The sequence below is a fragment of the Lepeophtheirus salmonis genome, chromosome 7 (genome assembly GCF_016086655.4).
Source record: "Lepeophtheirus salmonis chromosome 7, UVic_Lsal_1.4, whole genome shotgun sequence".
Lineage (NCBI taxonomy): Eukaryota > Metazoa > Arthropoda > Copepoda > Siphonostomatoida > Caligidae > Lepeophtheirus > Lepeophtheirus salmonis.
The window spans coordinates 20,644,957-21,221,672 of record NC_052137.2 but is presented as its reverse complement, the minus strand read 5'-3'; the positions used below and the strand labels follow the sequence as shown (position 1 = coordinate 21,221,672).

Below are 576,716 nucleotides of genomic sequence, written 5' to 3'. Positions count from 1 at the left end.
AAAAAAAATATTTAAAAATTCCACAGCTATTCAAAAATTAAATTTTAAATATTAAATTTTTGGAAAAAAATTGCAATAACCCACAGTTGTTCACAAAAAAATAATTTGGTGGAAAAAAATTTCAAAAATTAAACTATTTCAAAAAAAACCCGGATAAAAACCAAAAAGTCTTTCATTTGAGGGAGGCTACAGCCCTCCAGCCCACTTCCAGCTAAATCCCTGGTACCTTTACTAGAATCAAGAATAATAGTACTTTCGTTGGATAGCAAATTTTTAAATTACAGGTGTATTGTTTTTTGGGTGCAGTTTACTCTGATAGTTGAATTTTGTAGAAGAGTTGTCTAACTGGGAATAGATTCAGAGCCTTTTTTATTTATTTTACGTAAAAAAAAGTTAGAATGATGCAATTAAGATCATGTCGTATGTTTTCTTTTTTTTCTCTTTTAAAGCAATATATATTTGCCAAAATATTTTTGAATTATTTTTAAAACACGTTAAAAAGATATGCTACAGTTTTCTCTTCCTAATGCAATCAAATAATAAATTATTTATAGAAGTACAAACTCAATTGCATATATATGTGTAGAAATTACATTACTGTATCACTTTTTATTTTTATTCCGACATTGGATTTGCATCAAGAACTCTAATTAAAATATATAAAAGTGTTATTCAACAAATTATTGATAGATCAAAATCTCTATTTATATCATCCATATAATCTGTAAAATAAAATTTTATAATGTCGACAGCTGTATAAGAATGTAATTGCATACATCTTTGAATGTTTATATGTAGGATTATGTACAAAATAAAGAGTATTATGTATTTCTTATCAATACTTTTCATTCTTTGTCATTCAAACTTTCTTTTCCCTCAGATTCTTTTCTTTTACTCCGTAAACTAATTAAAAAGTGTCAAAATTTAATCCAGCTTTCTCATATCTCTTTTTATATTCTTTCTTCCTCTCCTTCAACGAAATATGAAAAAATGAACTTTTTCCTATGTATATTAAAAACTTTGCTATTATGATATACATACATGTATATTAGGGTGATCAAATACCCCCTAAAATAGAAAAAATCATTTCCGAAATGGGTTTTTTTCCTCATTAAAAACCAATTGTGCAAAATTGTATAATAATGTATCAAAAGATATGTCAACGTATTTATTTGCACATCATCCTAAATAAAAGAAGATGTTAGCAACAAAGCAACCTGGAGATAAATTATGGCATGGTTTACAAGTTTGCCCTCACGTTAAATTTTCTTTTCCTATCTGGAAATCGGAGACACCGTCAGCAGAAATATGGAATTCAATTACTACTACCTTTTTTTAATGTTCTTTTAATTGGTCATATGGAGTTGCACTGACTAAGTATAATTAAACATTAAAGTATTAAAATTACTCTATTTGACCTAGGAATCTTCTTTGAAGTCCATATGTTTACTATATATTTTCTTGTTGAGGATCAAACTTGACGCGTAACAACGCAGATTCAGTTCAAGAGGATAATTTCTCCCGAGCACATTGGCAATTAAGCTACGTTGTTCCATCATTTTAATAATTAGGAAAGGATTTCGCCATGCGAAGGAAATTTTATATTATTAATTGCCATTGGAGTAAGAGGAGAGGGAGCTCGACTCTTTCAAGTTATTTGGACAATTACCACTACTTTGGAGAGTCTTGAAAGAAGATGCCAAGGATTCATTACGCTTACGCTGTCTCCAATTTCAAGTTAAAAAGAAGAAATATGACCTACTGTCAAATTTGTAAACTACACCCATCAATGATTCTCATTGAACTCAAGTTGCTTAAGTACAACTAAAGAAGAAAATATACATAATCTACATATATTGAATTCTACATTAGATTGATTAATTATAATACTACGTATAAATTTCACTTATACCTAATCAGTGCAACTCTAACAGACCAATAAGAAATTGAAGAAAAATGACGTCCTTTAAGATAATTCAAAACTTTGACATTTTCAATTGAATATTAAACAATTGATAGATCCCTTTGCAAAAAATTTTATTATTACAAAACGCTCCATGATTGGAAGCTACTTTCTATTTTTCCCACCACACAAAACAAACTGGAAATGAGGTAAAAACACTCGACAGCATGGATATTTTCAAGTATAAATAAACGGAATCTTATTTGAGTCAATTGTTATAACTTTGATAACTAATAAATTGAAAAAGGTAGTTTTATCATTGAAACTTTATCGTAAACTGATTAGAACCTTACATGTGAGTTTCTAGATTATAAAAGATTCTTATAAATACTTGAGATGATCAACTCACCAACATGATGGTAACAAAAAGCCAATAACAGAGGTCTTCCTAATTTTTGGTGAATTGTTATACAAGCTGCATTAAGATAGTTCGTATTTGTGGAAATGGTAACACATTCATTGATAGCATTTCCACTGATGTAAGATATTTATCTAACATTTTGGGAGCCCTTCTCCTAAAATAACCTCGGGAAATAATTTATCTGGTATGTTTGTTTTTTCAAATTAAGTAAGACCATATTTTTTCCCATTCCTGGGAAGAGTTACGAAGTGGTAAGTATTGGAGCTGTCTAAAATTGCATTCATATTAGTTTAATGTGCTTTACACAATATGTGACCAGTTAGTAGATTTGTATAAACATTAAATTTTGTTCGAATCTCTCCCACTCTGATCTACAATTTTATTGTAAGCAAAGCAAATTGTGACGGGGACATACAAAAACGCTCAGAATGCCGTTGAAGCTCGTAATATTTTATTAGTCCCAGTCAGTATGTACTGAAGAAAAAATAAACCGTTAGATTAACACAATTAATATCTTTACAGATGTGGTGCAATCTTAGAAGTTTAACTAAGATATTGTAAATTTCATCTAATTAGTAGTAGATACTCTATTTTCTTATAAATTTTAAAATAATTACTTCAAATACGTATTAGTATAAAAAAACAATATTGCAAAATTAATACACTAGTCATGTAAACTTGGGGCATTTGAAGCACCCTAACGTACATCAGGTAAATTATATTCTTTCAACATTTTAATTTTTTTCATTCTAAAATTAATAATAATTAGGAAAGTTATAAAAAAACAAAGACACCAGTATTTTTTTTTTTTTAATGGATGGTTTTTTCTAGAAAATTTAAAAGAAGGATATAAAAAAATAGCTGGATAATATTTATGAGCTCTTTTTGAAAGTTATTCACATTTTAATTAAGTCTATACATTTTTAACTTTTATTTTAAAAAATAACATTTTCTTCTATTGTCCATGTACTTAAAGTCAATTGAAATTCACAGAATTATGCAAATCTCAATACAATTATAGAATTAATAAATATAAAATCTACAAACTCAACGAATAAAGTTTTAATATTTTAAAGTTGAATAAAAAGATCATCATGTCCATTATATTTAATTTTCCTTATAAAATAGATTGAAACAATATTTTGCCGATTTCAAAAGATCAAATGTTCAGTTATTTGCCAAGAATTTGTTTGTGATGAGCACTCCCAAAATAAAGAAGTATATTCCTAAATCTTAAGGACAAGTCGGAATTGGGTGAAATAGCCGCACCTTTAATCAATATTTGATAATTGACATCCCCATTTCTATCAGCCAGATAATCAAACAATTTTCAACAATTTATATCGTGCAGCCACTGTTAATAACGATGTTTGAGCCCCTGCCACAGCTGTCTATGCGGAAGGAGGACGTGCTTGGTGTCAGTTAAAAAATGGAAACAAACGGCAAAGTATTTATTGCAAATTCGTATAAAGGCTCTTGATGGATCATCATCATGATTAAATGAATCAAGAATGATTCCATTCATAATAAGTAAATATACATTTAATATTTCTAAATTCTAAAATCCTAATCCATATTATGATTTTTTTTTTATTTCAGCGAAATTATCCTTGAAACGTAATAAATATTGTGCTATAATAAAGAAATATTTTATAAAGTGATTAGAAATACAGAAAGAGTATACGTTGAGCTCATAATCTGTGTCCGATAGGTGTTCGTAGGGCAAAAAAGAACTGAAAGCTTACCTCTTTTAAATTTTAATTTACAACCGAGTCTTTTCTACGTGTCTCTAACTACAAAAAATTGAATTACTTTTGTAGCAATGTTCTAGTCTATCACGAGAATGGGCTCTTGGTTTTTTTTGGAATAATTAAAGTTAGGAAACTACCCTTTTCTCTCAGGATCCCGTTTTCTTGGGATTTACCAGAGTTTTACACCCACGGGAAATTATCAGGAAATCCCATATTAATATAAATTTCATTTAATTATATAAAGTTGTAGTAAAAGAATTCATTATTTTTAATGGATTTTTTTTTTACATTAATGTCTATCTACTTGGAAATCAAAACGGTCGGACTCGATGATTTCCATTATTTTATACAGATTTTCGACTTACATCAAAATTACCGGAACGGAATCGACGTAACCAAAATTGGGCATGGTTAGCTTTTACAATAGTAAAACTATAAACATTATTCACATAATTGCCTTATTTGAAGAAAAACTGGAAAATATTGTGTATTTTCTCTTTTCTAGTGTCCGTTTTTTAAGAACAATCAAAATAATAGCCAGTCTAACAATCAGGAAACTGCCAAAAAAAAAATTATAGTACAAAATATTATCTTTATATTGTCAACTTGTTTAAAACAATCGCACAAAAATATGCAACGTGTGATACTAATTAATAAATCCATCTATTCGAAAAAGAACTTATTAGTTTTTACAAAAAAAAAAAAAAACTACTATTTAATTAACTTTGGTTTACGAAGTTCATAAACGTAGGACCCTCGGGTGCATTGTAAAAAAAGCTGCTGAATATTAATGATCAAAATAAAAGAATATGAGAATCGAGGATATTCGGGTAGGAATAGCTAAAATGTTATTGTTTCTTCTTAAATTATGAAAATGAATACTTAATTTTGTAAGTATTCATTATCTATTCACGGGATAACATTTGATACAATTTCTAAATACAATGAGAAACTGTACTTCCTACTTTTCCATGACATGTCTCACTAATATCGTTTAAATTGATAATTGTAACTTGGTGTCCAAAACACTTTGTCTACGTAAAACTACTTTTAGTTATATAATTAGTTTTATGGTTTTTAAAATCAATGAGACATTGATTTATTTTGAATTCCAAAGAATTTGTATGCTATGTACATATCTATTGACTAACTTTCTTGTTTTACATTTTTCGTTTTTTTAAAAATACATTCAGCAGAGTTTGAGAAATCCCCCTATTTGTAGATATTGTACTTTACTTTCAAGGCAATAAATTTAATTGTGTTAAAACTAGAAATAAAGAATTTTTTATCCATCCAATCCTTCTCTTGTTACACACAACCCTTCCCACCTTATCACAATAGTTTATGCTACGTTTATCTTCCTTTTGTCTATCTGCATGAATATTTTCTCTATTTTTCTCTTATACATTTCAAAAAGATTTATTGAGGCTTATATATAAATAAACATATAGGTAGAATGATATTTTCTCCCTTTCTCTTTAATTTTTTTTTTTTTTTTTCTAAATTGTATTGAAGTTTTACGATTACAGTCCTTATATATGTATCAACCTACAACAAATAATTCATTTTCAGTATCAGATAAAAAAATCGGTGATCAAAAATAATGAGTAGTACTCTGGCCTTTAATAGACTTGATATATGAAATTAAAGTCATCACACTTAGTTATTAACTATATATTCCTTTATTCATAACTTCACCCCCTCTGGTCCTCTTCCGATCAGGGGTACCACCTATATTTCCCTTTATGAGAAAAAAAATAAAAAAAACAAGCAACAATAAACGACAAAAACAAAAATGCTATAAATTAAACATAACCATACGACACACAGAAAATGAGAGTTATTTTAATTCTAATTAACTCAATTTAGGTTACAATCGGTTGATAGATATTTTTTTTTTCAATTCTATCATCCTTAACCCAATTTTTTTTTTGAACATTTACATTCGAAGACCAACCTTTGTTGTGGTTGTGATTATTAGTTCCACAAGACGGTTTAGTTCGAAAATTTTCTCAAACTGAGTCTGGTGTTGTATCTATACGAGATTCTCCTATGCTTTCGCCTGAGATTCGTATATTTTCCCCATATACTATTTCTGCTGGGGTCAGAATCGGTAATTTGATTGTTTCTCCATCTGTAACAAGCATAATAGAAGATTTTCATCCCATTTACGATTGTTTGTTCTAATTAATTCCTTTAGTTTTCTATGCATTCTCTACAGTAATATATTAGTGGCCTGTAGGACAGAGTAGTAGTGTGTCTGATCCCAAAATGTTTGATTGTTGTATTGTTTCTTTTAAGAAAATATAATCCAAGTATAGTGTATTTGACATCCGTAATTTGAAATGTCAAATTATTTTCTCTTTTCATATTTGGACAGGAAAAATATGTCCTTAATTTCTAATTCCAGGCCCATTGACTGCAAATAATCTCAAAAAACTTGATTTAAGAGTATAATTGTCGATAGATATTAGTTTTGATAGAAGAATACTACAAGAAATGTCAAATGTGTCTACTAAATATTGAATATTATTTTTTTATGTCTGCAAAATAAAAGAAAGACACAGTGATATTATCATACTCATCTATTTTATAAACATAATCACCGTCATTACTATCATTGGCTTTAATATTTGAGCTAGTAAATTTTAACAGGGGAGTACTTTGTTCATTAAGATACATCGCTCAATCTATGCAATATTTTAGAATGACAAATAAATAGTTGGATTAGCAGATCTATAGCAAACCATATTATAATTTCCTTTAGTGACGTATAGTTTTTTTGTTTTTTTTTACTGCAATATACTTAATGAGGGTGAGTGCTATATTTTGGTTATGAAACTGATTCCACGAATCTCTCTAGATCACTTCATTCTTTCCTCCAGGACGAATATTCCAAAAGTTACTGGCTAAGAGTTATTCTTAGACGACGAAGTACCTTCTGATTATTCAAGGGTTTGGTCAATCCTTTTTCAGTACGTTGATTTGTCTGTGAGAGTATTAACAAATGAAGAAATTTCGAAATTACAAGATACAGCCACAGGGGAATGGGGAACAAACTTCAATAACGTCAGTTGTTACCTGTTGCTGTTCATAGAAAATCTTCCAAAATATACCTCCATTCAGACACGTAAACGTCAAAGATACGCTTCTAAAGCCACTACATCTGCTTGAATATTAAGTGAAAATGAAGCCATCATTTAAAGAGAGCAAGTTTTTGTCCTAGCGGCCTGTGTCATTGATTTAAATAACTGTTGTTCAAGTTGTCAATTAAACACTTCCAAGTAACATCCATTAAATAATAAAACTGAAGACTTACTTTAATTTTACTACCAGTTAAAATTATCTCTAGAATTCCTTCCATTATTTTTTTTTGTCTATTTTATAAAGAATAAAGGATTATTTCTTTATAACTTTTGTTCTACTTCCACAAGTCATCAAGTAGTAATTTTTAAAACACTAAGGGAAATTTAAAAGTAAATTCATTAATCCTCTGATTTAAAGAATTCAGAGGTATACTTGATTAATTATTTTGTTAATTTGATTTAAACAATATAATATATAAATACATATATTTTATTTATATAAACATTTAAATATGATACAGAAATTTCCAAAACAAAATAAATAAATTTGAAACACAAAATAAAGAAATTTATATTTAAGAGATAATTATTTTAGAGTACATCTATCATTTTGACTAGAAGAATAGAAAAAAAAAGGAATTAAGAGTATTTACCCTAGTAATATACCTCGGATGAATATTATAAGTACACTGTTGGAATTATTTAAATTTCAAGATTAATAATTATAGATCATTGTATTATAAACAGCTACATTAATTAACTAGAAAGAAAGGGATGGAGAGAGAGAGGAGTTAATTTTTAAGGTGATCTTTGAGAATGAATGTCTCAGGAATCAATAGGACGGAGGATGGATAGAACATCCATCCTAGTAGAATGTTGGGGTATAGTTTTTCCAAACTAAGATATAGTTGTCATATAATATTTTTTTTTTTTTTAAATTAGCAGAGGTAGGAGATATTCCCTATATTGGAAATACAAATAGCTCTGGAGTGACAGATGTATTCATTCTTGGGACTGGTTAGAAGTCAATAGTCACGATTCTCGATGTTAATTTGTATATTCATAAAAAATGAATTATGTTTCCATTAAAGAAGAGAAATCCAAAGATTGAGCCTTGATATCTTCCTCCAAATCCTGTACATCAAATTTAAGGTAGAAGACGAATATATAGAATATACAATTGAAAAGTAATGAATTAGTTAGAACAATGAGTGGATCCAGATAACTATGTTTTAATTTACCGAAGAAAAATTCCATCTACATCAGGATAAACTTGAACTACCGAGTAACTCAATTCAAACTCTTTCCTCTAATATGACTTATATTTACATTAAACATTCCGCCATCTAAATGAAATTGATACCACTTATCATAGTGTTAGTTATTCTTATTAAGGACAAATCAGGCCTCCTTCAAAAGAGTAAAATACAAAATAGAAGTGAATTTATGATTAATACATTCAGAATTTTCAATGAAGTAGCTTGAAATAGAGGAAGAAAACTCCCTGGGTATAATTCATCTGTATAAGGGGATTTCATAAAAAGCCTTGACCTACTGATGTATTTTTGAAGTGATGATCTACGAGATTGGGAGTTATTATATCGAGAATTTATGTTAAAATGTATCTCCACGTTTGATGATCCACCGTTAAAGGAGATGAGAGCCAATGAGTAAGACAAAGATCTTGCTTCAAAGGTTCGAGATCCCTAAACATCAAAGCGTATTCTTAGGATATTAAAATGAGAAGATATGAATTCATTGAAACAATGGGTGGATTATTATACATTATCCATTATACAAATGTTCTGTCGAACATATCCATATAAACCACGAATAAACCAAAACTACCGAGCCACTTAATTCAAACTCTTCCCTCTCATAATTCTATTATGATTTATGAAGTATGTGTACCCTACGAGATTGCGTGGTATTCATATTCGTACTTAATAAAAGAAAAGTAGGGATAAAATATCCCTAGGTAGTGATAAGCGTAGGGAATTCTTTTCCTTCAATAATATAACTTATCCCTACAACAGATAAAATTCCCTACGAGTGGCAGCACTGACAATTGGGTTTTTTGATTTAATTAATTTTTATGTAGATAATATATTATAATATTTGGACCATATCTATAAAACGTCAAAGAGAAGCTAATTTTAATATTGTTCCATGCCAATAATAGTATATAAGAGATCGAAAATTTTACTGGAAGTGTTTGCTATATTTCCTCTAGCAAAAAAAAACAACAACTATTGTAAAGTAAAAACAAAACCCACTCCAAAAACGAAACACTTTAATATATATATATAGTATCAATAAATAAAAATAGTTTGTGGGAATTAAACAGTTGGTTAAATACCCAAACGTTCTTAAATGTTTCAAAGAGATGATACTTGTTATTCAATCGTACTTATATGGCTGGCTTCAAAACTCCGTTTTTTCATTTCACAATAATTAAAAAAAGAAGAAAACACTTTTTTGAAGTCAAGTTTTGATAACTTTCCCGTATATATACGTTTTGTACTACTCTTTTCTATCTTTTTCGGCGCTGCTTAAGAGCTTCTACATTATTATCCTCAAATTTACAAAAATATATTATTTTTGTGGTAGAGAAAGGTTACATCTTTATATTGAAGGAAATTACCATAGGAAAAATATTTTATAGCATAAGTTAATATTTTGTTTTTCGAAAATACTTTACTTATAGCCAAAAGTGCATAAAATATATCCCAGTAAACGAAGCAGGGTTTTTAGTTGCCAAAATGACCAGGTTTTTTATTTTCGAAAGCTGTTATCATTATCATTTACTTCTGTAAGACAGAACATCTACGTGTAAAGTAATCACTGGTACGCATGCACATAAAAGACAAAAAGTAAAACTTAGTATTTGTTCGGGAGTTAAATGAGGATCCCCTTGTTGGACTAAGAGTAGAGTTGAGTAATTTCAGGCTATATGCCCTAGATATACGGAGTGGGATTTGTATTTATTGTCTTCCTCTCAAGAATTCGATAAGCTTTTTATATTTCACAGTCATTATGTGTCTATTTTTTTCTTTTTAATATTAGATCCAAATCAATAAAGGATTTGTGGTGATTTTTTTTTCTTTCCTTATGATAAGAATGTTTTTATTTTATTAAAATGTTTTCGTATTATAAGAAAAATAAAAATAATTTTCAAAGTAGTCTTTCAGAAGTTGGTAAGAGGTTAATGTACCACTTTGTAAATAATGTCTAATGTCTATAAAAAAATTCAAGTCTTTCTAAGAGCAATCAACTCTCACAAAATATTCCCTGAAAACGTGACACTAAAGGGTGTGAAAATGAAACTTTATTATATCAAACCTAAAGCTTTAAAACAAACTAGCAAAACCCGCTTCAGTAGATTTCAGGTAGTTCTATTATCTTTTTGCTTTTTATGGTACAGATGACGTCACAATATCCTTTTATCTTATGTGATATGTAACTTTTTTTCCCTCTGCATAAAACAGCTTCTAATATTTTTTTATTTAATCGTATACACTTTCAAACAGCGGCCATAATTATCGCCTGAAAAGGTCTATTTTTTAACTATTATAATAATTAAAAGTAAATAATGAAAATATTAATTTTTTGTAGATTAGGTACGAATATTAAAATATTTTAAAAAGAACGTAAAAGTTGTTAAATCAATTATAAAATGTGAATAATATACATATAAATATATCAGATAAAAAATATTAAGCAGAAATGATTTACGTCATTCTCACTTTCCTCAAGAAATGTAAGGAATTCTTTACGCAGGCCTATCTATTATAAAGATTAATTATGAATATATCTTTATTGGGAGAGAGGTTTCGGTTTTTGAACCGCTAAAACCAAAACCTACAAATTCAAACCGAACCGCTCAAACAGACAAAACCTAAAATAAACGACCCCAATATGTTGCTTTTTAGTTTTAGTTCTTGTACTTAATTTCGTTTCAACATAATTTTATATACGGTTACGAAATAGTTTGTCACATAATGTTCCTTCATCCTTTTCCATTATTTTCATAGAATGTTTGAAAATGAATAATCATAATGTTAGTCAATTGAATATCATATAGAATAGGATCGACAACAAGAATGCACCAAATTTTAACTTGAGTTTGTGGCACTCATCAATTATGATAATAACAAAACTCATACTACCCTTTTTACTCGTATCTGAACTTGTACAAATATGTAAATCAAAGGCAATGATACAATCAGAGACATGGCAGTAAAACAGGCATTAAATAACTTATTTTTTGTTTTGTTATTATTTATTAATAGATAATTCTTTTTGTTATATACCTAGTTGAAAAAAGTGAAAATGAATTTTTGTCACTCTGTATAAATTTTTATTTCATGTAATATGTTTTCTTTTAGTTAAGTGAATATAAGAATAGTTTTTTATTCTCTTTGACTAAAGGACATTATTATTGTAGAAAAATCAACAAAAGAAACATATTTGTACACAGATATACAACGATGTCATCCTTAAGATAAATATTCCTACATAACTACAAAAGTTCCAAATACCTAAGGGCTTCTTATGAATCTAGAAAAGTGGTTTTAAGCACCAAACGGTGTAAATAAAAAAAGGAAGGGGTGGGGTAGAGTATGGATCCAGGTATGCAAATAACCATGTTGGGGCCCCATAATATGATAACTATGCTATTTCTTAAGCCAGGGGTTCCCAAAAATTTACTTTGCCCAAGCCTCCCTACAATAATACATTTTTAGCTGAGCCCCTTTATTTGAAACATGTGTACTAGACCAAAACTGAATCTTTATAAAGACGAACCAAGACCGATAAAACTGAACCCAGAACAAACCCCGTTAATAGAAAGAACCATGAGGGATAGAACCACTCTACCTGATCCGGGCACAACCTTGGTCTTAATTCAGTAATCTCAATTGTCTTTCTCTCGCCTTCTCCTCGCACTCTTTCACTAATCCCATTTCTGACAATATTAAATGTGGATTTTACCCGGCGGGCCTTCTAAGTGAATCATTTAGAGGGAGATAATCTATTTTAAATATAATGTAAGTAGAGGATACAATTATTATATGTACTCTTATAGATTATGTAGTATGTAGGATATGACAATAGTACACCTTTACATAATATGTAGATACAATATTTCGAGCACATACATACATATATATTTAAATATGAAAAGTTTATTTTCCTTTACAATTCACTTTGATTTCAGAGGGAGAGGAAAATAAAAAGGAAGGATAATATGTTCTAATCATGTAACTACATGTTTATTAATTATACATATCTATAAAATAGTACATAAATTGGAAATATATGCTTGAGTGGTTGTTTCCCATCTATTTATTCTATCTACAATCTACATACATTTTATTTCAATGTATGTACTTGTTGTACTTGGAATCATCAGTTATCTTTCTTTTGATAATATAGATTAATATGTAGGGGAGACCGGGATAGTTGTAAGACTTTGTATTTTTGGCTTAATGTCTCTAAGTTGATTTGACTAAGACTCGCTAAATTTTATTACGACATACTTACCAGGTGTAAAAAAAGTAATATGATTTATGAAATTTTTACAAAAAAAATGCACATTAATTGTTAGATCACAGATGTATGCTATAGATCAATGATATGAAGTGACAATCTTAGCTAATATAACAACTTGTGCAAACCTCCATTTCTGCAGCCCTTGTCCCCCCACCAAAAAAAAAATAGTAAATTGATAGAAAAAATCAAAATAACTGATCTATTAAAGGCACACACACAGTAACACCTATCACCTATTAATAAATGTAAATCAGCATTACAAAAATCAGAAGGAATGATTGCAAACCTGTAATATTTTTAGCAAGTGCTCAAGATGCACCTCAAGGAATATTGTCCTGGGCGGTAGTCCATATTGCCCATATCACCCTGCTGGTATGTATTATAGGGTGCCCGGTAATTTTGTTCTAAACTATTTTGCTTCAGAATTTTTTGCCTATATTTTGAACTATTTCAATTTAAGATATTTTGCCTTGAAGCCATGTTTCCTCAAGGTTTTCCCCTTAATATGAAAATGAATTAGGTTTATAGGTCGTTTTTATTTATTGTTAGTTGAAATTGCTGTTACCCTTGAATTTTCTAAGTCAAAATATGTAATACTTATAAGTATTAAACGCATTAAATAGTTGTTTCCTCTTAGAATAATGATGCTTTTACCTCATATTATGTTTGTTTGCCAATCCATGAGTATTTTCTAGTATGAATAATCCATCATGTCTAATGATAATTACTAACAGTGAAGTGATTAGCAATTATTCTATTCGAATCGTTGCCGTCATTATTTTTTCTTTTCTTATCATACTAATTGTATTACCAAATTTGGCTCTGTTTCGAACTCATTACATAGTGAGATTTTGTTGGTGTATTATGCATTGAAATTTTGAAATTTGAAAATTCTTTTTTTTCCAAAAGAAAAAACCATTTCATGCGTTTTATAGTAATACACATTACATATTTTGATTAAAAAATTCCAAAGGAACATCAATTTTAACCTAAAATAAGATAAATGACCTATAAATATCACGTATTTATATATTTAGGTGAAATATCCATGAGGCTAGTTCACAAAGGCGAAATGGTATAAAACAAAATGTCCTGAGGCAAAATACATGATATTTACAGGCTATTTTTGTTATTTTAGGTTAAAATTGATGTTCCTTTGAAATTTTTTAATCAAAATATGTAATATGCATTACTATAAAAGGCATAGTGCTGTAAAATAGATCAGATAAATTCAGGCTCAAAAAAAAATTTCAATGCTCTTTTCTGGCTAAAAAAAACATACTTGATGTGAAATGTAATCATTTAAATAATAACAAAAAATAATGAAATCAAAAAAAAATTGCAGTACTTGTTGCAACTGTTCCCCTTGTAGTAACATTAGAATATTTCAATTTATATCCCCAATGAGTCAATTTGTATTTTTGATAAAGTCTTATCAACTGATAGCCAAGCCATACAAGCTGTTACAGAAAAACAATGAAAAACTGACTGTCTTAGTAGAAAAATAATAACCCTTAAAAATGTTTTTATTCAATATTTCAAAGAAAAGTTGCTAAAATTGAGAATTTTTTTCCCCCCAGAATAACTTGCATTACAACTCTGATGTAAATTTAATGGTTGATATCTTTTTTGATGTGAGAGAACATGGGATATTTTCAAACGTGCCATGTTATAACTCATACAGGTCTCGTCTATATATAATATTTAGAATACCCTTCTCCCAACTATATGTATATATAATAATATTACATCTAAACTCTCCGTAGAAGAGAAAGGAAGAAAGAGAGAAAGAAAGAATAATATATGATCTGCTTAACAACTACTTTTACTACAAAACGCTACTACTATGATAGCAGCAGCATACACATTAGGGTGGTTTGTTTTAAATATTTTTTCGAATTTCGATTTCGGCTAGATGAAAAAGTTTTAAAATCGTAAAAAAAAAAACTTCCTTATAATTTCATCTTTAGGTAGCAGATCTCGTTCAAAAATTTAAAGGAGATAAAAGTTATTTATTTCATTAATAAATATTAAAATACAGCATTAATTAATATATAATAGATTCGTTAATTATCTTAGACATTATTCTAACCTATAATTCTTCAAGTTTTTTTTCTGAAGCTATGTGCCCTATACGTGCATCATCAAATTGTCCTAATTTTTTTCATTTGGTTTTATATATTCTTAGAGCCTATATTTAATAAGTAAATAGCTTTTGTCTTTTTTCATAATTTGACCCAGATAAAGCACTTAAAGATGACTTCGTAGCATCATAAAATTCTGCATAGGTATTTTACATCCCATATTACAGCTTTCCATCACTAGCCCTAATCGAAATTCGAAAAAAGTTTAAAAAGAAGCCTTCCTAATACACATGCATGAGTAGAACAAACGGACAACTAAAGAAGAATAAATAATAACAGTTATACGAAATATACATAGAGCTGTTGTTACATATTATTAAAATTAGATGATCAAATCTAAGACTTTTTTATTTATTTATTCTTATTCCTTTCTTCAACATGAGTCCTCTCACTATTATTATTAGTCTACATAGATGTATGACAGGTCCCTTTTATTCCATTTATCTATTTACATATAAATATTTTACTTCTTCTTTTTTTCAGTTTTCCTGCCTTATTTTAACCATATAAATATGGTTAAAAATATATTTCAATGATGAGTTAATGTATGTTTATTAGATCCATCTTCTTCTTTTGATGATTCCTCAATTATAATATATTTTTTTCTCCTTCTACCTACATTTGAAAGCGCTGGAAACCCCACAAGTGGCGCTGGAAATATAACGGCCACTGACTCTACTCACTTTTCCGAAATTTTGTATTATTCTTTGAATATAAAATCATCATATGTCTATTAAAAAAAGGTTAAATGGGAAAAATTTTGAATTTTTTTTCCCCTGAAAAAACAGGCAGTAATTGAGTCTAATTTTGCCTCTTCCGAAAAAAAATGACTCTAAAAATTAAAAATTTGTAATTGTAAAATATGACATTTATGCAAATACTTCTGTCAAAATTGTCAATTGCCCCCACCAAAAAAAAAAATCTTGTTCACAGTCAAGCCCCCCTTCACAAAAAACAGATCTTACGGACACCTCTGATGACCTCAGCAATATATATTTTCATCCCCCCTCAATTTGCAAATACATTCAGGTCCCGCTGAAACAAACGAACGAATACCTATACATATATATTTGTCAAAATTGGTCATTTTGAAACATTTTATACCATGATACTAAGATTTATATATTTGGGCAAAATATAGCGAGTTGATTGTTGTATAAATATTAATCTACCACCAAAAAAAACAACTATTATAATGGATTTTCTTATCAAAAGTGTAATGTTCATCGGAAAACGTTTTTAAAACATTGATGCATTTATTTTATTCGGATACAAAAAGTTTGCGTTTACACTAGAAAGAAAGTTGCTTAATCCGAGCCAGTTCTTGATAAGAATGGAAATCTTATTATTAGAGAGGATAAAATGAGTGCATTTGGTATATAAAAATTAACTCTTACCATTTGTATATACAAGTTATAACTTGTACAAACAGATCGTACAAGCTGTCAAATTCTTTCACTCTAAATGACATCATTAAAAATATCGTTTTCGGTGAAACAGAACACTGGTTTCTTCTGAATGCAAACCCAAAATGTATAAATATTTTGTATTTTTCTCAAAACAATTTCTGCGTGGACTGAAAAGAGTCTAAGATGTCTCCAATGAGTTCAGTGTAAGCAAATTTGCCTCTTTTTACTAGATCAAGTATATAAAATGCTAATATAATGGAAATAAAAATGAGAGGACAAAAAAGATTAAAATATATTATGTTGTGTCATTTGAAGCCATTTAAGACACCTTTGATTACAAAAATGTCGTAAGCAGTTGATGAAAGTTTATTTTAAGTGAGGAAAAATTCCATCAAATTAATGGCTTATTTATTTGATCCAATAAAATAAAGAAGCTGTTAACGTTGAACCCATTTGATTTATCTTCAATTATTTAAACCAAGATGCTCTATAGTTTTTTAGGTGGCTTTTATTTTTACCTATGCATATCCTGAGGTTGGTGCACAAAATATACAAAAAAGGATATATATATATATTACCTCTAAAACCATTAGAGATGTGAAAACTGTCGCAATCTTCGTGAGCATACAATCATAAAAAAAGTATTATTTGATAGCTTATAAATTATTTCTCTGTTTAACTATGTCTTGTTATTTTGAAAGCTCAAACGTATTAGCAAGCAAGGGCGCTGTAGCTTTAATAATAATATTTATAAGCAGATATATCCTAGTTGCCCACATGTACTTTCCTTTTTGATTTACCCTCACGAAAATTTAGAGAGTTTTGACATCCCTTATAGTTATTAGTATACGAATGATTCAAACCTTATCCTGTTGCTTCCAAACAAAATTATGTGATAATTATTGTAAAAGCCTTTCATAATGTTTGAATGGTTATACATAAATAGAATCCAATTTTTATGCTTTTAGTGAACATATATAAACATTTTATATAAGAGTGGACATATAATTAAAAAATGTTGTATAAACATTTTATGTAATTAACTTGTAATTTGATTTATATCACTAATAAAATTTATCCTACCAATCCCTCTAAAAACTAAGTATAAATTAAATTTGTATAAATCCCCCATGGAAATATATATATATATATTTATCTATAAGTTAATATATAAAATACAGGAGAAAATAACTATGATGTGACAACTAAATCCAATTAAACTTATCTTAGAAGATTAATCGGTAAGAACATCAAAGAAAAAAGTAAAAAAAAACTATGACTTTAAAAAAAAAGTAAAAATACTTTTATAGCTGATATATGCATGGGTATAGGGAAATTAATGCATTTTTTAAAAAATGCTTGTTCATTTTTGCATCTCATATTGGAGGATGATGATGCTTTTACAATTTTTTGGTTTTATTCTCCCCCCTTTTTTTTTTTTTTTTTTTTGTTTCGAATGAACAGAACAAACTTTATTTTTGTCCTCGTCATGAGTCTGGGAGAGAGTTTTTCTCTTTCTATCGCTCTGAACGAACAATAAACAATTTTTCTTCCAGAAGAAAATTGAAAAAAGAAAAGGAATAGTAAAAAGCGGAGGGGGGAAGAGAAGAAAAACAAACTCGTACACAGAAGGGGAATTTTATCGATTTCCCCCCCATTCAAGTTTTTCCTTCCTTCTCCTTCTTGTTCCAAATAACACTTCCATGTCCTTTCTTCTCTCCAAAAGAAAAGAAAAAAGTTGAACAAATGTATGTAGACTTCTTTTTACGGTTGTACAACAAATAAAATATATATGAAAACTGATTGATTCACTCTACAAACAATTTGAGGAATGAAAAAAAAAGACGTGTTTTTAAAATCAACGGAATGTGTATTTCATACTATCAAGTTTTAAAATGAATATAATTGAAGACAGACAGACAAAGAAACAAACAACATGTACTAGGGACTCCGTAAGCAAAGCATGATGCAAATGTCCAAATTCGCTTGGCATTCACCGCGTGCCTTATGCCGTTCAATTTATTAATATTTTTTTTTTTGAAAACTCAACATAAAAAGCCTGCTGTGAATTCCGAGCGTTTGAGGACAACTTTAAGGTGATTGATGATTGCTATTACTCGTATCGTCATTCATTGAAGAGGGCTGTGGATTCGTTTTCATTTGTAGTTGGTCCAGTCTTTTTTTCTTTTGTATTGTTCTTGTATCCCGACTTTAATACTGTGTATATATTGTTACTTCTTTCCTTTTAAATTTCTTTGTTATATTAGAAGAGAGGAAAGTCCTTTTCTTCAAAAGAATAATTTTGTAGTCTAATTTTTCTTGAAGAACTGAAGTGTATATGATACATTGATGGATGAAGTATGGTTATATATATGTATGAATATATAGCTCAAGTTGTTGAAGTAAGGGAACCTCACAGATGATGAGTTGAAACTCGAGTGATGGTTAAATTTTCTTTATTTGTATTTATTTTTTTGGTTCTACCTTTTGGCTGCTGCGTTGAATTGTTATTCTTCAAAAATAAAAAGAGAAGAGAAATTTGCGATGGTTATTCTATGATTTGGATTCTCTCTCTCTCTTCTCCCTGTTCACTCAGAGCATCCTTCCGAGCATCCTCAAAAAGAAAGAAAGTGGAGGAAAATTATTTTATTTGGTATGGTTGTATATTTATAAAGAGAAAGCACACGAAAAATGACGTAACCGGTAATGGAAAGCCGGCATGCTTTTTCTTTTCATTACTGATTTTTTTGTTTGTAAAATAAAGAAGAAGAAGCCGGTAATTTTGCTTTCATTTTTTTTTTTTTTTTGCCGTTTTATTCCGATGTTGAGACCAATAATATAACAACCATTGGATAAAAAGAAAAGAAAAGAAAAAAACCGGAGGGGGGAATAAATAATTTAAAATAACCTTCTTCCAACGGAGTAAAACATGTAAGTATATAAACTCTCCGTTGTTGGAGCCATTCAATCCATCATTTTCAATATTTATGCAAGATGAAAAAACCAAAAAGAATTTGATAACCAAATAGAGTACTTTTACAATGCATATACTTTTTTTATTAAAAATTATTTGTAAACTTACTTGCTGTTTAAATATATATATACTGTCCAGTTTTCCTTCATTAACTTTCTAAAAACATACACCAAGAGACAAATATGATCAAAGTACTATTTTTTTTTTTTTTTGGGTCAAAATAATATTTTTTTTTTTTGGTAAATTCTTTTTTTTTAATAAATCAAAATAAGAAAACTAAACCGATGATCTCGATGGTTCCTGAGCTTTTAACTAAAATGAAAAAAGAAGGAGAGAAAAAAGGGGGAAATGGTATTAGTCCCTGGAATGAAAGCATTCAACGGCGGACCGGCATTTTTCTCTTTGGTGAGACACAGGAGAAGTTCTTCCTTTTCCATCTATAATGTACCTAGTAGGGGGAAACGCACGCCTGTGGATCGATATTCCATTATATAAATATGTATAAGAGAAAGAAACGGTCGTCTGGAATTCCCTTTTAAAAAAATAAATTCTTCTCTCTATGACAATATTATATATGATATAAATTAAATGAATATAAGAGACAAAAAAAACTTTATTTTAACGATATTATTTTTGAATTAATGCATAAAAAAACATATGAATTTGTTGATTTTTCATTTTCCAATTTATTTATTGTATTTCCCTTTTTACTATGTATTTATTTTAAAGAACAGGAAGGAATGGTTTCTTTTTCTTTTCAGTTCTTTATTCATCCAGGAGATGACAGATGTTTTCAAAAGGGATTAAATCTGCATACAGCTAGGAACAAAGGGAGAAGGGGGAAGGAGGGGTTCCCTTCGCTACAACCATAATAACTTTGTATTTCAATCCACCTGAATTTGGAATTATGAATTGTATGTATATATATGTTATAAGTATATACATTATTTATTTTTAATCTCTATCCGAAAACTCAATGAAGCAATTAATGGTTTATAAAAAAACCTTCTAATATGTACACAATAGTACCAAAATCTTGTGTAACGATCACCTGTTATAAGCTCCTTCGTGCACTAAGCAACGAAATCCAGATTTCAAATTAGAATTGTTTCAAAATAGTACCCAGTTTAAGATGTCACCTGTACTATGCAGTTGATTTTTCAGTTTTTCTTGCATATACATACATTCAATTCAAAACTGTATATTCAAAAAGAAAGCTTGTATAACGTTGGAATAAGACAGTTTCAACAGCTATTTCTGACCACAAAGTGATCAAACTAATCAGATCTGATTTAAAAAATTCAGCTTGATATTTTTGAATATAAAAACAACAAAAAAACAGCTTTTATTTTTTCAATATTTTATATAAATCGTATATTTATTCAATAAAAACTATTTCAATATAAAGCATTATATATTTCTGATGAAAAACAACCAAAAAGAAATCATGGGGTTTTAATCCAAAATATCGAAAAACCTAATCAAAAATGCAACTTTTTCTTTTATTTTTTCTGGTACAAGTACGTAAAAATACTTGAAAACTGTATCTAATTAGTATGCGCATATTTAAATATTTAATATATATTTTATATTGTGTAAAAATGATGATTTCCTTTATTATGGAGCTACTTAGGTAATGTATGATAATTACATTCACTAATTGAACTTATTAAATTTGTAAGGATATTGAACGAAATGAATATATATGTGGCCCGTCAACATAAAAGGAAGGTAGAATGAATTTTCTCAAAATTGAGATGGAATTACATTTGTTTTCTTATACGAAATATCCTTAATTTCTATCCATAGAGTATTTTTATTAAAACTTGTATGCAAAATGCACTTGTAGTGGCTCAAATTGATCGTTACCAGGGATGTCACTCTGAATTTTATAATATCTTTAGATTTCCGTGACCTTAAAACTTCCAAATATCAATCCTAAGAAAATAATAATAGTTTACAGAATATCAACACAATTTGACACTCACCTTGAATCTGTTATTTTAAATATTCTTCTTCTCCTACAATAATATCTACTAATAAGTGTATATAATCATTTTTTATGTATTTTAAGCCTCGTTGAAACTGTTCAAGTTTCGTTGTTAAGGCTATATAAGGCTGACAGTCGGAACATAATCCAGTGTTATATATTGTTTAGACAGAGTTAAAATGAGACGAAACAGGAAAGAAGTATGAGCGAGTTGAACACGACTAAACGAGTAGTAAACTTTTAACTCTTTAGATAAACAAAGCTTAATTTATAATTAATATAAACAAACGAAAGTAATTAATTGTTGTTACATGCATCAAATCTCAAGATTCGACATTTTCCTATACTTTTTCATATATATATTCATTTTCATAACAAAACGTCAATATCCCAAACTCTTGGGATACATCTCAGAGAGTGACATCTTTGATCGTCACCATAAATAATGAGGAATGTATTGAATTTATCTGAAAGGGGCCATATAGGGACCAAATTAAGTCTCATAAATCAAATAAAGGTTCTTAATTATAGCTCAAACTCTTGGGCATTTTAGCTCATCCCACAAATTTGAATACAAAACAAATAAATATCTCATATATAGTGTAGGGCAGCAAGACGTGGACTGTTAATTGATATTTAATTTCTCACTACTATAAAAAGGGTTAGTAATTATTCTTTGATATTCTGTTTCTGCCGTAACAAAACTAATAATTTAGTCATTCATCATCATGATCGAACAACAATTAAAAAGGCAGCGCATCTCAGATATCCTAGATGCTAGTGTTTATGTGATGAAGATTACGTACATTCTTAAGTGTTCTAAGAGTCTGGTTTCTATGTTGGCTAAGATTTGAAAAATATCTCTCCAGGATGTCAGGCGATGTGTAAAGACTGTGATTGATAATGAAGGTGGCATTATTGACTGAAAACATTTTTGCAAAAACCTTATCTACATGTTTTGTTAGCAGTTTTTTTCCTATTGTTGAAAATATGAAATTATTTATGTTTTTCTAAATATATCTCTAGTGTCCATGTTTTACTGCCCTACCCTGTATGTCCATGAAATATTGGATTGTATGTATTTATGAAGTAAAAAAGTATTTTGAGGTATTCTCGATATTCTTAATTATTCTTCAAGATTGTCTTTATGTTGACGCACCGCATATGTATTATACAGAAATATATCAAATATGAATACTAAATTAAGTGAACCCCCATCTTACAATTCTCATTTGTTTTATTTTAAAAATAATATGTATATAAACACTTTCAAAAATGTTTTATTTTTTCTTGACAATCTAAATTATTGCCCATTTTACATATTTGTACATGTATCTATATATAAAAATGCCATTTGTTTAAGCAGAAAATTAGTATACTTCATAGAAATCTAATTGCATTGTATTTTTGATTAGAGCACTAAATAGTGTTCATATATTATTATGTGTTTTAAATTGACATGTCCCTTTAAACTTGTTATGAAATACTAAAAAAATAATTCTTTAGTTTGATTGATTACATAAATAAATAACTAGGGGTCTCCCCAGAATTATATCTTGTGGGTATCTTGGTTTTTGGATTTCTTTTTTTTTTTTTAAATTGAAAAATTAAAGATTAAAAAAAAAAGTTTGAAAAATAATGTATTTTGGAAAAAAATTAAAAATTATTTTTTTGTAAATCTACTGCTATTTACAAAAAAAAATTGTATTTTATAATTTATCATCTAAAGGCGATTGGATTTCCAATTACTTCTTAGAATGCTGAGCAAAAATAGACATAAGCGTTTGTGCAACTTTCTTCTTATGTTAATTAGTGAGCATTTAATTTACAAATTTCTATTTATATCTAAGATGTAATAAATATACAGGGTTGGGTAGTAAAATGATAGTTTTCTCATCAATACATATATAGATTTTATGATTATTTTTTGATATACTATTCAATCATCCTTTGTGCATGAAAAAATTATAATAAACATTTCGTCATCACGAGTGAGCAAGAAGACAAAAGATCAGATATCCTAGATCCTGAAGTTGAGATAACGAGGGTTATGATTAAGTGATCTGGCCCCTTCCTCAATAGATGAACTCACTAAGCTTTGCTGAGAGGGGCACTTTGGAGAGGGAAACCAAGGAAACTCCACACTCAAATGAAGACTCACTGAGTGTCTGCGTGGGACTTGTCTTAGGAGTTTCTCATCAACTCCTGCAAGGCCTGATGGTGACGTGTAAAGGCCGTAAGCTTCCAAAGGCCTGGTTTGCAAGTTTTGCAATTTTTTTTTGTTATTGTTGAAAACAAAAAAAATACTGAAATCCCTGTTTTTCTGACCAACCCTGTATGAATATAAAATTCATAATATATACACTACAGAAATAGAAAAAGTTATAAGTGGAAAAAGGAATATACATTAATACAAATTATTGATCTATGGCAGGGTGTTTATCTAGTCGTTTACCTCTTTTCTCTCGCTTTTCTCTTCATTTATGGGAGTCCATCTTTCTCCAATATTATATGTATCTACATACTATTTACATAATATTCATAATAATTATATTCTTTCCTTGGATTACATACATACATGGAAAGGTTAAATGGACTTATGAATCATTCATTTATTATTTCTCATTTAAATACATATGTGGTCCATCAACACAACACCAACCTAAAACAAAGATCAAGACAATATGAAATTTCTTCAAGTACATGGTGGCTCTGAATGAGAGTCCCATTAAAAAATTGCAAATATCTCAAAAATAATTATTTGTATTGGAAAATGTGTTAATACTTTTCAACAGATTAAATATTGACGAATATTGCATTCATTATAGCTAAAAGAACTCCATCATTTCTAATGGATTTTTTTTCATTAATGTTTATCTCAAACGTAATCAAAGCAATGCTTACATGACGGTCCAACTCGACGATTTCCATTATTTTATACAAGTTTTGGACAAGTAGCCTTCCACAGCTCTTGGACTTCAAAACACCCGAAACCAAAATCAGGATCATAAATAAAATTCACATTTTCGGCACTTTTGGAAAAAGTTTTTGTCTTTATAAAAAAACCGTACAATAGAATATGGCGTATTTTCTCTTTGATGGTGCCCATCTTTGACGCGCAAAAAAACTTCTAACAGGTTTAATATTGCCCTATAACGTTCCATGAAGGAATTTAGGCTTTTGTAGGCGTTTGTATGTTGGTAACCAAGATTACAGTAAAAGTATCATATCTATTTTGATCTAACTTGGTACAAAGATTAAATATGGTTACTGTAGAGCGTAGAAGGCCATTAAATATTGAGGGGCATGGTAAACCAAAACGTTTTAGATAAATTATCGACCATTACTTTAAAACATTTTAGGTGTCCTTATGTAGGTTTAATAAAAATATTTCATAAAGACAAAAATTCAATGAAAGAAAAATTACCATAAGTTGGAGGTTTGCACTCTACGGATTGCCCATTTTAGTTGGGCTGGGTTACACCACAATTTTTTATATTTCTCTTAACAAATCCCAGTTGCAATTTTTCTGACTTCAGTAACGAGATCTCTACATGTAATACTCTTAACGTAAGGAAGTTAAAGTGAATGACACTCTATCATGTGGTACATTAAAATTTGAACACATTGAATTTCAAACTTCAACAAGATATAATTTATTAATTAACAATAGAATTTCAACAAAATTAATACCATAAATACATGTGGATCTGAGCTCTCTCGACAATTAATGTAGCTACCCATTAGTGACAATGATGGCTTCCAGGTAACGGCGGAAACCTGGAATCTACTTCAGATGTAGTCTTCTGTCATAGCGTCTCAGTGCTGGTTGATAATGGCTTTGAGGGCCTCGATGTTAATATGATGGATAGTGCAGGCCTTTTCCTTGACATCCAGCCTAAAGTCGAAGTGGTTGGCGTCAGGGGTGTAGGGGGCCAAAATATTCAAAAAAAAAAGATTCTTGGAAGGGAAGAGATTTTTTTTTTTTTTTTTTTTTTTTTTTAAATTTCTGGTATCAAAAGTAGACTCTCTATCCTCACTAAACTCTTTCCACCCACTTTTTTGATAGCTCTCTGTACAATCTGGTGTGAAATCCCAAAATCTCTTGCATGGGCCGTCATGGACATGTGGGGATTGGCATGTGCTGTTTTTTTTTAACTCTTCCGGATCTAGCTGGCCTTTTTGACAGACCCCTTCCTCCTCTCTTACGTTTCGGACTTGATGACGCCGTAGACAATGGTCCTAGAGACTGTTTCGAATGCGTGAATGGAAATTCATCGATTCCATTCAAGTGTCATTTTATCGACTTGTACGTAAGCTAAAGAGCTCAGGTTTATTTTATTTTGCAAATAATTGTTCATGCTTTAATGTATCAAAATAATAACTAATTTCAATTGCTCAACCTTCATTAATTATTCAATTTGTAAGTAATCAGATTTCTACGGACAACCCGATAATCCTGAACGCCCCAATATTTCCCTAATTTATTTAAGGTGAAGTAAAAAGAAATCCAATATTTTTGATGAATTTGGTTGATTCATAAAAAAAATCCATTAATGTTTATCTCCTTGGCAATCAAAACAGTGCTTACTATACTTGACGATTTCCATTCTTTTATCCACATTTTTGACAATTGGCTTTTGATCTTTGACATCAAAATCCCCGAAAAAGAATCGACGAAATCAAAATTGCATGTTATTGACTTCTACTGTAACAGAACCATAAACACTATTCACATTTTCAGCCGCCTCTCTTGCGTTTTCGCCATTATCGTGGAAAAATCTGTAAAATATGGGGTATTTCCTCTTTATTGATGTCAATCTTTGACGCACGCTCAAACAATACAGAGTCAGACAAACTCAAACCGTTTACTAATTTTTTTATAATGGAATCTTATCTTTCTAATGCCATCTAGGGGAAGCCAATTGCACTTACACAACGCGATATACTCATTCATAAAGTCATTAATTGTAGAAATAACGGGTTATTTTTTAAATTCATTTACTATTTTGATCAAAATAGTCTAGCCTCGTTTTTGAAAAAAATCACTTTGTTAGTCTGAGTCTCTGTTAGCGGACCAAATACTGTAATATAGAATATGCAATACATACAATTAAGAACATAGGTTCATGAGTTTACATTTTATTGATTACAAAAAAAAATAAGGAGTTAAAGTATTTTTAAAGTAGTATTTCTAAATATGAAGAGAAGAATTCTTTATTCAAGTATATATCTATAACAGATATAAATTTCAATTGATGGATAAACTTCTTCAAGTGCCCTAGTTTATGTGATTCACCTTCTCTTTTCCCAATTTACCAACATATTATTACTCTCTCTTTCTCCTTTCAACGATATACGTAACATATACCTATGATTGAAATGAAGAATAAATATTTATATTAGATCCCGACCGATATGCATACTTTAAAAAATAATATGAGTACAAATATTTCATACTTGATATCGAATACTAATATTATTTATATATATTGTATAAACTGTTTCTATAATTGATTTACATAGTTAGTAGATTTTAAATTTACACTCTTCAAATGGAAAAGCTTAAGAACGAATTAGTCTATTAATAAGGTACAGTGGGTGGTGTTTTTTTTTTTTTTTTTTTTTTTTTTTTTTTGAGGAATGAGTTTATTTTTTCAAAAATCCTTGCAGCAAAAAATCAGTGACTACTCAGTACAATTTAAACCAGCTATTGACATATTAAAAGAATAATAGTAAAATTGGCTAGAACAGGGATAATATAACTGTGGAACGTTGAACCACGTGACACAATTCTTAGTGGGGAAGGAAGTAGTGAATATATGTTTTGTAAATTAATGTATATTTTTAAATACTAATAAAAAGTGGATGCGTAATTCAAAAAGCTTTACAATAACTGGGCTTATTAGTCAAACAAACTATTGCATAACTAAAATGGGCGCTCGGTAGAGTGCAAACCTCTACCATAAATCATTTCCGCTACCAATAACATTCATTTTGGCTGTATGGTAATAGTCAAAAGTTGGCAATGTTGAATATTTTTGACCTTTTGTGTGCCCTTGGCCGTATTTTGATAAAAATAAATATTTAGTGCCTTTATTGTACCTACAGTGTGACACTAGTTGCAATAATGTATCTCAATTTCTTCCAAAGTTATGGCCGATTATGCCTTGTTAAGGGCGACTTTGACCTTTACATCTCAAAATTTAAGGGTGTCTTAATGTTAACATATCTACGCTTCATACAAAAGTTATAAAGAAACAAAAATAAAAACAAAATATCTGTTCAACTTCGTTGGTAGAGTTAATAATTAGTAAAATTGTAGCTTTCATATACGATTATAGTTTGTCAATAATCATTAATTAATGCTTCATTCAAGTATTATTCTTCTTGGATTTAATTAGTGCTGGATTGGTCTAAAAAGACTATAGTTCTCCCCGTGTGGTCCTAATTGATTTTGTCAGTCCTAAGACCGATCTTTACCGATTTTTGTATTGCTATTTCATTTCAGCTGTTAAAGTTTCATGAATAGCCATGTCAAGCTTTTTCAAATAACTACAGATACAGTGTATTTACTTTCAGCTGTTTTCCTTCATTTTCATGTGTTGTCTCTTGTATGATTTAAAGTAGCTAACTCAATGATTAATTTATTAAAATTACATAAGAATTGTATTTTTATATTAATTTACTTTTAAGTATTTAAGTAAAATATACATTCTTCTATTAAAATCATCCAACAATACTTCAACTAATAAAATACTTATAGAATCACTATTTAAAAAACTATTACCAAAAAAAAAAAAAAAATAGTTCAATACACAAATTCCAACACTCTACTTCTTTATATATATTTAACCAGCATCCCATTCACATCAAAACAGTTCATCATTGATATTGACCTTTTAAACATCATCTCCATCCCTTGAGGTATTGCCTTTTTATTGGTCCTTTCTGTGTACATGGCTGACTGTATTTTTGCTATCAAGGCTTCAATTTTGAATTTTTCTGGATGACAGGACGCCGTTGACACTAGCCAATCACCATTTGTGATTCTGCTGTTCCATTTTTTCTATACTATCTCCTCCACTATGTTTATAAATTGACACACGGACGGACATAAGGAAAGGAGGTGTTCTGAATTTTCAACTGTCAAGGCACAGAAAGTGCTGTATTTACCACAACTACTGATTTATTAGTGTAGAGTGATCCCTCTTAAAGCCTATAATCCCTAGTCTACTGCAGTGCCCCCTAACAATTGATTCACAGCTGTCCAACCTCTGAGATGTTTCACTTATTCTTTTTGAGGTCATCAAGGAGTTCAATTCAATATTTGTTCTATATAATATCCATAGATAAATAATAATATTAATTTATCTATGATTATATCTAAATAGTAAGTACAGGCATAATAATTAATAGTTGACAATAAGAAAAATACAGAAGGTTATTTTTAAATAATATGTTTTACAGCCAACAGCTTGATCGTCATATCCAACGGTCTGACTTTGACAGTAGACATCTCTAATCATAATAAAGACATACATTAATATTATATGATCTGGCAATCATTCATTTCTTTCCTTCACGTTTTTTTTTAAAATCCTATGACATAAGATATTAGAAAAAATCAAGATAACACACCTATGAGGAGATACATGCTCGTAGTGATACATTTTCATGCACAAAAAAAAATGGTGTTTTGTATGATACCACAGATGACGTGACTTAATCAATTTTAGTCTTTTCTCCTTATGCCGTAAGCAAAATTTTCTTCCCTTCTCAGAACTTACCTTGTAAATGAAGTTAAAAGGGTGAATTAGTGTAACTGCATAGTTAATTATGTAAGGATATACAACACTCCTAGCAGACAAAAAATGTGGCAACAACAACTACTTTGTTCAAATATTGTCACTTCGTTTCCTCACTTGGGTTATAGCTTTGCTAGGACCATCATTCAAGGACCGACTAATCTGTTGAATGGGAGAAAAAACTTGGACCAATTAGAAAAATGAACAGATCCAACAATATTTTTAATAACTCTCAAATAGCCCAGATTATGGACTTTTAGAGACATGGAATAATCATGCATTCAGCTGAGCTTGTTTATGTTTCCTTCCCCCTTGGAAAATTGAATGGGAAATTAGGTTCACTATTATTTTTCTTTTTTTCAACCAATCCCTTCTTTTATATTCTACTCAATTGGGAATTGAAACTCTGTGTGATTATTCCAGGTCTCACGAATTCCATCCCCATGTAGACTTATGATAACGTCATTTTGCAAAAACTCTTCCATTAGACGTATTTTCCGATCCGATTCCAGACGTCAAACTTTTGTTACCGATGAACCCTGCTAATTAAAAAACACACTGTTATAATAAATATCCTGATATATTAATCAATCTGCTCTCTGATCCAATACAAAGTGAGAATATTGTCTGATGAATCGATATTATATTTTTATATGTACATTGTTCATATGTAAATAACAGACATCGTTAGGGGATGACAAATAGATATTGTCATCAACTTTGTTGGTGGATCATCTTTTTATTGATATTTAGTCGTTGATGTTGTAGATGAATTGAAGAAGCTCTATGCATGTAGATATATACATATTACATGTTGTAAGTATTGTATATCTATTAATACCATTACATATTAATTACAATAAACAGAAGTTGATATTAAATTGTATATAGGAAATTCACCTTAGGAAAGTTTGCCATAGGATTACTCGCTCACGGAAATTTCACCTTGAGTAAAGCTCACCCGGTGGAAAAATAGCATTTGTTTATTTAATTTAAGTAATCATCTCACTTATTTCATAACTCATGAGTTTCAATAAGAGACCATTCGAATCGAAGAAGCACTTATCACTTAGTTATCCGTAAATAATTGTTAGATTAAGCAAGAACAGTGATTTCCACTTCGTTATGTGCTAGGATATGACATAAGAAAAGGTTGGATTTAGTAAAGCAAATCACGGAAATGATTCGAGGAAGTACTCAAAGGTCGGCTTGTAGGAAAGCATGAGAAAATTAGATATATAAGTCAGGAAAACTGTAAAGCTAAATGGAATTGGTTTATAACAAACTTGAAATCCCTGCACAATTGCCTAATCTGATATTATGCTCGTTCGTTCATCCATAACTATGGGTGTCCCCAGGATTTTCAATTTTCAAAATTTCAAATATTAAATTTGTCGGTAAAAAATTACAAATATATAACTATTCAGAAAAATTTATTTTTTTGGGAAAAAATTCACAGCTATCCACAAAAAATTAAACTTTTAGGGAAAAAACAAAATATTAAATTTTTACTCCTATTTTTGGATAATTTTTTTTCATCCCGACCCAAAAAATTCTAGTAAAAAGAACATATTCTTTTATTTTTTGAGGGGGTATAACCCTTCCTGCTAACCACCTACGGACGCCTCTGATAACAAATTCGAATTTTATCTGGTTCGAACTCAATAGTTATTTTAAGGTTCTTAGGATAATTTAATAGGTCTTGTCTTTCGATTAAATTGCTTATAATTTCTTTTTAAACTCGTTGATCTTAATGAGCAATATTTATTCGTGATGAAAGTTAATAAGAGTATATATGGGGACACTTAAGTGCCTTAGGTATATTAAACTTTCTGAGAATATACCAAAATTATTCATGTACGTTGATGGACTATGAAATAGATATTTTATCTTATATTTGTTTCGCTAAATACATGTAAAGTAGAGTGCTCGCTATTTTTTAAAGTTGACCAAATTCTAATTTATGATGGGTCGTAAGATGTGTTTAAGTATTGATAATGACCTCCTAATGTTTTTTCCTGTGCTATCAAAACCGTTATGCTCCATCTGATCCAGCGTTCCGGAAGTACTTCAAAATAAGGTCAAATTTTTTAAAAAATGGAAAAAATCTTATTACTATTAAGGCATAGAAAAAGAAAAACTTATTTTATAATTTTTTTTTAATTTGTTTGTAATTTTTTTGTCGGTTTTGTAGGTTAAAACTCATGGAGTAACTATGGATGCATACAAACATAGATAAGTAATTATGGATTTTCTATTTATTCAGCTATTAATATAATTAAATTTTTTCAAGAACAAGATACAAATGGGCATAAATATATATAGTTTTTAAATCTTTGAATACTCAATAAATTAATTAATTAATTTATATTTTTGAAAGTTTTTAGTCAATGTTCATTTTGAGTTATTTGTAACAATTAAATTTATGTATCTTTCCTCTTGATCATATGTTCTAATTTGTCCTTATTTTGAAATACTTCCGGAACACTGGAACTTTGGCATGATGGAGGATAACGGTTTTTGATGGCAGAGAAAAAAAAATAGTATGTAATTACCAACACCTAAACACATCACGTGATCAATGATAATTTTGAATTTGGTCAACTTTATTTGTACCAACACTCTAATGTAATGTTTGGTTCAAATCGATTATATTTGTTTATATTAATTAGTCAATTATTTGACTATTTGTAAGAAATAATGAAGATTTTTGAGGCATCAAAAATTCAGAAATTAAATATATATAAGTCGATTAGATAACTTACATTTAATCACTAAATACTAATTGAATATAAAAATATTTAAATTGGGGTTAATCTTCCTGCCGTTAAAATATTCATTACTTATGACAATTAGTCAAATAATCGGCTTCAATATATTTAATTGCGAAACATCTTTACACAACATTGCATTGCTTATTTATTAAATATTCTAAAAGAAAATTTGAAGTTAAACTTAAAAAATCAATAAAAATCGATTTTTTTACAACATTTTTTTTTAGTTTTAATACAGGGTTTTCCAATAAAAGTTGTTATTTTGAAAAATTGCATTTTTTTTAGATAAATGATTGTATGTTTATTTCAATGTAAAGAGAAAGGTATGCCATTAATAATGGAAAACAATATCAGCAAAATGGTCGCCACAGCTACTCTTACAGGACCGTATCCATTTTATGAAATTATCCATCACCAAATCGCAAAGTGGCTGTTGTATCCCCTCAATAGCTTCTCGAATTCAATTTTTGAGGTCTTAAATCGACGCCCTGCGTCGATTATAGACTTGAATAGACCTTATCTTTCACGAGGCCCCAAAGGAAGAAGTCGCAAGCTGTCAAATTACAGGATCTAAGTGGTCAATTGCAATACCTCTTGGAGAGATAACAGGAAACTTATCTCGTAAAAGAACGATGGTTTGGTTGCTTGTGCAGCACGTTGTGCCATCTTGTTAAAAGTAAACGTTGTCCATATCAATACTATCCCATTCCGGCCATAAAAAATCATTAATCATGTCTCGATAGCGAAATCCATTCACTGTAACCGTTGATCCACCCTTATTTTCGAAAAAGTAATGTCCAAGACCCTGCCGGACCTTAAACTACACCAAGCAGTTACACGTTGAGCATGGAGAGGCTTTTTAACAATAAATATTTTCGAGAAGCTATTAAGGATACAACAGCCACTTTGCAATTTGGTGATGGAAAATTTCATAAAAAGGATACGGTCATGTAAGTGTAGCTCATACAAAGCAATTCTTCTTTGAATATCAAAATAACACCTCTTATTGGAAAAACCTGTATTAGGTTAATTCTATAGTTTTAGGTAAAACATAAAACAATAAAAAAAAATTATTTTTCTATATTTAGTCCTTCATTTTTCTTTATTTTGTATAATAAGACACATTTTACTGAAACTTTACTCAATATAACCTAATACACAATGTATTTTATAAATTCTGAAATATTTGTCATTAATTTCTATTACCATAAATTTGCATTTATATAGTTATTCCATTTCAAAATATGGCTCTAAATCGAAATTATACAAAAAAAAAAAACACCATGATTTTTAAAAATGGGCTTCACAGGTCAAATTTACTTTTTCCTTTTTGTGTTCTATGTTTTAAATAACTAAAATAAATGTGAGTTTTCGAAGCATGCGAAAATGTTGTTGCATAGTATTATTGAAATAAAATATGCAATAGTTTCTATATTATAATTGAGACCTGTAAAACAATGTTTGGCACAAAACTTTTTAAAGTTTTTCAATGGTACAAAAGTTTAAAAATTGACAATTTTGAGCAAAAAATAACTCAATATTTAATCTTTAGAGTGACAATAACCATGTTATAGGTAGCTTATAAAACTTGAAGCTTTTTAGATGGTGCATTTTATTGTTCAATCTATATAATTTGTTATAGAAAATAAAATGAATTACCACCAAGAAATAGACACAAATAAAGATTTATTAAAACTAAAGTGTTTTCAGACCAAATACAAATGGGGGAAAAAATTGTGCTGTTTATGGACCTAATACAGTATCGAATGCAACAGAAAAGTGATAGTTTCAACGATTCCGCTCTGGTAATATGGATGTTGACGATGAAAATGTCCATAAAGTAATGGAAATTGTCGAGTTGGACTGGCATGTGAGCATTGGCGGTCATTCCTTACAACGTGATTCTTTTCAGCGGGGCTCTTTTGGGCGCACTTTTTACAACAAAACTTCTTTTCTGCATGGCTCTATTCAGTACAATCCAAATTTTACTAATTTATGTTGACTTTCATCCATAAATATATATGTTACCGGCAATATGTATAATTAGGCATTTTATAGAATACCTAAATAACCTATATAATCCCTGATAGTGACAGGCAAACTATTTAATAAATGAATGTTTTAATACTTTTCTTGTTATTCTATGTTATATCTAGGTATTATATATAATGCCCACTAACTGTTTAGGGAAAGTATTAAATGTTGACAAGATGGGATTAGAAAACTTTATTATTATGTATGAGGCATTTGAAAAATAAACCTTAAAAATGTATATTATTTTCAGAAAAAAAAACTCAGACTGAAAATGGAAAAGCTGGAATGGTACTAGTTATTATATTATTCAAAAAAAAAAAACTCTTTTGACACTCTAATGTTATACACACATACATCTTTCGATTAAAAAATCTTGTTACATTCGGAGAAACTTACTTATACCATACATATTACTTATTGCAGTAGGAAAGACTAGAATGAAATTTTGAATTGCATTTAACTTCCTTTTTTACGCAAAGGCGCTTATTATTTTGGCATTTTGTATTGTATGTATACTTGAAAAATCCTTGGCAGCTTCTTGTAGATTGAGAAATAGCTCCTGATTGAAGGGGGTTTTCACTGACAGGGAGATCTCCAATTATAACCACCCAATTGTTTATGTATTCAGTGAATTGTGATTGGGAATACAGTTGTTTAAAGACTTCTTCTGTAGTTTTAAGCTTTTAAAATCCATCTTCCGTCACTTTCATAATAACAGCTAATAGGTTACACGATTCACCCCGCCCTTTGTATATGTTAGGTATTGGAACTCGTACTGCTGCATTCAAATGCACAGGGGGACCTTTTTTTTTTGTCAGACACTCTTATAATTTTTTGTGCTTGCATCTCCAGGTTTTTTTAAATTCCATTTTAGTATTGATGACCTTCTTAATATTTTCAACGTCATAACGTGTAATGTTTTCATATTTTTGAGCAAGTTCTATCAACATTCTATCTCTTCCACCATGACAAATATTTCAGAGTCTAAGATATAAAATTGAATATTACTCGAATTTCCCTTCTAAGAATAAATTAATTTGGTTTTATTATCTGCTATCATTAGGACATAATGTTTAAGAAGCCAATCTTGGTGTTTTGTTAATCATTGCCTTCACTGTTTTTTACTTCATCAATTAACATTTGATATTTAGTTTTAGAAAGAGAAACACTATTTTTAGCAACGTTGCCTTTTACTTGAGACAATTCATGGTAGAAGCGTTTTTTTATGTCAACCTGAAGTGGCTCATGCTCTGGCACTACAGATATACAGGAACTAGAAACCAAAGAGAAAAAATGTTGGGAAAATACTTTTTCAATAAATGGTAAAAATAAATATATTGCGTAAGTTCCAGATAAACAGGGGTGGGGAGTTGTGTTAAACGCAATCGTACCCCCAAATAATATTTCAATTATCTGGTTCCTTTGTCTTATTTTTCTAATACACCAAAGGAAATAAACATTTACTTATACTTGATGCATAATTTCAAGTGATGATACGCTACTATCACAATGAGACTCATCATTTTAAAATTAATCAAATATTGCTTCATTATTATGACGTCATAAAAAGAGTTAATGCAGATTCAAGCCCAAATTACCTATGTATCAAAACTTCAATTTGTACGGTAAACCCCCTACTTGTATCTTCGAATATATTTAGATCTTTGTCCAATTCAAATGCTTTAGTTCATGCCAGCTCGATGAGTATATAATCGAAATATGTTGTTGATTACAGGAAATAAGTTAACGTGCACAAAGCACAAGTACCTATGCACTATGCTTGACTTTTTTATTGTTACTTATAATATGCAACTTATATGTATTATATACTTTGCTAACATGTGACCCCGGCATAACATGTAATACCTAGGTAATGTATAAAATGTCCATTATTATATAGTTTGCCTGATACCATCAGGCATTATTTACATAACCTAGGTAATGCCGGATTTTCATACTCTGCCGGTACCATATACATTAATCAAATATTCATAACCCAAACTATAGTTAAATCTATTTCACCTTACTTAATTTTCAAATCTTGTCAAAATATTCCATATTTTGTTTTAACATTGAATAGTAAATGTTTGAATTTATCATAAATTCCCGTTGTATTCTCAACTTCGAAAGAAAAAAAATGGATGGATCTTTCCTACGAAACATTTGGTTATATGGGCCTCCATTCACCCATCGTTTCAGAGATCATGATCAGTTATGTTAGCAAGATAAATACATTGAGAGTTCTATATCGTTAATATTACGAATAAGTGACAAATTAAAATTTTATTATTAGCTTGTTTTTGACAAATTCATTTCATGCTTATTAAATAATATCCGATTAATTTTAATATATTACTTGTTTCTCCACTATATTGATGTTTTTTTTTATCAAAAAAATATACATAGTATTAAGAAAATAATGTATATCACTTAACTAAGGAAATTATATTTAAAATATTCACAAAGAAGTTTGTTGCTTTCTGAATAAAGATGGGCAACGAATATGAATGTCATATCCCCTGGGATCCTCTCATAAAAATAATGTATCTCAGGTACAAAATATAATATACGATATATTGCGGAATTTCCCAATGTATTGATTTAAAAAGGGATATTGTTCCATAGATTTTTAGCCAAACTTAAAATACATCATCTTAAAAAAATTATGTATTAAATGTATCATAATTAAAAAAAAAGTCTTGTAGTAGTAGTTGTAAGCCAGTTGTAATGTAGCACCTGTTTAAACTGTGAAGAGCGGTTAAGAGTTTATTAATACCAAAAATCATACTTCTCCAGGACTATTTGTTTTTTTACCTGGAAATCATATTTGGTCACCGTCATTCATAACTAATGTGTCATTAAGAATTAAGTCGAATGAGATATTAATACAAATGCTTAGAGTCAATGTAAGGGACCTGTTTTAAATATTTGTTACATATTCTTAATTTCCTCTATAATAGATTAGGCGTTAGTAATTCATAATAAATTGATACTAAGACGCAAACCATAGAACTAATTGAAATAGCTATTTGGTTATGCATTTTCCAAAATTCAAATTTTTCAATAAGCTTTTAGTCTCCTGTTGAAATTTAAATAGATTTTAATTTTATACAACTTATAACTATTCAACATGAAGGCACACCATCAAGTTAAAGTCTTGGATTAAAGCATTTGTGCTTTGAAGGATTCATTTATAGAATCGACAGGAAATCTACAAAACCTGGATTTGGCGGTGCATCGAAACAAGTTTCAAACGTAGAATGAAGTCCTCAGAGTGGCAAAATGCACCTTTCGATTGCATCAAGCCCTTTGCATGTCCAAGTTCCATCAAAAATTAAAAAAATAAGACTATTGACCTGATGTAATCAATTTTTATTTTATCGTAATTTAATTTTGTAAATCTTTTTTTTATTCTAAGTTATAAATATCATTATTAACCTATCCAATCCAGTATACATAAAATCAGAGTTAATTTGTTGGCAATTCTCGAAATAGTTCATTTTTATACAAAGAGAGAATTACAATTATATTTGTACATTTAGGGTGAATTTAATGTAATGCTTCATTTTTTCCGATAACAAGCTTAAGAAGAACTACTTGAGTGTTAGAAGATTTTTTGACAAATACGTTTATAATTACTCCAAGTAAAAATAATAATCCAAAAATCCAAGATGAGTCCTAAGTAACATCCCTTAGAGGCGGAGCACTAAAAATATACCAAATAATATATGAGTGTATTTTAATACACTATAGATCAAACTAAATTCGGATGATGGTAGAAGAAGTCAGGGTTCTTCTTAGTTCACAGAGATGACCATCAAGCCTGGTTCACATCTTTCCTCCCTTCAACACCTAACAAGGTCATTTACCATATTCAAGCGAGGAAGCCCGATATAAAATATTAAATAGTATTCAATTGATGAATAAGGATTCTTGGTTATGAGGCCATATTCGCTAGGCCATTCGACTAAGGATTATACAGTGTAAAATGCAGCCCTTTGTATTTCTATTAACCTTGATCCTTAGCCACTTTTACCAGGATTAACTTTCCATCATCTCACCTCTCACCCCATTTCTCTTCTTAAGCCTTTAAGGGAGAGTAAAATTGAATCTCAGCACATTGGAAGAGCAAGAACTTCTTCCACTTTTCCAACATGTTAGTTTGGACTAGTGATAAGTAGTTTCTAAGCTCTTCCTTAGAAACTACTAAGAGATTTCAATTAGTCATTGCATTGCTTGAGGGTTTAAACTACTCCCGCATAAAAGGCAAGTCTATTTCAAGGCTCATTCAAACATACTGCATAGACCACTTTTCGATTAGTATCAGCATGTGGATATTTTGTGTTGTGATTGGACTCTTTAATTATGATATGATCCTTTACTTTTGATTGGAGGTAATTCCAATATAATTGAAATATGATACCTCGAAATGATACTTGGACAAATAGAAACAAGCTGAAATGATCCACGCTGATAAGATGCACACCAAAAAAAGTGCGCCCATATGAGTGGACACGAAATTAAAAATCAAAATATAAATATAACTCGATAATTTTGTACATACATAATTAGTTAATTATATTTATCCTTAATATGTGCTTTATAGATGATAATAATCTTAAGTAAATGATGTAAGGTTTTAAGTATATTTGTGATTACATGTTCTTATGTTGGATTAAGGTACGAAAACTCGATTCGGGTTATTAAGAAAAAAAAAACAAAGATTTATTTATCAATAAGGTACTATAAAAATAAGCCCCCTTCGTATAATTCCTTTCCCTTAGACGATAATTACCAAAGAAAAATATGTTTGTATTCATATAAGAAATATATTTTTAGGCTTAATTATTAACCGTGAATTAATTTTTGGAGTAATATCATAATTATTCATAATAAAGTTTTGATTACGAAAATTAATTAAACATATGAATATGTTTAATTAATTTATGTATAATTTGTGTCCCTTTCTTGTCAGTAATATATATTTATTTATACCTTTTTTGGGGAATAATAGGTTGGGGAAAAAAGTAGTTTCAGATTCCCTCCCCCCCTTTCTTTTTTAAATCAGTATATCTTTTACATTATATACGATATAGCGTGGTAAAGGTGTGATTGTTAACAAGAAACGCTTTTGGTATATATAGTATTAAAAAAACTAGAATAGGAGAGGAATCGTGTTTCATCAAGACAGCCCCAGGCGGCACACATCGTTGATGACACACCACAAGCTCCAGGAACTCGGATGGGAAGTTTTTATGCATCCATCCTACAGTCCGGACCTGGCACCAAGTGACTATCAGTTTTTCTTGTCTATGGGGTTACAAATTTGCCCTCGATAGAAACATGTAAAAATTAGTTCTGCGAGTTTTTTGACAATATGGACAAAGGTTTCTAAAAAAAAGGGACTTAGCAAGCTGGATTCTCGTTGCCAACAGGTTATGGAACAGAACAAGGCTACTTGACTTAAATCCGATGAGTAAAACACTTCTTATAAAGCATTGAAATAGAGTAACTAATACGAAATTACTTAATCCCCACCACAATGCATAGATATTCAGGTTTCTTTTTCGGAATCCGAATTTCATATTATTTATCGGGGTTTTACACTATTTCCATTATATAGATTTCATTTTATTTAATATTTCCCTAATAAGTTATAGTAAAAAGAAATTTATTACTTTTAATGGATTTTTTTCCATTAATTATTATCCCCTTGGCAATCAAAACTGTGTTTACATTACCTTCGACCTTTATGATTTCCATTATTTTATCCACATTTTTGACAATTAGTCTTGCATATTTGACATCAAAATTACCGGAACGGAATCGACATAATCAAAATAGTATGTGATTTGTTGTTACAGTACCAGAACCGTACACACTAATCGCATTTTCCGCACCTTGCTTGTGTTTGCGCCTTGTTTGAAGAAAAATCGTATAATATGGTGCATTTCTTTTTAGTGCACATGGCTTGTGTTTCTAAAGCAGTGTGACATGTGAAAATTCAGTTATGATATATTTTTTGAACAACATGGATTCCAGTGATGAGGCCGAGTGATCTTTTAACCTCCGGATGGAATTGTGTATTTTACAATTGTATAATATTTACGTCCACCAAAAATAAGATTACTAATCCCTTTCTATTTATGATGCTGTTGTTATTTTTTCGTTACGGGTGGAATTGGGTTCTGGAATTGAAAAAAGCGGTAGTGACGGACTCTCAAAACCAACCTATGTACTACTAATGATGATGATAAAATGAGAATTGGGAAAATATGGCTAAAAATAGCATAAAATGCATTCTTTCTCTTTAAAATATACACAGTAATACTTAAATTTAAGGGTTTCGCATATTTACTAACAGAATTCCGATATTTTCCACGATCCCGTAATTTAAACATTTATTTACTTAGAAATGACAAACACTCTAATCAAGGAAATGTGTGCAAGATGATATATAGTACGGTGGTACGATGGTAGGGTACAGTACGTTTTTAACCTCGGTTGAGTACGTATATATCTAAAGGCTCAATTCTGGCGAGTTAGGAGGACAAGAACAATTCTCATAACCTAGAAAATCGATAGTTATTTTACTAGCGTGGCAGGGTACCCGTCTTGCTTCCCGATCCAAAATTGGTCTTTCATGATGCTGCAAATTCAGTGGAAGCATTTGGTGCGCAGAACACTAATATAGAGTTTAGCATTGACCTTGAGGACCTGATTGAATATGAAGGGGGGGCATAACGTGGCCCTCACTGCTAACAACTTCAAGAACTTAACTTGCTGTTCTTACTTGGTCTTCATGATCCGAGGGATATTATAACGACTTTTTGACAAACATCTATTGTTCCTAGAGTTCTGTTTCTGGGTTTGTCAAAAAAAAGTTGCATCTAAGAGGAACCAGACAATATCCTCCACGAGAGGCTTCGGTTTTAGGTTGATGAAAGCCTTGGTTCAGGTGACCCTTTCTTCCATATTTGACAGAGTTAACAACTGTCCCTTGCGATGTTTTTAGCTGTAGTACAGTATGTCTTCATTGATGACATGATGGACTATGGAACAAGCTGTTTCGTTGGTGCTGTCAGCGATTGGCCGGTATTCTACTCCTTCTTCTTTTTTTTTTTTTTTTTTGTATATTCTCCTAAAAAAAACAGGACTTTTTTTGACCGTTTCTGGGTCACAAAGCTTCCGGGAAATCCTCATCAGTGAGTCCTCAATATCTTGCTCATTTTTTGAATCTTTGAACGAATCAAGTGGTGAACCCGACCGCTTCAGTCAAAAACATGTGTTTTCTATTTTACCATTTAAATTGCACAAAAGTGCACCACGTTTTTGTTCCTGATTAAAAAAAGACGTGGATATGTTGTCGTAAGGAAGGGTAATGAGCAACTGACGTGGTAGAGTGACATTCGTACCGTACTTATTTCCCATTTGTGTGTTAGTAATTTGTAGGGGATATGATGAACTAGAAAAAATTACGAACGTTTTATAGAGCTACCCTCCATATGTGTGTGTATGTACAACATACATGGGTAAACCTGTATTTCAATATCCATGAAATTCTATTTTTCTAACGTAAATGAAAGGACCTAACCTATGTGTACAACCATTATACCAGCAAAAAAAAAAAGGACCAGTATTCCAAATATAAGTACATAAATATATGTACGTATTACTCACTATTTATTTAACTTAATAGTTTAAACATATATATATATATTGTATAAAGTTTTCCCGTCTTATGTATGTATTTATGTGTGTTTGGGTTTTATATATTATTTGAAGGAGGGAAACTTGTAAGAAACATATATATATATATATTTAGAGGAATATGTACATACAAAGAAAAGAAGAAGCAAGAAATAAAGAAGGGATACAACGCATACTATGCATTCCTGGAGTAGGAGGTATAAATATTTAATCAAGCATCAAAGTGAGATTATCGATCAAGTTTTATGTTATTAGAAGTCAGTTCAAACTTCATACTTTCATTCATATATATATATATAGCTTATATAGAAGAAAGTAAATTTGCATGAAAATATTTACAAAAATTATGTGATTTCTATGATTGCTAGAAGTTAAAGTCATTGGCTATTAGCCTAGAAATATTACTACGAGTATACTGTAAAATGAATATTTTATAACTTAAGTACTTTAAACTCTTTATATGAGTACATAATTGGAATGTCTCATCAACAGACATTATATAGAGAGCTTATCTATCCATTCTAAAAACAGATTAATCTTATACAGATGGCATCCTTTTGTATCTACTAAAATCTAGAATTGAATTCAAGTTATAATTCTCATGTTCAAGACTTCGATGGTTGAAGTCGAGTGGAATTCAGGTAAGTAAAGGATACTCATATTTTACTTCGAATTTATAAAGTGGGGTTCGAGTTTGCTATCTAGGACAAACATAAATAATAGAAGTTTGGTTGCTTATTAATGGGATATAAATCTACGAGGTGTCTTCAAAAAGCAGGGTTACTTTTCAAAGTTCGTGGGCAACGTATTCCTGCTACGCTTGATTATTTTATGGTATTACATTCGAAAAAGAAAATATATTTATTGTTGAAAGTTATATAATATGTTTAATCTGTTTGTGAGGGACATAAGGATTAGAAAGTATTCTGCATGTTTGGGCATTTTTGCTATACTTCCTTTTGTTCTTACATTTGGAAAATTGGCCTTTGGTATCGGACCAAAAAAATAAAAATATAACAAAAACGAAACAAATATAATGACAGCTCCATGCTCAATTTTGTCCATTTTTACAAAAACATTGACATAAACTCACTCAAACGACCCTTACATAAATACTCGCGTCCAAAAAGGCTGAAACTTGTGTGAGTAGCTGTCAATAGATGCAAGATAGATGTGACTTGATTTTATTTACGAGTGCTGCCATCTTCAAGTGGAGATCAAAAAAAATTCAGAACACCCTCGTATTACCTAACTATATGTATACCTCATTCTCTAGGAGCAACCAAAACTATAAACTACGAGAAAAAACGAAGACCACGTAATTAATATTTGTAGAAAGTATTTGTTGTGAAGTATACTAGAATATTACTTCATAAATAACTTTGCAGCCTCCTTGAATTAGCCATTTTAACTAAATTAACAAGGTGAATTCTGTGAAGGAAAAAAAAGTTGCATATGTCATGAAAAAATAACAAAAAAATATATAGGGACGTCATCTGTTGTATCATAAAAAGGGACATGTTACGTGGAGAAAAAAATATCCGTAGGATCAGAAATTTACTCAAGTTAACAGTGACGTTTTGTTATTTTATTTTAAAGATTTAAGAGCGCCCAAGTTTGATTTTAGGAGAGTAATTTATCCCAAGACGTTTTCTGCTTATGCGTTAATCTGAACGACGTAGCTTAATGGAGACGTACTCGGGAAAAATTATTCTCTTGAACTTAATATACATAAATTCGCGTACCGGTTGTTTCTAGAGAAGAAAATATACATCATGTAGATGGACTTCAAAGAAGATTCCTAGGTCAGATGGAATAAATGTAATATTATAATGTTTACTTTTATTTAATCAAGTGAAACTAAAGGAATATTTTAGAAAAATATAAAAAACGGGCATATTTTGTTTCTGGATGGGAACGCTGTAGCCGACATTGGTTCAGCAATGATATTTCCATTTCTCATATTATTATTTTATTGGGATTCTAATTTTTTTTTGAAATTTCACTTGGTATTTTGGAAATATTAGTTGGTTCAATTATGCAAGGAGATTAAAAAAAATATCAACACAAATTTAATGGGCTACACTTTCACTAGAATCGATTTTATCGTATCCAAAATGAGTTGCATTCCTTGTCAGAAAAGCAATGTTACATATATTCTGAATATATTAAATAAAATAGCTGAATAATATTCCATTAAGTATATATATTTTTACATAACCCTACTTTCTATAATCGAATGTCTAGAAAAATAAATTCAAACTAAAAATATTGGAACAATAAACTTGAATCCCCCTTTTCCGTGAAACTTTGATCAAAAGTAGTTATAATATTTGCAAGAACAATTTGTTAAAAAACCAAGATATATCTAGGGATATATGTTATATATATTGCGATGACAAAAGTACTTTAATATAGATGCAAAAAATATCTCATCATATTTACTTAACATAATTAATAATGAAATAGGTAGGATTAAGATTAGTGATGGAACGATTTAAAAAAAAAATACTTACTTAAAATAATCACTAGTTGGAATGTAATAAGTACAGTTGAGCACTTTTAGGTAGACCAATCTTACAGCACTACTAGTGAGTCTAATGGGTAAACCAGTACAATACAATAATCGTAAACATTTAGAAGGGTTGGAGACGTATGAGACAACATCCATTACTTTTACAGAATTATTAGACTAATAATTGTTCATTGGATCATACGACAACGACGTTGTAAAAGTGTGCGTCAATACTACAACCGCTTTTTGTACAGAATTACGCTTGTCCGCCGCAGTCGTGAATTATAATGCATCAACTATGGAAGTCTCAAAGGAAGAATTTCCCCATATTTTATAGTTTTACTACCTGCTAAGGAAAATTTGTAATGTTTACGGGCCAATATACTTTCAGTTAGTGTTGCAAAACAGTGGTTCGGGTGATTTTTTTCGGGTAGTTCTTTCCTCACACTTTTTTTTCCTATTAAACTACAAATTGACAAATGTGAAAGATAGTCATAAATGCAAATTGATGATATAAAATAACTTTAAAATAGAAAATCATAACCCTCCATACAAATTCCATTACTCTAGAGCAGTGATCGGGGAAGAGGGGTAAATTACACCAAATGGGGTAATTTAGAAAAATGATGTTGCAATGGGAGTACTATTTCCTAGTGTTAAAAGAAATAAACCTCATGCCACTACTTTGGGCTAAATTAATTTTACTACAAGTTCTGTAGAGATAAGACTGAAAAAAGTTACCCGACCCCTGGTCTTTAGTAATATAATTTTGTATGGAGGCCGAAGGGCTATGATTTTCTATTTTAAATTATCAATTTGTGTTTATAATTATCTTCCATATATATATAAGTCTTTTTTTTCGTGTCATCACAAATGGAATCCAAAACAGTTCAACAAATCATTTTAAAATTTAGCAAGGAGACTTATAAAATAACCAATCATATTCTTATTATATGTTATGGGACCTCCGAAGTCATTAAGAGGCTATTTTTGACCGAAATAAAACCGTATTCCCCTTCTCTCTTCCTATATCTATCTATTTACCTCTGGCTCTGCCCTCTTCTTCCTCTGTCTCTTTTCTTCTACCTTCAATTTTTGTTTCTATTCCTCCCTATTCTCTATTCTGAACATCCTCTGCTACTTAATGATAAAGAAGAAGGAACCTTCTTGGCGTGAGATAAGCAGAAGGGCGGGGGAGGGGGTAAAATCAATTTGAAGTTAAGGCCGAATTTTCGGATGCAAGAGCAAATTCACATTAGAAAAAATAAACTTCAATTTGCAAACTACTTTTCTTATAAATGCACATTATACACTGATTTTTTGACATATTTTTGAAGTATTTATACACTGTCCATGATAAATTTTATATACCATATGAATCAAGAAATAATTTGTACTACAGGCAAACGGTGGGGACATGGAAAGTATGACCCCTCACTTTTTGCAATTTATATAGTTATGATAATCATTTTGGAAATAGACAATATTAATATATAAATTCGATTTTGCCTCAGACATGGCTCCAAAAAAATAATATCAAGTTTCTAATGACCGCAACAGGCCATTTAAACATATTATATCACCAATATTTTAGTCCTGATTTTAATAACAAATCATGGAAGAATTCCGTATAAATATGAACACAGTTGGCGGGGGGTACACAAAAAAACAAAATATGAACGTGGCACAAAAAGTATTGCTGGATTGGCATTTGAGAAAGTCGATTTCTCTAAATTTATTTTTAGTGACATGCATTTTTATAGCTTCTATTTAATATAACCTTTCCAACCCTTTGCAATATCCACAAACGTTTGATAAAATAAAATAATTCTTAAAAAAATAACTTTATCTTAATTTGAAAGTAATAATTCTTTAAGATATCCTAACTATTTTCTTACCATCCAGAAAGCTGTTTTAATTCAAATATTATTGTAAAAGTAATTGATCTTAAAAATAAACGAATAATTTCATTGACACAGGACAAATGTCTTTGAATTTCAAAATTTTGATTTCATCAGAAGATTAACCATAAATAACCAAAATAAGCGAAGGATTTCATTGACACAGGACAAATGTCTTTGAATTTCAAAATTTTGATTTCATCAGAAGATTAACCATATATAACCAAAAGAAGCTCCCAAATGTATTAAAGTATTTCTTAGACAAAGAAATTGGAGGATCTTTTAATACAATTTCAAAATTAATTCATGGTAGTGTCATACAAGGCTTAAACTATTATAAAATGGCGACTTTTGCTTGATACTATGTTTCTTTTGGACATTCAAAGTTGAATATAAATCAACTTGAACCAATAAACATTCTGAATCACGCCAACAGTTTTTAGCCGATATTAACTTTTTTTCCCAACAAAATATTCTCCAATACCTTTGTGGACCTTAGTGATAAAATTGAATTTGTTCATTTTCAAAAATCAACACTCACCCCCCACACTATCTAAATTAAAGTTTAAGTTAAAGGCAAGCTGTAGTCTGTATTATTATTTATATATGTGATCTGTCAACACAAAAAAAAGCTTGAATGACTTTTTTTCCAAATTGAGGGTGGATTATATTTGTGTTCTTGTACGAATTATCGTCCATTTTTATCCACAAATTATATTCTTATAAGTAGCCAAAATTGATTTTATTGCCAACATAATGATAAATTGATATAAAGGTGTTTAGGTCAACTCATATTTAGAAAAAGAAAAAAAAAATGGAAAGTACTTTTTATAAAAAAATTAATGTGACTTTAGATGAGGATTAACTCCATGGCACATGAAATCATATTAAAAATAAATTATCAAGCTGTTATTATTGAGGAAAGACCTTTTTTTTGTTTTTTAAGTACTTTTCATTAATAGATTTCAAAGAGTAAAATATTTTACACAAAAAAATGCAACATTTAATTAAAAATTTATCTGATTTAATTGTTATGAATAATTAGTTATTGGCGATTTAGCAAAGACCCCAAAATAATAATTTACGAAAAAAATTATGTTCCAATTACTTAATTTAGACAAACTATACAAATTTAAAATTCTTGCAAGACATCAAATCTGAGGGCACCAACTGTACATATATAGCAGCATTATCTGTGGATTTACTTGCATTCAAATAATTTTGCAAAATTATGAAAATGAATTAAAAAAATGGGTTCTTGTACATTTGAAATTAAAACAATTAACTGATTTTCATAAATCGTTCTAATATAAAGTCATAAGCTAAATTTGCAATTACTTTCATTTACTTAAATATTCTTCCCTCAAATTATTTTCTGCTAATATTCGAGGGCAAATTCACTTGCCTCACAGCTCCAGCGCATGATAGCAACTGACTGTATTAGCAAGAATATTTCCAATATTATAAAACCTCTTCTTCTTCTATAGCTACCTTTGTCACTCAATATAAAAAAAGGAGGTTATGTTGCGAGACCCTGTGTAATACAAATAAAATACCTACTAAACATAAGAACATAGATAATACTTATTTTGGTGAAGATATTTAATAATAACTCACAAAGACATTTTGTAACAGGGTATTGTCAACAACATTTTTTGTAGAGGACACTGTATGTATATAAATTACATTGGATTACAAATTGTTTGTATAGTAACCAAAATAGATCTAATTTTCCTGGAAAAAAAATGCGACTGAGGATTAATTTTGAGAACGATAAATGTGATATTTTTTATAAGAAAGCATACAGAAATTAAGAGTTTTTTATCATGAGGTTTAAATATATTTTGTAGTTATCTATCTACATCACAATGGTATTTACATTGTATAAAGAATTACTATGTATTTTTTGTCAGCTGTTATTCTTTTCTTTATTTCCCCATATAAATTTTTTACACGTTCATCTTTTGATCTCGAATTGAGGATGATATAAATAACCATAAAATTATTTAACAGATATCAAAAAATAAAAAAATCATATCCTTGGGCACTTAAGTTTAGGATATTTTTTCCTTTCCCTTTTTGGAAGAAGGATTGAGTGATGCAATATTTATCAAAGTGAGTTTTTGGTAGAGTGAACTTTTCAATGTCTACTTTTTCAAATTCATGGCATTATATTATCTTGACAAAAAGGATCTATTGGTATTGAAGTCCTTTCAAAACTAGGTATACATTATTTATTTACGACTTTATTTAATTATTTAAAAAAAAATTTAAATGACAAAAAACATATAAATTAAATTTACCTACAAAATCTAAAATAACTATTTTGTACCAACATAACTTTCTATTTTTATAATGTTTGGTAATCGAGTTGTAGAAATGGACGCGTAGTAAGTTTGATTTCATTCTAGAGGAAAGATTTTTAAGCTTTTTTTTTAAATACAGTCAATTGATATCATGTGTTGTAGATGTGAAGAACGTGCGTTTGCCGTTTCAAATAAATATTGGGAAAAATGGCTTGACCGAGTATTATAAAAAATTTAATTAATAGCAATTTATTTCCTCAGTTTTTACTTATCAACAACTTTAAAATAAGACATGTTGCCAGTTAAATTTTGTATTATTTTTATTTTGTATAAAAAGACTATTCCTCCAAACTTTATGAGTGAAAACTTATTTAAAGAGAAACAAAAAAATAAAAAATGACCTGCTATTCAACTACCCAAGTTCAGCTTATTCAGTGTATGGACAATGGGGGACGTTTCCCTACCTTATCTTATTTCCAAAATTGAAATTTTAAATGTTTACTATCATTAAGAAACAAAATAAAAAAATTGATTTATAAAACTTGTTTTATTGTCTATTAAAAAAGGAAGTTACGTTAGGCACCCCGTTAGGCACCCCGTTTTATGATTTTTATTACTAGTTTTTCGAATAAATACTTCGATATAATAAACTTAGATGACATTATTCTTTGCAGAGATGGTTTAAACTAAAGGACTCATAGGAAAGAGAAGTTATGTAGATCCATGGTTCTCAAACAGTTCACATTTTTTATAACCTGAGGAAATATCCATATCTCCATTTTAAAAAAGTTACAATTTTGACTGAATGTTAAGTAAAAAAATTGGGATCATCTTTTTCAATAAAATACATATTTTTGATAATCTTTTTTCCTAAAAGCCATATATTTTTTGATACAGGTTGTATACCCTAATATTCACGAATAATCAATCTAGCTTGTTTTTTGAGTGTTGTCATAACAGTAAGAACGTCTTACTATATCGATTTAATATGATTATAATATTTATTTTTATGGTTTATGTTAATTTTTAACCAAAATATTTTTTTTATATACATCTTTCCTATGCAAGCGAAAAAAATCGATTAATTAAATTTAGAATGTTAATTGTCTAGATACATAACTTCACGCTTTGAATATAATTTTTCCACGTTATTCCATCCATTCATATTTAATTGTCAAATAGACAATTATCAGTCATTGAGGGTCAATTAATATCGTTTATGCTCAATAGATAATTTAATGAAAAATTGACTAACAAGTCATACTTGAAAAAATGATCAGTAGAGATAAATTCAAAAGTTCCAATTGGTTATGACTAGAGCGAGGATATCAAAATAATATGAGATCAAATTAATCTTGAACAAATACTCAAAGTCTATAAATCAAAAGTAAATTTGGATTTAGATAACCCATTCAGTATATATAAATATTTTTAAATATCATTAAGCTATATAAGGTGAATTTCTATTTCATTTAATAAATTTTACTTTTTGTCACGCAAGGTTGGAAATTCTTAAGGCTTTCAATTCCTTTGATTTGTCTATGATGCATTGATGCATATAGAGGAAAGTAATATGATGATGGGAGGGGGCCTGGCTTGGCTTTTTGCAACCAGAAGATCTGTTTTTATTTTATTGGTTAAGCTGTTCTCATTATTCTCTCATTCTAGAAGAGAAAACATATTATTTCTGAATATAAACTATAAAGTTGTAAATATAAAAAACATGTTTGCTCATGAATGACAGAGAATAAAACTGAGGAGTTATAAGTGTACGTCCTTGTTGGACACGGAGAAGGATCGACATCAGAGTAATTCCTTCCTATATCATTGCTAGATACAGAGTAGACACAGATCGTGTTTATTTGCTTAATTTCATAGATACTCGAAGCTAATTGAATTAAACGTCATGATAACTAAGCTTCTCTCCTCCAAAACATTCTTCAAATTCTTAGGGTGACCCCGATAATTTTCTCCCTTTTTTTAAAAATATTATTTTCATCTGTGCTTATGTCCAATTCTTTCTTTTGAGACCTTTAGTTTAATCAAGTAGTGATTGAACAGTAATAACTTGAGATACGGGGTTAATTATTCATTCGATAACGGACAAATAAATCCCCTAAGAAATAACTAAATAAATTAAACTAGCTCGTATGTCAATGCAAATTTTTGCAGCTCGTATCTTAAAAAACACATATGATGGGGTACCTGTGTCTCAAGATATTAAGTAATATATAATAACTACATTATAATATGTGCATAATTATTTAAAAGTTAATTCATCAAACATATGTTTAAAATTCTTGTTAATTGATTGACTTACATTATTTTAACTTGTTATGAAAAGAACGAATTGAAGAATACATCAATGAAAACATATTTTTTGTGAATAAAATACTTTCATATACTAATTATGTTTTTCATTCCAAATTAATAGCCGTACCTACTCTTTAAAAGAATAACAAAAATGTTCAATAAACCGACAATACACAATTGATACATTTTCTTTAATTAAAATAAACTGACGTAAAAGATAATATAAACATAGTGATTCTGATCATTATTATATTTATATCATTTTAAATAAACTTTTTTGTATATAAATTATGATAAACATACAGAAAAACCTGGTTTAACAGCCACTTGTTTTAAGTGAGGCATCTAACTAAGCAGCCTCATCCTGTTTTCAAATTTAGAATTGTTACAAAATAAGAATCTTGGTTTAAGAGATCACTTGCACTAAACAATCTTTTTTTCAGTTTCCCTTCCTTGACATCTTAATAGAGGTTTATTATTAAGATATAATTTAGTGGTAATAAACCAAAGCAGACTCAGAAATAAGAATACCGCTCCGTCCAAAAGAATTGAGACTCTTTGGGGACAAATTATTAAAAACTTATCCATTTAAATTTCATTTTTTTTGTATTCTATAGAAACAAAATGAAGAAATATGTTACTCTTGTCTTGAGGTATCCCTGTTCGTCAGCTGATATGAAGAGAAGGAGAAGAATGCGTGTATTTGAATAGGAGAAAAGAGGAGAGTCATCCCTGATCGTAGGATATTAATTATTATGTTTATATTAATGTGGATTTGTTTAATTATTAGTTATATATTTATTGCACTTATGTAAATTGTAAGTATGATATATTTAATTAATTAATGATGTAATTTCTATTTTCTATTTTTATATTAGCAATAATCATCTTGAAATACACAAATCAATATGGTGTTCATCCAACTAAATGGGATAGGACAGGTAAAATTATGGAAATCGGAAAGAATGATCAATATATCGTGAAAGTGGCTTAATATTTCATTTTCTATCGAATATGGCCGCCATCAGATTACAATACATCGGTGTCAAAAACCCTGTCATACTCTGATGAAGTAATTTTGGACATTGCGGCCGAGGCCTTATCGACGGAGGCCTTAAGGTCCTCAATATTTGGATAGTGTACTTGACAGGCATGACTCTCAATGTACCACAATATAGAGTAATCAAGAGGATCGAGGATTGTGGTAGCCATAAGCTATTGTCCCTGAATTGTCTGTTATCATCGAGGAGCTATCTGCAGTGTTCACGGAGATTTTTCAGGTGGGCCTCAGTGAGGAGAGGCCTCTCACAAACTGTAGAGAGGTTATACCCTTATTATTCTTGATAGCCTTGGGCATTGTAGAGCAGATTAAAGCCTTGTCAATGGCAAAGTCAAACATGGACTCTTTAGATTGTCTTAAAAAGCTTCCTTGACCTCATTTGAGTCCTTTTTTTTTTGGGGGGGGCTTACCACTCCTGAGCTTTCTGGTCATATCATGGCCATCATGTAGGTACTTCTGGACCCGAGAAACAGTAGCCTGAGATACTTTAGTAGCCTTGATGACATCAACGAAGGGGAGTCCGGTGCGCAGTAATCCTCTTCCACCCATCAAGGATAGTTTTTGAATTGATTAAAAAAAGTTTTTATCACAAATAAATGTTGACAGTGTTAGTTATCTCGAACCGTCGGACTTTTTTCTTTACAGTCACCTGACTCCGAGTTATAAGTAACTAAATTTGATCTTAATTTATTCGCACGAAACGGTAATTACTGTTACGTCACGTTTAAATTTGATATTTAGCTTTTATTCAAATGACAGAATACACAAAAAGAAAAAAAACTCGTTATTTATGTATTGTAATGAAGTTATTGTAATCCAAGATGACGGTTAACCAAAACTGACCTAGACTTCCCATCTTAACAATATATTTACTTTCATTACATGGTGATTATTGCCAAGGCGTATCGTTATACAAAAAGCTATGTGGTTATTGCAGATTAGTTTTCCAGTTAATGTGAAAGTGGTTTATCTTTTTAGAGGGGCAAAGAGTAGATAATGAGCTACCAAATAAATCGATGCCTTGTTATCCAAATTGAAAACGAAAATACTGACAGTTCAATAGACACATTAAGTTTCTAGCACTGACACGAGAATTAAAGGGGTTATTGCCAACACCCCACTTTGGGAGAACTTTTATAGTTATTGCAATAACATATATTTGCATTGTCTAAAATATTATAAATATCATAATTTTCGAGAGAAAAAAATTATATTTATTATGAAAAAAAAAATTATTCTTTCAAATATTTATCTCTAAAGTTATTCCAAACTAGTCTGGTTATTCATTTGAATTTAGTCTCTTCCCAAAAATTTTAACTCTAAAATTGGAATTAAGTTTATTGTCTTTTCTAAAAGAAAAATCTTGTCAAATTTGGGTTTATAAAAAAATAAAAGCATTTTGTCTAAATTGTCATAAAAGTCCAACTTGAAAAAAAAAATCCGACTCCGGTGGTTTCTAATGACTAACATATTGTAGACGTCTATAAAGGACTCTCCCCAAATTAAGGAATTTTTGCTTTTTGTTACATTTTGTTTTTTGGTCATATCGCTTTTGTTTACAAAAAATTAATTTTTCAAACTTTTTTTCTAAAAATTTGATTTTCTGTAAATAACTATAAATTATGATATTTTTTTTACAAACAATTTAATATTGGAAATTTAATTTTTTGAATTCTTTTCTAGAAAAATTTAATTTTCCAAATATTTTACCTTAGAAATTAATTTTTTGTGTAGAGGTGTTAATTTTTGGAATTTTTGTAAAGAACTGTGAATTTATGAAAAAAAAAATTCAATTTGGTATAAACATCAATGATTTTTTAAAATCAAAAAAATTTAATGTTTCAAATTTTTTTACAAAAATTTAATTTTCTGTGAATAAATATGGTCTTGGTTCTACACACTTAGAAACTATGTGGAAGGCACTGAATCTCTCGAGGTTAAAACGGCTCAGATGTTCTGTTGATTAAAGTTAAAACAAAATTCTACCAATGCATTGGTTTTCAATTTGCTGAACGTATCTGTATGGGTCCATCTGAAATGTTTGGAGTGGTGAAAAGATAGTGTCATGATTGGAGGAAGATATGCTCAGTATGGAGCTCTATTATTGATAATTTACTAGGTTCAAACGAACCACTTAATTATAATCCTCGACTGAACAGTAGGAGTGAGTTCCTTAGTAGTGCAAGGATTACTTCTGTAGCCCCATATTTATCAGACGGGAGCTCCATGTTGAATAACTTCTTTCTATCACACAGAGCACAGTGGATGTTCTATGGACGAGATTTCAAAAGTAATTATCTCGGTCCACCGATCCTTGCATTCATTGCATTAGAAGTCATTCCTAACAAAATGATCAGGAAAGCTTCGACTGTTTATATTAATTGGAAGAGAAGGATCCGTCATCAATCACAAGGGGAAGGTTTGAATGCCTTTGTATCATCAATGGCATGGAATATGCATATCCCAACGTCATTTTGAAGGACCCATTCACTGACGGACGTCAAAAATGGCTGTAGTACAGACTGGGGACGTCCTGTATTTTTACAAACAAGTCCCTGGAAGATCCTAAGGAGAGAAATTGTTATTTTTGCCAAAAAGAATTGGAGACCTCTTTTCATTTATTCCACCAATGTTTAAAAATTTCCCCAATCCTTAGGATGGTGGAGGAAGAAGTCTAGATAACTTTCATGTGAGATTGAGCCCCTCGGATTGGCTCATTGTAAAATCCTCGCGATATAAGGATAGGTGGAAGATTGGGTGGCTCATTTCCAAAATAACATGTATAATATACGCAGTGAAGCACAAGAAACAAGAGCTCCTTTCGTTGCTCCATGTTTACGTCTAATAATAACCCTCAATTCCTTCTCCATCGATGGGAAATACTAATACACAATGTGTATTAATAATTAATTGTCAGAACTAGCTCAAGATCCTCTATTTATGATATGGTTTATTTATCCGATCTCTAGATTTGCCTGTTTTTTCTTTCTTGTTTTTTATATTTGTGTCGTTGACCGAATATCAATTAAACATGCAGTTGTCATTTTTTTTTTTTTTGTATTTTTTTAAAAATCAGAACATGATAATAATGTTCCCAATGTTTTATAATGAATAAATATATTTAACCGTAAAAAAAAAATATATGTGGATTCTTGATTTTGAAAAAATTTAACATTTGAAATTTAATTTTGAATTTTAATTTTCAAAAAATTCAAAAGCAATCAACCGGAATTATTAAGGGGAGGGGGTATGAGTAATCCCTCATCTTCTCTCTTGTTCCTTATATCCTTCGTTTTACGTTATAACCCTTTATTTTGCTAAAAAAAATTCGTTCCTCTATGCTCTATCCATGAAATCTGGATTTCTTTGAACTAAATTATTGGTCCTTTAAGAAGCTTTATAAAATTAGGTTGTCATGTATGAATCATATCCCTTTATTAAAATATCCAATTCATATGAGGTAAAAAGCTAGGGGTAATTTCAGCGGTTCCAAAGGCCTCGTGTATCCATCTATTTTATTAATTATTATTGATTTTTTTAATTAAAACTAATAACTTTCTTGCTATTGGCCGCCTCCCTGGCTTCTTCCATAGGTCCGAAAAGGAAAGTCCATGCTTACTTTTTTTGAAGTAATTAAACTGCCAAAAACTCTGACCAATTTAAGAAATGCGACCGTATCAAAATTGAAAACGTACACTAAGTATTCAAAGCACTAGCAATCCAAGATATTATTGCATATTTATCCTATGGGTTTTGTTTTCAAATTTCAAAAAATCAAATGAAAATAATGAACTTAATCTATAACCATTTCCTCCTTTTTGTTCACAATTGAAACTATAACTTATATTTTAAATAACTAGCGGTTAATTTTGTTATGTTGACCAATGAAGAAGTGAATATATTTTGTTCCGAGTAAAACTTGAACAAAGCCAAAAAAAGAAATAATCATAATCAATTGTTAATTACAATAATAATGCTTTGATTAACAAAGGTATAAGAAATTTTGATCAGATCAATTATTTTTTTTATTAAAATGGTATGATACTTTTCCAAAGATGGTTAAACATTTTAGTGTACAAAAAAACATACATTCTTTTTTATAAAAATATTTCTACTTTTTTCACTTTTGTATTGTTAAAATATAGAGTTCTACTTTTGATGTATGAATAAATTATACATGTATTATCATTTCTTTCTTTTTTCATAGGTGGAACTTTATATAGCTAATTAAAAGGTTTATCATCGAAATATTGTTCATAGATACATTCTTAATATTTAAGTACAATGGTTAGATATTAACTATGTTTTTTTATTTTTTGTCAATTTGACATTTTACATTTGTTATTCTACTATAAAACTTTTTTTCATTTTTTAAGAAAGGGGTTCTGAATATAGTGAAATTCAACATCAAGATTGAATTTATTGACATATTGTACGATAAGAGGCTAGTAGAATTAATATAAATTCTTGAAAAAGAGAAGGAATGTTTTTTTTTTTTTTTTTTTTTTTTTTTTTTTTTTTTTTAAATAGTAAAAGAGATGAAGGGTTAGGTAAGATTGTGAGCCCTGTTCTGGAGACTTAGGTATATTTTTCTTCTGGAAACATTTTTGTGTTCGCCTATTTTAATAAAGTGTAACTGGCTTTAAACCAAAAAATATTTTCATAGAAAACTTTTATAATATCATCAAAATAACTATTAAAATAAATTTCTTTAATTTAGTTGATTTTTCTTGGCATCCAAAATAATAAAGTTTTTGTACCTTAATTTCACATTGTGAGTTAATCAAATTAATTTTTTTATAAATCAATAGAGAAAAAAAAGAAGCCTCATATGTATGCCATGTAGAGATCAGGGCCGAAGTATAACGTTTCGCGCACGTACAGATAAAATTAAGCTCATCTGTACAAACAATGTATTCAACTAAAAACATAGAATATGTAAAAAGAACCTGGGTATTTGCAGTTAACTAATTATTTGAGAATCATTATTTTCTTATTTAAAATACTATCTATAAACAGAGCTTTCAAACCCGTTTGGTGTGAGATTTTTAATCTGACTTTGTGACGTCACAATTATGTCAATCAATTGACCAGTTCCGACAAATAATGAATAATAAGTACAAATTAAAATATTCATTCATTTCCGATTAAACATTAAACTGCACTTTTACCTTCTATTGAAGTGTATATGACGGGAATGAGTGGCTTACATTTAAAACACTATGGTTTTCAATAATATATTTTGAAATGTTTTGATTAATGATGCGTGATAAATTCAATGTGTGGAGTAGAGTGTTTGCTATTTTGTAAAGTTGACCAAATCCAAAATTACCACCGATCACGAGATGTATTTAAGTGTTTGTAATGATATTCTAAACATTATTGATGTGCCATCAAAAATCAAAGTTCCGGAGTACCATAAAAAAAAATCTTATTACAATTATGTCCAATAAAAAGAAAAAAAATATTTTATAATTTTTTTAAAAATTTGTTTCTAATTTTTTTGACTTTATTATGAAGCCGGTTCTGTAAGTTAAAATTCATAATGTAAATATTAATGGCATACAAATATAGATAAATAGTTATGGATTTTCTATTTATTCTGTAACGTATATTGTTATATAATTTTCAAGAGTAAAGCTACTTTTTTACTTTTTCCTGATAACAACAAATTTTATTCTACAATTTTTTTTAGTATTTAACATACAAATGGGCATATCTATTAATAAATCTATTATATTTTTACATTTGATCAATTGTAAAAATTATTGAAGAGTGATATTGATTGAACATACATGAGTATACATTAATTGGCGTGAGACGTGAGAGCCCTGGATACATAATTAAAAACCATTCTACATTGTAAAATATACATCTCTTAATTTATTTTTATAAATTGTATACCATAAGTAAAGAATAATTTTTCAATATCTCAATAAATTTGTTTTTGTTTTTTATTCATTTTGCAACAGGGTTTTTTGTTTTTTTTTTGCCAGTAGAATAATTATTTAGAATACTCTAATGAATAAATGGAGAAGAAAGTCACGCCGTTTTTCTTATGCACACATTGAACAAAGATTACTCTATACATGGTCTATTCAAACTTTTTTTCTTTACTAGTTGGTTGAAATAAAGTCATTTTTCTTTTAAAGAGTAGAATAGTTATAAAATGAAAAGAAGGAATTAAATTAAAGCACTCGAGTAATGAATGTATCAAGGAATTGAAAGAATTTCCCAACGTAGTAATAATTAATATTTTTAGTTATTTTGATTCTTTAAGACATTCGCTATACAATTGTATTAAATCAATTATCTTTTTCATTTCCAAACTATTCTACTATTAAGTTCAGTGCAGTATACCTTCAAATACGTAACATTACATTCACTTTGTTGAACTATCTTTTTATATGGTAAACATATTATGTTACTATAATACATACAGTAGAATAACTCAAAGTTGGGATTATTATTCAGATTATTGATCCAATTTTTTATTGATTATTCTCTCTTTCTCTTTTGTTCTGAGTTACAATCAAATCTGATTTGTTTGTAATGTGTACATTGTCGTATATGAAGCCCTACTTTCAGCACTAGAGAAATATGAATGGAAGACGTACAGATCTAGATTATTTGAAATAAATAACATCTGCAAATATGTAAATACCTAACTGTATTGATACAATAATATTAATAAAGCAAAATTTGTCTGGATACTTGGACCAAATTGTTAAACCAGTTACTTGGATAACAAATTATAGCGAATAAAAAAGGAAATTAATAAATCCACATAAATAAGTGAACATTGGATTTTTTATTATTATCATATCAGCCTCTTACTCATTTTTTCCTCATCAAAAAAATGAAAACAAACCAATATTACAGCGGAACTATAACTTCTAACACCAAATACTTTTTTGTAAATGATATCTATATTATTGATGTTCCAAATAAGTTATTTTAGTGTTAAAAAAATTAAAATACCAAGGCCTTATTCATTTTCAAACAAAACCCTCAAAATATGGTCGTTTGTAACCTTTAAATGCAATTTTACCCTAATTAAAAGATAAGATATAAAATATAAGCACATGTTTGAAATCAGTCTAAAATTTTACGAAGAATAAATTAATTTTGATATATGTTAGGGATTTTTTCTTATTCACTAGTTGGCTCAAACCTCTAAAAAGTGTAAAAATACACAAAGGTTCCGAAAAATTACAAAAATCAGATTGAGTACGAAAAAAACAATTCCAGATTTGTAAGCTGCATGTCAAGTACTACTATGTTTATAAGTAGCTAATTTCAAAATAATGAATACAATAAGAAATAAAAATGCAAAATATTTTTTTTAAATAATCATAACTACTTAAAATTTAGTGCTATTAGTTAAATAAATTGAAAATAGTTTATGACTGATTTACTTTTGATGATGGAACTTTATTTATTTTTAAAATAGATAAAATTCATTTTATAATATGTACTAAATTCATTTTATATATTTACAATGGAATTACTTATGCTTTTTCAAATGTTTTTTGATTTATTTTACATAGAGACGATTAATGGTTTGGAAAATGAAAAAATCTCAATTCCTTTTGAAAATGCACAACATTGCTACATTTATAGAGACAATTTATTTTTAGTGCATATAAAATTTAATCTATTTTAAATGAAGAAAGGATTTTTTAAGACCATAATTATTAATTACTTTTAATTCCTTCATGTGACTATTCTATACTTTAAAAAAAAAGATTTATAAGTTTTCCATTTTTTTTATGATCAAAAGTTTAAAAAAAGATCAAAATAAATCAATTTTCAAGTATTTAAAGTAATAGTTGATTTTTTTTAAAGTTATGACATAAGTATGTTTAAAAAAATATTTGATAGCTTTTCAATGATGTATTTATTATACTTGCCCATCGTTGTTTTAGTTTGCATTATATCACGAATCAAAAATTCAACAAAATACTAATTGTTTCATCTTTGAAATATCAGTGCTCTGAGTTGTATTGAATTACAAATACGAAAATTTCAGAGTAGGATAATATATTATCATTATCACGTTTCAAATTTTACTAAAATCCTTTGATGCTGTCCGTCTTTGATGCGGGCTCAAACAATACTTAGTCAAACAATTTCATAACTCTCAAAAACTTATATTTGTAAAAAATCTTATCTTTCCAACGCCAACCAGCGTAAACCAATCACTTTTATACAACGCAACATATAGCAAATTAAACTATTGGAAAAATAATGGGTTTCTTTTAACGACACCTATTATTATTTTTTAGATGGCCATTGTTTTGTTTTTTTAATTGGTAAACTGAAGAATGAATTTTCTATTCCACGGCTATGGTCATCATTATTTAACTCCTAAGTAGTGAAATATTTTCTAATAAGTTCAATTATTTTAATAACCTGATTGAACATTCGTGTTTGCAAAGAAAATATTCCGAGTAGAATTGGGGTTGATATCGGAACAATTCTTACCAATGTTTGTTCTTTATTTATTTCTACCCCCCCCCCTCACCCCATCTCTCGTCACAACCGATTGTAGTTGATGTAACTGAACGTCATGACAACTAAGCTACCCTCTTCCAATACATTTTTCCAATTTTCAGGGTTACCACATGTTGATTTTCGGTTTCAATTTTTTTAATATGCCCAAAATACAAACGATTTTAATCACTACCTATTATAATAGGTGTGTAGTTAATACCTAGCTGATTATTTTCTATGTTATCCCCAATATATAGAAATATATGAGTATTGAAAGAAATCCTATCAATTTTCTTCTCAATACAAACATCACAGTTACCCTAGAAATCCATTTTCAATTAATTGAAACCTTGTAGCACATGTAGTTATTACATTTTCTAGCTTAAAAAAGATGTGGTTATATGCGAACTAAATATACTTCTTTAGAATTATATTTCTCTTATTAATTAATTTCCCTTTTGCTTTCAATTAGAAAAAATTGTAAGAAGAGGTATTATCGTATTCAAAATAATAGTTATTTTCCCTTTCATACTTATATGCATCATTCTCAATATACATATCAGTTGAAATAAGAAAAATAATCCATATTAATATAACCAAGTTTGTATGTCTGCTTGTTTGTCTATGGATGACTCCTTTTATACAACGAGCGTATGTATCTAAAGTTGAGCACGTATATAAAAAAAATGAAAGGAGAGTACATTCCAGCTGTTGGAAAAGTTTCGAAATGTTTTTAAAATTAATATATAATAGCTTTCGTAGTCATTTTTTGTAACATCTGATTTAAAATTTTGGGTGTGATAGTTTTAGCCGTGAAGTCAGCTGTTTAGGTCAGATTAAATACTCTTCAGTGGAAAATGGAAGCCAAAAGAAATCAAGTAGCCGTGCTGGTCACACCAACATCATCATCATTCTCTTGGTCAGCAACCAGGCAGTATGGAGAGTAAGGAATCGGAGTTTTCTCTCAGGATCCCATTTTTCATGGATTTATCAAGATTTTTATATTTCTAATTTTTTCTGTTAATAAAATACTCAACAGTGATGGTTTTCTCATCGCTAAAGAAAATTAACCTGTTTCCATGATGTTTAAGATAATTGAGGATGCGGTTAAAGCGCTCGAGACGAGTGTTTTTGCTAGAGGGTGTTTTTCAAGCCTTATTTTAATTTGTTAGATTGGCTTCAAAGCCCTCTCAGGTAACTTCTGGAGTTCGTTTGATTTGTCTACCACGTGGAGATTTTTCTGCAATGTTATCTACAGCTTCAAGTAATTCCTTACCCTCCAGACTGTTTGCTTGATGACTGAAAACATGTTTATGAGGATGGTGTGTCCGGCGCAGCCGAGAACGGCAACATCCTTTCTTCTGGCTTCTATTTTGCACTGAAAAGTATTTCATTTGACCTTAAAATGTGAATTATAATTATAAAACTATCGTTCCAAAAATTTCGAACCGAATGTTTACAAAAAAAAATGCCTACAAAAACGCTTAAATATTCATTTTAAAAATATTCAAAGTATTTCTTCTTAAGTAAGAGCCCTTCCCCAAATCCTTTCACATACCTTTTATAGTCCAATCACTAACATGAAGAGCCTTGCCATGTTACCTGAGCAACTTGGCTGGACTTTTGATGATCGTGGAATCCACATTCATCATGATCGTGATTTTCCAACCCCTACCGCAGACATGGGCCTTTCAAGGCTTTGACCTGAAGCCACCATGTTTTTAATATTGTAAATAAGACTCCAGGAGTACCAACGACCTTCATGGTCTCCTTGACACTCACTTGGGCGTGGAGCAAATCAAAAACCCTTTGCCTTTTCTCCTCCATTCTGACAACTGTTAATTTTGAAAGTTTTTTTGTTGTTTATCAAACGGAAAAGTCAATTTAACATCGGAGCTTACTACTTTAAAATATCCACCCTAAAGTAACCCAGGTTGATTTGAAGTCAAGTATACATTTTTATTTTGCACACTGTATCTTAAGCTCAGCGCTTCATATTAAAAAATAAAGAAAACATATCTGTTTTTTGTGGCCTAATAGTTTCGTACATTCCGGGTACTCCCGCTAGTTGTTTATTAAGCAAGGTTTGATAACTATGAAATCGTTTTAAAAATGTTGCATGAAATACTAATCAAAAAGAAAAAAGTGCGGGAAAGAAAAAAATAAACAAAAGCTTAACTAAATGGTAATTTTTTAATTCAAATATATGTACATAAAAAAAAAAATTATGATGCTTTTATCTTAGCTATTCTTCAATCTTCTGTTTAAATCAAATTTAATATACCTAATTTAAAACGAAATAAAAGAAAAGTCAAACATTAAAGAAAACACAAATTAACAAATAAATGGAATGGCATAAGAACATATTATTTTCTTATAAGAGGTAAAGAAATTTCTATAATTTGTATTTGAAAAAAAATAGCCGAATAAAAGTTGTGTAGACTGTAAACAATCCTCAATTCCCCATCTTCCTGCGCCTCCCGTAGCCTCCTCTCACCGGAATAGCTTTGGATTTATGAATTTTTTTTCAAAAACATGTAAAATTAGAAATTTCATTTTTTTAAATTTTAAAACTAAAATAAATTAAATTTTCAATTTTTTTTCCACAAATTTAATTTTCTGTGAATAGATATGGATTTTTGAATTTAAAAAAAAATTACATTTGAAATTTCTTATTTTAAATTTTTCTGCAAAAAAAAAAAAAAAAATATTACATTTTTTTTCCAGAAATTTAATTTTTCGTGAATAGCTATGGATTTTTGAAATTTTTTAAAATTCAATATTTTTTAAACCAAGCCCCTTCCCCATATAATGATGTGGACGCCTAGTTAGTACATGTATGTATTTGTAACGTAATTCCTTTCTATTTTCAGAAATAATGAATTGAGCACAAAAAAAAAGATAAATAAAAAACCTGGATTTTTATCCTGCAAAATATATATTCTATGTGCAAAACCGAATTATTTTTTTCCTTCAATAAAAAGTAATTTTATTAAATTTTTGCCATTTTATCTACTTTGCATAAACTTTTTTCCTTTAATTACTTATATTGTTTTACATAAAAGCAAGGGAAGTATGAAGTTTCTTTCAAGGAGTTAATGACGTTAAGGAATCTTGAAAGAGTTATAACAATTATTTCATTTTTTTAGATATAGAGAAAAATTAAAGTTATGATTTTTTTAAGGTTTTCAAAGTAGTTAAAACCGAATAAGAATATTTTATGCATAATTAAAAGGCTTTATCTTCTATATATAATTAGAACCTATTTTTGATCTAATATATATTATTCACTCTAGCATATTTTTTGAAGTTTGGAGATTTAATTCTAACTAAGTATACCTACTCTAGGACTAATTTAATTACATGCTGAAATTTAAAAAGCCAGTGGAAGTCGGATATTTCAAACTTCAGAAGACCAAGTTTGTTTAAGAAGGGATAAGTTCAAGTTATTAAAAATCAAAGACAACGATTACAATTTTTGTAATTTTTTTTTTTTTTTTTTTTTTTTTTTTTTGTGCATTCAATACCATTTTCATAAAAATTAGTAGATTCATTTAATTAGTTTAAACGAATTTTTAAACATTTTAACAATAAAATAATAGTCTGTGGGTGTTTAGGAAGAAAAATAAAGTCAACTGTTAACAATCTATTAGAGTTTGAAGAAAAAAATTGAAACATATATAGATATTTTACTACAAGGAGACTCTTTTAAGGTTTGAAACATATGTTTCTACTGGAAATTTATCTCAAACATAGAAAAATTGATTTCAAGATATCCCTGAATGCTCTTTGAAAACTGATACAATACCAATAATAAAAAAAAATCATACTGTGAATCTTTGTAAAATATATATATTAGACATACCTATTGACTATTGTGTTGATTGATTAAATAGAAGTTACGAATTATAGAAAAAAAGAAATAGTCACAATTATTCTGAATTAGATATAAAAAAAGCTTAAACCCCAAAAGTGTTTTTTTTGCTTGAAAAACTTTTATCAAGAAAAAACGATCTGAAATGCATTAATAATTATATCAGGAGGTAGGAAAGCCAATGAAATCAGACGTTTTCATTTAGTTTTCATTATACATTTATTTGTCGTAGAGATTAATTTTGAATGTACCTCCAAAATAACTCACTCCCCCCCCACACACACACCACCAAAAAATAAAAAAACATCCAACAACTTTAGTGAATGCAAAAACATCCTAGTTGTAGATATAGTGTTCAGTTCAAAATCAGCTAATACCCTGAGGGGATTAAATTTAACTCCATATGGGTTCCTCATTAATTCATCCCAAAATCTACTGTATGTCTCATAGCTTCTGTTTAGAAGAAGTAAATATACAAATAACACATGGAATTACTTTGTCCATAACTAGTACGTGTACCGTAAATAATTGATAAAATATAATAGGACTAACTTAATAAGTTCCATGAACAAACCAATGTTAGTATCTGCCAATAAAAAAAAAATATTTTTGTCAAAACTTGATAGACATTAAAATATAATATTTTAAATATGTGTCTTTTTCGAATTTATATGAGTTCCGAATGAGAAGTTCCTTCGTAATAAAGATGAATACAATCTTAAGATTTTTTTTTTTGGCAATGTTTTTGGATAATTCATTCATTAGCTTCTAAAATTGTGAAGACCTGAATAAATCATTTTTTTTTTTTTTTTGCTATTTCCCAAAATCTAATATACAATATCTGTTTTACAAGAGCATGATGCATTCCTTTATTAGGATATCAAATCAATAAAAAGAAAAAAATACATATAGCTTTGAATCAAGACAAAAATGTCATATGAATCAAAGGTTTACTATCATAGCATTGGACAACGACAATGATTGGAGAATGCGCATACTTTTCTATAAAGATCGTACTCCAAGAGGACCCGTCGATCGAAGTGTTTGAACGTCATCTCAATCAGTATGTTTTGTAAATTCATCTCTCCATAGAAGCTTACTGAGTTTTCAAACCCCAACAACTATCCCTATCAAAATGAAGAGGTTTTGTGATTTAAAATGTGTCTTATTTGTAGGAGTGAAAATGCCCTGAGTAAAATTTTTTTAGAAGCACGAAAATTAAAAACGTGGCATTTTTTCTCACTCAAACAAGAATTTTTTTAAATCACACTGACAGTAGAATGGAGGATAGACACGTTCCTGACTATGTCCTTGCGAAATATAAAGTGGGATTTGTACATAGGGATAGAAAACATTGATTGATGATGTGAATAAGAAGTTGAAACCTTGGGTGTGGAGCAAAGATCCAAATTATAGTAGCAATAAGTAGTAGGTACGTTAACAACAGAGGGTACTTTAAATATTTTTATGTTTTTACTATTCCAATTTACATTTGATTATATATTTTTTATGCAACCCTATGGTTTTTTTTTATAAATATAGGATGATTTAATACCAGAGATTTGGAGTGATTGATGTATAAATAACTATATTTTCTATTGTTTTTATCAACTAACTTTCTGTTCTAAAAAATCCCTTACTTCTATTGAGCGCAAGTACTCTATGGGTTTTATATCTATGGATTTGTGTTTATTTCCTTCCTTTCATATCTGGTAGTAAATGTTTCATTTGATTACATATTGTCACTGTTATGTGATTTATAACTAATAAGAACGAGCACCTAGGCTGTTTACGAGCTTACATAAATAGCTATTTACTTTGACTTCAGTATTTTAACTAATGAAAACAATATTTTGATAAAAGAGACTTTATTAGCTTTATTTGGACTTAAAGTCTAAAATTTGATATATATTTAGATTCAGAAATTAGTGACTTAATTATCATTATATATATAGGCTAACAATATAATTTTCAATCGGGATATTTAGCGGAATATTGTTATAATTAAATTAAATTATATTTTATGTATTTAAAAAAACATTCGCAATTTCACATTAGTTTCATTTGAAAGCCATATAAATAATTACATACATGTAAAGTAATTATTGATTTCAATTGAATTAAGTGTAGATGTACACTTTAACTTAAGTTTCTCAAAGTAATATGTAACTTAAGCAAATTATGTATTTAAATGAAAGTATTAAAGAATATCTGTAAAAAGTTATATTTGTTTTAATTCATTTACTCATAAAATACAATGTTTCAAAAATATATTTTATCTCTTTCATCTAGGTAATTCAAAACATAAAATTAACTGATTTTTTAATAATAAGGGTTGTCTTATTTCAAGGTTATATAAATTTTTTTTTAGATTTCATTGTACATCCATACCATGAACAAAAAGAGTACCAGTTACGATTCGGACCGTGCTTTTTATATGTAATTCAACAAATTGATACAGAAATATAATTTTGACGTTTCTATATCATTTATTTAGAATATTTTATCGTCTAATATTATTCGAACTCTAGATCTTTGATTTTCATTATATCAAAAGAAAAATAAACTCACAAACAAATTAATTATATTCCTCACAAAACGTAGATTATATTGTTAAGATATTATAAGTTTATGGAATTTCCATCAATACATTAACTTTCATCAATATATTAAAAATTCTTCGTTTTTTGTATTGGTCTTTAATTCAATTTGTAGAATTTACCACTTTTAAAAAATATCGTCATTAGATCATGCAATTGCCTGTAATACTCTGATAAAGGGTTAAAACAGAAGTGTATTCTAATAATAAAATATTGTACATTAAAAGAAAATACTTAAAATATGAGATCAACATGAGCTTTACATGTATATGCAACAAATGGGTCATATTAATAGCCTCAGATATTTGTTAATATTTATTAAAAGGGAGATGTCATAAAAATAAACCAAGTAGTATATAACCAAGTAGCACATCGATGTCCAACGTCATCAATAGCTGGAAAATGTGTTGGTCATTTTTTTTTTTTTCGCTTGAGGCAGTATTTTGTTATTATTTCCACCTTCAAGAGAATAACGACTGTAGCTACTAGCTAGAAACTAGAATATATTCGTGTATATATAAATATATAGCTAGAGTTGAATTATTTTAGTGATAAATTATGTATGTGATAGAGTTTATCTGGGATAATATATATATATATATTCCATGATAAATTAAAAGAGATAAAGTATATAAATTATGCTTGAATTTGTGTTCCTTCTTTCCAAGTTGTTTGGAACAAAGCTTTTATTTGCTTTTTAGGTTTAGATTAATTTATGGTAAAATAATCATTTCACTCATGTATCGCCATTGGTGAGGATCGTCAAATAAAGAATCCGCCTATGTAAAAGACGTAAAACTCATCAGAATCTAATAATAATAATAAATTAATTGAAACAATACATCGACAATAAGTGATTTTAATTTATTTCCATTAATGGTTTGGTATTAATTCTATGCTCCTTTGGTTTTTATTAAATTGGATATCTCGTTCATCACTATTTAGGGTATGTATTTGGAATGTATATCAAAACGTTATACGGTTACATTATGTATCATGAGATCCATGTATAAAAGCGCATTTAAGTTCAACTTTTCCTTCTTTCACTTTTCTTAAACTGCAATAAAACTACTAACCCTACAATAGCGATGCTGAAGCAGTGGTGCCTTCAGCTCTCCTGATTTCATCTCTGAAGGAACACAATTGTATTCTTGAAATATATTAAAGGTAAATTTGCGTATAATTTGAGCAAAATTTCAACTTCTAGGAATATCTATGTGTAATTTTATCTCCTTGCTCCAACCACCTGTCCGAAAAAGAGATGCTAAACCCGGTTGTTGAAGCATCGGTATGAAATTCTAAATATGGATCGAATTCCCAGAGGATATGAGAGCGCGAGTCTTTTATATTTGACCACCATTTCTAGTCACTCAGACTCTTAGATGTCAATCTGATTGACGGCATATATGGGCATGATAGTGGACTCCTCACCACTGGGAGGACTCAGCTTCAATCTTTCCTCTCTGTTTCTTTGGTTTGGTGTGTTTAGGAAGTCTGTTATTCCCTTTGATGTTTGTGGAGCATCAAGTAACTTCCCGCATGCATCCTAAGGATCTCTTTTAGAGGTGTGGGCGGCCTTGCAGTTCTTCTCTAACTATTTTGCCACGGCTTCTCTCCTGGTGCTTGTTCCTAAACATGCACACATCCTTTTGTTTGATTCAACAACACTCTCAAGCATTTTGATGGTCTTTGCTTTCATACCTTAGCTATGATTAGGTTCCAGTTTAAATTCAGAGGATGTGGTTGGAACAGCAACTGACATTATATACTTTTAACAGAGTGACGTTATTTAAAAAGCGACATCTTGCGAAAAAATATTGACCATACTATGTTCTCAAGCTGACAGTCGCGTTGAACTACAGGGATAAATTCTTTAATCAAATCTAGATTTATTCTGAGAGGAACAATATTAACATTATCTCTTCTATATACATTATTATTATTATACGATTAGACGCCATTTTATTATTAAGTTTCCAAGCGTAATAAATTATGTCCAACAACATTTTCCCCACCTTGTATTTCGATACTCGATATTTTCATCATGACATGACACTTTGTTGCGTGGTCAAGTATGAACAAGAGATGGTTCTTAATTTTTGCCTATTGGAATGCAATTGTAAATTAAGGCCTCAAGAAATCCTGTGAAAAGAGAGGTCGATACAGTGGCTTTCTTCCCCAAGAAGTTATATTTCGTAAGGATCTGTCCTTGAAAATGGTGACAATTCCCATAAATTCTCTCGAAATGTGTGTTCTTTGATATTTTTCTTGAATGGATGAAAAAAAACTGCAGGATGAAGCTCTAAATTGAAGGGGAGCCTCTCAAGTATGTGTGCTAAATCACTTTTTCTTTATGATGGGAATGTCCAAAATTACCCATGGAACTTAACTTACTCATTATCCGGAAAATGGCCAGACTTTGAGAAAAAAATAGAACTATTGAGAATCCATCAAACAGCCCTTATAATATGAGTGACGGTAAGATATCAAGATATTTCTTGAAAACATCTTAAATGTGTATGGTGTTTTTACTCTTGGAAGGTTACCTTCTCATTCCGACTTCAAGGATGTTGGTTTTTCAAGCCATAAAAGTTAATACATATTATACCAGAAATATGTTCAATCATTCAAGATTTTGTTTATGAAAGATATTGCTGATAAAATACATTAATTAAGTAGTGGAGGACAGCATGTCCACAATTAGGAACTATCGGAAGGCAGAGTGACGTTTGTCATATATATTACGATCCTTCAAAAACTTTAGTCTCCTAGCTTAGGGAGTCCATCATATAAAAATCCTTTAGACGATAGGACATTAAAATTGATAGTTTCATGAAAAATCATTTGGATAGAAATAAAAGACTTCAACACACGAGTCAGTTACGCTAAATATAATAAGGATGAGGTTCAATTGTTGACAATGGACTTTTCGGTGGCTAAGTCAATTCCATATTCGTTTATTCAAAGAGGAAATACTCACTTCTTACCTTTATATAAAATCAATTTATTTGCTGTTGAAGATGAAGGTGTAGGAACATCTCACACATACATGTTTGATGAAGCGGAACAAGTATATATGTTATAAATCGTATTTTTTATAAATATTAATATTTTCTTATTTTCTTCATACTTATTACAGGAAATTTGCAAGAAACGTTTGAATTAAAAGGAATAAAAGAATATCGCATATTTATGTAATCGTAAAATTGAATGTGTGGTCCAACAGTAAAGAAATTGAATTGTTAAGGCTATTAAAGAATAGTATTTCATATTTCGATTCCTGAAAATTATTTATTACAAGAAGAAGATCTTTTAACAGAAGAAAGGAAATAATATCTAGAAAGAAATATAGCTCTTCTGATCAATTGTGAAAACAAGAGGGGAAAAAATATCAATGGACTTATGGAACACTCTTCAAGCCTTCTAACTAGATCAACCTTGTCTACCTCAAATCCTCTTTCAACCCTAAACTCTCTTTCAACCTTTAATCCGTTTCCTAACTCAAGTATTAATTCTACCTTAAGTCAATTTCATACCTCAAATTTTCCTTCTACCTTAAATCTGTTTACTACATCAAGCCTTCTTTCCACTCCAAACTCTCATCCCAGCTTTAATATGTTATCTACCTCAAGTATGTTGCTTAACTCAAATGCTAATCGTACTTGAAGTCAATTTCCTACCTCAAATCCATGTGTTACCTCGATCCCTCTATCAACCTTAAATCCGGTCCTTACCAAAAGCCCCACTCTTATTTGGAACTGTTTCCTATCTCAAGACCTCTTATGTTTAATCCACTTCTTTCCTCAAGTCCTCTTCCTACCTGTTCAGCATCGAGAGTTAAAGAAAATAACTTCAATTATAATGGGTTTTCTTATAGAAGCGATATTTAAATAAGAAAAAGAGAAAAACATAGATAGTGTAAATTTTGCTAAAAAAACATTTAAAAGAGTCGTGTAAAAAATTGATATGTAAAAAAATTAATAAATAGTTGAATCACTGTTATCTCGATGCTAAGGTTCTTTATTTATAAAAAAAATCTTACATGCTAAAAAATTAACCCCTGTATAACACATTAAGATGAAAGTTTCATTTTTTTTTTTACCGCAGAACATGATAATAATTGCGTGTAGTTAAGTTAAAGAATTCCTATTCGGCTTTAAAAAAATAGAAATGCAAAGAAACATTCAGCTTCTAATGGATGAAAACGTTAATAACTGCTTTCAAATGGTAGATAATTTATTGTAAATAAATAAGCTTTGTGTCAGTTTTTGGCTTACGCGAGGTCCTTAGACAGGGATGTTTCCCATTATCCAAGGTAACAGTCTATTTCATATAATTGTAAAAATGAAATGACAAAAAGCTTAGAAAAAATAAGATGATATATAAATATTGTTTAAAATATTTTTATCATGAATTTACAGAAATATTAATAATTTATTGTAATAATACCCCACGAGTTTAAAAGATACAAAAAACCCAAATTTTATGAATTATAATAAATATGTCTTATTTTTACTGTAAGTACATACAGTCGATGTCATGTGTTATAAAGTAAATATTTCAATTGAAAGATAGAAATAAAATTCAAGCTTAAATATGCATAATGAGCCATTTTCCTTTAAAATAAAAACACTTTATTTAGATCTAAATCACATTAAATTTATATTTATTTTGGTTTTTAAGTTCATTCAAAATATAAATAATTAATTAGTGTTTCATTTTCAAAAGTGTATTAAATTAATGATGGTGTAATTCAGCCACAATTTGATTTAAGCTATTGGATACATCCCAAAATATACTGCATTTATCTAGTACAGGGCCTCTCAACAAACTATTAAATACTGTTTATTTAAACGATATTATAAACAAGGGGTGCTCAAAAAGTAAGGTGACTTTGTATTTTGAGGAAAAAATATTTATTATTCAACAATACTTATATTGTCTCCTTCAAAGCAATCCACCTCAGAAACAATACACTTGTGCTAACGCTTTTTCCAATCCTCGAAGGTTTTTTTGGTATAGCCTTGAGTTATTTCATGATGTAGTCTTTATCTTTTCAATCGTTGCAAATCTAGATTCTTTCTTAGGCCTCTTCAGTTTTTAGAGAAAAATTAAAAGTCACATGAGGCCAAATCCAGTGAATATGGTGACTGAGGCATGATTGTGGTGTTGTTTTTGCCCAAAGAAAATTTCGAGAGCAAAGAAGAGTGAGGAGAGGCATTATCGTCATGAAAATCCATAAATTAATTTTCCACAATATTTGACGTTTTCTTCTCGCAAGTGGCTCTGTATTGACCTCACGACGATATGGCAAGAACACTTGATGCAGTACGCCAATATAGTCGGAAAAACTTTGACATTTGATCGAGCTTGACAAGCTTTTTTTGGTGTTGACTCACATGGAGTCTTCCATTGGAACGATTGGGCTTTGGTTTCAATATCATAACCATATCCTCAGCACGAGTCCTCAGCAACTTCTCTAATAGTAATTTTCTCACTGCTTCAACGTTTTTACAAGTTTTGATGTGCTTGGGCCTCCAGAGCGAGCAATTTGTTCAAGCTCCAGGTGTTACAATCATAGGAGAGCCAACAATTATAGGGAAATTTTACTATTAAAATCTCATTTATATAAATAAATTTATCATATATTTATAATAATAAACACATTTTTTTTTTACATTTTGGATGATATTTCAAATTGGTATTTATCAGTATCTTGCTCCCCCCCTTCTCCTCAGCACTTAAAAAAATTTCATCTCTAGGTTTAATTATACCTAGAGATGGGTTTTTGTAAGAACACGAAGAGAAGGTGGGACCGAGACATATGGTACACCTGTATTAAAACCCTTGTTAATGGCAGCTGCCTTTTTTATGATTTTGAGGGAGAAAATGAATTACTTTCTACATTTAAAATAGTATTAGTAATTCATATTGTAGTTTATAATTATTTATCTCTGGCAATGCTATGAAAATATTCACCGAGGGCCCTTTCAACTTCCCCAAAACAAATTTCTTTATGTTTGTGAATAGAGGGAAGTCTAAGGATGCCAAATCAGAAGAATAGGGGGGATGGCTACGCAAATAATATCCCAAATCCTGTAGTTTTCCATTGCCAATGCACTTTAGTGTGGAGGTGCGCTGTTTTGGTGAAATATGATTTTTTTTTCTCGCGAATTTTGCCATCCAGTTGATCAAGAAGGTTGGGGTAACATTTCCCTGTAATTGTTCTGCCTTTTTAAGATAATTTCCAACGTAGTTGCAGTTTTTTGACCGTCCTTCACGTTTGAGATATTCATGGGTTGTGCGACAACGTTTACACTCTGCTGCCCACTTCTTAAAAAATTTCATGGAAGTAACAAAGTCCCACTAAACTTTTGTCAATTTCGAATGAATTTTCTTGGCGGTTAATCCATCCAAAATGAAGAATTTTATAATTGCAAAATATTCAATTATATCCATTTGAACTGAAAATACGAAATGTTTACTGAAACATTTCGTATAAACAAACTACTTCATCAAACCAGCTGAAACCAGCCATAAAAAGGTATAATCTTTGCACCTAACAGAAAACATATTTTTTTGGCAATTGCATCACCATCTCTATCTCTGTCCGTGAAATTTTCACCATATCTTAGTACCTATAAAATAATTGAAATAAAATTTTATCGACTGATTAATTAGATAAAATTGTATTCATCATAAGAGACATGTAAAGGGGAAATTATCTCACTGTAACTCTTGATTCCAAAAGGTGTTCTTTTTTTTAAATGTATATCAATAAGTATCTTCTTGTACATCTTATAGATAATTAGATGAGAGTAGATTTAATTCACTGTCTATATCATATACATATTCTTGGTTTTTTGGGAGTAGGGAGTTTAAGTTTATATTAATTGAAGAAGTGTTCTTCAACCACAATTTTTTTTCCATTGATTGCTTTCTCAGCTAAAATTGATAGAGAATATGTATGTTTTATTTAACACCATGAAAAAAATTCAGTATTACATTTTTAATAACTTTAGCGAGTTCACATGTATCTTTAAAAACTTATAAAGGATTAGGAATGATCAATAGGCGGGAATTTCTTAGTCCATATTTTTTTATTCAAATGTTGTCTTTGTATCAGTTTTTTTTTTTTTTTTTTTAGATTTTAATATCAATTAAGTCTATGACCGTCTGTTCTTCACTTAGTTGCTGACTTTTATTTTCAAAAATCTAAATTTGCCATTTATATACTTTATGTATATGGATTTCACCAAAAATTCCTAGGTTAGATGGAGTAAATGTAATACTATAATGTTTATTTATACTTAACCAGTTCAACTCCATCTAACCAATTAAAGGAACATTAAAAAAATATATACCGAAATTAGTAGATGAGTAATTCCTTCACTTGCTTATAAAAAACTACGATACATTGTAAAGATAACTCAGCTATAATGACTGCAATTCGAGGTACGAAAAATATATGAAAACATAAATTGAAAAGTATAAACATAGTCATCGATTTAATAATACTTTTAATATTAAAATTAATCAAAGAGTTTTTTTAATTAATGATTAATGATTTTTTTTTTATCGGAGAAAATGCACTGTAACAACAAAAAAATGACAAAGATTAACCTTTTCATAGGAAGTCCAATATATAACAAACTATGATTTTTATCATTGTGATGAAAAATGTATTAAAGACACACACCTTCATAATAAAATAGTCATATATTATGCTATTTAAGAAGCTGCATGAATTTTTTCTTAAATATTTATTTAACTATCTAGGTTTATTAAAAGTATACAAAATGTTGCTATTTGTAGACAAACAACAACAGAAATTTCGGGTTATAAATGTTCTTTTATATTTATCAAGGCAAAAGTATTTTTGTATTTACTGTTGGCTAGAATGAGCTTGTCAGTAACAGGGACGCATTGGGGGGCGCATTTGGACACAAAATACTGGTTCATGTTTTTGTCCGTCAAATAATTTAAAAATTAAATTAAATAATATTATTTATAATTTATATTTATCTATTTAAATCGAATGTAAAAGTACCTAATTTATTCCAGAACAATAATTAGAAAACCCAAATAAATATATTAATAAAGCCCAGAATATAAGCAAACAAGTTAAAAAAAAATTGCGTGGGGACCTCATGGTTTGATACAAAAAAGTTTAAGTTCGTCATAATTACTCCTGAACAGGTATTGTGTACGGTGATACTCCCATAGTTACGCTTGGGAGATGACCAAACAAATTTGCACTTAAACATGAACCACTTCAAAGTGAAAATGGCAAGACACGAATGACTAAAGTTCAGTAAATAAAATAGTTAGTAAATAGTCTTTTGTTTACTTATGTTATGTAAATAAAAACCCTGTTCAGTGTTCAACCCAATGCCACTAAACTAACCTATTCCTCAATTTAGACCTAATTGAAGATCGCTTAGTACATGCATCAAGTTCTTTTGTGCCTCTTTGTACAACTGGAAGTTGGAATAAAGTTACTCTATTACCATATGAATTAGTATTTTGTTTAATATCTTGAAGTATTTGATCCCATCCTTCAATAGAAAGCTTACGGGTCATAGGTGCTTCAAATATTAACAAAGTATTTATAGACTTTGTCGAATTAGTTCTGCAATGTCACTATTTGTCTTTATTGAACAGGAATTCTCATCGTTGTAGATTGGAATCTGTTCGACCACCTTTCATAAGATTTACAACATTCCCAGAAGAATCAACTCGTTAATACAATCTTTCCTTGACTTCTATTTTTAACAGTAGAGTGCTGTACAAAAGTGTTACTTCCTGAAAAACTGCACAACAACAGAAGGAGGAGGAAGGTTCAAAAGTGTATTTTTTGTATATATAAGATTGGTCTACTTTTGCTCTCTATTAATGTTCAGAGCGTTAATTTGTTAAGCTTATTAAGCTGTCAAAAAATTATATGTTTAATTAAATGTTGTCCAAAAGTTTTAAAAATAAAAATAAATAGGAAAATCTTTCAAAAAGGGAACAAGAATGTCTTTAAAACAGAGCTGTATCCTCCCTCCCAAATGAAGGATTTTTTAAAAATATTTTTTCCCCAATTTAATGAAAAAATAGAGGGTAAAATTTTTTTTGAAGAACTTTTTTTTCTAAAAAATCATAGTCATAGAATTCCCTTCTTTTTTTTTTTCTATAACTTAATAAGGAGGGTGACAAAATATCCGTCGAAAAATTTAAATAACCCTTTTGATATTGAAAAACTATGGAAAATATTGGTATACTGAAATGAAGAGAAAAAGCTCCATCAAATTAAGTTTATCGTCGTCTACAAAGTGAAATTTTTAGGATGGATTTATTTCAAGAAAAATCTAAGTTTTCCGATTAGAAAAGGAAAAACAGATTTTTTCTTCTTTTGGGTTCATAATTTAATAGGTGGTCGTGGAAAAAGCCTTAGACCAAGTAGTGCAATGCGACTGATGGCTTGAAGAGATAGTATGGACAATATTTTTACACAAGATGTCGCTTACTCAATTATGTCTCGTTATTTATCTTACGTTTTCAACATTTTGAAGAAGAAATGTTCTTCTGAAAAAAATGACCAAATGCCACAGAGTATCTAAAGTCTGCTGCTGTTCTACTCATGTCTTCTGAGTTTAAACCGGAACCTGGTCATAGCTATGGCATGTTATGCTATGATGCAAGACAACCTTAAGAAGATCATTGGATGTTATAGAATCAAAGAAAAGGATGCAGTCCATGGTTAAGAACAGGTAGCAGAAGAGGAGCACTGATACTACCAACAAAGCAAGACAAGGACTGCAAGGCTTCCCTCATCCCTAAAAGATATTGTTCGGATGTAAGTGAGAAGTGACTTTATGCCACACAAACATAGATTGAAGCTGTACCATCTAAGGAAGTCACTTTCATGCAACTTATAAGCCATCAATCAGATTGTCATTTCAGAGGATGAGTGACTTAAATTAGTTGGTCAATTTAAGAGACTTTCGCTCTCTTATACTCCGAGAATTCATTCCATATTTAAAAATTCATAATGATGATTCAAGGTCAAGGTTTGGCATCTCTTTTTTGGACGTGAGGTTGGAGCAAGGAGATAAAAGTACATATCCATATTTGTAAAAGCATAAATTTTGCTCCAATTATTCGCAAATTTGCCTTTACCATCTTTGAACAATTGCATACCACATGTGATGAAATCCGGAGAGCTGAAGGCACTGCTTCAGCATCGCTATTGTAGGTTGAGTTGTCCCATTACAGTTCAAACCATCATTTATATTATTAAGACTCCAATTACATCTTATTACCTTAGATAAGTTAATTTTCACATCCCACAATGTATCTTCTTTTTTCGTTACCAATTTTTCACAAGAAATTTGATTAGTGGTGTAGATGAAGTTTCCCTACATATAAATAATTTTTCCAGGAAAAATTGACCTTATATGCACTCTTATAATTGGAGCTCACGATACATAATGTGACCGAATAGATACAGTAAATAGTGATATACAGGATATCCAATTTAATAAAAACTAAAGGAGCACAGCATTAATAGTAAACCACTTTAGAAATAAATTTGAAATTGCCAATTAACGATGTATTGTTCTACTTAATACCTCTTTTCTGTAACACAATTTCTAGTGAATACAGAGAACATTTTCTTAGTGAGGATGCTTGCTTTGTTACTGAAACTTCTACCAAATTTATATTCTTTGACAATTATATTTATCAATTCTTACAAATCAATTTGCTGAGTACTGGTTGCAGCAAATAAAGATCGACTCCTCTCCGAATTTATATATGATAACTAATTTTCGAAGGATCTCGTTTTTCAAAATTTCTTTATAAAAATTGCTTACAAATAAAACTACTACCTATGTATAACATTCCTGGTGCTGTAGAGAGGCTACCCACGTCTATTACATATTTTAAAGAATTCATCATGAGACATTTCTTGGTATTTAATGAATAATTTTAATTGTTTCTAACTCTTTTTACGGCCTTATCTATTTATCTTTCCTTGATATTCGATGGGAACATACCAAAATAATATATTCTCCGTTTTTTTATCAATCAGATGACTAATTTTACAGCCTTGGACAATAAAAATGTCTGCCATCTTCACAAAAATTAAAATTCAAAGTTTAATAAATCTAAAGACTGAAACAGCTCTTAATAATAATATATAAACTTATTCATTCATAGTACATTCAAGAGAGTAAATAGGTATATTAAAGGATCCCACAAATATCTTCACTTATTCAAACACCCTCAATCAAAACATGACTAGGGATGCGACTAATTTTACTGGGACTACTAAAACTTTAATTAGTCCCTGACTAGGAATAGGATGTGGAGAGAATAAACTTGTAATATTTAAATCCCACGGAGCCCCGACTTATTCACACACAACCGTGGGAGATACCAGTGGGGTTTATCGGATTGCATTGCAGTACGAAATGTACACAGATGAGATATTATTAAATTATTCGATTTAAAAATTTGCTAATTGGTGAATATTCATTTTAAAAACATTTTTAAGAGCGGAAAGGTTGTTTTCTAGTGAGGACATTATCTCCTCTTCCCTTTCCGTTGAACCGGACCTTGTATATTATACATTCTACACACCCATTTATAAAAATATGTACATCATTTAAAAATATTTATAAAAATAAAATAAAACGGAAAAATAACAAATTACTTGTTACAAAAACAACTTACCTGTAAACAGGTTTCATAGAAAGAAAGTCTACAAAGAACGTTCGACACCTAAGGCATGTATGTTTTTGTGATTATTATAGTTTTAAAAAAAACATACTTTAAAAGCTATATGTTAAATGCTGTTTTGAAATCTAATAATGCTCCAAACTCTTATTTTATTAATCCTAGACATTGTTAGTTAATTCCTTTCAATTATCTTTTTTTTCAATCAAATAATAGATAAACGTTACAAGCCATTCATTTCTTGAAAAAAGAAGTCAATATAATCCTAACTATTTGTTAGCAACTTCTCACATCACTTTCTTTCAATAAATCGAAAATATTTTATTTGAATGATACATTAATTTCTACGGACTGTTTCTTATTTTCTTGAACTTGTGTTATCAAGTGTTTTAAATCTTTCATTTATTAATTCACTCTACTGGTCGAATAATGATAGTAGAAAATAATTGTGGGAAATATATAATCATATTAAGTTCATTCAATTAGAAAATATGCGTATGTACCACAGAAAAAGAAATACAATTTTTATTGACAGTTTGGCATTATATATTAGTAAATACTAATTCAGTAGTAGATTCAAATTTTCAGACTGCTGCAATGAACTGCTCCTTGAAGAAGAGGAATGTTATTTTCAACGTCAACTAAAGGGAAGAAGTTGATTATTCAACTTTTTAATAGATGATCAGATTTGAATAAATTTGAAAATAGCGAAATTGTTCGAATAAACTCTTGAATAAGTAGTTGGTAACTGATATGTTTAAAATATTTAATTTTTATCATTAGAATATATGATGAATAACTATATAAACATTTAATTTTAGTTTTTTGCTTTATATTTCCAGTTACATTTTAGTTAATTCGTGAAACATACCTATGTCTAATGGTATCACATAAATACAGAGCATTACTCCGCTCAAGAAATCCTGAACGCACTCGACCAAGAGTAGAATTGAGGGTCGACATCGTAGTAATTCTTTACTTTATCATTGCTAGAGACGGAGCAGGATTTGTGATTATTTTATAGCTGTTATTATTATTTTTTAATTCTTGAAGAGAGAAATCTAAGTGTAAAGTATTAATTAGTGTGAATGCTCATCAAAAACGGAGAGTAATACTGAGGATTTGGTGGGGAGTTATAGGTGTAAGTTTTTTGTTGGAGTAGAATTGATGATCGAAATCGGAGTAACTCCTTCCTATATATCTTGCCATACAAGGAGTTAGAATTTCGTTTATTTCCTTCATCCCACGCTGTTTTAGTTAATCTAATAAAACGTCTCAACAGCTAAGCTGCTCTCCTTCCAAACATTCTTCATATTGTCAGGGTGGCCACATTTTATGTTTCAGTTAGCAATCATGACGTTTTATTAGATTAGCTGCAAGCAACCATGAGAGCAAGGAAATGGACACAAATCCCAATCTGAATCTAGCAAGGACATAGGCAGGAAGTACTAATATATCGATCATAAGTCTTATCTGAGTCCAGCAAAAACTTATGATTACAAATCCACAGCAAATCTTTAATGTAACTCTCCGTCTTTTATGAACACACACGAAAGATCAATCAGGTTTTGAATATAATTGAATCAAGCAGGAATATATTATCACTATTCAGGAATTAAATAATAATGACAACAGCTAAGGAAAACGAAGGGAAAAACATATTATTGGCTAATATTTTCCATAGGGTGCCAAATTGATTCAGATTGACCCTGTTCGATTGCATGGTTGATAACAATACCATACAAATGAAATTTAAATATTAAAAAAAAAAACAAGAGTAGGGAGAATCGTCACCCTTCATCCATTCGCCTTTTTTATCAACTGACTTTTCCTGATGCCCACAAAGGAGTAACTGAATCTAACTGACTCGAAGATGAAGCTATAAAATCGACTGGAATTATGTAGGTACTCAAAGATTCGCTCGCAACTGCGAATTATAATTTAAGACAAATGATTGAAATTTAATATTGTAATAATAAATCCTACAAGACTTACTAGGCCCATTTATCAAGCTGTGTATACCACCGGGCCTTAAAAATATATGTCTCTCCCTAAGGTTATTATATAATTATTGGTGGGCAACTTCCCAAATATAAAAGGGAGGATTACATAGTGCTTTAGAACTTCACTAAATTAATCACCTTGGATTGGAGTTCGCGATGAAAATCTAAATGTAAGTGTCTCAAAAATAGAGCAAATAAAGTATTTCTGTTACAAAATGCCGATTTACGGAGAGAAAAAAACTTGCAAGAGGCATGTACGGAAATATAGAAGTGGTTTGGGAATTCCCATTCATTACTTAAATCGAAGAAATCAAATTAGTGTTATATATATTTAATTTAGATAAATTCTTAACATTTCACCAAGTCTATTTTTTTTTTTTTTCAATCCATTGCTTCGTTTAATTGCACCATTTGCTAGAAAATGAGTCATCTCAAGATAGCCTTCAAAATTACAAATGAAGTGTAATGGATCAAATATAAATTATAATGGACTTAAAAACATTTATATATCTAATATCCCGTAAAGTTTCCATTTAATCTGTTCTGAGACGTACATCAATTTCAACCCGACATTAGCACCTTTAATCTTTATTGGTCTTTTTTAGTTCTTTGTCTTAATTTTTACCCTCTCTTTTTTTTCAATAATTCTCATATATTGTCTGGAGAGTGTGGGAAGATATCGAATTTCCTATACCAAAATCTGTGATTTAATAAAATATGATACTTCAATAAAACTACACAACTTTCTTAAACATCAAGAGAATTGATTTAAATTTTCAGGAATTACAGAATACAATAATGTGTAAAAGTTGATATTTTTAAAATTGAATTGAATAATATGAAATTCGGATATATGAATATCTTCCCACGCTCTCCAGAAAATTAGTAATAGATATTTTAAAAAAAAAGGAGATGTTAAAAATTAAGACAAAGTACTTGCGTATTGTGCAGTAATAAAGATTGAAGGTGCTAATGTTGGGTTAAAATTTATGTACTTCGGATAGACGGATTGGATATAAACTTTACAAGATACTAGATAAGTACATGCATTAATGTCCATTATACCTTTTATTTGATCCATTACAACATATTTGTGATTTTAAAGGCTATCTTGAGATGACTTATTTTCTAGTGAATGGTGCAATTAAACAAACCAACGGAGCAAGAAAAAAAAAAAGACTAAATAAACTATATTTTAGCCAGCCTCAAAGATAATAATTATAATAAACCCCATAATCTAGAAAAGAAGATGTCTTCGGAAAAAATAGTCAAAAATCTACCTCTTATGGGCAATAAGAAAATGAACGTCAAAATGAACGCCGTTCATATTTTTTTTCCGTTCGTCGTTCATTTTTTCCCCGTTTGTCGTTCAAAAATGAACGGAAAGAGTGAATACCGTTCGTTTTTCCGTTCAATGGTCAAGTCTGGTATAACTACATTGTTATTTCTTTGATCAAAAATGACTGTCTTTACATTCAAACATATATTTATAAATACAAAAAAAAAATTGCTTTATAAATGTAAATAATCTTTTCAACAAATAGTATAATCAAAAACTTATATTATGTTCTAGATATTTTAAGCATTTAGTTGAAAATTCATAAAAATGGAATATAATATTAGATGTACAAAAATGGGTAATTATCATTTTTAGTTTATTGGTAATACTTATATTAAACTTGGACATTTCTAACTTATCCTTCGAAATGTCGAGCTCTCATAGGCTAACCATTTGCATTTTGGTAAAATAGGATAACGAACAAATTTTGAAAAAGTTTAAGAGGTCCCCTAAAGGCCTTGAAGTTTTGAACATGGACAACTTTTTTTAGATTTTCTACAATTATTTTTCTAAATGAAGCCAGATAATAATATTTAGTTAATTTGATAACTTTTTTTAGTTAAAAAATATTCTTTTTAGTTTTTTCCTGATTTATTATCTTCCATTGAATCATAGATCCATCTTCATTTTTTTAATTAAACATAAATATTAACAAATATTTATTATAAAAAAATATATAATATTATTAGACGTACTCTGAATCTTTCATTTAATTTTTCTTAAGAAGCTTTTTTCGCAACAGTATTGGTGGCTGTCGTAAAATGTCTCTCAATAAATGTTTGATACCCCAATCCTCAGGCAGTTAGTAAATACATTTTACCTGTGCCTCATCAGCTCCAGACGCCAATTTGAAACACAGAAAAGTTTTAAATATAATAACAGATAAGGTTAATAATTTTTTCCGTCAGGTCTCCCAACAATTTGCCATCCCAAGGTAGAGTTAATATAGATTCAGGATCAAACTTTTCTTTCATGTTATTTCTATTTTATCCTCTCATGTATCTGCCGATCTTGAAGTCCTGAATATTTTTCCCAAGACCTTTGGTGCAAGTAAAAAGACATTTCGATCTGATATATTCGCTTTGTATACCAATTCAGTATTGAAAATACTTTGTATTCTCTCTTTTCTCTAAATAATCATTTTCAATAATTTCACTGTATTTTCCTCATCACTATCATGGTAAGTTATCAGTTTATTTCTTAAGCTCATGTTGTCCGCTGTATTATTTACATATGTTGTGTACAAGTTTTAACTTTTATAAGCAATCATACAAGTTGCAACCGAAAAATGAGATGACTAATTTTGAAAGAAGGTCTTTGGAATGAGTATAATGTGATAATTAAATATTCAATGGATGTTCGGGATGTTAATGGTGTAATTTTGGACTATTTTAATCAAAATATATAAGTATTCTGTGGCATATTATAAAGTTCAAATGTCCACAATTATGTTACTCATAAATACATAATAACAATGTGATTTTAATGGATCAACAATAAACGATAATATAAATGTATAGTTGGTTGTTAAAATGACTCATGTTGGGATTAAATGATGCATTTTAAAACAAATAAATAGTAACTTGTACAATTTGGTTAACCACGTTGTACAAACTTGTACAAACGATATTTATATTTTTTAGTGTCTGGTTTTTGGAATTTTTTAGAAAAAAATTACAATTTTTCCTTTTTTTTAGAAAATAAATCCTTAAAACAAAATTTGTACATTCATTCTGACGAATTAAATTTTTACTCCTATTATTTTTTAGTACAGGACAAAAATTCATTGTAGTTATAACAGCTTTTTAAAAAACTAATACAAGCCTTAAATGAAGGATGAGTGTCCGTCTAATAATATTAAATATTTTGTATTATAAACATTCAGCAATGGTTCTGTTTAATTAAATGAATGAAAATAGATAATGTACGCAATGATAAGTTCATATTTTTTTTTCTTTCATTCCTACTCCATTTTCAATGGAAGAAAATAAATTTAGAAAAAGCAACAATTATAGTTATTTAATATAATTTGCTAATGTAAAAATAGTTATAAAATAAAAGAAATATTAAAGGACTTTTTTTGGAAAATAATTAAAGAAGACAAATTTTGGGAAAAAAACATCTATAACCTCTACAACAATTTCATAATTGTTCAAATTTGTCAGTAGTCCCTTTTTGACAAAATACAAATTTTTAGCCTATGAGAGCTTAATATTTATTTCGTCTACCCTTTATAGATGATAGAGGAAGAAGGTAAAACATTTTTTAGGGATATCTCTGGATACACTTCGTGGCGTTATCAAGTTGGTCTAAGAGATCTTCCCCCAAAAAAAAAAAAAATCAAACGGACACTCATGACGCTGAACGGTAATTTTCACCTGACTTTATAATGGCGTATACTTTTCCTATGGACATGCCTACAAAACCATACATAAATCATGTTACTATCTCATGAAGTACAGTTATATATAAAAATGAGTAGAAATATCGTTTTAAAAACGTAATACACACATTCAATTATCTTGAAATTTATGTTATTGGCTAATTTGGACCTTGATAGAATTTATAAATGTAGACGTGGATAGGGAATTGAAATTTAATCGAGCCTCACATTGTGGAAATAAATGAACATTTACTAACTAAAATTAAAATGGATAAAATCTAATATTATGACCTGAGTTTCATTTTTTTCTGCTTGAAGCAATTCAATGGAGAATAATTAAAGGTATCATAGCTTCAAGAGTTTTTGAATTTCGAACTAAGATTTTTATATACATTATTATTTTAGAATATTTTACTATACAAGGAAAAATATTTTTATTTTGAACAATTATTCACATATTTCTACTACCTAATATAAATATACACACACTTAATGCACCTCCAGGTTCTATTTCTTTCTATCCATGTATAACATCTATAATCTGTACTTTTCTTGAAGTAGGAATAATTTCCTGGAGTATATAGGGAAAAATACCACCTTGTGAAGCAAATGGGCCTCTAATATGTGGCACAAATAAATAAATATTCTTTTTAATTATATAAGTAAGTTTAAGAAATTTAACTGTTCGTAATCTATCCTCTAAATGTTTTTGGATATTACTCATCATATTATTAATTAAATTATATTTACTAATTAAAGTAAATAATTGAAAAGATTAACACATGAATTGATATTTGAACAAATGAAAGCAAAACTTTGCTTATTCGTCAAAATATTTCCTCACCTTCTTGTAACAAAGAAAAAAATATATAAAGAAGAATCTGCTTGACTTGAATTGTGTTTTGAATGGTAGTAATATCCATTTCAAAGGACATAAGTCAAATAAATTTATTAATGCGGAAAGAGAGATGAATTACATACAAAAAAAAACTAATTTTTTTTCTCGAAGCGAAAAAGTCAAAGGCGGAAGCTAGTTATATAAATATAAACTTAATAGAATGGAGAGAAAAAACAAAAAATCTGATTCACGTAAGAGCCTTACATAATAAATAAATTTAAATTCAAACAATGAAATTAATATAAAAAAATTACAAAAACAAACTTGTTGAGGTAACAAATCATGGATGCATGTATTTATAGCCCAGAATGTATATTTGTGTGTATTTAATGTTTTTCATTAGCAACTCTTGTACCCATGGGCTTATAAAGAAGTGTTGTTACATATTTTTTCCTAAAGCGTTGAGTAGAACTAAGAACTAAAACACCATCTTTGATAGAGAGAGCATATAAATGATTGATCATGACGTGATGAGGCTCGGGAAGTAAAGTAGGTTCGCATGATAATGGAGTATCCTGCAAATAAATTATAAATAATGTAATTTGAAGATATTTGATTGTACAATGTGAGATAGGTAAGTTTTAAATAAAATTAACAAAAGTTAAAATGAAATATCTAAGTTAGCAACAGGCCTAGAAGTCTTAAAATTCATTCAGTCAAAAAATTCCTTTTTAACAACAGTTAATAAATATATAAAAAGAAAATAAGATAAACAAGTCATAGGAAATATGAAGTGTTTTAAACAAAGTAATAGTAATAGTATAGTACTAAATAAATTATCAAAATATTTAACATAACAAAGTCATGAATAACTCATTACCTTATTCAATAGAACATGTAAAAGATGTGGGGGAAGAATGGGTGGCCCTGACCTTAGTTCATTTCCAGTTTGGGGAATTTCTTGGCCAAATGTTGGAGAGTATTTAATAACTCCTTTTGTATGTTTTTGCAACTTTGATACAGCCTCCGAGTCCATATCAAGAGCGTGATAAGCATCAAAGTCCTCTTTTTGAATATGAATTATATTTCTTTCATCACCTTTGTTATCCGATACACAAGGTGTATTCGGATCGGTCAACCATGTACCATCAACAAGGAATTTATATTCATGATCACCTTCCTGTAATTCAGCGAGGGCAGTAAAATCTTTTGAGGATTGTACCATAGGAATCTTCAGTAGTACACATGGATTAAGATAGGTTATTATTTGATATCAAAATAGTATATCAGTGTGTTACAAGGGAAATTTAGGTCTAAATTAAATAAATTATGAATGATCAATTATAGCCTTGTACTGTACTCATCAGTGTAATAAGTATAATTAGCTTAAATGATACAAACAACTAATTATTATGTTTAAAAGTAGATAAAACTATTTTGATATTATTATATTTGCCTTAGCCCAATTATTAAAGGATCCAGACACAAAAACTTCTTTTCCTTTTCCGGAATACTTAAATATTGTCGGAAGGGCCTTTGGAAAATGCATAGCCGCATCATTTTTAGGCTTTTGGCGATAGGATTCTGTTCCTGCCCTAGGACGAATAACCACAGGGAGATCATCCACACAACGATTGGGTTTTGGAGTAGAAGGTGAGGTAATAATGTCTAAAGGCTGTCCTGTTCCTAGATTCATATCCCCAAATGCAATGCCTCTGGATCGACCGAAATGATAACGACCTTGGAGACCACCAACTCCTTTTCTTTTTTCTCCGTTGGAGCCCACATTAGAGCCAGAGTTACCCATTTTCTTGAGTAAAACACGCACTTCTCCTTACATTCACAATAATGATAATTATTATAATATACACTGAGTTAATTTTATCAATGTATGGTATCAATCATGTACCATAGATTGACTGTAATTACTGATTTGTATCTGGATTAGTTTAATATAAGTTGTTTGATTTTTCTATGAATTCTGATGTGTGTGGTGTGAGTGTGAAGCAGATCAAGTCTCTCTCCCTCCTCCCAGCAGCTGAGTCAGAAATACAATATCTTGGCTGCAGAGAGTGCTGCAGTAAAGTGTATAGAATATACTGATAGATAGATACGAAGATACACATCCAAGATGTATAAGTATTATATAAATATACATATATATATGCGCTTCATAATGATAAAATCAATTCGCTAGCCCAAATTCATATAATATTATGTACCTAATCGTTTTCATGAGCCCTCTACTCTGACAAAGGAACTAAGGGGATACGGGTAGAATCATGTTATGTATCTATACGCTATGTCTAACTAGATTATACTTTAATAAAATGCCCATTCGCAACAAGACTAACGAGTGACCCTACAGACTAATATACATATTAGTCTGTAGGCAATAGGCCAAGCCCATTTTTTGCCATTTTATAATGATTTTTCTTCCTTCTTTTCTTACATGTGGGAGAAAAAATCAATTAATGATGATATAAATATTATAATATTAAAACAGTTTGAATTTATGTACACATATTTTAACACTTGTTTTTGTTCCAATTAAAATAATTAAATCAAGTGTATTATGAATTTTAGTCTCTAGGGCACAAAAAGTAAACCCTTATAATTATTAAAAGAATACAAATTATAATAATCTAATCAAATAGTTACGAGTTTCCTTTAAATATAAAACAACTGTATTTCAAAAATTAAAAACAAAACAACTTTTTAACTAATGGCCTACTAATATTGACATTTATGTTACAGATTTATGTAAATTTGTTATAAGAAATAAAAATGAGCAAACACTTAAAGCGTACCTAGCTAATAGCTCTTTAGCTAGTTCTAAAGCGTTAAAAGAAAGTGGTGCATCAAAGACTATTTTGTCATGATTTTTATTATTTGAATGAATTCGAGTTGGATTTTCCCCCGCTAGAGTGCGTTCATGAAGTAACAGCTGAGTAGGTAAATAAATATTAAATACAAATTTTCAAAATTTAAAAGTGATAAGTTATTATTATTAGTAGTATTACTTATAGTTATTACTCTTATTACTAATTAAATATAAATAAGACTGGGGGTACTATATAATAGGGGGGAGAGAGGGGCTCACGACTTATTTTTCACTCTCACAACTTATAGACACTAGTAGCTACGGCTTTTAGGCTTTTAATTCTAGTGACTATCAGGAGAAGGAAGGATGCTAGAGAAAATACCTGGAGATGTACTTGGAACTCCCTAGATCCCAAGGACAGTGTGTTCAGAGGGATTTCATACAATGGATCTTCCTAACAAGCATTCACATATCCACATTTGCCGAATGTTTTCATTGGGATAGCCGAGTCAAACGGCTTCATCTCCTCTCTGCAACGTCAGATTCCGTTCAAGGGATCTTCATTCCTCACTCCCTGGATCAGATATCTCCTAGTAGAGAAGGATCCTTCAGTGGACAGATGCACTTCCCATCGAGATCTGCAATCTTCTTACCTCTTGAATCATTGTCTCTATCTTCAAGAATACATCAAAAAATACTCAAACTTAATTAAAGGCCGTGTGTGACAGAGAACTACTCATTATTTCCCTCAATTCTCAACTCCTTCATTGAAATCCGTATGTCTATTCCTACTCAAGTTAACACTGCTTTGTCTCTTACTATAAAACCTATCTAGATCACGCAGAAATCACTTACCTTTATCACATTTACAAAAATTCTGTTTTTTAGGTGGAGTCAGTGATGTACGGTCTACATAGACAATTTAGAAGCTGTACACTTCAACAAGCTCACCCCTCATTTCCTTATTACTTATGAGTCTCTTTCCACACTCAAAAACAATTGGAAGATGATTATAGAATCTCAAAGATAATGTGCTTCTTTTTTCTCTTAAGTTTGGACTGTAAAGCTTATATTCTGCTATTATATATAAATAGTTATTGTTCCTTGTATGAAATCATCCTATACAATATATTAAAAAACGAAAGACTTTCATTAAAAAAATATTAAAAATACAGTCAGGAACATAAGGAGAACTGTGGGTGTACTATCAAACATTTTTGAGTTCAATCCTCTTAAAGTCAACTCCGGTTCGTCTCCTACTCTAAAGAAAATCTTACCTTAATAAGAGTAAAAAAATCGTTTATTGTCCATTACAATTGTCGTTAAAATTTCCTAACTTATTGAATAGGGAATCCTCTTCTACACTGCTCGTCACATATTGGAATAATACTCTCGTGGATATCTAGGATCTCCACACAAATAAATAATTTGAATATCATTAATAAATGTTTACCATAATAAATTGTTTTATTGAAGATAATAACTAAAATGTAGCGAAATGTTAATGTAATTGTTTCAATTATTGATTGGGCACATTATAAAAAAATTAGATTATCAAATATATTTTTTTTAAATTTAAATTCCCTTATGAGTTCTCCCTTATTTTATTTTTAACTCTTACAAATTCATTCAGCTTTATTTTGGACTCGCAAATGTTATTTCATCCAAGATCTCCAATGGATTGATCGTAATAGGTGAATAGGACAAGCTAATCGAAACAATGTTGTCTCCGAACACGAACGAATACTAAAAATGAAATTGTATATATATATATATAAAAATAAGAATCATAATTCTATAAATAATGTGTGATTAATTTTATTGATCTGATATTGGTTGAATGAATTATGAATAAACTTCAAACTTTTCAAATATCAATCAATTTTTAAATATTTTAATCAGAGTTGCAGCTCGGTCCATGAAAAATAGTTAGCTAAAAAAAAACAAGAAAAATAATTAAATTTGAGTAATTTACGATTGAAGAAATGCATTTATTTATTTTCTCTTGAATAAACAAGAAAAACCTCTATAGTATGCATGACAATTTCATGGTGTTTGTAACCTACCTAAAATATTTAATTTATGACGTCAGAAGATTTACTCAAAAGCGACATCTAGTAAGGATAAGAAGGCAATGTGTGTTATAACTTATAGCTGGTTTCGCTAGTCTGTTTTAATGCTTTAAGTAGCTTTAACATAAAAAAGGGACATAAATTTACTCTCTTAATGAAAATATAAAAATTATTAAACTTATAGAATGACCTCATTATCATTTATAAATCTTATTTTATCATATAGTTTAGGTTATAAATTTTCCATGAACACATTTTAATATTTTTATATGGAGGAAATATTTGGAGAGTAACTTCGATATTAACATCATTTGTTAACTTATTATAATATTTTATTGAACTTAATTATATTATATTATTTATACATTTGAAACAATTGTCTAAACAGTTATTGGAGTGTTTTATTCAATCTCCCTTGTCAATTGTTTTTTTTTTTCATGTCAAGATATTTTATACTAAAAACCTTAATCGAAATCATTTTTGTTTGATGTATAATTGTAAATTAATATTTAGTTGTGAAAGTTTGTGCAATCCGTATTTGTTGGTTTCTTCAGAATAAACATTTAATTGTCTAGGTAGATGTTTAAAAAGTGTTCATATTCTGTTTCTTACTTGTTACATAGCTATTTCTAGCTAGGTAACAATTTTAAATCTGAAATAATACAAAGTTAGCAGAAGAATGACGTTCATTAATATGGAACGCCCTCTTTTTTTTGCTTGACGGGAGTGCAAAATCATTTTATCATATTAGTATAGTCTATTAAGTAAATTGAAACCTATTTATTTAAAAAAGTAATAATTATTCTAATAGTTTGAACATGAAATATTTATTGATTCTGAGGCAAAGAAAATTTATTTTTAATTTAACACATTTTTTATCAAGAAACTCATATATTATGTCCAATATGCATCCAAGCCAATTTCTGCAAATGAGCGAGTGCAAATCAATTTACCGTCAAACTAACTGAGTTTCAAAAATCATCATGGAATAATCACTTACTGAGAAGCCCTTTTTTCAATAAAATGGCATCAAAATTCTTCAATATCTAAGTGATTTTTTTTGTTTCTGAAGCTAACATCCAATTTCCTGCAAATAAAAAAAAGTTTCAAAAATCTTCAACTGCTAATTTTTTATCGAAAAGTTACTTGAATGGACATTTAAGTGTATAAGTACATATTATAATATGTGTTTCATTATACAAGTGGATTAAATTGAAATGGAAATTGCTTAGTTTTAATTTAATTATTTTTTGAAATGGGTAAGATATGAGCTGTTGAAATTTCAATTGACTCAGTCTGTCAATATGAGAAAATTATTTTGCACTTCAGTCCAAATAAGCGTACGCCATCAGAAAAGACTATTATGATTTCAGTGTTCTCTGTTGCAGCCATTTGCAGTCACCCTTTTCGTAAATAAAAGATGGCTACGAACATCCTCAAAAACAAAATCCTTATTGGTAGGGTTCTTCCGGCACTTGCTGGAAATAATAACGTAAAAGTTCAAATTCCTCACTTTGTCTATGATGAATATTTCAAAGCCGTAAGTTTAGCTAATTTGAATTACTGAAATTTAACGGAATACAAATGAATTAGGCTATAGTTAATAGATTAACTCTGATTTCAGTATTTTGAGAAACGAGAAGAGGTCATTGCTTTGGACAAAAAGGCTTTAGCAAAAACAGGAGATACCGTCCTTATATCCAAAATGGAAGGATCTTTTGATAAAAAAGTAACTCATCTAGTAAAAGAAGTTGTTTCTAAACTTGGAGATGTCAAAGATCCATTTACGGGGGAATCAGTGGTCGGATCCAAGTATAGAACTCAAATGAATAAGGAAGATGCTTTATATGGAAAGCGACGCTCCTTCAGAGACTTTGATTACGACACAGCTCCTGAAAGAGGCTGGCAAAGTGGGAAAAGAGACTTTAGTGATAAACCTACTTATAGAAAGTGGCATAATTTTAAGAAGGAGGATCCTTATGCACTTCTTTCATAGTCAGTCAATCTGGATCTTATAACATACTTTTATTGCCCTTCTTATTTAATAAAATTAACTAATTAGAACACGTGTTGTTTATACTTTTATTTAGAAATTATCATAAATGAAACACGTTTCTGCACTAAATAAACTTGAAACCCCTCAAGTCAGTTTCGAGGAAATGCCAGAAATTGATACAATAACTTGCTGTAAGTGTTCTTTAACGTCGTTACAATCAGACTTTTCAAGTTCATTTGCAATACTATCTGCAGCGGAATCTAATATTTTCACAACTTTACTAAATATTTCTTTCCTGTTTCTCGGTGAAGGGTCCCGCTTACGTTTTTTGGTTTGAATCTCTTCTTCATTTTCTCTTACAACCGAGGTGCTTGACTTCGTGAAAAAGTCATACTCTTTAAAGTTATTAATCTTTTGGAAGCTATAATTTATAAATCTTTTATCGCTTAATATTCTCCTATTAGCAAGTATTGATATAACTAGGCATATTCGCTCTTTCACGAAAAAACTTTCAACCTCAGACAAAAAGAATTCCATTATGCTTGCTATATTTGCCTTTGTTTTTCTAGAAATTTGTGTTAGAAAATGAGCACAAGAATGTTGGGATGATGAAAATATTCGAAGAGTTTCCTCCATATTTTCTAATAGAATATTGCTATTATCCACAGTAAAAAATTTGGAAAGTGCCCAATTATAGAGATTAGAAAAAACACATTGGAAGTCATCATCTATAGGCAACTTATTCATTATTTTCTCCCATAGCATTAAAAATAGGTCATCATTGCCGGCACTAGATTTTGAAATAATTCTTAAGCAAAAGTTGAGCTCATTCACATTAATATCAACATTATTTAGAGCATCTCTTAGTTTTGATTCACAGTATCTCGTTAAGTCAGGAAAGTTCTTTTTCGTGCTTGCAAGGATTGACCACAACATAATGTTCGTTTTAAAAGGATATTCTTTCGAAAAAGTTTTAATATCTTCATCGCTTAAAAATGAAAACATTCGCCTTAATGTATCTTCTACAAAACAATTTTTTCCCATATCCATCAAATACACTTTTGTGAGTAACATAAAATGTGAATAACACAGCTCCGATGTTCCAAACCTTGCTATAAAGCATAAACTATCAGCTGCTAAGGTTTGTGTCCAAAAACACGAAGAAAATAAATTTTTGAATAAAATTTTCTCAACAATTCCAAAATCTTCAGGTCCAACACCAGCCAAGAAGGCTTGTACCCGACAAATGATAACCTCATACGAAAATACGATAGATAATGGTTTACCATGAAATTGTATTCCATACAAGAAGTTTTTACTATTCATAACGGGTGAAAATGATTGCAATGAAACAAAAAGAGTTTCAAGTAGGTTTAAACTTGAAAGATTAATCCATTTAGATCGAATGAAGATATTTTCTTCAGGAATTCTATGATATTGTTCCGATAAGTACAAAATTATCAAAAAGAACTCCTCCTTTTCCTGTATATTTTCGGGGTTCTTCGAAAAAATATAATTGGCAAAATTGGAATGAAGGATAAGATCCTTAACAATAAGACAGTTAATCGAAGGAATTTCATGCTCAATTTTATCCTTTATAACTGTAGGTGGAGATGTCTTAATTCTGAATTGTAGCATTAGTATTGAACCAATAAGTTGTACTAAATCCTTGTAATCACTTCCTAAATTATCAGGAAATAATTCACATTGCTGACGAATGATTTTGAGAATAAAGGAAACCATTTGTGATTCTCTCATTACTTTTTTTTCGTTATCACTATCACTCATTTGTAAAATTGATGAAAGAGATTCGTAAGCATAGCGACAAAGTAAACTCAAAGAATTAGTAAAACTATATTGATGTTCAATCAAGTTCGTGGAGTAGGATTTACATAATCTAGCATACAATTTCCAAGTCACTCCAAGTGTTTTGTAGTCTAAATCCCTTAATTGGGCATGATATTCAACACAATCATCAAGAACAGAAGTAAGATATTTTGTGCTTTGGTCAAACGTAAAAATTGTCTCAAGAAGTCTGTAATTATAAATAAATCATATTTAAAAAATAAAATAAAAAATATGAATTAGGAAATAATACCTGGAGTATAAATTAAGATTTTCTCTTATACCATGAAAAAGTTTATTAAGAGAATCTTGTATCGTATTCAAAAGAGCAGTAGAATTATAAATTTCACTACTTTTCTGACAGTGATCGATAGTTAATTTAAATATACGAGGGAAAACTATAATCAAACTATCAAAGTATCGTATATTAGAGCCTTTGAATTCTTTAAACAAGAAATTCATGATACATTGCGTTTTTGAAAATAAGGAAGTGACAAGATTCATCCTTTCATTTATTCTTGTCTCAGATTTTGCCACCATGTCTTCTATCATTTTAAAAGACTTTTTAGATGTATCAAGAACACAGTTTAATACTGGTCTCAGAAGCTTAGAGTCCATATCATCCAAGGAAATTCCTACCAAAACTCTAAGAGTTGATATTTTTATTATAAAAAAATAATAATAAGCATGAAATAAATTAAATACTTTTCCACTATACAATTGTCCAAGCCTTGAATACGCTTTTCAAAGTCATCATGATTCAGCAAATCTATATCAAGATACCATATATCTTCATTGTCCATCTCAAAGCTATCCTCATCTCGAACCATTTCCTACTCCAAGACCAATGAATGAAATAATATTTTGAAAATATTAAATTCAGGCGCTTAAATTAGTGACAGATCCATTCTCTATGACGTCATTTTTAAAAGGTTGAGTGAGTTCCCTCTTTAGTTTTCTTTTTCTTAGTCCCAATCCTATTTTTTTCTCTTTACGACCTTATATTTTAAGCTCCGGCTAGAGATGCAGGCAAAACGGGCCAGTTCAGATCCTATTGCCCTTTCCTTCATATTTATAAAATGGAGTAACTTCCGGTTTTTCTCTTTAACAGCTGATTCTTAAGATTGATTAAATACTCAGTCGACAATCGGTTATAGGAGCTCTGCCTGATATACTGAGATCCACAGAATATTATTCAAGGAACTTAGAATTTTTCTCTTCTTTCGACAATAATCAAATAGTTGACATATAACTCTGATAAGGTATTCTATTTTTTTTAATCATTGTTCATTGGCGGAGAACATTTTGGCCATTTTGTATTTTTTTCAATTTTATATTATGTTAAGTGTTCACTTCAAATATTTAATGTCGTTAATTATTTGTCAATTACTTATTAATATTAGTTGTAATATAAGATTTCGTATGTATGAATGATTGAAAAGGTCACGAAGGGCTTCTCTTGTTTTCTTCCACTCCATTATTCCTCATTTTTATTAACTTAATAATGCTAATCAAATTAGATTATTTCTTTTCCATGATTGATAATAGTAGTCAACTTTATTAGAAATTTTCTCTTTTTTGAGCATTTGATTATATTTATAATAAAATCAATTTCTAGCATTACGACCCTTCTCTTAGATTTGTAATAATAATTAATACTGCTATAGGAATTTGAAGTATAAAAGGAACATTAACTGAAGGTCCGTTGACCCTTTCCCTTGGTACTCTTCTCAAACGTTTTGAGGTACAAGACTCTTGTTTAGGAAAAAACATACATCATTATGTCGTGTTTTTTACTTTTTCCATTTCGTTTTGTATTAACCACTTTTGGATATCCACACTTAACGTTTTGCTAACGAGTACCAAAATTTTATTTGATGAAGAGAAGCTAATTTAAATTTTTAATTGACGGATCAACTAAACAAGTGTCGAACCCCACAACGTTTAGAAAAACTCAAAAACATTTGCTCATCTGTCTCATTCAACTTTTTATGTAGCACATTTGGGTTTGCATTGTAATTAATTCTTCTAGTATTTAGCTCTTAATGTTTTTTTTCTTTTTTGTTAGATGGACGGCTTCAACGGAATTAATTTAAAAATGTTCGAGAATCCCATTACAAAGAGTAAGACGTCTCTTGTTCCCAAGAGAAATTTAGCCGCTGCTTCGACAGCTGAGCAGTACTCATGTGAGTTTGGATCATCCAAGTATTATGCTCTCTGTGGTCTTGGTGGTATCCTGTCTTGTGGTATTACACACACATTGGTAACGCCTTTGGATTTAGTAAAATGCCGTCTTCAAGTGAACAAAGAAAAATATAAGAACCTTGGAACCGGTTTCAAACTTACCTATAAAGAAGGCGGTGCCGGTGGTCTCTTTTTAGGTTGGGCTCCTACTGCTATTGGATACTCTGCTCAGGGTTTATGCAAGTTTGGCTTCTATGAAGTCTTCAAGAATGTTTACTCTGGAATTATGGGGGATGAAAATACCTATCTTTACCGTACTTCTCTCTATTTAATATCTTCTGCCTCAGCGGAATTTTTTGCTGATATTGCTTTAAGCCCAATGGAATCCTGCAAGGTCAGGATTCAAACATCCGCAGTTGGTACTTTCCCTACCACTCTTCGTGGCGCATTCCCAAAGATTTTGAAAGAGGAAGGAGTATCAGGTTTCTATAAATCTCTTGGACCTCTATGGGGAAGACAAATTCCATACACCATGATGAAGTTTGCATGCTTTGAGCGTACTGTTGAGGCTATTTATGAGTTTGTTGTCCCTAAACCAAGAAGTGAATGTTCAAAGGGTGAACAGCTGATTGTAACATTCGCTGCTGGATACATCGCTGGTATTTTCTGCGCTATTGTTTCTCACCCAGCTGATACAATTGTGTCATATATGAATAAGGCTAAGGGAAGTACTGTTGGAGATGCTGCTCGTACTCTTGGGTTCTCTGGAATGTGGGCTGGTCTTGGACCAAGAATTATCATGATTGGTACTCTTACTGCTCTTCAATGGTTTATTTATGACTTTGTCAAAGTTTCTCTTCGTCTTCCAAGACCTCCCCCACCCCAAATGCCAGAATCCCTCAAAAAGAAGTTAGAAGCATCTCAGAATTAATTTTATTTGTCACATAGTGTGTTATTTTTAAAGATCATTGTAGTCGCGAAGTTACATTCAATATTTTTTGATTATGGCTATTTATATACAACATATAGTGGAGTCATGTAGGTACAAGATATTATACACTTTACACATTGTCTATACATCAATTTATCCCTATAAATCGCAATGTTAGAAACTATTATTTTAATAAATTAATAGTAATATTTTATGCTTCATGTGGCTATCATCATTTTTACGATATTGATTTTCCTCTGAATTTACATGGGGTCCGACAGGCAATATTTCATTACTATAATATAGATTTACATAGTAAAATTTAATAGCCAATATATTACCCGACGTTTCTTATTTAAATCTTTGGTTTTTTCCCCTATTATTACAATGCTGATATCATGATTGGTACTCTTACTGCTCTTCAATTGTTTATTAATGATATTGCTGATATAGGCGGCTGAAGGTCGTTACAACGTTTAACGCCCTTTTGGATTAACTCATAATGTATATACCTACAATTTAGTCTTCATTTGTAACTACAATAAAATTTCTTTGAATTGATTTTAAAAAGTGTAATAGAAGTCCAAATTCAACATGAAAAAATGAAATAAAGAACATTTTATTTTCATGTGAATTTTAAAATTCGATAGTTACAAATTGATTGAATAATGGGAGCCACTATTTTGACATAAATTTTATTAACATTGACATTAAAATATTCCAAAAGATTTCTAAAAATCAAAGACTAATGCATTAACACTTCGATTAATAAAGTAATAATTATTTATTTTTTGGTCGGGTACCAGTAGCTCTGGGAATCGTTAGTTAGGATCACTGATTATATGTAGTATTTGGAGACTTAATATTTGTTTTCATCTAAAAACCTCCATTTTGAAGGTTGGATTTTAAAAATGTAGTGTTTGTATTATAGTTAATTATTTTTAATGCAGCGACCATAATAAGAAACCCCACAAATATTCAATAAGATACTTAATTTTGGAATCTTGAAAAAATGTAATACTAGTATATTCAGTTTGATATTGAAAATAAGTAATTTTACTTTTGGCACACAATTTATTTTTGGCGTAAATATTGAATAACTCAGGTCAACAAATTATACATCAATACAAATTTTTTAATTTCCCTTTATAAATTTTGAAGTACTTGATGCGCTGATCCTGAGTTGGTAATAAGTTTTTTTTATCAAATCTGATTTTCGTAAAATAACTGAGAACCCATAAATAGGGAATTAATATTTTGAAGAATATCATTCATGTTTTGTTATTTTCCAATCAATATTAAAACAATCTTACTATTATTTAGTTACATTTTAACTATTGTTTTAGTATAAAAATTTATAATTAGCTGGTATAGAAAACATTTAATCAATTGTTTGTGTGTGGATATCCTAGATATTCGTGAGGGTAATAATCCAACAGAAGTTAAGGAGTCTGTTACATATTTTATAAAAAACAGAACCACCTAAAAGTTCCAAATTATTATTTGTAAGTAACTTATTTGTGTGGAGATCTAATAAGGTGACATGCAATTTCGTTGTTTAGAAGAGGATTCCCATACGTTTGAGAATTGCAATGGTATTCAGATATTTCAAAGTTTATAGAAGTTAAGAAGTATCTTATACATATATATATATATATTTTTAAACATTGTCACTTAACAGTTCTAAATAACTATTTATGTGTAAAGAAGAATAGAATTTGCTTTGCAGACAACACTATCGAGAAAAGAGATGCACATTATCTAATCATTATCTAGTCTAGAATCATCTTTGACTTATTATTCAATGACGAAATATACTCACGAGTAATAAAGAAATCAAAGAGAAAGAAATGTATTTTTTTCTCTATGGTCCCAGGCATAAATTTTTTAAGTTGAGAAATCCATGTACTAGTTCAATGAGTTATATATTTGGAGTGGACCAAGGGACAATCACTTAACCTTATGTAAGGGAAATTAAAGTTTATTGTTTATGGTTAAAAATCAAATGGCAAAACCTAATTATCTTAGTACAATTCCTTTTTATTTCAATAGCATCTCTTCCACGAAGACAACATTTTTAAATTTAAAAAAACTTGCATCGAGTAAATGTTTCAATCTGGGAGAGATACAGATATTACCTTTAACATTTTTCTACAAGTTAATTTCAAAAAAAAAATACCAAAAGTAAAGTTCAGATCTAACATTTAATCTGTTTAAGTTAGGATTCATCTTTTTGCAAAGGATGTACTATATATATAACTTAAATCTTTAATAGAGAATTAAGACAGAGAGGGCTGAATGATGATTACTTGATTAATAATATTAATATTATATTGGCCAGTATTTTGTCCGTGCCATTTTCATTTCATCTATTGAAATTATAATAGTCCTTTCTTGAAGTGTACCTTCTGTTTTTAATCCTAAAGAGGGTATAGTTTTTTTTTAAGATACGTCTTTTTAGTTCTCCATTTGTCCATCTAGTTTGTTTGAAAATCTTCATGTTTAAAATGAAAAGAGCAAACAACTTTTTGAGAGCTATCAACGGATTTACTATGTATATAAACAATGATAATCGTGTATAAATACTCAAAAGGTATTAATAGAATAAATATATTTTTTTTTAACAGCTATCCAATAAATTGGTGAAGTTGATTTTCATTTATTAAGATTTCCAAGTTTGATGTTGGAAATGTATTCGAAGAAGTTTTTATTTTATTATTTTTGAGCTTTTACCAGATGCTTTACTAGTATGACAACAAGGAATCACGCAAATTGAAGGAATATTTCACAATCACTTTATATCCAAATTATATATTTATATTTAACTAATTGTCCATAAAATAATATAACTTAAGTATTGAATCAAATAGCAATAGTTCTAATAGAGAGGTTGCGTGATTTTAAAAGGGAATAGTTTATCCATATGTTAAGTAATCCATGATAAAGCCTAATCATTCTTAGCTTTCAATTAATTATTAGTTGTGATATCTAAAGACTGATTAAAATCAGAGCCGGTCGTAGTTTTTAGCTTTAAGATACAGTGTTGTTAATAAACCCGACCTGAGTAGATTTAAAAAAAACAAAAAACGTGTGATGTGAGAATACTTTTTGAATATTTTTATCAGACTTGAAAGAGAGATATTATACCTAAATATAAAATACTTTTTTCATAGTAGAAATAAATTGAAAGCCTTCTAAACTACATAGTGCCCAAATATGAAACAACTTTATTTTCTTACATTATGCTCAATTCTCCCCACGGTAAATTAAGAGGACACAAATAATATTTTTATTATGTTTTACAATATAAATATGTAATCTAAATTAAAAAACAAAACAAATATTTCATTTAATTTCTGAATCCATGTACTTATACAATCTACAGTGTATGTAAACTGTACATCATACCAGACATTATTAACAAAATATTCAAGAACTCAAACGTGTTGAAGTTTAGCGTCTTGAAATTTATTAACTAGTGAAAAAACACATCATCGTTCCTTAAAATTTAAAATGTCCAGCGTTAGCCTCAATTGCAGCTTCTACACGAGATTGGAAGGTCATGTACACTCTGATGATATATTCATAAGACATGGCCATCCACTCCAGCTCAACAGTATTTTTGTAGGGGACAACACAGTTCTTGGCCTAAATGGTGTCCTTAATCCTAAAGTCCAATGTGTTCAGATCTGGCGAGGAAAAAGGCTACAATGTGCAATGGTAAAGTTGTCGACCTACATACAATTTAGGACTTTTTGGCATTGGTCAATCTGGTCTCCTTTACCGTTGGTGTTATGAGTTGGCATTTTCGATGGACCAATGTTTTTCATGGTATTCCTGATCGTCCATTCATTAACAGTTGTGCTTTTTTGCGAGCATGCAAATCGAGGTTTGAGGATATGCCTCAATACTGTCGCTAAAGGCCCTCATGAACTCCTTTGATCGCTTTATATTGTGGCCCTACTCCCAGGCTTCCGTTCATAGCTGTCATCAACTTCAAACACCTTCCTGATCCTCAAAACAGTGGAGTTGTTCACTTCCACAATCTTGACCAACTCATAAATAGGAACTTTCGCATGGAGCAAATCAAGCACTCTACGTTTTTTTTTTTTTTTTTTTGACGACATCACTTAAAGGACTTAGTTAACAAAAACGTAAAAAGGAATGTCTCAAAATGCTCTTTTAAACAATATATGTCACCCTTGTGTTGGCAAGATTCTTTGAGACTTTAAGTATCTTCTAAGAACCCAATATAAATACAATACTAATATATTTTTATAGTTTTGAAATACTAATTATTGAAAAATATTTAGTAAAGATTTAAATAAAAACAGGAGGTTTATTTTAAGAAACTCCAGTAGTTTAATTTCTATTCTATTTCTTATTCTATACCCAAAATCCAAAAACTGTTTCTAGAGCTCAAGGAAACTAGATAGAGGGTTAAGTTAAAAATCAAAAAGTGACTAACATCACAAAAAACAACTATAGGAATGCAGACGTTTTCCAAATTTATTCAAAATCAAAAAAGTAATGGACAAAAAAAAAAAAGAAGAAAATCGGTGAAAATAGCAGTTTTAATTTTTTCAGATACTAAAGAATGGATTTCCAATGGAAGATTGGATTCGTAAATGAAATAAAATTTATGGAAATTTGTTTTGAGCTCGTTTGCATATAAATATGACAAATAAAAATTTAAGTTTAAATAATATTTCTGTCATTTTCTAAATAATTTTTCAATTTTTTTTTCATCAAACGTTAATTTTGAATTTTTAAGATAAATGCCCCAAAACGATCCATTTTGGACATAAAATTTTAGACTCTAACACTACAGAATAATATTTTCAATTTCCGGAACATTTTATTACATAACTTTTGCTATATGAATATATATAAAAGAGAATGTGTTTGTGCGTGTACACGTCCTTTATGCGTTCCCACATTGAGGAACCTAGGAAGCTGAAACTTTGCATGAGTGCCTCTTTTAAGCTTGAATAAGCAAAGACAGGGGTGTAATTTTTTTTGGGAGGGGAGGGGGGTCATATGAGGGTGGCGTATGCCATACCCAAAACACAAAACCTTTTTTTGTAGTTCAATGAGTTTTTTACAAAAATAAACTGGCGGTTAAAAAACAACTACTATACAAATAAATACGTTTTCTAAATTTACTCAAAATCAAAAAAGTTATGAGCAAAAAAAGAAATCGGTGAAAATTGCAATTTCGTTTATTTCAGATCCAAAAAAATGAACTTCCAATGGAATATGGGCTTAGTAAATATAATAAAGTTTGTAGAAAGTTGTCTGGAGACCGGTTTACATATAAATTTCCCAAATAAAAATTAATGTTTAACTGAAATATCTGTCATTTTCTGAATTATTTTTTTATTTTTTTCCATTTTTCATCAAACTTCAATTTTTTTAAAAGAAATACAACAAAACGATACATTTTGAACAAAAAGTTAAAACAGTATTTTCAATTTCCGGAACATTTTATTAATCATTTTTGCAATATTTGCAAAAATGAACCAGTTATGGAGTGTTATTTTTACAAAAATATTATTCTTCATAATTGATTTATTTTTGCTTGTACGATAAAAATATTGGTAGATTTGTGTTTCTTATACAATTCCAATAAATGCTATTAACTATTTATTTACAAAATTAGTGCAATTTTTTTCGCACATTTCGATTTGGTTTGCTATGATGTGACTTTTTAGATTACCTTACTTAAATGGATTGATATAGTGTGAAGAATTAGAGAATTAAAATGATCCGGATCTTTTTCGACAACAACGAAACATTTATATCATAATTATTTGTATATGAAGTATATAAGTATTTTCTGAATAATTTTTTAATATTCTCAATTAATTTGATCATTTTCAATGTGATTTCCCTCTCCCTCATTAGCCCAAACAACCCTGGGTAATCCTTAGCTAGTATTTACATAAATGAACTGTACTCCGTCTTTTATTAGCACAAACGAATGTTCATTCAGGTTTAGAATATCATTGAATGTAGTAGGAAAAGAAGTTCCCTAGTCAGGAGTAAAGTAAGAATGACAATATCTTAGAAAAAGAAAATTCATTCTTCAGATTACGAATTCTTAAAATGTGGGACAACTAAAATATACACATGATATACATCACCATACATATACACTGTATATGTATAGTCAATGAATACTAAAGTAATAAATGTTATGATATCATTCGCATAATATATATAGATATATGTATATTATACAGGGTGACCCATAAGTGATAGAACAGCAACTTCACTTAATATTTCTCCTAGGTAGGTGTATGTTTTTTTTAAAATTCTGTTTGTTTAATATGATTTTTGTTAATATGATCTTTGTTTGTTGTTAAACAAACTTCTTTCTATAACGTGTTATTGAGCCTCTAACGATGACATAATGAACCCGAAGCGCGCCATAATTTCGCTTGATTTGGAAGAGAAGAACTGTAGGGGCATTACCAAAGCCTTGAAAGACCTCAAATTATCCAAATCATCGATCTACTAAACGATAAAGTGGTACAAGGAGACTAGAAGTGTCAATTACAGGACCAGGAGTGGTCGCCCGAGATCCATGAGGACACTTAGATTAATCGCAGAAACGAGGTCAAAGATGGAGCGTAAAAAAAACCGCTCCATGAGAAAGATGGCTCATGAGGCTGTTATGTCTCAAGAAACCATGCGTAGGGTGGTCAAGGAAGACCTGCGGATAAAGTCGTATTGTCAACAAAAGCAACAACTTCTCAGCGAGGCCACAATGTCCAAGTGGCTGACCCGGGTCACAGTGCTTCTGAAATTCATCAATTCTTGTACGTACCCTTAAATCATTAGGACTGACGATAAAATCTTCACCGTGGAGCTGGCTTACAGCATCCACAACGACCGAGTGCAGGGTGGGGGCATTCAGGACATTCACTTCAAAGAGGGCAGCTTGTTGAAATGCCAAAAGTCCGCCTCGGCGATGGTCCGGTTTGGGGTTCACCTCCAGCGGAAAGAAGACGCACATGATCTTCTTTCCTGTGGGTGTGAAGGTCAATAAACGTGTCAATCTGGAATTATTACAGTCCCAACTACTTTCTTGGATCTAGGAATAGCAGTGGGAAATGCACCATAGTTGTAGATAGTTGTAGATTTTATCATAGATGAAAATAATACTTTCCATCGGTGCGTTTAAAAAAATTTGAGTGGTTACCCATACCATTTGAAAGATGTTTGTGAGGAAAACAGCTTAGCTGTCATGAAGTTTAAATAAATTAGCTGCGAACAGCTATGATATATATAGGAAGTAACAGAAACCCCATTCCGTATCTAGCAATGATAAAGGCAAGAATTAATCTGATCTCGATCCTCAATTCTACTCCGAGTCCAACAAGGATTAAACCCTTTTATCTCCTGAGCGTTACTCTCCCACATTCATGAGCAAACACATTTGTGGCTACACTTTATTTTATAAATAATATAATTTATAGTATATGTATGTTCTCTTCTCAAGAATGAAATAATGAAGAGAAAAGTTTTTAGAAAAAAAAAAAAAAAAAGCATATTGTTAGGTAGCAACTAAAAAAAATGTTATTTTAATCAATTGTGTACATATTTCATTTCATTAATCTACAAGTAATACCCGGGTATTTGTGAGACTCGTCCATCTCCATTGACGAATAATATTGATAAAAATATATATTATTGAAATATCCAAAAAATTGCAGCGGCATGGTTCAGGGATATCAGGCACGCGTCTAGTGAAAAATGGAGCATTAAAATAAAAGCATAAAAAATGGAGCAAGGCAGGAAGTTGCAACAAAGTCGTTTTTTTTTAGGTCATCATCTGTATTGAAAAATCACCTTACGAATACGTCACTTACAATTAAAGCTGTGTCGAGCCTTATTCAGGACTAAAGATTGTAGTCCAGTCAAATTCAGTCACGAACCAGTTCAGTCCTGCATGTCAGTCCTAAAACTGATGATGTTCGGTTATTGATGACGTCAATCAATTCTTTTTTCTTTTGAATTAGTTCTAGTACTGACAGTCCGAAGGACCAGTTCTAAGACGTGAATCGAACAAATAAATATGGACTAACACAACACTACTTACAATCATAAACTGTTTCATTTTCCGTATGTTCTCACTCATTATTAACAATGGTTGTTTGTTTGTTTTTTTGCTCTTCATTATTTTTGTTAGTTACATTAAAATTTTGAGCTTACAATTTTAGTCAATAATGTTTTAATTAAGACGACATGACTTTAATAATACATCAGTACCTACTTCAAATCAATTTTTGATTAAAATGATTATATTTCAATTATCTTTATTTACTCATTTTGGACTGATTGATATTTAATGTTAAATGCATATAAGCGTATATTACTATTAAATTTCAGTTATCTAATATTCTAAATATTAAGTTAAAAGCCCAATAGTCGTACACTGGCCTTATTTGGATATAGAAACATTACGGTTTGCTATTAAATATAGATCTTTTTGTAACATATCCTCGTCATGTTTCACATATGAAACATATTTTAAGTTATAAATAATATCATTCAATTAACTCAAATTCTAAAGTTATGAATATACTAACTGAACTCACAGGTTTCGCCCGTCATGTTTTTTAGCAGCATGGTGTATTTTGGTTCACTGTAAATTTAGTTATTATATAGCTTTATCGAATGTTCATGGGATTTCTGTCAAAAGTTGTGTTGTGCAAAAACGTTGACCTTAGAAACACCATGTCGCTTTTGTATAGAAAAATCAATCGTTTTTTGCTGTGTCAGACATAAGGCTTGATTATTTTTATATTATGGTTGATCCCTTTGTTTTGCTCTTTTTTCCTTGAATCCTTGCTCTGAAAGCTCTAATCTAGATTGAATTATACTTAAGTTCACGATTTTACCTCGCAAACTATATATTACCATTTTAGATCAATACAAAGATGTTTTTAAATACGTGTATAAAAGATATGGAAATATCTAACATAGATTGCTTTACTAACATATCTAATTTAAATATAGTAGATAAGAAACCTTCTCATTAAGGTCAATAAATATTAAAAGCAATCTCATTATACGTTTGCATGTTATTTTTAATTTCGAATAAAACTCTGTTTACACAGCATTATAATAAATTTCAACTAAACATGCTCTCATGTTCACTTTCTTAATGATCTTGTTGATAATACTTTAATGATTACATTCTTCAATAACAATATATTGAAATCATTATTAGTTTCTTACATATAATCAAAATATCTTCATGATGACAAAGTTTCATAAATTTCACATTTTTGAAATGTTGTAAGAAAATACTCCAATCTAGCAAAATCTATTATCAAACAAAATCAGCCATATGTCATGTCATGTAATGTAATGTAAATTTTCAATTGGTGGATAGAAATGGGCTCTAAAATTTAATTAGATGTCAAATAAGATGATCACACATTCATTAGGAAAAATTTGATGTACGAGGGGGCGATACAACGATAATTTTTCTTTCAACAGTTTTAATTAATTTTCATAAGTTGACTCTTGTATTATTTAGAGTATCTGACTCTACGTATTATGAACTCAAAAAAGTTATTTGTTAGGATTTGGATTTTTATATCAATTTATATCAATCAAGAACCTTCGTTTAGAATTTGTGTTATTTCTTACTATAATATTAATATTTATTTTGATGAAGTACAGATAACTATATAATAATTAATAAATTTTCTCTAAATAATAATCATTACTTGGCAAAATGAAAAATACAGAAGGCCATAAGTTTTTTTCTAAATTTTTCTTTCCATTTTGACTGTCGAGTTTGAGAATGGGTATTGTGTAGCAGTTTTCAATTTTCCAAAGCCATTTTAGTCTCTAAATATGTCTCATTTCCGACCATCACAAATTCATTGTCTCTATTTTTTTTTGGTTTTTTTTTTAGGAGCATTCTTTTGAGGAAAAACTGGAAAAAGTCAATGGGGGCCAGATCTGGAGAATATGTGCCTAATTAATGCAATTTTACTATCATTTTCAATGATTTGTTACACGGTGTCTTGATCAAGCATCATTTTTGCCTTGGAGCCGTTTTTTCGTGATTTCATTCTTCAAACGCTTAAAAAAGGCTGTGTAATAATTTATGTTTATAGTTTGGTCCTCATCCAGGTAGTCATGGCATGGCATGGACATCCCAGAGTACTAATGCCAAAATCTTGCCAGCCAACTGTTGCATTTTTCACGCTTTAGATATGGTTGCATGCAGTCTACTCAGTTATCAGTAGACTCTGTTAATTAATATGTCTAACAAGTTCCTTTAATATCTGTAGAGTCTCAGCTGTTTGGATCAACTTCACTTTACGATCCTTCACAATTATTTTGTTGACTTTTTTGATGTTTTCGTTGGTAATTCTTCTTTTGGAAGTCCATGGCGTGCATCGTCTTCTAGGATCTTCTTTCCTCGTTTGAATTTAGTAAACCATTTTGCAACACTTAATTAGTCCAATTAATTTTTATCAAGCCTTAGCTTCAACAGTATTTTTTTTAACAAAAAAAGTAATGCTTCATTAACTAATGAACTTCTTTTTTTTTATATTAATAATAACAAAAGTTGTTTAACTCACTATACTGTATCTCACAATCCAATTGTTTGACAGCTGACAAACTTGTATCGCTTTGTTTGAAGTTTGATACTAACTAAAAATCATATGATTAAATTCTAGCAATGTCGTTTATGTGTCAGCCTACGGACCTATATTTTCTGAAACATATATATTAGATCAACTTATATTTCGATTTATTTACAGGCATAACATGGGCTCCCTAGGATCCCCTTCCACTCCGTTGCCTAAAATTGAAATTATATCACAATATTTAGGTGATTACTGATTTCTAAAATGAGAGCTTTTGAGTAAATGATTGTTAATTCTAATACTCAAATCTTATCCAATATAATATTATTTCTACCAATATTAAGCTTTTTAATAAATAACACCGTTTCTATAATATTAGCAACTCCATCTTTAAGAACCTTGATCTTATCCAAAATTACATAGTTCCTTAAACGATTTAATGTTACTCAAGTGAAAAATGCTTGTTAAAAGCCCATAGTTATTACAGGTTATAAATTTGATTCTTCCATCTTCTACGAATAAAATGATTTTTATTTTATTTTTGACAAAATAATTTTGGAGCGTTCAGTATTCTTTGATCTTCATTATATAATTTTGATTCAATTTACTGTTTTCGTTTGTACTACATTCCAGTTTTTTATTTTCTTAAAAACAGACAAATTATCAGCATTTTGATAAAACTTTTCTAGAGACAAACAGTTATATATAGTGCAACACATTTCGTTGGATACAGTGTACATAGTTTTTAAGATAATTTATCTGTCTTTAAGGCAAGCTTAAAAAATCTGAAAAAACAACATATATTCAATAGAAAAATAGATTAGATTCAAAGTTAAAAATACTCAAATTTTTCATCAATACTGGTATTATGTTGGAAGGATTTTTTTTAAAAATTGTCCTTATATAATTTTCCGTGTTGGACTTTAAAAAAACCTCAGGAAAATATTCACGTTAGGATTTGAAGAGAAAGAAGCCAAGGGTCATTTTATTGTAAAATCATGTGTATTCGTTTTTCAAATATTTCAAAAGCTTTATGATAAAAATTCCCTAGATAGTTATTTAAGCCAATCCAAAATCCAAATTGATATTGGCAAATCTATGATTATTATTTGAAATGTTTGGCTTCATAACTATTTAGGAGTCATTCATTAAATTACGTAAAATGTACGTATATTTGCAATTTTTGTAGCATAGTCTGTAACTCTGAAATTACAGATTTTCCGATACACACTTTTTGAATGGTACTCTAACGAATTTTGTGCTAATGTAATTATTTATCATAAAATGTATATGACATATGACAAAGTACGATATATTTTGTATTGTATGGCCTAACTAAAATGTGCACTTGGTAGAGCGCAAACCTCTGTCATAAATAATTTCCTCCAAAATTAACATTCAAACGACAATTATGATCATAGTTTGAAGGAAAAGTGGGACTTTTATTAAATACATATTTAGAAAATATACACTTTATTTTATATCCATTGCATCCAGAGGGAAAATTTCCAAGAACAAAAAAAAAGAAGTCAAAATATTTTATATTGCGTCAAAAAAAAAAAAAAAAAAATATAGCACCATTTGATGATCTCATAAGTCAAGTTTGATGACTCCTGAACTATATATATGTATACATACAACAATTTAGATGATATCGAAGAAGTTTTTATCTTTTTATAAATACCTTGGAAATGATAAGTAGGAATGGGTTTTTCATCTTTTGATTAAAAACTCAGAAAAAGATGCTTTCGCTTACGTCACATATTTTTTTAAAAGGTCAGTTTAATAAAAATTACGTCATATTATTGATGACATTATAAACATGCAAATTTTCATTGTTTTTTTCATGTTGTTAAGTTCGTCCTCTAAAGTATGCATTCTCCCCTATCTTTGGTGCAAATTGTTTAAAAAAACATAATACAAGATCTAAGTCAAGGCCTCGAAGGTCGGACGAAATGGTTGCTGCCGTTAAAAAGTCTGTCGAGGACAAAAGAGGCAAGGTCACGATCAGTAGCCTCTCCGGGGAGTTCAACGTCAGCAGAAGGGCCATGGACCGGCTAGTTAAGAAAGATCTTGGCCTTAAGATCTACAAGAGAACCCCTTGTCAAGCCCTCAAGCCGTAAAATTTAAAGGAGCGTTCAGTTTTAGACGCGCACACCTGTATACATTTGAGATGGTGCAATATCATACTTCGGACTAACATAAGATAATTTCTATATTTTGCAAAAGCTCAAATTTTGGTTAAATGCCATCGAAATAACCCTAATATGAATCTGTGTTGTTTTTTTTTTTTTAAAAATTAATTACATATTAGTTATTATTATTATTGAACTATGTGGCTTAAATAAGAGGAAAAGCGATACAATTTTTTTTGAAACCCCTTTCCAAGTTATGCACATTAGGGTAAGTTTTTTGAGTAGGTTGGCTCAACTCTTTCAGATTTTGAAAACGGGATATCGTGAAAAGAGTGTATTGTTATAAATACAACTTCTGTAAAATATAAGCTCCAGAAATTTGTGTTTCCAATACATAAATATATACATTTTTGTATTTATGAAGATTAACAATTATTATGGTAGAAAAAATTGAATTATTATTTTTTCCCTTTTGATGCATAAATATGAAAATAGCACAATATTAAACAGTAAATACAAAATTTAATTTGTGGAACATATTATTTTAATATGAACAAAACTGCATTTGATTATAATACAGAGTGGGGACTCAAAGCTTGCTGAACCATTTAATTACGATCTTATTACGAAGTTTCATTAGGCAACCAAACGACAGCTGAAAAAAAATGTTTTCATCCAATGTCTCTAAGTATAAGTGTCAGACTTATAACAAAAAAGATAAGACGTGTGCAATATCCTCCGCTCCGTTGTCAGAGAAGGCTGCAGAAAATGTTTTCACGATATCCCGTTTTCAAAATCTGAAAGAGTTGAGCCAACCTACTCAAAAAACTTACCCTAATGTGCATAACTTGGAAAGGGGTTTCAAAAAAAATGGTATTGCTTTTCCTCTTATTTAAGCCACATAGTTCAATAATAATAATAACTAATATTTAATTAATTCAAAAAAAAAAAAAAAAAAATATTGAGAGAAACATCAACAAAAGTAGAAATTTGAAGAGAATGAAACTATTCAATCTATAGGACGACAAGAAGAGAATCGGGAGACAACGGGAACAAAGGAAAAGTTATACTTATAAAAGTTTCAGAGAAGTCAAAATAAGTTTGTAACTTGTAATTTAAGTCTATAAGCGCACGTTAAAAATAATTGAGCGTAGTTTTTACTACTTTTATCAGTCGTAACGAGTTAAACTGCACCTCTATGTCAAGCAAAAATGGTCTTCTTTTCATTTATTTCAATACATTTTCGATTGCCTATATGTATTAAAATGCATAATGCATTGTATTTGCTGAAATGCTAAAAAATGTAAGCACACCTGTACCGGCCCGTGCAAAATTATTTACCGATGATGTAAATATACTTTTTAATAGGTTTTGTGGCAACCAATCTGATTGTTTCGTATTTTTACTGTTAAAATAATCAAAAAACCTTTCTGTGAGAGCGTAACAAGTTCCACACGTGAGACCATGTCCAATCAGGAAATAAAGAGGATTGAAATTGCAGCCCTCCTCCGAGCGGGAGTGCCTCATAACAACATTAAGGAACAGGTTGGGGCCTCGTTGAAGACAATTTACAACGTTTCCAAGCGCTTGGAGGCTGGGGGTGATCTCAAGCATTCCCCTGGGGCTGGCAGGAAGCCCACTGTCTCAACAAGGCAGTGTTCAAGAGGACTCCCAACAGGTCCATTGCCGACATGGCCGGAAAGATGGGAACGTCGACATCAATTGTTTCAAGGGCATTGAAAAGGGCTGGAGGAAAGTCTGCTAACTGAACGTCTGCGAGAAGTATGACTTGAGCGTGCCAAGAAAATCTTGAATGATATCAAGAGCTCATCTGGACGCATCATCATTTTTTCAGATGAGAAAACTTTTAAGGTCGATCCTGTTTTCAACAGGCAAAATGACCGTGTTGTGAGCTTTGGAGATGTTTGGAGATCCAACAGGAAGGCCATGAAGCCGGTATGGTTCCCCACTGGCTCAGATTAACAGCGGAGGATTATGTGAAGATTCTGGCGTCCAAGGTCCTTCCGTGGATCAAATCCATAGTCGGCAACTCTCCTTGGGTTTTTCAACAAGATGGAGCACCCGCCCACGCTTCCAAGAAAGCTCAGGAGTGGCTCAAGGACAACATGAACTTTTGACCAAGGACTACTGCCTCCCTCAGATCTGAACCCACTAGATTTCCCTTTCTAGGTGCACGTGGAGACCAAGGCCTGCAAAAAACGACACAAGAACATAAATGCCTTAAAGGCATCCGTCAACAAGGCCTGGGCCTCCATGGACGCCGATTACATCCAGCAAGTCTGTGGCAGCTTCAGACGTCGCCTGACCAGTGTCATTGAGTCAAATGGTGGCCACATTGATTAAATTTGATCACAAATTATTTTATTATTCTAAAAATGTATGAATAAATTGTTTCTCAAGTCATTCGAAATGTCATTATTGTCCGCAATATGTTCTGAACAAAAATCGATAAATAATTCTGCACGGCCGGTACACATTTGAGATGGTGCAATACCATACTTCGGATTTACATAAGATAATTTCTATATTTTGCAAAAGCTCAAATTTTGGTTAAATGCCATCGAAATAGCCCTAATATGAATCTGTTTTTTTTCGTGATATCGTGAGCATTTTGGGCATGAAAAAAAAGAAGTAAGAAACCAAAATTCAATAGTGTAACTGAAAGTTTGAAAAATGTTTTGATGGAACCGACTTAGGTGTCATGAGCCTTAGATTAATTACAAGAAGCGATTAGAGAAAGGAAATAAACACAAGTACAACATCATATCAAGAAAGGAAATAGGTAGAACTTACAACGATGCTGATGCTTAATTCTACTCAGAGTCTAACAAGATACCTTAACTAACTTATACCTTTACAACAATTCCTTAGTGTCTCATTATCGCGTTTGTGAATAATTTATACGTATATGTTTTCTCTTCAAGGATAATGATAACAGCTTTCGAAAATAAAGAACAATAAAAAAAAGAACACGTCCTTCCATTGTCATATGTTTTCAAATGATATGATTGATGGCAACCAAGAAGCAAAACGGGCAAAATAGAATGTGAAATACCGACTCAGTGCCAGTTTGAGTACTAAAATCAAGCATGGATCAACCATTTCAATGCGCTACCCAGCTCAAGAAATAAAAATCAGTCAGGGTATAATCGTGAAGGCTTTAAATGAAGACATCGGACTCAAGAGCTTACTTAGAGTCCCTCAACCTACCATTACAGCATCAGCAGTAAGATAAATGAATGAAAGATCATGAAAAATCTTGCAGTTGGACAATGTAGCCTCCCCAATTCCCTAATCTCAACGTACTGGACTATTTCTAGCGGAGTGACATCGAGAGACAGTCCAATTCTACTCCTCATCCAAATTTGGATTCTCTCAAAGAAGAAATTCACCCTGTATGGAAGAAGGTTTCTGAAGGAAGTATCAACAAGGCCATTTAGCTTCTTCCCCCGTATCAGGGCAGTTATCACTCTTATGAGAGGTCATGTAATAAAAAAGTTGTAAAATTTAAACTACCTTGCATTATGTCAATATTTTTTAATTTTTAGGAGGTAAAAAATTTCTGAAATTTCATTTATTTGAATACATATTGATTTTAGTACCAGCTTTTAAGCATTCTGTGAATATTTCAAAACCATCACATTATGAAATATAATAGGGTTTAGATTTTAGTGTCATCTTCATTAATATCCCATTTGCAAGTTCTGTATTTGTCTAAATTTATCAATCTTCATTTTTGTGAAACGAAAGATAATCTTATTTATTTGTATGTATCCAATTTTTATTATTAATAAATTTAAGGTGTAGTAAAAAGAAATCGATTATTTTCAATGGATTTTGCAAAAAAAAAATTTTTGATAACAATTGGGGAAGAAATAAGGGATATGAATTTTTAAGAATGTCTTTTTTTTTTTTGGGATACCATTGTATGGAATAATTAATGCTTCATTTGATGTCCAATATGTATTTATCATTTATTTATGATTTAGTAATTGTTGAATTAATAATGAATCAAAAGTTGTTAGAAAGGCAAATCTTGTCCATTTTTATTTATTTATAAGTAGTAATATATTATTTAACAAAGTATTTATCAAGTAAAAAACAGAAAACCCATTTAAGGAAGACCATATACATGTTGTAATATAGGTGTATGTTATGTTTTGTCATCCATTTGTAAAGCCCATAAACATTTAGTAGAATTCATCATTTATAAATAGTTATACAATATATTGAGTTTGTTGAAGTCGTTGCGTAATATTTTGACATTATATTAGAATCTGGTCAAGTTCATAGTTCCATCCACTTCCTTTGAATGTGGAATGCTAACCTAAAATGGTATCAAAAAGACTAAATCAATATTAGGATTTAACAATCGTAAAAGGTCCCCTGCATGATCTAACAAGTTGGCTTGGCTGATAGATGGGCGCAAAATAGTTAAAATCGAAATTGTACGTTACACAACATCGAACTTAAATTTAAAAAAGAGTTGATTTTCTAAGGAATGATTAAGGATAACTTTTTCGATCAAGCAGGACTCACTTAAAAAAATAACTAATTAACTAGGTACTAAGTATATTATGTGTGACTAAAGATATGTGCCAAGGTAGTCTATCAATTATTGTGATAAAAATTAATCAAAATTAACTGTTATTCAATAAAATTTATATGATTATTACATCATCTATAGAAAGTCACCTTCCATGAAAAGATATTTATGGTATAAGCACATCTGAAATAATAGTTTTTACAGTTAATATAAAAAGAAGATATGACAAATATCAACTTTAAAAACTGAGCTGTCAATTTCCATCAAAATGATTTACATATTATATTAAATAATTTCCACCAAAAATATTTGTAGAATATAATTATATAAATAAGTAAAGTAATATCATTTATGTCCTTCCCAAATTTTCCTCCAAATGCAAATTATAAATGGGTTATAACCTTCGGATATAGAGAATATTTAGGCATTTAATGATTTTGATTGGAATGGCCAATGGTTTGCTTTTATTAATGGACAGCTCAGTAGTCTTTTTTACTTAGAGACCTATTTATTTATACCTCTGGTTCTTGTCTAGCATCTTGAGGAATTTCCATAACTTCTTCCGGTATCGGATCTGCGAATTGAGCCGGTACAGGAGGTGTTTCTGTTCTTTCTTCCTCTTCTTTAAGGGGGAGAGTCGTAGCAACATGCCCATGGTTGATTGTCGCATAAATCGTCCTGCTAGGCCTTGATGATAGTGACGATGGAAGAGTATTACAAAAAGTTGAGGGATTGTTCTTGGTGAGATTTAACTCTGCGTACTGTATCTCTTCCTTCTTTCAAAAGGATAGAATACATATATATATATTATTAATTAAAATAGTTTTGAATGTTACAACTTACAGAAGGTCGAGGATGTCTGTTTGTATCAGGGATGATTGAACCTTGGTGAAAGTTCCTTGGTAAAGTGGTGTAGCGTCGAGAGTCATAGGGCATTTGAGAACTTTCTCCCTCAATAAATCTCTCTCTTAATTGAGTGTGATGTGAATATTTTCGATTCAATGATCCTTTGCGTTCCATTATACGTACATTTGAGGACGAATATGATGGGTTACTATCCGATTCTGTAATTAAAAGTTTTTGGTTAATTGCATAAGTGAACATTGGTTAACAATTTTTAATTAAAAAAGTATTAGGTACACTCGTATACATACATGCATTTAAATGAGTAAAAAAAATCATGGGTAATAAAGTAAGAATCCAATTTTTCTTTCATCTAATAATACATCTCTTTTCATTTTTTTTTTCATCTGAAAAAAGTTTGCATATGAAAAGAAAAAAATAAATATTTTAAAGCATATTGGTACTCAATTGTGGATTTAGCAACTTGAGTACACAGTAGTTGAGAGGAGGAGAGGGGGGGGGGAAGCCAATGAAAAAAATAAATACATTTATTTTCCGTAGAATGGAAGATGAATGGATAAAATATAATGTATAATTCAATATAAACTACTTATATGGTATACTAAAATATACATTTGTATATGACCTTAATATACATACATTATATATATGTACAAAACCATTTATTATATTATATTAAAACTGAGATATGCTTCAGATATGAATCTCTGTCCACATAATGTGTAAAATTATTACATTTATTATTCACATATATATTATTTCTACATTATGTGTATTTCTTCCTCAAATCAGTTTTGATCGATTGATTCTATAATAAATCTTTAAGTACATCTTTATGAGATTCTCAGTGAATGTATTAATTAGAGATATATAATTTGTATCTTATTCCTGCGTATAGACACAATTGATATCCCTGTTTATAACCGTTCGATCTTACGAATAATTTCAGTTAATATATGTATGTAAGCTAATCTTAGATGAATACTCGAGTCAGAGGATTCAAGTTATAAAAATCGAGTATGACTTGCGGCTTATGAATTGTGTTAAATGCCTTGATGAAAGTGTCTTTCCAGTCTAAAGGAATATATTCTCACAATTGTTTGGTTCCTTTTTTTCACAACTTATTATTATTATGTTCCCCTAAGTTCTCTGACCCAGAAATCTGAAAATTATGTTATTTGCAAATTGAGAGGTTCTGATGATTTTTTTTAGAGACGGACATTAATCAAAATAGACTCGTTATTCATTTGATAGCACTGTCCAGAAATGTAAATACTTTATCTTATTTTAAAGTTATCAATAAAATGGCTTCTGAACACGACATTCACGTGAAGATCCGTGCACTTCTTGATACAGCATATAAAATATGGAGGCTCACTTCCTCACGTGGATTCTGTTTAACTTTGATAATATGGTCTTGCAAAAAAGATTTCACTTCTTCACAGCTAAAGCTGCTCAAAGATGGTTGAGCAATGCCCTCAATATTTGGCCAAAAGAATTATGAACTGTATTGAACCGACGCCAACCTTATGGACTACGTCTTTTTGTGGCATTTATTGAACTTGGCGTGTACCCTTAGGCATGAAAACATCACGGCCATAAAAGCCAACGTAAACGAACACTAGGCCGATTTTTCCAATTGTTGGTTATCATATCCTCCAAAGTTAACATCGATTTTTCCCTGCTCAATATTTTTTTCTTTAGAAATAGAAAATGCTTTATACTAGACTTTAGGTTGAGTCATTCACAAAAGTTCACTAAATTAATTGAAATGCTTTTGAAATATTGTTCTATTGTCGTACTTTAATATGTACAAAATTTTTGACAAGGGATGAAGATTTATATTGAGAAATAAAAGTTAACAGAAAATGTGTTTGAGATCTATTTTGATCTGTGCTGTGTGATCAAATGAACACAGTCTTTTTATCAAGTATTTTTAACGATTTAATTGATATTTACGAGTGCAAAATGAATGGAGTAGTAAAAAAATGATTCAAAATTTAAAATAAAGTAATTATTATATTTTTATTTTTGGGGTGTCTTTTTTTAAACAGTGCACTAACCCCGTAATAAAATAGACGTTTACTAACAGAAAGTTTAAAAACATATTTCCGGGGATGAATGGGTTCTGTTATAAGTAAAAACTTATTGGCTGCATGTCTATCAGATACTTTTAGTCATTCAATCCATCTTTTTATAACTTAATTTTGAATGGTTTTGCATTACAAAGACATACAATTCAATTTATTTGAATTTTTCCAAATATATGATAGGAGGGACACTCTAAATGTATTTTATATATATACATTAAACCGTATACATATATATTACCTTTCAAGTAATCAAACATGTATTAAAGCTAGGTGGTATAGATGAGTATATATTCGTATATATGAATGAAAACATTCTTAATTTGATTCAATTTATTTATCTTGCACTCAAATCACTCAATAATTTCCTTAAAGTGAAATGTACATATTTGAATATCCTAAAGAAAAATGAAGAGATCCAATTAATAGACTTATTTATACTAAAGTAAGATTTATTACAAACTTTATGTATACTTAGATACTATTGATAATAATTGACATGAAAAAAGTAGCTTTATACCCAATTAAACCAAAAAATATTTTAAATATGCGTTGTGGCCTTTGCTTAAAATGTAAAATTCCTTTTCGAACAAAAAGCAAATTGTCATGAAACCATTTTCAATCGCATTTTCTGATCATTTTAGTAGGCTGAATAAAAATGTTCCAGTTATTAACTGAAACCTTAGGTTTTCTGCCTTCAGTTGGTTCATAGAACATAATCAGAATAAGCAAAATCATTAAAGAGGAAGAAAATACTTCTTACATTGGCGTTTTAGTCTACCACTAGGCCACATGAACCATCAAGAAACCCTGTAAGTCAGTAAAGCTGTTGTGAATTGAGTCTGAAATTGTTTTGGGAATATTGGGGACAACCTTTAATACAAGCCTAGGAGGGATATACCAAATAAGTTGAAATCCAAGGAGGTAAAGAAGGTAATTGAGAAGAATCCGACTATGAAGTGCCCCGAGTATGCCCAAGAAAAAAGAAAGGCAGGCTCAAAGTCACTTAAGACTTTTATTACAACAACAAAAAAACCGTCAAGAGCTTTTTCAGATACTTTTGAATGACTTAAAACACAATAAAAATCAGATAAAATTCCTGATGAAAATACTTTGACTGTGGACCCTGTCCTCAACAAGAAAAATGAGTGTCTACTTTGCTATGGTAATAGTAGCAGCAGCATTGTAACTGAGACCAAGCACCTGACCTCAGTGATAATGTTAGGGATTTTGGCCACAACAGGTGTAATAATTTTTGTTCTTGCCAATGAAGCTCTTTTTTCTCCCATTGTGATTATCTTAATTGTTTTTTATAATAATGTCCCTATATCATATGCGAGTACATTTTACTACTTTTATTAATGTGCGTTTACACATAAAATATAAGTATTTGTGTTTTTGATTCAAAAGGTTACTACCTGATTGATAAAATATTATTGTACATTGTATTGAGTTAAATTCTTTTCATTTTAAATTGAATATTCGTTGCATCATTTTACTTTCAAAGTTGAATTAGGGAATATGTCAAATGGCATATCGCATTTCTAGGTACTATATTTAATATATATATATATGTATTCCATCTCAATCTGCTCGTGAATAGCCACTTTAGTCATTTTTGCAAACTTCTAACTACAGTATGGTATATTACAAGTATGCATATGAGTAATTTTAATTTATACATTATATTACTTAAGGCTTTCATGTAATAATACAGTGGCTTAAAAATGTTATTTCTTTGTATTTATGAAATATAAAAGATTTTTTCATATAAGGGCCTCGAAAGAGATGAAGAAAAAAAATTAAATATGATATAAAGCAGGATCATAGAAGATAATGAGAAATACAGTCTCTAATCCTTTTTGAAAAAGAAGTCTTTGGTCATAATATGTATTAATAATTCTTGACTTTTTGAAACTGACAGCTCTTGGACAAAAGATATACATTATACTTATGTATGTATAACACATATGTAGATAAGCTACCGGATTTAAATTTAATATTTTTTCCGCCTTTGCTTTCACTTTTTTCTCGAAAAATTAATTAATTGTTTGTATCTTTTTTCGACTTTAATACTGTACATATATAAATGCAAACATATTAAAAGTGTCTTAAAGAAATCTTACTGGGTATACAGGGATGATAAATAACTGAAAAAAGACACCAACAAGAGTTAACAATATATATATGTTGTGTACAAATTGTGAATTTGTTGGAATTGCAACTTGTATAAGTAAATTGTACAAGTTACAACTCAAGAGCGAGATGAAGTCTATTAATGAAACATTTACAGTACTTGGGATGAGATTAATGCAATAACTGAGTCTTCTATTGATTATCGATATATATAACTCATTTGGACTATTTTAGTGAAAATTACAAAAATATACATTTTCTGTGGCACATTATAAAGTTCAAAAGTACAGAGTTATATTATTTATAATTACATAATAACCATGTAATTTTAATAGATGGAAATAAAGTAATAGAATCAATGACTAGTTGTTAATTTGAATAACAATGTTATGATTACATTATACATTTTAAGACGAAAAAATTGAAACTTGTACAATTTGATTATACAAGTTTCAACTTGTAAGGATATCGCAACTTGTACCAAAAAATCGAAGTATTTTATGTATTTATTGATAAAAATAAATACATATATTCAATAAGGAATCAGTAAACTAGAAAAAAATATTATCCGCAAGATGATGTGACCGTTTGTAGCTGTAAAGGCACAAATAAATTAAAAAATGTATAATTTTTTAATTTATTTTCCTTAGTCCCTAAATACAATTTTGAATGTTATTTTTTTATTCGTTTTATGGAGTAGAGTCTCCCAAATACTATTCAAAAAAGGTTATTTTTAACAATCAAGAAGTAGTGTAAAATTTAAACCACAAAATTGTTTTTGATCCATTGTATTGGGAATAAAAAAAGAACTTAACTCAAAAAAACAACAACAACTAAATAACAGCTTGTCATGAAGCTAAACTAAACGGCTGCAAGATTCAATTCATTTTATATATTATGTATATATATATATATATTCTTTATACAGTATTGATATCAGGGATCACTATATACAGTGCACCACCCTGTAACTGTTTTACTTGCATTCAGATAGATTATTCAAATAAAGTTTGCTTAATATGAGAGTGTATGGATTCAGGGAATTGTATTATTTTTTGCAAGACGGCTCTTACCTCTTAATCGTTTTGTAAACAAACTAATATATGTAAACAACTTCATACCACCTTGATGTACATAACCTAGATGTACTATACTATGAGTAAAAATGCAATCATATAATTGAAAGTTCGCATTTTTTAATGAGAAAAATAGTTGAAAATATTGCTTTTAATATTTATATGAATTTGATTTGAATGTAAGTATTGATAATGATAAGAACTTCTTTTCATTGTTACTTTTCTCCCTTCAGGACAAATAGTTATATGTATATCTTAATGTAGTTCTTTCTATTTGAAAAAAAAAAAAAAATATTTAGATAGAAATAACATATAACAAAAAATGATTCTTTTTTTTCGTAAAAACACAAAATCAATTTCGAAATTGATTTGTTTACAGGGTTTCTTTAACACAAAATAAAACTACTTATACTACATTAAAGTAATGCTCCTCTAATGTTGCAAAATTAAAAGAAAATAATAATTTTTGATAATATGCTTAATGAAGTTAAATATTGATTTAGTAACTAATAAAAATAATATCGTAAGTAAAATAAAACCTTTATACTTAGTTATCATACCTGTGAGAGGAAGAATTCCAGAGGATGCATTTATCTGATGAGAACTACTGACTCTATTCTTCTCTTGTATTTGTGAAGAGGCTCCATGATTTGTTAGAATCCCTTTAATTTTGATCCCTCCTCGATTATTCCTATTTAAGTTATCCCTACGGATCATTAAAGTCTTTTTGGAATCGTCATCTTCATTGGTTGTGGAATTGCTACGAAGAGAATGAATGTGATGGAGGCCTCGCCTTTGCCCTTGGCCACAGCAACGAGTCATACGAATAATGAGCCCTAGAACCATAGATGCAAGTAGAAGCACACTTGCAATACCCACAATGATCCATAGTAGCGGGGCATGTCGTCTAGGATGTCTCCAATCTGAGGAAGAGAGTCGAGTATTTTCAGCCTCAGGATAGAGTTTGTCCACACGTCTTTCTGCGTTTTTAAGAGTGTAGGCTCGTAAAATGGATTTTTCACTCTCGCCCTTCGAGTTTCTAGCATAGACAAGAAGAGAGAATCCTGTCCCTTGGGGGAGTTTTTCAAGGGAGAACTGCGGAAAATGTCGATTTTCTATTTTGGTCATTGGAGTCAGGCCTGCGAGGGCAGCGGGTGAGAGACTTCCTTCAAAAGCATTTTGCGGGTATAGCTCCAAAACAAAGGTTTGGCGGAGACCTCCATCGTAGCCTTGCTTACACTCTACACGTATTGTTGTAAAGGTCTTATTCGTCACGGCACATCCCTCAACTCCGTCAGGTTTACCTACAAAATAATATTTAAGAAAAAATTATTATTTTTAAAAGTCATATGGTGAAAATTATGAACATACGTACTACATAGGTACTATACATGTGTAGGAACTTTTATAATATACATAATATAGTTAAAACATTAAAAGATAACGAGACTCATTTCACTTAAAAGAAACGACGTTGCAAAAACATCCAACTTTCTCTTTAAAAGTATATATATTGTATACCCATGTTCTTTTTTTCCTATTAAAACATATCGAGTGTACTTATGTACATAGAAAGGGTTATAAATCGTAAGCATTTTTTAGCGTGCAAATTTTTTAATTATTGGTAACAGTGTTTTTTTAAATTTTCTAAAGTGTAATCATTAATATATTTAATTCTTGAGTCATCTAATAATAAAGTGTTACAAATTTGTAAATCCTAAACATTTTTAGCTTGCAAATTTTATTATTATTGTCATCCTGAAATTGTTTTTATCTTGCTTTCTAATGCTGTTATAATTATTCTTTCCTTTTCGAGGAGATAACATCTAAATATAAAGTGTAACAGGGAGTGCGGTAGTTCATGGATTATAGAGAGCAACACTAAGCATTTGTTGGGAGTTATAAGTGTGAGTCCCTGTTGGACTTGAGGATCGAAAATTGAGTAATCCCTCACTTTGTCCTTGCTTAATATGGAGTGGGACTTATGCATATTTCTAGTAATGACAATCGGTTGCATTTTTTAAGGTCAACCGTTTTTGGAGTTGGCAAACTGAAAGGATACTTTTATTTTCCTAAGCTGTTGTCATTATTATTCCATTCTTGAGGAATGAAGTTTTTTCTCCTTCATAAATACATACAAAAATAAAAAATGAACGTTTGTCTGTGCTCATGAAAAACGGGGAGTAATCTGTGGCATGGTTATAATAAAGGCATTGTTGGACTCCGAGTATACCGGGTCATACGAAATGGATGTACCACTATTATAGATTAATTTTTCGAGGTATGGTGATTGTAGTTCGTAAATTTAAGATGTTTCACGCGACAGCTGACCTTTTAAGCTTTTGAATGAGCTATTACAATTGCCTCTATCATTTCTGTAAACAAAAATGGAAGCAAAAAGAAATCAGATTGCTGCTTTGATTTGCGCCTGCCACAGCACACTTGAAATTGTCAAGTTTGTTGGGATAGAGAGGCACATCGCCTACATGGTCAAAAAGCTCATGCAAGAAGGGAAAACTTTTAAAATGGAGCCCAGTAGTAGAAGACCGTCCAAACTGACCCCAAAAGTGGCCAAGAAGGCGTTTGAGGCTAAGCCCACCATGCCCATTGCCAATTTTACCAAAAAGAAGTAAGTGGCTTCCTCCGCCGTGTCCAGGAGGATCAAGGCCGCCGGTGGAAAGTCCAAGAGGTATGCGGAAATACCATTAATGACTTGACAGCAACAAGATGTCCATTTGGAGTTGGCCAAACGCCTCCTAAACGACCTGAAGCATCATGGAAAGCGGGTCATTCTTCTCGGATGAAAAAACATTCATTGTCGACCCCGTCTTCAACAAGCGGAACAATCGGATTGTTTGCTTTGAAGACGCTTCTGAAGACCTCTGCTACATATTCAAGACGAGTGGGCGGGTGCCTTATCCTGCTAGAAGACGTAAGTCATCTTGCCCGACTACTTGGAGATCTTGAAGACAAAGGTCTTCCCGTAGGTCCTCAAGATCACCAATAAGAAGAAGAAGTTGTCCTACGTTTTCTAGCAGAATGGGCATTTGGCCATACAGCCAATGCTGTGCAAGCCTGGATGGAAGAACTTATAGCCTCTCCAGAGCCCGGTCTGAATCCTTGAATTACTCTATCTGTATTTCATTTTCCTCCGCATCTCGTCACAGCAGATCAAATGAAATGTCACGACATCTATCCTCCAAAACATTCTTCAAATTTTTATGGTTAACATTTTGATTTTCTGTTTGTATTTGTCACCGCTTAAATTTAGTGACAGTTAAGGTGCTTTACTGTAGAAAAAAATTCAAATTGCAAGGTTTATCATGTAAATTTTTGAGCTTTTTTAAACATCCCCAAATTGTTTCCAATTCGCATAACTGCTTATATCATTCTTGTAATAGCTGATTTTACTCTTTCATAATGAACCATCATTGAAGCTACGCTGTTTTTTCACAATACATTCTTCACATGGGCAGTGTCACCATGTTCATTTTCGTTTTTTTACAAGCCTTTTCACAACCCTATACAATTTTCTCGATAAAACAGTTAACAAATTTTAATAGGTATTTTTTTCAATACAGATGGAAATTTCTTTAATCATATCAATTTGTACCATTATTTTTATCAAATAGATTTCCATAATAAGATTAAAATATATGGAATAAGTTTTTGTTTTTGCTAGAGATATACACACACATATATAAACAAAATTTATATATTAAAGTTGCAACAGGAACACACACGTACATACATATTTATATAAAAGTCAAAAAGTTTTCTGTATTTTACGAACAAAAAATGATTTATGATTTCTAAAACGCGTTTACAACTTGAAGAATAAAACACAAACATTTTACAAGAAATGTAAATGAACATATACATATATATTTTTTCAAAATTCATAGTACTAAATCATCTAAAACGTATAAACATATATTTATTTATTGCTATTCTTACTTTTTTTAAATAAAGGAAGTTGTTGTTTTTATGCTATGGAATTGTTACAATTCAAAATAATCATTTGTTGGCTTTAACAGATGAAACCAAAGTTGGGATTTTACTATTTTCCAAGAACAATAATACACTGTGAATATACTGTTGTATCCCAAAAATTTTATATCCCTCTTATTTTCAAAATAAACTACCTATATAATTGTAACCCTATAAGAATAAAACAAACCCTTCTTTAGTGAACTGGATTTTTTTTGTACCACAAAATATATAAACTGGCTTTTATATTTATATTTGGAAATTTTTAATACAGGGTGTTTAGGTCAAAACGGTGTATTTTTCAAAAATCTTTAAATTGTCACTGATGCCACAGTTTAAGGTGGATTTACTTGAAAATTGTTTAGATTGTACATACGTAGTTGATTTATTTGCCTCCAGCTTGACCTAAATTTGGTCCTGGAAGGAGGAATAGGCGTTGAAAATGTAGTTACTGGTCTTGTTGGTCATAACAAAATCCCTGGCGTACGCAAGCACCGATTTGATCTTAATGCTCTCACTATGTTTCTGAAACATCCTTAATAAATGATTTTTTTTTGTTGTTGTAAAAATGTATTTTCGTAGGTTTTTGCAATTTGTAATAAAGGTTCCGTAAATTTGAAAAATTAGTCCGTTTTTAAATTGTTCTTTCCCTTTCTCATTTCCCTTTTTTTCAATTTGAAGTATATGCATTGCCGTTAATGTAACATCAGCTGATATTATTTAAATCATACTCAAAATTTTTGTAACTAAAATTCGTTAAAATATTTCACTAAGAATAAACTATTAATGTTTTAACTTTCATAACGACAAATTGTATCTTGTTGATACCCTAAACTAATATTGTGAAGATTAATTTCAAAAGTTATGTATTTTTATTCCTTGTTTTGACATTATGCAAGTATTTTTAACATTTCAATAGATGCTTACGAGTGCAAAATGGATAAAATAGTTAATTAAATATTGCAAACTTAAATAGCTTAATTTTGAATCTATGTCGACTTTGTATTATGTAATTTAATTTAAAAATTCGTTTAATATTTGGGTTAACTTTTAATCCGAGTAAAAAATGAATGTTCACTTAAAGAAGGTTAAGAAATATTTTGGAAATAAATTATTGATAATAAGTTTACTTAAAGTAGCAGACAAGAACCAAATCTTTAATTAAAGAAAATTAAAATTAATCTATTTTTTGAACTTCCACAACTGTACTTTTAAAAGAAAAATTTAAAAAAAATTATTTTTGATTTTATTTTATATCATGTCTGCATATGATATAGATTTTATGGGTAAAGTTATAAAAAAAACTTCTTTTTCATAATTTTTGTCACGTACATTTTTTTAATATTATTTTTTTTTACTTTTTAGTCTAAAATTTTGGCAAATTACCACGGGATGGGAAAAAATCAGAGTTATTTGTGACATTAAGTAAAAACCTTGAAGGGAGTACTCTAATAACTTGATAGACTTTCATATAGATAATACAACGGTTGTGATCGATTTGAATATTGATTAATATTTTATACAAGTCTATACATATATATCTATAATTAGGGATGTGAAGTTTTGCTAGATTGAGGTAAGCGTAAAAAATCTGCCTCAGAGAATGTAATAAAGAGTATGCAACATTGAGAGATGACATATCTGCTAACAGAGATCCCCATTGAGGAAAATAATATTCTTTGGTGGTTTGTTAAAAAAAACACCAAACATTAACGAGATCATACTGATACTTTCAAGAATGTTTTCTACGAGAGCAGCTTACTAATCATGACTTTTTATTGAATTAGGTAGAAGCAGCTTTGAGATAAAGGAAATAAACACAAGCCCCACTCCGTATTTAACAATTTTATAGATAGGAATTAGCCCATCATTGATCCTCAATTTTACCCCGAGTACAACAAGAACTCATAATTTCGCAACAGGTTTACTTTTCAGGTTTATTTTATTACTTTATACTTAGAAGTTATATGTTCTCTCTTATATATTAAGGTAGCATCTACAGAAAGCCAGGCCCTCTTCCATTATAATATTATTTTAATCTATATATTTCATAAACTATAGTGCTCTTTTCTTGCTCATACGTTAGAATGTTCAAAATAGGGAAGAATAATTAATAAAAGCATTCAAGTTGTGCTCTTCGCAACATATATCTTTTTTGAATTAAAGCTCACCTCTATTTAACTAATATTCCCATCACTAAATAATTATTAGGGCTATAAATACTTAGGATTATTTTTTAGGGTGGAAGTTTTGTTAGTTTTGGGAACTTGAACTGTTTTTATTTTATTTTCTTAATCTGTTATCATTATTAGTCAATTCTTGAGGAGAGAACACCTAAGTATTAAGTGTAACCGCGAGTGTGTTTGCTCATGAACGACGGAGAGTAACACAGAGTAAGTTTGAGTCCTTTTGGACTCAAAGTAGAATGTAAAATCGAAAACGGTTAATTTTGGTCAATTTGAAAAAAGTTTAGCTGTGAAAAATGTGTGAAATTTCAAGATAAATTTGTCATAACTTCCATAATATTGAAGCTAGAGATATGTTTTTCTATCAAAATATCTTTTTGAGTATAATCTATTACAGTGGATCTTAAATGGGGGAATTTGTACCTCTTGGGAGGGGTACTTGGAGGCATTTGAGATTTTGAAAGAACATTTTAAAAGTGGTATAAATTCTACAGGGCGTGCGCAAGGGGTGGGCTGAAGGAGCAGTAGCCCCCAAAGTAACGATTTTTTGTTTTTTAATAAAAAATTTAACATTTGCATTTTTTCCCCAAAAAATATTCATTTTTTTGGGGTAAATATGATTTTCTGTGAATAGCTACAGATTTTTAATTTTTTGTAAATAAATTTAATAATTGAAATTTTTTGTGAATAGCTTTGGTTTTTTATTTTTTTTTTCCCCAGAAACTTATTTTTTTGGAAACATATATGGATGTTTGAAATATTTTTACCAAAAATTATTTTTTTTGAGATTAGCTATGGATTTTAAAAATTTTTTCGAAAAAATAATTTTTTTGTGAATAGCTGTGAAGTATTGAATTTGTTTGCTCGAAAAAATTCAATATTTTGAGATCTTTTTCCAAGACATTAAATTTTTCAAATTTTTTTCAAAAAAAAAATTAATTTTAAAAAAAAGTTCCAAAAACCAAGCCCTTCAAAAAAAAAATTAGAATCCTACGGACGCTTATTTCACTGATACTAAAAATGCTTTGTACTGGTAGGGGTACTTTGTTTAAATAAATATTTTAGAAGTGGTACATCATTAAAAAAAGGTTGATAATCCCTGGTCCATTAGATAAAATAGGTTTTTTTAAAATCTTTATGTCAATTTTAGGTTATTTTTTTACATACCAAAAATACTTACGATTTACAACCTTATTAATTACACACTCTCCACCTAAAATAGATATTTTTATTGCAACCTTGACAAAGACGTTATGAATAAGTATTCCCATTATAAAAGATGAATATGATTAAAAACTTCATGATGAAGCATATTCCTTTCTTAAATATTACTTTCTATATGTTGTTACAAAATCCACAGCAAACATTTTTGAGTATATCTTTTTGAATATCGATGTAAAATATCTCAAAAAATTATAATACTATAATAATTAAACTATCAAAATATTCATAAAAGATACAAACTAAAAAGCTATCGCTTTTTATATTCCTTCATTATTCTATCCATCATATTTTTTCGACCTTCAAGTTTTTAAATTTGTAAATAGGAAGTTTACACCTCATAGCTGTGTCTTGTAAAATAAGATTTCAAATTGTTAATTCTTATTTGTTACATTTTTATTGTGTGTAATAGAAATAACTATGATGATCAAGAGAGCTGAAAGCCTTTTTATGTTGATCATTATTCCTTGTCCACAAATAATATATTATACCTATTACCAATTTTGTTTGGTAGATTTTTTTTAAATGTAAATTTTTTATACCCATCTAATATAAAATTGTCTCATTTAAATGCATGACAAAGTCAAAAAATAAAATAAGAGTCTATTAAGTATTTACAATACATGGGTATATGGTTTAAGTGCCTACTGACCTTTCAGCTACTATTCATGATTTATTTCATTACTATTTACCTATTTGAAAATATTTATTGAGATTAGCTTTTGATTCAAATATCTCTGTTAGGTGGAATTACATTTTATTTCGAAACACCATACTCGTATTTACAGTTTTATCCTTTTTCGTTCATTTGAATTAAAAAAAAGCTGCCAATTCTTACCTTTTCACCAAATCAGTTTTTTTAACGTTGCTTGGGCTGATTTGAATTCGCTTTTATTAAGTAATGAACAATTTCAGATATTTATTTTGTAAAAACTCCATTGCTGGGAAGAATTGTCTAACTACCAACTGATTTTGGGCATTGTTTCTCTTTTTGAAAGAAAGGTTACGTAATGCAATGAAAGGAACCATGTATTTTATGTACATACCAAGGCTGTCAACACAAAAACAAGCTAGAATGATTGAATTTGTATTCTGCGACGAGTTATTGTCCATTTCTATCAAAAAATTAATCTTGTTAACTCTTTAGGTGCGTTAAAGTTATACTTAAAATCCATATATTTAACTTGAAAGCCCAAATCGGGGCCAGTATAAGTCTCGTGAATAAAATGAAGGATATAAACTATAGATAAAGTTATTTGTTATCTTAACTAATCCCACTAATTTAAGTGCAAAGTCTACAATTGACTCAAATATGACGATGCCATATTGAGTTGTATGTATATGAAGCTGTGATTTTCTCTATCTAAGTGTATACTAAATACTGTTTATTTTATTCAGATCATATGTAAATTATGTGAACACGCTGAGTCTATCTTGTAGGATTGACTTGTTACACATATATGAAGTAAAAAAAAGTAAATTTGTTATTTTTCTTTTCATGATTCTTCTTCAAGATTGTATTCACCTTAACCCACTATATTTAGCCCCAAAAGCAATATCGTTTTTATGAGAGAAAGGGAGGCACGTGAGCTAATATTTAGAAAACAATAAATGCAAGATTCAAATATTATGATATATTTTTAATTTAATATTAGCTATACGTCGATTTTCAACATAAACTATTTTTCAAATACATTGTCTTGACCAATATAACTTATATTGGACCTTTATTTGATTTATAAAACTTATAGTATAAGTCTGTTAAATCAAATAAAGATTATAAACCACAGATAAAATTAATGGGTATCTTAACTCATCCCATAAATTGGGATACAAAGCCCATAGTTGACTCAACTATGTCTATGAAATATTGGGCTGTAAGTAGGATCTATGAAGTAAAAAAAAAAGAATTTTATATTTTAACTTTTTCTTTATTTTACTTCAAGATTTGTTTTAATGTTGACACTCTACATATATTTAAACCCTATTACTTCTATCCCTCCCTGTAAAATATCTCAGACTTAATGGACTCTTCTTAATTTATCATGATATAAAAACATTTTTTTATATATCCAAAAAAGCTGCACTCTCAAAATGATTGAGTGAGCGTTGACGTTGACTGTACTCTATACACCCTCAATTTCCTTTTGGAACCTCCTTGGTGATGAAAAACTTTTGTCACATATTCTTGAATGTAAATAAAGTCCAAATATAATAATGAAAAAAAAAAAAAATAGCAAATAAACCAACAATAACAACATTATAGAAAATAAACTAAACAACTTGTTTTCTAGAGATAACCAAAAAAACATGGTTATACTAAAAACTTTTTTCATATATATTTTTATGCCAGATTTTCTTATATTCCTTTTTCTTATTCCCTTCTTCAAGATGGTCGAGCAAAACAAGAAGAAGAACAATAATAAAAACGACAAACATTTATATATATATATATTAAAAAAAGAAATAGGAAGAACAGATAGACATACATCACTTATAATATACGTAGTTGGAGGTCTTTATCTAGGTACATATTGCTACTCTCTTTTTACTCCAACCCACTAACACTTTCTTTCTTGCCCTACCATTGTTTGCGACATAAAATTGAAAATAAAAGCTACAAACATACAAATTCTACATCATTTTTATGTCAAATTGTGTCACCCTCTTCAGTTCCAAATGTAGTTTTATTATCCTTACTTTCGTTTTCCGAAACAAGGAAAATCTGCGTTGTATGGGTTTTTTTTTTCAGTACCAAAACCCGTAAAATGGGATTAACTATTTTCAAAGTTACCTTTTAACTACTTTACATTTTTTTTAGTAAGGTTATCAAAAGAATGTAAGCCAGACAAGATACTTGTAAAATAATGCTCAAATTTAATCTTAATCGGAATTTAATTAATTTTTAATCCGTTCATTTCAATAACTTAACCAATATTTATTTAGCAACTTTTCAATTGCAAGCTTGAAATCCTGCTTCTTTATTAGGGGCGAGGCGGATAAGGTTCAACTCCAAAGAAACTTTTCATTCTCATCTGAGATCCGAACTTCTCCTTTATCCTCAACCACCTCATGATTGTAGAACACAAGGGAGGAAATGGAGCGAACGCGGAGTTGGAACGTTCCTGGAGGAAACCAGGGATTCTTGCTCATAAAGCCTGTGTATCGCATTGACTCCATCATCATCATCATATGCACAATATCTCACCATCAAGGACGAGGAAGGATCTCACTTTCTACGAACTACTCCTACGCTACGTCAATAATAAGCTATAACTAGGCTTGAGAATCATTCGACGAGGAGAACCTCCTCCCCTTCTTCTCTATTCAATTATTGAGTAATCCAAACGTAACGTAATCACTAAAACTAATAAATAAGGAGTAGAGCAGTAGTTGACTCGAGTCACTCTTGAGATATAACCAAAAATTTTAAGTCTAGGTATCAAATCAAATACTAACCCCCCTCCAATGCCAAATTATAAAGATCTATAATACAAATAAAAAAAATCTTGTTTATCTGAATATATAATGATTTATAATTTCTAACCATAATATAAAAAACGTGATATGAGGAATAATATTGCACTGTGCAAGTAGTCAAAATAATTCCAAAAACTGTGTTTTTTCAAATATGTCAAATCAAGGGTTTTTAAGAAAGAAATACACTTGGTTAAGGTACGTGAAATTAAACATCATTTTTGCTTCTAATTATTTAACCCTTTTCAGTTCTAATTTCATTTCTATTATATATTATTATTTTTTGTTAAACCGAATGGAAAAACAATTTAAATTACATTACCTTTTTTGTTATTTTTTTCCGTCTCTTCTTTTATTTATATTTATTAAATATAATGACTATAATTGAAGAAAAAAAAATATCTGACTAATCTTATGTTGTATTTTATGTTACACACATAAGCTAGTTTTAGTTGTTGTTCTTATGTCTTTTCTTTCAATATTTCACATGAGGGTCTTTGAAGTTTTAGAATGTAATAATGTATTAAGTTATTATCGTGTTTTCCTCTTTTAACTTAATTGTTATGTTACTATAATTGTTTTGTATGAAGTTAATGTTGTGTCTGAATGAAAAAGAAAAAATTAGAATTTAAATTACACTATTTAGCTGTATAAGTAATCCCATGTGTATATACTAAAATGATACTATGTTAATTTGGATAAAAAAAACCTACACAAAAAAACAAAAACAACAACTACTTCCTAAGTTACTTGTTAGGCCTAATAAATATTTTACACAACATTTCAAAATCAAAAATGAGATGGACTCGTTACTCAAAATATGGCAAAATAGACTAAAAGTTTCATTATTTTCGTATGAAGTAAATAAAATAATTTAAATTTTGAGCTTAAAAGTAACAAAACATTGTTAAAGTGATCAACATTTAATCTAAATACTCAAAAATTTAAGTTTAAATATTTTATATTAATAGCTTGTCTAATTTTCGTAATAAAAGTCTACTTAACTGCATATTCACCTTTCTAAAGCAATCATGTAACTCAAATACCATTTTCAAAATTAGTTAGTCGTATTTTATCTATAATATGATTGTCACATGTAATATGTTTAGCTACATTAAATGTGTACAAACATATAAAAATCATCCAATAAAATGCAAGAATAGCAACTTTGAAAGTTGTGCAAATATGAATCAAGAGTGTTCTTAACACATAAAGTATGTACATTTTAACAAATTCAACTATTTTACTTAAGAAGTTATTGTAATTTACCTTTTCACGACATATTTTATTAGTTTTATAATTACACAGTGTTGACGATAAATATAATGTATTTGTGTGAATTGCTACTACTTCAAACTTGAAGAAGTTAAAACATTTTCAATATCTTAGAAATACATGTTTTACTTTTTTATGTACATATAAGTTGTAATATCTCTACAAGTTGCAATTTGTATAAAAATATTGTACGAGTTGCAATATATTCTTTATATAATGCCTTATTTAATTATAATATTGTTAATTCTAATTACAAACTATTAATTGATATTATCATTTCATTTTAATCTAATAAAATTAGATGGTTATTATTTATTTATGATTAATATAATTGTAGATATTTAAACTTTATAATGTGTTTGATTTGACACATCTCATATAAATATATTGTTTTATATATATTTACATATTTTTAATAAAATAAATGGAATTACCTGCCAATGTCACATATACAAAATATATTTACATCACTTCTATAAGTGTAACCTCTTAGAGTTATTAAATATTTTTTTTTTTTAAATAGTGATATGGTTTTTATTAATATTATTCAGTTGTATAATATTTGATCGTAATTTTTTTATGAAATATAATATCCAATGAAAAAAGGCATTAATCGTCCCTATACAAAAATAAGGTTTATAGATTATTATATATTAGAATAGGTGGCCTGGCGTTGCTCAGGACATTAGGATATTGATTATCCTAATGCGATTAAATTTTTAAGAAAAAATGTAAAATAGTTTGTAAAATTATTTGATCATTGAACAATAATTGTTGGTCTATTAAGAATATTTTTACACAATCACTCCGAATACAACAATTTTGTACATAATATCTAAACCTTAATCGTGATTTAATGCCTTCAAGTTAAATAAAATTAATAAATCTTCATTTGCTATAATTGAATTAAATTGTATTCAATACTAAACATTATTATTAATATTTGTATAACTTGGATATAATATAAGCCTATAGGCATACAAAAATATTTGTACATAAACAGAGAATATATTAATTAAACTTTATTTAATATAAATGTACGTTATATATAAAAAGAGTAAGAAATATACACTTTTGATAGATACAATTCATACTTTTGTTGAATAAATTTGAATATGATTGAATGCAAGCTATTGAGTAAGGAATTATTCAAAAATGAACTTAAACCAGCAATTAAGGATATCATAAGAAAAGATATGGAAGTATTACAATTCAAAAAATGTTTCACAATTAACATATCATTGCAAAATCTCTAGAACTTGATCAGAAAATATGAAAAGCTGATGAATTTAAATTTTTAAAATGGTAAATCATAAGTTCAATTGTTTTTGATTATCTAATATTTGCCTTAAAGTAAACAATACATCACTTCGTTACGCTTAATGCATTGTGCAACCTTTCATACAAAAAGAAACAGACAAAGGCCCAAAATCAATTAGCAGTTAGAAAATTCTTTCCAACCATGGATGGTATTATTATTCAATAATTGTTTTATAATTTTTCACAGCTTTACAAGAAATAATTCGTATTTAAGCAATCAACTGTTCAAAACACTGATTAGTAATAGATAAGCAAAAACATCAAAAGCAGATTAAAATACAGTTTCCAGGGTGGGGACCCAAAACTAATAATAGTTCAATGGGCTAAGGTCAGGGATAGAAGAAAACTACAGGGAGGACGGCTAGAAGTACCCTATATTGTTGCAACAGAAGTTTTGGTTCTTCTTGGCTGTATGGGGCTGTAATGGACTTCTTAATGTTGTAGGCAGTCTATATGGAGATGACCACGGGTTTGGCAGCCTTTTCGGCACTGACTTGCGCGTGGAAGAGAGACGAGTTGCCTTTTTTGTTGTTACTTCATACATTTTTCAGGAAGAACCATTTGATGAAGACAAAACTAGTTCATTTTTACTTTAGCAATTGTTTGTTTGAAACCTCCTAATTAAAAATCTCAATCAAATGGAACTCCATGTTGTAAGTAAACTACCTTTAAATTTTTGTGTTAATGAGGGTTTGCCAGGATAAGGATAAAATTCATTTAATTGTTACATATTTCCTTGAGACCATAATTTTTTTTTTATTAAAATACGAATACGATAACACAAAAAAAGAAATATGCCAAAATATTTTTATGGATCACATTCGAATGTGTGAATTATCACTTTTTAATTTAATATTAACATTGATATTACTCATATCTTAAAATAAGACTAATTGACTCATCATGATTACTTTATACCATCTTATTTTTTTATAACATATTATATTTGGATGTTTTAGTACTCATTTTCATATTATTTTTATATAAAATTAGAAATAAATATATGTATGTATATTATGTACATACACACATATATGAAAGTATATGCATATAAAAATTATATAAGGGCATTAACAAAACCCATAAAATAATTTGCTTTATTACATGAGAAAAGTATAAAAACAAAACAGAAATTGGAGTCACTTCTATTGCAATTTAGATGCTTCTTTCTTTCTTTTCCGCAAATATAGATCATATGAAAATTATGATGTATTTCAAATAATAACCCAAACACTTCGAAACATTAATTAAGTAATAATAGTATTTTTGAACAACTATTCAAACAAATGAAGGGGGCAGCAAGGAGGAAATATCTAGAATTTTGTAAAATATGACTTGCTTGTATACAAAAAAAACAACTCCAAAAAATGAAATGGTAACCCTGATTGTTAGAAAAATGTTTGGGAGATCAACAAATTAGCAGTCATCATGTGTTATTGAAGTGTACATTGTATGTATAAGTTTGGCTGTACGTCTTTCATTCTCAGTCTACCTTAAAATTGGAGATAGCTACAGCTGAAAGTTAGATTTCAATTATAGCTACATTTCAATTATAATAAAATAGATCCGCCATGTGAAGCAAAGAATATAATATTAGTGTAATAGGAGAAGTATCTCGATTTTTCAAGATGTTTGGACAATTACACTGGAGGATAATGAAAGTAGATTGAAGGTCTCGTTTTGTGGAGGTTGTTGTGAGTTTATCTCTTTCAGAGTATGTCAGAGGGGCTCCTTGGAGTGAGGGATGAAACCGGAGAAGATCATTATGAGAGGCACTACACATAATGGGACTCCAACTACTCTAATAATACATATATTCCTCGCTTCACTTCAATGGCGTAGTTATTTTCTTACTATTAAAAGTTTGCAATAATTAAATTTCAATTATCTGATCTCACGCTCTCCAATTTCAAGATAGAAAGAGAAAGTATGACGTGTGGGCAAACTTATATGATGTGCCCTTACTAAATTAGCTGCAAGTAGCTATGCAAGAATACGAATAAACACTAATCCTACAATTTATCTAGCCTATATATTGAATGGATTTACTTTGATGTCAATCATCAATTCTACAATTCATATGCAATCAAACGACAGCTGGAACAGCAATTATCAAGTCTTGTTTTTATCTCATGTAAAAATTTATGAGCAACAATAAAAAGTCAACGGGTGTGTGATCTCCCACGTGCTTGTGTCAGAGCCAAGAAGGCTGCAGAGACCGTTGGCATTTCCATTTGGACCGTTTACAACATCAAGCAGTCTATTATATTCCCATATAGCCAAGAAGAACCAAAACTTCTTCAATAAAAACATGGCTAACTTCTGGACTACCTCCATGTGGCCGTTAATCCCCTGGACCTAGTAGTTTGGGCTATTTTGGCGAAAAATTTACATTTGGATTCTCTTAGAGCTGCGATCATGACAGTGAAGTACGCCATAGCCACGGTCCTCATCGTCAAGAGTTGTCAATCTGTTTGCCAGTTTGGGGACACTGTTATTACTTGTGACGAACGACTTATTAAAATAGAAATAAAACTAAATAAAGTATTGGAACATGTAAAAATATTGTTTTTGAGTTGTCTATTCTTGATTCAATACAAATCCCTTTTTACGTAATTTAGTTATAATACTGCAAGTTTTGGGTCCTCATTAATTAAATATAAACTATAAAGTGTAACTTCAAATGTAAAACACAGGAGTTATACGTATAGGTTGGACTCGGAGCAGAATTGATTAATAAAGAACACTGATCAGATTCACACCTAGAAAAAACTCAAAGTAGTTTTAGTAATCATTTTCTACAATTCTATGAATATTCTTAATTTATTTCATTCATGACCTCTACTCTTTCCCTCGCTCCAAAGTAATGAGACAACAATAGCCCAAAGTGCAACAAAGATGAATAGGATCGTTAAGAAATATTTTACCTATTCAAAAGAAGTTCTACCACCCTACATACAAAGCCTTCATTATTTCCATCTTTTAATGAGGCTCTTTTTGCATGCAAAATATATATATAATGAGAAAATTGTTTTTGACAAGGGAAATAAGAGAAATGCTAAGATAGAGAAGAGAGTGAGAAAAGTGTTTTACTCGTATGCTGCCATGTCTTGTATGATGCATTTGATTATCATCATTCAAGTATCTTGTATGTATATATACAAGGAAAATATCCATAATTTTTTTATCATGTAACCTCAATCACAAAGACAATGCAGTCGCATTGCTTGAAATATGAGAAAGTAACTTAGCTTATAATTTATATTGTACATTCCGCAAATACATAAAAATTTATTTATTTATATTTGAAATTATAGGAACAACATTCATACATCACATTATATAAATTAGTTTTTTCTTTTTTTTTCTTTGATTAATTATAACTATGAATGAGTATAAACAATAAGAATTTTTTTTCATTATTACTTTGCGAATAATAAATACTTTTTTATGTTTTGGTAATTAAAAATACATGTATATATACATATATATATATATGCTTTTATGCATGTTTCTTTGTGTATTCTGGTTAACATATGTATAAACACATGATTTGTTACTAATTTCAACTTGTACCTATTTAGCACAAATATACATACATGAATTACGTGTGTGGAATGTGGATGTCTTCTTCTAATATAAAATCAATAACTGTGATGTTATCAATACACCCTTGTACATAAGTATTCCTAGACTTGAGTAGTTTGTAATGTAAAAACTACCTTCTAAAATCAGTTGTTGAGTGTTGTCTTCTTTTTTGTTCATTATTTAACAGGATGTCGCGGTGTTAACTTTCTTTCTGAAGTAAGAAGCATTCTCTCCCATCATTGGTGTACATTGTTTAAAAAATGCATAATAAATTGAATATAATAGGTTGGACAAAAAGTAATTTCATATTTTTCGCTTTATTTCAATGCTTTTTTAGAAGTGTTAGAATAATCTGACTTAAGCCAAGTATGTCTCTTCTATTTGATAACTTGTTGTCAACATGAATCTAACTTCATAATGCCCTTCTTGTAGAAGCCAAAGCGTTTTGGCTATAGACAGGAACAAGTGGTAGTTACTTGGACTCAGGTCCACACTTTAGGGTGCATGCATAACAAATTCCCATCCCGGAGCTTCTGGGGTGTCATCAAAGATTGTGCAGCCTGGTGCTGTCTCGATGATGTCTTATTGTCTCCTATTCCCAAATGCAGGCTGTTTTTGTTCAATCACCAGCTTCAAAAGGTCTATTTACTCCCACTAGAGGGGAGAATTGAAAAAAAAAATCACTAGAACCACTGTTTTGCAACATGAACCGAAATAGTATCTTTTCTATATACATAATAAATTTTCTTGGTTGCTTTTGACGCGTTTTTCTCTTCCAGGCAGTAAAAATTTAGCAAATTTCTGCATTTGAGACCTCCATACTTGACGCACGATAATTCACGCCTGAACCAGCCAAGTGCAATAATATTCTAAAAGTGTTTATAGTATAAACTCACACCTTTACAACATTTTATTGTATGATCCGATGTGATCAATAATGAATAAGATATACTTAGTTAAAAAAAGGGCGGGAAATACGAAATTACTTTTTCCCCAACTTTATACATCAGTTTAAATATGCAATATTTAAACTGAACTAATGCTATATAACATTTTGAAGGTTCTCCTCTTTACAGCAGTAATTAATTTTATCCCCTTAAAATCAAATATCTTTATTTGAAGTTTTTTTTTGTATGAAAATTCTTCAAATCGTTAGGATTACCACTTTCATTTTCGTTTTATTTTATTTTTACATGGCGACAGAATATGTTCTATGCATCACTGCTAATTATATATTCATCAACCTTATGTTACAGTATGTAAAGTGACTTTAATTATAGAGGGACATGTCTGTTTAAATAATAATAAATCATACAAATCATATAGAATGTGAAAAAAATAAAACTGCAATTAATATTAATCTACAAAAATTCCATCTTTAACAATAACACAAGTCAAAAGATGTTTACAGTACGAGTAGACAATTTTATATCCTTCAGTCGTGATAAAAATCGGGTGCATTTTTAGCTCCTACATTCTTTTTGGAATCGGCAAACTGAAGAGTAGATTTTATTTTTCTAAGCTTTAGTTATAAAGTACCTATTAATTCCTTTTTGTCAATTGACGCTAAATTAAAAAAAAGAGTACTTTCAAATTATGTTCTCACAACTTACTTACCTTACGACATTGAATAGTTGACTTTGTTTTCAAGTAAAATGTATAAAGATAAAAATCGGTTGCATTCTTAGCTCACTTATTTTTTTTAGAGATTAAATTTTCTTTCTCTAAGCTGTTCTCATCATTATTTAATTCTGGAGGAGTGAACTTTCTTTTCTAATACATACAACATATTAGTGATAAATACAAAACCGGATGAAACTCATAAAAGACGGAGTGATACCAACTGTATTTGACTTATAGTTATAATTGTAAGTCCTTGTTTGACTTAGATTACAATTGATGATCGACGTCAGAGTAATTCTTGCCTCTGTCCTTGTTTATTCCCTTCTCACCCTTGTCACAGCTAAATGTACCTAGATAATTTAATTAAACGTCATAACAGCCGAGCTGCTCTTTTTTTTTTTTTAAATGTTGTTTTTCATTTTTTTAACAAACTCCAAATGCTCCCGATTACCATAACTATCTATTAGTATTCAAGGTAATTATTTTTTGTTCCACGTCGATCAGTTTGTCATCTCTTTCCTAAGAGTATCTTTAACTGTTTGCATGTATAATAATCAGCCTAATAGTTTATTTTTATAAAACCTTCATATGAGTTATGGACAATATAGATTTGTAATTTTTCCCTTAGTATCTAATTTATCCTTCAATTAAAAGTATGTTAACGCGATTATTAATTAATTTACTTTATTTATTTTGCCTGCCTAAAAATATATTAAATATAAAAATCTAACTAAATATCATATAAAAAGCCTGATTATTATCAACATTAAAAAAAAAAAAAACTAACTATTAATGTTGTTTAAGTCAATGTTATCAATACATCACAAAAATGCTGCACAAATATGAACCAAAATAAAAAGTTAAGGCCTATTATAAGATCAGATTTAGAAACAATATATTAGTTGAAAGCTAAAATACTAAATAAAAACTACTAAAATAGTCTATTTATACAATATTTGTTCAATAAATATTTTGTTTCAAATTTATTTCTCACGTAGTTCCCCGTAAAAGTTACTTTTTTATATTAATCTTTATAATTTCTTATGATAAAAATAATTACTGAAGACTATACATATATACTTTTGGATTCTTGAACTACTTCCTGAATAAGTGTATCTAAAGATTTATTACTAATCACACAAACTTTACAATGAGTTTGAACAACCTTTTTCAGAGTTTCTCGAAAAATAGAATAAATTTTTTTATCCGTTACGATCGATCATTTGATGTTTGTCACATTTAAAATATAATTATTGAACTAAAAATAACTGCGTCACGTTATTTTTTGATTAACCACTTTATTCAAATTTTTAAACTAAAGAATATATATATATATATTTCGTTCATTTTTTTTATCAATCAGTGTTTTTTTGCAATTGCGAGGATTTTGTCCATCGCGTTTAGTGTATAAATATACCTCAGACCACGCATTAACAGATTAAAAACTTTCTTTAAATATTTAGCCTTACATTTAGCATCTTTCTAACTCATTTAATATTTTTAATAATCCACACAAAAGCTAAGATAATCACGACAACATTATATATTTTCTAAAGTACTTTTTTATTTGCTGCAGAGCTTAATTTAAACAAAAAGAAATTCAGAGTTGGTATCAATGAAAATACAATATAAATGCTTTCTTTTATTATCATTCTTGGCCTTGTGGTTTGAATCCAAGTTTTTTTTTCGTAGCTTCCATGTATTGTACTACAATTTGGTTCTCAATTACAACAACTATATGTATGTATAGTCTGTACAATAAATGTTCATATTATACTTAAATGAATCAAAAAATGAGTTTTATTCGGATTTTCGACATATAGGACTCTGTTTGAAATTGTTGTAACGTTCTTTTTATTTATATATATATTAGTTGTGATGTAAATCCTGTGATTTTTTAGCTGGCCCGTATTTTTGACCTTAGTAACCTAAAGAATGAACTTTAATTCCTTAGCAGTTGCCATTATTATTTAGTGTAGTTTATTTAGGAGTAGTGAACTTTGTCTCGTAAATAGACTCAAATATATTTAAAAACTGAGAGTAATCTTGAGGATTTGTTGCGAAGCTAGAATAGTAAGTCCTTGTTGGACTCAGAGTAGAATTGAGGGTCAACATTGAGTTATTCTTACCAATGCCCTTCTTTATTTCCTTCTCTCACTCTTCCCTTGTCACAGCTGATTGTAATTGATCTCCTCCCAAAAAAAAAAATTCAAATTGTCAGAGCTACCATATTCATTTTTCTTTTTTAATATCCCCAAAATAGACAAGTTTTCCATATCTATACATTGAATTGTCTAGTTTTCGGGTTGATATTTTTATCCCCCTTACACACAAATTAAATGTAATTTAAAATATATATGAGGTGCTCAATGATTTGCAATTTTCCTTTTTTTTTGTAAAAAATTATGTTCCTTCTTTTGCTCAACGACTATTACTGCAAATAGGCTTTAATTTTGCTAAATTACTTCTCTTTATCTTTGACAAAACTAAGAAAATTGCAAATCATTGCTTACATCTTAAACCCCTAAACCTATTACAAACAAGATGCAAAATATTTGTACTAGAAACCAAAGTCTATTATTAGACTTGTTTAAGATATAACATGCAGTTATGTAAAAAATTAAAAAAAAAAAAAATCTCGTGGTAACCCTGACAACTTAAAAATCTTTGGGAGAAGAGCAGTTTAGCTGTCATAACGCTTTATTAGTTTGGCTACCAGGAGATAAAGGAAATAAACACAAAACCATCTATCTAGCAATGATATAGACAGTAATTACTCCGATATCGATCCTCAATTCTACTTCTAGTCCAAGATATTTATAACTCTAAAACAAAATCCTCAGTGTTACTCTTCGTCTTTGATGCGCTACGGTATTACTGTACACTTTTATGTTTTCTCTTTATGAACTCACACTTATAACTAGTAATGTAAACCGTGTGTATTTTTTAAATGAAGTATTTTTTTAGAATTGGCGATATGAAGGATGATTTTTCTTTTCCTTAGCTGTTGTTATTACCCCCATGTAGTGAACTTCCTTTTTTATTATAGTCAATTATATTCAAAACCTTACTGAACATTCATGTATGCTCATAAAAGACGGAGAGTACCTTTCAGTATTTGTTAGTGAGTCATAATTCTAAGTTCTTGTTGGACTCTGATTAGAATTGAGGATAGACATCGGAGTAATTCTTGAAAATCTTTATTTTCTTCTTCCCCTCCTCCTTTTTCACAGCTGATTGTAGAGGTTCTAATGAAACAGTATGACAGATAAGTTTCTATCCTCCTTAACATTCTTTAAATTGTCAAGGTTACCATGTTGAGTATCGATTTCTTTTTTTTTTTTAACATCCCCAAAATACAACCAATTTTCATCATTACTTATAACTTCCCAAATAAATCTTCAATATTAGTCTCTGTCATTCATAAAAAAGCGTGTTCATGGTTTTAATATCATTAAATGTTCTCAAAAGTTAAGGAATAACAGCTTCATGCAATAAAAAAACACTGCTCAAATTGCCAAATACAAAATATATCTTAATCGTTTTAAAGTATATTTTCTATTACTCAATCAATTGATTTAGACAATATTAGTACATATTGTTAGCTGGATGATTCCAAGAAAAAACTAGTGGATGTAATAGCAAAATATAGATAATTAGATACATGTACATATTCACATATATGCACGTATATTTTGGCAGACAGGCAGGCACTTAAACATACTATATATTAATATATATAGTATGTTTGCTCTTTTTATTTAACCACTACCAACATATTTAATAAACGATGAAGAATAATAAAACTCTTTCAAGTTTTTTGTTTTCGATAAAAGTCATAAATTTCACATGTTACGTAAAAATCATTATATGGTATTTTAAATAAATAATTCTATAAATAAAATAAAAATATTTTAAAAGTAGATAAAAAGTTTTAATATACAAAAAATACATCATCAAAAGAATATATATGTTACGATACAAATATAATTAATAAAATGGATGGTTACATCGTATAAAATATAATGTTTTTCTGGAGTTATTTATATATGACTATTAGTGATGGGTTTTAGTTTCGAAATTCTAGACTGCTCTGAGAGCGTTAAAGCTTTCACTATTTCGGTTTTGTATTCGGTCACATGTATTTATATATATATAAAATAAAAGGGAGGAAAAATTACCTTAAAATCGAACCTAAAAAAAAAAATCGGTCTTGGACCGGGTTCCAACACTAATAACTGACTACTAACTAACTATAGATGTACATATTAGATTGAATAATCGTAGAAAAAATAGTTTTGATTATTTTAATAGTATTATTTTAGTAGAAATATTACTGATAGAAATCAAAAAAAAAAAAAAATCAACCATACTTGAGAATTCTAGATAATTATTTGCAAGGAAAAACCTATATTTATTGAATATAGTATATACAAGTATACATAAGAGCACTTAAAAAGTCTTCGTTAGAACGTTGGAAGAAAACTTATTTAATTAATTTTTGCTTTTATAATTACTTTATTTGTGTTTATAAATGGATCAAATATGTTTTTAGAGTTAAAATGTTCAAATGCTTTCTTTTAAACTACATATGACAACATTTATGCATAATATATGGCTGTACAAAAGATCATAACAACTTCATTCATTCATCTAAATGTGATTATTTTCTGTATTTAGCACACCTTGGCTACAAAAATTGAACTAAATTTTTTTAATTCCCCCCTTCTTTCTAATTAGATCATACCAAGCGTTCAATAAGTCTTTGAAGACATATCTATATAACGAAGATTTAAGATGTTTTGTAGAGTTAAAATCCAATTTTTTCATTTATATCAGCTGGATTTCTCCGCTAATGAAAAATTGGTTTAACATTGTTATATGTTAATTATAAAATATGTTAATATGGAAGCAAAAAGGTTTGAGATTGCTAGATTGGTCCGCGTCCCATAATAACTCTCTCATTGTTAAGAGGCTTACGGTTAACTGCCATACAGTTTAAAAGGTCAAAAAACTTCTGGAGGATAGACAAAGATTCAAGGATCGGCCTAGAATTGGTAGACTCCCAATAATAAAAAAACAAACATGGAAAAATGAATTTCTGTCCCAAAAAACTTTTAGCCTTCCCAGTGCTCTGACCTGATTTTTTTTTTTTTTTTTTTTTTGACTTTTCATTATAATCGTATCCAAGGACTATAAAGTCCATCACAGTAACATTAATCAACCTCAAAACTTCTTAGAGAAGGATGTCCTGGACTTACATGTCTAAAGTATGTTCTGACTTCCGTCCTCGTCTGAAGACTGTAATTGAAGCTGGTGGAAATCAAATTCATAAATAATAATCTTCATAATTGGTAAATGAAAAAGTATTTTTAAGATTTTCCTGTACAACTTCATTCTTATCTGTTGTGCATGGTTATTTGTATCACAACCAAAGTGGTTAAGACTTTTTGAAACCCCAGTATATAATAATATCACATTAAATATCAAAATTTCTAAGAACCATCCAGACATTGGATATTTTCCGTTTTCTATTTTTGATCCGATATGTCCACCATTGTCTATTAACCATCCGTTACTTTCCTTTCAAATTCTAATGTGAATACGATCTTGTTTTTTATTATTATTTAACAATGTCAAATTTATATAATGCTTAACTGAGTTTATGGATCATTTATGACCCTCAATTTTTTCCCAGTAAAATCTCTGATATTTTATTTTTAATCTGTCAAATCATCATATCTTGGAATAAATGATTTATATTTTTACTATTTATCAACTAATTGCTACGTGTCCTTATCCTTTAATCAGTGGTGATGAAAATTGTGTGTATTTTTGGCATGCATGTTTTAAAAAAAAATAACAATTTCAAAATGTTTTGGAGAAGAGCAGCTTAGCTTTTAAGACGTTTCATAAGATTAGCTGCAATTAGCTTGGGCATGCAAGGAGGGGGAGAAGGAAATAAAACAAGGTCATTGGCAAGAATGACTCCGATATCGATCCCCAATTCTACACCTAGTTCAATAATGACTTACAATTATAACCGCAACAAATCTTCAAGGGTACTGTCCGTCTTTTATGAATACACTAGAATGCTCAATCAGGTATAAAATATAATTGAATTTAGTTTATTACATAGGAGTGAAAAATAATGACAACAGGTAAGGAAATTAAAATTCATTCTTGAGATTTCCAAAAATAAGAAAGAGCTAAAAAATACACACAATTTACATCACTACTAATAATGTATCGGTGTACGAATTATTGAAGTTGCTCACTATTATTTTTAAAGAAATGATGTGAATTAACAAAAAAATATCCTCCCGGATTTGTTTCAAAAATTGTAATTGCATGAATCCTCTACTTTTCATAAGGAAAGTCTCAAAAGTTTAAACACTAATATTTCATTTCAAAAATACTAAATAAATATTTTAAAATAACTTTACCCTGTTGTTTAATTGTATTTTTGGGGGAAAATATACTTGAGGTTGAGTGTTGCAGTCATAATAAATCCTTGGAAATAAATGAAGTTTGATTAAATAAGAAAATATTTAAATAGAAGTTTAAATTTTTTAAATATATTCATATTATTATCATTTCAACACTATGTAATATTAGTTTAAATATTGCGAAAAAATAGGTATTTGAACTCGTAATATCCCTATAGAAACGTCAAAAGTCCTAAAAGAATTCAATGGTTATTTTTAGGAATATTTAATACTTCACAAACACTTCATAAAAAATGTGTTTTATAAATTATGTTCAATATTGCAACTATTTACAATCTAGATAATTAAATACAATTTTTTAGCAACTATTTTGCATACTATTTATTCATTTGAAAGTTATATAATGATTAAAGGAATTATATATTTACAAAGTAAAAAAAAACTTCCTATATGTTGAAGAATTTGACGAATAATTAATATAATATATAGAGCTGTATAAAATATGACCTAGAAAGAATTGCAACCTAAGCTTGATTTATTTTTCTAAAGCTGTTATCATTAGTATTTAATTTTTGAGAAGGAAAAATATCAAGAATGAAGGACTGCTAGTATACATAGATAAGTGTGCTCACAAAAGATAGGGGTAGTAACAATAAAGGTTTTTTAGGGAGCACCGGTGCCAGATTGGATTTTTAGCAATTTTAACATAATTTTTTTTTTTTTGTAAATGGCACATTTGACAAAAAGCTTTTTTTAGAAGAAACATTATACTTTTTTTTAAATTTTAAAGTTAAAATTATTAGAGAAAAGAGTAAACTTTAAGAAATAACCATACTCTTTCGAATGATTTTAAAGTAATTTTTTTGAAGATATAAAATTTGAACGAATGACATAATTTTTTATAAAGAGGAATATTTTTTCTTCAGTTATTATGACGTTCATAATTAATTTTTTAGACAAAACAAATATTCTTAATTGCAGGAACTATAAAAAATCCCGAAAAGTGGGGAGGGGCAATGGTTGTTCCAGCACCACTGCTTGGGAGTTATAATTGTACAATGTACATCCCTGTGGAGTAGAATTGGTGATGGAAATCGGATTAATTCCAGGCTAAGTAAGTAGAGATTGGATTTTTATAAGAGCGCGATGAGACTTATGGTATTACTGAAATAAGACCCGTGTTAATATCAGCTGCCTGTTAAATGATTTTTTTGTATGAATAGATAGGATATAATTATTTACTGCTATGAAGAGGAGAACTTTCTACATTTAACATAGCATTAGTGCCGAGAAAATATTATAATTATATTTAAATCCATATATATGAACTTTTAAAACAGTTTCCACGGAAGATACACAATAATTTTTTTGTTCCGAATCGGCACAACGACCTACTAAATAATCAACAAAAATAAAAAAAGCACACACAACTACCATTTTTCCTTTCTTAACTACTAAACTTAGTTTTTCTTAGTGGGATCCCTTCTTTATTTATAAAGAGTGGGACACATTCCTTACACAGCTACTTGCAGCTGATATAATAAAACTTGATGACAGCTAAGCTGCTCTCCTTCGAAACAATCTTCAAATTGTTGGGTATACAACTTTTGTTTTCGGGTTCTTTATTTTTTATACACCGATTTGATAGAACTCTAATAACATAATGGCTATAAGAGAAAATTAAAAAGAAAGTTGTAATGATCAAGAAACTTACTCGTTTACACATTATTTGATATTTAATAAGGAAAATGATATCTTAGAACGTTTAATATCGTACTTTTTATAAGGGTTCAAAGATTTATACAATTTTCTTCTATTTTTTATTTATGTACATCAATATATTCGTATGTACGTATATAATATACATATGTATATCCTAGCAATTGTAAAAGTGTTAGTATGAGCATACATGCATACATATATAAACTAAAAAAATGACATTTATATATTTCTAACATCAATTTTTTATGGCTACATAATTTGATATCTATCCATAATAATATTAAAAAAAGTGTGTATTCTATATAATATGTATAGTTCACTTTTATTTTATTTTCAGAATCTGTCAGTTCTATTATTATAAGTCCCAATGGATCAAATATATATTGAGTAAAGTTACTCAAAGAGCTCAGATTTTTTTTTTTTTTCACGAATCCATTTCAAATCTTGAACATATCCAAATGTATCATAAAATACACATTCATAAACATTCCTTATTTTAAGCTAATTTCGTAGAATCTAATAGTTTCATATTGTTTTTTTGACTATACTTTTTATATCAGGGGAGATTCACAAGATGTTTGTAACTTTTTTTTTTGTAAAAGGGAAAGTTAATAAATACTATTTTTTTTTGTATAAATTGTATTTTTATCATCTGACTTTTCCTTCTAAAAAATTGAAATTAAATGGATATTAATATTAGATTCTAAATCATTATATTTAAAGATAAATTATGTGCACTTTAAGCAAGCTCTTTTCAATTCTAAAAGTACAAAAAAAAAAAAAAAAAAAAAAAGAAGAACAAGATATTATTCATTATTTAATAAAACTCTTAACAAAAATGATTTTTATATAATTAAATACTGCTTTTTGTGAGGACTTTGTGAGCACATGCTCGAAAATAATAAAAAGTAATCTTATTAATTGCAAACTTTAAAACTAGGTATATGTATTTTGTCTTACTCAAAATTAGTGTTGTGCCAGTCTTTATTTCTGATTGCAGTCCCGTCCAGCTTAGCCCTGTATATATTTCCTAAAACTTATAAAGTTGATGATGAAGATAAAGAGTGATGACATCACTCAACTTTAATTAATCAATTTCCAATACTAATAGTACAAAGGACCGGTCTTTAGGACTAATAGGACCAGTCCTAAGACTGAACTGGGCCAAATAAATAAGGATTGCCACAACAAACTTAAAATGTTTATCATTTTTTGGAGAAGTTAAAAAAATGATTTATAAAAATCCTAAATTACTATTTTGATATAAAATCAGTAATATCAATTATTTTTCAAACGTAGCCTGTTTCTGAAGAAGTAAAATTTGTCAAACATTATTATGATAGACACACAATTTTTCCTCTCTAATTCAGCTTTGTACTCCATCTGGTAATTACCTAATGTGAATCAAAATATAATATTATACATTGATGTTTTATATGTTAAAACACTGCATTTTATGTACTAATACGTTAAAAATATAATTCCGGCCTTCAGCATTAAAAATAAAGAGTTTGCACTATTTGTAGTCCAAAATAAAATAAAATAATTAGTAAAATTCCCAAAATCCCCGTATAAAGTTTCAATGTTTGAAAATTCCCATAATTTTTTAACCTTAGTTTGTACATCATTATAACCTTTCAATTAACAGTGGCATTACTCAAGTGATTGGAAATACATAAGAAATATATACGTTTATATATCGTGGGATGAGAGCCCAATTGTCGTAACTCAAATATTTACTTTACAGAATTAAGCCTGAAAACTTCATTCTTTCATTATGAATAATGGTGTTTTCCTATTTTTACATTAAAATGTATCCGAAAAATTCATTTAAACAGTCTAAATTTCCGTGTTTTAAGTATTGACATAAAATATTAGAGTTCTAGGATGATGACATATAGACAATTTGTAATTTTGGAGTTACAACAATTTGGCCATGAACCTTCAATATATGGTCAAAATTGATGCATATTTAAGTTTAAAGAAATTCAAATCCTTACACCAATTTTACTATAAACTATTACAGCTAAAATTATCTAAAAAAAATATTAATGAAAAAGTTAATATAAAGTGCGATGTATCATTTCTCCACAATAGATCTTCTTCTAATTACTCTAGTTTCTAAAAGGAAACTTGACACTACAATAATTATCACTTTTAATTATATTCTGACACGGAAAGAAATGAAATCCCCATATATGTGTACATTATGCTACACTTATTTTCATGGACCTCTCTTTTCATAGGTTCCTTTTTTTTTCTTGGACCTGTTTAAAATTCATCTCACATAGAATAGTTCATATATATAAATGTATAGGAACTTTAGAAATTATATATATTATGTATCCCTCCCCAAAAAGATGATTCCAACAAAGAAGAAAATGTGGACTCAGCGTTTATAAGTATTAGCAATATTTTGCTACACCATATATAATAAGATATAGATTTAGGTTTTAAAAAAAAATATTATATGCACATATACGTATATGAATGTATTTATATATAGAGAGCAAAAAAAAAGAAAAAAAAAACTCATACTACTTAGATATAAATATATATTCTAAAATCATAATAATGATAATATTGAGAAAAGAGGTCAAGACCAAGATAGAAATGAATTTAGATAAGCAGTTCCGAACCTCTGGGTTATGAACCCAATTGGGCTCGCCTGACTATTTGCCTTGGGGTGAGTAAAGGCTTCTAAGAAGTTGTTGAATGTTTATCGAATGTAGTTGTGTTGTTTTCTCCTGTTGATATAGATATTTTCTCTTTATAATAGTCTAATAATTTTATTTGTATAATTGCAGATTGGCCATGATGATTCGAGAGAGATTATTCCGTAAATTATTTCTTGAATAATCCCAAAGATCCTTTATCCAAATTATTATCACCTTCCTTTTCAAACTATTTATTTCTTCTATTAGCCTAGCTTGTCGACCCGTCAGGAAGTCTTCATTTTTGATCATAGAACAAATATCAGCTGCACTGTCCAAGAATATTTTGATCGACATTTAAACAAACTTTTACATATGATGGAAAAGACGTAATGTCTTCAAAATACCCTCCACTTCTGCTTAAAGAGTATTGTACCATTTTAAGTAACCACTGCCTTCCATAATAGAAGGGGCACCATATGTTATACAGCAACCATATCCAACTTCGTCATCGATTTATAAGCCATAGGTACCAAGAGTTACCAAACTATGGCTAGCAAAGTCAGTTCATCCGAGCCGCGGCCAGCACTTGAATTTGCTCAATAAAACAACTGGAACACAATACTTTGTGACAAAATTTAAATTTGAATATTATGTTTATAATACTGGAAGATCCTGATTGCTATGTGCCTTAAATTTACTATTATTGTAGTGTATTTTATGGGTGATATCTTGTAAATAACTATTAGGGACATAAAACACAGTGAGTAATTTTTAAAGTATAGATTTACTTTTATAGATGAAACAGGAACTGAAAAGCCACACTGTTTCATTTCCAACGAAATTATCTCAGCTGAATCGATGAAACCCAACAAAATGAAACCCCAATTAAATGTCATACTAGCTTGGAGGATTAGGATGTCCATTATATTTAGATAAAAGATGATTGTGTAAAAACAAAAATTTAATTTTGGTGGCAAGTACCAACAGCAAAATATAGCATTGAAGCCATATTTGGTGGCTCTCAGAATCGCTAAAGCCAAGAAACCTCACACCATTTCCGAGGAGTTGACGCTGCCACCAACCAAAGACACAGTCCAAGTTATGCTTTGAGCTGAGTAGGTTAAAAAATTGAATAATATATCCTTGTATAATAATACCGTTATGAAAAGAATACACGACATGTCTCCTGATAATATGGAACCAATAATCCAGAAAATGAAATCAGTTTTACTTTTTCACATTTAGTATCCAGGTAGATGAATCAAAAGATGTGGCAAACTGTTCTCAGTTACTAGCTCATGTGAGATATGAAAGTGATTAGATCCGTCGAGTAAGAAGGAAGCACAGTCTTCTAACTGACACTTTTTGGTTAACGTAATTCGAACTTTTTTGTAGTTAAAATATCACAAATTGTTGTGTTGATAAAATTCTAAAATTCAATTTTCGAAATTTTTTAAATAAAAAAACATTGTACCTATAATTTTTTTTAATGCTCCTTTAATTGGTCAGATAGAGTTACACTGATAAAGTATACGTAAAAACTATAGTATGCTACATTTAATCCATTTGACCTAGGAATCGTTTTTGAAGTTCCTTTACATAAAGTATAATTCATTCATTAGGAACGACTGGTGTGCGAACCTATGCACATTCAGTTCAATAGAATAATTTCTCCTGAGAGCGTTGACCATTGTGCTATGTCTTTCCATTTAAATTTTTAGATATTTAGAAGTCAAATTTTATATATAGCCTTGTACAAGTAACTTTCAAAAATACACTGAAGGATAATCAACGCAACTAATTACATCTTTGTTGTCAAGGCAACTTGACAATTGCTATCAAGGAGTCATAGGACCAGAAAAGTTGAGAACCGCTGGTTTATAGACTGTTTGTAAAATAGTTTGATGAAGAAAAAAATCTTTAAATATATGTATGTATTTTACAGCTAGGAATTATTTTTTTAACAATTAAAAAGATTGTTTTTATGGTTTTTCTTTTCCATACTTATTAAATAAAATTTGCATTTCATTTTGGAATATTATTTACTTTGTTTAAAAAATTAAAATTTTAAATTATTTTAGTTTAAATATTTAGTCATTAAAGCCCAAATATTATAATTTTTTCACTCGTGCTTTTTTTTCCTCACAAAAATGTCAACGTTATGTATGATATTGATACTTTTTGACTGTCTTAATCTGTGATTGACTAAAAATTAGTTGGAGTTACAATTTTAGAGAGAATAACTTAGATGTAAGTGAATTGAACACATTTTACTTGATTTAATGAACGTATAAATCAACTGACACATTATTATCTATGCTCTTACTTAATACAAAGACCTACATAGATCCCAAATGGTTGTAGAAATAAATGCTAGTGGAAAAAATAACTTGGCAACATCCTATTGGTAATCATCAATCTTAATTATAATTTTACATGCAAACGGTTATAAAAAGTTATTGCATTAAATCTACATATATTTATAAATTCGCGCATAATATATGGGTAAAGCAATAAAAAAAATACATCATTGTACGAGCAGAAGAAAGGCCTTATTCGAAGGGAATTTTTTACTAAATGAAAGTCATTATAAAATAAAAAATATATATGTATGTTCTGTACATATAATGAATTTATATACGACTAACTGTTATGGAGAATAAAAATTAGGTATGTTGTACATGAATAAATATATATGTGTGTGTATATATTAATTTATACCCTTTGAAATGTATGAATAATGAAATTAAATTAATTTTAGCTTACACAAATAAAGAGAAGGCACATTATATGTACTTTGTAAGATAAGTTTATTCTATGTTTGGTTTGAATTTAAGGAAACTATTTTTGTTATTGTGAGTCAGCTGTTTCTTTTCACATATGTTCAAAACAATTATTAAAAATATCTTGCATACAAACAACTTATGTATAATTTTACCATATATATCCAAATGACAACAAACTTACAGCATACACATGCTATAGATCCTGCTGTATTTATTTTCATTACTTTTCCATGAGTGAAAAGGTGAAGCAGAATTCACACGATGAGACATAATTTGAGTTTTGCAGCTATACTTACAAATGGATGTTCTAAATGCTTAATTTACCGTGAAAGTAGATGTATAATAGTAATAAAAATATTAAAACTAACCTAAGGGGGAATCTTACAATTATAATTTCTTTTACCTTAAAGCCTGGTGAGAAATATGAATACACACATAAAAGCATTTACAATCTTTAGTTTGGAATACGTGTATGTAAGTGTTAATAACAAGCCATGAGAAATAGTTTAATAGAACTTAAGACTACATATTTTATAGAATGAAAACCCAAATTCTTTTTTTTTGTATTTAAGTAAGTCGAGATGACATTAAAAGAACTACATTATATAAAAATGCATATTCTTCTATGTATAACCCATATATATATATATGGGTTATAAACATTGATGTAAGTCTTGTAAATTTTTTAGCTATCCCGTGTTTTTTTTTTATTGGTAATCTGAAGAATGAATTTTCTTTTCCTTTGTAGTAGTCTTTTTTATGAACATCTCCCGAGTAGTGAATATCCTGTTCTAAATAGATTCAATTATATTTAAGACCTAATTGAACATTCGTGTATGCTCATAAAAGACATTGACGATTTGTTGCAGATTTATAATTGTAAGTCCTTGTTGGAATAAGAGAAGAATTGGAGATCGACATCGAAGTAATTTTTGCTAATGTTCTATGTTTAATTTCTTCTCCCCTTCCTCCGTTGTCACAGCTGATTGTAGTTGATCTCCTCCAAAATATTCCTCAAATTGTCAGGGTTACCATGTTGATTTTAGGTTTCTTTTATTTTTCAACATGCCAATTATATACATACACGAATTTCATCACTGGTTATAAATTGTAAGCATATTTTGGCGTCAGAGTTTTTTAACAGGGTTACCTTGTTGATTTTCAGCTTCTTTTCTTTTAACAATCCCAAAATATACGCAATTTTCATCACTATTTATCCAACTTTACGTACATTTGTATGTAGAACGTATACCTCCATTATGTTCCCACTTCTACAATTAAAAATAAAACTACCTTGACAGCTAAGATGATATGAATGCACACTCTTGAGTGTCAACTAGACTATGAATATATGACACCCACGAATCATAAAAAAATATATATGTATGTATGTAAAATACGAAAAGAAAAATTTACATTGAGAAATATTGAATTTCATTATTTGTATGTTGTTTTTTTATCTTATCATTCACTTTTATAAGGACGGAACTTTGAATATGGTTCTATATGCTTTGGTTTCTAAATAGACTAAGTACACAGTTTTGTCAGCTGAATCTGATAAACACACTTTCATAGTTTATAAATGGAAGCTAAGTGATATTTATTTGTAAATATTGTATATTAAGTAGAAATATTGGTTTATTTGTATGTACATGGTTCATGACAGGTAATATTTTAATGTAAGTTTGTTTATATACAGGGTGGGGATTTTAAATCCGGAAAATTTAAAGATAATGTATATTACAATTTTTTCCGAAAGTTAATTGAGCAATTCACAAATCAAAATACATGACGGGTCCATAGTGAACATAATCACTCAAAAAAACCACCCCAGGTTCAACCACAGCCTTCAACCTGGCAAAGTCCTTGATGAGGAACTCATTGTCCATGTTGGCAACTACCTCATAAATAGAAGCCAGCAAGCAGTCCATTTTTATATATACGTTTATTGCAGCATCGTTCAAGACGCCTCATACATAGCAGTCCAAGGGGTTCCAATCCTACGTGCTAGGAGGCCAAATTTCCTTTACCAAAACATAAAGTTCTTATAAATGTTGGTTTTTCCATAATAAATCCGGTATTAATTAACCAATTTCGAAAACCTGCACCAATTTAATCATGACGCCAGAGTTTTTACATACCTTTAAACCTCCCCTACAATAAATATCTATGGAGAAATTGGAGTCCTTGGGTAAGTTCTAGGCACGGAGGCACACAATAATGGCCGCGCGGCGTTCGTATTCTGAGTTCATATCAAGGATTTTGTATTTTTCTTATGCAGTTTTTTCAGCTGATGAACACACTTTTATAAACATACAGGGTAGGGCTGCAAAACAAGGAATCGAGAGATGGATTTAGAATTACATCAATAATATTATATTTTCAATAATAGGAAGAAAAATAATCTTAACGAAACATGTAAACAAGGTTTTCGCAAAACTTTTTCACACAATATGGCCAACTTCATAATTAATCACAGCCTTTAAACATCGGCTGACTTCTGCTGACGTTGAACTCCCTGGAGAGGCCGCCGACGGTGACCTTGCCTCTCTTGTCCTCCACAGACTTTTTCACGGCAGCAACCATTTCGTCCGACCTTCGAGGGCTTGACTTAGATCTTTTGGTCACCTCAGGAGTCCCTTTGGCTACCACGCTGTAAACAGTGGTGCGGCTGCAGTTCAGAATCTTGGCAATTTCAGTGGAAGTTTTTCCCCGTGCGGAAAGTTCCAAAATTGCGACTCGACGTCTCTCCATATTATCGGCTGTTGTTTCACTGTTACTATTTAGATTTTGCTGGAGTTTTGTTTATAACTAGTCAAGACCCTTGCCTCGAATTATAAGCCGGTTTCAACACAATAAAATCACGAATATGTGCATGGCGTAAAATTTAAAGAAGGGTTCAGTTTTAGACGCGTACACCTGTATTCTTCTCGAAACTAAACTAGAACTTCGTATCCCTATTTAAATTATGCCTTCCACTTCCTGACATCCTGTAGAGGTCTTCTCCATTTTTTTCTAAATCTTGTCCAACTTCAAAATCAGGCTCCTAAAACACTTAACAATGTTCTTTATCTTCATCACATCAACTCCAGCGTCTAGAAGATCAGAGATGCGCTGCCTTTTGCATGTTGCTCGCTCATAATGATGAAATTACTAAATGCATAGTAAAATTTGTTTATATAAAAAGGATGGCGGAATCAGAATATCAAAAAATAATTAATAAACCTTTTCATAGTAATGAGAAAATCAATATAAATTAAAAGTCCAGGTTTTGCTGCCCTAACCCTGTAGATCTTAGGTTTGGCAATATATCGAGGTCTAAACTTGCTTCAGATTTAAAATCCCCAATCTGTATACTAACAAGAGACTCTTAAAAATATTTTTGTACATCTTTAAGTCCACCTTTCAAAATAAATGCTACAAACACTGTACATGTTAATTCATAGAACATGATGAGGAAAACATTCTTTTATGGTAGGACAAGAGTTTTTTTTTCAAAAAAAAAAATCTAACTAGTTACAAATATAAACTTTTTGTTTTCAGTCTTTCTTATTATTTTTTACAAGAAACAAGCCTAGAATACATAATGTCCTATAAAGAAAATACTCAACAACAATAACATACTACAATGAGAACAATAACAAGGGAATTCTCCTTATTTTCAACAGAGATAACAAATTTACGTATGAAAAATCAGTTTTTTAGGCTAAAAAATATTTGGTTTATTTGCATACAATGTAGAAGATATTTCTTTTTCTTTTTCGACATCTTGAGTGATGAATCAAAAAGCTCAAACTCTTATCAACACCACAACATTCCTATGACAACACTTATTTTATTATTTTTTTTAAATATGTCTCATTATTTTTTCTATGGGGGGGATATGTAACGCTGGACCCATTCAAAAAAATAATTTTTTGAATTTTGTTATATTTCCGCATTTTTTCCCATACTTTAAGATGTGATGAGGTGAAAGTTCATTTTTTGATTTTGGGTAGTTTTTGGACAAAAAGTATAGATTGGACACACAATTGAATGACACAGAAGATATGAAGAAGTATGAAGACTGCCCAATAAAATGAAGGTAAAGAGAAAAAACTAGGTACTAAAAATATATATTCACATGGATCAATATGATTTTTTTTATATTTACCCATTTTTTAGGTAAATATATTCGAAAGATTCAATTAAAAAATTTTTGAGTACAAATTTAAAAATCCGAATCATTTAACCTTTTTATTATTTTTTAAGACTTCTATTACTAAAAACATAAAATTTAGACAAGTGGTTGTTGAATTAAGTTATTATAAAATTAGTTTAGCTACTTGTTTTTTTTTAAATTATTGAATTAAAAATGAGAAAATGAATGAAAAACCTATTTAAAAAGCTATAAAGGCTTGTTTTTTCCCTTTTTGTTGAAGGTTTATGTCATTTTTGTGTTATGCGGCTTAAGTAACAATAAAAATTTGGGGTTCAGTCAGTGGCTGTCCCAAGAGTTGACTTTTGTTGCATATGACTTTTTATTAATTTTCTAGTAAATACTAAATACAGTTTAAAAAACCTGTAAATGTTAATAATATGTAAATCAAAATATAATATTAGTTGTAATTGTGTCTTAGTTTTGCAGAACCTCTCATATTGTTCACTTTCCAACTGTTGGAAGTGGTGGATATATTTTACAACATTTAAATATTTTTATCTATTTCGTTTGAATATATTTTAAAGCATTTTTAAATATTTTCATTAATTGTAATATGTACTTCTAAATAATAAATATTGAGATAGAGAGTCTTTGAGTCTGAACATATTATTTCTGAAGTTGCATCAGTTAGTAAAACCAACCATTGCTACAGATTTGTAGAAATATGAAAAGTGGCTTTAATCTGACAATATAGAAATTTGAAATTCACAACTTAAAATAATTTTATCTGTTCTTTACATTGCGGACGATAAAGTCTCCTCTTTTCAAGGAATTTCTATGCTAACTACCAATGATTTACTTTTTATTCTCATAAAATGGGATTTTAGACAAAACAATTTAATAAATCGTACTTGTACTTTTACTTAAATACATTGCAGGTACTTGTAAATTACTGAATTACCTCAAAAAATAAGACCAATACGTGTACTTAAAATTTCAATTAAGTCTTTGTACTTTACGTAAGTATATTTAAATGTACTTGGTCAATCCCCGCCATTAACTAGTACTATTTTCTTGAAAAGTATCTTCTTACGTTTGTTTTAAATGTTATCTTTTAATCAATCTAAATTAATGTTGATGTCCTGTAAGTACTCATGTAGCTATTGCATTATTAAAAAAATATAGTTGTAAATACTGTTGGTAATCTGAACAGTTTTTATTATACTAAAAAAGTCAACTAATTTTATTCTATGTAAATACATTTAGTCGTTAGTCATTAAGCGTTCCAGCTTCATTAAAAATTTTAACGTTTTATATTTGTAGTATTTCTATGTATATACATATTGTTGATTGTAGAAAATGTTAATCCATGTTATCATCAAGGTTGTAAGGAAGAAAAATATATATATACCTAGATAGTTTTATTGTAATGATAAATTATAAATATACGTTTTTATACCTACTCTATAAATATATAGATATATCAAAAGAAAGATTTTATATATTTTTATAAGTTAACTATCCATAGCTGAATTGCATTTTTCCTTTTTGTGTTTATTATGGTATTTATATATGTATATATAAAATGGTGCTATTTAAAAAAATATATTCTCCAAAGTAATATAAATATTGTTTTAACTGTTTCTAATTTATCCGTGAGTAATAGGGGAAAAATATGATACAAACAGTTTTTGAATTATGTAATTTATAGAGAAAATGAATTGAAGAAAACATATAATATGAACAACATTTAATGAGGCATTTATGAAAAATACAATTTTTCTATGATAAGGGAAGCTCACCTCAATACTCTTTCTCACCATTCACCCAAAATGAATGATTGGTTCATAAATATTCTTTTTTTTTATAGATCTAGTTAATACCGTAAAAAAGATACAATGGTTGACCCTCTTTCAGCGCAGGGTCAATTTTCCAAACAACAAAATTCAAATGGTTCCATTAAATTATAATAGCAGAAAAAATACTTCAATTTGATATCCTTAACAACTTTAATCAAATTTGAGACAGTTTAATATATATTTATCAATATAAAAATTGTTTCTAATGTTTAAGTAAAGGAGAACAAATAGTTTTGGCTGAGACAATTTTGGAAAAATATGAAATTGCTCTTCTTGATTATTTGTCTAATATGATAGATTTAAATCGATTCTAGAATTAAATTACGGTTCTATATTAAACTAAAATACCTAATAATCAATTAAGAAGCTTTTAATGTTTCAGTTGGTCATCTGCAAGATATGAGTGATCTTATTAATTTTTTGCCTATTTTGAAAAATCAAACGAATAAGCGACCAAGGAGCATTATAGTTTTTATAATAATTTCTGTCAAGAGATATGTCGTTTATCGAAGTTGCCAACATGTAATTTTATTTTTGACATAGACTCACGAGGATATATACAATTTTTACATTCTTATTTTCAATTGTAACTAATAAAATGCATTAAACATTTGAACACTACTGTTCTATACATATTAACAATGAAAAAGTTAAATAGAGTGTGCGTGCATACTTTAATTACTTGGTCTCTTTAAACATTATAATTTAACCTACAAAAAGCAAATTTACAATTGATTTGATACCAAAATAATTTAGAGTAATCAAAAATGTCAGAATTGTCCACTATGGCCTTCTCACCATTGTAGGATGGTGGCAAAAACTGACTTTTCCGTCCATCCTACTTTATTTTATTACGCCAATATTAGTAGCATATAAAAAAATCAAAAAAAGTTGGAATCAATTCTTATTCACGACTCATTATATTCGTGAATTGTCACAGTTTTACAAAAGAGATAAAAGAGAAAATGACAAAAAGTTAAGCATTTATTTTCTAAATAGATATTTTGGGGCTTGAATAATATTTATGAATCCAAATAAATGTGGTTAATTATTATTATTTTTTTTTTTTTGCACATGAGCTGTTTCATTAAACTATGCAACAGTATTTTTGCCCGCCATCTAAACCCAACATTTATTATTACAAAAATCAGGTAAAATGAAAAATCTTATTTAAAAGCTAATATTTTATTAAATTGATTTATATTATAGCAAAACTATAGAATAAACTCTAAATTACAATTTAAAAAAATTTGTTGTAAAAAAAATCAATTTTGATTTATTTTTTAAAATTAATTTTCTTATAGAATATTTTATAAATAAGTAATGAAAGGTTGTGTGAAAAATATTCCAAAATTAAATATAATTGATTTGACTTATTCTAATAGATAATTAATCTTTTAAAGACAAGAAGGTTAACCCCAATCTTCAGTAGCATTTTTTATTGATTATTTATTAAATATCCAATAATAAAAAGTAAAGTTAACTGAAAAAATAAATCAAAACTGATTTTTTTTAAAGTTTAAATTATATTATATAGTTTATTTTTAGCCATAATATGAAACAAAACAACAAAATATTATTTTCCAAAAATATTCTTCATTTTATTTTTATTTTTGAATGATTAGACACATTTGATATTAATTTTAATCAAGATAAATTAATAAATCATTAGTCAAAATGTTTTATATCAATTTTTTTACCATTTATTTACATTTATATAGTTAAGTTATAACGACATATTGATCTGAATTGTAAATATACTCTAAAAGCGTGATATAAAGAAAGACTTCAAAGGCCAAACCTTTTGCAATTGAAAGTTTTTATGGTATTTTTCGTGTTTTACGCTTAAATACCAATAATAATATGAGTTTTAGCCAGACGGAGTTGCAAAACCTGAATTTTTTTGCAGAGTGTCACTGAAGTTGTAAATACTAAAAATTTAATAGGTGACAGTTTTTGTGTAGTTAGAAATCTGAATAGTGGTTTTTAGTTTTAAAACTTAATTTCCGAATAATAATTAATCGGCAGAGTGGATGATTAGGCTGCTTAATAATTAGTTCTCAATTGTTTGGTGCTTTCTTAATTAATATTAAAAGCCCTTTACCTATCCACTACACCTTTTGGGTGCATGTTGAGGAGTACTTTCACCTCTAAAATTTAATGGACTCTTACTGTGAGGCCTTCAGTGTCCGTCACCCAAACACTGAGGCCTTCAATGCCTATGTATGTATTATTATGTAGATATTACAACTACGCGAAGAAAAAGTCCAGTGCCAAGTGATCTTTTCTTCTGTGTTATGTTATTTTTTTTTCACTTGTAAGGAAGAAATTTGTCTAATGAAATTGACCGTACACACAAATAATAATATGTCAGGAATATAATGAATTATTACTGTCATACTAGATTATCTTCTTTTCTACAAAAAAAACAAAAAAAAAAAAAAACTCTTTCCATATCTTTTTTATTTCTCTGCAAAAATTGTACTACTTATTTTTGATCATGATGTTGGTCGGTCGAAAAAAATGAAGAGGGGGGGCGGGGGATATACTTATCCCATCCCTTCATCTTCTATTTTCTTTTAATACATACATATATATGTTATGTATGTATATATATATTATATTCTATGGTATATGTAGGATATAATTGGGAGCAATAAAAAAATATTCCTTGGACAAACAAATGTTATCACATTTTTCAAGATTTTTGTCCTAACACTATTTGCAAAAGAGATTATTTTTGTTTTTCGAATTCTTTTCCTACTTCTGTTCGAGGAATAAAAGTTTGAATTAAAACAAAGAGCGTTTAGCTTTATATTTGTTGGTAGAAAGTCTTTGAATACACACTTTTAACGTACATGGAGATGGGTTTTTTGTAAGAGCGCGAGGAAAATGCGGAAGCAAGACAAATGGTACACCTGAATTAATAATTTTGTGAATATCAGCTGTGTGTGATTTTAGAGGGATATAAAATATTCTTTTACAGGAAAAATATTAAAATTATATTTGAATTCATAGATATGTTTATTTTATTATGGATTTTTAAAACAATTGATAGTAAAGATAGGCGAGAATTTTTTTTTAGAGGGAGATGTCACCACAATTTAATAAATAATGAACAAAAAAGAAGAAAAAGCTCACGCCTCCACCATTTTTCCTTTTCTAATCGCTATATTTAGTGTTTGCTTTTTACACACTCCCTCTTTAAACATCCATATACTGATCATTAGAGATGCAAATCTTACTTATTTAGCTTGCCCATATTTTTGGAGTTGGTCTTCTGAAGGATGAATTTTATTTTACTAACCTGGTGTTATTTAAATTTTACTCATGAGTAGTGAAATTCCTTTTGTAGTGATCAAACAGTCTTGTGTGGTATTCAAAGACAGAGAGTAACCTTAAGGATTTGTTGCAGAGTTTTAATTATAAGCCCTTTTTGCACTCAGATTAAAATTGAAGATCAAATTCAGAGTAATTCTTTCAATTGTCTTTTTTTATTGATCCAATGAAACGTCAAGACAGCTAAACTGCTCTCCTCCTGAACAATTTTTAAATGGTCAAGGTTATCATGTTGATTTCCGATTTTTTTAACATGCCCAAAATACACAAGATTTTCATCACTATTGATTATTGTAAACGTATATGAGCTTAGTAGGTCATAAAATTTAAGTACATACATACAAATTGAACTCAATGCAAATAAATAAATAAAAATATAATACTTTAACAAAAAATTGGTGTAGTAGTTTTAAAGGGAAATAAATGTAAAAAAAAAAATTCAATCCTAATGATATCTCACAAATCATAAAAAGTTTGCGGGTCATTTCATGATAAAATTTTAATGGGGAAACGGATTTGGCTTAAATGTGGAATGTAGTATTATTCAGAGTAGATCATATTAAAAATCAAATTTTGAACTGGGGACAAAATCCAACTTTGAGTTCTAAGGTCTTAAATATTAAGAAATTTATATTTTAATGAATGTTTGATTAGCAATATCTCGTAAAATGAACCAATGATGTTCAGTCATAATACATCATAGAAAAACAATCAAATAGCGTTACAATACCTTTATAGCCTTTTTGTTATGAAAAAAAATAAAACATGATCTTTGTTTTTGACCTTCATATTTTCGAAGTAATAATCGAACAAATCCCTTTTAAGTAAAATAGTATGAATGCACAAAATATAATTCATAACTGAAATTAAGATTTTTAGAAATCACTCCATTTCTTAATTCCCCAAACTTTTCAATTTACTCTTTTTTAAAGATATAAGGATGGGTTTCAAATAATTTAATATAAGAGTTGAGTAGAAAATTCATGTCATTATGTAATGGAGTGATTTAAAAAAAAAATAACTTCATTTAAATAGTATTTTTAATATTTACTTTAAAGGAATATGTGCAATGATATCTTATTTGTTTATTGTAATATATATATTTAAAGTTATTATTTGTATAATCAAACACTATTAATAGTAATTTAATGAATTTTACAATTTAATTTTTTTAAATATTTCAAAGTATTTTATCTTTAGATGGTTAAAGTTTCGAAAAACCACTAATCCCAAAATACTTAAAATCATCATTAATTTAATATTATAATAATTTGAATAAAAACTATGACAAAAGTTCTTAATGTTGTATTTTACTTGCATATTATTGCTTTGGTTAAGATTGTATCACTAATCAACTATTCATCAAAATGTGAATTTCTCTATCTTTAAGACTTCATAAATAAGAGTTGGATTAAGTTACAAATTTCATTTCTGAGTTGTACAAATTTATCAATGTTACTATATATCAAATTTGAGCCAAATCTGTTTTTTCGTAAAAATGTATCGTGCAATTTCACTTATATATATATATTTTGGTCAGTTACCGATTTTCTACTAATTTCCATCGCTTGGTAATGTTCTGCTCGTTGATTAGTTGAACTCGAACTAGCTACTACTAAGATGTAAACAATTATCTAAAACTACATAAATAAATATATCTTCCATATTTCGAAAGAATGACTGTAATTTCGGGTATTTCATCTATTTTTTTACTGAGGGGACGTTTTTTTAAATCTGTGCTATTATTTTTATAAAATATTTTAGGGTCTTGTTTTAGTTTTATAAATTATTGTTGTAGTATATGTGATTTTAATAGTTACAAATATATATTTATGAACACGGGTTGGGCATTCCATGGCTTTGATATCAGGTGACTATCCCGTCGACGTACCCTTAGACGTGTAGTAATTATAAATCCATTCGTTGAAGAAAGGTTGATAAATGCAATGGAGAATGCTGATTGTGGTACTTAATTGACATTTAGCTTGTTATCAGCTGTTGACTATTTTCCTTTATCAGTAATATAAACGATGGCTTGTTAAATTCGAATGAATTCTTCTTAAGCTGTGAATAATTCCCAATAATGATCAAATAATCATTCTATAGTTGCGAAGAAAATTTGTTAAATAATAACTGATTTTGGGTCTTTATTTCTGTTTCTTTTAGGAGGAAACGTTAAAAGATACAATGTAAGTAACGACAAGGCTATGGCGTCACATATTGTAAAATACATAGGTGGAGGCATAGATGTTGATATGATCATCAATAACAATACAGACATTTCCAATAATTATTTAATCAAATTCATCCAATGTATTTAAAATGGGAAAACTAAGTATATACCATACTTAAAGTATATAATTTAACTTAGAATGAAGAATAATGATGTCAAGTATGTAAACATCGTGGGTGATTTGCTGATATTTTAATAGCTTTCATGCATAATTATTCTTGTGTCAAATTTTATTTAAATTACATTTTGGTTATGCCATTTATAGTAAATTGTTGACTGATGTCATATACGTAAACTTAATATCCTTATATAAGATAGTTTTAAAAAAACCTATCCTTTTTAAAGTAAGATTAATAGCATGTACCTATCTATAGATTATGACATACCTATATCTACAGAAATGTATAAGAAAAGAAAGGTTACTTCCGCCCTATGACAAGAGGATATTCATAATTTTTTAATCATACATAGAGTTGAAATAAATGAGACCTGTGTGTACATACGTTAAAAAAATAAAAACAATCTGATAGCCCTCACTATTTGAAGAATGTTTTGGAGGAAATCAACTTCGTTTTCATTACGTTTTTTTCAACTTAGTTACGCACAGTTATAAAATAAAATAAATAAACAAAAATTACAGTCCGCATCTAGTAAAGATATAGACAGGAATTTCTTCGATGTCTATCCTCAATTCATCTCCTAGTCCTAAAAAGATCTTACATTTACAATTCAACATCCAATCCTCAGTGCTACTTAAAGCTTGAAAATAAAGTGGTTACCGTTAGCTCAGGGGAATTCATGGTCTTAATGATATTTTTTTCCAATATAATATATTTATGATACCATAAATAACGCCACTTAATTATTTTATTTTATTTTTTATATAACACCTACAACTTATCCTTCTTTTTGCAGAATTCGCCTAGGTAAAATTAAGCTTTAAAGTGTCTATTCATGGAGAAGGTTTGGTTAGTTATGCAGTAATATTTAAATTTACCCTATTATGACAATTACTTCTTACAAACATTGTAAACACGTTGTCCTTGATCGTTAATTGGTTTATATCTTTTGGGTTAACTCCTCATTCCCTAGCACATGTACTTAATACACGATTCCCTCATTATCAAAAATGAAAGGATAATTATATCGGCATTGGAAAATAAATCCCTGGACTACAAAAAATACACAACTTCTCAATCTCGTTGAAGGTCATATTTATTTTTTACAACTCTACTCTTACATATATTTATCCTTAAATGAATAAATCACCTGACGATGATAATCTTAACTAATCAACTGATATCACATAGTTCAATGTATGTATGAAGAGATAATATCATATTTTCTTTCATTTCTGTTCCCTTTTTTTACTCCCTTCTTAATCTTGACATCAATTTGTCATATTAAAATTATATATATCCATGTATATATATATATATATGAAAAATTGTGTTATGAATTTATATATAATATATTTTATCTTTGATTAGAATAATGACAAAATCATAGAAGAAGATAAAATATATGAAAATTCTCTTTCTTGGACCATGTATAAAATAATGGATGTCCCAAGAATATGTATTTGATCATGATTCTATGTAGTTGTATAAGGACTATTAACGCGATGGCCGTTGCTAAAAATCAAAAAAAAATTTAAAAAAGGACAAGAGAAGATATATTTATATTTTTACTAATTTATTCCTTCATTATCTGTACTAGTATATTAAAGTACAGTGAATAATAAGCCTGTAAATAAATATTATATATAACTAAGATGTACCCCTCCTTTTTTCGTCATTAAAACCATATAAACACCTGTTTATATAATTAACAAAAAATATTTCACTGCAATACAACATTATATTAATTTACCTATATAATATGAAACTTATTTATTGTTATATAGGAAACAATACTTATTTATCATAATATCATTTTAAATTGAATTAAAATATATAATCCCATATATTGATAAATTATTAATATTTTTTTCGACCGAATATCTCAAATTGTCCGTCAGTTAAATGGTCGTTCGGCAAATGATCCTATAACCGATTTCTGTAACTTTTTTTTAAAACCCTTAATTTAAATTTTTTTAAACCCTGGAATTAAACCCTTGCTTACCAAACTTTCTTATGAGTGTGTTATAAGGCGTCCGCAGGAGATAGGCTAAAGGGGATGTACCCCCTCCCAAATTAGTAAATTTTTGCTTTTATTAGAAAATTTGATTTAAAAAAAAATTCATATTTAAAATAAATTTTTTTGTGAAGCTGTGGATTTTTGGAATTTGAAATTTTAATATATTCAAAATGAAAGTTATTTTTCAATATTTTTTCCCAAAAAGATTAATTTTATTTGAACACTTATTCATTTTTGAAATTATTTTCCCAAAATTATAATATTGTAATTTTTGTTTCCAAAAATTTAACATACTTCATTAAATTCTCATTAAAACCAAGCCCTGGAAAAAAAATAATGCTGATTGCCTTTCATAAATGTCTATATAAGCAAAATCGATCAACCTTTTCAAAATTGTAAACATTACTTTTTAAATGAACTTCAAAAAATAAATAATTTTCTTTATTATTATTATTTTAAATAATCAAACTTTTATTCCTAAATTTAAACAAAACCTCAACTGTAATAATTTTTGCATTCGTAAACTGAGCAGATAAATAATGAGTATCTAAAAAATGTATTTTTAAAGCAATACCCAAAATCCAATTATATGTATTCGTTATATATTTACTAACCTGCAGGAATTATATGAAAAACGCATGGATTCACTTGTCGTCCAAGAGCGTTTTTTCCCCAACACATCAAAGTTCCATAATCCATTTCACCTCTAGGAACATATGTAGCAACACTGAGGGACCCATCAATAATAATGCTCTCTTTTGGGAGATCCTCTGCATCAGAGGATGTAGAATTAAATTGCCAACTAAGAAAAGAAGAAATGTACTATTTGTTCAATGAGCATACAAAAATACATGCAATATTTTATAGTAAATTCAAATATGACTTAATCAAGCATTGTGTCAAATAATTCACCTCACTATAAAATGCATTTTATAATTTAATATCATTAAGCGTTCATATAATATATTTATAAAAATCATGTACTACCAGCTGTTTTAAACGTATTTTGAATACTCAATTATTGTTTTGCTATCATAATTACGTCAACTAACAAGATTTTTAGAAAATATATATATATTTTTTTTATTGATTTTCATAATTCTTTATAAATTTTTTTTTAAAATCCAAATTTTTGAAAACAATATCAAAAATTCATAGAAATTCGTAAAAATTTAAAGTTTTAGGAAAGAATATTCAAAATTAACTTTCAAATATATATTTCTTAAAAAAAAATCTATAGCTATTAACAGAAAATTAAATTTTTGGCAAAAAATTTCAAAAATTCATTGCTTGTAACAAAAAGTTAAATTATTTTTTACCTTATTTTTAGGAAAACAAAATACACCTATTTTCGTTTAAAATTTTTTCATCCTGTCTAAAAAAAATTATAATAAGAAGCAGAAATATCTTAATTTTTCATAGCCGCCCCCCCCACCCCAAATGGATGCCCCTGAATAAAAGATAATGCTTCAAGAAGGTTTTTACATTTAATTTAAAAAGATCTGTCGTAATAATAAGATTTCCTGATCATTCCTAAAGATTCGACTGTATTTCACTTTTGATCAGTATTATAATTTTAATTGGTGGTATTATGATAGTTAATATTAATTGAGTATTTACCCGTTTTTTTATGTGTTCAATAAGATAGTTTTGGTCTTTATGGAAAACAAGTGATTAAAGTATTTTGATAATGAGGATGTGTTAATCGTATTTACAATTTCTTTTAAAATTTAAATATAAAATATGTTGAATAGTGCAAATAAAACCTTAATTGAAGTAATAAGTTCTTCTTATATAAGCATAACTAAAGTAATTAAATTTGCAGATAACATTAAATAATACACATATGAGTATTCTGCTCTTAATGTGTTTCGTTTTTTAACCTAGGTTTGTGATATTTTTTAATCAGCTAATTATGCAATCTGATGGGTATTTTTAGTTCTTTTACAAGATTATTTTACTTATTTTTATAAAAAGTAACTGTTTATTAGATTTAACATGTGTATATTTATCAAATTAAGGATTTAATGGTTTATTATTTTCTAGCAAAGGGTGGCCGTGTTTCAGGACTGAATGAAACATTGGTTTTATTTAAAATCAAAATTTATATAAAGAAATTCATCAAAGACAACAATATATACAACATTTTGTGTCCTCACCCTTGAGAAAAACAGGACCTTTCCAAGTCAACTCCCACCATTAAGTGACCTTGGTTCTTGTTAAAATACATGGCGAAGCAGATTATTAGAAGTAATTATATTAATTTTAGGAATTAAAACATATTCCCTTTTGACAGATCCTGTTAAGACGGTAGCCTCAAGGCTGTTCGAAAAGTGGTTTGACAAAAAACATTTGCCATCACAAACAAGTTTGAGATTGTCAGCAAAATTTCCTGCATGTAGGTCAACCAATAGAGAGAAAAAAATAATTTGTTATTTATGTTTAAAAAACAACAACTTTTGATGACCTCAGAGGCCCATAAATATATTATAGGAACATGCTTTACTACTTTTTACATCTACTCCCTAGATTTCATAATGAAATGTTATACCTTTTTGGATTTTATGTATGATAACACCAAAAATAAACTTATAAATATAAATAAGATTTATTCTGCGGCTCTTGTTTTATGAATATTAATTTTATATATATTAAAAATATTAAACAACTTACTGAAAGGAATGTGGATCTGGATTTCCATCAACGTGGCATACTACACGTGCTTCCTCATTCCTACCTATACCAATACCTTGTCCTTGACGAGAACATACTGGAATATCTGTTTAGAATAACGCAAAATATTCAATATTATGTACATTAATAGGAATGTTATTTACTCACAATGAACATCCAACTCCACAGGATTACTTCCACCAATCCCTTCATCATTTGTAGCCATACAAACATATTCCCCTCTTGATTTACGGTCCACTCTTTGAATAACCAGGCTATGCTGGTTAATGATAATCCCCTTTTTTGCATCTGCTAGTAGAGTCACTCCCTAGTAAGCAAATTGTGAAATATAAATTATACATTAATACAAAGTCAATCATTTGCTGAAATTGATTGAGTAAAGTTTTAACCATTTAATTATAAAACAAAACTGCATTAAATAAAATAATTTGAATGTTAAAAATCATGTACTAATGGTTTACTACTCTTATCCACATAAAGAGATATATATCCTTATATAACTTCATTACTCGTATGTAATATATTTGAAGCTCAATTAGCAGATTTATTACATATTTATATATACAGAAAGACGGATATGTGTTTGGACGATTAAAACTTGGAAAAAGTTGTTCCTATAAACAAGCGACAAAACACTTCACCTTACTTTTTCAGTACAACTTATTAGTAAAAAAATAATTCTAACTAAATACTAGCTGATAAATGAATGTCTAAAAAGCGACACAAATTTTTTCTCACTTTTGGAGCAAGAAAATGTAGCTACATTCATCCGCAGATTTACTATGTAATGCCCATTCCAGAGAAGGAGATTAACCGCACTTACCACATCAACATTTATCAGCTGAAGGCTAAGATCAAGCTTGCATGGTCCAACTTGTCCAAGGACATCATCCGTGTCAGCTTTAATGCTGTTCTTAAGAGATTGAATTTAGGCCAAAGGTGGTTATATTGTATAAAATACATCAAAGTATATAACTTTGAAGTACCTCTTAACAAATTTAAATAAAATTTATTTTTTGTCAGACCAATGGTTCTTGAGTTTTGATTTGTTTTATTAGTGTAAAAAGATATGAGTAACCCCTTGTATGTACATGAAGTAACTGTACTCATATTTATATGATTTATTAAATATATCAAATAATATAATTACTTACAAAAATATAATATATATAATAGCTTTATAGATAGAAGTTACTAATATAATGAAAAAAACACAAATAAAATGATACAAATGACCATAAAATGTATTTAAAATTAATTGCAGATTTTCAATTAATACTTAGTATATTTTTTTAGTAGGATTCTTCATGAATTTCAATAAACATGGAATATTTTTTAGTTTTTATGCATGTGTTCTTTGTAAACAATACTAGGGATGGTGAAAACTTAGAGAAAATTAACCGTTTTAATAAAATGAGGGGGAAAATGGATGGTGCTATCATTCATTTTTCGTTTTCGTTCATTCCTTAATAGATCATTGTGATGTTAACATCCTTTTATATCTAAATTAGGAATTCTGTACAATTTTTGTGGTATTTTTTAAATATATTTTTCTATATAATAGTAAAATAATAATAAATCTGTAAAAATATAACTTTACAATATTTTCCCTGCACTGAAGCTAATAGAAGTGTCAAAGGTTCTCCACTGTACCATAGCAGTAATACAGTATATTCCTCCAAAATAGTATAAGTGTCCATTTTTCTTCAAAAGGTCATAATTAACTAATACCATATGTTTCTCTCCAACTTTCTCTTTGCACTCTACGAAATGCCCATTCCTTGCTATATGTAGTTTTATGTCATTTTTGACTTCTTTTACTTCATGTATGAATAGTATACTTATTCCTTCTGTAATGATTAATAAGGTTTGTGTTATGACTCTGGTTCTGTATTGTACCGAGTGGTCCATTAAAATGTGACAATTTTGAACTTTGAAATTCAGGAAAACATAATTTATTAATTAACAATAGAATTTCCAAAAAAAGAATACTATTAATAGATGTTCCCCTGAGCTCTCTAAATCATTAATGTAGCCGACCTTATGATGGTTCCAGGCGGCGGAGGAAGGCCTGGCACCCACTGCGGATGTAGTGTTCTGTTGTGGCGTCTCAGTACTTGCTGACAGTGGCTTTGAGAGCCTCAGTGTTTGGATGACGGACACTGCAGTCCTTTCCCTCGACATGCACCCAAAATGTGTAATCGAGGGGTTGGTATCAGAGCTGTAGTGGGGGTGTCTAAAAAGTGTCAAAAAGAACTCAACAGACTCATTCAAAAGAGTCTTACAACAGAAAAATGGGGTTCTTTCATTGCTGGAATCTAAAGTGGCCTCTCCAACCTGAGAAGGCGCTTTCCACCCGTGTTTAGATAGATCTCTGCACAGTCTTTGTGTGAAAACCCTAGATCTCTAGCATGGGTTCACATGGACTTGAAAGGATTGGGGTAGGCAGTTTCTTTAACTTCTCCGGGTCCAGTTTGGCTTTTTTGACGAAGCCTTTCTTCCTTTTCAAAGTTTCTGACTAGTTGACGCCATAGACAGTGGTTCTGCAGACGCCAGGTACTTGGAATGTGCAAATAGAAATTTGTCGATTCGGTTCAAGTGTTATTTTCTCCAGTTGTACATAAGCCATACAGGTCAGGTGTTTTTTGTTTTGTAAATATTTTTAATGCTTTAATGTATCGAAATATGAATCCATTTAAATCACTCAACCTAAATTAATCATTGAATTAGTAAGTTTTCAGATTTCAATGGACCATCAGATAGACTACCAGTTTATATTTATTCTATTCATATAGTATTTTAACTTTCAATTAATATTTGGTTCTCTTGATTATCGCCCTGTAAACAAGTTTAGAATCATAAAAAAAATTAACGTTATATTGTATATCTAAAAATCTTATAACAGTTTCAATTATCGAAATTTAAAAATTTATTGCTGTGGAGGATTTGTGGACATACATGCAAGTAAGAGTCATTTTTAAATAATTTATACATATATATATTCATAATACAATCAGTAACAGAGGTATATTTAATAAAATCTATAAATACCAAAATTCTAAGAAAAATACAATAAAAAAAAAGAAATTTCGGTTATAACATTGAAAATATTTAAAACCCATATTACCAGCTAAATTTGAATAAATTTACAATTTCAAAATGTCGCTTATAATGTATATACCTATATACGAGTATATTGTTGATTTAGAAAAAAAAATGTCCAAATAATTTATGTTATAGCTAGAAAATATAATATATATTATTATTTTAACTTCAAAAAAAATATGCCAATGGACGAGGGAACCCCTTTTTATAATTGCAAGCTAAACAGTGTCTTTTATTTCAATCCTATAAATTTTTTTTTTTTTTTAAATTCTCAAAGAGATAAAATATAATTATAAAGTAATCACTAGTGCGTGAAAGACGAAGAATAAAACTGAAGATTTGTTGTAGAGTTATATGTGTAAGCCCTTGGTGGACTCGGAGTTAAGTTAAGGATCGACATTGTAGTAATCACTAAGTATATCCTTGCAGATAAGGATTGTGATTTATGTTTAGTTTCTATATATCATAGCTGCTCGAAGCTAATCTAAAGAAACGTAAAGAAACCTAAGCTTCTCTCCTCTCAAACATTTTTAAAATAGTCAAGTTAACAAGGTAAATTTTCTTTTGTTTTAACACACTGGCCGGTCATATTTCTTACAACTATTTCTATTAAATGGAAAAAAGCTACAATAATATTATTTTATTTTATATATTTTCTACCAACGGCAATAATCAAAGTCCACATATTTTAAAATTATTATTCTTAGTAAAAGCAAGATAAAATAAAAATTTTGAAATTTAAAAAATAATCTAATAGCGCAAAGGTAACAATTAACAAAATAAAATAATCCATAATGTAAATTATATACTTAAACATCGCACAATTTTTTTTTCTTTTCTAAAAATCGCTTGAGGTCTGCCTGACGAAAGACTAGAGGTATATAATTCCAAAGATCCGCCGATATATAATATAACTATGCTTGAAAATATCTATTTTTGGTTTTGAGAGGTTATGAACAGAGGCTTTTCTTTTGTGAAAGAGGTAGTCTTTATTTAGTATCCAGATAGGGAATGTAAGTTTAGCTTTTTGTTTAAAATTCGGTAGAGCGTAATAACATCATTATGGCACGTTTCTGATACAGAATAATGAGGCCAAGTCTTTGTATTTTGCATGTATAGTTGTTTTTATCTCCCAATGAAGGAAAAAAATAACCATAACCTAGCTTGTATATTTTCCATGGACTTAATCAGGTAGTATCTGGTAGGATCCAGATCTTAGATCCGTACATTAAGATCTGGAAGACATAAAGTTTATAAATTTTGACCATGAACGAAAGGTTACGAGTTTTGAAACTTTTTTTAATGACTCCCTAGTATCGATGGTTCTTCCATATAATGTGGTGGATATGCTTCTTAAATCTCAGATCACGGGAGATGTAAATCCCTAAGTCTAAATAATCAGTAATACAAGTAACGAAAAATATATTTTTCTAACTGTTCAGGATAGGTATAATATGACCATAGTAGTGATGACTCAATTCTTGAAACTTTTTAGCATAAGCTAAACATGAGCACTGAGCAGACATTTTTATCTTAAAACATGTATATATACATAGATAAATAACTTGTTGATACGTACATTTTCTATTCAATTTTAAGAACAATGTATGTTTGTACTATTGTATTGATATTTATCAATCTTCAATGTCATATCTAAACCTCAGTTAAATATAAGTATGTATGTAATGTTGGCAAGTTTATGTTACTTTTTTTTTTTGCTTCTTCTAAACGCATTTACATAATAAGTATATGAAAGAACAAATAAAAAAAAGATAATCAAATTAAAATGAAACAAGAAACTTTATCTAATAATCATAATACATCTTCTATCCCATTTTGAAAGAAAAAAAGTATTATTCTTAATGTCCAAACATCACGATGTGAAACGCTATAGTAAATGAAATGAATAAATGTACATTGTACAGATACATAAACAAGGGAAAAGATTAGATATTCGAAGACTGCAAAATTAGAAATCTAAATAGAAATATATATTAATATTACTAAAAGAGATGTTTTTAGCCAATGGCATACAAATAATAATGTGAGCAACAATAAAAATAATTTCAAGGAATGTTAAATTAAACTGTTATAACCCCTTTTATCTGATGTCTCGTTTACTAAATATATGTACAAAAAAAAAAAAGGGCTTAAGGGAAACTTTTATTATCTTATGACCCTTTCTTATCCTCATCAGGGATAACGAGAGACGGGAAACATTTGAATTTAAAATTATATAATATGTAAATAAATTGATATAAATATTATCTTTTCTACGAGTCACTATAAACTAATATCACATTATGAACATAAAATACAATAAATTGGCAATGAAAGTATTGATATTGAGAAAGTGTGGGTTAGAGAGGAGGGGAAAATAGGCTTGAAGTCAATTATGGACTTAAATTTAGGGATACACATTCAATTAAAGGGCAACTAATTGGTGATCGGTAAATGCTGCTTATTACGTTTTGTAGTTTAGCTACTACTGGTATATGACCAGTAGTGTTGGATCGGTCTAAAAAAGACTAAAAAGAACTGCAGATCTATGAGTCCGGTTCTAATAAAATTTGTCACTCCTAGGACCGATCCTTATCGGGTTTTATGGTAACTACAATAGCTGAAATGGCTTAGCAACTAGCTATGTTCTTGTAGTTGTTCAACATAACCTCTTCTAAGAGTCAAGTTACATGAAGTTTAAGGTAGGAAGTGTACGGCTAGAACTTATTATTATACGTTTTAGCTATGATTTATTGCTTTCTTCCGTTTCAATCCTATTTATGAGTGAAGACGAACTATACATATAATTAGGTCCGTAGGACGGACATATATGCCCATTGGACCGTTGAATAGTAAGAAAAATCAGACTGATAAAAAAAAGACTGATTAGAAAATCAGACCTAGTACCGATCAAACACTAATGAACAGTGATTTATACTATATGTTCCGCTGGTATTAAATATAAAAGAAACAAGCAATGCACGTGGTCACTGAAAGTTTGAAGAATGTTTTTAAAGAGAGCAGTTAAGCTTTCATGACATTTTATTAGATCAGTTGCAAGCAGTCGTGAGAGGAAATAAATAAACTCAAATCCCAAATTTAATGTATTAGATAGCAAGAAGATATAAGCTGGAATTATTTTGATGTTGATCTTCAATTCTACTCTGAGTCCAGCAAGGACTTACACTTATAACTCTCAAGCAAACTCCCATTGTCATTCTTTGTCTTTCATGAGCACACGCACTAGTTATTACTAATTACTAATAGTCTTTTAAAATTAAATAATTAGCTTAGGAAAATAAAATATCTTCTTCCGATTACCAACTAGAAAATAATCTTACTATTGTTAAGTTCATATTTAATGAAACTCTATCTGATTACGACTAAAGTCAAGAATAACAATTCTTCTTCTATATCTTTATGCATGACCTTTGCTTTATGGATAATCTGTTAACATTTTATATTAAGATCATACACTACATTTTGAATAATAGTCTTTAATTAAATCATAGTTTATGTAACAGGGGATGTGCAGTGATCCGTATCTGCTTGTTCCAACTCCTAAAAAGTAACTATGTGAGAGGATGTGCCAGACTTGGGTATTGTTTTGCACTGAGATGATATAAGTATTACTGCCATTTATAGGTCTTATTTTAACTTTATTTAGTATTTACTAGTAAATTAATAAATAATAGGCTTATTAATCGGTAAAAGGCGAAAATGAATATCGGTCCATGCTTACTTCATATTACGATTTTTTTAGATATGTCAAGATGTCACAGAATGTTTATCTATAGCAGAGATTCTCAACAGGGGGCCCACGAGGGCATTTTATACGGCCTGTAGAAGTTGTTTAATATCAATAATAAATAATAATTTATTCTCGACTTGATCAAAGATTTCCAAACTCCGATAATTGTGATGGTGTATTTCAACTGTTTAAGTATTAATTTCCATCCCTGCCTAATGGTGTATGGAATGGGCAGGTTTATTAATTTGTAAAAAAATACAAATGTTACTGGACTGCAAGTCGACTTGATTTACCTGTAATCATTTGAAGACTTCAAGAAAATGTTTAAGTCAAAATTTTCTACTGAAATTTTTTGGATTGGATTGTCATCAGGATTTGAGCTTCTAAAACAATTTTGTCATCGTATTTTTGGAATGTTCGGATAAACTTTGTTTTACAAGTCTGTTTTCTCTTACATTAATGTGGTAAAAAATAAATATCGAACTAAACTCACTAACGAGCACTTGGATCAGATAATGAGGATTGCCCCAATCAGTCTGAATGTGAACTTTGAAAGGATAGCTCAGAATTCACGGACAAATTACAGTTATTTCAGCTATCATTCGTATAAATGAAAATATTCATATATCAATGGCTTTTATAATCCAATGTTTCATTAGTGTGACACAAGATCTAATTTTGCTTAACCTTCGAAAACTCTTGAGAACTCCTGATCTATAGTTTAGACTCATATTTGATCTATGACACTAATTTGCCTCCAATATCAGTTTTCAAATATATTAATTTTTTTATATTAAAAAAAACTTCCTTCGTCAGTATTATTAAGATCGAATAATATTTTGAAGGATATTTACAATTTCTTTTGTACTCAGGAAAAGCTCTCAATTATTTAAAAAAAATAATGACAATGTATCAATAAAACATTTATTTTGTATTTTGCAAAGATTTACATGCTCTTGAAATATGTGAATGTTTCTGACAGAATAGGTACCTAGGTAATCATTTCATTTCAAAATTGACGAAAATATCCTTGATAAATGGTTGGTTGTGTCTATAAAGTAGTCATAATCTTATTTTATAGTATTCATTTCATGAAAAAGGGTTCTGACTGAAAATAAACTGGCTCAAAAAGATAGAAGTTTACTAGGGCGATATGAGTGATATTTTGAAATATAAAGAAAACAATTCGTAAATGACGTGTTCTAAAGGTTTTTATACAAAAAAGAGATAAGACATTTATTATATTTTTAAATTTATCCTCTTTGTAAGTTATTATTTCATCTTCGTTATTCAACAACTTGAATTCGTTAGTAAATGCAATAACAACGACTAACAACAATGATTATAAATGTACGTCAGCATACTTGTATTTATTTAAAAATTGAATTTTGTAGATGTATAGGATTCATTCTTGCAAATGAAATCGAAAAGAGATAAAAACACAGATAATTAACACCCGTACCTTTCCCTTCAAATTCTAACGTAATTACATACTCTTATTTCAGCATCCTAAGAAGAAGGATTGATCCTTTAAAAATGATTTCTTCTTACAAGATATTCAAGATCAATATATGTGCATTGATAAACACTTGAAAAAATTTCCACATTTTAAGTCATTTTTTTTTTATTAATGATAATGTGTTTTTTTGAATTTTGATTTTTTAAATTTTATGAATCCAATGTGTGAATTAAAAAATAAATAATTGTTTATTTTAAAGTTTTGGTAATTGTGGCCATTAACACTCTTTTTTTTCATCTTCTTCTATTAATTCAAAATCTCAAAAATCAGTTATGTTACAATGCTTTTGTTTTTCATTTCACTAAACCTCGGTCCGAATGTGAAAAAAAAAAATAATAATATTTGGGAATAACTCCTAAATTATTTTCAGAAAGCACCATCGAAAATTAAATATTGAATAATATGATAAATAATTACGTTAAAGGAGAACAAAGAAAAAAAGTACATTTGTATAAGAAAATACTTTTAATAGAATGGGGATTTCTAAAGACCTCATACAAGTAACGGAAAGTTAATTTAACAAATCAAACATAATCGCAAAAAATAATATATTGTGGAAAAACATATATATACAAATTCAATTACGATAAGTACAGAAAATATCAAGATTGTAGAAAGATTTTATACACATTCATGTAGGTAGTTATTTATAGTTGAAACACTCTATAAGTTTTAATTTTCGAAGCTAGGTGAAGAAATCAAGATGCAATAATGTACGTATATATGATAAAAATATTCGATTTAAGGGTATTTTAATGTTGATACTTAGTTATATTAAATGTATATACATTGTCAGTGATGCTAATTGAGAGTATTTTGAGCATGTTAAAAAAAAACTGAAAATCAAAATTGGAAATTGCGCTTCCCTCCCCCTTGACAATAACTAACATTGCAAAGTCAAAGGGGTTAACATCATATAAAGAAAGAGACCAAAAGTGCCTTAAATGGTTTTTGCACAATTCATTTGAAGTGTTTGTAGAAAATGTCTTCATAACCAAAGTCATCACATTATCAGTTATATACTAATCGTGAGCAATCTGGGCATACTCAGAAAAAAAACCAAAAATAAACATGTTGGCCCCAACAATTTGATTTTTTTTTTGGATGAGAGCAGCTTAACTGACATGAAGTGCCATAGATCAGCAACAATCAGCTGTGAAGAGGGAGGACGGAGAAAAGGAAGTAAAAAAGGTCATCGGAATGAATGACTCTGATGTCGATCCTCAATTCTACTCCGAGTCGAACAATGACTTACAATTATGTATCTGCAACAAATCCTCAGGATTACTTTCATTCTTTTTAGAGCTCACGCAAATGTTCCATCCGGTTTCGTATGCATAATGACATGTTGTACATTGTTGAAAAGTAAGTTCGAAATGAATAATAATGACAACAGCTTAGGAAAAGAAAATTTAATCAACAAAAAAAACAGCCGAGCTAAGAATGCAACCGATTTTCATCTTTAAAACAAAAATTAAGAAGTAGTGAAAACATGATTTGATAGTACCCATTTTTTTAAATGATTTAATAAGTACTTTTACATTTTTAGTATTTATATAAATGTGGAATAAATAAAAATTGACATCAGACATTTCCAATATAAATGATATTAACAAACTAATGAAGGAAAAGCTTTTTTAAGCAAAAATGTCTTTAATCTTTTTAATTTTCTTATTTAATAATAATTTCAAATTTAGATTATTACTTTGGTTGATGTATGTACAAATTGAAAAGAAAAGCCAATTAATTAAGATACATTTTTCTATACATATGAGTTCATCATCAATCTTTTGACTTTCATGAAATTTAATAAATAAATCAACAGTGGTTAGGAATCATCAAACTTCCCACAAGTTGTGTAGAATAAAATAAATTTATACATGTAAGAAACTAAAGCTAATCAATCTTTTTTTCAAACTTAAGCGTTTACAAAAAAATACTTTTTTTTAAATTGGAATATTTAAAATATTTCTTCTTTCGTTCTTATTATTATTGTAAAATAAAACTAAGAACTTTTTAGAATTATATAACTTGATGATCATCAAAAATTTTATTATTCTATATCATTAAATTTTCTTTTTTAAACGACCATTATGGTTTATTCTATTGAAGGTGCATTTTCGTACATACTTGACATGGATTCGATAGATAAGACTCTTCGAATCGACTCATAACCGAAAGCAATTTTATAATGAACTCAAGAAAAGCCTTAATAGTATTGACCTTATATCATAAGTATTTATTTGAAATGAGGTCAAAAGATATTGGAGAACTCAAAATGAACTCAATGAAAACATTCAAGAACTTGGAATTGTGAAACAAAACTTGACTCGACTTGGAGTTGAATTATAAGGAATTATTTGAAATTCTTACTTTTAACGATTCATTAATCAAGTTTTTTCATAGGCTAAATGAAAATATTGAAAAATATATAAAATATTGTTATAGACTATTAATTTATTTAAAAAAATTGACAGTAAAGTTTTGATTCTGCTGTATAATTCATGTTACAAGTCTACATGTGAATTACTTTGTCTTTTTCATCAACAAAATTTGCACTTAAGCTATTGTAACTATGAAAAAAGTATAAAAAAGCTAATAAAGTTTTTATTTTAATTTTGTTGATCATGTAACCAAACTTACTACAAAGACAAGTAGATTTTATGTATCTAACTTTAACCCATTAATACCAAAGTTGATATTTTTCTACATCGTTATTTAAACCAGTTTAAATATTCAATAGCTTCATAAATATTTAATTTATTTTAACTTTGTTTTTCCTAACGATACTCATGATGATTTAGATAATAACTTTTTTTTTTTTTTTTTTTTAGATGTGAAGTACTTATAAAATAAATATTAGTAGCTATATTCATAAAAGCAAGTTCAAAAATGGTGTGCTAGAAAAAGTAACGATATTTTTTAAATCTACTATTTTATGTTATACAATATATTAGAGAAATAACAAGGGGATATCGCGGTGTTACCTCACTAACACAAAAATATACAGTCTATTATAAGCTGTCGGTGTTTTTGCCTTTTTTACTCCTAATAAGTAGTAATGAAAGTCGTGTGTATTTTGGGCATTATAAAAAAAACAGAGATGGAAAATCAACATGGCAATTTGAAGAATGTTTTGGAGTAGAGCAACATCGTTGTCATGACGTTTAATTAGATCATCTACAATTAGCTGTGACGAGGAGAGGGAAATAAAAGAGGGCTTTGACAAGAATGACTCCCATGTCGATCCTCAAGTCCAACAAGGACTTAGAATTATAATCCGCCCAACAAATCCTCAAGGTTACTCTCAACCTCCATCTTTTATGGGCAAAAAAGAATGTTTAATTAGATTTTAAATATAATTAAATGTGGTACAAAAGGAGGTTCTCAACTCAGGAGCTAAATTCTAATGACAAAAGCTTAAGATTCATTCTTCTGATAACTAATCTAAAAAAAAAATAACAAACAAACAACGGGCGAGCTAAAAAAATACACACGATTTTACTTACTACTAATCAGTGTTTTGAATATTGATTGATTGAATTAACTTTTTTTAAGCTGTGACACTTTGGAATAATTATTGAATAATCCATCCATTGTTAGTAAAAGTTATCTAATCGACAGCAACTGATTTTGGGCAATTTTTCTAGGTTTTTTCGGAGAAACAATTGCGTGATACAATATAGATGGATGAATTTAAATATTTATTCACATATTTTTTAAATATAAGAGAGGTTTTATCAAATTTTGTATCGTTTGGACAAAAATTCAGAGTCTCTTCTGTAGTTTTTTTTCTTATTATTTATTAATAAGAAGGAGACACATTTTAGTTTATGTATTCATAGAATGAATGTACAAAAGATAAAAATATATACATCAATTATGAAGATGGTTTTAATATAAGTTGAATAAAAGGAGAACAAATATACATTAAGAGAAATAAAAAAGTTATTTGATATATTTTTCATATTTTAAAGTTGAAGTATTAAGCAGGTCACGTCAAAATTTAAATTTATGGCTTGTTCAATAAAAAGTGACATTTTTTGTATAAACTTGGTGGTAAACAAAATAATAATAATACAAAGAGCTACAGGGAAATAAACAGGCTAAAAGACAACAAAATACACAACAATTCACTTTTAGCATGATTAAAAAACCTATACTTTTCTCTCTATTCGTATAATTCATTTTAAATTCAATTTATGTTGTAGCTCCTGTTATATCTATGTCGTAGGTTTTTAATAAATAGTTGATTCACTTTCCTTTTAAAACCGAGATCCCCAATGAATATCTATCTGGAAGGTATCTAATCATCTATTAGTCCCAGTGACAACCAATGAAACTTTAAACATGGGTAATCAATTTAAAATTGTGTTGCTATTAGTAGTATTGGGATTCGGTCTGAAAATCCTAGATCAGTTTGCAAATATTATGATTTTTTCTTCACAGAACAAATTTGTTCCTTGAAAGAAGTTCGGTCTGGATCGGTATCATTTAAAATTCGGTCTATACCGATTATCAATATATTAAATGCGAATGACTGTGTATGTGAGGGTTTCTTTGTGTCTACAGAATTACGGCCAAACCAATGAATGGATATTGATTACACTTTTCATGTTGTTTTTTAGTCCTGGTAACATTTTTTTTATTTTGCCCATGGTGGCCTTAAAATTGTTTGTTTTTTTCTACTTCATATAAAACAAAAAATAATGATCGTAAATTTCTAAGTATTATTCGTGCTAAATGTCGATATGTATCCTTGCACAATTAAAAAAAAAAGAGATTATAAGGCTTACAAAATTAAAAAAAAGAAGACGAGAGAATTAAACAAAGGATTTTTGACAATAATATGAAAATGGAGCAAATTACAATTCAGCTCAGAATGAATATTTTTTCTTCTTTCAACCTTATACTCTCCTTAAAAAAAGTATAAAAAGTTATAAACTAACATGCAGCGAGAATAATTCTTGGAATTTTACTGTCTTTATTTTTGTCTAAAGATCTGGAATAATCACGGATAATTTATGTTTACACATGAGGGAATACAAAAGTGGTGATTGTTTAAAAAAAAGGGAAATAAGAGTCAACCTCATATTTTACACCATTCCTCCAAAAAGGGAAATAAATAAAAATAATTTCAGCTGCATAAAGGAATTACTCCATGTGTCTAAAATTCCATGGTCAGGTGTACTAATAGACCATCAACGTTCTTGACTTGATAGTAGTTTGTTTTTACAGTCAATGATAGTATCGCCGTCTTGCGGCTAGAGTTTGAAACAAGATAAATTGTTCATTAATAAATTGATTTATCTATCCCATCTAGCGGTTAAGAGTGTTTTTAGTTAGTTTGTTGACTTTAACCTCTTTAACCAACACCAGTGCTTTGAATGGGGTTGCAATATTTTTATCAATCATTGTGTAACATTAATTCTTTAAAATTAAAATAAATTACTACTTTTTTCATCATCAGAGCCATAGAGAAATAAATATATAGGAGAAAATCTATTTTGATGGCAATTTGACATTGTGAGGGAGACATATCTTTAAATATACAGCTGGGGGAAATAATTCAGGTGATATAAAAGTAAATTGGGTAGAGATGTCGCAGGTTTGATGGGTTTGATGAACAAGTTTGGAGTATTCAGCATAAACCCTACTCTTTGTTTTTTACACCAGCAGAGTTGATTAAATGATTGGCAAAAACAATACCCGAAATGAAAAAAAAAAAAAAAAAATATTCTGTGACTTTCTTCTTCTTTTCAAAATCTACTCTGTCTCTGTATCTTCTCTACTACACCCATGTTTGTTAACAACTGAAATTTAGATTAAGATATTTTTCAACTTGTTGCATCTATATATTTATTTCTCTATAATCAGAGTCATCGATCAAATGATAGCTTATAAGATTGTCATTTATATATAGGGTAGTAAGGGGATTAGTCATACTGAGTTGGTAAATAAATACGGTATCATCAAAATGTACATGCAAGAGGAATAACATAAAATAAATATTGCGATAGTTATTAGGAACATTTCCTTATGAATTGAGCTCTATTCATTGTATTGCATTCAACATATATTATATTAAAAAAAATGTTATGTTGTCAAAATTTCATGATAAGAAACTAAAATATTCAGAAATAGTTAAATATACAAAAAAAGATCAAATTTATAAATATATTTACTCAAATATTGTAATTTCACTTAGAAAATATCAAAAATTAATTATTTTTTAAGCAATTTTGTATTGGATTGTTATTGTTTTTTCAAAATTATTTGAACTAAAAGTTTACATTAAATTGCTCAGAAATTGCCACACGGGCCGTCGATAAAATTAAATACTCCATACAATTATGAATCAAGCGTTAAAAATTATTGCAAGAAAAGTTCTGGTCTGTCTCAAAATCCATATGTGAAAAATTTATCCTAAGTAATTTTTCTAAAATTACTCTTTCTAGAACTCTTAAAGGCATGGATGATGATGGAGAAAAATTTTACAACACTCTAAATGGACAAGTAATTAAACAAGTAAGTGATAATTGATATTGTATTGTCAATATTAGTTTTAAAAAAATGGCCAAATAACTGTCTGGAATTTTACTCTACTTCCGAAATATCTATATTTTTGTCTTGTCTTTATATTATGTTACAGGGTGCTAAGATCAAATCGTTATAATCTTTAAACTGTCACAGAGGGCACATTTTTCGACGTATTTAATTGAAAATTACCTTGAATTGTATACATGAATGTTAAAAAAGAGGTCATTTGATGTACTTGACTCCAACATCAATCATCGCCTGGATCCTGGCCCAGAAGGCAGTCAAGAGGTAGTTCTTTGGATTATCAGTCATTGTTTTCTTAAAGGAAGCAATACTGGGCGCGGCGATAAAATCTTTTCACTTTCAATCTAGAACTTTATCAAGATGGATTTCAGCAATCAGTTTTAATAGTCCGTTTATTTGTCAATAAAATAAAAATAACTAATATGATGTCTTAGCTACCCTAATCATCGATGTAGCTCCCCTTGGAAGCAATGATAGCTTCCGGGTCGCCACGGAAGGACTTGTACCCATTGCAGTTGTAGTTCTCAGACATGGGATCCAAGTACTGGTTAACGTTATCCTTGAGGTTGTCGATGTTGACATACGCTGTAGGCCTTGGACTCTACAAGGGTTCAAATATTGAAGTCCAATGAGTTGGCATCTGATGAGTAAGGGGACCATATTTTTTTTTCGCCCGAAAGGAAAGTTGTCCTCCAACCATTTATGGGCCTTTTTGAAGGTTTGTCCAAGCGCACCATTGTACTGGAACACCACATTCATGTCCAGGTAGTTAGTCTGGACCCATGGCAACAATTCAATCTCCGTTGGTTTCTTGCCGCTATCCAAAAGTGCGCGGACCAGAATTCGTTAGTCACATTCAAATAGCATTTTCTCAACTTCTAAGACATTTAAAAGGATCTAGTTTTTTTGTTCATTTTGGTGTTTGACCGGAACAATTTTACCCCATTCACAATAACTTTGATTTATGTAGCAAAAACAAAGTATGAAGATTTTTTCGCCGCACCCGGTAAGATATTCTTTGAGGAATGAAATGTTCGATTTATTTTAGACTTAACAGAGGTCAAAACAAAACAATACATCGGATTAAGAACCGGACTGGTGGGGGCAATATTTTTTCTCCAAATGAAGGCATAGCGGAGCTCACTCCCTTTGAGGCTAATGAAGGATCTGGGATCATCAGTTTCCAAAAAGACTAACGAATCTTTTTCACAGTCCGGATAGGGATGCCAGTCACATTTGAGATCTCCTGAATTGAAATATTCATGGTGTTGTGGACAAAAACACTGCTTCTCCTCTGTAAATTTAATTATTTTATATCTGGAGCAGCTGTCACCATGAGGTCCAAAACTTCACCAAAACTTTTTGATAAAACAACGTGTCTACTAGCAAAAAAAGAAACGCCATCAGACAGCTGCATCATAACAAAATCACCCCCTAACGCAAGTACCAATTTGATCTTTACGTCTTGTATATAAATATGGAGTTATATTCTAATTACATCAATATCTTGATCAGTCCGTGTAATTTATCCTTCCGGTATAACGAACATTTCGAGACTGTCAATCCTATAAACTTATATTTTATTATTTTTGTACGTATGTAAATTGTAGATTTTATTGAAAAATTCCTAAAAAATCGTAATATAATAAAACTAGGACTTAAGAGTACTACTGTAATTTATTCTTTGTAGATAAAAAGTTAAACTCCTGACTTATCCTTAAAATCAAGTTTAAAAAAAAATACACATTCAACTAATTTAAAAAGATATACATTTTAAATATTAAACAATAAAGTTTTTGATTTGAAAATAAACATCTTGAGAAATATATGGCTCAAAGCAGTAAATACTCTTGAATATAAGTTTCATTTTAAGGAGTTTATTCTGTTGTTTTTAATCATTTTTCAATACATATAAACCTAATTTTTCTCCTTCGGATGTATATTTTCCTTTATGAATGTAAATTGACATGTTAATCATTTCTCCTTTTGATGCTCACTTTTTAATTAATCGTTTTCAATATTAAGTAATATCTTTACTATTTGTTTTGCAATTACTAATTCCCTTGGAGGTGAATAAGAAATTTGATTAATTTTTTTGAATGCACCTCCTGTTAAATGTTGCAACAAGTGCTTTTATGTATCTCAATTAGACTCCTCTTAGTTTAAAGTATATTTATATACATCATTTTACAAAAAAGCTTATAAAAAACTCTATATTTATGCAAATATTTTACTTACATCTTTTTGCCAATCAATTTTGGTAGCTCTTGGAAATGCCTTTACTTTACATTCAAAATAAACATCATCTCCTTCTTTGATTTCATTAGGATTGAGAGATGATCCAAGGGATAGTTCCACTTCAGGGGAATAATAGACTATAAGTTCCCTTTCGTCAGTTATGGACGAATCTGAGAGCAAAGTATTTTCGGCTCTACAACTTAAAATACGTCCATGATCCTGCATACTTGGTTTGAACTTGAGAGTGCTCAACGTTACATTTCCATCATCTGACACCTAAGAAAAAAAAAGAGTAATTATTTATTCAATCCGTACACAGCAAATTTTATATACAGAGTGGGGACCCAAAACTTGACTAAATTACGAAAAACATGATTTTATGGAATTAATAAAAGACAACTCAAAACCAATTTGGGATATCTTTAAATACTATATTTTTTATGAAATATGTCCTCTTTTGCATGCAACACGGGCCTTTACACGCCACGAACAGATTGACAGCTCTTGACAATGAATGACGTATAATACTGTCACAGAGCGAATCCAAATTTGGATAAGAGTTGAGGCAGACATTCTATTCAATTAGCTCCAAACTGCAAAGTCTGGAGGGTAGAAGTCATGGCAGGAGAAGTGATAAATATTGTTGCGGCATAAGTCTTGGTTCTCCTTGGCTATATGAGAGGGGGCTCCTTAATGGACTCCTTGATGTTTAGGCAGTCCGGATGGAGATGATCTATAGGATATCGCTGCAACAGTTTTACATTTAAAGACATGGTATTAAAAAAATCTGGTTTATTTTGCTACAGCTGTTGTGAAACCTCGTAATTAAAAATAAAGAGATACAGTCGTATTTAAATGCTACTGCAAGCTTTGAGTACCCACTATGCAAATAATAGTGACTTGTAAATATGTATTTTAGGAAATCATTTTGAAAAGTGTATCCTTCTTCTTCTTTTTACTTCAATAAGTGTCAATAAATAAATATGTAAGTGTACATACATATTTATGGATAAAAGTATCTATGTGTTTTCGGGACTTTAACCAGACTTATATATATATTTATAATTTTACTGAGTTAATGCTCTCGTTTATTGCCTATTTTTCTTTCTACATACACACTAAGTCGTAAAAAGATATTTTATATATATTTATTTTCAATAAAAAAATCCTCGTTTTTTTCGTATATAAACTACATAGGTTTAAATCTTTTTGTTTATTAGTTTCCATGTGTTTATGTATTATCGTACTTTCACATTAATTTTTTATGCTTTTTTACTAAAGGAGACATTATAATATATACATTCATGTACATATTTTATAACCATCTATGTTGTATATACATATGTGTGCACATGGTCATTGGATCTTGAAAAAGATCAACAAAAGAGGATAAATGACTATGAAAAAAAGAAAGATATAAAGAAGTTCTAATAGGTATATGAATAAGCTGCAAGGTATACACTCTATTCCAATGGAATAATATATTAAGGTAGTACAAATATTAAAATATATCATTTACTAAGGTAATTGTATCAAATATTACCTTTTTCAACATACTAATTTAGTTTTTATTAACGTTCTAATTTACACTTTTTAATTAAATTATTTTCTAAAGGGTCAACACTGTTTATTTCATCAACACTCAAAAAAAAAAAAAAAAAATGAGTTACCAGTACTTTTGTTTTCGCAATTAACCCTTTTTGCAAAATATTTTTATTTTGCAGTTTAATTTAACCTGACAAATGTTACATCTTTTAAAAAAGAAGTAATACATTAAATGAAATACAAAAACTTTGAAACTGTTTTTTATTTTATTTGTTGAAATGTTCATTTGTAACATATTGTTCGTTTTTTGTTTTGGTTCTCTTTGAGGATTGAGTGAATTTTTGTTGGAGTATTAAGACATATATAAAAAGTTAAATTGAGAAACATACTATTTTGTTTGATATTGTCATTAAATATCTAATTTATTCTATAACGTTAAACAATGAATTAATATATCAAGTGTTCACTTCATAAAAGAAAATAATGACATAATTTTTATAATATTATGCAAGAACAAAATTGATAATTAGGATTATCCCAAATATATGTTTTTGTATTGCATACATTTATGTCAACAATTTTTAAATAACAATCATGATAAAAATTTGTTATTTATTATTAAAATAGATTTTAAAGGCAACTTTAATATTATATTTTTTAAGTAGGGAGCCAAAATGACTATCAGTTTTTAATTTGAATAACAATATTTGTATTAATAAGAAAAAATCTTATATAAACAAGGATAATAACTTTCCATACACTTTTTGTGTACCACCTATAGTGTGAACTGATATGAAGACTATGTTTATGTAACAGCACAATTTTAGAATTAACAAAAAATAAAAAAAAATATAATATAAAATTGAAATTCATTTGTATATAAATGTTAATGTCATTCTATTCATTAGTCATTTTTTTTTCCTTTTCTCTCCGTTTTTGGTAATGGACTTTAATATTATTATTTTTTCAACTGTCGTCTAAAACTGTTCTTTGAATTAAATTTTATAATAATGGAGGATATTTCGTATTAAACCATCTATTTTTTGAATTAAAATACATTTTGAGAGAAGGAAGATATATATTAATAATATATATAACTTTCGTATAAATGACAATAAAATACAGGTATATTACAATTTCTTAAAATTGTGTAAGATATTGTCACTTAATTAGAGAACGTTAGACCCATCATTACAGGGCACAGGTGGTAGTACATAAAAATCATATCTAAGCATCGTTAGATCTGAGATACCTATTTTCAAGAAATGTAAAGGATGACGTCTATTAAGGAGAGCAAATTAACCGAAGTCCAGAGATCTAAAGAAGCACAATTAAAATTATTTGATGCACAAATAAAATATGTCAATGATATATTAATGTAGGAGACTCCAAATAACTTCAAAATTAATAGGAGTATGAAGACAATAAGGGAAGTTGCTGAAAAATTTAATTATAAAACGGAGGAGATTTTGTCATTAATAGATAAATAATCTCAGAGTTTGAAGCCAAAATGGATAAAACCATTCATATAAAAATAAGATTATTAGAAATTGAGGGTAAAGTAGACAATATACTGAAGCGGCAGTGAAAAACATGAAGAATCTCCTCGACAAATATAGGTCTAGAAATTTAAATTCATATTAATTCAGAGATGAATGATTAGAATATAGAAATACACTGCGTGAGTGTGAACCTTATCAAATTGTTCATGGTCAAGACCTTCAAAAAAGGTCCCTACAGATAAAATAACAATGAAGAAAACAATAACAATATTAAAAAGACGGTGGAAGATATATGTTAAAAATCAAAATCATATTACGACATCTATTCTAATAATTTAATGAAATGAATAATATAAAGTAAAGTCCAAGTACAAAACCCAATTACAAAATTAAAGGACAAAGTTGGAAGAGTAATTCCACGGAAATCACGAACATGTAAAATTTATAAGGGAAACGGAAAGATATATCGGAGGATTAAACGGTTCTTAAGAGTCGCCACCCAAAGTGGAAAGACCAAAGAAGCCGACTCCGAATATACCAAATAGTATAATAAATATCGATAGCGACCCCATCAGAAGAGTATCATTTAGGATATAACTTCATCAACTTCAAAATTGATAAAAAGGAGCTCAAAACTCTGAGTAGGATTTGGTTACATATTTAAAAGTTTTCTTTTCCAATTTCCCAATAGTACATATATTATTTGAAAAAGCAAGTGACTGAAGCTTTTCTATGCCAACAATAGTGAGTGGAGTATACAATTAAAAATCTTGTATATTATGTAGAGTTATATATACATGAAGTATATAAAAATTAATAGTGCGTAGAAATTAAAAAAAATATACACATACATTTACAGAAATTAAAACTCCTCTCAAATATTTTTTTGCACTTTATTAAGAGTATTATATTACTATTACATTCATTAAACTCTTAGAAGAGTAAATAACTGCAAATATGAAGAAATGAAAACAAACACTAAATGGGAGGAGGAATTACTTGTACTTGAAAAAATAAAGCTTAGGAATACCAAGAATCAATCGTTTGTATAAGGAAAGAAAATAATCAAATTGAACGCATTAGGCCATAACAAAGCCAGTCCTTCTTTATGAAAGGAAGATGAGCAGAAGACATACCAAGGTCGATCCAAGACGCTATTGATATAGATAAGGCATCACTTTGGAAGGTCCACAATGATGCTTGTGGACTTTCAAAAGGCCTTCGACTCCATCTCCCATAAATATATACTGTCTCAGGTAAAAAGATTAGGGTTCCCCCTGAAAATTATTCATATGATAGCAGCTATATAATAAGATACTCTTCTTCTAAACTTAGCTCTTTGTCTGGGTAAGATTATTTCGAGATAACTCAAGCAAGCAGGGAAGGAGATCCTTTGTCTCCAACCCTTTTCCTTACAGTATTGCACTATTTATATGAAGCCCTACGTTCTATCTCTAAAAACGAAATGCCAACTATGGCTATATTTTACGCGGATGACTTAATTGTTTACTGCACAGGAACTCTGAAGGAGATAATTTCGTATATGAGAGCGGTGTTTGGGAACCTTGAAACATTTTGAGAGCCCTCGGATACAGTGATGAATACCAGCAAGACGGAAGTTTTATTTTCACAGGAAGAACCTTTAAAAATATATATTTTCCGTTATTGAAGTTCTCTAGTAGATCAACTTTTCTTGGAGTTGCAATAACAAAAGAGGATGCTCCAGTTGCATTAATATTAACGTAAAGAGAGTCCTAGAATCTATCTCTAGTACTATGTCGTGGTACAATAGGCATCGTAAATTAGATAGGGTAAAAATATGGGATGCAGTCGCACTACTCCAAGTATTCCACTTACTTAAGTATACTCCTTATTCGAAGAAAATTATAGACAAAATACAGATCATCCAGGAAAAATTTATATAGGGTTCAAAGCGAGTTTATATTTCAAAAAGCTGCCAGTATGCTCCAATTTCATCGTGGGGCATAGGTCTAAAAAATATAGAAACCGTATGGACATCTTTAAACGTCCACATGATGATCAGCCTCAGAAGCTGTTTGGATTTCTGTGCAAAATGCTTGAAAGACAATTTTAAAAGAAATACTGGGTTTCCAATCAACGATAGAATTTTTATGGGTCCTGCTGAGCTGTTTAAGTCTTCAAGTAGGGTTAGTACTTACTTAAAGCAAATGACCAATTCATGGAAATCAATTGTGGACTTTGTTCTTCTTATGCTAGGTGTAGACGAATCATTGAAGTTCAACCATAGGTTGAACACTAAAGATAAATTCTTCAAAGCATCAGTACGTTCAGCCATTCGACAATTGTGGAGGAAGTTCACAGATGTCATACTTCTTACATATTAAAAGAATAAAAAATTGGCGTTAGAAGCCATTTCTATTTCAAGTATCTGCAAGAAAGCCACGGAAAGCCAAATGGTGTGTTCCTAGGCTGATTTGGTGCGTAAACGCTTCCTTCGATTAGGCTGTAAAACCGTGAGAAGAGGTATTGAAAAACTCAAAAAAAAAAAAAATATTTTGAAACCCTTTTATGGACTCAAAAGAAAAGTGAGTCCACAACAGGATGACTACTTCAACCCTTTTTACAAATAAATCGAGAGCCAAAGATACAGAGAGAGAGACAGCACATTTTGTTAGTCTAGTTAAGAGACTTCAAGACATCTGTTTTGGGATTCCTCAAAAGTAGTAAACATTATGCACATGACCACTGAGCTTTTGAGGGTTCAGAAATAAAGTGGTTTGTAATGTTATCGCCTACACATAGATTTCACTTCAAAAGTGAATACTTAATTATTAAAATGTTTTTTATTCTCTATAAGATGGAATAACTCTTGCGTACTAACTAGTCTGGAGAGGCTCCTATCTAGATCCCACGAATTGCTGGAGAGGTTCGATATGAATAGAAATGAAAATTAAAAAAATGAATAACGAATATTTTTTTAATTTCTCATTTTGTTGTGGTTCAGTCCGAAATTTTGAATAAATGTGAATTCTATTTTAGTCTTCCTACTCAATAATTTATAACTTGGGGATAAAAAATGACATAGTAAAAATATAGAAAGGACAAAATACATGACAAACAATGGTTTCAATGAAAAAGAAGATGAATGAATTACGTAGTGCTCCCATTAAATAATGATCTAATTCTTTAAAAGTATGTTACATTAAATCGACAATGTGCTATTTTATAAAAAAAAAATATGAAGAAATAAACAAAAAAAAGAACGACAATTTTAATTTGTAACTATGCTGTAAAAGGAAAAAAAAAATCAATTTTGAATATAAGATAAAGAAAAGTTGCAATCCCTATGAAAATAAAATCTTATTTCTATGCGTGCATAAGTTCTAATGAAGTTGCCTTGGTTTTATATTTTTTTTTCTGTTAGTTGTTGTATTATAAGTATATTTCTACTGATTTTATGCAAAAGTAATAAGAAAGCGGCTCTTTTAAAATTGTAGAAGGTAATCGGATTAAAAATAAAAGATACTTTTGACCTTCTGTAATTAAAACTAGAGAGCTAATTTTTATCATTAGTGTTTCCACATTAGTTTGCAAAGTAATTAGGAGAAGTGACATTTTCTAAAGGATGTTATATACTTAATGCAACATCTACAAAAAAGTAGCAAAATCTGTAGAATTATGCAGCCGTGAAAAATCTTTGAACTTTATAGGTAGATAATATATATTTAAGTACGAGCATCTTGGCAAGTTTTTAGATTTGCTTTAAATCATTTTGAGAAAAGATTAACTTATGCAAATAGCTATAGGACTTTCTCCACAAACCCATCTTCAAGAAAGAGATATACAACTAATTGTTAATGATTTGTATAATATTTGATTCCAGCTGCGAAGAAAATATCACAGTTCTAACGACATTAATTATGACATACTATGTCACACTGGGGAAATATTACATATTATCTGCTTGATTTATATAATAAGATATGAGCTTTACAAAATGTTTCTCAAATCCCTTAATGATGGGTGATAGCTGACTTTAAAAAAAATATTGTTGATTAAAAACTTAAAAGTGATTAGATATTATGAATCACAAGCTGAGGTTTGACTTTTAAAAACACATATATATTTAAATACATTTCTTCAAATGAAAATAATGGTTATAATGGAATGACGTAGCTCAATGGACAATGAGCTCAGGAAAAGTTATTCTCTTGAACTCAATGTGAGTAGGTTCACTTCTCAGTCATTCCTAGAGAAGGAAATATGCATAACTTACAAGGACTTCAAGGAGACTTCCTAGGTGAAATAAAGTAATTGTAATACTATATATGAATCTACATATACTTAATCAGTGCAACGCCATCTAATCAATTATTAGAACATTAATTTTTTTAATATTTTTCTGTATTCAAAAATGGTTTTGATCTATAAAGGACTTTAATTTGATTACTTCTTTCTGAATCCTGATCCTACTATAAAAATATCCTTCATTATTTTCACTGAGTAAATTACAAGTTTTTTAGGGAGTTGACTTTTTCCAATCTCCCATATAAAATCTTTAAAAACTTTAAGACACGCAAACCTATTGAAATTTTGAATAAAATTAATAAATTTGGGCTAAGATAGCTTTTTATACTCACGTATCATAGGAAAAAAGTTTTTAAATAACTTTTTATCTTACCCTTTTTGTTTCAACTGAAGTTTTATCCTCCCTCCCCCCAAAAAAAGAAGAAAAGAATGGTGTGCTAATATTAATTTGAACATGATTTATAAATGAGACTGTTATACTATTCTAAGATTACCCAAGATTTTTAAAGTACTTTATTTTGGTGACATTCTTCTTTTTCTTTGAGTACAAAAAATACATTTACAATGTATGTAATTGGTATATTCTTTTTGCTTTATCTTTTGTGTATTAGAGCAACAGAAATAATATGTATGTACTACATACCATAGAAAGGAACTCCTTGTTAGTTGACAAGAATACTAATGCCTTATTTTCTTTCTCTTTCTTTGACATTATTTTGTAGCTACATACATATATTATTGAAAGTAAGAGGAACACTATAATTAGGAAGGAATACATCTCATGTCTTTATTTTCCTCTTTTCCTTGTATTTTTTTTTCTCAATGTACACTATACAATGAGATAATTCTATTTTCATTTCTTGTCTTTTTATTGTGTCCCCCTTTTTTTCTGCTTACTTGATCATGATTTCACAAGATTCAGTCCAACTTTGAATATAAAGTATCCAATACGCAGATTCCCATAAAAACGAAAGATATTTTTCAAAAATCAATAACCCTAATTGAAAAAACAAAAACAATTCAATAGGACAATCATTTCAGATGCCGACATGAGGTTAAAGTCAATTCTATGACTCGAGCGTAGGGTAGATTGGGAAATTATAATTCAAATGATAATGACAGACTATAAGGTACTACTACTTACTATAAGGGTATTTTAATAAGTTTCACTTTTTGTACAAAAATGTAAGTTTGTTGTGCTAAAGTTTTGGTATTTCTAATTCGAATAATCTTCCAGTAATTTAATAAAACGTGTTTCAACTGTTCCCAGTCTCTTCTACAGTACTAAAAATTAATGATGTTGAGTTATGGTATTTATTTTTATCCTGATGGTAATCCAATAATATCTTCTGTGAAGGAGAATTTTTTTTTGTTACTGGGTGTTGCATTGAAAAGTATACACTTTTAATTGAATTTCATAATTGATAACAACACTCTTTCTTCACTGATAAATTTTGACACATTCATCACAAAAAATAATCTATTACATTGATTAAAAAAATATTCACGTTTGTCTCAAGAACGGGCTCTTATCGGATTGCAAGTACCAATAATGGACTAATTGAATTTCAGGCCTTGGACTGGATATGTGACCAAAAACTATAGCCCAGGGGATGGAGTCCTGAGTACAGTGGGCCAATTTTTTTGTATTGAAAAGTTTCATTTTCCTTCAGGTATTTTTATTTTATATTGGACTTGTGTGTAGGGGCTCGTCCTGCTGCAGTACGTAATCCATGCCAATCATGCACACCCAAGCAAGGAACTTTTATCTCTATATTTCTATATATTCGACGCTATTAAGGTGGTAAGCGTTTGGAAAACCAGATTAGTGACAGGGCATGGTCGTTTAGAGCTACAAATTCCAGTGATATGAGTCTTGCAGGATGTTTAGTGGTAGTAAGAGTACGAGCCGATTCAACAATTTTCCCATCTATTGTCAGTACATATCGTTTCCTTTGTTGTGAAATGGATTGACCTTCCAAGTTTTTTCATTTAAAAAAATCACTTGTATAACAGAGGATCACGTAGGATTGTTAAGTAACCTTGGGCAACGTCGGAGAAAGATACATTTAAAGGCTGGAGCCAAAATTACCCTATATCATTTTATAAATGACTTTCTACACTCCTTCCGTACCATCTTAGGGACTGTGGAGTGTGCCAAAGCCAACTTCGATGCGTACATATGGATACTTAAAATGATTGCGCCTTAATTACAATGTTGTTTTTCAAAATTCCACCAGATCCAGGCTTATGATGAAGTTTATCCCATCCTCATTAACTTTTTTTTCATCCGAAAGTAACCTTACAGGTTATCTTTAGCTGATTTTATAAGGCAGAGACGCACAAATCCGCACCCACTGATGCCAATATTTGGTGGCATTTCATATCTGTTGTTATCATTGTTCAAATTAAGTATAATCTATTTTTCCAAAAATGTAAATACATCTTTTAACCAACTATCGCTAGTCTAACACTAGAAAAAAATTCCGGGAAAACGAGGAAATTGAATTAAAATATAATAGTAATAGTTGTACAAAATAAAAATTGCCGTTAGTCCTCTCCTCCCCCTAAAAAAAAGAAACAGAAAATCAATATGGTAACCCAGACAATTTGAAAACTATTTTTGGAGGAGAGTAGGTCAGCTGTCATGATATATTATGAGATTAGCTGCGAGTAGCTATGAGAAGGAGGAATGTTGATCTTCAATTCTACTCTTAGTACGTCATTGTTGGGCTTACATTTATAACTCCTCAAATGACTCAAATTTGACTTTTTGCGTGATTAGTTTTATTGTATAATCATTATATAAATTATAAGCAAGTAATGAGCCACATTCGTGCTGAGTTTAAATAGTTTGTAGGCATAAAAAATTTACATAAATTTGATATAAAGTGGGCTGTAACTTATTTTTAATAGTTCACAAAGTGAATAATGACGATTTTTCCTAAAAAAATATGTACCCAAATTTTCAAAGTTCTAAATTCCAAAATATTTAGTACTAGAGGGAATACCCAGCATTGTTCGGAGTTATTAGCCGTTTAAGAACTTTGTTTTAATACTATAGGTACGTACTTTAAATTTTCTTATCTTTTTATATAGGGCTCTGAACTTTAACTACACATTCACTCTGCTAAACCTCATCTAAAGTCCAGGCAGATTACCACATCTGCCTTGCCTTTATCCGCTTACATAATATATATATATATGATTTTGTGAGAAGAGTTGCTCATATGGAAATTTATTTTTATCAACTAACAAAAGTTAATACGTGTACACACACACGATAGATGGGGTAACTCGCCGTAACATGCATTACATTATAAAAGTACACATGTTTAGCTACACACATTTGTTGTGAAAACGGAGTTTTCCACAGATAGACAATAACCTAGATGACAAATATTAATAGACTACACTAATATAAAAATGCATGTGTTATATTCATAAAATGTTATTTGCGAGTTAATTTACTTATTTCCTTTTAATTTCTCTGAAGGAAAGGGCTTAATAATATTTTTTACCGTCTAAACAAATATTTCCTTATCTGTTTTTATAAATATACTTAGACTTCTTTAAAGATATTTAAGCCTCTTTAAAACAATTAATATCTTACCCTAAGTATCTTTTCCTCACAACTAAATTAAAAAATACACATTTATCATTCTTAAACAATTAGTAAAAACAAAGATAGTTAACATCTCGAATTAGATTATTTAGAAAAAATATTAACCAAATGGTTAATAGAAAAAGAAAAAGGAGCTCAATTAACCTAGATGGAAAAACCAATAAAATAATTAAAGTTTTGTGTGTTACTGATTTAATAGACGACTAACATTAGTATTCGATGGTATATTATTTTATGAGTACATTATATAAATATATATTTATATATAATTACTAAATTACTTCAAAATGGCTTCAAATTAAATCTCCAAATTTGTATGTTAGGTTATGCATATGCTCTAAGTAGATAAAGCTGAGAAACTGTATGTATATATATTTATTTTTACTGACATATTAAGTAATATGTTGGTTTTTTTTCATTCGAAAAAATGTACACTCTTTTAATAATTGAATATATAATTTAATTTCACATTGTCAGAATGTTATATTTGGGAGCTTCAAGGGAAAAAAATGCACAATTTGCATATCCCTTAAATAAAAAGAGGTATTATTATTTACATACTTTATTGTCAAAGGATTTAAGGCTGATATCCCCATTGAGCCACCATGATATATGTGCAGAGGGCTGCGCTCCAATGGTTTTACAATTTAACTCATATTCACTGTTTGAAGACATTGGATCCACATCCCAGAGTAATTTGACATCCAAAGGTCGTACTAGATATTAAGAGATAACAATAGATTAAAGTAAATAAATGTTCGTACCAACATAAAAAAAAAGTTGATCTGAAAAGTTCCCGATCTGAACATGAAAATACCAGCACTCGTGAGCAAAAATCAGCGAATTTACTTTTTCATTTTAAAAAAAAAAATTACAGTATATCCGAAATTTCAATTATTTTTGACGCATGGGATTTGTCAAAATAGAATAAAAAAATAATTGGATGTAGTTTTGGTGGAATAAATAACTATTTTGGGGATGATTATATCGAAAAAACTTGGATCCTTCTATTTTATTGAGTATTGAATATCTAAAAATGTTGATATGCGTATGCAAATGTCAAATATCAATATTGAAATTGGTGGAATCATATTTAAACATGTCGAATTTAAGAAATTGGACTACAAACATTTAGAAATTTGCGGCTGTTATCAATTTGTAAAATATGAATACTCTGTGGATTCGTGGTTTTTATTTTTTAAGATTAACATGTTTATTTGATTTATGTCGAGTATCTAAAAATGCAAAAGTAAATATCAACATTTGAAATTTAGAGATCTTGAGGTCAATATAATTAACCTATACAGATGCAAATATTCGATACATTACTCAAAGGACTGAGAAGGGAAAATACACTAACTCACTTTAACGATAGTTATTCATCGTAAATGTATCATACATTACAGTAGACTTTTTAAAGTATGACCCTTATTTTCGTTGACAAGTGAGGGTATGATCAGACAGGAAGCCTCTTTGGAGTAAATGTACTTACAATTTAATGTCAAAGAAACTGTAGTTGTCACAGGCTGTGTAGCATTATTGTTGTTACCCAAACAAGTGAACTCCGCAGAAATATCCTCACGTTTCAAAAATTCCACTTTCATTGTATTGCGTGACTTTCCTGGTGCTATTTCTTCATAAGTGTCGTCAAGAAGTTCACCATTTCTCCACCATGTCACTTTACTCGTAGGCCATCCTATTAATAATTATAGTAGTTCAATATATATATGAACATTAGTGATAAAGGATCGTTATTTTCGTATTAAGAAATATAATTTAATTAATATCATTTATGAATGTATAATATTTATGTAAGTAAATGAGAGGAGACGAATAACGAAAAGAGAGAGAGAGAGAGAAAGAAAACCAATTTATGGAAATGACCATTTATGGATGTCATAGAGAAAATGATGAATATAAAATATAAAAAATCTTGAGACGTCATATTTTTTATATTAAAATTATTAGTGCAAATTGAACGTTCATATTTGAACATACATGAAAGGCTGTACATAAAATGTATTATGAAAAGATACTAATAATAATAATGTGACGTGGCTTGAAGATTAATAAATACATATGCATGCATCAAACCTTATATAAATGGATTAGTCTCACTTAAAGAGTCAGTTTGTTTATTATAGCAACAATAACGTAGATTAGAAATATAGTCCTAAATAAGTACATGTGAATATGTAATATACACATTGCTCGGCGTATGTACTTGTTCATATAAATATTGTGTTCATTATTGTGACATAATTTAACAGTTAATGCAATTAAAAAATCTTTAATACGCTATTATTCTAACGCCCTTTTAAAACTGGGTGGCACGTCTACCCTTGAAAAGATTATAGTTCTACAAGGAGTGCTCCTAAACAAAACAAAACAAAAAATATCTAACCAACAATTTGAAGAAAAAAAAATTATAATTACGCTGATCTATGTTAGGTAGGAGTCAGAGTAGAACTAATTATAATTGGGTATGGTGGGGGGTTATATTAGTGAAGTCATATAATTGAAGACAACATCATTTGTAATTAACTAACTTCCCTTCTTATCGTTTTTTCAAAAAGTGATGGGGCAGAGCTATTCATTTTATTAACTCACTCACATATTTTAAAGATTCCTGTTTTAATGTTACTAGAAATATATTTAGAATTGCCAAAAGCCATTTACCCTAATCAATTCAAAATAAAGAAAGATAAAATGTTTAATTATCTGCCCCGAATTTTATGATTAAGTGTTTGCTAATTAATTATCGTCTCTAACTATAATAATTAAGTTGGTTTTGTTATTGGATAAGAAGCTTTCACTACAGAAGGAACACAAGTTTCTACGAAAAAAAAAAATAATACGGAAAATATTCAACCAAACAATCCAAACGTCGAAAACCGAGTAACATGAATATATTATTGTAATTTTATAATTTTATTGCAGCATGAATCATACTAAAATATATTTATAATTTTTTTTCGGCAAAATATTTCTGTTTGTCAAAGTGGTCATTCGGCAAAATGACATTCAGATTAGTGTACATGCACGTATTATTAGATATCTATCTATACAGATAGGGGAAACTAGAGCTAGTTTGACTTAGATATGTCGAAATTTAATACAATATGATAATCATATTGTGGAAATCTATTTGAAGATTATGATAGTCATCATTAGTTTTTCTAAAAATTGTATTTTAACACAATAGGCTGTAACTTTCCTAATAGTTTGAATTTAACCTTTGTCAGGCTGCATAATTTTTCACTCTTAACTAGCAGCATGGGCACAATTGTACCCACATATATTTAGATTGAACTAGTTGTTCTTTTTTCTTCAATGTTTAATTATATTTTTTTGCTAAAAAATATTATTTTTTGTTCCTTTTGATGTTCGATAGAACATGAAGAATGATATCACTGGGAGGAAAGTATTGTACTTGGTACTATTGTATCTCAAAATCAAAGTTCAACTTGGATCCTGAAGCATGAAACGGAATGGCTAAAAAATCTAGTGCCTAAGATGCAAACAAGATTATGTAACATTGTTTGACAAAGAGGTGGGTCTGCAGCTAACACCAACTTATTTACAGAAAATAGCTCTTTATGTCTAAAAAAACGAAAAGATAGAAGAATTTTTTAAGCTTTTAATACTAGCCTCATCGTAAGATATCCCAATGACTCTGAACAGCAAAAACTAACACCATTCGAGCCATTTACTAATGTTGAGCTCAATATATTTTTGGCATTCTTATTGCTGCAGGTGAACATCGAAATAATTAAGAAACTCTTGAAAATATTTGAAAAATAGATGCTCAACCTCTTATACGTACAACTACGTCTCGTGACCGCTTGGAGATGCTCCAAGTTATTAGATTTGACAACAAAAGCATGTGTGTAGAGCGTGCTCTAACTAATAAAGCTGCACCAATAAGATATCTTTGGATTTTACTAAATAAAAATTTTTAGAGATCCTACAAACCACATGAATGTATCACTATTGAAGATTAGTTATTTCCATTTCGATGGTATAAAAGTTTAACTCAATATATACTATCTAAACCAGCAAGGGGTGGTATTAAGATTTTCTAGTCCTGTGATGCATCCAACACTTACCCTCAACATGGTAAACACTATACTGAAAACCCAGAGGATGGTCCCAAACAGGTGAATATTGTTGGAAATACAGTTTTGGATCAGTATATATGTATAAAGGCTCTGGAATTACCGACACTTTATTTACAAGTATTCAACACCTTTAGTTAGAAAAGTCAGAACAAACAACGAGAATAGATTTCTGCCAACAATATATAAACCATGAAAGGAAAAGAGCCTTATTTAGGACTGAAGACTATGGTCCAATTCAGTTCAGTCCTGCAAATCAGTCCAAAAACTGATAAAGTTCAATCTTTGATGACGTCACTAAATATTTATACATTTATTCTTTTTATAATCAGTTCTAATACTGACAGTCTGAAAGACCGACAGTCTTAAGGCCTGAAAGGACACGTCTTAAGATAGTACTGGATCCAATAAATATACAAAACTAACAATAACCTTGTTCAGCCGTATTATCCCATGAACATAAACATTTACTTTGTCGCTTCGTTACCTTTATTTCATCACGCAACCTTTCCTTAAAAAAAAGAAGAAAAAACTCGTTCGGAAATCAACTGATGGTTAGCCAAATAAGTCAAGCATACCAACTGCTATTTATCTCCTAACTAACTGCCATATTATTTCTCTATAACTTTTAAAATAAATTAAATATATTTATATTTAATAACATTAAAATCTTATTTTATTCGATACTGAATTTTAATATTGCTTAGTAATATTTTGTTAAAAGCATAGACATACATTTGTATTCTACATATGTGATAGCCAAAATGTCTTCATAGAAATAATAAGATGGCCAATATATGTATGTATATATATATACAACAATGGATCAACAAGAAATTGTATTCCTATCTTTTTAGAAACAGTTATTACTTCGTTTATTTATCAGAAGGAATAATTTATGAAATAACCATGACGTATCAATTTAGAGGAGGGTATCGACAGCCTGACAACAAAATACATGGATAATTTTTGTATTAGCGAGGTAAAGGCGTAATATATTTTTTGGTCCGCAGCCGATTTTTCAACTTCTCTTTCCCTTATCTGTGTTCTGGTCTTGAAAAATATTTTGCTCAGAAGTGAACAAGTATTTATTAGTCAAAAAACAATATTTTATAGATGGGATGTTTTGGCTAACTTCCAAAATTGATTTTGTCCCTTTATTTTTGAAGTAAAAGTTGCGCAAAAAAAATGTAACAAATCCTAATGAAACAGATATATATATATATATAATAAAAAAGAATAAATCATTCGGCGACAAATGCAACAATGCTTGAATTCTTTGTTCTGAACGTTACGACATTTCAAATTTATCCTCAATATTTTGAACGTTGATAAATTATACCACAAAATAGAAAAAGAATCAAAGATTTAAACAGTATTTGTGTTACCGTAAAAACAATAATAAAACTGACCATTACAGAAAATATTTTTCACTAGTCAAAATCAGTTTAATCCAATATCTAAAAGAAAAAAACTACAAAAAGTCTGTTATTTTTTTTAGCATAAAGGATGTCATTATATATTCAATTTAAACCGTATGTAAATTTGTTGTCCCAGCTTTTTTGATGTTTCAAAAATGAATTTGTGATGTTTTAAAAATGAATTTGTTATATCACTATTTTCAATCCCCTTTACATGCATTTCTTCACAACTAAACTAAAATTAAAATAAATACGTAATAGTTTTTTAAGACTATGCTTAAGGTTCTATTCTTTTACATATAAACTCTCTTCTAGATTACTTAAACAATATAACCATAGCAAATAATGAGCTAATAAATTGTTGCATTCGGCAATATTAATTTGATTTATGAGTTTTTATATAGTGTATATATAAATATTATTAGTGCTTTTATATATTTCATATTGATTAGCCACTTAAAAAACCTTTACTCAATTTTTTAAAGAATATATTCATCCTTTAGTCATACATTTAGATACGCATCTTAAGTGCTCTGTAATTTTCCTGTAATGCATAAAACATGTCTTGTCGGTATGTAAAAATTAAAAATAAACGTAAGAATCAAAGGACAAATAGCACAAACCGTTGTTTATTTCTAATCACAAAACTGTGTTTTTTCTCTACAAAAGTTCCACCCTCTTATGGTTGATTACTACAGTTCCACCCCTCACTTTTACTACTTTGGCCACTTAACTTTCGATCTCGAAGCAAATTCATCTTAAGTCCAGTTCATCCTTGGGAAAACTCATCCCCAATATTAATAAGCACGACGTTTTGAGTATATCTTAATGAATTTTTTTTTTTTTGTATTTTATTCTACTTTTGTATAAAAAGATTAAATCATTCAATATACTCATTATTCTAGTTAATAAGTCATTGAAATGAAATAAAGTTATTGAACTTTCCCTACGAAAATTGCTACTTGATACAAAGTATAAATATAGATTTTAAATACATTTTGTATAATTAAGTTTGACTTTTTAGTCTTACTTTTAACTTTATAATTAAAAAAATTGTAAATACTTGTTGTTGTCGAATTTTTATATATTTTTTTTACTTTTATTAGAGTTTCGATATAAAAACAGTCATATTTAATTGTGAATAATAAAAATAATGAGGTCAATATATGAATGTATTTACTTATAACATAATATATGTAGAAATGTCTTCATTTATTTTTGGATGTCTTTACTCATGCAAAACCATTATAGAAATGATGGAAAAATATATATATAGAATGATATGTAATTATATCAGTATTGTGCTTGTCTTAAGGAAGTTCATGCTATTACAAATGGTAAGATAAGATATGTAGTATGTATATACATATGTTGCAGCAAAAATTGCACATTTAGCACAAGCAGATATTTATTGGTGTACCAGATAAACTAAAGTTATACTTTTTCTTCGACAAAAACAAAACAAAACAAAAAAAAATGATGAAATACATGTAGAACGCTTAAAACTATAAATATAAAAACTTTTATTTTTCTTAGAAACATCGATAAAAAGGACCGAGATTTGAGACAAAGTTTGAAAAATCAATAGATTATATCTATTAATCTGTTATTTTTATAAAGTACACAAAGTATAAATGGAGTTTAGGTAAAACAATTACGTTGAAGCAGGTAATTGATCATTAACCAGAATATTTTCATACCCGTGAGTAATTTATAGTTATATAACTTTAATTACAAATAACTAGTGATGGGACGATACATCAGAATCGAGAATAGAAAAATCAGATGTTTTTTTCTGAAAACTGAATCAGGAAAAGGATTTTCGATTATCCTATTTTGATTCTTATATCTTATTCTTCTATTATTTAACTATATATGATTTCTCTAAGTTATAAAAAAATAATAAAATATTTGCATCATGATGCAGGAAACGACGATGTGAATTTATGACTTTAGTAGTATAACTTCATGGAATAATGTATGATCAAAAAATGCTTGAAAAATAAGAAGCAACAAATTGAAAACAAACGAAACGTATAGAAAGTTGTTCTAAACACATGCAGTGGGTAAAGGAATTGACTTTTTAGTGAATTATGTTTTGTTTATCTAATGCATGTTGTATCATATCTGCGAAAGTACTGAACGTTTCTAAATGTGTATAATCATTGTACCGTAACAGTTTTCCCAATACACACCCTAGTAGAGCTCTAACTTATTATTGCAAAGCACCATATTTCTATAGTGCTTAACTAGTGCAGTAACCATTGATTGTTTTAGCTAAATTAAAAATATGAACACATGTTAAATAGTTTTTAAACTGCTTTAAATAAATTATATTATTAATCATGATAACTATAAGTGTCTATATTTATTTTACCAATTGTAAATAATATAAATTTACAGCAAAATTTTATTTCTAACTATATTTAAAATATTAAAGATAAGGAATCAGGAACTTTTTGGGAATCATTCCATCACTCCGAATAACCTTCAGAAGCACATAATAATCCTGTAATCCACTTAAGTTACTGATGAATCATATTGATCATATTTGCCGGAGAGACGGAAAACAACCATTGTCATTAACAGAGAAAAGTTGAGAGATGACTTCATTTTTATTAAACTGCCCTTCCTTTTTTTTAATTGGTTGTCGGCAAAACAAATCTTATATGTACGTGTATATATTTATAAGTACATTTTTAGTGTTATCACTCATAGAATCCAAAACAGTTGAACAAATCAAACCTCCTTTCCCTTCTCTCTTTCTATATATTTATCTTTCTCGCTGTCTCTTTCTACATCCCCCTCTCCGTCTATATTTTTCTATTTTAATTTTAGAATTGTTTAAATTTTGGATCTCGTAGCCGTAGAATATTTTTTTTTTTTTTTCAATAATGGATTATATGCAAACAAATTTTGGTATTTTTTGCAATACCTAAAAGTGTTCAAAGACTCATACTTTCTCAATTTGAGGCATTCATTTTCTGTAATTGTCATTAGAAGGCACTATTAGTTGGTTTGTATTGTATTTAAATAACCCAAAGAGGAATGTTGTTTATATATATATTGAGAAAATGTGTTATGATAATTAATATTTCGTAACAGACAAATTAAACGTGATAGCTGAATACATTGAACTTTTATTTGATTATCTTTTTATTTCAAGTAGTTCTTATGCCACCCAAGAAGTGATTCATCGGCAGAAGAATGAGTCACATAACGCTTCCAAAAATATGGAAGCACTTTCGAGGGAAATCCCATGCTACAGGACTGATCGGAATTGTATTCCCCTCTACTCAGTCCTGCACGTGAGTAGCATTATTCAGCATAATATATAAATAACAGATATTTATACCTCTTTATTTTTGATTGAAATTGATCTTCCTTTTTTTTTAAATCAAAATAATGTTTATTAATATAAAAAGCAGTAAATGGTTTTTTTCTGTGCCTCGGTCGGCTGTTTGTTATGACCCAGCCCTTGAGTGGCTCCCCCAATCTCTCAGTCGTTTGCATTCACTACAGCCAACCCCTTTTTCTTCTGACACATCCTGGCTGATAAAGAAGGGGAAATAACTGCTCCTCCCTCATAACAACTATTCAATTTTTTTTAAACTAATACAAATTTCTTATTTTGATTTATACATCAATTTCAACCAAAAATAACAATATGTTATTTATGTATTATGACGAAATATCCTTGAGGTAAAATGGCTTTAAGACAAAATGGTAAAATGTAAATTAGTTTAGTGTAAAAGTACCTAGTACCCAAGTAATTACCAGCAGGGTTTTTTTTTAATGATAATACTAGAAAAGGGTCACTCGGGCCAAATAGAGAGCGGGAAATCACATTGACAATGGTGAATATTATTTCTTTTTAATTTTTAGACCCCTTCGATACGGGTGACCATTATAATGATATGGCGATTGTATAATTAATACATATATATGTATATGTATTATTAGGAATTTTAAAAAAAATGTTGTTGTAAACTTCAAATAACATACCAACATATGTCAGCCTGAAAAAAAATATCTGCTCTTTTTTGGTCAAAAAATTGCCAAATCCAAGTTTGCAAACAACTTGTTTGGTACCAATTTTGAAAAAAAAAAAGTATAAACTTTTTATTGGGATTGAAGAAAGGGAAACAAACCAAGGGAGATTTTTCTCATACTTGCAAAACCAGAAAAGTTATAGAAAATAGTGTCTTGGATAAAATAACCATCGATAACTGGTTCAAACTATTATATAAAATGTTCTGGAAAGTGATAATACTATGTTGTACTTTTTAAGGTTTAAAATACCATCGTCAAAACGCTTAGTTTTGTCACATTTCTTCTTAAAAATTGAAAATTGACATTTGATAAAAAAAAAGTGTAAAATATTATTATATTACAGTTAAACATCTATTTTTATATGTCAAATTTTTATGCAAGCGTATTTAAGACAGATTTCTACAAACTTTATTGTTCTACAAATCCAATATTCTGTTGGAAATCTATTTTTTTGAACCTGAAAAATACAAAACTGCAATTTACAACGATTTCTTATTTTGCCCATATTTTTATTTTATTTCGACGTTGACTAAAACGTCCTTATTCTTATAGTTCTTTTTTTGAGACGCCAGTAACTTTTTGGTTTATAACTTAACCCCCTACTTAGTTTCTCTGTGCTCTTAAAAATATTTTTTTGTGTTTGGGGTATAAAATAATAAAAATAAAAAATTAAACAAACACAAATTCCATTATATATTTATAGAGATCGATATATTTTTACATGCATATTTCTGATAAGTCTTTTAGCCGGACCTATTTTCAACGTAGTGTAGTTCTAATTATAATAATTTATATTATACGACATCCATCCATTGTTAATGGTCATTTTCTTAATAGGTTAAAATAAACTAATAGTTAATATATATATTTATTTCACTTACCTCCGAAGACATCACATGTCAAGACTAACGTTGATAATTCATTGAAAGGTCCAATTTGTCCTTGAACGACAACACCCTTCTCATCAAGAATCAAAGACGAGATGGGAGGAACTGAAAAATAGATTGTAATGTTGAACATTCAATAATTTTATTATAAAGTACATATAATATTGACAAATCTGTAGATGTAATATATAGAAGTAGAATATGTCATTTCTACTTTATTTTTATTTCAAAAATGAATGAATAATAAAAAATAACAAGAAAATTGCTTTGGCTATTCAACTACAAATAATGAAAAAAGAAAAAAGAAATCTCCCTTCTTAACTTTGACAGATTCCTTTTAACTATTCTCTTTCTTCCCCCCTCCCCACTTTTTCAAATTTAATTTAAAAAAAAAAAATCTTATTATTTTTCTCTCAGAACTAGTCAAGTGTATAATAACGAAATGATTTCTTGATTCTTGGCATTATGAAAACCCACACCAATTGAATGAAATTACTTCTCATAAAGACTCTACTTCAAATAACAATCATTAATACAAAAATATATATTTATATATGTATTTTTTGTGCTTACATTAAATTATAATAATTTTTATTTTATATCAGGTCATTAACAAATTTTAAAAGAGTTGATACGTCTTAGCAAATATTAATAAGTTTCTGCTCGGGTTTTCTTAGTAGAAGTGTTGATGTGCCATAATTTTTCTCTTTATAGATCATGAAAATGTTTTGTGTAATTTACATTAAATAATATATCCTCTTAATTTATGGGACGTTAAATTTATAGTCAAGGATACCAATTGTGTCCCTTGTTTGGAGAATCCTTTATTTTGTCTTATGTTTGAAAACTTTTACCTTTCTAATACAATTTTCGTGACCTCTAAAGCCTTGTAATAAACGAGACCCTTTTCGACAGAAATCAACTATTCTCAAAAGGTTTACTAGATATCAAATAAAAGAAATCTCACAGGGGTTTTGCATATAACTTTGAGAGACAAAAATGCCTAAGGTCCGTTTAATTATAATGTAAGTGGACATAGGCCTTTATTATTGAATATACTGATGCAGGGTAACAGGAGAGTTTGTCTAGATAGTGCAGAGGTTAAAATTGCGCTGTTTAATTTATATTAAGTTTTCACGAGTTGTAATCTAGAACTTTTGTAGAATAGCCACCTATGTCCGAGTACTGAATGAACTCTGGTTACGACGAATCCACCCAATATTTAGTTGTGACTTACTTCTGAATGGAATAAATTGGAATTTTTGTTGAATATTCTTATTTTTTTTTCTGAAATTTAAGAATTACTAAATAAAAAAGACAAAGTCAAACAACCTCCAAAGAAAATTTTTAAAATGATCCTAAGCTTAAATACCAATTTGGATATCATTTTTATTACGTTTAATATTGTATTTATTTTTTTAGTAGTCAACCTTGTATTACGCGGAGAGGCAAGGGATACTGAAAAAGCGGGCGCTTAGTACAGGTGACGTCACTATGGAATTATAGAGACCTAGAATAATAATATAGAATTTTTATTCCCACAAAGTGAGATTTTTTACTACATTCCTTTCAGAGGGAAAAAAAGAAAAACAAGCTAATATGACTATTCTTTGTCTAGAATTGCATGCCTCAACCCATTAAGAATGAAGTGTAAATTTTTTAAATTGATATGTAAACCAATTTAAATATTAAATATGACCGTAAATATTTAATTTATTTAAACTTTGTTTTTGCTAACGATGCTTATGAAAATCTAAATATTACCTTATTATTAGTAAGGATTTTTTAGATATGAAGTATTTTCAATTCAAATATTTGTAGCTATATTCATAAGAAGAAGTTCAAAAATGGGGCATTTGCTATTTTTAATGTGGTGTTATGACATTTTTAACTTTTTTTAGACATACTTTTATTATGTTATTCAATATAGTAGAAGAATTAGTAAGGGGATATATGTACAAATTTTGAGACTGGTAAGATCCATTTTCTTCTATTTAAAAAATATAATTTTGACAAATGAGAGATTTTATCATATTGTATATTATGTGGACTGCAATTGGTTTTTCGTACATACCTTTTTTTTGGTAAATACTTAATTCTTAGATATTAGTCAAGGAGTAAATGTAAAAATTTTGAATGTTATAGTAATATAAAATTGAAAATAATTTTTTATACTCATCAAAAAACATTAATTGTACCTCTTTCGCTTCATAGCACGATTGTATTGGTATTTTTTTATTCATAACAATCTTCTTTGACTTTTTTTCTTTAAGAAAATTGTTTTTTTTTATTTTAAGACAACAAGGGCGGGATCTATTTGAAAAATTAATATGTACTCTTAAAATAGAGATTAACGTCAAGATGGAATCGCTTTTATAGACTTTACGCATAAATATTACGTTGATATATTTTATATTCAAAAGTTATAATGGATATTGGATGAATAAGTAAACTTCACTCTAAATCAAAAAATATCTTTTGAAAAGTGAGATGAATTTGCATATTAGTAAATGGTTTGGACGTCCTATATATATTAAAAACTTTTATAAAAATTGTCAATTTGCAAAATAAAGTTGAATAAACTTGGTTTTATATACATAAGGTATATTAAAATATTCTTTAGTATGTGTGTAACAAAAAGTTTGGAATATTGGTATAAATTTTGGCTTAAACTTTCTTTACCATGAAATATTAAAGTTATTTTTTGAATATAAAATGAATTTTTATATGTGCGACTGTTTAAATGGATCTTTTGGTTAAATTTTTTTATTTTAATATAATTTAAAATATAGGTGTCAGAATATTTTAGAGTCATACCGATTACAGATAAATTGACTTTCCAGTAACGTGTTGGGGAATGTTTAAAGTCAACTCTACAACGATAGGTTCCTGCGTCTTCATCTGTCACTCCAAGGAGGGATAGAACTGCAGTTGGTGCAGATCGAGTATGTAATTGAGCTCGATAAGAGTCCTGGTTACCATCATCTGCATTCGCCCATATTTTCCCATCAGAATCCGGTGTTTCATCCCGCAGATCAAAACTAAAATAAAATTAGTTATATAATTGAGTTTGTTTTTTTAACAAAATTTTAAAATATTTAAATGAAACAATGTATCTTTTACATACATAAAACTCCCAACAAAAAATAAGTTATACACCCTCTTGCCCTCATCTCCCTTAAAAAATATTTAATTAAATGGAGGAAAAAAAACCCAGCTCTATTGTTTGACTGAGAGTATACTTAATTTTTAGTTTATTCAGCTCTTCATATATTTGAAAAGAATACATTTTTAATTTCGTATTTTTTTACACTTTCCTTTGTGGTTGAATTTTTATTTGGATGAAGTTGATGTGAGTTTTAAGCGGATTAAGAAAAGCTAAAAACAAATTACTCTCTTGTAAAACAAAATAAAATAATAATCAACATTCAACAATAACGTTACTCTCTTTATTTCGCCATCTTGATTGTTTTCTTTTTTGATATTATAATATTCATAATGAAATAGTATGATTAAAAACTCCTTAAATCTTACAGTGATTTAAAACAAATGAATCAATAATGTTAATATAATAAATACAATGTTCATAAGCGAACCGTACTGTGGCATTTAGAGCTCCATAGAGCCATTATTACTATCAATCGATATTGGTTTATGAAAAAATTCATTTGCTGTCATACGGTTTATTATTAATTGCGATACGTAAACAAAAACGGCAATGGAGGAAAAAAGACCACAGATTGCAGATTTTCTCTGCGCCCATCACTAACAAAGGAAGTCGCAGACATTGTGAATTGCTCTGTTGAGCATGTTGGTAAGGTCGGAGGTTCATTATCTGAGGCAAGAGCCTCTTCAGGAAATAGAGGACACAATAAGATTATCACAGAAGACTCTGACTAGTGTGGCCTTTCAAATTGAAGCAAAGGAAGTGATGAATAAGGTTGTGAAGCCGCCGGTGGGACTACTTTGAAGGGGATCACTGTTGGCACCCAGACTCAGCGCCTGACCATAATGCCATAACAACTCAAGCTGGGTGCAAGGAAACCTCACTTTGTTTTTGTCTTCGAACTTGTATCCACCTCATCACCGTAGACTGCTCGCTACTAGACTATGAAATATGGGATTTCGTAGAGAGCAAGCGCTGCAAAGTTCGCCTCACCGCAATGTTGATTCCCTGAAAGCCTCTGTTGAGAAGGAGTGGGCGATAGTTCCAGGTAACTTTACCACAAAAAAAAATTCCGCGTAAATTTTCGCCTCTGATACTTTTCATCTCTTTGAGATTTTGCCCACTTTTATTGCTTTTATATTATAGTTTCATAATTTAACTTTAGTTTTTACTGTTGAAACATTCTTTCCTTTCTAACGATGAAGTTCGTTACACTTCTTCGAGCGTCAAATAATATCATGACTATGATTAAGGTGACACTAGTAAATTAGTCCTTTCGAAATTGACTCGTATCCCATATCTCTGACTTTTTTATCCTAATAAAAATATTCAATATATTATTTCATTTTTTAACATAAATAATAAAAAGGTAGTGAATTTGCCGGTGACGAATATGTAAGCAGTAAAAATTAACAATCATGGGCTGATCTGTCTAATCACTACGTCATCAAGGTGAGCAATTCCTTCTGGCTCAGACGGGAGATCATGATGGCCGTGGAACGAGTACATTTTAAGAAATAATGGTTGATATTATAAGGTTACTCCAAAATGATTGAGACTGCCCAATAAGAAAAAAGTTACATTCAAAAGTTTAAAAAAAGTACTCAATCATGTTACATAGTCTCCTCCGGCTCGGATAACATCATGGCAAAGGTTCCCCAACTCCCTAAATTGCCTGGAGAGCTCCTCTTCATTCACTAACTTCATCACCCGCTGAACATCGCATGTGAGATGTTCATGGCTATGGAAATCGCTTACGCAGAGCAGGTGCTTCTATTAAAGGAAGATAGATCGGTCACAGAGATTGATGGGACTCCAAAAAATGCTTCACGTGGTACTCAAAGAGCTCAATCAGGCCCCTATAGCACTTCACTCGCTCATGCTTGTTGACTTGAGAGAGAAAACGGGGTACCTACATACTGAAGAGATTTTTGAAGCAGAGATCATCCGTCAGGATCCTACAAACTGCTGTGGGTGTTAGGAAAAGCTCTATTGAGATTCTCAAATGCTCAATCGGGGTTTGTTCTTTACCAGGTCCTCGACTTGGGTGATGTTGTTGGGTGTCCTTGTCTCCCAGGGACACCTTTCTCGACCTTAAAATTACCTCACCAGCCCACCGAAAGAGGATTGTACAACTACGGCAGGGATCAAGATAAACAATAGTGACAATGTTTTGCCCTGTTTTTGCTTATCAAAAAGTGCGAGCGAAAATTGTGTTCAGCGACAAATGAAGATAGTGAACGAATATAAGGTATAATAAAAGATACATCTGATACTATTTAGATGTTGTTCTTGATAAACTTTACTTAAATCTTATAACCAAAAAAGCGGAACCATTTCCTTACGCACACAGTATGCACTTGTTGTTTCCATTTCTCTTCTTGGCTTTCCTTCTTTATTTGATATATTATATGTACACTAGTGTACATATGTAAGTATTTCTCATTCTTATTTTTCTATTACAATCTTTCTTAGTATTTACGTATCTCTAAAATATACTAAACACACTGATTATTTGGTCAAATGTTTTGTTGGATAAAGGGTCATACAGAAAAATAAGTATAAAAAGAAGAATGAAAAAAAAACAAAAAAAAACAGTACCAATAAGTAATATATTTATGTATATAGCCATATGGATAAAATGTGTTGTACAGCTCTGCTCTGATGTTTATTATACGCATAATGGATTGAAAGTCAACATATTTTCGTAGTGATCTATTTTGTATCTTTTGTTATTAGTGACAATAATAACAAGTATAAATGTGATGGTACGGTCTAAGGAAACACTCCTTTTCCTATAATTTTATCTTGGTACAGACATATTTGTACAACCAACCATTGGGGGAAAGTTGTAGGGGGAGGGAAGACAGAAAGAAAAAGAGAGAAACACAATGGTAGAAAATAGAGAAAATATGGTTCTGAAAGTCATATTTATCAATAAAAATAAAAACCACAATGTGACCCATTTCTTTTGAAGAACAAATGTATGAAACTACAAACGAAAAGACAGCAACATCATATTAACATTAAAAATTAGGTCAGTCTACATTAATTCATCAAAAATTCAATGAATAGCTCAACTTTTACAAAAAAAAAACAACAAGAAAAAAAAAAACACATCTATTAATCTAATGTTAGTTTTTAGAATGAATAGGCTTAAATATTTATCTCTTTTAAAACTAGTTATTGAAGTTTCATTATTATTCCTAATAAAAAATAATACTAAAAAAAGATTAGCAAATTTGCTAGTAGCGACATAGTTCAGTGGACAAAGTCCAAGAAGAGATTATTCTCTTCTTGGACTTAACGTACATAGGAGTATAATTCATGGTCGCTCCTAGAAAAGGAAACATACATCATGTATATGGAAGTCAAAGACAATTCCTAGGTCCGAAGTAATTATTTAAATACTACAGAGTGCGTCTACATAACTTAATTTTTCCAAAAGACAATTAAACAAGAATTATAAATCAAAAAGTTTTAGTCTTATTTCATGATGTTAGTACACGTTTAATGCTTCTTTTGCACCGTTTTGAAAATCATATCAGATAAGTGATGTTCCTAATAGTTCATACACAGAATAATTCGAACTTTCGTATTTTGAACACACGTTGATTTTTTCATATACGTATACATAGGTTCACTAAAACAAAAAGGCGCTAAAATTCAATCAAAGGGATAGAGTAAATAAAAACTCATATATCACGCAAAAATTAAATACAAACTTGTCAAAAATACTTAATCGTAGATTTTGTTTATAAAAGGACAATCCGTAATAAGACATTGAGGTAAAGTTTCACAACAGATCATTTATGCTCTTTAGCATCATTATCCGTAGAGTTATTTGCATTAAAAGAATTATGCAAATTTCAAATTATAAGAATGAATCCAAAAGATCTTTTTCTTTTTGTATGTTCGAAATTGAAGAAGGTAAATCGGACCAATAAAACTGAATTTTAATTAGTTTTTTAATTAATTTTTGATACAATCAAAAATAAAAAGTTATTATTTTTTTTTCTTTCTTCCCTTTCCCACCTTTTTCCCCTTTTGAAAATGAGACCGACACTAGTGACGTCACGTGATGTTCCTGACGTCTCTTCCGGTACATTTACGCATATACATAACTAAGACATTTTTACTGAAAAGTAAATGAAGGGTACTCACTTACGAGTATATCTAAGTATTTAAATTCCTAAAGATGCAATGAAATACCTGACCCGTTTCATTCGCTATTAATAATATATAAGTTTATGCATCACAAAGAAACAGAGAGCTACCCAATCTTTGATCTTTTTAATCTACAGTTTTTTTGTTACTCATTTTTACAAAGACATGTTTTTACTTGCCTAAAGCCATATTTTTTTAGCAAAACAGATTTCAAAATGTACTACCTTTGAAGATTTATATTTACTAAACTTATGTACAACTTATCATTTATACAATTGAGTTACATAAATGAAGAGCATTAAACAGAAATCATGACTGGGATAAAAGCTTACATTTTGTTTATCTCCATGTATATGTAGAATATCCCAATTTGCATTTGTTTCAAATTCATGCAAATTTGTGAATTAATTTTTTTACTAAATTACTTATTTTGAACTGTATACAGTGTATAGGCTTTATTTATTATTTAAATGTGTTTCTCTATTGAGTTTTTTCCCTATTGTAACAATATAACATACACAAGCAATTCTCATAAATCTTAAAGTGGTTTGAATAAAGAATCTTTTTTTTCCCTTACTTAAAAAAAGACTTTTAGTCATATAGGAATTTATGATAACGTGTATACATTGATAATTTTATTATCATGTGGGTTTTATTTTTATTTGAAATGACCTACATATTTACGTATGTACATAACTGATTTTTATACTAAATATAGATGATAACATCTTCAAACATACATAACGTATATATGTATTTTTCCGCTTAACTTATGTTATTTGAAAAGTACATACAAAATCATAAGGTGTACTTCATCACAATGGGAGGTTGTAAATATAAATCTCAATAAATGATTAAAAAAATTTTTATATAAATGAATTTTAAAATCTAATTTGGATCATCTTTATCCACGTACTTTTTTTTTTTTTTTTTTTGAAAATGTCGAAGAAGAATATTTAGGCAAAGGAATTAACATAAGATCAAAGAGCTACATCATTACGTGTTATCTATTTGATTTTTGCAATGAAGATGAGCCATGAGGACTGTTTTAGTTCAAGGATCTGAATAATTTCATAAAGATCAAACCAACTTTCAAAAATGAAAAAAATATATTCCAAAGTTCATGAGAAAAAGGAGTGTTTTTGTGTTGCTTGGTTTGCTCCTCTCTTCCTGGAGACACTCTTTCTGCTGTTAATGAGCCTTTTAACCTTACTGACAAGCTCAAACGAGCAATTCACAATATCAACGAATTTATTTACAGGGTAATGGGCGGTGAGAATTATTAATAGTTATATATATATAGCTGGTCAGCACAAAATGAAGCAACAATTATTTTCCTTAAAATTGAGTGAGGATTAAATTTGTTTTCACTGACGAATTATCATCAATTTCTGTAAACAAATTATTCATTTTAAAGTTTTGGAGACGCTTCAAATTGCACTTAAAGTATCCAAAATTGATCATCACAATAAAAGAATAATAAATGAAGATTCTATGATATGACTGAAGTTCTTAGATATCTTCACTCATCCCACAAATTTGAATACAAACCCTAATATAATTTACTTAAATATTTGTCTCTGAAAAATTGGGTTGGTTCATATATGAATTAAAAAAATTAATTGGGATTTTCTTTTTCGTTTGATTTCTTTTCAAGATTGTTTCTATGTTTATACACTATATGCAGTTATAAATGTAAAAATATTTATGAAATGTACTTAAATAATTATAATAAACAAGTAAATCAATGAATATATATCTGTACCTGAACAAAGGTTTTCCAAAACCATCCTTGTACCACAGAACCAAATTTACTTTGTCATTTGGAATCGTAGGCGTAATGTTGCATGGTAGATTTGTCAACATTCCAGCAACAGATTGCACAGATGTTACAGGAACTGAAAGATAAATGGATAAATATGGTAAAATAAATTTAATAAAAACGGTTCTATCTAATTTGATCATTTATCCAGAAAAAATAAAATATAAATAAAGAAGCAAAATAGGAAATGCACTTAAAGATTTGGAGAGTAAACTGCATTCAATATTGAGTTTATATAATAATAAGGGATGCTCTTTTTTTCGTTTTTTTTTTTGAAAATTACTTTAGTTTTTGCTCTCTTCCTTTACATACAAAAAATATTAAAAAAATACTTGATTATTAAATTTCCCCTTTGGCTTTCTACCCTTTTGTGCGTTTGCGTCATGTAATGAACGTGTGGCATATGTGTCCCAAAAACCAAAAACATATATCTATAATCGTTTAGAGAATATGTATGTTTGCATACACGTATGTGAAGCATTTGAAGCAATTTATACTTTAAAAGTATGTAGCAAAAAATCATAATTACCCACATGCATCTATTTGTGCATTTTCTTTATCTAATATGTACATTCAATGCACATGTATACGCTTGAAACAGTTTACATAGTGTCAATGTATGTATATGCGACCTATTCAAAAATATACCTATTTTGTTCAATTTTAATATGTTTCCACATTTAAACAAAAAAGTGACATTTTTCATGATTTTGAAGGTTAAAGGAAAGTTCACCGCGCATTTTTCACCCCTGGAAAGTTCAGCTCTCTCTTTTTATCCCAAGAAATGTTTATTCGAGGACAAGTATGTTCATCCCAATACGAGTTCATTCTTAGGAAAAAACATATTTTAATAAAATTATGATAATTTGATATAATTGCCACAGGGAGTAAAAATTAGAATAATAATAAATCTATCTTCAACTTCAAAAAATAAAAATATCTTAAAGCTATCTATCAAATGTGTTACAATCGGTGGTAAAGGTTTAAATAAAGTGTTATGTCAAGCATAACTTCTTAGTTTGATTAGGAACTTCTTTACAAGGAAAAAGAGTATACTATTGAACAAATTTATATATATATTTATATTAAAGAGTAGAATAAAATAATTACTACATTATTGTTTTTTTTATATTAAGTTATATACGAAATATATGTATACGAGGGTATGAATTTTCCTCGTAGAGAACTTGTCTTAGGGTAAAAAGAGTTAGTTGAATTTTTCGGGGGAGGGTATTAGGTAGTTTCTGTACAAAACACACAATTAAATGTCAAAAAATACATTTAACTGAAAGATGATTATTTTTTAACTATATAAAAAAAAAAAAAAATTTTAAATCTAGGTACCAAAATTATCCAGAACATTGAAGCTAAAGTGAAAAGCTAGGTGTAACGTTATTTTTTTTTTGGAAAAAAGTATAACTTTATTAAAAGATTACATATTTACGTCAATTTCTAATAGTATGAAAGTTTTTCCAATACCAAGTTAAAAATCAAAATGATTTACTTTTTACATTATTTTCTAAGACTTCAATAAATAAAAAACGTATCTGATAGCACATTAGTAGTCTTTGTTTTGTCATTTTAAAGGTTGGCTGATCTTACTTAGATGATTTCATTGTATCTAAATCAACTATTGGTCAAAAGAGGAGGATTTTCATTTGTAAAATTAGTGAAACTTACAGGTAATTAATTAATCCTTTCACATCTTAACGCATGGGGAAAAATACAAAACATATACATTAGATATATTAAATAAACCATGAATTTTCTAATCAACCCTCAAAAAACCTTCATAATCAATAAATTGAAATGAATAAATTGGTTTCACACTTTAGTTTAAAAGATACACATGTATATCTAATCATAATTGTAGCAACTGCAAATAATAAATAATTAAATATGTCTATGTATTAGGGATGTGTCGTTCCAAAAATTTTGACGTCTCGTCCTTAGAGACGTGTCCGAATCGGACGCAAAAGGCGTCCATGGAACAATCTTTGAAAAAATACGGGATCATACATATCTCACCATGACATCATTATTAATCAATCTTCAATCATCTGAAGTATCCTAGTTCAAACTTTGATTAGTGGGCTAAATTAAGAATAATGACAAATAATTATAGTGAATAAGATATATTTCAAGTTTTACTAAACTACCGGGTGCATAATTGAAAACTAGACATTTTGAATCCTGAGTTTGAACAAGTTTAATTTTGGAAAATCGGGAGCTACATTAATTAAACTTTGTACAAATCTTGCCTCATGTGTTGCAGTTTATAATCTTTAATGTAGCCTTCATCAACTTTGATAATGACTTTGATGTGCAGCTGGAAACTCTGACAAGTGGTAATAAGTAATTAAGGTTTATCGAGTACAAATTCCTGTGAAAGGAAGTCTTGACGGTTTCGAGATTGGGTGCTATTGTCAAAGAGGTTCCAGTTTCAACAAGGAGCTAAAAATGAAAGTCAAGCGGGTTGGAGGAACGGAGTGTTGGGCTCCAAAATGGACTGTGTAAACGTTGCTGTTTGTCCTGGGGCACCATCTTGTTGAAGCTCGTTTTGTTCCAATACTTTTTGACGCTGTAAATATGTAGTATGTTTGCTTGCGTAAGTTAAGTTTCGGATCTCGATTGTTCTGTGTTCTGCGTAAAGTGGAGAAGCAATTTTGATTATTTTGTCTCATAGATAGGCCATTTTTCGATTGATTTTCCTAACTTTTTTGGGAGGGGTGAGTCAATACACACAGTTTGTAAGCTGGTGGGAGGAATAATTTATTTCTCTCATGTCCTCAGATTTCAACTACTCACACGGTAATTTATATGGTAAACTAAATTTTTTATTATAATATTAGTGAAAATGATGACTTGTAGAGGGCGCTTTAAAGACTGGGACATATTTCAAGGACTAATAACAGGGACAAAACTAGGCGGGGCGTAAAACGGAGCTAAATAACCATAAAGCAAATAAATAAATAAAAATATATGAAACATTTTAATTGTGTCCTTTGTTGTTCTTCTTAAAGTTATAAAACAATGAAATAATTCATTACATTAAAGCCATATACAAATATATATTTATACATAAATAGGTAAATATGTAAATTGTTCATGTAAAAAAGCTTTATTTTTTCCTTCAAAAAGCCAATAGGTAATAAGAAACAGTATACCTACATACATGCAATATGTTAAGCATCAAATATATTTATTTCCTGTGTTCTTTTTACATCTTACATATGGAGTTTTTTTCTTTGTTTTTGTCTCTACGAAACATGCTTGTTTTTCTGACATTTATGATTTCGTTTCTTATAAAATTTAGAAATGACAGGTCATTTTATGAGGAATATTACACTGGGTTTTTTATCTCATGTCTATATTTCTCATTCCTCAGAAAGTTGTCTTTAAGCGGGATTCCAGAAAACAAATTTTTAAATTATGGGGTCCCTGAAAATATCGGGATTCTGTTAGTAAATGGTAAATACTGCTAAATTTTGGCATTTATTATTATTCTTTAAGAAGAAATATTAAATTTTCAGCTATTCCTACCTAGAGGACTTAATGGTATAAAAATATTTTCCTTTTTTTTGCTGATTTGCTTAATATTGTCAGCTAACCATATATTTCTTTGAAAGGCCTTAAAGATGTTTCACTTATGTTTTGAAGACTTAATTTAACCATTTATCATAATTAGCATCTAATTGCAATATATTTTTTACAATTTTAATGCGTTATACAGTGTATTATAAAAATAGATTAGCAACGGATTAAAAGTTAATAAAATATTTCCAAAACGATAGCATTTTATAGTTATTAATATTTAGATATTTAAATTTATATAACAAATTCCCCCATCTTTTGCATACAAAATATTTGGAAGGTACTCTATGCAGTTGACATATCTAACAACAAATATATCAGTCAGTTGATTAGTTAGATAACTAATCAACATATTTATTGTCTTTTGCTTACCTTCGTCAATGAAGTTAAACGGAAGTTATGTTTTTGCATCTGTTTGTAAGTCAGCCGGATTACTACAAAAGTTACCAATCGATTTTAATCTAACTTTGTACAAAGATTATATATTGGCACAGTAAGAGACCATAAAATTTTGAAGAGTCCAGTATTTTTATAGGTTTAATAACGATGGTTTATATAAAATATAATCTAGGAATAATAACCGTAGTTAGATTTTTTACTCTAACTAGTGCCTATTCTAGTTCATTTTGTTCTTGGTGCTTTTTGTCTTTTTGATCTTTTCCTTGAGTCCTATTGTTCTAAATATATATTATCAGTTCCATTTTTATCGTTATCGCTAACCGTGCACGGGTTTGGCTTGTAGAACATGCGGCTCTATTTTATAAAAAATATGTCACCTGATTTACACGTAAAACAATGAAATAGTAAGTGATGAACAAGCTAATTTTAGGGGGTTTATATGTAATTAAATGAAACTTAAAAAAAAAAAAAATTAAATTTGGGATTTCTAAAACCTCAAAAAACCCATGGAAAGCGCGATACCAAGAGAAAAAGTTTAGTAGTTATACATCTACATACATTTGGTTTTTCTATTTTCTTTATATGGACATAATTTTATATTGGAAACTTTTAAATTGAAATGAATAAAAAAATAATGCATTGCTATATTTATTATAATTATACAATTGAACCCATAAAAATACAACACCATTTAAGAGTATGAAGGAATCTGTTATTCATATTTTAAAATCCTAGGATAAGGGTTACCTAACTTTCCACTATCCCCACAACCATTTAGAGCTCACCGTCTTATCTGTTATATATATTTATGTTTTGTGTTATATCAAAATAGTATATTTATATGTCTATGCTTAATTTACAAATATCAAAAACCTCAAAATCAATTTGAGTCTAAATGTGAAAGGAACTCTTGTTTTCGCCAAGGGTTGGAATTACTGTGCTACCTAACTGTTGCTGCTGGTCAGTCAGTAACTTCATCTGGCACCCTTGCTGTGACATTCCTTTTTTACATTTATAGCTAATTTCCTGTTCCTTTTGATCATATGTTGTTCTTTCGTTAATCCCTATAATATTCTGAAAAATAAATAATTAAATAAATCCTTTGTTTCATATCATTCGTCTTGTCGAAATAAGGTGTTTAATTTTTACTATTTCTCCAGAAAAAAAGCGGATTTCGTCATACAGGATGCGGCATCATAACTTCCTTTTTTCAAAGCAGAATAAAACAAGTTTTATTCTTGTTTCACCTATAATGATAGTACACATTCAAATTAAAGTTTTTGAAGCCTCCTATACCCAGTGATTTTTTTTCTTCTTTTTTTTTGAATAAATTTTCATTGAGAAGTTTAAGAGGAATAAATATTTGATACCAGAAAAATGAAAAATTTAACTAACAGCAAAAGTTTTGTTACTTAATTAATTAGTTTGTTATTGGCCATTTTACGGGGGGTCTTAAGAATGTTGATTTTATAGAATAAATTAGGTTCCAATTGCTTGATCTGGACAAACAGTATATAAAAATGGATAAAAAGAACCGATTTTAATAAATTGCATCAATAAAAACTCAAAAGTTAAATTGAAAATAGTTTAATTTTATAAATTATTTTGTTAAACCAATTTTTGGTAAAATTTATTTTTAACAGCAAATGCACGTTCCTCTTTAGTGCAATGTATAATAGGGTTAGACTATATCTCCAATAAAACTTTTATTATCTCCCCTCTAAAATGAAACCACGCCCACCTTGCCACTTTTACAAGTATGACTAATAAGAATTATATGAAACTAAGTTATGTTACTGTACCCTGTATAAGGAGCTTACGTAGCTCCATCAGTACTTTTATTACCTTTAATGTATATTTTTTATGGGTGTAAGTCCTTTATTTGTGTATACAAATATTATTAAGATCAAATTTGTAAGTATGGAAAAGTATTGATATCTGAAATCGATGCAATAGTAATTTACATATACGTTTTGTAACAGTTATAACTAGTGAATTAACAAAAGAGATGGAATATTTAAATGAATAACTAATAGTATTTATATCGGTAATAAAGAAATGATTGAATTTCTATGAAGTAGACATTGGCATAATTTTTAACTTTTAAGAGGAAAATTACTAAATATACTTCTAGGATATGTTAAAATATTCAAGGGATTATAGGATAATCAATCGTAGTCAATGAAGGAGCATGATCACTCAATCAAAGTTACTTGAAAGCATCAATATTAATTAATAAATATGGATGGTGTAATAATTGTATAAGATATTATGAGACAAAGAAATTACAACATGACTTTTTCTAAATAGTAAAACTAAAAAAAATACGTTTCATATTAAAATAGAACAATATTTAAAAAATCTAGATTTAAAAACATTGCTTCGAGCAAAGTCCCAATATTTCGTACAAAATTTTTAATTTACAGATTTTTGTATGAAATTTTTAATTTAATTAGGGAAAATTGTCTGGCATGACATTGTAGCTGGAAAATTTTCAATTCTGGGGAAAAATTCTTGGAGCAGTGTATCATTTTGAAATGTATTTAGCAAAAAAAAAAAACATGTTATACTGTATAATTTGGTTGGTGAAACAATTTATCAAAATAGTATTCTCTCCACAAGACTTATAATAAACTAAATTGTAAATACTACTTCATCGGAGTTTGCATGAACCATTCCCAGACCCCTCATATATAATAATACAATTTGACCTTCAACCCGTTAAATCAAAAAATAAGTTCTAACTCTTATAATTACATTTTTGGCTTTCTTAAAATTAGATACATTTTTCCCCCATATAAAGACAGTATTGTTATCAATAAATTGTTTTTAAGTTCAAATAGCCTATTTATATAGCTTGATTCATATTTTTTCCTAATTTTATCAAAAAATACATACTTATATAGTTTGGGAAGTATAAAACTGGTTTGAAAAGTAAGAATACCTCAAATTAAACCGAACTCTTAGTTTTTAGTAGTATACATGCAATATGTTATTTTATTGTTGATGTCAATAGAACCAACTAGTTAATTTTTGTTTAAATGTCAGCATGTCCTTTTTCATATATTATTCATGTGAAATCTTGCTATTCAGACCATAAATAGATTCTTTATAAAAAAATTCAACTGATTTTTGTTTTTAAATTGATTTGTTAAGAATTTAACACATTAAAGCTGATAATCATAATGGCTACTTCAGCAATTTATTTAGTTAGAGAATCCCTAATAAGTAGTGATGTAAATGATATTGTATTGATAAGCTGGGCGCTTTTTTGGAATTGGTAATCTGAAGAATAAACATTCCATTCATCAGCTGTTGTCATTATTATTTAACTTCTGAGTAGTGAACTTCCTTTCCTGCTACATTCAATTATAATCAAAACCTGATTGAACATTTTTTCAAAAGGCGAAGAGTAATTTTGAGGATTTGTTGCAGAATTATTCAAATGCACTTCGTTGTAAAACTACAGACTGGTATAATCCCTAAATATATATTTATCAAAATAAATACTTCTTGGCTTGTGATTGGCTCAGATATGAGAAGAAATATAAAGTAAACTGGCTTGTTGGACTCAAATTGAATTGCAAATCTACAACCGAGTAATTCTTGCCAATGTTCTTGCTTTTTTCTTCCCCCCCCCCTCCTCTCTCGTCACAGCCAATTGTAGCTGATCTAAGAAACGTAATGCCAGTTAAGTTGCCCACCTACAAAACATTCTTCAAATTTTCAGGGTTACCATGTTGAGTTTCGTTTTTTTTAACATACTCGAAATACACATGATTTTCATAGCTACATATAAGTGTCTTTGTCCATATATAGCGCTCTACTCATCAATAATTCTATATATTAAAGGAATAGTAATTTTTATCTTTCATTTCTTTATCATTTTGATTAAATAAAGTATTACATGATCTAGTATAAATATTTAAAATGAGACACTAGGGATATTTAATAATTATATCCCTATGGATACAGTGGAGGCCGGATATCTCGAACCTAAGAGCTTTCACATATAGATGCAAAATATATTCACACATGAATTAATTACTATAGTTCTAATAGATTGTCAGCAGTTTACTTTATATTTCTTCTCATATCTGAGCCAATCACAAGCCAAGAAGTATTTATTTTGATAAATATCTATTTAGGGATTATACCAGTCTGTAGTTTTTCAACGAAGTGCATTTGAATAAGACCCATCAAATGTTGCAACCTTTCCGTTGTCAAGGACGGTTTCAGGAGTTAAAAAATTAAGTTTGTGCTAGAAATTAATATAAATAATATTGTTTGAGGAATAAATAGGTAGACCTTTTAATGTGTTGAATGATTAACTTTCAATGTATTATAGGAGATTAAGATATAATAAGATTTACATTACAAATAGGATAAATTCACTCTCACAAGGTTCTTCAGGGCATTCCCTTGTTAACTAACATGCATGCTGTGAAACATTATCACATAAATAGACATTAAATACTAATTAAACATACGAGAGCAATTGTAACACTTGTTGCAAATGATTTCTTTATACCAAGTGTTACAATGTCTGAAATTTATCATTAACGAGAGTTATTAACGTTTTTGATTTAATGCACCTCAATGGGGTTTGCACTTTGGGGTTTTAAATGTCAAACTACGACATAGCCTTTAGAAAATTTCCATATCTCAAAGACGGCTAATTATACATGTTGTTCTTTTTGGATAATCTTCCTATAATATTTTCAGGTATTGCGTTGAAAAGTAAACATCAATGAAATCGTTGCTAAAATGTTTATTGGATGTCCTATTAAATTGTCATGTATACCATATAAATATTTAGCCTTAAGTAATTATTTACATATTTTAAACAATATATTCTCGGTAATTTGAACAATGGGAACAAGAGAGACTGTCAGATCTTTGCATTAGTAGGCGCGGATTTGTCTTCTCTGCAATACAAAAGCAGCCAAGTCCAGGTGGTATATTAAATGAATATTTTTTAATTCATTATAAAATGGTATCTTTGTGCTGAATAAATTAAAATTGACCAATGAAAAAGGAAGTTGTTATCAATTATAAAATTAAGTGAAATACTTTTCAACACAACACCCAGTATGAGCTTTTATTTGTAAAATTATCAAATTAAGTTTTATGTAGGAAAGGATAATGAATCTTCTATTTTTAAGTAAAAGTACGTATTAAAAACCCCAATATTTAACTGTAGAATTAAGTATCATTACTATGTATTAGGTAAGTTAGGAAAAAACCTTTTGCAATTGGCTTAATAGAATTTGCTTAGTTTTATGTTTGTCTCATGAGATGTCTTCATTTTATGTTTTGTATCCCAAGTGAATGATGTTGAATATGCAAAAATGAAAGAAGGGGAAATGTAACAAAAATAGTCATGCTATAAAAAGAAAACGGAAATGGTCTCGAAGATCGAGAGGGGAAAATATGGATTTTCCCCCTCAGTTATACATATACATATATATGTGTACAAAAACCTACAATGAGAAACTTACCCTCCATGAAATGCGTGTATTACTCATAACTTTCTGCCCCCCCCCCACACAAAAAACTTCTCTTAAAATAGATGTAGAGACTGTTCATGTATTTATCACATAGTTTAACAGAAAGATTAAAGATGTATCAGGCTAAAAGAAGAAAGAGAAGCGAAGTAGGAAGATGTGAAAACGTTTTCTATTAATGGAGAAACAAACATCAAGAATAAAAAAGAAGAAAAAAAAAGATTTATTTCTTCTGTTTGCTTTTTAAACAAAGTATATATGACAAACCTTGTCGACAGAAAATAAAAGGAACATAATTTCTGAAGAAAGAAAGAAAAAAAAACATCATTTCTTTGACATAAATATCCTAAAAAAATAAATAATGAAAAAAAAATAAATAACTATGCTAATGGAGATCTATTTTGTTTATAAGAAGAACAACAATAAAATATATGTAGGTATACATATATTTTATATATATGTATGTACAAAAAAGAGCCATTAGAATAAATGGTTAAGAAAAGAAAGAATATGAAGGAGAGCCGATTGACTGACAACAATGAATATTATATGTACATTGACAACCTCCATTGTTTTAATAATATTTCTAAACCAATTTGCTTACTATGTGCTTATTATAACTATTATCAGACGGAATTATTTTTATTCATGGATAGGATCATCATCATGTAACCATTCAAAAAAGAAAAAGTAATAATCAGAAATCAGATGCTAATATCATAGCATTGTTATGGGAACCACACAGTTCCCCCTCCTTCTCATATACTACATACATAGAAGCATTTAAGCCTCACTCAGACGGCTAAAATTATGTTAGCATTTTTTCCTTATTGTAAATATCCTATAACAACAATATAATATATGTAGGGTTGTAAATCGTATGCAATTTTGATATGTAAAAAAAACCAAAAAAAAAAACCCCAAAAAATTAACAGGGTAAAAGCAGGTTATGATAAATAATGATAACAATCCGGTGTATTTTATGGCTTTCTCTTTGTTTTGGAATTGATAGTCTGAAGAGTGAATTTCCTTTTCCCGGATGTTGTTATTATAATTGAACTCATGAGTAGTGAACTTCTTTTCCTACTACATTCAATTATAACCAAAACCTGATTGTGCCCATAAAAGAGGAAGAGTAACCTTGACGATTTGTTGCGGAGTTAAAATAATAAGTCCTTGTTAAACTAAAGTAGAATTAAGGATGAACGTCCAAATAATTTTTACCAAGTCCCTGTTTATTCCCTTCCCCCCTCCTCTCTTGTCACAGCTGATTGTAGCTGATCTGTTCAAGCGTTTATTACAGCTATGTTGCTCTCTTTCAAAACATTCTTCAAATTGTCAAAGCTACCATGTTGATTCTCAGTTTCATTTTCTTTAACACGCCCAAAATACAACAGATTTTCATCATTTTATATGTATTTATGATATAGATAGAAGAGTTCCTCTCACGGAAAACTTCCCTTAACCAATTAATAAGAATGAATGTTTACATATACATATGATAGATATGGTAACCCGTCTTAACTCTGACATTTTGAAGAATGTTTTAGAGAATGATAGCTTAGCTTTCATGAATTCGTATTAAATAAGCTACAAATAGCTATAAAAGGAAGGAAATGAGAAAAGGGCCCACTCACTATCAAGCAAGAACAGATGCAAGAGTGCCACCGTTCTCGATCCTCAATTATACCTTGAGTCCGTCGAAGACCCATAATTCCCAAACAAATCCTCCATATTATTATCCTTAATTAATGAGCATATACTTAATACTTATAAATTATCCCCTTAAGAATTAAAGAATGATTATAACAGTTTCAGAAAATAAAAACAATATTCAGGTTGCAAAAAACAACAAAACTCACACGCTAAAAATGCTTAGGATTTACAACCCTATACATATATCCCATTGTACTAGGTAGGTACAAGAAAACTTTACATAAATGATTAATGGTTATTTAGTTTTCACTTAAACGTATAATCCATTATATTAGACATTTGTATATACATTTTATTATTACCAATAATAAGAGTACATATAATATTGATTTTAACAAAAGAGTATAAAAGCACCCATGATGCAAAAAAAAAAATGCAAATGAATTATTTTAAGAAAATCATATTTTTTTTATACACACTTCTATTTTACATCGCAAAAAAGTTTTATTTTAAGCAAACTTCATTAAAATAATTTATAAATATATGATTTGTTGTCATATTATAAAGAGGTTTTAATTGTAGATAGTTTTATAATGGTCTAAATGTGTTTTAAAGATATATAAACTAAACTTTTTTGTGGTTTTATAGTCTATAAATCAAGTTCCTTATTTCAATTTTTTTACTCATTATATCCAGAGATATGTGATTTGCAACATTTGAACAAATATGGGATTTTCTCTCACAGACGTATTTGAATCACTACACTTTTCAAACCCAAAGAGAGCTAATATTTATTTGGCATATAATTTCATGAGTCAATCACCTGATTCAAAGAAAATAAATTTATATTACCACCAAATGTGCCATGAAGAGGGAGGGAAGAATGATTATGTGCTTGCCAAGAATTGTATTCAAAAAAATTATTTGTCCCATTCTTTTACCAAGGATCTATGTGTACTATTCGTACCTACTGATTTATAACCGTATTGAGCTAACTTGAGGAGAGTTATTTATTCATAAAAAAAAACATTAATGATTTCGAGTGTGTATTTATATGAATATACCTATGTCATCATAATTGAAAAAAAAAAAAAATTATAAGTAGAAGCAATATAATTAAAAGTAAAATAACCTAGAAAATTTAAAAAAAATAGACATTAATTGAATTTATATGTACAGGGTAGGGATTTTAAATCTGGATCATTTAAGGGTAATATAAAATGTAATTATAACTAATTCAGAAATTCACAAATATTTTTCTCTTACATGTAGTAGCCCATAGTGAAGTAAATACCTCAAACCAACCCCATCAAACCTGGCCTTGAAACTGGCACAGACCTTGGTGGGGAACTTATTTTCGATGTTGCCCACTGCCCGAGAATGGAAGCTTGCAAGGAGTCAACAGTGTTATGATCACTCTCTCTTGGACTCTCTCTTCAAGATACCCTATTCATATTAGTCTAAGGGGTTCAGATCCGTGTAACTAGGGAGTCAAATTTCATTTGCACAAAACACAAAGATTTTAAACATGTTGCTTTTTCCAGGATAACCCCGCTTCCTATTACACGATTTGGACAAACAACAATAATTTAAATTTTTAAGATGACATTGATTTATATATATATATATTACTATGAATTTAAGGTCTCTAGCATCAATATTTATGAAGTTATTTGCATCCTTGGACGTGTGTCCGGTACAGAGGCGCAAAATAATGACCACACAGAGTTCTTATTTTGAGGACATTTCAAATACTTAATATGTTTTCTTATTTAATTTTCTTATCTAAAACTGTAAAGCACACTTTTATAAGGAATTTAGTTGTAAATTTGTTCTAGACTTACAATCCCTACTCTCTATGTAGGCATATATGTCAATGAATGTGTAATCTAACTTATTTATATGAGTTACCCAAAGTAATGCAAATATTTGGGATATCCTTTGTATATATTGTACATACCTTTCATCAAACTATGTAAGATCAAAGGTAAGTAGTTTTAAAATAGGTAGTTATTCAAAACAGTATTTTAATATGTACATTGTATATATATATATTTTTTAAAGTGGAGTAACATAAAATGTTTTTTTGAAATAAATTTTTGTATGTTAAATGAGGATAAAATTTTATACATTTATTTTATTTCTAATTGGATTATGTTTTCTCCCATTAAACGTAGGATAGAGATGTAACTAATGTGTGTGTATGAACGTAAGTACATATATGTTATATTTGGAATTACATAAATGAGAAGTTCCAGCACAAATTACTAATGTGGAAAAATCGTCTTTCAAGTGTGGTTTGTTTCTAGTACATTACACTCTACACAGTCATACATTTTTTTTTTTAAATCCACGAATATACTTGTACCTCAAAATATAAAAGAAAAATTCTGAATTGATTTATTATGCCTTCATTCAATAACTGCCCTTTTTTTATTCATTCACACACATACACACGCCAAAATAAAGATTTTTGTCATTTAACTTGCCAAAAGAAATTTCTTTTTTTTTTTAAAGTTCATTTCTTTTAAATAAAAAAAAAGTTATTTTTTCTGTATAATAATAAATTATATGCAAACTTTTTTAACTTTTATTTTTGAACATGATCAAAAAGAAATTTTCAAACTCTTAATTGCCAAAAATATGTTATTTCTTATCGAATAATGAAAAAACAAATTGGAATTTTTAATTTAATTAAAATAAATGTTAGTTATAATCAAAATTATATTGATTTAATTATAAGTTATTCAATTAAGAGTAATAAAAAAATCGTTCTTCAATTTTTGTACGATAGTTCAAACAGCAGAGTAATATACGTAGCAAAATTTTGTTATAGACCGACGTAGTTATTTTTATAATTATGTAAGAAATAAAAGGAGATATTTGTGTAGTATTGTTTAAATTTATTAATTTAAATTACAAATTTAAAAGAAAAAATAACATTCTTTCTATACTATAGTTTGATGTTGAAAAATAAAGCCTCTAAATAGATGAGCTTTCAGAAATATTTTTTGGCGGGAAATCTATCTTTTTATTTTTAATGACTAAGCGTCCTTTTTGTTTTATTATAGAATCTGTCACAGATAAAATCACTATTCTGATGGGGGGGGGGATTGTTTTTAAAGTCCATATTTATAATGCATAAGTATCACCCAATTATCAAAGAAAGGTCAGGTTCTTCTTTATACACCGACATCAACTCTCTTTACTATTATTGGTCGATAATTGGGAGTTACTCTCCACGGGTATCGACCAATAATAGTCCAACAGCACCCACTACATTATGACTGCCACCCAGGAGCACTCTAGGTCCTTCATTATACCATCATCACACACTTGGTACTTGGAGCAAATCAGACACCTTTTGTATTTTTGCCTCCGTGCTGACAACTGTTGTTTTTTGAAATAGTCTTTACTTTTAATAGCACTATCTGTTTTTTTTATTTTCACCTTGAAGTAATCCAGATTTATTTGAAGTCAAGTCCACGATTTACCTCGTACATTGTAGATATTTTTCTTTTACTAATTTTCAATTCAAAAGTCTAATAGAAAATATATAGCTGTAAAACCATTCCTTCAATTTTTTAAGGTTATTTCCGGCCATCTTGTATATTTGTTAGTTTTTATAATTTAATTTAAAATTGTGTTTTGTATCTTACAAACCTTATAATATTTAAATCTGTAAATAGTATTTTTTTTTTTTTTTTTTTTTTTTTTAAATACCAAAAAGTTAAGATTAGAATATTCGTCTTTGATCTTTCAAGATGCAAAGGCCCATTTATATAAAAAGAATTGGCAACAATTAACTTTATGTATTTATTTAAAAAAAAATCTTCATACTTAGAAATATGTATATACGAGTATACAAGGAATTGCAACCCTTTTGTCATTTCTCTCCTTTTTTATAATTTTTCTCAACAAAGAGAAAGTGATTTATGATTTAAATTGTGCCTGGTTATGCAAATATATATGTGTATATAGTACGTTACATATGTACATGAATAAATCAAATTTATAACACCAAACTTTTCCATGTATACAAACACATACTATATAGAAGACTTTTTTTTTGAAAAAGAAACAAAAAAAAAAAAAAAAACCCACCAAAACATCTACCACCACCACCACAAACAACCAACCATTGATAGATGATAGTCTTTGTACAAGTGAGTCATTAACATCTTCATATCCTTTTAAAAATTTATACATATAAATTACATACATAATACGAGAAAGAACAATAATAATTTTCTAGAACGTTAGTTATTTAAAGTCCCCTTCATACAGACATACATTAAGAACAACCACTATACACAAAAAGAATATTCCCCTTCGATGGTTTTTACCATCATATATTGAACCAAAAAAAAAAAAATCTTTTTACATATTATTATTAAGAATATAAGAAATGAAAAAAAGGGTTTTAGCCCAGAAAAAAAAAATGGAATTTTCATCATATTTCAACTTATATATGTATAATGTATAATCCCTTCTATGAAAGATCTTCAAAAGACTCCCCTTTTTCTTTCTTTATGTAATGATGATTTTTTTGAATGAATTACATTCCTAGAAATGATTGAACCAATCAATTGTCATTATATAAACACACTATATGTATACCCCATCAACACACAAAAAAACTATAATTTTTTTTTCTCAAAGTTGAGTATGGAATCCAGTTGTGTTTTTTGACGATTCATCGTCAATTTTTATTAACAAATGATTCTATTGAATCTTTAAAAGAACAGCAAATATTATTTAATCGATTACAGATGGTAGGTTAATTAATTTACCAGCGCATATATGTATTAATTTTTAAATCTAAATGAAAAATTTACTTATTTACTAATAATGTTTGCTTATCCATCGTCTTGAGTACTTTAGTTAAATATTAAATTTATTATAAAAGATCCATAATGTTGCTCAGGATCATTTTGTACATTTTTATTCGATTTTGAAATTAGGCGTTAACAAAATGTTAGTGTGCAGGTTCAAAGATATTTCCTGTTCTATACAGAAGGGAGTAGAAAGGAGTTGAAAAAAGTGTATGACCCTGACATTTCCTTAAAGTACTTTTAAATATAACAAGGGCATTGGAAGAATTGATCTCTTGGATGCAATAAGAGCTGTCTATTGAGGGATAAGTAGACGAAGGAAAGGGTAGTGGGCTATATTTAATGGGTTAGTAGTAACTCTCCTGTTCAAGCCTGTCAACGTATGAAATCTAAAACAAATGTATATCTGTCATGTTTATAATTTTCCCATCATATTGACACCGTCTTAATCTATTCTTGAGATAATAGGTAGCAAAAACATGAGAGGCGACAATTGTCTTCTCCTCAGTTAAGACGTTGCAAAGGTACAATTTGTACTGGAACTTACAATGAATTAGTTATTATAAAAATAATTATCTTATTTGAGTCATTAATAGATGAAATATATCCCCGAATCGTCTTTAATTGTCCAAAATAAATATTGTCTGTAATGGGATAAAGTTATAAAAATTCATCAGGACCATGAAAAAATTTATATTTTAATTTACACGATCGTGTTGGGAGAGTAAAATACAATGTATAAAATACAATAAAATTAATAATATATATATAAACATATGTATTTTACTTGAAGATCATATTAGCTCCAAATAAAATTTTATAAATTGGCTATAATAATTTATCCCATAAATTTGAATACAGAGCTTGTTATTGACCACAATATGTACCGAGTGGTCCATTAAAATCTAAACACTTTGAATTTTAAACTTCAACAAGATACATTTTATTAACTAACAATAGAATTTCGTCAAAATTAATAGTATAAATAAATGTGTATCTGAGCTCTCTTAATCATAAGTGTAACTGCCCTTAGCGGTAATGATGGCATATAGGCGGTGGAAGGCTTGGTACCTTCTGAGGATGTAGTTCATGTCAAAAAGAACTCAACAGACTCATTCAAAAGAGTCTTTCAACAGAGGAGATGGGTTTCTTTAATTGCTGGTGGCAAAAGAGGCCTCTCCACCCTCACAAGGCTTTTTTCCACATACTTTTTTGATAGCTCTCTGAACAGTCTGGTGTGAAATACTGAGATCTCTTGCATTGTCCGTAACGGACTTGAACAGATTGATCTGGGCTGTTTTCTTTAACCTCTCCGTATCCAGTTTAGCCTTTTTGAAAGAACCCTCTTCTTTTCCAACGTTCGGGACTTGTTGACGGCGTAGACGGTGGTGCTGGAGACGCCCAACTGCTTCGAGTGCAGGAATGGAAATTCGTAGATCATTCTCAAATGTCATTTTCTGTACTTGTATTTAAACTAGAGAGGTAAGATTTGATCTGGTTTTCGTTTTTTTAAAAGAAATGTTGATGACACAAATCACACTTTCTTTTCCACAAGAACATGATATACTGAAGTTAGTATAATTTTATCACCTGATTTCATATATGGCTTCAATTTTTATCTATAAGTCTCTTGCCATAAAAAATTACCAAATTTTTTTCCGGAATTTTTAAGATTCAAAGCTTATTTAAGGTATGATGTTGAAGATAGAGATACATTATTCGAATATATTTCAAAGTCTAATTTCAAAAGTTTCTGAAACAATTTTAGAATTTCTTTACCATTCCTGGAACTCAAGTTATCTTTGTTTAAAGTTCAAAATGCGTGAGCTTTCTTCAGATGCTTATATTTCCAACAATAATAAATCAAGAAAGCTTAAAAAAATTTCATTTAATAGTTCAAAATCCAAAACTTTTTTTTTGAAAAATTCCTATTTCAAAAATGCCATATATCTTTGTCAAATTAAGATAAAGCTGTCAAAATATTTTAAAGATGAAGCTCTTTTTTATATTGATCTTACAAGAAAAAAAGTATATTTATTAGCAGGCCATAGTAGGAAGGAAAAAGGAAGATATATTTTTTTCCCCCCAAACAAAATAACTATTTATTAGGAGGAAAAATCTCACTATGTAATAATCATAAAACTTTGTCCGTTCATTGATTATTCTTTAACTACCTATAATTATTAGCGGATTGAACGGCTCACATTGATCAAATTATAATATGGATAAATGTATTTTGACAACTATTCTGCGTTGTTGTCCTAGGTTTCAAATTTTTACTCACTTTATAAATAATCATATTTAGAACCATAAATGCAACTTATGACAGATGTACGTAAGTAAAAAAATCATTATTTTATTGTGTCAAACTTTTCAATATAAATCTATGTCATTTAGCTTCATCTTAATTCTCATCCATCTATTAGAATTACAATGATATACTTCATCATTAGATATATTCATATTAAATATACTTTGACTGTTTAGTAATAGTTATACTTTTTATTAAAAAGGTTCTTTGACGTAAATGCTTAGTCATCCAGATAGAACATGTGTTGTACTTTCTTATAAACGTCAACTTAGTTCATAGTAAATATGAACTAATTTTATATACTGAACTGGTTGATATTGTTAAATTTGTAAAAATTATGCCCTTACTTGTGCCTTTTTTTTGTCTTTGTTGAAATATGAATAGTGCTTTTTATTTTCCAAAACTCTTATTATTATTTGTTAAATTATTTAGAAAAGAAACTCTGAGTTAAAAATGCGTTCACTAATTAAATACAAAAATAATTAACACTGATGAATGGTCGGGTAATTACACCTTCTAAGTTGTTGTTGCACTCAGACTAAATGTAAGTTCGGCGTCGATGTAATTCCTCCCTACATACGTATTGTATATCCTTGCTAGATGCAAAGTGATATTTGGGTTTATTTCTTTTCACACCCTCTCATAACTGCTTGTATTTAATCTAATGGAAATTCATGACAGCTAAATTGTTTATTTCCAAATATAATTAAATCCGAATATACAAAAAATATGACTATAGCCAATGTTATCTCAGATACCAATTTTTAAATTAATAAAATACTTCACATAGTGGAAAAATCAAGAAAAAAATCCGCAATAAGCCCACATTTTCTTCTCTTTATTGGTACTAACTTCAAAGGAATTTACAAAAATGAAAAGTTTTTCTCTTTTATAGGTAAAAATTCCTAAGCTGCGCCAATATTTTTTAGCTTAATGTTTCTTCTTAAATTCATTTCACATTATTTTTTAATCGATACGCTAACATATAATGACTACCCCCCTAAAAAAAAACACAAAAAAAACAACACATTTGCTGAAAGATAAGCTAAAAATCCTTGAAATCGACATAATTCAATGGACAACGCACTCAAGAGAATGAACTCAAGGTGCGTAGGTTCGTGCCCCGTTCATTCCTAGAGAAAGAAATATACTTTATGTATATGGATGAAAATATTAGTTCTTTTATCCGTATTTGAATGTATTCTTAAAATTTAAATGTGTGTTTTAGTATATCAGCAGAGCATATTTTGTCAGCAACTCAAAAGTGTCTATTTTTTAGAAATCCATCTATAATATGCATAATGGTTGTAATTGTTTTAAAATAATTCATTAAAATTTTTTTTTGCACCAAACCAAACTTTTAAAAGCAACATGTAGCTCCATACATATAAAAACCACTAACCACAACAGGTAATTACAGAATAGTAATAAAATTACTGGAAAACTTTAATAATACTCAAAATGTCATTTATAGGATACATTTGAAATTGTCTAGTATCAAATACTGATTCAATATAATAGGTGAAGTAAAAAGTTAAGAACGTTTTTTTGCCTTATTTTTACAATAACATTAATTTAGTTAGGATTATCCGATTTATGTGGTCCAAACGGTTTTCTGGCTAGTCTTCAGGTCCCGGCAATGGAATCAGAATTCACTTGACTGTCGAACTTGACGATTTTCATTATTTTATGTTTTTATGGACATTATTATGTCCATATTACCAGAACTGAATTGTTGGAACCACCGCTTTAGTTTTGTATTCGATACTGCATTGCGCCCATCAACATCATTTTTCTTTTTTTGGCCGCCTACTCCGCCTTTTACCTTAATCGTAGTAATACTGAAGAATATATCAAATTTTCTATTTTTTTACTTCCATTTTGGAGCGTTGTAACCTAAAACGGGCTTCACCAAACACAAAACTGTACATGATTTTTTTAAGTGTACTCTTAAACTTGACGCGTACTTTAAGTTTTTTTTTTTTTAATACAATGTGAAAATCATAATATATTGCTCACAAAAGAGAACTAGCAAAAAACGCTCAGACCTTTTAACTTAACATAAAATGAGATCAAAATGTCTGTGTGTTTGTCTGGGAATCACGGCCAAAAAAATCATTGGATTTTGCTGAAATATATTAGGTGGCTTTTCAAGGCAAAAGAGATGATCATAGTAACAATTTTTAAGCCTTAACGGCCGTGGCAGCTTTAAGATAACATATTTATTAAAAATAATTTTTTAACTTACAAACGACTAATTCATTTAAAACAAAAAAGTGACCTAAAAATTTTAATAATTATTATTGCACACTTTAAAAAAAAAATCAAATTATAATGTTTATAGAAGAAAAAAAGACCAGAGAGAATAAGACAAATAATTTTTTTTTATAATATGAAAGTTGAGCAAAGGACAGATTAATTTGAATATGTCTTTTTCTGTAACCCTTATAATTTCCTTTTAAAAAAGCAGTGTCAATAAATCTTTAAATTTTACGGTCTTTATTTTATATGAAACATAATTCATATTTAGTTTTAATTTCTCATTCTCTCAGGCAATATTGGTTACAACTACTCTATATTTTCGAAAGACAAGAGTTGAAAGGATTTCTTGTAATGCAGAGTTGCTTTATCCCGTAACAATATATAAAAAACTATTTATTCTCTTTATTTTTTCAATATTTGACCTACTTTTCTATTTGATAAATAGTATATAATAAGTTATATTTTTTATTTGCCAATAGTACTTCTAGAACAGTGATTCATTAATTTTTTGAATAGATCAAATATTAAATTAAAATACTTTCGGAATCCATAGAATGTAGTTGAAAAAATACTATATTATATTTTCCATTCAAGTCAAAAAAAAAAAAAAAAAAAAAAAAATTAATAGACGGGTTAAATACTTTATAATGAAAAGCATGGGATAATTCCTTGTATGCTCAAAAAATATTGTCTATTTCAATAACTTTAGAAGGAACACCAGTAAAAAGAAGCCTTTTATTTAAATTCTAACTCAAAAGTTGATATAAATTATATTTTTTGTAGTATTGCTTATGGTTTTTGGTATTTATTCTTTCAAAAATAAGTGTTTCATTTTAAAAAGGATAAATAAAGCATTCCAGATTAAAAACACATTTCATACTGTGAGTTCAATTGTTTTCAATTAGTATACATGTGAATTAATAAAGTGCAAAAAAAATGATGTGTAATCCATAGCATAATTTGTTATCTTCCAAATGAAACAAACTAGCATTCTACATATGCCCTCCATTAATCAAAGTACTTGACAATCTGAGGTATGCATGTATGAGTATATTTTGAAGTAAAAAGTTGTGAATATGGTGATTAGAGATGTAAACTCCAAGAATATAGTGCGAGTTAGTTTTTTGTAGTTGGCAATCTGAAATGAGCTTCTTATTTATAAAGCTGTTATCATTATTCTTTCATTTTTGAGGAGAGAACATCCAAGTATATAGTAACCATCTGTACGTGTGGTCATGGAAAATGAAGAATAACACTCAGGGTTTGTTGCGAAGTTATAAATGAAAACCCTTGTTCGATTTGAAGTGAAATTTTTGTTATTTTCTTCCTCTAATAACTCATTGCAGCTAGTATAATAATACTTCATGAAAGCAAAACTGATGTGCCCCAAAACAGTCTTTTAATTGTTAGCGTGGCTAAAAGTGCTTAGAATTTACAACTGTACCCATGATACTTGCATATTCAGCGATATTTGAGTAATCTTCTTTCCTTTCTATGTGAACGTTATATGTTATAAAATGACTTAATTTTTCATTTCTACTAATTTGTGTAAGACCTACAAAGAATGTCTTCCAATAGAAATTATTCTTCTCCTTCGTTATATTTATTTTATGATGATTATGATGTTATCATTAGTGAAGGCATCATCTAAAAATAATTAATTTTTTTCTTCCCCCCCATCACTTTTTTAGTAGATCGAATGATTGAGCCGAACTGAAATGAGCTACATAGATGACACACTTAAGAATATATATATAAGAAGAGAAAAAACCAATGCCAAAAATATGTAAATGATGATTCTTAACGCCCCTTCATATACTTTCATAAAAGCCTAAGCGAGGGATAAACTCCCCGAAAGTTATAATTTATAAAATAGGAGTATTAAGCTAAAAAGGGTTGTGTTTTTTAATTCACCCCTTTGTAACAAAATTATCATCTTCATGCTCGTAGGGGAGAACAAAACTATGATTTTAGTATCTTTATTTGTGTGTCTATGTGTGATTAAATCTATCCCCATTTGTCTCATAAATATGATTTCTTTCTAATTTAGCTGAGAGGAGTGTTCATAATATATATAATATAATTGAATGAACAACAAATGGAACTCTGAAAGTTTTTCATCAAAAAAAAAAAAAAAAAAAAAAAAAATCTTTTCTTTTATCTCTTCACTTGGTGACTTTTAAAGTTTTCTTTTCTTTGGAAATAAAAGAAAAAAAAAGTTTTGTCGTATAAATTAATTTTTCTATAATTATTTTTGTAACCCGAGCTCCATCTTAATGTATGTAATTGAAGTTTTAGTATATTAGTTAAAGTTCATATGTATGTACCTCAAAAGGTTATAAAATTATTATGTTTCTTTGATGAAAGTTGTTGAAATTTATTTAGTAAGACATGTATTTGATACACTCTTACTATAGATCTCTCTTTTGAGCAATGTATGTTACTATAAAGTTTGATTTGAAAAAAATATTTTCCTTCTGTATAATACCAAACTTGTGTTGCAATTAATATATGTAGTGTCTGCTAACGTTCAATTTCCTGATAAAGCTAAGAAAGAGGAAGAAATTTGGCTCCAAATACTTTTACATAACAGATATACTTCCGGCTTAAAAAGACCCTGCAAGCAATTAGTAGTGGGATTATCTTTATTGGTGGATATTCTTCCTAAGATATGTGGAAAGTTATTTGTTGATATTATGAAGAGGCATACATTTTTTGGATATGTTTTATCATGAAATCCTTAATTTATAATATTCTAATATTTGTTTATCATATCTCTAATGATTTCAATCGTGCGATATCTAGTCAATGGGCAGCTATACAAATAATTGTTTAGTCATGAACTCTGAGAATTTACACTAATAGTACTTTTTATATCATCCAACAGAATCGATATAGACAGTATTTTTTCAAAAAACCTTCGAGGACCGGAGAAGCTTGAAAGCATCCTTACAGTTCACGACTTGATTCCTATTTTAATAATATACTTTTTTTTTTCTCTTCAGAGAACATCAAAAATTCCCCTGTTTCTTATGCAATGGTATCTGAAATTTCATTTGGGGTAAGTGAACTGGGTAAAAAAGAAACTCCAATAATATAACGTGTTTAATTGCATGATAAATAGCTGAACGATTATAATAAATTCACTAAATCTCGATTAGAAATTCCGATGCATACGCATAAATCCTACACAAGGTATTATCAAGATAAATAAAGATTGAATATAATTGAATTTACTGTTTGATATATATTTTAAACAGTATTAGCTATAATATGTAAATTTAAAAGAAAAAGAAGCACTTTTATAAATTTTGGGTATACAAAATCCTAACTCACTAACAGAGGGTAAAAAAATTTATCTCATTCTTTGGCTTGGGAGAGGAAAATAATTTATCTAATGAAGGGAATTCATGATGGGAGGAAATTCACTTCTCAGTTACAAATTGCGAAAAATATCATTGGTTTTTTAAGCTATGCAAAGGCTGTGGGAAAACATAAAAAAACAAATAATATTCTACAATCTTTAAGATTATTTGAATTTTATAACATAAGAAATTTGTATTTCTAAATACATCTACATTTATCCATAAAATTTTTATTCAGGTGTTAATTTTTTGAATTATTGATTTACATTTTAGAAAGCTATATTGAAGATTTAAATTATAGTCCTTTTTAAATTATTACATGAATGATAAGAAAAACTATATTAATTATAACAAAAAAAATTGATAACAAACTATTTTTAACATCAATTTTGTTTCTGATTTATTTTAGACTTGATTTACTAAGTATGTGCATATATGTGCTTCTAGGTATAATTTAATAACACGTTATAAGATATTTTAATTAAAATACAGTTTCCCTTCAACAAAGTAATATTAGTTTTCAAAGTTAGTTCTGTAATGTATTTAAAAAAAATAATCTTATTTAATTAGCCATGTGTGTGTCAAAAGTATTTTCTTATTCTTTGAGTAAGATACTTATTTATTTCATAATTACTATGGTAAAAGTATGTATTCTTATAATTTAGCCGAAAAACAATGAACTTATTTGGTTAAATTACTTTATCTTTCTCATTATAGTCGTTTTATAATATGTAATTATAGAAATATAAAATCGACAGAAAAATATTACGGCCATAAAACTTTGTACATTTAATTTTATTCATTTCGAGTCATAGAAATTTGAGCCGTGAAGAGCTATAATAAATTGTTAATTGCCCATACATAGATAATTTTATTCAACCAAAATTAGGTACAGATTAGGGACCCAAAATTGACAGTTCCATTTAAACACGTTTGTTATGAGGTTTCAATACTCAGCTAAACAATTGAAGCCAAAATAAACAAGTCTTTCTTATCTAATGTCTCTTAGTTGTTAAATATCGGAGAAACAACAAAAAAGCAACGCGTGTGCGATTTTCTCTACGCTGGAGTTAAACTCAAGAAGGCTCCTGTGCCAGTTAGTATCTCCAATCATACTGCCTAAAACATCAAGTCTTCCATGTAGAAAGAGAAGGGTGTTGAAATTTGTATACTGAACCTAATTATCCTACATTTCTGTAAGCAAAATATACGCCCAACTTTTTATCTGACCTCAAACCTCTGGACTTAGCAGTTTAGGGCGTCTTGGAGAATAATGTCTGCCGAACGTCTCATTAAAATTAAAATTCGCTCAAGAATACATCATAACAGGGTGGTACCCCATTCATACGGCCTTCAGATATCGGAGCGTAACCTTACATTTATTTCAGAGTTACAAGTGTAGTCCACATTGGACTCAGAAGCGAATTGATAATTGACATCCAAGTAATTCCTGCATATTTCTATGCTAGATATATAGTGAGATTTGTGCATCTTTCTCTTTTTGCATGGCATTGCAGATTATCTAATGAATTGCCGTGAAAGCTAAGCCACGATCTTCAAAAATATTCTTTAAATTGGCAGGGTACATATAGCAATTTTTTTTTATACATACCGAATGTCTTGAAGATTATTTTTTTAGAAAAATATTGAATCCTAGCATATTTTTTTGAAGTGTTTTAAATCAACTATGATCAGTAAGTACATATTTGTATTTGCGAGTTAGTTTCATTATTCGGTTTATCTTCTTGACGTTTTAATTTTACTCCGCTGTTGTTGTAACACACTATCGAGTATCCACTTATCTTTTTAATATAGTATATAAACCTATCTAGAAAATCATTTATATATTTTTCTTTCTTGGCACAATTGAATCCTCTCCATAATTGAAAAAGACTTTTTTTCCTCTTTTTTTTTTAAGGAAAAGAAGGGAGGGAGGAGGTCGAATTCCTCCTATACTGTTATTATCATTATTATTACGTATATTTTTACTTTTTTCCCCCTTATACGATGATAATGGATATGTCATTAAGAAAAAAACAGGAAATGGATATATTTATTTAGAAGTCGTTACATAAACAAAATAATCCTAATATTAGAAAGATTAATTTATAACGACATAAACAAAATATCTATATAGACAAATATTTTTAAGTACAGATTTTCTCATAATAACTTAAATCCTTTTTTACCTCCGCTAACGAACTTATATGTTTTTGCTTCTCTTGGTCACATGAACTTCGACAAAAGTTACAAATTGATTTGTATCTTACTTGGTACGAATACCATATGCACAGTAAAATACCATTAAATTTTGAGAAGTCAAGTTAGTACAAAATGTTCAAAATACATAATCGACCGTAACTTTGGAACATATCCGAGGTAGAGAGACCTTAAATTGGTGTTGTTATGTAGATATAATAAAAATGCTTTACATAAAAAAAAAAAATCAAACAATTTCGGAACAAGGAGCATGGGCAGATGTTTGCACTCTACCGAGTGCCCATTTTCCTAACCATTTATTTTTAATTTGCCAAATTTTTCATATCTTATTCCCTTTTTACAATTAGCTTTGAATACACTGCGTTATCCAACAGATAGTAAAATGGTCACTGTACACTGGGACGTATATCTAGTTGCATTAATCATTATGCCCTTTTTCCGTTTCTTTTTTTCACATATGAAAAGTGCATAAACAACCGATCGATTCTACGGAATAAAATTGAAGCTAATTTATAAAGATGATCACTGAGTGACCTACACAATTTTAGTAACCAATAAATGTATTTGAAATCAATAAACGGAATTGGGAAAATACAACAGTACAGAGGTTCCGTGAATATTACGTATTTTGTATAAATTCTTATTCGTTTCTCTTTTTAAAAGATTTCATCATCCACGATAAATTATAATGTTTTTTTTTTTGTAAGTCTACACAAAAAAAGCTCAAATGATTTTTTTTTAACTATTGAGGGTGGATTATATTTCTATTCATATAGAAACTATCGTCAATTTCTATCTACCAATTATTTATATTAATTGCTTGGAGGCACTGCATATTGGGTTCCAATATAAGTATCTTAAATCAAATAAACATAGTTTATGGGTAATTTAACTACACCAACAATTTTGAAAATAAAGCCTATAAATGTTTTAAATAAGTCTAGAAAAGTATAAAACTTATGTTAGATTTACTCTTCGTCTTGGTTTTTGTTCAATATTGTTTTTTTGCTGGCGCACCAAAAAATAAAATGGATTAGAATGAATAATTGAGAATATCTTTTAGAAAAAAGAGATACATACTTTTGGAAGAGAAGCAATAGAAGCGCGTGAATAAGAAAATACCTCCACTTTTTATAAAACTGGGGTTTCCAAAGACTTCAGGAAAGTAACAAAGAGTTTATAAGGATTTTTTTTCTAACACTTTGACTTAAGAAACTATATGAGATTAATATTTGTAGAAACTTGGAAACTACTTACATTCTGAATGAGGTCATCTACCTTTGAATAAGTACGATGGTGGCCTGGAAAGTTTCCGATCTAACAATGATACAATACCTTGTTTTTATTGTTTAACATAGTCTAAATGTAAAACTACAAACTTCTTCCAGCAATGTTTTCATATCTCTAACATTTCCAAGTAAAACTCGGCATTTTTCTATTCTAAATAATTGTTCATGAAACACTCTTTGCTTTAGACTCAAATACTTCGAGTTAAATTTGACTTTGACGCGTCAAATCTCAACACAACAAGCCTTTATATGTCTGCTACTGTTTCAATTTATTTAAAGTTTACACTTACAAAAACAAATATTTAATAACGCTTCTATACTTAATTTTGTCCATTTTTACAAAACACTCCCATCAACTCAATCAAACGACTGTTACATAACAAATGCACGTCCAAAATGGTTGTAACTTTCGTGAGTATCTCTCAACAGATGCTAGATAAATGTACAATATTTTTACGGGTGCTGCCATATTCACGTTCAGGTTGAAAACTTTTCAACCCCCCTCAAATGTATAATCAAAAAGTCACTGGGGCTTATAATTTCATATAATATTTGGGTTCTTTTATAATAAACCTTTATGTATATACAAAATGGGTACATATGAGTAATTAGCAAAATTAATTTACATGGTCACTATTTTTAAAAATGATATAAAATTATCAAAAGAGATGTATAAAAAAACTAAATATTTAATTGCATTTATAAGAATATTAGTAGGCTTAATTTAATTGTTAATGCAAAATAATTTTCCTATTATAAAGTTGATTTAAAACCCAATAGCCCATTTATTCACAAAATGGTTCCGGGGAATAGTAAATAATTTATTTTACCAATAAAAATATAAAACATTAAAGCTATATATGTATAATTGACATTTTCGCAGAAAAAGACCAATAAATGTCCGTTGTAAATAACGTTCAACCCAAAGTATTTACTTTAGAAATGTATATCTAAATTATGTAATAATTTTTAACAAACATGGTCCAAAAAAAAGTTAATACTTTATTGAAAGTAGATAATATAATAATGAAACGATTGTTTTTTAGCTTAAATTTAAAATGAATTTCAAAATCAATTTATATTTAATGGTCTTTTAAAAGATGGAATGGACTCTTTCTTTTTATATTTTTTGCAAATAAATATGGCTTTAATACAAAATAAAATAAGATTATTCAAAAGAGCATAAATTAAATTTTATTGCTTATTCCTAATATTTAGAATAAAAATAATATTATAACTTATGAATATATGTATACATATTAAGCAAGCATCTAAATCACTTCTTTAATCCAAACCATATCTTCTCCCAAAAATAAACAATTTATAAAGTGCAATTTTCAATGAGCACTTTGCCAAAATTATATATACTCGGATATATATTTCTTTTTGTTCATTTTTTTTCTTCTTTTTTAACGTTCTAACCTCCCGAATCTCTATTTCATATATGAATTAGTCAACTATTCATAAATTATCAAAATACCAAAGCATAACAAGCAATGGAAGTTAATTAAATATGATGACTAGACGTGTCAATTATAGCAAAATATAATATACCTATAAGAATGTGGAAGTTTATTTAATCACTACGTTATATTAAAAAAGTCTATAGAACCCTTGATTAACTCACATTTAACTCTACATAAACATTCAGTGTGTGTAAGCAAATCGTACTGTTATTGATAATAAGATTTAAATAACTTTATCAAGAACATATGTATATAGTGTCGTTGGTATTTTTTATTAAAATTATACCATTTAATATCAACAATTATTTATCAAAATGTTATCGTTCTACAGCCACCATGGCCTCAAGTCTGGGTCTGAAGAACTTGCACACCTTGACGACGTAGTCATTGAACATATTACCTCACTCCTTTTCAAAAAAGACCTTGCTGTAAGAGACTTTGCAGGCTTTGCTCTACACGAAACCCCATAATCAATAGTACAGTGGTTAGCAATCCGTTTGGAGGCCAAAGAAGTTTTCCTTACACCAAGCTTGCGTTGGTATGACCTTATGGTCAGGTACAGAGCCTTCTTCCTAACAAGGAAGCTGACATTCAACCAGGACTTTACAATCACCTCCTGCTACTCTTTGACTTCAAAGACCACGTCGGTAATAAAGACAGAATTGACAATTTTGTTGTGTCATCAACTTCTTCCTGTCTACTGGTGAGACTCTCTTCGCTGAATCCTGACCTAACATACAAGCTCAATACAGAATACACAGCGTGGAGAATATCTGCAGTGCCTCCATTGGCGTAGATGTTGACGTATCTAAACCAATAGTAAAGCGTATGAAAAGTGATATATTTCGGAAGACTTTTTCATAAATAACCCAAAATCGATTGCAATTAATGATGGCTCAATGGATCTCTAAATTGGAAAATTTTTACAGAAAACATTAGCTCAGAAAATGAACATACCTCAAAAGTAAAATCCGAAATAATCAACTAAGTAAAAATTGTATTTAACAATATTATGCTATTTTTTAAAGCTTTGCCTATTTTTGTAACATTTTCCAGACGTAATTTATCAATAAATAATACATAGTTTGAGTAAATATAATATTTTATTTTTTTAACCATTTCTCCCAATCCTTATTTTTAAATATACTTAGGTACATACAATAAAGGCAAAAACAAAAAAAACAAACTTGTGTTGAATATTCATCCATAAATTATTTGTAAAAACAGAGTATTGAACATTTAGATATATCGATTTTTTTTGTTGAAAATATGCTTTTATTTACTAACCTCAAAATTATATTATACACAATAGCTGTATTTCTATGTTTCATTTATAGATAAATATTAAGTAGTAATAACAATTTCTCAAATTATCATATTTTAATTTTGTTATATTAGAAATAGTCATTAGTTAGAAATAATGATTTTATCAAAAAAATAACTTTAATTCAACAAAATATTACCTTATTTTTTAATTTAAAGACAATATTTACTTAATTTGATATTTAATATCCTATTAATTATCATTTAAATTATATATCAAGAAAAAATCCCTCAAGTAATTGCATTAAGATATATATATATATATATATTCCACTGTTTAACTTGTAGGATTGTTGAACCTAATGTACATATTGTATGAATTTCGTTTATCGTAATAAGCAATTGGATCTTCGTTTTGTGGAATGTTCGTATCAAAATGGTTCTGCGAGTCAGTTTTCTCTGAGATCAATGTGGTGAAGAATAAATATAGTACTATACTCTCTCATGAGCACTTACATCAGATAATGAGGAATGCCACAATCAGTTTGGATGCAAACTTTAAAATGAGCAAATAACAATTATTAGATTATATAATATGTAGATATATTCAAACGTCAACTAATTATCACGTTTATAATATTTACATTCAAATTCAATTTAAGTCAATTAGTATGACCCAGAAGAGAATTTCCTAATCTCATTTTGGTTAACACCCAAAGACTTTAGAGAACCACCACATGAATTTATTGTCATCAAAAATCTTTCTCTTTATTGGCTAATTTTCTTATATATTAAGTGTATTAAAAATATGTTATTACATCGTCAAACATTTCTATTTCTATGTTGAAGATTAAAATAGACTATTATAATGGAACGAATAATATATTTTTATCCAATACCCAATCTTTCTTGTCCCCAATCGCTCAAAAAAGAATAACGATTGTACAAATTTTGACTTTTTATAGAGATTTTCAGTACATTTTTCCTTAATTATATTCAAATATCAGTGTTGATCGTTGGCATAAAGTAATATTCACTGTAAGTGTTAAGTCTTTTTTTTTTAATAAGCGAATTGATGAAGTTTCATAAAGATTTATTGTAAAAGTATCCATTTTATTTTGTCAAAATATCAACTTTGAGCCTCCAAAATGACAACTCCTTCAATTACGGTACAATTCATGACGTCAGTGAAAAGGCTCTAAAAAAGTTGATAACATAATTTTTGATCTATTTAAATAGGAGACGCTATCCAAAAATTTTAGTATCACATATCAAAGGTTCCTTCATCCATGATGCTTAGATGCCTCCACATTGATTAGGTAAATAACAGTTAGTTACAACTACAGCAGCACACCTCTATTCATCAAGACCGATCCAAGATTAAACACAGAAATTAGATTTATCGTTTTAAAATGAATCCAAAATTCATTAGTAATAGTCATACCACACATACATCCTTATTTGAAGCTATATAGACACAAGATGACTCGTTGCAGATCCTTAGTGAGTGAGGAATTCCAAAAGACAGACGTTCAAGGGAAGTTCATCAGGGATTCCTCCCTGCACATTGATGAATACCGATCCCAAATTCGGGATTCCACTCTGAGAAGGGATCCCATTTCATATTTTTTAATTTTAACTCCCTCCTTTTTCTTCCTCACTCTCTTTGTTTCAATCTATTTTCTTCTCCTCTAGCTAAGCCATGCAAATTTAGAGACAGAAATCAATCCAAAAATGTGTTTTATACTTTAAATATTATTGTGCCCTTATCTCAATTTGACTACGATAGAGCATTTTAGGGGAATCTCTTTTTTTAGAATTAAAATTTAGACTTTCAGAATGAAAATATATACTTAAAAAAAATGTAAGATTCCGCATTAAAATATATTAACATAATTTATTCTATCTTTAACACCGAGGGCTAAAAACAAGTTTGAATATGAAAAATAGCCCAAAATAACAAAAAAGGTATGGTCTTTTTATGAAGGTCAAAAGGCTCTGAAAGAAAAAATATGGCCATATTTGGAATCAGGGTATAAAATTTTACTAAAGTTGAGGATACACTGTTTTATTTCATAAAAAAAGTGTGATTTTGTTGGATAATGTAATTCAGGAAAAATTTATACTAAAGGGTTATAAAATATTGCAAAACATTATATTTGTATTTTATTGAGCGTTTAGCATTTTTTTCTAAATTATTTTTTAATACAAATGTTTTTTTCCTCCAATTATAAAGCTATTGTTTTGTTTTTGATATGCCTGCCTACTGACGTTTGTTATTTATATAGTTGTGTTATGATGTATTTTAAAATTAAATGAATCCCACAAATAAAAGCCATGAAAATGTATATATGTATATTAAATAATATTATCATTGAGAGGGGTGTGCCATTTTGCAGATATACTTACGATCATTTTGTAAAAAAACTAATACTCCATGATAATTTTATTTATTTACTTTCTTTTTCGATACCCAATTATTTATGTATTTTGGAAATTTTAACACCTAAATTCGTGTAGTCTTTTTTCGTTTCAAGTAAATTTTAAAGGAAATCGATATAATATTGCTACCTTCTAGAAGTAAGTAAATACTCTTTAGAATATAAAAGATTAATTACTTATGCTGAAACAAAATATTTTTTGCTTATGAGCAAATTAAACCCCTAGAAGTTGTCTATATTTAAACAAGGACTTACAAATAAAATTCGAAAGTGTTCACTTTTACGGTAACATGTATATGTGGGCTCAAATATATAAAAACGGTTTATAATTTATATTTTAGGAACAAAATTGAAAGAAATTTTATACAAAATATATAATTATAGTTTGGTGATCAGCGGTTTAGGGACAACTACATTTAATTATATTCTGACATACACTATTTTTGAATGACTTATGTCATTCAAAAATAAGCATGTGCTATTCTCGTCAAAAAAACAAATCCAATGGGTAATAGTTAATATTTGTGCAATTTGACTAGACTTTTATAAATAACTACCCGAGATTTTTAAAAACTTTTTGCTCCGTAAAATAATTATTTTTTATTTATTTATATTGACCAACAAATATAATAAAAAGCTATGAATGTTGAGTTAGTATTTATAAAATATAGAAATTGGCATTCTCAAAAAAGTAATTTTAAAAATAATGTAAAAGTGCAAAGAAAAAATTATCAAAACAAAATAATCCCTAAATATAAATAGGTCACACTGAAATAAAATAAGAAATTACAAAAAAATGCTTAAGCCTCACTTCTCTGACGAAAGCATAGAATATCCAATCTATGTATAATAAAAAGTGTATTTAACAATGTCTATATTTGTTTTTGGGAGTCAGGTTTTGTGAAATAGGTGGCCTTGTTTTTTAGAATCCAGGGAAGGGGAGATAGGGTTATCTTTTTGTTAGAAATTTGGTGGAGCGTAGTAACATCCTTAATGGCACGGTTATAATACAGAGTGATAGGGACAATTCTTTTGATTTTGTTTAGGTAGTTGTTGTTCTCTCCCAATGTAGAAAAAAACGATACAAACCTAACTTGTACTTTTTGAGACTTCATCAGATAGTCTCTGGAAGGATTTCAGATCTCAGATCTATAAATTATAATTGAGAGGATATTATATGGAAGTTTATATTGTTTCACTTTGAACGAAGATGAATGACAATTTTATACTATACTTTTGACGTTTAGGTAAAAATGTCTTATGAAAAAAAACTATGTAGTCAATGTTGTATGAGTTTGTTAGCTTGACTAACTTGTTATTTTATGGTGGAATATTTTGTTTATTTATTTTGTTTTTGCGTCAACTTCTGCTGAAAAAAATGAAGTATATTTATAAATTATTTTTACTAATTACAAATTTAGGTCTAAATACCCCATTTCTCAAGCTTGACGTCCAAAAGTTTAGTCTATCTCTTATCTATTTTTATACGACCAAAATATTAAATTTTGATATAAATGGAGTGTCAAAAATGTTATTAACTGATAACTTTGTTATAATTAATGTTAAAGAGTATTTGAAATCTTCATATTACTCCAAAAATTTATAATAACATGTAAAATACATTGAAATCACAAGTAAACGATTATTAGAAATGACAAATCAAATACAAAGGTATATTTTTGAAATTGACAAAAAAAAAAAGAAGAAGATTTTTATACTTTTAAGGGAAATAGATAAGTTTCAGAGAGTAACTTTTATACTCTGCCTTAAAAAGATGTCTATTAATCTTAGTTGATACAAAAAGTTGCAAATATATACACATATGAGCATACTTTTTCCATGATCCCATTTCTTGCTTATTATATAAATAAATGAATCATAAGTATTCTTCATTGTACTAACTCAGGTACATTTATGTACATTTAACGTACATATGTGTTGTTATGTATGTATATCTTTCTGACTTAATGGAAAATACACACAAGTTCACAGATGATAAATGGAGTTGTCCTTAAAAAATCTACATTGTTTCCCATTATTTACCCTCTTTGTCAACTCTACGCATATATATTTATTATTTATATATTTATCCTTCCTTCAATTATCGATTTATAATATATAAAAAGCAATTTAGAAAACGCAATTTATGGAAGGTTAAGAGGAATATGACGCTTAAAGTCCTAGTTGATCAAAAATAATAACAGTAAGACTTTCAAACGAGGTGCTTCATGTTGAAATTATGTAGAGTTTTCTTAGATTATTTTCGAGTAAAAACTGAAATATAATCTGAACGTGTTGTAGCTCTCTTGGCCAATGGCCACAAAGTAAAGGACACTTGCAAGACTAGAGAAGTGGTAAAACCCTTGTATACAAGGTGAAGACACTTGAGGAGTTAGGAGAAAGACTCAGTCACAAGTATGAGTATGGCTGACCGTCCAATAAAGCCACGGCGTTTTAAACTTATTAAGGAAAAAATACTAGAAGTCAGGCCTCTAGAGCGGAGCCAAGAATAGTGCAGTCGGTCAGCTTTTTGTCTACACTAAAGTTTCAGCTAGATAGATCCTAATATATGTTCACAGTATGCAATTGAACTTTGTATCTGTTAAAAAACAACTTCATTCGGATTTCACGGGCCATCCACAAGGAAAATCCCAACAAATACGACATCGTTTGAAATATCTATTGAAACTTTTTTAAATAAAATATGAATTGGCCTTATTGATGTTAGTTTTTTATTAAGAAATTGATAATTTTTGAGATAAGGTAAAATTTTCTAGTTTTTTTTTTTAACATCATGTACTTTAATTAGCCTTAAATTGAGAATAATTGGAAACTACTTCTGTGCTGTACTTCAAGTTTTACTAAACTAAATTAACTATTAAACAAAGGTATTTTACTACTATAATATTAGCAAAAAAGATGTCTGTAAGAGGGCTTCATACAGAATATGACAGCAAAACGTAGACTCGGGAGATTGATATAGAAATACATGAATAATTGTATATTTTCAATAATAGCAAAAAAAAAAAAAAATGTTAACAAAACATGAAGATAAGGTATTTGTAAAACTTTTTTCACTCAATATGACCACTTTCATTATCAATCACAGTCTTCACACGTCACCTGAAGGTCATAGTTGTTGACACAACCTTTCCTTAGTAATGAGAAAATATACATTAATTACAGTTGCTGTCCTACCTTGTAGAAATTGGAGCTTTTTTAAGGATCGATAACATGGACAGGACATTATAAAGTGCCGATTTTAAATTCCAACACACGTACTTATACAATCTTCTTTAAATTTAACCATTATTTAAGATGATATCGTCATTTTCCTTCTCTAAATAATTATTACCCATTTATTTTCATTAAATTCCAAGTACAATATTTTGATCAACTCGGTTATGGAGTCTATTGAAACCCGAGTGAATTAACCGTTTTTCTAGTGAAAACAATTTTTGAAAAACCATATCAGCAAAATTTTATTGTTCAAACCATTTTTGGTTACAAATGATCTTTTTTGATAATATACACTGTCTCAAATTTAAACCTATGGGCCGGTTTTAGATGTTTCTTATTTTAAATTAAAGTACATTGAAACTTATAGAGTGCCCTTTTCATTAGGAAATTTAAGATGCCTGAGTTGCATTCACAGTAATATGGTAAATGTTGTTTTAAATGAGGATGAATATAATATTTTCAATCGACTTTATTCCCTTCTCATTTTTATTAAATTAGCTTTGTAGTACTTATAACAACAAAAGAGAGATAATCTCTTACTTTAAACACAAATGACATATACCTTAATATTTTTTTTTAAATGTGCACCAAACATTTTTGTTGTATATAAGTGTTGAAATTGATGACAGTTTCTTTTTTATTATAAGTTGGGCAGTATCATTACAAAAATGTTATAATACAGGGATTACTATACTTTTAGTTAGCAAGCGTTTCTTTTGAGATAAAACTTAGAATAAGTACATATTTTTGAAACACACAATGCATTACAATACATACAATGCCGCTCTGTTATTTTGCCCATTTGGTTAATTTGAATGTTTGTAGCAAAGATATGTTGATTGTGGAGTTCAAAAGAAGTTTAGCGCGGAAAAAAAACCCGTTCTAAAGGACAGTTATATATTCATAGAAACATCACCATTGGTTAAAAAAAACCTTTAATTTATTCTTGTAGCCGTCATAATAAAAATAGTGCTGATACTTTTGGCTGACCCATAATTTATGACAATGATGATAATACAAGATAGAAAGCAAAAGTATATATTTTTTATAAACAGAGATAGAAAATAATAGAAAGGGACATATATAAGTGACTAAAAATATATAGACTTGTCAGGTTGGTATTATTTATGTCAAAAAATAAAAAGAAGAAGAAATAAACAAACAAACAATGGAAACCACAACATGATATCAATGAGAGATAGACCATCTTAAATCTGAGCAATAGTAATACAAAAGAATAGATTTGCAAAGAATGCATTTATTCTTATCCTTTAGTGTATGGACATCTTTTGACTGTTCATGGGTCTTCTTATTAAATTTTCAAAAGAAAGATACTTAAAAATACTTTCACATTTTTATGTACAAATCATACATATAAGTAGAAATGTATCATTATTATTCTATTTCAAGAAATTATTCTTGATGGATTCTCCTACAAGTAGTTTCAAATAGTTGATAAAAAATAATTTAATCAGAATATAGTGCTGGGAAAATTTTTTCTTGGAGTCATAATCCTTAAAAAACCTAAGAATCAGACAATCTATGGTACAATCTTTGTTGAATGACTTCTAAGATGAATATATATCAGCCAGTGACGTCAGCATCTTCAAGGGCGTCCGCCTAGGATGAAAGTGCTGGGAACATTCATAACTTAACTTTGGATAGAAGTGATGTTTTTGAAAACATGAAAATTATTGAGCAAAATAACCAAAAAACCAACTTTAAAGCACGCAATTTTTGTAAATAAGAATATATTGGCTAGAATTCAAATATGGAATTCACTAATTTGATCTAAAATAACTCATATTTTAAAACTGACATTTTTTTCAGATACTTTATGCAAGAAGATTGACAAAATATTTCATAATTTTTTAGGGCCAGAAGAAAGAAGCAAAAGGATATCTTGGACTTGTATTAATTTTCCCAAGAAGTTAGGTAGGCTTGGTACATTATGATTTAAAGATTTTTGAAAACGATGCGTTTTACATGGTTCAAACGATTTTTTGATAATGATTCCGTATGGAATAAAATACTGGAACAAAGGTTCCTTGAAATAATGGGCACTGCACTACAGAGAGTGAAAGGCAATGGACTATGCAAAATTATACCGATAACTAAGGGTATAAGTCTATTTCGGCGGGGGGGGTAAATGAAACAATTAGGGGAAAATTGGCGGGGAAAGTTTTAGAAAGAGTGGAATGGGATGAACCAGTTTTAGAGAATAGCAGATTGAGATACCATATACATCGGATACATTTATATGAAGAAAGATCTTATCTTCTTGGGAGAGGTTTTTAATATAAATGGGGAATTTACGGGAAATGAGATTTTGGAAAGAGGGTTGTTTTTAAGAGAAGATAAACCTTTGAGGTAGTTTTTTTTAATTGTATGAAAATGATACGAAGCAATAAACTGGGAATGTTTAAAGTAAGCAAATCAAAACGAAATCAATTTTTAGGTCAAATAAAGAAGAAATTAATACTTTGGTCGGGGAGCTTAATAGGATGAAAGACTATTCAGTATTTTGGATGAAGTACAGAGTGATTACAAACTTAATAACCTTGGATAGTATATATGGTAGAACATCGGACAAGAAAACATGTTTCTTCTGTAAAGAATCACTGGAGACATCCCAACATTTTCGTACTCATATAATTAGTATAATGGACCAAGTAATTGAGTTTTTTTTTGTTTTCAATTTTAAGTTGAGTCTTTTGCATACAGATTTTTATTATTTTTATACTGGGCCATAAAAAGTGTTAATAAAATACGCAACTGCAAAAGTACAAGTTAGGTTATATACATTTAGATGTACAAGAACACCATTGCCTAAGGATTTTATGATAATTTTGAAGAACATTCTATATATTATGTTAAAAATATAAAACTAATGTATTTATAAAATAAAAATGGAAATATAGTTGTACCTAAGACAATAAAAAAAATATATTTTTTTTGAAATTATATAAATATGGAAGGACGAACACACAATCTTAAAGATAACCAATAAAAATATTTTATCAATATTTAGCTTGATTGTGTTAAAATTCTAAGCTAAAACAATCTACTATAGAATATAATTATATAATAGGCAATTTTTTTTATTGTAAAACCTCCTTGTATAAAACGTGTTTTTTTTGTCCATTTGATGTAAACATAATCAAACCTGCACCCCCTTTTAACACTCTTGAAAATCCAACATATATGTAGTTAACAATGTGAAAATAATAATTTCGCTAAATATAAACCAAAGCATTTTTGTTTCAAATTTTTGGCCTTGGATTTTATTTATTGTCATTGCCATTGCCAATTTGCGATGTTGATGTTCCTTCTTTAACAATAATGAAGATTGAAGATACATACTAAGGTTAACTAGCTAATCCTCTTCTTTCTTCATTTATCTAATTCCCTTTTTTAGTTCGTATTCAATATATACGTTCTCCCTTTTTCTGTTATAATACTCCGTTTTTTTTGTTTTTTTTTGAGAATTTTCAAATCTTAGGCCCATATCTTTAAAAACAAAACTTTGAGACATGGGGAATCGGTCTTGTTTTATGAAAAAAGATCAACTTATTCGCCCAGAGGGCAGGAATCTGGTTTGATTAGAATGATGATAATTAGAATATTAGAGAACATAATTAAGTAGTTAATTTGGAAATTTATAATCAAATAACATAGAAATACTGGAATGGGCACTCTGTAGATCACATATTTCCACCTATCGTCATTTTTCCTAAATGAAATATCCTTTTTTTCTCCATGTTAAACCAAAAATGTGCATTGTTGAATTTAATCAAATTAATTATCTATTGGATTCATACTTTAATTTATGTAATATATTGCCCGTTATAAGTATGTACTGTGTGCCACAAAGAGATGATTTCAGTTTTGTATATCAATTTGTTCAGAAGTGATGGTCGATATTACGTTTTTGACCTTTTCTGTGACTTTGACATTTAATATAAACCTTGGCTTTTTGCTAACAGAAGCATATTTAATGAACCTACATAATTATATTAATTTGAGCTCTGTTTCTCAATATGGTCTTTTACTGAAAGCTTATACATTGGTTCGACATCTATTTAGCGACAAACACAATTTTTTTGTTATTGGATTTTCTCTTAAATGATCCTTAGAATTTACCAAAAGCCAATGTCAAATGAAAACTGAGTCAAACAAAATTTATTATTATTCTATATAATCGCCTTTGGAGCCAATATCATCCTCGTTTCGACCTCGTAAATGGGAACAGGTCTTTATGACAATCTCCTTTTGGGACATTCTAGAATTTCTTCAAGATCCTGGACATGAGCTCGGATTCTGTGTTGCAGGAGGATCTGTTGGTGTTTTGCTCAACTGCGCCCCACAAAAAGAAGTCCATGGGATTGAGGACCAGTGAGTTTAGAGGTCAAACATTTTTTCCAACAAGGTAACAAAAAAATATGACAACCAGGTCTTCGTTTTCTTTGCAGTGTGGCATAGAACAGAGTCATAATCACCTCCGGACTCTTAGATTTCCTTCTTGTCTCTCCAGAAAAATGACTTGTCCAGGCTTAAAACTAGGGAATCTCAACATTGTCACGTTCATTGCGGATCACAAAAAGGACACCCCACCTTTTCCACGATTGTGGCATATATACTTTGTTGATTTATGCCATTTCTTTTAACTGACAGCAAAAACATTTGACTAGTCGTCAAAACAAAAAACAAAGTCTTACTTATGTATGTGCAGCTGTCCCAGGCACTCAAAATTCGTTGTTAACCCATAGCCACACGCTGTATAATCTTTATGCCAAGTTATATCAAAATTGATCTGTAAATTTTGTGATTTTATGATTCTGACCAACAGATAAACGAACTAATAGAGCCAAAAATAAAACTTCATTGTCAGAGTTAATAATCTTGTATAAGTTGAGATAGTCCCAATAAAATCCGAGTTTACAAATATTTTGTAAGAACCCTATTAATGTTATCATTACTTATTTACGATTATTCATCATTTAAAGAAATATACATATATATATTGAATTACAATCCCATTTGAAAATAATTGATTAAAATCCCAATTATGCTATACAGATATTCCATTTAATATGTAGAACATAAAATATACAAACATTTTGTTCACATTTAAAATAACATAAATCATTTTTAGTTCTCAAAAGAAATTGAAGTATCAATCTATATCAAACAGTCACATACATCATTTATAATATTTTATAATGAATTATTATATATAAGTTAAAAACTGCAAGAAAAAAAACACTAATACTCTAATAATGTTTTTCATTATTGGTACTTGTGTATTGTCCCCATAAGAAAAAAACTAACTCGTATCATTTATTCAAATAGATGTGATTGAAAAATACAATGCATTAGCACTTTTTTTTTAAATCTGGTTAATTTTCTAATAAATATAGGCTTCAATATTAAATATATTCAATATATTGGAAATTTGAAGGCTATATTATTATATTAATATCGAATTTTGTATACATACATTCAATCAATTCACTTTATGCGAGTTTTTTTTTCTTTTTTTCAAAGTAGTTTATTCATTCATAATATATATATTTTTTTTGAATCCATGTATTAGTATGATGAATTTCGATGCAAAAATCTTATTTTCGATGATGAATTTATCTATCAAGGGATTAATAAACGTACTTTGCAATTAATATATATGTATGCTTAATTTTAGTGCACTTTTTTTATTTTAAAAAATAATGAGTTCAATTAAGGAGGAAGTCACTGAAAAATTGAATTTAGAACTTTGCAATGTTTTTTCTTATTTATTCATGAAGTATAATCGTGGATAATTATGTTTTTTTATGGATTATAATATGTGTGTCAAAGCTTATAATTGTACTTAATTTAATATTCTTAAAGAATATTAAATTAAGTACATTTTAATGAGCAATGCTTTTATGCTCTCTTTCAATATATGTATAGGTCATTTAATGGGCATTATTCTTTTTTCATCTGATTTGAATAAAATGTTCTGAAAAGTCCCGGTCTTAAAAAAGAAAGCACCTTTGTTTCCAATTCAAAATTGGCTTTATCTAAATTATTATTATTCACTTTTTCAGTATTCGTTTTATGGAGCGGAGTTCTCATAACACTTTTTAAGGCTTGATTTAGTTTGAACGATATTTTTTCCATCAAGAAACAATGAAAAGTTAAAAGAATAAATTGTTTTGATCCATAACACACAAACAAAAGAACAGATTCTCATAAAATTCTGAGAGCTGCCTTTTGAAGATTGGTACTAATAAGATGAATAAAAAATAGAACAATGAATGTTTTTGACATAAAATTCGTTATGTCAAATTAACTATCATTGGGAAACACAAAAATGAAATTTGATGTCTGTAACTCACTTCTGCTCTTAAAGACTAGTTAATTAATAAATTTTTATCATATTAGGAATAGTAAATTTTATTAAATTAAGTAATTTCTTATGTTATTACTGTTTCTCAACCGCAACTTACCAAAAAATTTAAACCCATCAAGCCAATATAAATTAAACTTTTCATTTTCATAAATGGCTCTGGTAGAATTTATCCCTCGCAAAAAACAAAAACAAATGGTTCCAATAAATCATTAATTGTATTAAACCAAAAAACATTGAAATTATGCCACTTATCAATAATTAGATAATTTACAGTACACAAATGCAAGATATGTATGAGTTAATAGTCTTTATAACAATAAATACCCTTAACCTTTTCTGCACAATAGTGACATGGGCGTCCCAACAATTAAATTGGCTACAACTTTTCTTATAATAATTCAAAAAGATTATTTTTTTATTTTTAAATGACTATCTATATATTTTCTTTCATTTATCTTATTATAATATTGATCTTTTTAAAATCAATATCTAATTTAAACAGATTTTATTTTTGGTAACTTTTGACAATTTGTACAACCAAATTAAATTATATATGATTACACTTTTTTACTAATTTAGAAGTTATATTACATTTTTTATAATGCATGATATCTATTTAATCTACTTTGAAAATTTCAAATTCTCTTTTTAATATATTTATTGTTATTTTTTAAACAAAGAGACATTGTTATCCTATTATCCTGACGGGTAAATTACGTTAGGGGTAACAATATGTATTAATTCAGTTGTAATGGTAGAGAGTTTGTAGCAAATATACAAGAAATCTGCGCCTTTCTTGGAATTAATCTCATGATGAAGCTTCCCATTTCTAAACTTTATTAGAATGTAGATAATGTTATATCATCCGAGGGTATCAAAAATGTAATGTTCAGAACTCCATGGATGTCCTTTCTTCAAAACTTTTACTTCACTAATAATTTAGATGCAAATAAATCGGACAAAGTTTACAAATTAAGAACAATTATTGAATATTTAAATGAAGCATTTAAATATGCCATGTCCGATACTCCAGAAAAGTCAATTGACGTACTTATGACTAAATTAAAAAAAACAAATCTACAGCAAAACGTTTTATCTTTATGAGTTTAATTTATACCTTGGGAAGAAAAAAAAGAAAAGAAATTGGATTGGAGAAAGTGTTGTGCTTGTGTTTTGACTGCCTCAGAAGGTCAATAATTCCTACAGTACACTTTATTTCTATAATGTATTCTGTTCTTCACAATTAGTAAGCAAATTACACGGAACTGAATTATATTGTATCGGACCTGTAAGAAAGATTGGAAAAAACAAGCCCACTATGAAGAGAGATAAAGATATGAGTAGAGGTGAAATGGAGCTCAAATATAAAAATAATATAGTATCAGTCAAGTGGTTTGACAGTGGTGGACAGTCGCTACAATCAAGTTTCATCGGTTGTAAGAAGAGTACAAACGCAAAAATTATAATATAGTCGTCCAATGTATTATTTTTTTAAAAATGGAGTTGATTTTGTGGATCAAAAGACTGCTGCTTATAGATTAGATCGAAAATCGTCAGGGGGTTGTTATTCTTCAAGAGTTTTTTTTTATTTCTTGGATATTTGTCTTGTTTTTCAGATAATGTATATGAAAAATTATCAAAAAGGAATGGAATTATTGGATTTCAAAATTATTTTAGTAAAATCACATATGGGTAAATACAGTAGTCGAATGCAAAGTTTACAACCTAAGAAATCATTCCTCAATCTATTCCACTCCAACCAACTACAATTATATCTATGAGAAATGTAGAAATTGCAACAATAAAAAATAGAGAATAAAAATCATATTTTATTAAATACATACTAAGTATTTTTATGTATTGCTTCTGGACAGAAATGAAGAAATTGTTTCGGTGATTATAATGCTTAAAAAGAATAGTTAATTGTTCATGAATACAGTAGAAATTTATTAATTTTATTTTAAATATAGAAATTTTTTATGTTTTAGGAAATAATTATAAGAATGAAATAACTTTTTTGTGCACAAATATTTATTCGTCGTTTTACCCTGACGACAATAGGGACACCGGCGTCCCAAAAAATATCTCGAAACCTAGAAATACAATCGTTGCACATTGTGGGGAAAAGTAGGGAATCATTCATAGAACATCTTCTGCCTACTGCCGACAATAAAATGGAAGAGGCCGCACTTAATCAAGTGAAAAGAATGTTGTATGATAACATAAAAAATGGTACATTGGATACAGATGTATTTTTGAAAGCTATTCTAATGGTGAGAAATACCCCTAATCCATTGACTAGAATATCTCAAACACAAATAATTTTTGTAACACATTTGTCTAATTCATCCCCAAACTTGACAAAACTCGTAGTAAATCCTCTAATTTACAAAACTTTCATTCCTCATATGCCAGATGAACCGAACCAAGAGACTTATAGATCATCAGATTGTGAATTATGACGGTCGATAAGAACAAAAGAAGAACGAAAGTTTTCTGATGCAGCGTTTGGGGGATACCATGATTGAATTTATGATATTTTAAATCTGTTAAATATCATAGAGGGGGGTGAAAAAATATGATACTTTTAATTATACTCTTATTTGGAGGTATCCCTATTGAATGAATATGATACTCTTAATTAGGGGTATACTTGCTTCACCTGATGAGAAGAGAAGACGAAGAACGCGTCGTATTTATATAGAGAAAAGAGGAGTCATCAATTATCAGTGATAATAGGATATTATATTATATTAATGTGGCTCTAATAAATGAGATTATTTTGTCACATAACTTAATAGTTATTAAACGATGTAAATTTAATCTGCATTAATTAATTAAGTGGTCTACAAACTAAAATCTAAAACTTAAGTGCCTTCAAGTTGATTTTGCGCTAAATTCATCATAAAAAGGAGCTTCAAAGGTGGATTGAGTTACAGATATGAAATCTCATTTTTAAGATTCCAAATAAAAGGTAATTTGGCATACCAAATTATATTTAAATCAGATGTCCTAGCGTTAATATTTGGATTCAAAATGATTTTATAAAAAGAGTAAATTGGCATAATTAATGTTATATGGGAATATATTGACATTTAATTTGTTGATTTTTTATCAAATTTAACCTGAATTGAATATTTTCAATTCAGGTTAATTACATTTTGTATTATAATAAAAAAATATATCTATAACTGTAATAACTTCAAATCTTGAATATATATGAGATAAGAAGTAATTATCTAAAGATATTTTTGACTCAAGCTATAAAGTGCTCTTTTTTCAAAGTGGAAAAATAATTACTAATGTGATTTTTAAATAATAATTAAGATACGTTATTTCGATTTGCTTATCCAAATATCGATAATATAAAAAATTACAGCTTAATCAATGCAATCACATAATTTTCACATTATATTCATTTATAGGTAATAAATTTTGTAAAATTCGAGAGATTTCATTATTTATAAAAAAAATGAATCATATAGAATTTATGGCAATGCAAAAAATATAGTCATAATCTTGCATCTTGTATAATAAAAGATAATAAAAAACCTTTTGCACATAAGCATAAAAACTCATGAAAAGGCGTATTATGTATATATAAACGAAAAACTAGAAATTATCTATGAAGAAGAAAAATAAAAATTCGATTCTAAACCTACAGAGTGGTACAGATAAATTATTTAAATCTTGAATCTTTATAAAGAATGAACTAGAAGGTGTAGAACCATCATTTTAATCTTATTTGAAAGCTACATTTAATGAAATTAAATCATTTATAATGAAATTTACCTATACTGATAACCTCGGCCAAACGGTGCAAGATGCATCGTAGGCCCGTGCAACTTCATGCAGTTCCAGTTTTGCAATTATACGGGCAATGGACTTCTTCAGGGCCTCCACAGAAGAATGATTCTTTGTACAGGTATCATACTCGCCCCTCCTCCAGAGATAAAAATGTCATAGACTTAGGTTTGGGTTAGTTGTAGGTCAAAAATCCGGGCTCCAAAAGTGAGGAAATTTTTTGCCCAATACAGCCTGCACTTATTTGTCCTTGTAGGCCGATTCACTGTTTTGTTGGATGGTGTAATTTCTTCCTGGGGCTACTCCATCCATCCAGGGAATGTAAATAAGTACAAACCAGAACCAATACAATGGCAATGCTGGATCTGCAAATGACCGCCCGCACTGCCAATGCATCTGGCATTATGTGACTGAATTGATCAAAAGAGGGAGATCTTTATATAAATAATTGAAGGTAATTAAATGTAGCTTTCAAATAATAATAAAAAATATGGTTCTAACCCATCTAGCTCGTTCGTTATAAGCCTGTAAAGATTTTTCTAATTTATATAGAACACTTAGTATATGGGGTTTATAAATCCTAAATTTTTTGTATCATGAGACTTTTATTTTTAATGCAAACTAGGCCAGTGGTTCTATTTTATTTTTTCTAATGTTTTTTCGCTATTCTTTAATTTTCATGAACCATTTTATATTGTACAATGCCTCGGAAAAGTAAAAAATTACACAAATGATCGTATTTTTAAATACAATCACATTGTACATCAAGTAAAGAACTCTTTTTTATATGTTATTGGGTTTGACGAATCTAACCAATATCAACCAATTAATGTTTTGAACTATAAAGGGAAAATCGACAGCTGAGAATAAAAAATACATTTTAGAGGAATATATAATGACTTATAAATTTAATATTGACCCAAGAATTAGCAATATCACATGATTAATAAATTTCCATGCTGATTTACCAGTATATTTGTTTAAAAGTATAATTATTGCAATAATTAAGTCAAGATGCCTTTTTTTTAGATATTAAGGGGACAGGCAACAAAATGTGGAGTCCAGAGATGGATATAGAAATACATCAATATTTTATATTTTCAATAATAAGCAAAAAAATAAAGTTAACTAAACATGTAGGCTAGGATTGTACAAAACTTTTTTCACTCAATATGGCCTCCTTCATTATCAATCACAGCCTTTACAGGATCTTCAGCTATTTTTGACAAATAATTATTGGTAAACATTCAATAAATATTGTATATTAGTATTTCCCATTGATGGAAAGGGATTTGAGGATTATTACTCCATGAGAGACTTAATCATGGAGCCACGAAATGAGATCTTGTTTCTTATGCTATATTTGCATATATTATGCGTTGTACTTTGGAAATGAGACTCTCAACTTATTCAACCTATCCTTATATTGTGAGGACATTACAATGAACCGATTTGAGGGACTCAGTCTCGCCTCATCAAGATCTTTTTTCACACCATCTTAAGGATTGGGGTAATTTTTTCACATTCGTGAGAATAGTTGGAACGAGGTATTCAACTCTTAATGGTCAAGATAGCAACTTCTCTACTTAGGATCTTCAAGTACCTTGTTTGTAAAAACACACGACGTTCCTAATTTATACCTCAACCTTTCCTGACGTGTATCAATCGACGGATTCTTCAAAATGACGTTTGGATCTGCATGTTCCATGGCATGGCTAATATAAAGCCGTTTCAACCCTGACTTTGTGATAGATTAAGGGTCCTTCATAGACCAATATATTCATGAAAGCAATTCAAAATAGTTATTTGAGATGCAGTCTCCACAAAAATTGGAACTTCAGATTTTGTTAAAGGATCCAATTCATCGATCAGTCGTAGTCTCTCTTTTCCAAAGCCTTTTACACGATTATTCCAATTTGTCAATCTCTATATGACTTATTCGGTACTAGGAAATTTTCCCGAAGAAAAATGGACGGTAAGAAAATTGCCGAAGGAAAATCGTCAGTAGGAAAATTGCCCAAGATGGAAGACATACAATTATATCTAAAGAGGATTTTGGAATAAAATAAAAATTTAGAGCAGCTAATTTGTCTCCTTTATCAATTTGTAAATAAAGAAATATATATTGTGCATCCTTTTTATTAGGACTCAGAGGTAATTTTGTAGAAAAAAAAAAAAATTCTTTAAAAACCTGACATTCAAATGTAATTTCCCCCTCCTTTTCTTAATTTGTTTCCATCTATTCCATTCTAGCTATTGATGTGAGTTAGTGAGTGTTTGAAAGAAAGTATACAGAAAAATCTAATAAAAAAGTTTTTTTATAAATAGTTTTAATTGCTCTAGCAGATGCTTTTATCATGAGATATATTTTATTTATGAGATAAATATAATAAATCTAAAAATTGATTTTATCCATTTAAATAATATGTATTTATATTTTATCAAATATATTTATATAATTTGAGAAAGAATATCAATATCCATAAAAAATCCTAATATATATATATATTGAAGGAATATATGAAAACACAGGAATTTAATGAATCCTTTCTCTTTCCAATAGATGTATGTACATATAATTTTAAATATTATATTTTCAAAGGAAATATTCAAATGATATCACTAACTTGAATGATAAAAAATGCAAACAATCATTAACTAATGTCACTTGAATATTCATCAATTTAAATCAATAAGTATTTTTATAATAAAATTAAAACGGAAATTATAATAAAATGCAAAAACATATTTCTTATTGCAAAATGATCTTTATTGTATATTTAAGCCTTTCTTTCAAAAGGGAGAGGGCAAAAATGAACTAATAGTGAGTCAATTTATTCATTTTTTCAATATGTTGTAATAAATGTTTTCTTTAATTGTGTTAGAAGTAAAGATTAGAGGTTGTTTCTTGAAAACCAAGAGTACCTTTGTTTTTTTTAATAATAGATACAATACTATAATTTTGTAACTAACGTTGTATGCCTCAGTCCTCACATTGGAAAAAAAAAGAAAGCAAAAAAAAAGACTTTTAAGCAAATTAGTTAACTGAATTCGATTTATAAGTAATAAATATACAAATAAATCCAAGCCAAGACATTATGTAGGTAAATAAAAAATTGTGTATACTTGGATTGAATGTTTCAGGAGTATACTGAAAAGTATTGGGGTTAAAATGTGGAAATTTTTTTTTTTTTGAAAATTTTATTTTATTAACAATTATTAATATTTATTATAATTACGGATGTTGTTTAACAATAAGCTTTAAGTGCCTTCAACGGCTGTGCCTACACAGGTAGAGCGTTTTTTTTATTGTTTTTACGATTAGCCAAAAGTGTCAGTTAAAAGAATTGGTATTAATCAACAATCGTGGAAAAGGTAGTTGTTCATTTTGCAACCCGCACTGACACGAGTCAATGTTGAGATTACAAACTTTTAATACTGAAAAGGTCCTTCGTTATGGAGAGTTAGGAAGGAACTGGAGGTGACATCAAGACTCTGCTCCATGCCACACTGTAAAGAAAACGGTTTCCTGGTTGTCAGCTTTATTTAGACACTGACGGACCCAATGTTTGGCCTCGAATCTCACTGGGCCTCAATCCCATGGACTTCTTTGTATTGAGCACAGTTGAGCTACCCAACAACAGATCTTCCTGCAACATAAAATCCGAGCTGATGTCCAAGATCTGGGAGAAATTCCGTAATATGCCAAGGAAGACTTTGGTCAAGACCTATTCCCATTCCCGAGGTCAAGTCAATGCTGTTATTGACAACGAGCGTGATTATATTGAAAAATAATATCTTCTTTATTTGTTCAGCTTTCATTTTGTATTGGCTTTTGTTAAAATCGGATGATTAGTTTAGGAGAAAATCCATTTTTTTCTTTTTTTAATCGTATTTTTTTTTAAATAGAAGTTGCAACCTGTTTACTATGTATTTTTGTATATTGTTTACGGTCGTAAATAGAATACCTATATCACATTCTATTAAAAACGTTCAATATTCCATCTTTATTTAAAACAAACAACTTTGCTAAGTTAGTAACGATTCACCAGAATCATTCCGAGATCAAGAAACGCATAAAATAGTAATCCCTATTAAGGATATGTTTTCACTTGAGCAAGGATCAACAATACTAATAAGAGACAAGATTAGAAGAATCAACAGATTACAAAAGGAAAATGCATAAAAAATTTCACGTTAGTGAAATATCGCTGTTTTACATTCTTGTTTACTAGTTTTTCTATATATTTATAACATATAACATGTGCAAAGAAAACTATTTCTTATGCATACATATGTGCATCTACCTTGTATCTATGCTTAAAGTAAGTCTATAGTTTTTTTCCAAAATAAGTACATATTAAATATATCCAAATATATATATATATATGTATACATATTTAAAGTATTCAAAAATCCTACGAGAGTTTTATAAAGAAAACTGAATTTCCTTAAACATACAAATCCATTCATAAGAGTTTCATATATCCACGTATAGGTAGGTGTACTCGAATACTTTCTCTTTCAAATAGATGGAAAGCTTAAGCAAAGTAACTCAAATTTCCGATAAAAACTTTTAAGAAAAAATATAGAAATCTGAGATTTATTGCTTTTGTCCTTCCTCTTTATAGAGAGTAATTTATAAATATGATTCAACTTTGTAGCAGATTGGATATAGTTGTTTTTAATTTAAGTACTGTGCGTATTTAGCAATAACTTTTGGTTTTTATATGTTTATTTTTTACTCTTTTAAATTGAATAATTATATTATTTTGAAACTTTCGTTTTACTATGTATTTTATGGTAATATTTACAAAATTATATGTTCAAATGTTATAGGGTACAAATAAGATTTTAATTTGTTTTGAAGTTTTTTTTCAGCAATATAAAAAAGAGATACGATTTTACAATCCTATTTTATGCATTCTTGATCCTCGTAATAAATAAAAATTATCTCTTCCTTACGTTTAGTTACATTTTTTCTTTTACTTTTGTTACAACTATCAATTGCAAAATATAAATATATCTATATATAGTTTTTATTAGACGGATATGCTTTTTATTGTGTGGTTTTTTTTTTTTAGAAAGGAATATTAATTATACCAACTAATCAATATATACTATTTGAATAGAGATTGGTTCTTTAATTTGACATCTGATTTTGTGATGTCTCAAAAAGAATTCGTGTTCTTACAGCCAAAGATATTGCTCTAACCCTTTCTATTTCAGGGGACACTCATAAATTCAATAATGGGTGGTACTCTGGGCTTGTTTATAAACCAAATTTTATTTCTGTTTTGATAGCTAAGATGTCAAACTATATTTATTATTTTATAATGATTATTCATAGTGAATTTTGAATATTTTGTAAGCTATTGAATATTATAATTTTTCTACAATTGAAAAAACCAACTTTAAGTAAACTATATAATCTTTTTAATAATTACTTCTATTTTATTAATTAAAATGAATTTATGTTTGAATTACTTAGAACTATTAATTAAAATGAATTTATGTTTTAATTTCTTAGAACGCTGGTATCCCTCTGAGTGAGAAAAGTGTTTATTATTAATATATCAACCGGTATTTTTTAAATTCCTTCTACATTTTATCCTTTCTTGTGCTGATAATGTATAAATACATTCAGTTGCATTAAATAATAGGCGATGAAACAAAAGCCAATATTTTCAAATTAATGGCGGTTTTACAGCAATTTTACAATAAAACCGGACAAAATGTGAGTATTGTGCAAGAAAAGATAAAAAAAAATTTAGTTGTACGTATGGTTTATGATATATCTTTATGTTTACTAAATGCTATAAATTGCTTCCAAAAATGTAATTCGTTAAAAAAATTAATGGTTTTATAATTGTTAAATTACTCAAATATAAAAAAATAAAGGATTAAACTTAGGCTTTTTAAAGATAAAAAACGCTCTTTACACCAAGATGTACAACAGTGTCCCATAATTTTCTCGGCAAACAGAAATAAGCTATAATTTTTATTTTAAATTGAATAATCTTAGCATTATCCTAAAGATCTAAAAAAATCCATATACTACAAAAAAAGTCATGATAGTATAAAAATTATTTCTTCACGTAATTTTAAAAAAAATATTAAAATGTATATTTTTTTCCCCCTTATATCCCGTTCCATTTTTGCATTTTTAATCAAAAACAAAAACATTTTGGAATGCTGATTCACATGTAAATCCATTTATATTTTCTTTTATTGATTTGTATGGTTAATATCTGATATTGAATGATTGAAATTTTTACTTAAATATGCACACTTTAATTAAAGAAATAAACTATTCTATTGACAATTTATAAAACTTATTTTGTAGCTATTGTTCCAATGAAGATTAATTTCTAATAGATCAAAGTAGTTTTGATACATAAATGCTTATTTATTTGACAATATTTGTCATTTTCCCTCCATTGTAATTATTAAAGTTACTTTGGATATTTGTCTATGATATTTTTAAACTCTAAGATATGTATCAAGCATTTAGCTTTTATTTTGATTATCAGAATAAATTAAGTAACTTCTTCATACTTTTATTAATTTATGAATTTTCAATCAATTTAAGTAGAAAATCACGTCATATTAGAATGAAATGTAATAATCATATAAAATTATTTAGATTATGGGACCATGAAGATGGTTGAAATTTTTTTTAGCTCTCAAATCAAACTAAAAACTCGGGTTTATACTACTACGTATTTATAATAAAGAATGAGAAAAAATAAAACTCCTAAAACTATACTTTTAAGTTTCATTGTTTTGATCTACTTATCAACTGTTTTAATTAGCTACATATCCATTTGTGTTTACCCAAAAATAAACTTATAATAAAACAAACAAACAAAAAATAAAGCTGGGAAATGAAGATATTTTGGAAAAATAACTACATACTTTTGATATTGTTTTCGGCAATAAAAAATAATTATCTTTCTCTATTTTTGTTGAACTCTTTGTAAATAGGGGTTATTTATAATTTCCTAATGATAAAGGATTTTTTTGGTATCGTACTTTGATATACAAACAGGATATGGTAAAAAGAAACTGTAATTTTTCGAATTCAATTCTCATTCGATTCTCAATTTTTATTATTATGCCGATACACTTGTCGACAACATCATTATTAGTAGTTGGTTTTTGATAAATAAAAATTAGCCTTCTTGGTTTCTTTTGCAATTTTTTTTATTGAAAAATTGGAAAGAAAAAATCACTTCTGTAAAAATAATTAAAACCGTTGTAATAATAATAAATTATTCTTCAAAATTTAATATTTTCAAAAAAGACTATTTTAAAACAATAAACCATCTTTCAAATACTTTTAAAGAATTTTCCCATAAATGATTTTTTTTAATAGTAGAAAATCGTGGAGCAATCAAAAAACGTTTTACTCTTTTATCTGTTAAAAAAACAAACAATGCAATTGGGCTGATATTGTCAACATACCTACTTTTAATTTATTTATGATATTGACTAATATTATGTTGTTCTAGCGATGAAAAGTTTGATACATATTGAAGATTTACATTAAATTATGTTTTTAACAATTTATGCTACGGAATCAATTATGTGGATCGACAAAAAAGGATTTCCAAGAAATCCCTCAAAAATTAGGAGTGTGAATATTGGCTAAATTGCATTGAGTGTAAATTTTATAAAGAAGTAAATGTTGCAATATGAAGTCTAAAATATTAATTTCTTTTTGATAAGAGTATACACATGTAAATCTTTTAATTGCTTCATTCATGAAAACAAATACACATGAATTCTTCAGGCTACCTTTGAGGAGGTTTTTAACATATAAATTTTCTTTCTTGTACCATAAATTACTAATTGAAAAAAAAAAAAAAATGAAATAAATAAGTTTTTCTTTCTCGTTATGCTTTTTTTAAGTTGTTACAAAAATTTATTGTTAAATAGTTTGAAAAGAAAAAAGTAAATTCAACATAGAAGAACAAACAAAAATAACAAAAAGATTATATCTTTTTCCTGGAAAATTTGAGCAAAGAAGATGAAAAAGGCCATTAGAAGAAAAAGTAGTGAGAGAAAAAAAACTTTGTTTCTCTGTTTTGAAAAACAAACAAATATATTTGTATTTATATAGCTTCAAACTCTCACAAGAATTCTTTTTTTTTTCAATAAGCCTTTGATTTGGTCTCTTTCACTATTGATGATTTGATTGCAACCTTTTATTTGGTGTTATATGTGCATTATAACGTTGAATAAACTTTCGTAAAAAGTGATTACTGTGGTCAATGGCTTCTATTTTAAATATAATTTCCCCTTTTCTTAAAAAAAAAAACTCAATCCGAATAAATAGTTTCATATGATCACTTAGACAAAAACTCAATTTAAAAAAAAAAGCATTGCAACAAAAACGGTTCCATTATGTATGAATGACTAGCATATGCCCTAACATCTTTTGCTTTGAAAATTATTGAATTGAAAGTATTTTTTTGACACTTTGATCTTAATATCTGATTAGATTGATATTTTATCAATAATATTTTTGTTTTCTAATTATTATTTGATAAGTCGTGTAAATTAATAAATCGGTCACATTAATGAATCTTAATTATTAAGCGTTATTATATTTTTCATAAGAAGAATAAAAAAGTGAATATAAGTTATATTAAAATAAAATCTAATGAAAGGGCATATGAATTTTCTATCTTTAAATTTATTTTAAAGGTTTTGTAAAAGTAAAAATTAGAATGTACATTTTTTAGAGCTTACTTTTATGTAGGAAATAAAAAAACAAAAACAAAACTCATCAAGTATTTTATCGTTTTTTTATAATATTAACATATTCTATGACTAAATATATTTGCTATTTTGGTGTAAAGTCCTGCTTTTATGAATATACGTAGTATCTTTTTATTACAGAAATAAAACTTTGTATTTCCATGTAGGAAGGTATAAATAATTGTATGTTTGTTGTCGTTCGTTTGTCTTTTTACACATTCACACTCTTGAAGACAAAAATTATTTACTTCTACCCCTTCAAACTTTTATAGATAAAAACTATATAAAAACAGTTTGATTGATATAGGAGGTGAGGCATGTATACATATATATATATATGTATTTTTAATAACATGCTCCCTTCTGAACTGATAGATGATATGTCACCAAATAAAGGCTAACATCTGTTATTGCTCCTTATTATTAATAATGAAAGCCCCTAATCTTTCTTAAGATTTGTTGCTTTCTAATACGACGTATATTATTTGATTTTTACTAAAAGAGAAATGTGAAGGGAGAGTGTAACTTTCACAGCTAATTTATCTTGTCAATATACTTTCCACCTGTGTTGTTCTGTGAGGGGGTACTATATTGGTACCAGGGAATTGACTCGTTTAAAACGGTACTAAACTAAATTGGTACTAAATAGAACCAGTAGTTACAACCCCACTACATTATATAAACATTGATCTGTTAATAGTGCAACTTCTCGAATTTCCGAGCCTTTCCCTTACTTTCAACAGAATTGCCCTTCATAAAACAAACAGGAATTAAAATTGTTTTTATAATAATACTATCAAATTTTTGAAGAAAATCTCACCCAAACAAAAATCCTGCGGGTGTACGTGTTTTATATGGATGTCAATTGCTCTTGATGAAGTTTTTGTCAATACTTATTTTAGTACCGGAATCCATAGAAAAATAATTGGATGTTGACAATAATACTTTGCACTCATTCATGTGATGAGATTAAAATCAAGTTGTATCTTTACTCTAACAAATAAATTGTAGGATTTGTATACGATTCTAACAACAAGTTTATATTAAGGTTATCTCCTGGCGTCTTTGGATTCTCTTTTCCATTTATTTATCGGGATTTTATACATTAAGGAATTCCTAAGAAAAGAAAAAATATTGCCAGCAAATCTTACATTTAATGAACTAATAGTATAACTTACTATTATGTCGTTGATGAAATGAAAAGTGGAATAAATTTATATGAAATTTTGTTTTCGACGATCTATACCACGACACAAATGATGTATGTGGATCAACAAAAAAATGATGTCAAAAAATCATTTACAATTAATTAAGGACGAGGATATTGGCTAAATTATGGTGAGTGTACATTTGAAAAAGAAGTATATATTAGTAAGAGCAAAATGTGAATGCTGTTATTAACTTTACCTACCTATTTTGAAAATGTTAACGTAATGAATCAGCAAGGAGTAATACTATAGCTTATAATTATAATCATCTCTGTAAGCAGATATTTCGTCTTCTATAACTATCATATTTTTTATGACATTTTCTCGAAGGTGGTTTTTTAGGTCATTGTAATTTAGCCAATATTCACATCCCTACTTATAAAATACCAACATATGCATTTTTAAATATAACTTCACCTTCTAACAGAGGGATCATAGGTTAGTTTAGGATCTTACATGAATGTAGGGTTAAAATTTTTTAACTATCGTATCCTGGTCTCTCACAAAAGGACAATTCCCCGAGAAACAAGAAACCCTAGTTTCTATTTCAACTTTCTTAATGTAATAAGTTTTACATTTTATTAATATATTTTATCCACTGCTGTATGTGTGCACATAGCGTAATATCTTGGATATCATTTTTGTTGAGTACAAGTGCTTATTTTTTATTTGAATAGAGAGTGAGTTCTTGAAATAAAAACATACATGGAAGTGACAAATGATACTTATTTGATAAATATAAAATAATAGAATCAAAGGATCCTAATCTAATAAACTCATATGACATCATTTTACTAAAAGAGCAACCCAATTCATACCCTCAATGCATTAAACTCTGTGTTTAAACTAATAATTGTTATTATATCTTGTGATTTAAATTTCCAAAAAATTGCTCTTATTTTGCATGTTCTAACTGCATATAGAGTAATGCATTTTTAATTAAGTGCCCTGTTATCAAATTATTTCAATTAATCTATTTTATAATATTTCCTTGCCTACATATATACAGTCAACCCTGATTTAAACGGCCATATCAAGCTTTCAAAAGTTTACAAAATAGCAAACTTGATTTAAGAGGTCTTTGTACTAAACGGCCACTTTTTCATTTTCATTTACTGGCTGCTTAATATAAGTTAGACTATATATATCATAAAGCTCTTTCTTCAACAGCTGACATGAAATCATTTGATAACAACGTCATCATGAATTTATATACGATCTGACGCTGTATCTAAAAACATAAATGTTTCAGTATTAATTTGAGAATGAAATTTGAAGGTTCTTTGTCTCCTCTTTGGATTATTTCTCGGGTTTCTACTTTGTAGAGATGAGTGAGCACTCCTGCAATTTCTTTCAAGTTCCTCTCTTTAATTATATGAAGTACTTGCTAATGACTATAAATAATACTGATTCAAGTATTTGTACCAAATACTCCTTCTCTTTCATTCCATAAATTCAAATTTATCTCCTAATTTCTCGCTAAGCCAAACTATTTATCTTGTACCTCCGACGCATACAGATTACATATTAGAACTTTAATTATATGTATTATACACTCCTACTTGGTTATCGGTCATTTTATAGTCTTATATCATTAGAAATAGTTTCGTCACTTTTTAAGTCTCTCAGCAAATAGCTCAACGGAAATTTCCATCTTACCTTCAGATTATTGTCACTACATACTTCAATGAATACCATCAAGTAAATAGTAAATGTATTTTTAGAAACAATCCTTTAATCTCTTTAGAATTTAAAAACTCTTTTTTGACACATAATTTGATAGATATTTGATAAAATGTATTGTTTTGAGTATAAAACAAAGTAAAAATACATAGATACAAAAAAATGTATTCAAAACATTATATTGTATGAAAAGTTGTTTAAATTAAATATGTAATGTATGAAACCAACATTAAATTTCCAAACAATAAAAAATCTATAATTTTTGGCATCTTTTCAAATAACTTTCATTCCTGTCAGACTTTTTATTTTTCTTATTGTTCATTTATAAAAATTAATATAGGCATTAGTTAATTTTTAGTTTACTTATGCGAAATTAAATTATTTTCCCTATAAAATATTTCATTATAGAATTATAACTATTCAGCAATTGTAAAATCTTATTCAACTTAGGATAACATAACTAACTATGAATTAATTAGTTGATACACAAATCAGCAAGGCATATCATGTTAAATATATTCAAATAATTGATATTTTGAACAGCTAATTAATTACATTTTGATCAAAAATGGTTGAATTTGAGACTGTTTTTTAAGTAATTGTAATCACACATGCAATGACATTTTTTGGAATCAAAAAAACTATTTTGCAAAAGCTCACATAATGTATTAAGGTAGATAAATATATTAATCAAAAACACTTCATTTTTTTGCATGTAATATTACAATGTTCTATTCATATTTTTGGTAAAATTTCTATAGAATAAATGCAACTTATTCAAAAGATGGAGATGGGTAATGAACCTTTGTGTATGCATGTATGCAGGATGCATTGCATATATTTTTATTCATGTCTAATAAATAAATAAAAACCTTCCTATATTAAGTTTAGATTAATTAGCAAAATAATCTCAATGATATTATTTCTTATTTGGAATTATATAACTATTAATTATATATAAATAAAGAATACTAATATATCGAAGATTTATGTAGTTAAAATTTAATTTAGTTCGAGGCATTTAGATGGTCAGTTAGTTAAAATTTATTGCTATTTCTGTAGACATTCATGTGAAAATAATATTTAAAAAAAATACTAAGTTAAAGACCAAGACCCCACATTAGGATATTATTGTTACTACAGCAGATCCTGATCACTAGTTAGACATGAAAATTTTCACCAACATTTCTCTTCATTTTTGAAATGTAATAAATTTGAGAACATGAACTTCTTCATTTTCTTCATTACTTTTATTACTTGATATCGAGAGTGATTTGTGAATGGACATCTCACATAGAGGGATAGCCCATCCGGCAACTGTATTGCCTTGTTAATCTTTGGATCCGTCGGTGTTCATGATTGGTTTTTATGGTACCATTCAGAAAAATATAATTTATTTTATTTAGCTCAAAACAAAGTAATACTTTCGATTTTGTAGCTAAATAAATATTAAAAGGTATTTGTTTATAAATATACGATATATACAAGGTGGGAATTTCAAACCTTGAAAATTGAAATATATTGTAAGTTACAATTATTTACTAAAATTAATTCAGTATTTCACAAATTTTTGGCTTTCACATGTTTGCCTGTAGTAAAATCAACCACCTCCACCTACAACCACAGTCTTCACCTGGCCTTGAACCTGACACATCCTTTGATTCGTAACTGCTTGTCTATGTTGGACACTGCCTCGAGAAATAAAACCCGCAAGGAGTCAACAGTGTTATATTCACGTTTATTGGACTCTCTCTCCAAGATTCCCCACATATAGTAGTCCAAGGGGTTTCGATTGGGCGAGCCAAGAGCCCCCATTTTTTTTTTTTTTTTTTTTTTTTTTTTTTTTTTTTTGCTGTTTTGCTTCAGGATGTTTGGGCTGGATTTTGAGTCTTCCTATCAGGTGTTCCCGAACTATCAAGCCCATTGAAAGCCTTTGAAACATCGTAAACAGTAGAATCGGGTTCAATAATTTCCTTGGGCGTTCAACCAGAACTGAGGCACACAATAATGGATGCACAGCGTTCGTCTTCTGAGAACATATATCAAAGAATGTGTAATTCATTTTATACAGCTTTAACTGCTGAATTTGATAATTTACAATGATCTATAGTGAATATCAATTAATTTCCAAAAGAAATAACATATCCGAATTGGTTACGGTTTTAGAGGGGGGGAGGGAATTTGGAAATAAGTAAAATTTAAGGTAACAATTTGATTTTTGTTTATCTGAGATTTTTTTTTATAAAAAAAAATTGACGTGGTTTTTTTTTATCAATTAACTTTTAATTTTTGTGGGATCAAGAAAAGTCATCTCAAAACCAATGTGTGTAATGTTTAGATACTATATTTTTATTTAATATATTCTCTTTCACAAGAAATCATCACATCCTTGACTCACTAGCGAACAGATTGACAGCTTGTGACGATGAAAGCCTTATCCATGGAGGTCCAGTCTGTCATGATGGCGGCTTAGATTGAATCCAAATTTGTACCAGAAGTGTGGCAGATATTCTTCTCCAAGACGCCCGAGAATGCAAAGTCTAGGGAGTTGAAGTCAAGGTTGGAAGAGAACCACTTGGAAACAGGTCAGATTTCAGATATATTGTTGCTACAGAAGTTTTGGTATTTCTTTGCTATATGGGAGGGGGGCTCTTTAATGTATATATGTATTAGGAAGTCCAGATGAAAATGTCTACATTCACTGCACATTTTTCGGCACTGACACCAGCGTGGAAGATATTGCACACCTGCTGCCTTTTTTGTTGTTGCCCCGACCTTTTTACACTTAGAGACATGGGATACAAACAAAACTCGTGTAATGAAACTTTGTAATTAACGATAACAGAGATAAAATCGTAATTAAATGCTACGACAAGTTTTGGGTCCCTTCTCTGTATATGTATTAGTATCTCAGATAATACAAATATATATATATATATACGTAGAACGAAAATCAAGCACGGAATTGCTAATAAATATTGAAAAATTGTTATTTGTGTATGAAGTATCTATGTAGCTTATTATTAATACCTTTCATAAAAACATTTCGTACATATCAACCATGAATTCATAAGTATTACAAAGAAAAATATTCATCTATGACAAATCATTGTTTCGACACTACTAATCGAAACCCATAATTAGACTTTTATCTCTATGATAATATATAATTGATCTATAAAAAACAAAGTAATGCTATGATTTTTCTAATAACAAATATACGTAATATATTATGTATACAGATATTCTCTATGAAAAAGAATGATATGAAAACCATAGAATAAATGAAGTTTCATACATAGTAAGTAATAAAAATATTCGCTCTTGTACCATAATTTTTTCTTCTTCTATAAAATACTCTAATTTAGAAAATGGACATGTCCTTGGGCTAAAAATAAAGATGCAGGTATTTAATTGTATGCAAAGAAGAAGGGGAAAAAGGAAAGAAAGGATTTCATTTATTATTTACTGAAAATAAATAATATTTCCGCCTTAAAATCTACTTTTTTTAAATAAAAATAAATTAAATTTCATGATTGATTTTAGTACATACTTTATGTATATGCGAAGATAAAATATTTATGTAATGTATTCCTTATTAATTCTCTTTTGTAATCAATCACTCGTAGTTGTATGTACATACCATATATTGAAACAAAAATGTGTACTTTACTAACAAAAAAATATATACTAATGTGGGAGTGTTTTTACTAATTTATGTGTATTTAGTTGATATATTGATGCATTTTATGTATCATATTTTAGGTTATTCTATACAAAAATCTATCCGTATAAGTTGTTGTAGTACAATAAATTATTAATTTGATGTAAATATAAAGCTGAGTTATAATTTATTGGAAGGTTTGTATCATGAAAATATACTACATGATTGTAGATATTTTTTCCTCCAATGCGGTTCAAAATATTTTTATTATAAATATATGTTGTTCAAAAGTTGTACCTTATCTGTACAAATAACAAATTGTACAAGTTGCAATTGATTTGTCTTAAAGTGCAATATTCAAAAGAACATTATGCATTCTAATTAATTGATACTATTTGGATTCATAAAAACTATATGGTTATTATTTATATATGAGTAATATATGTAGCTGTGGCATTTGAACTACAACATGTTTCATGAAATACTTGTATTTTAGTAATTTGTATTCAAATATTCAAAAATAGCCCCATTAATATATATATCATCTAAGAATATACAATCATTACATTAACATCATCCCAATTAGTTTAATCCTTCATTTTAAATTAGTCATATCAATTTTTGGTTGCAAGTTGTACAATTCGCTTATACGTACTTTCACTTTTAGTCTCAAATTAATAATGATATATATGTGCATTCCAACATAGACATTTATATAAAACAAGATGATATTTTGATATACAGGGCTTGATGATGATATCCGTATCTTCTTTCGTATTTACAAGATACAACATAAAATTCGTAACTTTTAATATTTTTATTTGAAGGTCAGGTGTTTTGGGGCTTACTCGGTATAATTGCCCTAAGCCTCAATCACAGCCTCAACATAGCCTCTGAAGCGAGATCAAGCCTTGATGACGAGCTCTCTGGGAATGAATGCGTAGTTTACCTTGATGGCACCTATCAGACTTGCCTTGTAGGGTGGTCTATTAGTGTTCACCTCAAGATAGACAAAGACAAAATAATCCATAGAATTAAGACTTGGGGGGGGCACTTATCCTTGGAGGCAAGGTCGTAGCAGTTCTCAAAAGTAAGGTGAGAGACTTGTTGGAAACAAATCAAGATGCAGAATCCTGCTAACACACCCAGTGTTAGCCCCTGGCCACCTGGGTGGTTACAGATGTTACCGTTAATGATTTGTACTTAATGATTAATTAGATACATAACTACGCTACGACACATCTCTATTCCTCCTCAGTGAACTGAATCTCCGGCAGCTCCGAGTATAGTCGTCACGAAATTAGACTGAATGAAAGTGTTTTGTCTGTATATTACGCGTGATTAAAAAAAAAGTAGTGTAACGCCGACATTTGGTTCCAGGGTTACCCAAAGAGGGTGCAAATTTCATTTTCGAACCCTGTAGATATAGCAGATAAGATATTGAATGCTATAGGGGGGGGGATTGTCATCATGGAAAATAGGGTAGCTCTTTTATTAATAGAGTAGGGTATTTTAACTTATTGTGTTTCTTTTTATTTATTACATCCTATGATTATAATAATTATAAATATCACATCCAAAAAAAAACATTTGTGAACAAATATCCTGATTCAGGTTAAGTCTACAATGTTAGAGCCTATAACTAACTACTGAAGATATAATAATCAAAAGTAATTTATATACATTTAATATAAATTATGGCTAACATTTTTTAAAGTAAATGTGATCATTTTTTCCTATTATTTGATTGATGAAGCAATCATTTATTGAAAAAAATCTACGTCTGTCATCGACATATTTTTCCCCTTTATTTTTAATATAAATGTATGCTTTCACTATTTTTTTTCATTGCTCCTTTTGGATTGTCTTAAACCTTTAGCTCTTTAATTTGCTACAAGAAAAAAACAAAAATTATATTTAATATGATTGTTGTTTGATAAAATGAAACGGTTAAAGATGCTAAATTGTTTATATGTAATTTTAATATGAAAGATGGAGCTGTTTATGCGGTAAATAAAGTATTTAAAATTAAAAAGATCAAATAGTTAAGGAAGTTAATAATAAAGTTATAATATTAACAAAATTGAGTGAATTTTTATAAAGAAAAAAGTTTTGATTCTTATAATTATTTTTTATCATAAATGAAAATATGTTTTGCTTAATTAAAAGAAGATATTTATGCTAATGATGAAACATGAAAGGAACAAAAAAAAACCTTATATGAAAGTTGCCATATTGGGTAGGTATGTATATGATACATACATATATGTATATATATATTTTGTATACGTGAGTCCTTGTAAGCAACTTGTTTTTTCAATAGCATATATATATATATTTTAGCGTTTAAAAAATATAAATTTTAGTAAACTATAAGTATAACAGTTTTAAGATTAGAAAATGAAAAATTGTTGGTGAGTATGTTATTTTTTGTTCATTCTTTAATAGATCGTCATAGTGTTTACATCCAGTAGCTCAGAGTGATGAATTCTTACATACTTCAGTTGATTTTTATTTTTTTAAATTTATATGCTTAAATATTTTCCAAGGACTAACTCCTTGGCCCAGAAAAAAACTTGTTATCTCGATAAAAGCTTGAATTATGATACTTAACCCTCAATTTGGGGTTACTATTAGTGTTGAGACTCGGTCCAGCACATAATTTTTTTTTGGTTTGGTATTAAGTGATTTTTTGGTCCAGACCGCGGTCTCAAACCGTATACCGATTTTTTTGGTCACACTCTAATGACCGATTTTTTTCTGTCTCATATATTATGGGACACCATTTTTTTAAAGATCAACTGTATAAGAGATGGCGGGATTAAAGTTAAGCTGAGTTATATCTGTTTAAACTTCGTATAACGTCATTGTACTTGAAAAAACATATCATGTCATGTTATAAACAATTTATCTGTAAAATCGGTATATACCGATTTTTTTGGTACCGAACAAGACCGAATTTTTCCTTTGGAGCGAACTAGATCGAACTTTTCTTTTGGATCGATCTAGACCAAATTTGTAAATGACATCGGTCCAGACCGAGCTTTTTGTTGGAGCGAACTAATTCGGTCCAAAAAAATATATAACGGTCTCAGACTGGTCTAGGATTTCCAGACCGAAACCCAACACTAGTTTCTATATTGTCGCCAATATTGTAGCAAGGAGATTCAAATTTTTCTATTTTCACCTAGTTACTAGATAGTCAGTTTTTTCAATAGTTTATGGGAGTTATAAATACTAAATTTTAAAATGAATTTACCAGTAGTACATTTTTGTAAGTTAATGTAAAATAAGTTCAGTTCTAAATTATACTAACTGGTTTAGATTTTATAATAAAGTTTATATATTAAGAATATATTACTATTTTATCCTACAAAAAGATAATATAGTTTATTAAAAATGCTGTTGTAGGTACTCTTGTGTCTTGTACATGTTGCTATTGAAGTAAAATATTCTTATAATTTTATTTGTTAAAAACTAATATCATGGACTAAACAACCACTGAAGCAATGGTGAAATCGTCTCAATATTTTCACTTTATAAACTTGGAAATTAAAACTTCAAATTATGAAATGCAGTAGATATTTTATGAGTTTTTTTCTTTGGGCACTGAGCAGATTCTATTTGCTATATGTTTAAGACACATAGCATGGCTTTGTTATGAACAAACTAATAGCACATTACAGTTTGCATATTTTTGCTTCTGAAATATAGAAAAATATTGACTTTTGGAATTTTTTTGTAGAAAAAGTTATGAAAATCATTTTTTCATGTTTTCCAAGTTAGTAAATTTTTGCAATGGAACAACGAAACGTTCAAGGTTCTCATCTCTATAGCAGTAATATATTTTATCCGTCAAGATCGCATTGCATGAGTCTTACCCCAGTAGTACCATTCTAATCACTCACGTCATCGCTTCGGTCTCTCAAAATTCCCACCCCTAGGCATTCCTAATGTCACTCCCTTTATCACATATACCTATTGATATATTAAGTTCAGCTGAAATTTAGAAGGCGCAGTTGCGTAGACTTTATACAAAATGATTTTTTAAATAATATAATTAATTAAGAATACTTTCATTACTATTCCTTATAAATATTTATGAGATGATCATATATTGATTGGAATAATTAAAAATTTGATTTTGAAATGAAATAAAGTTCCAATTTTGTGTTTTCTATGTTTCTCTATAAAATTATAGCAATACTGTAGAATCAAGTCAGAGCTAAATTTGAAGTATAAATAATAATATTGCTTTTGTTTTTGTTGTTAACATATTATGCAAATATTGTACAAATACAAAATGACATTCAAAAATAAATTAATTATAAAAAATTACAATTGCACAAACTGCATTTGATTTTTGTCAAAAATTAAAGTCTGATAATAAGGAATTGTTCAGAAAATATAGATTCAATTAATTCAATATCAGTTTATAGCATGACAGACAGTAATGCATATATATACAGTCATGTCCAGATTTAATAAAAATACGCTAATAGTGAACGTTCTCTCAAATACCAATTTTTACAAAAGATTCAAAAAGAAAAATATTTTTTCCAAAATCTAAATGATTTTACGTTATATTTCGCCTTGAAACATCTAAATCAAAGAAAAACAGCATTATCATAGTTTTTTGGTACATGTTTTCAATTTATAAAAAAATCTTTTATTTATTTATGTATATTTTTTGAACCGGAGAAAATATCTTGTAAATACAAGGAAAATATGTAAAAAAATATTGAAGTAAAAATATTCTTAAGGAGATATTTTTAGAATACATGGGTAAAAATACTTTACTGTTGTAATCCAAAATGATAAAAACCTGCTTTAATTTCATTTTCATAACAGCTTCAACATCAACAATGATTCATGGTGATGATTTATAAGTGTTGGGCCATAACTTCATTTCAGGAATACAGATTCCATTTATTTTTAGATCACAATTAATTTTGATCAATAACTAAAGAGTATGTATGTAATAATATAAAATTGTTAAGCTTATTTTTTCTTTACTTTTAATGCATATAAAGTATATTATTTGTGGCTATGCACATTTGTACATCAATGCATTGAAAATAACAAAAATTTATGACCAGTTAAATCACTTTCCCTTCTATACTTTTATACCTTAAAATTATTTTGGGGGTTATGTTTTTCATTTATTCGATGCATCATATACAAAAAACCTAGCAATAAATGTCAAAAGAAAATTTGTTATCTATGATTCTTTACTCCTAAAAAATATGCATACCAAGGGAAATTTATGAAAAATTAGTTTCACATACCTTTGATGTATGATAAATTTTGCTTATGGAAAAAGTGAAACAAAATGAGATCTATAAAAATTCTATCTATGTAAATAATAACTTTCTTTATTTTCGAAATACCTGTAGTGTATAACCTTTGTTATTCAGCAATAGTTATAAAAACACACTAAATATGTGCATTCGTACAACTACAATATCTAATCAACATAAAATAATACATACACGTTATATCTCGTTCTTATTGATATTATAGGTAGATACAGTAAGACTCTCATATTAGTTAACTTTCATTAAATAAAAGAATAAAACTATCTTTCTTTCCGCTCTGCTTTCTTGACTCATTGGTTTAAATTATATAAATATTACAAAAAATTCAAATTAAATTATTTCAAACAACTACAAACTTATCTAAATATACAAAATAAAATATTTAAAGCATACTTATAATTGAATTACAAACAATATTCATTTTAGTATATTAGCGTAAAATACATATTTTTTCTTAAAAATGAATTAATAATTTAGTGATCTTTATTTTTTTTTAGTTTGTTTGGGGATAAATGTTTATATTTCCATGTTTGTTTACAAAATATGTTATGTTAGGCTCTCTTTATTTTATTAAATCATAAAAGCCAATGAAAAATAATCATATCACGCCGTTACCTCACTAATACAAAAATACCCTATGTATTTTGTTGTCAGCTGTTGATTTCCTCCTCTGACTCGATACGTCATGGCTATTTCATACTTGATTCTTTTTCATAAATAATTAACTATATTCAACTTATGCTCCGTTTCGAAAAGTATAGGAATACAATTAATTTTAGATCGTTCGTCGTATTTATTGGTAATCTCATTATTTTCATTAAGAACTTTTTGGCTATCATATAGAAATACAAATATATTGCTACACTTTTAATAAAATATTCTGAGCAATTTTATACTACCAAATAAAATACTTTGATGGATTTTAATAATATAAAAATTTATAATAATAATTTTATTAATAATATTTATTTAATTCATTTTAAAAATAGTTGGGAAATAATATGATAATAATAGTCTAGAAGTACTTGAAAGATAAATAACACTTAGTATGATATACTTATTTGGCTAACTACTATATAATTTGAGCGTTTTTTCTGGTTTTTTTTAGAGGAAAGTTTGCGTGATAAAATACAGTTATTTACATGGTATTTAATACTATTTCTTAAAGAATAATAATGAAATAATGTAAATTATGATTTGATCAAAAATTAACTTTAAATATCACTTTATTTAATGTTGTATATTTTAATAAAAAAGGATTTCAATTAAAATGTACATTTATTCCCCAAATTATTCTTACTTTTGGATCTCATTTCCTCTTCCAAACATAATTGAGTGTACAACATAATCAAGGTAAAGGAATAAACATATATTTTTTTGATGTTACAACTTTTTTATATTCACAGATGGCTTTAGGGTAATGAATTAGTGCTATAAAAAATGTTATTTGAAATGAAATAGTCATGCTTAAATAATATATGTAGATATATTTTTTTGCGTTTCAGTATTTCGTAACTTTTTTTAACCTAGAAGGCATTTTTTCTCTCATAGTATAAATAAAAAATATTTTTAAATAGTATTTATGAAAAACCATAAAACATATTAATTTCTATAATTTTAGGAATCTTTTAATTAATAGTATTTTTGGAAGTAGGCAATTTTTACTTTCAAGATTTAAGTTAAAAGTAAATATTGTTTGAATACCTATTATAGAAATCTTAAGAATAATAAAAACACTCAATAATACGTCATTATATATATCTTATCAGTAAATGTATTATATGATTCAACATTGTTTTCATATAGAGATGATTAATACATCAAAACTAATATTTATTTTATTTTAATTATAAAAAAAGCTTTTTTGGATAAATTAGTGCATTTATGTTATTAATCATAATAATATTAATATTTTTACATTATTGTTTTGTATTCTTTGTTTGAGTTGAATGATTACTATTTTAGTTTCTGATTGATATTGTTTAATTGAATAAGGAAGTAATATTATTTGGACAACTGCTTTATTTTTCTTCTTTCACTTTACATAATTATAACTTTTACAAAATGAATTAGAGTGTTTCCAGGGTTTATTCTTTTTCTAAAGATTTTTGAAATTTGTCTTTTCCAAAAAAGATTAATTGACCAAAATAAATCGAGCTTATATCAATATTTAGAAATTATTACTGCAGTATTTTAAAATTTAAAATAAGAGTGAAATAATTTAATATCTTAATCTTTAGTAAGAAAAATTTGAATATTGTTCTACTGGAGATAAGTTTTTTTCAGTCAATCACTTTTTGAACATTTCCAACACCATTGCAGTCATTTAGTTAAACTAAATTACTTTAACCTTCAAATCTTTACATAAATACTTTCTAGTTGTCTTTTAACGCTACAACCCAAAAAGTATTATTTTACTCATATTTAAAGGATTTCACCCTACAAACTTTTTCAGATCAATGTATGTGTGTATTGATAAAAACTTAGAAATTTTTCAAATTTGTAGCACATCTTCCATCAATAAAAATGACTTTCAGATTGTCATACCAATTAAATATAAAAATAGCAACTACAATGCCCTTGAATTCAATTTTTTTTTGTCTTTCTGATCAGATAAATATATATTACTTAAAATATTAAAATCTTTCGTCCTCTTTTTATATTGAGGTTATTGAACTGAGTAAAAAATAAATATCCAAAATAAAACATATTCAATTACGTGATAAACAGTTGAACAATTATAATAGTTACTGTATTTAAATTTTGTATCTTTTTTTAAACTAATTCATCTCTTTAACACTCCTAAATATCAATTAAAATGCTAAAAATACTTATATAAATATAAAACATAAAGAAAAAATAAATCCTTATTCTAGAATAATTTTAACAGCATGAGTTTGTAGTTTCAACGAGATATAATTTGTAATTCTTATAATGGAAACATTAAATTTTTAATTTTGATAAAAATTTCTATGCAGTATTCACTACTTTATACGAGTTTTAGGAAGCAAATTAGTGCCTATAAGTATAAGTATTTATTTTTGACAAGTTTACTTGTATTATATAAAATAATGGTTCTAATACTACATTTTGTAGCCACCGTTGAACACTTCAGCCCTCAAATGGAATTTTTTTTGAAAATAAATTTAGCCGTAAACAAGGAATTTTCATTTAAAATAATTAATTTGATATAATTAGTTTTAATGTTTACTGGTGATGATATGTAGATTCAAAGGAATAAGTATGAATGTCCTTTACTTTTAGGAATTCTTTTTTAACGTTTGCAGGGAAATGGTTCACATATAGAAAACTTACTGAAACTCTCGAAATGGGACCCAAATTTTAAAGAGATAAGAGAGGGCATAAAACATTAGAAACCACAAACCATTTTTTCTAGGAATATTAGATTTTAAATTTTAAACGTTTATATGAGAGTTAAATTTTGCTAGAGAATACCTTCGAATGTAAACTCAATAAGAATTATGTTTAACCTTTTTTAATAGCACATGCCATGGGAAGATCAATGTTTTTTTTTTTTTATCCAGTATGTGTTATATACTATTAGAATACAAGGAAAAATTAACAATAATGGAATAGTATCTATTGCAGTACATTATACTCATGCCCTAACTTTGGAGCTTTTGTTTTGTTTTTTATATAACTGTCAACCGATGTCATTTTTCTATATAATTGTGTTATAATGTATTTATTTTTCAGTTTAATGCAATAAAATAAATGTCACAAATAAAGGCCGAGAAAAAAAAAATCAAAGGAATAAGTAGCATTCATAAATCTCGGAAAAATATCCTGTTTACTAAGGGGAGAACTAACTTTAATATTTATAGTGAAGAAGCTATATTTTATTTATCAATAAAGCATCTGTGAGTCAAAAATAAATTATGAACCTTTGAAGTTAGTTGGTAGTCATTAACTCCTTTGTAAATATTATTATTATTTCCTTTACTGCTCTGTTCCTTTAAATCTCATCATTTAGTGTCAATTTTTATGGAATAAGATCTTTTTCCCAAAAAAACTTTATATGAAAAAGTCAAAATAATGAATAATCGATAATACTATTAGAATATTCGTTAGTCAGTACGTAAAAACTAACGACAAAGTAATAAAGATAATTATAAATTGTGTTAAAGATGAAAAAAAACGTGTAAATTAGAAAATATACACAGTTTTTTGAATTAAGGGCTTTACAGATCCCAGAAAAGTTAAATAGAATTAATGACTTCTGATTTATAATAATGAAGAACTACATTTATATCCATATTTTCCTGCTTCATGAATGAGCTTTCTAGTATATTGCTGTATTACCTTTTTATTATAAGAGAAAAAAAGTTTTAAAATCGATTTTTATTGAAAAAAAGCAATGACCATGGTTGAATAGACAATTTGGACGACTTACCTAGAAAGAAAAAGCACTGTTTATAGCAAATGTAAAGTGTATGTTGTATTTAACGAAAGTACTTGTTCAATGTATGTTCAAGAATTTTATTTATCACAATAATTGTAATATAGTTTACAAGAAGTAACTCTATTAACTTGATATTTTGTAAATATATAAAGTTTTATTAAATTTCTAAAGAAACTCAAAATAAATATACATATAAACCATTAATTTCAATTCTGATTTCAATATTATTATTGATAATAAAAGTTTCTCTTTAAAAAAAGAAACTTTTTAAATCTAAATATTTTTTTTCTTTGAAAAACTTTTTTTTTATGTGAGTTAAGCATTGTTTAAATATTATTTTCTAAGTCATTATTTCCTTTTTTTAATAGATTTTGTTGTGTTTTATCATTACTAATTAATTTCAAGACAATAATGAAAATATCTTTGATTAAGTTAAGTTATGGAAACACTACTTCCAACTAATTTTGAAACTTTTCCCCCATTTTTTCTAAAGTTGAAGTCAAGAGATGGACGTTCAATGAATTTTCGAAAGGGATATTCAAAATTATGAAAAAGAATAAAATACATTGTGGGAAGCAGTTTTTTAATAGCTTCATTAGAAATAGACACGTGGTATTGTTCTGTGAAATAGTAAAAACACAAGCCATTCCTCGAACACCCTAGCAGCAAATGATAAATGAAGATGATGATCTATAAATTGCCCTATGTGTGGCTGTGATTCGTACTTCAATTTAGGATCTACCCTGAGTATACTTTTGTTAGATGTGTGTCACATTCTTGATAAGACTGAAGATGATAAGGAGCGAATCACGGCCACTCCATTAAAAGGCCAAAGATCAAGGTAATCATAAATTGGAGATGAGGAAATTGAAGAAGTTAAAGTGGAGAAGAAAGTGAGATTAATTTTATGGATACGTCAGGGGAAATGAACAAGGATGATGAAGATGAACATGATGACAATTTTTCATCTGATGACCTAGACTTTGAGTTGGATGCTGATTCTGACTATCCTGACTCCGACTGTGGTGCTATATTTCCTTCCTAATGAAGTTATAGACGTGCTTATTCAGGCACTTTAGCGACCTGTCTGATTCATTAGAAGGTGATGAGTCTTGATACACGATCTGGATTGAGACGCTATTACATTTGAGAGTTCCACATTGGAAATCTCCATGTTGTGAACAAAAATCATCGTCACTACACAAAGCCGTTCCACCTGTGTCAATTCAATTTTCTTTATATAGAGAGTAGCTGTCGCCATGATGCTCAAAACTTCACTAAAGTTTGTTGATAGAACAAACTGCCCACGGATAAAAAAAAGAAAAAAAAATAGATGCCATCAGACAGCTGTATCATAACAAAATTGCATGCAAGCACCGATTTGATCTTAACATATACATATATATATATATATGTGACTAACTAAATCTCGTGCTCTATTTATTCAAAATATAGAAAAATAACTTCTTTTTGTTTGTGTGTATGTATTTTGTTATTTTTAACACATCTACATATTTATAAATATCAAAAGTATATATCCATACATACACATATTTATAAGCTTTTCTTCTTCCAAGTTATAAAAGTGAATTTATTGTTATATTTCTATTGAATGCAGTAGTATTTATATAAAGCATAAAATCTATATAATCCGACTACTTTTATTAATGGTAAAGTTTAATTTTGTACTATTTTAGAGCTTTTTTATGGCTTTTGAAAATTTTATTTTTTTAAATAAGTTTACAAAAATATATACCAGAGAAGGGATAATTGTTATTTGTTTAGTGAATCCTTTTCTCTTCTTCACTTAAACTCTAAAGTGAAGAAAAAAATGAAGGAAAATAAGGAATGATAAAAATAGGGCATTTTTTAAATGATAATTAATTATGTTTTTATCAAGATTGAATATAAAATGTAAGTTTTTCTTTTATGAAAATGACGAAGAGAGTATGTACGAATGGGGAAGGGGGGAGTAATCTAATTGAATTCTCTGTCTTTTTAGCCTGAAGACGGTAGATAAAGACGATAAATGTCACATTCATTAATCAAGTTTTTCTCAAGAAAAAATTATCTTTTTATACTTATTATTTTATTAAAAAAAAAATCAAATTATAAAGAGTATTAAGATCAACCCTAATTTTTCGGCAGGTTCACTTGAAAATTAGCTTGAATTATACAAATAAATATTGAAAAAGACCTCATTTGATGTAACTGTCTGTAGAATCAATCAGGACGTATACGGTACGGAAGAAGGAGCAAACGTTGTCGAAGTAGTTCCTTGGGATGTTGGTGATTGCCTTCTTGATGGAGGGTATAAGATAGTAATTATGTTCGATTTCCAGACCTCCAGACAAAATAATACATCGGATTGTTGGGGGCTATATTTCCTTAACAAAGAAGTAATATCAGCTACTTCAGTGACCTGCGACAAGGTGAATATATTTTTTTGTTTTTTTTTTGCCAGACCTAAGCCCGACCTCTATTTGAAATTTGGAATTATCATTTTGTTGAGGACAAAAATGATGCCTATAACTTCACTTAAGTTTTTTGATAAAACAACGTTCCGGCCGGCAAAAAAAACAACTATCAGAGACAGCATCATAAAAAAATTAGCCATTTGATCTTGATATATTTTATCTCGAATTTTTTGTATGTCTTTGTAATTTATTTCTATATTTTTACTTGTCAATATTGCCTTGAGTAACTATTATACTTAATAATATGATAAAATTTAATCTCTTACATTTTGCAAACATGCATACATGGTATATTAACACATTGCAAACATTCAACGTACTGATTCTTCATATAATAAAAGATAAACCTAAATATAAAAATAGTTTATAAAATTCCACATGAGTAGAAATTAAATCTTAGGCGTCTCTAGCGGGATCAGAGCTGTTATATTTTGTCAGGCATAATTCTGAGTTGTTGGGCTTGGTGGGTTCGAACCATATAAAAGCCCATATTTTGTTCGGGATTCCTCTGTAAATTAATTCCAGCCCTGAAATCTGTGCAGTTAGTTATGCATTAACAAGTTCTACAGCTCTTATAGTAGTAAGTCGACTTACTTCTGGCAATTAACTACGATTTGCGGGGAATTGCGAAGATAGTTATTGCATCTACTGCTAGATAAGGAACTTTTTCCTATTCTATTCCTAGGGGGAATTCCATGGATTGGGGCTTCGCCTCGTATTTGCCTCGATATTTTCTTTGTTGGTGGTTAGATATAATCATAAATTAAAGACTATAATAGATGAATTCTGGAAAAGTAAAGAATGAGATGAGCAACATCTTTTGGGTATTTTGAACGTTCTTGAAATTTTTAGATGTGGCTGAGTTGTGTATGTTACTTGGCTGTATGTATGTGTAGTTTTGATTTTAGAAAGTTATTTTAATCAATATGTGTTTGTTTAAACTCTCTCAATATTTACATTTTTTTTTTTTTTTTTTTTGGTCTGTGTTTTCTGTTTCAAAGGAATACAAATGGGATACTGAACTATAATTGAGGATATAATTTTATGCTAGAGTTTTTTTTTGTTTTTTTTTGTATTTTTTGCATTCCCTCTTAATTTATTTTCCCATTAAAAAAAAAATAATAATAATAAAAAATGTAATGCATGAGATAAATTAAACTTGATACCTTATCATGAACTTTGATTAATTTGTATCAGATTTTTTTCTTTTTTTAAATATTAACCTTATTAGTAATGCGTTAAATGATGCAGTTATTATATGTTTTTTTTTAATTTGGAATATAATAAGTTAGTTATCACATAACTTTTGGGGTAATTGTTGCATAGTAATTTCTCATTTATAAAAATCATTTGCCTTCCTAACTTTTAACTAATATGTATTTATCAAGGATGATTTGTAAATCATTTGGCAGATTTAGAAATTACAACCTTAATTACATACAAAGGCCCATTCAACTATTTACTTATTAATATGATAATTACTAAAGCTGCAATCTACCCCTAATTATTTAGTAATGTTCTAACAAATCTTTATTGTATGTGACAAGCAACAACGAAGAACGGGCTTAAAATTTGAAAAGATGTAAGTAATAAAGTATTGTGCTACAGATGTTCGCTTTATAGATACCCAATCTCTCAAATAGTTTCACATAGTTAATAACTTTCACTAATTATACTGGACAACATCATTTTTTCCGTCGTCTGTAACCCATATTAATTAATATTATTGAAAATGTAAAACGAATAAAAGACTATTAAAACCTTTAACTAACATTAATTTGGCTTTTAGAGCCTTTTAAAAATCCTATTTTAGAGAATAAATTCCATTCAAAGCCGTATTTTGATTTGAAAAACTTTATAGATAAAAATAAAAGTTAAAATCTAGTGATAAAAACGTTGCCACATTTAAAAGGTTAGTTATTTCTTATTTGATCTTCATTACAATTCCTTAAAAATGTAAATAATAACAAAAAAATGGAAGATCTTATTTAGAAGCTAATATTTTTTTTCATATTTCTTAAATTGTTTTACATTATTATCGATACTAAAGCATACATTTTTTATTACAACTTAAAAAGATTTGCAAAAAAAGAAAGTCAATTTTGCATGATTTTTTAGTTTAACTATTAATTTCTTTATGAAATACATGATCAATACGAAATGTAAGATTAAGTGTAAAATGTTCCAAAATTAAATATAATTCAGTATATTATTTGACTTATAGTAAGTAATCTGTTATTAATATTTAGAGACAAGATTAGCCATCAATTAATATACTTCATGTCAACTATATTTGATCAGTATTTATTTAGGATTTAGTCCTCTAATCACATATTAAATTTGGAAGGTTTTTTCACACAATCTTGCATTGTTGATTTATTAAATATCTCCAATTTAAAATTGATTAAAATTCACCTTTTAAAAAATCTTTTTAAGTTGTAAAATAAGATTTATTCTGTAATTTTAGCTATAATATACAGAAATTGAAAGTAGTATTAGCTTCCAAATAAGATATTTCATTTTTGTATGATTAGACATTTTTTTACGAGTTATAATCAAGATAACATAACCCATCATTATTTCTTTACATTCTGTAATGTTTTAATCAATAATTTTAACTCTTATTTGAATTTATTAGTTCTTTCACGTCGAAATATGACTCTGAATCGAAATTATAGTATGAAAACGTGATTGATTAAAACGCCTAAAAGGCAAAATCTGAAGGTTTTAATTGTCATTTTTTAGGCCCTCCATAACAATAATAAATGTGGGTTTGAGCCGGAGAGAGCTCCAAATCCGGATATTTATTCTAATATCGTAGTTAATATTAATAAATAATAGTATTATTTAATTTGATCATATAATTTTTTTAAAAATGAGAAGAGTATAATTAGAAATCAGTATGAACTTTCTTATTAATCAATTTTTAAAATTAGCTTAATAGCAAACTAAAACTTCAATATTTATTAAAATTATTCCCATTTTAACTTAATCTATTCAAATCCTACATCACCACATTTAATAAAATTAAATATAATTAGTTTTTGGGAAAATAAAATGTATAAATTAAAACTTAGATTTGCAAAGTTTTTTTGCCTTATTTTATTTTATTTCTATATACAACATAAACAAAATGTTGGTTCTAAAAATAAGCGTATTGGCACAACCACTGTGTTGGACTTGGATACAATTACATAAGTTTATTATCCTTTTCAGATGAAAACCATTTTTTAAGGGATATATTAAATAATATGAATATACTCATTTATTTTTGTTACACGAACATAACTTTTGAGTTGCCAAGGCCAATGTTTTACACAGTATTGGACTAGATTTATAAATAGTATGTATGTATGTTTATGCATTTTACATAATGTTGACAAAAAAAGCAATATTGCTTAATGATACATACACATGTCTAGGGATATTTCAGCAATTATGTATGTTTATCGCAATTTTTGAGTAGACAAACAGAAATGCTTTTTGTCTTTTTAATATTTAGTTTTGTAGAGAATGTCAACGGAAAAACAATATTCAATAATATGAGTATCATCATTTGAATTTTTAAGTTTTCTATTATTCCAGGCATATTTCTCTATAATTGAAATAAAAAGAGACATAATGACATGTTTTTTGAGTATAAGTACTATACTTTTTCCCTTCTCCTTGATGTGTGTACAAGGTGCAGAAGCAAAATTTTCCTTTCAGCAAAAACAAAACGTTCAAAATCTCAAAACTATACTCATTGGGCAAAAAAAAAGTAATGGCACAAAATGTTGCCAGATTACATTTTATTCTATAAGATATCCCTTAGAATCAATGACAGTCTCAAAAAGGGCCTAAAGCGGTTCCTGCCTTTGATAAATTTTCCTCAAGGTAGATAGTCCCGACTTTGGAGATGGAGGAATTTAGGGCATCCACATTTCGGAGTGGGGTTGGATTTGTGTTCTTCAAAAATAATCTAGGGGATTCATATCGGGGATGACAGAGGCCACGTATCCTTTCAGACTTGCTTCATATTCACCTTTACCATGGTAGTGATGTTTTTTTGGTTTTTGTCCGTCATTCAAGTAAGATACATGTCGCATTCGTGCCTCTTTTTCATTATTTAAATATTCATAGACGAGATAGTTCATTCTTCTGTCCTCTTCAATATAGTCCTTGTATCTATTGACATTGTGAATTGAATACTAATTTCTTTATCTTTTCTCTTTCATGTATATATATATAAAGGCATTATTGAATAGACAGGTTCTTATACAAGAAAAACTTATTAAAAATAATTCTTTGGGATATTTCTCAGATGTTTAATTTTTTCTAATTTATAAAGACAAGTAATATATATTCAAGACTGTACATTTTCAAAACCTGTTTAGAGAGGTAAAATTGTACTATCGGAAAGGATAATATTTTCATTGATAAATTGTAGTATGAAATTGCAAAATTAAGTTATCAACATTCAAAAAAATTAATGTAAAATTACTTTATTTTAGACATTGACAATAAATTTACTACAACATGACAATTCAAATGATTTTCCGGAAATAAACGATAAATAAATAAAAAGTGTGAGATGTAGATATTATAAATGCGCTCAAAAGAGGATTCATCATTTTACGATATCCTTCAAAAAAAACTTTGATATCTCTTACCCTAATTAACTTATAATTAATAACTGCATATTTTAAAAATATATATTGTTTAAAATACTAAAGATTTTTTTGTTTGTCGCAATATGACGAATTTTATTTTGTATTTATTAATACTGTCAATAAAAAAAACAAATATGTAAGAAAAAACTCAACATTTTCTTTAAATTAATTATACTAAGTGATAAACTAGTTTATCTATATACATGTATGAATATGTTCAGTAAGATGCAAAGTGTTTAGATTTTTTTTTTTTTTTTTTTTTTTTTTTTTTTGCAAATACACAATAAATTAATAGAATTTGTCATATGTATTCGTATACACTTTACACAGATAAATATATGTGTCAATAAATCAGAATAAAGAAAGTAAACTTTTTTTTTTTAATTTCTCAATATAAATCCAATTTGATATTTTAAAGGAAAAAATCTTTTATATACATTTATTTTTAATAAATAATTGATTTTTTTATTTCTTTACAATGAAAAGGTACTTTAACGAGTTAAAAAGATTTGAAATGAATAAAGAAATGTATGTACATAAATTGCTAATTTCAATTCATTGAATTGAACGTTCCAAATGAATGCATTTATTGATTTAGAGCTCCTAATATCAAAAATAATTATTAACAATAAGCTCTACCCATTGATGTGTCCCGAAGCTAATGTAAAAAATTACTTTTTTTTAATTCATCATAAAAATTATCTCTCAAAAGTATGATATATAAGCCAGACAGGCTTTCTAAAATACACTTTGAACAATGTTTGAGCATTTGTAAACATAAAATGTTTTCCTTAATCAAATATTTATTTGCAATGAGGAGGTCATTGCTGCAACTGATAGTGAGAAACGCGTTGGAATGATTGAACCACTCTTAAAGTGGAGTATTTTGATGAAAAACCCCAAGTTTTGTCCAAAACCATGCACTTATTGTGCATATATAATATGAAAAGCCTCAAATGAATATTTTTGCGAATATAAAGCTTGCGAAGGATAACTGATTGTACTACTAGATAGATACTTAAGTGATAATTTCATGACTTCATTTTCTTTTGTGTAGTTTTGGTTTAATAATTAAATAATTTTTAAATTTTGTTGTAAAATATCTCATTTGATAAGAGTAAACTATATTTGGAAGAACTTTTCAAAATCACTCTATATCAATTTGACAATAGACCATCAAAATATTTATAGATTAAAACTAATTTCTGAAAGAATTTTATCAGAACAATTAATTTAATTGTGAGCCATCGGAATAAAAAGAAAATGTCATATCCGGGATCAAAGGCTCAAATTCTATTAAGTTTAGAATGCTTCAATCACAAAATCATTCAAAAGTGTAATTTTGTTTGATAGTGTTTTTATGAAACTACTTGTTGTGGATTACGTACATTAGTACATTTTGAAAATTAAAATTAATTCGAAAGCCCCGTAGGATGTATGTTCTTCTATAAAAAAGTACAAATTTCAGCAAATTGAATTGCAATTTAAATTTCATTTATGTTTTATTGCATGTAAAGAAAATATTTTTGAATCATTTAATCGATTAATAACAAAAAGAATCATTTAATTTAAAAGTAAAGATTGACTGAATATTTTCTATTACGTCATCAAATATAAATTTCAATGAAAAAGGAGGGATTCTACTGACTTTTTATAATGATTTGCAATTATAATCTATCTTAAATCTTATTAAAGTGTTCATAATTCATGAGTGAAAAAAATATCATGTTCAATTGAAGTGGACACATGATTACGAAGTAATCAGCTTTTCCCTATGTTTTAACGCAATTTTATAGTTATGTATTAACAAAACCTTCTAATACAAAGAAATCGACATTTTTGTTAAAATGTCAAAAAATATTTCTTAGCATTAAACAAAAATGTAAAATTATTTACAACTTTAGGTTTTAGACTACCATTATAATATTCTATCAAAGATATATTCTTAACTTCTATATCCTCAGAATATAGCTTAAGACCCCTTAAAACTCTTAACAGAATCAAATGACTTTAATTTAAACAAAACATAAAGAAAACAAGTTCAGAATGTGTACTTCAAATATTACTAGAAATAGATGTTAAATAAATGTTATTATTATTATTTTTTTTGCTTTTTTGACTATTAATCAATACAGTTTTGATATTTACTTTTAAAATATGTGTATTTGAGAAAATAATCTTCTAAAAGTCCACGGAAATATATAATCTTAGGAGATGCGTATTCCTTCCCTTTTAAATTTATGAATATAAATACACAGACCGTTTTAACTCCCATTATCTCATGTAGCATATGCTTCGTTTGTTTAATTAGAAATGTTCATTTATATATATTTACTTTTTATCAAATTCACAGTTTTAATTTATAACCCTATATTTTGGATTTTAATGTTTCCTTACAAATTCCACATCTATTCCAACTCACTTTTTCAACTCTTTTTTTTTCCAATATCAAATTATCCAATTTTACAAATTATCATTTCTGAAAATATTTATATTGAAAGTTTATTATTACTCAAGCTACCTTAAATTTATCAACCACATCATAAAATAACTTTAGAACATGTTTTCTTCCAAACGAAATCTTTTATTTATTAATAGAATTAAACAGACTTTTATTAATGATTGTGAATGCCCTAATAATAAGTGAAAACTGTAATTAATATAATTAGAGCGCTATAAAGTAGTAAAAATCAACTGTACTCAAAAGTATAAATTAATACATGACATTTACATAAATGTATTCTAAAATTGAATTATTTAAACAAAATATTTGCTCTAATTTAATTCTTCAAACTTTCAAATATAAATAGTTTTAACAATACAATTACCATTATCGTCTAATTAATCACTGACATCTTCCCTCATTTATAAAAATGTACGATAAATATAATGTTGTACTTCTCAATGAATGCTATTAACTCAGATTTATGCAAGTAACGTGAAAGTTTATCGTGTCAATCTGTATGTCTTAATTAGGGTTTATTCTTTTTGTGTGAGTATTTACGTATAACTTACGAGTGATGGTAGAGCAAACAAAGTAGTTTATAGTCTTGAATGACGTCATCATCAGTCTTAAAATTTAAACAGGTATGCTTATAAATGGTTTGTTTCCTGTACTTTTATTGATTACTTGAGACGTCACAACCAATACAAAAGTGGGCTGGGGAATAGTAGCATAAAAATGTCGTCATATATTGTTGTTCATGTAACTTTTTATAGGTAGATCTTTCAAAAAGTGAAGGATTCAATTTCCCCTTGATCTGCCTGTTCTGGGACCTATGTTAACCAATCATCAGTAACTTAGGTCCATTAATTAGCTTTACTAGTAGTTTATTCTCTACTTCTGATGATTCTGTATAATTTATACAAAAAGAGGCACTAAGGTAGGGGTTCTTAAATATACTATTTCATTGTGTGTACTTATGTAGACCCTCCCCCAGCTAAGAACCACTGCCTATAGAAAGAGGCGATAAGCCAATTCAAATAAAGATGAAACAAAAAATATTGATATATCTAAATTGTGTTCACTTATTCACACGCCCTCAATCAAATGGTACAGCAACAATGACATGGGACGAGATTTTTGTAGATAACGTGGAAAATCAAAACTGTAATTTTTCCTTTCAAAAATAACATCTTTAAAAAGGACAAAAGTATTTTTATGGCCATATAACTAAAATTACTCACAGATAATACAATTAAGTCCCATAGAAACCGAATCATCTTTTATTGTAATGAAAAACAATGGACTATCGACATATCCCAAATAATCCATAAAGATAAATGGTTAGACACAGAAAGAAATTAATACCCCCCCCACTTCTTTTAACTAAGTTTCAGTCTAGCATCATGACGGTTGTGGCCATTGGGAGCAACGGCAGTGCCATGCTCCCCATCTACTTTAAGTAAAGGAGAGAGTGGGTATCAACAAGTACTTTGAACTCATGTCTGACCAAATCAAACCTTGGATGAAAGCTGAAGACAATGGTGTCGAGTTCCTGTATCAGCAAGACTCACCCCCTCTCACAAGGCCTGCAAGATCAAAAACTGATTTAAGTGACTTCTTATTTTGACACCCCCACGCCTGGCCATCCAACATACTCTATATAATTCCTATGAATTACTTTATTTAAGGGGAAGGGAGAGAGGAAGCTCTTTACCAATTCACACAACAGCATGGACTCCTTCAATGCCTACATCATAAATTATTGGAACAATTCTCCCCAATGGACGTGGTCAAGGCCTGAAAATCCTTTAGGGCTCCTATCGAGCGAATGATTCACGAAAACGGAAAACATTTTCAATTATATTTTTTTTGTACCATTACAATTTGTAAATAAAATATCAAACCTCTACTTGTTTCCTTTATTGATCAGGATGCAGTTAAAGGTAGTCTGAATTTACCTGAAAGACACTGTAATATATGTGTATATATTTAAGTCTTCTATAACAAAGAAAATGTTCTCATTTGTAGCTTCCTTTAAGAAATAATAATAATAAAGCAAAGTCCTTTTTATAGGCAACAAAATAAGTAAGTAAAAAGTTTTGATGTAAAAGGAGTTAGGGGGAGGGGTTGCAATAAATCAGCTCCTTTTTGGGATACTTTTATCTTGTATAACAACTATTCTTGTACATACCTATGTTTGTATGTACAAATTAGTTAGTCCTGATAATATACAAAAAATAAAAAGAGTTTATGCCTATGCTTACAAAGTATGTAGCTACATACATTTATAATAATGATGATGATATCATGCTTGATTTTACTACCCCGTGTCATTTATACACTCTTTAAAAAAATGAATTACTCTGCAATTAATAATAATAACGATCATGAGGTTAATCACAGATTATAATGATTTCTATTGGAATATGTATATTTAACATCTTTTATAATGTTTCATATCGTATTCTATGTGCTTGGTCTTCCATCTTGTACCTTGTACGCACTAAAGATTTTTAACAAAATTGAAAGATCCTCTGGAGTAGATTCCTGTTTATGGAGTTATCTTTTCCCTACGCAAGATGTTGTTTTTATATTAGCACAAATTAAGTCACTTTGTTATTTTCCTTTATGACCTATACAACTTTTTATTTCATTCGAAGAATTTACATTGCAAATTCAGTTAAAAGGGTAAATTAATGAAGGTTGTTTAGATAGTTAAACAAAAAATGCAACTACGACAACTAACTTGGACAAATTTTGATCAAGTGGTCATTGTTCAAAAATGTGTTCAAAATTAAACCTAGAATAGATCGACTTTGAGCAATGTACCGTGCAAATCCGTCATATTAAGATCTTGATTTGTTTATAAACCTATTTGCACATACACTGTCTGTAATTTAATTTGTTTATGAGTCTCAATTTTGACATTATTTATCGCAAAAATAGAATTGATAGTAAAGAAATAATTCCAAGTAGTAAATAAAAGTATATCACTGATTTTATATTTAGAATATATTCGAGTATTTTTTAGTTGCATTTCTTATATTTTTCAATATATATAGCTTTAAAATCTTTACTTTTGATTAATATAGTCAAAAAAAATATATTATTTGCTTCTAAGTTGAACTTTATGAGGTGTATACGGCCTTTAAGTAATCTATTTGCATAAAATGCACTGCAAATTTTAAATTAATCTCTTAGAGGTGTAGGGGTCCTATATTGTCATATTTTAAGGGTCGAACTCAATTTTTTTTTGGGAACCACTGTCTTAGATTGCAAAATTAAGATCATGAAAAGAAAGAGACCAAAAGTGATTAAAATGATCTTGGTACACTTCTTACACTTCATTTGAATCAAAGGCATTACATCATTAGTGACGCTGTTGTGTATTATCACTAAGTCCGTTTCTCCCTACTCTCAATCTCCTTTATTATTATAAACTTAGTGATTATACAAAACAGACTCTATTCGGGCATGTTCAAAAAAAAGAAATATTACATTGAATTGTTATCCCTGACAATTTGAAGAATATTTGGACGGAGAGCAGATTAGCTGTCATAGTGTTTTATTAGATCAGCTACAAGCAGCTGTGACGAGAAGGAACGGGGGAAAGGAAATAAACAAATACATTGCCAAGAGTTTCTGGAATTTAGATCGTCAATTCTACTCTGTATTCAACAAGAACTTACAATTAGAACTCCACAACAAAGCATCAGGGTTACTTCATTTTTATGAGCTCACGCAAATGTTCAATCGAAAAATTTTGTATATTAGTAATAGTTTTTATATAGAGAAATAGGAAGATCCTTCCTTAGCAGTTAAATAACCATGACTACAATTTAGTAAAAAAAAATGCTCCTGAGTTAGCCAACTCCAAAAAACAGGCGAGCTAAAAAATGCATCCAATTTTCATCACTACACTTCATAATTAGGTAACTAAATCTCTATACACAATAAATAATTTAAATGGGACTCGAATTCGGGTCAACTCTCTATACAGGAAACAGGCCGCACCGTTGTATATAATTTTTAAATTACATGAAAATAATTCGCTAAATGCTGTTTTTTTTAGTTTTTCCATGCTACTATTGTTATTGTTATTATTTTTTTCTCTCTCTCTCTACCCTTGTATTTTCATTGTAATTAAATTATATACATATATATAAGTTCTTTCTATATTTTTTTATACAATCATGGAATGAGATGAAAATAACAACATATAAGAAAACATAGTTTTGAGTGAGTTAATGGAGGGTCTCTCACTAAATATATAGAATAAAGGAAAAAAATAAATAATATAAAAGAAAAATCCAGTGCTACGTTACACACACTCTAAAAATAAAACAGATACAGTCAATAACAATATTTCATATATGATAGTAGTATAAATGTAAAACATAAATTTGAGATGAAACAAAAAATCTATTCTTTTCTAGAATAGTAAATATGAATATAAAAGAAAATTGTAATTGAGTTAATTTATAATATTTAAAATTTGCGTACATAGGTATACATATATTTATAGTTTATTAGCAGGTCTGCAGAGTCGGTCATTTTATTTACCGACTCCCAACACATAATTTTATACTAATATATTTTATAGCCTATACAATACTATTCAGTCATTTGAGTATAGAGAATATAAATATAGATCTAATTTAAAGCTATAGGTAGTTATTTGTCTTATGTAGTAAATAATTGGTCCAGGTATAAACAAAATATTTGGAATATAAGATATTTAACATAATGAAGTACAACTGAAATGGATCAAAATTGCTAATACATTCATAAGCTCCAGAACATAATTTAAGAACTCGTAACAGGGGAACATCTATACAAACAACCTCTCACTTCAATCACACACTTTACTCTGACGTCATTGACTATTCACAAGACTAAGTAATGAACTAGAATGGAAAGTAGCCCAATATAATAATTTAGACTTTAGAGATGTTCGGGTATTGGGATTGTATAGACTCAAGAGACTAAAAGAAAAAGAGGAAAGAGTATATCAATCAAGAATATTTTTTCTTCCCCCTAATTCTGATTCGTCTAAAATTTTGTATATGCGCTATTTTATTCTATTGCGCAGTACATTGTTATCCCTTGTATTTTTCCCTTAAAAATAAATCAGAAACATAAAATATTAATTTAAACCATAGTTCATAGTATTTGAATCAGTATTAAGCTCTAAAAATTATCAAAGTTAATTTAAAGCAAAAATACATAATCCTAATCATCTACAATACTCTATATTTTTTAATCGAGGTTACGTAACTCCTTAACTTAATCCATATATATCGTTTTCAACAATCTTGTCTCCTCTTTCTTCTAAAGTTTCTTTAGTAAAGGCTATAGAACACGGTTCAAATTTGTGAAGTAAACTTATAAATCAGTTAAATTTTAAGTTTCATACATTAAAATAGGTTGTATGGTTTTTGACAATTTTTGATCGAAATTTTATTCTTTATTATTAATTTTAGTGTATATTTTTTATGGATTTCAAATAAGACAAAGTTCAAAAATATGCTTAGTTGTATTTTTTTTTACCTTAATTTTAAATGTTATAAATGGATTGATATCTTTTGTAAAATCACTCAATCCTAATTAATTGAAATAATAAGGTTAAAAATATTTATTTTAAAGGGTTATATTCTTTTTTTCGTCATCATTTATAATATAAGTAATTACAAAAAGAAGGAAAATATAGCATACAATGCCATTTTGAAGATACGAACATAAGAGCATTATTCAATTTTTTCTTTTGTTTATGTTAAAAAGAAAATAGACAAAAAAAAATTTTTTTAAATAGATTCAACCCAAAATTTTGAATATAAAGTATTTGTAAAATCTAGAGAGTAAACACGGTTTAGGATTGGTAAAATAATATAACCATCAGCTCACAAAATTTTAAAGATTTTTTTCTTCTTTAACAAATAAAAAATACTTAAAATTTCATCCCTGCCATGATTTAATTTACATGAAAGCTCTTTAAAAACGATACACTTAACTCAACACAATTATAATAAAAATCTTTTTTGGAAGTACTCCTCTGTCATATGAGTATATAAATATACTTATTTACATATTTATATAAATACACACATCCATCAATCCATCAATCCAGATACGTCCATTATTATATGAATACATACAAATATAAAATACGTATTACTTTGTAGCGAAGAACTATCCTGAATATATTAAATACTTATAATAATAAGCATTTTATGAAAAGTTTTAATTTTTTGGGGAAGGGGAAGAAGAGCTGCATAGTAAATTAATTATTTATTTTTTTCGTTTTGCAACTTCCCTCATGAGACTTGAAATTTTGTCATACATATTTAGAAAATTATGAAATTGTCACGAGTATTGCACAAACGTACAAATTATATGCAGTAATAACTCGTAAATGAACAAAACTTTATTTAAAATTGGATTCATGTTACTAAACTCCTTAGAAACAATCTACTTTAGCTCAGATGAAGTACATTTCGCCGTCAATATAAAATCTAAGTGTACTCATACATTGCAACTTAGCACAGTTTTGCGATTTTCTTTCTCCTTTTTAGTATCATTATAGTTTAAGTACTCCTTTACATCAAATTCCATCTATATTTGACACTAAGTTATACAAAATATAAATAAAAAAACGTGAGATTGTGTTAAAAGGTAATTATCGATGTTCAAAATAAATATGTCCTTAGAAATAGTAATCACAAAAAGTAGGAAGAAAATTGCAAAACTGCGTTAAGTGACAATGAATGCAGGCCATGGACTCCGCCTGCGCTTAGATGGAATAGTCTAGGGGCTGAAGTCTGGACTCTGCGCCGGCCAGAAGTTTTTTACACAGAAGTCAATGTTGGCCACTCTTGGGGTTTTTTTTTTGGGGGAATATGGACAGGTGTTCCATCTATTAATGGCAGATAATATTATTTTTTGTTATTGACATATCTAATGTCAAAGATCCCTAATAGGTATGTGAAAGTTATTTTAACCCTCTTGAGTGTAAGTCTAAAAGAAAATTATATACTGGAAAATTTGATGGACAACATATCTGCTGACAGAGGTTACTATAAAAATTGAAGTCTCCTTGCTCAATAATACATTTGAATTTTTCAAAATTGAGAGGAATATTTGACGTGTAATTGGAAGAGTTTTATTCTAAGAATTGCCTTAATGACATTTCTGAGTACTTATTTTCCCAGAAAAACAATTAATGGTATTAATAATAAATTAATTACTTCTATTGAAAGCCTACATTCACCTTTTCGGGAGACCCTCCATGTAAGATCATATATGGACTGAATTTTTCCTATTATATATTCGATATTTGTAAAATGTATTAATTATCGATTTCCATGTGTATTTGTAAATTTTAAATTATTAATATTGAACGTTTTTATAGTGTTTTTTAAGCCTTTAACTTTTTCAATCCCATAAGTATCTGGAAATATTTTTTGTTGAATTTTTATTTTTTTAAGGAATCTAAGATTATACTAACTTCCTTCAAATCAATAAAATAATTATAACACATCCCGTTTGGGGATAAAATTAGGGAACACTGGTGGTGTCCCTCAAGGTTCGAAGGAAGTTTTTAATCCTCAAAAAATCTAAGTTTAATTATTTATTTATTATACATTTGAGTACTTTGATTTCATATTATACTAGACAAAACAATTATAAATTAAACTATTGCATACATTAAAGTGTTAATTTGTCGTAAGTCACTAACTTTTTTTCTACTATTTTCTCTAATAAATTATTGAAAATTTATCAAGCGATATTTTTGAAGCAATTTATATCATTAAGTAAACATAAAGGTAAAACATAGCCACACATACAACAAAAACTTTATTTTACTTACTTTTACCCTGTCAAATCACACATTTTGTACGGGTTTATTTTAAAGTTTTGCCCATTTCTTGTGTATATATGTTAGTTTGATCCAAAATTATGATTATTAATTCATATATTCCATTTATTATTTCTAATATTTTAACAGGGTTTTATTTTCATTGATAACCCTTAGAATAGTCGGGTCAAGAGGGTAGTACTGTTGTTGCTTCATTTGAGTACTTTTAGTCAGCTTCAAATTGTGTGTTCTTTTTTTGTTTTTTTCAATCTGTTTTTATTTTTAAAATTAATGTTGACACATGGGTTCTATGTAAATTACTGTCAGTAGTTTTTGTTGTTGGAATCTCTTCCTCACAATAAAGTACTTATCTAAATCCTAACCAAATTATTCACTATTCACTTCATCAAGAAGAGTACAGTTTTGGTTCCTCACCATTCATTTGAAAATATATTTCATTGGCTGTGTTTTCCTTTACTTATATTTGATTCCTCAGATACTTTGTTATAATATCAGTACAACAATGTACCAGTCATATTTTATATGACTTTAACATCAATAGTTTATAAACTTTATGAGTTATAATAAGAGTAAGAACTACATATTTTGTATACAATAAATACCCTTAATGTTCATTATATTACGCTATTTATAATACTTATAAATAAACAAATTTATGTACAAATTAGCAAAACTAAACTTAAAAGATGAATTTTAAATGCAGATGTTACTTTTCATATAAGAAATGCAGTTTGCAACATTCTCTCTATTTATCCGTGTATTATTAAATTAAATTAAAATTTGCTTCTACTTTTACTCAATGATTCAAAATGCATCTAAACTAATGCTTTTGAAATAATAAATAAATATTAAGTTATTGATATGATGCATTGATTAGTCGCAAATGAATATAGTTCAGAAATATATTTGCATTAAATGAATTTAATTAATATTTTGATATATATACTTTAATTTTGCTTATAAATCACTGGATAAGTCTCCAGTTAGACAATTTATGCCAGCATTGTTGACAGACCCTCTTAATTTCTGGTTAGTACAGAGCTTCAAACAGTAAGTGTTTAAATTTCACATATTCTTACTCTTAGTGTAAAGGTTAAAATCGTATTAGTGAGCCCAGTTTTTATTATTCAAGACAATAGCCGCATAGGAAATGTGGGAATTGTCATGATAATCATTATGGAGGCTCTACACTTGTAAATTTAACTACAATTAACTGGTGTGCTGATTTTAAAAGCGGTCGCACAAGCACTGATGATGCTGAATGCTCTTGTTGCCCCAAATTTGCAGTTGTTTCGGAAAAAATAAAATAGTTCACAAAATAGTTTTAAAATACCGTGAGCATACCACATGAGATAGCTGACACCCTGAAAATATCAAAAAAATTCATCAAAAATTTGGGTATTCACAAGTTGATTTCGAAGTGGGTACTGCGTTTGCTCACGCAACCAGAAACATAAACTCATCTACAATTTTGAGCGCTGTTTGAAGCTATTGTAACAAAATAAAATGATTTTTTGTTTCGTAATGTGACAATGGATGAAACATAGATCTACAACAACATGCATGACAATGAAATTTTGACATTTACAGTTTGAAGGCAAGAGAAACAGGAATTATTTGCAATAATTTTGCAATAGATGTCTCGGACCAGGGACTTATTGAATGACCTTGTATATTTTACTTTTATAAAATAGATTTGGAACATACAGGTGTGCGCGTCTAAAACTGAACACTCCTTTAAATTATACGCCATGCACATATTCGTGATTTTAATGAGTTGAACCCGGTTTATACTTAGAGGCAAGGGTCTTGAGTAGTTATAAAGAAAACTCCAGCAAAATCTAAATAGCAACAGTGAAACAACAGCCGATAATATGGAGAGACGTCGAGTCGCAATTTTGGAACTTTCCGCGCGGGGAAAAACTCCCACTGAAATTGCCAAGTTTCTGAACTGCAGCCGCACCACCGTTTACTGCATGGTAGCTAAAGGTACTCCTGAGGCGACCACAAGATCTAAGTCGAAGGTCAGACGAAATGGTTGCTGCCGTGAAAAGTCTGTCGAGGACAAGAGAGGCAAGGTAACCGTCAGCGGCCTCTCCAGGGAGTTTAACGTCAGCAGAAGGACCATGGACTGGATAGTTAAGAAAGATCTTGGCCTTAAAGTCTAAAAGAGAACCCCTCGTCAAGCCCTCAAGCCTATAGACAAGGAAACACGCCTCACAAGGTCGAAGATTCTTCTCAACAACCTTAAGAAAAAGACCTCACTTGCCTGATCGTTCGCCGCTTGACTTCGCAGTGTTTGGGAGTTTAAAGGAGATGCTATCGGGAGTCCAATACAAGTCCTAAGACCAGCTGAAGTCTACCCTCAAGAATGCCTGAGCCAACCTCGACCAGAGCGTCATCGCCAAGTCATGCAGCAAGTAGTGGTCCAGGGTGGAGTTGGTAGAGGAGAACATGGGCGGCCATATTGAATAGACATGTGTCTAAGACTCTCATCTTTCATGTTATATAAATTAATTCCTCGACCACTTTAAAAATTACAGAATTATTTAACTATTTTTAAAATTTTCAGAGTGTTCAGTTTTAGACACGCAAACATGTATTGAATATTTTTTTCGCTTTTTGATAAATTGATAGATGTTTTGGTTAGGCATACAATATTTGTACACAGCAGGGTTAAACCTTTTAGAAAAAAATGAAATCAAGGAACGTTGTTTATGGAGCGATAAAGCTCAACAGACAATACACTCAGAAAAAATTATTTTTTTGAAAACAAAGGTTCGATATTTGCTCGCCCCTAACAAAAAAAAATATAGATAATGTATATGGACTTGAAAAGACATTTCCTAGATGAATTGGAGTAATTATCATGCTATTGTGTTTACTTTTACTTAATCACACGCATGAAAGTAGAATTAAAAAAAAAAAAAATCAAAGGTATTTATGAAATGTATTTTTATCATTTAAATTTGAATGTAAAATATAAAATGTTCCAACCATTCCCCAAGACCAAGACGTAAATATAAAGTATTTAACAAATGCTAATAATACTACGTTAAATTTATATATATGAGTTTTTTGCCAAGGATATTACAGAAACACTACACACAACAAAATATAATTTTATTCTTCCAAAAAAAAAAAAAAAAAAATTATGCTATATCTGATGAATAGAGTTATTCGACATATCTATACAAAAAAGAATGTTGACTCTTCACTTCATATTCCATTACTCTTAGAGTCTTTGATTAGAGACTGTTGTCTTTGTTTTTCCTATAATATATAAAAAACTATTTATCATCGGAATCTTTTGTTTAGATCGCCGTTCGTTGCAATCTAATGATGATAAAATATAAATACCAATATTATAAAAAATTACTTTAAGAAGTACACCATCATGTAACTATAGGTATCTACATATATTTACAAAATACTTACCTATGCGTATAAAAATATCTTTTCTATTCGGATACAAAAAATTAAAATTCCACCCGCATTAATTTAATTCAAATCAATTAAAACATATAATTTATTTAAAAAAATTTCTTTGACTCCGTTCATTTGGCAACACTTTTAGAACAGTACTATATTGATTTTATTTAGATTTAAAAAGTTTTGTGTCCAGACGAAGAAAAAATCTGTTTAGTCTTAGACGGTCAAATATGTTGAGGTATCTATTGTGAATCTTATTACAATTATTCAAAAAAGGAAAAGGAGCGAATTTAGGTTGAAAAGTTAATATTTTCCATAAATGTATTCAATTTTTTATACAATTTATAACTTGTACGAGTTATTTTACGGATAAACAGCATTGTCCGAATTTTTACTCTAGTAGCCATTTAAAAAAAAATTAGGTTTATGTAAAATGAAACACCGTCCTCGTTTGCTTGCAGCACCTAAATGAGCTTTTGAGTTTTCCTCATAAAACTTTTTTGTGTAGACATAGTTTTAGAACAATGATAATATATATTGAGTTAAGTTTTTTTTTTTAAATATTCATAATCTAACAGAGGAGTTATGAATATATAAATATATATTTTCTATAAAACTATTTAACAAACATAAAAAATAAATTAGTAGGTTGCTGAAATATTTCTTTTTTTTTTTTTTTGTATCTTTTATTGGTGATTTAAAAGACGATTTACTGAACTATAATTTTTTGAATATCCCTACTAGTAAACAAAAAAAAAAGGTAGTCCAGCAATTGGAAAGAATAACGGCGTTAATTAAATAGCATTTAATTTTGACTAAGAAGATTAGTTAACAAATACGCTAGATATTTACAGGCAATTTCATATTTTTAGAGTATTTATCATTTCATGTTTATTAACTATGGTAGGGGAAAATTCATCTTTAATTCAATTTAATTCATAATTTGAGCTTAAAAATGGACGAATTCTAAACTTAAATTTTAATTACAATTCATAAAAAGTACTTACTTAAAAAGAGCATCTGTTCTCACATTGAAAACTTGCTTTGTGCAATGGCAGGGGCAGTAAGCAGGTTAAAAACCCAAATTCTTTAGAATAAACCGCAGGTCTATGGGTTGGTAAAGGCTACAGCAATGACACGCAGTTTAAAAACCTAAATACTTCAAAATATATCCCATGCCCATGGGTTGATAAAGGCTACGCAAAAGGCACTAAGCAAGGAAAAAAATATAGACCCGTGGTTCATTTTGAAGTATTTGGAGGGCCCTAAATGCTCTGTAAAGTGTCGGCAGTGGTTTTTAACATGCTCGATGTCTTTGCTGTAGCCTTAATCTGCCCATGGGTCTTAGGTTCTTTTTGAAGTATTCGGAGGGATCCAAGACGCTTCGTGGAGTGGGGATAGTAGCTTTTAAACTGCTTGATTGCCTTCCCGTAGTCTTAATCAAATCATGGGCCCAGGAACTATTTTGGAGCTTTTGGAATATATACTTTGTGAATCAGTTGCAATAGTTTTTAAACTGCATGGTGTACCTATCATAGTCTTAAATAACTCATGGACTCGGAGTTTATTTTGAAGTATTCCGAGGGTAACTAAATATGTTTTTCAAGTGGGGGTACAGGTTTTATTTAGTAAATAAGGTCAAGTTTCCCGACGGCAATTGTCTACCTGTTATTTTCTTTGCACGAATAAATATATTGTTGGATTGTAATAAAAAAATAGTTTTAAGAAATATACAGGTCTTTTTTTCCTTCGCACAAATTAAATAGCTAACAAATTACCTTTAAACATTTCATATTGACATATGAATAGTAATTATCTATGGGTATATATGTAGTTACAGGCAATGACATACAAATAAGACAATGAACAATGAAAGAATACTTCAATTAGTTGTAATGCAATCATATTATAACCACTTTGATGATAATTAAGGTAAATATGAATAAAAGCTTCATTTCATCCATTTATTTATATCATAACGGTAGCAATTAATTTTTAATTTATATGTATGTGATGGTTTGATTTTAAATATACACGTGTTATTTTCAATTCATCATATGCATATAGAGTGAGCAAATATGAGGGAATATTGAATCAAACAACATGATACCAAAATATGATTTTAATTAATTATTTCTTATATATGTATGTACAGTATTATTTATATTAAAAAATAATGAAAAAAAATAATATTTCTTTAATGAAATAATTTGAAACTTATTGTATATATTAAAATTGATTTAGATCTGAAGAAATGGTTTATAATTTATCTTTACACATAAATGAATTTTTTATGTAAGCTTTTAATGTTATTTTAGTGATGATGTATTAATTTATAAATTATACATTGGGGGGTAGAAACCAAAGTAGGACATTAAGAATGTATGTTAAGTAGTGTTGTGTTTGTACTTATTTATTCGGTTCTAGGCTTATGACCGATACTTACAAGTGTTTATATTACAACTTATTCAAAAAAAAGAAAGAGCCAACTTACGTAATCATAAACCGACTATTATTTATTTTTATGACCTTACAAGACCGGAAAGACTGGTAAAAAAGAGATGTTCACTAACGAAGGGTCCAATAATAATTTTTAATAAAATGCAACAAGAAAGGAGTAGATAAGTTATTTAGCATAATATATTAGGTTGGGGAACAAGTAATTTCGTATTTCCCATCCCCTTTTTAAATCTAAGTTAATATTGTTAATTATAAGTCACATCGGATAATACGATAAAGTGTTGTAAAGGTGTGAGTGTATACTACAAACACTATTGTAACAAAATTGCGATTGGCCAATTCAGTCGTGCATTATTGTCCGTTGAATATGAAAATTTGCAATATAAACAGGGTTGATACGTTTTTTGTTCAATGTTGCACAACAGTGGTTTAGGAGGGGGAAAATCGCTCAATTCTTCCCTCTACTATGAACAACTCAACCGTTTCAAGCTGGTGATCGAACAAAAGCAGCCAGCATTTGTGAATAGGAGATGAATCAGTTTTAATCAATACAACTCCAAGCCTCACACATCTTTGATGACCCGCCAGAAGCTCTGGGAGCTCTGATCGAAAGTTATTATGCATCTAACCTACTGTCCGGACCTGTCACCAAATGACTAAGACATTTTCCTTTCTATGGTGAACGCGCTTGGGAGTAAAAATTTGACCTAAACAGAGGTCTGTGAAAATTGTTTGTCTAAGTTTTTTCCCGATAGGGATAAGGACTTCTACAAAGAGGGGATTATGAAGTTTGATTCTCGTTGGCAAGAAGTTATCCAACAGAACAGGGAATACTTTGCCTTAATCGGATGATATAAAGCATTGAAATAAAGCAAAAAAAAACTAAATTACTTTTTCCCAAACTAATATAATGGGATTTCATTAAACATTTTTCCCAATGCTGCAAAAACAAAGGAAAGAGCGGTTACAAGGTAGAGGATAAATATGAATTTTGCATGCATATTTGAAAATAGTAGTATGTGCGTGCAATCGTGTGAAATGATTTGGGTTGATAGGTAATAAAAGAACGATGCACTTTAATATAATAAATATACACTTTAGATGCATCTTTATTTCTTCATTGAGTAATAGCTTTTGACTCTTACACGAAAGTGTGTGTTTGAGGGGAGGTCGGGGGGAGGGATCAAACCTTTATACAATAAAAAATATTATTTATGTTGTTTCTTCAACAATTTACCTACACATTTTTATTTTTTTTTGACTAATATGATAGATACTAGTTTAAAATCAAATTCACAGAATTGAAACTATGCTATTCACTGTATTTAATAAAAAAGTGTTAGTTTTATTTTACACAGTTTAATAAATAATGTACGGTAGGTGGCGTTTCCAAGTTTTGAATATATCGAACTTTGATATTTGTTTCGTTTCTCTTGTAATAACTTTTCATTAAAAGGTTTTGAGGGATACTTTTTTATAGAAAGAGATGCAAAATGGAATTCCCAACATTTCAAAATTTCAAAGTTGTAGATAATTAATAAATTAAAGACTTCGTTTTCGGCGATTTTGCCTTTGTCTTGAAAATGTCGTGCTTTGGACAATTTGCACCTATATATTTTTTTTATGAAACCAGGTCTGATAACACCAGTTTTAGCGTTTAAAGAATTTCGCAAATTTCAAATTATGAAAATTTAGTAAAGAAATTGTTGTTGTTTTAATGATAAAATTGAGTAATTAATTGATTCTCAATAATCGCAAAAATAAAAACTCAGGAACTATATTCCAATTATTTTAATTTTTATAAAATATTCTGTCAATCCATTTTTAGCAATATTTACTCTCGACTGCAAACGCACGTTCCCCACCACATAATACCACCTCATAACAGCGACTAATTGTATCTTTAAAGAACTAAAAAAAACTTCAGAATCTAGGCTCTAGAATGAAACACCACCTACCCTGCTAATACTCTTACAGTCTGATTGCCAGGCATTATAATAAAGGAAATTATGTTGTCACTTACTGTACTTTTAAAAATTATTTAGAAATATCTATATTACATTGTATATAATTTTTTTGAGTAACTTTGTCTATTTTAACCTAAAACTGCAAAAAATACAACCTGTTAAAAAGACTTAAATAAATATTTAGAATTATAACTTGTTATTTATTCTCTTTAAAAAAAGTTTTAAAAACATAGATTTACCTAAAAATGACTTCATAAATTGTGTAAAAAAATGAATAAAAAAACAATCCTTTTGCTTCATTTTCGCATGTGTACCTACATATAATGTACATAAATACTAAATAATAAAGTGTGTATCTCGACTCATGTTTGATGAGGCTTATACTATCAACTTGGATTTTACAGCGTACTTTGTTTTCTTATGGTTTATCTAAAAATATGCATATTTATCTATACAAACAGAAGAGTACATAATATATGTACTAACATAATATCTACAGGGGTAAAAATGTGTTTGTTTGTATCATCATATACTTTCTTGCTTTAAGAATGAAAGAGGAAGGCACATGTTCAAATAAAAACAAAAAAATAAATGCTATCTACATTCATATTTTATGACATGCATACATTTCAAGCTTAAAAATCTACAGAATGTTACCAACGTTCAACTACAAGAAGAGTAACTCATTCTAATTTTGTTGTTTTGAGAAAGATTTAAAAAAAAAAAAAATATGTATATACCTATAGGGATATATATGATACATGTTTTAAAGGTATAAAGTTGCTTTAAAAAAAGAGTATACAAATGAGTTCATTGTTAGATATGTGGGAGTGAAAACAAAAAAAAAATCTGGAAACGGATCAAGAAAAGAAAAAATATCCAAAATATCAATGAACCTCAACGATATCAATAAAACTAAGTTTGTATGTCCGTTTGCCGAGGCCTCATTTTTGAGTGTGTCCTCAAAATCTTATAACTCTCTGACTACTTGATCTACGAGATAAAAATGGAGCAATAAGCGTGTGTAACTAAAGCTCAACACGTCATATTAAAAAAAAAGTAACATGAGTACATATATGAAATATTATTAATAAAGCCTAATTTTCCATATATCAACATATTGACACCAACTATAGCCTTTAGATTCAAGCTTACGGAAATGAGTTGAGATTCCCTAGGAGGCATTTACAAAGTATGTACGAATGTTTTTGGCTTTTTTTTTTGCCCCCTCCCCACCCCCTTGGGATATTAGTAGAGTTGAGTAGTTTGCAATAAAAAAATTAGCACAAACAGAAGGCAAGAGTAAGAAATAAGGTACACCTGAATTAAAACCCTTTTAATTAACAGCTGCCTTTTATATGATATTTGGGGAAGAAAATGAATTAGTGGTATAAAGAGGAGAAACTAATACATTTAAAATAGCAGGGAATATATTTTAACAAAAAATAAAAAGATCACACTCAACAACCATTTTTCCTTTTATAGTTTTTAACTGTAGTTTTTTCGTTACAAACTACTCATACACATTAGATACATCGTGTTTGCAAATTTCAAAACTGCTACATCTTCTACCTGCGTAAAGACTTACCTATAAACCTCCTAAAAATCTTCCCGATATGACCTTTTAAATAAAATATATACTTATATTATTTCTCTTTATTTTTTTATGGTAATTGCAATTTGTGGCGCCTCCAAATGATTAAAAAGAATAATTTTTTGATAGAAACTGTTAATAACTATTCGTAAAACAGAGTTTATGCGTGAATGTCAAACACCAAAGTAAATAATTTTATTTTTTTTCAAATTTGTATTAAATTTTGAAAAAAATATATACTTTACTTTAGCGTTTGACAGTCACACAAAAAGTGTATTAAACCAATTTTATGTGTAATTACATATGTACGTATATATAAATAAAGTATCCCCCAATTACTATCATTTGTAAAAATGATTTTTTCCAAACTGTTTATCATATAATTAAGATTAATTATATTATAAAAGAGCAATCAATCTATGAAATAGACTTATTTGTAACAAATATGTAACATATGTGATTTATCATTTTTAATCAAATATATCTATTGTATAATAATTAAATAATTATTTATTTTATGAATGTATTTCTGAAAAACTTTGATCTTATTTCCTTTTAAATGTTTTATAAATACACAATTCCTTATTTGAATATTAGTAATATTCAATAGCTAATCTCATAGAATTTCAGTTATTATGATTACCAAAATAAGCAAAATAAAAGAATTTGGGCTATTATAAGTTTTCATATATTTTTTTTGTTCAAATATAAATAAACAAAAATTTAGTAATTTGAAATTACTAAATTCCCCCTCCATCAAATTGACAGTTCTCTCTTAAAATACAAAACTTAATATTTTTTATTAAAACCAATCACTCTTAGTACCCTCTTTCTAATGCGAATAGTACAGTATAATATATATATATATATATATTTGTAGCTTTTTTCATAAATAGGTTGTTTATCAGTTGTTTACAGTGTCAAAGTTGCCTAGCATTATTGTGTTGCTGCTGTCAAGGAGAAAAGTATACAATATATAATTATATTGACAAAATAATGAATCATTCTTCATTGTTTTTCATCAGAGCATTTATTTATGTTTATAACAAACTTATTGGTTTAACATATTGACATAATGATTATTATTATTAAAGGGTATTTGATAACTTAGACAGTTGTGTATACAGCACATACCTCCATACATACTTTTTGGATATGTTTAAAGCATGTTAAATAGGTAATCAATATGTAAAAAGATTATCCTCTTTGTTTTTTAATGATATCAACATTAGTCAGTATTTCTTATTCTAAATATTATACTAATTATCTCTACTCTTAATTTGGATTAGGCATTTTTTTTTTTTCTTGGCCCTTATTTGTGGTATTTATATATTTAAAAATATATCATAATACGACTATAAAAAAATACATCACTAGACAGGCATATAAAAACAAAACACAAGGTCTAAAGTTACGGCATAATAGCAAATAGTTCATATAATATTGATAAATACATATTAATGTTTTGTAATATTTAGAAATCTATTAATGTCAATTTTCCCACATCGTACAAAACACATACTTGAAATTAAAAAATGTTAAAAAATCATCCACGTTTGAGTTTAGATACGAATGTATTCTCCAGTAAAACTTTAATTTTCATATATGCATCTTTTAATATTATACAATGCCAGACAAAATGATCTTTGGTTTCTAATATTACGTTTAAAAGTAATTCCTCTCAATTGTCTTTATAAAATTTGGCCGTAATTTTTCGATATATGAACCATTTCATAGCAGAAGTTAACAAAAAATAACAATAATTTTTCTCTAAAATTTATAATTTAGAACTATTTTAGCTATAAATTTTTGCAAGTGTACCTTACGACTTTTACGATTGTCTTCCTCAATTCACAATGAGGGAGTTGTAATATAAAAGAGGTTATATGGAATTTAGTTAAGTGCAATATTTTGAATATCTACTGGTTCTTATAATCTTGAATAATTTCATATTTTTGCAAGTTTCTATCTACTTAAATTTTAAAAAGTAACATTTTGGCAGAACGTTAGTCCACTCAAGTTTTTAGACCAATGAGCGCGCTTCCGCTCAATTAAAAATTAGTGGCGCTCATTTTTTGCTTGTTTAAATGTATTTGAATTGGATACCTCTTTATGATTGCAATTAAATTCAATATATTGTAAGTTCAAGTGTGCTGTTGGGTTTGTGAAAGCCATACATTTTTTGCAATAGCTTATAATAACCCAAATGATTGGTTTAATTAAATGAAGTTTGTCAATAAATTTTTATTTGTCTTTCAGTGTGCCTTGGGTGCAAAAAGTTTGTCAACCACTGTCGTAGGGGACATTTTTTACAGGTTTTGTGCAATATCCTCCAGTTCGGCCTAATGATTAGCTTGAGATTGTTTAAAGGTTTTTCAAGTTTTTGAATTTATGCTTCTGTGAGATTTTGAGATCTTATGTCAATTACTATATAAAAATATTTCAGTTGGAAAAATTCGTTTACAAGAAATAAAAAATTATATTCTGCGGGAATCGATATCCAAATCTTCTTTAAGTGGCCAGGTAAATGAGAGGCAAACTCGTCAACCAAAATAGCAGAGAGTCACAGAGACAGCATGGAGAAAAAGATTCTTGCTAATCTTGAGACATAACTTCATCCGTCTATTCTTTCATTCTTTATAACTATTGTTTTTCTTGCAAATTTTTTGATGTTATCTCATAAAAGTTAGAAACAGAAAGAATAACATTAAGTTATGTAAATGGGCACTTTTATCGCTCTTCTAAATTGATGAGCGCACTCCCGCTCGTTACTTTAAAAAATTAGTGCGATATCGTTCAATAATTTTGAGTAGCGCATTTTAGTTTTGTAGTTGTATAAGTTATTAAGTAATGCATACAAAATAATATTACTTATGTATAAGCTGTAATGATAAATTTACAAATTTTGAAATTAAATCACATTGTGGTATAAAAATACACATTTGATTACATTAGTTTGGACTTTAATGTGCTATTTTTGTATTATTTGTTGATACATGTTTTTAACCCTATACCGATTACTAGGTTAATGTATGGTCAGAACTTATCCCTTTTTCAATTGTAAGAACAAACATTTTTTTTTAAAGATGGATCAAAATGAAAGATTTTTGATTTTATAAACTCAAGGTTTTAAAGTTTTTAGCTATAAAATGAGACTTTTTTTAATGTTCACAGTAACTGAATGACTCTTCTTACTGATGTTTATAAAGTAAAAAGCACTTTTTCGATTAGGACAATACGTTGAACACTGGAAGGTCATCAGTAAGAAATTGGAATCCGGAAGTATATGTTTGATTATTTATTGATGGAAACTTGCAATTGCTTTCATGCAGTTTTTTGGCAAAATCATTGCTTTGAAAAATATGATATGTATGCCGTTATACAGTCTATTTTAACAATCTTTTAAGATAATATAACTTTTTCATGTGCTCTATCACAAAAGGGATTTTATGTCCTCCCTTTTCAGGTGTGCGCGTCTAAAACTGAACACTCCTTTAAATTTTACGCCATGCACATATCCGGGATTTTATTGAGTTGAAACCGGTTTATATTTCGAAGCAAGGGTCTTGACTAGTTATAAACAAAACTCCAGCAAAATCTAAATAGCAGCAGTGAAACAAGAGCCGATAATATGGAGAGACATCGAGTTGCAATTTTTGAACTTTCCGCAAGGGGAAAAACTCCCACTGAAATTGCCAAGGTTCTGAGCTGCAGCCGCAACACCGTTTACAGCGTGGTAGCAAAAGGTACTCCTGAGGCGACCACAAGATCTAAGTCAAGGCCTCGAAGGTCGGACGAAATGGTTGCTCCCGTGAAAAAGTCTGAATGAAATGTGAAACCACGAGAGACTGAACTCGTACTGCCAATACTTGAAGAACAAAGTGTGCCCTTGGGCCAGGGGTACTTACAGGACAGGCGGCGGTGGCAGCAGGGTGGTGCCAGCTGCCACACTAGCAACTTTACCCAAGAGTTCCTTCAGATCGAGAGTCCAGCCTTCTTCGATCGAAATTCTTAGCCACCTCACTCGCCTGACTGTTCGCTGCTTGACTTCGCAGTGCTTGGGCGTTTAAAGAGGATGCTGTGAGGAGTCGAATACAAGTCCAAGGACCAGCCGAAGTCTGCCCTCAAGAATGCTTGAGACAACTTCGACCAGAGCTTCATCGCAAGTCATGTAGCAAGTTCCAGTCCAGGCTGGAGTTGGTAGTGTTGGACATGGGCGGCCATATTGAATAAACATGTGTATAAGACTCTCATCTTTCATGTTATATAAATTAATTTGGTCGACCACTTTAAAAATTATAGAATTATTTAATAATTTTTAAAAATTTCAGAGTGTTCAATTTTAGACGCGCACACATGCATTGTAGGTATAAGGATTTGATTCTATCATATTTATATAACTACAAGTGTGTCTACACGTAAAAAGAAATATAAGACGAAAGTAGAGAACATAACCCAATATGGATAAATAAAATTATATCGTTTCAAAATGTAGTAACAATGAAATTTTGAGTATTTGTATTTATGTCAGTTTAAGATCATTCTTATAAATATTATTTCTGTTATTTAGACATTGACAAAGCGCATTTGGGGTTCAATATTTCGGAATTTAGCGATGCTGAATGATTCTTATCTCCATTATTCTTTGTCCGATCTATGAAATTAAATTGGAGCTTTAACCAATATGTTTTTTATATCCAAAAGTCAGTAGACAAGAACTTCTGCTACTAAAATGTCACTAAAGTTTTGCAGTCAGTATCCACCGTACGTTATTACGAAAGTTGCTCAGAAAATGCATGATGAATTCTGAAAACTGAACTTTACAAGCATTTGAGCTGTAGAAGAACTTGTTTGATTATTCAATTTGAGGCAACGCATTCATTTAATTTTTAAATTCAATCATCGGTTGACAAATAAAATAAATAAAAATACATTCGTATTTTCGTCTTAACAACGTTCGTAAATATTAATATCTAACCGAAATGCACTCTGTCAATATCACAATATCCGAAATACTATTTATCTAAATTTTTTGAAACTAACCCAAATCTTCAAAAAATGTTGTCCTTTATTCAAAATTTTATAATGACTGCATTTTGAATCAATTTATCGAACTTATGTATATACTGGGTATATTTGTAGTTTACACACAAAATGCCATTTGATCTTATATGAAATAAATAAGTCATATAAAACCGGACAACTACAAAGAATAAATAAGAGAGAAAATAGTTTCACAGTTCTGTTTAATATAAATACATATTATATACATACATTTGTGTCTCTGCAAATAAATATTCTTAGGTAATGCAATGTTAAAAAATGAAACATAATATTATTTTATTTGTCTGTCTGTATAAATGTAATGCTTAAAAATAAAGTATTGGCTTTATTTAGTGTGTATACATTTTCATACCTATATTGAGGTTGAAGAAAAATATAGATAAAATAAAAATATTTCGCTCTAATAGCAATCCTTACTTTATTGGGTAATAAATTTTAGTAAGTATGTGACAACTTTATTTAGTGTTGAATTAATTATAAATTATAATTTGAACTTCAATTTGAATTATTATTTGTGTTGTTAATAAAATAAATATACTAATTTTTAACTCTTATCACGGTGTCTAGTTTTTAGGGATATTTTTCGTTCATCAATATTCTGAATTTTGAGAGCACTTTTGTTCAACTTTGAACTATTATGAAAAATTATTCTATAAGAATTTCATAGGAGGGAATAATTCTCTAACTACTAATTGATCTGGGCCTTCTTTTTTTATTTTGGGGATACAATCATCAAAAGATGTATAAAATGTCTCCTAGAAAATGGAACTGACTTTTTTTATTTGGCAGTCTGAAGGAAGGCTATTTATTTTATTTTCCAAGCCTACTATCAATATTACTAAATTTTTGGAGAAGGGAACATTGAAGTGTAAAGTAATAACTAGTGTGTGTGCTTATGAAAGACGGATAGTTGCAATCGTTGTTTACTGGGGAGTTATAATTATAAGTCCATGCTGGTTTACAAGTAGAATTGAGGATCGATATCGGTGTAATTATAGCATATATGACTTTTGTATATGAGAAGTGAGATTTGTGATACTTCCCAAGGAATACTAAAACAACTGTAAGTACGTCTTCAAAAAAATTAAACAGACAGAAGCCATCATTCCTCCTTGTTTGATAAATTAGAACGAAGGAAAACGTGCAACAAAAGAGACATACTTCAAAATAATTAATTAATTTGTTGAGTTATTAATTAAGTAATAATTCATTATAGTGTACAAGTGTTCTGCTCCTGGATACAAGTAGCGGTATGTCTCCATTTCGAAGGATCCGTATGTAAGCTTTGACAGATTTACCATAAAAGACTCCCAAAAACCTGGCCAGACTTGCTTAAGGCCATGCCAAGAGATACGATTGACTAAAAAGCAACATTTAATTTAAGAATATGCAGTCTGCTTTTTTAAGGGACTGATTTTATGACTGAATCAGTAAATACATTCCGTAACAAGGAAAATCACTCCAACTAAGGTAATCAATGCTCCCCGATTCTATCAATATTGTTTGTGAATTGATCAGGCTGCTCTTTTTCTGAATTTATTTTATAATATTTTTAGAAGGATTGTCTAATAATTGTCCGGACAAACCAAAGATCAGATAGAAAAGTTCAGCTGTATCCCCTTCAAAATTAAAATTATGATTTATAGTATTGCAATCTCCTCCCTTGTAATTTTAGTAATCAATGTTGCTTATAAGTTATATCAATCCACAGGCAGTTGAAAGATGATGTCATACAATGAAAATTCCCAAATCTAGCGAGCTAGCTCTCATCTCCACCACCAAGTCCAACACAAGCATTAACTGTCATCACAAGATATCCATACTTAACTCTCTCAAGAATCCTTGCCATCAGGGTTCTTGTTGCTCAAAACTCCAACAAGTTGAACTTGTCAAATTTATATATTCAGATACGAAAGGTCTAGACATTGCAGCTTGCCAGGAGGTGAAAGAAGACATCTACTTCAGGATATTTGGTTACAAAATCGAATTAAATAAGAGCTTAATATCACACTGAATAAATTAAGACATTAAAATTAAGTCCTGTTACTGAAGCCATCAATAATACAGCTTTTATCGGCTCCACGGATAAAGAAAAAAACATTTGACAACAGTGAAATACGATCCCTGAAAGTAGACCAATATGATATGCAAATTGAGAACATTATGGATAAATCTACCCGATATATGATTTCCTCCAGAGGATCTTCAACACTAGCAAGGAAATAGTATTTTATATTGTCGGATATATACCTCAATCATTATCCAAAAACTTACTATGTATGTACATTCCTCAAAATATATATTTATTATTTGACCTCAAATGAAGAATAATAATTAATTTTCATAATTAAAAGAAACTTATGTCCAAGTGGGATACGATCAAGTCTTTAGCTAAGATAAGGTATTCTTATTACGACAACAAATAAGACTAAATGTAGCAATATTATTTATTTTTTAGTTGATAGTAGTATGATAGTTAACAGTAATGGAGTATTTATATCTTGTTAAATATTATCAACAACTTCCAATTCCCAAAATGTATTCTACCTAACAGAAGATTATGATTACTTTTTATATTTTGATCGTAGGAGAAAATATTTTTTTACTAATGTAAAAAAAAAAAGAAATACTGAGTCTAAAGTAATACAAATAATTTTGTAATTTGTTTGCTCATAAAATAAATTATTAAGCTAAGTGATAAATATAATATAAGTTTCCAATAGTTTTATTATTCTTTGTACTTCCTTCCTCTCACAGCTGATTGCAGCTAATCTAATAGAACGTAGTGACAGCAGAACTCCTCTTTTATCAAAAAAAAATCTTCAAATGTTAGAATTACTATTATTATTTTTGGTTTCTTAAAGATTTACATATCGAGAAAACATATTGTATTTTTATTTATATATATACATAAGTTCTTGCTTAACTCGGAGTAGAATTGAATATCGCAGGATAAGTAATTCCAGCTTATATGACCTTTCTATATACGGAGTTAGATTTGTGTTAATTTCCTTCATTCCAAAAACATTTTTGAAATTCTCAGGATTACCAACACAATTTTCAATTTCTTTTATTTTTACATACCGGCAGGACATATCTTATGTATCACTATATCAATACATTATTATATACATACGGATACACAATAAATATTCCACCAATCATGATTTGATCATAATTGACTGATGAAAAATAGAATACATTTGACCATTGAAACACCAATTGTGGGGTTTTAATGTAATAATTAGATAAGAAATATTCAAATAGAAAGTATACACATACAATATCTGAACTTTTAATAGTTAGTAGATTAGAAAAAAAAACAAAAAAAAACTCTGCAGTATTTATAAATATATAAAAGCCTGTTACTCTATTTTTGAGTTTCTTCTCTATTCCTTTCTCATTCATATAAATGCAGATGAACAGTTAATATATTTGTTCTTTATATATATTCGTGCTTCTCTATCGTGACAAATTAGAGCATTGTATTATATCAGTTGATAAATGACAATACTATTATGTTTTAGATACATGCATCGATGTTTTGTCGATATTGCATCATTATTTCATTAGTGAAAATCATAGTAAAGCATACAATTTAAATTATTTTTTTATCAGGCTTTTTTATTTACTTTCTAAGAGATCCAATTGAAATACAAAAATATATGTACATTATTGTATTATCAAAATCTTTGCATGACTTAGCACCTGGATTTTGATCCCTAAAATACCCTTTACTAATTTAGTTCAATCTTTCTATCTTATATTGATTGAATTCTTATTGTTTTCAAAATGGAAAAATTAAATTCAATAAAATAGAAAGAAACAAAATAAAATTAGTGTTAATCATTTATGCTAATACGAGTAAAAAAATATTTCGTCGTTCTAAAACAAATCTTTTCTTGAGACAAAATGTGACAAAGACACACATATAATTTTAAAATGGCATTAGTTTTTTTATTTGACGTTTGGACGTAGAAAAATCTACTATTCACAGACACTAATGTCTCTTTTTTTTTTAAACAAAACAATATTATACGATCTTATGCTTATCGTTTACTATGAAATTATAAATTTGTTTTTGCTGATAGCTTTATTTTGACTCTAACTAATTTTTATTGAATGTAATACGTATGTACTTTGATTGTTCATTTGACTACTATGATGGTCATGATTTTTCTTATTTGTCTTACAATAAATTTTTCCACTACAAGTATCCTCAATATTATGTGATCTAATTGTAAAAAATGTTAATATGTTAAAAGACCAAACTTTACATGTACTTCTTACATGGGAATAGACACAGATGTCCGATCTTAGAGAAAAATAATTCGGCGATGAAAAAGTTGCAGTACATAGGTATTGTATATAATATAAGGTGTATTAAAAAGAAAAATATAATTTTTCTAATAGATGGATTTAGCTATGTGTATCTCACATTGTATAAGTGCAATCATTTCACAATAGATAGCGTTATAATGATAAGATTTCACACTAAGAAACAGCAACTTTGTATTGCTTGAGCAGTCGTTAATGATGGACACCAGCAAAGAGGAAGTTCGCCATATTTTATAGGTTATTTTCTCGATAATGACAAAAACGCAAGCCAGGCGGCTGAATATGAGAACAGGGTTGATTAAATCATAGGCATTTCATTTATGACATCATCACTATGAATTGTTCCTTTACAGACAAACTATTAATTAGGACTTGTACTGTCAATAATTAAACCATCTGAAGGTATAAATCCCCCAAAAGCAATTTGTTTTCGACAATAGGATAAATTTTTATGGGAGATGCACAATCGAATCACTTTCTTAATAGCAACAAGTTATCAAACAAAACAGTGCATATTTAATCTAAATCGGATTATTGTAATGAGGATAAATAAAACCTTGAATTTTATTCAAAAATATGAATTTATTTTTACTACCACTTATATATAGTAAATAACTCTTAGCATTCAACGAAACTTTAGAATATTTGCAATGTACATCGATATCCAAGAATTATTTCTTCGGACCACTGGCACTATTACATTGCAAACTTTATTGACAGTACATTAACCAATGAAGATACATAAAGTCACAGTACAGTGAAGACTGACATAGATAGATGGTATGGTAATCACCTATACAATTTCAATGGACACTGATAATAGGCAAGATTATGCAAACAGTGCAAAAATATATCACTATTTGTTTGTACAAAGTTCAATGTAGGTATTTCCCTAGATGTTTCAAAATATCTAACCAATTACCTCACTGTATAACATTACTATTATATCAATTATGAGTATTATTATAAATAACCTTTTTTTGGTTTGAACCCACACTGTTTAGTATACGGGTACTATAGTGCTACCCGTGATTAACACGATTAAAAAGTATAATACTAAATTGGTTTACAACCCATTCTTAAAGAGCCACTACATAATAAAAAATTGACCCGCTGATGAAATATTCCTCAAAATTTCTTAGCTCCCCAAACAAAATTATTTTATATAGCAAATGTTCCCAAATTTCTTAACTTAGTCTTCATACTAAACAAAAATCTTGGGGACGACCCTGTATGTGCATGTGAATTGCCTAAATTACATTTTCTTAAAAAAAACTTTTACCGAAAAAAGTAAGGAAATATAGTGAAATACTGCTCCATATTTTGGTAACAAATCTGTAACACTTAATGTGAGTAGGCTTGTCCCCGGGTGATTCCTATAGACATAAATATACTTTATGTATATGGATTTTACCAAACAATTCCTAGGTTAGACGGAGTAAATGTAATGCTATAATGTTTACTTTTACTTTATAAGTGCAACTCTATCTAACCAATTAAAGGAACATTAAAAAAAACTGTAACACAAATATTAATTAATATCTTGACAACCCTAGTCCGAAATAAACATTTAAAGATTTTTATTCTGTGGATATACAGATTATTCTTTTTGAAAAATACTACCAAAACCAAAAAAAATACATGATATTATATATTTCAATTATTTAGATTAACATTTTGGATTCTAGTGCAACTGCGTAGATTTATCGACAGGTCAATATCTCAACTGTAATCAATGCAAATCTTAACCCATTGAAGTTATTTTTTTTTACTTATGGATAATTTTTGACCAATGGAAAGAGTATAAAAATATATTTAAGTGTTCTTTAAAAGTCTAATTATAATAAAAAGATAATGACATTGTCTATCATGCCGTGTCAGAGGAATTCAGAGTTGGTATATGGAGATAAAATGAGAAGAATAAGTAATTATTGGCTTGACTAAATTTAATTTATTAGTCTACTTTAACTGTATTGGAATTACATGCATTTGCGGCATAATTACCTACAAAGATCAAGATAAAATTATTATTTGTATTTATTAGGTTTAACATATTAAACCTATATAAATTTTATTTAAATATAATATTTAACTTGTTTTGTTTACTGATTTGTTGATTTATTCTGAGAAGTAACCCCCCGTGTGTTCGTATCTACATAAAGTTAAAATGTATAATTTGTTGAATTAATGGAAGAAAAGTAAGGCACAATATAAAAGAAAGGACATTATTATTTTACGATATTTTTATACGTATATTCTTCTAAAGAATAAAAGTTAATATCGAAATCATCGATAAAAGCATATGATAAAAGTATATTTTCTGTCCAAGTGTATGTATGAATAATTTAATCCTTAGTCACCTTTTTTTCTACGCAGAATGTAACAATATACACATATATTTATATACAAACGATGTATACTAAAAAAGAGGCTTAATAATACTTTAAAAGGCTTCTTTGTCTTCCAAGTCCTTCAAAAATATAAGGCACATTTCACAACAAATATTATATACGCACTTTTACAAGAAACTGGGATATCTATTTTTTATCTTGTCATGAAAAAAAAAAAAACTTTTGCAAAGAGCTCTGATATCCTAAGGCTCTTTAATAGAAGAAAACAGCTTTTAATACAACCTCCACAAAATAAAAAATACAAGGTTTTTATTATAAATAAGTTCAACAGTTTTCTATAATATAAAAAAATAAGAATAGTGTGTAACATGTTAACAAGATAAAAGGATATTCAAAAAAGGCTTACATAAATATCTAAGAAACTACATAAACTGAAGAGGCAGTTATTGTCTAATGTACCTTAGTGTGTATTATAATTAAGTTGTATACAATGTAAATATGCTTCTATAAAAATAAATAAATCCAAGATCAAAGAAACAAAGCAATAACCATAAATGCATTGCTTAACTTCAATCAAATAAAGCCATATTGTATTTATTATTAAAGATTATTGCAATATACTCAATAAATATTGTATATGTACAGTATACATACAATACACGGAGGGATGAGAAAAGAGTAGATAGATCTCAGCTTTAAATGTCATATTCATGATTGGAACCATATATTGAAACTATATAACTAAAACAGTAAATATTTCATATAAAGTCCTCATTCTTTGTAAAATACAAAATTGTAATAAAATTGGATATAGAAAAGTAACTATGAATATATAATAACATAGTTTCCTCACGTGGATTAAAATCTTGCTCATACACTAGTCATGAATATTTGGTGTATTTTTTACCTTGTCCGTTTTTTTGTTTGACGAAATAAAGAATAAACTTAAGAAACCCAAACTATTGTCATTATTATTTAATTTCTAAGGAGTAAACTTCCATTTAGATTAAATTCAATTATTTTCTTAATAAATAATTAGCTGATAAAAAGAGATTAAACTTGAAGATTTGTTGTAAGTCCTTCTTGGACTTCATAATAGAATTTAAGATCGGTATCACAACAATTCCTTATTTGTTTCCTTCTCTCCCCTCGTCACACTTATTTGTTGCTGATATAATGAAACTTCATCACAGCTAAGCTGCTCTTCTGAAAAACATTCAGAAAATTATCAAGGTTATCATGGTGATTTCGGGGTTTGTTTGAACATTCTCAAAATACAAAAAAATTTCATCATTTCTAATAATTATTATTGTGTAAATTGAGTTTAATTGTATGAAAAAATAAAGCAATTCTGATTTTCGTATTTAAATTCAATTCCGATTAATTTTAACTATATAACTTTTTGATCACCGATTGTGAGGATTCTTGCATCTTAGTATATCTGCATATTTTCTCTTATTGAAATAATGCGCACTATAAGTAATTATTGTATATGTGGGATGCGCGCGCTTTTCCGGCGTGCTAAACAGTAGTAATTTTTTTCAGGTTGTTAAGTGGGACTACTTCCAATAACTTTATCACAAATTTGTACATGGTCATTTTTTTCTTCTTCATTTTATTGAAAATCACCGTTCCTTCCCTGGGTTGTTAAGTTACTCAAACATTTTTAGGCATACAAAACTATATTTGCTTTTAGTAATTGTTGATTATGACACCTACTATAAGCATCAGTGAAGAAATGAAATCCTTTTTTATAATATATTTTATAAACTGTGAATTCAAAATCTAAATTGGTAGTTGGAGAAAAGTTAAATTAAATTTTGAAGACTGTAGAGAGTATAGGTTATAATATTTTTTTAATAAATAAGTTATAACTTTACAACTTTATTATCTATACAGAATGAGACTTATTCCCCTTTCTTTTCCTACCTTTTTCATATTTATCGTTGGAGTAGATAAACAAAAAGAAGGATAAAGAAAATTCTAGAAAATCCTCGACAAATTATTATAGAATTTGTTAATAACTAAAAAATCAATTAATTAAGGGTACAAAAATAAGAATACAAAAATCATATGATAAATGAAGAATTCATAAAGAAAGTTTTGTAAAAATATGATACCAGCAAGATAATACAAGAGTATTTCTGTCTTTATAATATATAAACAATATAGAAAAGTGAAATGGGATTATGGGGCTAGCAATGTACACATCTACTTTTAAACCTTTGTAAGTGAACTTGGATATTACACAACCCTTGATTTACAACAATGTTTTTTATTTCTTTGAATCTAAAAGAAATCCCCATTACTTCTCAGTATTTTCCTTAAACATTAAATCTGATTATATATGTTTTTATTTCTCTCGTGAATACCTTGTATTGAATTATTTGTATATTTGGAAATTTTGATAGAAGATTAGTTAATTTAATTAATTATTTTCTTTAAAAGTAATTTCTTTTTTTTTTAATTTTTGGGATTCTTATTTTTATTTTATTTTTTTCAATGTGAGGACTGAGTGATACAACTCTAGCTAAATAGTTATTATATTTTAGATATTATTTTATGTAATACATTCAAACCTTATCAAAACTGATGGTACTAATTTGATTCTCAGAATTTCTATAAAGTAGTATTTTTTTTTAACAATAACAAAAGATATCTTGTTGAAACTCCAAACATATGATGTTAAGATTATTTTTTCTGGATGTCTTATACTTTTATCATTTGAATTAATATTAACAATTGGAAAATGAATAAAATAGTTAAAAAATGATACAAAATTTATATGACGTAATTATTGTTTGTCATGTAATACAATATTTTTTATATTGCCCTTTCTTTTTTATCCATGTGACTAACTGCGTTGTAAAAAGGATGTTCACTAACGGGGGATTAAAAAATTTGAAACACAGTTTTTGAAGTTGTAAATTTTATTATTTTTTGAAAAAAATAGTCAAAATAGAAAAGTTTGTTCAGATGAATATTTCAAAAATTATAGCATATGTAGTTCACCTAAAATTATTATTTCTTGTAAAAAAATATATAATCAATGTATTGCTGTACCGTGATTGCAATTTTTCCCTTTATGCAGTTTTTACACATTAAAAAACGATTTACAAAATAACTTTACATCTCATATTTTTAAAATAGTAAGACTAATAGCTGTGTATAAAAAACTTATACAAATAAGCCCTTTTTTCCATCCCAATACCCGTACTTACAATAAGTAGAAAGATTTTTGAAATAATCAAATAATATATACAATCAATTTTTTCCGTAAATGAAAAATACTCGCATATGTGAGTAATAGAAAAATTATTGTAAAAAAAAAAAAAAACTAGTGAAAGAAATGAATAATGAACTACATTGAGATATATAATAATTTAAAGAAAAAAAAACATCTGGAATTATATTCAATCACCTGATTAAATTTATCAATGATTTGCTATACGATTTTCTAAGTATACTAGTTGTATTGATTTGATCGAGAAAATACAAATGTATATTATATATGTATTCAGGTATGTGTAAGAAGTGAAAATCTTTCATTAGGTTATCATTATCATAAATAATTCAATTTCCTCTATCTATCTCCCACAATACTATGAGTATTTTTATCGAAACAAAAACGAAGAAGAATCATTTTAATGTATGGATATTATAATGAACATAAGAAATTCAATAAGTAGAAAAAGCTTTCAGAATATAAACGTAAATGCATGTGTGTGGATATACTCATAGGTAGAGTGTAGATATGTGTTGAACTAAATTATTAAACTAACTTCTTACACCTTTTATAAGAAGTTTATTTATAAAAGTCAATTATTTTTAATGGATCTGTTATACGTTAATGTTTATTTCCTTGGCAATTAAAGCAGTACTGATATGACGGTCAGACTCGACAATTTCCATATATTATTCAAATTTTCGACAATGGCCTTCCAGAGCATGTTGTATCTTTGACATCAAAATTAACGGAATGGAGTTGACAAAACTAAAATGTAGCGTAATAGGCTGTTAAATTATCAGAACCATCAACACTATTCACAATTTTAGCTGCCTAGCTTCCCTTTTCGCCTAGTTAGAAGAAAAACTGGAAATATAGGGTATTTTCTCTTTGCTAGTGTCCATCTTTGATGACCGCCCAAACAATAATGAATCACTCAATTAAAAAAACAATTATTTTAGTAGGAATTTCTAACACCATCTACCATAAAACTATCGCACTTTTACAACTTGGGATACACATTAGTAAAACCAACTATTGAAAAAAAATGAATTTTGATTTAATACCCCTAATATATTGATTTTTTGCTAATTGAACATCTATACTTTAATTGCCTAAAAAAAATGTGTGGAGTTATGATTTCCCTTTCTTCTTTTTTTTCACTGACTATATATTCAAACCTTTTCAAACTATTCTATTCCGCTGTTATATCTCATAAAAATTGTTGACATACTTTCACCTAGAATCCTTCATAAGATTCGAAAAAAATCAATTGATTGGAAAATAATACATGATAATAGGTATTATAGTAGGACAAAGGATATGTGTTTATTGTATGTATGTATCATCATGAAGCAACCTCTATCAAAATATTCTTAAATGGCCCAGGGGCTTCTATTACATAACGTCTTCAAGAAACATCATATTGTTCAAAATATGTATGCTATATGGAATATGGTTAAAACAACGTTTTTTCTGTCTATTAAAAGAAAAATATTAATGTTTGTGAATTATTTAGCATTTATTAACAACAAATCATGTTAATAGGATTTTTCCATTACTTTAATGAATTTGGTTTGCTCTAAGTACTTCTAAATATAAATTATTATATAATTTAATAAGATTTTGACATGTTTTACTTGAAAAAAGTTATTCGGGAGAGGGAGCTAATCATTCATCAATACTTTACTATAAATACATAAAAGTTATAAAACTGACTAAGTTTGGTCCTTCATGATTCCAATTTACTTGTTCTTTTTTAATCCGTTCTAGTACTCAAGGACTGATAGTACCAATCCTAAGACTGGACTGAAACTACACGATATAAAACTACTTTTATAAAAAATAAACCGTTAATTTTCGTATTCAATTCTTCTTCGATTCTCAAATTTATTATTTATTCTATGGGTGCACATGTCTACGAAGTATGCTGACAATATCTGTCATTTTGTATTGTTCCTACTTTTTTTCTTTTTTTTAATTTATGAAAAAATTTAGATGTAATTGATGTGCTCTGCAATTTTCTACAAATTGAAAAAAAATGAAAGGAAAATTCTATTTATAGAAAAGTTCCCGAAACTTTTTCGAAGATGGTTAAGTTGTCTAAAATAGTAATTTTTTACAAAAAAAATTATTTCTATTTTTTTTTTATAGTAAAAAATAGACGAGCACACCAAAAAACAGACGCCTAGCCTTTTTATCTGTCAAAAACAAACGAAAAATGCAAACGCAGTTATCATATTGACCAATAGAATAAAAAAACAAACTGGAGAATCGAATAAAAATAATTCGAAATGAGACAATAACAGTTTATTTTTGTCAGACCTCGCATTCATACATACATAGAGGCCGGAACACAGGATAAATGGCTTCTGGCTGGTTGTTACACACAAAACTCAGGCTGTACAAGGGAAGTGAAGTACCAGAAGTAATTGATCAGATGTTTTGTTGAAGACGTACAATAACTGCACATATTTCAATTAGATTCATAAAAAAATAATGTTTCTATATTTGTAACCAAATCATGGTATTATAGATCCAATGTGGCTTCTTTGCACACTAATATTGTACTTCAATTTTCGTATTCTTTACTTGTATATATATTATGAAAATCATGTAACAAAATACTGAGAAAATAGGAATGCGATTGTAATTCAACTTAATATTTTTTTTTTAAATGAGTCTTTGTTTATTTGAGTTATTTTTCTAAAATTATGACATTCTAACTTTATTCAAATCGGATCAAAAAATATTCAAGGTGAAAGTTTTTATTGGAGTTAAACTAATATTACACATAAAGAAAAAGTAACAACAAATTTTAACCTAGTTACTAGTGTCGTTTTCGATCTATAATAAATAAATATATATTTTTATGCTGTTTTTAACTCTCCAATAGTGAGTCCGGATATTACAACCAAAGATTAATAAAAATGCCTCTAATTCCATTTTTTGTACAATTTATTGCAAATACTTTTTAATATACTCCTGAAACCTTAAATCAGATTATATGTAATACTTTATTCATCTTGATAAGGCCTTCTTTAAGATTTATTTGTATGCTTAGCAAATTTTAATTGAGGTTTACTTTAAAGTAATTCTTTTGTTTTTCCTTTATATATCTTCTTTTTTACAATGTGAAATAAAATTAAAATTGTAACTATTATTTCACGCAACCTCATAAAAACGGATTTGTACTCATTTGATTCCCAAAAATTTGATAAACTCATGTATATTTGAAAGAAATATTGATATTAAAAGCAAACATTTAATTTTTTTATTATGAGAATGACAATTATATCAAATTATGTCAAACCCAAAACTCATGATGTTAATACAATTTATATAAGGATTTATATTTTTTCGATGTCTTATATACATACAAGTATTTTTAGCATTTTAAGTGATATTTATGACTTCATAATTGATGGAATAGTTAAAAAAATTAAAATGATGTAATTATTATTATCATTATGATTATCATTTAATTGTTGATCATGTTTGTAAATACATTTGTTTTTTTACTTAGTTCACTAACTGCGTTATAAAAAGGATATTTACTATATGAGATTTAAATAAAAGTATCAAATGTAAAAAAAAATTGTTTATATTTATTATTTGAATAAAATCCTAAATAGCTCTGTAATTCGAACTATTTAACTATGCTTAATCTATTTAAATTCGACGTAAACTGCCTTCTTCTATTTGGAATCTTAGAATAAATGTTTATATACCTATTTACTAGGAATACACAATTATTATATATATAGAATGTCTGCCCTTAATTAACAATATACATTAATAAAAGTTAGTTACAAAACTTAAATTGAACTTAAGATTATATATATGTAAGTACACTGGAAAAGTAGAATACATGTAAATACATACATAATGTAATATGCCCATGAAATGAAATATAATAAAAGTTTATTTTTGAAAGCTTATATTTTGACTTTCTTATTTAGCACATTAAAATAAAATACCTAAAAAGAACAATAATAAGAAAGAAAGAAAATGGTTGATTAATAAGAAAAAATAATTGTGTATGAAGCAGTTTTATAAATTTTTAGATGCTCAAATCTATTCTATAAAAATCTTGCAATTAAGTTGGATTAAATTTAACTCATTTCTATCAGACACGTCATTTAAAAAAGAGAGAGAAATTTTTTATGCTAAATATTCAACAAGTAGAACAAGAAAAAATACAAATAGGACCCAGGGTCTGTTTTAATAGCTTCTTAAGCATGATTAAGAATAACACGCTTAGATATGTAATAGTGGAGATAGGAACTAGAAAACCCTTTTTGAATCAAATGGAAAGAATAAAAATTGGGTTCGTTTCAAGATAAAGCGAAAGGACTCGAGAACACTTTGTTCTATGATTCACAATTTTTGATGAAGTGGGAAATAGTTAAAAACACCCTGTCTTTGGGTAGTGTGTATGGGAAGACCAATGAAGAGAGAATTTGCTTCTTTTGTAAGGCATCCAAAGAAACGGTTCAGCATTTTTTATTAGAATTTGAACATATAACAAAAGTTTGAGATCATTTAAGATGTTTTTTAATTATTATGAAGTACAAAAGAGTTTACACATTTCTTTATTGGCCTTAATCAAGAAGAAATACATTTTATAAACACAAAGTTTCAGAGCATCTTATACATATTAAGATTCACAAGAACGCCATTGTCCGATAATGATGTCTAAATTATTGACAAATGTATAAAAAAAATTATAAGATTTTTTTTCTTCTTTTTCTTCTTTTTTTATTGTGCTGTAGGTATGAGTTTATCTCCCTACTGTAATTCATGATATAATAGTACTAAGAAGCCAAAAAAAAAAATAAAAAAAAAATCTTAGGGTAAATGACGCAACGTGGGACGGTCCAATTTGGTGGACATATAGCAGTTACGTCAAAACATTTTTTAGTACTTCAACTTAGGAAATCAAAAGAGATTATCACAATTTTCTATATAATTCTGTAAAATTTCAAATCGATTGGTGAAGTATTTTTTGAGTAACAAAACTTTTTAAGGTTCTAATATTTTGGAGTTCAAATTCAACAATTTTTTATTTTTGGGGAGTGATATTGTGAAGATATTTCTTTTCCATTTGGTTATATTAAAACAACCTTGCCATGTTTGAGTTCAATAGGAGTTTTGATATAATTATTTTATTTATTTTCTGGATTTTTGTCATATTTTTTTGCAAATATTCGCTATCTGATAATATGAACTAAATAATTGGCAAATTTATATTATGGGACAGTTTCTGAAATTATGAAATCAAAGAAACTAAATGTTAATACTTTAAGACAGCTCAATAGAATAAAAAGTAGCCAAATAAATAGCTAGATACTATAAAGAAAATTATTCAAATAGCTGTTTATGAGGAAGAAGAGAAGGAGGAAGTTCTGCATTTAAAATAGAAAGAGAAACCTTCCTCACTCTTCACCCCCATTCATATTTATAAAAGGGATACTATCCCTGATTACAACACCGACTCTACAAGAAAAATAAGGGATTAAGATCGGCAAGAAAATGTTATTTATTCCAAGGACACCTCAAGTATTTGATTGATGGTTAAATATCTTACCGGATTCTAATAACCCAAGTATCGTATGGAGTCTCCGAGTCAGAGGTGCTTCAATTCATCACCTTTGGAAATTATCAACATTTTGTGTTCAAGCATAAATAATTGTTTTGGATCCCCTAATAGGTTTTCATACTAATAACATTCAGTCTGACTTGATTAACGTCACAATTACACTTGAAACCATGCCAATGGATTTGGATGACAACCTTTTATTGAGGGAAGATTCTTTAGCCAATATTATGATCCACTTTTCTGAATAGTTTATTTACAAATCAAGGAGATATATTCGAAATAATTAATCAATCAATAACTAAAATTAATTAATATATGAATTGTATATTATAATATTGAATTAATTGATTTATAAAGCTATAAATTAGACAATATAATTGAAATTCTTAAATAATTTAGCACCAAGAGAAAGGTAAACTGTAAGTTCCTAAACCTTGTAGGAGCAATTCATTTTGTATTCTTAAAATATGTTGAGTTATTGAGGCACGATCCAATTATTCCGTGGAAGTCTAATCTATAGACTGCCTTACTTATTAATGTGTCAAACTAAATTAAAGATTACTCTTACAACTGAAGGAATGAACCCTATTCTCAATAAAGAGGATAACTTTGTATTTGTAGAATGATAGTGCAATAATGTCTAAGGTAGACTGTATGATATTAAATATTATTTACAAATAACACCAAATTCTACTGATAACTCTAGATTGTTGAAGTTAATTAATGATTTAGAGTTGGAGACAATTCCACTTCATAATGGATCCAACGTTTTATCGCGATAATATAAATTTTGATATGGAAGATTCCCAATAAAATATGGAATCGTATTTGAAATGAGGATTTAACTTTCTTGAGTTGACGATAGGAGCAAACAAGACCAGATAATAATAACATATTCTTTGACAGTTTATCATTTCCCATGGTGATGAGTTGAAGTGCTTTAGAGTCGGATACTCCATACGATACTTATTGCGAATCCGGAAAGAGATTTAACAGTCAGTCGAATGTTAGAGGTATCCATGGAATAAATTACATTATATTGCCAATTTGGATCAGTTATTTTCCTTCAAGAGACGGAGTTGGAAGAAAGGACAATTTAATATTCCCTTTTATTAATATGAGATGTGGGGGAGTGGGGTTTCTCTTTCTTATTTTTTCTTTTTTATTTAACGTGTGTCTGTCCCTCCCTTTCTACGTTCTCGTAAAATAATATGATATCTTTTATCTTGAAGGATTGCTATTGTTCTGCGTACAAGAGTAGGTACGTTGTATTTTAAATTTTATCCACCCAAGAGATAAACATTCAAAAAAGCTTCTGCACTCCTATTTATATTTTTTTCAAATATTTTTTCCTATTTCATAGTCTCCAAAATAAAAAATAATGATTAGTAAATTGTCCAAATTTATGAATTTTGGATATTTTCTGAATGCGTGAATAATAAGCCCTTTATTCGATGTCCCAATGAAAATATTCTGATACATACTCTTTAATAATATATTGGTCAATCTTTTTATTCCTAAAAATCACAAATATAACGCGCAACGTCTATATAAAGTACATGAAGGTAAAGACATCCGTGATGTATCCGACAATGAGTAACTTACTTCACATTAAATTCAACTTTTTTGAGATATTGATATATATAATTAATTTTGTAAACACTTAATGTACTTGTTGCAAAAAAAATAAATAATTATAGAGTACTTTTACGGGACAACATTAGTCTGTAGGTATGAAGAACCAAGTCCTTGCTCTTACAACACATAACACTTTTTCCCACTTTCAAAATCATTAAATCAAATTTTTGCATTTTTTAAACAACCAGATATTTTAACAAGAATCCCTCCAACATTGTGTCACTTTCTGTTTATTATTATATATTTGACGTCAGTAAAAGACTCTGCTTATATGTAGATTATATGTAAATTATATGCAATTTTTTTTATTATTTGGCATATAATAAAAGATTTTTTTTTAAACCTTAAAAGTGCAATATTTAACATTTAATTATAATTTAATATGTGTCTATATTTATATTACATAGGTATTATTTGATTATGAAATATGTTAAGTTGTAAAATAAATATTAAACTATTAAAAAAATACAATAAAATTGCTTAAAAATATAATTGATGGACGGGTATTTATTTATTTCGTTATTATTAAAAATAGATCTGATGCATACATTTGAAGTAAGTTAAGAAAATATATATTATGTCTATATATTATGTAAACCAAAACACACTTTGGTATGTACTCGGTCTTATCGTTTTAATTCCAAAATTGACATCATCTACAGAGCTTAGACTTTTTATGGATGTTTATATGCGTTTTTGAAGCATTAGTTTGCATTTATAGAAAAAAATGTGTTTTAAAATTAATAAACTGTCAGAACCAGCCTAATAGCTAAAAGTTTATAAATTTAATGGAGTTACGATAAGGTTGATGTCTTCATCTTACAAATAGTTTCTAAATCTACCAAAAATGAGTTACTTATTTTTTTTTTCTCAGGATAGTCATATTTTTAACTATTATATATCATATTGATTATTTAGCGTCATAAGTGCGTAAAATATTGTCTATAACTAAAACTATATTGACACATATTCCCACACAAGAGAGTAATGTTTATCCAATATGGCTAAATTGTTACATCATGTACATGTTGTTAGTTTTATTGAATCACACAACCTTTCACTCAAAAAAAAAAAAATATTGCACAAAATCAGATGATTGTTAGCCAATTCACCTCAACTATTGAATTACTATCCAATTAGTAAATTAGGAATTGTTCACTGCTTAAAAAGAATGAATTACAACCAATCAACTGTCAGGACACTTATATGGAGGAAGAAAGCAGAATCATTGACAACTGAAATTACAATGAAATGTAAATTTTCGGTGTTAGTGAGGTAACACCGTGCGCGGGGTTCCCTTTATGTATTAATTTCTTATGATTTTCGATAAAAATAAATGTCATTCTAGTGATTTTATTCTAATTCGTATAAAAATACTTTTATTTGTATTATACCTTTGTATCTAAGAAAAATGTGTTAAGTTTTGCTCTGAGTGAAGACTATATTATTCATCTATATTTATTTTTACCATAAATCAGAAAGCTTGTTATTAATATATAAATAAATATTAAAAAAAAACCCAAATTCATTCTATTACTTCACAGAAATAAGTATTACGGATTTATAGACAGAGGAAAGACTTATATTTTTATTTGATCAAGGAGAAACAATTAAAAACCAATATGTGATATGTTTAAATAATATATTTAACTATATGTTTTATTGAACATGTCCTCCTTCACAAGCAATAAGGTAATCGAAACGCCGGAGAATATATTGTAACACAGAGTCATGATGACAGCTGTGAGATAATCCAAATTTGGATCAGAGGTGAAGTAAACAGTCTTGTCAAAAAAGTTTGAAACTACAAATTCCAGGGGATGGAGGTCAGGGCTCCAGGAAGGCTACATGGAGGCAGGCTAAAAGTAAGTACTTTGTTGCTGTGGAAGCTTTTGTTGTTTTGGGTTGTAATGAACTTTTTAATGTTGTAAGCAATGCAAACAGTCTGTGCAGTCTTGTTACGCGGAGAAGATTGCACAAGTATTTACTATTTTGTTGTTGCTCTCACTTGTTAATATTGGGTTAAATAAATAATTCTGAGCGTTTTTCGCTAGATGTCTTAGTGACATATATCTCACGATTAATACATTTCAGCCAAAAAAAAAAACATAATTAAAGACGTACACTTAAAAAAGTTTATTTACAGTTTTGTGTTTGGTGAAGCTAGTTGTGTGTTACAGCCTTCCAAAATGGAAGTAAAGAAAAAGAAAATATTTTATTATCACAACATGCAAGTTGAAAAGGTGGAGCAGGCGGCCAAAGAAATTGTGCGATTTATGGAACCAATGCAGTATCCAATCCAACAAAAAAGCAGTGTTTCCAACGATTCCATTTTGGTAATATGGAGGTCGAAAATGTCGATAAAATAATGGAAACCGTATAGTGGACAGGCATGAGAGCACTTATTCTATTGCCCAGAAACTAAAGATTAGCCAGAATCCCGTTTGAAACCATTTACATCGGATAATTCTAACTATGTTGGGTTTATTGTCAAAATAACGCGAAAAAACACTCATAAGTTTTTACCTCACCTACTACTTAGAGATAATGGTTTGAATCAATATTTTTTTATTTTTGTTTCAACTGTCGTTTGGTTGTATAATGAACTTTCGATAATTAAACTCCCTTGCAAGCTTTTGGGTACCTACTATGTAGCTTGATACTAAAATGGATTTTTACGACGTAGCTTGGAGCCTTTATGCATATATATAGTTTTTTGAAACGAAAAAGTTGATAATTTTATTCTGTATAAAATTTGAACAAACTTTTTTTTTTAAATACATGAATCTCGACATGAATATTATACACGTGTGTTCTGTTTATATATAAATAATAATGTTAGGCATATAAAAAAGTTTTTTTTTTTTTCTCTTGCATTATTACTTTTAAACTTAAAAATATTTTGTTCTTAAGTAAAAGATAACAATGATGTAATGCTACAAAAAATTGACAAGGGAAGTCAGATCAAATTCTCTGTATACTTTGAGTAACAGAGTTTTTTAATATAAAAAGAAGTAAACCAAGAGAAGAGAAGTTTTTTTTATTTGTTAAAGGTATTTTAATAATTTCAAATAGAAAACTTCTTAAAAGAATGTTTTTTCCTCTTTAAAATAGTTTGAGAAGGAGAGGAAAAATATATATAATATACATACAAAAATATACGTGGAGGTATAATGTTGAAAAAAGTTCAAACACTTTAAATGTTTTTTTTTTTTAACTTTTACCTTATACAATTATAGGTATACATTGTAGCCGTAAAAAAAAGGTAGTATGATTTATCACAAAATTGAGTGTGGATTAAATTTGTATTCTTCAACAAATGATCACCACTTTCTATCAGCAAATTATTCTTACCAACTCTGTGGAGGCGCTGCATATTGCACTTAAACATTGATTGTCTCAATAAAATAATGACAAATTGTAGATTTTATTTGAAAGGACATATCAGGGCTACTTTGAGTCCCTTTAATCAAATATAGATTTTAAGCTATAGCTAAAATTCAGAGGTATATTAACACTTCCTAGTAATTTCAATACAAAGCCTAGTATTAAATCGAATATATGTATAAAATATTGTATGTACAAGGGTGGTCTGAAAAGTTTCCGACATAAGAACGATACACAACATTCTTTCTGAATTATTATTTTTCAGCATAGTCTACTTGTAACTCCATACCTTCTCAATACTCCCATCTCTGTGACCCGTCCAAATAGTACTTGATGGGGTTTTTTTTTCCAAATAATAGTTCACAAAGGGGATTTACCTTCATTTGACGAAAATATTTGACGTACAATGTTTGGACAGTATTTTTGTTTTGGGGGTGGAAAAGCGTATCCATGTTTCATGTCAGCAATTAATAAGCGCCAAAACTCAGAATTATTGCCCTAAACCCCCCCAATAGAGCGAAACTCTATTTTGTCCATTCTATCAAACACACTCAGACCAACTCACTCAAACGACAATTACATAACAACCGCGTGTGCAAAATGGCTTAAACTTCGGTGAGTAACTGTCAATAGATGTTACTAGCTTTTATATACGAGTCCTACCATCTTCACGTTGAGGTCGAAAACTTTTCAGATCAACCTCGTGTACCTATATTAAGAATAATAATATTTGCAATTTTCTCCTTTTCTTATTGTTCGTTGAAGATTGTTTAATGTTGATGCACTACATAAATTAGAGTGTATGTATGTTTATAAAAATGTTCCTTTTTACCGTAACTGAATTAGAATCAAATAATTATCTGTAGTTATTCCATATAGATATTTTTTAATAATTAAACAAAGAGTAATATAATTTATTCCTTAAATATTTAATTTGTAAAACAAATGAAACAAAGTATGCACTTCTTTGTGCAAAACAGAGTAGTTTCAAGAAGGGGATTGTTGACTTTGGTTCTTCAGTGTTAATTAATAAAAATTATTTACTGAGGTCTAGGATAGAAAAAGCCATGGAGTTATATTGCTAAGTTGTAAATTGGGTCAAAATAGTAAAAGTAGTTGTCAACAAATTTGATCGATCGATTGTAAAATATATTTAAAAAATGTACACTTCTTCTAGAATAGAAAGAGGTTTTAAATGGTGTCGAAAGTAGTATTAGTAAATCTGAAGGCACAATAGTTTTGTTGAATAACTTTTAGAAAGAAAAAAAGAAATATACCTTTTTACATATATTCAAAGGGATTAACTAGACAGACAAGGATTTCTGAGAATCCCTCATCTATGGAATCATTAATTAACTAAATTATTTGTAGACATAGAATTTGCTACTGATCTCTCAACCGCAATAAAAAAAAGGCTCATTTTGACTTTTTGTCGGAAAATAGCTCATCTTGTCCTTTTTAGTGAAAAAATAGTTCATTTTTCTGACTGGTCTGAAATAAAAAGAGAAAATTTGGGTTTCAGTTATATTAAAAGCAGCTTTGATTTTCTTTTGACGGCAAAAACTTTCTCTTATTAAGCGTCAAAACAATATATAAAACGTCATTCATTTTGGAGGTAAAACTATTACACGATGCAATCAGCGTATTAATTACATATTTTGAGGCAAATTTTAACATCTGCCAATAAGAGGAAACGGGAAAATGGTACAAAATTTGCTGTTGAATATTGCACTTTCAATCTTTCGTTGAAAGAGAAATACTTTTGCGCCAAACTGTGAAATCCTAATGCAAAACATTTGACGTAATATCAATTGTGGTGATAATGAGATGTCTCCGTCTAACATGAAGATCTTGCCAATTTCAAACTTGCTTCAACTACTAATGAGTATGTTGAACAGTCTTTTAGATTCAACAATACTAACAATGGATTAATATAGACATAATTTCTGAAAAAAATATGCACATACTGCAGCAAAAAAAAAAAAAGTCTTACTAAATTTACTAGTAATTAATTTGAACTGAAATGATAAGTGAATATTTTGGATCTGTTTGTTTAAGTCGTTTTGAGAATTATAGATTTATATATACACAATTTACATAGGTTAGACATAGGAAAATGCATTTTTTGAAATCCTGGGGGAAAGGTCGGAGCAGTATAAATGTTACTACTGAATTAAGAACCATTTTAACATCATCTTCCTGATACACGATTTTAAGGGAAGAAAATCAATTACTGATATAACCTTCAACATTTTTATTAGCATTAGTAAAGTGAAAATATTGACAAATTATATTTAAACATTTTTATTATTATGCAAATAAATAAGAAATTACACCAAAGAAGGTGGAATTCATCATTCAGAGCGAGATGTGAACATCACAAAGATCTATTAAAGAATGAGCAGAAAAGAAAAAAGAACCCACACACCAACCGTTTTTAATCTTTTTAATATTAAAACTGGTATTTTTCTTTACGTTATGCCAGGCCTTAATTATACATAAAATATAAACTTGTATAAAATATTACATAAACTGCGTGCGAGATGCAAATTGAACATGCTTTTGATTTTTCTTAAGTTGTTTTAATTATTATTTCATTCTTAAAAAAGAACATTCAAAGGATAAAGTAATTCTATTCTGTGTGCTCATGAAAGATGGAGAGTATAAGGATTTGTTCGGGAGGTCTAAGTGTAAGTCCTTGTTGGACTCAGGATAGAGTTGAACATCAACAAGGAATTAACTTCAACCTATATGTTCTGCCTATATAAAGAGCGGGATTTGTGTTTATTTATTTTCCCTCACGGCTGCTTGCAGCTGATTAAATAAAAAACCACATGACAGATAAGCAGCTCTTCTCCCAAAATAATTACGATTACGACGTAAGTTTTCATTTTTTTAAATTTTTACATACGAATAGTTCATATTTTATACAACTCTAATAATATACTAACACAACATATTATACTCGAAAATGTATGGTTTGTATATTTATGCCATTATCTTTGTACAATGTATTTATATCCTCCACTTATTCAGCATATATACATATTAACTATATCCATACTTATACACCACACTAGTTTGTACAATATTGACTTTATAACAGGGTTTTTGGCAACAAAAGCATGTATCACTAATGGTATACACTTCCTTCCGTGTTCATTCTCGTTGATCGTTTTCAACGCATTAGATTTTGTATTTTTGTTATCTTCTTTATATGTATGTACAATGTACATACAATGTATATAGGTGAAAAAAATAACATTGTCTAAATGAGTATTTGTAGGTAATAGTTTGCATTAAATTGCATGATGCCATCGAATTATTGTAAATGTTATTTCTTCTCTTATTATTGGTAGAGCTGTTTTTCTATGAATTCAATTAATAGAAACTCATTTTAACTAATAAAAATTGTAATTATTTTCATAAGGGTTTTGGATAATAATTTTTTACGGTTTAAAAATTTCCAGTAATTTAATAACAAAATTAGAATACTTGGGGAAAAAAAAACTTATTTTGTGAATGGCAGGGCCACAAATCAGGTTAAAAAACAACTGGTGTCACTTCACTAAGCATTTATCGCCCCATCCCAATACTTCAAAATTAACACCAAGACCATAGGTCGTTTCATAATTAAGGCAGGAACACACTGCAGGTTAAAACCACCGCCACAAATTCACAAATAATTTAGTCTCCCTCCAAATACTTCAAAATGATCACGGCATATGGGTTGATTATGGCTACGGCAAAGACATCAAGCAGGTTAAAACCCCCATCGCTACTTCGTAGATCATATAGGCTACTATCAAATGCTCCAAGAAATACCACGGTACCATGGGTTAATTATTACTAAGACTGAGCCACCTAGCAGGTTAAAAGACACCGCCAACACTTCACAAAGTATGCAAGTCCTTTCAAAATACTGCTAAATAAATTTCAATCCCCTTTAAATTGTACATATGTTTTACAGTGATTGTCCCATTCAAGATTATTGCACTATATCAATAATTGTTTTTCTTTGTTAGCTGTCTAGTTAATGTACTTTTGAATTTTTTCAACACCTGGGCTCGGTGTACATTTTGGGGTATTCTAGGAGGTATTAATTGCTTTTTGAAGTGACAATCAGTGGCTTTAAACCTACTTGCTGGCCCTGCCATTGCAAAAAAAAAACAAGTTTTGGGCAGAAGTATTCTTATTTTGTTAGTAAATGATGGGATATTATCTCTATTGTAATTTTCCTCAGGGTAATTTTCCCCAATGATAATTTTTTTACTGGAAATTTTCGTGCAACATATAAAAAAACATTTTTTTGTTATTATTATTATTTTTAATCAAAGGAGAAACAATATAAAATCGGAATAGAAATGAGGCAATGAGTATTTTTAACTAATTCAAGGACGAAAGTTTAATTTTATATATTATATTGTAAATTTACTTTTTATTTGAAAATACAGATTAAATGCAGCTTTAAGTTAAAATCAATCTCAAACCAAAGATGTTTTACTATTTGATAGGGATTTTTCGGTCCCAAAGTCTTTACGTCCAGGTCCGTCTTAAATTATAAGAACACGACCGAATCAGGCCCAAAAGCAGTCCCATAAAAAGCTTTTAATAATAACTTTGTTATGATCAATCTGCACCATTTTTTATCAGAATACTATTTACTTTAATTAGGGCTAAATTAAGAATAATGGCAAAATTAAAGATAAAGATCTGTGCTTTAAAGATACTTCAAGTTTTATTCCACTAATTTAAATAATAAACTAAGGCACTTTACACTATACTTGTTAAAGTTATGTTTTGTAGAGGGCGATGTAAAATATGGGATGTTTTTCAAAGAGGCATAACAGGACCAGAACTATTCAAATTCCCATAATACGAACAAATAAAACCTAATACTTGATAATTAAAGTGTTTTATAAAAATTTAAACGTATAAAAATAATGACAATAACTATCTACCCTAGTTATTACTACAACTATGACCTACACGATATATTTATGACCTGGTTCTTTGCATTGGTTATATTTCTAAAGTCTTAAAGCTCTACTTGTTACAACTTTTAATTAAGTTTTAATCCTCTTAAAAATATATAGAACATTTTTTTTATGGTTAAAAAAGCTTAATATGGAATTAAGGAGGGAAATTGTATTAGAGAATCAGATACTGGTACAAAAATACACATACATACAGATGTATGGCAGGGTTGTAAATCCTAAGCTTTTTTAGCGTGCGAGTATTTTTTATTGGCAAGTTAAAAAGTGTTTCTCATATTTTATAAAGCTCTTTTCGTTATTTTGTTTTCATTCTTTATGAGATAACATCTAAGTATAAAGTGTAACCGCGAGTTTGCTTGTACTCAGGAATAACAAAGATTAACAATGACGGCTTGATCAGGAGTTGTAAGCGTAAGTCGTTGTCGGACTTAGAATTGTAGAATTGAGGATTGACATGTATATTTTGGACATGTTAAAGAAAAGGAAGCAAGAATCAACATGGTAACCTTGACAATATGAAGAATGATTTAGAGGAGAGCAGCTTTCGAGGCATGGCGTGTCATTAGATCAGCTGTAACAAGGGGGAGGGGGAGAAATAAATAAAAAAGGACATTGGCAAGAATTACTCCGATGTCTATCCTTAATTATATTATGAGTCTAACAAGGACTTACAACTATTATTCTACAACATATCATCCATGTATCTCTCTGTCATTTATGAGCACTCATGAATATTCTAGAATGTTAACACAAATACTACGAAATATAAAAAGCAGACATTTTGACTCGGAACGGTACAAGGGCAAAAAAATGACTCATTTTGTTCCAGAAATCATTTGAGAGGGCTCAAACTTTGATTAAGTGTGTTTTTTAATGTCCCAAGCAGAAAAAGTATTTTGCATAGGGGAAGGCACTAACTTTGAAAACAAAACAGTCTCATATAACTACTTATATGTAACGATCGACAGGTGCCTATATTAAGATACAACTAAATTTAATTTTGAAATGTTTTATTATATTGTATTATTTTTTTATATTTATTTTAATTATGTATGTAGTGTGGATAATAATGCCTCTTAATATCAAATTATGTAAATATATATTTTTTTGATTTTAGGTGCTTATTTATTTAACATTGTATAATATGATTATTCGGCATCTTGTAAGGGAATAATTTTCACATTAAATACACTCTCTCTCCTCCTTTTATGTCTTCATTACACGACTATATACTTACGTATTAAGATAAGTCTATGTAAATATTCTATAAAAATATGAAAAACAAAAAACTTATAAATATTTATGCCTAAGTACACACATACATACATATGTTTAAACAGTTCAAAGATCATAGATAAATTGGAAGGCCTTGATTTTTTTTCTCCAATTCTATTTTTTGATATTCCGTGGAATAAAATCTTATATGGTTTAACGGTCACCAGATTTTAGGATTGTGAACTTATTCCACGAACATATGTAGTTCATACACATAAATTGTGTAACATACAAACAGTATTAAGTGAGTAATCTCTAGCCGACGGTCAGACAAATTACTACATAGGTTCAAAGCTTAGCCTACTTTTTAAAGGTCATTTTTTAAATCTATATAACAAATGAGCAAAAAAGTCAGGGACTTGACACATAGATGATACATTTTTTTTTAATTCACAGTATGTACCAACCTTTAAAATACAAATATTTAAGTTTCATAACAATTTGTTCTATAGTTTGTAAGTTATTGTACTAAAAGTGATGCTACTTTCATTATTTCTAAAACAATGGATTAAAAAATTTGACATTTTAATTTTACACTGCCTGTGGACGGGAAAAAATACCATTCAATCTAATCAATGTCTGGAAAAGTGATAGGGTGACTCCACACTATAAAACAAGTTATAAAAAAACACACACAATTTTAAACGAAAAAAAAATGTTTTTTTAAAGCCCGGGACTTATCAGGCCAAGGGTTATAGTGTGACCGGCTATAGACTAAAGGAACCTCTCTTGAGGAGTTAATACATTTAATTATGTGTATGCACAAAAATTAATAGTTTTTCCCTTTCCTTCTATCTGAGAATAAATGTTATCATTACTAAAGGTGTATACAACATAAGCGTTAGCAGCCCCTTTTTTTTTAGTTAGTATTTTAACAGGAATTTTTATTACGGAAAGCTGTGTATTATTTAATGCTTGAAGATAGAGTATCTAAGTATAAAGTAATAACCGTTAAGTGTACTCAAGAAAGACGATGAGTAACAATGGGGATTGGCTCAGGAGTTATAAGTATAAGTCATTGTTTGACTCGGAGTAGAACTGAAGATCGACATCGGAGTAATTATAGCCTTTATATCCTTGCTTAATAGGAAGGGGGATATCGTTTGATTTCCTGGGTTGAAAGGTCGGTACCAAGCCATCACTTTTTCAGTTTTACTCTCCTGACCGTAAATGCATGTTTGACTATGTATAATTTTTTTTTGGCCATAAATTTATCAAAAAAACCTTTTTGACATTTCCTAATTCTTTAATTAACGGAGTTAATCAGCAGGAAAGAATGGAAGCTTATTTCAAGATCTATGAGACTTACAATAAATCAAAATTTAGGGTATTTGTATAAGAAACACTCAACTTTTTATGGACATAAGCAAAAGTTATTTTTTCTTCTTCTTTTTTTTTTTTTTTTTTTTTTTTTTTTTTTTTTGTTAATCCTACAACTGAATGAAATAGTCAAGTGGAAAAAATGTATGTATAAGAGCTTTTTATACTCTCAGTTTTCTTATTTTTCTTTTTTCTAATGACTTTTTTCCAACTCTTTAATCTCTCATTTTTTTCCCCGTAATTATTTATTTTATTTTTTTGCCTATTTTCCCCCCAAACTATGAATTGTTATTTGTTTGTATGCTCCTTTTATTTCTATTTTTATTTCCTTTTTGGCTGTACACAAATAATAAGGAAGTCATTAATGAGTTACATAGATAAAGAAACTGAAAGGAGAAAAGTAATTTCATACCTGGTTAAACTTATTCTATTGTTACTTATTTATTTCTTATTAAATCATTATTCTTATTTTTCCAGAGACTCTTATTAGGAGTGTTGCTCGGTATACACATACTACTGTAGTTCTGGATACTACCATATTAAAACACTACTATACCAAACTAGTATTATAAGCGGTACTGGGTATATATTTATTATTACTAGCCTACCTAAAGTCACTTGCAGCTCCCCTATATAAATTGACCTGAGGAATGGGTAACACCTCTTTTTTTCTTTTTTAAGGTTATCTTAGTTTAAAATATATAAAACGGGTACATCCTATCTACTCAAGGGTAATAGAAATACAAGGTTAGGCCATAATGTAATCAGGCTTGCTACAATTTTCAATCTGATGTATTGTACCGACTGCTGGACAAGATAGGCAGATTTTGACAAAACACACAACCACTCATAGTCTATGACGTCACTATTGCTAGAACTTTCACTTTAATGTCTCGTACCTACTGTTGGATAAGAAAAACAAATTTTGACAAAACAAGCAACCACGCATCTACTATGACGTTAATATTAAAAGCGTGGTGGAAGTCAAACATCAATTGTACACGCGTTATGGTACAAGTGTGCGCGTCTAAAACTAAACACTCCTTTAAATTTTACGCCACGCACATATTCGCGATTTTATTAAGTTGAAACCGATTTATACTTCGAGGCAAGGGTCTTGACTAATTATAAACAAAACTCCAGCAAAATCTAATAAGCAACAGTGAAACAGCAGCCGATAATATGGAGAGACGTTGAGTTGCAATTTTGGAACTTTCCGCGCGGGGAAAAGTTCCCACTGAAATTGCCTAGGTTCTGAACTGCAGCCGCAACATCCATTTACAACGTGGCAGCCAAAGAGGCTCCTGAGGCGACACCAGATCTAAGTCAAGGACTCGAAGGTTCGTATGAAATGGTTACTGCCATGAAAAAGTCTGTTAAGACAATAGAGGCAAGGCACCGTCAGCGGCCTCTCCAGGGAGTTCAACGTCAGTAGAAGGACCATGAACCGGCTAGTTAAGAAAGATCTTGGCCTTAAGGTCTACAAGAGAACCCGTCGTCAAGCCCTCAAGCCTGTAGACAAGGAAAAATGCCTAAACTTTAAAGAAGTGTTCAGTTTTAGACGTGCACACCTGTATAACCTTGTATTTCTATTAACCTTGCTATCTACTATAATATATCATATAATATGATAGTAGGTTTTTGTATGTTTGTCTGCGGATTTGCAAGTTTCAAATACTTGTATCTACATAATAAAATATATAATACGGCTACATATTATAAAACACTGACCTCAGCCCCCTGGACTTTGCAGCTTGGGTGTCTTGGAAAAAAAAATGCTGCTGTTCTCATCCAAATAATAATTCGCTTCAAGGTGTCATCATGGCTGTTCACCAGTGTACCAAAGCTGTTATTGCTTGTAAAGGATAACATATTGAATAACAAATATAGCTAAATACATAGTATTTTAACATTCACAAATTTTGGTTTGAGTTTTACTTTCTTGATTCCATAAACATCATATTTTTTTCTAATTCATAAATGCAACTGATAGCCTAAGGTTCCCACTTTATATCTTTATATTTATAAATTACCAAAATAAATAACCCTAACTTTTCAGAGTATTGTTGTACTCATAAAAGATGATAATTGCATTTTAAGATTTACTTAAATCTTTATTCACGATTTTTTTCCCCGTTTTTTAAAGGCTACAAACTATAAATATTTAGAAGTTTTACTAAAAACTTTTACAAGATACTTTTAATTTCTTTGAGACACAAAAATGCACTTATCCATACCAAAAATCTCAATAAATTTACATAAATGTAGTATGTATGTTTCTTTACAAATTAAAATCGTTGAATTCTTGCATTGTTTCAAACTCATGTAGAATATAAATGAGCCTATATATGTACAAGATACATGTCTAAATTTGACTTAACAAAAAAATATTTTACTTCATGTTGAACAACTTTAAAAATGTTCAAATGTATGCATATTTTATAAGAATTCAATAAACTTAGTTAGCTCTGATGATTCTAAATATTGTGTTTAACCAACATTTAACTAAAAATATACATTACACTGTTCATTAATTTGCTTGCTAACATTTCAATATAAACTGATCAGCTCTGTTAAAGAAAAAAAATCATCATATTAAGTTTTTTGTTGTTGTGAAAGTAACATTTTTTTTTTATCATCAAACTTTTCCAAATATAATAAAAAAAATCTTGTTTGTGGATTTGTTGGGTGTAGCAATTGTTGTTGTTGTTCTACTATGGATATTTAAACAAGCCTGTTATACCAATTTCAAACCTTATATATCAATAAAAAGTATACCAATGGTATATAATATATTGCTGCTAATAACTACGCTGTAATTAAAAATATATACTATGTAAAAGAAGACATGGTTATGAGCAGAGATTCAAATAATAACTAAATGACGTTATTCTAAAAAAAAAGTAACCAAAATTTAGCGAGTAGCTATGAGATGAAGGAAATAAACACAAACCCCACTCCGTATTTAGTCTATGCCGGAGTTACTCCAATGTGGGTCTTAATCCTACTCCGATTCCAAAAAGGACTTTCACTTAAAATTCCATAACAAATCTTCATAGTTACTCCTCACCTTTCACGCACACGTGATTATTATTTAATTATTTTTTCTCTTCAAGATATAATCATTTTGTGGTAATACTTGAAGAGTTGTTTTCACTAAAAATGGACATGACAGAGCACTCCATTAATTAAAGACACAATGTTCCATCAAGAAAATCATCCAAAGAAAGTCCAGCATTACATTTACTCTGTTAAGTGCTAAAGATATCATCTCTTCAAAACTAGCTAATCGTAAAACAAATTGTAGGCAAGATCTGAGGGCAATAATTATATCTACCGCTGCAAGATATGTTGTTTTTCCCCAATGATCCCAAACTTGGTAGAAACAACTCGGGACTATAACCTTGATTCGATTAGGTATCGTATGTCAGATTCCTTTTCATACTATACTACGTATCCTTTTTTAAGGAGAAATTAACGACATACATTAAAGACCGTTACTCTAGTGTTACAATATTTTATCCTTGTTGTGTTTTAATTTGTTAATTATTTTTGATACTTTAATAGTTGAAAAGAATTGGTTAGCCTCACCCCTGGGGGATTTCAAATTAGTTGAAAACCCTCAGCCTGTGGTTCTTTCTTCAAATAATTTTGCCACGATCAAAGCAATGTAAAAGTTACCTCAACTGAAAATGGAATTATATTGGGGACATTGTCCAGTCTCTTCGGATCCCAATGTTGTCTTCCTGAACTATATTTATATAGACATCATGGATTATATCGTGCCTGCCTCATGTACAGAGTCTGAATTTTGCTCTATGTGGGCTGAATTTCAATGGGAGAACTAGATTTCCGTTGTTACGAGTATGGCAGATCTGCATAAATATTTAATGAGCCTCGTCAAAAGTACGAACATGAAGAGTTTGACGCCAGAAAAAGCTCGTGTCTGAAAGTGTGGGCTTATGGTATCAAACCTATACGCCAGATCTATCTTTGGTGAAGATGCCCTTATTAATATTTTCTTGGAAAAAAATCTACAGAAACTAAATTCCACTGTTACAGATCATATACGTTTTCGAGCAAAGTCTCAAGGAATGGGTCTTTCCTTGGGATATAAAATTAACTTGTCTCATAAGACTAGGGGAATGAAGGCTGTGGATGCACAAGGATGATTGGCTCTTTTATGATAGACCATTATAATTATTTATTGCTATTATCACCTGTGTATAACAATATTTTAACTTCGTATTTCTTGGTTTTAAACTGCAATGTTTAATTATATTTTTAGTAATACCATTCTTCCTAACATTTTATATTGTTTTAAATCTATGTAATTGTACATACATAATCAACAATATGAATAAAGACCTTTAAAAAAATTAAAAAAGATTAAGAAAATAATTAAGCTTTGGTAAATGAAATTATGTTCAGGTAGAAATTATAAAATGAGTGTGCTTTTTAATTTTTTACAACTCTGGCTATGAGATAAGAAGGACCAATTATGCAATTATCTGTAGTATAAGTACAACTAAATTATATGAATTATATTTCTGCTGCCAAAATCATAAGGAATATCATAATATTGTGATGCAAAGACTATTGCTAATCATTTTATATACTTTTTTTTTTTACAAATCTATTTAATAACCCATTATTTAAAAAAATATATTATTACATAGTACTTACATATCTGTGTAATTTAGAATTGTTTACTATCAAAACGAAATATTATACCCCAGCAATTCAAACAAACATCTCAAATGAAAATTAATGAGAAGGGGGGTTCTACTATGCACATTGCATAGTCTAAGTACACTATTATTACTTTCAAATTTCTTTTTTGATAAAGATATCAAATGTCTGTTTTTATTATGTATATAATATTTGAAAGCTTTGAACTCATATTATTAATGTTCAAAATTAATTTAATTTTTTTTTCTTTTAAAATGCATTTTAAATTTTTGGTATTATTCTACGATATTTGTATATGTACATAATAAATTAAAACAATAATATGTCATCATAGAGTTTGATTTATTTTCCATTTTTAGCTTTGTGGAATTTAATATTTAGAAAAAAAACACAATTTGAAATGACTTAGAAGTCATATTAAATGTAAACAATACTTAATTTATAATTAAGAAAGAAAAATGGGATATATCAACAGTAGATATGCATTTGTTTGTATGGATATTTGAGTACTGTAGAGGAAGAATACGTTAAGAGTCAAAAGGGTTTCCATTTGAGTAAGAGTATAAGTAACATCTAATACCTATACCATAAATTCAGCTGAATAATAACCCATTTAGTATTGGTTTTATTTATACATAGAAAGTGTCGTAACTCCAAGGCACTTAGGAACAGCTTCCTATTCCTCAAAAGCAATGTTAGTGTCATCCAAATAAGAGTAAAATGTAACTTACCTTCCAAAAAAACTGTGAAAATGTTACCAAGTTCTAAATTATTAACAATCGTTTATTTTTTAATGTGTCCCCTCAGGCCTGTGCCAACTAGGGTATGTGAAATATATGTATTGTTATTCTGTTTTTTATTCAAATTTTGAGTCTTTACAACAAAATAAAAAATGTTATCAAAAAATATCAAAAATAAATCAATAAAATGTAGCACATTTTGAAGTAGCCCTCATTGGAAATACAGGTTCCATGGAAAGTTCTGTTAAATGTTTATTATAGTAATAATTATGTAACCAATCACATAATTTTCATATAATTATAGACGAAGCACGACACAAGTTTCAAAAACATGTGAACACAACTTTCATTCGATATGGTCACCCTTAGCCTTGACCCTAGCCGAAGTCTCTCTGGAAAGGACCATGTCCAAAGGATGGAGTACCAAACAGCCACAAGTTTGACCTTCAGGTAGTCCAAATTCTTGTTGGGGGTCACACTGGGTCTTCTCTCAAGAATGGACCACATGGAGTAATCCATGACATATTGGTCGGAGCTGGAGAGGGGCCAGACTGTATAGTCTTCGAAACCACTCAAAATGCCCTCACACCATCTTTGCGTCTCTCTGGATGTGTGAGAGGGCCCAGGGAACAAGAGCTTCCTCCTAGATATTGCTAATGTATACCTTGCTGTTGATCTTCACTCAGGCCTGCACAAACACCAAGGCGGACTTCGCCTGGCCCCAAAACTGACTGAGGCTTATCCAATCAGTTGACTCCATGGTCACCCAGCTCACTTGATCACCATTTGATCATTTTGGGGATTAAAAGCCTGTTCCATACATTTTGGATTAAAATGGTTCAGTATATCCAAATCACCAATAAACCAGACACTTCAAGGTATTGATGAAGTGTATATTCCAATTAAAATACATAGCTAAATATTAGTCAACAACAAATGATTGGTCCATCAACCCAAAAGAAAGATAAAATAATTATATTTCTCGACGAATTATTGTCAATTTCTTTCCACAAAATATTTTTAATAACCCTTTGGTTATGTCAGAAATGGTGATACAAGTTTCCCAAATTGATCATCATAATCAATGCATGAGAAATGGATAGATTTTATTTGAAAGTCCATATTCGGGCCAAAGTAAACATCTTCAATAAATAAAGGTTTGAAACTATAGTTAAAACTGTGGGGCATATTAATTCATCCCATAAATTTGAATAGAAAAATGATAATTGACTCCAATATGTCTATGAAATATTGAACTGTTTGCAATATATGGAGTAAAAAATATATTGTATTTTCTGTACGTATTTTTGTTCAAGGTTAGTTTTATGTTAATGCACCAGATGTTTCATCCTTATACATATATTGAGCATATATATCCCTTAAGGCAATAGCTTCGTTTTGTTCATACCTCACCTTCTAAATATGATGTTTCTCTATAATATGCACCTAGGTATATTGATATTTTATTCTGATTACATTAATATGATAAAATAGAATGCATCAATTGATTTATTTTTAATCATAAAAAATATGTTCAATGGCCTTATTCTAAATCTTTTTCAATAATAAAGTAAAAATATTATATTTTTCTATTATTTGTAGCGGGTTGCAACAGCAACAGTCTCACTATTGTATATGTGTATGTATTCAATCTACTTGAAAAAAAATCTTTATTTTTCTATTATAATTTTTTTTTCAAGAGGACCCTTGAGATATTGAAATCATATTCAATATATTTCACACCCATACACGCACACATTATCATAGAACATCACGATTTAATTATTTTTTCTCTTTTAAGTAATATCGAAAAACTATTTTGATGTGAATGGGAAATTTACAACTTTTGAAATGAAGGATTGCAATATCTTCATTTACATATCTATAGGTATATTTAATCCAATATTTTTAAGTATATATGTTAAATTATACTTATATATATATATATATGTTTATATATTGTATATCTTTAAATTTATCAAAGTTAAATTCAAAAAATGAGTAAAAGTTTTATTTATTCTGACACTTATCATTAAAAAAAAATGGTATATTTTTATTGATAATGGTTTGTGGTACTGTGACACATGTAGTTTAAAAAATAGTATTCATTAGTGTTGGATTCGACGTATAATATCGGGTTTCAGTTCGGCTAAAATCATCAATTAAAGAAAAATATTTTGATTGAATTAATCAAATCAACAGGGTCCACCATAAATCCGATTTTGCAAAAATTTATATTTGCGTTGAAAGTGTTGAATATATAATCATGAAACGCGTACAAAATAAATTAGCCTCTAATATTCTATAAAAAAACAAATTTTGCTGTTCTACACCAAAACATTACTGAACTATGTCATCTCAAATTATACAACCAAAAGTGCTCAGCGCCTGGTCTCTTATAAAAAAAGGTCAATCATTAATTTAAAAAAAAAAATAGTTTCAAGTGAACCCAAGCAAGACTCTCTATAACAAAAACTACGCCTGTATCAAATATTCAAGTGATTTTGGTCCTTTTTTAGGATGGAACCTATAATCCCCAACAGCGATAAGACCAAAGTCTGGACCAACTTTCCAGTCATCAAAACCATGCATGAGCCAGGTAAAAGTTAACTCCAGATCTCTAAGTCTATCGGGTACCATGTGAGGATAATTAAGAACGTCATCACTACCCTCATGGCCAATGGCAGCTAGACCGAGTGCAATATGGGTGGGACAATCCTTCAAATGAGGAAATACACCAAAATTCAGACTCTTATGGAAAATACCAGCATAACATTGGGCACTGTCTGGGACATCCAAGATCAATGAAATGTGTTTTGCAAGTCAGGGAGAGGATTAGAATGATGCTGGTCGTAAATTGAAAACACTTATTGTAGCTTTTAGGGATATATTTACTTACTTTTCTATCAATTTAAAAAAATGAAAAACTATGTTCTCTCCATTGGTATCAAATAGAGTTCAATCAAAGTTATAATAAGAAAACTAAATGCCTTTATATTCAACAATTGAGTCAATTTGACTACTTTAATAAAACAGTAAAAAAATTAAATGCCGATTACTATAAAGAAATGTATCATGCCAAAAATGTACCAACAAAATTTATAAGGAACTTGTAAAAGTCCCTGGCTCTGTTAAATTAATTAATTCAACGATGTGGCAAATTTAAGGGAAATTAAAGAACCCCCCAAAAATATAGACCGACACAAAAGTTGCTTCATATCTTCCCAATCTCATTTTTCTTACATAAATTGATGACTTTTTAAATATATTTTGCCCTTAAACAGTGGGTTTTTTCGGACCAACAAAGAGGGTTTTATTATAATTATTAATCTTTCATTCTATATTTGATCAGTTGTAAAAAAAGGTAAAAAAAAACACTTATATTCCTATTGATATTTTTTATAGAGAAAATTTGTTAAATTTTATTTCTCAGATTACAAGGAATAGCCATGTTTTTTCATGGCAAGTTTCAGACTTATCCCTTTCCGATTTTACCTTGAATAACGAAACTGTTACTCATACATATAAGCTTTTTATTAATATAGAGATATGGATCACTCAATAAAAATGTACAAACTACTTAACAATATATAGTTCTATACTCGAATATTTCAACTTTTGATCATTGAAGTTTGAATTTAGTTAAGTTTTTCAAATTATACAGAGTTTGTGAAATTGTTCAACATCTTTGATGTTATTAAGCTTAATTTGTTTCAAATAGTTGGAGTAATACTGGAATTGAATGGAACACTAGTATCTACATTCATAAATGTGTTGTATAAAAGTACTTGTATAAGCAATTTGAACAAGTTTCAACCAAAAAATGAGATAAATAATTTTATATGAAAGATTTAAAGGATTTGAGATAAAGATAATGTAATAATTGAATATTCCATGGAGAACTGATATATTAGTGGTGTAATTTTAAAAATATTATTAAAATATAAGTATTCCGTGCCACATTATAAAGTTCAAATGCCCAAAGTTATAATACTCATAAATACATAATAACCATCTTATTTTAATAGATTAAAATGAAATGATAGGATAGATAATACTTAAAAGCTAGAATAGCCAATGTTGACACTAAATAATGCATTTTAATACGAAAAAATAGCAATTCTACAAATTATTTTTCCAAATTACAACTTGTACAGACATCATAATTTGCACTTAATATACAATGTGTGTAAGTAAATTGTACTGCAGCAATTAAAGTTCAATAAAGGTATTACAATTTGCAATCAATGTTGAGTTATAAAAGAATAATTTCAAATTTATCAGCCTTCATAAGCTGTGTTATTGGTCGTGATACGTTAACAAACAACGACAATGGAAGGAGGAAAAAAAAACAGACTGCTGATCTTCGCCGCACCCATCATTCTGTAAAAGATGTTACAGACATTGTGAATTGCTTTTTGAGATTGTCTGTAATGTCAGGAGGCTCATTAACAGATGAAAGCTACTCCAGGAAGATGGAAAGTGAAGGAAACTCACAGATTGTCACTGAAGACTTTTTGACCGGTGTAGTCTTTGAAATTGAAGCCTCAATAACAGGAGGTGATGAAAGAGTAAAGCTCTGGTTGTATGCCAACTATACAGAAGTGGACTACTACATATTGGCAACAAGGCTCAGTACCTAGTCATAACAACTCAAGCTTGGTGTAAGGAAAACCTCTAGGAACAATTTCTAGCCTCCAAACTTGTGGCCCTTTAATACAAAACTTCTCGCCACATGAGAACGGAATATGAGGCTTAGCGCAAAGCAAGACCAGCAAAGTCCCCCAATGCAATGTTGATTTCCGGATGGCTTTTGTTGAGAAGGAGTGGAATGATATGTCCAATGATTACGTCATCAAGATGGGGAAGCCTTTCAGACATATACTGGAGGCTTTGGTGACCGCAGAAGGAGGTAATTTTGATACTACACAAAAACTATTCAGATTATGTTGGAATAACCTTGGAGAGACACTAGCCATGCTATAATAATATATATCCTTTCTTGTAACATAGTAAAAAATAACTACGCAAAAAAGTGTAAGAAGGGACGCACCACCCCTGTCTATATATCTAAATGGCCGTATTTTAATAGCACTGATTATATCTAATGGACTCGGGTTATTTCCTTCATCTTGTATAAAAGATATTAATAAAAACCACTATTGGACCAATAATAATAAGAAGTTAATAAAAAAGTTTTCTTTTATTATTATTATGTGTGGTTTTTTTTCCTTTTCTCTTTAGTTAATCCTCGTGTTGCTTCCATAAATCGAAAAGCTACATAAATATATATATATATATAACATATATGAGTAAGTATGTTATATCTATGTATATAAAGAAATGTATTTGCTATTTTCTATTAAAATAAACGATAGTATTGTAAATTTGATCTCATTTGTTGTATACTTATATATGTCAAGAGTTTGACAACAAAGTTTGGAGGAAGGGGGGGGGGATATATACGTATACATATGTATTTATACGAGTATATATAAGTGTAAAGTTTATCCACTTTGTTTATTCAGTTTCAAAAATAATATTTTATTATACAACTATGTGTACAACTCAAAATAGAAGAAAAAAACTTATTTTTTTTACTTTATACTTCATTTTAAACTGAACATGAATGACTTATCAACCATGGGGAATTGAAGCAACTACATACATAATATGCTTCCATACTTATTATAAAGGAAATCCATATTTGTACAAACGTATGCATGTATAGAGGGTCTAACAAAATAATTCGATATAATTTAATTATATTTCGACTCATTTGTGTAACTTAATGCGGATAATTTCTTAAAATCCAAGCATTAGCGTCGTCCATCTTAATCATATTACAGCCTCCCTCAACCACGACGACAGCCTTAAAGCATCACCTGAAGGCCAAGAGGTGATGATGACCATCTCCTCAGTCATTGCAATACAGTGCTCTTCAACAGAGACATTCAAAGAGGCGATATTTGGTTGGCAAACGTGACAGGCATTAGATTTGACGTGTTGTCACTCAGTTAAGTCCAGGGAATTAAAGTCAGGGTAGTAGGTGGGGCCATAACATCGAACGCCAAAAGGAGGGAGTTTTTTTTAACAAGTTTTTCGTGAGATTGACAGTATGAGCAGGTGTTCTATCCTACATCCATTCCCCTAAGCTCCCATCGATCCAAGGAATGAGATTAGACTTGATTTTGCCCACCGTGAGGTGGTATCCGACCGGAAACTAGATGAGAAGCATGGCAATTCCAGAGAAGAACACAAAGTCAAGACTAATCAGTGAGACTGTATGTTTGGTCGTTGTAATTATGTCTGCCCTTCCTCGTGGTTTCCAAACAAATTGAAACGTTCATTCTGGCAACAAAAGACAGGATCTACAGTCAAAGTTTTTTTTATTGCTGAAGATGATGACAGGACCAATATGCACCAACTTCAAGTTGTTCAGGAGGGCATTGTAATGATGGAGATATTCCTGATTTACGAGGGGTAAGCGATGGCTTCTACTTAATCCTACCCTCCTTCTTGATTGTCTTAGAAACTGCCATAGCCAAGATGCCAAAGGATTTAGCATGTTGATTCAGGAACTTCTTCATTTCGGGCTCGATCCAGCTTCTGATGCCCTTGGGTTTGCGACCATTTCCAGCTATTCTGTCAAGGTTGTCACCAGAAACAACACGCTTTTTGATCCTCTGGAAATTCGACCTTGGATTCCCATACTACCATACAATTGTCTTTCATATCTTTAATGTTAATGTCATATGGTTTTTTTTGTCTTTTTGCTTCTAAACAAAGTTTAAGTTATCAGCTTTTAGCTGATGTTTCAATTTTTAGTTTTTAATCACAAAATCGACCCTTTAAGTGCTAACTGAAGTGTTGCCATTATTTTGTTAGACCCGGTAATAGACAGAGAGAATAGGTTAGAATTTTTGGGCTGAATTTAGTTTTAGAAATGGTTCTATCGGTCCTTGAAATTCTTCCTAAAAATACCTATATTTTTCCACTAAAAAATGACTTCCAATAATATATTTTGAGTCTAAAAATAAATTACATGAAATATATATATCAATTATATTAAAAAAAAATAAAGATTCATTCATGTTTGTTTTTAAATTAAATGGATCCATGCTTGTTAGAAAGCTCTTTTGAGACAAGTGTTTTTTCCTAACTATACTTCTTTTTTTTGCCAATATTTATAAGCACAATTACACACAGATGTCAAAACTAATTAATTTAGGGAATAGGAATACGTTATGTTACATTTTAATCCGTCTAAAGACTTTGTTCCACCCCTGATGATCGTGACCTTAGGTTACAAGAATCATGTGGATACATGGGACACTTTTCATTTTGGTATTAAGTAATTGCTTACAACTTTTCTTACGTTAGTCACTTGAAAAAAAGTGATTCCATATCACTTCAAATGATGTTGGTTATCAAAAGCAAGTCAGTTTGATGCCATGTGTAGTTGTTACATTATCAATTTTAGTTTAAAAGCACTTTTGGAAGTTCCAAGTTCCTATAAAAAGTATCCTAAATCTTAGACAATAGTATAATTTATGTAGGTATATATCTGTTTTAACCCTAGTGAATATCGTTTCTTTTACTAATGTTAAACGTTATTCCAATTTCTTATTTTATTTTTACGTGGTCAACACATATTCAAAATTAAGCTATTTGAAATATCTTCCTAACTATTTTATGAATTTTGCACTCGTAAGTATCAATTAGATTTGCATGAGTTCAAGACAAGGAGAAAAAATGGAATATGTTTTTTAATTATTCCAAATAACATTAATATTCAATTTCATATTATTATAGTTTAGCATTATCATTTTATTTTTCATTAACACTTTAAACAAATTTTATGTATGAACAAATTTACTACTCAATGTTGATGAGGTTGAGTGCGATATACAACACACCATCTGATGTTCCATTAATGGCAATGTACATAAATCAGCTGAAAATATGGCGATAAGAAACTTAGAAGCAAAAAAATTAATCAAATTTAACAAAACATAATTAAAAATCGCTAAATTCACGAAACATTCCAAGTAAATAAATTTTTACAACAAGATAAAATGTTTTTCTTATAAAGATCTCTTGGAAGAATACTCAAGAGTTCCAGTGATTAAATCTATTTGAAACAGATACAATTTGGGGCAATGAAAATCCAAGCTCACAACCGAAGGGTCAAAGAAAGTTTGGGAAGAAACAAAGTATAACTATAACAAATATATACCCAGAACAAACATTATAAGCTAATAAATAATATTATATTAGATTAACTCTATAATACTCTCAAAAGGGCCTTAGGACTTTCCGTAAACTGATATTATATATGTATCACATCATTTTAGTCTAACTTTATTATGATTTCTACAGATATATAGAAGATATACATACAATAATTCCCTTTTTTATTATGCATCTCACAAAGAAGGGTACTTGGAAGTGTATTTCGTGTATAATTGATACAAAAGGCATTCAAACTGATATGTACATAATATATATTGAAATGCATGTTTATAATATAATAGAACATTTATATAATATGTCTTATACGTATAATGTATATATGTCTATACGTAGGTATAATATAAGGGTATATCCTGATTGAGTTAATAAGAAAATACACCCAGTTTACTGTATATTAGGTATAATTTTTCAATTTTCGATATATTTCGAAAAATTATTATTATTATTTTTTTTTAATTTATAGGTTCGAAAAATGTCAATCAAAAATATTTTATGTTAAATCGCTAAAAATGTTCTCTTAGTATCCATATTTACTAAATAAAGAAAATTTGTATCTTTCCATAATTTAATGGAGATGTGGAACCTAAAGATGAGCTTGAAGGACAATGCAATTTTGCATAGGTAATTTTCATGACATAATATAATTTTTCCAAACTACATAATTACAATTGAGATTAGAAAAAAGTCGTATATCAAACCACCCTATTGTATATGTAGTAGGGTGACAATAAAATCATTTTTTTAGGAACAGTAAATGGCTTATGTTAAAAAATGGTTCCTAAATGTAGAAAAAAATTTTTTAGAAAAGTTAACTATTTTGAAAAATATTTAGATGTAGTTGAATGGCCCTTAAGTTTTGAAAGTTTACATTTTTAAAGAATAAACTGAGTATTTTCATGAATTCTGTCCATATATCTCAAATTAAAGTATTTTTGTTGAAACAATAAATTGAGATATTTAAATTTACATATTTCATTAATATTTAAAAAAAAAAAGAGAATATATGTGTTCAAAATAACGTATATTTAAGTTGATTGAAATTTAGCTCAACCTTTTTTTAATTTCTTTAGCATATTGACACCCAAATATTAGACTGATAAATATTAAAATTTGCAAATACATATATTTTCACATTCAATACACCCTACAAGTTTAAATTTTTAGTTAACCTGACCTCAGTGACCATTTTATTACCTTTTCATAGAAAGTGACATTTTTAATTCAATTTTTACACATAAAATCCGTATTAAAATAAATTATGACTTCTACCTCTGTAATCCAAAAAGACAAAGACTTTCTCTTAGCCTAGTGAGAAAATGAACAATAGGTGTTCATGGCATGGTTGGAGTTGATAGAAGCCTTGCAAACAAAGGAACAGCGATTTTTTTTTTAAATCAGTTTTTAAGTAATCAGAAGTAGGTTAACCACAAGTCTTGACCACAATGTTGAAGAACTTTCATATAGTAGAGAAACAATTTGTCAAACAAAACAAAGCACAGACTAAAACAATATATCAAAGTAAATTTCAATACTAAAGGTCATCTTGTCCTCATTGGGATGGAAAAATGATTCTAAATCCTTATAGAAGCCTAATTAATTCGTTCGGTTATCTGTATTAGTTTCAACAAAAGGAATTTCTAAAATTTTATCGTTGGACTAACTTTCATCTGGTACAGGAGATAAACAAGCCAATGCTGTATTTAAAGCAATTAAAGAATGGATATTGGATACAAAATCAATGCCATGTGTTTTGACACTGTAAGGTCAAACACTGGCAAGAATAATGAAACTTGTGTTCTATTTGAAAAATTAAAATGCAAGAAACTTCTACCATTTGCTTGTAGACACCATATAATGGAATTTGTTATTGGAACTATTTTCCACAAGTGTATTGGTGCCACATCGTCATCAGATGTTCCTTTGTTTATATTGGTCATCAATCAACAAAACTAACTATAAATCTGGAACTCCAGCTGAAAAGGTGACCAGTTTTTAGGAAGGCTTACAAGATTGTGCTATTGAATTTGTAGAAGATAATCTTAAAATAGCCGTAACTTATGGACAACGTGCTCGGGAGGATTTATTCTTTTGAACTCATTGTGAGTAGGTTAGCGCCCAGGTGATTCATAGAGAAAGAACTTAATACTTTATTTATATGGATTTCACAAAAAGATTCCTAAGTTAGATAGAGTAAATGTAATACTATAATATTTACTAATCTTAACCAGTGCAACTCCATCTAACCAATTAAAGTAGCATTAAAAAATAGAGGAAGCACAGAAGGCCAAAAAACTTAACAATGATTTTATACATAAAAATATTGAAGACTTTGTCACGAAGAAGTCTGAAAAAAAAAAAATTCTGGAAATTTAGGATCTGCCTGATAGTTTTTAAGAAGTTGACCCAGCATTTTAAGTGAGAGGGAAGACTACATGGAGGCATAAAAAAGCTGCTTTGATCCAAATATGCAATGCTATTGCTGAAAGATGGCTAGCACTCATCACAGAATATAGTGGGTTAATAACAAATGACCAGGCACAACTTTTATAAGTGGTGGAAGACAATCAAATGATCTACCCCAACACCAAGAAGAAAAAACTTACAAAAGTCAACAGTATTTGTATAAAACTTACAATAAGAAATTATTCATATCTATGATATTATAAGAAAATATAAATACTGATTTGAAAATTGAACTTACATAAAAATGTAATAATTTGAACAGAATAAATATTATGTGTGTATATGTAAAAATACATAACGTATGTACTTGTTCATTTATTTGATATATAATCAAGAAAAAAGAATAAATTTTTTGGAAAAAAAATTATCCAAATGATATATTTTTTGTAGGGTACCATTTTCAACCGAGATTTTTTATTGCTCATTTTATTTGTTGAAATTGAATTAAACAGATGAATTTCCGTAGAAAGGTCACTCAGGTCATGGTAACATTTTTTTTTTTTTTTGTTGAATTTAATGTGAATTAAACGAATTTGCAAATTTTCATATTTATCAGTCAAATAGTTGGGTTCCAATATGATAAACAATAAGAGTAATGAACTAAATTTTTTGAACATATATGTATGTAAATATATTTTTTTGAAATGATTGTAAGATATATTATTTTATAAGTTTAGTAAGCTTAATTTATTGCTTTAACAAAAAGCTTATATCTGAGTTGTATGGACAGTATTTAAGCAAATCCTCTGTTTTTTCTTTCAAAATGTAAATTTTCAAACTTTAAGACCCTTGAACTACCTTCAAATATTATTCTATACAGTTCAAACTTTTGATGAATGTTTTGTTTTACAATTAGAACCCATTTTTTTAACCTAAGCCATTTACTTTTCCAAAATAAAAAAGATAATTGTGTCACCCTAATATTATAATCTATAAATTCCAATATAATACATATATATCTAGATTTTCTATTTGATTTAATTATTAGAAAAAGTGCCAAGGAAGGCCTTTCTGCCATACATACTAACTAACTAATGTCTCTTTCAACACATTCAAAATGGTGTTAAGTATACTAATATCAATTAACTTGATTAAGAATGATGACTCCTTAGGTATAACAATCATTTATTTTTTTAATTAATTTCAATTTATTTTTCATTAAGTAAAAGTATTTTCTTAAGATACAAGAAAGTGGGCTTGCTCGCTTTCTCTCTTCCGTCTTCGTACTCTAATTAAGTCACACCTTACTTTTGTTTTAATTAATATTATATATAAAAAGATTTAACTTACCATTATCCTCTTCATGAGATGTCGCAGCGTTGATAGCCAGTAATGCTAACAAGAAGAAAGATTCCTCTAATCCCATCATTTTTTTTCCACGCTGGTACCAAACTTATGTTGTAGTTGCTGTTTTTTATATTTTAGGCTTTCTTTATTTTGATTTGAGCTCTATATCCTTAGCTTGCTTTTTAAATCAATTTCTTTTTTCTTAACATTTCTGTCAAATATTTTTGAAGATTTTTTTATGCTGTTTTTTTTCGTTATGCCTTTCAAATTTTTTTTCCTGGAAAATTATAAAAAAATTATTTATTTTAATTTATACTATATCCACTTTTATTTATCAAAAATTGATTTGATTTATTAATATGTGATTGAGTATGAATAAATTTCTTTAAAATGATTTCCAAAAATATACCAAAACTATAATTTTGGATTTTAAATCTAAATATCTATTAATTTTTAGAATGGGGTTTTGAAAAATAGAAAAAATATTTTCTTTTTTTAAAACACGCTCTCTAAAATATGGACTTTTCTAATTAAATAATAGATTTTATCTTTATCACAAATTGACAATAATATAAAACGTTTTTAAGAGGGTTGTATAAGATAAACTTTATGCTATTCAACAAGATATTTTCAAACTTCATTAATTAACTCTTTTCGTAATGTGTTCCTCAGAAGATAAAAAATCAACTTTCTTAATCAAAGAAATATTACATTGAATTTAAAATATGATAAAAAATAATTAAAAGGTAAAATAAGCCTTAAATATTAGCTTTTGAAATATATTCTTACTATTTATATCTATTTTCAACACCAAGTGTAAAAAAAGCTTTGATTTAAAAAAATATATATACATTATAAATATATTTTAATGGAGAAAATCTAGAATTATATTTACAATCAGGAAAATTATATCACTTTCTCAAAGCATGATAGTTACTGACTTTATTTTCAAGAAAAATTTAGAATCTTGCATCTAGAAATAAATTACGCCCACCCTGTTACTACTTCTAAGGCTGGATTACTACCTATTATAAAAAATAAGTTATTTTGTCGCACTCTGTATATCTTGGAATATTATTATATTGCAAACCAGTTTTAAAAATTCCTTAGTATTGTTATTTAGCCTATTGATTCCTTAGTTGAAAAAAAAAAGTATTGTCTAAAAATTATTGAGAAATTAAAGCAATAATTCTATTAAAAAAGTTATATTTGCCGATTTTTGTAGATTTATACATGCATTATGTAAATCTGTAAATGAATTACTAAAAGTATGAAAAAATATATCAAATAATTCCTATGTTTTTATTTAGTTTTTTATATCTTGAACAAAACTTTAAGTTAAATAACTTAGTTGTATTGTATATATTAAATATACAAAGTAACAAATAGTTATATCATATAAATTTCCACATTTTATTCACTATATTTTAGGGTTCTATTTTTAATCCATTTTTAAATTAATTTATTTTATGTATCTTATAATGAGATTATAAGTAGACTTTTAGTAATGCAATTTATTTGCATCTTTTATTTGAACAAAAATAAAGTAAACCATACATTAAATATATACTTACTGATGATAAAAGTTACAATTTCCTCTTATATTTAAATTTCTATAATGGTTGAATATATCTATATAAATATTTTCAATAAAACAAAGGAGATTTTGTTGCATTTATGGAACATAATTTGTATAAAAAATAAAACGGGGATTTATTTTGCACAAAATTAATAAATAAGTTGTCCAATATCATGAAAATAGTTATTTATATATGTACTTTATATTTTACATTGATAATAAAATAAATTAACATCCTTATGTAAATATTATTTTGACCCATTGGCATATAAGAAGGTTTGTTTTCGGATATCGGTATATGTAGAAAAATATATATACAGAGAGAAACAAAAATATATCCCACTTTATAATTCGTGGTAATCAAGCTGTAAAAGTTGTACCTGAAATGGGCGTAATTTCATTCCAAATGAAAGATTCAAAAAATTATTTAAATACACTTTCTTGCTATTAATTGTTGGAGTAGTGAAGAACGTGAATTTTCGTTGGAAATCAATATTCCCAAAAAATGGTTTGACAGAATATTTTACAAAATTAAACCTATTACAATTCAGCTATTTGACGTGTTCATAAAAATTAGTCAATTGCTTTATCTAATATACAAAAACTGATTTTTTTAAATTTAATTTTCATAATTTTAAATTTGACTATAATAAACTCCATAGTTTATGATTCAATATTTCTTTAATTCGTGTTATCAGATTTGATGTGATACAAGAAGTCTAAATTGGTACAATTTCTTCAAATTGGGTAATTGGAACTAGATTTATTCTGAAAAACTAACATTAACTTTACAAAATCGCAAAAATTTTACTACTATTCAATTAATCATTCATAACTATAAAATAATGTATGTTGTTAATTACAATGTTTATATCAAAAAATAATTATTTTAAAACATTTGAATGTCACATCATTTAAGTGAAACAAAAAAAATCACCAGGCATTGAAATACTGAAGTTTGGTTTACTAAGGGTATTGACAATGGGGGACGTCATCTAGTTGTTTTTTTTTAAAGGAAGTTATGTTGTTGCACCCTGTATAGTTACATAGTAATATATACGTGAGCAATTTGATAACAATATATAAAGGGGGGAGAGAGAATCCACTTTAATATGTATACAAAGTTAAATAAATATTATATATATTTATTTAGGTCTTTATTCTCTAACCTACTAATGGTTTATTACACCATGATACGGCATTTTTTACTGAACCCCACATTTATTATTCTTATCAAAGCAGTAAAAAACAAAAATGACCAAAATTTCAACCGCTACAGGTTTGGCATTTCAAATTTTTTTTTTAAATTAAGTTTGTAAGGTATAGCTATGCTTCTGTGTTTTATTTTTACATGAAATAACAATATAAATGGAAATCAAAGTAAATAACCAGCCAGGATATAAAGCACTTGAAGAAAAAAAAATAGACATTCGCTTCTATGTAAGGTCCTTAATCATACAAGATTTTTTTGTGGTTTTTACAGTTTTTATGAATCGTAAACAAAATAAAGTAATAAATTATTTATTTTTCAAATGTTGAATGTTAGTATCAATTTTTTATTTACTTTGATTTTCATCTATATAGTTCTTATATGCCGAAATATGGGACTGAATTGTAGGCTGTACCCTTAAAACTTGATTTTTTTAAATGCTTCAAAGGTCCACCCTTTAGAGGTTGGAAGTTTATATAGTCATTTTTGTGTTTTACAGCTTAAATACCAATAATAGTAGTGAGTTTTAGCTTATGGGCATTCTAAGTCCTTCACTTTGTTACGTAGTGAATTATCTGTATATATTTATCAAATAGAGTTTGTGTGTGTCCTTAATAAGAGGCCATACCGTTGAACCTAGAATTTTGCATGAGTACCCAAAACACAAATATTCAATTTAGCAATTTTTGACAAAAATAAAAGATGGACTTCTCATCTTAGCAAATTTTTTTATGATATATATTTTGGTATATTATTCACCAGTTTATAATACTTTTTTTTAAAATTCATAATCAAACATATATTATAATGTTAGCCCACACCGAAGGAAGAAATAATATTGACCATTGCCAATATGATTTACCGCTCCCTCCTTGGCCGTGCAACGCAGGGTAATCCTTTGCTAGTATGATATATATATTGTATGCTTTTACATTTAGCATATATATATGTACATATGTATTACTGTCTATTTGAAAAAGAAGACTAATTAATTATTAATGCATTTCACAAAGATTTATAAATACTTTGTGAACAATGGATATGAACAATTTTCAAATTTCTTAAAAAATAAAATGAAAAAAGGAAGGAAGAAAAACAAGGAGAATAATAAAAGATGGAGAAGAAGCAAAAAAAGAAGAATATTAGCATATGAATAGAAGAATAAAAGTTAAAATTAAGAATAAAATTCATGTTAATATTATATTGTTCAAAGAATAAGAGAAAAAACAGAGATAACAAAAGATGAGATGATGACAATTATAAAAATAAAAAAAAATGAACCAAAGAGGATTTAATGAATGATACTAATAATGGCTATATTTGTATACAATATTATTTATATATATATGATATGAAAGAAAATACTGTCTCATAATATAGAGACACAAACCCTTAAAAATGATGAAATGACCCTAAGCTACAACTGCTTACATATAAAATAAAATTGGAAATGAAATAAAAAATCAATTTGAACCCTAGGGTTGAATTAGTTATTTTATTATGGGGAAAAAAAACACCTTGAAGGCAATTTTATAACTATACTGTTTTAGATTTATGTTATTGAGGGATTAGTTGTAATTTTTTTTTTTTTGTTCCTTTAGGATGGTTTATATATTTTTATTAGCCTATGACTCAGTTTATATTTGGACGTTTGTCGTCTTATCTTCTTTTAAGTTTTTCAAAAGTTAGACTCCACTAAATTGTTCAAGAGGATGTCATGTTCATTAAATCTTCCAACTTTATTTCCAAAAATAGAAAGATAAAAGAGGGCGGAAATAAACTGGTTGTTAGACAAATACTATTTTATATTTTAATAGTTTATAATTGTTTACAGTCTAACAATATCTTATTTAAGTTAAAGAAACCCCATTAGAGGCAATAAATAGAAACTTTATTTTCATTTTCAAACATAAAGAAAAGTCCCAAAGTCAGTTTGCAGGACGTAGCCAATTAATCCTATTTGGTGAATTATTCTAGATTTATTAGTAAGAAATTATTCATAGCTTAGCAAGAAAAAAACCAATCAACGTTAAAAATTCCATTATATCAGTGGTTATCATACTCCGATACGCAAGTTCCCTCTAGGTGATACATGAGGAGAGATTAGGTTGGCAGTATAAAAACACATTAATTTTTTTTTAAATGTTTTGGCAAATTTGAAAAATATTGGTACTTAGGGATCTTTTTTTTTAAGAAAAAATATTTATTTCAAATAAACTTATACCAACCTATAGAAAATAATTATTAACTAAAACTATAAAAACTTAACATAATTAACATGATATCACAAATTAGCATTAAAAATATTTTAAATGATTTTCAAACATTGAAATCGTTGCAAAAAATAATGAATTAATGAACAGATTAAATAATTGTATTGGTTATTATAACTTTGGAAATCTTCAGTTTATTTCTTGATCCATTGATGTTAAAAATAATAAGAAAGAAGTAAACGTTGTCAGTTTTCTTTAAAGTATACCAAAATATTTAGCGCTATCTCAACACCTGTTTCTATATATATTGGAATTGGAACCAAATAGCATTTATGAGAATCGATTTCTACTTTAAAAGCATTTGGAGCATTGGGAATTGTTCCCATGACCGAGTCAACTTCTATTATAATGACTTTCAAGTTTCCCTCTATTTTTAAACTTCAGAGTAGCATATCTGACTTTACTTTAGGCCAGCGATAAGTAAGTGTGCCAAAAAACTTTTATATCTTTTTTCAAACATTATGCACTCTAACATGATCATTGAACATGTACAATAATTATTTTGATATAATTTTCAAACAATTTTATGGCCGATAATAAAAATATTTTCATGGGTGAAAGGACATCTTCCATAAGACTTCCAACAGTTTCCCCCTTTCTTTACGACTCCACGTATCGTTAATCAAGGAAAAGTTTCTCAACTTCGACGAGAGCGATTTTTCCTTTTTCTTCCTTGGAGTATTTGGGGATCCTGATATTTTCTCAGGTGGTACGCAATGTAAAAATTTTGAAAACCACTTCATTGGAAAACTTTACTAAATATTTTTTTTTTCCACGGATTCCTCCATTTTTATTAATAATTAAATATATGAACAACTATGTTTTTTACTCAATAAGAGGGAAAAAAGGTTGATCTTTGACAATTTATTCTTAATTGTGGTTATTTTGATAAAATATTAGTGGTAATCAAAAGTAGTTATCATATGAATGTATGTACGTAAGTTCTAAAGAAAAAAAAATTCCAAAAACTTGAAGTGGTTTCAAAGGTAAAAATGAATGTACTTTTTTAATTCCTACATCTTAATAATATATAATGTATAGAACACAATAAATAAACGTACGTATTACATAAAATACATAAGAATAAAAAAGTTTTTTATAACTAAATTCCATTCTCAAAAAACACTTTAAAAGTACACACACATACATACATATAAAGCCTCAACAAAAAATAGGGCTTCTCAAGTAGTCCACACAAAAATGAAAAGGGTTTCTTACTTCTTCCACTATATCTTTTTCTTGTATATATACATAGGATACATATAGGAGAAATAGCTACGAATGGATAATAATGTGTATATATATAGAGTGTAGAGAAACAGAAGAAAAAAATAAGTTGGTTTTCTTATTAACATAATTATATAAATGAGATATGTGACTATTTGTAAATTTCCATTAGGTTATTAAAAAAAGACTCAAAGTACGAAGTCGTATTTTGTAATACACATACATACATATTTTCTTAAATATATACGCACGGACTTGTATTTGTTTGGAGGATCAACTTAGTGTATTTATGTATGTTGTAAGTCTTACAAATGTATATACATATCTACTAGTAATACAGGAAGGAAGTTGGATAGGGAAAGATTTTTCTTAAAAAAATTGATTGTTGAAGATGAGTTCTGATACTTCTTACTTCCATATAAATTTATATATGATTAGCATTAGAGTAGATCTACATGCTTAGATTGTAGGTTGTACATCTATCTTTGTTTAATGTGAACAAGAAGAAGTAGGATAAAGTTATATTTGGGACACATTTTCCACATGATTTATTTTTGCAGTAAATTTTATACAGAGTGAGGATTCAAAACATGCAGTAGCATGAATATATAACGAAAACTTGATTTTTACGGAATTAAGAAAAAAACAACCCAAAAGTAATTTGTGAATAACCCTCAAGTAATAGCAATAACAGCCTCAATAAAGAGACTGACAGCTTTTCACGATGAAGGTTGTGTCCATGATGTACCAGCCTGTAATGATAACAGCTCAGCAGGAATTCAAATGTAGATGAGAGGTGCGGCAGATATTCTTCTTCAATACACTCTAGTTGTAGAAGTTTTTGTTCTTCTTGCTGTATGGAAGGAGGTGTTCCTTAATGGCTGTCTTGATGGTGTAGGCAGTCCAGATGTAGATGGAAACTGTCTCTGTAGCCTTCTCCGAATTGACAAAGATCCAGAGGAGATTGCCTTTATTATTTTTGTTCCTGCAAAAGGCGTTCTCCAACATTATGCACTATGTACCACCTGAGAAAATATCAAGATCTCCCCACCATTCTGCCCAAAACTGAAACTACTATTGACACACGGATTGAGACTAAATATTTTCTCAGTTCAGTCTGAATTAACATTTTGATTTAGAGTGACGATTGAAACCGTGGACTCAAATTGAATTCCGTAGACCGAAAATTTAACATAATAGACCATTTCCGATAGAATAACAAATTAATTTTCTCCATTCCAGAAACGTCTTTTTTGGAGAGATCAATACGGTTTTTTTTTGTGTCGACCAAGGACCGGCCAAGACCAATCTTGAACCGAATGAGTTTAGTATTACAAAAAAAATATTGGTCCTAAATCAGTCTGGAATTTACGAAACAAAACTCAACACTTACGTCGGATTACCAAATCTATCATACGTGTATATTTATATATATATAAATTAGAGTGTACCAAAATGACGAAATTCTGATATTTCATATTGCAGGATATATTTTATTCATATAAAAAAATAATTTTCAATCCACCGAAAAAAAGGTCCTCTATGAACGCATTTTGATTTAAAAATCCGTAAAATATGGGGAAAAATGGTTATTTTATGTCGTTCTTTTAAAACTAACAAATTGAATAAAGGTGCTCGACTTATATTAATCTCGTAATCAAAAAATGTGATTTAAGTAGTAAAAATTAGGAAACAAATCAAAATATATGCATGTAGTACAAGTACCAAACAGCTATATTTATTTACTTGCAACATCATTCGGACTAGAATACTCATAACATAAGAAAAGTTTAATTTAAAAAAAATCTCCATCTCTATTAAACTAGATAATTTTAAAGGTTAAAAAAAATTGTTCTCAATTTTTATAAATATTCAAGTCAAAACGAATCCATGAAGGACTTTTTTCAGGGAATTAAAAGTTATTTTCTTGTTTTAACAAATAATATGCAAGAAAATAAATATCCTGCGATATCAAATTCCTATCTTTTTTCAAGATAGTAAGTTTATATATATATAAATGTACATCATGGGACCGCTTTTTAAAAACAAACTTTGGGCACATTCATAGGTAGGACGTTGTTTGTTATTTTGGCGGCTAGCCCAAAGAGTTTAGTATTCCTTTAAAAAAATGTCATCGATCAACAAAGAATTTATTCCATAATTATGAAAAAGGCGTGGTATGATCTGTGCTAAGATTTGCAAAGATAAAAAATCAACCAGAAGAACAACAAATGGCTGGTCATGAGCCCCTTTGATTTATAAAAAGGGAGCCAGACAACATTTACGGCAATGCTTCATGGTGTTTTGAGTTATAAGCTCACGTGATGCTACCATATTTTTTCCCCTATGGCCTCAAGGTCAATGCTAATTAGTACATTAAAGTCCTGGAACATCATGTCAAGCCCTGAAGGTTGGAAGTTGCAACTTGGATATCATTTGTCTCCCAAATAAACTCTGTCCAATGCCACACTGTAAACCTGGTTGTCATATTTTTTTTTTAAATTTGTTGGAACCAGTATTTGGCCTCCAATCTCATCGGGCCACAACCCTAAGGACTTATTTATATGAGCACAGTTGAGTGACACACCAACTGATTGTCCTGTAACACAAAAGAAAATATCCTCAAGACCTGCTCCCATTTGACAACAAAGGCAATTATATTGAATAATAATATTTTATTCTTTGATTCAGCTTTGATTTTGCATTGGTTTTTTTTATATTAAAATCGGATGATTTGTGACAAAATCAATATACAAAAATCGTATTGGTTGTAAAGTAGAAGTACAATAACTCTTGTTTGCTAATTAAAAGAAGTCTAAGTAAGAACAACTCTTCTGTCAATAATAATAAATTGCATATACACACACAATAGATTTAGTAACCTGCCTTTATTAATGATTTGCTAATTTAACTTAAATATTAAAACCCAATATAATCGTGCAGTAAAGAGACTTTCTATTTATATGTTTCTTCATGGTTAAAAAATATCAAACGACTATATTTATGTAAAATAAAAGTTCTTCTAATTGTTAAGTCTTAGATTCATAATATGACCATTTATAACTGTTATGTATAGTTAATAATATTTGTTCATAATGAATATATGAGTTGTAATTTTGATTTTCATTTGGTATATTTAGCCACTATTTATATATAATTGATTTAAAATTTCTTATTATTTCTATAGTATATTCCATATTAAATTATCAGTATTTTTTTTCTTTTTTGCAAAAACTTGCAAAAAAATGCAATCTTTACATCTGTTTCAAAAGCAATTATATCAATTATGGAAATATATAAATATAGCTAGTCTTTTCTTTAACTTATGATAATATTTTCTCTTGTGATTTATAAATTGAGTTTTAGGGTTAAAACCTTTTAGTGCAATATTTTTAGTCATGCAACTTAAAAAGTACAAAAAACTGATGGAATAGAGTGTAATTTAGTTTGTTGAATAAATAAGAATAGTAATTCTTTTTGTACAATGTACATTGTACACGTATTAAATTTTTTTCTCCTTTTTTAGAAATATATTTCATATTAAAGTCATTTGATGAATACTATCTAATACATATTTAGAGAAAAAAAATTATTAAAAAAACAGCTATAATTAGATATATAAAGAACGATAAGTTTATAGATATATAAAGAAATAAAATGCTATGATATTCCTAGGAAAGTCTAACTTCAGTTTTCCTACTCTCAGATAAAAAGAGTTTCAAATCTAGAGATAAAATTAATTACATATATCATGAAAAAATAAATACAACTCTCTTTCTACGAGTATATAAGGAAAATTGATTACATCCTCGAATGCCAAGAATATATAGGTATATGTGCAAACATATAAATATATTTGAAATGAGAGAAGAGAGTAGATATATGAAACACAGAGACAAATAATTCTCTCAATTAAGTATCATATTTGAATCAGTTGTTTAATTGAGTGATTAATATACTCATTAACATATTACAGATAAGATATAGGTGACAATATTTATAAATCCTATGTAGTTTTCGAATGTTTATATCAAATCTATTCATTTTATTAAATATTTTCTTGAGTAAATGCCGAAAATATGTGGTTTATGAAATTTTTGAATACTTTTGAAGAAGTAAATTTATAAATACATTTTATCAACGAAAAAACTGGTCAATAAACATGAATTACAGATTTTATGGCTTTAATTAACTATTGTATGAAACTTTATGAATAAAAACGGTCTAAATGTGATGCTGAACATTAAGAAATAAAATTAAAAAAATTAAAAAAAGTTAAAATCATAATTCCTTTTTTTTACTACAATTATACATACAGGCCAATGTTTTCAAAACTATATTTGAGACAATTATAGGCTTTTATCCAAATTTGTTAGATAAGTTACGATACCTAAGGAATTTCAGTTAAAGTTTAGAACCATTGTTTGGCTATTTCCTCCGATATGGCCTCTACAATAAAATATATCAATTTCTCATTATTATATTGTGACGATTTGTAAAAGCACATTTAAGTTCGATTTGCGGCGCCACTTATTGAAGAATATTTTTTAATATAAATTGACAATAAATTGTCTAAAAATACAAATGTAATCCACACTCAAGTTTGATAAAAGTAATTCTAGCTTGCTTTTGTGTTGACAAAACACAAGTATAATGGTAAACACATACAAATAATATAGTCTGAAATACCTCCTTTTAATAAAGAAAAAATAACTTATTACTAATTATGAAAGTTTTATAGGATGTAGTACTTGAACTTAAAAACTTGTTGAGTTTAAAGTTCTTATTCTTCAATTAGTTATTCCGCTGCTGAAATAATATGTGAAGAAGTCATACTTAATAAAAGGCTTCAATATTTAACCTTTATAAACGTATTTATATATTGTATTTGGGAACGTGAAGAATGAAATTTACTAAAACAATGTAGACTATTCAGACTAAGTTACAAGCTACACAATTTCATATTTCAATTTCGTAAAGAAACAAACGTTTTAATTTGAAAATAATTTATTATTCTCAATTTAGAACTTTTTCTCTCTTCTAGTCACAGCATAATTACAAATATGATAGTGTTTAACTCCACCATACAACAAAAAAAAACAAAAATCATTCTCCTATTTAACCCAACCTGCTATTTTAACTTACTATAAAACCCTATCAGTGCAATGTTATTATGGATTAAGTAATAGTTTAAAAGTTATTATTATATGCCTCAATAATATTATAAAACACTTTTTAGCAACTCTCGCCATCCCTTTCTTGTATTTTAAACATCCTTACTCACTTTTATACCCATTGGATCCATACCCCTGTTTACAATATCACCTATAATATGTCTGCATTTTTTTAATAGAACCAAATTCGAAAACCCAAAATTGTGATAAATCCTCATTTTATCATTGCTTAACGATAAATATAGAAAAAAGGTTTCTAGGAAAAAAGTATGGTAGCTTAAAAACATAAGTTTGAAACCGTTAGTTAATTCATAATAACGTTGGACGGAAAGGGCTAGGGAAATAATTACTCCCAGTGTATTAGGAGTAGATCGCAAGATGATATTGTTAAATAAATGGTATCACTGAAGTAATGAAGTAAAAAAATTACTGAAAATTCAAATTTAAGGTGTAGTAGGGTCAAAAAGTATGTTATAGGATCCCCTAAGAGGTTAGAAGCCCCTTCGGAGCTTAGTAAAATAGTATGTGCTATAACTACTAAAGCAGACCAAAGAGGGATAAGGTAATGAAAATAGGTAATTATTCAAAATGGGATTTTGTACTTGGTGTAACTTGTACAATCTGAACTTATCATTTTAATATAAGTTACTCATTTAATGAGAAAAAAACGATATCTTATTATATTTGATCTATTTATCAAGTACATTGGTACAATTGATTAATTATATTTATAATAACTTTATCATGTTTTAAAAGAACATTTATCAATTTGAAATTCAATGAATAATTTATTAGTATAGAGAGTATCAAACAAAATTTCAATAATTACAATAATATCCTTCTCAGCAGATGAGTGGACTCGAATCCATATTTTATAGATTTTTTGACTCGAATTGAACTCAAAATCAAAGACTTAGTAGACTTGACTTGAACTGAAATATAAGACTTGAGAATCTACAATTTTGATTCCAGACTATTTTTCACAATTTTTGCTCTGAGTAGTGGCATCGGTAGCCATAATCCAACCCCTTTTTTTTTAATAATCCTATCATATATTTATAAGTATGTTTTGTGTGTTATCACATATGGAATTCAAAATGATCAAAGAAATCAGTCTCAAATTTAGCAAGTAGACATATAAAATAACCAAATTTGTTGTTAATATATTTTTGGGGAATCTCAGTTCATTTAGAGCCTATTTTTGACTGAAATAAAACCTCCTTTCTTTCTAAATTCTATATATCTTTCCTTCTTTATGTCCCTTATCTTCTTCCAATGTATCTTTCTACATCCTCTCTCTGTCTCTTTTTTCTACCTTCATTCTTTGTTTATATTTCTCTCTATTCTCACTCCTACAACACGTGCACCCTCTTCTAGAATTATATATAATAAACCTATTTATATAAGTGATCCTATAAGGTTGATGATAATTATTAGTATTCAGCCCCCAAAAGGATGAAAGCTAGTAAAGTACAAAAAAAAAACTTTCATAGCGCCTATTCTTTGGAATTGTAAATACTTTAAAATATACTTACAGTAGTAAATTGGTCTACCAGTCTTTTCTATTTTGCTACTGGATATAAAATACCCTCAAAATTATATTTATAGAGAAAAACTTAATTAGAGTCAGCTTTATTTACTTAAAAATGAAATGTAATGAAATTTGAAGACTTAATTAAATATTCAAGAACTCAAATTGGTATTCATCAAAATAATCAAGTAGTTTGACTTGTGAATAATGACTTGAGACTCAACAAGTATAATTATTAATCTTGTTTCTTTATTCTAACTTTTATAATTTGCTTATAATACTAGCCCCAGCTTTTACACTAAATGTATATTATATAATACAACAGAAAGAAAATGAAATTTAAATGGTTTAAACATTTCATTTATTTGAATTATAAATTTATGTAACTATTATATTATTAAAAACTTTAACAAATCTATCAAATATTCCATTATACTATTGCATATAAACAGTCGATAAATTTTACGAGACAGATTGGAATCATTTCATCATTTTCAAAATAAATGTATAAAATTATAAAATTTTCGTGAGTATTTTATTCTATTCAATTTTCCAATTTTGCAATATATTTTTACTCAGTATGTTTTTTCTTTGGTTCACTAGTTTTATATTACCATTCATATGTACAATGTATATATTAATTAATTTTAAGAATTGTTTACCCAATATATGTATATTTACATTTATAAATGTATATATTCATTTAATTCAACAATTTCAATTACCATTTTCTAACCACATTTACAAGTTATATATTACCTTATATACAAATAAATCTTGATTGGATACATAATTAATACAATATGGTTCTTGGTTATTTACAAATGTTTAATATTACAGGTTGTAAAAAAATCATTTAAGTTTAATGTCTAATTGTATTAGTAATTTGTGAGAATTTTACATTTGATTTTCTTAAGTATTTATAACCGTTTTTTTAGGTTTTACTATAGTTATAAGTAAAAAAAGTATTAATTTCTTTTAAAATAAACTTTTTCTCTTCTGTAATGTTTGGAAGTTAATTTCAAATATTTTTTTATATTTTATGTGTAAAATTATGAAATTATGTGGAAATGTAATTTAAGGAGGTCAAACGCCACCTTTTTAAAGGATTTTGTTTGTATAAGACTAACACCCTAATTTTTCTTCCTTTAATGCAAAAGTTTTTATTTGTTTGAAGTGTGGGTAATTGATCTTTTATTTACAAAATATATTTGCATCTAAGAGCTTTAACTCAGTTGCAATATTTATTTGATTTTAATTTTTTGGATACAGAAATCACTTAAGTTTGCTTATACAAATAGAAAAAAACTTCATTTTTTTACTAATTGATTTCCTTTTCAAATGCTATATACATAATTCATTATCACACAACTTTTAGAACTTTAGTAATTAGCCTCTAAAGATTTCTGCAACAAAAGTTAAAATCAAATGCTCAACTAGAACTTTTAGAAACAAATACATATTTTTTTGTAAATGGAAGGGTCATTACTGACGATCCAATATTATCAAACAAAGACGACAAGGAAAGTAGTTTTTAACATTTACATTGTGTTTTATCAGATTTTGATGGTCCCATCTATATTGTGAACCAATTTTTGAAATCGAAATGAACATTTTTTAAATTATAGATAAGTTGACTAAAACTCATGAAAAGGGTAAAAATATTCAAGAAATTGTTTGTTGGTGGGTAAAAAAACATTACAGATTCGTTATCAATGCATCAAATATTACTCAGTAGAATTAGACATGGAACTTAAAAGATGTTTGAAAAAGTCAATATTTGATAGACTTTTGTTATTCAAACAAATATTTTATCTTACAAAAATGATTCATTATAAAAAAGGTCAAAATGCAAAGTCACAACTAAGGAACATAATGCATTCAAATACCATTTCAATAAAGAAGTTGTCTTTTTTTACTAAATGTACTCGTAAATAAATTGCACATATAAAAAATAGTTAATAAGTCTTTTTTTTTCTCAAATCAAGTATGCATAACTTTTTTATCAAAATTCTTTATATGACAAAAATTTATTGATTTCGATTTTGCTTTATTTTAAGTTCCATAAAAAGTTTTTTAAATGTAGATATATGATATTACATGAGGTACTTTTATACTGTACATGCATATATGGTATGAGCGTATACATAGAGATATACAAATATCTTTATCGAAGCTTATTCGATATGAAAGAGATCCTACATACCTACATCTTTGTATGTATGTCGTCTATTGAAATCATCTTCAAAAAGGACTAAAAACATCTATGTATGTATTTTGTAATTTATGGATGCATAAATAAGTGAGTATCTACAGATATTTTAAACTCCTTGTATCACACATAATGGCTTTTAAATAAATTTTATGTTGTTGTGAGTGAGATAAGAATATATCCCCCCCCCCTTAGAAACTTCTATATAAAATTCAATTTATTTTCCGTACATATTGCAAAAATTAGACTTTTTTTAGGTGGGGTGAGGGGGGGATGAAAAGGAAAACTTTTTTGTGATAACGTCAAATAATGGTCATTTAAAAGGTATTAGAGTTTTCAAAGATATAATCGATAAAATCATAAATATGTACTTCTTGGTGGAATAATGCAAAAAAAGATATGAATGTAAATAATCTCTATTGTTTTTGTTATTTGATTAAAAAAACTATAATAGACTAATAAAAGAAATTTTATTACATTAATATAAAATAGGTTACTTTTAATTTTGAAAGAGATCATTTGAACTATAAAGGTTAGGGATTCTCAACAAGTGGCCTCCGAAAATTATTTAATAATAAAATATAAATAGATGCATTTGATGTTGATGTAATTAGCTTTAATTGTATTTTTATGGAAAAACTGACATGCACTACAAAATAACCTTGGAAGAGGGTGAATCAATTCCTACCAATTACCAATTGTTTAGGTAATATTTCCTTGTTTTCATTACCAGTACTTACCTTAAATAATAATACATCTACAGTAAATGATTCACTAGTGTAACTGATCCAAAGATAGATTTCAGTATTCCCTACTTTGATCCTATATTTGTATTTATTAAGGATGTGCCTTTGTTGTCTCTAAGACGAATATGGTAAAAATAAGTATCGTGCTAAACTAACTCATGAACATTGATTATGAGAATTACCACACCCAATCTGGATTCGAACTTTAAAAAGATGGCAGAGAATTCAAGAGCAAATAATTTATATTTTTATGAAGACGTTTATATTTTCTATGCTTAATACCTAGATATATTCAAACAAGTCACAATAATATTATGTTAATTTAAACTCCTTGCTTTTAGTCATATTAGGATGGGGGAAAAATAAAAAGTAATTGGCAAAGAGTATAACTAAATAAATCTAACTGGCCAAGCAATTGCTTTCCAACAAAACTAAAAAAATTGATAGATGTTGTGCGTCAACATACAATCAATTTCTTTTTTAAATAAAAAAAATGAGAAAATCCCAATTTGTTTTTTTTTAATCCGTATATTTATAGATATATTTTACGCAAATATAGGCTTATTATTCAAATATCTGTTATAAGTTAAGATACCCAAGAATTTTTGATATAATTTGAACTTATATTTGATTAAGCCTCAACATGGCCTCAAATCAAATAGATCCATTTCGCAATCCTTTATCGTACTAGTCAATCTTGGCTACTTAAAGTGCAATTTTTGACGCCACCAAAGGGTTTCTAAGAATAATTTGTTGATGGAAATAAAGAATAAACATAATTTTAGCAAACTTTTGTGTTGAAGAGCCACATATATATTGTGTCAAAAAGCATGTTTCTAAATAAAATTGCATTTTTTAAGTTCACATTGTGGCAAAATACAACTTTACCACATAAACAAATTGTTATTTGTTTGATCAAAAAAAAAAAAATATATTAAATCAGATATTTTTATCAGATCCTTTAAACAAATAGAACAGATGAAACATTGACAATAACTAATTTCAAGTTTTGTCTAAAAGACATTATTTATGGTGCTTATAACTTACTAAATATATTTAAAAATCAACTATGCCTTTTGGGAAACAAATAAAACGATTCACTGGAGATTTACTTGTCGAAAAAGTCAATGATGAATTTCAACTACACATATGTATATATTGCCAATGATTATTAGGATGACTTCAAATTTATAAAAAAATGTATTTTTAAAATGTTATATATTTAATATACTTTAATAGACTATTAATCATTCCCAATAAAAATATATAATTTTAAGGTTGGAGTAGCATCACTATGTATTAAACTGAGGTGGGGAACTTAACTTGATATCAAAGACATAACTTGGACTGGATACTTTATTGGATTTCAAACAATTGTTTAACATTTTTCATTGTTATTTCAACTTTTTCACTTAACATAAAGTACTCTTTAATGTATCGTATATTGGAGGGGGGGCTCTAGTCGAGACAGATTTTAGGTTCTTGAAATAAACTTGGAAAAAAATTGTAGACTCAAACTGAAATGCATATATTCAAGAAAGACTTGAGACTCAATTTGGACTTGCATTAAAAAGACTTATTTCCACCTCAGGTATTAAATCTAGAATAGTCTCAAAGCTAAAAATATTAACGAAGTAATTGATTATATAAATAATATACATGCTTTTTATGTTGACATAAATATTCTTCATTTTGATTTTTGAATTTGATATATTATTTACATATGTATTTTTTATTTATTTCGTTCTAACACTTAAATAATGAAACAGTTACGTTAAAAAATACATTAATAAATATTTTGGTTCAAAGTTAAAGAAACTTTGGGGTTAATTGCATCGCAATGTTACAAAAATTAAAAATGTATATATATATATATGTATGTAAAAATGATATAATTTATACTATAGAAAGTAAAATAATTCACAATAAAACTAAAATAAAAGATAAAAATACTAAACAAAAAAACCCTCAAATTTATATTTTAGATTGTCTTATAAAAATTCAAGGCTTGAAATTGTGTCTTACAGTTGACAGAAGGTACTTAATTTCTTTTGCAGCCAAAGTCCAGAAATTATCCCCCAAATGAAATGTCATTGCTATATACATTGATTATCGGTTTGCTCATAAGGCTTTAGAGATTAGTCATGCAATTCTACAACTTTTGTGTCTGATGAGGCTTTTTTGTTCCTTTGATAAAATTAGAATTAGCATGTTCTAATCCTTTTATATTTTGATTTAAAAAACATTTTAAAATTATAAAAGAGGGAAAATCCACAAGGCATGTTGAGTGTTAATAAAAGAGTACCACAATCTTTGCAAGGTCTAAAGACATTAATTATTCCAGCGCAGATTTGGAATTGAGGAGTATTATTTTTGTAATTCAAAAATGTGAACATAATTTATTTTGCAAGAACTCAATGTATCTGAAAATTACTTTTTTGAAGAAATGTGTTAATTACAAACATGATCATGCATATACATAATTACAAATTTATATACAAAGTATGTAAAATACCATATTGGAGTAATCAAATGAATAAATAATAAGCAAGCAAACAATTTCACAGTCTTTTTATAAGACGTATATACTGAAAAAATAAAATAAGAAAATGTTTACTTTATTTAACTACGTAGACACACTTTCAGTAAATAAAGAAAACGATCTGAATCATGATGCAATTCAAACACATTTGTTATTGTCACAGATCCCTAATTCTATTTTGTATGTTCTACTCCCAATAAATATAAAAATAGATAAATTATGAAACGAAATTTATTAGAAAAAGAAATCTTATATTTTTCTACAGTAGTACATAGTAAAAAAGATGCTGAGGCATCCTGCTGTTGATATATCAAATCCTATTTTCTCTATAATAAATCAGATAAAAAACGATAGAAAAAAAACTACAACTATTATTTGTATCCTTTCTGCTTTATCGAATTAAAATATTAAGCAAATGCATTAAGGTTAAAGAGAGAATATATATGGCGTACCTAGTACCCACTTATAAATATATTCATACAGGGTGCACCAGAATTAAAGTCCCATTAACTCATACATCATTAAATTAAGAGATCACGTCGTTACTTTTATTTATCATACAACTTTTCCTTCAAAATAAACAGAAAAAAGGCCCAAAACCAGTTGATAGTTAGCCAAATAAGTTTGACGCTACTTATGATATTTCCAAAACAATGGATCAAAGCAATTTTGTGCAATAAGCTCACACTGCTTCTTGATGAAAAAAAAAGAAGAAACGTTGAAGCTAAGCAATTGCTTGAAATGAGGACTCCGCTCCATAAAGTGAATAAAAAAGTATTAAATAAATAAATAATAATAATTTTAAAAAAGCCAATCTTGAACGAAAAAAACGTGTTTTTTTTGTCAAACCTTTGACTTTTTATCTCATGTGTTATATACAAGGCCGTCAACAGGCTTTTATTTTGAGATGGCCCTGAGTTTTTTGAGAAAATGTCAAAGTTGATATTTTTGTCCTAAGCCTGAATTTAAAGAAAAACATTTAACAATAAGTTTTTCCTTTTTTTTTCATTAGAAAGGTTTCTCCACAAAAAAAGAAAAAAATCCTTGTTTTGGAGAAGGAGTTATAGCCTCTTTAGCCCAACACATCCTTTCGAGACACCACTGCTATATTTTGTTATATTAAAACCTTATAAAGTATTTTATTCTATATAATATTCCATTTTAAAGCGTGGCTATATTTTTGAAATATAATGCAAAATTTATCATACTTAAAAAATGAAAAGGTCAATATAATATCTATATATATGACGGAGGATCAACAATAAATTCGGAAACGGAGCATAAGTTTAGTATAACTTACTAAATCGTAAAATTATCAAAAAGAAAAAATTATGAAATACCCATGACGTATCAAGGGAGACGAGGAAATTGAAAGCTGAAAACAAAATAGATAGGATATTTTTATGCTATCAATGTCACTTAGGAAGACATTTAGAAATATTAAATTTCCGTAGTCCCCATCTGGCTCCAATAGCATGGGGCACCAGTTCACTCTCCAAATGAAATGCAAGAATAATAAAAAGGCAATTTTGAGCATTTCTTGCACAAACCTTTTTGCCCTCTCTTTTCACCTGATATTATAGTTACAATGGTTGAGTTTATTAGATCAGCAAGAACTCATTGATAACAGCTGTGGAGGTAAAATTTTAATGGTGTGTTATAGCAACAATTCGTTTATAACAGGATCAAACACATTGAATGAGATATTGCTTAATTGTAGCACAATATTACACTTGTATAAGATGTACATGATCGTGTACTACAATTGAAACAAACTTTGACTTCATCCAGATCCTGAAAAAATGCATTGTGACGATTTTTTTTAGTTTTATTTAATAGCATTATTTTCATGACCTTTCTGGGTATTAAACACTGCTTCAATTATCCTATGTAGTAAACATTTTAACTTATTAATAATAATAAATCTAGTATAAACAACAGTCTCTGATTTGAAAATATTGATTTTACAGTGAAATTACAATTTTAGCATTAGTAGATTTTTGAACTTAAGTATTAGTAGACATTTTGAACGTACACAGTTTTGAATATAAACAGAGTTGCATTGTCTGGTCTAGCTTTCCATTTCCCTTTGAGTTGCACTTTTAAAACGCTTAATGAAAAAATTTAAAAACTGAATCAGGCAGTGTTGTACCATTTGAAACCGTCAGCATTTCTGACATTTCATTTTATTTCAACTCTTAAATGTAAATATTTGCATTTATATGAATTTATAAAGTAAACACGATCGTAACCATTTTATTTCAGAAAAAAAATATTTTATTACTCCATTAATGGTATATATTAGGTTCCAATTATTTTATCTAGACCAACCAAACCAATTTTAAGACCTTTAATGAAAATAAATCAGATGGTACCAATTATATGCAGCAATTTAGCATAATATTTGCTGGAGTTATTAGTGTTCAAATAATTTTAAAAATTTCAAATTATCAAAACACTACTTAATGAGTGGTGGTGTTTCTCCATCTCGAGAAGTGACTAAAAATGAAAGCAAACCATTCAATTAAAAATACCTAATTTCTTGTATAAGTTAGGTGGAAAACTAGGTCGTGAACTAGGTCATACAGGATCTAGATGAGCTCAAAGTGTTTCCAATTGTAGTACGGGGTGTGAGGTTTTTAAAGATAGGACTCGAATTATGGACCACCCTGTATATGATCAATTACAATGATATAAATAAAAGCCACTTACAAAAATATATCTTGAAAATAGGTAAGAGTAATAATAAAATAGGTATGATATAAATACACTCCTACCTCTTAAAAAGAAGATTTATGTGCTTGAAAAAACTGTAAATATTTTAGTTCTTTTGTTGACGTATCTTTAATGTCAGTTAGGAATTCAATCAAGGTTGTTTTTATTATTATTATTACTGCATTCCTGTTAACAATTCGTGAATACCAACATGTGCATATGTCTAATTAAAACAACATCAAATATCTTAAATAACTGATAGTAATATTATATCAGTCTTTTGAGGTTTTCCAATCGCCAGGTAGGCTTCGTCAAATATCTTTAATTTGACCTGAGATTTAAAAAACATATTCCCTACATTATAAGAAGTTCCAATATAAATTTGGGAATCATTAAAAGATGTTTCAAACTCCTAACTCTTTGTTCATGGTGAAAATTTATAAACTGTATATCCTCTCGATCTTAATGTACGGATCTGAATTCAGGAATCCTTCCAGAAACTTCCTGATTAAGTCTTTGGAAAAGGTACAAGCTAGGTTTGTGTAGTTTTTTCTTTCACTGGTAGTTAATGACACTATCCACGCGAAATCATAAGACTTGACCTCATTACTCTTTATCATAGATAAGCTATTAAGGATGTTATTGCCCTCTACAAAATTTTAATCAAAAAGATAAACCTTGATTCCCCATCCTAAATATTAAACCATCCAAAACCAAATATAAATATTTTCAAGGATAATTTCTATAATAGATCAGCTAGTGTTTGGAATTCTATACCTCTAGACTTTAGTCAAAGAAGTGAGGCTGACCTAAAACGATTTTTAGTTAATGGCTTTTTGTGTGACATATTTATATATAAATTATCCACATTTTGGATTTTTTTTTTTTTGGTACTTCTATGTTGTTTTTAAAATTTGAATATTATTAACTTATATGTATTACTTTTACTAAAAATGATAATTTTCATACTTTATAAATACTAACTATAAGTATACCCTATTATAGGCTTTAATTATCCTGTTGGGTGTAATAAATAAATAGCATATACATATGTTTTTAAACATTGATGACACGAATCAGACTTTTTGAATTGCTAAATATTATTAACTAATCAAATTTATATGCTTATTCATGGCATAAGTAAATAATATACATTTTTTGACTATTCATTTATATAGAAGATATATTCAAAACATGTGAAGCAGAAAAATATCCGAATTAATTAATATATATTAATTTGTTTATGTAAATAATTGCGTTTGTGGAAATATCTTTAGAAATATTATAATTTAAGGTTAATATGTAATCATTAACAAATTAAGTTCAAATAAAACATTTGAGAAGTATGAAGGGTTTTTGCATCACTAAATTTGTCAAATTTCTATTGGTAAATTGAAACAGTTTTAATTTATGTCATTTTTGGTATGTATGAATGAAACTAATAATGTTCCAACACAATGGGTAGTATTTTTCTTTGGCCTCATCCCATCCCCCCAAAACCGGTTTGACTACAAATACACACAAATGAAGAGTAAGAATGTTACTCTACTACGTCAGTTGCTCATTATGATTCCTTACGACAACATACCCCGTTTTTTTGTTAATCAGGAACAAAAATGATAATTTGTGCAATATAAATGGTAAAACAGAGTCACGTCTTTGAATAAAGGTGTCGGTTGTACTACTTGATTCAAATCAAAAAAAATCAGAATATGTGTCGAGCAGGAGGTTGAAAATCCACTTACAGTGAATTCCCGGAAGATTTGTGATCCTAAAGAGGCCAAAATTGTCCAAATTTCTGCTTTGTTCACGAAAATAAACAAAATAATTGTGAAACATCTCTGCCAATCAATGAATGTGAATCCTGATCCCATTCAAATGACCATTGTGTTATTAATGAAGACTTACAGTACAATAACTATGCACATAGCAAGGGACAGCTTCTGACTCTGTCAAACAGGGAGAAAAAGGTCACTTGAAAAAAGGCTTTGCTCAAGCTAAAAACACAAGCCCCCCGTGAAAGATATTGTGTTGTTTTCCTCAAATGAGAAAATTTTGTTAAACACAAAATAATAACTTGAGGAATAATAGATGGTTGGCAAAAAATGCTTATAACGTTCCTAGGATCCTGAAGGTCAAGTAACAAAAGCAAGTTTTGATTATTGGCGTTGTTAGTAGCGAATGTTACATTTTGCTTCCCTTCATCGACAAGCAGTCCTAAAGGTCATGCAAAGGTTCTGCATTAGTATTTTCGTACCTAAGTATTTACCTTGATCTGCAGCATCATGAAATACTGTCTTTGGATCTGAGAGCAAGACCCAAAGAGGGCACCCTGTCACACCAGCAAAATAACACTCGAGAAGCCCGTCAGACGCTCCCGTTGACGTCGTGAACATATGGTTCGTGTTAAAGAAGATTTTATTAATTGAATGTCAGTTTTATATTATAATATTGATGACTGGAAAAATTTAAATAAAATCAATTAAGAAATAAAGTCACAGCAGCGTTTTACTTCTTTTTCTCGTCTTGCAAACGTTTAGATGTACCAACTTTTATCTAAAATCCAATGTACTATTATTCATTGAAAAGGAAGTCAAATAGATCAAATTAACAAATCAGATTCAAGTTCTAATGTACATCATATGAAATAACATCACCAAAAAAAATTGATAAGTCATTCGATATTTTAGATGAATAGATAGTTATATATATATATACAACTACGTGGATTGTAATGAGGAAAATAATCTCAATATCAAGCAATCATCACGTGGGCACATCAACTGTAAAAATAAAAAGTATCATATTATTATCAACTTTTTCATTGAGTCTAAACTTAATCATCTTTTGACCTTATTGAAAAAAAACATATAAGGTACAATGACGTAATTAAAAAAAATATTTTTGGATAGATGAACAAACTCAATAGGTCAAAATGTTTTAAAAAAGGATTGGGAAAAACAAAATCGCAATTATAATTTCTACATATGATCAATACTAAAAATGTTAAGACGACATTTTTTCTTTCCAAGTCAATTAAAGCAACAAAGTATCTTGGATATAAGATATATTGTTGTTTATTTTACAATATGTCGACAGAAAAACTTTTTGTTGTATGATATTTTAGATATATAATTGTAACAAACGAAATAGGAAAGTCTTGGATGCTCTAATTGACTGATTTGAAATAAAATATGTGTAAAAAATATTACTTTAGTTTATTTATGTTTCGATATAATTTTTTTCCCTTCATATTAACTTTTACTACAACCTTATTATAAAAAAAAGAAATGATGAAGTGTTTGTGAGGAGTTGAGGGGGAGCAAGTTTGCTACAAAGAATATAAATTAGAAAGTCTTTTCATACTACACTAAAGTTATACAAATAATGATAACAGTTGTATATTATAAATACGACTAATTTATTAAAGGACCTGAAAGAGCAAAATACGTTTAATTGTATATTTATGCACTTAATGTGTGAGAAATGTAAGTTAGTAAAGCAAGACAGGAAAAATATATAATCTTGTATTTTGTATATAACTATATTTTTTTTGGTAAACTAAATCCTTTAAAATCATTTTCATGAGAAAATTTTCTATCCTTTTTTACTTTCTTTAGTATTTTATTTGTATTTGTAGAGTTAGAAAAAAAAACTATAGTGATCTCATTATTTTCTACTCATTTTTTCTTCATTTTTTTAATCCAATGATGAGTAATTTAATACATTATATTTTTAAAAAAAAAACTTTGGAAAATAAAATTGCTTAGTTGTCAAATATAGTAAAAAAAACCCTTAATTTAATGGCGTAGCATCAATAGATTTAATGAAACCATTTACTCTGCATGATCTATATTTATATAATGCTGTTGCAAAAATTATGTATTTATCAGCAAGATTTTGTTCTTCTTTATTTATGTATAGTTTGAGACAAATTATTCGATTTATCTTAGTCCTTTCATATAAATATATGTTCTCATTTTAGAGATAAGATATCAATTGCGTTTATGTCAGGATTTATATTATAATGATGATAAGACTCTTTTTTTTATATATAAGAATAATAATATTTGCCTCCTATTATCCGAAATATGACGGATGGATATATTTATAAAAGTCTTATAATTATAGATAACTTATATGTATATTGAGACGAATATCCAAGAAGGTTGAAAATGAACCTTATTTTAATATTAAGGGATTTTAAAATTTAAGAATCAAGATCTTAACCTGTGAGTAATTTTATTGTAAATAATTTATTCTACTTTTGATTGAGGATGTTTGTTGAACATGGATAAGTGCTTGAATTGTACTCGTAAGTTTAGGTGATTATGAGGAAGGAGAAAGTGTCAAATTAAAAAGTTGCATGTTGACTGTTTATTGTTTAATTCTTTCCTCTCACGGTTAATTGAAGCCAATGTAATAAAACTTCATTGGAGCTAAACTGCTCTCCTTCTCAACATTCTTCAAATGGGAAGATTGCCCTGTTGATTTTCTACTTCTTTTTTTTTCAACATATCAGTGAATGAATAAGCACGATTATAAATACGGGAGACTACTATTATTTAACAAAAGACTTCATCCAAGTCATATGAGTATTTCCCATTGATTTTTCTAGAGTATCTAGAAATATGGCTATTTAGCAATTTAGTTAGCTATTTTGTCTAACTTTCCTGCTCTCCAAAAATATAAAGCTTGATTTTGTATTATTTCAGAATTGAAGACACTGTCCGAATAAAAGTTTAGTTCATATTGTCATACAACGATTATTTCATAGATGACAAAATGCAGCAAATAATCTAATAATTAAGCCAATGCTTCTTCTGAACTAAAATATAGCATTTTTTTCTAATATAACCAAGTGGAAAGTATCTTATAATTAACACACACCATAAATACATAAGGGTTGAATTTTAACTGTGTACATTGAATATTTCCGAAAAGGTTCAATTAAATATAGAATGATATTATTTCGACCTTTTAGCATAGAAAAATGGTTCTATTTTCTTCGTATCTGATGGATAGATTTTGATTTTCTTTTGAATTATCCACCTTCTTTTTGTTGTAAATGGGTCATTTTATACACAGATAGATATAATAGACCAAGGGATCGATAAAATACGATGAAAAGGGGATAGGAGAAGAAGGGATAGGAAGGTATCAATAATAGAATCGATAATGAAAAATGAAGACAGAGAAGAGGGTAAGAAGAATCTATTCAGAATGAAAGCAATTGAAAAAATAAAAACCTTTTTTATCTATATGTAGAATGCAATAAAAACTTATGTAAGCATGAATAACATCAAAAGATTCGCTAAATCACTTTTAAGTGTACATATATAATATCTAAGCAAATGTATGTACAATCATTTGTAAGATGTAAAACTACAATTTATGTATATATATGTATAACTGAATCATCCTTCATCTCTACGTCCAGTGGTTCACAATATTATCGTCCCTCATGAATGAAATTCATATAATAATTTTATTTTTGTACAATTGGGAGCCATCGGATAAGTAGGGTTATAAATCTTAAGCTCTTTTATAGAGTGAGGTGTTTTGCAGTTGGAAAACTGAACTGGGTTTTTTTATTTTATAAATCTGTTATCCTTATTATTTCATTCTTAAGGAGAGAACATCTAAGTATATAATATAACTACGAGTGTTTATTGAAGAATAAAAGAGAAGAATGATAATTATTTATTTGAAAACTCTGAGTCCTTTTGGACTTAGAGTAGAATTAAGGATCGAAAACGGAGAAATTTTTATTTACAAGCTTGAGCAATAAAACGTGAATTGAAGCTTCATCTTATAACAGACCCTTGTTCTACTCTAAATTATAATCTTTATAAGAATTAAGTTTGATCAAATTTGAATCAAAGAAATGTTCGTGAAACTATAACATATCAGAAGCAAAAATATAAATATATTGTAAATGAACAAACTTAATATTGATAGTTAACAAAAACGATATCTATGATGTATCAAGATAAAAAAAATCTTGAACAAAAATCAAGAAAAGGAGAAATTTCCAAATTTTTTATTTTTATTTTTATTTTATACGAATAAATACATACAGCTCATTTAAATATTTATGTCAACTATTGGCTTGTATTCCAATTTGTGGGATAAGTTAAAATATCCAAAAAAATTAGCTATGGTGTAGAATTTTGATTTCATTTAAGAGAATATATTGGTCCCCATATGCCATTTCAAATAATACTTATCATTTAATCTTTTATTGTGACTATCAATTTTGTCAACTTTAATTGGAATTTGCAGCACCTTGAAGGGGTTAATAAGAATATTGAAGAGTATTCGTCTAATAATACAAATGTAATCTACACTCAATATCGAGAAAAATTATTATTAGCTTAATTTTGTATTGACGGGGGACATATATTTCTTTTTAAAATAAGAGTATGAGTCATATTTTTTGTCCACCTAACCTGGTAATTCATAATTTATCAAATACTTCCTGCGTAGTTATTAACCAAACTTAGAGTTAATTCTTAAGGTCTCAAATAATTTTTGTATTCATTTTTATTATTTATTTAACACATGGTCTGAAAAGTCCCGTGCTTAACAGAGAAAATACTTTTTTTTGTTCAAAATTGTCTTTAAGGAATTGAGTTCCTATAACTCTTTTCAAGCCATTTCTTCGCTTAAAAGGTATATTTTTTCATCAAGAAGTAATGTAAAATTAAGATACGATTTTGTTTTAGATCCATTGTTTTGGAAATAACAAAAGTAGCGTCACACATAGCACAATAACTTACAAACTAAAGAACAGATTATCATGAAATTTTGGCAGCAATCTTTTAAAAATTGATACTATCTGAATATGAGATAAATTTAAAAATAATGATAGCGCCATTTATGTGTGCAGCACGGGACTTTTTAGTGTTACCTCAGCAATGAATATCAAAATTATATATTTTTACAGGAAAACTTAAAAAATGTAATTTATTATCTTGAATCTCTAAATCTTATTTTAAACAATTTTTCTTTCAGTTCTTAGAAGGTTATTTCTAATAATTTAAAAAATAAAACCATTGATTATTCAGAATTGATTACCTCTACTTAATATATATTTATCTAATTAGGATTAAATTTTCAGAAAAAGATTCTATTTACAAATTTGTATTTTTATTAAAAGTTATTTAAATCCTACAAAAAGGGTAGAAATAAAAGAAAAAGAAGTCAAATAAAAATGAATCAAATCTGCTACAAAAATATACCAACTGCAGATTTCATTATTAGTGATTTAATGTGCTAAAATAATTAATTGTCAAATGCAAATCTTCTTTTTTTTATTATTATTGGCTCATGTTATACACAGCTACTAGTGTTTTCCCCTCAGGTTCCCGTTTTCCCAGGTTGTAAACCTACAATAAATTACTGGAAAATCCTGAATATAATTATTTCATGGGATAAACTTTCTATAATTGGGTCTGGTTATCTACTATATACTCCAGCTTCCTCACTTACTAGTTCAGTTTGTTGGCTCTAAATAATAGTGATAATGTTGTAAATGAGAAAATTATTATTGAAAGGTGGGTAAGACTTGAAAAAAGTCTACTATTTCTTCATATATTATAAAATGAATACTTAACATTGACAGTATTTATTATTCACTAACAAAATCTTGAAAAAAAAAATCAAACAAAAAGTAATTACTAAATAGTTATATTATAACTTAGAACTTTTTTTCTTTGTCATAAAAAACGATAAAATATGGAATAAGGATACTCTTGCTACATATCACAGTGTTATCACTCTAACATGTAACTGTAATTTGTATTTCATTATCAGTTATCGATTTTTTACTACTCTTGTACCATACCGGTTTTCTAAACGTTTATAGGTCGAACTCTCTATTTAGTTTTTGTTAAGCTCTGAGCAAGTTCCTATACTAATAACGGTGAATATTAAAAAAGTTGGCAAGAATAGGATTCATCAAACTTAAATAGACATTTATTGATATTACAGCTTTTCAGAAAAAGTTTGAAGAAATGAGCTAGTTTTAATTCAAAATAGAATTTAAATCTAAAAAATGAATATTTAAGTAATTTTAGTGGCTTCTTTGTTTTGTTTTTTCTGTGTTGAATGGAACTGGTATGAGAATTGATGTATGACTCTTTTTTTTTTTTTTTATTCATTTAATATTTTATCTATGAGTTGTTTGTTTAAGATTAGATTTATTTTTGTGAAGGAACTTTAAAATATAAAGTATAATTATATTTCCTCAAATTCAGCTTCACTAGAAAATGTTAAATAATTCTTATATATATATTATTTGCTATCTATATAAAAGTATATATATGTAACATTACTGACTTTGAGGTTTCTCGCTGTTTCTTTTTAAATTAAAGGTTGCGACTTAGGATAAAAACTACATGGTGTTAATTTTACCTACAAAATTTAATTATGAATGCATACTAGCTATTTAATGTTTGTATGAATAAATAATTATTCATCCTAATTCATTAATTCATACAAAATTTTAGCATGAACATTATAAAAATAATTTAAAAAAAATTATAGATAAAATAATAAAAATCGTAAAGTCCGACCGTCACTTCATTTTGATTGCCAATGAGATAGAAGCTAATAGATTTCCTTTTAATCCATTAAAAAGAATAACTTTCTCTTTAATACATCTTAATATTAGTCGTAGTACACGGCATTGACTTGAGTAATTAGGCACCAGCTACAAGATAAATTTTTTATTAATACTAACAAAGATCGTTAGAGTTACGCTCCATTTTTCATGAGCACACTCTTAAGTAATTATTACTCAATGCAATAAAAAAGATGAAATTCCATTCAATAACGCGTTCTCTCCTCAAGAATGAAAGAATAATAAGACTTTGAGAAAAATAAAGTATCTTGGGATAACTGATGAGTACTTTAGTCTTAAGAGCACTCACTAATAACAGAAACAAAATTCATTTTAGCACACCAGCGTTTATATTTTATTCAAATCCAAACATATACGCATATGAGTTATTATATACATGAGAGACCAATAACAAAAAAAAAAAAAAAAAAAAACAGAAACAACACTCTTGTTACACATACACACGCGCTCAATATTTCATGAACACGGCTACATTATCGTTTCTTTGATCAAAATATGTTTATGATATACATCATGGATGACTATATACATTGACTTATTTTCATATATACAGACATTTATAGAGGAAGACAAACTTTTTTTTTATTAATATAGTTTTGAACTGTTGCAATCTCAGATTTTTGTTTAAATGTTGCTGATATGTTTTTATTATACTGAATTTTGAGCCTTAATGTCCATAAAAACACATTTCAATAATTTTACCAACTTATTATTGCTTAAATATTTTTTCCTCTGATTCATCACATACTCTAAATAGAAAAGTAGGGATTTCAAATGCTCTAACTACACGTATGTATGTAAATATTAAATATAACTTAGTATTTGAAGGGAAATACATTTATAAATACGTTTTCGAGGATAAAAAATGAAGCAAATATTTGAAAACCTTATTTTTTTCATTTCAATATTTTTATCTCATTCCTTCCTTTCAAATTTGACATATCAATTTAATAATGAAACCTTTGTTAACTTTGATTGATTGATGGATTCATTTATGTATAAGAAATTATATAATGTACGTTGAAAATTACTGTATATTCCATACTTCCATCGTTTATTGTCTTAAAAATCCGCAAAAACTTAATCCAAACCTCCGTAAAAATTATTAGTTTTAGTACATTCAACAGAGAAATAAAGCTTTTAACAAAACTATTATCGAATTTCAACAGTAATTTTATATCATAAATTATTTCCCTACAAAAAAACTGTAATTTTCTGAATATGTTGGGAAATAGAGGATAGTCCAAAATTGGCCAACCTCTAATATTTAGGTAGGATTGTGGATCAAAAATTTAACAAAGAAAACCATCAAATCGTGGTCTTCTCATGAAAAAGTGTCCCCTTAGATATCTGAAATGTTCCAAAGTGGGTTTGTAGTCGATCTCTTGTGGTTGGGACAGGGGTTTCAAGTAAAGGAGAAAAAATCCCCATGTTTACGAAAAGGGTGACTTTCTGGAAGGCTCACCAACAATCAATTCCAAAATTGGGTTAAACCAAAAATTCCTATTGGGACAAGTCTATGTGGCCACCTTAGAGTCCATATCTTAACCCCTCGACTACTTTGTGTAGGATTATCTCGAGTTGAAGGTAAAAAAAAAACCATTAATATTCAAATTTATAAGATCACCGTGTCGTAATTGAGATAAAATGTTGCTAACTTTCCAAAGAGATAGTGCATCTAGCGTGTGAGACATTTCAATATCATCTGAGGGCAGTAGTTGATAACCATAAATTTAGAAATTTTTTATGAGATATTTACTTTTAGTTTTTTATTCTACGATCAATATATCATTGAATTAATGAAAATTAAAGAGGTTTTAAACTTATGTTCAACCCGTTAAATATATTTATTATAGAAAATATATTAGGTTGATTGCTTATACATACTGAATGGGGTATCAAAACTTGCAGTAGCATAAATAAATTACGGAAAACGTGATTTTTATTAAATCAAGAAAAATCTCAAAACCAATTTGCAAAGCATTAGTGAGCAGTAAATAATTTACGGAAAATCACCATTTTAGAAGAGCGATGAAATCGCTCGTATCTACTGTCCTCAGTTTGCCTCTCATGTAGCTGGCCACTCTAAGAAAACTCAGACATCAGTTCCCCCAAAGACACTGTCTACTTCTTCGTGTATGGAGATTACGTAGTAAAATAAATCTTTCTTTTTGTAAAAGAATTTTCCCATATGAAATACGATTTTCTTATATTTTGTGTAGTAAATTGACATAAGATCTCAAAATATCACGCAAGCATATTGTTTAAAAACTTGATAACCCTATGTTCAAGCTCAATCTAACTATCAGGCTTAAATGGATGATAGTTCACGAAACCTCGTGATTAAATATTCACTAAGACATTGGTTTCCAAACATTTTGTAGCAAAGACACACCAAAATTACAAATAAAATTTTCTTGACACACCTATTCAAATTAAACCAATTATTTTGATTATTTTAAGATATTGCAAATGATGTATGGTTGTCACAAATTGTATGGCAACTTGAACTTGCATCAAGACATACTGTTTGGGAACCACTACTCATTAGCACTTTATATGATCAGATTTGCATTTGTTAATGCTAATTATATCAATTTAATAATTTTTATTAAAAGTAGTTTGAATATTTAGCGGAATTGCTATTATATCTAATCAAGCACAAATGTTACCTTCTGCTTTATACACTATTAATCTCAACTAACGTTGAGAAAGTATTATCTAAAGGTGGTCAATTATTTAAGATAAATGTTAGAGTTGAAAAGATGAAAGCTTTGGGGAAAAAGTTACTCTAGTAAAGTTATCAAATATTTCAGAATTAAAACCTTGGATTAATAACAGCCTTTACACTCCAAAGAACAGAATAAGAGTTCTGACGATGGTGGCCACGTCAATGGTGTACGACACTATCATGATAGTAGCTCAGAGCGAATCGAAATTTAGTTCAGGGGTGCAACAGACACCCCAAGCTCTAAATTCTAGGGGTTGAGGTCTGGTCGATGGAGGGCCATTTGATAGCAGCCCAAAAGTCAGCCATATTGTTACTACATAAGTTTTGGTTCTTCTTTGCTGTATAGGAGCTTTCAACATATTTCCCATCCTTAATTGACTTCTTGATTTTGTAGATAGTTCGGATGGAGATGCTAACGGTCTCTGCACAATAAATTGGAACTACTTTAAACTTCATCTAGATCCATAATGTGGATATTCGGGGTTAAATCATACTAAAATATAAGGTTGCGTGAACAATACACTATAACTTCCACCACAATTGTTTTGTCAGCAAACAATAGTCATCATGGAACAAGCAAGGAGAGAAGCCATCCTCGAATTGGCTCGCGCGGACACAAGCCATCTGCTATCTACAAGCTTCTTAACTACACCAAGACCACGGTGTACCGGGTCTTCAATGCCTGGGAGGTTGAGGGGAAGGTCTGTCACAAGGCTCACAACATGAGAAGTAACCGAATCTGAACTCCCCGCTTCCTTGAAGGCCTCCGTAAGTCCATCAAGGCTTTGCCTGTGACTTCCTTGTCCAGGTTGGCCAAGAACCATGGAGTGAGCAAGCAGCTGGTCTCCAAGGCTGTGAATGATAACCTCGGGTACAGGTCATACCGAATGGCCAAACAACACATCCTCACGGCATCCATGAAGACCACCAGGCTCACCAACGGTAAGCGTCTCCTCAATGACCTGCAGAGCCATGAAGGAAGAATCCTCTTCTTCTCCGATGAGAAGAACTGGACTGTCGACAGAAGCTACAACGTCCAGAATGACAGGTGGCTTGCCAAGGAGAGAGAAGAGGTCCCTGCGGTCTTTGCCACAAAGTTCCTGGCCTCTGTGATGACCCTGGGTGTCAGCTGCAGCACTGGTGAGGTGATGCCTCCTTTCTTCTTCAATCCCAAGGAAAGGGTTAACGCGATAAGATACTGCGAAGTCATGGAGGAGTTCGTCATCCCCTGGATGAAAGATCCACCCGCTGGGAGGGAGTTCATATTCCAACAAGACTCAGCGCCCGCACACATCGCCATGAGGACCACTAACCTCTTCAACTCCCACGACATGACTTTCTGGGATCGCAACACCTGGCCCTCCAACACACCCGACCTCAATCCGTGTGATTACTACTGGTAGGGGAAGTTGGAGAGGGAGGGGCGCAAGGTCAGCCACAAGAGCATCGCGGCCCTGAAGGGCTCCATTACGAGGGAGAGGAATGCTGTCGATTCCGCGGGAGTCATCAGGGTATGCAAATCCTTTAGGGACAGGATGGAGAAGATGGTGGCTGCTGAGGGAGGACATATTGAATAAATTTAGCTGTCTACATATTTGTGTTTGTGCATGAGGAATACTCAGGTGATGCTACTGATTTATGTAGATGTCGCATATATCACTAATCAAGATATACGTTAATAGTAGTTTCTATAAGCATTTTAAGATATGGAAAATATATCCTATATTTTCTATGATCCGTAAAAGTTTAGGTACACTTGGAATCTGGGTCAAATACCTGTCCTATCTCTACAGTTTAAAAACATATTAGTATTTCCTGAACTGAATTATATTTTTACCTTCAAGATTGTCAAAGTCATTGTTTATTCATAAATAATCAAATTCATTACTCGAGTTAGACTTTAGCTAGTAAAGATATTTCTGTATGCAGTTGATATTTAAGAACTTTACGATTTGGTTTAAGAATTTTTTCATGTGTACTTTTATTTATTACTTTATTTTAAAATACTATGAGGTTGTTAAAATAAATAAAATTATGATCATCATTAATATATATTTTTGAGTCCCATGAGGGGACAAAGTAGAATGTATGATTGTATTTCTCTTCATTCAAACATGGAAAAAGCTTTACATATACATACATATGTAAGTTCATAGCATGTACAAACCATTCTCTCTCTCTCTCACTCTTTCCGCCTTTCTCTCTATATGTACATATATATATATATATAAGTTTAACTAAATATATACATAAATTTATGCTAGTTTTTCTTCATTATGCTTAACATTTCCATAGAGGATTTTCAACGTCTTTTTCCCTCTCTCAATTTCATGAATGTATTAATGTTCATATATATGAACAAAAATACGTATGTATAAGGGATACTTGTATCCTTTAATGTGAAAAGTCAATAGGTAGTAGTTAAAATATTTATAATTTTTTATAAATCTAAATCTTTGATGCAAACTATTAATAAATCTTTCTTTTTTTTTACTATATTTGCTATTTTAGTTATTAGCAGCATTTAATTTTATTAATAACTGGAATGGATACTCAGTAGAGTGAAAACCTCCACCTAATTTCATTTCCCATAATTATGGTCGATTATATGGCTTAGGTTTTTTGCGACCTTTACATCTCAAAGCTTATTTTAAAGTGATGCATTTGTATATTGCATTGCTTTTTCTCTCTACATTATTTCATTTTAAAAACAACTGGCAGTATACACATTGGATGAAACCATAAATAAAATTTATTAATATCTAAGAAATAAAAATGAATACTTAAAGAACTGTTATTAACAATATCACTAGATAATTTTTTTTAATTTTTTTAATGTAATGTGTGCTTGTTAGGCCTGTTATTGTTTTCCCATATGGAGTTAGAAGAAAGAGACTCCAAAGATTTGTAAATCTCATTTGAAAGTTAAAAAGTGCCATGAAATTCAACTTATATTTATGATAGTTCAAGATCTTCGCAAACCTAAAATATTTATGATTATATATGTGGAAAAAGAGTTATTCGCAGTGCGCGTAAAAAACACCAATTACAATGAGACTCAACATATTAGTTGATGATGTTTGAGCCTTTTTTTTTAATGTTCCTTTTATCGGTTGAGATCAAGTTACACCTATTTAGTGTAAATAACATTATAGTATTATAATTACTTCATCTGACCAAGAAATTACCTTTGAAGTCCATATACATTTAGTATATTTTTTTATCTAGGAAAACCAAAACGCAAACTTACGCACATTGGTTTACAGATCATAATGTCTCCAAGAGTGCTTTATATCGTTTTTTATAACGTTTAGAATCAAGTATTAAATCATAACGTTGAAAATAAAGAAGCGGTAATTATCTAGATTTTTGTCCCAGATTAACTTTTATGTTATTGAGCTAACGCCGTGCTCAAGGGAGAATTATATTAATTTTATTTCCTCAAATCTCTTAAATTATTGTCATTTAGGATGTTGTCCAGCTCTTGCTGCTTAAAAACATTTCACCTTATATTTCTTTCTATAATAAATGTAAATTGATTATTTAAAATATACCTAAAACCTCCTTTGGACAATTATAGTCCTTCTGATTGTTTTGAGTTTATTTTGAACAAAAAAAAGTATAACAAAAGAAACAACTAACGGTACGTTTATGATATTATATATAGAAGATATTTAGATGTAAACATATTTTTGATATTAACGCTAAAATTTAAAAAGAAAATTTATCATCACGTAGCTTTTTGATTTTTTTTTTCTTCCTTCAAAGTTAGCTCCAACCTAACAACCCTACATAGTAAGTGTAAAATATTTATAAAAAAATTTAATCAAAGCCTGAATACAGATTCATAATTAGTGTTTCAAGTTTTATATGTATCACATATGGAGCCAACAAGCTTTCCCCAAAAATTATAATTTTATTGGTATATGTTTTTTTGTTTTTTTTTACAAAGATACACATTAAGTAAAAATTTTGTAAATACAACTAACTATATGTATAATGTAGATACTTGCAAGTAAAGTCTTGATTAAAAATTACATCATCATCATTACTTGATATTCTGTTTGTAAATAAATTCCCAAAATGAAATACACAATTTGTAAGATAATTGTTAAAGCAACAAATTTTATCAGAATATAGGTAGGTATATTTTATAGTTGCATATTCATGCAAATTCACTATTATACGATCAATAATGGCTCAAATAATAGATTATCATCAATCATTTTTTTTTTTTTTTTGTGTGTGTGGATGAAATAAGCATTGTATTCCCTCCTCAATTTTCAACATACTCGTATAAGAAGGTATACATATAGCATATATCGTTCCTTTTAAGTAATATTGATATATATGTATTGATAAAGGAGAAAAATAATAACAGATGGGAAAATGATTTGTCGAAATAGAAACGCGAGCATAACCTTTGATTCATCAGTGCATTTATTTCAAACATTCAATTAATATCAATCACTTTTACACATTTTTGTTAATTTCATTGTTGTTAACAAGGCAAAAAATTGGTACACAGTAATCCAAACATATTTTTACTAACTGTGTCAACCAAAATAAAACTATTATCTTCATATTTAATACAAAAATATAAAAAATATATACTTTGATTAAGCTTGAATGATATCGTTGACATTACATAAACAACTTTCATTAATACATCAAGCATAAATGAAAATGATTTTGACTTATTCAATTAGCACATATATGGAATGATTATAAAAGAGACATGTATCTCTGTTTGTTATATCGCAGAATTCTCTTAAGGTGTTAATTAAGTATTTTTATTCTTTCTCTTATAATCTACGTCATCTTAAAAGAATTGTGCCATTATTTTCTGACATTGGAATGTATGTACAATGCACATACTTTATATAAATAGATAAAAAATAATTCATTCTATAGATTATAAGACCAAACTGAAAATAAAAAAACAACTCAGCATATTTTACGTATTCAATCATATGAAACTATGGGTTGACCGATAAATACAAAATAAGAGAGTAGTTCTAACTAGAAACTGTATACTTTAAGTATATTATCAATAAAATATGTTATATTTTTTATGTTTCTACATAAAGAGATATCTATAAAAAATCAATTACAGGATAAATAATTGAAATTTATCATGTTTTGCCAAATAGTTATATTTAAATATAAGTTTAAGGCATAAATTACTTTCCAAAGAAAGCAATTAATATTTTCTATGGATGAGGGCTCTTAAGAGTTTCAACTATTTAATTTTCATTATTCATGCATATTTAATGTTAATTTGAAATATGGTGGTTCTATAATTCATTCACCAAAATATAATCGAAGCATTAACCAAACTGTTTAAGAGGGTTTATGTTCTGAGTTAAAATGAGGTTCTCTTTTTGTAAAAACAATGATTAAGTTATTACTCCAAAGTATTGTTATCACGCATAGTGTTACTCTTTTTTTAGATGGTTCAAAATAAAATGTAAACTTATGTATCTTTTTGATATTCTATGTCGTCAAACAATCAATATCTTTCCATGAATTCAAAAAATTATATACCTTTTTGTATTAAAAAAACTTTTTGGTTTAACAAAGTCCAGTAAATTGTTGTTTTAGAAATTTAGTAAGACATTTATCAGTGACATAAAAATTAATAATAAAACCCAGTTTTACATTAAGAAAAATTATAGGAGAAGGAATCAAAACATCAAGAAAGTATTTTTTGAATAATTAGAGGCTATTTTTCTATTAACTTAATCAGTATGAAAGAAAAAATAAATTGAATTTTAAAAATTGTGCTATAAATAACTTAAGGAATTAAAAGAACTTTAAAAATTAATTATTATTATTACCCCATTCAATAAATAAATCAACTCAAATATATATATTTTTTTCATTTCTTAATTAGTCCACTCTAAAAAAATCGCCTTTAGTTGGTCCCAAAAAAGTAAATACAAAGCCATTGATTATTCCTTGCCTAAGTTGAGGTAATAAATTATATGGGAGATGTAAATACATAATTATACACACAGATTCTCCGGAACTAAATTTACTGTTGCGCAGTGTATTAATAAACTAGAAAAAACTTTGTATTTCTTAATTTGCAAAAATAAACTAACAAAGAGCTATGAATGTCACAATAGATTTGGACTCCATTATCTATTAATGCTGTATGTAGTTGTATAACTTCCACATAAATTAATATAAATCTACATGTATAAAATAATAACTATGGATGTATTTAGCTCTGAGAAACACGCTCTAATAATTTAAATGCATTATGAATAGTGTAGATATTTTATCTTCCTATTTGTAAATTAACATGATGTCTACTCTCTTAGTTTTCTGACTCTGTTGATTTGTCTTACGAACTGTGATGAACATATATATGTGGCCTTAGGATATTTAATATAAGATAAAGGAAAAATAAAATTTGTATTTCCCAACCTTTTTTTAACTAATGATATATGTTTCATTAGTAATCACATTGAATCATATGATACAATGTTTTAAAGGTATGAACGTATACTTTAAGGACAATATTGCACTTGAACGGCTCAGTCGTTAATTATTGTGCGTCGAGTACGGAGGTAAAAAAGGAAGAAATTTGCTACATTTTAAAAATCTTATGGACCAAATTTACATCTGAAAAAAACTGATGAAACGAAACGAAATCAATTTATTTCTCTAACGGATTGACATAAGTGGTCCATTTATGCCAATTTCAAGTGAAAGAGACCGTGGTGGAAAGTTAACAAAGCTGCCTAGACTGCCAGGAAGATGATGCTGTTGTTTGGTGGAATTAGCAGTAAATCATCTGCTATTACCAAGCGTTCAATTCTTCCATCTACTGTGAAGAACTTGACTATTTGAAGCTGGCAATCGAAAAAAAAGAGGCCAGCATTGGTGAATAGGAAAGGAATCGTGTTTCATCAAGACAACACCATTCCGCACAGATATTTTATGACGCACCAGAAGCTTGGATGGGAAGTTTTTATACATCCACCCTACAATCCAGACCTGGAAACAAGTAACTACTACCTGTTCGTGTACATTAGGGTGTCCCAAGATATATAAATAGATTTTTTTTCTCAAAAATTTGAAATGTATACCCTCCCCCTTCCCCCCTTTTTTTCCATTTGATCTCAGCGACTCAAATATGTAAAAAAAAAAATATCTAAGACAACGATAATAGGTGCCGACGAGAGCTTAAAGTCAATTTTATGACTTGATCGTAGGGTGGACTGGGAATTTTACATTCAAAGAAAGATTACACCAAAAATACTTATCATCAATTTATTTTAAATCATTTGACTATTAGTATATAGATGTATATATGTTGTATAAAACTTTGGTCTGTCTAATTTGAAGCATCTCCAAGCAATTCAGTAAAACGTACGTCAACTTTCTCTGGTCCACTCTTCTCTATTTGAAGTGATGATGTAGAGCTTATCTTTCAGAATTGATAAATAATACCATGATGATTCATCGCAATAGTATTGTAATAACTTTTAGTTTATTTTAAAGACAGTGAGATTTTACATAATACATTTTAAATTTCAAATTAAAGATATGTTGTGACCTTGTTTGGTTTTAACTTCAAAGGCTTTCTGATTTATATCTCAACAAGTTAACAGTTATTTCACATGAAATAACGACCCAAAATATGATTCAGAAAGATTTATTACTCCAAACTTACAAGCTGTATTAAATAGGTGGCAATTAAGTATGAGAGATATAGTTTTTGTTCTTGAAGCAACTATTCATGAATCAATATTTGCTTCAATAGTTGTTCTTGAAGCAACTATTGATTCATTGGGGTTGAATATTCATGAATTTTTGATTAGTAAGTCTTCTATTCAAAGGATACAGAGTGATCGAAGAAAAGATCGGATGAATTCCATAAAAATTGATTTTAAATAGGAATATGCATTTTTGAAAAATTACTTTGGATTTTATAAGACACCTTATTGTATATGGCCAAGCGCTTGGGGTGAAAAATTTTCCCTAAACAGAGCCTGTGAAAATTGTTTATTCATTATTTTTGACAATAAGGACAAGGCTTATTACAAAAAGGGCATTATGAAGTTGGATTCTTGTAGGTAAAAAGTTATCAAACAGAATAGGCCATACTTGGGTTAAATTGGATGATTGTAACACTTCTTATACAGAATTGGAATAAATCGAAAAAATACGGAACTACTATTAAATTTTTTTGAGCATAACCAAATGCTTTACTTTGTATAGGAAGTCCTTACTTATCTCAGTTTTTGTGAACTAAAAAAATCTGCATTGTACCGAATTTTTTTTAGTAATAAGACCAGTAAATGGGATAATCTTTTTAAGGTCCACTTTTTACTATTTTTCTTTGTTTTTTCGTTTTGTTTTATGGTAAAGGCAACAAAAACATTTTATTCATAATAAATTGTTTAAAATAATATATGGCAAAAAATTTTTTTTGTAAACTAATTGTATGATTTAGTCTCAATCCGTTATTTACTTGATTTTTAGTCCGTTGATTTTAATACTGTAATATTAAAAAAAATCGAAAACTAACAAATTTTTTTCAGGCATATATTGAATATTCATGAATATGAACAAACTCATGAACAACTACAAAAATTCTTTTTGACCTCAATATAATGAGTGGGGAAGCAAAACTTTCTCTCCTAAGTGTCCCACAATGCAAAGTCAAGCGGGTTAAAATATGGCAAAGAAGAGTCGACATCTATTTCGACGAGAATATAGTCATTTTATCGGTGCAGAACTTTTGCCACTTAGCAAACGTAAGAGAGGATGTACCACACGCAGTTAACCTCTGGTAATTGGGCTTCAGCCAAGGCAAGATGGTCAACTTGATCACTTACCTGGCCGATTTTATCTGCCATCTTGAAGAAGAACGAAGGCATCTTCTTGCTATCAGAAGCCATGATGACACCTCTTCTACATCTTTTTTCATTTATCCAAGCCAGGGATTGACAAATAAAAATATTTCAATACATTAATAAATTCTTTTTTTTTCATGTGAAAGGATGAAATGTTAAATTTATTTTAAATTAATATACATATATGCATATAAAATTAACCTTAAAAACTGTCACTTTACCAATTTCAGTGTGACTCGAGTGCGGAGCTTATTGTTTTATCATTTAACAGTAAAAATACATTCGATTTCACAAACAAGCAAAATTTTAATTAATCGTATTCTAAAAAAAAGCCTCTGCCTATTTTTTGTAAGCCATCGTCCCCAAGATCTAACTTTGCACCAAAAGTCGCAAGGATAAGTACTTTTAGACTTCAAGAATAATTTATTAGTTAACAGTATAATTTCAAGGAAATTAATACAATAAATATATGTGTGTCTGAGATCTCATAATCATTCATGTGGGCCCCATGGGAGAAATGCCTGACTCTCGATGTAGACCTAAGTCATGGAGTCCCAGTGCTGTTTGACAGGGACTTTGAGGGCCTCGGTGTTTGGATTACGGACACTACAGGCCTTCCCCTCGATATGCACCCAAAAGTTGTAATCAAGAAGGTTGTCATCGGGGCTGTACAAGGGCCAAAAATGTTCAAAATAACTCAAAAGACTTATTCAAAAGAGTCTTTCTTTTGATTGCTGGAGTCAAAAGTGGCATATTCACCCTCACAAAGCTCTATCCACCAACTTTTTTGATAACTCTTTAAACAGTCTGGTGTGAAACCTTGAGATCTCTTGCATGTACCCTCATAGACTTGAGGGGATTAACCTGGCCTGCTTTGTTTAACTCCTCTGGGTCCAGTTTGCCTTTTTGATAGAGCCCTTCTTCATATCGAACGTTTATGACTTGTTGGTCCTGGAGACGCCCAACTGCTTGGAGTGCCCAAATGAAAAATCATCGATCACGTTCAAGAGTGATTTTCTCGACTTTTACGAAATCTAAAGAGCTCAGATTAGTTTTGTTTTGTAACTAATTGCTTATGCTTTAAAAATTCGAAATATGAATTATGGTTGTCCAGATTTCAATGGACCACCCGGTACAAGTAAGGCTAAAAAGAGAACATGCAACGATAACTACCACAAATTTGGTTTCTGTACTGATAAAGACAAATTTGTGAAAATAAGTTGGGAAAACATACAGCATGAAATTTGGGATCGTTCCAAGCAAACTTAAACTTATCATTATTATGTTAATTATTGTCTTGTCTAAATAAATATGCGATTTGTTATGCAGTGTAATTTTAGTTATATTTTAAATTGGGGCTGTCTAGATTTTATTCACTTTTGAAAGGTGATCTGACTGAAAATAGTTTAAGAAACGCTGTATTATAGTTTCCACTTTACATATATCTTTTTACTGTTCTAACACATATACTCCTAGACCCAAAACAAAAAAATCTAATATTTGGCCATTTAATCATGAAAAAGGTGAATATATATTTATCTCTTTATTTGGCTCAAATAAAAAAAAACCTAATTTAAGAAAAAATATAAAAAGAAGGATAAATAACTGCAAATAGAAATTTACACCTAAAATTAAACAAAATATTAACATATATATACTTCTACCTTGTGTCAACATGATATAACATATCTCAAATATCTAAGATTAAAAAAAATATGTATGCACTTGAATTTTTTCTTTACTGCAATGATATTGCTAATGCATTGTAAATATCGGTAAATAATCAAATTTACAAAAATTTTGTTAGTTCTTTAAGTTTGAAAGTTTTACAAATGAAGAAACATACTTTATTAAAAATAGATAAAATTTTGATTTAAAAATATATAAAGGTTACAGATCAAGTTTTTTTTAATTACCTCTGCCAATTGATATTCATCAAACTTGGTACGAAGACTATTTATAGTCAAGCCCAATAGATTTTGAGAGGTCAAGGTAACACAAAACCTAAACCATAACTTGGGGAAAATTCAGATATACATAAATCAATTTGGACTTTAGGCTGAGTTTTTAGGCTCTACCGAATCCCTATTCTAGTTCACTATTATTATTTTTTTATTACACAAGAAAGTATATTCTTCTTTAAATTTAGGAATTAAGTATTACTTTCTAAATTATACTTTATATCATTTAATAAAGATTTAGTTTTTGTTAGTTAATGTAATATATTAAAAGAAAAAGGATATTTTATGGAGAAAAATTATAACTAATTAAACGAACAAAAACTCAAGTACCCACTTACTATTAAATTTAAAAAACAAGTTAAAGTTATGTAGCTGATGGAATGAAAGGTGAAAAGAATGTTATTTCAATTTTTATCGAGTGTGAATATGACGTAGGGAAAGAGAGATAATCAAAATGTATAATATAAGTAAAATATTGTTTATTATTTCATGGAGATATAAAGTGATTTGTATGTTTAAAGTAACCATTTTCTGTATCTGACAAGCCTTGTTAAACATTATACAGTTTGCAACATTATAATTTCCTTTTTCTGAATACAATAATTTTTATAAATTAAGGAAGTTTTATTTTGTTTGATAAAGAGAGTACACATTTCAAGCTTTATTTCAGGTGACATCCCCCATTGCCCATACAACAAGTTTCAGTATTTTGTGATTTTTTAAATTTCTTGTTTCTCTTTAAAAAACTTTTTATTGAGGGGTTTTTATGAGATAATTGTTTTTTACAAAAAAAAAAAAAAATATCAAACGACATTTCTTATTGCATAGTTGTGGATGATTTTTTTTTTTTTTTTTTGTAAAAAACAATTACAAGAACAAAAAAATGCCGAAACCACACACTGAAGCCATTTCTGGGAACATTTCTTACATGAGGGTTTTAGACAAAAGTGTTGAAGATGGGCATCAACAAGACGTATGGGCACAGACTCACTCTGAAATAGCAAGGTATTTTAAAAATATTATTTTTCTAGAATCAATTCCACTTCAAATTACCCGATTGGGTAAAATTGGACCAATTTTAGCTCTACAGCACACTTATTATTGGGATTATTTGCTTTCAAGGAAGTTTAAAAAATTTCAATTATGAAGAAATTGTTTATGTACATTAAAAATTGAAGCAAATTACTGATTTTTCTAAATTGCACAAATAAAAACTCATGATCTAAATTATAATTAGTTTAATTTTATACAACAATCTATCAATTTTTTTGATGTACATATTTTTAACAGCAAACTCACGTTCTTCACTACACCAACTCATGATAGCCACTGCTTCTATTTAGAAACTTGCCTTTAGAATAAACCTACCTTCCCCCCCGCTACTACAACTTGATTGCCATGTATTATAACAAAGGGAGTTTTGTTACCGCATCCTGTTTAACAAACTTCAATATTATCAGTATTTCTCATATATGTACTCATTTCATTTTTTACTCAAGCTGTCTTCTTCCTTTTTCCATTCTTGCAGAAGTAGCATCAGGTGAAATCCGTTGTGCACTTTGAAATTAGTTGTTTTTTTTAAATGGTTTTTATGTATCTTTCTTTCTACTCTGGTTTAAGACTCAAATATCTGTGTTTTTAGTTATATTCGAAAGGAACGGGATTGTAGAGACGGTACTGTGATTCGTTACTCCTTATTTGTATAATGGTCTGTTTGTCTTACTCAGAACTCGACAGCCTAAGTAACCTGCTAGCTCGTGGCTAGTAAAAAACAGTCTGACAAGTGCAAGGTGCCCTGTATCTATCTAGTGTGCAATATTATGGCGTACCTTATTCTATTAGTGCCAATGAGATTTTCAAACACTTAAGGATACAAACTAGTCTAAATATTAAAAATATGCATGTAAATTTTGTAACTATATTTTTTGCTTACGACCCTCATGATAATGCAAATAATATCGTATTTAATCATTTTTTCGATAATAAGTAAAGGGTTTTCCAATAAGAGGTGTTATTTTGATATTCAAAGAAAAATTGCATTATTTAAGACGAATGATGGGATGTTTATTTGAATGTAAAGAGAAAGGTATGCTATAATTAATGGAAAACAATATCAGCTAAATGGCTGCCACAGCTACGCTTACAGGACCGTATCCTTCATATGAAATTTTTCATCACCAAATCGCTAAGTGGGGGTTGCATGCCCTCAATAACTTTACGAATTCCATCTTTGAGACATTATCTTTCAAGGGCCCCCAAAGGACGAAGTCACAAGGTGTTAAATCACAAGATCTTGGTGGTCAATTGCTATCATCTGTTCGAGAAATGACACGGTCCGGAAACTCTTCCCGTAAAAGAACAATAGTTTCGTTGCTTGTGGGTACGTAGCACCATCTTGTTGAAATATAAAATAGATCAATGTATTGACGTTTCCAAAGAACAATGAGGCAAAGGACAAACCTGGGTTTTCTTCGACACTTTGCGCTAACGCAGCAATATTCTCAGTTGTTCTTGAGCGACATGCACTGGTTTTATTCTTCAAATCACTAACCTGTCCCAACTACAAGGTGCATCACGACGACCCAAAAATGTTTTAGCTCTATGACCCAACTCTCGAAAGGCTTTCAATATTTTTATAGTCAATTATAATTCTTCAATACGTTGTTGAGGAGTCTATTGATCCATTTTTATTAATGGTGTACTTTGTACCTGTCAAATTTAAACAAATTAGAGCACCAAAAGGGACATCTATTGAAATAGCGGGCCATTCAAAATAACACCAAAATATTGAAAACCCCTGTACTTTTAACACTGATATTTACCTCCGCCGACAAAATTAAATACAGTTCATGTTTTTGCCGCTGTTTGTTTTACGTGAAACGTTACGGTACGATTTTGGTCAAACTTGGTAGGGCAATTATATATGTTAAGAGTAAAAGTAACGCAAAAATAAAAAATGTATCATCGACCATAACTTTGGAACAAGTTGATTTTAGGGGAAGATTTTGCACTCTAACGAGTCTCTATTCTAGTTGTAGCTTTATTCATGAGATGTAATTGAAAATGGCATGACTTAGAGCGAAAAGGATACTCTTTCTGTTTAAATTGGTACGTTATTATATGTTTTTGTCAGATATATTATGCTTTTGAATATCGAATTCATGTAATATAATTTTAAGGAGTTAACTTATCAATGAAAATGAAAACAAGAAGAAGGAGAATAAGTTAAAAGACGTTAGGTGGTAGTATCTACATATAATAAATGATCAATTTCAAGAGCTGTATGAATATATGTACATTGAATAATATATATATCCACTATTTACTTTTCCCCTTTGAATAAAAAATTTATTTATTTGCTTCAAATATTACAGAGAATAAAAAAAAGTTGATAGAATATAAAACTGTGTTGTTAGATCAAAAAGAATCTATTAGATTGAAAAAGAGTGAAGGGGGAATATATATGTACATATTCTTCATAAACCTATGATCATATTTTCTTCCTTTTTTCTTAGGAATAAAATTATCTTTTCGATAGTGAAAAAATTTAAAAAAATGTTTAGTTACCATTGGAAGAAAAAAAAAAAACATATTACAAGTAATCATAGTTAATGAGAAAATACATTGTAAATATTAATTTCCTTACACATAAATAATGTACTTTGGAATTATAATGATATGGATATCGTTTACAATTATATAATATGATGAGGGCATTCCTAGTGTGTAGTTTGGAGGGTCTGTAGCCCCCCCCCTCTCCCCCTTAAAAGGAGTTTTTTTCTTTTTACAAACCAATTTATTTTTTTAAATATTTACTTCAAAAATTAATATTTGAGAATTAATTTAATATTTCAATTTTATTTCCAAAATTTTTATTTTTATTTTTATTTTCTGTGAGTGACTATGATTTTTTTATTTTGGAAAAAATTTTATATTTGAAATATAATTTTTTTATTTTTTTATAAACAGTGGTGGATTTTTGAAATTTTTGGGGGCTATAGATTTTGGAAAATTTAGCCAAAAACATAATAATACTTAAAATTAAATTTTTGAAGTTTTTTTCCAAAAAAAATTAATTTTTTTGTGAACAGTTATGAATTTTTGAAAAAAAAAAATATATATATACTTTTTGAAAAAAAATTATTTATTGTGAATGGTTGTGGATGTTTGAATTCTTTCTAAATATTTAAAATTAAATTATTGAAATTTTTTTCCTAAAATTGTATATTTTGAATTTTTTTTCATAAAAATTCCAAAAACCAAGCCTGCCTTCCCCCCTTAAAAAAATAATAATCATGCGGACGCCCCTAAATATATATATAATTTACTTACAATCATCAACTAAATGAAATGTTGATACATACCTAGAAAAAATCAAAATATATATGATATAAAAGTAATTCATCATTAAATTTAGTCAATTCAATTTCAAAATATAGTATTATATATACAATTTTTTTTTATGTTTCAATTACATCAGGAAAAAGAAAAATATTTTGTTTATGTAATAGTAGTAACACTTTTTCTATCGATAAGTATTTGTTCTTTTGTACACGTGACTGTACTTTTTACTTAAACTATTGTGTCTCAAACCATTTGCCCTTAGAGAAAGTAAAAGTTATTTCCATCAACATATACCTAAATAAATGAGATTTATTGAGTTTTTGTTATCAATTGTTATCTATGGTCAGCTGCTAAAAAGTAATTAAACTCTTTTTTCTTTTTCTTTTTTTGGTTTGTCAGCTTATATTCTTTCACACCATGGTCATGATATATCTACAAATTTAAGAAAGAAATGGTATCAAACTTTAATATTGTCTTTATTGATACAATGCAAAAATATTAAACGTATAATTAAATTAAGAGTTCGTTACGTGTTCTTTTCAATTTTTTGAATAAAACGTATATGGATGTACTAAGTGATTTTATAAAATGTCTATATCTCAATCAAAGTATCCTTTACTATCAGTAGTAGAGTGGTAGGGTTCACTAAAATTGTGCCACTTCACCAATGCATACTATAATATATAACTAACAAAATTAAATAATGGCGTTCAAAGCCACAAAAAACCATGCCAAAAAGTGCTAAAATATAAAAAGTAACAAAAATAAAAATGCAATTATGTCTAGCAAAAAAATCAATTTCCTTTCATGTTTCTTTTGATTAAAATATAATTATTCACTGTAAAGATTGTAAACAATATGCTTATAAACAGTCAAAATAACCAATTTTCAAGTAATTAAAAAGTTATTTTGAATATGTACCCGTACAAGGGTTAAATTTAACTTAACCAAGTTGTGAATGGTTTTTCTTCTTTTCTACATGCAATTAATAGTTTTGTAGACAAAAAATCGATTAAATACACTTTAAAATCATGTTATTTAGCTCCTCAAGGTGAGTAGTTGCCTATTTATATCATTTCCTCCCTCTAAAAGTTCCCTTACATGAGCAAGTAACTTATTTTTATTGAAAATGTATTTTTATTTTTTCCAAATAAATGTATTTTTTCTTGATTGAATTATAGAAAGTCCTTCTAAATAAGAACGGCCATTGCCTTTGTTTAAACAATTAGCGTCAGTTTTATCCTAATTGTACAAAATAAAAAAATCTTTAAATTTTTTTAATATTTTCTGATAATTTTGCCAATACCTATCTTGATTTGTTCGCAGGCCCTGTTCTAAGACTCCAATTAATCAATTTAATAAAAATAGAGACAACCTAAGACAAATCTATATATATTTAAACCGAATTGAAACACTAAAAATAGGCTCTAGATGCATTCTCATCAGATAAGTAATCTAAAAATTATAACATAAAACTTTTTTCATTATGGTAATAAATTCATTTAAAATCCTTGCATTTCAATAGAAAAGCTATTTTTAAATAGTAATAAAAGGCTATTTCATCATAAATGATAACTTTTCCATATGTCAAGCTAATGAGTTGATTTATTAGGAGAATAATATTTATAAATTAAAATATATTTCAACATTTTTGTAAGTTAATTATTTCTCTTATCACTGAGAAATGGAGTATTCTTATAATACACCATATATACAACCTTATCTTTAGAAAAATAGTTATCTATACCCCTTGAATACACATTACTAAAACATTTGGTGATCAAAAAAGTATGTACCACTAGAATATTTTGTATAACACAAATATAAAAAATAGTAAATACTATGAAATTAAAATTGGTTTTTTTATTAACGAAAATCAAAAAATGGGATTCTTATTCAAAAAACATGCTTTTGTAGGTTACGATTTGATCTTTCGTAATCGATTTTTTTTTTTGTAACTAGATTGTTTGGCCTCCAAAAAAACAGATTTAGATTTTTTAAAATGTTCATATGAGCAATATGTTCAATATATAGAGTGAGTTGGTAAAAAATTCATATTTAGTACGAAAAAATGTAAATATCTAGTAAATCTGTCTTATATTCTTTATTTACAAATAAGAAAGCTCTTGGCGGAAAGTTTGACGAAAAATGAGTGAACAGCAAGAAAAGAGACAAAAAAAATAATGATCTCTTCACGCACATTTGAGTAAATGAGATATTACTAAGGTTGTTGGAGTGGATGTCTTTTCTTTTTGGTGCGTAAAAAATGGCAAAAAAAGCTGGATTAGGAATTTTGAGGGTCCAATTAAGTAGTGGGCACAAAAGAAAGCAAAATGTTGACTTTATCAGTATCTCGGAGGTCAGTATATTGGCAAGATAAATATATTATTAGTAAATACCCATACAAAATAAGAAAAAATGAGGTTTGCTTTGTATGCACGTCGAACAAATCGATGGAATACCTTGCGTGTCCAAGCGTAAAAACTGTAAAGGACCAAACCTAGAAAGTAGAAATCTAGATAAAAATTCGAAAAAAGTAACTTTTAAAGAAAACTAATATCATGTGGCAACAAAAGAGCAGAAGAAACAGAAATTCATATTAATCGTTTTTTTAAATTATATAGTAACTCAAAGAAAACTACAAAGCTCTAAATAATTAGTATTAAAGCTATCTAACGCACACACAAAAAAGAAATGCTGTAAGATAAAATGGAAATTATAAACCTCTGTAAAAAACAGCACTTAACCCAAATGTAATCAAATTAAAAGTAGTGACAGGCCATTCATACCAAAGACTTTAATTATTTTTGTGGCTTTGCTTTTATTTTGATTATTTTACATTCTATTTAAATGTTCAACCTCAGACCCCATTTCTTTCAGTTTAGGTAAAAAGAAAGGAAAACAACTAGTATTTAAGACAGGAATACTTTTTTTTGCAATCTTTTATATGTTGTTTGAAGTAATGATTCATTATCAAAAATCTTAACAATTTGAAAACCAATTTTATCCTTTTTTTATTTTATGCCAATATATACTGCTTATATTGAAATTTATGTTTAACATTTATTTAAGAATATTCATTTATGAAAATATTGTCTAATAATTCTTAATTTAGTAACCTTATTGTATTCTATTGGAATTATATTTACATCTATCCCTAATAAAACTAAAATCCATTTTCTCAAATATGATACTTTCTCCTCTAAAATTCAATTATTATTTTATAATATTAAATAAAGCACAATTTAATCTCCATTGTAATTGCAAAATATCAAAACAATCTAAATGATAAATCAGTGTCCTGGAAAAAAAGTCATATATAACAATCCATTTAATGAATTTCAATACATCAATTAAATGCATTTTAATCAATATGTCTGCCTAAAGCCGCTATGACTCACTACAATCGTAGTAGGACATATTTTAAAGGCATTGACCTTTATTTCCAAATCATTTTTTGGGGGTTGATAGGATCAATAGATAATCAATGTTTGAGCTTTTGTGAGTCTAATGTATATAAACTGTATTCGTCAAAATGAAATATCGTAAGCAAAAAACTGTTAATTAACTCTAAAAAAGATTATCGAGTACCATAAAGACCCACTAGTTGTAGATATTTATCGAGCTCAAGATAATAATTTATGAAAGTTCGTTCTTATTCTGTACAGGGTTGTACATTTTTATTTTCACCTTTTTAAAGTTCAAGTTAAACGCTTATTTATGAATATTAGGCTTTCACCTTTCAAACTATATTTCATATGTTCTTATTTGAGAAATGCAAATATCACAAGGATAACGGATAGTTTGTTTGATTGTACCGCAACAGACAAAAGGGGTCATCTTCCTTCCACCCGAAGCAATAACCCCATAATACTTTATGCCAGACAGAAACATCACTAGTGGATAGTGTGAAATATCCTGTCACTACATAAATTATAGACTTGATCAATTGTAAAGATATGCATCTCAGAGGTACTAGCGTCTTCTAGAAATTTTCATGAAAAGTAAATGTTTAATTTCAACTTTTAAAAAGCAAGAATAAATAAGCGCCACATATGACTTGACACGTTATGCATCTTGAAGGATATATTCGAGGGTTTTATAATATATATGTATTCTTTGGTTGTTGTTGTTTTTTGCAATAATTGCAAAAAATGACAAATTGAAAAGGCTTGCAACTAGTACAAAAAGATATGAAAGAGGATGAAGTGTAAAAAGAAAGAAAACTCAAGAGAATAATAACTAGACACGTAAATATCAATTTTTAATTATTATAAATTAAAAATATTTACAATACCTACAATTTTTTGTATAAAATGCATAGCACATTAGGTAGATAGGTGTGCATTAAATTGGTTGTTTTATTTCTCTGTATTTTAAGCATACATAAAAGCAGGACACAAAACTTGCAGTAAATTAGTAAAGATGTAATTATTATATAATCAAGAAAAGACAACTCAAAACCAATTTGTGATTTATATTTGACCCATATTTTATATGTCCTCCTTCACAATAGCCTAGACACACCAGCGGGCAGATTGATAGCTCTTGACGATGAAGGTTGTGTCCATGTGTACCAGACCGTCATTACAGCAAATTGGAGCTATTCCAAATTTGGATAAGGAATTATGCAGACATTGTTCTCCAAGACACAGTATAGTCCAGGGGATTAAGGTCAAGGTTGGAAGAGGGGCAGAGGTCAGCCATATTGGGGATCCAGAAATGTTGATTTTGCTTCACTGTATGGGGATGTAACTGACTTTTTGATATTGTAAGCAGTCCAAATGGATATACAAACGGTCTCTGAAGCCTTTTTGTCACTAACACCGGCGCAGAGGAGATCGTACGCGCATTGCCTTTTTTGCTCTTGCCCCGACATTTATACATTTAGAGACATGGGATAAAAATAAAGCTTTGTTTCTTTTAGTTTCTGCTGTTGTTTTATTGCATTATGAAACATTGCTATGGACTAGTTTTCCCTAACTTACTTATTTCTTATAATAGCATGATAAATACAGTACTTTGTACCTCATATAGCGTACATTTATAAAGAAATCCTTAATTTTGAAGTATGGTATTTTTTAGGTATGAGTTCTATATTTTCAAAAAATTGTTCATTTTATTTTTTTTAAAGGTTGTACACATTCTCTAAATATTAATCAATACGGCTCAAACTTAATACTTCTTCATTTTTTTAGACCATATCCCCAAGGCATTTCGGGCGAAAAGGAAATAAGAACTAGTCTAGTGTATATGCATATGTAAGTTTCAATAAAATTCGATGTCAATTTCTTTATTCCTCATTTTTAAAAGAAAAGGGAAATTCTCTATTCCCTGTCTGGGAATTTTCCACCCTTTTTTCATTTTTTTTATAGATAAATGAAAATAATGCATAGTGATTATAATCAATCTTGTTTCATGTTCGATTTTTTAGTAGGTACATTTTCCTTCTCCTTCAATATACATTTACAAAAATATGGAATATTTTGTTGTTTTTTCGTATAAAACATAACAAAAATGTAGGTAACGCTAGTAAAATATCAAATGAAGACCCTAAAATATTTAAAAGTTGATAATTTAATTTAATTGCTGTTGATTAATATGAGGTTTTTAATGATTTAAAAAAAAATTACTTGATAAGCGAGTAAATATTGAGATCTTACTTTATTATTATTATTATTTTTATTGCAACCTTTCTACTAAAAAGTGAAGGTCCAACAACCGTTGGTAGTTAAATAATTCTTGCCAACTATGGAATTATTTACAAAAAATTGTTAACACCTTAAGAAGAGGGACATTCCATTTTAAGTGTACACACTTTCACGGTATCATCATCACCGGTTTTGATAGTTTTTGGTTTGGGAGTTGATTCTAAGAAATTATCAATATGTGTGAAATTGTATATTAATGAGAGTACGAGGGCCCGTTTTGAAGTCCCACAAAATTTAGCCTTTTTCGAACGCTATTACAGCTTCCGTAGGGCATAACTCCGCTTAAATGTTTACTTTTAATTTCAATTTAATTAAAAAATAGCATTTTTGCAAAAAATTATCATGAAAATCCTTTTAGACACGATTTTACTACAAGAAACCTCAAATGCTTAGAAAAAATAAAAAACATTCCTGGGAAATATTAAGTGATTGCATGTTTGATTTTGCCAATTTTTTGTTAATGTTGTAATCTAGTCATACCCATTAAATATGCTAAAAATAGAGTTGAATCCCCTTTATTTACACCTATAATTAGAAAAGGTCATAATACCATAATATTAATAATAAATATTTGTAGTTTTTGTTTGTTTGTTTGGATAAGTACGCAATCAAAATCTGTACACTTCAATTGGAACCCACTAGAAGTGAATTTTAATTCAACCAATCAACGTTCAAGACACTGATTAGGGGGAAAAGAAGCAGAAACTTTCACAATTAATAAGAAAATACAATGTTAATTTTTTTGATGGTGAGTAAACGCCGTGCTCTGATAAAATATATTTTTTCTTTTCGCCAATATATGTTTATCGACGCTCAACTTTGATTTTATGTATTTAACATAACCAAAAAAGGAAGATAACCATTATGGAAGAAAAAGAACATCTTACGTTTGAGTCCGAGCTAATAAAGCAATATCCGACTTCATAAAGGCACTAAAGGTTAGTAAAGTAGTCAAAAATCGTTTGGTCATTTGGAACAACCTAAGCCTTAGAGTGGTAGACCAACCAAGTTTAATTCCATAGAGGTAAGGTCCATAAGGTTGAAAAAGAGACCGGTGGAAAGTTACTCAAGAAGATTGGGATAAAAACATTCAAACTACTACATGAGCGATGTCAACAACTTCTCAATTACTTCAAACACAATAGAAATAAGATATTTGTTTCCATGATGAACAGATCATCACTGTAGACCCTGTCATGGAATTCTATACACATAGAATACCGTAGGAAGCCTAATCACATGAGGACTATATCAATGAAATGATTGGTTCAATAAAAGAAAAATATGAGTCAACCTCATTTTTAACTCCATTCTTCATGAGGAAAAATAAAGAAAATAAGCTAAGCTTCATACATAATTATTCCATGTGCTTAGAATTTAACATTATACAAGCAAAAGGATCTGAAATTTTGTTTCGGTAACACCAGCAGCAACATAAGGATTATCATAAGACCATGCACGTCCCCAGTCTCTGTGATGATGTTAGGAATTAGAGAAAAAATCTTTTTCTTCCCGGTCCGGACAAGAATGTCAATGTAATCTCTTTTTTCTTCCATCCTAATCATCTTGAATGTCTAGTTTATTTTCTATATATTAATGGAAAGCTGTAAGCTAAACTTTTAATTAGTAGCAAGAACTTTTTATTTAAACCTAAGAAATAGACTTAGGAATTGTGAGACATCTCTCAAAAAATGGTTCATTTTGACTTTTTGGGAAAAACTGCTTATTTTGCCCATTTTTGATTGAAAATTGCTCATTTTTTAAACTAAATAAAATAGTGAAAATTTGATTCGAACTGGATTACAAAACAGCTTTATATGATTCTTTGATGATATTTTTTGTAAGAAAATCCCCTTGTTAAAACCTCTTTTATTAGGCTCTCTTTTTAAAGGCAAACAAATGTATATGATGCAATCAGGCTAATGCTTACATGATTGAATATGTGAAGGAGGCAGATTCTAACAACAACCAATTAGATGAAATGGAAATTTGGTACAAAATTGACTGTTGAACATCCCCCTTGAATCTTGTAATAAAAGAGAAATACTTTGCACCAAATTGCGAAGTCCTTATCTTCCATTTATGCAAAATAAAATATAAAACAATACTATTTTGTTAAAATTATCTTTATAAGTCTGTATTTTTCTTTTAATACAAATTGCTCACTTTTGAAACTTCAGATGGTAATTTTTCAAAATTTTAGAACTCTTTTTTTCCTTATTTTGCCTACAAAAGTGCTCCAAAAACTATAAAACTACTTATTGCTTTTGTTAAGTTTATTTATCATATTGTACTTAAATCCAAATGTTTCGCTGTAGACAAAGTATAGGTTTGATTCAAACTCTGAGATAAATAATGTACATTTGACAAGAATAATTTTTATAAAACAATGGGATTGAAAATGGTTTCAATACTTTTTATCACGGTATTATCTACATACTGTGCAAACACTATTAAATTATTCGATTAATTTCGATCAGATATATATAAATCAATCCCTTAATAAAAATTCACAAAAGAATTTATTTAAATATTATATTAATGCGCACACAAGAAGAATGAATTATCAAGAGGTTTTAAGGAAAAAATATCAAAGAAAGTGAAGTAAAGTAAATAAATCAATAGTTATAATATAATATAATATATATATTTATAAATATGTATGTACGTACAATATACATATATCAATGTATACATTCAATTTTAAGACAAGGTAGAATGGTACTCTTATGTGATTATATTCTTTAAATATCAATTTTCCATTTTTATATAAGGATGGATTAATATAAAAGAATGTGCATTTGTATATATATATATATATATGGGAAGCGATGTTTTTAAGTAACGCTCTGGAAGTATGTCTAAAGTTTTATTAGTAATTAGCAGATTTGTAATTGTTATGTTGAGTAAAAGTGATAACTTGTACCCTTATACATATAACTATAACATCAATCATTTTATCATTGATCACAAAAGCACCGTTCTTATACCTTGAATGTTGTTGACATGCAAAATATTATTAGAGTTGTTAATTTATAGAGTCGCCGATATATTTGGAATTTTTTTTTGTCAAAAAATGGCTTTGTAGCTGTAACAATTTTGAAGAATTTTTAAAAGTAAAGCAGCTTAGCAGTCATAACGTTGTATGAAATTAACGCTATACAGCTATGAGTGTAAGGGAATAAACCCAATTCTACTCTGGATCTAGTAATAATAAAGTTGGGATTTATCCTCCAAATATATCCTCAATTCTACTTCAAGTACAACTATGAATTGCATTTAGGTATAACCCCCAAAAAATCATCTGTTTTAGTCTTTGTGGTTTTCATACTTACCTAAATTTTGAACTTTTTATATATTTAATCATTAATACGCATTAACTTATCAAACACCCCACATAATTTCTAAACACAATAATTCTATTAATATATCAATTAAATTTAAAAATTATTCTTGTCAAATGTACATTATTCATCTCAGAGTTTGAATCAAACCTATACTTTGTCTACAGCGAAACATTTGGATTTAAGTACAATATGACAAATAAACTTAACAAAAGCAATAAGTAATCAATTTTATTTGTTTTTATGTTCTTTTGCTTTTAATACCTAATTGTATAATGGACTCTCTAGTACTATTACTCTTTTTCTAGAGGCCCGAAATATAGATAATTATATAAATCTCTGGAGTCTCACTTAGGAAATATATTTTTAAAGAAAATATCATTCATGGCTGTAGGTAGTTATATGTAGTACATAAATAAAGCCATAAACCATTACCCTTTTCCATAATTTACTCTAAGGATATTTGAATTTATTACACACCATCTCTAATATTTATAGGTACTTACAACACCAAGATATATATATGTTGTAATCAGCTCCTTGATAATGTTGATTAAATGTACATAGATATATTGCTCCTAATGCTCTTCATCTAACACCCTCCTAGAAACATAATTGATCTAAAATAACTACACGTTAATTACTTGCATATACCTAATATATATATATTATACTTACAATATACATGTTTTACTTCTCTCATGGGAGAAAAAGACAATGATAATATTAAAAAACTGGTACATTTATATATGTACTTGTATATCTGAAGAAAAAAATACTCATAAAATGTGTGTACATAGATATTTGCAGAGTAATTTCCTAATTAACATATCTTCCCAAGAGAGTTCTTCCACAAACGACGGTATTAGATTTATAATTAGGCTTACTTTATATTGAAAATATCCATCTAATATTTAGAAGACCTATGGGTATTTATCTTGCAATAAGGTGATGTTTGGAAGTAATCTAAGATAAGATTAAGGAAGAAAAAAAACTACTAAAAAGTTGGTATTCGATTGAAGAAAATGTCATCATAATTGTTTTCAAGAAGACAATAAAAGCCAAAAGATTTGTTTGTTTTATTAAATAAATAATTAAAGATGTCGACCCAAAAGGACAATTTTTAATGTAAAACAGATCTCTGATTGAATTTAATTAAAAATGGTTAGAATAATATTAAATTAAATATTTATGAACATTGTTAGTGTCTCTCAACTTTGTGACCTGATAAGGGAAATATAAATATTTGAAATTATACGGTAGGAAGTTGAGTTTATCTCCTGGGATCTCAGAACCCTATTTCCCCTGAATTTTTGGGTGATTTGCATATTAAAAAAATTCAAATTAGAACCCAATTTCATATTAGCTGATTTTAGACGAAAATCGATCATTAGTCAAGTTTACCAATTATTACTCATACCCTCTTGAAAAGAAAAATCAACATACTTTTTTGTTGAATTTGATCTTAAGTTTTTAAATTAATTAACTTTTTTGAAAACTAACACATGGCTCGATCCGCCATTTTAGAAGACTCCTTTCGTTACTCACCGTCAATTAGATTTTTAACTGTCGCAATTAGTAAAGGGTTTGTGTAAGCGCTTTTCATTGGTATAATTTTTGTACATCTTGTATTTTCAAGAAAATAAAAAAATAACAAAAAATCATGGTCAAGATAGTTTTATCAGCCCAAAATAAAAATAAACGTCTTAGTGTTATTTATGCACAATTTAAAAATTATGATAACAAATATTTTATAATATATTTTTATAAACCTTGCTAGCGGATCTGCTTTTCTGTGATGATGATGAAAGTTATGTTGTAATAGGAGTGACCATAATTGGGCTGTTTTATAAATTATTACCTGGCAATGGAGTTGAACGCATGCTATGTTTTTGCCTCTGTCTGTTAATCACCAGGATTACGATATAAGTTACAAATCGATTTTAATCAAACTTGATACAAGGATTAATATGGGCACAGTAAGAGACGATTAAATTTTGAAAAGTCAAGGCAACAATAGACCTTTTTAAAAATGCATAATTGGCCGTAACTTTTGAACGAAGGGATATATAACTAAATTTGATTTTATGCACTCTACTGTGCGCCCATTCTAGTTTTTAATGAGTTTTCAATAGTTCATTAAAATTTTATTTATATCAACGGATGGATTGGTTTATATTTTTTATTTTTTTGTATCTAAAAAATTGGTGTCGCCCTCGAAAACTCAATAAGTTTATATCAACGTAACAGTTCCTGATCAAAAAAAGAAATAGCTAACAATTTTAAATCCGTCACAATCTTGATCGATCTTATTTACTATAGGTATGTAGGTATATAAAAACATGAGTAAACATATATTAATACATGTACGTATATACTTATCTGAAAAGAATTGATAAAAAATTCATTTCCTCTCTGCTTCTCTAATCAAAGATTGGTCGTTTTATTAATTAATAGAAATTTTGTTCTTGAATGCCACAAACTCTCTATATATTTATTATAGAACGTATTAAAATAGGATTTATTAAATAAAGAGAAAATACTTATTGGATTATATTTCTTAGAGTTAATAATATTTCTCTATTTTTCTATCTTCTCAAATAAAATAGATAATTCATATAATTAAGAATATGTAATTGGTTATACCCAGTTACATTTTAAGCAAGGAATATAATCCTTAAAATATGATTAGAAATCGATTTCAATTGATTAATTAATTGAAAAACTTTAAAAAGCTATATCTTTAAGGGATCTTTAATATTCTTAATTTATTCCATTCTTAAAAACACGAAGTATCGAAATGATCTACTATTAAGTTTTGAGTCTACTTATAAACATAGTACATAACCAAAATCTAAACAAGTTTTAGAGAAAAAAAATATTAGATCATATAACACAAGAAGAATAAAAGTAAAATATAAAACATTCTTGAAATTTTATCTAATATCTCATAATGTAATTAAAGTATAATTCATTTAATATGATTCCCATTGGCTGCCACAACTGTATCTAAGCAAGTACTAAACACAAAGCAAGTATTCTTGACGTATACCTCAGCCATTTTGTCTCAGGCTTAAGGTCAGTCACATTCCTGTGAGAAGTTAAACAGGGCTTCTTTGCAACAAAACTCCATATGCTGTAATTCTATAGATTCAGATTTCATCATGCAGCCCAAAAATTACATATATTTGACTCAAGCCAAACTTAGATTTTAATCCCGTAAGTTTGACCCAGATACCTTATATCTTTCCCTAACTTTTTAGAGTTTTTTGGTGGAGGACCCCAACTGGTTGGCAATGTTCTTGGGCTTCATTTCCACGCGGAACAAAATCTGTTGCTTAGTTTCGTTTGTTCCATTATTTAACTCATAACAAAATATTAAAAAAGTTACTCGCAAATGTTCTTCGAAAATCATAAAACCTCGGTAGAAATTGCGAACTTGTAACTCTACTCCTTACTTTTCATTTTTTTAATATTTTATACCTGTTCAGATTTCGGTTACGCACACTCTATATATCAATCAAATTCAGCAAATATGCAAATCCATAATTATATACATATTTGTGGAAAATAAATTTTTGTTTTTATTTTCTTAAGGCGTTAAGGTTTATTTTCCTTCAGACTTTTTTTTATTGAGAACATTTTATGACAACTTAATTAACTATATAAGTAGACTGATTAAACATTTTAAGATCCATATTTAATTCTAGTAATAGTTGAATTAATATTTAATTACTTTTTACTATTTAATCAATTTTTAAGCATTTCAAATTTGAGGTATTGTTAGTGTAGGGAAAAAAGAGAGGGGCTAGTTTAAAGTTGTACAACTTAAATTTTCTATCAACGTTCCATAAAATGTCTTGAATTACTTCTATGGAATAATCTTTAATATGTGTTGAATTATTTATGATTTTTTAGGGCGGTAAGTACGTCCCATTCTAAGCTTTGACACTTTATCCGAATTTACAACCTCGGAGTAATTTATAAATATTCATTGATTTTCTACTGATTCAAGTATTGGCAATTCCTATATATTTTATTATAATATAGTTATCAATAGTTAATTAAAGAGGTAAATATTGTTTGTAGATTCATAGAAAATATGAATGTATAAAGTCATATAGTAGCTAAATTGACCCAAGCAACTTATATATTAGCTGAACATAAAGTGTTAAAATTTTAGAAATTTTTAAAATTATATATTTATGTTACTTTAAATTTTGTTTCAATAATACTAGGAAACATAATTATTTTCTATAAATAGTTATCGATAATTGCTTCTTTCTTAACATGTCTCAGAGTTGAATCAATCAACTGGCTCCATCGATGGGTCATATTATTACAAAAATTGACAAAATTATGATTGATATAAGTACTATTAACAATTTTATGAAATTGGTATGTAAAGTTACACAATATTTTGAACGTTGAAAAAAACCACACTTAAATATTTCTTCTATAGCTGATTGATATGGCAAAAAATAAATTTTGGGCCACATCTATCATGCGTGTACACGAATACGTCTATAGACAATTTATTTCTAAAAACTTTATTTATTATAATCTTTAAGACTCGGGAACTCTCCCTATCAAAATGCAGAGGTTTTCTGATTTTAAATGTGTTTTGTTTGTAGGAATGAATTGCCCATAATAAATTGAATTCTGGAAGCATAAAAATATGGTATTTTCTTTATTCTAAAAAAGGAATATTTTTTCCCACAAAACTTCTTTATTTTGACAGGGAGAGTTGTTGAAGTTTAAAGATTTGAATATGCAAAATTATTAAAAGTAAATTTCGTGTACACGTATGATAGATGTGATAACCTACATTAATAAAGTAATGATAATTATTCATAAAATTAAACATCTTTACAAATTTAATACTGATTTAAAAATGTGTATTATTTCCGAATTTATATTTTTTATTGTGTCAAGGGTTAAAAATTGTAATGTTCCGTAATAATTAAATATGTTGTATCAACAAAGGAGGTAAAAAGTTACTCATAAGAATTTTTAGAGTTATTATCGTGTTTGGAAAGTCATCGTTAGGAATATTCAAACTGAATAGGTCTAGTATTACTTTTGACTCATAAGTAGTTTCATTATATTTTTAATATAAATAAATTGTAATTCTCCATACACCCCAAAAAAAATTTAAAATACTTAGAAATTCCTTTTTGTGAATAAAAATAAAAAGTACCATTCAAAAAAATATGTATCATATATAATACATTATAAAATATGACATAGAACAAGTATTAGACTTTTTTTAGTTGCAATCAGAACATGTCTTTTTTTTTAGAAAACATCTAAGTGTAAATTAATCACTAATACGTGAAAAAATACCAATAACATTGATTGATTCCACGGAAATTATAATTATAGTCCTTGTTGGGCGTAGACAAGAATCGAGGATCGACATTGGAGTGATTATGGACTCTAGAATTGAAACATCATTAAAACTAAATTGCTCTCATTCCAAATTGACACAATGATTAAGTTCATGTTTGGTTGCTTGTATTTTTACATACCAGGATTTTATATCCTATACCACTCTTACATATGATTTTAAAACATATCCAAATTCACGATTATGTAAATTAATTTTGCTAATGACTCTAATGTTTCTGTGGATCGATATAGGTAAATTATTTATATTATTTTAAATCCTTTTATCGCAGTAAAGTTTCCCTTAATAAAGTACTAATTGTTTTAACTCTATAATATAAAAATAATCAAATCATTGTTGCTGGATAAATTCCTATCAATAACTAAAAATTTCATCAGTGTATTAAAATGCCTTTTGTAAACGATCACATTAATTTAACTAATGGGCTATTATTAATGGGCTTTAACTGTCAAAAAAATTGTATAAAAGGATTTGTATTCAAAATATATTTATAAACTTTATCTCATTTTTTCGTTTAAAAAAAATACTATTAAGAGTTATTTAAATATGTTGAATTTTGCTTTTGATATCTTGTACTCGTACAACATTTATAATTTTTTCATAACGCAAGTGTATCAAAAAATATATTTATATAGTAAAATCGACTATTTCATTAAAATACACTAAACTACTTCATAAATCTTAAATAAATCTTTCACAGACTGTTCGAAGTTCACCTTGTGACATATTTAATAGTCTTAGGATTTGTGAGCGATCTCTTTTTGCTGAAATAATGGTTCATTTTGACTTTTTTTGAGTGAAAATTGCTCAGTTTTTTAGACTGGTATTAAATAAAAATGGATTCTACTTAGATTACACAACAGATTCGATGATTCTTTGATGATACTTTTAAGGGAAAATCCACCTCTAAATTCATTAGGCAGGAAAACAATAAAAAAATCTCTTTCGTTCTTAAAGGAAAACTATGTATATTATACAATCAAGGTTATAACTACACGATCGGATATGTGAAGGACCAGATTTTTGACAACAACCAATAAATTTTTTTTGGTGCAAATTGTTTTTTTTCAAATAAACCCCTTGAATTTGCATTAAAAGAGCAATACCATAACTTACATTAAATTGAAAATTTTTAATTTTCCATTTATACAAAGGGTAAAACGTATGTTAAACTACCAATACTGATTGAAAACAGATGTTACTGAAGAAAATATTTTTTAACCCGTGAATTGTAGATAAAATATATCAAAACTTATCAAAAAAAAATGCTAAATATAAAGCAATACTATTTTTTTAAATAATTCTTATAAAATTGTATTTTTTTAAAATACATATTGCTCAGTTTTGATATTTTTGGTGCTCATTTTCAAAATTTTAGCATCCTTTTTTTAGCTCATTTGGACCAATAAAATTGTTCAATAATCTCAAGTTTAATAATCAATAATGAAATAGAAAGAGTTTATTGGGGTCCAAAAAATTAGTGTACCTTCTATTAATCTATTTTTTAACTATGTTACAGTTTTTTTGAGAGTATTTTTTGAATAATATTAACCAAAAAGAATGGAAAAAGAATAAAACACTAAGTTGTAGCACTAATTGTAGCAAATTGTCTGTTAAATCCGCGAAACAATAAAACAGACTACACGAGTGTTGTTGTACTAATGGTAATATAAGGAACAATTATTAAATAATATTCTTTTATTTATACACCAAACCTCGATACATTTTTTGGTTATTGCTTGTGTTATATATAAATTATCGATTTACTATCAATAATCTTGAAATTGAGTAGAAGGTTCTTTTATGAATATGAGTAAATTTAAGCAATATCGTTATTCAACAATCAATTTGAATTATACAGTTTAGTAAAATGCTATGAAAAGTAATATAAAAACGTAATAAGCTTTCACAAATAATATTTATCTCATTAGGGTTAAATCTTAGAACTACTAATATATTCATTCGTTTTCTCCAACATAAAATGAATGATAATCATTTATTTCTTATTTTTTGTAATAAAAAACCTCATATTTTTTTCTAATCGTCTTTAAAAAGATATAATTACGATTCAAACACCATAAAAGAAAGTTCATTTCAAGCTTGCAAGTCATACTCTAAGTCCTAGAGCAATATATGCAATTATTTTATCGATTCTACGAAGCAGCTCTGTATAAATAATACAAATAACTAATAAAAGAAATACATTTTAAAAAATGTCAACCTTAATTTGAAAAGTTTATTCATTATCAGGATATTCTTAATTTGATAGTAAAACTAATCAAATATAAAAAAGCACAATAATATGTATTTTATAATAGGAGCAGTAATTGTTCAGAATGAGGACATTTATAAATACATTTGAATAACTTGAGCCCAGATTTCTCTACTTTTTGAATATTTCAAATCCATGAATGAAGGTAATTAGGAAAAAATCTTCATTATCTTCCTAGATATAAAAAACCCCAGCAAAGATTATTCTTTTTTCCTCTAAATTGTCAGATGAAGTTACAACAAATAGTTATCGCAGTCCAATTAATCTTTCTTATCTAGGAAATACTGTGAAGTCGATTATTTATTCGGTCTATTCAGTCCAGTCTTAGGACAGGCTCTATCAGTTTTTAGGACTTTTCCTATGGACCCTTAGGACTGTCAGTACTAGAACAGATTAAAAAAAAGACTTTGAGTGACGTCATCAAGGACCTAACTTAATAAGTTTGTAGGACCGATATAACATTGATTGTCAGGGGATTAACTTTTCCTGAGCACAATTTTTGGACATGTCCAACATATTAGTGTAGTAAAAAGAAATACATTATGTTTAATGGTTTTTTTTTCGTAAATGCTCATCTCATTTCCAGTCAAAACAGTACTAACATGAGAGTCGGATTCGACGATTTCTATTATTTTATACACATTTTGGAAAAATGGACAAAAAGCGTTGTACATCTTCGACATAAAAATTACTGGAACGGAATCGACAAAAACAAACTTGTGCATAATTGGTTGTTACAATTTAAGGACCATAAACACTATTCAAATTTTCGGCTACTTGCCTTGCGTTTTCGCCTTGTTTGAAAAAAAGCCTGTAAAATATGACAAATTTTCTTTTGCTGGTGTCTATCTTTGACGGCCGCTCAAACAATTACAAAAATGTCCTAAAAGTTTTTTTTAGAACCAAATCTTATCTTTCTAACACCATCTAGCGTAAACCGATTGCACACATACTACGGGGAACCAACATTACTAAAAGCATCTAATCTATGAGAAAAGAGATTTTTTTATTTCTGGAATAACATTGACTAGTTTCCAAAAAGTTAGAGTGATCGTCTTACTTTTATCCCATAACGACATTCACTTCAATGCTGTGTAATTTCTATTCTAAGCGTGTAGAAAGCCTTTATTCATTCAATTAGTTGGTAAATTTATTTTTTTAGAAGAATGAGTAGAAAGCCTTGATACCATTTATTAAGTTTCTGATTCGTTAAATATATCAATTTCATTTAAACAATCATGTGATTTAAAGAGAGAGAAGTTTGTAGGTATGGCCTTCATAATATTGATACCTTTACAATATTGGTGCTGAGAATCATTTGATTGATGACTATTATGTATAAAAATATATTAATTGAAAGTTGGATAGGATCTCTACATATGTGGGTATTACAAGGTTATATTAAGGAGATGCGTATATTTGTCTTAAAAGTTATATTTCATAAATTAGGATATCCAATTATCTAAATTGATAAATATCTTTATCTGCAAATATCAGGAGAATATAAGATTCAAAAAGCAAAGTAAATACATATATCAATACATTTCCTTTCTGCACATTCGCTTTTTTTATTTATGTTTATTGGCCATTTCTCGCAATATAATAAACTATTAAATAGAAAATTATTTCTAATAAAATATGTTATACGTGAGCATACTTTTTTTTTTTTTTGTAGGAAGATTTGGATTAACATCTAACTGTCAGTAAGCTGATAAAGATATTGATAGTAAACTTAAAATAACCTAATCCCAAAACATTGTCACTCTTCATATTTTTTTTTTAATCCGTTGTTTTATTTCAAGACTACAGTTTAGGTATAAGTATTACAAGATATGTTAAAAGATAATACTTTAAGTACAATTGTTTTATTTTTCTTTGCTTTATTGGAGCAGAAATATCATGAGGTTTTACAATAGTTTAATTTAATATCCATTACAATTATGTAGTGTTATTAAATACATACAGGGTCGCCCAGATAAATTGGGAAAATATTTAAAGGCTTTTAACGAACGAACTAGATTATATTTATAATGAGATCCACCTCTCTTCATAACCTCACCCACACAATGCTAGAAGCTATGGAAGGTCCAGGCGACCTCGTGCAGATCTAGCTTTACTATTCTACGGGTAATTGACTTCTTCAAAGCCTCTACAGCCTCATTTTTTTTACCCGATTCCAGAGATATAAATCGTATGGGTTCAGTTCCAGGCTGGATGAAGGCCAAAAAACCGGTCTCCAAAAGTGAGGATATTTCGTTGGCAATATATTCTGCACTTTTCTGGCCTTGTGGGCAAGTGCACTGTATTGTTGGAAGGTGTAATTTCTTCCTTAAACTATTTTATCCCTCCTAAAAAGGTGTGGCCGAAGTCATCAAGAGAGGCGAATTTCATTATGAATATTTGAATGTCATTATATGTAGCTTTCAAATAATAAAACACTTATGACTCTAACCTATCTAATTCGTTCGTTATAAGACTTTAAATATTCTCCCAATTAATTTGAACCAGCTGGTATAATTTTTCAAATTGTTACAAAATATTTTTTAACAAAAAATAATCATATGATTTTTTTTTATGAAAACCAGACACTCACTCATTTTTTCTCACTCCTTCTCCTCTTGATTGAACTCTGTTGCTTAATGCAACTTGATTTATGAAGTATTTTAATGAATGATGAACAAACCTCGTTACCATCTCTTCATTGATGTAGGTAAAATAACATACAAGCTTTCATTTTAACATACATATATAATCAAAGTTTAACGAAGTTTTATTTCTCTTAAGATTATACATATACAAATAACCTACTTGAAAAATTAAAAACCAAATACTCAAAATTGACTTTCACTTAAAAAGCATGCATATATGTATGTAGAGCTGATAAAACCATTATGACTACTACCACTACTTCATTACGCCTACTTACTTTACGATTAACAAATAAATTTACTATGGGGGATGTCATTTCTTTACTCCATCATTTATGTTTTTGAAGAGTTTATGAAGTAGGTCCTTATTATATTGTATGTGGGAAGAATAGAGGCGAAGATTATTTAAGCATATTTTTATTATGCATACATATAATTATTATTTTTTTATTTGATATTTAACAAAAGTAATTCCAACTCTTTAATTCAATATTAGTATTGTCAAATAAAAGCTACGAACGAAGAAGGCTTCTATTTTTTCTGGTTGTATGAGAGTGTGCCGCCTCAAAATGGCACATCTCAAGAACTTATTAAAATTTCAAACAAACAGAGAGGGATTCAGGGTATATAAGGCTCATTTTCCCCTTCTAATTAACGATTAGTTGTTTCGGTTTTAAGTCTTATCACATTAAAACTTTTTAAAGTTAAGTTGTTCTGTTGTTATTTTTTTCCCTTCTTTTCATAAAGGGAGAAAATATTTTTTACTTAAATGAAGGAATTATTAACAATTGTATTAAATTTTTTTTGAAAAAGATTACAATACTTAATTATGAAAAAGGCTAAAAAGCTTGAGGACATTTTTCCAAACTAAGATGTCGCTGAAAATGTCTACTTTATATATGTTCTTTTATTATATTATTTTTTCAACTGCTTCAACCTATTTTTGTCTGTGTATTTGTAATAGAATGATATTGCAAAGTTGATGTAAATTTAACGCATTTTCAGAAGACTGTGGTACTTTTAAATTTGACTTTGATTTGTTTATAAGTGTTTTTGAGTTATTTTTCATTAAAAACTAAGTTATGGAGTAAATGTTGAGTCAAAAATTTCAATGAATTAAAAACACCAATAAAATAATCATTAATATTTTAACTGATTCTGAATATTGAAAATTGCTTTAAAGCTTTACTGAAATTAGATCATTATTATATGATTAAAAACTGAATAGAACAAGAAGTACTTTAATAACTAAGATTGCCCATAAGATTATAATATTGTTAGAATTTCATACCTTAAACGCTATACTCGTATATATGAATTCAATAATAAATATTAATTTTAGAAAAAAAAATTAATTAAAGAGCAATATAGTATATAAGTAAATTAATATGTGTTCTTTTGTTCTGTAATATTTTAATTATAACGTAGTAACTAGTAATATGTAGTTTAAAAAGCATAGAAGTAAGAGTAAAAGGATTATCGTTCTTGTCATGTTTACTCATTGATTAGGGGTCGGCAACCTATGGCACGTGGAGGCATATTCAGTGATACACGCAAATTAGAACATATTCCTGTAGTTTGGTTATGTATTTTACCATTATTGTTGATAGTGGCACACTCATTGATTATAAATGTTGAAGTTGGCACTCTATGTCTAAAAGGTTGCCGACCCCTACCTTAGATTATAGTGGGCAGTAAAGTGAGAAAGACTCAATTATTGTCATCTTTTATCTCAAAATCTTATGTAATTGATGTACCTCCTAAATCTAAGAATCAATTTTTCCCAAGATTTCTGGGGATTTTACAATTACGATAAATTCCCGAGAGAAAAAAAATTCTCAAAAATATAACGTTTATATAATTCATTCAATAAAAAGTGGAATTAATATTAAGGTAAAGCTTTTAACGACGCAAATACTGATGATGCCCAAGGAAGTACCAATAACTTAACCTTCTATAGGAAACAAGAATTAATCAATTATGAATTTCTAATAAATGTATAGGCAAGAGTATCTTGAAATAAATTTTATCCCTTCGAAATGTATAATAAACTAGAATTGGTACTCGGTAGAGGACAAACCTCCCCGTTAAGTCATTTTTCACTCACTAAATTTTTTTGTTATATGAAACATCTTTATTAAAGCTACAAAAGGACACCAGCTTGAGCTCTGTATCTCAATATGTTGAAAAATTATGTACTTTTATGCATAATTAACATTGTGTTCTACCTTAACCTCTCAAAATTTAGTGGCCTCTTACTGTGATCATATTTAATATTAATACTCAGTTAGAACAAAGTCAACCCCTAACTTTTGCAATAATCCTAGTGACCAAAATATCAACGAACAAACAGCGGTAAAAACATACACTCTGTTTAATTTTGTTGGCAGAGGTTATTACTTAAACTTCACAATATTTATATCTCATCCCAAAACTTCCCGGGATACCAAAATTTATAATATGGGTTGTCAGAATCTCGTTGGAGAACATATAATATACTCATTATAAGTCATATCCTCACTTTTGACATTATAACCTATGTATATCATTGCCACCAAAGCCATTTCATCAAGCTTAATATCTATATATTATAGTCGTTTTCTATTTAGTCGTGAACTAATTATTTTAGCTCTGTGTGCAGGGAACTGCACATCAAATAAATACATCACATCTGGGACAACTAAATATTTTTTAGGATAATTATTAGGATAAAAATAGTATTCTAATCTTTAAGTAAGCATTGAGTCTACTTATTTATTATGAGATAAGGCTATACTATAGAAACCCAACAGTACCATCATAGAAGTAGGAGTTTTTACTTATGCAAATTTTATTTGATTTGACTCTAATATAAATGACTTTTTCGATATTGTTTATTGAATACTATTCATGCAAGTTCTAAAATTGGTTTTATCAAAGAAAAAGATAAAATTTGTCTTATTTACTTCTAAGGCATTTAAAACTTAGTCACTAGGCTATTATATGTAAGCTTACAAACTAAATTCGTTTATCTTTAAAAATAATGGCTGCTCATCCCTTTTGAATGACCTACTATCTGCCCATTTTATCACAAAAGACATCTTAGTCAGTTTAGATAAGTTTATGATACAATTTATTTAATGAGTAGCTTTAAAAAGTTTTATCTATACTCGGGAACTTGACAATACGTAAGATATTTTTTCAGTTTTCTCTCTGATAATTTGATCATTGTAAATAATATCTTAAACCAATTAATCGATAAATTATGGGTATTTCTTCACTGTGATCCAATTCTGAGAAGAAGTTAATAACTACACTTTTTAAAAGAAATTTCAATAATTATTGACTCGATATACATTAAGTCGGTTTGATCTTCAACTTTTTTTCGAATTACATTTACGGTTAGGGCGAAAAAGTTGTCATAGGGTACCTATAAATACCTATACAAAATTTCATTATCCTACAAGGATCAAATTATGAAAAAACAAAAAACTCTTTACTGAATGAATATAGATGCAAAGTAGAAAATTTTAGTTATGTTGCATAAAATAATTTTGAAATATATTTTTTAAAACCTATAAAAAATATCAAAAAAGTTTATTCTAAAATTGTTGTTATGGAACCAAAAAAAAAAGAAAAAAGTAATTAAAATTTGATCATTCGTGTATACCGTATTTTTTTAATTTTTAGAAAGGAAAAATCAAAATTATCTTAAGTTACTGGTTTTTTTTTTCTCCATATGGCAGATTTAAAAAAACAAAAAACTTTTGAAATGTTTTTTTATGAGTTGGAATAATGTATATCATAATTAAAATATTTAAAATCATGGTTTATACTATATTTTATCTTGATTGACAAATAAATAACTTTTCTCCCCTTTCAAAATTTGAACTGGATGACATCTTAGGAAAATGAAATTTTGCCATGGTTATTTTCTAACCACATGACTACTTTTCTTAACTATCCAAAATTCGAAAAAAGTTGATAACAAACCACCCTTATATACATACTTATTACAACTGAGAGAGGCGTGTCAACATAATTGTCCCATTATGTTCCAGATAAAGTACTTTAATTTATAGTAAAGAAAATTGATGATGATAATTAGAACAAACATATATAAATGGCTTGTACCTCTTTTAGAACATTATATAACATAAAAAACGGAGTGGTTAGGGTTGGTTGTACAAGTAAATAGTTGTTTATAAAAATAACAAACTTATCGTGAGATGAAAACAAACTTTCATTCGAAATAAACTCTTTATATATATATATATTAATAACCAATAGCTGTAATGAAAAAATATAGTATATTTGTATCTTATAATATATTAGATTTATATATAAAACATTAGTACTTATATATGTAGAAGAAAAGAAAGAAAGGGGATATATTTTCCCTCCAAGGGTCTCATAGTGTTATATATCATATGAAATAGAAAGTCTCTATAGATTGTGAGTACTTCCTAAACTAGTTAGCAGATCCTTTGATCAAAGAAGAAAAAGAAGGATTTTTGATATTCTGTTAAAGTGACAAATATAATATGAATAAATAAATGGATTTATTCACAATTCTAAAGTTTTTTTACTAAGCAAAAGCTTTCTCACTTAACTTTCTGTTTGGTTCCCAAATAAGTAAATAAGAAGAAAGAAAAAATTACAGTAATTATCACTTGTTGCAATAGATAATAATTTATTGTGCCTAAACACATATATAAATTCATGTCAAAAATAAATTTGTAGAATGGTTTTAAGAGATAAGTATTTAGCTGGTTATTTAACATTATTACCTTCTTTTTTTTAATAATCAATCAGTCTTGAAGTGTGGTGCAGCATGATGGAAAACTTTTAAATAAGTTTATAATTGAAATCATGCATGTTTAATAGGCAAATATTTGAAAGACTTTTTAAGTCTTAACACTTCCTTAACACTATGAAAATAAATTTTCCCAGTTATAGTCCATTTTTTATTATTATTTTTTGGATAAACCTTCTAAGTATCGATTTTACGTCCAAAATACAAAAGCCACAATGTATATACCTATAAAATTTACAAAGTTTGTTTTATTTCAAACATAAAGGGTTTTTATTAAAAATGAACATGTCATTGTCAGAAAACAAAGCTAATTATTTTCTATGGTTTAAAAAAAACATAATAAATTTATTTTACAAGTAGTTAAAATATTATATGTTCCATGTTTTTAAAGTTTGTACAAATTACATCTCAATACAATACAATGGTTTTGGTGGTAATTGGAAGTTTTTTATACAAAGATTGTTGATTCATTTACTCAAATGATATATTAGAGCCACATATTTGATATGCTTATAGAAATCCACAAAAAAACTTATAAATATTTAAGATGCTAAATGAAAAGAAGATTTTGTTTTGTTTTTGTATATACCTATAATATTCTGAGTTTGTTGACTTTAACTTCTCAAAAAGTACATAGTATTATGACCTTTAATTTCACTTAATATTAGTTTCATCTATTGAGACACAAGAAGAAAAAACAGTTGATCTTACCGTTTGATATAATAAATAACAACTCTTAGACGAAGAAAATGATTAAAACAAAATAAATGAATCACATAAATGGAGTAAAAAATGTCACAGAGATTATTTGGCACAAGAAGAATAGTAATTAAATATCAAAAATGTAACCAGCAATATGTGGTCCTACTTAAAGCTGATCCCATACTGAAGTTATTAAAAGCGCAGGCTCACTCGTTTGCTTTTTCTGACTACTTTTTTTTTTCTTTGCTTTTTTTTTATCAAGAGGTTCTCCGTCGGCGTTATTTTGCATCGCTAATAAAAAAAACTTTTTATGGCGAAAGAAAAGTGTTCTTCTCTTTTCTCTTTTTTTTTCCTTCTTAAATATAGTACATATATTTCTTCATTGATGATGGTTTACGATGGCGTGTGTCGTGTAAATAACTCCTTAAAAAGAAGATGAAAAAGAGAGAGAGAAAGAAAAGAAAATTATCTTAACTTTTTTTTTAAATTAAAGATTGTTACCCTGTAGTAGAAAACTACTGATTAATGAAAATCCAGCTCTTTTTCATCTTTATCAACAGCAATTAATTTTAACACATGAAACGATGGCTCTAACAATTTCTTTTGTGATTATCATCTAATTTAAATATCATTTATTCTGTATAATTGAATGTTTAACATGGTCATAAATCATTAAATAGAATAGCCAACAAAGGAATCTACTTTTTTGAGAAAGGCGAGTGACATAGATATAAGTAGGATATAAACAGATGATACTTTGACGCTAGATATATTGATTATCACAACGGGGATTGATAACGCAAGTAACAACTCTGTAAAAGGTTATGTTATTAAACAATATTTTGAATATTAATAAATGATAGTTTTGGACGTAAAATAGATACTTTGAAGGTTTCTCAAAAAAAAAAAAAAGTATTTATACAATAACAGAAAAAAACTCATTTTCTTTAGTACTCTGTATGTGTTCAAACTTAAACAATCTTTCAGATATTCACCTATTAGACAGACATTTTCTCATGTAAAAGACTTTCTGAAATATAATCTATATTAGACACAAAAATAACATTTTTCTGAGTTAAATTAAAATTGATATAAATTTTTTGATTATATCATTAAGTTCTGTAAAGGATTTGAAAAGTAGAATGAAAAGACTTTACGTAATTATTTTCTTTTTATTATTTAGCTTATTTATTTAGAAATATTATTATTGTATATTTGTTTGAATATTTTATTCCAAATATTTCAGAATCTAAGGATGTATTATGATGATAACATAAATAACAACTAATCCTTCACTCTTTTACCCATTGTAATTACGATAATAATATTCATCCACTGTAAAATTTATAAGATTTAAATTAATCTAATCATCGCTTAGAATTACTGCAAAGTCCAAAAATGCACCTTTGATGAAAGAACGTCCTACTTATTGTATCCCCCTTATAAATTTTTTGTCCAAATATTTTGTTTTATTCGTTTATTTAAAAACATTATTACATAACAAATTCGATATGTTGTGACTCTCATATCTAAATATATGTATTATAATTCGCCGAATGGACATCTTTCAAAAATATTGACTGTTGTATATATTTGTGAAAATATTTTTTACTCACTAATATGATACATACAGGTTGAAGACTCAAAAATCAGAATCCTCTTCGAGACCAACTAGCTTCAGTTCTAAAAGTTCTAAAGCAATTTTGTACTTGGCACCATTCGAAAGAGAGCACAAAAAGCCACAATTTTATCTTTTATTGTTTTTGTTTTTTGTGCAATCTAAACTGTCCTAGCAACAAGCAAAACAGCAGAGGGTGCGTGATTTCCTCAGCGCAGAATTAGACAAGTGGATGCTGTTCTGAACAGGACCAATGATATTTTCCTTGCTGAATCTAAAGCTCAGATCAAGGGAACTTTCACTACCAAACATTTAGCTCAGGTCATGGTCCTCAGCGTCGTGGTGTCCGACGGCAGCAAAATTCCTCCGTACTTCTTCAAAGCCAACGAGAAAGTCAACTCAGATGTCTACTACAAATTCCTCAGGTATCTTGTCTTACCATGGTTGAAGAGCACGTTCCCCAGTGACAACTATGTGTTTACCTAAGATGGTACCCCGGCACACACGTCCAAGAAGGTGTAGCATTTCAGAAGGAAGATCATAGCTGTCTTCTCACCGACAGACTTTTAGCCTCCGTCCTCACCCGATGTAAACCCCTTGGACTTCGTTGTTAGGTGTATCTTGGAGGGCAAGACGAACAAGACTTCTCCTCTGAATTTCGATTCCCTGAAGGCCGTGATCACGGAGGAGTGGAACAACTTGTCCTCGGACTTCATCAAGCTTCTGTTTGTCCCCGTATTAAGCCATCATTCAGAATGGAAGGTACATATCGAATAAAAATTGTAAAAAATTGTTGAATTACAAACTTTTGATTCAAAAGGTTGACATCAATTGGCACAAAATAAAAATATGGAGAAGGGTAAAAGGACATTTAAAATTTTCTAATTTTTGAACCCTCCTCCTGTACATAAATTTTTATTTTTACTATGTATAAATAGCATGATTCTAATTTTCGAAATCGTTCCAATAACTTTTGAAATCTGCTAAATGCTCTTTGATATCTATGTTTAATGATTTTGAGAGGTTTAAGAAAGTATGTCTGAACGTTTTTGAAGAAATCAATATTTTAACAAATAAGTATTGCAAAGCAACAGATAATCTGTCAAAAGTGTTATTTGTATTATATTTCAAAAATGGATTGCTTTCTATTCAAAAAAGATAAAAACTATGATGTACACGTACGTACGCTGTACGTACGTGTACTATATTTAGCGTGCATCTATCCGAAAACTGCCTGAAAATACCTACTTGCCAGAAAGTTCTCGGAAAGTTTTCAAAATTAATCTAGTTCTTTAATATGTATATTTATTGATTATTTTTTACAAACATATTGATTAATTGTCCAGTACATGTATTCTCCAAATACATGTGCCGTTTCTTGCAATGACAATTTGAGCCCAAATTATGTAATTCAAGGGGCTGAGGTCCAGGCTGGAGGGGGGGCACATCTCCTTTGATCAGAGCCCACTCTTCGGAATATGAGTTCCCAACTACATTTGCTTCGTCTTTGTGGGGCCCAATCCTGCTGGAAGATGAAGAGGTAGTTACCAAAAATATGCTGAATCATTGATAACACCTCCTCCTCGAGTGTGATGATGTGGTCAGCTGCATTCAGGCGGCTTTGACCTTCCTCTCGACCACAAAGGTGATGGTCCGAGGTCAACCACTTCAAGGCTGGTCATCTCGTCCCTCCTCTCGCTCGACATGCCCTTTAAGAAGGTAGACTATATTTTTTCTTACCCTGTTAGTCTGGCAACTTCTGTTGGAGTTAGCCCGGAGCGTAAGAGACTAGCGATCTCAATCCGTTTTCCCAACATTTTTTAGTCGTTATATAAACTTATATGAAGTAAAAGATTCATATTTATTACCAGTCCCACAATAAGCTAATACTTTAGAGATATTGAGCTAGTTATGTTCGTCCAAAAACTTTTTGTCAAGCAGTATTATGTACATAATGAATCTATTTTATATCTTTAGAAGTATACGTATATGCCTCGAAAAGAGATTTGAGCAAATATTTACGATACACATAAGTTTTATACACATACATTATACAAGATCACATAACATTTCTAATAAATTTGTCTTGATTAATATGACTTAGCCGTGTTAAAAGATTTACCAGAAGAATTGCATCGAAAATGATGTGGGTATATTTATCCTTATGCACAAAAATCTAATGATGAAAAAATATATATACATCCAAAACGCAAACATTTTTTACTTTTTAGGAAGAGTTATTTTGTTTTGTGAAAAACAATAGTTTCTTATATGAAAACGAAAAATTATCAATATAAGCTGTATTTTAAAACGTTTAGTTTTTGTGCAATAAAGATTTATTTAAATCTCTATTTAGTTGGGATAATTTTCGACATTATCCAAGAAACTTGATGTTAAGAATATATTTTTCTTTCCTTTTTAAATAAGAGGTTTCGTGAGAACAATAGTTAGTGTATATATATATAAGTCAACAAAAAGTCTTTTAATTTCAATATCTAGTAACTCTATAAACATTTTTTTTTCTATCGCTCATCTTACCGTTTCAGAATTCCAGTTGATCGTAAAGAAAATAAAATGCTTCATCTTTTTCCTATCCATCCTTTCTTCCTTCTACATACCCGTTCGTCTATTCTCCTGATCCAAGCTGGTCTGCCTCATCTGTATAATATTCGAGAACATGAATGGAAACTGTATATATATTTGTCCAAACAGCCTAGGATAACTTTTTCCTACACCGGATCGTGTAGACGATTGAAAGGACAATCACAACCAAAATTTCATTTTTCTTTTTAAGTTTGAGAACCAGCTCAACGTCGTTAGGAGCTAGTTCAGGACATATAGCTTCACCCAGTACTCAGCAAGATTACTCCTGTCCACGGTCCCCCTAATATATTGAATCCTTGAGCACTCGTTGAACGTTAGCCTGTTTGTCTCAGTTTCTAATCCGCAGAAAGAGCAAATTTTCTTCGTTGGATCTCGGAGTGACTTATTTAGAAATAATGAGGTGAACATTCGATACAGGAACCATTTTTTGGAGTCATCCTATTTGTTTAGAGCCTGTATTTAACATATATACATAATTAACACGCTAATTACGGAAGTAGTTTTTTCAAATCAGCTCTACTTTTCCAGAATTTTCAATTTGAACTATATTTTTCCCCCAATTGAAGAATAATCCATATTCTATATAAAAATAGACTTACTCTCTGTAAAATTACATATGAAATATTAAGAAAATATTAAAATATATTAACAAAGTAAATAAAACATCATTATTATTATATTGAATAAAAATAAGACTCGGTTTTTCATTTTTTTTTTTTTTTTTTTTTTTTTTTTTTTTTTTTTTGTAAGTCAAGGGAATTTATTTGAAGCGTTAATAATTTAAAATTAATTTACAAAAGAATATCTGCTCATAAAAGGTCTAATTTAGCAGCAATATTGGTTTGGTTTTAATTTTCTTGATGTTGAAATTGCTCGAAGTTGATATAACAATATATAAAAACTCCCTTGTTTACCTATTTATATTTGTATATATGTATGTCCTTTCTATAATAAATCCTCACAAAGTAATATAAGATCCAGCGCTTAACATTGCTCAATCTTTGCATTAAAAAATACTAAGTATGCATAGGTTAGAAATCAAGTACTTCTAAAATTAAATATGGAACTTAAAAGATTTTTGAAAAAGTAACATTTTGTTAGCTTGTGTAATTAATTGTTAGTATAAAGAAAGTATTAATTCAATATTGGGACATATGGGGAACTAATAGACACAAATTTAAAAAGAAAATTTGAAATTTATATAAATTAAGTTGAAAAATATATGCTCTTAAACGAGTGCAATACTTTTTTTGGCGCAAACTAAACAGCAATTATAATTTTCAAAGCTGTAGTAATTAATCCTTAATTCTTGAGAAGAGAACCTCTAAGTACAAATAATCAGAAGTACGTTTATTTGCTCCTTAAAGGGAGAAAGTAATCCTGATGATGTGTTGTGGAGGGCACTAGGTAATTTTGCTTAGCCTTAAACCATTTCGCCTTAGGACATTTTGCTTTAAAGCAATATTGCCTTTAACATATTTTGCCTGAATTTATTTTATAAATAAATGAAATTTATAGGTTGTTTTTGTTATTTTGGTTAAAATTTATGTTGCTTTGGAATTTTTCAATTAAAATATCTAATTTTACAATAAAAAATAATGGAATCATTCCCCAAAATGTCAATACATACACCAACCAAATTTCACTATGCAATGAATTCGAAACAGAGACAAAGTAGGTAATAAAATAAGTAAAATAAGAAAAAGAAAATAAAGAAGCAGGACAATTACTTGAACGGAAGAAATGTTAATCACTACTCCGCTTTTAATTTTCATTAGACAAAACATAATTCGATCATTATTCTAAAAGAAACCCACTATTTAATGCGTTTTATTTTTATAAGTATTACATAATTTGATTTAAACATTCAAAGGGAACATCAATTTCAACTAAAAATAACAAGGAAATAACATAAATCTCATTTATTTTTAATATTAAGGCGAAATATCCTTCAGGCAAAATGTCCTAAAGCGAAATGGGTTAAGGCAAAATATTTTAAGGGAAAATTGCCGGGTACCATAAGTGTCATTCCTCGTTGAACTCAGAATAGGATTGAAGATAGAAATAAAAGTAATTCTTAACTATGTCTTTACGTGATATGGAGTGGGATTTTGTGTTTATTTCCTGACTCACCGTATTATAGCTGCTTGGAAACGTAATGACAGCTAAGCTGCTCTACTCTTGAACATTTTTTTTTTTAATTGTAAGGATTACCTCATTAATTTTTGAAACTATATATATTTATAAAGAAGGGGAGGGAGGAATAATTACATACTCACAGAAAATTCTATTTTTAAAAGGAAGGATTGTCTGATATTTAGAGATGTAAAAATAGTCGAAATCCTCAGCACAAAAACAATTACATTTTCTGAGATTATTTATTAATTTAAACCTGAGGGGTCTGGAGGACAATAACGTTAATATAATTACGACGATAACACTGGTCAACAATTTTTTTCCTTGCATGGACTTTGACAACAGATTCTTATAGAATTTGGGCTGCTGATGCCGAATATATACTTAGATTTGCCACATCACATCAAGTTTTTGTGCTATCTGATATTTAATATTTGTGGATGTTTACATAAAAAAGCCTATAATGATACAACGTGTTCCTGTTATGTATGTATCTTTCTCTCTCATTAAATCAAGTACTTAACGCGTTTTAATATATATCTCGATGTGTGCCAACTCTTCCTTTAGCAATAAATATATCCTTTATTTAATCCAATATATACCAGTAAAACTCTCATTGGTTATTATTCTTGTGTTGCTCTCATTTGGATTTAGTAAACGTTGGAGATTATATATTAAATATTTTTTAAATCCCCATCATAGCTGTTTACGAAATCCGAACACATCTGTTGTATAAGTGTATAAGCTAGCCATGTCTACATCCTCACGGAGAAGAAAGTGCTGTAGCGACCCAGAGATATTCTGCTATATCTGTGGATGCTTCACTTTATAACCTCAAAGACAGAACATAACTCACTTCGTTAAGAGCGTGTCCCTTGCTTATTTTAAAGTACCGATTGGAGACTAAAACAAAAAATGGGCACCTCACTTAGTATGCACGACTCGTCTCGAAACTCTGAGATCTTGGTCTCCAGGAAAAAATGCTAAGCTCAAATTTGGTGTGCCGATGATTTGGAGAGAACCAACAAACCCCCTAGATGATTGCTACTTCTGCTTTGTAAATGTTCAAGGATTCAATAAAAAGAACAAGCGATACATGACATACCCTAGCATCTCCTCTGCAATACGGCCAGTTCCTCATTCGGACGAAATAACTGTACCTGTTTTCACCAAGTTAGCAGATATTGATGATGAAGCACATACTTCAGTCGATGATGATGATGAAGAAGATACAGATGCAAATGACACACAATTGGGTTCATTGTTTGGTCAACTTTTGCTGTATAGTCAACCTGAATTGAATGACCTTATTTAAGATTTGAATTTACCTAAACAATCTGCGGAGTTGTTGGCTTCCAGACTGAAGAGCGAAACATGCTTGCTCAGAGCACAAGTGTCACATTTTATCGTAACAGAGATGCATAACTGAGGAAGTTCTTTGATTCCGACAATCACTTTGTATACTGCAGTGACATTGAAGGGCTTTTTGTGGCTATGGGATTATCTGCGTATCATTCAAGTGAGTGGAGACTCTTTATTGATAGCTCAAAAAGAAGTTTAAAGTGTGTTTTACTTCACAATGGTAATATATATGGATGTATCCCTATTGGACACTCAGTCTCCATAAAGGATGAGTATGGAAACATCAAAATAGTACTTGAACGATTGAAATACCTGGTTAGTGGTTAATCTGTGTGGATTTAAAAATGGTGGATTTAAAAATAGTGAACTTCCTTTTGGGTCAACAAGGAGGTTACACAAAATACCCTTGTTTCCTTTGCTACTTTGCATTTACTAATGTGGTGCAGGGTTTTTTTGGGAACAAGAAAAACGACAATTACCAGTCTTCTCCTTAGTCTACGAGAGCTCGGGTGCAGAATTAGCATCAAACTGCACTACTTACACGGTCACCTGGACACATTTCAAGACAACCTTGGAGATGTTAGCGACGAACAAGGTAAGAGGTTCCACAAAGACATTAAAGTCAAGGAAGTTGGGACTCGCATATGATGGCTGATTACTGCTGTAGTTTGATGAGGGATCATTCAGATGCTCTACATAAGAGGGCGTCATCAAAAAGGAAGTTTACCCCAAAAATGAAGTAATATGTTTGTCTACAAACAAAAATACACTGTTCCTGCATCTACTAGTTTGATATATCATTCTATGTTTGTAATAATATTGAATTTTGTCAAATATGTGTTAGTACTTTTAAATTTTGTATTTTTTCTGGTTTTGTATGTTTAAACAAAATTAGATTGTTGTTTCTTGTATTGAAAAATAAAATAAAACTTTTAGTCAACCTATAGTTCAAAAACCTCATGTGATAACCAACAACTAGTGACACATTAAAACTAGCAGCCAATATGCAAATAAAATCACAAAAAACAAAAATAATGTATTATTTTTCTCTCGTAAATTAAGGATTTTTGGTATGTGTTGTAGTATTTTTTTATTACCCTGTTATTCAAAAACTTGATATGACAGATTTGGAATCAACAGCCAAAATGGAGTTAGATTCACGTTTAAAAAGTGTGTCAGCCAGTGTAATTATATTCGTCGTGCATTAAAAATAAAGAAAGTACTCCTAAAGCTAGGTCGATAGGGAATGCTTATCAAAATATTAAGAGCTACCTAGCAAAGAATATATCTGTAGGAGAACCTGTAGTTGGGGAGGATATTTGTGCTATTTTAATTTCGGTGGTAGCATTATATACTAAATTCGCTTTGAAGATCCCTAGGGCGATTGAGGGTGCTTAGGACTGGGCCTCAGATATCATTCATCAAACGCATCAAGACATCTTCGGACTTTGCAGAAAATACTCAAACTTTTTAGAAAAAAACAAAAAAAGAAAACTAGCTAGTTGTAAGTTTAAAAGCGTTATATGTTTGTATTTTATTGATTTTAGATTGTAATGTTATGAGATTAGATTTTTAAATATTTTATGCTCGTAAACCTTAATCTGGCGAATAAATTTTTAATTATATTTTTTGTAAATGCATCTTCACCAGAAAATTTTTGATAATTCTAATTTTTATAAGTTATTTGCTGTCTAAATAAAGGCTAAAAAAGTAGGTGTTGGTAACATGCAATATAATAGTACTCTTATTTATTACTTCTCTTTACTTTGAAAGTTCAAAAGTATTAGCAAGCAAGAAAACTTTAGTTTATATTATCTCTCAGCAAATATGTTGACTCTCAAAATAACCATAATTTTTATGGCATTATTTTAGGCCTGTTTCTTACACTGAACACAATTTTGACAATTTTCACATAGCTACTAATATTTTATGCACATAATATAGAATCCGCGAGTTCATGCCCCTAGAATAGTTCCAAAATATGTTATGCTTAAATATGTCAATGAAAAAGAGCCTTAAAAGTGAGTTTTGGAGTTGATTAATTACTTCCAATTTAAGTTTGATATCAGCATTCTGAATGTCAATCCAGTAGACTGAGAAGAGTAACTATTGCACTAGTTTACTCATATTTCCCTTCTGATAAGAAATAACATACTTCTCACAACTATGCAACCAAAGTGACTCAAGTTTTGTATTGCGTATCTTTCAAAAGATAAAGAAGCGTAATCTATGCGAACATATTTTGCAATTGTGAGATTATAATTGACATAATGTAAGCAAGTTATTTCAACACATTTATTTATGTAAGTGTAAAGAAAAGGCTTCTTACAAATTTGAATCACATTATATAATTGACATTGTTATTATTACATATAAATATCAACAAGGCTTCAAAAGTTTATCTCAAGGACATCTTATCTGTGTATCACAATCTTTCCCTTCAAAAGAGATGAGTAAGAAAAAAAACACCCAAACTCAAATGATTGAAGGAGAGTTGATCTACCCTAAAAGTTTCTACAATTTGTGCTTTACCACTTTAAAGGAATAACTATCTAATAATTGCATAGGGTCCATTGAGGGCAATGAGTGCGTCCGCTCCTGGTTTATGTTGATTAAGTTGTCAGTGATATATTCGTAGATGAGAGACATGGGCTAACTGAGACATGTTGGCTATAAAATTAATTTTATAGGTGCACTACCATCAACTATATTATGAAATAGGTGTCAAAAGTTCTATATTGTTATAAACTTTGAAGAAATAATTCAGATCTTAATATAACGTCTACAACCTATGAAATATGGCAAAAAGTGAAAAGCGGTCAACTATTCCTCCGCTTTTCCCCAATATGGAGGTTTGAGTTCCGTTGGGACTTTAGACCACAATCAAAAAATATAATTTCCCAGTTTTTCTCTTTGTAGATGTTGTTTTCTTATTATGTAAGTTCATTATTTAAAATTTATATTTTTTTGTTAAATTAATTGTTATACTTGTATGAAAAATTTCATTTTATTTTATTATTTATTGATTATTTGATATTACACCTAAAGTACGATTAACAATTATATGAAATTGGTTCCAGAAGTTGCAATTTTTTTTTAAACTTAGAAAAATAAGTTAACTTGTGCAAACCAAGTATTATGCCACAAGCTAAATTTTGTTTAAACTAACCCCATTCTCTCTCTCTAATATACCGGGCCGCGCAGAATTATTTACCGATTTTTGTTCAGAACATATCGCGGACAATAATGACATTTCGAATGACTTGAAAAACAATTTATTCATACATTTTTAGAATAATAAAATAGTTTGTGATCAAATTTAATCAATGTAGCCACCATTTGACTCAATAACACTGGTCAGGCGACGTCTGAAGCTGCCACAGACTTGCTGGATGTAATCGGCGTCCATGGAGGCCCAGGCCTTGTTGACAGCAGCCTTTAAGGCATTTATGTTCTTGTGTTGTTTTTTGCAGGCCTTGGTATCCACGTGCGCCTAGATAGAGATGTCTAGTGGGTTAAGATCTTGGCTCTGAGGGGGCCAGTAGTCCTTGGGCCAAAAGTTCATGTTGTCCTTGAGCCACTCCTGAGCTTTCTTGGAAGCGTTGGCGGACCTTGGACGCGAGAATCTTCACATAATCCTCCGCTGTTAATCTGTAGCCAGTGGGGAACCATACCGGCTTCATGGCCTTCCCGTTGGAGGCCACGAGACCCAACATCATTACCGAAGCAGGGTGCTTTGTTGTTGCCACATAGTGGTGCTTATCTTACACATCTCCAAAGCTCACAACATAGTCATTTTGCCTGTTGAAAACAGGATCGACCGTAAAAGTTTTCTCATCTGAAAAAATGATGATGTGTCCAGATGAGCTCTTGATATCATTCAAGATTTTCTTGGCACGCTCAAGTCTGACTTCTCGCTGACGTTCAGTTAGCAGAGGGCGTTCAGTACGCCTCAGGGACTTACCTCCAGCTTTTTCAATGCCCTTGAAACAGTTCATCTCAACGTTCCCATCTTTCTGGCCATTTCGGCAATGGACCTATTGAGAGTCCTCTTGAACACTGCCTTTACTTGCCTTGTTGAGACAGTGGGCATCCTGCCAGCCCCAGGGGAATGCTTGAGATCACCCCCAGCCTCCAAGCGCTTGGAAACGTTGTAAATTGTCTTCAACGAGGCCTCAACCTGTTCCTTAATGTTGTTATGAGGCACTCCCGCTCGGAGGAGGGCTGCAATTTCGATCCTCTTTGTTTCCTGATTGGACATGGTCTCACGTGTGGAACTTGTTACGCTCTCACAGAAAGGTTTTTTGTTTATTTTAACAGTAAAAATACGAAACAATCAGTTTGGTTGCCACAAAACCTCTTAAAAAGAATATTTACATCATCGGTAAACAATTTTGCACGGCCCGGTATTTGTTTTCATGTTATGTTTTATCCAATTGCCTTATTATCGTTACTGTTTTGATATAGATATCAGTGATGGGTTTGGAGTATTTTCTCTGGAACCGACTAGATACAGACAATCAACTTCAGACTGGGGTAGAACTGGGTATTTACTTATTTAAAATTACCTGTTTAGCACTCATTTTAACATTGATGTCCTATGTAAGAGTCCACAGATTTGTGTATAATCCAGCCTCATGCCTAAATGATATGTCTTATTTATTCAGAAATCATTCAAGTTTAACGAATAAATATTCAAGAGGGCAGAGGTGAAATAAAAAAAATTATAAATTATTCATGATACAGGGATCAAGGTGTTCACTAATACAAAAATATACAGATTGACCGGAAAAAAATTGAAAATATAAGATTTTTTTAAATTATCAAGTGGTATATACATGTTTTATACGTTCTATATAATGACAATACAATACGTCCTCGATACAACGTTGGAAACTTTGGCATGCCTAAATAATTTCGGCTTTAGGAAAAGTAGACCAAGTATATCGAATGGCTAATTTTAGAACTTCCAAATTTGAATGAATGGTAGTGTAAGACCTATTTTAGACTATAGTCCACCAAGAGTGTTGATTAACGTCTGTGCTTGAGAAAAGCAACTTTGATTTCTCCCTGAAGTTAGGTGGTAGGAGAATTCCCATCTTTTAATGGCCGTATCACAAGGAACACTATCTTGTGGTAATACAAGCTTTCCAATTGGATCATTACTCCTAGACTAGGGTAAAGTAACAAGGACAAAAACCCATTTGTACTCCTTGATCCCAATTTTATTTTGACCTTTATTTTGGTTTGATTATTGCAGCAGGACACCACTGGGGTTTATTTCTAGATTTAAAAAGTGATCAGTCATTCTGGCGGTTGTGATGTTGATCAATAGTGAAAATCTTTTTGTTTGAAAATTTTTGCACGAAAGTTAAATTTGCATTGGACATATCGAACCTTTTTTTAATGGTTAATGTAGTGTCTGGGGGACCTTACGTATCTCCATAGTCCTATATTATTTTCTTATGCTCAAATAGTTATGGGAAATGCATTCAAAATATTTTTCATTTGGAGTAAAGGGTAAATTTTCAGCCATATCCAATATTGGACTTCTAAATCGGTCATCTTCTTTGGACCTAAGCCGAGAGAGCGTTTTATATTGTCGTACGGATCCCTATATGTATATATATATATATACATTTTTTTAGGGGGACTTGGGTGCGTTTTTGATATTCTTTAAGTACTTTCTTTTTTCAACAGATCCAATTAAGCCCTCATTGAAAAGCTTATATATACTTCTAAAGGATTGTGTATTTTGATTTGATTCTGCACAAATGTAATGCATTATTTAAGCCTGAATTACTTTGCTGCTTTTTTTTTTTTTTGGTCCACTCTCTAAATAGTACTTTGTTGACAGCTTCCTTCTTTTTCCGTAATCAACGTTATGAATGATGATTGATTGAACTAGAATTATCTTCTTTTAATCTGTTAAAAACTATCAACAGTTATTGAATAATAATTACAGAGTTGAGAAGAATTGACCCAGAATTATTATATTTTTGTGTTTTTTTCCTATTTAGTTTTATATGAAAGGTTGCGTGATACAATAAAGATAAGCTATGTAGGATAGCTCTTGTAGTAATTATTATCATTCAACTAATAGCAAATACTTCTAATTTATAGATCAACTTATGTTTGATTACAATATAAAAAAAAGAAATATCTTAATCATGTTTTTAATAGATATTGAAGATATAATTTATGGATTCCGTTTAAGAACTTTTTTCTTTTTCGCTGATTCTATTGACTTTAGGTACCCATCACTACATAAAAAGCTTTCTACAAGATATATTCAATATTAATACAAATTAAAAATATATAAAAGAGGATTAATCTTCAAATTTGATAGCAAACATATTCCCTAGTCATTAATAAATATAATTTGATTACCATAAAAACTTAAATCATTGAATAATTAGAAACTGACTTTTTATTCAATTCAATGCATTAATGATGTTTATAAAATTGCAAATGAGGAGGGGAAAGAGGATGCTACTTATAATAATTATTTATAAATTCCTTGTTTTGAATAAATATATACATGAACGTAATTAATCAACAGAACATTACATTAACGGTGCCCATAATAAACCACTAAGTTTTTTTTAGTTTTTGAGTCATGAACTAGACGTGATTTTTTGAACTCGTTTTTGTAATTGTCAAACTTGACTCCTAATTCACATTTTACTATAATTTAAAGTTTAATCATTAGAATCACAAGGGACGTGAACGATGTATACACTTAGATATAATACCCGTATTTTGAATATAGCTGTAGGTATTCAGAAAGGAACGTATATCTTTTTCTTTTTTGTTTAAAAAAACGACTACATTTTTAATAGGCTCACTTTGCTTTATAAAAAATTGACGTTTATCTTTTACAGAACAAAATTAGATGTAGCAAAGATTAAGCTATATCGTACATTTACCTTAGAGCTGAAAAATATATATATTAATAGGCATACTTTTAACTAAAATAAGAATTCTGCTCTATCTATAGCACTGTGGTTATTTACCAGTAAAGACAAACAGGTCAAAGATGTACAGTTTGTACCTGCAAATCTTGAACAAACTTTCCCAACCTCACCTTTATCAATATGCTCAAATAATACAAGAAAGAAAGCAATGGCGTTCTATTTATTTATTTTATTTTATATTAACAATTAAATATCAAAGTGGCAACCCTTGGCCTCCAACAAGGCCTATACTCTATACCTTAAGGCATTGCACGTCTTTTTCACGCAGTTTTCCGACATATCAGCTCACTCCTTCTCCATAACACCTTTTCATGCATCCACACGCACTTAGAAGGAGGCACAAGCCTTCCTCTCGATGATACATCAGATCCAAATGTTAAAAGGATTGTAGTCTGGTGAAGATAGAGGCCAGATTGACCAGGGTCATAAATTCACCTAGTTGTCTCAACATCACTTCTGATCTTTTATGGCCTTGTGGCTCTCAAGGATCTTGTTGTCGTCTTTCAGCTTTATATTCTTGGTAATGAGACCTTGTGAGAAGACACGATGTGGAAAATCTCGTCATAACCCCATCAAGAAAACACTGAAAAAGGATTTTTTTTTTTTTGCCTTCATCTCAGTTATCATTGGTCTGACGCCGAAATTTGATTCCCAAGAATTGTTTGTTTTATTGCTCTAACAGTTGATATCACGGGAAAAAATTGGTAAACTATTTAGTAAGTCGATGAAACTTTCCTGCAGTTTCATCCATGATTCTATAATCCTTATAAGCTTTTCCTGAGAAGATTTCCAATATATTTTTGATTGGGTTCAAGGTTGAAGATATAACAGGCCAAATAAATACATTATTATTTTAGAATTAAGACAAAACATTGAAAGACGTTTTTACAAAATGTAGAACAGGAAAAAACGTTAGCAAGACAATTTATATGAAAATATTTAGAATAAATAAATGTATGGAGCAAAGAATATCCAAAAACAAAAAGATCTGAAGGCATGATAAAGTTATAACCAAACTATGAACGTTAGCTAAATATTTTTTATAAGCTTTAGAAATCATCCTTAAAATTATATTCAATATTATTTATTCTGTAAAGAATTTTCTACTAAAAAATAAGCCCAATAGCATTGATATTTGGAAGAGATTTCATATATATATATTTTTTTTTTAAGTAAAAAATTATAAAATATGGTAAATTATCAAATTTTGTCGAAACATGAAAGCGGCCCTTTCATTTTACAAAAGAACTTGTTTAGGAAACATAATAATTCAATTACCTTTTTTTAGAAACAAGTGATCATATTTGTATAAATTAATCTTGTATTATTTTGAAACTCAATTATTCGAAAATACAATTACATGTATTATATTCGATCCGCATATAATAATTATAAAAAAATAAATCTTCACATACCATAATTTTACCATTTTCTTTGTCTTTTCAGGTTGTTATGTGTTAAAATATCCTGATGAAATATGTTTTCTCATACTTTTTATTTTGAAGATTTTACGCTACTTTTTTACGTTAATGCACGTTTTAGTATCTTGATCCAGGATTGACAAATTTAAAATTTTTTAAAAGTATAATATTTTCAATGGAATAGGTATTAGCTAAAACTAAAAACTAGGGGATTGTTAATTTATGAAAATCAACGCATTCAATTTTAGCCCATCTTTACTAATGACTACATATTTTGTTAGTATTTTTATGAAAAAGTGTTAAAATAGACCGACAACTAGTCGATTTAACTTTCAATGTTCAACATCAATAAAGTATATAACAAAAGTTTACATTTCATGATAGTTTCAACTTAGTATAATATAGCCATCAAAGACCTTTAAAGTTTTATTTAATAATGCTCCCATTACTTTATCTAAAAAATCATTTAATATATTTCTGAACTTCTTTTGGTTAGATATAATCAATTTTTTGATCAGATCAAAATCTTTGAATATAAAGCCATATGTCCTCTTTCTATTGAATCTTTACGTTAGTTTAAGAAGAACAACTTGAGAAGTTTACAATTCCATCTAAATTAATTGAAAGGGCGGCTGGGAAATATATAGGATATCTCAAGGATTTATTGTTTTCAAATAAAAATAAAGTTATTTCATTTTACGTATTAATTAATTGTATCAAACATTTATGGATGTTACTAATCGCAGCAAATATTATAATAATACACATCTAACTATGAATGCCATTATTAGATTAATAAAAAGAAAATAGACTCCCTTGTAATGGCAATGCATCCAAAACTTTTTTTGCCATGCCCATATTTTAATTAAAATGATGAAATAACACAATAAATTCTGTTCAAATTCATATGAATTAGTTTCATGATATATAGTTCCAATAAGAATTAAAGTATTGGTGATACAATAGTTAAACTTTTTTTGTATATATTTCTTTTTTTTTTAAATTGATGTATTTATATTTAGTATTTCAAAAAATATTGTCCTTACTTTATAAATTGCAAAAAAAGTATACTCTCATAGCCGTACTGGTGGGGTGGACCCTGTAGTATCAATTACATATTGATTCATCGAATCAATAATATCTTTACAACTAAGAATAGGAAGGCTCTCACTATCTCTCCTCCCTCAAAGAAATTCAAAATACAATAACAATATATGAATATTAAATTATAATGAGTAACACAGCATGAAGTAGGAAGCATGATATTATAACTTAAAATATATTGTTTGATTTATTTAAATATATAATATGGGTAAAATACTGGGTCGTCAAAAAGAAATTCGCTAAAACATTGAGACCTTATATCTCGGGTTCGAAATGAAGTAAAGAGACTTTGTGAATTTCTGCAGAAAGTTCCAAGGATTTTAAATATATATTTTTCAATCTATTACGTTAGTACGAGTCGTTTTCACGATGGAGTCCCGACGTGGAAAGATCTAAACTCTCCTCGATACAAACGTCTCCACCAAGGAGATCCCCGAGCAGCTCAAGTGCGACCACAAGATCGTTTAGAACGTTAAAAACGCATGGAAGCGGGCCAGGACCTTAAGTTACACACAGGAAGTGAGAGAAAACAACAAGTGGATCCGGCGAGGTACAAGGAGTTCCACGATCGTCGACTCAAACTCCATGAGCACATTCATTGCAGAAGATCTCGGGGTTGTAAGGTCAACCACATCTCTCCGGGAAAAAAATAAAAATAAATAAGCTACAAATCCCTCACATGAGTTGAAAGGCCCTTATTGTCACAAAAACAGCATGACAAGAGGCTTGAGAGAGCCTAAAAACTCTTGAACGCGAGGAAGCGAAATCCAGCCGACATATTTGTATTTTCAGATGAAAATACTTTCACAGTGGATCCAGTGTTTAACCAGCATTTATTGAAATTCCTTTATGTGCCTCTGTATGACTGCCAGGTACGTGACCACCACAAAACATGTCACGTCCGTGATGACAATGGGGCTCATCGCATACAATAGAAGAAAAGATGAAACCAATCTAGTTGCCCACCAGATACCACCTTAAAGCTAACGATCACCTCGACATCCACAAGAAGGTTGTCCTGGTGCTCCAGAAATTGTACGGGGAGAGGTTTGTCATTCCAGCAGAACGGGGCCACCGTGCACACAACCAAAGCCGTCCAAAACTTCCTTGTCAAGAATCTCCCGAAGAACAATGCTTACTGGGCCTCCCCAGAGTCCTGACCTCAACCCACTGGACAGCCACTAGGTGCAAATTGAGGCCAAGGTCTGTAAAGTTTGCTACCCCCAACGTGAACTCCCTCATGGGTGCAGTGGACAAGACAGGAAAACCTGTGCTACCTTCTGACCTCGCCTTGAACGCTGCATCACCGCTGAAGGCGGTTATATTGATTAAAAAAGGTAATCATAACAATACAAGTCTATTCCATATAATAAATTTATATATGTATCTATAAGTAAGTAAACATAAATGCGTCAAATGAGGAAATTTTTTTCGACGTTGCCGTAGCTGTTACAGAGCAACTAAGTACGAAAGTTTTCGTCGCACCCGATAGTAAAAATATTAACTTTGAACAACCGAACTGGCGTCTCCATCAATGATGATACAATTCATGACGTCAAAAAAAAGGTTTAATAGAAGTTCATATGGAAGTGGACACTCCAATTTTCTAATCTTTGTAAGTAAGACACATTATCCATACTAGATTACTCGTTGCAGACACGTAGTGATCGATGGATTCCAAAGAACGGGCATTTAAGGAAGTCCTCGGAGCAAATCCTACTGGCCAGGGGCAATTCAGAGGGATTTCCATGCAAAAAAAATCCCTCTTCTTCATTAATGAACGCCGATACCGAATTTGGGATCCTACTCCCAAGAGTATTTCACAATTTTTACCACCTGCCTTTTTCTCTTTCTTTGTTTCTATCTAGTTCACCCTTATTTCTTCTCTCCTACCTAGAGCATGCAAATATAGGGATTCCTCTTATTAGATCAGTTCAAAAATGGGTTTAATACTTGAAATGTTGCAGTGCCCTTATCTGAAATTGACAACAATTTAGAGCGTTTTTGGGGAAGTTCTTTTATTTTTAATTAAAGCTCAGACTTTCAACTATCAAATGGGATACTTTTTAAGTTTTTGAGTATATTCGTCTTGAAGCTATGAGCCTCTAAATAAAAAGCACCTATTTTCAACTTTAAACAAGCATGATACATACTTTTTTTAAATTTGTCTTAGAATTTTTACATTAGGCTTTCAAATATATTCACAAAATGTATCCCTTTTTTCAACACCAAGCGCTTTAAAAAGCTATGAACCTTAAAAATAATGAAAAATGTATGACCTTTTTCTGAAGGCCATAAGGCTCAGAGAGAAAGAGTGAGCCATATTTTGAGTCATGTTATTAAATTCTACTAAATTGAGAATATGCTGTTCTTGATCCATTTTTGCTGTTGAACAATGTAATTGGAGGGAAGATCCACCGAGTAGGGCATGGGACAATATCACTGAACATCAAGTTCAAGGCTTGAGGCGTGTGCCTAGGACATCCAAATGAGAATATATTAATTTCAATAAGTAATTTTCATGGTGGGTGCACTTTAAAACTATTTTTCTAGAGCTTAAAATATGTTGTGGATGCAGGTCAATATACCGGGATACACATACAATTGATCAAACTGCCAATATATTTATTTACACTACACACACTGACAACATACAAATACACGCTTCATTGAATTCAGTATCTTCTTTTGTCAGCTCATTTCTCCTTTTTACTTAGCCCTCTTCATGAAATTACCCTTGTCAGCCTTCTTTTCCTTGTTGTTTAAGTATTAACTTATCATAAACAGTATAAATATTTGTGATGTATGTCGAAAAAAAAACAAAAAACAGAAAGGAAATTATAGTAATATTTTAATAAAAAAATTAGCATTCATTAGAAAAAGTAATTTTCATGGTGGGTGCACTTTAAAACTATTTTTCTGGAGCTTAAAATATGTTGTTGCACCCGAAAAAATAACGCTAATTTTAAATTTGATTTTAACGCCCCCTTGCTAAAACTTTAGCTGAGAAGTTGATTTAGTAGCAAACCTAACCACCGAAACCTAGAATGCTTTCCAGGTCAACTTACTCTATCCAAGTAAATTAATTTACTGGCAATGAAACTTCAAGAAAACTACTTCGAATTTACTATCAGCCCAACTACCAAGAAGGCGAGTGAAATCAAGAGCATAATAGATTTATCCTACGGGGAAAGTCTTATTCATCAGCCAAGTGAGAGAGATTACGTCCAATGAGAGGGCAGGAGCGGATAACAAAGGCAATTGTGGTTCCACTGGCACCCAAAAATGCTGGAGTCACAAGATTAGTTTATGATTATCAACTTGAACTACATAGCCAATAGTATAACTGATAATATCAAATATTATATTTGAGTTTTGGCAGAGTTCTTAAAAGCCCTTAAGTTCCTCAGTTCCCCTAAAAAGAGCAATTTGTGGTCATGTTTATGGATAATGCCAGATTCCACATTTAAATTTGACTATCAAAGTCAATAAGATTACCCCCTACTCGCCTGCAATTTTTATTAGTAAAAAATAAAACCTTTTTATCACACGCAATCGTCATACTTTCCATGATTAAAAGTTTGTTTAGTCTATTTGAACACTACATGGCAAAATTGAAAGTATTGTCAAGAATGCATATTTATTAATACTAAATGAACCATTAAATTAATAGTTGATTTTGTTAGTTTGCAAAATAAATTTATTATGACTAAATTTTCCAGTAAATTAATTAAAAGACCATAACTTAATTCAAATGTATTGAAATATTCGTCAAATCAGCCAAAAAGGCTCGGAAGTTGAAAAATATCACAGTTATAGGGCTACAATTTTGAAGATAGAACATTAATGACAAAATAAAGTAATTGTAATTCACAATATTGTTTATTATTTTGGACTGAAGTATACGTTAAACTAAAGAAATTTATTACACCTTATCGTAACTTTAAAAAAATAGAGTATTCAAATCAAAGTATCTAATTACAATCAAATTTTGGTGAATAACTATATTGTTAGAAAATAAATCATAATATATTCAAATGACTAAATCAGCATATGAGCAATTTTTTGGTAGTTAATTCTACGTTTTTAAGATACCTACACCAATTATGTATTATGCCCAAACATGCCTTGTATTACTTTGATTATTGGTAAATGTTCAACGGTTTGTCCTTCCACGTTTTTTCTTACAACATTTTGTACTTCTACGTTATTCACAAATACCATGATTTTACCGCTGTAACCACTATTGGTTGTTTTTGAAGCATAAATGTTTCAATGGGTTGGACTGGAAAATATTGTTATTAGTATCAAGACGATTCAGAAAGAGACCAGACGTCAAAACAATCTAAATTGAACTTATTCTTGTAAGAAGGTAACTAGTATCTTTATTTCTTCTTACCTCGTGTCTTTATACATTACTAACTCGAGTCTATAATATTCTTAATAGGGCATGAGAAAACAAAAAATTTAATATTGCATTTAATTTAAACTAGTTGTTTAAAAAAAATGGTGTAGGCTAAGATGAATATTCAGAGCCCCGTCTATGTGAGTACCATACACCTATATTTTACAGCCACTATTTTAATCAAATTAAATGGCAAATGATAGCTGAATAAAAAAATGTGCATGTTATTTTTCAAAATAATCGCTATTGGCGTCAATAAAGGCCTTGACTTGATCTTGGAAACAGGAGCATTTCTTGATGACAGTCTTGTTTAGATAATTCCAGAATGCATCCTGGTTCCTGAAAATCAACTCAACTTTTGTAGTGAAGAAGTATATGTTGGTGTGTCACTCAACTGTGCCCCACACACAGAAGTCAAAGGGGTTTAGATCCTGTGAGGTTTGAGGACAAACACTGGGTCCAACAAAGTAAAAAATTATTCTGACAACCAGGTCAAAGTAACTTTCTAGTGTGGTATGGAGTAGAGTCATAATAACCTCCAGACTCTTACAGTTCCTTCCTGACTCTCTAGACAAAGGACTTTTCCAAGTTTGAAATTACGATGCGGATTGGATGAAGGATTTTCCAAGATTAATCACTGCCATTCTTTTCAACAATCCCCAAAGACTTCTGGCTTGCTGCCAAACCTGCGCACGCTCGAAGTTAGTTGTTAAACAACGGCCTCACACTGTATATTAATGAATATTATCATTCAGGGAATTGTGTTATTTTGCTGCTAGACAAATAAATAAACGACGCTTATTTCCCATTGAATATATATCAAATGATTTTTTTTCTTTTTCAATATTGAAAATAAGGATATTCGTTAAAAAATTTGATGAACTCTCCTAGGAGTAACAGGTAAATTCAGACATTTTAACTAATCATTTGTGTTATATTATCCGTATCTAGTAATTTATTGACAAGGAAAGCTTAAAAACTTTTAAATCATGAAAATTTTATTTAAATCGAGGCAAAATAGGTGTATACAATCAAAATGGAACAATTAGTGTAATTAAGGGAGTTTGGGAATGCATGTACACAAATTAATCACCCTTGCATTATTTTTATTTTTCCCCATCATAAACAATTTCTGCAAATGCATGTTCATAGGTCGTAAATTAGTTAAACTCAAATAGGCATTATAGTACATAAATATAACTAATTTATGTACCACATATAAATTTACAGATAAATTGGAGTAGTTTAAAGGGAATTATGATCAAATTAGGGGGTCTTATTGTTATTTCCAACACTTGACATCTTTACAGATTGTCACTTAAAATAATTATTCTATTTAGGTTTTTTTTCTGGAAAAGTTCCTCAGCTTTTGATAATGATACTAGGAAAAACTTTATTTAAGAGATAATTAATTAACGACCCATTCAAACTACGAGTTTTATCGTTTTTTCAAAACCAGAATGGAGGTGATAAACTTACTAGTTCCAACTGCAAGATGCATTAATATTTACTCATATTCCCTTATGAGTAATATCATTTCACATAAATTATACATTTCTGTAATGATGCATGATTGTTGCATAAATTGTCTCTAAGTATCAATAAACTACAAAAAAATATTTTCATTTATATTAGTTATACTTTTTTTAAATTAATAGAGAAAATATAAGAAACATAATAATTATGAATAAAAATAATAAATTCATTAAAGTTTGTTAAAATAAAAATAAAAAGTAACACAAACTGCATTAGGAATAATAAAATAGTAGTAATACTCAAGGTTAATAGAAATACAAGGTTATACCATAACGTACGACTGATGTTTGACTTCCACCACGCTTTTAATATTGACGGCGTGGACTATGAGTGGTTGCATGTTTTGTCATAATCAGCCTATCTTGCCCAACAGTCGGTACAATACATCAGATTAAAAATTCTAGAATGCCCGATTACGTGATTTTCTAACTTTGTATTTCTATTAAACTAGGTAGTACTATGGAAATTGTACGTCAATAGTTATTAGACTCAAGGTTGCATAGATTTATGACATTTTCGGAGGGATTCATTCATATAATAAGGGGTGGAAAAAGTAAGATGTTTGATAACTTATTGCCAACGACAATCCATCATAATGCCCTTCTCTTATAATCCCTTGTCCCCTTTGGCAAACAATTATCACAGAACTTCCCATTCGAGCTCCTGGAGCTTCTGGCGCGTCCTCAAAGATATGTGCAGTCTTACATTGTCTTGATAATGTCTTATTGTTTCCTATTCACCAATGCTGACCACTTATCTACGATCGCCAGCTTCAAACTGTCGAGTTGTTCAGAGTAGAGGGCAGAATTAAGGAGGAAAAAATTGATCGAACCACTACTGTACAACACGAACTGAAAGTGTATTGGCCCGTATATATTGCACTTTTTTTTTTGTCTCTTTCCACTGGTTTTTTCTTTCAGGTAGTTAAAGAAATAAAATATGGCGTATTTCTTACTTTGAGACCTCCATAGTAGACGCATGATAATTCACTACTGGAAAGGCCAAGCGCACTACTCTTCGGGCCAACAGATTAACTAATGAGATAGCGACAGTGTGAGCTTTAATCTTGCAATCCCCATGATTTTTTGCCCGAAAACATGCCTCTGCCTTTGGACTTTCCTATTATTCTGTGACACAAATACTTGACTTTGATTACCATTCTTACAAGATGGTGGTTTTGCGGGAAATTTCTGTCTGAAATTGATATCTCTATTCGAAGGAACGCATGTGAGGTACTTCTCAGAATCTTTCCTGAAGACACAATTGTTTACTACAGTGATAAAGCACATTTTTATTTGAATGGATGCGTCAAAAAATAAAATATACGCTTTTGGCTGACACCAATCCCAGATAATTGCATCAAAGGCTTGCATTCACCTAAAGTTACAGTGTGGTGAGCAATTTCCGTTACTGTAATTGTTGGTCCTTGGTTTTTGAGAAAATGAAGTAGCAGCGAAAGTCAATTCAGACGTGTATGTGAAAAAGTTTCTAGAATTTGTAATTTCAGAAATTGATTAATTGGACCAAGGGTATATTTGTTTTCACACCAGGACGAAGCAACGGCTTACATTCAAAGGTATCGATGGTTGTCTTGAGGGAACACATTCTACAATGCCTCATTTAAATAAATTGCTATTTGGAGTAACCAGGCCGTTACCCCGATTTGATCCCTTGTAGGGATATTTGAAATCACCAGCAAACACCAGAAATCAGTTTATTCAGTATATGGACAAAGGGAGACACCACTTATCTGATATGATTTTCAAAACTTTAAAAAACCAAAATTTATTAATTAACATCATTATTAAAGACTCTTCTTTTTTTTCCTACCAATACCAATGAATAGAAATATTTGAGGACCCATATATCCCAAAATAGGTATAATGTATAAATAGACCTAAACGTATATGGCTAATTTATTGATTGATCCATTTTATAAGAATTTCAGAGACTCGAGAAAGTATAGCATTGAACTAATGATATTTTGATTTTACACAATATACTCATAATTCAGACTCTTTAATTGGTAATGGAAAGTTTAGTTTTCTGTTGCAAAGAAAAATAAAGAAATTAAAAGAAATCTGAGAGATAATCACCGATTATGTGAAGGCAAATGTCTTTTCCATCACTGATTGTCTTGATATACTAGTGTATAAGTGCAGATTCGAAAAGAATGTCAGGTGGAGGGTTGTACTTGAATTCGTTAAAAAAATATCAATTATGTACTTTATATATTACCAATTATTTATCGTATTAAATTTACAACAAACATATATTTCTGGTAAGAAACAAATATTTCCTTGTTTTCAATTAACGAATATAGAGCAACATTGATAATGAAAAAAGTTTTAGAAGAAACAAAGTGAAGATTTTTTTTTTTTGTAGATCATTAAAAGAATATGTTATACATTATTCTTGATATCTATTACACAAGTATATAATTCTTTTAATTCCATTACCACTTCATATTAAATAAAAGTTTTTATCATTTTACATTAAACTTTATTGATGTTTTAAAAGTTTACAATTATAAAAGCTCATTTATATAATAACTTTGAAAATGGAAATGTTGTAATCACATATTTCCAAACGTTTTTCTCTTTTTTTGGAAAAATACTGTATTTTACAAATTTCCGCAAAAATGTTGAATTTTGTCTTTTAAAGCACATTTACAAATATTTAACTTTTAAAAAATTTCTACATTTGTAAATAGCCCTGTCTAATATTCCCACTTTGTGTAGCCCCCTCGACTCACGCTTTACAAAAGACAAGTAGATATACAACGACAACGTGATCAACTTTTCAAATACAAATGTTCACAAGGGTGATGAGGTTACCATTGATTATTCTATAAACAACATAAATGTACCCTGTTATTTCAATTCAACAGATGAATTCTGCAAAGGCAAGGAAAAATCTTATGTTGTCAAAGTTTTATAAATTCAAAATTGAATATGTGAAATACAGCATATAAAAAAATTATTTTTTTTTTTGGTACTTTTTTTCACATATATTGTAATTTCTTCCTTTCCATATTAATTTGCTAAAGAACTGAGCATATTCTGCCAACCTTTGATCATATTATACTTCAATGAACATTTTAGTATTAAATACATAATATAAAGCAAATTACCCCCGTTAAATCAAGAAAATTAAGCAATCGAAACAAAAGAAGGACTGTTCAAATATATTTTTTTTAAATGTCACAATACTTAACTATTGTTTTTCTTTTCTAATAATTCAAACATTTATTTAATTTCAAATATTTGGATACTGTAATGTAAATATTTTTTTCAAAATCGTTATATTTTATATAGTAATATTATGTTTTTTTAAACTTTGCTACATTTTATTCAAACTTAATTGTTTTATTCTATTTTGTATCATTCTATTTGTTTGTAATATGTATGTAGATTAGCGGTAAGTAAATTCTCCTTTAGTGGTATACGGAGACTTGAGTATGTGAGAAGAGAGTTTTTTTATAAAATGAAGATCTAGAAATAATGTTTTTACTCTCAACAAATGTATTTTTTTATAAAAGGATCATTCAAAAAATATGTCATGTTATATCTTGCTAAACATTCTGTTTAATTTTAAATTTTTTTTAATAATAGTTGTGGGTTATCTTTAAATTTTAAGATGAGATACGTTATGTGAAAAGTTTTGGAACCATTTTGAGTCAGGACCCAAAATTTGAAAGTAGTCTGACTAAATTACAAAAACGTGAGTTTTATGGAATCAAGAAAACACGATTCAAAACATGTTCGTGATATGTTAAATACTGTGTTTAGATTTTTTTAATATTAAATATGTCCTCCTTTACAATGAAGTCTGGATACACTTACCAACACATTTGCAGCTCTTGACGATGAAGGTTGTGTCCAAGTTATACCACATTGTTATGAATGCTGCTCGGACCGAATCCAAATTTGAAAGAGAATTGTGGCAGACATTTTTCTCCAAGTCGCATTAAACTAAAAAGATAAAGGGAAAGGCTGGAAAAAGAGTCGAATAGAGGCAGGCCGGAAGTTATCCATACTGTTGTTTACACAAATACGTAAAATAATTAGATTTAGAATTAAAAAATTAACATAATTTCCATCCTTACCGGACTTTTTGGGTTTTGAAGGCAGTGCCGATAGAAATGCCATGAGGTTCTGCAGCCCTCACAAGACTCACACCGGCGTTGCCTTTTTACACTTAGAGACATGAGAAAATACAAATTTGAGCATTTTTTTAAAACTATCGTTTGGTTGCGTAATGAAACCTCGTAATTACAACTGTAATAAAATGCTACTCTTGATGTAGATGGTAATTTAACATTTAAAAAAAATCAACAATAAAGAGCTACGAAGTACCAATGGTTTTTTACTACCTAACAAAATAATGACAAAAATAGAAAATTAGTCCTCTTAGTGAAGAATATCTGTCTTTAGAGATGGTGAATTCAATGAGTCTAGATTTGATTTTTTTTAATGTCTCTTATATTGCATTTTTTTAAATAAGTATAAGTTATCATTTTGATGAAGGTCAATACAAGCTAGTATTGGTGACGTTATCATTAATATCAAACCGATTTCAATATAACAAAATTGATGTTGATAGTTCGATATTTTTTTTCCACTAAAATATTAAACAAAAATAGTAATAAATGTAATTTACATGAACATTTTACTTTTTAGGGTACCCTAAAAGTAAAAATTTGATCACATTTATTATAATAAAGTAGAATATTTTCATTATTTTGTATAAATAATAATTTTGTTTGTAGGGACTATATTATCAACTAGTAATTTTTGCTTTTACATAATGGAGCTGTAAGTATCGCTTTGAATACAAATTCAGTATAGTGCCATTTTAAACGCTTTAGGGTCCCGTTAAGAAAATAGGTCTAATATAGCAAACAAAACTAATATAACGATAAATTAATCGAAAGAAAAATAAATACACAAAAGAGAAATATTTCTATTATAAATTTTTTTTTATAATTTCCTGTCAATTATTTTTTCAAAAAAAATTGAAGGCGTTGTTTATTCCTTCAAAAAGTAAAAAAAAAAAAAAACTCGACAACAGTTGTTAGTTCGAAATGTACATCATTCATCCAACTATTAAGACATCAATATATATTATACCGGGTTTTGCATAATTATTGATTTATATTTGCCTGTCTTTAACATTAAATTGAGAGTTTCGTGAAAGTTGATTTTTTTGAGAATGTTTCAAAATAAAATTTTAGTAGTTATTCTCTAGTGTTTTTGTTTTTATTCATCATAAAATTGAACTTTCAATATAAAAGTACTTAAAATAACAATTGCAGAACACATGAAAATATATAAGAAATAGAACCATCAAATCATTAACTTGATAAATATACGTTTTTGTTAAATATGATGAAAGGGAGAGAAAATCATTTGAAATATAATTGGAATCGAAGACCCTCGATCACTACCACCATAAGGCAACTGAATCAGAATCAGAGCATGGATCTTAGTCAACAAATGATTAATTAATTAAGTGCTATGGTGAATAATACTTCCAATACATATCGAAAGGGATTTCACACTTACTCTAGAGGCATAATAGACCCTCTTAACAATGGACAGAAGATGTTCTACCTATATCGTCATAACTTAGAGCATAAATGAAGAAGACGCCATATTAGGGTATCAAAGTTGACATTTTTACTAGGAACAATGGACAATTTTCAAATATATCTTGATAAAACTTGGTCAAATGACTTTGAACAACAAAAAAAAGACTTCATATCTGCATTGAACACTACGTGAAAATAGAACAAGCAAGTAACTAATAATTGTTGATTTATTAGAAAAATAAATTGCATATAAAAAAAATACTACTTGATGCCAATTATAAACACTGATATTTGAACTCAAATCATAGTAAAATATACCGAAATTCCTTCAGGATTTGTACAATTGAATAGGGACAAGAAAATTAGTATAATTTGAGAAAAAGATCTTATTTTGCCTATTGCAATAGTTAATCTTTATCTACAATATAGAAATAAGATTGTACATTGTTATACATATTTGGATTATATATATATATATATATAATAGCAATGGATTACCCGCCGTAGCTCGCATAAAGAAGGGGAAGGGAAATCACATTGAAAATGGTCAATAATTGAGAAAATTGGTTGTTGTCGAAAAAGATCCTGATAACTCTAATTCTATTTCTCTGGGATTCTTAAGACTATCAATCTCGTTAAGTAAGGTAATTCACAACGTCTCATCATAGCATCATAGCATCGTTCTTGCAAAACGAAAAGTTTTGAAGAATAATGTTGTCGAAAAAATAACCCGCGATAACTGGTTTATTTTTGCAAATATTGCAAAATTATGTAACAAAATGTACCGGAAATTGAAAATATTTCATTGTCGTAAAGTTAAAGTCTCAAATTTTATGTCCAAAATGTATGGTTTTGTGGCATTTCCTTTAAAGATATTGAAAATTGACGTTTGATGAATGAATGGGGGAAAAAGAAAGAAAAATTGAAAAAAATTGAAAAATTATTCAGAAAATGATAGATATTTCAGTAAAGCATCAATTTTTATTTACAAATTTATATGTGAACCAATTTCCAGACAAATTTCTACAAACGTTATTATATTTACTAATCCGATATTCTATTGGAAGTTCATTTTTTTGCACCTGAAATAAACGAAATTGTAATTTTCACAGATTTCTTTCTTTGGCCAGAACTTTTTTTGATGAATAACTAACCACTATCTAGTCTCCATGATCTACAAAAAACGGTTTTTGTGTTTTGAACATAGCATAAGCCCCCATCTGACCCCCAAAAAAAAAAAAAAAAAAAAAAAAATCGACATGACCGTCTTAGCACTTCCGAGCTCAAAGGAGGGACCTATGCAAAATTTCAGCCCCCTAGGTTCAACGGTGTGGGAACGTATAAACACTCACACACAAACACAATCTCTCTTTTATATATATTAGATATATATACATATATACTAATCTCTTCGTTACATCATCATTTGTGTTATGGTAAAACTTATTACCATAATGTTAATATGTTAACAGTATATATTTCAACCACTTTTACCAAGAGTTAGTGAAGGGATATTTTTAAATATTCACGGATTTATTAAATAAAATTCCGTTACATACACCAATTTATGGAGTCTTCTCTTAACAATAGCTGAATGATAACCTAGTACATAGTCTCACGGGTCCAGATATATAAAAAATTAAGATCGTAACCCTATATCCAAAGAAATTAACTAAAAATAATGAATTTAGATTTTCTTCATATAAATTAGTAAAACCTTATGTATTATATATAATAATGAAATACGTATATGCCTTTGTTTTCTGTTTTAGTATAATCTTAACGAAAATATTAACCGTTTCGACAAGTTAATATATGTAGACATTACTACGCAATTAAGTTTACTTTCATAAGCTGCAGAGTACTGCAGATTGCTAAACACTATTACTTATCAATCAGTGACAATCACAGAGGAAATCTTATTTTCATAGTTAATATAAAAAGGTTCTCATGCTCAAAACCTCTGTAAGCTCTGCTTGGCATGTCTTAGAAAATCTGATAGACCAGCATCTGAGACACAAAGATTTTGTCTAAAATCAATTATTCCATTTCTATACAGAATTTGCCAATTTACTTCCAAAGGAATTTGTTCAGGATACCGATTACAAAATATTTTTTTCAATTTTGTTCACCCTTTTCTTCTACATGGAGATATGACTACACAACTTCTGAAACTCATTCCTCCTCCAGAGCTGGATTTGATGTTGGGAGCGGTTAATCAAATCTTTTATGGACTGAATCTTGCTTAGGGTAATAATAAAGCATATATGAAAATTAGGACTGGCTATCGAGGGGTAAATGTGGAAGGGAACCAATGTAAGAAACTCTTTAACTGTTTGTATAAACTACAGGAAGATTTATCCGTTACTTAACACTCTTTTTATTGTGCTCTTTATGCCTTTAATAAGGTCGGAAAAGATTGCTTCAGTAAAAATTTCTCGTCTAGTACAGAGTCTAAATATTGCAGAACTTCAAGAAATATTTTTAACATTGGGACTAAAATGAACCCAAAATTGCATTGTATTTTCAAACATTTTGCTATGTTTTGTAAGAATGAAGGTTGTGGACTAGGTACATTTTCAGAACAAGCAAGTGAGAGTGTACATGCGGATTGGAAGCATTGCTGGAATAATTTTAAAATAGAAGACACAAACGAAAAATTTGGAGATTTTTTCTTGGCTAGTGTAGTTAAAAATACTTCACTTCATCTTAAAAAATTTAGAATATATTTTACATATACAATATGTACATACATTAGAATTATTGAATCTGTAAACAAAATTGAGAATATAATTTACGTGAAATAAATACACTTTGAAACTATATATGCTTCTAACGTTGATGTTTTAATGACTTATGAAGCAAAAAAATTGTTGAATTATAAAAATGCCTATAATTCTTTAGGATATAGGGTTACGATTTTATTTTTTTTATATCTGGAAACTATATAGATTTAATAAATACAAACAGATTTTAGTGAGATTTTTTGTCAACTTAATCCCGCTTTAAACGCACTGTGGCTCTAGTAATTCAGTAAATACATTGTAATTACAGGTAATGGGGACACCAACATTTAATGTGTTGAATTGTTAAAATATTAATTTTCTATAACAAGGCATTAAATGTATCCACAATTTTGGAAACGATGGAAATGTGAATTTTTAATAAGTAAACTCAATATCTGAATATACTCTTGGAAAAGTGTTTGTACATTATACACGAATAAAATATTGTTGAATATATCAAACCGATCAATTTATCAACTTTTTTCATACAGTATAAAATGTTCTGCTTCATTGATTTTTTTTTTTTTTTTCCAACATGATCACACATATAAATAATTTTTTTCATATGTATGTATGTGCTACAAGAAATAAGAATCTTTGGAATGTAGAAATTAAAATTGGTATAGTACATTCTTTATCTGATTTTATTTAATTTAATGTTCAAAAGTAGATTTTATATACATTTTTGGTTAACATTTCATCATATGTCTTGTCTGTAAATTAAAAAAGACTCCGTGGTTTATGTGAACATACCCTTATCAAAATTAATCATTTTTAAATGATGATAATTCTAACATACAACTCTCACGTAAAAATGTGTTAAAATACATTCTTATAAAACATACTTCATTTTGACAGTTAAGTTATTTTTATTAACTGATTGAGCTTACTATTTTTATCAACAATTTACATTTAGTAATTTTTACAGCTATTACGTATACACTTTTTTATACTATTACTTAGTATATTGCAAATAACGTGACTTGTTTATATATATATATATTTATTTTTGTTATTTTTTTTATCGAATAATTATAAGATATGTATTATCTATACTTATACATAAATAAGGATGTTCTTCTTTCAAAATTAATAATTCATTTTTTGGATTTAGTATTTTTGGATTTTGTTTTTGACAAGTAAACTATTAAACATACAAACTGCATAAATAGTGGCATAATTAATTTGTCTAATATTTATTCAAGTCCGTATCTACAGAGTGAGTAATGTTTTAGTTCATAAATTAATTTATTACCATAAACGTTTGTGAAAATGATTCAATTGTATTCTGAATTAAATTTAAATTTTTTTTGTTCGAAATAGCCAACCTTGGGCCGGATTGCATGGCGAAAACAAACAGGCACTTGGGCAGAGGCAGTACGGACAAAGTTTTTCTCTGTTGAAGCCATTCACAACACCCAAAAATACCGTGTTTTATTCAAGAACATTAACTGTACCCTTACTTTTCTTAGCCGGTATCATGTCAGACAAAAAGAAAAGGCCCTCACTTTCATTGAAAGTTCCTTTTTTTTGGCTTCAGGACATATATGGGGATGTCTCCTATATCTTCAGCAAAAAAAGTGCAGTACTGGTGAAAAACAAATTTCAAGTGCTTTTGGGAAAACAATATGAGCCTCTTAATAGTTATGAAATTTATCCCATGGATTTTTCTATGTTATCCCTCCTTCCAGACTGGGATTTTACCAAGCCTAAGCCCAGCAAAGACACTCAGAAGAAACCTGTCGTCCTTCCCAAGTGTATTTTCGTCTAAGCCATGTACTTTGGGCAAAGTGGGGCCTATTTCAAACTAACTTTTTTTAAATTAATTATATTAGAGTAGGTTTTCCTGGTGTTTCCCAGGACATTAAGAAATTAAAATTAATTAAACACTTTTTTGCTGAATATAGAACAAAAAATAAGGAATGTAAAATTTAAGAATTATTCTCGCTTCATGTTAGTGTTGATATGTATCCTTGCATCCCTTTTTTTAAAAGGTGATAGTGTGGACAAGAAGGTAATAAACAGTGACATAAGGAAGAATCGATCCGATTTCGATCCTCAATTCTACTCTGAGCACCGGAATCAAAAAGTATTTACATGTCATATATGATTATAATGTCATGAGGGACGTCTGCAGGATTTTTGTGGGGGAAGGGGCATTGTTAAATTTTGACAAAAAAAAATTAAGAACTTTTTTTTTAAAGGATAGTTTTTTGAACAAATAATTTTTATTTTATTTTAACCCATAACTTTTAAATGTTATTAGAGTGGGATGTCCCGGACGTTAACTGGAACATTAAGAAATTAAAATTAATTAAGAATTATTCTCCTTAATATAAAACAAAAAATTAACAAGCATTAGATTTTAAGAACTATTCTCGCTGCATGTTGATTTTGGCTTATACCCTTTCTATAGGAAGATGGAGTAGCTTTGCCCGGCGTTGTGCGGGACATTAAGAAATTTAAATTAATTCTGAACTCTTCTGTTTTTATTAAAGTAGATTTTAAGGTTTAGAGAAGAGAAAATATTCAAGTTGAAATATCCTTTGCTCATCTTTCATATTATTGTCAAAAATCCTCTCTCTTTTCTCTCTTCTTTTTTTTTTTTTTTCCTCCTATAAATCTTATAATCTCCTTTTAAAAAAAGTGAGCAAATATTAATATACTAGTATGATCGTATGTGTAAATGAATATAGGCCGAAGTATAAAAATATAAACTACTATATTATGTAGTACTATCTTCTACAATAAAACTGAATAAAAAGAGGAACTGAAAGAGGTGCAACTCTTTGATCATTTCATCCCCCTTTCGGAGATAAATCAGACGGATACGATTTCACAGATGTCTTGAGTTTTCATAAGATTGGATCTATTGAGTTTGATGTACTATAGTTTTCTTTTGTGATGGAAGAATCTTAATCCACGGATGTCTTTCTGGCCAGAGATAGTTTTCTGATGAGAGGTTGGCATTTGTTGAAAAGAAATTCACATTTTTAGACATTAAGTGAGAGAAATTATCATGTATAATGTTGATATTTTTACATGTTTTACGGTCAAGGTAAAAACCATTGATATTTGAACAAACAAAAATTAGAGAAAAAACTTTTGATCCATCAACACAGATATGGGCGTAAAATGTTCCACATTGATATAAACATTTGGCCATTCACTGAAGTTATTTCTTATTTTATTCATGCCATTAAATTAATTTGATTTTTTAATAAAATATTCCAATATATTTCCATCCCCATCACAGAAATATCAGCGTCAGTATCTGGGACTGCTAAAGTTTTAATATAAAGTTTTTTTCCGTCGAACTGAATCCCAATTAACCCATTACGGGTGATAATTATTGAAGACAGTCTCTTTAATAAAGTTTATATATATATATAATTCAAATATGATAATATATTTATAAAAAAATCTCAAAAGATCCCTGGGACCAGAAAGGAGCCGATTAATTAATTAACCTATCGTCACTATCAATAACGTTTAGATTTAAGAAGAAATATTTGATTTGGATACATATTTGTTATTCATTAAAACATTCAAGTTTGTTCATTTTTCATTTACATTAACAAAACTTCAAGAAAAATATCATAAATACTAGTATGATTTCTATTATTTGTGATAATTACAGAATTAATGTGAATTTTACGCAATATTGCATCTGAAACACCCAAATTTCGCAATTCCCTTACATATTCGACCTTTGCAACGCCTTACCCGAGGGATATACCTAATAAGAGGAAGGCCACTGTCACCACTCAAGCTTTTGCTAGCTACTTCTCTAAAAAAATAGATATTCATAATTTATCCCTCATATTGATCCAGTGTATAAGACAGATATATATTTGTTCTAGATTTCATGTGTTGCCAGGCTTGAACAGCAGAAGCACTACTGACCTATTAAATATAGGCCACCACTCTTTCCTTCATCTAATTCTACCTCCATAGACAGATTTTATTGTACCCAAGAGATCAACTCTTCCTATAATATAGTTATATTTAGAAATTATATCAGTCAATGTCAGGTTAATTTACTTTTTCAACTCTATTCTACTCTCTTGCCTTAGAGAATGGAATATCTTTGAAACTGTCTCCACTAACACTAAGATATTTCCTATGATAACAATATATTCTTAATAATCCCTAACCTTACTTTATTGGCGAGAGGTAATTTTTTAACCACCTAATTTCAAAATCAAACTTAAGTATAAAATTGATTCGGAGCAACATCAAGGATCAAAAAAACATTTCCAAATGGAATTTAATATTTAGAGCTTATCCTTCACGAGATATTTGCCTTTTCCTGGAATCCATAATTTTAATTTGAACAATACTCTCGAGGATTATGGAGACCCAGTACATAATTCATATTTTTCACTTTTATGTAGAGGTTTTAATTGATCCTCGCCTGGAATGGGCTAAATATGTGTTTTGACAATATTTACCCTATATTATATCGCTCGTTGAAATATTAACCCTCTATGACCAAAATTATGTTAGAATTAGATTTTTTTAAATTTTCTTCCATTTATGAAATATATTCTGCATAACTAACCCATATTTAACATAAAAATAAAGTATTTTAATATAAACGTGTATTTAATTTATATGTCCCAAATTTGGTACATCAGACACAGACATGTATAATAATATGGTCAAATATGTCACATTGGGCATAAAAATGGGAAATGTCATAATATGTACTTATTGTAGATAATACTAAATATAATGATTACATGAGCACATAACTCCTAGGATTCATAGCACAAAATTGTTAGAGCGGATGATGAGCAATTAAAACACGTGTAAACCTATTAATTTTTAGATTTAACTGAAATATCACGCTTGTTTTTGCCCAATACACAGTGCCTGAGTTGTTCCAAACGTGTACTTAACCGGTATGGTAAGTTTCTAACAGATGCATTCACAGTTATTTGCTATATAAGTAATTTTCCAAATGTACCAAATTTGGCACATTGTGTCATAAAGGGTAAATTGAATAGGGGTCCTCCCCTAACATTTTGAATCAATATGATCTTTGATTCCACAAGATTAAAGGCTGGATATTCACAACGTTTTTGCTTAGTCCCGTTGCAAAAGTAAGACGGACTTCTTTTGTAATTCTCAGTGAAATTTGATTTTTTCTGTGTCGCAGTTAATGATCTTTAAATATAGTCTTCTTTTTAGAATTGACTTATTTAGGCATTTCTTTTGAATGAGAACTGAATATTCTAGCACCCTTTCTCGCCGTTTCTAAGTCCATGATAAATTTTATAGCATCTTAAAAAGATTTTGGATCTTCAGAAATTAATTTAATCATATACATTTCAATAACATGGATTAACACACGAACGTGCAAGCTTACTTGTGATATTGTATGTGTCAAAAAAATCTCCCAATTCAGTAATTTCGTTATATAGATCCCTATAAACTTGACTTTCTAACTGACGTATATTAGAGGTCTTTCATATCGATACGCCGGTTACGGAGGCTTCTGAAGTGAGACGTGATTATTTATATTATCTTGTCCGCTTTAATACCAAGAGATTCACGCATAATTTTTAAGAATTTAGGGGAAGAGCATTAACACAAACACCCAACCCTTATGTCACTTGAGCGCTTAGAAAATTGCGTGAGTGTCGAATAATTTTCCTATTGACGTTTCAAACAGATAAATTGTTATAAATTAGTGTCCTCCTCTAGAATAGGTGGAGGGTTGATGTTCAGTTTCGGTATACTCGGCTTTGAGATATTTTATTTCATTTAAAGTGAAATGTCAAGGGCAATTTTTTTGCTTCGAAATCTCTACGAAGTAAAACTATTTGTTCATAGGCTTCACATAAGTCCAATTCATGTTTCTCAATATTAGTATCCTCGGCTGCTTCCTTAGACAAAGGTTTCGGCTGCGATATATTTCTGATTAGACTTTGACACATTTGAAGAAAAGCTTCTAATTTCCCCAGACAGTCTCCTTCCTTATGAATTTCCAGACATGTTCCAAATCCTAGTGGAATTTACTCCTATCCTCTTCAGGAAATTTTGAGTTTTTAATTTGTTGACAGAGATCAGGAATGAAGACTTAAGCGTATAAAATAGTCTTGTGAGCGGACAATTGACGAAAACATTTTTGCCGAAAAACATTATGCCAAAGGGACAATTCGCCAAATGCACATTTTGCCGAACTAATAATCTATTACATATATATGATATTATGTGCATTTGGCAAATTGTTCTTCGGCGAATTGTCCGTTCAGCAAAATGTTTTCACCCAATTGCCCCAGAACCAAATAGTTTATAGTAGTGAGTCCATCATATGGAAATGATCCTATTAGGCTAAATTCTAGGGAATATTCAATAGTTTCGTTTATAGTTCACAGATAAATATTATTGCAGTATGACTGCACCATGGTATGAGTGTATGTATAAATGAATAAAGACCAAAGTATTGAAATATAAACAACAATTTTATGTATTACTATCTTATACAACAAATAGAATAAGACTAATAAAAAGAGGAACTGAAGGAGGCACTACTCTTAGACCAGCATATTAACTCGATCATTCCAATACATACCAAAATGGAGCAAGAATCAATCTTAAAATTTTATGGTATTTATTTTTTGGTTTATTTAATATAAACCAAAAAATAATGACATTTGTTAATCCAAAATTCGTTTTGCATTTTTAAAATGACTAAAGCAAGTTGACTTGCTCACAATACAATATGTATTAATTTTTAATATTTAAATAAAACGAGTATAACTTGTACAAAACACTCACTAACCAAATGTTAATAATTTTGAGGATTTTTTTTTAATTTTCTTGAATTTGTCATATTTTTATGAAAAAGTTACTTATTTCTCTCATGGGTTTGGATTATTCACAGAAACTTAGTGTGGTTAAAGAATAATTTTGTTTTTACCATTAATTTTTTTTTTTAATGTGAAGTCATTCATGATGAAAAAAATTGGCCCTTTTAGGTTGCTCCAAAACGATATATAATATCATTTGAATTGCTCTAATTCTGATTTATTGTATTATCAGATTTCTAAAGATATATAAACTACGATGTAATAAAATGTACCATACAGGTCTTTTTATGTCATGGATGGGAGAACGAATTTTTGTAAATGTATTTATTTCAAAAGTTCATTATTGGATATAGAATTTACTCAAAATTATATCTGTATATAACCAATATGTGCATTGATTTGTTTTTTCTAGTTTTTTGTTACTACAAGGCTATAAAATATATTTGTAGTATAAATTGTGTTTTTTTACTCCACGAATACAATATGAATTTAATATAATTTATGAATTTCCTTGAAAATTTCGAAATGACATGTGAACCAAGATATTTTCCCAGAATATGTATTTAATTTTGGGACTTACATATACTGACAAGATGTACAGGTATAATGGAGGCTGAAGGAGGTCTTGTTAAGTAAAAACGTCGATGATTATCTAAGTTTCGTAGCTCGACAAGAAAATATTTAAGCACATTTGCATAATGCGTATTTTTCTTCTTAAAAATATTTCTTGGGCTGTAATGATTGGTATGGTGCGACAACATAATTCCTTTTCTTCAAACGGTAATAAAACAAGTTTTTTTTAATTCAGAAAAGTTTTAGTTTTATTTAATAATGTTATTACACATTTCAAATTTTGTTGTAAAAAGTTTTGGAAATCATTTGAGATAGGAAATGTCCGTCGTTATTGAATAAACCGCACTTTGGTACTTTAATACCGGGTATTTTTTTCATTTTTTTGTTTCTCTTTTAGGTACTTTTCATACGGAGATTTTAGAAGAACAGTCATATTATATATTTTAAAAAATGTAATAAGCAAAATATCTTTTGGAATATAAGTGGATGAATAATCGACAAAATAATTAATAATTAACGGAATAAATCCGGTTTCAATAACTTAATTTGAACAAACTGCACAAATTTAGAGTTTCTGCATGAAATTAAATCTGATGGCATCAGATTTAGCTCTCTAACAGCATTATTTGCAGTGTTAAGTACGTTCAAATAATCTTGAAAATTTCAAATTGAGAAAATTAATAGAAAAAATCGTTTTTGTATATTAAAAACTGAAGCCATTAACTGATGAGTATAGCGCCACTACAGAGTGAGACTTACCCAGTTGGAATTGTTTATTGTCACGTCTCCATCATATGAGGAGTGTTTTAAAAAAGATAACATTGTTTCGAAGGTCCAGGAAGTACTCTACGTGGCGAAGCATACGAATGAAATTATTTCACTCGGAATCCGAAGCTGCGTGTCCACCTTAATTAATATTATGAACTCCTTCTCAGGTGGAGGCACATCACGAGCATAATTTGTTTTTTGTTTTCTAATCACACTGTTGACAAATAGCGTTCATCCAAGGAACATAGTTATTTTCGTCATCTCATCTACTCTGAGAATGTTTAAAGAGAGAGATTTATTTGTTTGTGATCCTCTTTGTAGGGGGAAAAAAATAAATATTTTTATGGATTTAATTTTTATTATGGATTTCTAATGAGAAACACATATTCAATGATTATTAATAATGTGTGCTGTTTTTCATTATTTTTTACTCGTTTATTTTTTTATAAATTATTGAAGTATGTTGCTGTTTTCCAGATAAAATGAATCTTGTCCTTAGTATTTATGGTTAATTCACAATAAAGTAATTTGTGGGTACGTTTACTAAAAATCTACCATCACCAATTTCTCTTTCTTATTGTTTTGCTTCTTTTTTCTTTTCTTTTTTTCTTTCCATCTTTCTATACCAAGAGCTTTTTTTCCCTAGACTCAACTAAATATTAATCCTACAGCAACTTAATACATTTATACATTAAAATGCATCATTACAAGACATAAATACATCACCATGATAATTATAAACATAATAATCTGGATCGTTGAAAGTACACCAACCATCATTAATATACTCATAATTCCCCATTCTATTCGTGAATTTAGTAGAGGAAAGATGCGTGCAGATATCGTCAATGCTCTTGCATCCGAAGAAGCTGCAATTCGGTGGCTACAAGGCACCGAATTGTTCGTGCGGCAGGAATTGTAATTAAGTATTGCATGCAGGCATCACCTGCTATAGGTGTTCTCGGGCAACTTGTAGGAAAATATATTCAATTAAAAAAAACCTTTTTCATTATCATTGGTATAAATCATCAACGGTTTCTACTACTATATATTTTAAACGTCTATCTTTCTTTACTTATTTAATTTAAATATTATGATGTAAATAAAACCTCTAATATATATATCAAAAATTGTTATTTTATTTATATCAGGATGGTGGAAGTTCATTAATTTCCTAAGATATAGATTAATTAATATCTAGTAGAGTCTATCGAAAAAAAGTTATTGGCAAAGAAAGAGAGAGAGGACAAAAAAGGAAGAGTAATTAGAAAGAAAAAATGGTGATGGTAGATTTTAGTAAACGTACCCTAACTGGCAATTATAAATTGCAATAAAAAAAACTCAAGAACGAAATTGCAGTGAGTTAAAATTTATCAAATATTCTATCAAACCATTTTTCGATCGCAAACGCATATTCCCCACTACGCCAACGCACGATATAAGCTTGATTTATTTTCAAAAATATAATTAGAGCCTGCAATCTATATTTAGCACAACTTTAACTTCATTGTATCACACAACGTTTCTCTACATGTAAAAAATCAAATATGTGCATTTGCCCAAAAAAAATGAAAACCTCTGTAATAGAAAATGACATAATAGCACAACATGTTGCAACAAGTAGTGAATTAAATTTAATGGTTTGATTTTTAGGATATATGTAAACCATTTAAGTAAAAAAAATTCCATATTCAACAACAAGATTTTTTGAAATTATTACGATTAACTACATTTGATGATAAATTATATTTTGAAATAAGTTTTTTATATGTGTCTATTTTAATGAAACTAATTAAATTCATATGAAATATACAACTGTGTAGTTGGTTCAAATATTATTAAATAGGATCAACAATTATATTGTAAATTTTTATTAGATCATTACTTGTTGCTGTAGTCACATTTTATCACGTTCATTTCTTGTTTGGAATACATTTTAGTATTAAAAAAACACCTTAACCCCCCGGTAGCAGAGGAGGGGCATGAGGGTCATTAACCACAACCAAAGTTTCACATACATTTATAGAGCTATCTAAGTATAGTAACAAAAATTGTTCAAAGCCTTGAGTTTTGTAGAATAAGGAGGGTCCTTGATACCCAGGGAAGTGGTTGTGGTGGGTTTTGACCCACCTTTTTGACCAGCAGTTCACTTGCACAACCTATTGTCCAAGATGTAGTGCGAATTTCTTATCTTACAATAGTTTGGCTGTCTGAATACAATATAAATTTTAATAAAAATAAACTAACTTATTAAATTTCTTGCAATGAAATGGTATCATAATCAAATCCTTAATGATCAAATTGCTTGCAATTAGTTGTTTAACAATCGAATGAATCAAAAAAAAATTACCTGACAATGAAAATGAACGTAAAATGACCATTCTATTGAAAATTATAATGGTTGTCTGGGCGTTTTGTACATTGCTCGCTTTAACAGGCATTTTGCAGATAGCCTAATGTAACGGGCATTTGTATATTACTCGATTTTCTACATCGCCTGTAATATTTATAAAAAAAGATCTACACTATGAGGGATCAACAAAACATTGTATTCCCGTCCTTTTGGAAACGGAACATATTTATAAATTATTATTTCGCTAATTTATCAAAAACAATAGGCATGACGTATCAATTGTGACGAGAGAATCGATAGCTGACAACAAAATACATAAGGTATTTTTTGTTAGAGCGGTAGCACCGAGTTATCCATGACCATTAGACAGATGTGAGTTAATGTTCGGGAGATGAAAGATGATAACCTTGGTATGAAACTACCAAATTGAATGATTTATTTTCAATGCTTGCAATACTGGTTTTTTATATGTAAAGATGTAAAAATTATCAAAATCTTTCAGATTATTTAAAAAAAGTATATTTTGGCAACCTGCAAGATATTAGTACCCTTAAGAATTATAGTTCCTCCTTCTTTTGAAAACCTAGACGTGTTCTCAAACAACGATCATTGTTTATGGTGATAATGATAAAAGTTAACTTATTTTTATGACATTTTCTCAGATATGATTTGTACATTCACAGGGATTTCGACAGTCTTTATGTCTCTATTTATATGTATAAGTATAACATTGGTCGAAATGTTATTTTTGTGATATTTTATAGATACATTTCCTGAAGACACTTTGTCTGTACATGATTGATGTGTCAACTTAAAAACAATTTTGAACAAAAATCAAGAAAAAGAGAAAAATATTATAGCTTTACAATATACATATAAATTAAGTAAATATCCTTCCCTAAGAACGACCAAGACAAGAACCTACACCCAGGAGAATAACTTCTCCTGATGTCGTTGTCAATTGAGCTAATTCGTTCTATATACAGGGTTCGGAAGCAAAACGTGGACTATTAATAAATGCTAATTATTTAATTAAAATAGAGGGGTTTTGTGATTTTTTTCCTGCATATTCCAAATCTCCTGTCCTTATTGCATAAGTACACAATAATAAACATTTCTCAAATCTTTCATCATGAGTGAGCAAGAAGCAAAACGGCAGAGAATCTCAGACCTTCTGCATGCCAAAATTGAGGTGGCATAGAGTACGGGCATTGTGAAGTGCTCCAGGAGCCTCATTTTCAAGGTGACCAAGATGAAAAAGGATGGAAAAGACCTCTCAAGGAAAGAAGGAAGGGGGCACACAATTTGAGAAGGGATTCTGAGCTTCTGGGGGACATGAAGAAGATCAATGAGGACCCCACAAAATCCATGAATCGCCTCTCTAGCGAGTTTGACGTGGACAAGGGCTGTGAAGGAGGACTTACACAAGGACACCACGCCACCTGTTGACGGACACTGAAGGAAAAAAGACTTCAGAGGTGCAAGAAAGTATGTGTGTGGGGCAAGGTAAATGGATCCACAGTAAAAAAAATCTCTGACAAGAAGATTTTCACCGTGGACCAGGTCTATAGCCGTCAGAACAACCGTTGTTTTAGGGGATCGTCATAAGAGGTCAAGGGGGTGTTCCGTACAAACATCCGGCCCAAACAATGGTCCTCGAACTTAAAAAAATCGGTCCTTGTTGAAGTAACTCAGCTTTTTTTTTTTTTTAATAAGTTATATTTATAAAAATCCAAAGGACTGGTCTTAGGGCTAGACCGCAACAATAAATAGGACTGAATTAACACTACCCGTATGTATATACTTTTTTAAGATCTGTAAAAAAAAATAACATGTTTGTTTGTAATGTTTTCTCTGATACAGACTCTTTTCCAACTTCATCTTCTGGAATTAAATTAATTTGTCTAATACAGTTCATAATGAGGATTCCTTTCCTTTCAAAATGATTTATGATTTGTTCTAATTTGGTTTATATATGTGTAATATGTTTGTATATTATACATATATAAAATAAATGTAACTATTGTACATCTATTCACTTGTAGGGAAGATGAGAAAAAGATTTCATCAAATGTATCCATATTTATGTACAATCTATTTATTAATGTAATAATTTTCTAGAAATAATTTAATGAAGTACAATTTATTTTTACATTTATGTAATGGAATAAAATATGTAGTACTTTTAATGCAGTAAATTGTCTTTCTTCTTCTATTTATTTAATAGCCTATAAAATCAAATATGATCAGAGATACAGAATACAACAACATAACTTATTTTTATATAATACATGGCAATCAGACTGTAAAAGTAGTAGCGGGGTTTCATTGTAGAAGCAAGATTCTAAAGTTTTCTTGAAAATAAAGGATGTCGCTATCAAGCTTTGAAGTAGTGAGGAACGTGCTTATGCCGCACAAAAAATTAATAAAATTAAACTCATTAGAATTAAGCTCCTGAGTTTTAATTCGTACTATTGATAAAAATCAGTTAATTGCTTCAATTACTTTATTTTCTTGATTTAAAATTTGCAAAATTGCTGATGACAAAGGGGTTCTCGATCATTTCCAATGTTTTTGTTAACATTGGCATATTTATATTTATCTTCTTTTTAATGCTACAATAAGTATTAATTAAGTATTCTTGATTTAGAAAGATCATCAATTTTATTCATTCATAGGGTGACCTATTCTATAGAATAGGTCACCCTTACGTTATAATTGGTCTAGTTTATATTTTCTTTCGTATTCAGTCAAGGCTAATAGAAATACAATGTCCATCATCTAATTGGGCTTGTTAGAATTTTCAATCTGATGTACTGTACCGACTGCTGGGAAAGATAGGCAGATTTAGACAAAACACGCAACCACGCATAGTCTATGACGTCACTATTGCTAGAATTTTTAATTTAATGTATCATACCGACTGCTGGGCAAGAAAAACAGATTATGACAAAACAAGCAACCACTCATCTACTATGACGTCAATATTAAAAGCGTGATGAAAGTCAAACAATAGTCTTACACGCGTTATGGCATAACCTTGTATTTCTATTAACCTTGATATTTTTAAGGACATGATTCATTCTAAGTCTTTCTCTGGCCCATCTGGTCCCAGCTTGCCGACATCCTCGTTTCATTTGTTCAAGTATATGTTGAACTTCAGTAAAAAAAATCACTGTAATTTTTTGACAACATATTTAGCTGTTTCAATTATGTTAATGATTTCACTGTCGATTTCAGCATTATACATTTCAAAAGGCTTTAAGTTTACGTTGTTGAACGCACAATTATTATCTGATTTTGTTTAAGAGATAACGAATGTTTCCCATCCAAACGTGTTTTTTTTTGTTTTTTTTCCAGCTTCATTTACATTTTTCTTTCTCCTCGAGACATTCCAGGTAATTTCTTCACATTAGATAGTATTTTAGGAGGACGATCAGTTGAATTTTTATTCAAAATTATATTATATTTCCTCTTTTCAGGTACACACGTTATCAATACATAAGACGTGCTTCTCGAGAGTGGGAGGAACACAGCCATAAGGAGAAAAAAACGTTACTCACGATCCTCTGGGTATGACTTTAGGGTTTAAATCCACCAAATAGGTCAAATTCTGGACTCTAAATAAAGTATACTATTTTAAAACGCTCTTGTGATCACAACAATATAAATATATAAATTTATTCTTTCGAAATGGTCTACGACTCCGAAAAAAAAATATTTCTAAAAACTATTAGAAGAAACACATCCACTCTTCAAAAGAAATTACATGTCATACCCATATTGTCAGGGTTACCATGTTGATTTTCGGTTTCTTTTTTTACATGCCCAAATTAGAAAAGATTTTCATCACTAATTATAAGTGAAAGTGCTACCTGAATGCGTAGATCAGACACTTATTTATTTCAGTTTTAATTATATCGTTGTTATTGATATTTAGTCTGTCCGCTCTTTCCGTCGAGTGCTTTAGTAGTAACTATCACCGGTCTTCCTACTAGTACAATGTTTTGAAGGTACCTGGTACACATGTATGCCTTCATTATGAAATAATTAGATAAAAAATGTTTATTTTAATAATATGTAATCATTTCTTCACAAGATATTCGATGGCATCCATGTTATATCACATCTTGATGAATTATACATACAAATAGTTGAACCCTGTCTATACGATAATTTAGTAAGTTGGTTTTCAGCGAGTTTGAAAAACAATATTCCTTGTTAAATAGGCTCACTTGCCTTCGTCATTGGGAAACGCCTAATATCCGAAATATATTTATTCTTTCCAGGCTTCATTTTTGTTGATAAATAAATTTTATTACTCCTACAAATATTTTTAGATAAAAGTGATACAAAAAACATATTGTATTGTTGAATTAGAATTGATTTCTACGTACCAGAGGGGGGGGGGGTTGTTTTTTAAAACAAAAGAATGATATTGTATAAGAAATAAGTAAATAACTTGCAATTAAATATTGCACTCTATAAATATAGACAATAAAGGGGTTGAACTCGGGAAATATTTCTTAGTGACGGCCAATGGCTAATCCACTACCAATAATGTAAACTGTGTTCACCAAAAGATTAGAAAAAATTGTTTATCATTTATCAGGGGTGTCCATATTTTGATTTCCAAAAAAATGGACATGTGGTCCAATTCGTGTCCGTTTTAGGGGGAGAGGGTAAATACTTTGAAATAAAAAATTAAGGTTAAATTTGGATACTTGTTTATTATCTTAGATTTTTTTAAGATCCAAAAATTGATTTGGATCATTCCTTATTTGTAAATAGTGTTTTATTATATTATTATAGAAAATTCCTGTTGCATGTTAAATAAAGGAGGGCAACCGATAAGATTAATCAAATTTCATGTCATAGTTATACAATGAAAAAGTTAGTTCGTCCCCTAATAAATATCATCCTAAACTATTTTATAAACAAATTATCACCTTTATTACAAGTTATTACTAATTAATTACTTTTGTGATCATTTTAAGTCAAATTTATCCCAAAAGCACATTTTTACCTCCACATGCCGCTCTTAGTTTTTAAAACTTACATCAATAGTAATATTTTGGTTGCAGTATCCCTGGATATGTATAACTTTGCAAATAAGCGCTGTAGCTTACATAGAAAAGTATATAATGTTCTGTTTTTCCAACATTAGTTAAATTTTTGTATTTAGCTCTGTTTCCTTCAGTCCTTCATCCTAAGTAATAGTCTTTAAACCTGAACCTTTAATATGCTCTCAGTAACCATGGCATACGAATTAATTTAGATCTCTGTTTAATAAATACTTCGTTTCGTTGTCCATACATATTTGAAAATTCTGATCTTTGTATCAAATTTTTGAGAGCTAATGTTTACTGTCTAGATTCAAACAGCTATTGGCTTATATTTATATGCACATTAGGGTAATGACTCTCAAACTTTTTTTTCAAAATTGATTTTATGTTGCGCCAGCGGATCTAAAAAGACAAAATCCCCTTTATTTGATAAAAATAAATAAAAAATTACGCATATGCCATTTTTGAGATAATTGAAATGAATGTATTAATAAAATATTAGTGTTCCTATAGGTACATGTGTAATGCATATGTCTAATTTTTTTATGGTATTTAATATTATACCAATATCAAAGTGTTTTAGATGAATGTTTCTAAATAAGTGGATGTTGACCCCAAAATGGATCACAGATCTCTTATAGATAAGTAATAGAAAGCTAATCAAAAATGTAAATATAATATCTTATTATTGCCCATGTGTTGAATATTTTAGGATGTTTAATTAATACAAGATTTTTTCGGATCCTGACAAAAAAAAAGCTCATATATTAATGTTACTCTTAAGTTTGTATTAAAATAATTTTAAAAATGAAAGGAAGCTTTTAATATATAGAAAACTTGAAAGTTACAGATTCGAGTCAACCAAAGGAACTTTAATAACCTGGTAGGATAGTCAGATCTACTTTTGGACCAAAGAGGCATGACTGCATATCTAATGGTTGGATTTTGTATTTTCTTTACTTATTCAAATATCCCAAATACAGAACTGACCATCCACCCATTAAATCAGTTTATTTTGTATACCTAATAATTATTTTTTAGAAATAATATCGATGTGCATATCTATATTTAAATATTGAAAACAAATTCACTATTAATTTATAGATTATTTTTATTAATTTTCCTTTAATTGCTCATATGGAAGTATTAAGTATAAGGAAATATTATACCATTTCATATAATCCATTTGTCCTAGAATTGTCTTTGAATTATATATACATTAAGTATATTTCCATTTATAGGGACAACAGAGACGTGAACCTACGTACATTGACTTTAAGAGGATATTTTCGTTCAAGCGCAAGGTCCATTGAGCTACGTTGTTCCATTTACCAATTTTGGATTAACTTTCTATGCCAAAAATAGCTTAATCAACTATTAAATGAAATTATCTTTTTCACTAAACAAATGTAAGAATATATATCATACATTATGTCAATTCGTTAGATGGTTGTTAACGACTTTTGGAGATTTGATTTGTTTTTACGCCTCATTTGTTACATTATTCAAATTATAATAAGCTGGCTCCAAGCATAATTTCAATGATATATCTTCAGATATAACAGAAATATGATTAATCAAAATGGAAATATTTGAAGATAAGATTAGAGCAAGAATTACTCTTTGATAGAGATGTATCGATTTCAAAATTTTGAAGTCCCATTCTAAATCTGAAGGAAGCATTTGAATCATACTTAATAGTCGTACCATGGAACACACATCGCTGAATGACGTCATCATATATATGCAATTCAGGCTTTGACGGTATCATCAATCAATCTTAACTATACAATGATTATATGAATAACAGATACTGTATTCATAAAATCATTAGAATATTCTTTTTTACTAAAAGTAATGAAAAACTATTATCTTGCCTAAAATAAACTCAGAGCTTTACTTTGCGAATTCAATTGGTCAGCTTGCAGTTATTTAAGCAAAAATTATAATTTGTAAATACATATGTCTTTTAAACATTAAATGTTTTTTTATACAGATAATAGATACTTAGGTTGGGAAAAACTTCAATTCTCAAATTAAGGACCGATAGAAACGTAGGACTCTTATGATTAACCTAAAAAATCATATCTTTCAAACTAAGCAGTCTCCAAATTTGATAATTTAGACACTTTGTAACAGAAGAAATTGAAAATAAATATATCTAGAAAACATGTTATCCGTTAAGGATATTATTTTGACGTAATTTTGATTATAAGTGAGCAACGTTAATAGTTCGAAACAAATAAGATAGAAGGCTCTCAATAAATTTGTCAAGCCTTCAAGGTTATAAGCCTTTAACCGTCTTTAAGTAAGCCTCTTTTTTTTATAACGTGATAAGTGAACTGAGTAAGGGAGAAACCCTCAAACTAAAATATATTTAATTACAGTATATTTCAGTTGAACGGTTATAATATTGCATCATTCAAATTTTGTATGATTTTCTTTAACTATTACATCCATATTGTGGACATAAACATCAATTAAAAAGCTAAAACTACTTTTAAATTAATATAAGACATACTTATTTTAAAGTAAATTTGTAATTTTTGTAAAAAATATTTATATCGAAAATTCATAAGTTAATGGAAGTTTGTGAATTAATTAATTATCCATTAGTTTTGATGAGGTTGTTTGTATTACATAGAATAATATCTTCAATATTACATTTCCTAATATTTAAAAACTTGTAGATCCAAGAAATCAAAAGGAAAAACAAAGGAATGACTTTTAAGCAAAACAGTTAATTTGATTCCCTAAGCTTCGATTAAAAATAACTAAATACACAAATAATTCCTAAACCAGGCATTGTTAAGATAAACAAATGATTACATCAATCTGACTTAATGTTTTAGGGGGATACTGCAAAGTAAAGATGATAAAATGTAGATTCAAAGGAATAAGAAGATTTTTATTAACTTCCTAGTTGACTAAAATGAATTCAAAAAGAATTATTGAATACATCATTTAAAAGAAGAGACGTTCAGCTATCAGAAAATAATATTTTCTATTTTCTGATATAGAATGGCAATAGTTTATCCAATTAAAGTAGGATTAAAATGCCAATGAGTACGGAAGAGATTCATTCTTCAACAACAATTTGTCTCAACTGTTGAAAAATAAATGCAACTATGCACAAATTTTATTGTCGGACAAATATGTTTTGAACGCATGACAATGATTATATCTATATATATACAGTTGTAAAAGCTAATAATTATTTGATAATTTTTAATTTAATTCCGATATAGGAAAATTAAGCAAACTTTTACTTTAAAAATATTATATATGTAGAAAATCCATTAAAAGAATCATTAATAATAATAATTAATCATTATTTTTTAATGCAATATTTTTAACAATTATTTCGACATTTGATTTGCATTTTAAAAAGTAATATGACGAAATAAAAATATATTAGAGATTTACTTTTAAAAAGACTGATATTTTATTTTCCTAACTATTGTAGCATGTCCCTTATTTGATACTGGAAGTAGTACCTGGGATTACGCGGAGTAATTTGGCGTCGGCTAAAAGACAAATTTTGCTTTAATAATATAGATAATAAATCCACAATAATTCCTTAGTGTTATTGGGATTTTTTTTCATGAGCACAATACAGATATTAATTCTTATGTGTTCTCTCCTCAAAAATGAAAGAAAAATAATAAAAGCTTAAGAAAAAAATGAATGTACTTTAGTCTCATGGGCGTTCACTCATCAGAACAAATAATCCGGTATGCTTAATACAAAACGCATGAAGGAGATAATTCATTTCTCATACTGCATTCATTTCATAAATAATATTTAATTATCTTATACTGAAAATGCATATGAATTATGATATAAATAAGAAATCAATAATAAAAAGAAAACATCGACCATTCTACATATTCGATGGTATCTGCACATGTATGCTATTTTTTTTTATAAGACTACATTATTATTTCTGAGATCAAAAATATATATATGATATACATCAGTGAGAAATATATACAGTGCACCCTGTATACCCATTCGATACGATATGCACACACCTGCAATATTTCATTAATAAGACTATATTGTTAAATCTTAGATAAAAAAATGCTTATGATATACATCAAGGGGCATTATATATGTCCAATGCACCATATGACTGTTTTTCATACATCATACAGAAAAACTTTGCTTTAATAGTACAGTTGATTTTTCAAAAAAGATTTTTTCGTTAATCCCTCCGTGCGCGGACTCTTTGCAGAAAACATTATTACCGAATGTAATTTTACCCAACGGACACTTGACCCAATGACCACTGACCCGAACGGGCACTTAAGTGAAAAAAATAATACATACATTTCATGGTGATTAATACTACAAAACTATGCATACCAATCTCCAGACAAATTTCTACCAACTTTATTTTATCTACGAATACTTTGTTCTACTGGAAATTGATTTTTTTGCTTCTGAAAAAAACAAGTGTTATTTTCACCAATTTCTTATTTTGCCCATAATTTTTTTTCATAAAACTTCCATGTCACATATCAAAATATATTTATTAAATAACAGTGATTACAATTAGTAGAACAGGTCGGCTGAAAATTTAGCAGGTTTAAGTATTAAAACATATTTATTGGGCAAAATTCAATTTATTTATTTAATGTAGTTTCCTTCAAGGGCAATACAACGATAATTGCGCTCATACAATTTTCTAATACTATTTTTATAGTACAATTTCTCTTCAGTCTCACAATAGGCCTTAGTTTTGACGATAACCTGTTCTGACGAATAACTTTGCATTTTTATGTAATAAGCATTCTTTTGAGATCTAAAAATAGAAAGAAGTCTCTAGGGGCTAGATAAGGTAAATATTATGGATGGAAAAGCATTTCGTCCCCTAATCCATTCCTTTTTGTTTCAGTGATTTGTGACACGACGTATTTATTATCTTAATGAAACATCATCTTTTTTTTTCTTCAAATGAGCTGTTTTTTGTGATTTCATCCTTCAAAAGCTCCAACAATGCTATGTAATAATCATTGTTGATGGTTTGGCCTTTTATAGGTAACCAATATATATTACAGCATGTTCATGCCAGAATAGGGATGGGATAACCTTGCCAGCCAACTGTGTGTACACTTGTTGTACTTGGTTCATCACATGCAGTCCGCTTGGATGACTGTCGATATTAAATTATTATCAAATAAGACATTTACATATAAATAATAAGCTCCAAGGGGAAATAAAAATTAATCCAAGGAATATGCCGACACCTATAAAAAATCATTGTAAAACTCTAAAAGCCGAATATGTTGATGAACAAAACAGTAAAAGCAAGATTGTCAGGTCAAATGAATGAGAATAATATACTTTGTTTACTTCTACTATGGAGTTCATCTTTATATATGCGTGAGTGTTGTCTTTTTTAAGTGCCCACAGTCTAGGAGGCTGAAACTTTGGATTGGTGCCGATTAGCGGGGGGAGGGAAGTCATAAAAGTGTGGGGTTTATTCTATACCCAAAACACAAAAATGTTTTTTTAGGAGAAGGAGGCTAGATTGGGGGTTGAATTATAAATCAAAAAGTGGCATGCGTCTCAAAAAAACATCCATATGAATAAAAATGTTGTCTAAATTTATTCAAAATTAAAAAAATAATGACAAGATAAGAAATTGCTGAAAATTTCCCTTGAGTTTTTTTAGGTGCAAATAAATGAATTCCAATGGAATATTAGAGACGTATGTATATAAAATAAAGCTAAAGAAGAAAATATTCTGAAGATTTTTTATGCAAATAAATTGACCACATATAAATTGATGTATAACTGAAATACATACACATTTTCTGAATAATTTTTCAATTATTTTCATTTTTTTTCTCTTTTTTTTTAACAAACGTCAATTTTCAATTTTTAAGAAGAAATGCCGCAAAACAATGCAATTTGGACACAAATTAAAAAACTTAATATAACACTACATGAGAATATACAAAAAATGAACCTGTTGTCGACTGATATTTTTTTCTACGACATTATTCTCCATAACTTTTTTGGTTTTGCAAGTAAGAAAAAATTTAGGTAGGTTTGTTTCCTCTTTACAATCTCAATAACTGTTATATATATATAATTTTATTTTTTTTTTGCAAAGTTAGTACAAAACAGTTTATCCAATGTTCTTTGTAAATTTCGATTTGGTAATTTTTTGACAAAAAAAAAATAATTATGCGTTGCTACTTTATTTGCAGTTTATAAAATTCTTTTAAATTCATAATAATGTGTATATATATTATAGACAGATATATTATAATGCCTCTAAGGGTGAAAGGAAAAAATTTCAAGGAAAAAATGTTAAGGGAAAAAAAGTAAAAGTGTCCAAGTGGAAAAAGTTGCAAGATTTGTTTAAACATATAAAATACCTATCACTAAAATAATATATATTATGATAAAAGAACTAATGTAACAGCGGTTCGAATGGAAGAAGTGGAAAATCACTTAATTCTCCCGTTATTTATGGATTGACGAAAAAGCATTACCATAATATTAGGCAAGAGCACTTTCTAATAATACAGGATGTGACAGAAGAAGAAGGCGGTTGGCTATGGTACATCAAACCACTGATAAGATTTGGGGAGGTAGTCAAAGGTCGAGACGTTGGAGAGTTCGAAGAAAACTTTAAAGCTCAGTACAGTTGGAGCAATCTGAAATTGCAATAGAACGCTGGTCTTAGTCTCTTCGTAAACCTTCTTTCTTGTCCAAAGAGAAACGAACAAGCTGCTTTACTAAAGGACTCCATTTCTCGGAGTTGTATATCTCAGACTGTAAACTCATACTACCTTTGTTCCAAGACAAGTTATGAGAACCTTAAAGTAGCTTATACATTCTTTCAACGAAATGTTTGTGTATTTTTCTTGAATGAAACAATCACATTTGAATATGTAATTAAGTCTGTGATAAATAATAATGGTCTTTAGTGATATTTATCAAATAATATTAATCTTACAACTCTATCATTCATTCATTTAAATTTAGATTAAGAATGCAGGTCCAACTTCATTAAGTTGTAAACAATTATTAATGCAAATTCCTCGTCAATGTTTAATTCAATCAATTAATTTATATATTGAATAAATGGAAATAGATATTTAATGACGACAGAAACGGCTCTAAAAAAATTAATCGACACTCATGCAAATATCTAATTTGGGTAATTGTGGTACGTATGGTTAAAACTAACTCTATGGGAAGGTTTTAGGCCATCAAAAATTACAAGTGCTTTATTTCTCTTAACTATATTGTATTTTAAAAGTTAAGCATTTGTGAAGATGTTTTATCTATTTAACTCAAGGTTCACCTTTCAATTATAACGAAACCCTATCTTTTTTTTTTACACTTCTTTTAATCATGGTGGTCATTATTTTATAATTGTTGATCTTAAATACACTAATAATGTTTCAAAGGCCCTTAAAATGTCGTTTTATGAATAAAATACATATAATCAAAATAGTGATTTCGATCGTCATTTTCTGCTAAATTATGTTTGAAAAATACATAATTTCAACTAATTTAGATCAATTATAAATCCATGGGGAAAAAATCAAAAAGTTGCTAGTGGATTTAAAAAATCATTAAAATTATATCTATCAATTTGTGATAAAATAAATATATTGAATTGGTCAATGTCTAGTCATACACCCTTTTCGTGATACTACAATTCTAATGGAATAAAATAGAATAAAAATGTCGTATATGTAAATATAATAAAGTAAAATATGTTTATTAGGATTATCACAACATTAATATGATATATTAGTTATTATCTTAATGTTGAAACATATCAAATATATTATACTCCAACACTTGGATAGATGGAGAGACACATTTATAATTTAGATGTGCTTTTCATATACTTCGATCGATCTTCATTTATTAGAAAACAAAAACAAACGAGTATGTAAGAACAATAACTTTAACATAATATGTGACTTGATCTTTTTAACGATGAATGTGCAAAAAGATTTTTTATCTCATGACTGTGATGAACATAAGTTTTAATTTGTGTAAAAATCTGAATTTTAAATAGTATTTATGTAATAGAATAATATATATTATTTGAGAATATTTACTTTACAATTTGATATGCTGTTATGTTAATTTATATTTTAATATGATTTTCTATCAAAAAAGTTTGTCTGTCTTTATGTCAACTCTTCATTTTTGAGTATGCACTTAATATCCTAAGAATATTTGATTTAAGATATAACAAGGTTGGGTTTTAGCTCCGGACATCACATTAAAAAATAAAGAAAAGAAAGAAATATCCCTGTAGATGCTCTTTATGAGATGATGAAATCGAATTATGGAAATGACTGTTATTCTTTAGCAGAAATTAAAGAAAATGTTTTGATGAGAACTAAATAGATATTAGATTATTCAAGGAGTACGTTATTTATATGGAGGGAGAGAAAAGGAGATTTTATTATTTTCATTTGCATGTTTGGGCCAAAAAAATAGTTTTAAAAGAAGAACGCTACTATAAATTTAGGTAACAACAGCTGCAAATCGCAACGTGTTTTCATCTTTTGAGTTTTAAAGATATCAGTCTGAATATCGCCTTAAAAAAGGATAGTCCAAAGTCCTGCATGAAACGGAGGGCAAAATAGTATTCCATCAATATCAACTCTTTACTCTTTACAAGCAACTTCAAATGCAAGGAATTCTAACAATACAACATGTGTCACATTGGGCGAGTTTCTGGAGCGTTAACTGCCAGTACTGGCATTAATGATGCCACCACTAAATACCTGAAATGTAAAAGTGAAAATTCGAATCCAATACAGAAAAATGTATATCTAATAATTGACAAAATTCACACAGCAAAGTAAGTGAACTATAGTAACGGTAAATTATATGGATTGAATGATACTTTTGTGCACTCAATAACTATCTTAACACTTAAAGTTCGTGTTGGAAGTATGAGGACGTTGTGAGCTTAAATCCTGTGACCAAACTCAACTCCAAAATATTAAAACAATATTACAATCTTGTTCTACAAGCTGTACATAAAGCTGGATTCTGAGTAATTGGTACTCTTGTCGACAACTACAGTGCAAACCGCAAGTTTGTATTCGAAGAATTACTTTCCGGTTCGTCATTGAGCTATTACATTCACTCTTCAGAAGAAGAATCTTGGAAAAAATTTCCTAGTTTTGATTCAACCCATAATTTTAAGAACTTAAACAATAATTTTGTCGAATTTTGGAATGCCCTAAATTCTGTGAAATTGAAATTGGATCTCCAAAGTTTGAACATCTCGAGTCTCTATACAACATTGAAGTCGGAAAGTCAATTAAATATACCCACAAATTGACTGATAAAGTACTCCGTCTAAGTGCAATCGAAAAAAACTTATGTCAAGTTGGCTGATTCTCTGTTTCATCACAGCACTATTGATGCCCTGGACTCTAAAATCCATTCCCATTTTCTTGAAACAATCCCTTTTCTAAAGCTGATTCGTAATTATTGGAACATATTGAATGTGAGGTCACCCGTCAATGGCTGTAGGAAAAGAGATAACTTTCAAAATCACATACAAAGTATGGTCGATGAACAAATCAAATTTTTGAAAGATTTTGAAGATTGGATTAAGAGTGTGACTTTAGTAAAAACTTAGTAAGACTTTCGAGGGAAACTTTCATTGCTGTGAAACGCTCAACTTTCACTTATATAGAGCTTACTCAGGAACTTCTTCAACTCTATGGTTTTCACTTTGTCATTTTAGTTGTTATTCAAAGTGACTTCATTGAAGCAAGATTTAGAAGAAACAGACAGGTGCAAATTACTTTTGTCTGTGAAGAGATACATGGAAGGGGAAAAAAATATTCCAGTGAAGTCACTGATCAAATTCTCTAAAATGAAAGAAGTGATATTAAGGAAGTGTTTGTTAAAGAATATCCAACCCATAATAAGAAAGATTCGGTAAAGCTTCTGTCAACGCTAGATGCTAAAAAAAAAGAAACCCTATGCCTTAAACAAGAATAGTTCAACACAAAAAAATAATAAAATTCAATTAAAATAATTATTATAGAATTATTTAAATGATTTTGAGAAAAATCGGTATAATATGACCTACTACTATGTATATTTTGAGTTATTTTAAATAATACAACTCGACTACATATGATTTTGGCCCAAACATGCAAGAAGGAAAAAATAACTCTCCCTCCATATAAATAACGTAATCCTCAGATTATTAAGAGAAAGAGGAATTATAGCTCCAAGAAATCAACTAAAATCTCTTTGGTAAAATATCTGGATGCTTAATAACATATCAATATCTTGACGAGGTTATGAATACAAAAGTTCACTATCCAACTATGTTATAATTCTACGCAGCTACTTGGAACCCCTCCACATAAGTTTTCATTGAAAGTTAATGTTCCAATAATTATGTTAAAAAATTTAGATGCTCCCAAAATTTGTAATGTTACATGATTTATTGTTAAGAAGATGATGTTTTAGAAAATTACAGGGAACAAAGCTGGAAAATAAATTTTTTCTACGATAATTTTGAAGGACGTTAGTTTACTGTGATGTTGAGTTTTTCTATGACTATTAATAAGATACAGGGTCAGGCATTTCAGGTTTTTGGGTTGGATCTTATTAATATAGATTGACTAAAAATATTGTTTATAAGGAAGTTCTTGAGTATGTTTTCCATTTTTAATAAATGTTTAGAATTTTGTATTATGTATTTTTAGAATTTTCGGTTAAATAACTATAATATTTTATTAAATGTTCAAATTAATAGTTGGGTATAATAGATGGGCCATAATCTTGTAGTCAAATGAAAAAAATGGCCAATGAATTGATTTGGTTATTAAATACATTAAAAACTTTTTTTTATAGCTTAACTAATAACTCCGAGTAATACTAATAAATTATGAATAAATAGAATCTATTACGCAACTCTACAAAAATGACCATAATTTTTTATAATAGGTCTAATAACTAAACATAAGGCTTCAACTTATTTGAAAACAATGTTAATCGGTATATATTATTATGAAATTAACTTTTGAGATCTAAGTAACATATTTGAACCAAAAGGTTCATGCATGACCATTTTGGCAATCACCGTAAAAAGTACATTATCTCTCATGATTTGGAGACGAATACTTTTTTTGACAATTTATTTTTTGTTTCTTTTTATTTCACACCAATATCACTGGTAATTAATTAATGTAGAAAAATATATCAATAATGAACACACACCATAAATTAATTAAAGTCCTTTAAAAAAATAAAACCCTGAATTATAAAATATTTGTAAATACAATTAATTGACTTGAGGTTTCGTCAATTTCTAAAAATTGTTCTGAAGAATGAATTAGTAAAATGATTTCTCTATAAATAATTGTATAGATAAATAATAGCAAACTTATATTAAAAAAACGCTGCATGAATCTCAATACTTTCTCTGGCAATAGACTTATTTTAAGATCAATTCACTTATTGTGACCTAGGCCATTTTTTGAAGGATGCCCTCCTCGCCAAAATCGTATGGAACTTTGTCACTGCTTTGGACGCTATGAACAGTTTTTTTCCTGTCCAGCAAGAAGCCGTTCCGTAGTTTGTGATGCGAAGGTGATCTCCCAATATTTTGGAGAATACCCTCCACCAGAACTCCCGCCATTTTCTCTAGTCTTTTGCACTCCTGAAGCTCCAATGTCTGCGTCTCATTACAGTGACTGGAGAGGCGCCGCTCATCATGAAATACTATTGGCGTGAAGTTGAGGCTGTTAGTATAGGGTTAGTATTGTTTTTACATATTCCTTCGTCCTTTCTTTTTCCATTGTAGCCCTAATAAAAATGTGGAGTTCATCCGGACTTGGATCTTGCAAACCCTTTCTTCTTTTGATAGAAAGATTTGGAATATTAATAAGCACGTTCATGGGTGTAGGTCTTATGTTGAGGTTGAAGGAGAGATGAAGGGGCCGCTTCAGCATCGCTATTGCAGATTGAGTAGTTTTGTTGTAGTAATAAAACATCATTTATGTTATTAAGGTCCAAATTCCTTCGTATTTCTCTTGATAAGTGGATTTTTACCTCCGTATTTCCTTGAAGTGGTACACTCGTTCCCATTATCCTCCAATATATCTTCTTGATCTTCGTTTCTGCTTCCAAACTTTTCCATGGCGTTTGATTAGTTGTGTACAAGAAACAGTTTTGACAATTATTATATTGTGGATTTTTGGACTGGCCACAACTTAGAGCTTATAAAAGTTCTATGTTTGTACAATAAATGACTTTCCGAAAATGAATTTCAAAAGTGATGTGACATATCTTAAAGCATTAATTGATAAAATAAGGGTGAAATAACTTTAAAATACTCTCTTTTTTTAGGCCGCGTACAATTATGTTAATTTCAGTACCTATGATTAAATTAATTTAATTTGGTCATAGACTATATGGAGAAGTTTAGTTTATATAATTGAAATCATCAACCTTTGAAATATAAGTAAGGTACAATAGTTGAACAGAGTATTTTGGAACCTTTAGTCCCATTCAGAGTCTTTTTATATCGAAGAAACGGATTTTTGCATTATCATTGTATTTATTTGTTTATTCACCCCGTAAAGTGCATCAAGTAAGAAGAACATCTTCTTTAATTGATTGAAATGTCTAATTTATCACCTGGTGAGCCCCCTGATGAGACCACAGTAATTGTGTCTACGAAAAAAAGATAATATTCATATGTTGTGAAGGGTAATATGAATAATGATGGGAATATGGGTATAAATATGTATAGTGATTTTAAATGTAAAACCTTCGAATTTACATGTGAAAATTTGAAAAGTAAAGCCTCTATGACGGATTACATGAAATATATTGAACTATATGATTTAGCGATTAAATATAATTTCAAGGAACATGAAATAACTGGAGCCAACCCTAGATTTGATTTAGGTCAGGCATGTTTATATACCAAATTCATTCATATTAGAGCTCAACTAGGTGAGCTTAAAAGGTATTAAAAATGGAGGTTTCTGATATAGATGGTGTATTGGAAACGGTATCCTTTAAGTTGAAAATAACTGAATAAGATAAATAAAAAATGATAATAACTCTTACAAATACTCTCAAGAGAATGGATAAGCTAAGTGTTGTTGAATGGATTAAAAATAGGGGGGAGGTTATTGACCACTATCCACGGATAAATCCTACAAAAAGAAAGCAGGGGGAAAATTAAAAATTATAAAGAGATATGAAGGGATGGTGATTACATTATTGAGATATTTGTGGACCCGTCATCTCTAACTCAGATTATGGAAGATAAGGGGAATCTTATCAGGCTGAAGTTCTTTAGTTCAAAAATTCAATTGTAACATAGTTTTAACCTTGGTCATACAAAACAATATTAAGAGAATAACAATTTTAGACTATGTGAGAACTTTGAAAAAGTCATTGGTAGATCGTCCTTTGAATAAAAAAGATGATAGTATCGCAGACAATTCCTGCAGAAAAAGTATGCCGGAAAAAGTAATCGGGAATGATTCACAAATCAGGTGGTGTGATTGCTGGGGAAGAAAAGAGGAACGATGAATAATGTAACTCTCAAATGAATAAGGAAACCGTGGGAAGAAAAGTGTAAACAGAAAAAAATAGTGGAAAAAACCTCCAAGGAAATTGTGAAAATTCCAGACGAAGACATATAAAGGGATCAAAACGAGAATATTATACAAAATTTGATACACCCAATGAAAAAGGAATCGGGGTTTCAGGTAATGATTTGAAAAAAATCGGATGTGGGGGATAAAGCTTCTGAAAAGGAGGAAGTTACCTTAGAAAAGTTTGAGAAATCCAAAAATCCCCAAAAAACAAGTTAATAAAAGTGATTATATGTTGACGTTACGACTGAGACCTGGGTCTGTTTAAAAGAGAGACTCTCCTGATACAGGATTATCACTTGATAGTAAAGAAACGCCCCACAAAGTGGATAAGAGCAAGGGTTTACTGTGTTTGTTATTAAAGTTTTAAATCTATTTTAAGTATGACACAGAATATGAAAAATACTATTTCACTTTTTATAACTATGGAATACTATTCCTGCAGATTATATTAATATGATTTCGAGATAGATATGGGTAAGAGAAGATTAGTTCACTTAAATAAAATTTCACGCCTGGAGGAGCGAAGAAACAAATTAAAAACGCGAATAATATTGAGTAATACTTGTCCTATGAATGGTATTTAATAGTAATTATTTTTCTACTGGGAAATAGCTTAGCTTCAGATCTAATTGTGTACAGATAAATAAATATGTGTAAAAGATCCTTGGCGGGTTACAAACTATGTAAAATGATAGATGAAAATGGAATCACAATGGCACTTCTTACAGAACCACCTAACAAAAATGGCCGCTTTGTATATGGGCATCCCTGTTATAGCAATTTTGTTACGTCAATGTTCCACAGGAGCTAGCGTAAGGGTGGGCATTATGGTCTTGCAATGTTTTAAGTCAGTGAGCTTAGCTGATCATTGTTATGGAGATCTGGTGACAATAACATTGAAGCTGAAAAAACAGCGATTGTTTTTGAATAATATTATACGGGTATTACATTAGAGTGCGACTATCCATTGCTCGAAAAATTGATAAAAAGGGTAAAGAAGACACATATCAATAATGGGGTGCTGAAGCCGCAGGTAAGAGAGGAGAAAAAATAGAGAACATGTGTACAGTAATGAATGGAACATATAGAAAGAGGGGAGAGAGTTCACATTTGGGGATGGATAAAAAGGTTCTTCAATTATAGATATAACTTTGGTCAACGTCTACATACTTCCCAATGTCCCTTTGTGGGTGTTTCCGAAAAAAAATCCATGTCTGATCACAAATATTTCATGTTTAGATTTGAAATTGAAACACAGCCCATGTTCTGCAAGAATCTAAGGTCAATCAAATGGAACTATGCTGGGGACATATTACACAACTACCACTCATTGTCAGATAAAAACTTAAAATTCTTGTGCCATTTTATGCATAATTATAAGAAATTTAAAAGGCTATTCCGGATCTTAAGAATAATTATTGTTTTATCATTTTATTTAAATATTATGTAATTACTTCTCATTATATTTTATGAAGTTTTTGGCTATTTTTTGCCCTTTTTTTTATAAAAGAAATTGTATTCCTATCCCTTCGGAAACGGAGCATAAGAGTAGTATAACAAGGACTTACAAATTATAGCTCTACAACAAATTGTCAGGGTTACTCTGTCTTTTATGAGCACGCACGAATGCAGATTCAGGTTTTGAACATGATTGAATGTAGTAGGTAAGTAATGTTGGGTCGGTCAATCATCGGTCTGAATCGATCACGTGATCGACTTACTCGGTCGGTCCAAAAAATGAACCAATAATAATTGGTCACGTAACTCAGCCCTGCATTGGTCTACGGACTGAAGACTTAGACCACTAAAAAAAGAAGCTTTTAAAATGATACAACCGGTCTGCGGATACATAGGAATGCCCTATTTGGAAATAGCAACGAAATGAATTATCATTAATATATATTAACATTTTAAAAAGGGTGTGTGACATCACATGTTATCGGTCTAGACCGCGGTCCATCAACTCACTCAGTTTAGACCGATAGATAGTCGGTCTGGTTCATTCAGTCCATACCGACTCAACACTACAGAAAAAGAAGTTCACTATTAAGGAGTTAAATAGTAATACAGTAGCTAAGGAAAGAAAATTCATTCTTCATATTATCAATTCCAAAAAGTGGATGAGCTAAAAAATACACATTTTTCATCACCAAGTATATATGTGTGTGGCGATAACACAAAAGTAAGCTGGGATTTTTTCGATGAAACAGAGAAAAACGTATAAGTTTTTACTTCAATGAAAAACCGAATAATATTTTTTAAAGAGTCAAATATATTATTAAACCACTGAAAAACTGTCCAAAAAGTAGTTAATATGATTGATATTTGTTTAAATTTTTATATGAACATATTATATACAAGTTCAGTTAATTTGATAATGCGGTATTTGAACTTTAAAATGAATTTTGATACCATCAATAAAATCAATTTCAGTTTGTGAGGCTTTTTCTTAACAAGCTAATCCCACTCTTCTTTTTGTATTTTCGCAACGTGAATACTTAAACACTATTCTTTAAAAATAACTTTAACGTCATCACGTCTGAGTATCTTTTATGATCAGTATTACAAAGTAACCGATTTTTATCAGGTTCAGTTTACCTCAAAAACCGCAGCTTTTAAGGATTTTATCACTTTTTTGAATTAATATTATTAATATCATAGTACTCATATAACGGATACGTTTATCATACTGTGGCAATATTGAGAATAATTATCCCATTTTGCTTTTATGTTATCACCACAAATATATCTTATTACCAAAGAAGGAATATGCGTAAGGAAAAAACTAAGTTTACTTATTAGAAAAGGAAAAACACTTGATGCAATCATTTTTGTTAATTATCTAATTGGTCGTAATTTCTCCCTCTGAAGTTTATATTCTCGCCTATATTTGGGGTAAATTGACTCAAAATACATAATAAAATGAATATATATGAATTTAAATATAACTATAATATTTTCCTAAGAATAATGATATTCTATTTGTTCCCTTTATAGCAATAATTAATTTTAGTTTTATAAACTACCGTTTTAAATGTACCAATCCCAGAGACCTTTCCAAAATCATTTTAAGTAAATATTATATATTTTTATACATAAGACATTATACATTTCGACATCCTTTATTTTCATTTTCCTTCCCCAGTTGGGATTAATGGAAGAGTAATGAAACCAACTGCATATATTAAAATGCAAGGGGATTTTATCACACTCGTCAACATGGGAGGTAGGTTGAAATGAAGTTACTTACATTTGTAGATATACAAATGTAAGTACATTGTACATACATTTGTATGTTTCTTTATTTTCAGAACGAAATATATATATATATGTTTGTATATACAATAATATATAAAATGAAAAAGACAGTCGTTTCAAAAGAAGACCAAAAATATGAATTTATTAGTCTTTCTTTTTCACGAAATATTGTAAAAACCCCGTCAACAAAAAAAGGTTTGTCAGGCGTACTCAAACATACAATTCAAAATACACACTACCTAATATATTCTGTAGAAAGAGAAATGGATGTGATATGTAAATACAATATATGTATTATATAAAATGGAAAACACTTTGAGACATCTGAATGTTATTTTATTTGAAGAGTCTTAATCGACTCGATACTCAAAAATGGATTTGAGAAATGATCGTATATGAAATATTTTTGAAAAGAAGGAATTTAAATATACTAAATAAAAAATATCCAACAGTGGCGAATAATAAAAGGAGCAAGTAGTAGAATAAATATATGAAAAGTCAACATAAATTCAATTTTGAAGAAAAATCAAGAAACTGAGTCGTTCCTCATTTATTATTTTACTATTATAATATAATAGTACCATGAATTCATTGACACACTTTATTACAGGATATATATCATAATTTCTGGGATAGATGTAGATACCTAGAAATATTAGCTACTGTCTGGAGCCTTCATTTGATGTGTGACACTTAGTTTATTTACGATATGGTCTTCCAAATTGAATTCACTAAATCTTTGTTTTATAACCAATTGATAATTTTAACAATCCTTAAGTATAATCTACGACACTTCCTTATAGTTTATTAATCGAAATACAAAAAAATGATTATTAATAAAAATGTAATCCAGACTCACTTTTGAAAAAAATCATCTCAGCTTCATTCTGTATTGACGGGCCAGATTGTAGAACTTCATACAAATTGTTAATTTATAATAAATAGGAACATAAGTTGATGGCATCTTAGGTTGAAATATCGTAAATTAAAATATATACAGTATGTCTCAATATTGCTAGGATACTTTCATTAAGTAAAGAAAAAATTTAATAATTTTATTAATTACTAATTTAACATATTTTTTTTAAATTTTATGTTAGATTAATTTGGCATTAGGCGTCGATTAACTTTGCTTTAATAATATAGGTACAGCGCATTTCAGATAAATTGTCCTAATCATCTGAAATCACAATTTAAAATCTAAACCATGACTCAAATCAAAAAATAACAAATGTTATCGGTTTGGTAACACTTTGTATCTTAATTACAAAGCTTTTATAGCTCCTAAATTTCCACAATCAAACTGTTCAATGTTTTATAGACAGATTTAAAAATATGAGAATGCCGTCAGGAAGAAACATAAGCCTCGAAAAGATAAGAAACGCATCACACGACTCTTGGCTCAGGTCAAACAGTATGTATAAAAGATCACCAAGTGAGGAAGGCAACCATCTACCGAACTCTTTCTGATGATCTTAGTCTTACTTCTTATCGCCTAAAGCATCATGATCTTCTCATCGATCTTAAAGCAATACATCCCCTCAAAGGCCAGGAATCTTGATCCCGTGGAGGTAGCTAGGATACATTCCTCTTTCAGGGGTCATGTGGAAAGAGTACTTGACCAAAATGTATTGTAAAATATATTATATATAATGTAAAATAAATATCTTTAATGTAAATTCTATAACGAACTTTAAAAAATATAACAATAAAGTTTAATCACATATATATAAATAGGGATATTACTTCAAAAAAATTCCGCGCTCAGCAGCAAAAACTTATAACCCTTTACCCAACTAAATTTATGGTATATGCTGATATTTTTGACCACTGTTTCTCCACATAGGTTTTCTGGTTCCTTATATTTTGATGGTAAGTAGAAAAGGGTATGTTTTTCAATGGCGCTCTACGAATAGTAGTAAAGGGAATTCTGGTTTGGTAATAACGGTTGCCAAATTTCCTTTTAGCAAAAAACCCTCTAAACCTAATTTGATTTTAAAGAAGGAAAGAGATGCCTTTGATGTGTGGAGTTGAGCTCTATCTTGAGTTCATACTTTTGTATTGGATGCTATCCATTTTACCATTTACCCAGATTGGAGTAACGGCTTATCCATCACTCACAATTTCTCCCAACATGATGGCTGATAGAGAATACTTTGACATTCCCATATATTTAACACTTGGGGTTATATCCTTTATACTGTGTGCTCCTGGAATTACCCACACAGTCCAAAGTATATATCTGTGCATACACCTTCTTCCGTAGCTCAGACATTTTAAAATAACTAAATTAAAGCAACATTTTGAAGGACTTGAGTAAAAACATTTGGAGAAGTTTTATTATGAATTGTTGCTTCAAAAATGTCAGAATCATATTGAGACATACAGTATTAAATATGAAAAATAATAAAGTTCAATCGTGAATGATCTTGTACATACGTTTAATAGGTATATTATTTATGTTACATATTTGTTGCATAAAAATGAAGTACCTACATATATTTTATGGGAAATTACGATCATTTTCATGCATTTGAAAGCTGTGAATGTCCTTCTTAATTTATTACATTATCTATGGCGATTTTCTCGTATAATAGATATTTATTTCTTATAAAGACAATACAATAAATCAGGGAGTAGCTTTTTAGGGGAGACGGGGACCAGTGGAACACTTATTGTTATTCGATCAATTAAATATACAAAAATATCTTAATTATGATTTGAATATATTTATAAATTATAGCAGACAGAATTTTCTCCTCAAATTGAGTTTGAATGCAACCCATAAAATTTTGCAACTGTCCCTAAAGCAGGGATGGTTGAAAAAGTTAACAAATTGAATTAAAATATAAGAAAATTAGACTAAATAATATTTTTACAAATATACAATATATACAAAAATAGACCTTTGAATCTACTGAATTATTAATTGTCAAACAAATAAAGATATTATAAGATTTACGTATACTATAGATCGCTGATCAGTATTTTATATCGGATAAATTCACTTTCTCAAACCTTTTGGGACCTTGTCTTGAATACAATACATTTTTGGTGTGCACGCCTCGCTTTTTTAAATAAAGATAGATGTAGTGTATTTTTCTTTCAGCTGTTTTTATTTAATATTCATAAGTTGAGTCTTGTATATGATTTGAAGAAGCAGACTCTACGAATTATGAACTCAAAAAAGGTATTACATTAGATTTTGATTTTTTTATGATTTTTTATCCATCAGGGACCTTCGTTTAGAATTTGTATCATTTTATACTCAGTAATTGATAATATTATCAATACAATTTATAATAATAACCAGTTGGCAACAAGTAACATACAGAAGACAAATGTTGTTGTTGTTGGTTTTTTTGTTTTTTTGTTAATGTTTCCTTTTGACAATTGAATATTAAGAGAAAAGAATATTAATTTTTGTATACTATAGATGACAGATTATTTTTAAATTAATTATTATCAAACAACCCATGTTTATATTCCTTTTTTTTATTCATATTTAATATATGTGGTCCATGAACACAAAAGCAAGTTTGTTTTCCAATATTGAAAAGGAGAAAATCCACTTTTTTACCTCATAAATATAACTATGAAACTATAAAAAATTACTATGGAAATTATTTAGGATTTATTGGTAATTTTTTTTATTCAACATTGATGTGGAGATACAGAATCCTCACGAGAGTGATATTCAAATATGGTGGTAAGTAATTTAGCTATTCAGAAAATTCCTCCCGCTTCACTAACTTTTGAAATATGTACAATGAAATTTACCTTTTCCAATATTGAAGTTATGAGATCACCATTATTTAATTTCACTTTATCACGTAGGAGCTCCTATGAGCTATTTATGCATGTAATAGGAGCGATGAATATCGGGTTTTACTGATAAATATATCTAGAAATGATTATCACATTATTTTTATAGTTCTAGAAATGTCAGAAGAGACTGAGAAGAAATAAAGTAGTCGAAAGCAAAGCTTGGATTGACTAGAAATACAGAAATAATTCAGGCTTATAAATTTTTTCTTAGAATAGGAAAAGAAATAGAGTAGACCCCAAGGTTTTTAAGTAGGATAGTTTAAAGGTCTTTAAAGAAGATATTTTTGATTTAATCAGTCGATTTGGGTACTTCATGTCCGAATTAGAGTAGGATGTCCTTGGGTGAACGATTTGGGCAAAGTAATGACGGATGAAGATTAATTAAGTCTTAAAGAGAAAAGAAAGCATCCCAGGCTACTCAAGGGGCGTCAGTTCGGGGACCCCATGATGATCATGGAATCATTCATTCAATAAGAACAATTGATTGGATTAAAAAAGAGAGGAACACAAATTATATGGAACTCGTAATCACCGTAGACGCCACTTATTGTCCGATCAATGGATATGCTCATGGGGCATTCTTCCACGAGCCGATGTAGAATCCAAATCCAGGGCGTGATTGAAGGAACTTTCAGTTGAAGATTGTTGTTATCATAACAGATGTGTTCATGTTGTTAAGCTTTTTAAAGAACGAACTTGATTGGTTGAAATATATTTTACAAAAGTAGTAAATGGGACGCGCTTGCGCAAAAAAAGTTCTACCCAAACCTACAAATCATTAATCCCTTACGTCATAGTAACTACATAGTCAGAAATAACAGATGTTTTTTTATTCTTGATTGTAGTAGGTATTTTTTTCCCATAATTAAGTTGCAATTATTGGAGTCATTATTTAATTAATGGAAATATACTATTAATACAAACGAAAGAGAATTGGTTCAAGAATATGATAGCAGTTCAAACTCATTCTCCAAATATTTGCTGATGAATTTGCTTTCTTGTTGAGTTGCCACATATGTACTTTCTCCTTTTTTCGATTTTAGGATTTTTTTTTTTTTTGGTGCATTTTCAAATCTACAGCCCATCACACACGAATTTTCAATCTGGTTTTGAATCAAATTGAATGTGGTAGAAAATAAACTTTACTCCTCGGGAGTGAAATAAAGGGAAAAGAAAATTAATTCTTTAAATTACCAATTCCAAGAAAAGGGCCAAGCTAAAAAAATACACTGGATTTTCAACACTACACGTACCAATTATTGGTTGATTATAATTTCTTAATAAAATTACGAAGAATTTCAGGGTTGGTGTTGTTTTTTCACTTAGTATGAGGTGAAAGACCAATGGTGAAAAAAAATAAAATAAAAAAGAACTGAATTACTTTAAAAAGTTGAAAGTTTATATGTGTATGTATGAAGTTGTAGTACTTATAAACTCTTTGAATTTTTCTTACACAACTCCTGAAAGTTGATAAGACTAAATATTATATATATTTAAAAGAAGAGGGAGAGAAATAAGAATTGGAAAAAAACTTTTTGAACCTTTAAAATATATTTGTGTATACATACTCTATGGTATAAAAATTTATGTATGTAACTACGTGCTGTTATATTTTTATATCATTTACAGTTAATCAGTTCTTGTATTGAATATATATATGTATACATATACATTGAAGAGAAATACAGGGCTTGCAAGATATCTGTGCTGTAAAAATAATTTTTTTAGACACAATTTTATCTCCAACAAATCATCTGATGGAGAAAAAAAAAAAAATCTGAAAGCTTTATAGATTCTGGTTTATTTTATTCAATAAAATCACCTCTAGCTTCAATTACACCCTCTATACAAGGCAAAAAGCTTGAGCAGGCCTTTGCCACTTGATCCCTTGGCAAATTTTGGTATCTACAGAGTAAATTTTGGTATCTTAAGAGTGGATAAGATAAATCCGGAATAATTATAACGGCTAATTCTGGGAATTTTAGTGATTATTTGATAAAAAATTTAATACTTGTGACAAGCTAAATGTGTCAGCTGTCGAATTTAATAACAGGCTTTTTGAGTAACTCGTCGTCCAAGCATGGAAATAGTTGGAAGAATTTCCATCATCGAAACTCGACTCGTGGAACACTCCACACGTGAGATAATTTCCTTATTCAAATATCCAAAATCAACAGTTTATGACGTGAAAGATTGAGGGGGCAGGTTATTCAAGAAAATGTGATAAAATCCAGAAAAAAAGGCTCATAGCTGGCTTGAAACTATCAATTGACACTCATCTAGAATCACAAATTACTAGGCTGGCCAAGGACTGCAACGTGAACAAAGGGACCATCAAGAATGTCATCAGGATTGACCTGCGTTTCTTGTCTAGGGTCAAAGCATCTACTAACAGAGCAGAAAGAATGAACAAAGGCAAGATTCTTATTAACCAAATGAAGAGCAAAGGTTTATATGTGCAGTATTTCTATTTTGCACAAGAAACCCTTCACAATTGACGCCAAACATAAACGTAAAAACGATAGATAGAACTGTCTGGACCCTAATGAGGTCCAACCAGTCATGAAAATAAAGAATCCTGCTTCCGTTATGATTCTGGTGGTCATCAGCACGTAGGGACAAATTATGCCTCCCACTTCTTCCAAAAAGACCAGTAGTTGACCAAGGAGGTCTACAAGGACGTACCTAAGGACGTGGTCATCCCATGGATGAATGAAGTCACTAATTAGAAGCCATATACATTCTCGCAAGACTAGACCTGCTCATAAGGGCAAGATTGTCCCAGAGTTCTTAGGACAAAGTTTGCCGGATTTTTGACCTCCATTTTATTGGCCAGCCAACAGCCCGGATCTCAATCTCTATGGTCTTTACCTGTCGGGCAGGGTAGATAGGATTGCTTGCAAGAATGATCATGCCTCAGTTGAGGTCTTGAAGGCCTACATCGTCAATACAATGAAGGACATGGATCGGCAAAAAGTATGTTAAGGTATAAGTCGCATTCAGATGCCGTGTACAGATAGTTATCAAAAACGAAGACTTTCATTATGAGCAATCATTTTACATTTAATGTGGCTTTCAAATGTATAAAAAATAATCTTTCTATCTCTTATACAAGTCTCATAATTAGCAGTTATAGTTCTTTTGGATTTACTTTTTCCACCCTGTATGTTAATTCAACTGATATGTTTGTCTGAAGTTCGCTTGGTATATCATTCGATCGTACCATAAATAAAAAAAACATCGGATTAATATCTGGCGAATTTGGAGGCCTAAAGTCTGGAAAGATAAAGTCGACAAAATTGTCTTGGAGCCATTTGATACTTTTTTTCCGAGTTGTGGCATGGAGCCTGGTCCTGCTGCCACATGCAAGGCCTCCCATTGGCAACTATGTTAATCCAGGTTAATCGTAGGTCTCTAGCACGTGCAGTCACTTTGACCTCCGCCCGCATTTATATTGCCTCAAAATCACCTTTAAAGATCTCAAAACCTTACAAACGAATATCTCACCGAGTCCCAGAGTTTCAGCAATTTTTATGTTGTCGCACCAGGAGCAGATTCCAGTGCCTTTTTCCCTATTTTTGGGAAAATAAATTCTTCATTTGATTCCATAACTTACTCACCCTGTAGGTATATGAAAGAATACAAACCTAAATCTACATTACATATATGTATTACCTTGTACATAAAATGAAAGTCCTTTGATAATTGAAAAGTAATCTTTGACTTTTAATAGTATGTACAATAACTGTATAAGTAAGTACTCCGAGGTATATATGCATTACTTCCTCTCCTAAGATTGAAAAGAAGAAAATTGATATCAAGATTCATTATTTATTTCAGCATTGATTAAGTAATAGGTGTAGTATAAACTAATTTATTCTTTTTCCAATAAATGGCTCTAGTGATGCGTATCTCCTGTTGTGTAAATGCGATTGGTGTATGCTAGATGGTGTTAGAAGTATAAGAGTTCATACTTTATTTTAGACGGTTTTTGTGATTGTTAGATTTAATATTGTTTGAGTGGTCGTCAAAAGATGGACACCACCAATGTGGATAAAATAATGGAAATTGTCAGAGTCAGACAGTCTTGTAAGCACTATTTTGGTTGCAAAGAAGATAAACATATATTAAAAAGAAATCAACTAAAACAATAATTTTTTTACTATTCCTATTAAGGTGATTCCTCAACCCTGTTTTATCAAAAAATTATGGGATGTCATTGCCTTTGTTCTGGTTTTGAGACTTAACCTTTAGAACAACTTTTCAAAATTTGGTGAAGAATATCTTGTGTTGGCATATTTGGATTAAACATATTTGATTATTTTCATTTTATTTCATAACAAACAATATATATATATTGAAATACAAATCTGAATAATTTATATTTTCTTTCAATATAGGTTTTAATCACATAGAGTTGGATATCATCTTTTATTATCTGATATATTTTTTCGCTTTTTTGGTAAGTGATGTGCCTATATAGTTATTGGATAGCTTCTCTCCCCTCTCATGCAGCATCATTTAAATATATACAGTATGTCCAAAAATTGATGGTGGTTTTTCAATTAGGTTATTTCATGATTTTTTTTTAAAACCACCAGTAAGTTTTTTTTTGGCAAATAACTTGATTTACTTCCCAATATGACGACCTTTAAGCTTAATACATTTTTTTATGCGTTTTGGCATCCCTTCATATAGATTATTCAAAGTATCTGGGGAAAAAAAAAATTTAATTTGTTATAAATTTTTTCCCAAGCTTTTGTCAGTTTTTTAATTCATCCTCGGAAGTTGCTGGCGCATTTTCATTGAGTTCCCTCTGGACCAAGGCTCACAAATTTTCAATGGAAGACGAATCAGGAATGTTGGCAGGAATCCAAGTTGTCTGAACACCACTTTTGTGCCTATTTTGAGTTATGAGTAGGGAGTGCACCATCCTGCTGGAAAATGGCTCATAATGTGTCAGAAAACATATTCCTCTTCAAAGTAGGTCTAGTTTCTTCAGTACGAGACAAAGCTGACATCAGAGACTTTCTGAGGATCTCCAGAATCACACTTTGGTTTCGTGGAATCAGGTATGGTGGCTGATAACGGCCCAAACCTGAATTTTCAGAGGAAATTTCCCAGTTGGAGTGGGTTCCACATCTCCCTTATATCTTACCCAACCCCGATCTGTTTGGGAATTTGGGGCATAAAATAGCTCAAATGACTTTCATTACATTTCTAGTCATCTGCAGTCCAGTGTTTCCGCTTACGACATAATTGAAGACAGCCTTCTTTTGGCTTTCTGAAAGTTGAGGTGCAGACGAGGTTTGTATGGCAAAGCATTCAAAGAGTCCCTCAGGTAGTTGTGTACAGATGACTTGGATATTGAATAGCCCTTTGAAGTCAATCTTGCTGCAAGTTTCCTTGTGGATTGCCTCTTTTTGGTCAAAGATTTTTTGAAATCAACAGTTTAGGGAACTTTGCTAATTTTTTTCTTCCTTCTTCGACCCTTCGGATTTGCAAGGGTTTGCCCATCCTTCCTTTTCTTACACCAATTCTCAATGGTCCAGAACCTGTAACCTCTGATCAACGTCTCTCTGCCTTGATCGAAACTCTATCATGCCAACAGCCTTGGCCCTGGTCTCCAATGAGGGCTCTCCACCATTTCGGATATTGAATTTCAACTAACATCCTGTGGTGTATTCTGAGCCCTATTATACTGATGTATGGTGCAGTCTTAGAAAATTATTTCATCAGATAAATTTAATATTGCCTTATGATTGTATCAGCCAAATTTCATTTTATTCCGACCAAAAAAAAAATATATTTTTTCTTTTTAAATTATAAAACGGATATTTTTAATACCGCCATCAATTTTTGGACATACTGTATATTATCCACGGTTGATGGTTCGATTGCTATTTATAAATGGTACAGGTGTCTTTAAAAAATCAGAACTGATACTTAATATCCAAAATAATACTCAATTATCTTGCCCAATGAATTCTGAGAATTCAGTTGTATTTTTTAGGGTATATGTGGAAATTTCGGTGTTTCAAATCCAGTTTCATTCATTTATATTTAAGCATTTCAAAAGATTTTCTATAGTGAGATTTTTGTTTATTTTGAAGCTTCTTCGAGAAACTAAATAATTAATGCTAATATAACCAATTCTTTCGTAAAAAGAACAAATACAACCCCATTGCTTTGATAGCTGCTCTTGACAATGTAAGCTGTACATTTTATATTCTAGGACAGTATAAGCTAGATTTAAATCATTCATAGGAGCAAAAGTTGAAGATTGTTCAGTTATCCACAAAGGAATATTCAGATATATAAAGAAATATACAAATTGATTTAATTTGTCCCCAGTTTCTTGGGATAATGAATAAATTTTATCTGGTAGGAATATCTTTTTAATCGAGTATAACCTTTTAGCTATCCACCGAGTATTGAGAAGAGCTCCATGGCTTTAGATTATTTTTTAAATTTCAGAGCTTCTTCAACAAGATAAATGCATGTGAAGTGAATTAACTCTTGTTTGTCCCCTTTTAAAAAGTTTAACTCAAAACTTGCTTGCAGAGTGTAACTATCTTTTTTTTTTTCTTCTTCGTTTTATTCTAGGCATCTGAAGATAGCTTCAGAAAGTTTGGCTTTTGGTCCAATGGTAAATGTTATTTCTGTCTTCATATCTTGAATAATATTATTTTCTTCCTCCGACTATTCAGTATAATTTTCTTGGTATTGCTAGGGAAGAATGGCAAGGTTTCTTTAAGGGTTTCATGGAGACGCAAAACCTTTCTAATGACCGAATCTTCTAACAATAGGAATTTTAAGGCAATTTTGTAGTTATTGTCATTTGTATTTCTTGTAATGCTTCTTTTAGTGAAAGATAGTATTTTAATAAAAAAAAAGTTGAATTTTATTCGTAAAACTTTGAACTGCTTTATGTCACTTTTTCGTTCACTGAAGGGAAATTTTCAACTTTAATGATTTTAACGTTTGTTAAATAACTTAATGGAACTTCTTTTTAACTTGGTAATTTTGATCTCATAAAATGCTCTTGCTCTTCACTCTTATTGTGGCTCAGCATTTTATATTTCCATTTTGTACTAAAAAATTAGTAGATAACCTACCTATACTAATAATATTTTGCTATTGTTAACAAAATTTGACATAGAGAAAACTTAAAACAAAAGATTTTGTATAACAACATAGATCGAAAATATGAATGTGCAAACACACGATATTTGCCAATTTTTATGAAATTCCGGATTTAGCCTCAGTATGTTAAACCTCAAGACTATCCAAATGGCCGACAAGATCCAAAGAAGTTGGGCAGATCAATCACCCTAACACCTATTTTTAGTCCCAAAGTGCCAGGAAACTTCCTTTTATTGCAATATTATTTTAAAATGCTAGCTTCAATATTCTTAGAATATAGATGGAAGATAAAATATGGTAAGTTTTTGATATTAATTAATTATACTAAATTTGTAAAAAGGTATTATATTATTTGTATTTATGACATTTAGATAAGATTATAGATCATCTACATGCCTTTTAAAAATAAAAGATATTTTGTTCAAATTTTATGATTCATTCATGTTGTTATTTATTAGCATACAAATTGAAATACTTGAATGATATTGTCTGACAATATCCAGAGGATAAAATCAAAGAGACATATATAAGTTTTAAAACCAAAATTAGATATATTTCCCTTTAAAATTTCTTGAAGGTTTATATGGAAATGCAAAACCTACTCTAGTATTTATTTAAAATAGATATAGACTATTGAATTTCCGAATAAAATTTTTTGATTGATTTTTTTTTTTCTTCAAAGGGACTTGGAATCGATCTGTGGACTGAGGAATGAACCTGCAGGAGATCACATCTTTATTTTCTGCCTTCAGGTATACATTAGAGCAAGGGTCGGCAAAAAAAAATACTGCAGCCCTGCTAATATACCATGTTATCATGGGTGAACAGTATGGAATGAACAAAAACAACCAACATGTTTTTTAGGAAAATTTTATTGAAATTTGTGAAAATAACGCTTGGCTATAAAGATATCATCTATGGTCAATTTGGAATTGTTGCATCCAATCTAGAGAATAGATTTAAAATGTTCATCGGTCAATCGCGTTCGATGTACTGACTCCGCACAATTATGTCTAGAAAGTGTTAGCTCACAGACAAAACTTGTTCCCATTTCTTCAGTTTGGGAAAGTCGTTATCAGGCAAGCTGCAAAATTAAAAAAAAAACGTTGAAATCGAAATATCTTCAAAAAATATTTCTTCAAGTCACAAAGAATCTTGTTTAGAAAATTGAAGCTGATATTTTCGGCAACTGCAGCGCAAAACTCTTTAACACAGTGAAAATTAGAAAAGTTTTTTCTTTCCAGTTATGCTTCAGACAATTATGGCTTTCTCCGAAATCCCCTGATAATTATATGGAGATACTGATGACCTTATTATTTGCCTAAAGTTTCAAGTTCAATTTATTCCTGTGGGATGAAAGGTTGCCCAAAAATGACAACTTTGACAGCCAGGTAGGATCTGACAGCTGTGGATCAGCTCTCATCATTTTCAATGAAAAAATATTTATTTCGTTCTGACATTGTAAAAACGAAACAAGAGTTTGGTGCAGCCAAACCATCTTACTGCTGACTGATAAGACTAGTAAAAGAAATCAAAAACAATTCATTCAAGAAAAGTTTGGAACTAACAGTGATTCGAGTGCATGCCCCTGAATGAATTAACAACAGACACCGAGTGATTTCAGTACATAAGATGTATCTTAGTGTCTCCATGGAGTGCTTGCTGATGTATGATACAGTGTATGACCAGAGACCACTAAACTTGCTAATATTCCACCTGATCTTGGATATGCTCCACCAGACCCTTCCTCACACCATTCATGCCCCCCCCCCCCTCCATCAACTGTAACACCTCGAAGCTGATTCTACTGAAGTCTTGCAAATTTTTCTGCATTTCAATGAATATGTATTTTGCAGTAATTGTACCATTCATGCTGCAAACGGGTGTCAACTCTTGAGCTATCTGGAATTTTCAAATTAACACCACGAATGAACACGAGTTGTGAAGTACTCGAACGATCAGTAGACTACTCATCCAGGGCCAGATAATACCACAAAAAGTTCTTAGACTTTTTGCATATGTACGCACAATGTTTTCTCCAAGTTCTTTACTTCTCTGCACAACTGAACTTGCCAAAAGGATGACACTTCCTAACAAATTGACTTTCTCAGGACAAAAATCATTTTCTGGTTCCATCATACACTCTTCAATGAAGTTACCATCAGTAAACGGTTTTCCTTGTTCTTGTTATCTTATACACTATTTTGTAACTTGTAAGAGTAACAAATTCACTTTAAGCAAACTTTTCGGTAAGAAGTTTCTTTGAGTTTCTAAACCACATTTCGTTCACTCTTATTTCTCAGAGCATAACTTTGTTGATGGATGTTTTGTTTCAAAGCGAAGATTGTACTCTTTCAATGCTTTAACAGTTTCGTTGTATATTACGCAACCAACTTACTGGTCCTTTGTTTCCACAAAGAAATTCCCATTCTTCATTGAAAACGGGACACTCCTCGTCCACTTCTCTTTTTAAGTCACCATAATGAAGGATGAAGAAAACGGGATATGAAAATGAGAGAAAAGGAACGGAAGGTGCTACATGTACACTGAATATATATTTCTTGAAATGCATGGAATAGGACAAAGCTACTCTATAGTTATTTATAAAATTATACGCATGAAATACACTACAACAATAGTAAATTTAAGCTACATAGCACTCAAGAACTTTTAGTATTTTATTTTAGTATAATATTCAAATTTAAATTTTATCACAAAGTTTCGTGCTTCATATATGTTATCTAGCAAATTCAAATACATTCAGCGGGCCGGAAGAAACTGACGTCACGGACTTGATCTTGCCCGTGACTCCTGCTTTAGAGGATCCAAGGGAATGAGATGTAATATAAATACATATATAAAGGTATATCTAGCCCAATGGGAAACAGAATACAAATTGAGGGATCCTATAGGTCTTTCTTATTAGTCTTTGGACACAATTAAATGGCATTGGTCATTGAGTCTTTGGAGTTGTCGATAGGGACAGTGAGGGAATGTTTCCAAGTTGAAGGGGGTCACACTATTCCATAAGGACGAAGAGTACACTGATGCTTTGTTATGGAGTTCGAAGTGTAAGTCCTTGTTGGAGTTGATTGAGGATCGACATACGAGTCATTCTTGCATATATCAATGCTAGATATTGATTGGAATTTGTGTTTATTATTTCTTTCATATCATATCTATTCGCAGCAAATTTAATAACATTAAACATTCTTTTAATCGTCTGATTGACTACGTTAAATTTCCTATTATTTTTTTAGCATACCAGAGAATAATTTTAATATTATAACTGGTCATCACTCATTTATTATAATTGAGTGGAAAATGCTTCAAAAATGTTATTAAGGATTGACCCTTTCGATATCGATGTATAATTATATTGAAGCAAATAGTATTAAGATATAAGATATATAAGGCTGGGAAAAAAGGGATTTCATATTTACCACCCTTCTTTTTTTTTTAAACTAAGTAGATCTTGTTCATTACAAGTCACATTGGACATACGATAAAGCGTTGTAATGGTGCGAGTACATACTACAACAACCACTTATTATACAGTATTGAACATTGTCAGTTATTTCGGGGATTATCGTGCGTCGTGTATGGAGGTCTCAAAGACAGAAATTCGCTATATTTTACATTTTTACTACTTGAAAGAGGAAAACACGTCGATGCAACCAAAAAATTCCAATGTATACGGGGCCGATACTAGTTCGGTTCGTGTTGCACAACAGTGATTCGAGCTAAAAAAAGTTATGTCCTCTACTGTAAACAACTTGACCATTTGAAACTGCCGATCGAGCAGAAGCGGCCAGTATTGGTGAATAGGAGACATCATCAAGACAACACCAGGCCGCACACATAGTTCATGACGTGCCAGAAGCTCCGAGAGCTCGGATAGGAAGTTCTTATACATCCACCCCACAGTCCAGACCTGGCACCTAAGTGACTACCACATATTCCAGTCTATGACCAACGCCCTTGGGGTATAAATTTAGTCTCAATAGAAACCTGTGAAAATTGTTTGTCAGAGTGTTCTCCTAATAGAGACAAGGGCTTCTACGAAAAGAGCAGTATGAAGTTGGATTCTTGTTGGCAACAAGTTATTGAACTGAACAAAGCATACTTTTTTTTAAACGGATAGTTGTAACACTTCTTATAAAGCATTGAAATAAACAAAAAATACAAAATTACTTTTTCCTTAGCCTATTATTTCTGCATATAATCGTATATTTATCATAATCATTTATCTATGTAGGTGGTTTTTAAATTAAGAGTGTGCATATTTCTCTTATGAGATTTTAAAGGATACACAACTTTATAGATATTAAAAATCTCAGTTTTAACTAACTCCCCCTTTATCTTTCCAAAGTTGATAAAAAGGAAAGATTCAACTAACCAAGTCGATTACCCTAATAAAAATACTTTTTAAATGGACTGTACTCAATCTTATAATAAGAATAGAAATCTTTTTAAGAAAAATATCAGTTTAGACATCTTAAAAGGAAAGAAGGTTGCTGCGTTTGCTCCATCTTCTTTCTAGTTCATTATTTAATAGGTCATCGTGCTATTTTAAGAATGCACAATTAAATAAGTAAGTATATTTGAATTTGAATATATGTAATTTCTAATTGTATTTTAAATAAAGATGGTTCTCTTCTTTATAGCAATAATTCATTTTCTACCTCAAAAGTAACAAATTAACAGACAGTTGATATTAATAAGGTTCTCAATTCAGTAGTACCATACGTCTCAATCCTGCCTTCTCCTTAGGCTTTTTTTTTTTCTTTTTTCTTTTTAAATTACAAAAATGTCAACACTACTTATAATACAATAATAAATATAATATCATGTGTAACGTTAATCAGAATCAGGGTAATGTAAATTCGAATTTAACTTATTACCATTCTTAGTATGTTCTAAAAACACATTTACTATTGCTATTTAACAAAATACGAAAATGATCACCATTAAAAACGTCAACAAAAATCGGTTTGCTTTTATGAAATTTTATTTAAATCAAATATTTAGGCTACAATGACTATTCAGATCCTTATTATGATATGGAAGAATTATATTAAAGAAAATAAAACTTAATAAAATCATAGTAACATCACGTTATTTTAATTTCAACTTCATAAAATGTCTCTAATCATAAAGGTTTCGAGTAAAATGATGGATTGGGACAGTGGTTCAAGCCTGGGCATATGCAAAAAAAAAATCTCTTACATATATATACATCATTTTTTGAACATATAAATGAACCATTCTGACTTTTAGCGATAAAAAATTAAGTTAATATATTTTATTGTGCACATTCAATACCCCTTGTATTTAGACTTTTTTTCCCTCCCATTTTCTACCTTTTACTTACATTAAATAAAAATGTGTAAAATATGTATGTACATTAGTACTTTTAAAAAAAATATTTTAACGACTTTAAATTAATAACTGGGAATGTTTTTTTTTGTTTTTTCAATATAAAACTATAAGATATTAGAAATAATATTTGTTTAATATAAATGTATATTATGGTGCTTTAAAAGTGAGTCATTTCACTTATTTTCAAAACCAGGACTTAAAGTTCACAAAAAAAGTCATTTTTTTTTTTTTCAGTAAGTCATTGATTTTTATAACTTTTTCTTGTATGAGCTCTTTTTAATAAGTTCTGAAAAAAAATTATAAGCGTCAATAATAAATTTTTTCTTGTTTTATCAAAAAATTAAAATAATACTTAAAACATCTTAAGTTTTTCTTTAAAATATATTTTTTGACGTTATTTTAATCATCACCCACAATCCACTCATTTAGTCATGTATGACTATTTTGTTGATCTATATTAATAATGTAAAGTGAATCCGTTTGTATGAATGAATGTTTGAATATATGAAAAAAACAGTTGCAGGGTGCCATGTTATGATGTAGGTATATGATATACCAATACATTATAATATGCAGAGGTCACTGTATAAAATGAATTCAATCTCGCAGACGTTTAATTCAAATCATATAAAATATATATATATATAATTTTAAAAAAGTGTATGTGATTTTAGATGAGGCTTAGTAACAAACTAAAGTACAGAGAGTAACACCCAGGCATGGTTGGGGAATAATTTTCGATGTTAAATGCCAAATAATTACGGGTAATGCATGGATATTTGTTACATTTCAAACGGGTAATTGAAATATAGCTTCCAAATTAGATTTTTTTAAAGGTACGTTTTTGTACATTATTCATGATGTTGTAGTAAAAAAAAATGTAATTTAACGTTTTTTGTAAGTGGGTTTTCCTTAATATAAATAATTACAAAAAAACCACATATTTTTCTCAGAAATCTATAAACTATCAATAAAAAATATCATGAGAATCAAAAACTAATAAAGGAATAAACATACGTGAAAGTATTACCTAAAAATTTACTTTTTGATAACTTTGGTTTAAAATACAAGCATTATTCAATACAATATTATTTTTCATACCAATATTAGTCAGAATTATAAATTATGCAATATTTTGATGAAAAACAGCCAAGTTTATTAAATGAAATTTGGCATTTTTATTTTTTTTAATAAATTTTCTTTTTTTTAGAAAGTTTTTAGGTAAATATATATATTTTTTTGTCCATAATGTCAAGATAAATATGTAGAAAAATTTATGTAAAAAATTACATGAATGTACGTTCTAAGTCCACAAAATCAGAATTTAGAATCATATCCATATTTCATTATATAGAGTTTTTTTTAATATGAGTTGACCTAAACGCCTGAAAGATTTCATTCATTTTTACATACTGTTATTAAGCAACTCTATAGATATATAGTTCTCTTATTTAATTTGGAGTGTAAACTTGAGCCCACATGCAAAACACCTGCGAGATTATAATTAAAAAAACTAAATTTGTAATTCTTTTTAAAAATATATGTACGGGTTTACATACATACAGGCAGCCAGACAAAATTTTGCTTGACAAATATAGAGTAAACCCTCAGTAGCTATAAACCTGGTTGTACATTTAAAAATAAAGTATCGTTAAGCACAATTATTTATATGAAATTCTGCAGTTTTAAAAGAATAACATTTAAATTATGTAAATAATTAATACGGAGCCGTCAAAAAGTTTTGAATCATGACTTTAATTACGTTTTGAGAGGTTTTGGTTAATTTTATGGAAAAGTTGCTTCAATAAAAAAGGACAACTCATTATTTACCTTTTAAACACTATATTTATTACTTCCTAGGATAAATAATAACAAAATGGAGCAAAAAAGGCAAGAAGTGAGTCGTTTAGTCCGCGCAAGATTTAGTAATTCTTAAATTGTAAAGAGCCTTAACGACTACAAAACCACAGTCTAGAGGGTCAAGATCTACAATGGTAAAGACATCAGTGATTACCATGGAAGCCAAAGGCGGATCAAATTAACGCCTTAAACGGCAAAGAAAGCTTTATTGAAAAATCCGAAGATAACGATGACAGACTTGGTGATAAGCTGTTACCGATCCACGGTGTTTAATGCCATAAAAACCTGTTGACAAGTCTCTCTGACATATTGAACGACCCTTGTTCACTCAATTCCAACAATAATTACGATTTGATCTGTGCAAAAAGATTTACAATGACCTGAGTTTTGATTCTTCTCAGACGAAAATACATTTACAGTGGGTCCCGTGTACAAGAGGCAAAATGATCAGGTCGTATGTTTTTGATAAATCAATTGTAACCTCCATGAAGTGTCCACCACCAAACATCCCGCCTCAGTAATGATGCTCGGCATTGTTTCATCTGAAGGTTACAAAATGAAGCCATTTTGGTTTCCCGTTAGATACAGATTTGACCTAGCAAGGATTACTTGATGATTTTGCAAATAAAAGTACTTCCCTAGATTTGCAAGATCACAAAACAATCAAAGAAAGCAGATTATTACTTTCAACAGGACAGGGCTCCTTCATATAAGACATAAATCGTACAGGATGGGATGGAAAAAAAATGAAGTTCTGGGCGAAGGACTTCTGGCCACCGCAAGTATTGAGTCCCTAAGCAATCAATTGAGAAAGAGTGGCGATCAATATCGAGACACTTCGTTGTCAAGGTGTACAAAGCGTTCCAGGGTCAGGTTACCCGTGTGATTGAGGCCAAATTAATAAATAATGTTCTCTTGTGAGAAATAAACAAGTTCCCATTAAAAAAAACCTCTAGAACTTCATTTAAAGCCGCTAGGTGTAATTAATTGTTCAACGTTTATTATTTTCAAAACAAACAAAATGATAAAATACATCCCAGTTGACGAAAACCCACCCAGTAGTATAGTGGAGGGAAAATTTAAATTAATTTCCTAATGTTTCCAAGTTACCTTTAAGATACCTCACAACTACAGGTACATTTGTATCAAGCAAAAAAAAATTATTTTTCTATTATAGGGTACCAAACCGCGTACCATGAAGGGTGTATCGCGGTTCGTACATGAACCGTGGGCTTAGGGTAACGTCCCAGTTCTAATATATATATATATATATTATTGAAATTTTCATTTTATATGCCAAAAATGACATAAAAATCAATTAAGGAAGAATGATCACGTAAAAAATAACATCAATTAACAATTTTTTTTTTTTTAAATTATCCCTTTGTTATAGCTACCAAATCATTATACACATATTACAAAGTAAAGAAAAACTAAATAAAATCCGGAAACATAATTCGGAAGACACATAGAAAGCATTTAACAAGAATCGAAACAAGAGCAAATAAGAATAAAATATAAGAATCAAATTACCATTAAAATTACAAACAGTCTCCATGGAGACATTTTTTCCTTTTAAAAACTTTGTAAGACTTTATAGATTCCAAATATTCTGCAAACATTGTGGGATAATACCTAATAACATCACTACCACATTTTCATACGGATCCAGAGGTGTGCAGAATCAACACAGAGAAGGCAGCATATCTTGCAATGGCTGAGAGGATAACTCTCATCTCCTTAGCAGTTGGGAATAAAAACTTTGGAATTCAACAACGCTAATTCCAACGCCTTCGTCTTTCCTTTGGGGCTTTTGTGAATTTTAATTCTGAGTAATCCAGTCCTTTTATGTTTAAGGTAATATAATGTTTTAGAATTCGAACATTGGGACAATCCACGAAAGCGTGTATTCGATAGTACTTACATGGAGCATTATATAACCAATTGGGCCAGCCGAGATTTGAAATTGTGCAACAAATATTTTTGTCGTCATAAATATAAAGAAAGAATCTCTATTTTTTATACCAAGATTTTGAGAGGTCTAAAAATGTTATAAAATTTTCACATATCTCAGTAACATTATTCTAAAAATCCTCCGAATACAACATTTTCAAATTCCAAGGTGTAGGATCACGGTGGTTCTTAGCAGTGGAAAACAAAACTTACCCTTCACAAATACCGAACCTGGATATTTTAGAGGGGCATGAACAGACAAAATAACATTACGTAGAATCAGACTTTCTAGGCAGATCTGAAGAAATATTTCTATACTACGTTTTGATGAATTAAATCTATGGCAGTGTTCGACTCATCAGTTAATGTACCATACCATGTATTTATATTTCAATTAGTGGTCAAAAGCATCGTTTTGGCCAGGAATAGCCTCCTAACATCACTGCTTGCCTGTAAACTTATAGGAGAGCCTTTGTTTAAAAGAAACAATGCGTTGGTGGCTGGTTCGCTTACCAAGCTTATCTTATTATGTTATTTTACAATATGTAAATAGATTTTCTAAAGAAACGAATAATAGGATGACGTACACCACGGCAATACTATACCAACACCAAAATGTGTTGATATCTATCGACTTTTCTGTTTCTTTTCTTCTAAACACTGTTTTGAGGGTTGATTGGTTGAATTCGAAAAGCTCTTATTAAGCTGTGAACACTTTTCAACAATTATTGAATTATGAAACTCCATAGTTGAGAGGAATTGGCTAGCTAACAACAGATTTTGGTAATTTTTTATGCTTTTATTCGGAGGAAAGGATGCAAGATTCAAAAAAGGTAGCCTTGCTATTGATATTTTAAAATCCTAAAGTAAAACTTAAACTCCAACATATATATGCATTATGCCCAATTCAGTCTGAAATACTTTGTTGATTTTTCTCAATATACATACTACTAGATACCAATTTACATATTTATGCAAAGTATTTGTATATACTGTAAGATTTCTATTCATAAACAATTTTGCATGAGAAATATTTTATTCATTTATGTTTATTAATGGATAAAAAGATATAAATATGGATAAATGCAAAAACAAGAGTATATTATTTTCTGTTCTGTTTTTAAAAATAATTGTTTTTATTTGCTTCATTTTGTAACAAACAAGTAAAGTAAGAGATTGGAATCTGTTATTCAAAAAAAAAAATCTTAACAAGCCATTGAAATCCCTAAACAAATTTACTCAAATTCGATTTATAAAGTGTGAGAAAGCATAAAGGCAGAAGATACATTTTTGAAACCATTAAAAAAATATGAGGAAAAAGCCTACGTATGTATATTTAATACATGTAAAATTAACATTTGCGCATAATTTTAAGTATGATAAATATATAATCTAAAAACACTCTTAGGAATTACAACAAGGGAAAATTAAAGGAGCTTTTGTTCAATATGCCAATAAAAATATGATTTCATTGTTAAAATATAAACAGATATTAATATATATATACATATGTATAATCATATTAGCATGAGGAAAAAAGTCGAAAAATTTGAACTTCATCCCCTGTCTGGAGGAGGACATAGTATAAAAAATTTCAGAAAACTATTTTAATATTTATTAGTGCAGCTTTGAGTCGGATTTTTTTAATTGTAGTGGAGCATAAACAAGTTCGGAGCAAAAATTAGAAATAATATTTAATTTGTGCTCGTCAGAACAAGCCGACCTTAGGTAAACATAATCGATGCTGCTATACTTGATAATAACATCGGGTGTATTTTTTAGCTCTTCCGTTATACATATTGGAGTTGGCAAACTGAATTGTGAATTTTATTTTTCTAAGCTGTTGCCGTTATTATTTAACTCTTGAGAAGTAAACTTCCTTTTCGACTACATTTAATTATATACTAAATCTGATTTAACATATATATGTACTGATAAAAGACGGAGAATAACTTTAACAGTAGTTGAATTATAATTGTAAGTTCAAGTTGGAATGAGAGTAAAATTGAAGATCGACAACGGAGTAATTCTTGCCTATGACCTTGTTTATTTCCTTCTTTGTATCACAGTTACTTGTAGCTGATCTAATGAAGCATCATGAGAGCTAAGCTGCTCTACTCTAAAATATTCTTCCAATTTTTATTGTTACCCTGTTGATTTTCTTTTTTTTAACATACGAAACAGGCTCCTAGCTATACTGGTTCCTAAAATTCCATAAAGCCTTGCGTAGGATAAAAAATGTCAGGGTTTATATATATATATATTTCCATGTCATTTTTATGTAAATTGAGATAAAAAAATTCAAAGTGATTTCAATAAGACTTTACACCCCCCCCCCTTATATTTATTTTTTTCTCAGGCCCAACTTACGCTAAAACCGACATCAGCATCAATAATTATTTATGTCCCTACCCAAATTAGGATTTTGACCAATACAATCCATTTCGGATAGGTCTCCATAAAAGTTATATCATGCATTTTTAAACTTAAATATTCACTCGTTTAAAAATAAACCATTTATTTTTTAAAGAAATACTTTTTATTCTTCTTGGGAAAAATGAAAAGGAATATATACTATTTAAAAAAAAAAAGTACGTAACTAGATTCAGATTTTTTTTTCTACAACAACTAAAGATAGAACGGACCTTGGACCCGGATCTAAAGTACCCGGGTACAATATAAGTAAACTTGCATTATCTCAGGGCCATTACGAGGAAATTTTAGTAGAGGGGGGGGGGTAATTCAAAAAAAATCTGACTAGTATGAATTTTGGAAAACAAATAACACATTAATCAGCATTATACATATTAGAGAAAAAAAAGGATAGGACAAACATGCATGAATATTGCAAATTAGTAATACCCAATCCGCCGAGTAGTCATAATTTGTAAATTATATTTTGTTTACATATCTCAACTTATAACGTGTAAACAATATTTGATGACTAAACCTAAAGGAACTTTATTCTACGAGTTTTCAAGGAATGTGTTATCCTTGATAAATCTATATTATCAGTCAAATTTTTCTCGGAGGACAAAAGCATTAGGGATTGAAATCAGTTATTGTAGTTGTTAGATTAGTTTTTATAAGCTTCAACCTTCTATATGCTCTTCCGTCCTTTGCAACTGTTACTGGTATTATCAAGACGAGATGATAACATAATCTAATTAATGGAAATATTAATTTCCTCTCGTGAGAAATGTTGGTCACATCTTACAAACTCGCACTTTCCTTCTTCATAAAAACTAGATGTGAAAAAAAGTTGTAAAATTTTGATTGAAGAGAATATGAATCTATAAAAGGAAGTATTTCCTTGATCTATATTAATCTCCTCTGGAAAGAATTTAAAAGGTTGTCAATATTTTCAATATATGAAACTGCCAGAGGTGGCTTTAGAATCGAGAAAAATAGTTTAAAACAGGGCTGCGGAGTCGGTACATCAAATGCCAGATTCCGACTCTAACTTAGACTCCAGTATTTTGAATGTCACCGACTCGAGACTCTAACACCTATTGTATTTTTTAAATATCTTTTACAGCCAATATCAGTATAATTGAGTCATTTGTTCCTATAAACTTTAGATATAGTTTTAATATATAGATAGTTATTAGTTATATGTAGTAAATAATTGTACTTTTTAAAAAGAAAATATTTTGAATATAATGATGAACAATAAATGAGATGGATCAAAATCTTTCTATTGCTAATACATTCATAAGTTTCGGAAAATAGGATATTCAGCAAATACATAAATACGGTGATATAAATAGAATATGTGGGTTTTTTTTAAATGTCATTATCATTTACTAATGCTTACCTTTTGGTGCTACCAGCGATGAATGTTTATAAAGACTCTCAATATTGTAAACATTGAAGTAATTAGTTCACTTGCATTACAATCATATTTATCTACAGTGTTACTCCGGTGACTCAGACACGGGATGTATGGCATATTTCGTCCTATCAATTTTTCCAGTTTCTGTTGTGCTCCGTTGTACTGGCCAGATATCGTAGCAGCAAAATCGTATGACTATGATTATATCTTGTTTGTATCCAGTTGGTCGTTCGATAATACTGAAAACATATCCTTGGCTGTATATTTCCCAGTTTTACTCTTTACATGTTTAAGAGCCAACAAGCGTTCATAAGGTGTCATCTTTCACGTATCTCGCAACAACAGTGATTCGATCACAAGAAGATAGATAAAGTGTTGTGTCAGAAGATATTCCGAACATTCATGCAGCATTAATCTCGTTTATAATCATCCTTCGTACCTCAGAATATAATATGTCTATCAACTCGTTCTGGGATTTACTTGACATAGGAAACAAAATGCGCTCGGCCGTTTCTTTTTTTTATAACCAGCGTTTCATCATCGGACAATGTCGAGATAAAAGATTTACAATTTGGTTGAAGTTTCCATTAGATTTATTGGGGCCATCTCTACCAAAAGGGGATGTTCTGTCTAGCTAACATTTTTACAACATCCATCAACATTTCAAAAACTTTAGTATCCTCAAGTCGATCTACTTCTTGAATCTGTAGGTCACGACGAGACTTATCAACAAGCACATCAACGTGACATGATGGATCTAAAAACTGCGACAGATTAGCTATGGCTATTGGATGAGAAGTACGCAATACCCTTCTTTTGCTTCCCGACACTTTTCATCTTACTCCAGGAGGATACACCATTTCTCACCCATACATTTTCACTATTATCCGGCTATTAAAGAGAACTAATCCTCGGAAACTCGTAGAACAGAAAATTGTTGATGTTTTTGTTTTGAAATTGTTCTTGGGGACTGTCTTGAGTATTGAGTGAAATGGCCCTTTAGCTACGAAATATCGGTGCTGTGCATCACTTAACTTTCGTGGGCGTAAACCAGGATCCAAAGACTGTAATTCTGATAGCTACAAAGATTGTCTTAGTTCTTCATTATAAGCATCTTCTGAGTCATGAAGGCTAATGTTTTTTTCTCGTAAGACTTGACATAAGCTTTGAACTGGAGAAATACGATATCTGTCATTTGACAAAATACCTCTAGAGTGTTAAGTAATGCTTATGATTTAATTTTGGCCAATATGTGTGATGATTCATCCATGTCCTGCAAAAGGTGTTCGAGAGCAGCAATGTATGATACGAGGCTACCACCTACATTGTCACCGTCATCTGATTTGGACTCGACAATCAATGCCTGACATATAAAGAAAAATGACTCGGTTGAAAATATAAGAAATATTTGCAATTGTTGGATTAAAAAATAACTAATGGCTTACCATATCATTAGTTGCACAAAAGAATAACATACCTCTTCAACATCAGGATAGGAGCCAAGAGTTGTTTATACACTCATAGAAAAATGATAATTATCAGCAACGACACAGTATTCAATTCAACAACCAATTTTCAATCGTCAAGAGTTTCCATATTGGACCTGAAACATGTGCATAAGACATGGAAGGTAGCTTTGAAATATAGTGTGCCGTATTAGTGACATGATTGATTTCGTTGTTTTTTCTCACTGCTAGCGTTAGTGCTAAGTAAGTCATCATTCTCTATAAAAATAAAATGGCAAATGAGCTTCTTAATTGTCATTGTTAATTTGAATAAAAAATCTTGGATATCATTTCAAAAATAATAGTTGGGGCTGTACATAGTAGAAAAGAAAGGAAAAACTTAGTAGTTACTCGTTACTTACTACTACAATTTCGTTACAAAGAATTGATGTAATTACTTCATCTAAAGCTCCACCTTCTTCATCTTGATGTAACTTATCTTTTTTATTTGAAAAGGTAGGTCGCTCATTGTTGAGAAGGCCAAATGGAACCACCGAACAATTCTTGTCAAGTTGGCCGAGGTGAACGATTGCTTATCACTTTATATGGAATAGGTTTGGATTGCTTTATGTAGTCCTCATGGAGTGATTTATTGTGCTTTAGTCCTTGCTAAACTATCTGTACCACAATAGACACCTAACTTTTACACCATAAATATATGCGTACTTCTGCTTTTTCAATGCTGATCTCCGATTTCTCTCTAAACTACTCATAGTTTATATTTATTTCCTTACGCCTTCAAAGTACTCAATGAATAATCATACGAAGCATAATGAATAATAATTCAACCTTTTTTTTATCTTCTTTCTCGATTCTTCTCTCTGTACCGGTTCATCTTTTTTCTTATTATTTAATGTAAAGTAATAATTAGGGATGTGAAGATTGTCTAAATCCTCGTGAGTAAAAATCGAAAAGATTTGAATTTTTTTGTATACTCGTATGTTTGCAAGTTTGATAGACGTATATCAATATAAAAAAATATTATATTCTAAATACTCGCTAGTTCGTTTAAATTTTCAAAATAATTAATAAGACTGTACTTTATATAAGAAAAAAAGATAAACTGGTACAGGGAGAAGAATCGAGAAGAATAGCAAAAAAAAAAAAAAAAAAAAAAAAAGATATGTTGATTAAATAATAATTACTTATTTTTGGGAGTTAATGCCAAATAGACAATTAGTAATTGTTTATATAACATGAAAATGAATTATCGCGTTTCTTTAAAATTGGAATATTTTGTATCATACATAAAATTTATATAGTTGTCATTTTATCAAATTTTCCAGTTTATATACTATTTTTTCCGAGTGTATTTTTGATATAGAGAGGAGAACCTTCAACATTTAAATTTGAATTAATGCCACAAAAATATTTAAAACATATATATTATAATTTTGTTTTGCATTAAAAAAAACTTCCAGAGAATGCGGGGCTCATCATCTAGAGCGAGATGTTAACACCACCTCGTACCATTAAAATTGTCTTCGGATAAAAGTTCGTTAGATCAGTTTTGACAAATATTTATTAATATGCAAAAAATTAAAACTAGTATATGTATTAGTATAATTTATATTTATTTTTGTCCTAAAATTTCATTCTTTTTTCCTATATCTTTGCAAACCTTTTACTAGCTTTTCTTTGTTTAACTCCCTTGAGAGCTTTAAATAAAAAACCACTCGACTATCGTTAACATTTTGAGAGAGTTTTCAGTGTGATGTCTGACATAAATGTACCAAAAATTGACGTCCAGAATTTTATGATAATGAAATTGAACATTGAATTATTCAACGTTGGAGATTTACTATGAAGATAGTTAAATGATCTAATAAGTCATACATGTATTATTATTATTATTTACTCAATTATTATGTAATGAATTTCTTACATTTTTAGGTACTTAAATTTGGCAATTGGAACCGTTGTCTACGATGATGGATGAAGGTTTGGTCATTATGGACATTGACAGCTGTAATATGTATCTAATATTTAAAATTAAAGTAATAATTTCTAATTATTTATTGATGTTACTACATTTAGAACTTATAAGGTCAATCAGCTATATTCATAGCAAATCTGAATGTTTCATCTGATTATCATATTCTTGACCTGAACCTCTGTCAAACGGGACTTTTTTTGTACATTTATGTCCGATATCCACTGAAACCCCTTTCGGAATCAAATTTAACGATAGGAGTGTTTTCGTAATTAAAAAACTCGCTATCGGGATTGATGGTTTCAGGTGTCCATTCTCTTAACTTGAGGTATACCTTGTTTTTCTCTATCCCTCCTGACATTTACTTTTGAAAAGTTCAAGTATAATATATTGGCATAGATAGTCACAATTGGGAGTATCAGTAATATCTCTATTAATTCTTTAATGGTTACCTGGATTGGATTCAAATTTTGTTAAATAAATATTATTTTTTATAAAAGTGGATCATTGTTGAAAAAAATCTTTTTCTTTTTAGATTGCATCATTGTTTTCATCCATAACATTAATATACTCTTTGACTGAATGGAAGTGCTTGGCGTAATAGTCAATTGTTTTATATCACTTGAATTCTATTAAAAATATTCACCTTAGAGATGAAAGTGTTTGTATTTTAGAAGTAATCAAGAAAGAGCGTTGCTATTCTATTCCGACTATAAATGAGACAGGTGATATGGAACATAATATGAAAATATTGTTTTAGGTTTACAGCTGCCTTAATGCAATGCCCTACTCCATTGACAATAAAAAACTTGACTCTTTCGTCTTCGAGATGGGAGACACGAACGTTGCCTATATTTATTACAGCAACACTTGTAATCATTTTTTACTCTCCAAATTAATAAGATAAGTACGACCAAAAATGACCATCTAAAAGACCAACCACCACTACATTCATGTATCGCCGTCGAGACTGTAGTTTCCCCTAATGCAATAAATGTATCCTAATCCTCAAATGCTTAATGAATCTTGGGGAACACTATTTACTTTGAGACTTCATTGACTTGATAAGGGAGAAGCGACACTTTTCCAGTGTACTTAACAAATTTTGGATGATTCTCGAAATGGAGAGTAATACTGCAGGATACAAGCATATTTGTTACATAAGGAGTAAAATTGGTTTATTTAATATATTATATGAATATAAATTTAAATAACGTGTTTATAATTTTGTTGGTTTCGACGATGAAAAATTATTTTTGGTGCTCTTCATAATATTGAATCCGGTTCTAGCCATAACAATTTTGCTTTTAAGAAGAAATAATCTATAATATTTAACATTTTATTTTAGAAAAACATCGTCAATAACTTGGTATCCATTCGATAAACAGCAGTTTGTTGATCACGTCAGCTGTTCACGTTTGTCTTATAATAATAAATATAGGAATATATTGGATATCTTATTTGAACTCGGGTATTTAAAAGAAATAGAGATACAACATTTTGAAAAGAACTCATATTCTGAGTTTTTAGGGATATAGAAGTCAAATAATTTTGACGTAATAGGAAAACAATTATTGATTTAATGAAAAGACTTGTTTTAGTCCTTATTGGACCAAAAATTCTATCAAATTTCAAAAAAAATCTCTTTAGAGCTTGCAAAATAGTTACTTATCCATATCGATTGGTGCGGTACATTTGTTCAGTATGGAAATGAACTTACGGATTCAATATACCTCCTCCCCTTATCAGTTCGAAATCTAAATGTATCTGTCCTCATAATGGATCCTGAGAGTGAAAAACGTCGTTCTTCTTGTTTATACTCCTAGGGGTGGGATGCAATTCAAATTTAGGTAGTTTGAAGTAAAGGATAATTCCTTTTCCACAAATTCTCAAGGATATCTAGAAACCTTGGAGAACCAAAGTCATGTCAATAGTTTTTTCATTTTTATTTCGAATATATCGACAAAGAACATAATCACCTTCCCATTTTTTTGTTAGACATTATATCTGACAATACTTTTTTCATGCGAAGAAAAATATATTTTTTTGAAACCAAATGAATAAGGGTGATGTAATGATTATCAATTCCTTCTAACGTTTCTAAGCATGTCTTGATAATCCTTCGAAGACGTTTGCCATATTGATATTAGTAAGGACTTCTATTAACAATTTTTCTGAAATTTTAATGCTGCCAAGAGAGCCATTGTGCTGACGAAATATTTTTTCACACAGAAAAAGAAGTCGACACATCGAGCCTGGCGGTGTAATAAGTGCTCTATTCGGATTATCACTGTGATAATTTTTAAATGAAATTAAAAATGAGTCTGGACAAGAATCTTCTTCATTATGAAATAATCCTCTTTTTGCAAATTACACATTTAATATTTTTTTGTAGTACATATACATAATAGCGTGCAATGTATGAAATTACACATTACACACTCTTAAGTGAGATTTTTTAAGATTTACTTCGTCATTGCCGCAGTTTAATTCAAAACGTGTCTCTGTAGAGTCGTTTTGATCGTTTATTGCAATGATCTGACGTTGTTCATCTACAACATTAGCCACAGTTAACAAGATAGTTGTGGAATACATCGTTTTCTAATCTATTGTTTTATAGATTCGGATAAATAGCCTCTTCCATCATTAAGTATTTCAAAATTGAAGATTGCGAATGCACGACCTTTTTGAATTCTGAGAAATCAATAACTTATTCTGTTGAATTTTCTGGAGAAGTTCGAGATCTCATCGAAATTTTTCAAAATAGTGTTAGTAGGGGTGATCTTAAAAGGGTTTCAGATTTATTATATTTAACTACGTTACATGCTAGTTAGCTTTACAATATGATATTCTCAGCGACCAAAACTCGACAAATCTATAACGATGATTTACAAAGCTATTTGTCAATTTATTAGAAATGGGAGATTCCTATTGTGTTGAAGTGTAAAAAACAACATCATTTTGATAATTATATTGCTGAAGTTGGATTTAAATATATATAACAAATAAATGAAGCTAATAGTAGCATACAATTGGGTAAAAAAAGGTCAAATTCTCTTGGTGCAAGCTCCAGAAAAATTATTAAGTTATCTTCTAAATCTTGAATTTTCATTTTGTTTCGTTTAATAAAGGATTTGCTCTTAAAAAAAGTGTTTTATTCAGATTTTGAAATAATAATACATTTTCATAATATATATAGGTATAAATCAAAGAAAAGCAGGATAAAATATAAATAGTTAGATTTTAATTTTAAAAGTCTGTATCTATGTCATCAATGAGTATTTTTAAAATAACTAATAATTAAATATAAGAACTGTTATGGTAAATATTTATTAATAATCTTTATTAGTGTAGGGATCCTAAATCTTCATGGGGGTAATATTCCAATATGGTGATAAGTAATTAAGTTTTTAGAAGATGATTAGGACTAACTAAGTTTCAAAATTGCAATTATGTTAAGGTTTGCCAATATAAGTCTACAGCAGTTAAGAGGTCACTTATACTTTGTTAGCACTCAATAATTCACAAAATCTATTTATGCAGATAACAGCAAAATATAATATGCATTGCAGACATAAGTATCGAGAAAAAAGGCTGTATATTCATTGAGAGTCTCAGATTGACTTATACTTTTTCCAAGGGATTTCTGCCTTATATAAATAAAAGAAACTGAAGGATTCTTAACAATAAAATATTTTTCTCAGAATAAGAGACGAAAAAAAGTCCACTTTAGAAGGAACAAGTTTCAACGAAGGAGATGTGTATGAGAAATGATAACTCTTTGTTCATCATTGATTAATTCATTAGGGAATTATTTCTTTTTGTGGAACAAAGAACTATTTATATGTAAGATTAGAATGGAATATGCTTTGTTAACCAAAATATCGAGAAAAGAGAAACACATTATCTTTACGAGTCTATAATCATCTTGCACTTGTTTTCCAATAACAAAAGAGACTTAGTAGTAATAAAGAAATCAGGCGTGAGATTGATGTGTCCAGGTTAAATAATTATCCGTATATCACAAAGTCCAACTTGTAAATGGAATGGATATAAATGTGATTGAGATGAGTGAATTCTCCGTTGCATAAATCAAAAACACTGAAGGATTCTTATTAATGAAATAGTTCTTTTAGAGTAGGAGACAAATTAGAGTTGACTTTCAAGAATTTCAAAGAAGGAGCAGTGGATGGAGGATGAGAACTCTCTTTGTTACTCCTTGGGTCTTTCTGTCGTTTTATGGAACTCCTTAGTTCTTATATGTAGAAGTATACCATTATTCTGTAGAATATCTGGAGGAATTTATGTATAGACAATGATTAACGAGATTAAAAGTAACTATAATTGGCCTTGGCATTAAGAGGCACTTGCACAATCAACAATCCTTCCATTAATTTTAAAGGAGATGAGATCCAACGAGAGAAGCACTCGTTCAGTCAAGAGTCCAGATCAGAAGGCGTGTGAATTGGATATTATTCCTATCAACGGGAAGGAGGAATGGATGTGGATCCATATATTTGATTGCTACGTAGGAGAGATCCATCCAAATGACCATGAATGAAATGTATTTCCAACTCCTTACTTCTCTCACCTCCCTCCTTCTGCTGACTACTGAGTAATGGAATTCAAAGTCGTACCTACTAGCCTAGTAGGCACGACTTTGAATTAGTAGTACTAGGGTCTATAAGTTTTGTGAGTCCAAAAGAAGTTGCAAGTCCCTCTCATAGAGAAAGAAAGACATAAATATGATAAGGATTTTTACTTGGCTGCTTGGCTTAGTTAGACACATAGAGAACAAACATTATGATCTTAGAAAATAGTGTACAGCTGTTGTAATATGTGTAATTGTAGATATGTTATAATCCGAAGGAAAAAATCGAACTTGATTTGACTTGAGCACATCTTTAATTGTTTGAAACCTCGTCTTAATTCTATTTACAGGAAGATCTTTTTAGGCAATGAATATCATAAGAATTTATTGATTCAATTTATGGTTGTTTCGGTTATTTGTTAATGAATTAATAACTAATTCATAAACAATAGAAAAATGGAAATCTATCATACCTCGAAATTAGATGTTTATTCATTGTGTTTTGATACTTCTCCTAATTTTGTAATAAAGAGAATTACACTCAAATATAAAATCGAATTTTACATAAAAAAACTAAATTTACTTGAAATAAATACATTAAAAATTCAAAAGACATAATAACTGTAATGAATTTTTATTTAGCTTTGACCTTGGAAACAACTTATTTTCTAAAATAAATTATTTAAAAAATATATTTTACTAATATTTTTTTAAATACATTTTAAAAGACCTCACCCATCAATTTTTAGTGATATTTTTACATGGAAAATTAGTTGATAGTAAAAAGAAACTTACTTATTTCCTTCATTTCAAAGACGAATATTTTCACACAGAATATATAATTATTATATATGCTCGGAAAAACCTATGAAAAACCGTTCGCTGAAGGAAGATGAAGTTCTGTGATTAAATCTTCACAATACTTCCATGATTGAGCAGAATACCAGAAGAACATCAAAATCTTCTTGTGCTGAAGCACGAACGAAGAAAATAATGAACTCACACTCAGTCAAATGAGTAATTCATTACCTACTCCATTATCTGTTTCAAACATAGAAAATAGTTTCAACCATAGAGTATCAGTCAGATTTATAGTATCTTTTGTAAAACCTAGATGCTTAAATTATCTTGTCTCAGTCTGAACTACAACCAAGAAGAGGCCAATTTCAAAACCCTCATTTTGATATAAAATAAAATAAATTATTTATTTATAATAATTAGGAATAATATTTTCAAAATTCTGTAATTATATTAATTCATTATACAACGGGCTATTTGTTATTTGTGTTTGGTACCCTTGAATAAATAAGAAATGGAACGAAAGAAAAAAAGAAAATTATAAACAATAAAGATTCACCGCCGTAACTACAACATATTAATTCCTTTTTGTCCCTCAATATAAATCTAATCAGTAATTTAAAGTTGTACATCAGTCATGACTACATCAAACGTTACGTCACCTTCTTCTGGCTCTGTTCGAAAGGATGTGAGTCTTCCCATGTCCCGAGTTCGAACCATCATGAAATCATCGCCAGATATTGATAATATAAGCCAGGAGTCCCTTTACCTCATAACTAAGGCTACGGTTAGTACATAAAGGATTCTCTTCAAATGTAGAAATACCTCCTTAAGTTTTATTTATTTGTCTTTTGGGTTATTTTAAAGAGCGTTTTCATGTAGTATCAACCATTTGTGGAGTGTAAACAACCAAGTTTTATTATAACAATAAAATCCCTTTTTTTTTAAATAATACTAAGTCAACTATTGGATGTCAAAATGGATCGACAAATAAAAGGACATAAACCTTACTGTTTATTAAAAATCTATCCCTCTATTGCATAGTTATACTGCATATCAAACCATAATAAGTAATATGTTTTTACATCTTCGAAATAATAATCATATTTCCATAGTCTATATCAGCATTTCTCAAAAAAAAAAAAAAAAAAAATCAGTCAGGACACCTTCCAAAAGTACATAAAATCTCTAGGAAACCCCAGTTTAAAATATTTGAAAAAATGACACTGTATTGCCTAGATGGACATGTTTTGTTTATTTTATACTATACTTTAATGAACAGAGAATTAAATCTGAAAATAGTATGTTTGCTCGAAACCATCGAAAGATTTTACAATTTTATGCCGCGTGTAATCTCTCACTAAGGTAGATGCCTAACCTTGCAACCTTCGGTGCTAACACAGAGCTGGTGGACGAAGGCTCGTATGAAGTAGGCTGAGGCTCAATAATCAATCATATCAAATTCTTGTGGGCCTTATTTTAAAGAAAAAACAACGATTTTCTTGCTCACATTTATTTTTGCGTTTAAATGATAAAACAATATGCTGCACAACGCAGTGACGCTGAACCCGGTGGGCTATTAAATTAACACATTATTCGAAATTATTACTTAAGAAAGATTTTACGGTTAATTTTATATATCTAAAATGAATTTGAAATTTTATTCTTTGGTATGTAAAAATAATGTATTTATATATTGAATCTAAGATTTCTTTTTTTTTAAAATTAGATGTCAAAATACCAATTTATTGTGTGTGCTGCGGCACTCACTTAGAGAAACGCTGGTGTAGACAATAAATGAACTAATACAACGGAAATAATAAGATATTTTTTTAGTCCCTAATCGATCAACAAATAAATATATATATTTATATTGTACAAATCTAACCATTTTTAGGGATTTTCAGAACAAATCACTTTGCTTTAATTCAAATGTCACTACTTGTCGTTATGATGGAGCATGTATTCAATTCATGTATTATTATTATTTTTTAAATTCTTAAAGCCATTTGAAGATTTCAAGATTTATTGGAAATATGTTCATTTAATATGGTAAAAATACCGACTAAGAGCCCCATGATAGCGTCGCCTTTAATTTTTATGTAATTATGATATCATGATAAAGCTCTATTGTCAAAAAATAATTAAAATATAAAAATAAATGTAACCCAGGGCAGGCTTCTAGTAGTAATACATATCCGTTTATATTTTTTAAAATCTCTTTGTTGAACTGGAATTATAAATCATCATAAAACTAATACTTTTTACATCCAATGTAGGAGTATTTTATCATTTATTTAACAAAATTATCTCAGAAGAATGGAGGGAACCTGGGAAATGTCGACTATGACGATCTGTCAGAGGTTGTTGAACGGAAGAATGCGCTAGAATTCTTACAAGACATCATTCCCAAAAAGATAAAATATTCAGAGTATCTGGAACTGATGAAAAAAGAAGTAGACGTTGACGAAGATGATGTTCTTTAAATTGACGTTAAAAAATTATCAGCTTCTTTTGTAAGAACACCACTTTTACCATGTTCGAATTTTGTAATAAGTCCTAAACTCTTTTCAGCTACTTCTAACCATATGTCTTCAAGATCTTTGCCTTGCATTATACGCTTAAATTCTCTTATAAAATCATTGTACTTGATTGGTAGAGATTTGATCAAACATGTATCTCTATAAACTTTTAAACAGGGAATTATGTTTGTACAAGAACCCTTACGAAGAAATTGTAATAACGTTGACTCAAGCATCTGAGCGGCTAGAATATAAAATGAATTGATTATTTATAAAATTTGTAATAAACCGAAAACTTACCTTCGTCGATATTGGTTCCTTGTTCTAAAAGTGCAGTAAAATCATGAACTGGAGTTGAATTAGAAATACCAGTGACCGGTCCTTTATCGTCTTTAAGCCGTTTATCTTCACCATTGTTTTCGTCACTGTAAAAGAAAAAATTATGAAAATACAAATAATATAGAACATATATGAAATATTCAGACTAGACTTACATTTTTCTCTTTTTACCTTTGTTTGCATCTTTTAACTCTTCCAAGGGAAATAGATTTAACATTTCTTCAAGGACTTCCCTTGTGCCACTTGTCACTCTTTCAGGAGTATCAAATAATTTTTTAATGAAGACATCAACATCTGGTAGAACTCTTCCTGGATTTAACGCTCTATGAGATAGACATCGGTACAGATATTGATTACACGGGTTTGGAATAGATTCAGTCTGAAACTCTTCGTCTTCCAATAGAGCAGCATCAATATATTTATCCATTGCATTAAGCTGATCTTCGGAGGGTCTTGAGGTGTTGGTATACAAGGATAGAAACGTAAACTTTCTTACATCTTCAGCATATGGAAGTTCAATGAATATTAAACGATAAGTCTCGTCAGATTCTTCATCATCTTCGGGAGTAATTATTTCAGGAACGAGAATGCCCATACGTGGAGTAGTTTTAGCTCTATAAACTTTACGAACGAGTGCAGCTCGTCCAAGTTCTACCATGCTCAAAATAATCGCGGATAAAGCAGTGGAGGAATGAGGATCATTTTCAGTTGGCAGAAAGGCCATGTTTCCGTTACCCAGAAGATATTGATTGGGTATTTGATCTTTTTTAATAAATCCAATTACTTTAAGACTTTTACCCCCACCTTCATAATGGAAATTAGCCCTATCCTCCTCTAAAAATATAATGAGTATGATGCAGAAGTGGTGATTTTAAAAATCGGACAAATACCTGATACTGTTATTAATTTGGATCCATATTTGTAACTTTCAATAAGATTATTTGCCTCCACTTTTTTCTCATTATCGTCTTTACGAACATAAGACACTTCTGGTTTCAATTCATAGCTTGATTCATCCGTGGGACGAGCAAGACATTTCTTCCAACTTTTCACGGGTTCACGTCTAACCTAAACACACATACGATATAATATATTTTTTAATCCATCCTATCAATTTCCCTACAGCAATATATCCTGTCGTACTGATCCTAATATTTGGTCCAATTTCAAGTACTACTCTCCAAGGAAATGGTTTTTTATTCTTTCGTTCCTTATATAAAAGATTAAGCATAGCTTCTTCCACGTTACAAAAAATACCATCCGTTCTTTCAACCATTTGATTGAGCAGATCCGATGCTGAAATTTGATTCAATGATTGAGGCTTCTTCGTTGAATGAGATTGGGGTGGATCATCATCTCTTCTATTCGACGTACTTGGTCCTTGTGAAGTTCCTGATTCATCCCATTCAGGACCGCTAAATACGTAATCATAATTGCATTATAAACTAAGTAATAATTGTAATATTATCATACAAAAAGCACAGCTCAGCATTTTCATTTTCCATGTTGGTTACGATAACCTCAAATTGATCTTCATTACAAGGAGTGGCTAAATCGGACATTAAAACAATTTTCTTATTAGCCTGAGGAGCCTTATCCTTGAGATAATCTAAGCCCACAACTATAGCATCTAACCAATCCGAGCCCTTTTCACTTTCTCCGCCAACTTTTAGTTCCAAATAGCGAAGTAACTCAAAAGAAGCAGGTCCCCAAACGTCTCGAACGACCTTCACACCTTCGTAATCCATGGAATTATCCGTTTCCTGAAAATATTGGTCATAACTATTCATGATTTCTTTTATAATTATTATATCCTGATAAACATCAACTTATTATTCATTGTATGCATTGAGTATCTATCCCATCTGGCTTTTATTCATTAGATAAATTCTATATTAAAATATTGACCTGAGATCCAAATAATACGAGTGCAAACCGATCTTTAGCTTCACTAAACATCTTACGCTCTACGAGACTCATGGCGGCATTTTTCGCTTGTTCCAAATATCCAGAGCGTGATGAGCTGGGACCAACATCGATGAGCAGGCATATAGCATCTATCTACCAACAAAAATATTGAAATAAATCAATCAATTACTCCATTTCCATTACTTACTTCAATTTTGGGGCCCATAACATTAGCGTCCAATTAATTTATAAAAGAAACAAATTAAACTGTCTATGAAATGATGTTATTTGAAAATAATTCTTGTTGAAACTTGCATAAAGTATTATGACGTCATAGTATTATGTCATATTTCTCTTGAGTTTATTATTATATATGTTTTGTAGAAGTTGAGATGTTTGCACAAGTTGCAACTTGTATTAGCAAATTGGACAATCTGCGATTTCTTCGTCTTAAAATGCGTTATTTAATTACAACATATTTACTATCATGTCATTTTAATTTATTAAAATTTCATAGTTACTATGTATTTATGAAATTATGAGTAATATGTTTGTGGGCATTTGAATTTTTAAATGTGCTACAGAAAATAATATTTTAGTAGTTTGTATTAAAACAGTCAAAACTACACCATTTAAATTTCGATAATATTCAATTATTGCATGATCCCCATCCCATGTATTTTAAATGGTCATTGAAAATTGTTCATGCCATTTTTGGTTTGCAACTTGTACAAATCGCAAATTGTACACAATAAATATACTTTTAATTATAAGTTATAACTTATTGTTTACATATTCAACAGACATTGTGTACTCTTCATAGTACGCCTAATATTTCTTGTGAGTCATAACTCATAGTCATATCCAGGAGTAGGCATCCTTTGAGACATGGAGTGCCAACTTCAATGATATTAATCAATGAGTGTCCACTATCAACAACAATAGTAAAAAAACACACAAACTACGAGAATATATTCTAACTTGCGCGTGCCAGTGAATATGCCTCGGCGTGCCAGCAGTGGTACGCGTGCCATAGGTTGCCGACCCCTGATCATATCTCATAAGTATAGTTGATAATATTGTAGAGAAAACGCGTGCGAGGAGGAGGGGGGAAAAAAGACATATGGTATCATTGTTTAAAATACTGATGTGATTATCATCTGCTTGCTTTATTATGATTTTTGAGGGTATAACTAATGTATTTATTAGCAAAATGTTTAATGAAGATATACTACGTATAATTGACTTCGACGTTTTTATCCGTTACAGTAGATTTGAAAACGTCACACTCCATGAAATTGTAATTCATTATGAATCTTATTCTCAGAATAATAGCTAATGAAACGACAAAGTAGAGTATTTGAAATATATTTGAAGCTCAAAGTTTAAAAAAGAAGGCTTTAATTAAATATAATCTACATACTAAAAAATAAACCATTAAACATTTAAGTTAAATATACAAAATTAAACAATTAAAATCATATAACTATTAATAATAATAAATTATAAATACAGAATATTGAAATAATAGATTGATCCAAGTAATATTTTCTTGTTCTGACATCGGAATTCAGTTAAATATGTCATAACTTTAGGTTGCAATACACAAGTGAGACGTGGAGTTTAATCAAAAGATAATCACCCCTCTTCTTCATGTGGAAGTTGCTATATACAATTGTGCACAGGATAGATATATCTCTACCGATGAGATCTAACTAATTATTAATAATAAAGTAAATGTCAAAATCATAAAATTAGACAATAAATATATTAATAAAAAAATGTTAGAAATAAATTCATCGTAAAGATTTAGAGCAAAAGCTAATTATGTAGTAATGTCCGGCGATATTACTCCCTATTAAGAGCATCAAAAAAGATTTCTCCCCGTTATTTAGGTATGCTTATATAACAACATACTATTATCATGATGGATATACACAATTGTTAATTATAATGCAACACCCAATGTAACTACCCTCGTTGTTGTGACCATTTAAACAGTTGTTTTTGCCTTTTATGAGTTTTCTGAACACCACTTCTTGGAGCCCATCAACAATAGCTAAGCCTTTAGTGATAAAAAAGTAATATTTATTGACTATGTAATATTGGAAAACCTAATTATCATACCCAAGTCTTAAAGCGAAGTAAGTAGTCTCAGACAAACTAGTTGCAAACCATCCAAAGCTACTACCCCCGTTGTTGTGACCATTTAAGCAGTTGTTTTTGCCCTTTACTGAGTTGTGTTTCATAATTCTTGATATGTTTAGCTAAAATAGAATCATATTTTATGGTTAGATTAAAAAAAAAATTGAATACTTACTGAGAGATAGTACAAAATTCTAAGTTCCATTTCGATATTCGTAAATACTTTTTACTGATAACTTGATCATCATTTGGTGTGGATGACTTAAAACATTTTTATATGTATTTCTATACATGACATCAGTACCAACATCCTCCATTAATTTAATGATGGTTCCTCGGGAAGGGATATGTTTACCCTTGTATTTGTCCATAAATTTTTTGAACGTAGATGATTAGCAATGGATAAGGTTATATTACATGCAATAAGCATCGTTGTGAGATCAAAGTTAAAGTCTGACTTGATGTATTCATCGTCAAATTGATTTTATAGATGAATATCCATACTCTTGTTATGAGATGAGGATAATGAGTGGCGTGTAATTCTAGACAGGGGACTAAAGGCACATTTATATCGACAAATCCGACAAACCATCTGTTTCTCATCCGGTAAGTATTTTCCAAATTCCTCGGCCTCCATTTTCATAAATCCAGACAGAAGGCGACATCATTTTGGGGATTTTATTCAGTTCTCTATCGACTATCACCATCTCATATTATATTAATATTGAATAATAAAGGCGGGAATGATAACGTTCATGATTGATAGAAGAAGATATATATTATTTAATCAATGATGCCATAAGTAATTCTTCTTTTCTCCTCGCACGCTTTTCCATTCTTACCAAAATTATCACCCTTACTCATAAGTGACCAGTGTTAGGTAGTAAAAAGTTAGTTAATATATTAATGTCATAACTCATAACTAATAACCAAGGTTGTGCCCGGTTCGGGTTCAAACAGAAAAAAGGCCCAAAATCATCTGGTAGTTTGCCAAATCAGTTACTGCTATTTATATCTTTTATACTCGCAGACTATCATTGTCATATTATTTCTTCACCATTTTTAAAATAAATTAAATATTATTAAAATCTAGACAGTATTTTATTCGATACTGTATTATAATATAACTTAGTAATATTTGATTAAAAGAGTAGAGTCGCAATATGTACTCTTCATAGTACGCCTAATATGACTTGTGAGTCATAACTCATAGTCATATCCATGGATATGTAAACTTTGAGACATTTTTTTAAATCGTTTTTGAATGAATATGTGTAATAAAAAGATAAATATAAGTTGTTTGACTTAGTAAAAGCTCACAATCTGATGACAAACATTTGGAACAGTATTGTTGTGAAATTGAATACCTCCAATATGACCGTTAAAGAAACATTCGAAAGAAATTAACCCTGTCATGCATTAATAGTGTTGTGTATGTTCTTATTTAGGACTGAATGCAGTTGTCCGTCTAGTTCAGTCTCGGTCAGGTTCAGCTCATTCCTGAATATAATTCCTTAAACTTAAAAAGTTCGGTCCTTGATGACATCACTCAACCTTTTTATTTTTTAATCAATTCTAGTACTTACAGTCTGAAAACCCGACAGTCATAAGGACCGGTCCCAAGAATATGAATGTCCCAAGTCTGGGTCAATTAAATAAGGACTGAGACAACAATACACATTGCTGACTACGCCACGCTTACGGATAGTTGATACACAAACACAACGTACTAGAGGAGTCTATAAGTTTATTATTTCAATCAATTTTCTTATTCAAAGGTTTTTCTTTCCTTTGTAGTTTATTCATCTACTTGTCGATTTTTTAAGATTATTTTAGTTAATTAATGATATAAAGATCTTAAATAATAAAACTTTAATTGCTTTATGTTTTTCTAAGAAAACGCACATTTTATTTGTACGTATCTATTTAAACATATGATAAATAAAGAATAAACAAGAGGGGAAAAAAGCACAGTTTGACTTTGAATAACTAGAGAACAATATCAAAATCATTGCAACTTCAATTTGTCCCTTGATTAGAGTTAGCTCTTAAAGCAGCACGGAGTTGTTCTAAAAATGACCAATAAAATGTGTTACTAGTGACAAAGTTATATATTTTACATATACTTATTATTATTTTATTTTGATGAATTGCTATCAAAAAAAAAAAAAAAATACGTCTTACTGATTTTAAATTAGATATTTGAGAAAAAGTGCAATTTCAATTATGTTACTCAATTATATTTTTAACGATATTAATTATTCTTAATTATGCATTAATCATAATTAAAACTAAAATTGATTAATTTTAATTTTTTGATCTAGAGGTTGATATAATGCTATTAAAGATAGGATTGATCCACATTTTCTCGAATCCAGGTCAGGTTGGATCTTTTTACCCAAGAATTCGGGTACCCGAACTTACATGGATAATTGCTTCAAAATTTATAAGCATTTTACCCAAAGTTCAGGACTAAATAAAATAGGTTCTGGATTAAGGTTATATTTTTAATGATTATTCATGCTGAAACAATAAGTAACCCAATGTTACTACTATTAAAAAATAACTATTAGCATTTATATTAACCTTGACTATTAGTTATTATTAAAATTGTTGTTATAATAATATTGGACATTACCTTCCCGCATCCTCTTATCTGAAAAGATACAGAAAAAGGCCCAAAATCAGTTGGTAGTTGGCCAATTCTTCCAACTATGGAATTTTTATTGAATAATAGTTTTCCACAGCTTAATGAAAAACTAATTTGTATCCAACCAATCACTTTTAAGAACACTGATTAGAGGAAAAGAAGAAGAAATTTCGACAGCTCGCAACCAAATACAGTGTAAATTTTTGTGTTTGTGTGTTACCTCTGTAATAAAAAAAATATACCGTATATTTTGTTATCGGCTGTCGATTTTTTGTTTTTCCCCCTAATCAGTGTTCTGGACGTTGATTGGCTGAATTATAATAAGCTCCTTTTAAACTGTTAACAATTTTTCTATAGTTGGGTAGAATTGTCAGGCCCTAAAATAATAAACATTTAAAAATAAATTATTTCTAATTTTATAGTTTGAAATAATGTTTTGTAATCTTGGCTCTGAATCTTAAAAATTGAATTATCCGACTCCAAATCCATTTGACTAATTGCCCAACTTTATGAATAAATCACATTAGTATTGAAAGATCAATGGACGAATAATATTCCATATTAATTCATTTTTTGAATGAAACTTACTACATAATGGTCTTGTACAGACACGAACTGAAGTTGATACTTTACTTTTGAAGGTCAAATTCATCAGTTTAAATAATTAATTCAATATTTTTTTTAAACATTTACGTTAGAGAACTTTTTAATATATATCTTCTTTGATTTTCAATTGTATATATTCAGATCATTTTTTGTTCAAAAACAAATTTTGGAATTTCAAATATTATCCCAAAATAAAAGAGTTGCTTAATATACTAAGTGATGTTGAGATAAAATTACAACTACGACAAAAAATATTAAAATCTTATAATTGTACAAAATTCATATGAGTTTTACTATTGGAATTTCTCATAAAACGGATATTTTCACCACAACAGATTGCGTGGTAGGAGCTTGTGTTCCTCCACATAGGATTAGAGCTCATTGGTATAATATAACTCATTATTACAGAATATTAAAAGTTTCATCTCGTAACCTCAAACAATTTCTGCATTAAAAATAAAATAATATTTCTTCTGAATAGACCTCTTATAACCGAATACTCAATTTTAAATAATATATCGACTAATTACCGTTCAAATACATATATCATTTTATATTAACACAAATAAAACCCAAGTTGTTATTATTTTTCAAACAAATTCCTTGAAAAAGGTGGTGGTTCTTTAACTTTTACATTGCATTTTCTCAGGACTGAATAATTTCATATAACTTATACACTCATATTTGAAATTAAAATAAAATTTTTCAAGGAAAATGTTTTATTTTATAGAGATTAATATTCTTTTCCTTTCTCAAAAGTTGGTTCAAACTTATGAAAAGGGTAAATTAATCTTACTGAAATTCAATATTAAGCTTGTTTACCCTTTGCAACACATACTGCAAAAATTATAAAATAGGTTTGTTCTACAATCGCTTAACGTTTTGAAAATTCCACTTGCACCTTAATGGATTAAAACATACACTTTTAAAACATTTACAAAAATGAATGTAATATCCAACGAAAGACTGTATCTAATAGTATATACGCTGATTCAAATAAGTAAGTTAAATAAATCAGTAATTGTAGCTTATTATACACAAAAACCCAAGATTATATACATTTTTTGAACTAAAACTCAAGAAACCAAGATGATATGTCAACTCAAGATCTGGGGAGGGGATAAGCACTGACAGACCTGGTCTAGGGGCTCATTTAAAAATAAACAATTATTAAGCACAATAATTTGAATTTGCTTAAAATTAATATTTCATTTGGGGGACACAATCATCATTGGGGCTTGTTCAACTAGTATTGTATTTACGGCACTGTTCACAGCAATTTAGTTTCTCATGAAAAATATTAACTTTGGTATGGAAATATCTCTATTTAGACACATGTTCCAACACTCGTAACATCATTTAAGCCTGATGGAACGACGTAGCTCAATGGACAACGTACCCGGGAGAAATTATTCTCTTGAATTCAATTTGCCTAGGTTTCCAAGAGAAGATATTCTTTATGTATCAAAGAAGATTCATAGTTTAGATGAAGTAACTGTAATACTATAATGTTCACTTATACTTAAACTCATTGCAACTCCATCTGGTCAATTAAAAGAACATAAAAAAAAACTTTACTTGTACTCGTTTTAGTTCAAGGAAATCTATAACTTGACTGCCTTGATGAGTTATATATAATGACCACGGAACAGGAATACAATGGTTGCAGTTGTAGAAAATGTGACAACAATTATAACAGTTTGTTTATGTAAAAAGGACTGCAAAAATAGAAAATCAAAAAATGATCACTAAACCTAAAATTGATTAACAGTCTAAGTTTTGCATCCCTACCCTGTACATGTAGCACCTTCCATTCCTGTTCTTTCATTTTCATAACCCTTTTTTAATGTACTCTGTAATGTATTTTTACATAAAAAAACTAATTCAAGTCAGATTCTTTTAAACTTGGTTACATTTGATTAGTAAATTATAACAAAGTATTAAAAATATTCCAAAAATTTATTTACTATTTAACATTACAGATTTGGTTTTTGTCATTGATAGAATCTTTTATATTAAAAAAAAACCAAAATCAACATTGCAATCCTGACAATTTGAAAGAATGTTTTGGAGCAGATCAGCTACAATCAGTTGTGACAAGGGAGGAGGGGAAGGAGGAAATAGACAAGGATATTGACAAGAATTACTCTGATGTCAATCCCCGATTCTACTCGGAATCCACCAAGTAATTACAATTGTAACTCCGCAACAAATCATAAGGCTTAACCTTCGTCTTTTATGGACACACTCGACTGTTCAATGAGGGTTTGAATATAATTGAATCTATTTAGGAAAGGAAGTGCACTACTCAGGAATTAAATAATAATTACATCTGCTAAGCAAAAAAAAAATTCAGATTACCAATTCCAAAAAATGTAAAGCTAAAAATACACACGATTTACATCACTGGTAATACTTGTATACAATTTGTTCGGACTCATTAGGTAAGCGAGATTTCAGTGATCATTTTCCATACTTGTAGGAAAACAGTTCACAACTTTTTATCAAAGTATAACCATAAAAAACACAAAATAATCCTTTCATATCAGCATTATCATATCAAGATACATATATTCAAATCAAATTACAGAAAAATGATTTAAAAATGCTCAATAGTTGTTTTTTTTAAAGCTCATAATTTATATTAAATATAAGAAGGCTAAATTTTCTGCCCGGCGAGTTTTACAAACGGCAAAACTTTCCACAAGGGCAATTTTCCTAATGCAAATTTTCCAAAGGAGAGCTTTCACAAGACCGGCAGTATAAGGGGTTTTCACCACCTCTGCCATTGACAATCCTTAATCAGAATATATGTAGTATATCCATTATGGTAAAAATTTACACTATAAATTTGAATATCATTATTTATATTTCAGTAAAAAAATTATCTAATTGTATAAATATATACATATAAATTCGTAAACACCTCATATAATGAGTAATTTTGATGACCCATAAAGAAATACATTTAACCATTTTTTGATAATTCAGTATTGATAAGATTGAGTATCTTTAATATTGAATATCTGCCACCGACTCGTATTCATTCATGTTTGAAACATCCATTAATATTTTAGTCAGGGGCGTCGCTAGCTTTCATTATTATTATTCTTATTATATTTTTTTTTTTGGGGGGGCTTGTTCCAAAAATTATCAACACCGTAATATAATTATTTATATAAATCTGTATATTTTATATTTAAGTATATGCGATAATTTTTTTTGGAGAGATTTCAGTAACGTCTATTTTTTTTGTGGGGAGGGTTAAAAAATCAGCGAATAATACTAATTTTATATAAGATTTGATGATTATATTCATAGGTGATGCATGTTTTCACGATGTTTACATAAATACATGGATACACTCGGAATATATATATATATATTGTCCATGACTGTCTCACGAATCGAAACTTAATTCAAATCAAAGGGTATTGGATTTTTATCTAAAAAGTCAGACATGATGTCACTAAAAGATAACTTTTTGGTACTATGAGGAACTTCTTCTTTGACATTTTTATTCGTTCTTTTTGTTCCTTTTCGACGTCTCCGACCTTTATTTCTACCCTGCTTCTTGGTAGGTGTCAAATTAAGTTCTTTTTGTATTTTATTATGTATTTTGTTCCTTGAAATAGAAGCTTCTCTGAAAAATTTATCAGCTTCCATGGAGAAATCATTATTGAAATCGTAGAAATCTTCTTTATTATAGTGATTGTAGTCTTGATTATGTTTGTTTAAGCTATATCTTAATGGTTGAGGTTGTTTTTGAAGTAGATTAGGGGGCTGAGCATAGACAATAGGACGAGGGAGATATTTAATATGCGGAGTTTGAGTAACCAGGGGGGATTTCCTATGTTTTATTCGGTTTTTCTGTTTAGCTAGTAAGTTAGGAGGATGGTTTCTTAAAACTTTTGGCACATAATCTGGAGAATAGTCAAATTCTATGCCCTCTTCATCCTGGTAATCATAATCGTACTCTTTATACTCATCATAATCATAATCATCAATCGAAGAAAACTCTAGTTTTTCATTTTTGAGATCTCCATCATCTACATTATCAATGGATGATAAAAACAAAGCATTTTCTGTTTTAAACTTTTCAGCAATTTTCTTATTATTTTTTGTCAAAACTAAAGCATTTTTCTGAAAAAAAAAAATTATGAATGATATATTATATTATAAAAAAAATACTATTTTCCTAATAATCATTACGTACTCTTAAATCTAAAAGTGTCAGCAAACTTTGTCTTTCTCTTTCTGTTAGTTTTTTTGGAGGCAGAGTGGTTGTCCGTGTTCTTCGCTCGTCTGATATTAGTGCTAATATGGCCTCAATATCATTTGTTTTCACCTGTGGTTGAATGTTTCGGAAATCCAGAACTTCCTGATCATCCCCGAGAAAGTTCATTGTTTTAAGATCGTTTATTTTTTGAATTACACGTTCATTACTTTCTTTTGCCAACAATTTATGGGCCTGAAGTGCACGGATTTCTTCTTGTTTTTCTTTTTTGATTAGATTTAGTTTACGGATTTTATCTAACTCTTTTTCTTTTCGACGATGTAATTCCATTTGTTGCATAAGAAGCATTTCCTCCTTTATTCTCTCTGTTTCTTTTTTTACTTTATTTCGACGTTTTAAGGCTTCTACAGAATGTACATATAATTAAAACATTGAATAACCCATCATTTTTTTGTATACCCACTTACCTTGTATAATATTCCTTTTGGTTTGAGCTATTTCAGCCTGTTTCATTAGAGCCTTTGTGACGATTTCTCTTTTTCTATTTAAAAGCTCTAAATCCTGCTTTTCTCTCTCTAAAGTATCTTTCATATTTTTGATATCCCTTTCAGACTCCTTTCGCTCAGACTTAGCTTGTTGCATTTGAGTCTCCATATTTCGAATCGTCTCCATAAGTAATTTTTGCTTCTTTTCTTCGATATTATCATTTCTAGAAGATATTATCGGATTATCGTCCCCTCTGAATAAATTTCTCTGAGAGTTCATGTTGAGGCGTTTTTTTAAAATTTGTAGTAGTTTGTTTCTTATTAGTTCAGTTTTTGATGTTCTAGATTCTATAGGTCTCAAAGTAGTCGTTGAACTTATCTTTTCCCAAAGCTGTGCATAAGTTAACGAAACAGTTGTAGCCATCATGATGATAAAGAATGTCAAATTGGTTCTTTTTTTCATTTTGACACTTTTATAAGTCAATCTTACTATGTATTTTATAACATCTTTGTTATGGAACAACTGAAATACTATTGAAGACTTTAACTTCTGACAGACGGAACCGCGCGCAGGATATATAATAACATATAATGCTTAATAAAAGTATGGCTTGATAATATCCACTAACATATACATATATCTTATTGCATATCCTTGATTATTTTAATAGATATAAACGATTTATAATATTAGGAGGCATTAAAATTTTTTTTGCACTAAAAACTTTGTTGGTGATTATTTGGAGGTTCCATATTAATTCATTTTGAGAATAGTTAGTATTCCTTTTTCCATAAGGAACATTAAGGAAGAAACCAAGGACTTTTAACTTAGCGATAAGTAAACCACTGACATATGGTGGAATACGGATGTATAACACTTTTCTCTTTCTTAAACACTGTTTGAAAAAAAAATATGGAACAAAAAGAAAACGGGTGAAAACAAAGACTATCACTCTGTGTTAATACAAAAATAATAATATCAATCAAATTTATTTAGGTATTCACTGTAAAAACCAATGTGGTTCAAAAATAAATGATGTTGCTATAACATTTTTAGAACAAATATTTTTATGACTAGTTTTTGAGTTGACTAAATTTCATACAATAATTTTTGCACTAATTCCATTGAGCATTTGAGAAGAGTTGATATGTCTATAGTACCTTTAAACATAATTTCCTGAATACAGATAATTTCACATGCATATGAGCAGACATGTTGAATGTACTATGTATGAAGACATATGGCAAATGATCACTATTTATTAGAGCTGTATACCTTGTGAATACTATTACATTTTTCATTAGCTAATCATTTTATTCAAATAGCATTGATTAAAAATGTATTTTTTTCTTCCCAGGTATAATTAAATGTATTAATGCTCGTCCATTTAATGGTTTGTAATATATGTATTCGTATCATTAAGAGTCTAATACTATATCATTAAAATTTCTTTATAATGATTGGCATGTTTCGATCAGAATATCCGTGAATTTTACGATAATGCACTTGTAGACATTGTTTTGTCGTAAAGGTTGAAGTGCAATTGAGGCACGAAAATGGTTTTTCACCAGTGTGAATGAGCATATGTTGTTTTAAATTTGATGGTTGAGAAAATTGACGAGCGCATTTGGTACACGAGTATTCTTGTGTTTGATTGTGAACTTCTCGAATGTGTCTGAAAATATAAATTCGTATTACAAAATAGTCTGTTCTTATTTTAATAAAAAAACTATTTGTGATTTTCATTTAAAATAAATTAATGAAGAATCCCACAATCCTTACCTACTTAAAGCATATCTCGACGAAAAATACATATCACAATTATTGCACTGCAAATCTTTTGACTTTGCGTGTACCTGCCCGACATGAAACTTCCATGCCTTTGAATCTGCATATTCCTTTCCACAATCTCGACATGTTCTTTTCATGGATTTACCCCCATCATGCATCCTAATTTTGTGCTTTAGCAGAGAATTATAGGTTTCAAATCTTTTGGAACAATGTAGACATACAAACGGAAGAGTTCCATGAGTCTCCCTTGAATGACGTATAAATTCTTTTGCTCCGATTGATTTGACACTACAATCTGGACAATAGTATACTCTATTGAGAGGATTTCCATCATATCGGAGATCATGCCATAGACTTACATGAGTTCTGTAATCGCAGGCATTCTCAAAAATTCCATTTGAAGCACATCTATTACATTTGGTTTGATTCGACCAAGCTGAAAATGAAGGAATATTAAAATGGTACATAAAATATTTTGCAATTTTATTAACAACTTTGGTTTTTTTTTTGTGAACGTCAATTGTGTAATTTTTTATAAAGATTGACTCAGCTAAATTAACCCAATTTCCAAATTTAAGTGTTTCTTTTAGTCAAATATTAGTAACAAAAAGGAAAAATATACTTGTCATACAAATCGATCATTCATCAAATTTTTGTGATGACCCACTTCAATAAATTTATATTACTTGAAATTATTTGATTTTTGTATTCCTTTATTTGAAAAATTAATTAAGAAACTATTTACTATAGGTATGCTAAAAAAAGGAAATAATAAAATTACACCTTTAATCAACTTTACCTTTTTTTTCGTGTACTGAATGCTTGAACTAAACAAATTATGTCATTTTTAATAGGTACGTCGATTAAATAAAAGGTGGTGGTACATAGAAGACTTCTTATCAGACATTGAGTAATAAATTTAGACAATGTTCAGATGGTTTGTTTATTAAAATATTCCAGGATTGTAAATTTTATTATTTTATGACACTTCAATTTTTTTTTGTCTGGTTAGAAAAATATCCAGTGGTTGGTTTCAAGCTTTTTTATATTCATATTTCTTTATATTACTCAAAATTATGAAAAAAGAGACAATGAACATGTGCATGATCCAATTAATTAGTTATTTACTAAATTAGTACAAGGTATATGTACAAAATTGTATGAAGGTATATTTTAAATCATTAAAAAAATAAATATTAAACCTCTACTTCTCGATGTCCAGAACTCTGTGAGAGGATCTTCCTTGTTATATATAAATAATTCCTCACCACAACTAATGTCTTTAGAGGCAACTAAATATAACTGATTTCCTGAAGAAATGACTAATAAATTTGCTTCTGCAGAATCTTGAGCTCTTGATAAAAATTTAGTCCAATCTTGTGTGCCTTTGACAATCATTCTCCGATTAGAGTTTTCTCGATACAAAAGCCATAGGTTGAGTCTATCTTCATCAAAATCAATTCTATTTTCTGGGAGGATATCCCCTTGTATGGGTCCGAATCTAGATCCCTTTTGAATATGTACTTTGGCTGCTACCTTCTCTGATGAAACATTTAAACATTGATCTTGGTCAAGAGGAGAAGTACTTTTGTGAATATAGGAATAGTGTAGACAGTCATATTTTGAGAAATGAAAGATGGAGCAATGAATGCAAAACCACGAAATCCCAAAGGAGGATGAAATTCCAGTACAATCAATTGGCACGCAGCTGCGACTCACTTTTGGTTTCGTAGATGTAGATGAAGTTGACCTAAATTCTGAGGGCGAGGTCAATTCTGAAGATGTCATTTCTTTCTCAATGTAATTGTGAATATCGTTAAGTTCCTCTTCCACGAAAGAGGGAGGATATGCTTCCTCCAAAATTTCCTCGTTCCCCGATATAATTCGATTTCTTAAAGAAGCCCAGAACTCTGCCTCCGGCAATGGGAGTGTTCCAGGGATATCCGCATGAATGAGAAGCCTAAGAACTCGATTGAGATACTCTTCGAAATCCATCTGTGATACTAATTTGTGTAGCTCCATGAATTGCAGTTTCTTTTGATTCCAGATTTGATTGTAAGTTTTTTGCGAGTCATAGTCACTGAGATGACAGCCACATGACTCATTATGCATGGTAAGCAAATGACTGAGTAACGAAGGAATGTCAGAGGAGAATTTTTTTAGAAGGATCTCAAAAATGGGCTTGTCTCTCGGAAAAACGGACTTATCCATACTTAAATATATAATAACGTCTTCCTCTTGAAAGGGTTTGAAGATTATTGATTACTAAAGATAAACCTAACGAATATTTTTAGCAACAGAGTTTTTTTATGGGCTACAAGGGTGCAAAAAAAGACACACAAAAAACAACAACAAAGTTTATGGTACCATTTTTTTGCGCCTAAAAATGAATGCTTTATGGTCAAAGGTTTGTTTGGGTTATAAAGCTTAATAACTATTCAAAAGAAAAGATAACATTTTCAGAAGAATATTTGTCGACAAAAAAAGTATAATGGTATAAATCTATAATTTTTCTTCTTCGCGACTCCGTCTTAAAAGCTCATGCAGACACATTCAGTTGATTCTTTTTCATTAGGCTTCATCGTTATATTACAAATGATCGGGTAAGTGAAATTGCTTGAATAATTAATTAATTTTCATTTTCGTCTGTATAATTATAGAATATATTATGTATTTTTATTTATAAATTGAACTTGGAGAGGACCAAATAGTATTCAATTGTAGTATCATAAATTAATTACTAATTTTGCTAACTAAAGTTAATACTAATATAGAGTTGAGTTCAAGACAACCTTGTCCTAGACCAAAGAACAAGATTAAAGCTATTGCGAGCTGAGACCAGCCCCAAAGTTTGAGGTTCGATATTATAATCAAACCAAAATTTTGAGAGTCCAAGAATATTAAGTACAAAAGTTTTGTGATTTGGAAAAAAAATATATATTTTAATTCAGTTTGTTTTTCTCTTTCTTTCATATCCAAGTTATTTTGGCCATGGCAATAAAGTAAAAAAAAAAAAAAAAAAAAAAGAAGGTCAACATTAAAACAATAATAATACTTTGAAGGGTTAAGAAGTCCAATAACCATCCCAAGAATCGCATTATTATTTATAAATTGAGTCGAGTGTCTTGGAACATTCCATGGGAATTCACCGAGGCATGATAGCTGTATTAATGGAAAATCTTGAAATTGAAGAAATCAACTCATGGGCCACAATAATGAAAGATTGGCTTTAATTTTAATTGTACAGTAAAAATTATAAATATGATAAAAGTCTTTGACCCTTCAATATTCTTAATTATAAATAATATAACTCTAATGACTGTAATTTGCTCGTGAATTCTATGCTATATTTTAATTTTTAATATTTCCTATGGCACCGGTAGAAAAAATCAGAGGCAATTGATTCACCCCTCTTGAGATTATTTGGTAGTGCATGTAAGTCTTCCCATAAAAACACAATTGAGGCTAATTATACCAACATCAAATGCATTTATTATAATTTTATTATTGCTATTATTATTAAACTTTTGCAGCTGTATGAAATGCACTCGTGGGTCCGACTTAATTAAGGATCTCCAGTCTAAGATGTAATAATATGATAATTATATAACTTTTAATAAATTTATATTTAAGGAATCAACAGTATCGAGAATAATTATTTCTTTTTTCAATGAAATTTTCTAGTAATGTTTCTTTTTTTTTTGCATTTTTTTCAAAAAAACTATATGACAGTCTTATAATCTCTAACTGAGTCCTTCGAATTTATTATAATATAGGATACCATTCATAAAATAATATAATTTGCTAATGAAACAAATAATGATTAACTTATATGAAACAAAGTTGTAACATCCTTTTAAATTATTATAGAGTTTATGGTGCTAGGTGATTTCATTCCATGTAAATTAATTCAATATAAAATTCATCCCCAGACATTTCCTTCCCACTTTAAAGAGTGATATTTAGTGATGACATACGGTTTATGTTTCTAATATGCAAGTAGTGTTTCAGTAGGGCTGCTGAAAGAAAGCTATGCAGTCGGCATTAGAGATTAGTAATGAGTAATCGATTACTAGTGATAAATGGGAGACGGGTGTGAATGCTATATGGCGTTTATACCTCCTGAAATAGAAGAAGAAGAGTAATTCCCCGATTTACTTATATTTCCTAAGTTTATAAATATTATCCACGGATCGGGATTCCATTCCTATTAATTATTAAAATTTATTATGACGTCATTTCTAATCCATAAACACCATAAATCATTCAAATCCATCTCCCATCCATCACTAGTCATCACTCATCTCCAGTCCAGACTCTCCAGGCCTCCCTCTACACCCCTACACAAAAACTAATAACTAGTTAAGAAACTATACACCGTATGACGTCAATAAATATACCTCTTCAATGTGGGAATGAAATGTCCGGATGAATTTTCACGGAATAAAATTACTAGGAATGAACAGATGGAATGAATTTACTAGGAATGAAATTACCGGTCACTAGTATATGTTTCAAGATTAATTATAATTATGCATATTACACCACCCCGTTATGACGCTAACACAAAAACATACACAGGGTATTTAGTTGTCAGCTGTCAATGTTTCTGCCTATTTTCTCTTAATCAGTGTTCTGAACGTTGATTGATTGAACTAGAGTTAGTTCTTTTCAAATTTAAGTGGTAGATAATTCCCTACAATTATTGAATAATAATTCTATAGTTGTGAACTACCAACTGATTTTGGGCTTATTTTTCTCTATTTCTTTACGAGAATAATTTTGCGTTATTCAGTAAAAGTAACAACAGGATTATATTAGCTAATAATTATGTTAATTATATAAATAGGTAATATATTATTATGTATTTGGTTAAAAATAGTATGTTCTTTCTTTTACAGAAGGATTAGCATATAAACATAGAATTGTTCTACTCATCCCCTCATGGAATAAAAACATCTTGAAACTCCAAAAGAAACTTTTCCAAGTAAATTGGTTTAGTTAGTATAACCAACCAATATCGGACTAGGTATTAATATGTATGGAACACAACTCTCAAGTGCAGTCTTCACATACTTCATCATAATGTCCAAACAGAAATATGAACAGTTAATGGCACAAAATTCACATTTAAGTATTTTGCATTAAAACTTTCGTTTGTTATGTCTTGAGCTATGCGTTTCTTTATATGTATTGCAATTCAATTATTATGACTATACAGTAAGCCTTTGTTATTTGTGGTTCATAGAGACCTAGACCTGTCGTAAATTATTAAAAGTCCCACCATAAGTAGTAATAAACGATGCTTTAATGTAGTTTAAAAATATTAGAAATATTGTAATTATTTATTACTTCCTCAACGAAGTTGAGCGGAGCTTATGTTTTTTCCTCTGTTTGTTTGTTAATCACAAGGATTAAATCAAAAGTGACATTTGATCTTTGATCAAAATTGATCAAATTAAGAAGTCATTAAATTTAGAGATGTAAAGGTAACACAAAATGTATAATCGATCAAGACTTTGGACAAATTGAGATACACAACTCAATTTGATTTTAGGTGGAGTTTTTGCACTCGACCGAGTGCCCATTCTAGTTAATAATCTTTCTGTATTTTAACCCTAATTGTTATGATGCAACATAAATTGGGTACTGGGTAGAGTACAAACCTCCACTTATGGTCTTTTTTCTTAAATGAAATATCATTTTTTCTCTATGTTAAAGTAAAAAATGTGCAATGTTGAACATATTAAATTTAATATCTATTGCATTCATACTTTAATATGAGTTATATATGTATATATATTTTGTGCCATAAAGTACAAATAAATCCATCATTAGTTTTCAACAATATGAACATAATTCCAAACTTACTTATAATTATAAAAATTTGCTCAAGAGATCAAGTCAATATTCCTTTTGTTATAGTGATGATGTCACCATGGTAAGCACTATTTCTTTGTTCAAGAGATGATTTCAGCTCTGTATCTCAATTTGTTCAAAATTTATGTTCGATTATGCGTTTCTAAACTTTTGTGTGACTTTGAAATTTAATCTTGAACTTGGATTTTTTTTCTGTATAAAGCGTCTTTATTTATCCCACATAGTGACACCAATTTGATCACTGTACCTCTATGTGTTTCAAAGTTATTGTGGATTATGTGTTTTTAAGTTTTGTGCTAGCTTGAGCTAGACCTCTCAGAATTTAAGGGCATCTGACTATGAACATATTTAATCTTCATATCAAGCTAGATCAAAATCGATCTATAAATTTTGTCGCAATCCTGTTGTCAAACAGACAAACTAACATAAGTAAATAAAATTATTTTTATTATTTATTTATTGCCGTATTCAAGATTCAAATGAATATTTATAGAATACAGTATTTTAAAAAATTATTAAAAAAATCATCGTCTGTTCCCGTTGTAGTCATGAAGTGATGACTTTAACATTTTGTATTTTTCGATAACTACTCACGAGTAGTTCAGTCAATTTGAACATAAAATCGAAATTTTCAAAATCTAATGCATAGTTTTTCCATGTTTTTAAAAATTCGTCAGTGTAATCATCTTTTAAAATAGTTAGTGAACTAGGATAAAAGGCTAAACCAAAAATCAAACAGATTTTAATATACTATAGGCAGTCGACATAGGCTTAAAGTTATAATATTTAAGTTTTAACATTTTTTTAAGTTTGATAAAATCAATGAAAATGCTAAAAATACTTGTATGAGCTCAAGGCATTACAAAAAAATATATCGTTTGTTTAAAAAGTTAATCTTAATAGTATTTTTTAGGGTTTCAACCAGATATAGTTTGTTATTATCATGTTTAAAAAATTATAAGAAATTGAAAGATTATAGACAGTAAGCAGTGCTGTAATCACGGATTTGATATTAAGGGCCTGACTGGAAGGATTGTTGATGGTTCACAATTAACAATTCAATAAATACTACTACTGAAAAAATAATTGGGGCCCTGGCTCCCGGTGATTGGTATGTATAATATATATAAACATAAGTATCACATTTTTTCAAAAAAATCATTAAAATGCCTCAAATTTATATATTTTATAAGTGAAATACACTGTAAGGCTAATATATTTAACTTTGATTTTTAATTAATTAATTAACAGTTGTTATATATATATATATATATATATCCATGTACATTAGCATTCGAAAGACACATTTTTGCACATTTTTTTGTTCCAAATGTCTTTGGAAACCTTTCTTTTGCCTTGAGGGCGATCACTTTAATTTCGTCTATAGTACGTATTTCTTTTTGAGATCTCATTTTCTTGGAGTTTTTTTTGGGGTTTTACATGTCCTGGAAATTACTGATAAATATTTATTTTCTCAAAAACCCCACATCTTATATTCGATTTAAAAAAAAAAAATCATAATAAAAAAATGTTTCCTGGGATCCTGCTCAAGAACAATTTATCGAAAAATAATAAAACCTTGTATGTTATGTATTGAAGTTTTTTTTTTTGCCTTTGGTAACAATGAAACTATAAAAGAATGTAGATATGAAAAAAGAAAAAGTAGCAGAAAATTTTTGGACGATTGTTTTTTCTTTTTCAAAAATAGGCTCATTCTTTTTTATTCTTGTCCTATTCCTTCCCTTTTTTATAAGCCTAAGGCCGCCTCCGATGATTTTCACATACAACCCAAAAAACACTTTTTACTGTCAGTTTTTTTTTTTTTTTTTTTGAGGGGGGTGGGGGTGTTGGGTGACATGTCTTCTAATATTAAATTAATAATTATTCAAAAATATCTAATTTAATTTTGGTGTTATTACCTTTCTTATAAAAATAGAGGTTCAGATATTATTACCCAGTGAAAGTATCAATCAATTTATTTTTATCCATTTTTTCAAATTTTTAATTCCAAATATGTGTGTAGGAACTCAACTGATAAAACTATGGAAGCAAAAAAATAGCTATGGATTGAATACTATGAAAGACTGTTCAGGTTACTACTAGATATGTTAAATAGTCCTAAATTTTCAAATTTTGTTGAACAATAATTGTGCAAATTAAAATTATTAATTTGGGATTTCAAAAGTACTGTTAGTTATTGGATTATTCTAACTAATCGAATTCTATATCCATGGATCAAACAAAATGAATATTATTTAATTAAAATCTCTAGTTAGTCTATTTTTCAATTTTTTAAATATTTAATCTTCTTAATTAATATCTTCAATAACACTTAATATCTTAAAAATATACTTATAACATAGGTTTTAAATATGTTCAATTTTAAATGTGAAATTTATTATTATAGGTCATGAATAAAAAAAACATTGAAAACCACAAGAGGATGCGGAAAAATTGAGCCTTATAAATAAACAAACAAGGAGTTTTGTAAAAAACCTTGCCCGTATGCTAAAAAAAATAAACCGAAAAATGACATGATAACTCTGACAATGTCGGGTAAAATGATTGTGGTAAAAAGGTTGTGGACAAAAACGTTGGAGTGATATCGTTGCGTGGTATTATCGTTGTGTACATTATCATTGTGTGACAAAAACGTAGTGGGTAATATCATCATGAAGCAATATCATTGTGAGCAGTATGATTGTGAGTAATTTCATTGCAAAACAATCTCATCGTAAGCAATTTCGTTGCAATTTCTATTATATTAGAACGATAAAACTATTGAATGATGAAGAAACATGCCAGGATGGAACCCTTCTAATCTATAATACACCCTGGCCCACAGGCTGTGTAGGTGAACTGTTGGTCCCTGAGGCAAGTTGAATTTATCCGGCCCGCTTCCCTGAGCATCAAAGTACCCTTCTAATATCCCAAAATACAACCCTGCCCACAGGTTGTACAGTTGAAGTACTAGGCTGCGAGAGTTTAAACTCCACCGCTGCTGCGTTTCTTATCACCAAGGAATCCTTCTAACATGGAATAACCCTAGCCCACAAGTTGTTTAAGTGAACTGCGGGACCCCGAGACAAGTTGAATTTATCTTTCGCCACTTTCTTGAGCCTCAAGGTAACCTTGGAATATCCCAAAAATCCACCCTGGCCAACAGGTTGCAGAGGTGAAGTGCTGTGCCCAAATACAGTTTAAACTCCACCACCGCAATCTTCAATTAAGATATTTTTGCACTCTGTTGCCGATAAAATCCATTCTCAATTTTATAATTATTTGATAAAGGAATGCATCATGCGTCTGTAAAACATAACTCATATTTAAAATCGCGGGGAATAGCTAAGAGGATATAAAATTATTTATTCAGGTTTTCAAAATTTTAAGAGCTAATGGATTAGTACTTTCAAAAATTTTCTTATGGTAGTATTCATCTTTACTAACTAGGAATTACTCATTAACAAGTCTTATAAATTTGCAAGAAACATACATTCCAATGTCTATCAAATTTTGGAAAAATAATATTCCTAATTATTCATCAAATGTGGAATAATTAAATGATTTTTTACAATCAGGGGCGTCCGCAGGATTATATTTTGGGACTTAACTATTTTTTGAAAAAAATTCTACCTTGGCACATATCATTAGAAAAAATTATTAATTTAGTGCATATTATAAGACAAATAAGGAAAGATAACTGTACTCCTCCATCGCCAGAGTCTAGACGTGGATTTGAAACCCCATCCAACCTTAGAGTTATAAACTTAGAAGAATCAATTTTATTGTTTGATTCGGGATCAATGAATGAAAATCGAATAATTATTTATTAAACTAAAAAAAGCATGGAAATAATGAACAAATACCCTCATTGATTTGTGAATCTAACTTTTAAACTTCCAATCTAAGACTTGGAGCTCCCGTATTTAAAAATTGTTATCATATTTTATCAATGTTTTTATGTGGGACTACCGAAGAGTTACATAGTTTTCAATTGTTTCTATTAAACATAAACTAATTAAAAATTGGCAACCCTTGGACTGGGGTGTATTATAGGATGTTAGAAGGGCTTAGAAACGTGGCGGAGGTGGAGTTGAACTGAATCGTGGCCCAGCACTTCACCTGTACAGCATGTGGGCTGGGGTGTATTTTGGGATATTAGAAGGATACCTTGATGCTCAGGGAAGCGGGGCCGGATAAGTTCAACTTGTCTTGGGGTCCAGCAGTTCACCTAAACAACCTGTGGGCCGGGGGTATTTTTTACTGAATATATTATATAAAAATGAAAAAATTTGGTTCCTTCATATTTTTACATAAATATTCAAAACTTTGTGTTTTTTTATGCGCATGGATATAAGAAAAATCCGGATTATATTATACACACAATATGAATATACATCATTAATAAATTAGTAGTAATTCATAAAACATTGAATATAGCTTAATTTTAACGTAAATTAGACGTGTAGCAAGTCCTTCCTTTCCTCCATTTTTGTAATTAAATGAACCTTCTACATAATATTATAAAATAACCCACGTGACCAATAGCTGAAAAATGTATAAGTGCAAATATATTTTTTTTCCCTTCATTAGAGGGACTATTTAGTTATAATTTGGAGATATAATTTTATAATGTTATCTATTATATTTTACTTTTTAGGAGATGCTCATTTGAAGTCCGGAAGACGGACTTAGCTTAACTAGAGAAGATTTTTATAATATAGAGTTTTGTTAACCCAATAGTTTGTTTATTCTAGTTCAAAGATTATGATGTTTATTCTACGTTATTGTTTCATATATAATTAATGTAAAAATATATATTTTATATCAAACTATGAAGTCCAAGTCAAGTTTCTTATAGAAGTTAACTACTGTTCTTTTAGTTATATTCTGAATTTTGGATAATAAAAATTATTACTTGAAAATATATACCCACAATTAAGACCTTAACAATTACTAATCATAAATGATTTATAAATCTTTGAAACAAAATTTAAAGAATTTACCGTAAAATGAAGCAAAAAATTTTATCGGAGACAATTAACCTTATAAATGAGATCGGTTGACACATTTGAAATATATTTTTTGAACACAACATTAATTTAGAAATTTTTAGACTTGAGAACGTTAAAGTATGTACTTAATTAGGTCTGGATATTTTTTTGGTTATCACTTTAAGGTTTTAACTTGCTGGCAATACTAATATTATTTAAAATTGAACTATTTTTAAAGAAATACTTTATCATTCTATAGTCAAAATATTTTTTTGTCGATTAAATTTTGAACGTATTAACTGTAATTCCAAAAAAAATATTGGATCCTTTTGGAACTAATTAATTGACGTATTAATACTATTAGTTACTATTGAAGAATTGTCCAATCTAAATTTTTAGTAAATTACTAGTAATTTTCCCTAAGAGCAATTTTCTATATTAGCAATTATCTGTGTACGATATATTCATAATCTTCTGTTCAAATGAAGTTGCTATCCGTTTGATGAGAGTCTTTCCCAGATCCGTTGACAAGACGCTTTTATGTCATAACTTAATAATATGTTTGTTTTTTTGGTTCATAGCACTTAATTTGAGTGAGAAATATTTACATTCATACTTGATGAATTAAAACTGAGATATGAAATTCTCTAGACAAAATTTTGGTATACCGAACACAAAGGAATTACAATATAATTAAAGGAAACTATTATGGATTTCCTTTCACTGCCGATTGCATGAATGAAATTGGTCACCAAATTTAATAAGCTCACTTTTAGGACAAAATATATTTAATGATAAGTTTTTTAAATATCTAGTTCATTTCATTGTATACCAAACGCAGGAGTGTAGACAAGATTGATTAATGAGACTAATAATGGCAGTGGTGTAATTGAAATCAGGGGTTTATACGCAAAGAACTTAAAAGAAATGTAATCTATGCAATGAAATATATTTTTTAATCGTTCTTCAGTAGTTAAATTAATAAGAATTTACAAGTTTATAAACAAATTCATGGTTCTTATACCCAATATATGTATAACTCTACATGATAAAATGAAGGCTTATCAACGGTAACATGTAGTCAATGAATTCAAAACCTACTTGTGGAACTTAAATTAGTGACTTTGTCCTACATATGACAACATCTTCTAAAATTCAAACAATAAAAGTTTTGAGATTGAATACATGATTCAATCTTGAATATAGTTTTTTTATACAGTTTATTTTTTGGCCATTTACAATCATAGTGCCTTCTGTAGGTTTGAGATAATTTTTGAGAATGACAAAGGTCAAGTTAAAATTGGAAATAGCTTTATGTTTGGAGATGCCATTTTCTTACTATTGTTTTTATCAACATTAGTGAAAGATTTGGCTGAAGATGAAATAAGATGATTTTTTCAATCGTTAAAACGGGTTTGTATCATTAAGTTAAAATATTGAATATTATGATTAATGAGTTATGATAATAAATTTTAATAAAGTTGTATATAATATTTTTTTTCTAGTTTGTCAATCTGAAGATTTTAATTTTATTTACCAAAGTTGTTATCATTATTAGTTAATTTTTGAATAGAGAACATCTAAGTACAAAGTAATAACAAGGACATGTGCTAATGAAAGACGGAGAACAACCGTGAGGGTGTGCTTGGGAGTTATAAGTTTTTGTTGGAATCAGAGACTTTTGAGGTACAATAGTGGAATTTCTGATTATTTCCTTATTATCACTAATGCTTCCATCTGATTTGATAAAACGTCATGACATCTAAGCTGCTTCCCTAAAAAAGCATAATCTTAAAATTGTGAGATTAGCACGTTAATTTTATTTTTACGTAATATTGGAATGTAATATTTTATACACAACTCAGTGCATATAAGTAAAAGGAAATAGGTTTCGTTGACGAAGATGTTCCGTGATTTTTAAATGGTGTATTTAGAGTTTCACGATAGTTTACAAAATTGTAGGAGTCACTTGGCTCTTGTAGGTGTATGGAGTAGTAATGTGATTAGTTTTGATATCTTGGTAAGTAATGGTTGCAAAAAACTAAAAAAAAAAGGAAAAAAAGATGTACTTATCGTGAAAGTTATTACACATGCTTATGAATTTTTTCCCTTTCGGAGCTATTTATAATCTATAAGAGAAGCAAGGGAGTTTCAATTAGTTAAATAGATAGTAATATTGTGAGAATATTTAAATATAATATCATTGTATTTTTATAAAACATGACCTTTATTCAAATTATGATTTAAAAAAAACAAAAACAAAAACAAAAAAAACACATACAAAACATAAAAATAATCATAGTGAAGAATTACAAAATATTTTAGACAAATAGACATTATATTTTAAAATTAGACGTCACTAAAAGACCGATTAAGTGCAAATTGCTGTCTCTCGCTCAACCATTTTCATTCAATAAGATTTATCCAATTCACAAAATAAATTCTTCACTATAATCAAATAATACACTTAAGCTTTTATTCTGGTAAAATAATAATATTGTAAAAAAAATTATTAACGTTTCTTTTCTATAAATTTTATTAGTATAATGCTGCGCAATTTGATGTTTTATTCATCCTCTTATTAAATATTTGATAAAAAATATAATTATGTCTCCCAATTTAAACGAGTAAATCACAAGTGGATCTTCTTTCTCCCTTCATTATTTGATCCAAGTTGACGATATTTTGAAAAACGAGCTTCTATAGAATCAGAATTAATTTTCCCTAATAGAACATAATCCAGTCCTTTAACTTCTAATAAATAAATAGAAAGTTCAATTATCCTCCTAATTGAAAACCTCATATAGTTGACTGAAGAGTTAGCTCGTGCAGTAAACTTTGCACTTAAAAGGGTAAGCTTACTGTACGAGATTCTGGAGAAACATTTCTTTTTTTGTTTGTAAGTCCAAATAAAATTAATCTCTAAGTAAAATTAGAAATATATATCCCAATCGACTCTGAATTGATTCATAACAGATCCCCCAAATTCGAATGAAGGGACATTGTATAAAAGTGTGTATCACGTCGTTAAAAAAGAGGCAACCTGATAAAATTTGGAATTTATAGTCTTCTGATACTCCATAAAGCGAAGTTAAAATTCTCTTTGTCCAGAATAATGGAAGATTCAATAACTCCACATACTTCTTGCGAACCATTTCTGCATCCTTCTCAAAAGATCAATATACAGCCATTTTCAAGTGCTAGGGTCTAGGTGCTAATTATCTTTTTACTGATGCCAAAAAAAGGAGAGCAAAATGTACACTTCGATAGATTAGAGTCCGATTTGAAGATTAAATTTTGTACTTTTAAAATATCTTTTGGGATAGGTTTCTGTTCTCAATCGCTAATATTATCATTTTCTTTGACGAAGGCCCAGTTATTCAAGTTTTGCTGTATTATATCCATAATTATACAAGAATCGAAGATTGGAATACCTCTTCAAATAGTCCTTTGTACTGCCTCCCAAGGTAAAGAAAAAGACTTAAAACGAATATTTGAAAGATCCATAACAAGCATTAGCCATTTAAAAAATAGATGACCTATAAACATATATTCGTTAATCTAATCCAGAATTGTTGAACAGATTAGTGAAAATCTTAATATATATTTTGGTAGAATCTTCGAGAGAAGGGCGTGTCCACCACCTCGCTTATTTCTGGGTCTAATGAGAGCAGGAACATACGATTTATGGAAATTTTTTCCAAGCCATTTCGGTTCTTTGGTTCAGCGTGCTCAGTGTGTTGGGGTATGGATGTTGCTTTTATAAAATAGAGGGGATAATGAAGGTATTGTAGAGATCTACATTATTCTGTAGATTTAAGTTTCTTTATCATACAATTCCACAGAGCACCAATTTATTAAGTGAACTCCAACTGATGTTTGTTTCTCCATGTCGATCATATTCTAATCATGGAACTGTAATTTTCCTTAGAGCACCCGTTAATTATCCTCCATAATCTGGATTCTAGAGTCCCAAAGGAAGTATGCCCGGTTTTTTTCCTATTTAAAGACAAACCTGACTTAGTCTTAACCTTATTAAAAATAGATATCTGGAATCTTTTCACCTGTTGTATCTCTGAATTTACTTCAACAAACATTGTTACGTCATTTGAATAAATATTTACCAAATGTCTACCATCTCCAAAATGGACTGCAACCCCTTGTATTGACGTATCTGTCTAGATTTTAGTTCTTCAATTATCCTTACAAACAACAATGGAGCAGATGGACAACCTTAGTGGCAACTCCGTTCCAAAATTATGGGGTTACTCTCCTTTCCATCGATAGTGATAGTCGATGTCCCACTCAGTACATGAGCTCTGATAGGATTATAAAAATATCTTGGTAGAAACTTTTCAACATTTCGAAGAATTTGTCCGAAGAGAAATTAATCAAAGACTTTTCCAAAAATTTACGTCCATAATCGTATTTTGAACTTTGGTGAATACTGACTATAGCACAACGTAAATTTCATGATATCAGAAAAATTATCATATACTTAAGGAAACTTTACTGATACTGACCTATGATTAGATCAATTTTTTGAGGAACAATTTCAAAAAGAATTATATGAGTATCAGTTAAAATTCTTACGGGCGCCAGTTTTCCCATCTCCTTTTTTAGGAATTGGTACTATTCTCCTCTTAATTACTGAATGAGACAACTTTTTTTTATACATATACCCATGAAGAGAAGATAGGGAGAAATTTCTTGGTTAAAGTTGTAAAAAGTTTACCTCCCACACCATCTGGACCTTTTGCCTTATTTTCTTTAAATTTTTGTTTGATATATTCCAATATATCTTTGATAGACAAAATGCGACATGAATTATTATCAAAAAAAAAAAAAAAAAAAAGAAATTGGCCCTAGACTGTGGATTGAAAATGTCACAGAAATATTTTAAAATATCTTATTTATTTCTATAGACTTTTAGAAATATCTATATGTTGGGGTTTTAGTATAAACCAGTTAGAATCGCTCTCTCTAGCGCTAGGCGCTACTAAATGATTCTAGGCAAAGAGTGACCACTCAAGGCAAGGAAGGTAGGACTTAGTAGTTCTCAATTCTGATTGGCTTAAAATTAGAAACTGCTACATGTTCCTCTAGACACTCAGCCATTTCGAACAGGCCGTCTCCCCCTTAGTGGAAAGAGAAGGATAAGGGTGACTACGTCACAACAATAGCACCATATTATAGGTCGGTGTTAGGAACATAGTCTTCCTTGTCTTTTGATAGAATTGTTTATTTTTCCCTTAACTGCTCTTTCACTGGAGTCCTTTAGGTACTGGGAGAAGAGAATCATTATTAATATGGGATTGAACATGACATTGTATATTTAATTTACTGATTATTAGAGTGTTAGAATATAATATAGTTTGTAAATAAGATAACAATCAGTCATCATCATTATTGGATCGTTCTAAACATAACATGGCACATGTGAAAGGATTTTGAAGATCAAGTTAACGGAAAGCTTCAAGAAGGCGTACACAGTGTGAATTAAAAGAAGAAAATCGAGATTTGATCGAGAAGGTCAAAATGTTTGAACGAAGTCTAACATTGGTCGATGAAAATAAGAAGGATGATCCGACCATGAGAATGATGATGATCTTGATGGAAGACCAAAAGCGAGCTCGTGAACAGTCCATCAGAAGAGATGAACAGTACTGTGAAATGGTGGAAAGAATGTTTAAATCATTTAATTGTAAAAATTCAGACAAAATAGAAGAAAGACCTTTGGAGGAAGAAAGTATCACAAAAATCAATCAAGAAATGAAAATACTTATAAAATCTCCACCTCAGCTTGAAGAAAACATAGAATATAAAGAATTAGTAAATTGGAAGACTTTATGGGACAATTATGCTCTTGGATTTGAGGATAAGAATGAAATAAACAAAAAGGCAGTTTTTAAGTCATTGTGTTGCCCAGAAATGCTGGATAAGATAGAGCATGTCATGTCAATTGAAATGGATGGAGAAAATTCTTTAAAAGAAATCATGTATCTTATTGAAAATTATCTTTAGAGGCAAATTAATGTAGCATTGGAACAGGTCAAGTTAGTCGGAAAGAAACAGAGTGAAGAGGAATGCTTTGATTATTTTTAAACGGCTTTATATTGCCAAGCAAAAACTGCTGGATTAAGTCAGACGAAATTTTAATACCGGATATCAACACTAATTATAATTTGGAATAAATAGTGAAGAAACGAAAAAATATTTTTGTCTAAATCCCTTTTAGAGGTATATCCATTTGCCGGAGCGAAGAAAAGGGTAAAATTCAGGAGGAAGCTTTAACAATAAAATCAAGTTCGACAATATCAAGTTTAAAAACTAATCATAAAAGGAGAAGATAAGAGAAACTCAAAGATATGCTATTGTAGAAGAAATTATAATAGATATGGACAAAAATGTCCTGCATATGGGAAAAAATGTAGTCAGTGACAAAAATAGGCAATTTTAAATTAATGTGTAAATCAAAGAAAGTATTTTTCAAATGTAATGTAGTAAAAGTGAGCGGTGTAAAGAAGAATGTAGATGATAGAATGATAGTTCTGGAAGTAACGTATAGACAAAGAAAAATTAAAAGGAAAAGAGCTTTGCCGGATACTCGCCCTGAAATAACTGTTGCCAGTATTGATAATCTGAAGGGCACGTGATTATGGTCCAAAATACAAGAGAACAATCAAGTGTCGATTCGGGGAATTATGGGAAAAATACGACTAACATTTGTGTTAAATAATATGCTAGTAGAAGACTTTGTTATTGTATGTAAAAATATTACTGAAGTTTATTTGTCAAGAAGAGTTTGCAAAGAGCTTCAGTTATTTCCGGGGGATTTTCCCAATCAGGTTCGAATAGCAACATTAAGAATGAAATGAATGGAGATGTAGAGCAAATTAAAAATTCACTGATGATGTTTTTTTATAATGGACAAAAGTTAGAACCAATGTATGGAGAAAAAATGACATACTCTTAAAGGATGGTTATATATCTCATGCAGTTCATTCTGCAAGGCACCCACTTTTGCCTATAGAGGTGAAGTAAAGAAAGAAATTGATCACAGAACAGAGGAAAGGAAAAGATCATGAGATCCCGGAAGCATTATCAAGGGCACTTGTGTTGAAGAAGATATTTTCGGAGACTGGAATTCCTACAAAGTTGAGGACGGATCAATGTCCACAGTTTAATTCTAAAGAATTTAAGAAGTTTTTGAAGAGATGGAACATAACATTTGGACCATCATCTCCTCATTATCTTGAAAGTAATGGGCCCCTGAAAGTATAGCCAAGTCAATGAAGGCACTAGTAGAAAAAATAAATGGAAATTATGTGTCAGAAGAGTTTTTTCTTGGATTACTTGAGTTTAGAAAAACCCCGAAGATTGAAGAAAAATCTCCTAATGAAATGTTATTTGGTCATCAAGTACGATCTAGCATACCACAACATTGGATAAGTTATAATACAAAGGCCCAGACTCAATCATTGGATGAGGAGAGACAAAGAGAAAAGGAAATAAATTATTACAATTTAAATACAAGAGACTTAACTGAGTTTGATGTGAGAACTAACGTAATTGTACAAAATTATATAACTGGAAGATGGTCAGATGTAGATGAAGTACTAGAAAAAGGAGACAATAGAAGCTACCTCGTCCGATTAAAGTCCGGTAAAATATTGTGGAGAACCGGAGTTTTTTGAGGATGAAATATGGAGTCTGTAAACATAAGAAGGTGATCGACATTCATAGAATTGCAAAGAATTAAACATGCAAAGAATTACGAAGATCACAAGGTTAATAGGTTAATAGAAATACAAGGTTAGACCATCATATAATTGGGCTTGCTAGAATTTTCAATTTGATGTATCGTACAGACTACTGAGCAAGAGAGGGAGATTTTGACGTCATAGAGAATATAAAGGGTACCAAATACAAATTCATAAAAGGCCAAAATTAAGAACTTGGACTACATTGTGGGCCAAGAGAGATAAGTTTGGTATCCTTGGAGTATGATATTATATCTTATTTACATCTTACAATATATATAGTATTACTAATTGATTATTATTATTACGATAATAATACCTATTCCCCATTTCGAAAAAGTATAACGTATTCGCGCAATGAAACTGTTAGTTGTGCAGTTGCGATTTGTGATTCTCCACACAACATAATTTATCATCATTTTCCAAAGGATCCCTTAAGGAGGAAAAAATGGGAAACTGCTTGTCATCGAAAGAACCCCTTAGGAAAATACCTTATAATTTGTGAGAATCATTTTGAGGAAAATGCTTATAAAAGGGATTTAGAAGGTAAATTGCTGGGACTATTTTTAAAAAGAAAATTGAAAGAAGATGCTATCCCTTCCAAAGGTATCGTACCTGGAGAAGGATTTGAGCAAGCTCCAATGAAAACGAAATGAATTAAGATATTGGATCATTTTGAAGAAGATTCTAATGAAATATATTGGAGACATTAGACCAATCATCCCAAACCAACTAAAATAAAGTCAAACACTTGTGTTAGAAAATATAACGTATCTAATCAAGCATGTGTATCTTAGATTATACAAATTAGTAGGGCTTTTAATAACAGGAAAGATCAATTCATTCTAGAACTCGAGTTACTAAGGAATCAGAATGCAGTTTTACACGAAAAAGTGAAAATCCTTCAATTGCAAAATATATTATTAAAATCCAAATCTAATTTTAAGGAAGCAATTAAAGGAAAACGTTATGGTATATTTTTGTGTTTCTATTAACCTTGGAAGATCGCTGAGAGTTCAAAAGAATTTGAACTAAGAAGGGAAATTTTGGAGTTTTAGTAGTTTACTAAACCAGTTAGAACGTCGCTCTCAATAGTAATAGGTACTGGGAGAGGAGAATCATTATTAATATGGGATTGACCATGACATTGTATATTTAATGTACTGATTATTAGAGTATTATAATATAATATAGTTTGTCAATAAGATAATAATTAGTCGTCATCATTATTGGATTGTTCTAAACATAACACTAACATTGTAGGCTGAATGAGTCAAAGTCCTTATGTTTAAGTTTCTTTATTGTCACAAAATGGTCTTTTTCTTGTAAAATTTTTTCTCATTCTTTCTTTTTCAACAATGACAGAAATTATGTATGAATTAATTGATTCTCCCGTGAATATTCACATGAGCAACAATCTATTCACTAAAATTTCATCAATCTTCTTCTAAAAAGCTTTTCTTCTTTTCCGATTGTTTTTATTAAGCTTACGATGAATACAGTAATTTAGTACGTGGACTTCATTTGGAACAATAAAAGAAAGTTTATGCATTGTCATTAATTTGCCGTTAAAAAGTTAATTAAAACCATTTTCCTCCAAAATCCAGTGTTGGGAGCTTTAAAACATCAAGATGAGAGAGCACTCTGTATTTGCATGTCAATAATTATATGATGGTAAGATATTTTTATTTTAGATTTTGTTCAAACAGGATTAAAAAAAAAATTCGAAACAAAAGTTGTCACCCCCCTTTTCGAACCATCTCCACTGAAAAACTTACTGAATGACACGGAGAGACAGAAGAAATATGAAGTTTTACTGGTTAAAGATACTTTTGATTTTACAACTTGTAGACAAATGCTATCTGGTTTAAGGGACAATAAGTGTTTCATCAAAGCATGACGGGACGTTCTATTTCTACCTCCTCTTATGTTTAAAGATATAATTTTACTGATTCCCAACCTTGTTGGTACAATAAGGTTTCTAACAGTTGTAATTATAGACTAGAAGAATTCGGTGAATTTAGTTTGACTGTATTAGTTTGGCTGAGAAATTGGTATACAGTCATGGAAATATTAGAACAAAGAAAAAAAATATTTGGTAAACTACAAACTGGAAAGCTATTTTTTAGACAAAACGATCATGAAGATGTGGAGCTCTTCAATTACTTGAGGGAATTCTTTTCCTTGTCTGGATATAAGGAAGTATCTGGCTTATCTTTTTTAACGGCCGATTGAGAGCGAGTGAGTATAGACAAAATTCTCTTTACTTCATTATGTGGTTTAGATGTGTTTCTAATTTTGCCCCCCTTCCCCAAACTTTCCCAAACTCCTACCTCTTGAGAAAATTAAGTCCTTCCTCTTAGTCACTATACGAGTCGTCTCAGAGGTACATATTTGATCTCAATCGAAGGAAATATTTGGTAGATTATACCATTTTTTTAATTGAAGTTGATATCCTAACAAAAGTTGGATGAAAAAATTGAGCTTCATAACTTCAAAATTTATATATCTCAAGCCCTTTAACAAAATCAACCAATTTTGACATAAAGACATTTTTTTCAAATTTTAAATGGCTTGAAAGGTCTCAAAATTGGCATTTGAAGTACAAAACTTATCAAAAATTATTTTTTATCAATACACACAAGAAAATCCTTTGATACAAAATATAATAAATTAAGAGACCATACTTAAAACAGGACACTCTACCATGCCCTGAATAGTTTTCTAGATATGAGGACAGCATATCAAGAGTATATTTGAACATATGAGCGCTTTAAATATTAAATAAATAAAAAACTTCACCATATTGAGATGCTAAGTTTTTATTTTAAACAAATTTTTCCCGTTTTCCCATTGATTAAAAAAAAAGATCAAGCATTTTATGACTTTAATTTTCTGACCATCAAAAGTAAAAATGTTTTACGTAAACGTTTTAATTAGTTTTTTTATGTCATAAAAAGTATTTGTAATAGAGTTTTGTGAAATGGGGACCTTTTGATAAAGTGTTCTTCTAGTGCTTCCATAAATAATTTTTTATGTTTAAAAAAAATTAGTTTGAGGAAACTAATTATTTATTTAAAAAAATGATACTATAGAACCATGTTCTATAGCAAAGTAAATATTGTGTTTGACTATAAACATTTCATACTAACCACAAACTTACTTTTAATATAATTTAAAATTGAGTTAGTATAAATTATTAAATGTTTTTAAACTTTTAGATGAGGTTACAAATATCAGGAAGGAATAATAATGGGGAACATTAAAAAAATCCTCATAAGTTAAAGGACTTTTAATACACTATTTGATATCAACAATGATTAAAAACTCAATTGAGGGGAAAAGATTCTTAATATTTAGAAATAAGCAAAAAAAAAAAAAAAAAAAAAAGAAGGTCAGTGAAATATCAATTTTTTTAGATTAAAACAATGTTGTATAGTTGTATAAGAAAGATCAAAACTAATAATAAAGAAAGGGTTCTAATGATATCTCTAAGGTCTTTCTTAGTACTTTTTGGCATATATTATTTGTTGACTTTAGGCCAATAATGGCGTTAACCTTGCTTTCTCCCTTCCCACATTAGTATCTAAAATTTATATCTATCACTTGTTCCCCCAAAATGCTTTAGCAGTTCATAGGAGATCCACTCATAAGTTTCCCTTAAAAGCTTGTAGCTCCAGATGGTCTGTAGTCTTGCTTGCTTAATTCCAAAAGGGGCAGAAACTCCCTTGCTTGTTAAATAATTCCATTTAGGCCTTCATTCAGAATGGCATAAAGCGCCATTGCACACCCTTAAAATGACATAATCATGAATTAAAGGATTGTTCAGCCATTTTGTCTATTAGTGAAGTTGACTAACGAACGTCCACAGTAATATCGGCAAATATGGCCAAGTTCCCAACTGAGATGAAATTTAAATTTCTTTGTAACATCCCTGTACCTTTTACATATGTATTTGTTTGAAGTATAATACAAGATACTCTAGAACGTATTTAAAACTAGCATAGAGTCCTGTCTCTCTTTCAGGAAGTCATTGAGAACATAAAACTAGGGTTCCTCGCTATTAAACATTTTTCTCACACAATAAAAGCTCAGAACCTTCCTTATTTACGAGACGCTCATCACAGACAGTCCCCACTATTCAGGGGGGGACCGTGAAGCCTATCATAGGATATGTATAGGTAGCTTGATTAAATTTCCTTCTTCTTTTCGCTTGGAGAAATGAATTATTTAAAGTGTATTTATTTTTAAGAGTTTTTTTATAGTATGGAGTCACTCCTAGGAGATGAATCATTTTTGAGAAAAAGTAAAAGTTCGAGGGAGCTATTTTAGCCCATATATTCAGCTTGAAATTCGTAGAGGTAGCTTGATTAAACTTCCTGACGATGCCCTCATTATTCTTTAGACAACTATCAACCAGATTCCAATAATTTTGATCTTAGTTGTGGTACAATACTTGGCCATCCTTTTTCTATCACTTCTCCATCACTATCCCTGTTTTTTCTGGATTAATTTTTAATCCCGAAGTTAAAGAGAAGTTTCTGAGTAGGTTCATAGTTTTTCGAATTGACTTTATTTTTTTTTAAACGCCCCACACAAGAACAAAGTTAGATCGTCAGTATAGCATACACATTTTGAATGTGCTGATATCCTCGAAAAGCCAATGATTTGGTCATCCTGCTGAATATTTTGAAAAAATCTGTCAAACCCTCGGTTGAACAGTAATGTAGCCATAGGTCCCCTCCCCTTACTCCTCTTCTTTTCTCAAAATAATGTCTCTTGATTTCCATACCTCACAAGGGTTTGAGAACCTTCTCAGATTACTCCAACTATTTTAATTGTAAAGACAATATAAAATTATTATTATTAAATTTTATTCCTTGATTCTATAAATATGAACCCTTTCATATTTTGATAAACATGGGATAAGTTTGATTACACAAAATATAATAACTGCAACAAAAAAAATTATATAAAAAATTTGAATAAGTGGAATCATTTAGTGGGAGTTAACAAGGAGTAGAAAAAACTAATTAATATGGTAAAAAGTTTAATCTTATTTTATAAAAACTCATACGCTTTCAAAAACTAAATGTTTTTATGATGGAATGAATACATGCCCTTTGTTAGGAGTATTTGATTAATGTCAATATTTAAGTGAACAAAATGTTTGTATAGACACAAAGAAAACGTTTTCTTTGTCTATAACTACTAATATATAACTCTTCAAAAGTATTTATTAGGTATAAGAAAATGCCCGTCAGTCAAAACTGTATTGCACTATTCTATTAAAACAAATATTTTTAACAAGCTTATAAGCTTTGATCTTCATACATTAATAGATTAAAACAATGTGTCATTCACAACACAACAATGAAATAATATGAGTTCTTGCAAAAAGTACTAATAATAATTTTGATAACAAAGTAATATATTCTAGTCAGAATTATCATAGATTAAACATGAAGTCATGTAACGAAATAACAGTTCAAAAATAACGTCTTTAAAAATCTTTGAAGTATTTCTATGAAAATGATGTATAAAAGTAATGAAATAAACTGGTATTTATTATTTTTGTAAGATTTTAGTCAATATTATTCATTAATAATAAGAAATATATAATTAAATATTGTAGAATCCTTTGAAATCTAATATACCATTATGATTTATGATTTAATATGCACATCAGCGTAAAGATATCCGGTGCAGACTGTATTTTGCTCTATTTATAGAAGATATATATGATTGCTTCCCTCATAAATTGTCGTTTCACTTTTATAATACAAAAAAGGCTTGCGTTGCTACGTAAATTATTGATATTTGGTCGATATAAATGTTATTTTATATCTGTCTTGTTTTGTCTTATCCGTGATTAAGGGTTACCAATCATAAATGAACCAAAGGAGACTTTTAATAAGTAATACTCTATGTCGAATGACAATAATGATAAAATAATTATCATTTCAAATCATATACTAATTTATATAAAAAACAACTGACTTTACGGAAGGATTTTTAAAATAGGTGTAGTAAACAAAAATCCATATTTTTTTTTACAATAGATGGCTTTTGTAATATTTATCTTGCGTTGTATAAGTGTGATCGGTTTACGCTAGATAGTGTTCGAAAGATAATATTTCGAACCAAAAAATTTATTGCTTGACTCAGTATTGTTTGAGAGCGCGTCAAAAATGGACACAAACAAAGAGAAAATACCCCATATTTTATAGTTTTTCTTCGATAAACGCGAGCCCAACGGCTGCTTATGTGAATAGTTTTTATGGTCCTGATACTGTAACAGCCAGTCACACGTTATTTTAGTATGTTGATTTTGTTTGGTCAATTTTGATTTTTAAGATGCAAAGCCAATCGCCTGGAAGGCCAATTGTCAAAAATGTGGATAACATAATGAAAATCGTGGAGTACACATACAGGACCTTCCGTCTAAAATGCAACGTTTTTTTAATTTGCGGGCCTTTGTCCTATTTGCCATATTTTGATGTTTGATCCTATAATTTA

At 29.1% G+C, this 576,716-nt stretch overlaps 9 protein-coding genes and 4 long non-coding RNA genes across 22 annotated transcripts; 4 read left to right on the top strand and 9 right to left on the bottom strand.

The window, feature by feature from the left end:
* Positions 1-18,116: 18,116 nt before the first annotated feature.
* On the bottom strand, positions 18,117-19,537 carry LOC121122254 (uncharacterized). Its single transcript, XR_005865757.2, has 2 exons — positions 19,350-19,537; positions 18,117-18,881 (listed from the first exon to the last, which is right to left on the bottom strand). It is a non-coding gene; the product is annotated as an uncharacterized lncRNA (long non-coding RNA).
* A 65,404-nt stretch (positions 19,538-84,941) lies between these two features.
* On the bottom strand, positions 84,942-86,716 carry LOC121121605 (5'-AMP-activated protein kinase subunit beta-2). Of its 2 annotated transcripts, none has more exons than XM_040716568.2 (3): positions 86,366-86,716; positions 85,790-86,140; positions 84,942-85,484 (listed from the first exon to the last, which is right to left on the bottom strand). In XM_040716568.2, the coding sequence occupies exons 1-3, from the start codon at positions 86,714-86,716 to the stop codon at positions 85,296-85,298; spliced, it is 891 nt and encodes a 296-aa protein (XP_040572502.1). In that variant the 3' UTR covers positions 84,942-85,295. The 2 variants fall into 2 exon arrangements, with proteins under 2 accessions (XP_040572502.1, XP_071746200.1); XM_071890099.1 differs by having other exon boundaries at positions 85,790-86,145; positions 86,371-86,716.
* LOC121121988 (uncharacterized) lies at positions 86,017-89,313 on the top strand. The gene is made up of 2 exons (XR_011781202.1): positions 86,017-86,145; positions 86,371-89,313. It is a non-coding gene; the product is annotated as an uncharacterized lncRNA (long non-coding RNA).
* A 1,831-nt stretch (positions 89,314-91,144) lies between these two features.
* Positions 91,145-91,869, top strand: mRpS17 (mitochondrial ribosomal protein S17). Its single transcript, XM_040716044.2, has 2 exons — positions 91,145-91,345; positions 91,430-91,869. Exons 1-2 carry the CDS (start codon positions 91,226-91,228, stop codon positions 91,799-91,801), a joined length of 492 nt encoding a protein of 163 aa, XP_040571978.1. The 5' UTR covers positions 91,145-91,225; the 3' UTR covers positions 91,802-91,869.
* Positions 91,870-91,873: 4 nt separating this feature from the next.
* LOC121121172 (FIGNL1-interacting regulator of recombination and mitosis) lies at positions 91,874-94,671 on the bottom strand. Its single transcript, XM_040716042.2, has 3 exons — positions 94,352-94,671; positions 93,900-94,292; positions 91,874-93,836 (listed from the first exon to the last, which is right to left on the bottom strand). The coding sequence occupies exons 1-3, from the start codon at positions 94,474-94,476 to the stop codon at positions 91,946-91,948; spliced, it is 2,409 nt and encodes an 802-aa protein (XP_040571976.1). The 5' UTR covers positions 94,477-94,671; the 3' UTR covers positions 91,874-91,945.
* A 16-nt stretch (positions 94,672-94,687) lies between these two features.
* Positions 94,688-96,975, top strand: LOC121121174 (solute carrier family 25 member 3). Its single transcript, XM_040716043.2, has 2 exons — positions 94,688-94,908; positions 95,715-96,975. Exon 2 carries the CDS (start codon positions 95,715-95,717, stop codon positions 96,759-96,761), a length of 1,047 nt encoding a protein of 348 aa, XP_040571977.1. The 5' UTR covers positions 94,688-94,908; the 3' UTR covers positions 96,762-96,975.
* Positions 96,976-113,557: 16,582 nt separating this feature from the next.
* LOC121121727 (cell adhesion molecule Dscam1) lies at positions 113,558-528,314 on the bottom strand. 8 transcript variants are annotated; one of them, XM_071889819.1, is made up of 18 exons: positions 527,953-528,314; positions 527,527-527,773; positions 526,032-527,412; positions 465,027-465,155; positions 365,375-365,648; positions 216,667-216,799; positions 210,386-210,609; positions 207,563-207,673; positions 198,582-198,785; positions 197,651-197,805; positions 186,128-186,403; positions 169,098-169,257; positions 168,930-169,035; positions 166,871-167,058; positions 120,812-121,555; positions 114,929-115,149; positions 114,604-114,861; positions 113,558-113,866 (listed from the first exon to the last, which is right to left on the bottom strand). In XM_071889819.1, exons 5-18 carry the CDS (start codon positions 365,451-365,453, stop codon positions 113,810-113,812), a joined length of 2,916 nt encoding a protein of 971 aa, XP_071745920.1. In that variant the 5' UTR covers positions 365,454-365,648; positions 465,027-465,155; positions 526,032-527,412; positions 527,527-527,773; positions 527,953-528,314; the 3' UTR covers positions 113,558-113,809. The 8 variants fall into 8 exon arrangements, with proteins under 8 accessions (XP_071745920.1, XP_071745919.1, XP_071745922.1 ...); XM_071889818.1 differs by having other exon boundaries at positions 527,917-528,310; XM_071889821.1 differs by having other exon boundaries at positions 114,604-114,858; positions 527,917-528,310.
* A 2,325-nt stretch (positions 528,315-530,639) lies between these two features.
* LOC139905945 (uncharacterized) lies at positions 530,640-531,471 on the bottom strand. The gene is made up of 2 exons (XR_011781105.1): positions 531,208-531,471; positions 530,640-530,791 (listed from the first exon to the last, which is right to left on the bottom strand). It is a non-coding gene; the product is annotated as an uncharacterized lncRNA (long non-coding RNA).
* Positions 531,472-535,406: 3,935 nt separating this feature from the next.
* On the top strand, positions 535,407-537,874 carry LOC121121361 (chromatin accessibility complex protein 1). 2 transcript variants are annotated; one of them, XM_040716253.2, is made up of 3 exons: positions 535,407-535,663; positions 537,156-537,392; positions 537,451-537,874. In XM_040716253.2, exons 1-2 carry the CDS (start codon positions 535,514-535,516, stop codon positions 537,360-537,362), a joined length of 357 nt encoding a protein of 118 aa, XP_040572187.1. In that variant the 5' UTR covers positions 535,407-535,513; the 3' UTR covers positions 537,363-537,392; positions 537,451-537,874. The 2 variants fall into 2 exon arrangements, with proteins under 2 accessions (XP_040572187.1, XP_071745926.1); XM_071889825.1 differs by having other exon boundaries at positions 535,414-535,663; positions 537,156-537,874.
* Positions 537,059-540,603, bottom strand: Ku80 (X-ray repair cross-complementing protein 5 Ku80). The gene is made up of 8 exons (XM_040716252.2): positions 539,854-540,603; positions 539,646-539,798; positions 539,211-539,500; positions 538,861-539,152; positions 538,628-538,805; positions 537,893-538,571; positions 537,699-537,823; positions 537,059-537,642 (listed from the first exon to the last, which is right to left on the bottom strand). Exons 1-8 carry the CDS (start codon positions 539,869-539,871, stop codon positions 537,359-537,361), a joined length of 2,019 nt encoding a protein of 672 aa, XP_040572186.1. The 5' UTR covers positions 539,872-540,603; the 3' UTR covers positions 537,059-537,358.
* A 394-nt stretch (positions 540,604-540,997) lies between these two features.
* On the bottom strand, positions 540,998-542,654 carry LOC139906040 (uncharacterized). Its single transcript, XR_011781235.1, has 3 exons — positions 541,966-542,654; positions 541,773-541,912; positions 540,998-541,710 (listed from the first exon to the last, which is right to left on the bottom strand). It is a non-coding gene; the product is annotated as an uncharacterized lncRNA (long non-coding RNA).
* A 5,242-nt stretch (positions 542,655-547,896) lies between these two features.
* On the bottom strand, positions 547,897-550,343 carry LOC121122124 (uncharacterized). The gene is made up of 3 exons (XM_040717132.2): positions 549,751-550,343; positions 549,263-549,687; positions 547,897-549,189 (listed from the first exon to the last, which is right to left on the bottom strand). Exons 1-3 carry the CDS (start codon positions 550,229-550,231, stop codon positions 548,461-548,463), a joined length of 1,635 nt encoding a protein of 544 aa, XP_040573066.1. The 5' UTR covers positions 550,232-550,343; the 3' UTR covers positions 547,897-548,460.
* A 784-nt stretch (positions 550,344-551,127) lies between these two features.
* Positions 551,128-553,821, bottom strand: LOC121121707 (uncharacterized). Its single transcript, XM_071890071.1, has 3 exons — positions 552,763-553,821; positions 551,552-551,996; positions 551,128-551,444 (listed from the first exon to the last, which is right to left on the bottom strand). Exons 1-3 carry the CDS (start codon positions 553,769-553,771, stop codon positions 551,210-551,212), a joined length of 1,689 nt encoding a protein of 562 aa, XP_071746172.1. The 5' UTR covers positions 553,772-553,821; the 3' UTR covers positions 551,128-551,209.
* Between the last annotated feature and the right edge of the window lie 22,895 nt (positions 553,822-576,716).

Bases quoted from the DNA above. Each gene is read 5' to 3' on its own strand.
- LOC121121605 (XM_040716568.2), bottom strand. From the start codon at position 86,716: ATGGGTAACTCTGGCTCTAATGTGGGCTCCAACGGAGAAAAAAGAAAA. The intron at 86,141-86,365 runs GCAAATATAATA...GTACTACTGAAG, and splicing joins CCTTTAATAATTGGGCTAAG to ATTCCTATGGTACAATCCTC. The intron at 85,485-85,789 runs GTAATGAGTTAT...ATTTATTTGCAG, and splicing joins TACATGTTCTATTGAATAAG to GATACTCCATTATCATGCGA.
- mRpS17 (XM_040716044.2), top strand. From the start codon at position 91,226: ATGGCTACGAACATCCTCAAAAACAAAATCCTTATTGGTAGGGTTCTT. The intron at 91,346-91,429 runs GTAAGTTTAGCT...CTCTGATTTCAG, and splicing joins ATGATGAATATTTCAAAGCC to TATTTTGAGAAACGAGAAGA.
- LOC121121172 (XM_040716042.2), bottom strand. From the start codon at position 94,476: ATGGTTCGAGATGAGGATAGCTTTGAGATGGACAATGAAGATATATGG. The intron at 94,293-94,351 runs GTATTTAATTTA...ATCAACTCTTAG, and splicing joins GACAATTGTATAGTGGAAAA to AGTTTTGGTAGGAATTTCCT. The intron at 93,837-93,899 runs GTATTATTTCCT...TTATAATTACAG, and splicing joins AATCTTAATTTATACTCCAG to ACTTCTTGAGACAATTTTTA.
- LOC121121174 (XM_040716043.2), top strand. From the start codon at position 95,715: ATGGACGGCTTCAACGGAATTAATTTAAAAATGTTCGAGAATCCCATT.
- LOC121121727 (XM_071889819.1), bottom strand. From the start codon at position 365,453: ATGATGGGATTAGAGGAATCTTTCTTCTTGTTAGCATTACTGGCTATC. The intron at 216,800-365,374 runs GTAAGTTAAATC...TTTATCTTTCAG, and splicing joins ATCTCATGAAGAGGATAATG to TTCCTGTAACATCTGTGCAA. The intron at 115,150-120,811 runs GTATGATAACTA...TTTTAATTACAG, and splicing joins TGGAATTCTTCCTCTCACAG to AATCGGATAGTAACCCATCA.
- LOC121121361 (XM_040716253.2), top strand. From the start codon at position 535,514: ATGACTACATCAAACGTTACGTCACCTTCTTCTGGCTCTGTTCGAAAG. The intron at 535,664-537,155 runs GTTAGTACATAA...CATCCAATGTAG, and splicing joins ACCTCATAACTAAGGCTACG to GAGTATTTTATCATTTATTT.
- Ku80 (XM_040716252.2), bottom strand. The intron at 538,572-538,627 runs GTATTTGTCCGA...TTATATTTTTAG, and splicing joins CAAATTAATAACAGTATCAG to AGGAGGATAGGGCTAATTTC. The intron at 537,643-537,698 runs GTAAGTTTTCGG...TTTATATTCTAG, and splicing joins AGGAACCAATATCGACGAAG to CCGCTCAGATGCTTGAGTCA.
- LOC121122124 (XM_040717132.2), bottom strand. From the start codon at position 550,231: ATGAAAAAAAGAACCAATTTGACATTCTTTATCATCATGATGGCTACA. The intron at 549,688-549,750 runs GTAAGTGGGTAT...TACATTCTGTAG, and splicing joins CAAAAGGAATATTATACAAG to AAGCCTTAAAACGTCGAAAT. The intron at 549,190-549,262 runs GTACGTAATGAT...TTTTTTTTTCAG, and splicing joins TGACACTTTTAGATTTAAGA to AAAAATGCTTTAGTTTTGAC.
- LOC121121707 (XM_071890071.1), bottom strand. From the start codon at position 553,771: ATGGATAAGTCCGTTTTTCCGAGAGACAAGCCCATTTTTGAGATCCTT. The intron at 551,997-552,762 runs GTTTAATATTTA...CTTCATTTTCAG, and splicing joins CTGGACATCGAGAAGTAGAG to CTTGGTCGAATCAAACCAAA. The intron at 551,445-551,551 runs GTAAGGATTGTG...TTATATTTTCAG, and splicing joins TCGAGATATGCTTTAAGTAG to ACACATTCGAGAAGTTCACA.